This window comes from Python bivittatus, unplaced genomic scaffold (genome assembly GCF_059951505.1).
Source record: "Python bivittatus isolate LINGU-HERP-01145 unplaced genomic scaffold, Pbiv_v1 ctg000840_np1212, whole genome shotgun sequence".
NCBI classification, from domain to species: domain Eukaryota; kingdom Metazoa; phylum Chordata; class Lepidosauria; order Squamata; family Pythonidae; genus Python; species Python bivittatus.
This window is the reverse complement of record NW_028277113.1, coordinates 2,159,261-2,735,976: the sequence shown is the minus strand read 5'-3', so window position 1 is coordinate 2,735,976 and position 576,716 is coordinate 2,159,261. Positions and strand designations below refer to the sequence as shown.

At 38.2% G+C, this 576,716-nt stretch overlaps 1 protein-coding gene and 1 long non-coding RNA gene across 3 annotated transcripts; one reads left to right on the top strand and one right to left on the bottom strand.

Annotated features, from left to right (window-relative positions):
• Positions 1-171,119: 171,119 nt before the first annotated feature.
• Positions 171,120-176,268, bottom strand: LOC148213688 (uncharacterized). Its single transcript, XR_015794009.1, has 3 exons — positions 176,008-176,268; positions 174,919-175,010; positions 171,120-171,182 (listed from the first exon to the last, which is right to left on the bottom strand). It is a non-coding gene; the product is annotated as an uncharacterized LOC148213688 (long non-coding RNA).
• Positions 176,269-176,296: 28 nt separating this feature from the next.
• On the top strand, positions 176,297-478,544 carry CDH18 (cadherin 18). 2 transcript variants are annotated; one of them, XM_088130719.1, is made up of 12 exons: positions 176,297-176,482; positions 258,519-259,001; positions 335,682-335,976; positions 344,902-345,021; positions 404,540-404,707; positions 412,521-412,708; positions 419,549-419,802; positions 433,178-433,311; positions 449,956-450,077; positions 453,768-453,885; positions 473,816-474,067; positions 476,263-478,544. In XM_088130719.1, exons 2-12 carry the CDS (start codon positions 258,774-258,776, stop codon positions 476,751-476,753), a joined length of 2,370 nt encoding a protein of 789 aa, XP_087986845.1. In that variant the 5' UTR covers positions 176,297-176,482; positions 258,519-258,773; the 3' UTR covers positions 476,754-478,544. The 2 variants fall into 2 exon arrangements, with proteins under 2 accessions (XP_087986845.1, XP_087986844.1); XM_088130718.1 differs by lacking the exon at positions 176,297-176,482 and adding an exon at positions 177,314-177,393.
• Positions 478,545-576,716: the final 98,172 nt, after the last annotated feature.

The window sequence follows — 576,716 nt, the reverse complement described above, 5'->3', positions numbered from 1 at the left end:
TTTTCTCAGATCCTTTCTTATAAATCGCCTCTTCCCCTCAGCTGAGGACTCTATTTTTTTAATTATAGCTTCTTAATTGCTTGCCCCATCTGTCCATAGTGATGACAGAACAGAACAATCAAATAGTCTCATATTTTTTATTTCAGGTGACTTGCTTTTCTTTCCCATTTTTGTTGTGAAACTGGCATTGGGAGCACTGAACACTGTTTTGCCCCTGAGACACACAATATATTTCTGTGTTTAAAATTTTGATTTTATTAGTGGAGAAGATACCAAATACCAAACACTCCTCAATTTAAGAAGAAAACGTGACAAACCAGGAGCTTCAGTGACTGCCTGCATGTTCCAAATATTGATAGCCTCCTGAAGATATATATATGCAGTAATAATTTTACACAGTGTAATGGAAACAGCCTTTGAATCCTTGCTTCTACTTCATTCATTTCTTGTACTTATGTTAGGTAAACAAGGGGTATGTTTTGTACTGATTTTCTTTGGGACCATAATAAGCAGAGAAAGTTCTCAAATATTTCAGAGGCATGTACACTGCTTTGTTGATTTTGCTAAAATCAAATAATCCACTATTCATTAGCTAAAACTTAATGATGGGAGAGAAAGAATGGATTAATTGATTCCTGTGTTGACCATTAAATTACTTTGGCTGTACCATGCTAGACGAAAATGAAAACTGTTGAATTGGACCTCTTATTAGCTGATGAAAATCAATAAAATTCTGTTACTGGAATGGAGTAGAAAGTCATATATTCCAGTCCCTATCTTAAACTGCTTAAGGAGGGTGGAATTGGCAGCTGGTATACAAACAACAACAAATAACAACAGATAACAAAAGGTAATGCTAGGAGGAACAATTTAAGATTATCATAGTGCTATGACAAGAGAAAACCACAATCCTTTGCTCAGTTATAGATCATGACCTTTAAGGATCATAGGATTACTCAAGATTGTGTGTGTGTGTGTGTGTGTGTGTGTGTGTTTGCTTTCCACTTCAGTTTGGGAGTGGGAAGAAATTACATGTCCATAATCTTTGCTAGAAATCATAATTCTCAAGTATATGTCATGGACAGTTAGGAGGTGCTCAGCAAGACTAGATTTATCATACTTGGGCTGCAAAAATCTAGATTATCATTAGCAACAAACAGTTGGAATTTTTTTGTTGTTTTTGCATCTTTCTGTTATAGTCTAGTGGTCAGCCAGATTTTTGCAGCTTAGATATCATAGCCCTAGCCTTTGTTGCTTTTTCTGGAACTCATGAAATAAGGATTTATGGTAATATATTGTCAAGAATGCACAGCTACATATCTGCAAAGAGCCTATTTTTCCCTAAACCAAGGATAGCCAGTTCAGGATCTCTGAACCACATGCAGAGTGTGAGTTCCTCTTTTTTGCAGCTCTTAGAACCTTCCATCATTTCAGCTGCTAAAAGGGTCTTCCCTATTTTGAGGTGGGAAACACAAAAGCTGTATATAGTATAGGAAAAGAGAAGAAAACCTCAAAGAACACTTGGAAACTTCAGTTGGTAGAAAGTGCAGTGGCCCATGTACTTATTGGGCAGTCTTATTACTGTCATGTAACACCATTGTGGCAGGCCACGAAAAGGTTTCTGTGTGCAAGGCAAGGTGCTGGGTCTTAGGGACTTGGCTCAGAACCTGGATATGTTCAAGACTGCCTGTCCTGTGTCAATTCTGCCCACCCAATCTGAGAACACAAAGAATGCCAATGAAGGTCCTCCCATCAAGAGCTGCAATGTGGAGAAGAAGTAGGTATTCTCTTTGTGGACTTCTGTCCTTTCTAAGGCAAGAATAACACCCACTCTCGTGGTCTTTCAGAAGCTTGTAAAAACTTAATTGTTCCAGAAAGCCTTTGGGACTTGAGTCCTCTAGAGTTCCTGGTACCACAAATTTTATATTAATTATAGTTTTTAGGTCATTATACATTGTATTTCTGTTATTGTACATTGTGTTCACATTGCATTGGCTGTAATATTTGCTTTTGTACATCACTTTGAGCAGCCTGGCTTAAATAAATAAATGTGGAAAAAAATTACCTCCCTCCCAAATTCAGGAAATTCATCTTTAAATTCTGGGCCTTGACTGCCTCCAAAATTGAATGTAGACCCTGGGCATCAAAAGGTTACTAAGCGTGGGCTTAATGACTTATGTGAACCTAGCCAGTGTGGTTTATTCAAAAAACTTTGCTTAGACACAGTGGCTAACCAAACCATGGTGTGAGCTCAGCTATTATCTCACAGTTACTCTGTTATACAACAGTAGTAATGATGGTAGTTTTCGTCTCCTTTGATAAGGGAGAATAGAAAATGAAAAAGCCACAGGGATGAGCAAGAAACAGCCAGTCTTCTTTTACATTCAGCTATGTGGAGATACTGCTTCCAGACTTTGAATGATACACATCAAAGATGCTACTTCATGTTTTGCTTCTCAGCTTTGGAAATTGCTCTTCTTCAGTTGCTTCCCTCTGTTCCACTCACAAGGCTGCTGTGGTAAGATAATATTATGAAGTGCTAGGCCAATAGTGGAATATCTAGTGAGGGAATCCATGGATTCTTTTGGGTTCATTACCTTCTTCATGTAAGGTTTGCCCCGTTCGACAGAGAAACTCTCGTGACACGTGTGGTTCACAAAAGAGGTTTACTCATGCGTAGCGTAGCAGTCACAAGCAAAGCCAGGACTGGCTTGGTACAATTGCATCACTTGTTATATTCCCCCTTTCCCACGCTTTTTTCCGCCCCGCGATCGCGTTACCGCTGCGGATTATCGGCCCCCCAATAATCCCTCTTGATTGTCCATGATGGCAGGTTCGGTCAGGGTCCATTGTCCTTGATTGACAGTCCCCCTCCGGCTTGGGTTGGTCCCTCCCCGTTACGTGCAAGCCCGAGGGTTCTGTGCTGCGTTGCGATCTTGTTTCGCTGCCTGTGGCCCCATTCATTGTTGGCTCGCGCCGTTATCAGTGTATAGTTAAAAGCTTCCGCTGCAGTTTTCCTGTTTGGCTGGGCGCAGGTGGCCCGTTAATTAGTGGCGCTTTCAGTTCCTCTTTTCCTCGCTAGCTATCGCCGGTGGAGTTCGCGTGGTCTGGCTGCGAGCTTCCCCGAAGCCCCGTGCTGACCGAACCTGACATACCGCCCCCCTAAGGACAACTCCCCCCCGACTTTATTTCGGTTTCCCGGGGTATTTATTGTAAAAGTCCTGCACTAGGTCAGGCGCTCTTATGTGGGTTTTACTTACCCATTCGCTGTGGGACTTGGGAAAATGTTTCCATTGCACTAGGAGCTGGACCTGCCCCTTGTGCCTCCTGGCGTCCAGTATCTGGTTGATCTCAAAATGCTGCTCCCCCCCGACCATGATGGGTGGTGGCACCCCCTCTGCCTTGTGCCAGGCGTTCCCCGGCTGGTGCAGCTTTAGCAGGCTGCAATGGAACACTGGGTGGATCTTCCCGAGGCTTTTCGGGAGCGTCAGCCTGACGGTTACTGGGTTGATGACCTCTGCAATGGGGAACGGCCCCACAAACCTCGGGCTGAGTTTTTTCGATGTCTGGTGCATCTTTAGGTTTTTGGTTGACAAATACACCTGGTCCCCCACTTTCCACTGCCCCTCGGGGAGTCTCTTGCGGTCCACGTGTTTTTTGTAATCGGCTTTGGCTCTTTGCAATGCCGCGTGCGCCGCTCGCCAGGTGGCGTCGATTTGGGCGAACCAGGTGTCCAGGGAGTTGATTTGGGATTCCGGCTGAGGCAACTCCGGCATGGGGACGAAGTCTCTCCCGGTGGCTACTTTGAATGGAGAGAACCCGGTACTCTTGTGGACGGCGTTGTTGTATGCCACTTCCGCGAATGGCAGTAGCTCCGCCCAATCGTCCTGTTGGTGCCCCACGTAGCAGCGCAGGTACTGTTCGAGCCCCCCGTTCAGGCGTTCCGTGGCTCCGTCCATCTGCGGATGCGCCGCGGAGGAAAGGGCTTGCTTCGTCCCCACCCGCTTCAGGAACTCCCTCCAGAACCGCGCGATGAAGTTAGCACCCCGATCGCTGACGACCCGTTGGGGCGCGCCGTGGAGCCGGTAAATATGTTACACGAACAGCCTCGCCAACCCCTCTGCCGTGGGGACTCGCCGGCACGCTACAAAGTGCGCTTGTTTGGAGAATAAGTCCGTAACCACCCAAATAGCGGTCTTCCCCTTACTCTCCGGGAGCTCTACTATGAAATCCATGGCGATCTCTTGCCATGGGCCGTCGGGCTCCGCTACCGACTGGAGTAACCCTCTAGGCTTGCCTTTGGCCCCTTTCGCCGTCGCGCACACCGGGCAACCCCCCGAGTATGCCTCCACGTCCTTACGGAGCGTTGGCCACCAGAACTGCCGCCGAATTAAGTGGAGCATCTTCACGAAGCCGTAATGCCCCGCGTTCCGGCTTTCATGGGCTCTTTCCATGACCTCCCGTCGGCACCCCTCGGGCACGTACAACTTCCCTTCATGCCACCACAAACCCTCTTGGCTGGTTAGCACTTCTCGGTTTTGCTTGAGCCAAGCGTCCCGCTCCGCCGCCTCCGCGAACCGTTGCCTTACTTCAGGCGCCGCGTCCCGTCGCTCCCCCTTGGTCTGGCTCCGGGTCACCGCCTTTGCAGCCAGCCTGCTGGCAGGGATGATGGAGTCCACGATCTCCTCTCGTAGGCTGGCGTGCTGGGGCATGCGAGACAACCCATCTGCTAGGAAGTTGCGCTTCCCGGGGATGTGTTTTAGGGTGAACCTGAACCTCCCGAAGTATTGGGACCACCGCGCCTGTTTGGGGGATAGCTTACGCGGGGCCTTCAGGGCCTCGAGGTTCTTGTGGTCTGTCCACACCTCGAATGGTTCAGCTGCCCCCTCCAATAGATGCCTCCATGTGGCTAGTGCCCACTTGATGGTGTACGCCTCTTTCTCCCACACCATCCACCTCCTCTCCGTCTCTGTGAATTTGCGGGAGGCGTAGGCGCATGGGTGGATGGTCCCCTCCGGACTGGGCTGGAGCAGGACTGCCCCTGTTGCCACATCTGACGCATCTACTTAGATGATAAACTGCCGATCTGGGTCGGGATGGCGCAGGATCGGCTCCGCTGTGAACCGCCGTTTTAGCTCCTCAAATGCCCCCTGGCATTCTGCAGTCCACGCAAGTGTCATGCTGGGCTTGGGGGGTTTCCCAGTGCCCTTGGTTTTTAGCAGGTCTGTTAGGGGGAGAGCGATTTGGGCAAAGTTCGGGATAAACTGTCTATAGAAGTTCGCAAACCCTAAGAAGCTTTGAAGTTGCCTCCGGGTTCGCGGCGCTTCCCAGCCCAGAACATCCTTTACTTTCGCCGGGTCCATCTCAATTCCCCGACTGGATATTCGGTAGCCGAGGTAGTCCAGCTGCTCCCGATGAAACTCGCATTTTGATAGCTTCGCGTACAGCTGCGCCTTCAGCAGTCTCTGGAGCACCGTTCGCACCAGGCTCACGTGCTCCGCCAGGGTTTCGGTGTAGATGAGGATGTCGTCCAGGTAGACCAGGACGCCCCGGTAGAGTAGGTCATGCAGCACCTCGTTTATTAGCTGCATAAACACCCCCGGGGCCCCTTTTAATCCGAATGGCATCACGGAAAACTGGTAGCTTCCGAGCGGCGTGTTGAACGCCGTTTTCCACTCATCCTTAGCGCGGATCCTGACCCTAAAGTAAGCTTCGCGCAAGTCCAGTTTTGTGAACACCCTCCCCTTAGATAGGTGCGACATTAAGTCCTTCATCAGGGGGAGGGGGTATTTGTACTCGGTGCTGATTGCGTTCAGCCCCCGGTAGTCCACGCACATCCGGAGCGAGCCATCCTTCTTCTCCCGGAATAGTACCGGGGTCGCTAATGGTGACTTCGCGGGTTGGATGAATCCCCGCGCTAGGTTCTTGTCTATGAACTCCCGCAGAGCCCCCATCTCCCTCCTTGACAGGGAGTACATTTTCGGTTTAGGCAGCGTTGCTCCTGGCTCTAACTCGATGGCGCAATCACTGGGTCGGTGTGGAGGGAGCTGGTCGGACTCCTTCTCCCCGAACGCCGCCACCAGGTCTCGATATTGCCTCGGGATTCCGCCGCCCGTCGTGGGTTCCCCGGACTTTGTCTCTCGCTTTGCAGTTGTTCCGCCAGTCGCCGCTGCCTCTCCATGCCTCGGGATCGTTGCGAGTCTCCGGGGTCCCGGCGCTGCTGCTGCTGCTGTTGCCGCCCGGGTCTCAGGCTCCGTCTGCTCTCGCCCCGCCTCCCTGTGCCTCGAATCCTCCACTTGTCCATCTGTGGTTGCGGTCGTGCTCGTTGCCACGGCCCGGTCCCCTCTGCTCTCGCACTTCACCGGTCTGTCGACCCCGAATCACACTGCCTCCGCTGTCCAGTCGACCCGTGGGTTCCGTCGCCGCAGCCACGCCAAGCCGAGCACCACCGCGTAGTCGGCCACCGGGACCACCACAAATCTTAGTTCTTCCCGGTGGCTCCCGATCGTCATCTGGACCGGCTCGGTGTAATACTGAGCTGGCCCCCCCCCGCCAGCGTGCTGTCTAGCTGGCTGAATGCAATAGGCTCCCGGAGGCGCCTCAGCTGTAGTCCGAGTCCCGAGACCACAGCTGGGTGCATCAAGCAGTGGGTGCAGCCTGAATCCAGCAGCGCCCGCAGCTGTGCCTTCCCTCCGGATCTCACCCCCTGGATGTGTATCCTCACCCGGAACGGAGGGCAGTCCTCATCTCCGATTGGGTCCGCGCGCCTCGGTTCCCCTGCTCGCACTGGGATGCCGTTCAGTGCGAGCGCGCCTCGTTTCCCGCCGGCTCCGAGTCCTCCCCGGAGGACGCCGTCTCCGGGGTCGACCACCCCCGCCGTCCTCTCTCGGTCACCGCCGCCACTGCACCCTTCCACGGTCGGTCGCCGGCCCTTTTCCCGGTAGCACGCGGGAGCTTGACTTCGGGCCGTGGTGAGGCTCCTTCCCGCTCCGTCGGGCACTGCGCCACTCGGTGGCCTCTGCCTCCGCACCGGAAGCACAGGTTCGGGGTTCTGGTTGCCTCTCGCCCCCCGGTGGACTGCCGCCGACTGCTCCGCCTTTCCTCTGGGGGTCTCTCCCTCGGCTGGTCCCTTGTCTGTTCCCGTCGCCTCGCGCTTTGTTGAATCTGCCGCCATGCCGATTCCGCCGTCCCGGCCAGCCAGATCCAATCTTTCACTGTGGACGGGTCGTCCCGTCCCAGTGCCCGCTCCAGGATCTCTGGATTGAGCCCCCTCTTAAAATACTGCACCCTTAGGGACTCCGGCCAGTCCATGAGCTTCTCTACCAACCTCTGGAACTCCAGGGCGTACTCCGATACTGACTTATCCCGCTGTCTGAACTGCAGGATGTCGTCCTCAGCCCGCTTGGCGCTCAATGTGTCCTCGAATCTGTCCCGGAGCGCCTGCATGAAGTCCGGGAAACTCTGCAGTTCCGCCGCGTTGGCGTCGTATAGTCCGATCACCCAGCTAGCCGCTTGGCTGTCTAACAGCTCGGCCACGTAGGATACCCTATCCTCGTCCCTAGCGAATAGGTGACCACCCCTCTGCATGAACCCCCTAACGTGCGTCAAAAAATGTGGTAGCTGTTCAGGGTCCCCTGAGAACTTCCTGGTGATGCCTCGAAGTCTCAAGGCATCCGCCGCCCGTCGGTCCACCGACCGGGGCATCATGGGCGGTGCCGGCTGGGGTGCCGGACTGCCACCCCTGTTGCTCGCGCCATCGCTCACCGCTGATGGTCCCACTCTCTGTAGCAAGGTCTGGAGCATCGCCTCCATGGCGTCTAGGCGCCGCTCGACCCTCTCCTCTAGTCGGGCGAGCTTCTCGTCCCACTCGTGGTTCCGGGGCCCCGAACCTCGGGTCATCGTGACGCCTGAGCTGTCTGGCCCTTGGTTCACGCACATCGACCACCGCTCGTTTGGAGGGTACCTGGTCCTGGTCGCTGTCCCGTCGCTTCCGGGTGGCTCTGACCGTCCCTCCTCGAGCCTGGGTTCCTCGTGCGCCAGCTGACCCACGGATTCCTCGTCGCTGGTCATGCCTGTATTAGAAAGAGAAACGCTCCTTGGTGGTACCGGGTAGCGCTAACGGTGAGTCCTGGCTTTATGTAAGGTTTGCCCCATTCGACAGAGAAACTCTCATGACACGTGTGGTTCACAAAAGAGGTTTACTCATGCGTAGCGTAGCAGTCACAAGCAAAGCCAGGACTGGCTTGGTACAATTGCATCACTTGTTATATTCCCCCTTTCCCATGCTTTTTTCCGCCCCGCGATCGCGTTACCGCTGCGGATTATCGGCCCCCCAATAATCCCTCTTGATTGTCCATGATGGCAGGTTCGGTCAGGGTCCATTGTCGTTGATTGACAGTCCCCCTCCGGCTTGGGTTGGTCCCTCCCCGTTACGTGCAAGCCCGAGGGTTCTGTGCTGCGTTGCGATCTTGTTTCGCTGCCTGCGGCCCCGTTCATTGTTGGCTCGCGCCGTTATCAGTGTATAGTTAAAGCTTCCGCTGCAGTTTTCCTGTTTGGCTGGGCGCAGGTGGCCCATTAATTAGCGGCGCTTTCAGTTCCTCTTTTCCTCGCTAGCTATCGCCGGTGGAGTTCGCGTGGTCTGGCTGCGAGCTTCCCCGAAGCCCCATGCTGACCGAACCTGACACTTCATACATTTGTTGACCATCACACTTTGGTTGGCTTTGCTAAGAATAAGAATGTACCAGGGGAAGAGAAGCTGAAGTTGGGAAAATGACCTTGTTGCTCTTGATGTGCAAGCAGTGAAATCGGATGGAACCAGATATTATGTGGAATGTTTTGAAACAGACTTTGGATAGCAACTGTACTACATTGTATACTGACACAGTGTTCTTCTACTTTATTTTTAACCAAGAAAGAGAAAAACGAGAAGATGAACCATGAGACAGAGGAAAAAACTGCTTTTAATCTCACTACTTCCCAGCTTGTTTGCTAATGTAAATTCATCAAAAATCTGTTTTTTTTAAATTGCATGTATAATTGACCACCCTTCTTCAAATGATTTTAATAGCACCTTGTCAATAAAAGTTTGATTGATAGCACCTTGTCATATACAACATAACATTTCTCTCTCCCCCTCCCTTTCTCTTTGTCTCTCTCTCTCTCTCACACACACACACACACACATACAACATTGACAAAACATATTTTCTATAATAAAGGCATCAGATGTCTTTTTTTTTCATATTATGAATAGTTGAGTCCAAACACATATCAAATCTATGCAAACAGTTTGATATCATAAAAAGAAGCAAGTGCTAATAGGTTTTTGAACTCATCTTATTTTCATTATGCCTTTCCTGGTATAATTGTTTTCATTTTATTGCAAAGCTATTGGTGCATGAAAGGAAATGGAAGAAAAACGAGGAAGAGGAGGAGAAGTGGGGGAAGGGATTATCTGGGTTTTACTCTTCTCCCTCAGGACTTCCTCCACATTCCTATAGACAATATGTCTTCATCCATACATAAGTTTAAATCACTTGTAATTTTCAAAACACATATACTTGATTTTTATTTAGAGCAGGGGATTATTTCAGTCTTTCATCCTATTTTCTAGTTTGCAAACATCTTAGAAAATTCAGGACGTTAGAATGTATTAATACTGTATATGGAGGAAACATACAGAAATGAACATAGTAATACAGAAATAAAATCAAAACATGAGATCAAAGTACTTTTTTCCAAGTAGGATCATTAGTCCCTCTATTACAGTATTTATACTGACTGATGGGGATACTTTCCTTTCCTATCTGGAAATGCCAGAAATTATATCTGAGTCCTTTTGCATAGAAAACTTGTGTTTTACTGCTACATTACAAGTCCTGAGGCAAATAACTAGCACTGTATATTTTCAACACTGCAAAAAGTATTTATGCTAGTTGAAAATCTTCTCCTTCCCCTTCTCCTTCTCCTTCTCCTTCTCCTTCTCCTTCTCCTTCTCCTTCTCCTTCTCCTTCTCCTTCTCCTTCAAATACTATGCTTCTCCTTAGAACACTCTCCTGAAAATTTGTACTGAGTTATTCATGTGGCTTTTTCAAAGCAGGAAATTGAAGGACTTCTCTTCGGCATGTTTTGCTATTGGTCTTCCTCTCTGCTTGTTGTATGTCTCATATATTTTGTTGAATTGGAATACACTTCCTCCAATCTCTACAAGAGAAGACCCTTACAAAATAAAGCATGATGATACCACTCTCTTTTTTAAGCTATGGGTTGGGGATGGGGGTAACCTTATGGAAGAAAATACATTCCATATAATTTACCTAGGAAATTATACAGTCTTAAGATACAAGTAATTCTGCAGCAGAATTAAAGGTTTGGAGGATAACCATTTATATCCAGTTCATTTGATCGTGGTAATTCATGATCTTACTATGGTAGCTATATGGGGATCAGCAATGTCATTTTCAGAAAACCTACTGGAAAAGAGCATAATGAGGCATGCCATTTGGATACATTTAGGATTACATTACAAAGAAGAAATATTATAAAAGCAATATTATAATTGCTGTTTATATGTGATACAGAAATAGGATACTCCTAGGAAATAATTACCCCTAAATCATTCTTATAAATTCAGCCCAAATCAAATGAAGCCATAATATCTGATGGTCGCACTTCATGTGGCTCAGCAGCCATCTTTATCACCATTCCTCTCCCAAAGCTCAGACTATGGTTGGGTGTCAATCAGCCCCAATAATCTAAAAGCACAATGTTTAACAAACTGGCAGCACCCTGCTGTATCTGCGGATTATAAAATACAGGTGCCTGTCATCTATGCCCAATTTCTTTTCCTTTTCTGCTTGTAAAGGTGGCAGCTCTCTCCAGATCCTAATGCTGACTTTCTAATCTCTCCTGTATCCAGCACAGATCTTTGTCCCTATCTTTAAAACATCTCTATGACCTTAACCTGTCTTGTTGACTACATGTCTCATTCGAATTCTGTGCCTGCCCCTTGCTCCTTCAGTTCTCCTATTTTCAAGCATTTGAAATTATCTGTTCTGTCACAACATGCTTTGGTGACCTGTCTTTGTTACTGTACAGTTAGTTTTCCAAAGCACCCTCCAGGAATGCCTCAACTTTATTTCTAAAGTAAAGAAGGTTTTACAGTGGCATTATGGTAAGATTAAAAAATTAAAATTTATGTAAAGATGAAATTCCTTAGAAATTTCACAAGCTCAGTATTAAAACCCTTCAGTATGCTATTTATTAGTTAATGCCAATGGTTTATCTTCTAGGCTTTTGAACTACAGTTTAATATAATTCCTTTTAATGGTATTTTCCTTATTGGTAGGATTCACAAACACATTGTTTATTTCATTTGGCTTACCCATATTGTATGGCCACAGCCATTTTATTTGTAAAGTGTAGATTATGGCTTAGTGTGTTTGTGTGGTGTCCACTTGCTATAAAATGGCTCTATCAATCTTAAATTAAGCATTGACTGCACTTTTTTATCTACTATGTCTCTTATACTCTCTGGAATACTGAAGCGAAGCTTGCACATGAGTTTAGAATCTCTTGTGTCTATCCAATGTTTAATCAGTGTAGTGGATTCCAGTTCTAGGAAATTTTATAGGCATGTTTTGTAAATCCTGCTTCAGGTTGTGGTGTAATTCTGGAATAGCCTGTATCTTGCTTAAGTTTTATGTTTCTGATTCTGACTTGGAAAAGAAAGGTGGTGTAATTTCATCTGCTTTCCAACTAGTTTAATTTAAAGTGTTTTGTCCCGTATTCACCCACTTACTCAATAGGTTAACATAGTACAACTCTGGCCTGCCTTTCCCCATGTAAGTGCTATGATTTACTGATCCTGCTTTGCTTACTATCTTATATGGACTTTGCCATTTAGCTTGGAACTTGCGTTCTTTGCTAGGAAGGATTCACACACTCTTTTTTCACACTTGAAAACTTTTCCGCTTAGTGACCCTATCATATAACCACTTGTGTTTCTATTTAGCTTTTGCAAAATTCTCTTATGCCCACTGTTTGTGCTTATCTAGCTTTTACTATTGGGTCAAAATATACTCTACTATGTTCCAAAAGGTGCCTTCCACCTTTCCAATCTATTGTTCCTTTATAACATCTCGGATCTCTCTAGGTCATCTCCCATACAGCCACTCAAATGGAATAAATCTAGTGGATGTCTGTGGAACCTCCCTGTAAGCAAATTACAGATAAGGTAGCCATAAGTCCTAACGTCTAGGATCCTCACCTGCATATTTTTGGAACATTCTTTTCAGAGTTTGATTTACTTCTTCTGTAAAACCTTATGTCTGGGGATGATGTGAACCACTACCATCCCTACATCCTCATATAGATGCTTAAGTAATGATAATTGAAAATTTGCTCCTTGGATTGTTAAAATTTCATTGGGGATCCCTACCCTGCTAAATATTTTAATCATTTCTGTGGCAATGGCTTTTGCCATTGTTTTTTTAAAGGTACAACTTCAGAATAATGACTTGCATGGGTGCAAAGTACTAAAACGTATTGATGCCTCTTGGTTGTTTTAGGTAAAGTTTCTACAATATCCATAGCTACTCTAAAGAAGGGGACTGGCACTATGGGATTCCTTTCTACAGGAGCCTTATTGTCTGTTCCTTTCAGTCTATTATATTGATACTCTGGACAAGATCTACAAAACATTTTTACCTCTATTGTGATTCCTGGTCAATAAAATCTATCCTATAGTTGTCTTAGGATTCAGTCTCTACCCATATGTCCTGCCCAGGAGCTTTCATGTACTAACTTTAGCAGCTCCACCCTAAACTTCTGTGGAACTACAATTTGCTCCAATGTTTCTGTTTTGATGAGGTCATCTTTTATACTTGTATAAAATATCTTCCTTTTCCACAAAAATAGGCCTTTTCATCTTGTCTATTCTCATATCCGGTATATAGCTTGCCTACATTTTTTTTTTCAATGTAGAGTCTTTCCTCTGTATGAACCCTATATCTCCCATCTTTGACTGCAGTCTTTCCCTCTAGCCTTATCTGCTTGTCTCAACTCTTTACTTTTCCAAGGAGGCTTACTATCCCCAAACAGGTCAGGATGAAAAGGAAGAATTTAGTGTGATTCTTTCATCTCTTCCTCCTTTTTCTCTGCCTGCTTAGCTTGTGCCATCTTTTCCAGCAACCAGCCTTCCACAAATGGGCAAATCAGTGCCTATGATTAGGTCATGTGGTAACCATTTTAGCATGTCCACTGGTAAGTGGTATGTTTTTCCTAGAGAGCATATACAAGGTCACTAAGGGGACCTTCTTCATGGTTCCAAATGCACTTGTAAAACATTCCACTCCTATTCTTGGTACATTTCTCAACAGATAGGGACACACCAAGATTCTTTGACTCCCATGTTACTCTTACCATTAAACCTAACTATTTCCATTCTTGTTGTAACTGACTTCCTTGGACTGTTGCCATTATATAGCATTTCCTCTTTTCTGCCTATGTGCTCTTGATCTTGCGCAAAGTCATCTCCCTTCAATAAGAAAAAAATATTGACCTTGGCCCAGACCCAACTGCTTCCCTCCAGCCAGGCATTTCACCCTGCTGCAATTCTGTCATTGGCCTGACTATTAAATAATCTCACTATTTTAGTATGAAATATTTTTTAAAAAGATGTACTACATATTCCTTCTGTTTAGTACATCTGGATTTTTCCTATGCTTTTCATGTAAGACTTGTAAGAATAATTATGAAATACCTAGTTATTTGTGCTTTACTTGTTAACATCATCAAAAGTGATGATGCATTAAGGCTTTCATTTAGAGTTTCAAATAACAATTTTAAAATATGGTATCAGAATTTAAAAAAACAACAACTGTGGGCAGAAAGTGTGTTGATTTTGATAGCGACTTCACTGGTAGAAAAAAATGAATTGATAGCAAAAACTAGTAAAAGTGAAGATTATGGAAGAAGCCAAATAAAATTTCCTCTCCCACAATCTTCTTTTTGCAAATTAGGAGACTGGAAACAGTGTCACTGTCACATTGCTGAAGATTGAAATTAATGACACTTTTTATAGCACTTTCAAAATGTGTTATAATAACTGATTGGAAAGGAAGACTCTTCTGCTCGTTGATAATGGAATCAACTAGAGACAGAAAAAGTGTCACTGCAAAATTTGTTGTCTTTGATTGCACCAGAGTAAATTCTGAGTAAAGCTTTTTTTTTTCCCTAGTGAAACAAGAGAAAATGGGAATTAGAAGGCAATGCAGAGTTCTTCTTGCCACATAAATCTTTCCTTTGCTATAAAATAGGATATACTCCAAATATTTCAGTGGAAGAGACATCTGCAGGCACGCAGAACAATACACAGTATTCCAGAACAAGATCCACTGGGGGGTGGGTGGGGAAAAACAGTGTGGGAGGGTGAAGAGGAATTCAACTAAAATAATGATCCCTTCTGTATTAGCATAAACTATTGCTAGATCAAATATGTGAATAGAAAGATACTAGTTGATATTAATCCCTATATCGATTAATGCAAATCCTAATACTAAATGTATCCATTTTTTTCATATAAAAGAAGATTAAGTAAATAACTAAGTAAAATTAGTCTGAAATGTAAGTGTCATGATTCCCAACCAAAGAATTCTGCTTTTCAGGGAAAATTCATCATAAGAAAATATGTGGTGTTGTGGATTCCCTTCCTTAGGCTACACAATTTAAGAAGTATTGGAGCCAATCTTGTCTTAGTAATTTCCATCTCTACTTCTAGTAAAATGAAGTTGTCTAAATCAGGAAACAAAGCAACTCCATTTTATTCCTGTCTTCAAAATATAGTATGCATTAATCATAAAGATCTGTTAAGGGTTCAGTGTGGCGACCACTGTTCCTAATGATTTCATAAAGCCCAATGGCCAATACTGTACAGACATAATAATGGCAGAGATATACACCATCCTATATTGGCAAAGCTGCCATTTTTCAGGGCTAATTGGCTCTTTTTATTTATAAGTTTGCATTTACTTTACAAATAATAAGTGCATAAGTTTTACTGGATCATTCTCATCGAGGATTAATCACCACATACCATTTCTTCTAGACTGGTCTGTTAACCCGTTGACTAATGTAACTGGGAATTACAACCACAGACCTATAGATACATAAATGAAAGAAATATGTATAATGTTTGTATAAATTGATATAAAAGCTAAGAAAAACACATACCAAAAATATAGTTGAAGTATTTAGGAGAGTCAAATGCAGTACGGGTAGTCTTCACTTAACAACCCTAATTGGGACCGGAATTTCCATTGCTAAGCAAAACAGTCGTTCGGTGAAACATCACGTGATGGTGTTACTTAGCAATGGCAGTTCCGGTGGTCCCAGTTGTGGTCATTAGGTGCTTCTGCCTACCCCTACCATCCCCTGCCTGATCCCACTGACCTTCGCTGTCTTCTTCCTCCTGCTGCTGATGAGGCACACCCGGCCAAGGCAGCTATTGGCTCTTTGTGATATCATACAAATGAGATTCAACTGCAATATCACAGTCTTCTAAAATGTAGACGTATTTGTCAATGATATTGTTTCTTGTGGTTGCTAAAAAATTAGATTCTCACAAGTCTTGTCTTTATGTCACCGTTTGTATACAAATACATTGTGTATCATACATTGTGCATAATTAGAAAGCTGTCTTTGCTTTGGGTTTGGAGCAGTGTTTCCCAACCTGGGTGTACTCTAGATATGTCAGCTTCAGTTCCCAGAATTCCCCAACTAGCATGGGCATTTCTGAGAATTCTAGGTGTTGAAATCCACATATCTGAAAGTTGCAAAATTTGGGAAACACTGGCTTTGAGCACTGTGTCAATCTAGCCCTTACAGAATACAAACATTTTTATAAATAATCACAAACATCATCTGGGTCTGTTAGCTTTCTTATCTGAGAATGTTAAATTCAGACTTCTGCACCAACATACAGTATATCTTTGAAATTTACTTTTTAATCTTCCACTGGATCAGTGCTCTTGAAAAACCAACATATTCTATGTAGTATATGTGCTTCTGGGTATGTGCATGCTTGGAGCCTTTCTTAAGCTTATTAATTTTCCAACCATCTTTGATATCAAGCACAGACCACCTAGTTAGCTGCTGAAAGAAAATCACACAGACTGACTCCAAACAATGGCATGACAAAGTAGCAACAATGGTGCGTTGGAAAATCTGCAAGAAATACCATTCGCCTGCAAGCAAGAATTGGTGGGACTACAGAAAAGACAAGTAATAGAAAATGAAGAAGCTAAAGTGCTCTGGGACTTTAGAATTCAAACAGACAAGCATCTGCTCCAAAACATCCCAGATTTAACAATTGTTATAAGACAAAAAAGTCTGGATAGTGAACATTGCAATACTTGGAGACAGCAGAATAGAACAGAAAGAACAGGAGAAAACACAAAATACAAAGATCTGCAAATAGAAGTAGAATGACTGTGGCTAAAGAAAGCAAAGATATTACCAATAGTAATAGGTGCCTTGGGTACAATCCCAAAACCTCTTGAAGACCATTGGCATTGACAAAATCATCAGTCAATTGCAAAAGGCAACTTTATTTGGAACAGCTTTCATTCTGCAATGATAGCATTAACACCATCAAACAACAACATCTGCCTATCCCAGGTCCTTGGGAAGGACTCAATAGGTGGATAAAAGTGGCAAATCCAGACTAAACATCTGGCTGACTGTGCACCCAACAATAACAACATAGCAGGTTGTCTTTCTGAACTCAAGATTATGAGGTAAGTATTAGAGCAACTCAATATGAACCAGTTAAATCCTTTATCCAAACACTCAGTCCACCCATCATTTGGTTGTTGGAAGAAGTAGCTTTCAAATTTTGATTTCAGCTATCAACTGCTGAAACTGCTATACTAATCAATACATTTGCCTACTTAGCTGAGCATTATGTACATTGACTGGTAATAGCTGTCTAATGAAGTTGGAATTTCAAAATCTGCCAATTATATCAGATTGGAGTTGATAATCAGGATCCATCAGGTTGATATTATTGTTGCCAAGTTAACATTAGGTTTGTAATTGAAATTAAGTATTTCTTCCTATGCTGTATAGCTGAATATATGTTGTTACCACAACACGTGATCAACGAGCATCATCTCAAATAGCTTCAAAGAAGTTCTGACACATACATGACAGAGAGAGTTAATTTTGGCTACCAGTTATGATAGTTATATAATGGTTCCAATTTCACAGGTAGCATATTTCTGAATTTCAAATGATTACTGTCTTTATGTCCAGTGTATGGGATTTCCATGGTTATCAGGAAATCAGTGAGACACAGGATGGTGGACAAAATAAAAAGAAAAGCTTTTTCATACGTGATCAAGGTTTTACATGCAATAAATTCATCCCTATTTATTTATTGCTTGATAATTTCTGTTGTAACAAGGCATAATTGTTCCATGTGATCAATTATTCAATAATTATTTGACAGATAGGGAACCATATCTGACGTAATGTGGTCCATAATTGGTTTACAGCAGTGTTTGGTTTAAATCACCAAAAATATATAAATAACTTTCATTTCTTTCACAGTGGTGCACCTCTCCCCCTCATCTCCCCCCCCCCAACCCCATCAAAAGGCAAGCAGGTAAGAAAAGTATATGTTTACAGTTGGGAATCAGAGTCTTCAAGCAGCTAGTTTCAGAATTTGGATCTACACACAAAAGGATCAATTTCCAGTGGTACCTAAAGAGTCTTGCACGAAAGCTTTGAAAAATGAAAATAATTCTAAATATCCTAGATTTTCTCCAATTCTGTAAACTATTCTGGTCATTTGGTGTGCCAAGTCAATAAACAGAAATATTTTCACAAAGCAAACATAGAAGATTTGTCCCATAAAATTTTTTTTAAAAAATGCTTTCTTCTTTTCCATCCATAGAATGAAGAGACTCTACTTAGAGTTGAGTTGACATCCACTGTCTGTCTTCACACTATAAGCACTACATAAAGTTATAGTGACAAAGGTGTTGAGGCAATCCAGAAACATGCTGAAGTGTGCTTTGGCATGGCAGCCACTGAAAACAAAAATGACTTATTCTGTCTAGATAGGTGTTAAGTCATTGGAGGCTGTGTCAACTTTTTTTTTTTTTTTTAATACACACATGAACACATGCACCCTGTTCTTATTAGGTATGAATTCAACATATCCCATTTTGGCAGTCCTGGAACAGCAGAAGGTTAGATTGATTGATTGATTGATTGATTGATTGATTGATTGATTGATTGATTGATTTGGGAGGAGGGGATCATACTCCTTTGAGAATGTTGTCCATATCTCTATTTTGTTTCAGGATCTAGATAACATATTTTGTACCACTGAACCTTTGCCTGAGGATTCAAGGATCACAGAATAATGAAACATATAGATCATTTATGATAGAAAGAAAATTGCCTTACCTGTTTGTTTGTTTTTTCTTTTCCCAATCCATGGCCAGGAAGCAATAGGATTTTTTAGCCTTTCTTTATCAAGGCAATGAAAAGAAGAATATCTTCAGACAACATTCTAGAAAAACCAATTTAGTATTTTTACTATATACATTTGGATGCTTTTATAGTTTTCACAATTTCTTTATAGCTTTCTATGGCTGTTTTGATGCATTTGTAACATGAGAAAAAGATATTAATGAGTGCCTTAGGTTGATTGTTTCAAAACAACTTCAGAAGATGGTTCCCTCAATATGATACCATCCTTAAATATATATTTTTTAAATATTTGAATACAGGTTGCTTCATTTTTACCTGTTTCCAATGGTAATCCCAGTGCATTTTTCAGATTTAAAACAAAGAGGAAAGCTTGTCCTTTTAGAATAATGTATTAACTTGAGAATAATTTAGGGATGGAGGTGCAAATAGGTCCATGTGGCCGGTTCTATTCAGAGAAGATGAATAGATGTGCCATACAACAGACAGTAAACAGAGAGAGAGAGAAAGAGACCAATCAAGTTTGGCTATTGACTATATTTTAAAAAATCCTTTGCAAGAACTGAGCATGCAGTTTCCCAGCATGGCTAATACTAACCTCATTGTTTTAATACCAGTCTAGGTATGTATAAGTACTATATTTAAATATCACATACCTGATAAATCTCTTGAATTCCTTTTGTGGCATGCAAACATGATGTCAAGATAAAACACTTTGGAATAATCCTTTAATCATGCCTCAGTTGGTCTGAAACCAATATATAAGGAATGATCCATTGTGATCCATTATGATTCTTATGTCTATCCTCAGCCCACAACCTTCAGTGTTATTTTGTAACTCTGAACTTCACTACTCCGATAGGAAAGGGAAGCTAGACAGTCTTCTTCACTGAATACGAAAGTCTTGTTCAGGCATTTGATAAACTGGAGCACTCTGTCCTCTGGTAAGTCTCAACCCCATCAACATTACTAAAATGATGCTGCTTTCCTGTAGGCATCTGTAGGCATCTGCATGTTCAGTATGAATCTCTGCCAAAGAAAGATGTTTGCACAAACAACTTTGTATGTGTCAGCTTCCATGTGAGCTGGAATTTTTAAAATGCAGATGTTCCGTTCACACGGAAACTAGTTTGTGGATTCGTTTGGAAAGCTGATCACTGATCAAGCTGATGGAAGGCCCGAATGGGACTAATGTTGCAAGATGGCTGTCACTAGGTGGCTTTACAAGAGGTAGAATGAAGAACCTGTGGCTTCCCACATATTGCTGAACTACAAAGCATCATTCACCATTATTCATGCTGGCTGAAGCTGATTCAAGCTGACATTTTGTAATATAGAGGGCCATAGATCCCTCACCCTTTTATTAGATAAATGTCTGCAAGATCACCTTAAAAGAAATAAGAGATCCTTGAATATCAAAAATTATGAGTAAACTAGAAATAAATCAGTTACCCATTTAAGCAGAATAGACCAGTAAGATATGATAAAGTAGCAGTATGTTACTTTAATAGGGAAGCAAACTGGATGATTGTATTCATGCTCTGAACCTGGGTTGAAGGTAACATACAGTCGTTAAAGAAGAAAGTACACCCTCTTTGAGTTCTATGGTTTTATGTATCAGAACATAACAAAAATCATCTGATCCTTAGCAGTTCTCAAAAGTAGGGAAATACAACCTCAGATGAACAACACATGACATATTATATGTCATCGTTTACTTTACAAAAAGAAAGCCAAAATGGAGAAGCCATGTGTGAAAAACTAAGTACACCTTATGATTCAATCACTTGTAGAACCACCCTTAGCAGCAATAACTTGAAGTAATTGTTTTCTGTATGACTTTATTACTCTCACATCATTGTGGAGGAATTTTGGCCCACTCTTCTTTACAACATTGCTTCAGTTCATTGGGGTTTGCGGGCATTTGTTTATGCACAGCTCTCTTGAGGTCCCACCATAGCATTTCAATTGGGTTGAGGTCTGGACTTTGACTGGGCCATTGCAACACCTTGATTCTTTTCTTTTTCAGCCATTCTGTGGTAGATTTGCCCGTGTGCTTGGGATCACTGTCCCGTTGCATGAACCAATGTTGGTCAAGCTTTAGCTGTTGGACAGATGGCCTCACATTTGACTCTAGAATACTTTGGTATACAGAGGAGTTCATGGTCGATTCAGTGACTGCAAGGTGCCCAGGTCCTGTGGCTGCAAAACAAGCCCAAATCACCACCCCTCCACCACCATGCTTGACGGTTGGTATGAGATGTTTGTGCTGATATGTTGTGTTTGGTTTTTGCCAAACATGGCACTGTACATTATGGCCAAACATCTCCATTTTGGTCTCATCTGTCCAAAGGAAGTCCAGAAGTCTTGTTATTTGTTCAGATGCAACTTTGCAAACCTAATCCATGCTGCCATGTTCTTTTTAGAGAGAAGAGGCTTTCTCCTGGCAACCCTTCCAAACAAACCATACTTGTTCAGTCATGTTCTAATTGTACTGTCATGAACTTTAACATTTAACATGCTAACTGAGGCCTGTAGAGTCTGAGATGTAACTGTTGGATTTTTTGCAATTTCTCTGAGCATTGCACGGTCTGACCTTGGGGTGAATTTTCTGGGACGTCCACTTCTGGGAAGATTGGAGACTGTCCTGAATGTTTTCCACTTGGGAATAATCTTCCTCACTGTAGAATGATGGACTTTCAATTGTTTGGAAATGGCCTTAGAACCCTTCCCAGATTGATGGGCAGCAACAATTGCTTCTCTAAGATCATTGCTGATGTCTTTACTCTCTGGCATTGTGTTAACACACATCTCAATGCTCAAGACCAGCAAACTCCTAAAACTTCAGCTTTTATAGAGGTAGTCATACTTGCTGATGATCAATTGATCAAGGACATTTGATTAGCTGCACCTGGCACCTATTTAGCCTCTTCATACCTATGGAAGCAGTAAGGGTGTACTTAGTTTTTCACACATGGCTTCTCCATTTTGGCTTTCTTTTTGTAAAATAAATGATGACATGGTATAATATGTCATGTATTGTTGTTCATCTGAGGTTGTATTTCCGTAATTTTGAGAATTGCTAAGGACCAGATGATTTTTATTATGTCCTGATACGTAAAACCATAGAACTCAAAGACGGTGTACTTTCTTTTTCACATGACTGTATTTGTTTCTTTCCACGCACACAGTGGAAATTGATGGCAATTCTCAACTTGTATTCTGAATCAGAAATAATAAAGTCAAAGGGCTAAGGCATAAGAATCAGATAAGGGAGACTGCATTTTAAGCATTTCCGGGTTATTCCATGCTTGTACCCATCTCCCAAAGTAACTGAGCAGGACTTAAATAAAGTTATTATTTAAGAAAGCAACCCAGCAACTCAGCTTGCTTCTTTCCCTTGCTCTGAATCTGCTCCATCAGAAGCACGGCTTGCTAATTGCAGCATAGCTAAAGCTAAAGTCACATCAATTAAACAGTAAAGAGAAAATGATTCATCTGGACAAACAATACATTCCTGCTGGCAATTACATTGTTCTCTTGCTATTTAATTATATTAATTACTGAAGACCATTTTGCAATTGAAATTCCAATTCTCAGACCTCGTTTTGATTGTAGCTGCTGACAGCCTGACAGTTGAATGTGACAATTGTGAACAATGTTGATGCACTGCAGTTTGAGGAAGGCATTTTAGGAATACTGTAGAAACAGATGTGAAGTAGTCCAACAATATTGTGTGTGATGCTGAGTGGAATTATCAGCTTTATGACATGTCAGGAGAGAAGCATTTTCTATTTAAAAATTCTAATGACCAGGCACACCATAAAACATAGCAATTCCCTGTTCAACCATATTGCTTCTTCCGGATCAGATTCTGAGGTTCCATGTACAGACTCCAGGTCCTGGGAACAGATTGGTTGGCAAAGCAATCACTGGCTGGGAGCCAGTTTTTAAATATATGAAGATATTTGCTTCAAACATATAGTGCGTTGGTCTATTGTTATCACTGATCAAATCTCATTGCTTCTATATGACACAATTCTCGCAGACTCAATGGACTTAGTTCTACTAGAAATTTCAGTAAACTAGCAGAGGAATGTACTCCTGTCTCTAATCAATAAATGATCAGGTAGAATCTATTGATCAATGATCAGTAAAAAGACATGACAAAAAGCCTATGCCCACATTCATAGCAAAGTTACAACTGCTTCCTTGATTCATCTTTATTTTTTTATGTCAGGGATGCGCTAAATGTAACCTTACATATGTTACTGAATCTCATCTTCCATAAACCCTCACCTGTATGTCCAATGACCAAATTGTTAAGAATTGCAATAAAAAAAACACTGGGGAGCAACATATAACCCTCTCCTACTTTGTGTCCTTCAGATTACATAAGAAACAAGTACACAGATACGGCCGTGAAAATGGCAGGTGCAGAGCTGAGTCTGAGCTTGCCCTACTTTTTCATGGTTCAGTTATCTTTCTTGATTTATGAAATAAATATATGAATAAACAGGGTTTTTGTGTTTGTTTCATCACTTGACTACCTAATACAATGTTTACCAAAAGTACACAGAAAGAAAACACACTTAATACCATAGGTTTTGCAAAATATAAACAATATGTTTAATGCAACTTGAAATCCATTTGAAAAGCTGCTTGAAGTCTATTTGAAAAGATGCAGTTAAATGATGTTGGATGATATGGAACCTTTTAATCACCTGATGACATCCCACAAAAGATAGAAAAATCTATCTACATTACAAGCAAGTGCTCCTGGTGTTTCAAATGTGAAAACCTAAATTTTTAGACAAAATATGAAATGTGAACAGTTCACACAATGAACTTGCTAATCACCCCCAGCAGCCCCTCGTTAACAATTCAATAGAAGAAAAAACCCTGCCTAATCCCCAGGAAGATACACACAGATGCTGACACCAAAACAAGCAGCCACTCAGTAACCCAACCCCCCCACACACACCCCCAATCCTCCCCTTCCCCCCCCTCAGATCTCTATAAATACCCACAAAAGGGTCACATCACCCTGGGCACAGAGAGAACTGCTCCTGTCTGTGCTCCTGCACTCTGAAGATGCCGGCCACAGGTGCTGGTGAAACGTTAGGAAACAAAACTTCAAGACCACGGCCACACAGCCCGGAAGACCCACACCAGCCAAAATATGAAATAGTTACTACTAGTTGGAAACATTCACATTTTAAGTGCTTTGTAAAATCATCTACAGCAGGGTATCCAAACATGGCCATTGCTATTGTAGAAAATATGGCCATTGCTATTGTAGAAAGCAAGCAAGCAAGCATTTTATTGATTAGACATTTGACCATATCAATAAGCAATAAAATAATACATACTAAAACAGAAGTAGGGAATATAAATTCCCCAATCAGAAATTCATAAAATTTCATCACCATTGCAATCAACACCAATCTGTTCTAAAAATTATGTCCTCTTCTGGATAGTCTTTGATGTAAAAGAGTCAGTTTTCCTAGTAATATGCAGGTTCATTTCCCACAAAAAAAATATGACATTTTGTTCTGGATGTGCCAATATATGAAGATGTATACACATATAAGTACAGTTTTTCTGCAAATGGAACTCTATGAAACTGCCCATACCTTACATGGAATCAAGCTGTTCAAATTGTGCTCTAGAAAAAGTTTTTTTAAAGTGTTGAGGCATATGAATTTTTAAACACTCCTGTGTGAAAATTTGACTGATGTTGCACCGGCCATTTCAGAGACTTAGCACATTTAAGAGTTGCAATGTCATTTTGGGGCAGTGACATCCAGGACCCTTTGTTTAATTTTTTTCTTGACCTTCAGGCCTCTTTGAACTACAGATTGGAAAGAGAATCCATACTAAATCCATACTAAAATTGTGTTGGTAATTTGGGCAGCCCAGGTATGAAGAAACTTGTTAGAGGCCAGTTGTTAAAGAGGGTGGAGTGGATTTATCCATCCCCAAGATATTTGTTCCAATAAGGGAGAATTAATGAATCCCCATAGTTCCACACCATATGTTATCATAGGAACTATTTTGGTGTTTTAAACCTTCTTACTTGGAATTAGGGATTCAGAATAACTATGGTTAGTGAGCTAGCTGTGGCCTTTATGAGCTCCTCTTAAAATCCTGAAGCCAGGAGCCACGCTTTCTCAAGGGTTGTTCTCTTAAACTTATCTTCTGATTGCATTTCTATTCTTCTCAGTTCTTTTCATGTCTCTTTTTCCAGCCACTCCTTTCTATTATAGATTCATTAACTTGGTAACTCACTTTATTAACTTGTTAATTTTTTATTAGCAGTGGACAATCAGCTGTTTGTAAGGCTTCATTCTTGTCTGTAGTAATAATTAAGATAACTCTGTGAGTCTAGTGCCAAGTCAAGCCAAGCAGCCAACCTAAGCCATGTAGCATCAGGATATCAGTGAATTATAATGGAAACCTGGTCAGGAAACCTGGCAGCTTTATTACCCACTACTACTGATAGTGTGAAAATGACTTTTATACTCTCAGTAATTTAAACTTCTTGTTTCCTTCTCTCACTCTTCCTACAAATTAATAGAGTGGTGGTGCAGTTCTTGATGGCCTTAAGCCAAGAGGTTGTTGTTTGTTTGCATAACTGCCATCTCTGGCCTAAGAAATACTGGCTCCTGTCTTGGACAGCACATCTTGACTACATTGGATGACCACAATATTACAATCATTTGCTTTGCCTGTTGCTGACCACAGTCAATACACCAACCTGCCTCAACTGTAGAATGGTTTTTTCCCTCCTACTCTTTAATCTCTCTCTCTCTCTCTCTCTCTCTCACACACACACACACACACACTCACACACACATATCCTGTGTGTGATTTTGGAAAATGAGTCTAATCCCAGCAAGAGTCTTCATTATATAGGGCAAGATCATTGTGAGTCTGTGAATTACAAAGCCACAATCTTATGCAATCCAGTATAATCTTAACTCTCCATTAATAAAAGAATAACAACGAAAAATGACTGTACCAATCTGCAGTCAGTGTGTCCCAGAAAAGCTATATGAAATATATTATATAATATATTATATATTAAATACTTGAGGAAGTAAGGACACTATTTTCTATTCTTTTAAAATGATTTTATTCATTCAGGCGATATATCTGTGTATTAGTCATGAAGAACAACATATAATGCCAAAACGACACCATGTGGTATTCAGCTGACACCACATGTTTTAATTAAAATGTTTTTAAATTGAAATATATTTTGTCATTAATCCAACATTATATAATTATGCAAATTATACAAGAATAATGGTGAAATATTTATGATTTATGAATTACTGGTTACAACAAGGAGAAATCTCATGGAACTACTATTCATAGCACATGCTACCTATTGGGTAGGTATTGAGTAAAAGAAAAATAAAATGTGAAATAAAGCAACAATAAAGTTGAGTATGCTAAAAACAATGGATACATGAAACAGTTTTCTTAGTGTGATTTTCACTAATTATCTAAACTCGAAAGCTAATGTCTGCCCTTGTCTTGAAGTCATAACCAGTTAGCTTTGTCAGTTCTAACAGTTAAGCTGACAGTGCCACCAGATTTAGTCTAGAATTTTATCAAATTCAGACCAGGTCTACTAAAAAGAAGCTTCATTTAGGAGATTTACTGTGTTCAGCTTCTAGTAGGAATATAGCAACAGCCAAAGACCTTTAATCTTGACCAGGATCAACAATGTAAAGTTAAATTCTCCTTTAAACTCATTCATTATTTCAGTTGCATGATTCAGATGAGATATTTGTAAATGTATTTCTTCTCAGAATATGGATTTGAGATATATTTGGGATGTACAAAAATGTAATTCATACCTTAGTCAAGAAAATACAAATCTAATCACTTCATCTCAGAAATAATTCTAAGCACCCTTGTTGTCTTAAAAAATAAAAAGGTAAAAGAAAAGAAAATAACTGGAACTACAGACTTGTTTTATGGCTTGCCAGATTTTCCATTTTTAGCAGCCAATGCAAGCATTAGAAATTGGAGGTTTATCCAATATATGGTGAAATCTATGTACTACTAAAATTCATTTCTGTAACCTTCAACTGGGTGAAACAGTGCATTATAGGGCAACAATTTTTGAACCAAGGTACCTCAGATAGACTAATTTACAGAATGCATCTAAAATCCAGGACTCACTACTCCCCTGGGATTGAAATTTGGGGAATTTGTGACTGCTTCAGCACTACCGTGCTGCTGCACTGCCATGGTCAGCCCATGTCATGTGATTGTCATGAGCATATACCTGACCTCTTTCCCACCTCCCTCTGTCCCCTGTGCCCAATCAGCTGGCGGCAAGTGGTGATTGGCTGCTTTGGAACTGAGGTAGACATTTGAAATCTCTTAACAGCTGTGGGTGTTGAGGGAAGGATGAGGGAGTAACTTGGATGCTTGTTGGTAGGGCTGGATGAGGGGGGTGAGGGAGGGAGGGAGGAATATTTCTGATGCTCCCTGACAGCTTCCCACAAGCAAAGTCAATGGGGAAGCCAACAGCCAATTGCAAGTCACTCATACTCTCACTGTTTTTTTGCCCTTGGTCATTCTGTTTCTCTGTTTAGGTAAGGAAATATCTCTGAAACAATGACCCAATGGGTTGTCTAGTAATATATATGATTGGGGAGCAGCTTCCCAGTGTATAAACCTAAAATAAAATATATTCAGTAGTAATTATGGCTACTCATATCAGCGACTCCTCTATTTAACAAAAAGCTGAACATATTAACATGCTGTTGTAGCCTTTTGGATTATGGACCTGTTACTGAATAAGCAATACATCATTATGTTAGCTCCTGAACCATTGTTGTACTCGTGCTGCTTTTGTATATTCAGCTGTTCCATATTTCATGGTTACTAATAGTGTTGCCATATCTTTTCAGAAATTGGATTCAAGTCATAAATCCATGTCTATAATTGGATTCTTCTTGATAGTTATTATATTTCCTTAAACTCTTATTTCATTACTTGAGTATCTTGAATTAATATTTTGTCTTGGCATCTGAACTGCTCAGTCATATTTTGTCAGTATAGTAAACAAATAGATTTGTAAAGGATGTATCTTATGCTTTTCAAAAGTGACTTGATCCAATAATTCTGAATTAATGTGTGGCATCAACACTGTCATCTTTCAACAATGAATTCTTAGCAGCTGTAAACAAAATTAAGTAATAGTAGTAGAATATTTACTAGCACTGCTTATTTCTGTTTTGTTTCCCCAAATTTGTAATATAAGCTATGTGAAATAAGTATCTCTGTCTTTCACCTATGTTCTACTTTTTTCAGATAGAATTATTCACAATTATAGATTTCACCACCATTATTATTTCACATTATTGTAGCTACCAATTTTGTGATGAGCTGTCTTGGATTTGTTTTCTAGAGCAGACCTTTCTCATTTCAGGTGGTCCTTGGCTTACATCCATTGATTTGCTGAAAAAATGGACATATGACTGGTCCTCAAAGTTCTGGCTGTTGAAGCATTCTTGTGGTCACGTGATTGTAATCTGGGTGCTCTGGTCCCTAGCTCATGATTACAATGTTGCAGGGAGCCAAGGTCCTATGATTGCCATTTGTGACCTTCCCTGCTGGCTTCCCACAAACAAAGTCAATGGGGAAGCTGGCAGGGAAGGTTGCAAGTTGCTCCGGTAAGTTGCTCCCACTTTTTCTCCCACCCACAGCATCTACCCCACCCACGCACGGCCTGTGCCAACTCTCCCCCCAGCTTCCCCCAACTCATGTGTGGCTTGCACTAGCCCTCCCAGGGCCTCCCTCAGTCTCCCCCCACCTTCTGCAGCACCCAACCATCCCCCACAGCACCCCTGCACTCCTTATCTGGGACTCCTACCATTTCCTGCTTAATAACCCATGTGTCTTGGGGTTATGATGGCAACCAGGAGTCCCAGGACTGGCATCACTAAGCAATGCAGTCATGTGACTCTGCACTTTATGATTGTACTGCTTAGCGTGGGTAATTCCAAGTCTCAATTGCCGTTGTAACCCAAGGACTACCTCTATTCAACAAAAACAGCTTAATAGCTATGAGACTGCTGTCAGAAAGTGGATTTATAATGGAACATTGTTTGAAGCCTTTCAAAGAAAGAAGGGGACAGAATTGATGCAGAGTTATTTGCGTGGAATAAGACAATGATTCTTAGTAAGGCATCTGAAAACTTTTGGAGTTTCATTCTGGAAGAGCTCCATTTGTGGAGTCCTTGGGGTTCTCTGAGCTTGGTCCTGTTCTTGTAAATGTTTCATTACCTGGCTAGGTAACATCTTCAGTGCTAGAATGGGATGGGGTTTGCTCTCTATTTATATTCTGTGGCATACCTTGCCAGTGCTGGTGGGGGTGGGGGTTGTTTTGCTCCTCTGGTAGTTCCTTGATTAGCATATGTTTGCTGCTTGATTGTGTGCCTGGTGGTAACCTTTGCTTATCTGGGTGATGATTGCTGGTGAGGTGATCTTCTGGTCTTTTGTCTCTTTTGAATAGTATGTAGATGTTGTTTATCTCTATGTGTCTGTTGACTGCTGCCTTGTCTGAATACCAAGCTTCCAAGAATTCTCTTGCATTTTTGGATTTAGCTTGGTCTAAAATGCTGACAGTTTCCCATTTAAAACTGTGTCTCAGTCTGTCCATGTGTTGTGAGATTAAGGAGTTTTCATCATGTCTTCTGACTGCTAGTTTCCTCATCAGCAGAGGAAACAACAGTAAATTAGAAACCCAAGTTTATCAGAAGACAACCCACACCAATCAAGTACTCCATTACCAAAGTAACAACCCAACCTCCCACAAGAGGAGTTGTGTAAGAACATTATTCAAGTGAGCACAAATGCATTGCAGCAACCCAGAACAGCATAAAAAGGAAAAAGACCACCTATACAACATCTTTCAACAAAATGGATATCCACGCAACTTTATCAAAAAGTGTCTGACCACTCAGCTTACTACAACACAATCAACACATGCTATGAAAAGGATCACACTGCCATATATCAGAAACCTCTCCAAAACCACTAACAGACTATTATAATCACATGGCATCTCTGTAGCACACAAACCAACTAAAGCCCTCCAAAATATCTTAAGTAAACCAAAAGACCCAGTAGCACAAGAAGAAAAAAACAGGAGTCATATACAACATACAGTGTAAGGACTGTAACAAACACTATGTAGAACAGACAGGCAGAAGACTGGCAGAGCGCATCTATGAGCACCAGCTAGCAGTCAGAAGACTTAATCTCACAACACATGGACAGACTGAGACACAGTTTTAACTGGGAAACTGTCAGCATTTTAGACCAAGCTAAATCCAAAAATGCAAGGGAATTCTTGGAAGCTTGGTATTCAGACAAGGCAGCAATCAACAGACACATAGAGATTAACAGCATCTACATACTATTCAAAAGAGACAAAAGACCAGAAGATCACCTCACCAGCAATCATCATCCAAATAAGCAGAGGTTACCACCAGGCACACAATCAAGCAGTAAACATATGCTAATCAAGGAACTGCCAGAAGAGCAAAACAACCCCCACCCCACCCCACCAGCACCGGCGCAGAATGCCATAGTATATAAATAGAGAGCAAGCCCATCCCATTTTAGCACTGAAGATGTTACCTGGCCAGGTAATGAAACGTTTGTAAGAAAAGAACCAAGCTCAGAGAACCCCAAGGACTCCACAGTTCAACCCTGAGCTACACATATTCACCTCTATTGATATTAAACTTTGTTTCAGATTCAAATTAATACATGTAATTACTTCTTCCAGGAACATATTAACTTGAGGACATTACAAAAACATATGGTTTAATGAAGTGTTATTCTTGTTACATCTTCAGTAACAAGATGATTAATTCATTCCTTTCCTGTACAAATTCAGTGCAGTCATAAGTCTGAAATATAATTTTCTGATGTATAAACCCTACTCTATGTCTAATTATATTCTCAGTGTTGAGGTTAAGACATTTTCCCATTGTTTAAGCAAAATGGGGTTTCCAGTTCCTTATTCCATTCTGTTTTTAGAGTTTGTTTATCAGATTGATTTATCGATAATGAATACACACACACACACACACACACACACACAGTGGTACCTCTAGTTACGAACTTAATCCATTCCGTGACTCTGGTTGCAACTCGAGTTGGTCTCAAGTCGAGGTAAATTTTCCCATAAGGTTCAATGTAAATACGGTTAATCCGTTCCACCCTCCGAATTTGGTCGCACCACGAGGCAAATTTCCCCATAAGGTTCAATGTAAATACGGCTAATCTGCCCTCCGAATTTGGTCGCACCCCGAGGTAAATTTCTCCCATAAGGTTCAATGTAAATATGGCTAAACAGTTCTGAAACATATGCATTTTATTTTTAAACCTCAAAAACCTTCCAAACGCCACAAAAACCTTCCAAACGCCACAAAACACACCACAAGCCTCACCGAATGTCTCCTTGCTACCGCAATCTCGCCCACAGGAAGCCGCGACCGATGGCAGCAGGGAAAATGGCCACGGATCCGGTTCGTAAGTAGAGGCAAGTTAATAAGTAGAGGTAAATTTTTGGGGCTGGAGCTGGTCATATCTCGAAAATTTCGTAAGTAGGGGCGTTCGTAAGTAGAGGTACCACTGTATGTATGTGTGTGTGTATATATATTTTATATATATATATACAAAATCTGTGGGCGAGATCGCGGTAGCAAGGAGACATTCGGTGAGGCTTGTGGTGTGTTTTGTGGCATTTGGAAGGTTTTTGTGGCGTTTGGAAGGTTTTTGAGGTTTAAAAATAAAATGCATATGTTTCATAACTGTTTATATTATATATATATAATCTTAGTAAACATAGTTATATGATAGTTATATATTTAAAACTGATTGGGATATGATCTGATATATAAGAGGTGTCAGTTATACACATCTGAATTTGTTAAAATAATATTGAAGAAATCAAAAAATAATCAAGTGTTATATATTATTATATATAATAAATCAATTTGATTTGTGAGGTATTTGGTGTCACAGGATTTTATGATCCTGTTTAATAATGTAGATGTCTCTAAAACTGAAAATGTCTAGAATGTCTAGGTTTAGGGGACTTACAGAGAATCTGGACCCATTTTACAAAATCTTTTGGAAATCCAAATTTGGCTATGGTAATATTTTCCTCATTAAGCAATAGAATAGTGCCTTTTCTTCACATTTATTCACATCAGTCAAATCTGCTATAAGCTGAATATTATCTGATTCATGTCTAGTTTTGATAAAACCCACTTCATCATTCTTAAGCACTGAAGAGATTATTTGTTGAAGTCTGTTCCTTAAAATAGCAGTTATAATGTTAATATCTACATTATTTGATGAAATGAGTTGATAATACATAACATATGATCTTTACCAGGTTTGGGTATATTCAAAATCACTTTTTTTATCTTATCCATTGTCAAAGGAATGAGTAATAATTGTTGGGAAAAATACAACTGTAAAAGGTCAATTTTAGCTTTAAAAAACCCTCTATATCTTCATTAAGGAAGTTGTCAGGCTTGCTACATACATCCAAGTAAAATTAAGAATCTAGCCATTCCCATTTTATATTCAAAGTATTGCAGTATCTCAGAATTTTATAAATTCACTGTTATTCAGTAGAGGGACATTAAAATATCAGCTTCCAGATTTCTTAGTAAACATAATAGTTATATATTTAAAACTGATTGGGATATGATCTGATATATAAGAGATGTCAGTTATACACAGCTGAATTTGTTAAAATAATATTGAAGAAATCAAAAAAATAATCAAGTGTAAATAAATTCTGATGCACCACTGAATAAAAGTATGCTCTGTTTGGGATATAACCCCAGGGATCAATCCATTTTAATTCATCCATGTATGATCTAATTGTAGTTCTTATTTGATTATGTGCCATCAAGTTGTTTTCGGCTCCTAGTGATCATATAAATAGATCTTCTCCATAACAATCTTTCCCTAGTGTGTGTGTGTGTGTGTGTGTGTGTGTGTGTATTTAGTTTGACTGTCTTTTACAGGTGTTGTACACTATTCATATCTAATTCAGGATTCAATATCTCATTAAAATCTGTTGCTACAATAATATGGCCTCAACAGATATTGTTTAACTGACAAAAATACTCATGGAACATTGTGGGAGAATCTATCTTGGGATTATAAATATTGATCAAAAATATAGTTTTATCACAAACTTTACCAATGACAATTAAGAAACAACCATTTATGTCAATTATAACTTGTTGAACCTGAAAAGAGGAACTTCTGGGTGAAAAAAATGGTGGACTAACATGTCTATGTACAGCAGAGAAATGCTGAGGTGGAGACTGGTGACTGGACAGCAAGACTGGGCAAGCAGAGCTTCTCTGGACAAGAACAAGTCAAATCACTCACTTGTCCTCCAGAAGTCAGCTCCTCATGAGGAAACCTGTAGCAGCTTGAAGAACCCTGCAGGGGACTCATGAGTAGAGTGGTGGGAGCCACGGAAGAAATACCAAGCTCACAGTCTCATGAGGAGCCTGCTTAAGGACACTGGGTTCACCCACAACTCCATTTTCTAGCACACATTTGGATTATAACAATTTTAAAAGTACAGAGATCTTCCAAGCAGCACAGCAACTAAACTACCTAGTGAGTAATCCTTTGACCTAGATTAAAGTAAAAAGTAAAGAAACAATTACAAGGATTTAAAAATAATTAAAAGCACAAAGTTTGCCAAGAATTAAGAAAGTTTAAAACAGATTAAGGGGACAGTCAATTTTGAAATATTGTTTACCTTAAAGTACTTTTGAATTAATGAAATAAATAATACATATCTCTGTGGGAACGAGGGCTATTTAAACTTGCTAAAAAGGATGATTGGTTGGTTTCATTAAACAAAGCGATAAGGGAAAATTGTGAAAGATCATGTGAATATGGAACTACAGAGTGCCTAATGGGGTTAAAGAGTTAAGGATATAGAGAAAGGGGGAAAAGCCTCTTTTTTACTTTTCACTTCTCCCTTCTGGATTATAAATTAAAGAAGAGAAATGGCTACTACCAGAAAAGCAGCAAAAATCACTGAAGGGAGGAGAGGATTGTTAACCGAGCAAATGACAGAAAAGGAGATTACGCCAAAGATGTTGCAAAGGTTGTTTGAAGAACTGGGGAAGAATGTTACAGCATCAGTGAGGGCATCAGTAACTGAATCTGTTAAGAGACATCTGGCTACACTTGAAGGGAGAATGGAGGAAAGTTTTGCAAATATAGGAGAAAAGATGAATAAAAATTTGAAGAATCTATAATACAAATGAGTGGAGAGGTTAAACAAATTAAAGATGAAATGAAATTTTGAAAAATTTAAAAATTTTAAGAAATAAACTTGAGAAATGGAAAAAGATTTAGATAATGTGGAAGTACTGAAATAAAGAGCAATAGATTTTTGTTTGAGACTGAGAGCTGCTCCAGAGGAACCTGGTGAAGACATTAGAGAGAGGGTTGTTGAATCTTTAACAAAATTTTTGGAATGGGATGAAGAAGATATGGATGCTGAAGTGGACAAGGTGTACAGAATTAATACAAATTATACAAAATTAAGAAATGTACCAAGAGATTTACTTGTGCACTTTGTTAGGAAGAAGGCAAAAGACTAGGTTCTTCAACAACATTTTAATACTAAGCTGAGGATTAATCATTCAGAAGTAATTGTGCTCAGAGAAATACCTATCAGAATAATGCATAAGAGAAAAGGCAACATATTTTTGACTGACAAACTCAAACAGAAAAATATACCATTTTGTTGGGATAAATTGGAAGGAGTGATGTTAACTTTTAAGCAGCAGAGGTTCCAACTTAACTCAATCCAAAGGACAAGAGACTTCCTTGAAAAGTTTAAAGAGGAATTGGAGGTGAGGCAAGTGGATCAAAAAGAAGGAGCTATGCAGCAAATACAGCAAAAAACTGAGGAACAAACTACCACATTGGATGCTACAGGTATAGACTTTTCAAAGTTTACAACATGGATTTTAAATGCCTAACATGGAATATAAATGGGGCAAACACTCACAAAAAAAAAAAAGAAAAAAAAAGCTATTACATTATTTGAAAAAAATTCAAGCAAGATATAATTTGTCTACAGGAAATGCATATAAAAAAGAACAAAGATATTTGATTTATAAAAATTTGGGTCAAGAATTTATTTCGGCAGGGACAAATAAGAAAAAATGGAGTTGTTTTGTACATAAACCTACAGTTACAACCAAATTTGATATTGACTAATGACCATGGCAGATACATGTGGGTTGAAGTTAATCTGAATGAAACTAAGATCATGATATTGGGAATGTATGCCCCAAATGAAAATAAGGCTGTATTTTATAAAGAGCTTATGGAAAAATTAATAGACTTGTCATATGAAAATTAGTGTCTAATGGGAGACTAGCACAGAGTGGTCTGCCCATAAAAAGACAGAACCTCTGTGAAAGGAATTAAAACAACACAAGGTAAATTACTAAAAATATTTTTGAAATGATGGACACCTTTGAGCTTATGGATGTATGGCGACATAAAAATGGTGATTCTAAATAATATACTTATTTCTCTGAAAGACACAGTTCTTTTGCAAGAATAGATCTTTTGGATTTCTAAAAATCTTGTTACATGTGTTAACAAAATGAAGGTATTGACAAAGATTTTTTCAGTTCATAACCAAGTAACTTTAGCCTATAAGAGGAGAGTTAGAACTTATAGATGGAGGCTAAATGAGATTTTATGGATAAACTACCCTCTTTGATTAAAGAAAAGACAATATCTACATTGCTTTTTGGAAGAAAAACCACGTTGAGTTAGATGTTGCAGCTTGATGGTATAATTAATATTAGAGTTAAATAGCCATTGAGGGGATGCGGTGGTACAGCGGCTTAATGATGCTGAAAGTTGCCAGCCAGAAATGGTTGACACTTCAGCGGCTCGAGCCCAGCTCCGCACAGCAGAGTGAACTCCTGCTTCCTCCCCAGCTCCTGCCAACCCAGCAGCTCGAAAACCTACGTGAGTAGATAAATGGGTACTCTCACCCCGGTGGGAGGAAAAATGCTGGCGGTGCTTGCACAGGAGACGGGATCAGTTGCCGGTAACGCGGAAGCCGCACACACCCGAAAAAGGCGCGAAGCAACGGAAACCCTGCCTCCTGCGCTCGACAGCTGGGCTCTGCTCTAGGAAGAAGGCAATGGGAAACCACTTCCGAAACACCTTGCCTTGAAAACTGCAGAGACTCATCCAGGCAGTCGCCGCAGAATCGGTAATGATTGAGTGCGGATTAAAAAAAAAAAATACCCATTATAGCTAATGCATTTAGTTAAATAGGATTTAGTACATGTAGGTACAGTATATACCTTAATAACTACAGTATATTAGTCACAGTTTCAAGTGTTCCATTATAATCGATAACTATGAATAAATTCTTCTTAGTTAGACCTGTTAATACTTGCTTGAAAGAACAGATTAAATAGCCAAATGTGATGATTTGTAAGATATGTATGTAATTTAGAAAAAGAAAAGCACAGACACCTGAATATCTTTTCCAAGGCCTTCATTGTTACTCTACCAAACACTAGTCTGCAGCGTATTTCTTGACTGCTGGTTCCTTTACTGTTGATAGTCAATCCTAAAAGGCAGAAGCTATTCATCACTTCAATATCTTCACTGTCAGTTCTAAGACTGGTTGCTATACCTGTTGGTCATTAGCTCGGTCTTCTTGACATTTAATCTTAGTCCCATTTTTTTCATTGTGCTCCTTCACTAGAGCTTGCAGATGGTTTACATTTCAAATGTCATAGTATCATCAGCATAGCATAGGTTATTGATGTTTCTTCCTCCAATTTTAAAATCATACACTCGCCTTCTTTCAGTCCAGCTTCATTCAACACCTATTCCACATATAAATTGAATAAATAAGGGGAGATAATGTATCCTAGTCTTATTCCTTTCCCAACCTGGAGCCAGTCTGTTTCACCACATGCTTTCCATACTATGGCTTCTTAACATGTATTGGTTTTACATGAGGACAATGAGATATTCTGGGATTCCCATTTTTCTAAGCACATTCCATAGTTAGACATGATCAACACAATCAAAGACCTTTCTATTATCAATGAAGCACATATTACTTGTTTTTTATATTCTTTGGCTTTCTCAATTACCCAGAATGCATCAGCAATAACACCTCATGTTCTTCAGCCTTTTCTAAAGCCAGCTTGAACATCTGGCATCTCCCTTTCCACGTAGGGCTCTAATCTGTGTTGGGTGATCCTAAGCATTAATTTGCTAGCATTTGAAGTTAAGGATATTGTATGATTGTTGGCCACTGTTAGGGCCCCGCTGAACTCATATTCTGATAAGGAGGGGGAGGAAGTAGAACCAGGAGCTTTTAGGGATAATAGTCCATGAGGGGATTATTCCAGCAATGTGGAAGCAGTAACTCCACTCTGGCTGAGGCAGATCCAGCAAGCTCACAGGACTCCCTGCCTGTACACACTGACAATCTCTCAGACTCTGTGGTTCACCCACCCAGACCCAAGCAAAGGCATGCTTTAAAGATACAACAACAGAGGGCTGAGCTCCACAGGTCAGGCAGACTGGCCAAGAAGCAGGCTGGCAGGAGAGTAGATTCTAATGGGTAAAGTACCTCAACTGTGCATCTGAGTGGTAGCTCAGCATGGCTTAATTATTGGCCTCACTCCTGGAGAGAAAACACCGAGAACAACTTTTCAAGCCTTAGCTCTGTTGTGTTTACCTTGTCATACATGCTTTGAACTCTGGATTCCACCTTACTATGTTTCTCATCTTTTCCCTTGGATTTGTTGTTTGTTTATCAGATTCGTAGTCTGAACCCATGCCAAGCTTTGACTATGTTACAGCTGCTGTCTCTAGCTATAGATAACAAGGACTCTTTGCTTCTAAAAATTTTGTCTAAGTTTGCATATCTCTGGACTGTGGCCGGCATTCAGCTTGCTATCTTGTTGGCTGGCAGGCAGCAGTGCCAGCACAGAAAAGCCACTGTGTCATTCTCCAGATTTGCTGGCAGAGTTGGTTAGAACCTTTATTGATTCCCCTTGCATTGCTTGCCATATTTGTGTGGATATTCCATCAGTTCCTACAGCCTCCTGACTTGGTAATGACCAGATGCTGGCCTAACTTGGTCTTCTAGTGCTAGAGGTTCTTGTAATTTGGGGATATCTTTTAAAATACTTTACATGTTGACATCTCTACTGTAAAGAATTTCAGTACACTCCTTCCATCTTGGTTAATCTTCTTTGAATCAGTTATTATCTGTCCATTGACATCCTTTAGCATAACATGGCCTAACCTAATTAATTCTACATAATACCTTCTGTATTCTCTCTTAATCATTAACCAAGAAAAATACTCAAAATATCAATTCTGTTTTGGACTGAAGTATATCCTACTCCAAAGCCATAAATAAAGGATACCTGCCAGAAAATATAGGCATTACATAGTTTACGTTTTTTTTCATGTCTTTAGTGAAACTGCTCCTTTCCCAGTAAAACAATATATCTTGGGGGTGGGGTGGGGGAATCAGGACAATTAACAGCATCCCACAATGTAAAATATGTATTACTTGGAAGAATGGTATGTGAGATCTGAGTCCATTTTAAAACATAAACAGCATATTATGACATTAATATGAATATGACTATAACCGTTGCAACTCTTCTTTTTGTTTCAACCTGGTAGATAATGTTAGTTGTGGAAGAGAAGTGTATGCTAAATATATCACTACATTGCATTATTAATTACTAATGTCAGGTAAAGCAAGCCCTCTCATTTTTTAATGCTCCCAGTAGGATTTGATCAGATTTGGGTAGGAAAAGAGATATTTCAGAATATTCTTTTTACTATTTCATCTTATAATTAATATAGTATTTGAAGCAGGCAATGTCTGCCACATTTGGTCATGTATTTGAAAATAATTTGAAGACTGTGTAGTGGTAGCTGTCTGAACACCTTTAATTTTATTACAATAAATAACAATATTGGCTTGAATGTGCGATCTGAGAAGTTTCATTATTTTTATTGCTTTATTATACAGAAAAAAGAAACAAAAACAAGATGCCAAAAATGAGAGTATAAAAATGAAGAATATAAACATATTGATCTACATTTTTATAAAAAAAAGAGCCCTTAGTTCTTAAATAGGAAATTAAACCTTGACTTATGGGTTTTTATTGGTCAGTCTTCCAATTGAATCAATGAAAAAACAATAAGTAGAAAGTAAAGGCACACATTCAAAATCAGGATTTAAAATCAGACATATGAAAGTCTTTCCATTGATAACACACCCAATTCTTGCTAAAGATCCTCTGGGATGTCCAAGAACATTATAAGATTAGTTCAACTATATATATATATATATATATATATATATATATATATATATATATATTTGAACTAATCTTATTTTTAGATCTTAACAGATATAGTTAACATTCTTTAAAATATTAACTTATTGATTTGTTAAAATAGGATATTCTAATTCTATTCCAAATTTGTTACTTACTGCCAACGTCTATCTTAATTATACTCTTCAATTTTCTATAAAAATATACTGTAGATTTATAATCATTGAAAACTATTCCCAGTGCTAATAAAAGTTGAATAATTTCCAATGCTGACAATACATCCAGAACAAATCAGGCAGTCAAGAGATGTTTTAATTTTATATATTGCCATTCAACAGTTTTTGTTATACCAAATTTTTCTAGAAACACCTCAAATATTTCAAAAGACTGATCAACAATTAGCTGATCCACACAAATGTCCTCCCACTCAAAAGAGAGATAATTTACCCACACTTTTCAAACTAAGATTATACTGTAGTGTCAGTTTCTTATGGTAATAGAAAACAAATTTAAAATTCCTTCCTAGCATGATCCAAATATGTCTTGACATTTTAAGCTACAGGATGTTAAAGTGGTAACTTTCTAGTTGTGCTTATAATGGATTTTGAGACAAATTACATGAGTTCCACAAAGAAATAAATATCAAAATATAAGCCAAGTGATAATATTGGGAAAGTTAATCCTCCCCCCACCCCAAATATGGAGGTTGTAAGTTACATTTTGTTTAACAACTGGAGATTTGTCCAGCCCATCAGAAAACTTTCTCAGGGTCTTGTCAATCCATGTAAAATGTGTGGCAGGTATTCATGTGGGAATCCCTCTAAGTGTATATATCAATTGTAAGGTTATAAGAATGTTAACATTTATTCTCCTCCATAGTGTTGTAGGGATCCTTAACCATCCATTTATATCAACATTAATCTGAGTTAACAATCCAAAATGTTTTATCCCTACAAAAGAATAAAAGAAAATAACAGGTTATAGCTAAGATGTAGAATGTAATAATAATTTGTGTTTAAGTCCAGCCAAATGAATACCAGAAGTATCCTCCATTTATTTAACAAAAGAGGCCAAAGGCGCCAATGATAAAATAAATCAGAAGAATCCACAAGGCATCTGGATGGGTGAAGAAATTTGGCAACCCTGGCAAACTGATGAGAATGCCACTTGTTAATCCAATCATTAATAATAGAAGGAAATCCATACTTATCCAAAGGATGTTCTAAAAATTTGAAGTCATAGCAAAAGCTCATGTAACAAAATAACCATTGTTGAAACCAGTTTATCTGATTGAATAGATAAGTTATCAGTTAATTGTCTAATAATGTCCAAGCCGGACACCTTTTTACAAGTTCAAGTTATTATCAAAATACAATTTGCAGTCTTCCTGCCATAGTTGCTGTCAAAATTGTAGCATCATCAAATAGATCATTATAGACCTCCAAGAGCTTGGGAATGAGTACATCAATGAATGTCTTATAGTAGTCAATAAGAGAACAATCTGCACTGGGAGCTTTCCTGTTTTAATTGATTTAATAGCATCAGCTATTTCTTGAAGAGAAAATGGTAGAGATATATAGGTAGCCTGCTTATGGCTAATCTCTGAGGCATTCATTTTATTTAAAAAATGCTTAATTTCATTAATCATACCCTTTTAATCTGTGCTGTATAGTGGAACATGTGTATGTATGTATGTATGTATGTATGTATAATATACACATGCTAGTTTACCTAATTCAAATGGTTATGTGCTTTGCCCTGAGAAGCCTTGATAGTAGCTTATCTTACCCCTAGCAGATTTTGAGTCACCATTAATATATACCAGACAATCCATTGGGTCATCATTTCAAAGATATTTCCTTACCTAAACAGAGAAACAGAATGACTGCAGATGGGCAAAAAAGCAGTGGGAGCAGGAGTGACTTCCAACTTCCTTTTGGTTTCCCCATTGACTTTCCTTGTGGGAAGTTGGCAGGAAGCATTGGAAATCTTCCTTCCTTCCTTCCTTCCTTCCTTCCTTCCTTCCTTCCTTCCTTCCTTCCTTCCTTCCTTCCTTCCTTCCTTCCTTCCTTCCGCAGTGTGGCGACACTGAAGCAGCAACAACTTTTCCAAATTTTAATCCCATGGGAGTGATGGGTTCCAGATTTTGGACTCATTCTGTAAGTTAGCCCATTTGAGGTACTTTGGATGAAAAATTGTTGCCCTATGATCCACCAGTTCACCCTACTGAAGGTTACAATCAAACAGACATCAGAGTTTTAGTAGTATACAGATTTCATATATGGTATCCTTCTTCTGAATTAAAAAATCATCATCATCATCTTTCTATTGTGGGAGAACATGAATATTTTATAAGGAAACAGCTCCAAGTTTAAGTTACCCAATTTAGTAAAAACCCACTTCCTTTTAGAAGGGCATGTAAGGCCTTTAACATAATAAGAAATAATTTTCTTAGATGATTATAAATGTAAAGATGTTATAATAAATATTAAGATAACATAAAAAGGACATATAAAAATAAAATAATAAAAGTAATGGAAGAAAAACTAGTTAAACTAAATGGATTTCTGGAGGGAACATTCTGAAAATATAATACAGAGGATTTCCCCCTCCTGCAGGATGGGAGGTTCTTCCTTCACTAAAAAGACATATTGAAAAATAATAAATAGGTCCAAATTGAATGCCATTCTTTCTGTAAGCTGCTGATAACTTTATTCCAGATCAGTTATTTTCTTCACCTCAGAATCCAGTGATAAAGAAAAAAACATTGTTGGGTAAAGGAAAAAAAAATGTTCTGTCCCTTTCTGTTTTGCTATTAAATAAGCCCTGTTAGTTAGCTTCCATTTCTGAACTATTCAAAGAGGGCAGGTCAGGAAAATAATTATTTTCTTTACTTTCCATTCCAAAGATCCTCCTTGTCATAAATCTATAAAATGTTGACATGATATGCAGATCTGGGAAATCAAACCTCCACATGATTGGTTCCCTGTGCAGAACCAGGGAACCTATCCAAGTAAGCAAGTTTCCATTTCCAGTTTATATTCCAACTGAAATGGAAAAAGAAAAAGAAAAAAAACCCCTCACATAACAATGCTTCCATAAAAAAGACTGTCAAGCAGAATTATAAGGAATATATTGTTGCTTTGTGTGACGTGGGCGACTATATAAACGTGACATATTAATAAATAAATAAAATACTCAGAATCGTAAAAGGTTTCTACGTATCAGACTCTTTATATGGCTCTTTTCATCTTGGATATTTTTATTCCCTTTCAACACATCTTCAACATCTTAAACACATTGTTTATCTTCACTTTTTAGATGATTAAGCCTTTTTTTCATAAGAGTTGGTAACTATCAATTTAACACTTCCATGTTCTTATGTAAGGAATCCAACCTCAGAGTAATTGCACTTACTAAAATTCAGTAATTAAATGAAACAGCAGTTATATAGTACTGTATGTCACAGGAGATAGCTTTTAAGGCAACAAGCAATTCCAAGTTAGTTATTTTCTCCATCTCCGATATCTCTAATGGGCCAAGAGTTAAAATTGCTGTTTGCATGTCTTTAGATGAGTCAGGTGCTGCACCCCACAGTCTCTTGCAAGCTGTTCTCTCCCTCACTTCTTGTTGAGGAATGCAGAGTAGGAATTGTTCCTTTGATGTCTCACCTTAGGATCTGTATTTCATCAAAAGGAAGGAAGGAAGGAAGGAAGGAAGGAAGGAAGGAAGGAAGGAAGGAAGGAAGGAAGGAAGGAAGGAAGGAAGGAAGGAAGGGAGGGAGGGAGGGAGGGAGGGAGGGAGGGAGGGAGGGAGGGAGGGAGGGAGGGAGGGAGAGAGGAGTTAGGTTTTCTATTTACTAATTACATTGTAAAGCAGCCCAAAATTAGCAGGTAACCTCCCATAGTGACAGGGAAACTGAAGTCATAGCTCAGGAGGTCACCATTAGAAAATTGGAAATCTGTTCTGAGATAGCTGCATCATGATGTATTATAAAAAAGAAAAATCACTGTTCTTTCTGTCTTTGACCTAGAACATACATGTCTCAGAACTTCCTGAAAGCCATAAATGCTGTTTTTGATTTGGTACTTATGGATTGGCACAAATACCTCTGAAAGCATAGTTCATTCATTTCTAATGAAAAATTTGCCAGAGTAGAAAGGAATGGAATAAGTCAACTAAAAACATAAAACTTTTGAGCTGCTGAGAATAGCTGATTGCAAAGTGGCAATCCTCATCATACATTCTGCAGAGATCTTTCTATAAAAGGGAAAAGTAATCATTTAAAAGCCTTTAATTGACACTTGCTGTTAAGGCTGACCACTCTTGACCTGAGGCTGCAGTTTGCATTCAAATATTTGGAGACATACTTGGGGTTTTAAGTTAGAACAAGAAAATTATAATAGAAAATAAATGTTTAAAATGTTTTGGTTCAAGACAGGTTTTTGTAAACCTGCCAGGCATTACTGACCCATAATATTATTTGGGGCAATGTTAAGCAAAACTAGTATTTCTCTACTATAAAAACAGATTTTCTAAAATCTGTTCCCTTTCCTCAAAAGAAATGAAGTCATCAAGTGCTTCTGGGCCAAGCATCTGTAAGACATGAAGAGTAACTAAATAATTTAAACAGTAATTACAGGGTTACTTAAACCCCAGTGTCTTACATTTAAAGGTTTTTTCAGTTTGTCCAGTGTTAGAATTGATTTGATAAATTATATATATAAAAAAGAATACTAAAAAGAACAGTACCTAGATTTATTGAAATAACCCATGGAAGTTTATATCTCATCATGACTGAAGAGTACTTGGAACACAGAATTGCAGAAGACTGACAGCTTTATGATTATTTTTCCAGCATTGGTGGACAATGTTTGTCCCCAACTATTATAAAATATGGACTTAAGCTTTTCATAACCCCCAAGGACAAACTTCTTCCCCTTACTCCATATCCAGCCCGATTCAGAGTTTCAATGAAATCTTCCTCACGTCTGGGAATGCCTTTTCTTAAAAGGCATGAAGGAATTATTGGTTGTAAGAATGGCAGATTGTAACTGCTTTTGGAAGGGATAAACCTGACTGCAATTTTTATATACACGGTGTCTGATAAGCCCAATATCTGCTTATCATCTATGAAAGTACAGGCAGAGGAAAAAAATAAAACAGAAGAAGTAGGGTGAATACCATGCAGACAAGGAAAAATCTGTCACTTAAGCAGTGAGGGAAAGAAAAAGAAAATAAAAAGAGCAAATGGCAGAAATCAGGAGAAAGGAAGCAAGCAGCTTGAGAGAAAAAGAAAAGAGATGGGATCAGATCAGTGGAAAGCATGATTCTGGCACTGGATGATGCAACCATCACTTTCTTTCTGCTAATGCAATGGTGGTGGCCAGAATAAGGGCGGCATGGTAGTAGAAGCCACCACCTCTTTGTAATTCAGGAGGAGAAGAAGGGCTAGTGCCACTGCATCAGACAGGCCTGAGAATAAGTAGCACAGATGTGTCTGCAAAACTTTCAAATATGCTTAAAACATCCAAAATTCGGATTCGGTGGTACTTAATGGCACCGTCACCCAACATTGTGACACCCCCAGGGGGCTGCTTGGATGAAGTTCAAAACTTTGGGGTGCATGTAATCTATTGTAATGGATACTACTACTACTGGTAGCCCACTGTTGTGTTACATGAAAAGGGTTTGTATGCTGGGTGGTATTCCATAGGCCAACATTTTACTACTAGCCACTGTACTCTGTATATGCATCTAGGGGCATGTTTCTTGCTCATTTGGACACTGTAGCAAATCCCAGCATACCAGGATTTATTTTGCCAGATTCACAAGCAGTATTTTGCTTATGAAATGGAAATGTTTCCATTATATTTTTTTTCAACATGGTGTAAAATTAATGTTTAGTTCCATTAACCTCCACATTAAAAACATTTAGGAAATCAGTGTTTTGACTAATTGTCCTGTCTCCTTAATTATCCTCATTTCTTAGAATCCAGAGCATACTCGGCTCCTCTATAGATCAATATTATTCTCTCTCTATCATCTTCTTCTGCAATTATCGTTTTAATTCCCAAAGATTTTTAAAAAGAGTACTAGTCACAAATTGTCTGTGTTGATTAAAAAATGCAATAATTGTAGTAATATAAATATTTATCAGCACTTTTCATATATTGAGATAAATGCACTGAAGAGGAGGTTGGGGAAATCTGTCAGAGGTTGGGGAAATCTGTCAGAGGTTGGTTGGGTAGATTAGTTTAAAGAAAAAAAATCAAAAGACCAAATGCAAATTACTTTTGCGTTATTTATTACTGAGAATTGTCCTGTTAAATTCCAAAAATATCCCTGGAAAAGTATCTAAATATACTGGAATGTATGGAAAGTTGGAAAACATAGTGCAGGAAAGGTCATCAGCTACAGTAATGCCTTTTAAAATCCTTTGATAACAACAGAAACAAAGATCTATATTAAGAAGGACTAAATCTCAAGAAAAGGTAGTCATTGTAGAGAGTTAAAACTGGCCCAGGGGGCTTCCTTTTTACTTTCCCAGTGCATATGCAACCCATACAGCAAAACTCACACCAACTGTTATTTAAATTCAGAATAATTCTTGATGATTAAAAATGGCAGGGGGAAAACTCCAGTGTCAGGGAGAAATCTGCCATCGGCCTTTTGGGTGCCCACTGCTGTACCTCTGCCTAGTAAAAGTAACAATTTCCTCAAGTCAAGCTTGACTCCTGCTGACTGTATCTATGCAAGTTTTCTGACATTGTGTCAGATATGTACAAGCCTATTCTTCAAAGTGAAGGATCTATGATTTGTACTGAAGCTTATGGTTAGTTCTTTCCTTCGAACTTCCCAAGTCAGACTTTCCCCTTTATTCATCTCCAGTCCAAAAAATTGTCACCTCCTGAATTTCTTTGTCAGGATACAGTAAAAAGCACACAATAAGCCCAGGGACAAGGATTCCAGTATATATAAAAGAACCAGAGTGCAGAGTTGGCCCAACTATTAGGCAGAAGAAGACTCTTTTTTTCAAGTTACAGATGCCTGGATGGGGGAACAGCAACCTCCAATATTCCTCACTGAGTGTCACCTTTTGTTTCCAATGAAAATGTGAGATGAATGTGCCAGTTTGTTCTCACCAGCTAAGCTACGTTTTTTGACTTTGAGTGAAATGGTGGATGCTATTCTCTCACCAGTGTTGAACTATAAAATTCAGTCAAATTAATAGAATTGTAGCCCTTCCTGCTATTTTACTGTGTTCTCCTTTACAAGTCTGTCCTGATATTAATTTTCTTCTTTCAGGCACATTGCAAGGAATGTGACAGGAACTTTTTGATAGCACCTTAGGAGCTTTTGAACTTCTTGACAAGGAAAATTAGAACTTGCACCTTCTTTACTATTCTTCCTCTAAGGAATTTTTTTTTTTTTTAATTCAGGCAACCAGTATGCACTGAGTTCTTGTGTGCGTGTTCTTCCTTTAAATTAAGTGTATTTGTAGTTGTTTTTGTTTTCAGCCTGTCAACAGTTATTTAATATTGTTAGTTGTTTAGCTACCTTGGTAGTTGTTCCTTGATAGAAGGCAGGGAACAAATAAGCAAACAGAAAGCCTGGCCGCTGCAAGCTGAACTTTCCATCTCTGGCCATAGAGCTCCTTGTACAGCAATCCAAAATCAGGGTGACTAAGGTAGCAGCAGTACAAGAGATATCAAAGATCTCAACCCCAAGTTACCTGTATGCCATAGGAGTTGGTGTCAGGCCAATGAGAAAATATTCACATAACAAAACAACACTTGACAGCAAGATCTCCAATTTATGATAAAGAATATTCTCTTCTTAGAAGAACATCTTCATCTACATGGACTATCAGACAGAAATGGGTTTGAAACAATTAATTAATATTTTGGCTGTAGTAAATGTCTTCCCAATGTTGGCACAACAATCATTTCCAGTAGTTTTATGAAGTGTGATTGGGATCACATTTGTGAGCAAAATATTGATTCAGACTCCTTGGCATTTGATCCCTGGACTTTATTAGACTGTGAAAAATAATGCCAATTAATTTTAACTGTGACTATGATTCATTTTACAAACTCATTAATTAAGATTCTCCTATTACTAGAAGATCAGGATACAGACCTACTAGCATATGTATGTACTGAAGAGAAACTGCTGACATTTAACCTCATTAGAGCTTATTATCCCATAATCACATGAAATTGGCAAGAACAGTATAAAATATATTTGTGTCTGGGTCCATGTATGTGTGCGCGTGCCCATGAGTAATAATTTCAGCTGGTACAAGAATATGCATAATTACTACTGCAAAGATTTTGTTACCTTCTTTTGGACTTCAAATTAAATAACATTTTTATTATTTTGGAAAAGCATGGTATGGGTGAAATAAGAAGAATTTCTTATACTGAATACCGGAGACACAGTCTTATTTAAAATTATAATGTATACAAAGAAGATTGTGCTGAGGTGCATAGGACCTTAGGAAGTTTGGGGATCCCTGTAAATTCTAGTAATAAATTTCTACTTGAGAAGCAAGCATATTAATCAAGGAATAGCATCAAATGCTTATTCTAGAAAACTGCAGCTAATCAAGTTCATTGGAATCAAACTGTGCTATACATTTTTGACCTCCTAGATATGATCCTGCTGAGAACTTCAACAGCATCAAAGTTACTGCCCAAAATAGCCACTTTGTTTCCCCTTCCCCTTTCATTTCTAATGGCTAATCTTCTGCTTTCCTGCCATATGTCTCTGGGTCAATTTCCAACAAGGTTAGACTTTCTGAAAGGCATTTTGATTAAAGAGACTGATTTAAGACTGCTATTTGGATTGCTAATGTGCCAGCATGGGACTTGCAAAACTCTGCTGCTGTTCAGATGTTAAGGAACTTTTAAAGTGCTATGTTAGCACTTGGGGGACTCTGAAGCATCCGAACCTTGTGTCACCCGTCACTTTAGCTATTTACTAATGTGCAAAATGGACAAAAAGCACTCCTGCTTTATGCCCTCTGTGCAGGAATCTAGGCAAGGGCTATGCCAAGCATGGAATTATAATGCATCGAGCTCAGTTTTACTTCCTGGCTTATTAACATAATTGAGCAAGGGAATAGTTCCCTCAATTGTTTTATGGCAGCTGATTATACACCGATACTCCACTGGGTCACTCATATCTTATTTTAGCAAGGGATGAAATGAGTGAAGTTATGTAAATGCTGAAAAGTTTTCATGGACCATGGAGACACTGTAGAGAGCAAGGAGGGCATCCAGAGAATAAGGGGAGTACAACAAATTTCCAGTAAAATCATAAACAGAAACAAACTCTCTAAGGCCAGTTCACACATTATAGCATCTTACATTGCTCTGGAAGCACATGAGACTACCATGGAGCCTAATTTTGTTGACAGACAACTCAACAGGTGTCTTGTTTAGATAGCCCAAGTTCTGTCTGGTAAAATAAAATTGCAAAAAACCCTCTTGTCTTTTTTGCTACCAATTTGAAGTGGCTATTATTCAAAGATAACTACTGTTCTTGTGGAGATGACACTGTCTGGAACTTACACACAAGATTCACCCAAGTGATGCAAATGAAAGTGATAGATATAGGTGTTCTGAAATAGTTGTAAAATTATGCATCCCAGCAAAATATTTTGTTCCTTTTCACAGGGTAAAACAGGATTGCTATGGGAAGGAGGAAAAAATGTAATATAGGTAAATACTGTATGAAGGAAAAGGCACCTTTGGTATGAAATGTAAAGGTTTGGCACTTGCTAGTTCAGGTGGGTGGGATTCCTAAAATGAATGCCTGGTGAAGAGAAGATGAATATAGAGTCAATCGTCCTTCTTTCATAGTGGCAGAACATGAGTGCAATCCAATGGAACCAATTTACAGGCATCTTATAGAGCAGTGTTTCTCAACCTTGGCAACTTTAGGATGGGTGGACTTCAACTCCCAGAATTCCCCATGCTGGCTGGGGAATTCTGGGAGTTGACGTCCACCCATCCTAAAGTTGCCAAGGTTGAGAAACACTGCTGTACAGTATAATTATATTCTGAATTTTATTATTGCAACATAAGGTGATGGACATTTCTTTAGATTTATGCTTTATTGACTCAACAGTTTGAGGCCAAAGCATTTTGTGAAGTGTTTCTTCAACCCTTTCATCCAGCCTTAGTAAGCTGATTCTACCCAGGGAATTAGCACCTTGACACTATGGAAGAGCTCACTAGCTTCAGTGCCCTTGAGAGTGATGTGGAAGGAGGAATTAGCTCCAGGAATTCTAACTTTTGTGACAAAAGGGGAAGGGTAAAGCTAAAGATAATCCCCAAAGCATGAAAAAAGCCAAGCCACCTTGGAAAAGAAAGTCTAAAATCCAATTCAAAAGAAGGCAGTATTAAATCATTTAGGTAAATTGCTGTGATGAACCCCAATGTTTGAAAACATTCCTCTAGTTATTCAGGAAAACTGAACTTTTATCAATCAGCCTGGAGCAACAAGGAAACCTGCCCACTGGTAGTACCAGTATTAAAAGAGGAGTTTCTCTTCTTATAAGGCAACATGGAAATGAAATATGGAATATGAGAAGCAAAAACCAAGGAAAATTTGAATATGGCAAAGCAGAAATGAGGCACACGACATTTAATGTTTTAGGAATAAATGAATGTAGATAGAATAGGCAACTTTCAATCAAATTATTGTGTATTATACTATTCAAGTATGGAACCATATCAAGGAATGGAATGGCAATGATATTTGCATACATATTTGATTGAACACCAATAGCAATATCATGTTCATTAGAATCAATGAATATCTATGAACATAAATATTATACAAGTGTGCATACTTAGGTGGAAGACGTCGATGTATTCTATGAAAAATTGCAAGAGGTGCTAAGTGCAACATCTAGAAAGGGCATAGTACCTTCCATAGATTACATAGATATTCCATAGATGGATAACTGGAATGCAGAAGTTGGAGAAATGGGGGAACCTGAAATTAAAAGATTTTGATTGAATGAATGCAATAGTTCAGCAAATAGGTTGACAGAGTATCATAAAGAGAATTCTTTGTTAATTGCCAAGCCCTGCTTCCAGCAATGTAAATGTGGACTCTACAACTGGATATTGTTAAATAGATAACACTGGAATCAAATCAATTACTTAATAGGAAACAGAAGATGGAAATGCATAATGCAGTTAACCAGGACAGACTGAAATATAAACTATAAAACAGACCATAAATTGTTGGTTTTTAATAGAATGGCTGAAGTTAGAATATTAAAGGAAATGTAACTAAAATCATCTGATTTAAAAAAGCTTCAAATGTACTTTTCATATTTAGGAAGCTTCCTCTGCTTTACCTCCATCACTGCAAATCACATTTTTGTCTTAGCATAGAGCAGAAAAGAACATATATAAGACTCCCAAAACATAGGCTGAACCATTTGCTACTGCTTGATTTTTGAATAGAAAATTATATTCAATAAGTTTCTTGTCTTAGTTTGCACTTGTAGCCTTAACAACAATAGGAATATAGCTCAAAAATGAAGAGACATATTAATTATGAAGTCCTGGCAAACTATGTTGATGAACTGTGAAATGTAATAGTCAAACTTACAAGGTATAAATTGTAAGTTTGACAATTACATTTCACAGTTCATCTGCAGCTATAATTTGGTACACCCTGTTCTTTAACTAGCATAACAAATTTGCAAAAAACAAAAACAAAATCTCTTCTATTATTATAAGATGATGCTTAGACTTCTCGGCCATCTATATCTATAAAATATCTAAAGGGAATCTTCAAACAACTCTTTCAAGTTTAATTTTTGAGACCTGTGTGTAAAGGAAAGCTAGTGAGTGAGAGAGACAAAAAAGGAAATGGGATTGAAATGTCTCAGTATTGATTCCGGGTGAAAGTACTGGCAGTTAGTAATAATAACTGCAGTGTATTCTGCAGGAAAATCAAATACACAACCACAAGAAAGAGCTTGCCTTATCTACAAAGAGGCTTCCCACATGCTCACAGCTGGAACCCATTTGGGGTATATATTTGATAAAATGTTAACCATTTCAACAGCCTCAGACAGAAACTGTCAAATGCATTTCTGTGGAAAGGGAATAGTTTTGTCTTGGTTCTGCATACTGTACTTGTCTATATATATTTCACATTCTGTTAAGCTCTTAGGTTAGAAAGATATGGATGTTATATTACATCACAGACAAGGTTTTATGACTCCCCACCCCACCCTATCCTCTGGAGCAGGGTTCCTCAACCTTGGCAACTTTAAGATGGGTGGACTTCAACTCCCAGAATTCCCCAGCCAGCCTTGCTGGCTGGAAAATTCTGGAAGTTGAAGTCCGCCCACCTTAAAGTTGCCAAGGTTGAGGAACCCTGCTCTGGAGGATTTAGAAATTTCTCTACTTTTACACAGTGTATATATATCCTGTGTGGTGTTTTCAGTTATACTGACCACCATGTTATCCATATTATGTCATGTCCTTGTATACAGGGACACGATGTAATATAATACCTGTATCTCTCTAACCTGAGAGTTTATGAGAAAGTGAATTATATATACCATTCTGATAGATTCTATATAATCCTCTCGCCACACCATTGAACAGGGCCTGGAGAGCTCCTAAGATTAATGCACTGTATATGATCATCTAAAGTCCAATGGTCCATGTGCTCAATTCCTGGCAGAGAATATGAACCCCCTAGAATAAGATCAGACTATGTACACCTGACAAGTCCCAGTAAGGATGAAACTGGTAATATAGTGCTTTCTGGTAGTCATTGTAATTGTCTATATGTGTAATTCTCACTGAAACTCTTGACTGTATCCCAAATGCTCCAGTTTACTTAGGCCAGAGAATCTGGTTTTATCTAAGGATTTGTTCTTGGATGTCCCCAAACCTAACCTGATATTCTAAACCAGTGCCAGTGGGTGATAGACCTCAAATTTCGCAAAATTCTTCACAACATTTTGGTTTTCCTCCCTGCCTGCCACAAACATCTCTCTAAATCAACATGGGAGAAGCAAGCCTGGGGTGTTTTCCACCTAGACTAGGGACACTTAGAGTTTAGTTCTCAAAAGTCTTATTTTGAATCTCTGTGTATTTATTTAACTCAAACACATAGTACATGGCTAATTTATTCCAAACCCAAGAACAAATTAATGTCAACACAATCTCAAGTACAGTGTTTAAAAGGAGTAAAACGACTGACATCAACATATAATACAAGGACTAATTTTTTTTTTTTTTAAATATCCAAAGGACAATCAAAAAAGCTAAAGATCTACATACAGAGTTGTTTTGTCAGTGATGAGATAGCTCAAGATTCTTATATAAACTTCCAAAGGATTCTTCAGGAGCCATGCCATCAAATAACTTGAATAACCTGCTCAGTAAAAGGAAATGCAGTCACAACAGTACAAGTTAATCATCTAACACTTTGAAAAGAAGACCCAACAAGCATCAATAATAAAACCAAAAGCATCAATGTTAATTGGCATTTTGTTTTCTTCTTTTGATATTTTGAGTAAAGGGTGCCATTTGTTCAGGAATTGGGGAAGTTCCTTTAAAAAAAAAGATTAACCCTGGGTATCTGGATGGTTACAAACACAGGGAGGAGATCTAATCCTTAATTTCCAGGCACATTTTTATGTGGAATTTTTTCAGTCTCACCATCCTCAGAGCAGCAGTCCAGCAAGATAGCCTGTGAAACAGAATCCCTTGGTCAGCCTTTTCTCCCTCTGGAGTAGTCTGTGGTTACAGCTTCTGCAAGTCCCTCAGCATCCTCTTCAGAAGCTTAATATAAACGCATTTTTTTTTACAGTCATACTCAATTGAGTGATAAATGTTTACCAGACTACGTAAAGAAGAGTTGACACTGGTTTAGCTTTCCAAAACTTGAAAATTAAGTTTACAAGATGTCAAAATAATTTCACTTAATGTGTCGAACATCAAACAAATAAAGTAGATGCTATTATGTATGTATGATTGAATTAAGGTAGTTTCCCGAAAGACACAAGACTAGCAAGTAAATAAAATTATGAGACCCAGAACTTATTTTCTATAGTTCAGATTTTTTTTAAAAAATCACTAAAGGAGGGTCATATATCATAATTACAAGGAATGTAATACTTTTACTTTGCTGAAATATAACAATGAGCCATAGCAGCTATCAAGAGAACAAGTGTATGGGAGCCACACTGTTCTGTTCCCCCTCTGTGAAAGGAAGAAGCTGAAAGCTTTTGGTCACCAGTTCAGTTGTGACTAAACGCACAGAATTGTATCTTGTTCTGATTGTAGTTCATTAAAGTAAATCATGATCACAGTGTAATATGATAACTCCCTTTTATAATGAGAAATAAACAAGATAGGGGCAAGAAACATTTGGCTGCTATTTGGGGGGCTCTCCCAAAGGGCCCACTGGAGGGATCACTGGCTGGCCACAAGGGAGCATGCAGAAGGGAGCAAATGACAAAACAGGAGTGTTGAGACTTGTACTCATAACATTGGCATTTTGCGGGATAACCTCATATAAGATAGGATTCATACCCTCAATTCAAAGAGCAATGAGCTCAATAGTGAATGTGTTCTTCTTTACCCACAAAGAACAAGAGAGAAGAGCTCTTTTGAAGTCTTCATTTCACTGGCCACTCTGATTATTCCACCTTGCTTAGTAAAAATGTCTGTTAGTCATGAATTGAAGTACCCTCCAGCAATCATTGAATTGGCAGAAGTCTATACTGGCATGAAATTTGCTGTCACCATTATTGATCTCTACCTTGCTTCTATTTCCTTTGTTCTCAGGCAGTACCAGTCACCTGACTTCCCTTTTACTTACCTGGAGACTTCCTAAAGAAGGGGTCAGAATAATTAAGAAAATGCAACTTTAACATTCATTCATTCACTCACCATTCATATGCAGGGGATAAGATGAAGCCAACAAAACAGATATACTCCAGAACAAAATGATTGCTGGGTATGTTTGTACTGTGAGTAGGTGCAAATAGGATTAGATGTAAGCAAGGACCCTGTGTTATCATGTGGCTCATGGGTAATCCAATACAACTTCAGCAATGCAAACATTTGTAATCAATATGTCAGAGCCTGCAACAGGGATGGTAGATTGTCTAGAATGTTCATAACTTCTGCATTTCAGATAATTAATAAGTGAATGAGGCTATTCTGATGAATGAATTAAGACTGAGGCTTCAACAGACTCATTCTGATAGTTTGGGTTCATATATCATACTAAGCTATAATGTGTTTGTTGCAGATATTATGATCCATAAGTCATGGTTTATGGCAGAGATGACGATGATGATGATGATGATGATGATGATGATGATGATGATGATATCATCTCCCAGGGGCCTCAGAAAATTTAACCATGGTTTTGTGACCTCACTATGGTGATGGGAATCATTTTCCCTGTTTTAGCCAAGAGGGGCAAAACATTTTAATTTTATCTCTTTAAACTCTCCCCAGATGAGATGATTTAACCCGTTTTTGGAAGGTTAGAGTTTTAAGAGGTGATATGTGTGCTTTCTGCAAACATCCATGTAGCCCCATAAATTCTTCAGCCTATAAAACTGGGCTGGAAATGTTTGTGTTGCCCACCCCAGGGGTGAAATTTTCAAAGGTATTCCTATTAGTGCAGTATGTGAAACCTGACATTGTGCAAATGATTTGTAACCTATGAAGTGAGTACCTACTTCATTGGGTCCATGCAGGGAAGTTATTATGTGTCCTTTGTGAATCCACAATGTGGTCTGAATGGTTTGACTTTTTCTACTTAATGAACCAAACCATTATGGCTCTGGGTGTTCCATCAACTCAACCATTTGTAGTTGTCTCAATAGATCATGGTTAAGCAAACTATGGTTCAGTTTGTTTGTTTGGAAATTTATAGGGCTGCCCAACTCTACAACCACTCTGGGCAGCATGCAGTAAAATCAGTCATAAAATACAATTAGAAACTCCAAACCAAGAAAAACAACTCCAACCCAAAGCTTAGGGAGAGAGCAAGTTTTTTAAAGCCTTTTTTCAACCTGACCAGGTGTGATTCAGGTCTATGGCTTGTTTCATGAACCATGGCTTAAAAATCATGAGTTAGCATGATTTGTAAAACAATCCAGTAAATATATGGATGGGGTGAAACATATATCAGGCCCATTCTCCTCTCAACAGACATGTTTAGAGGTCCCTCATATAATGGGAGAGCTTTCTTCACACAACTCAATACTAGGATGGGGCTTTTTCACCTGGCTGCAGAATGTGTCCTTGAAGGTATGGCTGATAAGTTTGGTGGTGAACTTGACAATATCACAACTGCAACATGCATTTATTCGGTGTTTAAAAGGGCTAAAGAAACTCTATAAGATGGCATCTAAAAGAGAATTAGAGCTGTTTTCTCAATAGTCCAGTTCCCCTTTCATTTCCCTGTCTAAAATTAAATATGTACTCAAATTTAGTTGAATCAAAAGCCTCAAGTTCTTAAGACTTAACATGATGCTATATTGTAGCATCTTAATGAGTCAAATGTGCTATGTATATTAGTTTCTCAGATCCAGAGAATACTCAGACAAATATGCTTTAAAACTAAAAAAGAAGAGTGAAATATTAAAACTGCAATTTTAGGCTCAAATATATTCTGTCATCAATTTCCACATACTATAATCCCTTTACAACCTTTGGGAAAGGAAAAAGGCATTGCTTGCTCCTATAAAATTGTCTCTAATATAGTACTTTAAGCATATTTGTGGATTATTGCTTATATATCCTGCTGGTCAGGGTGGCAGGGCAATGAATTACCAACATCTATTGTCACCATCAGTCAGCCAGTTGCTGAATCAGTGATGTATATTTCTCCTTGAAACCTAGCCCAAATACTACTTATCTGTGCGTTAGCAGAATATACTGTATGACTACCATCCATGAGCTGCAATTATCCAGGCCACCACTAGATGGCAGCAAAGAAATACAGAAACCTCTCTTTGCTGCTCCTTACTGATTGCCTGGATTGCTGCAGCTTAGATATGGCAGATGTCATATACTTACATTGGAGTGACCCAATCAAGTACCTTCTTAAAGAGCACTGGAGCCACCCTGACCCAGATTCGCAATCAAAACTTTTTTTGCAGTTTTTGAAAGGCACTCAGCATGCTGGACAAGAGTTTGTGTAACTCTCAGATTTATATACAGTAGAATTTGGTCCCTCATTAGTTCTTGGATGCTTTATGTATCATTTTATCTCCCTTTATCTCCCATCTATGATTTAGTTCATAAGCTTCCAATTAGATATATAGAGGTAGAGAATAACCTTTTGATTTTGCACATGAACCTTAGTTAGAGATCAATTTGGTGGCATTCTGAGAGTGTGCGAAACTCTCCTATGGCATTGATTTTTGTTAACTTTTCTTGAAATTCCTTAGATGTTTGGCATAATCAAGAACTTCCATTTGCTATAGATAAATATACTTTGGCAAGTGTATAAGTCTTTTCTCAAATTAATAGTAGCAATGATCTTATAAAGGGGAAATAGGCCTATAAAAATATTAGAAGGAAACCTTACCAGAATAAGCCTATTGACACTGCTGGATCAACATGCTTTATACCCATTCCTGAATCAGCAGAAAAATCTATTCAGATGACATTGACAATCCCCAGTGTCAATTCCTAATCTACCTCTACCATGTTCTGAATGATCACTGAGTACTTCTGTTCTAATTGTGCATGTTTATAGCACATTCATACATAAGTAGAAAAGGCTCCATATTTATGTAACATCTCACCGCTTAGAGAAGTAAGGGAAGCATAAGAATCTTGTTAATGGATTCACACATCAACATTCTAACCTGTAGTGTAGCTTGGCTGTTCTGGGATTAGTACAATTTGTGGACTAATCGATTAAGCCTTGGAGTTATGTAAATACCTGATCATGATGGCTTGTTCAACAAACCAAGGTTAAAATTCTGGCATAGTATTTTTTCCTAGCTTTAATTAAGTGTATTGTCCTCAGAAGTCCTATTTGGGCATTCAGGTAGCAAGCACTCTCACCATGCTACTTCTCTAGTTAAGCCTCCATTAACGTTGCTCAAATCTTTCAGCACAGATATCAGTTTTCATTCATTTCATGGTCCTTGCTCAACACAGTATTTTTTCCCACAGACATTCATGCCAAATACATTGTTTGCAGGAGTCAGCATCATTTGAATGATGTTGATAAGGCAGGGCTTATTCGGAGATCTCCCAAGATAAAATGAGGAGGAGAAGGAAAAGGAGGAGGTTGTGTGGGACTGCATTTCCTGGCCTTCTTTCTTCTGTCTTATGTAGAAGACTAACATAGGAAGGGTCACAGCAAAATTTAGGAACCCAATGTTCAGGCTTCTAAATATCACAGGGATGCTGTTCACAAAAAGATCAGATTCTCCCTCAAATGTAAAAAAAAAAAAAAAAAGGACTTGTAGGCGTCCCAATATCATGAGCCTGATCTCACTTCATTCTTATCACATGGGGAGAATAAATAGGATTTAAATGCAGAATATAGGAGGTTTTTAAACCCTTCAATCTCTCATTATCAATATTCACCAACTTAATCCAGAGCTGTAGGATTTAACTTTCTTGCAAATATAAAGTGATAGAAATGTTCCTTAACAGTGCCACAGTTATATGGTCCCAAAGTAAGGACTATCTGAAAAAGGAACAGATCACATCATTCCTATCCCTTCCTCACCAACTTGATGCTTTGGTAGAGAGGCTGATTGGGTGGTCTGGAAATGTAAATGCCTTCTATATCATTCTGGCAACATGACTTGGCCTTAAGATTAGGTGCTAAAATCCAACATCAGACAAGAATTAGTCACAAGAGAATTTTGGAAACAACTTGTACAGAAACTGATTTAAAATCAGGACTGTCCTTAACAAGTCCCCAAGGGCTAGTTGTGCTTCTGTAAGGTGAGTTTCCAGCTTGTTTTTTTTTTTCTTTTTTCTTTTGCTTGATATATTTGCTATTCCATTAATCCACCAAATTCCCCAGTTTATTCACCTCTTGAATTCTTTTTATGCATGGAATTAAAGAACCAACTGTATTCTTCTGTGACAATGCATAAGCTCTGGTAATAAATTGATTTTGAAGTCAGCAGCTGCTCCAGACCAAATTTTTATCTTTCTTATACTTCGTCTGTAGCGCTATACTCTTCATTTCCATATTATTCAAATTCTGATGTGGGCCAAAGAGTCCCTGAAAGCAGATGCATTAAATAATGTCCTTGGCTCTTTAACAATAGGCTATAGAATTAATCTGTCAGAGAAATAGCTTATTACTGTCTTGTGCTACTACTAGTCTGTGGCTGGATATGCCCTGATGCAGGCTGGAAAACCACCTTAAATGTTACGGGCTGATGATAGATATAGAACAAACTTCTATGCTCCCAGGAACAACAAAAGTATCCTATATTTGCTACCTCTGCTTTTTGAAAGGCTTTTTTTGCATAAGCTAGTTTTGTAGCCTATCATGGTTCCATTCCAATTTTAAATAGATAACAAGCCTTACATTACTTATTTATTCAGCCTACACATGAGCAGGGAGCAAAACTAAATGTTAACCAGGACTTCATTGTAGAGAAATACCACTGATCCAACAAAGGAGCTTTGTATTCAGAAGTCTGCATAGATGCTCCATTTCTAGAAAAGGTGATACTGTACGTGTGCAAATGGAAGGCATAATGTGAGGGGTATCTGGATGCTCATAGGAAACAGTGCTGTCTTCTTCTAAGATGTGGCATAGGCATTGCCAGCCATCTTGCAAAGTGAATACAAATATGTGGTTGTGATGCCTGGCATTGCTGCCTGACAGCTGTTTAGATCTTTTTCTGGATAAGGAACAAGAAGTTAATAAAGGTTATGCTTTGAAAGGGAAGCTAGGGATTGCACTGTAACTCCTTGCTTACAGATATGAATATCGGCATAAAACTAATTTACAGAATAATCTCAATATGTGTCCATAGATACAAGCAGGAATTCTTCTGGTGCAGGGACATGGCTGCAATTTATTTATTATATTGACAATTGTGAGACTCCCAAAGATTACATGGGATGCAACTGTAAATCGTGCACATTGTGCAACAAACCAGATTATTTGCCTTATATCAGATATTTTATGTCTATGGTTATAAATGAATGACTTCACATAATTTTCACAGGGAAAGAGCCCTGTGTTCTAGAATAGTAATACTGTATCCTACCTTGTTCCAAGGTGGACCACTGTGTGTCCCTCTACACTGCTTGGCAGTGACTCTCCAAGATTTCAAACTGGAGTCTTTCCCAGCTCCACCTGGAAAGATCAAGGAATAAATCTTGATTTTCCATACAAAGCAGAGATTTTTCTTGGGAAGTACAGAGAGCATTATGTAGTGTCTGTGGAAAAGACTTTCTGAAGTAGGTATAAGGAGAAAGGAACATACTTGGCCAGTCGGAGTTAATTCACAGTGTTGATTAATCATTTTTAAATTAAATTAATATAATGAGAATTTTGAATTATAACATACAAGGCCTTTTGGAACTTTGTCCCCAGAAGTGAGATTTTATTACTGGTTGGACATTAAAAGAGGTCAGAAAAGATTAGAATAGACCTATTATTTCTGATTGTTCGGGTTATTTTTATTTTATTTTTTATTGATTGGTTTTTCTCCACTCCCCCCTGCTCATATTCTGCTTCTCAAATGCTTAATGAAGAGATCCAAACAAGACATTAGCAACTGAGGCTGAAACTGTTTGCCACTGAGGGAGCAATCTTTTCCTAAGCTCAAAGCAAAAAATACATTCAGATAATGAGATTTAACTGCCTACAAGTTTATTGAAACTGCCATTCACTGCAAATGGCAAATTATGCTGCAGTAATTTTTTTTGCCCAGGCTATATATCTACACTTACAGCAGTGTGTTATTTGGCTGTATGGATCAGATCAATAGCTTACCAGCACTCGGAAGGTTTTGAAACTTTTTGATTTGATGATTTCCGGTGAAGATTCATGGTGAACTAGACATCCTTGAAGGAGCAGGAATGGCATTGCGGTGGAGATTGACGACCAAACAGCAAATTCTGGCTGGCAAAATCTCTCTGGAAAAAGGCGAGATTGTGAGATTGCCCACATGTACTTCACATAACTGCTTCTCATGAGTAAACTGCAGAAACCAAAGTTTTTGGAGTCAACTTGTCAGTCGAACAGCTAGGAGTTGAGGGATTCCAACAAAGCTCACAGCAATTATGTAGCCTAAACGGACATAAGGTTCACTGATCCTCATCTCTTAAATCACTTTGGAAATTGCTTCTTATCTGTGTTTTAGCTATCAGGAACCTTCGCAATGGCATGTTTTAGAGTGCAGGTTGAGTTTCCTTCAATCCTTAGCAAAAGAAGTTTTAAATATAAGTTTAAGGACTTAGCTTTTTTCTTTTGGAATACACAGCAAAAAGGGGATTAGAACATTGTTTTTGGAAAGTTACAAATAGACTAAGGGTCCAGCTGGATTTGAAATAAGATTTTGAAATTAATTATAAGAATCCTTCCTGTGGGAAAATGCTGTTGTTTTGAATTCTTTAAAAAAAAAAAAAAGATAGGATGGGACTTTGAAGATTGGACACTAGAGGGAACCAGAAGGAACTAAAGATTGCAATTAAAAGCAGAAGAACACTTAAATTTGACTAATACAGAATGAAGCAAACTATTTTAACATTGGACATATTGAAGGACATTTTTGAACAATGGACCCAAAACTTAATTTGAAGAGTCTCTGCCTCTATATATAGACTGTGTGTAAAAGATGTTATGGAAGAGGAACAGGTTTTACCAGACAATATTGAGACTGATTTGAAAGTGGATTTAAAACTGACAGGTTACAAGAATGATATGGAAAAAGATGCCACACTAGATATACAGACGAAACTGGCAGATGTCTTAATAATTAAAAAGGATATACAAATAACAAATCAAAAGAGTGACCTGGATAATTTTCCTATATTGGATTTACAAAAGAGCCTTGTTAAAATTTTGCTTTTAATTAATCTTTTTAATTGTAATGCTTAATGAAAAAACTATAAAAAAGAAACTTTTTGATTTATCGCTTTTGTCATTTGCTTGATAATTCTTATATTCTAGAGTTCACATTGAGAACATGATTTGGAAAAAAGCATGTTGATGCTGTGTAAGCCAAACACCTCTCTCCTGTTCACTGAACCAGACTTATTCTTTTTCAGACCTGCACGAGCTTGAAAAAAGATCCTGCTACTTTAAGAGCCCATTAATTCTACAAAAATCAGTGGCATCTTTGTTCAAGCTCATGGGAAAAAAAACCAGACTGTTTTAAAGCAGAATAGAGAAGTGCTCTGCTTGTGTGAGGTTCAAAGCACGTTTGAATCGTTTTCAAAGCCTTCACAACCCTATTATACTCATCTTTATATCATGAACCCCATCATGGAACACTCAGAAATCATGTTTAGAATAGGCATATGGAATCCTTTTTCTAGAATCCTTTACACACCCTTATCTATGCTGCAGAATTAAGGAATTGGATGTAGTTATAGCTTATTTGTTTATTTGTATTTCTATTAGAGAATAATGCAATTTGCAACATCCATGGGTGTGTTGAAATCAGACTGATGACCTCAGCATTACTGTGCCATGACACACTGCCCAATTCTCCTTTTGTATAAGTTTTTTTTTTTGTCACATTTTGTCCTCCCCCCACCATCGCAATGCTACACAAATGTACAAAAAGAATACAGGTAGTCCTTGGGTTACAACAGCAATTGGGACAGGAATTTCTGTTGTTAACAAATGCGGTTGTAAAGCGCAATGTCACATGACTCCATTGCTTAGCGGTGGCAATCCTGGCAGTCTAGTTGCCATTGTAACCCCAAGATTACATGGGTCATTAAGTAGGAATAGGCGGGAGTCCCAGCCAAGGAGCACAGGGGGCTGCATGGGGGCTGTGGGCAGGCGGGGGGTTGGTTCAGGAAGACACATGCTATGGAATGTGGGTGGTGGGTGCTGTGGGTGGGTGCATACTACATTGTGTGGGTGGGCAGGGGATGCAAACGAGTATGAGTGGGGCTCCTTGGGAGAAAAAAATGGTGGGAGTGACTTACCGAAGTCACTTGCAACCTTTCCTGCCAGCTTCCCCATAGATTTTGCTTGTGGGAAGCCAACAGGGAATGTCGCAAATGGTGATCATGTGACCATGGGACACTGCAACTGTCATAAGTGCGAGCTGGTTGCCAAGTACACGAATTACTATCCATGACTGCAGGAGTGCTGTGATGGCCGGAACTTCAAGGACTAGTTGTAAGTACCATTCATTCAGCACCGTCATAACTTTGAATGGTTGCTGAACTAATGGTCCTAACCCAAGGACTATCTGTAGAGCTTGTGGTTTAATATTAAGGATTCAATAACATTTTGGAAATAAAAAACATTATTCTATGTCAGAAAAGCCCTGGCCTGGAGTAATAAATATGTTTGGAAGACAAAAATTCTGATCTGTATTAGTTTGTACATATTGTTGCAAAAACTCTTATAAGAAAACAAAGCAAAGCCATATGGTGTTAGCATGCTATCCTCTAGTCCTTGAGTTGGCAGGAAAGTATGCTGGCATAAATTGTGTTCCCATGACTGCTGGGACTTATTTTGCCACCATAATGAGGCTGGTGACTAGTCTTATCTTTACTGTTTTACTGCAGGGCGATTTTAGGAAAACAATTGGTAGATTCCCCTGGCTTCATTTACCCTCCCACCAAGTGTTACCTGCCAGAGGGGGAAAAACCCTACTGATTTCTTTCCTTAATATGTAGTGAGTGGAGTTGGATAGAAGGTTTAGCTAACTTTTAAGTTGCCTGAGTAACAGGTAGCAGGCATAGAGGTGCTCCACATGTGTGACCTGTCAGCCAGGCTATTTCTAAGCACAAATATAGCACTTGTTACAAAGAAAGAGAGCTCAACTCATGTTCAAAAATATCCTGGTTGACAGGCTGCAGCTACAGTGGGGAATAAGGTGAAGTGGGAGGGAGCACTCCTAATACATTGGTGAGCTCTCTCCCACTTCATTCCATGCCTGTGACCTGGGCTAGTTTTGGACAAAGGTAGAGTGTTCAAAAGATTGTTAGACCTCTGCTGAGAAATAGCTCATCTGAGAGGTCACAAGATGGAAGAGAGATTGCAAGGAGTATTGTGAGTGCTCCCTCCCACTTTCCTGTGTACCTCTCTCCTGGTCCTGTGATTTGTTAGTCAGGCTAAAAGGTGTCCAGCCTCTCCTGCAGCATGAGCTAAATTGCCCACAGAGAGCAGTGACCAAAGGGCAGGGGACTCTTGCATAAAAGCCTAAGGAGACCAATGAGAGCTGGCTGGACTTGAGCCTTAACTACCGCATCAACCACATTGTCCATGAAGTGTCCTGGATTGTGTCCATGACAAAAATTGTGTTGGGGAAAGAAAGGACTGGAAGTTGCTATTTTAAAACTGGAAGAACTAAAGATAACTTTAAATGGCCTCTACTCTGGGCTGGGGATTAGATGAAGGCACTATCAACATCATGAGGACATGTAATATAACAATGGTTACTGGGGGCGTGTTCATGCCATAATTAGGGAAATAAGAGGATAACACTTTATTAGGGGAAGATATTATTGTCATCCTTATATTTCAGATATGGGGCTGAGCTTCAGTGAAGGCGAATTGCCTAATTTCAGAATCACTCACAGTTGACACAGGGTTACTATGGATATTTTCTGGCTCTCAGTTAAACTTTGAACTATCATGCTACCATAACTGTTTCCATCTGCACACTGTCTTCAGTGTTTTTGTACAGAGAGATGATTTATCAGTTTGGGGGAAAAAATGAAGGATATATGTCAAAAGTGAGGACTTGATCACTGTACAGATTTCAGAGGGACGAATATTAAGCATGTGTTGAGTGCTGGAATTTTAAAAGCACTACACTTTTCCTGGATTGTGCCCAAACAAATAATAATTGTAGTAAAGGTGACTGCTAATTATTATGCCATTCAGCCTTAGCAAGATATGTGTATTTTCTTACTGTGCAAAACAAAACCAGAATAAAATAATGGTGACATTTTCTGTTGGAGTTCTTGAATTCAGAATGAAATATGTGAGAAATTGCTACCATGGAATGTTTTTGATATAATGCCCTATTGATATATTGCCATGCTGAGAACATTTGAAAAGAAAGCGATCCCTGCCCAAATGACATTAGGTTTTCTAATTTGTTTTTAATAAGGCAATCCTTTTTAGAGATTTATTTGCTTAAGATAATGATGCAGGATTCCTGAGGAATTAACATCAGTGTTATTAGCATTTTCCCATCTTTTTGGTACTGACTTATGCATTCTTCCGTTAAAAAGTTAGTCAGGATCTAATTTCTACTTTTTACTTTGGTTTGAATGATAAACATCAGAACAGATATTAAAAGGCCATGGAGATAATGATTATTTGGGGAAATTAGGATACCTACAGCTCTGAGGTAGGTTTGATTTAGAAGCTATGGTTAAATAATTTAGCAAAATTAAACAATTTAGCAACTGTTGTAAGCATTTTCTACCATCAGTTATTTATGTCATTTGTTAGGCAATGTTCTAGATGAGCAAAGTTTGATAACCCCATTTACAAATTGGAAAGTCAATCTCCTAGGTCAGTGGTTTGCTAATTTTGGGATATCTCCAATGGATTTAAAGGAACAATGAAATATTGGTAAGGGGGAACGAGTTTCCTTAGAAGGAAGGATTGCTCAGCAATGCTGTTGATTCTATCTGGCCACATACATGTGGCAAGGGGGGATGATTCAGCACACTATAGATGTTCTTGCCAGGGAAGAGTCCACAAGACTTCTCTTAGCCAACCAAATATTGAATCTAAAAACAATTGTTACAAGTTCTTAGAAGTGGAAATATAAAATCATACTTTGCTTTGCTTTTAGAATTCTTGGGGAAGGGTGCTTCCCATGAACATTCAAAGAAAAACAATCTTTTGAAAACCTTGTACAACCCTACTATATAATCATTCCTGCACACACAGAAAGCTACAATATGCATGAATCCTTTGCCTGTGCATTGGGAATGAAAAAGAAAAATGCCCTTGATTTCAAAGGAAGCAGGTGTACACAGTCTTCTAAATGGACTTTGCCACAGCATGCCAGGGTACTCACCATGGCCTGGGTGGTATGGTAACTGAGTAGCAAAATAAGTGGTTTGAAAATCCTACTCAGGAGTGTTTATTCCTGGAGAGAATAAATGAATAGGGGGCCAACAAGTTTCCATCCTGAGCTGATTGAAGAACTGAAGATTGAAGAGGAAATATTTATCAGATTTACAGATGATGTAAAACTGGATAGGATAGCTAATAATCCAGAAGACCTAAAATTCAAAAGTTGTAGAAGAATAATAAAATGAAATTTAACAGAGACAAACTCTGTTTACCAGTTTCAAAATAAATTCAGATCCAGATGATGAAAGAGCCTTGTTTGGTCCAAATTTGGCAGCTATAATTTCCTAGTGCTATCTTCAAAGGAGACTTTGAAGAAGCAGAATAGGAAGATGAGTTTGAACTTTGGTGTTGGAGAAGTCTCCTGAGATACCATGGACATTCTCCATTTTGGCTTTCTTTTTGTAAAATAAATGATGACATGGTATAATATGTCATGTGTTGTTGTTCATCTGAGGTTGTGTTTACCTACTTTTGAGAACTGCTAAGGACCAGAAGATTTTTATTATATCCTAATACATAAAACGATAGAACTTAAAGAGGGTGTACTTTCTTTTTCAAATGACTGTATTGGCTTTAATATGGAACATTTAACAAAATTGAAGTTTATAATTATTTTTTTCAAAGAGTGCTCACGAAGGAGACTTTAAGTTACATAACCATTATTCTATCCTAGTTCTGTGACCCACCCTACTATTTATCTTAGTAGTACATCATAATTATAGGAATAATCATTTATAATCATTAATGTAACTTATCAAACACATATTTAGAACAGTCTTTCCAAATCCTTACCTTCCAGATGTGTTTGGATTGCAAGCAACATCCAGAATTCCCAGCTAACACGTTCAGCATTCTCCCAACACAGTCCACCTTGGAAAATACTTTCACTGTTTAATATACTTCAGTAAAAGCTAAGAAAGTAAAATTTGCTTCCAATTTTTGAATTAAGTTAGGGTGGATAGTTATATGTGTCTTTGAGGAAGAATGTGGGGATATTGAGATATTTCCTTTTGTCCCATTTTACTTTCCTTCTTTGCTGTCGTAATTTTGGTATGTCACTGGTAGAAGCAGCCTCAGATTTTAAATTCCTATCTTTATAACATCACAAATTTCTACTTCTACCCCCATACATACATATGCTCAAAAAGGTAATGCTATTTCAATTGTCAGTATTAAAAGCTTTTGGCAAATGGCAATTTTTTCCTCCACGCTTTACCATTGAAAAGAGAGCTGGTTTTTGTTCCCCTAATGAAAAGTTGAATATACAATATACAATTTGGCATTTCAAGTCAATGGATGGTCAACCACTCAACTGCTTTCCCTTGACGTAGTTCCACTTAAGTCATTTAGGCCACTTGTGGGAGACTGCAGGTGTTTACTTTGTAACAACACCACCACCATTTCAATCGAATGCCTCATTTAGAAAGACCTGCTTGTCTACTGGTATAATCTCCTTCACAATGATGCATTTAGCAACCATATCAGGAGATAAACATCTGAATGTGTGCATTTAAAGGACTATGTACAATATTAACTTTACTGCATGGGTGGTGTAGAGAGTCAGCTGAAGTCAGGACCTGCTATTTAGAGGCATATATCGGATGCACTCATGGATAAAATGATTAGTTAAATCGTGTTTACATGTTTGGGTCATAGTTGCTCTATTCTGCATGTCAGCTAAAGTCATTTTATAGCACTAGTGTTGCTGCTGCAATTATCCAGCTATAGGGGTACCCAGACCAATAAAAATCCAGTATGAGTACTCTCTGTGTAGTAGGCTAGCACACTGTTCCAGAGAAGTATGTATGTGTGCAATATCTCCTAAAATATTTGTAAACATTTTTACCATTTATGTAACTATAACACAATTTTCTGAAGATTTAAAAAAAAATACATAAATTACCCTGCTGTTACACTTGGATATGTACATAACAATCCTTCTCCTTCTCTTTTGTAGCTGTCACTATTTACAGGCCCTTTTTATAAAAAGGTAACTTCCTTTCATTTAGGATAATTTTCAGTTAGGGAAAGACTTGGAAGCCACACGCACAGGTGTCCATAGTTAGTCTCAATGAAATAACAAAATATTGCATCATGACATCACAATGCAGGTTCTGCTCTTTGATATTGCAATACAGTTATGTAAGGGGAGGGTTTTCAATCATGATGAATCATCATGGTTCATCACTGCCCCCTCATCCAACCTTGTTTCCAGGTTTCAAGTGATAAATCATGCATCACAACATTGTGATTTAAAGTCCTCCCTATGGTCTCCCTATGGCCACATGGCTGCAAAGTCTGGAAGAGTGAAATGCCCAAATCATCTCCCAAAAGACTTTGTTGATAGATTATTTTAAGTTGCTACTGAGCTGTTCATTTTAATAACATCATGTTGGTGTTTCACAGGTTGAAATATCACTGAACAGTATAACTTCTTGGTGAAAGTCTGAGTAAAGTGTAAGTAAGCTTCTTCTATTTTATACAGCATTCCCTTTGAATTGCATTGGAACTGTTTACAACTTAAAAGCTTTACATTTAAACACAATAGCTAGCTGTCAAAGAACTGTAATAAAGACTTTTTTATGACCACTACAAGTGTAATTATGACTGAGGTTTGCTGGATCCTTTCATAGCTGCATCCTTTTCCCCAGATGTAGTCTGCCCCCCCCCACCCCCCAGTGTTTGGTTCAAGGAGAGGTGATAGCCTAACCAGTATTATGTATTGGAAAAATGACATCCCACTGTTAATTTAAACACGCACACGCACAGCTGAAAAGCATATATTCTTTCTTTTCTCTATTATTTAACTGAAAAAAAATGGCTTGAAGCTTAACTGCTAGCAAACACTCTTTTTATTCTCCCTATCCCAGATTCTGAACTGTCTAGCAAGTAAAGAAAAGCTCAGATCAAAAATTTTTTACAAACCACTATATGTCCACTAGTCTAAGATCTAGTCTAAGATCTAGAAAGACTGGAGAGGTTAGTCATTTGCAGAAGGAAAGCAGGAGACACAATAATCTTTGCTCAAGCCCGATCTGCTAGACTGCTAGCTTTATTCTATAACCTATATGTTCCTTAATACATATCTCATCCTGCTTCTTGCTTTTGTTTTGAAATTTATATTTTCTTTGTTGGTGGTGGTTGCTTTTTGACCATAGCAACATCTTGCTGAGACTATTTTTGCAACAATCTCCAAACTACCAACTACCAATAATCCTTACGTAGGTCAGTAAGAATGAAACGTGCCCCCATGGATATTTACTTTCCATGGAAAAAGTGAATATCTGTCATCAGGACAGTGATCAGAACCTGTGATAGCATCTGATCACAAAAATCTCTGGTTTGAGGACAGGCATATCAATCACTGATGTCCCCCTCTTCTCTTTTCCTACTAAGATTTTTATGCAAGCTATCCCTATTTTTGAAATATCTTTTTAAACATTTAAACTGGACATTATCATCCTTTGCAGGTTTGTTTGTTTATTTTTGTAGCTTTATTCAATTTATGTGGCTGCCCATCTCACCATGGTGGCCTTGGGCAGCTAACAGCAGTTAAAACACAAAGAACAGCACAGAAAATACATAACCAGCAGCCAGTGTAAAAACCAATCAAACAGAAATTAAAATAACCATCTCACAGGCTATAACTGACAATCTGACCCCTATGCCTGGCAGCACAACCATGTCTTCACACAAAAGGCCAACAGCATCAGGGCCAATCTAATCTCTGGAGGAATGATGTTCCAAAAGGCAGATGCCATGACAGAAAAGGATCGCTTCCTGGGTCCTGCCAGATGACACTATGTAATTGACAGGACCTATAACACGCCTCTTCTGGTAGATCTGATGGGATTGGTAGAAACAACTGGGGAGAGGCAATATAGAGAGCCACAGAGATGAACTTGGAGAAACTATGCAGAGATGGTTTCAACAGCATGTACGCAAACATGCTTTGAGGGAAGCAAAGAAAACATTCAGAAGAAACTCAGACTGGCTGTGCCCTAACTTCCTGGGTTATAAGAGAGAAGGAAGGGGAAATGCAGTCAAGCTTTCAAGATTTTGCGGCTAGAGTCTATATTGATATGTTAGAATTCAAATCAGACCTGTAGAGTTTGTTTCCTGGTATGGCCTATCTTAAAGGGCTGACATCAGTTGGCATAGTTCCTAAACTATATCAGGATTTGAAGCAGAGGATTTTGAATCAGCAACAGAGAAATTTAGAGATTTTTCTCCCACTCTGAGTTAAGCCAGAACACTGTCCTAATGACTAGAAATATGTAACCTCCTTTATCTTCTTGAAATTTATTCTACTTCTCTGGAATTCCATCATTACTCCACATTTTATGAAAATGTCTTTTTTTAAAAAATTTGGAGCCTGTAGATCAAATCTTTTATTCAGCTTTAATTTCTATTAAAATTTAATTTAATACCTCATGAGTAACACAGAGGGTCAAAGGTGCGCCCTAATATATGTGGAAAAACAACTTTCACACAATGAATTGAGCTTTATCTGGGAATAACCAACAGCGATTAACTATTGGTTTAAAAATGTTTATATGTATGACTTTTACAATATTTTATATTGGCATATAAGTATTAAAGATGTATATATTTCTTATTTTAGAGATAGATCTAGGGACTGTATTTTGTTTGGTTCTGAAATTGTTTAATGGAGTACCTCAGGGTAGCTGTTGAGTAGGCCATGGGCTAAACCTGGTTCCTGAAGTAAATGGATCCCACTTCTTGAAATTTTATTACAATTTACTATAGAGGTTATAAAACAGTTGGACCAGAAACTCTTGGAAAGGGTGGGGGGACCCTTCCTTAGCTGTAAGTCTGTACATTTCCTATGTTACTGTGTTTCCCTCTTATGTAAATCTGGAAAGCATAACCTGTTTCTTTGCACAGAGAGGCCAAAACCCTGAGATCTCCATCGTTGTAAAAGATTTCATAGGGTAATTATAGGAAGTATTTCTACATATCTTGCTTGACCATACCTGCTAGCTAAAGGAGAAAATAGAAAATAGTTCTAATTCAATGCATACTGTGTCTACATGTGATTGTCAGTAACCATGCTTACTATTTTTCTCTTTTTGTATCTAAGTCAGAATACACATGCTTGTTTCCTAGGAAACACTTATTTGTAGCTGATGCAAAACTTTATTGAATCTGGCCATCAACAAAGGTGTCGCTATTTTAGCATCAAGGCAATAGAATAGCAACCTAGCATTACGAAAATTGACTTCCCCTGCCCCCCAAAAATCCACAATTGAGTATAACTACCGAGAATACTTTAACATTTGTGCAGGACCGGACTCCAATGGTTCACAAGTGATAAATTAGGTTGGAGAAAATGATCTTAGGATTGTCAGTTTTTGAAGTGGCTTCTATATCTATCTCATAAATGAGGGCTTAAACTGCAGTAGTTAACAGATGGCAACATGTCATGAAGTTTCACTGGTTAATTTCACTAATCAAAAGCCCTGAAGAAGTTTAAACCATTTATCCAGGCCAGCTGCCAATATAGTCTGATATCAAAGCACATTTTCACACATTGATGGGCTTTGCTGCTTTTTATTTTTTTGAACTTTCAGTATTACTCCCCCCCAAACTCTGTCTCTGCCTCTGTCTCTGCCTCTGCCTCTGTCTCTCTCTCTCTCACACACACACACACACACACATGCACACACAGAAAAATTATGAGGACACTAATTCACTTCCACAGAGATTACTTGATCTCTCCTATCAGCCTGATTAGGCCACAAAGTACTGGGAATGCAATGGGAAGGCTAAAGCCCATTTGTTCCTTCAGCTGTTAGATGAGAAACAAGGTACTGATTGGCCTATTTGATCCAAAAGGTAAGAGTAAAGTAAAAATTTAGGGGGTGGAAAGAATTTCCCCCAGTCCTTTAAGCATGCTCATGAGATTTATACATTCGGCACAAAGGAGCTGACAGAAATCTCAATATGTATTCAGTGGAAAGCCAAAGGATTCTGAACTCGGTATATTAAATTTTATTTTAACACATGCGTTACATTTTTATCAAACTACGTAGAGTATCCCTCAATTCTTACCCATCTTATATTTTAAAGCAAAATCATCTACCAGTTCTAGGATTGCTATATATCCATATCTCCCATACACACCCTTATTTTGCCCTGGCTGTATTCTGTTCAACTGGCTTGAAAAGTTACCTTGAAATAGCCAGAATTTACTGTTGCTGCTTTTCCTGTGGATCAGCTGGTTGACTGATTAGTTCATGGTGTTGACTACATGTTTTCGATATTCTGAGATCAGCAAAAATGAAGACTTTGGTAGGAACTTCAAAACATTCCTACCAAAGAGTGGAAACAATGCCATGTGGAAGCACTGACATTGGGAGAGAGGTACAATTTCATACCTGAAATACTGATTTAAATTGCAAAGACTTCTGGGCTCGTTCCACAAATGCTGATTTCAGTGGCAGAGGGTTTGGAACTTGAAATGCAGCTTCAGGATTAATTAGTTCTGGTGGGAGGAACTGTGTATTATATTTTACAGTTCCAGTATAGTAATGGAACAATGAATACTTTCCCCCCCAAGGCACATAGGCACATTATATAAGCAACTCCCTCTCCTATGGACTTTTTTTTTATCAAAAAGTTGACATTTGATAATCATAAGATGTTTAAATTTAATATACCAAAGATGGTGATTTTGTGAACTAGCCAATACGATTATATACAATTATGTTCCTAAAATAAAACAGTGACTTTAGGTCTGTATGCTTTCAAATAAAACTAATCCGTTTTTTTAAAAAATATCCTTTTCTCCCTGAGAAACAGAAGAAAGCATTTTCCCCTGGTATTAATTTGATTGTAATAAAAAAAAAATCAGAGAAATAAGCTAAAATACCCATAGAATAATAATGAAATCAACAGCAAACAACAACAGTGATATGAGGTTCTAAAAAAGCACTCAACCTTTTTCTTTCTTTTAAATTAAGGATTTAAAAGGCTGGGAAGATGCAACCATTATAGCATAGGTCTGAGGCAAGGTATCTTAGGGATGACATCCCATAATACACAGAAACTATTGCAATGTTCCTCTCCATGGTAATTGCCCACATCTTCTCAGAAGAGTTATCTATTGGGAGCTATTCAATCATTTCACAATTTTGGTTGTAATCCAATATTCTTACGTCCCCCACCCCAGCCCTGTATGCATTCTCAGGAATTATCTTGGAGGGTAGAGGGTAGAACATCAGCAAAACCTGCTTAAAGTCAATATAGCTAGAAACATTTGTAGGTTGAGTTTGACTTCTGATTACTTCATAGTTTGTCTAATCCATTTTTGGCAACAATATGGAAAAGGTTTGCCATTGCCCTCTAAGTTTCTAAGTTTTTTTTTTAAAACTTTCTGGCATATTCTTCTGTGCTGTGCCAGCAAGTGGGATATCATTCCTGGGCTGCAAAAATTTGGACAAGTATTAGATAGCAGGAAATAGCTGGACATATATATCTCTTTGCCACTGTCTTGTGTTCATCTGTTTTTTTTTTGCAGCCCATGCAGGGTGCCCCTATTAAATACTTACCAATTAAATAAACACCCTGCATATCAAAGCTTTTCAAAAATTCTAATTCAGAAACCATGATAAAAATAAACTGATTTTTTTTTAAAAAAATCCTTTTCAGTTTTGTGCTTTAATTCTTATATGAGCAATAAGTACACTGTAGTTTTCCTCTGTAACATTAAAGACTGGTAGGTAGGTAGAATATGAATATATATATATATATATACCCACATTTAATGAGAGAAGACATAATCATGAAATGATAGGTGATAGGAATCTTAACCATAATATTCTTAGCAACTCTAACACATGATTAACCTATGAGGCATTAAACAGTGTGAGAAATTTAACTGTTCTTTGTTAAGCAATTAATTCTGTATGTGGGGAAAAAAAAATCCTAGCCCAAGCAATATTTTTAATCACAGCCAACCTGTTTCATGGTTTCTTGTTAGAAATCCATCCTATTTGGGATTTGAATGACCCAGGGGGCCAATATGCTTATGAACATCTTCCTTGGCTCTTCTGAAGTTCCTGCCCCCTGATTGTTATACACATATACAGCCACCCACACACACATGCCATGGTGTAAACCGGTATGTCAGCTCAGTAGCCTCTTTATTTCTGAGAATTCTTCTTAGGTGAATGAGTCCTATTACCTTCCTTAGAGAAGGAAAAAAAGAGAATAAGATGGATCAATGCACCCAATCCTTTATCTGGACATACGTTCACCTCTCCAGAAAAAATGGTCAAGATCAGTACATGTAGGAAGAATATCCTGAAAGGTGGAGGAAGCTAGATAAGGTGGCAGGTTACATTCTGGCAAATTTGAATGTTGTAAACAGCTACGGCCATTCTAGTAGCCATTTTGTGAATGGGCAAGTGCCCCATATACACATTTCACTAGATTGTCCACAAAAGGTTGGGACCCAGATTTGGGATACGCATATCTTGTGTCATACAGCTACTGTACAAGGAAAGGTTTGTGCAATAAATATCCCTTACTGGCTACTTCCACAGGTCATGCTAAGATATAATTGGCTTATTTGATTTTGGCTTAATATATTAAAGAAACTCAGCCATTATGGTTTGTAAAACATATTTTTTGAATCAGCTTGTTTATAGTCATAGACTGTTGTTTATTCAGAAAATGAAAATGCAACTTAGTGCAATATGGGACTAAGCCTTTCATTAGCAACTTCCAGTATGACTATACTGGATTCTCCTAAACCCATCCCCAAGACACAATAGCCTGATCATTATACAAAAGTTGAGAGGCTTAATTAATTCAGCACATTTATGCAGGAATTTTTATATTGCCCTTTATCATATGATTTCAGGATGTTGTATAATAAACTAACAGTATTAAATAGAACAACGTGGAGATTAGCAAATTTTCAAAGAGTTAGAGAACCCTCAAGAGCAAAAAAAGGACTTTTCATAATCCCATGTTCTTTGCTCTGGCACAGATAGGATTGTTTCTAAGGTTTCTTTTGACAAAATACATTTAAATGAACTATGGTTAAGCACCCAGATACTAGTGCTGTACACATGTTCTTTTTTAAAAAGTTATGAGTTCAGAACAAAAGAGTCCTACTTTAAAGAGTGCATTGATACATATTAAGTGTGTTACAAGTCTGTGTGCAAATCAGCCCCTTTCATATATGAATTTACATATCAGTTTGAAGAGTTGATTAGATCTGAATTTACAATTTAATTCAAATAGTTGATTTGATTTATTTTGATTTTTTAATTCAAAGATTCAATCTGATTTAATAAAAGTGTGTTTGCATCAAACATCTGATTGAATTTGATCCATCAATTCAGTGTATCTGTTCAAAGAGTCAATTTAAAAGAGTGATTTTATTTATTAACCTTCAAATTGAAGGTTCACTGAGCCCTAATATGTTGCGTTCCAACAAAATAAAACATATTTTGAGTGTTCTTCTATAGACACCAGTGGGAACTCAAAGTCCTTGCTCCCTCACCTTTCTTTCTGGGACCTCAAAGATAGTTCATGGTAAATTCTATCTAGCACCAATTTACAAAAAATATAGCCCAAATATTATTTTGACTCCCTAATTGCTTCAAAGCTGTGTAAATCCAGCTTATAATCATTTTAACTGTCAACCTGAATATCTTGAAAACATGCAAAGATCATCCTGAATCAATAAAGGTTTTCTCCTGCTGACCAACAGGAAAGTGCAAAGAACATAATTTGCTCTGAGCAGGGGGAAATAATTCCCAAATAACACAAGACAGCCTTTTAGTCCCTGTGGCAGGGAGATAGCCCAGGAAGCAGAAGGAGGCTTGAACCAAAGGTTCTTGTCAACAGAAAAGGAACTACCTCTAAGCTATGTAGAACTGTAGCTTTTCAAAACAACAACAGCAGCTTTGCTCCAGTATCAGATACACTGAACTCCCCCACCCCCTGGTCCCATCAATTCTAATGTCAAACCCAAATGATGCTTTGTGATCAGATCAATCCAGAGCTGATTCTGAACAGGCACGAATACATCTGGAGAGCAAATAGCGAAAGTCCTTTTTTGCACAATTATGCAGCTAGACTTACCTTGGCTCACCACCAAACAGTAGCACAGATTCGGTCACACTTTGGTCAGGATCCAGATTTAAATAACAGCCATTGTAATAATGTGGATCTGTTAATCTCTGTAAATTCAAGCACTTGTTATTTATTTTTGTAAGGGTGGACTCCAAGGAGTGCTAATGTTAGCTGGGAGCTCATTTAAACTCTGTTTAATTTAATAATCAGCATTCCCTTGAATTAATTGTGAAGTGTTGTAATTTAGTAGTAGAGGGGATACTTTCATTAAGAGTCCTGATTAGGAGAAGAACACCAATATAGTTTCAAAGGTTATACAAATCTGGAACCAGCTCAACATAAATTACATACATAAATGCACGTAGATAAGGTGGAAAATAGCATTAACAGCATGGATTATAGTACTTCTTAATAACCATGACTATTCTAATTCTCGTGGTATCCCTCGATCTAGCCCTTCCCCTGAAATCCTCTATCCTTTCATACATGCTAACCATTCGACTTCTCACATCCAGAATATGTTGTTCCTCCCTAATTGCTCTTTCCAAGGCCATTGATTACACCTTCAAATTCATCTCAATAGTCCGGAACCATCCATCCCTACTAGCCTTTTCCAAGATCTTTGGTCACACCCTTTATTATGGTGCATCTCTCGCATGATCTGATCACTTATGCCAGTCAACCACTTTTCTTCTCTCTACCTTTCACCTGGCAACCATATATGCACACACATGTGAGATTTGCCCCGTTCGACAGAGAAACTCTCGTGACACGTGTGGTTCACAAAGAAGGTTTACTCATGCGTAACGTAGTAGTCACAAGCAAAGCCAGGACTGGCTTGGTACAATTGCATCACTTGTTATATTCCCCCCTTCCCGCGCTTTTTCCCGCCTCGTGATCGCGTTGCAGCTGTGGGCTATTAGGCCCCCCAATGTCCCCCCTGATCGTTCATGATGGCAGGGTCGGTCAGAGTCCATTGTCCTTGATTGCCAGTCCCCCTCCGGCTGGGTTGGTCCCTCCCTGCTACGTGCAGACCCGCGGGTTCTGTGCTGCGTTGCGATCTTGTTTCGCTGCCCTGCGGCCCCGTTCCTTGCTTGCTCGCGCCGTTATCAGTTCATAGTTAAAAGCTTCCGCTGCGGTTTTCCTGTTTAGCTGGCCGCAGGTGGCTCGTTAATTAGCAGCGCTTTCGGTTCCTCTTTTCCCCGCTAGCTACCGCCGGTGGATTCCGCGTGGTCTGGTTGCGAGCTTCCCTGCAACCCCGTGCTTCCCTGAAGCCTCGTGCTGACCGAACCTGACATGCCGCCCCCCTGACGACAACTCCCCCCCCTCGGTCCTATTTCGGCTTCCCGGGGTATTTACTGTAAAAGTCCCGCACTAGGTCCGGCGCCCTTATGTGGGTTTTACTCACCCATTCGCTGTGGGACTTGGGGAAATGTTTCCATTGCACTAGGAGCTGGGTCTGCCCCTTGTGCCTCCGGGCGTCCAGTATCCGGTTGATTTCGAAATGCTGCTCCCCCCCGACCATGATGGGTGGTGGTACTCCCTCCGCCTTGTGCCAGGCGTTCCCCGGCTGGTGCAACTTTAGCAGGCTGCAATGGAACACCGGGTGGATCTTCCCGAGGCTTTTCGGGAGCGTCAGCCTGACGGTCACCGGATTGATGACCTCCGAAATGGGGAACGGCCCCACAAACCTCGGGCTGAGTTTTTTCGATGCCTGGTGCGTCTTTAGGTTTTTGGTTGACAGATACACCTGGTCCCCCACTTCCCACTTTTCCTCGGGGAGCCTCTTGTGGTCCGCGTGCTTCTTGTAGTCGGCTTTGGCTCTCTGCAATGCCGCGTGCGCCGCTCGCCGGGTCTCGTCGATTTGGGCGAACCAGGCGTCCAGGGAGTTGATCTGGGATTCCGGCTGAGGCAGCTCCGGCATGGGGACGAAATCTCTCCCGGTGGCTACTTTGAACGGAGAGAACCCGGTGCTCTTGTGGACGGCGTTGTTGTATGCCACCTCCGCGAATGGTAGTAGCTCCGCCCAATCGTCCTGTTGGTGCCCCATGTAGCAGCGCAGGTACTGTTCGAGCCCCCCGTTCAGGCGTTCCGTGGCTCCGTCCGTCTGCGGGTGCGCCGCGGAGGATAGGGCTTGTTTTGTCCCCACCCGCTTCAGGAACTCCCGCCAGAACCGCGCGATGAAGTTGCCGCCCCGATCGCTGACGATACGTCGAGGTGCGCCGTGGAGTCGGTAGACATGTTGCACGAACAGTCTCGCCAGCCCCTCGGCCGTGGGGACTCGCCGGCACGCTACAAAGTGCGCTTGTTTGGAGAATAAGTCCGTGACCACCCAAATGACGGTCTTCCCCTTACTCTCCGGGAGCTCCACTATGAAGTCCATGGCGACCTCTTGCCAAGGGCCGTCGGGTTCCGCTACCGGCTGGAGTAGGCCTCTAGGTTTGCCTTTGGCTCCTTTCGCTGTTGCGCACACCGGGCAAACCCCCGAGTACGCCTCCACGTCCTTCCGGAGCGTGGGCCACCAAAACTGCCGCCGGATTAAGTGGAGTGTCTTTACGAAGCCGTAATGCCCCGCGCTCCGGCTGTCGTGGGCTCTCTCCATGACCTCCCGTCGGCAACCCTCGGGCACGTACAGCTTTCCTTCGTGCCACCACAACCCCTCTTGGCCGGTTAGCGCCTCTCGGTTCTGCTTGAGCCAATCGTCCCGCTCCGCCGCCTCCGCGAACCCTTGCCTTACTTCAGACGCCGCGTCCCGTCGCTCCCCCTTGGTCTGGCTCCGGGTCACCGCCTTTGCAGCCAGCCTGCTGGCGGGGATGACGGAGTCCACGATCTCCTCCCGTAGGCTGGCGTGTTGGGGCATGCGAGACAGTCCATCCGCTAAGAAGTTGCGCTTCCCGGGGATGTGTTTCAGTGTGAACCTGAACCTCCCGAAGTATTGGGACCACCGTGCCTGTTTGGGGGATAGCTTACGCGGGGTCTTCAGGGCCTCGAGGTTCTTATGGTCCGTCCACACCTCGAACGGTTCAGTTGCCCCTCCAGTAGATGCCTCCACGTGGCCAGCGCCCACTTGACCGCGTACGCCTCTTTCTCCCACACCATCCACCTCCTCTCCGTCTCGGTGAATTTGCGGGAGGCGTAGGCGCACGGGTGGATGGCCCCTCCGGGCTGGGTTGGAGCAGGACTGCTCCCGTTGCCACGTCTGATGCATCCACTTGGATTATAAACCGCCGGTCTGGGTCGGGATGGCGCAGGATCGGCTCCGCGGTGAACCGCTGTTTTAGTTCCTCAAACGCCCCCTGGCATTCTGCAGTCCACGCGAGTGCCATGCTGGGCTTGGGGGTTTCCCAGTGCCCTTGGTTTTTAGCAGGTCGGTTAGGGGAAGGGCGATTTGGGCGAAGTTCGGGATGAACTGACGATAGAAGTTCGCAAACCCTAGGAAGCTTTGGAGTTGCCTCCGGGTTCGCGGCGCTTCCCAGCCCAGGACATCCCTTACTTTCGCCGGGTCCATCTCAATTCCCCGGCTGGATATTCGGTAGCCGAGGTAGTCTAGTTGCTCTCGATGGAACTCGCATTTCGAGAGCTTTGCGTACAGCTGTGCCTTCAGCAGTCTCTGGAGCACCGTGCGCACCAGGCTCACGTGCTCCGCCAGGGTCTCGGTGTAGATGAGGATGTCGTCCAGGTAGACCAGGACGCCCCGGTAGAGTAGGTCGTGCAGCACCTCATTAATTAGCTGCATAAATACCCCCGGGGCCCCTTTTAATCCGAACGGCATCACGGAAAACTGGTAGCTTCCGAGCGGGGTGTTGAACGCCGTCTTCCACTCATCTTTTGCGCGGATCCTAACTCTGAAGTAGGCTTCGCGCAAGTCCAGTTTTGTGAACACCCTCCCCTTCGACAGATGCGACATCAAGTCCTTCATCAGAGGGAGGGGGTATTTGTACTCCGTGCTGATTGCGTTCAGCCCCCGGTAGTCTACGCACATACGGAGCGAGCCGTCCTTCTTCTCCCGGAATAACACCGGGGCCGCTAATGGTGACTTCGCGGGTTGGATGAATCCCCGCGCTAGGTTCTTGTCTATGAACTCGCGCAGGGCCCCCATCTCCCTCCTCGACAGGGAGTACATTTTCGGCTTAGGCAGGGTCGCTCCTGGCTCTAGCTCGATGGCGCAATCACTGGGCCGGTGTGGTGGGATCTGGTCGGACTCCTTCTCCCCGAACGCTGCCGCCAGGTCTCGATACTGCCTCGGGATTCCGCCGCCCGTCGGGGGTTCCCCGGGTCCGGCCCCTCGCTTTGCGGTCGCCTCGCCAGTCGCCGCTGCCTCCCCTCGCCTCGGGATCGTGGCGGGTCTCCAGGGTCCCGGCGCTGCTGCTGCTGCTGTTGCCGCCCGGGTCTCGGGCCCCATCTGCTCTCGCCCCGTCTCCCGGTGTCCCGGACCCTCCGCTTGTCCGCCGGTGGTTGCGGCTGCCTCCGTCTCCACGGCTCGGTCCCCTCTGCTCTCGCCCCTCGCCGGTCTGTCGACCCCGAACCGCACTGCCTCCGCTGTCCAGTCGACTCGTGGGTTCCGCCGCCGCAGCCACGCCAAGCCGAGTACCACCGCGTAGTCGGCCACCGGGACCACCACGAACCTCAGTTCTTCCCGGTGACTCCCGATCGTCATCTGGACCGGCTCGGTGTAATACTGAGCTGGCCCCCCCCCTGCCAGCGTGCCATCTAACTGGCTGAATGAAATGGGCTCCCGGAGGCGCCTCAGCTGTAGCCCGAGCCCCGAGACCACCGCTGGGTGCATCAAGCAGTGGGTGCAGCCCGAGTCCAGTAGCGCCCGTAGCTGCGCCTCCCCTCCGGATCTCACCCCCCGGACGTGTATCCTCACCCGGAACGGTGGGCAGTCCTCGTCTCCTATTGGGTCTGCGCGCCTCGACTCCCCTGCTCGCACTGGGACGCCGTTCAGTGCGAGCGCGCCTCGTTTCCCGCCGGCTCCGAGTCCTCTCCGGAGGATGCTGTCTCCGGGGTCGACCACCCCCCGCGTCCTTTCTCGGTCACCGCCACCACTGCCCCCTTCCGCGGTCGGTCACCGGTCCTTTTCCCGTTCGCACGCGGGGTTTTGACTTCGGGCCGTGGTGGGGCGCCTTCCCGCTCCGTCGGGCACTGCGCCGCTCGGTAGCCTCTGCCTCCGCATCGGAAGCACAGATTCGGGGCTCTGGTCGCCTCTCGCCTCCCGGTGGACTGCCGTCGACCGCTCCGTCTCTCCTCTGGTGTCCTCTCCCTCGGCCGGTCCCTCGCCTGGTCCCGTCGTCTTGTGCTCTGTTGGATCTGCCGCCACGCCGATTCCGCCGTTCCGGCCAGCCAGATCCAATCCTTCACTGTGGACGGGTCGTCCCGCCCCAGTGCCCGTTCCAGGATCTCTGGGTTGAGTCCCCTCTTAAAATACTTCACCTTCAGGGACTCCGGCCAGTCCGCGAGCTTCTCGGCCAACCTCCGAAACTCCAGGGCATATTCCGATACCGATTTGCCCCGCTGTCTGAACTGTAGGATGTCGTCCTCCGCCCGCTTGGCGCTCAATGTGTCCTCGAATCTGTCCCGGAGCGCCTGCATGAAGTCCGGGAAACTCCGTAGTTCCGCCGCGTTGGCATCGTACAGCCCGATCACCCAGCTGGCTGCTTGGCCATCTAGCAGCTCGGCCACGTAGGATACCCTGTCCTCGTCTCTAGCGAATAGGTGACCACCCCTCTGCATGAACCCCCTGACGTGCGTCAGAAAGTGCGGCAGCTGTTCGGGGTCCCCTGAGAACTTCCCAGTGATACCTCGAAGTCTCAGGGCGTCTGCCGCCCGTTGGTCCTCCGACCGGGGCGCCGTGGGTGGTGCCGGCGGGGGTGTCGGACCGCCCCCCCTGTCGCTCGCCTCCTCGTTCACCGCCGGTGGCCCCACTCTCTGTAGTAGGGTCTGGAGCATCGCCTCCACGGCGTCTAGGCGTCGCTCGACTCTCTCCTCTAGTTGGGCGAATTTCTCGCTCCACTCACGGTTCCGGAACCCCGAACCCCGGGTCATCGTAACGCCTGAATCGTCTGGTCCTTGGTTCACGCCCATCGACCACCGCTCGGATGGAGTGCGCCCGGCCCTGGCCGCTGACCCGGCGCTCCCGGGCGGCTCCGACCGCCCTTCCGCGAGCCTGGATCCCTCGCGCTCCAGCTGACCCACGGATTCCTCGTCGCTGGTCATGCCTGTATTGAGAAAGAAAACGCTCCTCGGTGGTACCGGGTAGCGCTGACGGTGAGTCCTGGCTTTATGTGAGATTTGCCCCGTTCGACAGAGAAACTCTCGTGACACGTGTGGTTCACAAAGAAGGTTTACTCATGCGTAACGTAGTAGTCACAAGCAAAGCCAGGACTGGCTTGGTACAATTGCATCACTTGTTATATTCCCCCCTTCCCGCGCTTTTTCCCGCCTCGTGATCGCGTTGCAGCTGTGGGCTATTAGGCCCCCCAATGTCCCCCCTGATCGTTCATGATGGCAGGGTCGGTCAGAGTCCATTGTCCTTGATTGCCAGTCCCCCTCCGGCTGGGTTGGTCCCTCCCTGCTACGTGCAGACCCGCGGGTTCTGTGCTGCGTTGCGATCTTGTTTCGCTGCCCTGCGGCCCCGTTCCTTGCTTGCTCGCGCCGTTATCAGTTCATAGTTAAAAGCTTCCGCTGCGGTTTTCCTGTTTAGCTGGCCGCAGGTGGCTCGTTAATTAGCGGCGCTTTCGGTTCCTCTTTTCCCCGCTAGCTACCGCCGGTGGATTCCGCGTGGTCTGGTTGCGAGCTTCCCTGCAACCCCGTGCTTCCCTGAAGCCTCGTGCTGACCGAACCTGACAACACACAGGTAGGTTACTATTCCAGGTGGAGCACTGTGCTTGGCTTCGCAATTCCAACGGAGGGACTAAATTTCCATAATGCTTGTTAGATGTACCTATTGACAAAACCAAATTTTCTTATACCCATACAAACTTTTGGGAATGCCCATGTGAAAAAGTTTTGAAAACCAACAAATCACCAACAATGTTGAACCATCTAGGACAAATTCTAGAAATTATTTTACCAGATTTTTATTCACAGATTTCCACCCAACTTTTTAATCAAAAAAAAGTTTGATTGATCCCTATCAAAAAACAAAAAAACCAAAAAAACCATTTACTTCATATGCAAATGTTATATAATATAAAACCTTACTTTATTAACTTCCCACAAAATTTCATTTAACATAAATTTTGGAGGCCTAACTACATAAAATTTAACTTTTAATTAAAATTAAAACTAGTATTTTATATAAATCTTAATCAAAATTTATATCATTTAACAAAATGATTAAGGTAGCAAATTCCGGCTGTGCAATAGGCTTAAAACCTTGACACAGATGTTCAGATCATCTCCTTAATACTAGAAGGCCAAGATTCGAACTTGAACTTGAAAGTCCAAAACTTCCAATACTTCCATATATACTACCTTCTACCCCAAGTAGTTAGCTAAATAAGCTATTGGGCCCATACCCTGAAAATGCCACCACAGCCTTTACTAATAAATCTAACATTCTCATCACCCACATAGAATGAAGTCTCTCCACAATAGCCCTTGCACCAAACATTTCTGCACTAACATTAATCATCTACATACTATTCATCACCCTAATTTTCTTAATACTCCAGTCAACATCATCAACAATAAAGATATAAGAAAAATATGAACAATTAGAGTTTATGTAAAATAGTTTTAATTTTAATTAAAAGTTAAATTTTATGTAGTTAGCCCTCCAAAATGTATGTTAAATGATATATATTTTGATTAAAGTTTATACAAAATAGTAGTTTTAATTTTAATTAAAAGTTAAATTTTATGTAGTTAGCTAGGGATGAGGATACCATCATTGAAGCCATCATCAACTCTCATATCAATTCATGGGCTTAACAATAACAGTAATTGCAACAAAGTTTTCCACCATGTACAGGCTATGAATTATTCACTTCACACAGACTAACTTCCCATGCACAAAACAAAAAAAACAAAAAACAAAAACAAAAAAAACTCATCAGAAAACAAAAACCTTCACCAAACCTATTTTATGCCTAATTCTCAGATCAATCTTCATAGGTACAATGACCAAACTCTCTACCCTACAAAGAACAACACTTACTATACCAAAAATCATTAAACTAAGCACACTAATCATTACCCTAGCAGGCCTTCTATTATCAACAGATCTGCTATTTATATCAACCCACCAAGCCCCCCACAAATTCAAAATATTAAACCTTTTCAATCAACTTGCCTTCTTCAGCATGCTCCTCTGCACAATCCCAATAAAAACACTGACATTCAGCCAACAAATCTCTACAGAACTAACTGACCTATGAACTTTAGAAAACTATGGACCAAAAGGTTTATCAAACACCACCATCCCTTTAATTCACACAACACAACAAAAAACCTAATCAAAAACTACCTAACTACGTGGACTTAGGAAGTTTTCATGTTGTTGTTTGGCATTTACAGTGATTCGGCCACATTCCTTTTTTTAATGAATGAAAATCAAATAATATTTTGTGTGTGATGTGTGTGTGTGTGTGTGTGTGTGTGTGCAAGAGAGAATGAGCTATCAAATAGGCCAGTGAAATCATGACAACAGTTCCTGCTGTTATTAGATCTCAAATAACGAAAAATCACATGGTATACATCCATGTTACATTAGCCAGTATAATTTAGGAGAAAGTGGTAGATTACAACTGAGAACTGAGTTCAACTATTCATTCAGCCATAAAACTCAGAAAGCCACCTTGGGCTAATCATTATTTCACAGTCCAACCTAATTTACACAATTGTTTTGTAGAGATTATGGAGTGAAAGAAACCATATATGATTTCAACTCTTTGGGGAAAGGCTGAAATCTTAACAAACAAATATTTGTTAAACAAATAAATTATAAATGAACAAATAGGTGATCTTCTTCTGAATATATATGACAGACACCAGTAGAAAAATCACGTAAGAGGTGATACAGTTAACAGCAGAAAAGTTGTTATTTTCATCTGAACTGAGGAGAGGGGAGGTTTAATCCTTTTCCTGCTATCCCTCCCAGTAGTCTTGGTTCAGGGAAGTCCATTATCAAGCCAAGGAGATGCAGTGACCTTGACAGAATCACAGGGAAGTCTGATCACCTGGTGTGACAGGGAAACATTAGTTGGATTATCTAGAGATTCAGAAGCCATAGAGAGAGTAGTGAAGGCTACATATAGCCCAGTGTTTCTCAACCTCATGTGTGGACTTCAACTCCCAGAATCCCCCAGCCACCTTGGCTGGGGAATTCTGGGTGTTGAAGTCCATGCATCTCAAAGTGACTGAGGTTGAGAAACACTGCCTCAAGGTATCACAAGCCCCTTCCCCAATGGCTGAGGTTGAGAAACAATGATATACCCCATGAGTTGTACCTCCATACTCTATTAAGTTTACAGGTAAGAACCATTCATCTGCCTTTCATTGGCATTGAAAGTCTTTGGTTCAGCAAGTTCCCTGCTTTTGTTGTACCTTTATCTTCCTTCTGCTTCTGTCCCTCTCCATATTTGATTCATAAATTCAGGGAGCAAAGACTACTTTAAAAATATGGATAACTCCATATGGCAAAAATTGTATCATCTCCATGGGAATGCTAGAATATATTATATAAGAAAATATATTTGTTATACTATCTATAACATTATTGTAGCAGAAAAAGTAAAAGAGGCTACAGTGTTTCACTAGCACTTGTAGAAGTACAAGGAGAGCAAATACTATGCCCAGCACAAACAATGCCTGATCAATGAAATTGTAATGAGTTGTGCAACAGAATATAAATGCTTCAAGAAACAAATTAGTACAATAGCGTGTTCAGTGTTTGCATTGGCTTATCCAAGTGAAATCTTTGCATCAGATTTAATAATTTGTCCAAAGATGAACATGGGTTTTCTACAAGTTGAAGACTTTATACTAATAAAATGTCATATCTGAATGTAAATGGTGGATTTTGCTGTCATTATTTGCTTTAACAGAGATTGTTCTTCAGTTATATTGCTGTATATCTGTGTTTGTTACATAAATATGGCACTGAAACACTCTACATTTAGTTATAATTTATCTTTCAATTTGTTTTATGTCGCACCATCCTCTTAAAGGCATTTATGGCAGGTTAGCATTATGTTAATAAACATAATCTTTTCTTTGTTCTGGTCCCATTTGTGAAATCCTAACTGATTGTCATCCTAGTGTACAATCCATTTCTGCATGACCACAGCTGAAAAAAAAGTTTTTGGTAACCTTCAGACTTGCCCACCTTCTTGAATCTTTGAACGTCTAGGAAGGAAGAAAGGCTCTGTTAACTTTTTAGTAAGTTTGCTGTAAACTAGGACAACCCAGCCATGTCCTAATGAATTCCATATAAAACATACTTCAAAAATCCCTACGGTTAATACAAATCAGAATATTTATACTATATCTATGTGACTAGGCAATCTACTGCCCCATGTTGAATAGTGACATTTGACATGTCCAGGCTGAGGGTCAGTACCTGAATTTGGTCCCATGAAAATAAAGTGCTACAAAGGTCCTTTCTTCCTTCTTCTCAAAAGTCAGGCTATGACCTGTCTTTTCTGAAGTGAGTGGCTTCCAGTTAATTCTGTTTTATAAGAATAGTGATTCACTTGCAACTTTTAGTTTATAGAAGTCCCCTCTCCTGTTTAACATCTACATGAAACCGCTGGGTGAGGTAATCTGTCAGTTCAGGGTTTGGTATCATCAGTATGCTGATAACACCCAGCTTTACATCTCAACCCTGAGCTGCACAGGAGAAGCTATTGATGTATTGACCCAGACTCTGGAGGCTGTTCAGGTCTACATGGGGCAAAACAGACTTTGGCTCAATCCTGACAAGAGTGCGTGGCAGTGGCTGTGGCAGTTTGGCCCCCCCAGGGTCAAGGATGTGACCATCATTGGTCTTGGATGGGGCTGCACTTTCCCATTCAAGACTGGTGTGCAACTTGGGGTCCTTCTGGACTCACAGCTATTGCTCAAAGAGCAGGTGGCAGTTATGGCCAGGAGGGCCTTTGCAAAGCTTCACCTGATGTGCTAAGTTGCACCTTTTCTCAATCTGGAGGCTCTTCACCCAGTTACTTATGCTCTGGTCACCTCACGACTGGATTATTGCAATGTGCTATACATGGGTTTGCCCTTGAAGACCAGCTGGAAGCTACAGCTGGTTCAAAATGCAGTGGCGTGAGCAGCAATGGGCATCTTTCGGTACACCCTTGTGTCACTACTGCTACATGAGTTGCATTGGTTGCCAGTTGGCTTCTGAGTACAATTCAAGCTGCTGGCTTTTTTCCTTTTCATTTCAGTGTAACTTCGCTTGTCCAGTTTATGGTTATCACTTTGTAGAGTGGTAAATTATATGATACGTTAAGAAAATTTCTCATGAAAATGAATACCGTCAATATATGCTCGAGGAGAAATACAATTGAACAATTAAGTCCAATTTTCTTTGCAGTCATTTCTATATAACATCAAATTCAAGTGCAGATGCTTATCACAAGTGCCATATAGTAAATGTTACCAAAATGTGTTCCAAAATATAATAAGCTTCAAAATATATTTGGATTTGGCAGATGAACTAACCCTAAAAATAAGGTTTGCTCAGCCAACAAAGAGCCTGGCTTCAAGCCATTTGCAGCTTGTCCCATATGAGAATGTTATACAAAATTACCATGTTATCACTCTGAACTGTTTTTTTTCAGTAAATGCTTTTATCAACACATACTTTGTCATCCTCACCAACTAATCAGCGTGCTACTTCGATGTCTTAACATGGCTTGGTCTGCTGAATACAACAAGGAGAAAACATTGCCCTTTGTTAATATTTGTACATCAAGTACAAGGGCAGATTCTGGTAAAAAAGTTGACAGTCTTAGCATCACTGAAACTCTAAGTTGTGCTTACATCTCCATGCTGGGTGCCTTTTGCTTTAGCACAGTAGCTTAAAAATCCTGATTAATAGCCTAAAATTATATGCGAGTCCAGCCTGTTGTATCTTGTGGTTAAACAAACCATAGTTTATAGTGATGAGTGAACCCAATTATTTTATCTTTGCCATAGCTCACTAGATATTCACTTCACGGTTTGGGTATGATTTTAAGAGTTTCCCTGTGATCGAAGCTACCATTTCAGCTGTGGTAACATAAAACTTACCATGAAATCCCTAAAAGCCAGCAGTACATCTAAGTCTATTATGACACATAATTTTAACAAGCATAATTCTCTGAGTTTTGTAAGCTTTTAGATCTGGAGAAATCATGTTAGAACTGACAGAGCATTGTGGCTGAGATGACCAGCTTGTACATTCCTGAGACATAAAATAGAATCAATCTTCATGCCTGTCCACGTTGAGACCAGAAGACTAATCTTAATTGTTCTGTTTGCACAACATATATTTGGCAGGCTCATGTACCATATAACTCTATTTTCAAATTCTGGATAGTGACAATTGGAAATAGTAGTTCCTCCATGTTTTGTTACAGCTCAGACTGACTTGGGGCCAGGCACTGTTTTTTAGCACAACATCTCTCTTAGGGTTGTGGTTGTGAAGACGTCATTAGGGTAGACTTCACTGTATGTAAATTTCAGTTCTCAGAAAAAAAGTTAAGTATAATAAATATATGTATAATAAATATGCATATATACTCAAGTTAACAACTTAGAATGCTGAAGATGTGCAAACTCTTCAATTTTTAGTTATTCTTTTTTGTGCTGACTAAAACTTGGATTTTTAGTATAAATATTTTGGATGAATTTGAATCATTGTGGCAATGATTTTCACCTTTTAAAAATCCTTCATATATATTTATGTGGATCAGGACTCAGAATAAGGCTTTAAAACATTTTACGGTGCATTTGAATATGCATTAATGCTCAGCAATAGGACTAGAACAAGATAATCCTGCATTTTTATGTTTTATTTTTAGATTTCAATGTTCATTTGCATTCACATACAAATTGCAAGGAGTCTTTTAATGTACATTCATATGCAATTTGGCTTACAAAAACAAGGTTTAAAAAGAGATCAGACTAGGGATCACCAACCTTTTTGCCAGCAAAATAGCTACTGGGGTGGGCTTGCATATGTGCTGCATGGGGACAAAAGTCTTACAAAGCAACCATGTACCAGAATGCTACCTTTAATCTCCTCTAGATCATTCTTCTATTGGATGGTCTTCTATTCTACCTACACTCCTGCTTATATTTGTCCTTTTTCTGAGTAAAACATGGAGCTATAGTTACCCATCATTTATATTTTCTAAGATTATGAGTTCCACTTGGAGGCCAGAAGTATTATTAGAAATAAGGATAATGTTTCTAACAAGTTTCCCACAGACTTTCTAATTTTTAATTAAAACATTTTTTAAAAAGAAAGTACAAAGTCAGAAGGCCTGAGAAAGAAGGAGAAGAAGATTTTTTTATTGGTTAGTCAGAAGACCACACCAGACTCAAAACATAATGTCACATCAACACAGGGAACTAGGCAAGGGAGGTGTTCAATCTCTGAAAATCACATTCAAGGATGTTCCATATGTTATCATGAGCTGTGGACAAGAGTAAGTGACCAAATGTGAGCAAAATACAGTTCTATGTATTTGGATATCAATATTTGGATTTTGCTTCCACTGGCAAGAAGAACTATGGATTCAACAGAAGACTTCATGGAAAAGGTTTTTGAGGTGTAATATGTACAGATCACCCCACCTGTATCAGAATTCCAGATATAAAGACCAGCAGAATAAAGTGGTAGGAGTGTATCAACCGAACAGCAATTTGAGATGGGAGAGCTGAAAGTGAAACAGAATCAAAGAAATAAGTGATTTATTAATTTCATTATTCTCTATGGAGTTTATTACAAAGAACAAATTTGGAATCATCACCACCACCACCACCACCACCATCATCATCATCCTGTCAGTTTTTTCAGAATTATTTCATCATCTAGAAACTTCTCAAGAGACTTAAGCTTCTTACCCCTAGTGGGCCACTTATCAGCTTTGTAAGAGCATTATGGCTGTTAAGAAGGAACTATAAATTAAGGGAGATACAAGATAAACCTTATGTCACATGCATTATGTGGAGCGGATGGGGTTGACAGTTTATATTGGGGAACTGTAACATTTTCTGTCTTGGCACATTTCTAAAAGTCACTCATCAGAAAATGCTGCCAGTATCAACATTTCAAGATTCAATTGATACACGTGTGCTACCAGGATGTATCTTACCTAGACATGAGGAATACGTTGTTTAAAACCTAAGGTAGGATTTAAAAAAAAATTTTTTTGGTACTCTGCATTGTGAAATGTGTTTAGTGGGAAACAGTAGTTTCAACTTTTGCTCTTTACAGAATACACTGAATAAGTATTCAGTCAAATGTAACCTTCTTAGTAACCTGGATAGACATTGGTCTCATCCAACAAGGCGATTCTAAATGATACTCTGGAGATTAAAATTTATCTCAAACAAAACTGTTTGCAACGGTGACAACCCTGATTGAGACAGTGTAGTTTGCTCCAGTTGAAAACTTTTAAAAAGTGAAATAGGACAGGAAGTCTCCCTTGGACTGGATGAAAGGAACACAAGAATATCTGGCACATAGCAGACCCAGTCATTTTGTGATATGTACCAACTAGCATACAATAATGAGTTAGCAAACTGGTAGAGGGGATAACTGGGTTACATGCCTGCTTAGGTTGGAATTCCTTAGAAGTTTCAACCGACAATTTCCAATATTCTTTAAAATTTTGACTTAAAAAGCAAATAAGTAACTACACAAAAATTTGTTCTTGAAAATTGCTGAATGAGGAAAAGTTGGAGTGTATCTAGTTCAGATCTTATCTATAATAGACAACAAATACAATCCAATATACTCTTTCTTCAAAAGTAAGTCCCACTGTGTTCTGTTTATATACTTAATATGGTTGTTGCCTAAAAATCCGGCTTTTATACCAGGACAAAAAGCTCAAAAATGGAGACTAAGCCAAGTATTATAGTTACATTTAGTTCACACTATTCCTCAACTGTGTCACAGAAGCTAACTAATTGGACATTGCTGATGAAAAATATGGCCAGCGTCAGAAGGCAACACAACTAAAATAAACTTTCAAAAGTAGTAACTTCCTTTAAATTTGAGGGGGAAAAAAAGGTGCACCAGATAGAATCTGTGAAAAGCTCCCTCAAGCTTGGAGCCAGCCCTATCTGCAAAGCAGGTGGAATTTCTTACAAACCTCCCAAACGGGGTCTAAAAACAAATTAAATAAACATTGTGATGAAGTAGGGCAGAATAAAGGGGGGATTAGGTTCAAACTGAGATCAATGGGTACAGCTTGGTAGAATCTGGCATGGGTAGAATCATAGAGGAACCTGGTGATCAAGTGTTGAAATGAGACCAGATAGGTAGGACATGGCCACAGCAGGGCAAGTCAGGAATAAAATTCTTAAAGGGAACAAGGATAAGGAGTTAATAGAATTAAGTATATTGAGTTTAGTCTGAATTTTGTTTTCAAATTCAGATAAGGTATGCCTACCAGATATGATATGGGTTACCAAGGGGACTGTCTTCTTCCAATAGTTTCTGCCCATCCAATTTGGTCTAGTAGATGGGGGAAGCTGTGGATCCCATCAGCCAAGGAACGTCGGCTGGCCAGGACCCAAAGGCATGCCTTCTTAGCAGCAGCCTCTGCCCTCTGGAACATTCTTCCTTTGGGACTCAGGATGGCCCCGACCCTGCTCATCTTTCATAAGGCTTTAAAAACCTGGCTATGTGCCCGAGCCTGGGGTCCTGAAAGTATTAAGGGCCTCATAACCTGGTTGCACTGTTGATTTTTATGTCATTTTTATGATAACTGTTGGCTGCTTATATGTATCATTTGTAATGGTTTTAATGGTTTTAATGATTGAAATTGTTCGCTGCCCAGAGTCACTTGGATTGAGATGGGCGACTACAGAAACTGCATAAATGAATGAATGAATGAATGAATGAATGAATGAATGAATGAATGAATGAAATACTAACAACCTCAAAGCAATTGGGTAGTCCAAACATTGTAAACTATTTGGGATGTCACACTTCACTGGCTTAACACCCAGAAAACTGATCGGCAAGACAGATACACTTAGTTACAGGAGTGTGGTAGCGTGCCTTCATTTATGAGCCACATTTATAAGGTAATTGCTGGTAATGTTGTACTTTCAACGTCTGAATTACTTACACAGGAGAATTGCCAGTGAAAAATACGTCTAGCTGGGTATTGGACCGAAAAGTTAGCATAACGGTTTTAGTAACTTTAGGGAAGCAAATTTAGTGTATTAATGTCACATCTTTCTCAGCTGTCGTATCATGTTGTCAGTTCATTTCAAAACAAGCCTTGTAAGAAAAGCATGAATAGAAAGAATGACTGCAGTTGTAGTATGGAGAGAAATTTTTTATAACATGCTACTTGCCATTGGATTAATTTTACACCTGGTTGCATCAACATGTGATGTAAATTTTAAGAGATGGAAATGGAAGATGGAGAAATTATCTATTTATGATTGCCAACAAGATTACCGTCGATTCACTCTGAATATAGAGTTTTGGCTATAGCTACTAGGAATCTGGGTTGGGAGCTAAAGATAAAAAGAAGGAAAAGTACTTTGGAACAGTTTATTTGGCAGAAAAGAACATGCGGGATAAAAACGAGAAGTTGGGATAATGACAGGCCAGTGCTCCTCTCTAGTTAAAAATGTTTGCCAAAGCACTACAAAAAGGTTGCATACTTCACTCAAATTATTGTTTACATTCAATTATAAAGAGGGAGACAATTGTTAGAACAGAAGGAAGAATTCAGATTATAATTAATATATTGCAGCATGTAGTGACAGGATGGCAAAGTGTAGTGAAGATTGTTGTGGAATTCTCTATGTGCTAAAAGTAAACAATTTATGTATGTTTCATTACTTGACTATTTGAAAGGAAAACAGGCTTGATATTTTTAAGTTTGTTTTTTTTTAAACACAAATAACTCGAGTATACTAGGAATCACAGAGAAGGCATTTCAGCAGCCATAGGACTGCAGGCCCCCAGCTTTTGGGGCCAGAGGGTGAAGTATACACTGCTTGCAGGTTTGCTCAAAGCATTTATCTTATAGTGGCAAAATTCTCATCTGTGACCACTCTATTCCACTTGTGGTATTCCAATACAGTGTTGGGCAATAGCGGATGGCTCCACTGAAGAAGAATTAAGGATAGCCTTGAATCCATTCAAACTCTTCTATTTCTCCAATATACCTTAAACAAAACAAGATCCTAGTATAGTTACCTTTCCTACCACAGGTAACACTGGATGAAAGGAAAAAATTGTAAAGGATAAATGGGCAGGAAACAATAGAGCAAAAGTTACTCCTGACTGGTCTTGTAGGGTTTTTGTTCCATCATTTCCACCCAACCCATAGAAATGCTCTGTTGGGTTGCAACTATATGCCATTATGATAATACAAGAATGGATTATTGGGCTTGTTTGAAGCACATACAATACTAGGATTTTGTAACTCAAGGGAGATCTTACTAGTCATTCATAATAAGCACTACTTCCAGACTTAAGTCCTGTCTTATGTTACAATGTTCATATTATCAATGTTTTAGTCACAGTGACAAAAATCTTCAGATTTTTCTCTAAAAAAACAGAACAGCACGTTCATTCAATAAAAGGAATGTTAACATTCCATTCAGATGAAACCCCCACTCCCCTGTATGGATTTATCAGTTTCCAGAAAAAGATGGAAACTACATGTAATAATAAATCAAATATGTGGAGACATAAACTCCAATTTCAGTGATGCAAGTCGATGAACTTCCACTTCAAAACAAAGATTATTTTCTGATTTTACTGCTTCTTTTTAAGAAGTTAAAAATTACACCAATATTGGTAAAACATTATCTGTTAAACTGATCATATGGATGGCAAATTTCCATCTATCCAGAAACAAAGGAATAGAAAAGAAGCTTAGGGAAATCACGATATTGTATGTCCCTTACTACGTGGTTAGTATAAATGGAAATAATTGAAATTTTCATTCAGACAATTTACATAAATTCATAAGTCCTTTAAAAATGTGTAAAAGAAAACTGTGAAAACAGCAATGCCACAGTGGATTCAAGGATATTCATGTCATTTCCTTAAGCTTTGCTCAGAGGAGTTCTTTGTGCAAAGGATTAGTATTTAAAGGATTACTTGCAAAGTAATCTTATTGTGATATCAGAATGCCCAGATATTACAAATGTTCTGTAATATGGTACGCTATCAATAAAGTGCAATATCCATATATTTAAGTTTGAATATTAACAGCCTATAAACAAATCATACAAATCTGAGTACATATTCATGAGTCACACTCTGCAAACCCCTAAAGAAATACTATTCCAGGCAAAACTGGACAGATGATATGTGGCCAGATACATTTTTCCCTGGCTTTATACTATTCTAACAGTTTCCTTTTCCCTTTTTTCTGAAAGACAACAATGAAAGCAAAGAGTATAAGTTGAATACCACTGGCAGGATGGACTGTATTTCCTTTCTCTTGGGGAAAAGGGAAAGTGGTGAGACAGAATGCTATATCTCATTTAATTTGGAGTTCATGTTTTTAGGACCCAGGGAACTATGAACTTCACATACAAGAGGTAACAACTGATAATTTATCTTACAGCAGCCACATAGGTGACTCAAGAGCCCCCAATATTACCATCTCATTTCAATATTTGTTTGAAATAGGACAACCAGATGTGGGCTGCAAAAATCTAGATGGCCAATAGACGGTAGCAAAGATTCTTTGTTGCCCTCTAGTCATCAGAATTTTTGTAGCCTAGATGTGATACTTTGAAGATATTTTGAAGAAATCAGGCGTTTGGCAAAGTACCTTTGGCAAATGAAGTCCATCAAAGCTGCATCACCTTCCCAGAACTGGAACTGAAAGGAACATTGCCCTGATGTAGTACATTCGCTGCTTGAGGAGCAATACCAAGAGAGGATTTGGGAATCTTTTACAGACACCTAAATGCTTTTATGGAGAATTGCTCTGATCTGAGGTTTATACATCCATATACAAGGAATTAAAAAAAAATAAAATAAGAGAAGCAATATACATTGCTAATTTTATTAGAGCTTGGTGTTAAGAAATATTTCTGGCAAAGATTAGAGAATAGGGAATAATAGGTTTGGGAGTGAAGATTTCAGTAACTGGCAGAAGATGGTAGGGATCCTGCTACCTAGATATTGCAGAGAAAGGAGGGCAAGCCAACAGTTTTTTTTCTTTTTTCTTCTTAAGCAGTAGTCTCATTCTGGAAGTCACAGTACCCAGGTGTCATAGAGAGTGGATTGAGAGAAAATGGGGAAGGTAATCTATCCTAGTTTATGTATCAGATTACTCCATGTTGTAGCAGGCTAAATCTGGAGACTAGAGAGGTTCACTGGCCATGGTCTATAGAAGGCTCTTCTCATTGACCAGATTCCCTATCCAGTAGTCTGAATACACATTGTGGTCTTTTGGTAGCTGAGACAGTGTGTGCATCAGTCATTCTGCTGCTTAGCAGTCTCTCTTTCTGAACTAGCTGAGGTAATTTCAGATGTGGACTTGAATTCCCCAAGGATTATTTTATGGGATATCTCAATATCTACATTTGGGCTGCCGAGTTAAAAAATGGTTCAGAATTTCACATCTGCCATGATAACCAGGATTTGTCCCTGCTACTTTCTGGTTCCACATTTGATTATTTATTTAGATATTTATTTATTTATTTATTTGGAATTAATAAGGTAAGTGAGCAGCTCTCTGTGACTTTTTTGTCATGAATGTATCACTAATTGGTATCTGGTATAAAGTTCTGTGTGAGTGAAGGTTTAAATGGTTTATCTAGGCACCTCATGGATACAAATAGTTCCTTGAAGGTGCTCAGAGAGGGAGGTTATTTGTTTGTTTGTTTATTTATTCATTAAATTTCTATGCTGCCCATCTCCTCCAGAGGGTGACTCTGGGTGGCTCACAGTTAAAATCAAACCTCAAAACAGTTAAAAATACAACTATTCACATGAAATTAGTAAAAAAATCAAACTATATAAAAATACTATATACATAAAAAGACTAAAACATTCAAGATGACCGGGGGGGGGGGTAGAATCAATTACCCCATGAGCCATGGAGATGGTGTAGGCAGTAGCCAGTATTGTTCTTCTGGGGCAATTATTCTGAATTCTTTTCAGCTTGTAGATCTTGAGAACATGGACAAGATGTTTAGAGAGATGAAGAATACCATTTGTTTATTTGACTGTTGCCCTTTCTGGCTAATTAACTCCATAGATAAAAAAATGTGATGAGTGCTTCCTTTCAAATGGAACATGTCTCTCTCTCCCCACCCCCACCACCTAAAGAAAATAAGTATGACATGTATTGAAAGAAGAATTGAATACAGCTTCTCTTGATCTGGGAGAGCTGTGTAATTACAGATTATTTCAAGTCTTCTATTTCTGGCTTTGGCAGTTAACAATCAGGTGGCCCACAGCTCCAGATGCATACAGAGGAGATTTTTGGACCCATTTCAAATGGGCTTTCAATAAGGCTAGGGAACTGATATTATTTTGGTCATAGGACTCACTGATCTGCTTGGAAATTGAACAGGAGGACTGTGGCCATTCTAGTTTTCCTGGACTCCCCCCCCCCAATACAATCTTTCTAGAATTCTTCTGGAATTCTTCCTGGAATTGAACTTCAGGGCACTGTTTTTCAGTGGTTCTGATCCTTCCTCTGGAGACTTGTCTAAAAAGATCTGCCATGAACTACTATTTAACAGCTAGACTACTGCTATATGTTATCCCATAGGATTCGATCTTGCAGTTGAACTTCTCTTTAAAACTGCTTCTTTGGAGCTTTGGAGTAGAATGCCAGCAGTATCCTGATAACACCCAGAAATACTTCTTCTTAACCAATAACTTCAGGGAAATAAAACTCCTTGAATGTGTCTTAAATTCAGTAATAGACTGATTGATGATGAGCACAATGAAATTGAATTCAGATAAGATGGAGGTTCCGCTGGGGAGGAAAAACCAAACACGGGGGTTGGGGCTCAGCCAAGCTGGATGGGGGTTGCATTTCTCCTGGAAGATAGCGAATGTTGTCTCAGAAAGTTTCTCAGTCCTCAGTTGACTTGATATTCCAGTTGTAGCAAGGAGTGCAGTTGTGCTATTATGTTTGGTACACCAACTGTGACTATAAATAAGTTGATCAGATTTGGCAATGGCTATCTATATCTTGGTTACATTTGGTTTGATTTTTCCAATAGACTCTTTTAAAAAAATCTATCTATCTATCTATCTATCTATCTATCTATCTATCTATCTATCTATCTATCTATCTTTGCATAATATATAATATCAAAATGTATTCACCGTTCTGAAAAAAAAGAGAAAAAAATACACAGTTACCTCACAAACAAAACAATTTCCACAGCCATTTCTGCCCCTCCCCAATAATTAACCAGATTCCTCAAAATCTGCCTCTCTAACCTTTTTGTAATTCAAATATTGATGAAGTATGGGTATCAACAATCCATAGCAGCAAGTTAGATATAAATTTGTCACTCCAATATTACATAATGATTCCAGACATCCCTTCTGTATGAAAAATCTACAGCTCTTGATGTTCTGATAACTTTTAAATACTGGAGATGTCGCTAAACCAAATGCATGTGTTCTTTACTAACAATTATAAATTTAAAGCTATATTATCAATCCTAATCTAATAACTAGGGTTATATCTATCAATTAGAATAGTTCTTCTCCAACTATTATCATGAAAAATCTATTAATCAAAATGACAATACCTCTTGTAATTTTAGAACTGCCACTCTCCTCCTGACCACCCCTTATTAGTGAATAAGAGTGGTTGTTATCAAAATGAAATCCAGCTTTCAGGAATTATGAAGAGGCAAAGAAGCTCACCTCTCCCATTAAAAATGCAGTTTTATATTGGATTAAGGTGTGGATTTTTTTTTATTCTCATTGAAATAGTTTATTTTGTAAAATTATGAAGCTATATTGTTTTATTTGATATGCAGATTAAAATAAATTGATTAAAATAAGTGGTACATTTATTTCCTGCCAAACCAAACTTCAATGAGATTTTATTAGTTTTATGGGGTGGTGGGATGAACAAATTCATTTTATAATTTTAGGGGGTACAGTAATCTAAAATTTGAGAACCTCTGCCATAAGAGCAGTTTCTCCAGTACCTTAAGCAGTAATGCATCTAGAGTTTAAACTTGGACAATTGCCCATATGTGAAGCAAAGTTGTTTTGTTTACTTCTGTTTACTTAGTTTATTCAGATATTCTTTTAGGCTACCTTTAAGGGTAGAACCTTCTCAAAGTGGCTTATACAACATTATAAACATCAAGAGAACATAATGATATAAACATCTAATGTAGAAAGCACGAAAAAGCAGTAACAGAAACTATGAACTATGAATCATCAAAAAAAAAAAATGCAAGTGAAAGGTCAAAGAAAATAAAATTGGTACCAGAACTACATCGGATAGACTCCAGGTGGTGTTTTCTGTTACAATTTAGAAGTATTGGGATATAGGCAAATATGCATACCACATTCACTATTCTCTTCTATCGAACAGCAGAACTGTGTGTAACATGTAGGTATCCTGTGCTATTTAAGGTAGCCTGTTGCCTTCAAATATTGTGGAATAAGTTGTCATATCTCCCATATTCAACCAAGGCTTGAATACTACGTCAGTTGGTTGAGGGAGAAACAATCTTATTATGCACCTTCTTTACATCAAGAAGCAAATGTTGGGTCAGCTCTGATATAAATAGTGCATTTTTTGCCTGCAGATAGATTTAGCCTATTCTGAGCATTGCAGAGGACCAAAGTAATTATATTCTTTGCTTCAGATCTCCTCCTTGTGTTAAGATTTATTTAAAAATCATTGTTATTCGATGTTGTAGGTGTCATAGTGCTCCTTCAATAGAAGATAATTATTTTAAACACCTCAGCTGACGTACCAACTATGCACCTGAAGTGTATTGTGAAGTTAAATAACTTTTTGTTGAATTTTGAATCATGGAACTCATTGCATTTGATGGTATTAATTCCCACTCAAGAGTTCCATTTTCATACAGTGATAACACACCTATGCATACCCCTCTTATCATCCAAAATGTGGAAAGGAAGTCTGCTGATAAATGATAGTCATGAATATCTGTATATGTGCATGCAAGTTTGATTCCTAGATTTTGCGAATGACAATGTTACCTTTACCCTTGAGTTTAATCTAACAGAAACCTTGTTTTGGGTGACTGAACATCTCCTGTGTCTCCTCTGTAGTGCTACTTACAAGCGGGCATGAAAATAAAACATTGTTTAGTCATGAATGCTAATGCTGACTATTTAATATTGAACACATTTATGTAACCAGTGTTAAATTATTTGTTTTTCTGAGTTTACAGAGAATGTTAACAGCTAGGTTACTATATGCTAGCGATAGAACTTAATATGGATTACAGTGTGTTCAAGGGGATCTGAAAATCTCTTTTCAGTTGTTGTCCTCCAGATGTGCAGAGACTGGTACTATCCAAAGGCTACAAAGATTAATCAGTGTATAATATGCATTTATGCAAAACTAATTTGAAGAGCTGAATTAAAAAAGCAGAATGTAAAGCAACTAAAATAATTCCCCATTGTAAGAGATTAAGGATATAACTGTGACTTATCTGTTCTGAGACAAAACTCTTATATTTCCTTTTGCCGATATAGGTTCAAAAGAGAGGAATACTTGCATTGGCTCTGTGAAGTGTGATATTTGAAAACTGTGACTAAGGCATATGAGGTAGCCCTGTGTTAGATAAGTCTTGCCCTCAAACTTCCTTTTTCTTGGTTTGGGTTGTGGTACTAGGAGACATGACCATCAGTATAATATAAATATGACTTGGATCTGCCCTGTAAAAACATACTATCTGCCTGTATGGATAAGTATCTTAAACATGAATGCCACACAAGTCACATGCAAGGCAGATGGAATTATGGGAAAAGGTTTGTATTGATGAATGTCTTGGTAAGAATTAGTGTGCAGTACATGATTTAAATTAAAATAATGAATTAAAAACATAATGAATCTAACAAAAGATTCACAAAATGCTGGGGGATTGCTGGCCAAGGTGGTGATGCAAACAGGGAATATGCTGAGGGATATTGCCAACTAAAAAATATGTCTATCTGAGGGCCCCCACCTGAAACAATACTAAGAACGAAAAGGTTTAACAACCTGTTCTTCATTTGGACCTTTATATGGTAATGCTGTTCATTTTTAATTTTCTTCTTTATCCTTTGTTTTTCTTTCTGTTGGAAGGAGAGATAAGATAGCAATTGAATAAATAATTAAAAAGAAGCAAAACTCCTTCCTCTCATACAACTGTGGCTTAGTGTCCCATTCCATTTGAATATAGAAAATTATAGTCGGTAACTGAATCAGGAATCCAGAATCAGATTTGGAATTTTTTTGGGGGGGGGGCAGGATGGAGTATGAATACCTTAAATAAATAGATAAATAAATAAATAGATAAAATGGTAATTAAACCAAACATGACATTGTGGTTTATTAGGGCTAAGTTTGATGCTGTATCTGAATCTAACCAGTACTTTCTGGCCAGAATGCACTAAAACAGGTTCTAGAATTTAATGTCTGGTTTGAAATAGAGGCTAAGGGCAGAATTATAGACCAGTGCCATTTTTAACTTCCAACTTAATAACATTAGATAGCATAAAGTAGTCAACTTCTTTGTGATTGGATGAGTATTTATGTTTAAAGTCCATAACCTGCCAGGGATTTACCAATCAGATGGCAACTTGCCCTTTCTTAACTTGTATCTTTACGTGATTCTCTGAAAAAAGTCACAGTATCCACTCCACACAGTCTAATATTGCTATGAAATAGGCAAGGTGATCTATTTGTACTATTTCCCTGAGTTCATTCTGTTATAAACAGCAAAGTCTTTCAATTATTTTTTTCCTGTAGGAAATTAAAGAGATAATCATTTGGGAATTAATATTCTTCTGGAAGGAAAAAAAAAATGAATTAACAGCTGATTAAATAATTACATTAGAAGGTCTACGCACACTCCAAAGTGTAAAATTTCAAGATGATGAATTACTCTGTATGCAGTGTTTACTTGTACTTAAGCAGAATGCCACATTCTATTAGTTAATTGACCCTTTTACTTATTGATGCAGTTTCAGAGGTTTCACTTTTCTTACATTCAAGGGGCATCACATAGCTATGCATCCAAGATGTTGCAATTATGTGACATTTTGTTCATAATCATGACCTACCAACAAAATGTGCTAGGCACAGTGAAGTCCTTGAAAGTGAATGACGCAAACCAATTCTACGCATACTTGTTCAGAGGAAAGTTATAAAATCATCAAACTGGTGGGGCATTTAGGCCACCGCTCTGTGCAGGAATCCTAATTGAAGCATTGTGACTGAAGCTGGACAAAGATCTATGTTTACAATTCAGAGGGTTTGTTTTCATAAATCACAATTTTCTCTGAATTATTCTAAGGTTATTCCCCCTTCTTTCTCTCAGAGGTTGTTTGTGCAATACTGGTATCAAGTAAGTAAGTAAGTTCCTTTATATTGGTCAATGACCAGCAATGACACTGGTATAAAAGCAAGCTTTACTTCCAAAGTCAGTGTAAAAAAATTGGCCTGTTTTTAAATCACATTTTATGTGAATTTAATCAAAACTGAAATTTACTAGCATTTGTTTTGTTGCATCCTAGAGATTATGCTGATGTATATACTTTGCAAGGACGAATATGAATGTATCACTACACAGTAAAAGAAATATTTTTTTCCAATGTATTTTATTTAGCTACTTCAACATGCACAATCCCTTAGGTTCAGTGTTAATATCAAACCCACAACATCTGGCAAATGAATACATAAAGGCACAAAAGTAAAATGTAATTTTGAACCAGCTTATTGGTTATATTTTGATTTTATTTTTAATACCAAGGGGACAGCATGTGACATGCAGCATCTCTCCCCTAACTTTATTGGCGATGTGGTTGAGGTATAATAAAATATTTTGCACAGAAAATAATAATCTAAATCAGATGGGCAACATGTAGTGTGAAGATTGTGTATAGCCCTCAGCGTAATTCCATTCATCTTTTGATCATAGTGGGAACAGATGGAAAACTGACAAATAATATTATCCACGAAACAATCTATATGAAGCTAGACTGGGTTGATTCCTACACTCTGAATTGCCAGCATAGGTAACTGATCTCCAGAAAAGCTGGTCACCCTTCTGCAATAGAACATGGCTGAGCAGCTTATCACTGGAGCGGACAGGTAACACCTCAGAATGCATGTGGCTTTTGGATTTCCCTCTGGCTTTAATTGCTCAACATGGGTCGCACAATTTCCTGCCATGCTGAGATGGGAAACAAGTGGAAATTACAATGTAAGCCCTAAAATAAACATATTGTTATTGATAAACCAAGCTGAAAAAACAGCCCTTGTCTATGTGTGTGATGTGGGTGCATCTACTTTGTTTTTTCCACCCTTTTAAATGTGACAAGTGCAACTCTTGACCACCCAAAAATTGCCCACTGTGGTGCGAGGCTGTCATAACTTGTTGGATTTGTTGTAAGGTCACATGGCATTGCAGGCCCAAACCATAAGTTGCAAAAATAATGGGATACTTGAGATTCTACATCAGACAAGGAAGTATTGCATTGCTAGGGCAATCACAAGCCCCAATGATGAAACTTCACTTATTTACTGTATTTTATTTATTTATATTTCACCTTGTCATCGCCCATCTCACTGGAAGCGACTCTGGGCAATCATAGTCACTGTATCTCATCAGCAGACTCAGTAATGATCCTTGTTTACTGAGTACTTTTTAAATAGAAAGTTAAAGATTCATAAAGCATATGAACGTTATCCTTCAACTTTCTATAATAATCCAGGCAATTAACAACATTAAAATACAAAATAACATTCATTATAATTTCCATTTATTAAAAAAAAATAAAGATAAAAATATAGGAAATATTCTAATTAAGAAGTCACACAAAAAAATCCAAGTACCAAGAAACCATTTATAAACAGTAAGTGAGGGACAAAGTGAGCCTCCATGAAAGGCCACCTCATTATTCCCAAACAAATGGACCACAAGACTACACTGGGATATATGAGAAGCCTTGGTATTCTCCAGATTGAAACACTATAATCTATTAGACATAAGACTGCTTTTGAAGATAACTGACAAACGATGACACAGACAAAAGGTTCTTCACAACGGGCAAGCATTAGTTATTTTATTCACGTACCACATTGTGATTAGTGTTTATCCTTGTGCTTAATTAACTGCACTGCCACCAACTTTGTACCTGGGTTCAGTTCAAAATTCTAAGTTCTTCATGGCTTAAATATCAGAAGGACAGTTTATCTAATGTATGTGCTGATTTGGGGAAGTAAGAGCAGACAACCTACTCTGTATGCCCTGTTAGGTGTTGATGGCTATGGGGAGGAGGACCTTCTTGATCAGGGCTCCTCAACCTTGGTGACCTGAAGATGTGTCGACTTCAACTCCCAGAATTCCCCAGCCAGCCATGCTGGGGAGTTGAAGTCCACACATCTTCAAGTCACCAAGGTTGAGGAGCCCTGTTCTTGATGATAGCTTCCCAGTTCTGGAGCATTCCTCCCTATGAGACTTCTTTGGTGTCTTGATTATGTGCCATCAAGTCATTTTGGACTCCTAGAGACCAGAGTGTCTTGATGTTATTTCAGCATCAAGCATCACATTTTCTCAGGTTTTAAATTCTCTGCATATTGCTTTGGGTGCCTTGCTTAGTATTTTCCTTGTTTTCTTTTTGCAAATTTCCTTTCTATTGATTATTAATATACTGGACCTTTCTGTGAATTACAGTTTCAACATTGTCACTTCTGGATCGCTTGGCAGTACTGTGCTTTAGGAGCATTTTGCAGTGATTCCAGACCCTCCGTCAGGCTACGTGCAAAAGATAGTGGCTGTCGGTATCGAAATGTTACCATGAGCAAGATAAAGAAAAAAAGAAAGAATTACATTCCAAAAAAAACGAAAGATGTTATTGGCTGGCAGGAAATTGAATTGGGCTTTATCCTGTTTTGGGTGGAATTGTTCCCCTTCTATACTTTTATCCTTGGATATCACTGGATCCCAAGATGGTGAGGAACGTGTTCAGACTATGCTGTCCAGAGTGCCAACTGTGTCCGTGTCTAGCCAGTTGGATTTGCTAACAATTATTCATACCTTGACTACAGTTACATTTTAATGGATATAAAAATATGGCAGGCAGATAACAATTGCAAGATACCAAGATCACATTAAATCTGTGTGGAAAGACCTGTAGTGGTTGCCAATTTTTGTTTTTTTTCTGACCACAATTTAAGATGCTCATGTTAACCTTTAAAGCCTAAATCAGTGTTGTCCAAACTTGGCCACTTTAAGATGAGTGGACTTCAACTCCCAGAATTCCCCAGCCTGGCATGGCTGGCTGGGGAATTCTGGGAGTTGAAGTCCATTCATCTTAAAGTGGCCAAGTTTGGACAACACTGGCCTAAATGGTTTAGCTTCTGATTTTCTGATTCTCTCATTTGTTTAGAGATTAAAATATGCAGACAGGCTGTTCTGAATATACCCCTGCTTGCTATGGCCAAGTACACAAATGGAGCCTTCCCCTTCATTCTCTCAAGCAATGAAATGTACTCCCTGGGGAATTGTCTTTGACTCCCACTCTCTTTTGTTTTGAAAAGTAGCCAAGATGCATCTCTTTCATCAGCAATTGTTTAATTGATTTTAAAATTTTTAAATCTTTGCTTTGTATTTTACTTTGTCAGCTACCCTGAACTGAAATGATAAACAAGTAATAAATAACCAAAATAAATATAGATAATAATGAAGTTCCCACTGAATGGTTTTGAATGTTTTCAGGTAAAAACACTTTCCTTTCCAGAGCATAAAAATGAGGGAAGTGGCAATTTACATTTTATTGGGCCCAGAAATCTAGAAGGTATGACTAAAGCTTCAATCTTATTACCATGAGGGGAAAGAAAAACACAGGCCAAGGTAATCATAAAGCAAGCTTCAGGATCTTTATACCACTTTATAATTATGTCTGTGTACCTATTGTCCAGATCTTGTGAAAAGTGCAGGAGTTACCAAGTATTATAGCAGAACAAGCAATATCCTGAAGATAGAACAGCTGGTTTAGGCAACACTATGCAGAGGTAGACCAGTCTGTTCCCCTGGCTGTATCTCAATCTTCAGAAATTGTCTGATCTGCTCTGAAACACAGCAGAAGTAATTCAGTATAACTCTGTCTAGGATAAGAAGGATTTTTGGAAAAAAGATAGCTCTACACTGCCTTTATCTAGCATGGAAAAAACAAACTCCTAAACAACTTTAATATTTTGTTTATTATGAGATGAAATGTGCAGGAAATTGGATAAAATACATCAATGTTTACAGAAATCAGTACAAGTAATTTTGTTTTACAGGACTATGTTTGATTTTTAACCAAAACAAAAGATGAAATTTAAAGGGGAAAAATGCTATGTTGATATAAAGAAACTGATTTCACTGAAATCGGCTTTTGAGTTAGCATTGGAGAAAGAATATGATGAAATGTGTATTCAGAATTGCTTCTGTGATACAGAATGTCCCTGGTATATTTTAGACAGATAGCTTCGGGTGGATTGTGCAGAGAGAAGGGATGTTGGTAAGGAATAACAATACCATTCCTGAATGGGATGCAGCTGTTTGTCAGGAGCTGCGTAATTATAGAAAGTATAAGAGCAATTATATGGTGTTTTCCATAAAAGAAAGCTATTGTCAAGCCAATCAGCTTGTTAAGACACCTCACAAAATATCATTATGCAGCTGTTCAGGATGAGCAACGGGGAAACAATTAGGTGGGACAAACAGTAAACAGTAAACATACAATCAAGGCTTTTTTCCGATCCCTAGCCCCAAAAATGGCGTAAAAGACATAAATGGTTATGGAGAGATGGCAGTGTTAATTCTGTTTGATGGACCAATGAAATTCTGATTAAAAAAAAATACTCATTAAAAGTAATGAATAACGGACCTGATTTCAAGGATCACTTTGATCTGATAACTGAATCTAATACTTGCCCTCTAGCCTATCCCCACCATGGCATTTTTTGACAGCAATATTTTGTGAGTAAGGGCGATGCTGCAGCACCGCAATTTTCAACATGCTATAGACTTGGAACAAATTAGAACCCATAGAAGCAACAGCTTTTTCCAAAATGGAAATGTGGACTATGCAGATTATACATGTGTACTCCTATAGTTCTCTGTTTTCTGGCTTTTCATGCAGTAGCATTCCTATGGGCTAGGTCAGTGTTGTCCAAACTTGCTGGCTGGGGAATTCTGGGAGTTGAAGTCCACTCATCTTAAAGTGGCCAAGTTTGGACAACACTGGGCTAGGTAAACAAAACTCTAAGCCTCTAGAAATAACTCAGGAGCAGTGGGTTTGATTCTGCCTCACTGCTGATGTTAAGGTCTGGGTTTTCAGGCCCAAGTCTAAGTAGTACCTCATCCTGGCCTCCTTCCTTATCCAAAGTCCATTTATATGCTGCCCAGCATTTCCTGGAGTGGGCAGCTATAACACAGGTTAATAATAATAATAATAATAATTCCAAATTTAGCAACAACATGACAGATCTCTACCAAAACCACAAGGTAAATAGAACTCTTTTAATTGACTTTGATCTTTCCCTGACATAGCTCTGTTGGACAATCTGTGCTATAGTATTTCTGTTTCTATTTTAAAGTTCATTTTCAGAAAATAGCACTGGATATCATATCCTGATTGGTTCCAGGGCACATATGCCATGTGACACTCAAGGCTCTTTTAAGTCTTCTATGCTTTTTAACTATGATGTTGCCTAAGGTCATCAGAGGACAGGAATTGCAATCAAGACCTATCAGAATACCTGTGCAGAGAGGCCTATATTAATGTTCCAATAGGACCAAGAATTGATCCTGGACCAGAACAGATTCAAGCAAATTAAAGCTGAATCTGACAATGTAAAACTCATTGTTGATTGGTAGCTTCTGTATCTTATTTATGAATGGTATTTATAGGCTGCCAAAATCCATAAAGACCAACAATTGCAGTATACAATAAATTAAAACAAAATAGTCAGAACAAACTACCTCTGATGGATACCTGGACACAACTAGGGGCTAAAAGCACATTAAAACAGTACTGCTTTAATTTGCTTCTGAAACGCAAGGAGTTGGGGGCACCTGTACTTCTGGAAGAAAGGTGTTTCATAGAGTGGGGACTATCAGCAAGAGGTCTGTCACTTGATCCACTTGGTCCATGCAATGTATCTCACAAGGTGGGGAGTTCTTAGGAGGCCCCCTCTAGATGTCCATACCAGATGAGAAGATACTATTTGTTGCGTATATCTGCTAGATAGCTTGGATCCAGCATTGATACAAAGTAATTTGTATCCTGATATGGCTGGTTCCTGGACAGGGGCCTAGTGGATGTAGTAATCTCTTGATTGGATTATTGCAAAGTTTTGAATAAATGTTGCTGGATGTGGCAATAGGAATTCTAATTACTATAACCAAATACTGACCATATTATTAACACTGACATTTTAAAAACAGTGTCTTTTCACTTATAGGTCCAATTCAATGTATTGCTGCTCATTTTTCAAGACCTAAATAGTATGTGGCCCAAGCATAGGGGGACATGCTCCAGTACGAGAAGAAATATCAGAAATTCTCTATATTTCATATGGGTAATCCTAATCTGCAAAAATCTCCCAATTCATCCATCATAGGTGCTGATATTCTTGCTGGTGGTGGAATCTATCCAAGAGCCACAGATGCTGTAATATGCGGGCCCCAAATTTGGAGGGCAGTTGGGAGCCTGATGGTTTTGGGAAAGAGTATCATTGTTGGGCTTTTATGAGGCTGCTGGAAGTATTGTTTAAAGTAAAGAAAGCAGTGTAGACATTATTGATGTGGTCTTTATAATACAAACTTTATAGAATATCTAAGTGTCCCTGAAGGACACTGTGTTCAACTGAATCTGACCTTTCCAGTATCTTATGAGGACTATATAATTTAACCATGTTTTATTTCTTAGCATCACTTGAGGTGAAGCCTCAGTCTTTGCTTTTCTTACTTATTTTGCTTAAGTTTTTCTGATGTATATATTGTGCAACACCAGAAGAATGTAAAGTGGCAGTGCCTAACATTACAAAGCAGGTTCAAGTGGAGCATGAATTTAGGAAAAAATTAATAAATCCAAATGTGTGCAATCATACCACCAAAGAAAAATATATAAAAATGGTAGAGATAACTTTAAGAAAAAACAACAGTTGGGAGAAGCAGGAATATATTGAGGACATAGAATTGAATCAGTTTTGTTTTTTAAAAAACACACAGACCTGTCAGGAGATATACTGAGGCAGTTGCCTCCCAGTCAGTTTCCATTAAGTCACAAATAAAAATCTGTCATTTAAAACATCTTTTCCTGGTATATGTCAGGATTCACAGCTGCCACAGAAGGTAAACATACTTTATTTTTTGTATAATTTCCAGAAATATAAATAAGCAGGTGAGAATGTTTTCTAGACCCCCTATTTATGTGTACATGAAAAAGCATAGCAGGCGAATGTGGTGAGGGAAAATAGGATGAATTCTGACATTTTGTGTAAAGCAAAATAAATATATCTGGGTATGCATATATGAATGTTGGACTTCATATCTGGGGTACCCAACTTGCAATTTTGCTTTTCAGGGTAACACATTGTCCATAACATAACAACATAAAAAACAAGGTTGCAAAAATACACAGTATATCAGCTTGTAAAATATCTATCTATCTATCTATCTATCTATCTATCTATCTATCTATCTATCTATCTATCTATCTATCTCATGTGGATAAATATGAATAGTAGTTGACAGGATAACCGAATTAGTGCTTAATAGCTGAATTAACTTTTCACCTATGGAGGAATCCGTGACTTGACATTCAGTTTCAGTGAAATCTGAAAAGACTAGTCTGATTGTTCTAGTTATTTTCCCATTAAAAATAAATATAATAATAATCTAACTCATGTGTCTCTGACATGACTGAGAGTAGATATTAAGACTGAAGGATGGCATTGCTGTAAAAGCAATGCTCCAGATCAAAATTTATTATTTCCACAGCTTTGCCTATTGCTGCCTCTGTCTAAGCTACTTGATGCATTTTCAGAGCAAATTTGATTTCACTTGACTTTTATCAAATTATTTTCCTAAATTAATAATGAATATATATTTCCAAGCATTAAGTCACATTGCTAGAACAATATGGGAGCCCTTCTGTCCATTCTGCACTGTTCAGGAAATGGCTGTAAAGAAGCATTAGGTTGACCATAGAAGTGAGTTTCACATGTGCTCCTTTGCTTAACTGTAGGAAAAACTTGGTGTCTAAGACAGTGAAGGAACTTGTCCTAACCTGCTTTGCATTACATATTAACTCATACTATGGTTAGGTTTAGTGTGTCATCTGATCCAAGGAATGATTTTAGATCTTTTTAAAAAAGGATTGAAGGTTTGTTTTCTGGCTGTGTTTCTTCATGTTGTGCTTACCAGATTAATAAACCTGTGGTTTGATTGTCATTAGTCTATCTGGAAAATGAGATGCCTGGTAGAAGTGCTGGCAAAGTAGAACTGATTTATTTTGGTGATTTTTCTTTTACTCCCTGTGGGCATGCAGCAGCTTTTTTTTTTTTAAAGAAAAGGGGGGGGGACTTCATATTTTAATTACTTTTTTTTTTCCCTTGAGCTTCCTACTTTTCCTTTTTTTTTTTTTTTTGAACAAATCCAGAGGTGCACCAACAAATTAGAGAGCTGAGCATAGAATCATTTTACCTCAGGTGACTGGAAAAATGATGAAATAGTGTGGTGCTGGATGGTTTTTTAAGGAGCTGTATGCAAAATATGTATTTTGCCACTGAGCAGTGGTTCTTTCACATCCTATACCAGAAAGTATTATTTTGTATCTTTCCAGTGTGAGCAGGCTGAGAGTTAGGTGGGAATATGATTTGCAAATAAAGTTGTCATCAAGTTTTTGAACTTGGATTGGCAGGCATGAGAAAGTAAGATGTTTGCTGTTTACTTCCAAGTCCACAGTTAGATTAATTCAAGGAACCTGCATTGTAAAGGCTTTCCTTATTTTCTAGAAGTTGAATTTCCCTTCAATGGTAGGAGAAAATACTCTTCTGCTGGACTGGTAGTTATCTAACACCTGGATGTTGCAGGCAGTGCCTCTGCCTCATGCTTTCATATGAATATAATTTGCTAATTTAAAAATTTACTGGACTGAGACCAAAGTTCAGGTTATTTCCTATTGGTTGGACCTACACAAGCCTGGAAGAAAGAAGCTATGGAATATGTGATGCATTTGGTCAAGATTGGGCATAAAAAGATTACAGTGTCCACTGTCAGCATTATTTAATTTGCTACACCGGTGGTCATTTCCATTAGAAAAGTGTGAATGGTGCAAGTGGCCTCCAGAAGCTAGATATTCTCCAGAAGCTGTTAGGCAATTCTCATTTTTAGTGTGATAGAAGAAGGGGAAATTTGTCAAAGGCACATGTAAAGAGTATTTATATTAACTCTATTAATTTCACTTAAATCTATATGTAAATGAAATCTAATAAAATTTAGTTCCACTTTTTGGAGTGGAACGCTTGGAACATCCAGCATTCACTCAAAACTTGACAGTGGTCTTTGGACTGGCAAAAGTTGGGTACCCCATTCATGCATGCCAGATTATTCATCTGACACTTTAAGTCAACAGAATTCTGTGACTTACATAAAGAGGTACTCCTATGCCCTTTTAATGAATCTAAAACCAACATTAATACTTCAGCATTAGTAAGGTAATCATGATTGTCAACCATAGTTAGATACTTCTGTATCAAACCTGTGTCCATTCTAATTTTCCTTACAATGCCTTATGGATTTGGGGCTACTGATTATATAGAATCTCAGCATGTACAGTGCTGTGAATGTAAAGGTATGGTGAAGCAAGTGATCAAGACCATATAATAGCTTTTTATTCAAGCATGGGAACAGTCTCATAAACACTTGTTGGTTTAGTCATCTGTGAGAATTGCCTTCAGATGACTAGGCAAGAAAATATTATTAGCTTTTTTTTCCTTGCTTACTATGACATTAAAAAAAAACTCTTTGCAAGGTAACCACATATGTGGATGCCTTTGTTTATAATGAAATAAGGCAGGCAGCTTGCTTTTAAAAGAGAAAAGCAGTATTAAAACAAACTTAGCCTATGCAACTCTTCAGGACAGTAAATAATGCATTTACAGTGAAAAACTAGCAAGAGTACATCTGTGGTTACCATGTAAACTGCTACTGACCTGTGGCCATGGGAGCTTAAGTTTAAACCAGTTTAAGAAAACCAGGCTTGGAGTGAAACAGTTTGGCAACAGATTGCGAAGTATTTGGCCCTGATTGCAGGCTGCCATATCCTCCCATTAGGTAATTCATTGCTGCTTTGCCCTCCTTCCTTTCTGTTCCAGGAAAACACTAGCCAGTCCCTCTGCTTCCTACGGGTGGGTCTCAGTGCACATGCTATCTATATCTACAGCTATATCTATATCTAATCTATATCTATATCTATAGCTACTGTATATCTATAGCTATAGCTATCCCTCTACGAAGTAAACTTAGATTTATATATACAAAGTCAAAGCACTGAAGGACATATACATGCAAGTGCAACGACAACTCTTAACATAAACATTCCTTCCTTGCCAGCCATTTTTCACTATAATACCTTCTAGACGTTCCTTTTATTACCAGCAGTAAAATAGCACTATGACTAAGAGTTTTGCCTAGTATGGAAGAAGTTGCTGATTCAAAACCCAGCAGAAACTTTTTAAAATTACAGTTTTCTTTCATGCAGCTACTGAGCTAGCTTTTCCTAGCTGTCTGAAAGGTTTTTTTAAACAAGTGCCTGGTCCCATCATTTCACTGTTATAACTATTAGCTACTGTGCTGTTTTACTGCTGATGGACAAGGGAAGGTTTTCAAAGCTCTTACAGATAAGGACAACTACCGCTTAAGTTGAGAGGGTGTTCCTTCTTGCCTGTAGTAGCCAATGAAGTACTGAAGTTAGCCTGTAAGCTAGGAAAAGTCCAGTCAAAACAGATAAAAGCATTCAACATGACATTTTGTTGTTGTTGTTGTTCAGTCGTTGTGTCAGACTCTTCGTGACCCCATGAACCATATCGCGCCAGGCCTTCCTGTCCTTCACTGCCTCCCTGAGTTTGCTCAGTTTCATACTCATTGTTTCAGTGATGCTATCTAACCATCTCATCCTCTGCCGTCCTCTTCTCCTTTCGCCTTCAATCTTTCCCAGCATCAGGGTCTTTTCCAAAGAGATCTCTCTTCGCATTAGGTGACCAAAGTATCTGAGCTTGAGCTTCATTATCAATCCTTCCAATGAGCAATCAGGGTTGATTTCCTTTAAGATTGACTGGTTTGACCTCCTAGCAGTCCAGGGGACTCTCAACAGTCTTCTCCAGCACCACAGTTCAAAGGCATCAATTCTTCAGCGCTCAGTCTTCTTTATGGTCCAGCTCTCACAGCCATACATTACTACTGGAAAAACCATAGCTCTGACTATGCGGATCTTTGTCGGCAAGGTGATGTCTCTGCTTTTTAATATGCTATCTAGGTTTGCATAGCTTTCCTCCCAAGGAGCAAGCGTCTTTTAATTTCATGGCTGCAGTCTGTGTGTGCGGTGATCTTGGAGCCCAAATAAATGAAGTCTGTTACTGCTTCCATTTCTACCCCTTCTATTTGCCAGGAATTGATGGGTCCAGATGCCATGATCTTAGTTTTTTTAATGTTGAGTTTCAAGCCAGCTTTCGCACTCTCCTCTCTCACCCTCATCAAGAGGCTCTTTAGTCTAATGTCAACATGATAGATAGATAGATAGATAGATAGATAGATAGATAGATAGATAGATAGATAGATAGATAGGCATAGATAGGCAACTCATCAGAAGGGTCCTTCAAAATGTAGCTACGTCAACAGGCTTGGGATCTCAAAGAAATGTAGAATTGCTGAGATGGCTACATTGTCTGTAACACTGAAGATGCTCTCTTCTAGTCTTTTTTAAAATAATATTGATGGCTTTTTTTTACTGTGGAATGTTTTAATGTTTGTTTTATGGTTCGTTTTTTATTGTATGTCGCTCAGAGTCAAGTTCTGTGAGATTAGCAGCTATATGAATGTGAGGAATAAACAAACAAACAAACAAACAAACAAACAAACTACGCGGTGTGGATAAAAAGCCCTAAGTAAAACACAGCTTAAAAAAAAAAAAAGCCAGAGGGAACACAAGATCTTCAAGGCTTTCCTAGAGTAGTGGCTGGGTAAAGCTGTGAGGTTGTTGATCAAAAGGCTTTGTACTTGCCAGCCTAACATTCTCTAGACAAGGAACAGAAGAAGGATGTGTTGGTAGAGATGCTTTTTTATGTCTAACACAGCCTAGTATCAAACAAACCAAAATTTTCAAAATTTTCAGACTTCCCCCAGAGAATCAGTGTGGCTGCTGTTTTCATTATGCCACATTGACAGGCTATGACAAAAATGAGCCTTTTCATCTTGCCATTTCTTTTGTGTTTTTGTGCATGGGAGACTCTCCTCTCCTCTCCTCTCCTCTCCTCTCCTCTCCTCTCCTCTCCTCTCCTCTCCTCTCCTCCTCTCTCTTTCTTATTTTTTAGACATCAAATGCCCTTTTCAAATCCCTTCTATAAGGAAGAGAAATATCACCCACATCCAATTCCTTTGCTACTCGCAAGGATGGAAGAAAATGGAAAGTTCCTTTAACTAGTGCCAGACAATGTTATGGCATTCACAAGGAGTGGGGAGAAGTTGTGTGATGGTTTCAGGAGGTAATTATTATTATTTTTTGTTACTACAGATTTAATAAGGGAGCTGTCATTATTCTGCTTGACAGGCTCTGGCTGTCACTGGAAAATGCTGCCTTTGGCTGTCACTTGAAAAATGTAAACCCTCCTTTGGTATTTCTGACCTCAAACTGTGCTGTTATTTCTAGTATAACTTGAGGTATCTTGCAATATATTTTCAAAGGAGTAGGAAAGAAGAGGAGATTTTAGTCTCTTCAAAATGTTAATTTTGGTAGTTCAACTTTTTGGGAATAAGAAAATGGTCATTGGCTAATTAAGTGTTTCAAATGCTCACTTTCATCTCCTTTAAAACTGTAATAAGCTAAAGGCAATGGAGAGGGGCAGTCCTACACTTCAGTGATGAAAGTACAACCATGCTGTGCTTGCAGAAGAAATAGTTTCCAGTTTTGAAAATTCTCAAAATACAGTCTGCTGCCTGAACTTCTTCTGTCAATCACTGGGGACAACTCCAAGGTAACTGGACCAATGATAAAACTCAATGTGGCCTAGAAATTTTACAGGACCACACACCGGATCTATATCTTTAACTGTATCAACATTTCTTATTTCCTTTAGTGCTTTCATAGTGTTGTCTGTTTAAGCATCATACACAAGTTTTCATTATGTGCCTTGCAGATAACTGCAAAGGGTAAAGAAGAAAACACTGATACCTCTTTGTCTTGAGGGATGCAAGAAAGATAGATAGCTGTCTCCATCTCTGAAATACCTTAAGATTCCCATTCTCACCCGTCTGTTTTTCTAATCTGCACAGCTATGTATACCATCTGCTTCTTCTGATTTAAATTATAACATTTAGTTTATATAGCACTTCCCCAAAAAGTAGTTGAAGTACTTCATAATCTTATAACCTTGTAAAGTAGCAACCTTTCTCTTCCTCTTTCTTCCTGTAGATCACATCTATGATGCATTACAGATTAGTTTGACCCATCCAAACCAACAATAATTTCTTGCCCTTAAGAATCTGTAATTACTTGTTGCCATGGAGAAGACAAAGTAAGAAGGAAGAGAAAATCAAGCAAACCAGGGGATTAATTTGCCCAAGTGATGTTACGTATCATGCGGACAGTACTTAGGCAGTAAGGTAAAGATTCTGCAGGAGGTTGAAAAGGAGAGTGTTGCAAGAAAGGCGAGGGTTTATGCCATGGATTTTTTCTAAGTCCTGTTTAGGCACAGAGAGTGAGGTCAGGAAGAAAAGTCTGCTAATCACCAAACATAGCAAAAGATAAAGCTTGGGGGAGATGGTGTTGGGAAGGAAAGAAATGGTGGATTATGTCTGGCAGTACTCAATGTGTATCAGAGTTGTACAATGTATTTTTGTATCACTCTTCCATTTTATGATCATTTCTAATCTTATCTTAAATTCAAAGAAGTGTTGGAAGCAGGGAATGAAGGGATGTGCAAATCCCTTGAGAATTTTATAGCAGATGGAGAGGGAGAAATATAACACACAGAAAGGACAATAATGTAATTAGAGGATATCAGAATGAATGAGTCTGAGAACAGATTAGAGCCCAAATAGTCCATGATGATAGAATGTAGAGGCAGGCAGAGATAGTAAAGGAATGCAAAAGCTATTATCAGATAAAAGGGACAGTAAATGAAATCTCAGCACTGGAATCATCATCATCATCATCATCATCATCATCATCATCATCATCATCATCTCCTAAGATTTTGGAAAATTGTAAGAGGAGGAAGACCAACCAGAATGTAGCTTGGATTGATTACAAGAAGGCATTCAACTCCCTGCTACATGACTGGATATTCAAGTGCCTAGAAATAACAAGAGTCAGTAGAAACATCAGAAGCTTTGCGCAAAGATCAATGGCACAATGGAAGACACAGTTGATGGTCAATGGTGATAGACTGGGAGAGGTTAGCATCAAGAGAAGAATCTATCAAGGAGACTCACTATCACCACTAGTGTTTGTCATTGCATTTATTCCTCTGTCAACAATACTGAACAAGTCAGGCCATGGCTATCAAATATCAAAAACATTTGCCAGGCTAGTCTACCTCCTTTATGTGGACAATCTGAAGCTGTATGGAAAAACACCATCTGAAATAGAATTGCTGCTCAACATAGTCTGAATATACAGCCAAGATATTGCGACGGAGTTTGGACTAGACAAATGTGCCACGCTTACCATCAACAGGGGAAAAATAGTGAAAACTAAAGGAATCAAGATGCCCTATGGAAATAACATCAAGACTGTGTTGAAGAAGATCACTACAAATACCTGGGCATCCTTCAAGCTGACAACATCAAGCACACTGAAGTCAAGAAGAACGTTAGTAGTGAATATATCATGACAGTGAAGAAGATCTTAAAGTCTAAACTCACTGGAGGCAATACTATCAAGGCAATTAATGTCTGTGCAATTCCAGTCATTAGGTACACAGCTGGAATAGTGGAGTGTACTCAAGCAGAACTAGAAGCCCTGGATAGAAAGACCAGAAAAACAGTGACAATGAATCATGCCCTTCATCCATGCAGCAAAATTGACAGACTCTACTTACCAAGGAGCATACATGAGCATGTAATGTTGCAAGTGCACCAGACAGTTGAAGAAGAAAAAAGGGCATTGGAAGAATATCTGAAGGACAGTGAAGAAGGTGCAATGAAGCTAGTACACCATGAAGGCTTACTGAATACTGAAGAGACCAAGCTGGCCCACAAGAAAGACCAAATGAAGAATAGCAACCAAATGAAGACATGGCAAGGTGATGGCCAGTACACACACACACACAGAGAAATAAAAAACAACTAGCAGGCAAAGCAAATAACAACAAGACTTGGCAATGGCTAAGAGAAGGAAAGTTGAAGAAATAGACAGAGAGGCTAAATCTGGCTACACAAGACTAAACCTTAAGAACAAATGCATACAAACCCAGAGAAGACAGCAACAGACAGCAAATGCCACCTCTGCAAAGCTGAAGAAACAGTGGACCACCTAGTTAGCTGCTGCAAGAAGACTGCACAGACTGACTACAAACAATGGCATGACAAAATAGCAGCAATGGTGCATTGGAAAATCTGCAAGAAATATCACTTGCCTGCAAGCAAGAACTGGTGAGACCACAACAGAGACAAAGTAATTGAAAATGAAGAAGCTAAAGTGCTCTGGGACTTAACAATTGTTGATTGACTATCCAGACAAAAAATCTGGATAGTGGATATTGCCATACCTGGAGACAAGCAGAATAGAAGAGAAAGAACTGGAGAAAATCACAAAATACAAAGACCTGCAAATAGAAGTAGAACAACTGAGGCAAAAGAAAGCAAAGATAGTACCAATAGTAATAGGTGCCTTGGGTGCAATCTCAAAACATCTGGAGCACCTGAACACCATCAGCATTAACAAAAGCACCATCAGTCAATTGTAAAAGGCAGCTTTACTTGGAACAGCTTACTTCCTGTGATGATACCTTTAACACCATGAAACAATGACATCTGTCTATTCCAGGTCCTTTGGAAGGACTCAATAGGTGGATAAAAATGCCACGGCCAGCCTAAACATCCGGCTGACTGTGTGACCAACCATAATATATTAAATTTGTATGCTGCCCAACTCTTAACAACTCTGTGCAGCTGGAAAATAAGTAAGCGTAGGAAAGAGACTCAAACTAATCCCACCTTGATTCTTCATGGTTTAAGAGATGACAGAGGGAAACTCTGGCAGATTATACCCTACAACATTAGAGTACCAATAGTCCTTGTGATATATGATTCCTGACCTGGCCTACCTCAGAGTATTGAGATAGAAACAGCAGAAAATGGTTTCTTCTGTGCCTGCACCCATCTGCACAGAACGCTGTATGTCGGTATTGCTTTTCCACATTATATTAGTGGAGTGTCATTTTTGGAGCTTTAGAAGACTGAGGTCTTACCTGTATGGTTATTATGCCTCCTTATAGTGCTGTCTGAAGTCTAACTTCAAAGAAGCAACTGATTCTTTTGACAATGCATAAGTTTGATAGTGAGTAGGATAAGGATGATGAAGCGGAAATTCAATCCAGAGAAAAGTAAAGATACTGTTGGGCTAATTCTGGAATTAAAGTTCAGCCTGTTCTGATGGGATGACATTATATCTACAATTTAAGGTCCATAGTTTGGAAGTAAACATGACCACCTACTGCCTCTGGATTCCCAGGTGGAAGTAGCAAGAAATATTTGCATAATTACAACCCCTGTGCCATTCTTAAGCTAGCTGGATTTGGCAGGAGTTACAAATACCTTAATTACATTCCAGGTTGTCTACTGCAATGTGTTTTACTTGAGGATGTCCTTGAGAAGTAGGCAGAAGCCTCAATTGGTGCTGAATATCACTGCCAGAACAATATAATACCAGCAGTATATTATGCCTATGCAAAAGATTTGCACTGGTTATCAGTTGCTTTCTGGGCATAAGGTTTTGTTTTATTTTCATTTTCATTTTTAATGCCTATGGCTTGAGGCCTGGCTGTATGACAGACTACTTTCAATATGAGCCAGTCCAGACATTCATGTCAGCAGGAGAGGGCTCATGAACTTTGCTTTGCCAAGTGTTCCTGCCCTCCACACACACACTAAATTGAGATAAAACTCAGATGAGATAAAAATAAACAATGATTTATTGAAGATGCCTGGGCAAATAATAGAACTATTTAAAAAGGACTGTGTTAAAGGAAAAAAGTATGTAGAGCAAAAAGATGGAATCTTACCTCCTTTCAGCTATTAGAAACTCATTCTTCTGCTGAGAGAATGATAGGGGATGAAATCACGTATGGCCAGATGGCGCGCAGCTCTGGCCTAGGATCCAGGTTGGACTGAAGTTCCACCATTGAGAATGTTCTCAACGCTTTATAATAAGCAATTTCTTGATTATAATCAGGACTTCTATTTATTACATTTACTTATTTTTCTCCAGAGAGTGCCAGTTGCATAGTCATATCCTCTTTTCTTCTTCCGGGTGGCTGGCCTTGAAATCTGACTTCAGCACCTCTGCCCTGAATTTATGCTAGGAAATAGAAAGTAATTAGGATAGCCAGCTAATAAGGGAGATTCTGAAGTTATTCTAAAGACACCAGAGGCCTGAAAGAGGAAAATGGGTGCATGATACTTCATTCACATGATAAATATCATGACAATAGTAGCACAAACATCACATCACTTTCTGAGTTCTTTAGTTCACCACTCAGAAGAGCTCCTAAGGTACAGAAAGCCCTCATGGCCCAATACTTTCTGCCAGACCTTCTTGGTTTGTATTAGTTAATAAAGGAAAAGACTCCTTAGAGTTGACATGTCCACACAGTTTTCTTGGCAATGGTATAGAAGAGTTTGCCACTGCCTTGTTCCAGGATGTTTTTCAACTTCCCAGTCTGTCCTACAACTATGGCACTCCTGGAAATTCTCCTATCCAAGTGCTAGCCAGATTTGGCCTTAGTAAACTTCTCCATGCTTAGTAAACTTACTGAAGTAATTCCATGCAAGATCAACCAGGTGCTGCCACCTACTGAAGCCTATTAGTTAATACATGATTTGACCTCTCAGATTTGAATTGCTTCTCTCTTTCTTTTTACCATTAGCAGCCTTGAGTGCCCTCTGAGCTCAAAGTCAGGATATTGATAAATACTAAATGATAAGAACTGTCTTATCAGAAAGTCTCCATTTACCATTATAACGCCTAGATGATTCATACAAGTTATTGTATTGTATTGTATTGTATTGTATTGTATTGTATTGTATTGTATTGTATTGTATTGTATTTATGAATTTATAACCAAGTGTTCCAGCCCACAGAAATTTATAATACAACACTGAATTTGAGGTAGTACCAACTGTTGGTGTAGGTTAAAAAAAAAAAAAGATGGCTACACTAGAAAAATTAATATTCAATTTATTTTTACAATTCATTTATTGCTAATAAAATGCACCATCATGTTGTGTTGCTATCATTACCATTAACTTTGCAATTTTTCAATATTGATTTGCAGTTATAGGAACAATACAAGTCCCAGACAGTAGATGCAATCACACATTTTCCACGTTTAGGAAAAAATGAAGAGGCTTGGAAACCATAAACCTTTTTATCCTACCTTCAAAAGAAATTGCAGATATGAATAACATTCATCCTATATATGTATGGCACAAAATGCAGACTGATTAAAAGGGGCTGGAGAAAGTCATTAAAATTAACTGCTGTAATCCCTTTTTAAAATAATGAATGTTAAATGAAACTCTTTAAATCTGACAGTCTCCAGTGTTAAGAGATTGTATAATAAATTATGCATTCAAATCACTAAATACTGACAAGCAGCCCAGTTGTACAGAGGGAAATTAATATTTCCAGTTTGATTCACTCAGAGCAGTACCTTTTACACTTTCCATGTAATATCCCTCTTTCTTAATGTAACTTTCCCTCCTGTGATACTGCACTGCTTAATGGACTTGATAGTAAGGATCCACAGAAATGGGTTAAATACATTAAGTTCAAGAATATCTATGGAAACAAGAAGGCTCACCTCCAGTGGCAGAGAGTAAACAGTTATTTTTGGAGAGCAATAATTGACAAGTGTGAATCTCCCTTACACTGAAACAAAGACATGTCTTAGGAATATGTATTAATTCCTGGAAGCTAAGACAATTAAATATAACTTCTAGAGTGCATGTATTCAAAAGCTGCATCACAATGAAACTATGTAAATAATGAATTCAGTAACAACTTCCATTATATGTTCACCATGCTGATAGGATTCTATTGTGTATTCTACCAGGGACATGATGCAACCTATGACCCCAATCCATGATGCAGGTATTTCTTGTCTGTTTGTTTGTTAGATTTGTATCCCCCATTTCATTCAGGAACTCAAGTTGGTATACAGGACAATCCCTCCTCCCATTTTTCCTCACAACAAAAATAGGTAGGTTGGGCTAAGAGTGAATGATTGGCTTAAAGTCACTCAGTGACTTTTCAGAGTTGAGGATAAAACAGAACCCCTGTCTCTTCCCAGTGCCAGTCCAACATCTTAACCGCTTCGCTGCCAACTGCGAACTTAGGACCTCTTCCTTTTCCAAACTTATTGGAAGATCCCTGAGAAGTCTGAATCTCCAGAAGTAAAACAGATTCTGCAAGATTCTTAACTGGATCAAAACATCCTGGCACTTTTACAGAAGAGATTGGCCACATGCTGAGACATCTGTGATGTCACAAGATGACATCCACAGATGAGGGGTGGGAAGGGAAAGATACATAAGGGGGGAAAGATACAAAAACAAAAAACAAACAAAACAAACACAAAGGCATTTGTTTCCATGACAGCTCAGTTTTTAAACAAAGTATTTGGCCTTGACCATATAGAATAATATTGATCAGCTGTTTCATTAATTTGATAAAGAGCCAGTTCATAAGCAGAGAGTAAACATAAATCATCAACCAAAGTATATAAATCTGAAGTGGCACTATATTTCCATCAGAAAAGAACATTTTTTTTCTGCTGTGCCCCATGCCTGGCATATTCAGTTTTTCACATAATGATACATATATGTAATTCAAATCTTTAAACTCTTGTTAAGAAACATACAGATATTAACCAAAATGGGATGGTAACTGAGGCAAGCCTATTTCATATGTGCCCCTTCTACCACTTTTCACTTCCAGCATAATGAAGTTGACAGCCAACCTCTTTAAAACATTTAAAAACCTAAACTTGTTTGTTTTTTGCTTCATGAGAAAGTTTTCTTATCTAAAAAAGGCTGATCAAGTATATGGAAATGGAAATATAAATTTTGCCAGAGGTGTATTTGAATAACAAGATTTCAGCGTTGAACAACAGCAGCAAAAATGCTCAAATTAGTAAGCATCTGTCTCCTCTTAGAAGGTCATTTAAGGCTTTTTGCATTCATGAAACAGCTAAAGATGACATCAGTTAAGAAAAGCACATAACAAATTTAATATTTTTGTAAGTCAAGGAAAGAATAAACTTTTAAATGAAACAACCTTAAACCATGAATAATCACAGGTTGAAGAAAAAAAAATAAAAATAAACAGAGCTTGGGAAAAAAACCAAAAGAAAATGCAAAGCAAAGGCAAAAAGCTGGAAAAAAAACAAAAATCTTCTACAACTAGGATCAGATGAGATATGGTAAAAATATAGTACAGGAATTCTCCACTAAGGAAGGCCATCTCCTTCTTTAAAAAATGAAACAAACAGATAAGCACTGCTATTTCTTTGTTTCATATAACATTAAGAATTGGAATAATAATAATAATAAAAAAACTTTTTTACACCCAAATGCAGGGATAAACCAATCAACCAAAAACCTTTAAAAGGAAGCTTAATTCATTTTTATTTAGCTGCCACAAGAGCTTTAGTGAACTACTTCTGCTTCTGTGCCATTTGTAGTGAAAGATGGACAAAATTGTTATCTTTGCATTCCATTCCAAAGATCCTGCCTGCTGTGATAAATGAAGAATATTTTTTTCATGCTGTAGATCTCAAAAATCTCACAATAATGAGATTAAGTTTTTATACTGAATGGAAATAAAGACCCAAACAATATGCAGCTTTGATTGCAAACTTGTATTTTGGGTGCAGTTAAAAAACAAAATCTACATATAAATTTTTTCATAAAAACAGACCAATCTTGCTCAGCGATATAAGACATATATAGGAACTGTAAATTATTTATGTGAAATAGATCCTGACAAAGAGTTATTTCATCCTGAACATACTTATTTACCCTCAACAATGTTTCAACATTTTCAAATTGTAAGACAGCTAAGTCTTGTAAGATTTCAGTATTCCCATATGAAATTTCAGGCAACAATGCTAAACACATGAAATATCGGTATTTTCAGATGCAGTTGCACAAGAATTTGCCCATTTTCTTTATGTCTTCATCATCAGATAAGATTTATCAGTGGTGCCTGAGAGATTCAGGACCCCTGTTTTACAGTCATGTACTCTTACTACTACAAACTGAAAGTCCCTCACATGAATTTGAAGAAATTGCCAAAACTTTGTGAAGAACTGGGGTGTCAGATGAAGTGCACAACTGAAAAACAGGCCTCCCAATGACTATAAACATATTTACATGTAGGATGCTAATTACAGGAAGGATGGACTGATAGATAGCAATTGAAGCGTGGGTGGAGTGCCAAGAGCCTTTAGTTCTAACAAAATGACCTGAAATAACTTACTTATTTTAGTGATTTACAGTCAAAGACCCCTCCCTCAAAAAAAAAAAAAAAGACAGTAATATAGTACACAATAAAAATAAGTAACAGGGAGAGGTTGGTGATAGTAATCTAAATCCATCAGAAATATTTAGACACCCTCTGCCAGAGAAAGTGTCATGCTCAAAATTTCCTAATGACAGTAGTGATCAGGTAGAACTTCACCACATTTCTGGAGATCTTTATTGAACTTCAATTCCTGATTGACTAGCATAGCAGGTGAGAAGTAGAGATATAAGTTCTGTACATCAGGCACAATAAATAGGACAATAAGGTAAAATGTGCATTACTAATTCAACAATAGTCTCCGAATTACAATAAAATAAAAAGACTGGATGCTGATATCTTGTTGAGACCTCTTGATTCCAGGGCTGATTTTGGATACCTCCCTTTTGACTCTGACTCTATTGGAAGTCTTGCCTCTTGGTTAAATTCTGACTGAAACCTAGGTCTCATTTCCCTATCTTCTCCTATGATAAGCTATGAGTAGCTGGCTGGCCTGTGGCTTTCTGACTTTACTGCCAAATAGGCTGTTTCTCTGCCAGGCTGCCTAATTTGTAAAAACATGGGAAATGGTAGGGAACTTTGTGTCAATTTCTTGATTTTAGAAATTGTGACTTAGGTACTGTCAGCCTAGTGTGGTAGTCCAGACAGGAAGCATGACCCAATGGACTAATTCTACCTTATTGTAAGGTTACATTAATGAAAGCTTACAAGTCTGAAAGTACATTTCTCCCCCTTCACCTTTACAGCCCAAGAAACTAGGGAGGGTTACTTGTGAGACGTTTGCCACATCCACTTTCCTTTTGCAGGCTAAGCTGCCTCTTGTCTGACCATTCCCCTGGCTATAGCTCTTCTCCCTGTCTCCCAAGGTCATTCCCACATACCATTACAGGTATTGAGACCACACCTTTTTTGACACACACTGCAAGTGGTGATGCTGTTCAAGAGCCAGTGGTCCTCTGGAAGGTGCAACATTATTATTTTTGAAGCATATTTTCAGTTCATTATATCCACACTTCCAGCCTTAATCTTGGCCTGTTTGTGTGCCCCTTAAAAATCTTGAATTCCAAGATATTTTCATGGATTTTTCAACATTCATCATCTGATAACTCATCCAAGCAGTATTGAGAAAGGAAGATGTATTTTATAACATGAAAGCTGAACAAAATAGTTGTGCAGATCTTCATAGAGATTTATTTACTTATTTAACAAATTTATATGGCCATCCAACTCACACACAGTGACTCTGGGTGGCTTACAAAGTAGAAGAGATGCTCCACTTCTATAAACACTTGAGGAAAGCATTTCCGCAAAGCTGATTCATGAAGCAATGTAGTCTTGCTTTTAAGAATGAAGCAAAATGGCTGTGTCTTTTCACTGCCTGCTCATATTGCCTTTTCTGGCAGTTCTAAGAGCCTGTCAAGCATTGGAAACATTAGAAGACACTTCAGTGTATGGACTGTACATGCAAAGAAGTCTCTTCTAACTATTGGAGCTGTCAGTTCAGGCCTTGAGGTGACACAAAGCACCTCTTGAGACAAATTGTGCTGCCTCTTCACCACAGTGAGTAGAATCATGCCACCGCTCTAGCACGAAGTTCCCTGTCACAGTGAATCCTAGCTGCCTTGGATACAGTAGCTCTGAAAAATGCACATGGATCCTATTGGTTGAGACCCTGCTGGCATGCATTTTGGACACAACTACATCCTAAAAGAGAACTTGTTTCCAGTGAAATCTGCAGGGAGAGGTCAAATTAGCACAATGGCAGACAGAGTGGTACTTTGGAAGCTAGAATTCTTTGAAGATGAGAGTGATGTTGACGTATGTACAAAAGGAACGTGGATGGCACCATCTTGACAATTTTGTCATCTCTCCCCAGAAGCCACAACTTGTTTCCCCCACTAGAATTCCAGGCTTGTAGTGCACACCCTTTTGGTGTATTGTAGGATGTCCTTCCAGCTGATGGAATTACAATGTAGCCTAACAGACCTGAGTGCCTCACAAGAATCTGTTATGTGTATGTCCCAGACTGTAGCAGATGTGCAGGGATTCTATGGCTGGCAAAAAACATGGAAAGTGCTTCCTCTAGATACTGAATTAGAAAACTAGTGTTCTTAGAACAAAGTTAACACCTAATGTTTTTGAAATTTTAGCCTAATACTTCTGTAGAATATATTCATGAAGAGATGAACTTCTGAGTCATCAAATGGAAAAAAAAATGTTGATGTATCTGAATTGTAGCCTCAGGATCACAGGTCTTTTGAAATCTCCTGCCTTTTACTACTATTGTCTAAAGTTTTACTCTCCTGAGTAACTTGCTTAACACTATATTATTTATAATTTCTTTTTTTTCTCACTTGAGCTTCAGAACTTTTTATTTCTGAATAAAAAACAGAGCAGAGAATTCATAAAATGGCAACAAATAAAACTGAGCATTGCTTAGTAAACATTGTTGGGTTCACTTAATTATGTACAGAGAAATCCTTTTACTTCTTGTCCAGATCACGACACTTTTCATTTTGCTTATTCTGAAAAGTCAATATAACAACAAGCAATTATTTACAAAGGCCACATTGCCACAACTAATCTTTGGATTCTAAATTAATGAATAGGACAGCAGGACTGAAGAGGTAAGCCCTTCAAACTTCTGTATTTTAGTTGGCTTTTCTGCACAGAGCTATCTCTGCAGGAAAGAAAAAAAAAACCCTGCCATTTACTCTCCTTTCCACAAAAACATTCATGATTTCCTTTCTGGTTGTATAAATAGAGCTTTAGTGGTTCAAAAATAAAAGGCTAACCAAGATCTGCAGGACCCAAGAAAACTTTTTTTTAGTATTTGGGGCTGTCTTGGCCTCTTATTTATATATTCAAAAGATAAAGAGCAATGATTTCAAAGTAAGCAAAGCTATATGTAGTGGGAAGGAGGCCAGACCAGGTTCCCATGCCCATCTTGGGATGTCCATCTTCATGCCTCCTTTACCTGACTTCTGTCGGGCAGAGTGATAATCACAAACACTCCTGTTCGTGCAGAGCACAGCAAAAACTCCAGGAAAATATTAGCCATGAAAGCAAACACAATGCAATGTTCATTTCTTGTTTCCCAAAGAAATCCAGTCAGAAAATATATACTAACTGGTTTATTGATAAAAATGCAAAATTCCATAAAATGCAAATATCATACAAAATATAAAGAAAAACACATCTTCTCATTTAATGTAGCATCCAAGACTTATTAGCAACACAAACTTAACAAAATCTCTAGCTACAAACTCTTAGAGAAGAGGTACACTACTTGGTAATTTGTTACAACTACGTAGCCCATAAACCCTACATAGTGGCTAACACTAAAACAACAACTACTACAGAGAGACTGCACATTTTCCTCTCCTTGTATTATAGCTCTATGCCACCCCCACTGGGTAACTAGCATACACACGCCAATAGGTGGCAGTAAATAGCACAATACACAACACACAATAACAGGTGTTTTTCACATGATCTCTGTAGTCAAAATATTATTTGTAATTGTTGTAAAGATAACGGGATGAATCCTTTCCCATGAGAATGAAAATCCTGACAACTTCAGGGTAGCTATTCCTCCTGATGAAAAGGTATTTATGCTGACACCAGCAGTTCTTGAAAGAAAAGATGCTCCCTCACTTGGAATTTGGATGGGGCACCACAGGAAATCTCCCTTCCCCAGGAATAAGCTTCTAAATAGGTGGCTCCAGTTTCTATTTTTAACCAAGATTACCAGATGAAAGTAGCTTAACATATGTGGTGCTAATTCCAAACTCAACATTGGTGAGTAACATTGGAGTAATCAAGAAAAAAAAATGAGGCCATAAAAGTAATAAGTGAGCATGTAGGTGGGTTACATGAGGTCAAAATCTGAACACCAGAGTTAGCAATTATTAACATGAAACGAAGTCTAAACAAAGAAATAAATATCAAACTACCCAAAACCAAGTAAGCAGCACTGAAAGGAAATAAACAAACATAAAGTGATTAATCTGTAGGTTTCCTGCTAATTTTACCTTCCTGCTTCCGTTTCTTAGAGTGTTTTTTTTTTTTTTTTTTTGGATATTGGCCTGGAGTTCATAGGCCAGTTGCATGACATCTGTTTTCCTATAAATATTTTGTTTCTCCTAAAGTTCTCTAGCCAAGGCTGAGGACAAGAAACTCCTGTGTTTCTTTCCCTGAATCTCTCTCATTTGAGAGAGGAAAGAATATGTTCAGGGAATATTTAAAATCCACAGCAGGCCACTCAGTTAAGAGTTCCCAGTTAGCCTGAAGTATGGTGAAATACTTGCACTGTAGAACAGATTTTTATTTCAGGGCAGTTGTGATGTGATCTGAGGGTGGGGAATATCAACACCTGTCCTTTATTGTGGTCAGACCACTCTCTGATTACCTTCAGGTGCTTTCCCCCACCCCCACCCTGGCAGGGAGGCTGGACGTATTCTACCAGTTTGCCCCACCTACTTGATGGAGCCAAATTGTTCTTAGGAGATGCTTGGATAATATGTGTGTGTGTATTATAACAGTAAAATCTAACACAAACAAACTTAAAGAAAGAAAAGAGAATAGAAAGGAGTAAAAAGTGCAAGGAAAAAGAAAAAAGAGAGAAAAGTAAGAATATAACAAAGAAAGAGAAAAGAAATATATAAAGAAGTGACTTCCAACCTTCATCCCAAATATAAACAAATGTAGTAACTCTTTATCCCCTCTAAGGTTACAAACAGATATCTCTTTATCCCATATTCCATCTCTTATCTATAAACAAATCCATAAAACATCATATTTTTAGTCCTGGTATCAGCAAAAAGTCCATAAAAGGTTGCCAGAAGTAACAACATAACTTGTTTTAACCTTGATCAAGTAAACCAACTTTATATTCCTTCCTTTTACTTCTAACAGTCTTAATCTTTAGTTCATTTAAATATTGTCATAGGATTTGATTTCTCTTCATTTCTTCTTTGTCCGATTGCACAGAGTTCTTCAAGGCTTTAACAAGCCTCTTTTGTAAATTCAATAGGAAAAAAAAATATCCGGGTCATTCTCTTGGTTTTTCACTTGTATTTCCCTTTTACATTTTAAAACCTCAATCAGTTTCTTTCGTAGATCCAGTGAAACATCATTTTCTAAGGCATTTTCTTGGCCTGTCAGTTGTAAATCCACTTTTAATACCATCTATCTTGTGAAATAAAATTTGTTCTACATGGCATTTTTTCAATAACATATAGTCCCATTTGTGAAATCATGAAATTGCTTATCTTTGTTATGTCTTATAAAAACCAAAACAGAATTTATTTCCCAAGAGAAGCTGTTTGTTCTTTATAATTAATTCCAAACTCTTATTGTAAACATTTCAATATTCCAGTTTTATCTGGAACCTTAGTCTGTTTATAACTTTCTAAGATCAACATCTTATTTAGCTATTTGTTGTTTATTTCAGATTCTTTACATTCTTAAGCTTATGATTATAACTTTCTTTCATTCAGGATAGAAGGCAGACTCACCTGGCATTTGCAAACTTGTCATTCCAAAGGTCTCTAATAGCTTAGAAGTAGTTCATGAGCAATTTCCAAAAGTGATTAGAAAGTGAGGTTTGCAAACTTAGTATCCTTTAAAAGTCTGCCATGGTTGCGAGCAAGATGGCTAATCCCATCATCTCCTGGCACTCAAACCCATGGAAAATCACTGTCCTCTCCTTATCCAGAGAGGTTCCAAGGAACTGGCCTACTCCTTGGTCTTTACAGTGGCCGTCTTCAGCTTGCCATACCCCCCCCCCGCCCCCAGGAAATCTGATGTTTGGGTAGTTTTCTGAGGCTCTTCCAAATGATGGTTAATTCATCTTTGGGGAGGTGGATGGTTCCACCTGATGTGAAGGAGGCAATGATGCATCTCTTCCTCAAAAAGTCATCACTTGATCCACTGGTGCTGGATAATTTCTGACTGATCTGCAACTTCCTCTTTGAGAGAAGACTGTGAAATAGTTGGTCTGTGCTACAGAGGGGCCAGGAAGAAAAGGATTACAGGTAGTCCTTGGTTAGCAACCACTCATTCAGCAACTGTTTTAAGTTACGATGGCACTGAACAAGACGACCTACAGCCAGTCTTCAAAGTTGCAGCAATTGCAGCATCCCCATGGTCACATGATCACAATTCAGGCACTTGGCAACTGGCTCACAATTACAATAGTTGCAGTGTCCCGGGGTCACGTGATTACCATTTGTGACCTTCACTGCCGGCTTCTGACAAGCACAGTCAATGGGGAAGCTGGCAGGAGGTTGCAAATGGCAATCACAACGTTGCACCTAACAACCACATGGGATTCGCCTAACAACCACAACTGGGACTGCCAGAACCGTTGGCACAGTCATGTGACATTGCGCTTTATGACAATGTTGCTTAGCAATCAAGTTCCTGGTCCCAATTATCGTTAACTGAGGGCTACCTGTATCTGTATCCTTTCTAGATGGATTTCAGGCCTCGATTTAGTGCTAAGATAACACTGATCCCATTTGTGGATGATCTCTGGTGGGATCAGGATGGGGGTAGTAAAATTTTCCCAGTGTTTCTTGACTTATCAGTGGTATCCTTCTGGACCAATGTTGGGGGTTGGGAGTGAAAGGCACTGTGTTGTAGTGATTGTCCTTTATAATTGGTTCTACTCAGTGGTGTTAACAGGAGAGAGTTCAAGCTCGATGCCTTCCCATTTCCTATTTAACATCTATATTAGGCCACTGGGTGAGGTCATCTGATGGCACATGGTCAATACACCAGCTATATATCTTGACTCCTGGCCAACTAAGTAATGCTGTTAAGGCACTGTCTCAGTCCTTGGAGGCCATTATGGTTTGGATAGGGAGGAACAAGCTCAGGGTCAACCCTAGAAGTACCGAGTGGCTTTAGATTTAAGGATCTGCCATTTCTAGGGATTTTCCAGCTTTAATTTTGGATGGAGTTGCACTTCCCTGGACAGAACTGATGTGCAATTTGGGAATCCTCCTCGGCTTACCACTCTTGCTTGAAGAACAAGTGGCAGCTAAGGCTTTAGAAGGCTTTCACAGAGATTCATTGTGTGTGCTAATTTTATTCTTTCCTGGATTGCCAGATTCTTCTCACAGGCAGGTCCTATTTGGACTACTATTGCAATGCACTCTTCATGGAGTTGCCCTTGAAGACCACTTGGAAATTATAGCTAACCCAGATTATGGGTGCAGCTCAGTATGCCTATGTGACACTGCGAGCTGTGTTGGTTACCAGTTGATATCCAGGTGCAATTCAAGATGTTGGTTGTCATCTATAAAGCCCTTCTTGACTCTAGGCCAAGGGCCATATATGGGACAGACTCTCTCCAATTTTGCCCATCCTATAAAATCAAACATGGTTGGCATGCTCTGGTCCCATCAACAAAACTATCTTTTTTCCCCTCTTCTCTATTTCAATACTTTAAGTTACCTAAATAATAGAATGTCAATAGTTAGTTATATTATATAAACATCACTGTTTATAATACAATGCATCAAGATCTATAATAACGCAATCAAAAGGGAAAAAAAATGTGTAATTTTACGGGATCCCAGAGATGTGATTTTTCTGTTCCACTCTTGCCTTCTGGAACAACATTCCCTCTGAGGTCTGTTAGAATCCAACCCTACAGGCCTGTGGGAAAGTTTTGAAATCTAGTTTGGAAAAAGTAGTTCAAGAAAGCAAAACTGCACCAAAATTGCTTCCTTCTCTATTTTTTTCTGAATCACTTTGTTTCTTCAAATTCATTTTTTTCTAGAAGCTCCCCTTTTGTTGTAAATTTCTCCAGAAGAAGAATCAAGTGCCACATCCATTAGCCATAATATGTTCCATATTCTAGCATGATCTGCACAAAGGCCTTGCTGTATTCAATGAAGCAAAGGTAAACTTCCTCTTTGTATTATCTTGCTCTCTACATTATTCATCTTAAATTTTTGAAACTTGTCTGTTCAGAAGCCTACAATGAATACAAATAGCTTCCCACTGAAAATGTTTACCGTGTCATACAGAGGCCAACAAGGATTGCAACAGTTGAAGTGCTAAAAAATATGCTTGTTCTCAGTTTACTTTTTCTTGTGTCTTATGATAAAGTAAGATTTGGAATGCCCCAAAAGGCCACAGGAGCATGAGTAGGTTAGGTGGTTGTTGTTATCAATTGCCTCTCATTCATTCATTCATTCATTCATTCATTCATTCATTCATTCATTCATTCATTCTTCACATTTGTCACTGTCCATCTCACTGGAAGTGACTCTGGGTGATTTACAGTAAAAGAATACATATTAATTAAAATACACTATAACAATATTCCTACAAATAATAAATATCTTCCAAGAGATTGATGATGAACTAAAAATTATCAGGCTCAGGGAGCATCTTCAAAGCACCAGTCACCCCTAGGGTTGGTTATATCTTTTCTCACCCCAAGAGTCGGCAGAGCCAGGTCTTTAGTTGGAAAGCCAAGAGGGTGGGGGCCCACCTCACCTCTGGGGGGGGGGATATTCCATAGGGTGGGGGCAACAGCAGAGAAGGCTTTCCTCCTGGGACCCACCACTCGACATTCTCACCAATGGAGTCTGCAACATACCCTCTCTGCCTGATCAGGTGGGATGGGTTGATGTGATAGGGGTGAGATGGTCCCTTGGGTAACCTGGACCCATGCCATGTAGGGCTTTAAAGGTGATAACCAACACTTTGAATTGGAAGCAAACTGGCACACAATGCAGCTCCCGCAGCAAAGGTGTTACTTGGGGCACTCAAAATTGCCTGCACGGCCGCATTTTGAACCAGCTGTCACTTCCAGATCCTCTTCAAGGATAGTCCCATGTAGAGCACATTGCAATAGTCTAAACGAGAGACGACCAGGGCGTGAGTGACTGACTGGAGGGCCTCCTGATCCAGGAAGGGGTGTAACTGGTGTACATCATAAAGTTGAGCAAAGGCCTCCTGGCCCCAACTGCCACCTTACATTTAGCACATGTAAGCAGGTTCTGGATCAAATTACAGTTGTCTCTTCCACATTCGGGTGGTTGTTGGCCAGTAGTTCCCAGTAGTTAACTGATCATACTTTTGGAATACTAGTTTTGATCAAATGACAATTGAAAAACTTATAAGGCTACGGAATAAGGCAAGCAATAGATTTGTTACTGACATAAACTCTGCAGACCAGAGGAAGTCTTCCATTACTTGTCTTCTCCAAAAGACATTTGTTTGGCTGTGACTGACAGTCAACATTTTACCAGGGTGATTTAGAGTCCACCTAGATCAGATTTGGGGTGTATCAGATGTTTACCTCGAGCAGCTGATACTGGGTGTTATTAATGGGTGGTAAATCGTTAATTTCTGTCTCGTTGGGAAAACACTCGTAGAATTTTCTGTCTCAAGTAATAAGATAACTTGGCCAGCCTAGCTTACTATTATCATAGACCAGGAGAAGCAATGCAGATTCTGAGAATGCAGAGGATTCATTGCTTCAGCAGGAAGAATAATGAACAGCTCCAAAATATCTGGGGATGAAAGGCTCAAGCTAACCATCCAGGAGAAAAATGGGTCAGCTCAGTAATTCCTGTATATATGTTTTAAATGTATGAAAATAATGATTAGGATGAAATACAGTCCTGAATCCTAAAATAAAAAGGTCAGATTTTCTTTTGAATTTCTGATCTGAAGTGTGAAAAGTACTTACAAACAAATTTCCTTGAGCAGCTTCTGCACTTGTCAAAGACCAGTAATGGTCTGCAACATCCTCTTGGTTGTACACTTAATGCAGACCTGTTTGGCTCCAGATGTGAAATGGATTCCCATGTGCCAAAAAGCAAAAAGCTAAAAAAAAAATTGAGATACAAAAGGCCATTCTTGGATGGGCTATGGAGCTATGTGAATATATCTGTCTTAAGTTCCATATAAATGCTACATGGCAACTATTTATTTATTTAGTGGAAAAGTGGCAAGGTGCCTTCTACCAGAAACTGTGACTCCACTGTAGATTAGCCTGTAGCAATGTTTTTTTCATAGGGTTCAAAGCCTATGTTTGCCTACACACTCAATCCTTGCAGAGGAGGGATTGCTAAGGGGTGATGAGGGACCTGTGAGAAGAATGAGACAGATACATTTCTCCCCAATTATATTTCTGCAATGAAAAAAAAAATTGTCTTTTAGTCCAAACATATTCTGCTCTGATTGGTCTCACAATGTGTATCCTCAGTTGTCCACACTTGGACAAACCTTGTGGTGAATACGATGTAGACAGAAAGGATTTTGTTTTTCCAAATAAAAAGATTTTCTCTATCATTGACACTGAGGAATGGGGAAGGGGTGGGGGAACACAATGAGTATTAGCTAATCTTTTCTTGTTGCTCATCAGAAATCTCCACTTATAATTAGTTCAATGCCATCCAGGAACAGATGGGCAAATAATCCACATTATGAGAGGGAGGGGAGCATTTTCAGACATGTCAATTCAATGCTTTCTGTGCTTGATTCTTTGACAGAGTACAGGAAATGTAAGTAAAACTATGTGTAATTAAAATAAAATTAAATCTATTATTTAGAGAGAAAAGTGCTCTCTACTCTGTTTATGCTCCGGGGAAGCAAACATATGGATCTGTTTTATTGTTTGACACAAATCATGATAAGGGTTGCTTTTTGTTGTTTATTCAGTCTATACAGGAGAAAAATAAACAATAAGAAGATAACATTGTTCTTAAAGTTTCAAGTAGCTTCACACAGTCTTATTATCTCTTGCAGAATATAAAGATGGATTGTGTATTCACTGATGCCCAATCTGTTATTACAAGTTACTCTCTCTCTAGTGTGACAACATAACTCAAGAGATTACAGTTTAAAGAAAGACTGGTCTGTGGCTGTATTCACATGTGATGCCACTGATTGAATCTTCCATCTCCCCAGTTAATTGGCCCATCTATGTATACTGGCAGTATAAAGCTGCAGGTAACTCTTGGTGGTGATCCCTCTTTTTAATTTTTGTCCTTCCAGGCACCACAAGGAAAGCTGGAACATTGGCACTGTTAAATTCCAAACAGTGTGAGGAGAATGATAATAAATCTATACGGATACAATGGGGTTAAATCTGTGGGGATGACACTGCAGACTCAACCACTTCTGCCATGGGAGGGTGTACAAACCAATGGTCTGTAGGATGGCATCTTTGTTATGGAGGTAGAAAGAGCGAGTTAGCACCCGCTCATCCATTTGGACAACACAGATGATCAGGAGGAATCAGTTAAGTTCTGAAAAGATCCAAGACAATTCGAGGCTGAATCAAACAGGTTGATCCTTAAGGCTGCCCACTCATGAACAAGTAAAAATATGCCATGCAATCAGGGGCTTTGCACTAGAGTCATTGTGCACTCATGAAAACAACATTGTGACAGTTTCTAGAATATGCCCATTTTTACTTTATTTTTGCCCAAAACCTGTTCTGAGGCCACCTTCAGATGGATTTCCTATGGCATAAGAGCTTCTCCTGTGGCACTGTTCCATAGAATTGAAATTTATTTCTTTGTTTGCTGCCATCCTAGTGCTCATTCTATCTGAACATCTGCAACCCAGATCCAGACATACAGTACTTGAAAAATGAGAGGGGTGTTGATATATGTCTATGCATTTACCTTGCTGTTTTACCTTGAAACTTCTTTTGAAATTTTTAAGAAGTTTGCCTTATCAAAAATTCTCAAATTTCTGTTGAATTTATATTTACATGCACATTTAAAGAATCAGCCTGGGAATATAAAGAATCTATGCGCAAATTTTGAAAAAAGAATTTGGACTAATAAAAGAATTGATGTGAAATTATGTTAATGTTTCTGCGCAAGCTTTGTGGAATAGGATGCTTACTTCTGATTTACATTTTTATCATAGTCCTTCAAGAAAATGAGATGCAATTTCATCATCATGACAATTCTATGAGGCAGGTTAAGCCCAAGGTTACTCTATCAATTTCATGTCTGAAAATAAATTTAAACCTATCTGTCCATATTCAGTCAGTCAGTTTCTAACCTGTTTTTCTATCTATTACATACTCAATGTGGATAATAATAAATAATAAAATGAACAGTCACTACACTGCTTGCTTCATTTTTCAGGATCTTCTTGCTAGAATCCTTCTCCCATACTCCTTAGATTGCCTTTGTTTTTTTAGAAATCTCCCATAGGTGTGCCCAAAATTTCATGTTTTTCCAGTTCTCAATTTAACTTCCACCCTGAGAAGGCCATTAACTCAACAACGACAATGGCTGTCTTTGGAGGGATGGTGGTGTAGGGACTTCTTATGTCCTTAAAGATCTTGTTTATTGTATTGTTACTGGGGTGAGGTAGGGATGGGAATATTTATTGAAATGTCAGTGTATGAAGCTGCTACTAAAGTCACAGTAGTAGGGACAACAAAACATATGTTTTAAGTAACCATAAGTGTTGGTTTTCAATTAACAGAGCAGAGGATTTTCAAAATTGGATGCTAACACTGAGGATTCATAATCCTTGTTTAGACACCAGAATGAGCCTTAAATGTGTTTATATTGTGTTCCAACAGTTCCATTGAATTTCATATACTTATTCTTTTGAAAAGCAGCCTTTCATTGAGATGCATCAATAAGCACTTAGGACCACTTGTCACATTCGGTTTTCAGCTCATAGACAAGCTACTGCAAATCAATGCTACATTTTAAAATATTTACCTAGGAAGGTGCATCTATTTCTATCATTCTGAGGCTTGGCTCACATATTTGAATCTTCCTAAACTTTTTTTTTTTAGTTATCAATTTCCTGCAATGTCTCTCAGTATTTTGTTTTTCATGAATTATTGTTATGGTTGGTTGCACAGTCAACCAGATGTTTAGACTGGATTTGGCATCTTTATCCACCTATCGAGTCCTTCCTAAGGACTTGGCATAGGCAGAAGTTGTTCTTTGATGGTGCTAAAGGTATTGTCGCAGGATATAAGCTGTTCCAAGTAAAGCTGCCTTTTGCAATTGACTGATGGTGACTTTGTCAATGCTGATGGTGTTCAAGTGGTGCTCCAGATGTTTTGGTATTGCACCCAAGGCACCTATAACTATTGGTACTGTCTTTGCTTTCTTTTGCCATAGTCATTCTACTTCTATTTGCAGGTCTTTGTATTTTATGGTTTTCTCCAGTTCTTTCTCTTCTATTTTCCTGTCTCCAGATATTGCAGTGTTCACTATCCAGACTTTTTTGTCTTTCTTATCAACAACTGTTAAGTCTGGGGTGTTGTGTGGCAGGTGCTTGTCTATTTGAATTCTAAAGTCCCAGAGCACTTTAGCTTCTTCATTTTCTGTTACTTTGTCTGTTTTGTGGTCCCACCAGTTCTTGCTTGCAGGCAAATGGTATTTCTTGCACCTTGTGTGAGATGGGCAGCTATATAAATATGATAGATAGATAGATAGATAGATAGATAGATAGATAGATAGATAGATAGATAGATAAAATATTCCAATGGAACATTGTTGCTACTTTGTCATGCTGTTGTCAGTCTGTGCAATCTTCTTGCAAAAACTAACTTGGTGGTCCACTCTTTCTTCAGCTTCTTTGCAGAGGCGGCATTTGCTGTCTGCTGCTGTCTCCTCAATTCTGGCTTTGTATGCATTTGTTTTTAAGGCTTGGTCTTCTGCAGCCAGAATTAGCCCCTCTGTCTCTTTCTTCAACTTTCCTGCTCTTAGCCATTGCCAGGTCTTAATGTTATCTGCTTTGCCTGCTAGTTTTTTTGCGTACTGGCTGCATAATACTTTGCCTTGCAATGTCTCTTTTCTATTTTTCCTTTGGTCTTTCTTATAGGCCAGTTTAGTTTCTTTGGTATTCAGTAAGCCTTCATGGCACACTAGCTTCAGTGCATCTTCTTCACTGTCCTCCAGATATCCTTTCAATGCCCTTTTTATTTCTTTAATTGTCTGGCGTACTTGTAACATTCCATGCCCACCTATGCTGCTTGTTAAGTAGAGATGTCAATGTCGCTGTGTGGATGAAGGGCATGATTATTATCATTATTATTTGCAAAATGATATAGAAATATGATGAAAGAAATAAATATTGGAAAAATGAGAAACAGCCCAAATCTAAAGTAGGTTTACCCATTCCTATTTATATTCATCAAGCTGAATGCATCTATCAGCTATGCATAGCAGCTTTCCAGGAGCTAGGTGATACTTCTGGTTCTGGCATATGTTGGAAAGCTAAACAGTGCTGGACATGGTTAATACTTGCATAGGAGACTCAGGAAATACCAGGTTTACCAGACTTTATCTGCAAAAATCCAAATGACCGCTAGATGGCAACAAAGAGTTAGCATTTTCTATATCACATTGCTATAATCTAGTAGCTTTTTGTTGGTTGGTTTGTTGTTTTTCAGCTCACATCTGCTAGCCTTGGGAAATACCAGGTTATAGACTAGACTGGGGAGTTGGGGAAAAAAAGCTTGAAAGCTTATGGTAAAGTGCTTCCATACTGTTGCCGGGGGTGGGGGGAAGGATATGTCTATGAAATCACCAGGTATCAAAATTGACTTGGAGACATTACCTTTTATGTCTGCGCTTGGGGATTGTCAAGCATCTGGCACATTCTACCATATGGCTAATGACCTGTGTTCAGATTCCTGGGTCATAAAATTAACAAGTTTGGTTTAGGCCACACAGACATTTGAAAGGTTGGAAAAGTCAAGTTACAGCACATGCAAAATCTAGCAGTTGCTTTAAAAGTTTAATCTATTAAACCCATATCCTTTTCATTGTCTTTTTTCACTGTGACTGTGTTATGCCTATGACACTAATCACAGATCACCAAACTGTAGAACTAGGGTAGTGGAAGGGGTTCCCATTCAGCTCAAATCATTCTCCTCTTGTTCCAGGATTCCTGACATCTATAGCATGGGGTCAAGTGGAACCCTTGAATGGAAAGAAAGAATTATTTTTGACATTTTTCTACCCGTACAGTATGATTCCAAAACAGATGCTGTTTACTAAAGTTCATCTGGTAGCTAAACTTTTGTTTTTTCACTGATGCTTTTGTTTACCCACAGATACTAGCATGAAAAAGTTTTATGTCCCAAGAACTGCTGAGCAGCTTATTACTGCAGAATTATTTGAATTAAAGGAATAGCACTCTGTTATTTTTTTCTGGCTTTCAGAGGAAGATAAGCTGCCTTTATTCAGGAGAAGAATTTCTGCAATGTAGAAATTGCAGTCTGCTCCACATAAGATCTCTAGTGGATTTTTGTCCCTCCCTCTGTTTTTCTTTTCTTTCTCTTTTTTCTCCTTATTTAATTGGGTAGGGTTGGGTGTTACTTTTCCTCGACCTAAGGAGATATTGGAGTGAACACGGATTTTTTTCACCTATCTACCTACCTATCCATCCGTCCATCCAGAGTGGAACATAATAGGCCTTAAGTATCCCTCCAAGACAAGGCAGATATTTAGCAAATGGGGCAACTAAAACTCCCCCCCCTTTTTTGAAATACAAGAAGCATATTCTTCCACAAAAGAATGATCATAAGTATATATAAATGGAAATTCAAAATATGCTAGAGATGTAGTAATTTTGATTAATAAGGGCTCAAAATTTGCAGTGGAACAAGAATTAAGTGATTCAAAGGATATTTCGTTGCATTCATTAATTATTATGGTCCTTCAAGGGATTTTCCAGATATATTACATAACTTTGAATATCTTTTTTCTCTAGCTGTTGATCAGACAATTATGGCTTGAGTCTCTAATCAAGTTTTAGATCCTTCACTAGATTGGAAAGCTACCCCACCTAGATTTAATTCTCCTAAATGGAACATTGTACAAGCTTTTATACTGGAGTTTAATTTAATAGATGTATGATGACTTTACAATCTTTGCAACAAGAACATCAGAACTGTTCTCTATTTTTGTTATCTTATTCTTTTGTTGAATGTATTAGTAAATTTAACACAAGTACTACAGCCATAGAAGATCATGCCCAATAACTTTATCATTTACTAGAAAAAACTGTCCCATTTTTTTCTAGATGGTATTTTAATATGTTTTATTAAATAAATGCATCAAACATTCAAAGGATTTTTTCTTATAAGTAGACTTTTTACTGATGTATTGGGTGTTTGGGATGCCTTTAAGGTATTTATATGTGGTCTTGTTATTTATTGTTTATGCTTCATGGAAAAAGAAAAAAAAGTTAAAGAAAAAATATGGAAAAATGTTAACGAAGTTTTGACTATACAGGCAGTCCTCACTTAACAATGGTAATTGGGACCAGCAACTCCATCGCTAAGCAATGTGGTCATAAAGTGTGACATCATGTGACAGCGTCAACTTATGGTGGCAGTTGCAGCAGTCCCAGTTGCCATTGTTAGGTGAATCCTGCAGACACGTGATCGCCGTTTGCAACCTCCTGCTGGCTTCCCAATGACTTTGCTTTTTGGAAGCTGGCAGTGAAGGTCACAAATGGTGATCATGTAATTGTGGGACATTCCAATATCATAACTGCGAGTTGTTGGTTGCCAAATGCCTGAATCGCGATCATGTGACCACAGGGACACTGCGATGGCTGCAACTACAAGGAACTGTTGTAAGTCCCCCTTACAAAGCACCGTCATAACTTTGAACGGTTGCTGAATGAGTGGTCATTCAACGAGGACTATCTGTATATGTAAGATGACCTATACTAGAGTTAATATAAACTTGTTACAGAGTTTTAACAAGAACTTAATTCTCTTTATGCACTGTTGTAAGTCCCCCTTACAAAGCACCATCATAACTTTGAACGGTTGCTGAATGAGTGGTCATTCAACGAGGACTATCTGTATATGTAAGATGACCTATACTAGAGTTAATATAAACTTGTTACGGAGTTTTAACAAGAACTTAATTCTCTTTATGCACTTAAAACAAGTGCACTTGAATTGTATGAAACAAAGATACTGGGAGCGAGGTAAAAGACCTTGTAAATTACTAGCCTCTCAAATAAAACAGTTGCAGCAATTTAATTTAATAATATTATAACTAATAAATAATTTAATAATAATTTAAAAGTTTATTTGACTCAATAAATAAACATTTTATTTTACTCTTGACTTACAATATGGACAACAATCGAGGTACATAGATTATAAAAAGTATTACTTTTTACTATCCATCTTGCAAAATCTGGTACTGTAAAAGGTCACCAAGTAATATTGGACAATATTAGAATTCTAAGGATATACATTGAAAAAATGGAAATAAATGGTGGTATCAGTGGATGTGGAAAAGAACTTTTATATGGTGTGGTGGAAATTTTTGAAACAAATCTTCAATTTCCTCCTTTTTGCTTAATTGCATGGATGTGTCAGAAATTACTCCCTTTTCTAAGGTTATTATAACTGAATTATCTATTTATCTATGGAAATATCATATGAAACTTGTCAAAAATTACCATTCTCACCTCTTATTTTTAATTTAATACTGAAATTATCAGTCTGTTCTATCAGACAGATGGAAGGTATTGGGGTATAACAGTGGCTGGAGTTGATTACAGTTATTATGTAAAATGTTTATATTATGTCTTACAGATAATTATGTATGTGTATAATGAGATTTAATAATAGTGTGCAACAGGTCATTCAGTTAATTGGAATATATTTCATATTTATTAAAAGTTCTAAGGGTTTTATGGGAAATTGTAATAATTGGGGTTTCAGCTTGTTTGAATTCTTTTATGGATCTGGGAATAATTGTTCTCGGAAAGTTTCTTCAAATCATATATTTTTTAAAATGTCTCAGATAAAAGTCAAACTAAATAGGTGTTTAGAGTTCCTTGGGTTTATGGGGAAAGATAAATTTTGTAAAACTGAATTATTAGTTCAAGATTGTTACACTTAGAGGTATTTTTACTGCTAAAACCTTTAAGTTATTTAAGCAGACTTCTTCTATATTATATTGACTTCTATACCAGTCAAATATAATACTTTCTTTATCCTAATAAGCTTGAAGCCCAGTCCATTCCCTAAACTAATGGAACATGTATCAGGGAGCCAAATAAAGTAGCAATGTCTCTTGCTGGTTGCAGATGATAAGTAGGAGAGAATCAGTGCATTCTGAATTGGGTCCAGAGTATAAGAGCTGGAAATCAAGTTTCCACCCTCACAGTGAATTTGATACTGAGTGGGCAAGGCTTATTTGCATGCAGTAGAAAAACATATGAAATTGCCTGTGGTGCCAGAGTCTAAGGCCTACAGTACAACTGAAGTATAACAGGAATGATAAAATGTTAATGCATAGCATTATATGTCTGGACTCCACATAATTTCTGGGTAGCTCCACTTCCATGCCCTTTAAGGTTGGGACTGACTTCTTTCCCTAGCAGCCAGATTTTTAGATCTCCTTGTTAAACGACTTCTTTCCCCATAACTATGACATTTCATTGCTGATTTTGAAATGCAGGGGGAATTTTAGTGGGACCTTCCCTTACACAATGGGCAGATTGTCCACATAAACATAGAAGTTGCATGTGTTGGAACAGCTTTTCTCGAGCAAATAGCAGGGCACTGCTAGTTCCCAGCCTCATGGGTTCAACTTCTGAAGTCTGATGAGTGGGCAGGGGCAGGAGGTAAAGAAATCATAATATTTTTTTCTGGTATACTCTGCCTCAAATCCTTGAGTGTCCCATTAATACATAAGTGGATTTGGATTAATGCACACAGAGTCTCTAGGATGCCTTGTTAAATGAGTTGTCTGATATTTTATCAGACAGACCCTGTTAAGCTGGTTATTCACTCTTTCATTCCAGCACATATCCTGAGCTAACAACTAACAGTCAGCAACCTTCTCTTTCATAGGCAACAGCTTTTGTGATTGAAAGTCATTTGTTTGAGGGGATCATTAATGTTAGTCCTCAGGAGTGTCACAACAATAGTGTAGTATTATGTCCCAAGTCTGGGTTGTTTTGTAGAAGGGGAATTGCTTATTTTCCATCTCCTTCTGTCCATAGACCAATTGGAAATCATACATGAGATTGTCTATAATGAAATACTCAGGTCTTAATGAGATATATATTGAACAAGAAAAGTGAAAAATTAGCCAAGATTCCCACCATAATTGTCATGATGGAAAGCAGATTTCAGCATTGCTAGGGAGACATAGAAGCTGCCACTTGCTTTACTTGCTGGGAGAGTTGATGCATTGCCTGGGTCAGCTGGTCCTTCTGAATCTCCATGTAGTTCTGGTTCTGAAGCAAGGCACTAACAACCTGATATAAGGGTAATGGTTTGTAAGAGAAGCAGTAGCCATGATTTTAATCCAGGAATCTTGAGTGTATTTTTTCCTCCCATAGGTTTGGGAGTAAGGAATAGATAGTTGTCTCATGCAGGCAAATTAGAATTTGAGGAGGGATGATAGGTAGCCCAGTACCTCAAAGAGAACAGGCCTGTCTTATGTGCACTGTGATCCCTGTTGCAGGAGGCATTGGGGCTGCCCGCTTCTTGTGTAATGCCTGGTCACTAGTGAATAAAGTTGACCCTTTTGATTCATCTTGATGGCAATATTATGGAAACCTGGCTTTCTACTGAAGAATCAGTTGCTTTCATTTCCTTCTCTCAGGCTGGGTTCATTTGCCATTTTGCTACTTGTAGGAGAAGGGGTGGGGAACTGCATTGATCTCTGAGGTTGGCTTACAATGTATTCCTCATCATGGATGATTCATGAATTCATCTGAGATGACTGTCAGATTTCATCAGAGCCTCAGGTACTACTAGCAGTCTTATACCACCCTCTGGGTGTTCACCCCAGCTTCCTTGATGAATTTTCAGTCTGGCTTAGTATTTTAGATAACTTAGGATGTCCTCTGATACTTCTGCTTTTTCAGAACAGTTTTTAAACCTTTTCCATTTCACAACTTGGCAATTCTAGCTATTCCTTTAGCCAATTGCAAAGGAGGAATATTTGATTATATCAAGAGGTTTGGTTCCAATATTTCATTTTGTATGAGAATGATATGTCTGATCATTATCCTGTTTTTGCTCCCAAGTGGTAGGGGTTTCCTCAGTACATCCCCAAGATATCTGAAAAATGAGTTTGCCGAACTATATGTAGAGCCACAAGATGTTTTAAATACACTGGCACCATTAAAACCTCTATTATTTAACAAGGCCCTCCTCATCCATGGTTTACAGTTAATCTTTGTTTACAATGCTTGCTGACTGGACAGGCACCTGGACAGGCAGTGCCATAAGTCCCATAATCTTTCACGTGAAGAGGAGTTTAGAGCAGCCCTGGCTCCTAATTTAGCAGCAGTAAATTTAGCTAAACGGAATCATTATCAGCAAAAATATTTGACACAGGCTCAGGCTTCCTGCCAGCTTTTTAGGACTTTTCAATCACTCCTGTCACCAATAGATGACCAAGCCTCCACGTTGGAGGCAGCTTCTTCTGCAGAAGAAACACTGTATATGCAAGATTCAGGCTATTTTACATGTCTGTCCCTTAGACTGTTCTTCCTCCCCTCACAGGATACACGCATCTTTAAACTTAGCCATTAAGCTTACTTTTACCTCAGTTGCTCCTGAGGAAGTAGCATGGGCTATTAAATCTTCACCCTATATTAACTGCCCATTGGTTCCCTCTTCCTCCATCTGGTATTCATTTTTCCTTCTTTTTGTTTTGTTTTCTAGTTGTCCTTTTCCTTTTCTTTTCCTATAAAAATCCTGGAGACAGTTATCCTATTTCAATTGGAGATCCATCTTCCTTGTCTTGATCTTTGTGATCACTTTCAATTGGGATTTTGATCTAATCATTCCACTGAAGCAGCACTGTTTCAAATGTTGAGTGATGTTCTACCAGCCAAGACACAGCTGTTCTCTTGTGCTGGTGCTCTTAGATTCATTGAACTCATTTGACGCTCTTGACCATCAGATATTTTTGTCCCAGAGGTAGTTTCCAAATGTTATTGGTACAGCTTTCTTCTGGCTTCTGGATTGGTATTGGTAAAAGGACTTTCTGGTTTTTATGTTGCAAATGTTTAATTTTACTTTATTTAATTAGTTGTATACTGTATTGTTAGTAGGTTTATAGAGTCTAGTTTATCTATTTTTGTAATTGTAATTTCCACTTAGAAATATATATGGCATTGGTTGCTATTTGTTTGGTTTTAAAATATTGGAAGGGTGAGATATACCTTTGTGCATCAAATAAAATTAAATGAATAACCCTATATATTTTGTGGTCCTCTTGTAGAACACTAAGATTCCATAAACGTAAGAGCAGAACCCTTTATACTTTCCAGTAAGAGATTCCAGAGTGAACTGAGTCTGGCCTTAGGGCTGTAATAAACTTGATGATGATGGTGGTGATGATGATGATGAGTGAACTGAGATGAGATGACTTGCTCACAGGTCTGAGTTCAATTCCTTTGAATTGCAGACAACAGTTGGGATGAGGTCTTTGGCCTTGCTTTCTCAACATTCTTGTCTTGCTGATGCAGGGGAAAATCCCAGTAGGACGCTTGCCTGGTACCAAACATCTAGCAGAGTAGGAAGCACCCCAGACTTCCCAAGATATTTTTGCAATAATCAAAGTGTAATTTTTGACTATATGGGTGGATAAATTTGCTATTCAACTAAGAAATATATATATATAACAGTTGTTGTCAGGCTGATAGTTTCCTAGGTTTGGCATGCTAAAGGAATAGAATAATGAATCAACATGGCTTTACTGTTGTTTGTAAAGCAAGAATATGATTTCCAGGGGCAATCATAAGTTTGGAATATTCCTACTGAGCAGAAAATAGGGTTTCATGGGTTTTATTCAACATAAACAGTGGCAAACCTAGTAGCAGTATCTCTATCATTACCTCTACAAGAATAGAGTTTCTTGGCAAGAAATATTTTAAGTTCATTTGACTTTAGAAATAGTTTTTTTTTTAATTTGAAATGTGAATTTTATAAAACTTATAATAAAAGGACAGTGAATAGAAACAACTGTTATTGATGACATTGTCCCAAAGGGGTGTGCAGAAAAAAAAATCATTCCAGAGATTGTACAGTGTTATAATGGCCAGGTTCTATTGACAGAGAATACTCATATCAAGCTGGATCATTGATCCGTTTTCCCTACTATTGTGAACAACAAGCAACAGTTCTCTAGAATTTTAAGCAAATGATTTTACATCCCTATTTGAAAATGCTGGAGGTAAAATCACTAAAGAAAAAAAATGTTAATGCTTCTGTTAGTACAAATGATTGTAGAACATTTTTGGATATAGTTTCACTTTGCTAGCATAAAATCCTACTCCAGAAATTAGAAATAGCCTGGCCATAAGCAAAAGAGACCGCCCCCTTTGAACTCTGACTCAGAGTTTAACCTAGGAATTATAATGGGGATTTATAAAGTTACAATGTATAAATGAAACAGATATGTTTCTACTAGTAGTGCACACTTTACTACTGAGGAGAAAATATATACAGTTCTAGACACTGAATCTTCTGGAATCAAACACGTAAGTTCTAATGAACCAAGTTGATTCCTCTGGGGCTTGGCAAGTGCTAATCAATATGGGTGGTAGGTTTTTGAATGCCAGTTGAATTGTCTGGATAGAAAAACAAGCAACTTCATTTGCAGTAGTCAATATTGTTCTAATTAAGTTTTTGTTGCACATAATTAGTATCCTTTCATGAAGATGTATATCATTGCAATATCAAAAAAGTATGTAAGCAGTTAAATAGGATTCACATGATTCCATCTATGTCAGTAAACATACTGAAGTTCTTATGTGGAAACACACATACACACATGTACAAATACAAATTATTTCTTCTAACAGATCAAATAGCAATCATACACATTTGAACATACTGCTTAATCAGTATATATATCGTTTACTATAATTTACGAATTACAGTGAAATCAGTAGTGAGTTACAGTAGAAACTAAATATTTATACTAATATATTTTGTTAGTTGACAGTCCTAGCTCCTATAACCTGTTCCCCAACAAAGACATTCAAGAATATTTGACCCCAGGTATTTAACTAAAGATCTACTCCATCAGTTAACTGCAAGAGAATCAATATTATATTCAGTACTAACAAAACGAGGCTACTATTGCCTAATTAAAAGTTCACAGAAATATCCCTATGTAACAAAATACTTCAACTCATTTCTGTTTATCAGTCATTAATTAATTAGTCATTAGCTGATTACCTATCAACTATTTTTTTTTCATTTCTATTTTAGTCTAATTTTTTAAATGGCTATCAGCCCTTAAGTTAAGGTAAGGTTGAGGTTTATACTTTTGTCCCTGATTTATTTTTCTGGCTTTTGAAGTTAGCAGAAGCATTGCTTTTTTTTTTTTAGAAAAAACAAGAGTCTGCTACTGAATAGGAAAAAAGACCTTATTTGATTACCTAGATGAAGTTGCATATTTAATTGCTTGAATGTCTTGCACTCAATTTTTTTCTGGGGATGCTTCCAAAGGGAACATCTGTTTCTAAAGAAGGTGATTGTTACTTTGAAATGTTTAATTTGTCCTGAGAATTTGATTAGCTTCTACATTTCTTTGACTGAAAAGTTTTTTTTTACCATATGATTCAAAAAGGGAGAATGATGAGAGGAAAAGAATGTGATAAGAAGGATATGTTATTTTTGACAGATTTTTTTTAAGTCAGTTGTATCTAAGACTAGACAAATTGTGTACTAGATTGTACACAATTAGTATTTTAGATCAACCCAAGAATAACAGAGTATGTGGACAGAACTGAGAATATCGTTATGATTTTTGATCGATTAGCCTGTCAAACATTTGATCTTTGTTCATCCTGGATTATAAAACCAGCCAGAAATGGATTGGCTAACTGCACAGTGAACACTGTAAACCTTTCTTTATATGAGAGTGCTGCTCAACCTCCCATTAAAATGATAGTTCTTTCCTAAAAAAGTAATCTCCTGTTCCTACTGTTTTGAATAAATAAAGGCCAATATCAAACTCTGCTATTTTTGGGGGGGAGGGGGAGTTGAGTGCATGATGATGAGAAAAATCCAAGTAATTTTTGTATAAAACTGGTTTATCTTATTCATTTAAGTCTGGCCAGCAATCTGTTTTGGAGGGTTGAAGTAATGTTAGTTGCCCAAACAGATGAACTTCATCAGGAGTTAGATAGGGGAGTACATTCCTATTTGTACCGGGCCTCTCCATGGTTTTAAATTTCATTATATTTATTTATTATTAAATTTATATGCCACCCATCTCTGCCAATAATCTATTATATTCTTATGGATTTCTTGCTATTAAAATCAATTTTAAGGAAGATCAGTTTTTCAGTGACTCCTATCCTATCTTGTGGATACGTTTCAGAAGATAGCACTGGTCATGCTACTTTGCTGCTCTCAGGTGTAATGGCTCTCCTGGGTTTGATTTTTCTCCCTTAGCTTTCCAACATTTCTATGAAAATATTGGATTAGGGGGTGTTGATAATATTTGCCTCTATATATCCAGGATTTTTATCATATCCTGGAGAATCTGTGGTGCTCCTAAATCAGTGTTCAAGGAGCATGATGAAAATAAACACATTTAAATTAAATCCAGGCAAGACTAAAGTGTTATTTTCTAGAAATTTTTCTTGTCTGAGAATAGAATGTCAACCTGTCTTTAACTTAGAAATATGTCTGGCTCTATTCTTGTGATCAGCATCCAGACATCTTCTGTGGTCACCAAAGCTTTGCCAATCCTGGGCCAGCTGCTGTTAATGGTATGGCCAGATCTAGCTAGAATTTTGTATGTATTCAGTTATCTCTTAACTGGATTACTTTAATAAATTATTCCCACAAAACACTCAAAACCTCAGCTACTTGAATACCATTACTAGAAAGCTGGCTGAAGCAAAGTTCTGCATTCATTCCAGTGGCTCCAAATTCATTTCCACATGCAATTCAAAGTACTGATTATCAATTTCTTTAATATTCTAAATGGCTGAGGTTAAGGATAAATTGCAAAAATTGTTTTTCCCCAAAAACCTACACCAACATTTTGTAAAAGTTTTATACTTTTTCCAACAAACCCAAGTTATATATATATCCATGATTAGGGGAAACACCTAAAAATCCCACTGTTTCTATTTTCACTCAGAACCTAAGCAAAAGTTTTATGCCAGTTTCGTAATATTTTGTGTAAACAAGCCCAGTTTTTGCAGCGAAGAGATACAGAAAGCGGTAATCCTTTCTGCCCATCTAGCCATCATCTGGAGTACTGCAGTCCAGATACGGTAGACCTACCTCATGTGATCAGGTTTGCTGAGGCCATGGAGATAAAAGTGAACTGCAAGGGAGATCCCAGTTAGGAGGGGGGCTTGTGCCAGCAGGGTCCAAGGCAATGGTTCCCTACCCTCACTATATTTATACAGGTTGAAATGCTGGCTCTCATCATTCTACTAACCTAACCCGGAGTATCTATCCATACTTCATTTTGTGCTTATAAACATTCATTCATTCATTCATTCATTCATTCATTCATTCATTCATTCATTCATTCATTGATATGGAATTCCAGTTTACCTGGCTCTCGGCAGCTTACAACTCAACCTTAGCTCACCTAGGTATAGCTTTCTCCTCTTCTTTTCCGAGTGAAGCCCCCCCCCCCCCGCCCGTGCATTTGTATATACTGGACTGTTCTGTACAGCCACTATGCAACAATACAATTTCATGGTAATTTGTTGGTCTGTTGGTTTGTTGGGGAAAAAAATCACTTGGAATGCCCCCACTTGAAAAAAGTAGCACAGGATCCTACTTCAACCTGCCATGTCCTTTTTCCCACAGATTTTTTAATTAAGGTGGTTTATACTTTCTCACTGTGTCTGGAGGGATGACAACTTGCATTTGACCTTAAGGCTACAAAGTTAACAGGAATATAATTTTTTTAAAACACTGTTTTGCAAGGATGATGATGATGATGACCATGACAATAATTTATTTATAAAAGAGTTCAGGACATAAAAGGCTTTTCTTCAGGGGTGAAAAGATAAAGCTTTTTGTGTTTAGATTTCATTGTTTCTACCTTTTAAATCTAGGTATTTCCCCAAAGAAAATTTCTAAGACTGGCTGTGCTCTGAGGCTCTGAAGTGGAATAGGCCTTTTAAGACCTCTTAGGCCTATGTCCTGCTATCCTTTTCAATTACTGTCTGAGAGGAAATGTAAAGTTTGAAAGGATACATTGTTTCTGTGTCAGTCACAATAATTATCAAACTGGTAGTTACTGTTTACTAAGATTTCATCTCTCTCTCTCTCCATGCACATAAGCAAGACCTAGGCTACAGTAAGCTTAATGTTCTTGTAAGGTTCGTAGACCTAAATCTCAGAAAATCCAAAACCAGGAATTCAGGCAGAGGCTCTTAAAAAGAAAACAGCTCTTTAATTGGCTGAGTGAACAGCTAGGTGGGCAGCAACCCAAAACATGGGCAGCGAAAGTTCTGGGCAGCTCCACACCAACAAGATTTCTCAGCTTTGTTTTTATAGCTTTGCAAAGACAATAGATTGCAACTAATAAGGCAGTTTAAGGCAGTTTGAACCAGTGTCTCCCCTTTACCCTCAAGCCTTTTCCCCTGCGCTCTCCCCCCTCAAGGTCTTCTGTGTACATGTCCTTCAGGCAGTTCTTTCTAGCACAAGCAAAATACAGAGGTGAGATAGCGAAAGCCAGGCTAAGAAAATTGCCCCCTCCTCCTCCCCTTCATTCTTTTAGTTGCAGGATTCCAGCTTCTTCTTATTTTGCCCTTGAAAGTCCATAAGTATGCTTTTGTTTTTGTAATATTTTTATTAGAGTTTTACATAATTAAAAGCTAATAGGTAATTAGAAAAGGTATACCAAAAAAGAAAAAAAAAACCAAGAAAAAGAACAAGAAAGAGAAAAAGGAAAAGGAAAAAGAAAGACATATAAAAAGTGACTCCCCCTCCTTCTAGACAAATATAAGCATTTATAGTAACTTAATACTTTCTCTGATATTACAGAAAAAGAAATTATTCTTCCCATTTCTCATCACTAAACAATAACCAAATTATTAAAAAAAAAAATTGATCAGTCTTACACAGCAAAAGCATTAACAGTACCAGTAATAATAACCCATATATTAGTCACTTTATGTGAGATTGGCAGCTATATAAATATGATAAATAAATAAATAAATAAAATGTTTTGAACTTAAACAATTAAATCTAATTTACATTTTGACTTATAACTTTCTCTAATAAGTAAAACATTAAAAAAATTACCCCATAAGCATAAAAAATATCAATAATAATAACATATATCATTTAAACTAGATCCAATAAGACACTTTTACATATTAACCCCTAACTTTCTCTAACAAATAGGAAATAAAAGATCCATCCATCCATCCATCTTACAGTTCTGGTCAGAAAAAGTTTCCAATAATAACAACTCTAAATAAAAACTTATACAATTTAACCCTGGTCAAATAAGTCCACTTTGAACACCTTTTTCTTCTTTTTAAGGGGCTTGATCTTCAGCTGCTTCTTCAAATAAAGTCCCATATTGTAATTTCTTATCATTTTCTCTCTGTTTTCAGAAGCAACTTCAGAGATTTAACATTTTCCTTCTGTGGTTCCAAAGTAAAATAATTCTCCAACTCATTCTTCTGATTTGTAATATGGATATCCCCTTTGATTATTAAACATCAGCAAGCAAAGTTTGTATATCCATTACAACTTCTTTCTCCATGTCACTCTTATAAACAAATGCTTTTAAATCCATTTTTAGATCCACAACATCTTTTTCTGTATCTTCCATATCATTTTTATAATCTGGCATTTCTTTAAAGTCCATTTTAAACTCCTTATTCAAATCATCCTCACCTTCTCTTTTACCCAGTAGATCCTTCTCTTCTTCTATAATCTGTTAGATCCAAGTTTAAAAATAAGTCCTGAACACACTATTCCCAAACATATTTAAATTCTTCTATAGTGAGACAATGTACCTCCATTATGTTAGGATGTATGTTTTCCTTTAATTGCTGTTTCTCTCTTGTTAACTTTCAAAGTCCAATCTTATCTTTTATTTTCAGAGCCAGAACTTTCCCAGAATATGTTTTCTGACAATTAAGTCCAAAATCATCTGCTGTATTTTTATAAAATTTAAAACAGTCCATAGAAAAAAACTATTATTTCAAATCCATCTGGCCCCTTAATTGTCCCCAGTCAGCATTCTTAACTCCCTTTCACTGTTTCTAAAACTTAAGATTTTTTCTTTTTAATCTTTAAACTTAAATCTTCTTCCGCACAGGATAGGAGGAAATTCTCCCAATGTATAGCAACTTGCCTTTCAGAAGGTTTTTAATTTCCAAGTAAATCGCTAATAAGTAATTTTCGATGTTAATTAAAAGAGGAAGTGAAAGTAAATCTAGTGTCTCTTTGGAGGCTCTGAACAGTGGCTCGGGCTCAATGTTTCCCGTGACTCCCAGATCGCTCAACCTGCTGGAGATCGCTAAAATGCAATCTCTTCCCAGGGAGCCTCTGTAAGGACTACTTGTAGATGATCCAGTCATCTCCTTTGTCCAGAGATGTTCCAAAGAGCCAGACCTTTTGCCAGTTCCTCTAAGCCACCACAGTTGTTGGCTCCACAAAAACGGAGTCCTGAATCCACTGTTATTCCCCTGGAAGTGGAAGTCTATAAATACTATTGTGATGAGCAGTACATATCAGAAAATGAAGGCTACTTTTTCTAAAACTATATAAAATGTGAATATGCAGAGTATAGCTATTATTGGATCTGAGCTAATCAATCATGGTTCTATCAGTTTCTACACTTATTCCTCCATGCAAAGAACCTTGTAAACATTCTTTGGGCACTTGTACTTTTTTTTTTTCCTCTTCCATCCCCACCCCCAAAATAAATTTACACAGGAGGTAAAGAATTTTAGATAATTTTCAGCAGCCTAATTCCTGGTAAGATGTCAATGACACACAGTTTGTACACAGAATGCAAATGTATTCTTAAGTCATATGAATTAAATAAAATCTGAAATACTGTAAATCCATTTCTAAGTCTTTGTTTGCACTATGAATTGCCCTTGATAGCAGATTCTCTCTCTCTCTCTCTCACACACATGTTCAAATTGCCCCTCTACTTTTTATTTTCAAGAAATTTATGCATTAAATATCATTAAACTTTTATTCTACTAGATAACTTGAGAATAATTTTCAAACTGAACTACTAACAAAAGAAGGGGGGTAATCAGAAATTAATTGAGACAAAATAGTGCTTCTCAATAGTTTTAGGCTGGTGTACTGTCAGATTGAGCTTATTAATTAAGTATGAAAGTTAATCATTAAAAATCAGTATTTTCCCATTTATTAAGCCATAGGTTATTTTTCCACCCTCTCATACTTGGGCATATATTGAGATATTAAAATCTTTTTAAATATTGCACTGCTGCTGTGGGAATGCAATGTTTTTCTGCAAACTACTTCTTTAAAATGAAAGACTACATTTTAAAAACATGTTTTTCTTTTGTGTGCTTTTTATTCCATAATTTCATCTGAGTCATTCCATGAGCTTCAGCAATGTCTCCTAGTTACTCTGATTAATGTATATATCTGTAAGGTAGAAGTAGAATCAGCTTGCTAAAGTTGACTTTGCTATATTCTGTCTCTTGCCACCTTTGTACCAAAATTATCTTTATAATTCATGCTCAGTTTCCAGAGTTCCTTAACGTAAAATGTGCATCCTACATTTAAAGTTCACTGAAGACATTCAGAACTTCTCCAGTTTTTTGATTCCTTTGAATTCTTCCTTGAATTTTCAGAATTCTTGGCAAAGTGGCTTGTTTTTCTATATACTTTACACACTATACCAATCCTTTGACTACACTTCACATAAAATTTTGTAGCATTTAATTAGCAATTTCTAAACGTACCCCTCCTATGTGAGAGAGGGAAATGATTGAGATGTACAAAAATATACATAGTGTAGATAAAGTAGTCAAAGAGAAACTATTTTCCCTTTCCCAGAATATTAGATCCTGAGGTCACACAATGAAACTAGATTCTGAAAATATTTGTTTACAAAATGTATAATTCAACTTTGGACTTCATTACCAAGAGATGTACTACCTCTAAAGGCCATCTACTGCTTCCTTGTGCAGTTGGTTGGTCACTATGAAAATAGACTGCTAGACTAGAAGATCTAGCAGGGTACTGCTTATGTTCTTATGCAACTATTTCATGTCATACTGTATATCCCATCATTTTACTCACATGATGCATGAATAACTCAGGTACTACTTCACTTGAAATATGGGAATGTGGCAAAGAGAAACCTAATGTTTACTCTTTTTTTTTTCCAGGCTACAGTCATTCTATTTTTTATTTTTACAACATATAAAATAATGCCACTGTCACACACCTTTTCCATTTTTAAATTAAGTACTCTCTTTGTAGAAGAATGAGACACAAATGAGGCACACAGTGATAAGATATTTGGGGACAAAAAGACTACAAGAGATTTTTTTTAAAAAAAATCTGCATACCATCTCTATGCTATCATAGAGGTTTTTAATATATTAGGTTTTTAAAATATTGGCATTTTAAAAAAGGATATTGGAGAAGGGTAAAGTTGTTCATTCTAGTAACATACAACAGCAGTTGAGAGTTAAGGGAGAATGCACATTTTACAAATCATAACAAATAGAATGCTTCACAGAATCTTCTTTCAGGAAAAGGACTACATTTACAAAGTGTGCTTCAGTAAAACTCATCCTTCCAACCTCAAATGAAAACTGTGTGAAACTGAAAAGGACCAAGCTGTCAAAATAATATATAAATAAAATAAAGATGAGGTATGTCACTGACTGCTATTCTGGGCCTTCAAGCCAAGTTCATAATGTCATATAGTGAGCAAGTGAATCTAGATAGATTTCATATCAGGTTTGTTCATATTTTGTCTTTGTAGCAGGCTATGTATGTATAGAGGTTGTTCACTACAATGAATAGAGTCAATGTATTGTACAGACTGGAAAAAATACCAATCTAATTTGTGAAAGTAACTTATGATTTTTGACGTACTATTAGGTTCCTTAGTGTAAAATCAATTAGCCTGTACTAATGGTCTGTGCAGTGGGACAGACTGCAAAATTAGTACTGTGTATATAGTAGGATGGTATGTGGCATCTTGCTGAAGGCACCACACAGAAGAATATGGTAATCTAAGCAACAAGAATGAGAGCCAGTTTGGTGTAGTGGTTAAGGCACCAGGCTAGAAAATGGGAGATTGTGAGTTCTAGTCCTGCCTTAGGCACAAAGCCAGCTTGGTGACCTTAGGCCAAGCAACAAGAAATTAGTATTAAATAAAAGAAAACAAATAATTTGCCAACTGCTGCTCTATAGAAACGTACAAATGTGGAAGTAGTATTAAAGAGCCACTAAAATATATAATCAATAAATTAGCTAATATTCTGACAGGGTGATCTGGGGAAAATGTACACATATATACATATATGTATATGCTGGTCTATGACCATAATAAAGATTTGATTGATATACATATACATATATAGATATAGATATATATAGTCAGCCTTCCTAAATGAATGCCTTTCTGAAATCCCAATATTTCACCCCTTTGGCTTGTTGCCATCATAACTGTGGTTTGGACTTATAGCTCAGCCTACTTGGAAAAGGAATTATTCAAAAAGCTGTTGTGAGTTGAAAACATAATATCTTGCGTCCTAACTTTTTAACTGATAGAATACACAGCTTCTGCTGTTCCTTAGTCACAGAACTGTATTTTATCCAAAAAATCTTTGATAAAGAATCCTTACTTTGGTCACTTCTCTTTGTTGTATGGTAGCCTGCAGAATTAAATTTATTTTTCTCCTGTGTAGGTGTTCTGGAAATGTAACCTGTTTGAACAAACAATCAACATGACTTTTTGAGTGTGATCAAGGGCTCTTTCTGTGCGTTACCATACTGCCTTGGGTGGCAATAAGAAATGTTTATCAAGTTGAGTTTCTTAACAATACCCAATGATTCCCATACCTTTTAATTTATTCTGAATGAAATCTATTGGGAAAAGCTTAGCAGTTCAATATTTGCTTTTCTACTATGTCCCCACTTTGCTTATTGGTAGTACAGCAAAAATGCTTCAAAAGCACGTCAGTAACTTTTTGTTGTTCTCGTTGCTACAGATAGTGAAATGCACTAAAGAGGCGAGGACTGTTTAGAGACAATAGGATGGAGAGTGTGTTGAAGTTAAAAATAAATTATCTATGGTAGAAAAAGGAAATGAATGGGCTTCATCTACCCTATTCCACAGGAATGTTTCTTATTTCTGGATACTATATCCTGAAAATGGAAAATAACAGCCACTATTTTGCAGATTTTATTTTATTATTTTATATTTATAAATATTTATAAAATAAAATATTTTATATATACTCACAGACACACACACATATTTTATATGTTGCAGTTGGCTGACTATAAAATGCATAATAGCCATACAAGGCAAGGTTTAAAAGACATTCAGCATCATCACTGAAACTTGGTGGGATGACACAGTTGATTGCAACAAAACTCTGGAAAGCTGCAATCTACTCAAAAGAGAGTGTTGTTCCAGGGTACATAATGAATATGCCTACCCAGAAATTTGAATTGGATCATGTTGAGAGCATCTGGGAAAGGACAAAAGGAGAGAGAAACAGACATGATATTGTTGTGGAAGTTTAGCATAGATATTCTGGACAGACAGAAAATATGGATGAGGCATTTCTGTGTCAGACCAAATCTCAAACACATATACAATAATGACAATGGGAAACTTTGAAAACTTTGACATCTGCTTGAATTCAAACTCTGCCAAGAGTCAGAGGTCCAACTAATTCCTGTCCTGTCTTGCTGACAACTTCATTTGTCAGAAGGTGGAAGAAGCAACAAGGGAGTCTACCTTGGATCTAATCCCTAACATATAGAATGAATCAGCTGAAGAAGTGAAGGTAACTGAAACTTTGGATGGAAGTTACCATGTCATCCCTGAGTTCATGGGATGAAGGGGAGGAGGAATAAAGAAGAGCCAGACATGCATTTCATAATTCCAAGATTTCAAAAGAGTGGGTTTTGATCCTGAAGCCAAAAAATATCAAGGACATTTGAATATTGAATAAGCAAGACATTGAAGATGCAGTCACAAACAATTCCTACCAGAAAGAAAAAATGGGAGTCATTTACAGAGACGGCACTGTGAATTGCACCTGGAAGTCTACTGGGAGCCTGTGCAGCTCCCAGAGTAGAGGTGTTATGTGGACATAATAAGAAATGACCATTAATTGCCCATGCCACTGCAACTGAAGTAACCGTACGTAGGGCCTTCCAATCTAGGAATGGGCACAATCAGCACACAAGACAAAGCTGTATGAAGGCTCCCCTGGCCACAGCTGCTTGCTCTTACAGCAGGAACTATGAATCTAGGAGGACCCCTAAGGTAGTGCAATTCTGTCCAGATTCAATAATGAAATCTCTCCAGTTCCAGCGTCCTTAATGGTAATGACCTCTAACTCCACATCATGTTGCCACCACTCTGAGCCCAAACCAGGTCTACTGTGTGACTGTCGGTGGTTAACCCTGTAAGTTAGGTCCACAATAAGTTGATTCAGATCCATGGTTGCCTTGGTGGTCATGGGCTGCTTTCAAGTTTACCCTAGGGAAGGCAGGAGACACTGCAGGCAGGAAAGCTGCACAGCAGAGAGGCTTGTATAGTAGCTGCAATCCCAAATGATCCTTAAGGTCCAGCCTCAGAAGTAGGGTCTCAACCCAGTTATCTGTGGAATGGTGCCCCTGACAACTCTCAGTCTCCCCCCCTCAAAAATAGGATCCCCCTGTCCCAGCTGTGGGGTTGTGGCTGGTGCCAAACCTGAAACAATTCAGGGCGCATATCAGAGAGGGATACCTCCTGTCTATGTCTGGCCAGGTCTCAGTAATACATGCCAGGTTAGCCCTCTTATCCAGGATTAGATCCCGGATGAGGTGAGCTTTATTAGAGATCAACCTGGCATTCAAAAGTACCAATTGGAGCTGAGGGCCATTCAGGGCTTAACAACTGGGAAACAGGGATAAAGATAGGTAGCAGAATGCAGGGTTGATAAAAGACTTCAGCCCTGCATTCCCCATGAGCAGCTTGCCACAACTCCACCACATCTCCCATTGCATGTCACCATAGCCATCTTCCATTGCCTTTAATTCCTCCAATATCATCCTCATCCGAGCCCCCTGCTCACTCTCTACAGACAGGGTCCCAGTACACCATACACACACACACACACACACTCCCTTCCAGATTGTCAGATTGGCATCAGGACACTTCTGACAAACACTGAACACTCCTAGTGCAACCATACCACCCCATCCCCTCTCCCACAACTATCCATACCACTCTTCCGAATTCCCTGCTTTCACCATGTTGTGTCATTCCAGAGGACAGGAGGAGAACCAGTGGTCCGAAGCAGATTCCAGTTAGATATTAGGATGAATTTCCTGATAGTAAGAGCTGTCAATCAGGTTGTCTTATGAAATGGAGTATTCTCCTTCACTGGAGATTTTTAAAGAGAGGCTGAATAACTATCTGCTGAAATGCTTTAGAAGAGGGTTAGACTAGATAACCTCTCTGGCTTATTCTAACTCTATCATTACCTTTGCCTTTGAGTTATATGACTAATTGTGGCTTGGCTGCACCCTTCTTGGTTGCCTAACACATTTATCTTTTCTTCATTCCAAAAGCATCCATCCAGATAATCCTCTATTCATCCATTCACTCATGCAAATTTAGGGGAAGTGTAAAGCATGGTAGTCTGTGGTAGCCTGGTCTGCTACCATCATTATGGTAGCAGAATGTTTGTAAGACCTATAAATAGGTATCATCTTAATTTTGCCCTCATACCTTTGCTGACCTTACGAGTATGTACATAATTAAAGTCACCAAAAATCACTGAATGAGTTCAGCCTATCCAACTGAAGGATAGAAGGCAGGTCATTTAATTAAAATTGACCTGGACTGTCATGTGGGGAGGAGGGAATGAGACATCATAGATCTATTGTCCAAACACCAAATAGTTTTAGCAGCCTGATTAGGTGATAGAATGACCTGGATTTTTCTTTTCCTGTCCTTTCTGCCTTCAGTAATTCACAACAATTTGAAAGGCCTAAATTCAAAGCTAACTTTGGCCCTGGCTGGTCCTTACTGAACAATGGTTATAAAGAGGGACTGTATAACCTCTCCATTGCTAATGGTTGTTCTAGTTTATCCAGAGACTCAGTACAGATAGAAACTAATGCAAGTTTACAGCTCCATAGTCTGTATTTCATATACGTCCACTGATACCCTCAAATAACACAACTACATATTATCACAATATTAACAGTAGAAGTACAACATAGCATTTTATAATGCTTACTGTACAGGTTACAATATACTGCCATTACAGTAGATTGGTAAACTGCATCGTAACAGTTCAAACTTGTCAAGTATCAGTTTCAACCTTAGACCTTATTGATTTTGTAACTCTGTCTGTAAAAATCGCTTTTGCAAAAGAGACTTTTTTTCCCCACTGGAAATTATCCATCTGGAATAAATGCAACTCCTTACACTTCTAATCCAGATGTGAGTATAACAGCGCTAATCCTAAATGTAGTAATTCACAAACATGCTGTTTTAGCAAAGTATCATCTCTACAGAACTGAACATTTTTCTTTTGCTTTCTTTTCTAAGTGCATATGTTTTGATGCCGTTATTTCTGTTTATCTATACAAATATCACTTTCACTTTAAAATGCTTATTCAATAATGCATGTGCTTTAAATGGATGTATTCAGAACAGCGTTCTATAACCTGCTGCCATCTACCTGCATCAGAACTCAAATCCTAAAATCACAGACTGCATAGCCAAAGAGCAAAACATGTGGCACACACCAGATTTGGGCAAAGCTGGTCCAGATACCTAACTTTCACTGACTTGGAAGGATGCTGGGAAGAGTTAGGATGGGAAGACTGCCATTTCATATGCTGCAGTCTCCTTAACAGTTGAATAGTGGTACCTAACGCTGATGATATGTCTTTGTTTTGTCAGTTTTTGAGATGATTTGGATTACACATAAAAGAATTGTGCTATGACTTGCTAGAATGTCATCTGTCAGCTTTTCTTCCTTTCTCTCTTCGTTTTCTCCCTGGTTCTGTCTAGCCTGTTCCACATTGCAACTAAAGAAAAAAAACACTATGTTGATAACAGTATAAAAAAGGACAGCCAATTTAGTGGTGAAGAAATAGAACAACTAGTAATGTTGATTGGGCAACTATATAAATTGATCAAATAAATACATAAATAACTAAAGGGTTCAATAACAAAGAGTTGAGTAATTCACATAGCAATTCTTACTTGGATTTGGAGGTGTTACAGTTACACAAGAGTGTTCCTGTTTTGATCTGAGAATTACTGTAGGATGTGATAAGCTATGTTTTCTCTTCCTCTTATGATCTCTGTAGTCTTTCTGCCAACTAACAGATCTGAGTGTGTGGCATGAAAAACAGAATGGAAGGCTTATGAGGGAATTATTCTTATACCCCTGGAAAGGCGGGGGTGGTGGACATGTTTCGTTGGGAATATAGATGCTAAGATAGATGTAATGATCAGGTTTGTTCAAAAGCAAGCAACTTTTGCATAAGAACCTTTAACTGTTCTGTATCCAGGAAAGCCTTGATTCCCATATGTAACCACTGCAGCTCCCAAAGTCCAAATTCAAATGAAACTGCAAATGAAAGCAGTTTGTCTTTCTCTGAGAGCTGAGCTTTCTCAAATCCCAACCCCGATTCCTTTGTGTGATTAAACACACCAGCCTCCCTCCTCCCTTCCTTGCAGATATTTTTAAATGTCTATCCTAGAAAAGCTGTGCCAGCATCAGATTGTATCCTTGTGCTTTGACTAAATCTGAACAGCTTTGGCTCTTTAACATGGGTAAATCTCTCCCAATGCCTCTTTACCTGATGGATATTTTTCAACAGTGCCAGGTTTTCTGTCAGTCCCAGCTCCCCCTTCCCCACAGTGCCTCTCCAGCAGCGGCTGTGCATTCTGTTTGAGTCCAGCAGCTTTCTGGCTAGGAAAAAATGGTGGTGGGCTGCCAAGAGCATATGGGCTAGTGTTGCCACTTATACGTTAATTATACTTCTGATGGAATGCCAAGGATAGCTGGGTAAGCTATGTCTGGCACTTGTTTACAACTGACACTGAATCTGGATCAGCAAATTATACTTCTGCTGCAGCGCAGCAGAATAAGGTGCACATTCTAGACTTAGCTAGGTAAAGCTCTAATCCTGTCTAGATTTGTAATATCTGTTGTACATTTAAAAAGTATATTAAAAACAGACAGCATGGGGCTATACTTCCTAGAGCTTTGAGAGCAGCTGAACTGAAATAAAAACACATCAATTATACACATCCACTAAAGTCTGCACAATAGAAACACTCTCAGAGCATAGTTCTCTAAAACAAGAGTAAGGATCTCAGCAGAAGCCAAAGGGAAATGGCCTGCATCATATCAATACAGTAGTCCCCAGTTTAAGAATGAGTTCTGTTCCCAAGGTCTTTCCTTAACTTGAATTTCTAGGTAAGATGGAACAGTATTATTGTATAATACTGTATAAGTAGTATTGTGTAATGAACTTGAACCATTGTGTATTTGACTCGAACCATTGTGCATTTAACTCGAACCACTGTGCATTTAACTTGAACCATTGTGTATTTAACTTGAATTTAGCTATAATAGTTCTTAACTACGGGTTGTCTATAACCCAAGGACTACCTGTACTGACAAAATCTTGCATCTTTTGAGATGCACCTTTTAAATGTCTGACTTAATGTTTCCCTTCATAGTCGTCATATAAATAAAACTAGTCTGTACATGGCTCTGTACCAATATTTATCCATAGTTGCATAAGGACTGTCCTCTTTTCTACCCTTCATGGTAAATTCATGCTATGATTTTTATCATGCCCTTATGAGATTGCTAAAATGAACATATGGGTAAAGTTAAGCCTATGCCAAGGATTCTGTTTCAGCATCAACATCATTCTTTTTTAAACTGAGTCAGCTCTGGGAACTATTTTTTTGGGTGGGAGGTGAGGTGGAGTATATACTTAACATTTTTCCTATTAGTATTGGTTGGAAAATATGGGTCCCATGTCTGCCTCTGATTGCTTGAATATTGCTTGTATATTTATTTTGCTTTCACTGTCACTGATTTGATAAAATAAACTGGATTAATTATGTGCCATCAAGTCATTTTTGATTCCTAGTGACCACATAGATAGATTTTCTCTATGATGATCCATCCCTAATCTGGTCTTTCAGGTCTTCCAACAGTATAGTCATCCATCCACCTTGCTGCTGGTCATCCTCTTCTCATTCCTTCCACCTTTCCCAACATTAGAGCCTTTTCTAGAGAGCTGGCTCTTCGCATAATGTGTCTGAAGTAGGATAATTTGAACCTGGACATTTGTGCCTCGAGTAAGAACTCTGGGTTGATTTGTTTGATGATCCATTTGTTTGTTTCCTTGGATCCATGGTATTCTCAGGAGTCTTCTCCAACACAAAAGTTCAAGAAGCATCGATACTCTTCCTATCCTGCTTCTTCAAAGTCCAACTCTTGGTTCCCTGGAATACCGAAATATGGCATGACTTGTATGATTCTGATCTTTATGGGTACAGATGCATCATGGCATTTGAATATCTTTTCTAAGGCCTTCATGGCTGTTCTATCAAGTGCTAGTCTGTGGCATATTTCTTGATTGCTTCTTCCTTTACTATTGACCATTGATCCTAAAAGGCAGAAACTATCCACCAGTCTGATATCTTCATTGCCAATTGTAAGACTTTGTTCTACCTGTTGTCATTAGTTTGGACTTCCTTATATTTAATTTTAGTCCCATTTTTTTCACTTTGCTCCTTACATTTTATTTCTAGAGCTTGCAGATCCCTTGCTTTTTTGGCTATCAGGGTAGGGTCATTAGCATAGTACAGGTTATTGATGTTTCTTCCTCCAAAATAAACTTGTACTTTCTAAAACAAAAACAAAAACAAAACAAAACCAACAAGAGTGAGGATCTTCACTCCTTCACTTCATTTATGTTGGCTCACAACCTGAATTAATTTGGGTTGGGATGAAGGTAGCCAATAAATAGCCAAGTTCTCATCAGAATTGACCGGGAAAGCCCTGCCCTCTATGGACCAGTGTTTTCCAACCTTGGTGACTTTCAGCCTTTGGTACCCAGAATTTTCAGCAATAATCATGCTGGCTGAGGAATTCTGGGTACTGATGGTGATACATTAGGAAGTTGCCAAGCTTTGGAAACAGTGCTGACATACAGAATCCCCCAGACTTTTGTTGATTTGGCCCCACTGCATGAGTTTTGATTGTGCCCTGCTGCCTTTTTTTTTTTTTTTGCTTCTCTCTCCCCTTTTCAACTGAATTCTACCCCACTGTTAAAGGCTGCAACAGCAACCTACTCCTCCATAGCCCATGAGATAACCTTGCAGCCTTTTTCCTTCAGCCTTATGCAGCTGTTTATTTATTTATTTACTTCCTTATATCTAAGGAAGGGAGGATATTTTAAACTCCAGAGAAGCCAAAAGTTACGCATGAGCTGCTTTGGTCTCCCCAGCCCAGGTCCAAAACCTGAGCTGCTATATTACACTTAAATCTCATATTTCTAATGGTGCATTTAATGTAATATTTTGCCTGGCCCTAAGGAAAAGACATTAGAACCAGATGAGAAAATGGATTACAAATGTTGACCCTAGATCTATTCCATTTTTACATGGAGTTTGTATCTATATGTGTGTGTGCGCAGACTGATGTGCTACAAATCAGAGGTAGTATGATTTTTATTCATTCCCAAATGCTCTCCCGAAGAGCCATGTTTTCACAATGCTTTAAAAAAATCTAGTAAGTGGGGTAATGTGAATATTTAAGGATAGGCTGTTCCAAAGGCGGGGGGGGGGGCGGTCATCAAGAAGACTCGACAAGGACATGCAGGTAGCATTCCTTCAGAGGTAGGACACTCAGTAAGCCTCTTCTTTTTGATCTTATCAGATTGATAGATTCAGTCCAGAGCAGGTGATCTCAGGCATTCCAGACCTTGGCTCTCTAGGCTTGAAAGGTGACAACCAGCACCTTGAATTGCACCCAGAGGCTAACTGGTAGACAGTGCCACTCTGATAACAATTGTGTTATATGAGCAAACTTATCTGTGCCCATAACTAACAAAGCCACTGCATGCTGAACTAGCTGAAGTTTCAGAATCTGCACAGAAAACCTATCCAACTTCCTCAGGATTCACAGGTTCAAATCAATTTCAGCTGTCATCTTAGCAGCAAACATCCAACTCCAAATGCAAGTAAGCAATTTTTTCCTCCAGGCACTGCAAATTCAGTGCAATGGTTATGCAACTGATTTTCCAGCCCAGCTTTCCCTAACAGGGCTAGGTAACTTTAAACAATACTGTTTGGCTGCTATCTGCAGACCCAATAAGAGCAGAAAAGTAACTTGCTTTGTCCCTCTTACTGCCACAGTGTAGCCTTGAATTTGAATTTGGATACGTTCACTCCTCATTTTTCTGTGGCATCCTCCTTTGCCTGTCACAATTTTGGTGTTTTTTTTTCTACTCCTTCTACATTCCTAACTACATTCCACACCCTTTCCCCCAATAGGCAACTCATGGGGATAATTAATTCAACCCACTTCCTCTCCCACCAGCAGCCATTTCAACTACAAGTGCCTCTTTTTCTGTTGCCGTTCCTAACAAGGTAAATCCACATCCACAATTCTAACCATCCACACACCCCTTCATCAACTTACATTTCCTTCCAGGTCCTCTCTCCAGCACCATGGAAACTGTTCTCACCCAAGTCTGATAAGTGGCAGTCCCACCTGGCCTCTCACTCCTGCAGAAAACTCAATCCATTATCTTCCTCCTCTGACCTGACAAGTTGTTCACACTATCAACTCTTTCGCTAACTCCACCAATCCAGTTCACCACACTATATTCTGAAGCCCAAACCAATTCACATCACCCACCTCTTCTCTTCAATTACCAATTCCATTTTGCCAGATCTCTGCTTCAGAAACAAACTCCTCACTACTCCTCAGGCCTTGTTTCCAGGTCTGCAATTGGTTGCCTATAGGCTGTTTTTGTAATGGGTAATTTCCTGCAAATTACTGCCCTTCGAACAATTGCCCATCCTAGTACACTTGGCCAATGCAGCCACAACTGCCAGGATGACTTCCCTTGGGTAGCGGCACTGCCTCAGCTGTTAATGATGTTCCACCATGGCACAATGCTGCAGGTCTCAGATTTCAGCAACTGACTCATTCTCTAGCTAATTTCACTCCTTTGCAGTCACCACTAAACTGCAGCTACCAGCCATTCTTGAGTCTTCCAAGCTGAGTCTGCCACTAATTACTGTCTTTTCCTGGCTGCCAACCATCAAGGTAATCTCCACCTCTCTCAAACTCCTTCCTCAGCCTTGTTCTACTTCAGTGTTCGCTTCCTCCTTTCCCTTCACTCTTTTGTTTTGACCCTTACTTCATTCCATCAACATATCCCTAATTCTAATTCATCATAAGGGACCTCCAGCTGAAAAATACCTTCCCCATCATTTGTTCTCCTCCAAAATTACTTTCCCTATCACTCAAATTTTTATTTTATTTTTTTATTATTATTACATTTATTCCCACCCATCTCCCCCTAATGGGGGACTCTGGGCAGCTTACAACTCATTAAAACAATAAATAAGAATTCAATTACATAAAAACTATATAAAACAATTACTAAAAAAGAAAGAGTCCAGGAGGGCGATGTTTCGGAGCAGCAAATGCCAGGGCTCTAAGGGGCCAGCCAACCCCACACCTGATGTCTTCCCTCCCCACCCCAGGCCAGCCAGGTCTTCAAATCCCTCCAGAAGGCCAGGAGTGAGGGGGCTGATCTCACCTCCAGGGGCAAGGTATTCCAAAGAGCGGGGGCTACAGCAGAGAAGGCCCGCCTTCTGGACCCCTCTAGTCGGAGCTCTTCTGCCTTTTATATTCAAGCAATATTCAAATTCCCTTCCTTCCCCATGTCCTGTTATGTTGCCTCATTCTGATGGGATGTTCCTGGGGAGGGATGAGCAAAAAAATGCCAGGAGTGTACAACAAGAGTATATACTCCCAGTTGGGTCAACCAAGATGTGAAGGTCATCCCAGCTGCACAGCTAAGGCAAGGAGGCATCTATATCAGGCAGTAGCCATACAGGAAGATGCTGATGACTACTTCAGCAGCAATAATAAAGGCAACATTTCATACTACATGGGAGAAGGTAGTGGTAAACCACTGCTATATATTACTACCCCTTCATGGATCACTGCCTTGTCGTGGCGAAGGGGCTTGCGTAACTCAGTGAAGCCATGAGCTATACCGTGCAGGGCCACCCAAGATGGACAGGTCATGACAGAGAGTACTGACAAAATGTGGTCCACTGGAGAAGGAAATGGCAACCCACTCCAGTATCCTTGCCAAGAAAACCCCATGGACAATGTTAAAAGGCTAAAAGATATGACGCCGGAAGATGAGCCCCTCAGGTCGGAAGGTGTCCAATATGCTACTGGGGAAGAGCGGAGGGCAATTCCAAGTAGCTCCAGAAAGAGTGAAGCGGCTGGGCCAAAGCCGAAAGGACGTTCAGCTGTGGATGTATCTGGAAGCGAAAAGAAGGTCCGATGCTGTAAAGAACAATATTGTATAGGTACCTGGAATGTAAGATCTATGAACCAAGGCAAGCTGGATGTGGTCAAACATGAGATGACAAGATTGAACGTCGACATCTTGGGAATCAGCGAACTGAAATGGACGGGAATGGGTGAATTTAATTCAGGTGACCATTATATCTACTACTGTGGGCAAGAAACCCTTAGAAGAAATGGAGTCGCACTCATAGTCAATAAGAGAGTGGGAAAGGCAGTAATGCGGTACAACCTCAAAAACGACAGAATGATCTCAGTGCGTATCCAAGGCAAACCATTCAATATCACAGTCATCCAAGTCTATGCCCCAACCACTGATGCTGAAGAAGCTGAAGTTGACCGCTTCTATGAAGACCTAGAACACCTTCTAGAACTAGCACCAAAAAAAGATGTCCTTTTCATCATAGGGGATTGGAATGCTAAAGTAGGAAGTCAAGGAGTAATCGGAATAACAGGCAAGTTTGGCCTTCGACTACAAAATGAAGCAGGGCAAAGGCTAATAGAGTTCTGTCAAGAGAACAAGCTAGTCATAGCAAACACTCTTTTCCAACAACACAAGAGACGACTCTACACATGGACATCACCAGATGGTCAATACCGAAACCAGATTGATTATATACTTTGCAGCCAAAGATGGAGAAGCTCTATACAGACAGCAAAAACAAGACCAGGAGCTGACTGTGGCTCAGATCATGAGCTTCTTACTGCAAAGTTTAGGCTTAAATTGAAGAATGTAGGGAAAACCACTAGACCACTCAGGTATGACTTAGATCATATTCCTTGTGAGTACACAGTGAAGGTGATGAATAGATTTAGAGGATTAGATTTGGTAGACAGAGTGCCTGAAGAACTATGGACGGAGGTCCGTAACATTGTACAGGAGGCAGCAACTAAAACCATCCCAAAGAAAAAGAAATGCAAGAAAGCAAAATGGCTGTCTGATGAGGCTTTACAAATAGCTGTGGAAAGAAGGAATGCGAAAAGCAAGGGTGAAAGGGAAAGATATAAGCAACTGAATGCAGATTTCCAGAGAATAGCAAGGAGAGATAAGAAGGCCTTCTTAAATGAGCAATGCAAAGAAATTGAGGAAAACAATAGAATGGGGAAGACGAGAGATCTCTACAAGAAAATTGGAGATATGAAAGGAACGTTTAGTGCAAAGATGGGCATGATAAAGGACAAAAAAGGCAGGGACCTAACAGAAGCAGAAGAGATTAAGAAGAGGTGGCAAGAATACACAGAAGAACTATACAAGAAAGATCTTAATGTCCCTGATGTCCACGCTGGTGTGATCACTGACCTTGAGCCAGACATCCTAGAGAGTGAAGTCAAGTGGGCCTTAGGAAGCATTGCTAACAACAAAGCTAGTGGAGATGACAGTATTCCAGCTGAGTTATTTAAAATACTAAAAGATGATGGTGTTAAAGTGCTGCACTCAATATGCCAGCAAGTGTGGAAAACGTAACAGTGGCCACGGGATTGGAAAAGGTCAGTTTACGTTCCAATTCCAAAGAAGGGCAATGCCAAAGAATGCTCAAACTATCGCACAATTGCACTCATTTCACATGCTAGCAAGATTATGCTCAAAATCCTACAAGCTAGGCTTCAGCAATACATGAACCGAGAACTACCGGATGTACAAGCTGGGTTTCGAAGAGGCAGAGGAACTAGAGATCAAATCGCCAACATTCGCTGGATCATGGAGAAAGCACGAGAGTTCCAGAAAAATATCTACTTCTGCTTCATTGACTATGCAAAAGCCTTTGATTGTGTGGATCACAACAAACTCTGGCAAATTCTTAAAGAGATGGGAGTACCAGACCACCTTACCTGTCTCCTGAGAAATCTGTATGCGGGCCAAGAAGCAAGTTAGAACCAGTCATGGAACAACCGATTGGTTCAAAATAGGGAAAGGTGTACAACAAGGCTGTATACTGTCACCCTGCTTATTTAACCTATATGCAGAGTACATCATGAGAAATGCCAGGCTGGAAGAATCACAAGCCGGAATTAAGATTGCAGGGAGAATCATCAACAACCTCAGATATGCAGACGATACCACCCTAATGGCAGAAAGTGAAGAAGAATTAAAGAGCCTCTTGATGAGGGTGAAAGAGGAGAGTGCGAAACCTGGCTTGAAACTCAACATTAAAAAAACTAAGATCATGGCATCTGGACCCATCAATTCCTGGCAAATAGAAGGGGTAGAAATGGAAGCAGTAACAGACTTCATTTATTTGGGCTCCAAGATCACCGCAGACACAGACTGCAGCCATGAAATTAAAAGACGCTTGCTCCTTGGGAGGAAAGCTATGGCAAGCCTAGATAGCATATTAAAAAGCAGAGATGTCACCTTGCTGACAAAGATCCAAATAGTCAAAGCTATGGTTTTTCCAGTAGTAATGTATGGCTGTGAGAGCTGGACCATAAAGAAGGCTGAGCGCCGAAAAATTGATGCCTTTGAACTGTGGTGCTGGAGAAGACTCTTGAGAGTCCCCTGGACTGCTAGGAGGTCAAACCAGTGAATCTTAAAGGAAATCAACCCTGACTGCTCATTGGAAGGATCGATAATGAAGCTCAAGCTCAGATACTTTGGTCACCTAATGCGAAGAGAGATCTCTTTGGAGAAGACCCTGATGCTGGGAAAGATTGAAGGCAAAAGGAGAAGAGGACGGCAGAGGATGAGATGGTTAGATAGCATCACTGAAGCAATGAGCATGAAACTGAGCAAACTCAGGGAGGCAGTGAAGGACAGGAAGGCCTGGCGCAATATGGTTCATGGGGTCACGAAGAGTTGGACACGACTTAACGACTTAACAACAAAACAAAATATATTACTAAGAAAACTACATGGATAGATAATTATGATTGACAATATAATGCCAGATGATGGCCACCTCAGGTCAGATGGCACTCAACATACTACTCGGAAAGAGCTGAGGATCTTTTGGAGTTCTAAAAGTGTTTATGAAGCAGCTAGATTAAAGCCTTTGGGATATCTAGTTGCGGATGTTTCCATGCAGGAAAAGAAAATCCAAAGCTGTAGACAGAATTATGCCCAGAGTAATTTTGAATTAGGTGGCCTACAAATCTCAAAAATTAAATTAAATTACAGTGGGAACATGGGACATAAAAAGTATGAACATGGAAAACTCTCACCTACAGTGAAAAATGAAATGAATTGACCATACATTGACATTTTAGGTGTCAGCAAATTGAAACAGTCTTGAATTGAATATTTTCAGTCAGAATTTCCTCTGATTACCATTGAGAACACAATAAAAGCAAAGAAGGAATAGAATTGCTTTCATAGTCAAAAAGAATATAGCAAAGATGGTACTTGGATGCAATGCAGTCAATGACCAAATAATATCAATTAGACTTCACAGACAACCCTTTAATATGATAGCTATCCAAGTGTATGCTCTAAACCCTATTGCAGAAAAGGAGGAGGTTAATGAATGCTATGGTCAAATTCAGTCTGACATAGTCAGAACATGGAAGCAAGATGTGCTGCCTATGGATGGAATGGCTCTGAAAGTTGAAAATAGTAAGAAAGAAAACATAATTGCATGATATGACATTGGAAACAGAAATGAAGCAGAGTGATGACTTATTGGTCTCTGCCAATCCAATGATTTCTTCATAGCTAACATGGTCTTTAGACAACCAAAATGACATCTGTATACATGGACATCACTAGATGAAGTATATAGAAATCAAATTGACTACATTATTGCTAAAATGAGTTGAAGGAGCAAAAATATAGTATCAAAGGCATGGACAAGGGCTTACTGTGGAACAAATCATGAACTGCTCAAGTTAAGGTAAAATGGAAGAACAAAGGCAACCAGTTTCCACAATATGATAGTGAGCATATAGCCACCATTGTGAAGGAGAACATGAGGAATCGCTCTGAAGTCCTGAACCTCATTGATAAGGGATCAGAGGAACCAGGAAATGAAATCAAAGAAGCTATTAAGAATGAGTGTGAAAAAACCTTGCCAAAGACCAAGAAACAGAAGAAAGCAAACTGGATATCAGAGCAGAGGGTACAAGTTGCCACAAATAGAAGAGAAGCCAAAGCCAAAGATCTCAAGCAGGAACTTAACAAAGAATTTCAGATAGCTGATAAAAGAAGCAAGCAGCAGCATTATACAACACCTGTAAAAACACTGAAAATGGAAACAGAGATGGAAAAATAAGAAAAGCCTTTCAAAAGATTTCTTAACTCAGAAGGAAGTTCCTATCTTGAAATGGTATGTTAGAGGACACTGATGAACAGATAGTAACAGATTCAAGAAAGATCAAAGATGGAAGGACAATACTGAAATTCTGTATAGTAGTGTATATATTAATACCAAAGAACAGACTTAAACTATAGTATACAAGCGATTGTACAATATTATTAATTTTACATGCTAGCAAAATAATGCTCAGGATCATCCAGTGCAGATTAGAGCCCTACATGGAAAGGGAGATGCCAAATGCTCTAGCTGGTTTTAGAAAAGGCCAAGGAGCAAGAGACATTATTAATGATGCATCCTGAATAATTGAGAAAGCAAAAGAATACCAAAACAAGTCAATATGTGCTTCATTGACTGTAGAAAGGCCTTGATTGTGTTGACCATGTCAAGTTGTAAAATGTCCTTTAGAAAACAGGAATCTCAGAACTTCTCATTATCCTTATGCTAAATCTATATAGGATAGGAATCCACAGGACAGACAGAACATGGCAAAGCCGCCCGGTTCCAGGTTGGCAAAGGAGTGAGACAAGGCTGAATACTTCCTCCTTATTTATTCAACCTATATGCTGAGTATATATCGAGGGAGGCTGGATTAGAAGATGAGCATGGTTTAAAATTGGAGGAAGAAATATTTATTAAATCTGTATAGCCACTGTACATCCAGTGACATAAAACCTTGCTATACTGATGATACTACTCTTATAGCTGAAAATACAAATGATCTGCAAGGTCCAGTAATAAAGTCAAGAAGCACAATGAAAAAACTAACAGTAAGATTAAATATAAAGAAGACCAAGCTCATGACAATAAGCACAGCAACGAGCCTTAGAATTGACAGTGAAAATACTGAAGCAGGAGATAGCTTCTGCCTTTTAGCATTGATTGTCAACAGTAAAGGAAACAGCAGTCAAGAAATATGGCATGTATTAACACTTGGTAGAGTAGCAATCAAGGTCTTGGAAAAAATATTCAGATGCCATGACATGTCTATACTTACAAAGATCACAACTGAGTAGGCAACAGTTTTCCCTGTGACACTCTATAGAAGGAAAAGTTGGACTTTGTACTTTAGTTTATATTACTTATTATTGCTGTTAAAACTCTCAGTAAAATTATATATATTTATAATGAAAAGTTGGAATTTGAAGAAGCAGGAAAGAAACAATGGCACTTTTGAACTTTGGTGCTGGAGAATATTGTGGATAGTCAAGAAAACAAACAAATGGAATATAGGACAAATCAATCCAGAGGTCTCACCTAAGGCACAGATGAGGTATGTATTTTGGACACAGGTGAAGATCCAGTCCCCTTAAAAAGTCCATAATGCTGGGAAAGACAGAAGGAAAGAGAATTATCAACAGCAAAGTGCATGGACTCAATTATAGCAGCAATGGGTGCCTTACAGAAAAAACACACACGTGCGCACACACACACTGAGTTATAGATAAGTTGTGAGGTACTAAAAGGATGTACATACAAGATACTCTACAGATTAAGGACAGGTAACTGTTTTGTAGTCAAGCCAGCGATATAATGGTATGATCAGATATTTTTAGAGAATTTCCCCTCCATTTGGAGAGCCTAACTTTTTTTTTTTTTTAGTTTTTAGGCAAAAGCATTAAGGCCTAAAACTCACATGAATAATGTGCTATCAAAAATTGGATGGATATACTCAGCCTTGGCTCAGCAGATGTTTTATCGGAACATAAAATGCTCTTAAGGGAAACAGATCTGGACCAGCAGTAGCTACGTATCTCAGTAGTTCTTAATACATTGCTGATGAACCAGTTCCAAATATAAGTTAAAGTGCTGGTGCTTATTTATGTTTTAAAGACCTAAGTCAGTTTCTCTCTCTCTTTCTCTCCCCCGCCCCTCCCAATATTTGGAAACGATACAACTAAAACCTAACCAATTGGGAAGGCTCCTTTAAATGGACTGTGATCCATTTCCATTTGAAAATCTTTTTTCTCTTGACTGATTTCCTGCCCCCCCCCCCCTGCAACAGAAGATGGGGTCAAATTTGAAAGGATAAATTCAGAGATTAGGTTTTTTTTCCAAATAATTTTATTAAAGGTTACAAATAAAGAAAATAAAAACTAATTCAGACTACAAAAATATAATAATAAAAAAGGAAAAAAAGAAAAAGTGTAAAAAAGAAAAAGAGAGGAAAAAAGAGAGGAAAAAGTAACTTCCCCCTTCATCACAACAAGTATAATCAATTTTAATAACTTATCGCCATCTCTTAAAGTGCAACAAATACTCTCTTCACCCCATATCTCATCTCTTAACTAAAAAAACAAAACAAAAAAACCCTCATCAATCCATATCAGCAAAAGTCCAGTAAGGGTTACCAAATATAACTACTTATCTATTTTATCCTTGATCAAATAGCCAACCCTATATTCCTTCCCTATCCTTCTAACAATCTCGATTTTTAACCCTTTCAAATAAAGTCCCAGAGCTTGATTTCTTTTCATCTTTTTTTGTCCCTTTTCAAAGAAACCTTCAAAACTTTAACAGAGCTCTTTTTTATATCCAGTAACAAAAGTTATCCAAATAGCCTTTCTGATTTAATACTTATATATCTTCTTTAAGTATTGAAACATCAACTGGTTTCATTTGTATGTCCAGTACATAATTTTCCATGTCTTTCTCATTGCTTGTCACATTTAAATCCACATTCAAATTAATTTCAAACTTATCCGGTGTAGCTTGTTCTTCTTCTGGAGCTTCATTATAACACCATCTATCTATGACATCGGATAATTTCAAAGACCACTGCTCAAAAATGTCCACCAAAATTTCCACTGCTAAGGTATTTTGCTCCATTCTTTATTTTAATTGTAATCTTTATTGTCTTCTAGCTCCCTCTAGTGCCCAATCCTCAAAGTCTCATCCTATCATGGTTTTTTCCCCTTAAAGAAACCCAAGCAATCAGAGTTTCCCATGGGAAGGATTCTTCTAATTAATTTAAAATTATAATTCCAAGCCTATCTGGACCCTTAATACGTTGTTAACTTTCGAAAATCAACACTCCTTAGTTTTTTAAGGATATATTCAAATCCTTAACATCATTTTTAAAAATTCTTTCTCTAAAGAGAAGGTGAATGTCAGCCCTCCCAGGCAAACCAGACAGGAAACTCAATGAGCCATTTCTGCTTTATCGATAGGCTACATTAACAGAATCTTGCAAGTCTGAAAGTACAAATCTCCCACTGTCCCTATTTACCACCTGATCAGTTAGGGTGGGTCCTTTCTAAGTTTCTTTCTCTGTCCATTACTCAGTTGGGGGCCTCATTTCCTAGGCAGCATCTCTTCCCCCCCATCTTCCAAGATCATTCCCACATTCCATTACATTGACTCACCCAGTGAATGCAGTAAAACTTCCCGATCTACAGGGTCTCAAAATTTCTAAAGCAATTAAAAAAAAAAATCTAAAGTGATTAAGACATGAGGCTCAGTCGAGCTTTATGTCCTTAAAAAAAGGCTATGTTACAACTGGGCACAGATGGTTTCTCCCTCAACTCATAAGCTGACCGCAAAACCTCAATTCCTGTGGTCTACTCACAAGGAGTGACTGTCCAGAGTGCATGTGGGCTCTTCCAGGATCTCTCCTCCCTCCAGAGGGATTTCAGCAGCCAGGATCCTGCATCCAGCTGCTGATCTCCATTGTAAACGCCATCCCGCTGCAGCAGGAACATCTAGCTTGCCATGGCCCTCTCATCAGAATAAACAAAGATGACCTCAGAGATGAGTGTAGGACTACTCCACCCTGTTTTGCTACCCATATTTTGACCAAGTAGTCTCTTGATTGGATTACTGCAATGCACTCTATGTGGGGCTACTCTTGAAAATTTTCCATAAGTTGCAACTGGTTCAGTACGTTGCAGGGTGATTATTCAGTGGAACAGCTACACTGGATCTCATAACACCAATCTTGAAAATGCTACACTGGTCTCCTGAGAGCTACTATGCCCAATTTAAGGTAATAACATCAGTCTATAAAGCCGTACAGCCAGGTATTTAAAAGACTATCTCCCCTAATACTATTAATTCATGCATTAAAATCAGCTGGGGGGCTGCTTATGCTTTCAGTAGTGAGGGTGGTGGCCAAGTAGGGCCTTCTCAATGACAGCACTCTAATTATGGAACTCTTTCAGCATTAAAGACATGCCTACTTTTTTTTTTTTTAATCTGCACTCAGTTGTTACCGACTCTGCAGTGACTGCTTTGGACAAGTCCTTTGCAGTTTTCAAGGCAAGGTGTTTCAGAAGTGGTTTGTCAGAGCCTCCTTCCTAGAGCAGAGCCCAGCTGGCGAGCACAGGAGGCGGGGTTTCCGTTGCTTTGCGCCCTTTTTGGGCGCGCCTGGTTTTTCACGCTTACCAGCAACTGCTCCCAACTCCTTTTTGCAAGGCGCCGCCAGCATTTTTCCTCCCACCGGAGTGAGAGTACCCATTTATCTACTCACATGAGTTTTCGAACTGTTGGGTTGACAGGAACTGGGAAGGAAACAGGAGCTCACCCTGTTAATGCGAAGGCTGGACTCGAACCGCTGAAGCGTCGACCATTTCTGGCCGGCAACTTTCAGCAGGTCTGTCTGTTCTTTTGTTTTTTTGTTTTGTTTTTTTTAACTGGAGTGTTGGTTTAGTTTTTGCATTTATTGTTTATATGCATTATAGATTTTACTGTTTTTAAATGTTTTAAATGAACTTTATTTGAAAATATCCTCTTGTAAACAGTTCTTCCTGGGGAGGAAGAATAGTACAGAAAAATAAATGCACAAACAAATAACAATTATATATAAATCAGTGGTGGGCAGTGGCAGCTTCTGCTGGTTGATGCTTTGTCATGATATTGCTCAGAAAAAGTTTCTGCAAAAGAAAATGGCTGAGATATCATTCCAGTCCTGCTGCCAGTTAGGCCCACTAATGGTCATTTTTCCTTGTTTTGTCCTTCTAGCAAAATAACAGCAAAGGCTCCTACAAATGCAGCAACCCAAAAAAGAGACAGTATAGTTTTGGATTCGACCTTAAGGCAGGTGAGGACTGTAAAAAAGACTTACCTTGTTGAGCCATTGCTTTATGCCATCATTTCTCCAAGGAATCTTGCCTCATGCTGAATATGATGCCCTTTTCACACCTGGGCCAACAAATCCTTTTTTTAAAAAAAATATTTTTATCATTCAGAGGGTTTGTTTCTTTTTGGAACTCTTCGTTTTTAAGCTCCACAATCTTTTTTTGTGCTATTTTGATTGGTCCTGATTACCCACCTATGGCTTTTGAAATGCATATTATTGTTTTGGTTATGCTGCTTTCAATCACTTTTTTTTCTTCTAGATATAATCGCTTTAGTTACCTTGTCATTATAAAAGTCACTCTGAAAATTTCCAAGACCAGGAAGCAAAGATTCTGTCTTTCTTATACAGAAATCATAAATAGACTTACCCACTTAGGATTGCTTCTGGAAGAAAACATGCCCTGGCCTGTCACCTGAAATCTCAGGGGCCGTGGCTTGATGGAAGAGGCACAGAAGAACCTTTCTGAAGCTGATCCCCTGCCTTATTTCCAACTCGGGGATTGAATTCTTATGGGGGTTAATAGGTCCAAATATGCCAAAATGGAAGGTTACACCACAGAAGTGTATGGTGCTATTATTTATCTATTTATTTATATGTCAAATTTATGTCACCACCCAACTCCCCCACAAGGAGGGACTCTGGGCAGTTCACAACATATTATATGATGGGACAGGGGTTGGTTTGACCTACTGCAGAGGGAGGGACCCAGACTGTTCTCCTTTCTTTCAAATGGTTTTTCAGAGCAAAGGGGTCGATGAAAATATAGTATTTTCACAGGTTACAGTTCTTCAACATGGTCGTCATTTATCTTTAACACATCCCGCTCTTTCCAGCACAAATTTTATTTTAGAAGTAGCTGTTCTGCTTTTATCTCTGCAAGACTCCGGGCTACTTTAGCTACACCTGCTCACGGGGTCTCTCTGGAAATGGATCCAAAATATAAGTATGTTCCTCAAATTGTTCCTTCTTCCTGGGCATTCCTACAACACTCGATGCCCTCACTCGCAGAATAAATAAATGAACTATGCTTAAGCATCTCTCCCCCTCCCACCCCCCTCATTTTGCCGAACAAACCCCGCTTGGCTGGAGAAGCTGTTGATTTATTCTCTTTCAGAGGCCAAGGACTCTGCTCGGAAAGGCTGAAGCGAGGAGGCTGGGCGGGATCGCCCTTCCCGCGCCTGCACGCCCGCGGTCGAATGTGCGAGGGACTCCTAACCGGGATGAGGAAAGGGGAGGGCGAGGAGAAGGCGGCGACTCAGCGAGGATCGAAGAGACAGGCGGCGGCGGCGGCCAATCAGCGCCGCTTTCCCGAGCCGCAGAAAGCAAAAGCGAGCCAGCGGCTTAGGAGCCGGAGCTTTGGAGGTAACACAGAGCTGGAATTCTGTGCGCCTCTCGGTCGCGCTCTCCCTGGACTGGGAGCAGCTGCGCGTAGGGGATACAAGTCTCTCTTTCTTTCCTCACCCCCCCCACCCCTCCGTTTCTTTCTTTTCCCTTTGCTTCTCTGTAGCCCTTAAAGTTCCCTGTCACCAGTTAGGGCACGTCAGCTCAGGTAAGGCTTGCAATGAAACGACCCTTCCCCCTCATCCCCGAATCTATGCATTATTCCCACGGCGGGGCAAACGGGAGGCTGCCGCTTACACAGTCCTGCTAAGCCAGAGATAAGCTCTGAGGTCGGGGCATGGACGACTTGCAGTTTTTGCATAGCCGTGGTGTGTCTCCCTCCCCCTCCCCCTTCTTTCTGCCTTTTCTCATCGTAGCCGCTAAGAGCCTTATCCTGTTCGTGCGATGTTCTTCGGTTGCTGTGCTTTTGCTTATCCCGGAATGTTCTGAGGGAAAGCTACCGGTGAAAAGGAGGAGTAGAAGGGGAACAGCCGCGCCTGGGTGCTGGGTTGCGCGTGCATGCATTTTTGCTGCCCCCCCGCCCCGTGAATGCCAGCGGCAAACCTCGGTGCCGCTCCTGAACGTGGGGGGTCGCGCACGCCGTGAAGTGGGGATCTCAGTCAGGTCCGAGCAGGATAAGAGGGCGCAGATGTGGAGTTGCCGCTCGGCAGACGGCGGTTTGCCCGGTCAGAGTATCGAAACGCAGCCTCTTCGGGTCCCCATCGGTCTTCCTCGGGCGCTGCGCTTCTGCGAAATCTTTTTTTTTTCCCCTGCCCTTAAAAATGCAGCGAAGGCGGATGGCTGCCGGGAGCGCCTTCTTCTTAACGCTTTCAAACTTTCCCTGCCTTTTACTTCTCCCGGATAGAGAAGGACATTGCAAAGGAAATGAGATGCCGTTAGAAGCCTGCCCCATTTTTACTACAGGAAAAAGATGATACGTGCAAGACTGGGAGGGGGAACTGTGAGGGATCACGGAAATAATTTGAAGACTCCGGAGAGGAAGGGAGGCAAGCAAGGATGTCCGACAGTCTTTTTGCTCCTGATACCCATATCAGTTCGGTGTCTTGGCCTGCAAAAGGGGTCAGCTATGTTCTTTCTGAATTACTAGACTTAAAGAAGTAGTATACATACCTGGAAGGGTGGTTTTTATATTATTTTTAAATATTAATTTACTCCACATGTTCATTTCCTGATCTGTATGTGAAATCATAAACTGGTGTTGCTGTCAGGTGCTGATATAACCAATATTTCTTCCCCTGTGTTGCAAAGAAAGCTAAAGGATTACAGTTTTATGAAGTGAGAGTAAACTCTGATCAATCCAGCTAAATTTAAATATATTTAAGTCCCACTGAGTTCAGTGGGTGAGAATGAAGCATGTACTTATTTTTCTCTTTGTATGTATGTATTGGAAGGTAACAATGCTTAACTTTGCTGGATTGTATCTTAAGGTTAAAAAATGCCCAGTCATCACTTTTCTTTAATTTTAATAATGTGATTGTGTTTTAAATTCAGTTAGTAGTCCAAGCCATATACACAGGTGTGAACATGATTGAGTAGGCATTCTATTCATTTTTAGAAAGCTTGACTATATATTTAGAAACATATCTCTCTCATCTATTAACACTGTGTTGCAACTATCTGTTTAGACCTTCCTTCCTTCCTAATATTTAATTCCTAATATCATTTGGAACTCCCCCCCCCTTTACAATAGATATGAATATATGAAGTGATTTCTAGTAGTAATGTTGCAGGTATAGATTTCTTAAACACACTGCTGGTGGTATTCAGTGGTATTTCTCAATATTCTCCTTCTTGTTTGTCACCTATATATTGGATTGTCACAACTGTGCCAATAATAGTTCTGCTTTTTATGCCAGTGGTAGCATTAGAGGTGCTGGGAGGCTCACAGGTTTTTCTTGCAGCTGCAAGCCATTGCATACTTACCTGGAGGAAAGTCCCACTGAAGTCAGTTAGATTTGCTTAGAAGTGAAAAGCATATTTTGCATTCTGTGGTGAAGCATTTGTTATCATAAGATGCAATAAGAACATGATTATCTCTTCTATTTTAACTTGAAAAGTATGATTTACTATCCAAAACCAAAGAATATATTGTGAGTTATATTGACATAATGTGGATCAATCCTTTTCATAGGTGGAAATTCATTATTTATTTGTTTATTTTGAAAGTCCATTAAGATAATATGAAATATAGTGTGTTGTTATAGTTGTAACACACTGTATAATAATGTTTATAAACATGTATGCCCATGTGCATGAGAAAAATATTCTAAATGTTTAGATTTGTTATAAAATTTTCAATAGCCTTCCATAAAGAATTGACAAAGCTGGTAGACTTGAATATCAAGTTTTTTTTAGTAACTTGATAATTGTGGATATTTTAAGACTGCAAAATGATATATCATTACATTAATATTTGGTTTAACATCAGACATTGAATCATTTTGTGTTACTATTTTTTAAATTATTTCTACCCTGCATACCTTCAGGAGGACTAACAATGTAAATATTGTTAAAAATATCCTTTAAAAAACAAAAAGAACATACAGTGATACTATCAGCAGAGTGTTATCAAGCTACATACTCTTAAAACATTTCAGTTGTTTATTGTATATCCAAAGGTAGGCATTCAGCAAACCAGTATTCTAAAGTTGGGTGCCATGACTGAACAGGTCTCCTCTGTTGTGCATCATGGGAGAATACAAACCAGTAGATCAACTGGAGTGTCTGGTTGTTAAGGAGAAGGCTATCCTTGAGTGATCTTTCACTTAGGCAGAAATTAAGGTATCATTGTGGAAATGTCTCCTCCATGCTTGTTGAACAAATCAGTACTCTCAGCTCTGATCTGATCATCACTTTGCAAACATGACATTGAACTCACTATTGGTGATCAGCACTGTCAAAACTGTTGATGTAAAGCATAGCCTTGTTGAAGATGAATCAGAAAGATGATGTAATTTAAATGAATAACTGAATAAACTTTCATAAACGTTACATTACAATATATAAACCTTTAGGAAAAACAGAAAAGATTCCTAGTTTTATTTCATTAATAATAAAGTGCAAATTCTGCTTATGTTAATACATTGTAACAGGGGAACACATAAAGGTCCATTTATTTATTTAATCACATTTGTATAGCCACCCATCTCACATAGTGACTAGGTGACGTACATATTAATAATCAAAGTATATAAAAACTGTTAAAACAACCAATTTGGATTAAAATAAAAAGATAAAAGCAAATAAAAACAAAATGGCAGCAAAAACATAGAGTGCATTCTATTAACTGTCATACAGCCGTCTAGCATTTCCAAGTTAAGATTTGTATTTTGTTTACATTTGGTTACCAAGAATTCAAAGAAATCAAGTAAGCAAATAAGTCATCTGCACCATTATATGCATTAGAGTAGGAATCTTAAAGTGAGATGTAGTATTTCTGCCATTTCTAAGCTTTAACTCATTTTATAAAGGTATGTGAGAAAGAGGGGCTCATTTTAGAAGTGAAGAGGCTGGAGAAAGATCTCTCCAGTTTAAACCTCATAGGCCATGGCTCCAACTCTGATTAAGTCCTTGTGCATTGCTTCACAGATAAGTTAATTAGATATCACTGAGTTGAGCTTGACTGGTGGTTGTCAATTTGAACAAATGCCATCTATCTCAACCTGCTTCTATTGATAATCTGCAACTGTTCCAAGGATGTTCGTGTGGTTTTCTTAATCCATCTATTTTATCCATTGGCTTCCCCTTCTACTTTTCACAACCTTGCCAAGCATTGTCATTTATTTTAGTCAATTGTCTGCCTTAAACCACATGTCCAAAGTATGCAACTCTTTGCTTGCACCAAGGAAAGTTGGCTTGTTGATTATAGCCATGGTGGCTTCATTGAAGTGGCTAAGAGGTACATGGTAATGCTTCCCACTATAGTTACTGGGAAATACAAGTCACCCCAAGAATTTAATGGACAGAGGTGATCATTGGAGAGAGAGTAGAACTCACCTACCTCAGTGTGTATGTGCAAAGGTGAGATTCAGTCTGGGGTAGTTGTTAGATTAGGGCTGGATAGATGGTTTTGTAGTACTGGTTGCTGTTTCAGTGAGACAAACACATGCTTCATTGTAGGGTATCGCTACAATATTGGGAAAGTTACTCCATTGCTTAAAGAAGGCGGACCTTCTCTGTTGGAACACCTGCCTTTTGGAATAGCATCCCCCTGGAGATTTGCATGATCCCCCCCCCCCCCCACTGGCCTTTAAAAGAGCATTTTAAAACATTCTTTTCCCCCAGTCCTTGGATTAGGGCAGTGTTGTCCAAACTTGGCCACTTTAAGATGAGTGGACTTCAACTCCCAGAATTCCCCAGCCACCCATGAAGTCCACTCATCTTAAAGTGGCCAAGTTTGGACAACACTGGATTAGGGTGATTGAGGTCCCTTTTATCTGTTCTTATCTCCATGTGTGGGGGAGAGAGTTGGTTGTTGTTCCCTCTTGATTACAGTTTTTTTTTTTTTTTTTGTATAACTTAAACCATTCAGAGTTGTTGGAATTAGGTGCCTAGGAAATTTAAATATAAATAAAGTTGTCACAGCTGTTTCAGTTGAGCCAGAAGTAAACCAGCCAAGCTGTTTAACATTGCTGACATTGTGGAAACACAGAGTTCTGAAACTACATTCAGTTTGATCCATAATCCTCATGTGGAAATGCTTGTGGTCTGGCAATTTGGAAGAGTTTCTGAAAATGAGTGTGGAACAAAGTGAGATATGCTAATCATCTCTGTCAAGTAAGCCTGGCCAAAAATAGGGGAAACAATCAGTGACAGACTCCAGTTCTTTGGATTGATTGATTGCTGGATTACATGATTTGTATACCACACATTTCAAAGTGATTCTTGAAGGGATGTGGGATTGCAGCCTGTCTGGTCAGCAAGTGTGCAAGAGTTAAAATTTTACTAAAATAAATGCCTGTTTTCTTTTAATGCTGGACTATTTTAAGAAGCAGGTAACAGTGTTCTTTATTTTTTTTGGTCCAAGTGGAAAATGAGTGCTTGCTTGTATGTATGTGATTGAGCATATGTAGGTTAGCATGAGGAGGTCTAACATACACTGAAAATACTTTCCATAGATTGCTCAATGGTAAGAGAAATTTTGCATGACTGGAATGCAGCATTTTTACACATTGATATATAGCATTAGCAACTCGAATTGCTGACTCTTCCAAGTATAAAACCATAGCTTTCAGGGAGGAGAAAAATAAACTTCAAGCATCTGAGCAGCATCATAGCAAGACGCATATTGGCCACCTTTATCTGATAGAAACATTTACAGTCATGAGAGAAAATATTGTTCATGTTCAGCTGTATAGGTGTAGACTCAGAGGTATATGTATTATTATGTTCATTGGAGCTTACTCTATAGTAGGTTGTTTAGGTTACAGCCTAATACAAATTAGAACTGCAGTCCTCTTCGTGTTTATTCAGCTGTAAGCCTACAATATAGAGTGAAACTTGCTTCCAATTCAGCAACCATCGGACTATCCTGCAAATTTCTGAGGCAGTCCTTTTAGGTTTCAAGTGGTAAATGTTCCACTGCATAACAATATGCTGATTTTACATTCATAAAATATCTCCATAAACATACACACACAATCTCTCTCCCTCCCTCAACTGTGGAACAGAATATGATGTGTACAAGCCACAACACATTTTCCTGTGTTGATCTGTTATATCAGTGTGATAAAATGGCATGACTTTATGTAGATAGTTGGTAAGCCACAGCTTGCATTGTTTGTTTATTAGACTTTCTGTGGCTCCTTCAGATTCTTTCAATTTATGAAGCAAACATGCCAGGTCCAAATTCAGAATTTTGTAATAGCTACTGTGAGGCAAAGTGAAGCAACTACATTGTGCCAGTAGACAGATGTTATAGAATTATTACTTATTTATTTAGTCTCATTGACTGTTTACTATTGGGTGGTGGAAAGTGTTTGGGGGATTGTTATTTGGTTGGTCTTGGGTAGGTACATATGATTTTGGGGTGAGCCCACCCCGCTTGCTGTACTCAGGACTCAAAAGGTCTTATGTTACTTCCAGTTAAAACATTCCCTCCCTCCCCCCCCATTTATACCTATGCTCAAGGAGGCTTACAGCAATAATAGGATTTATTTATTTCCAGTGTACATTTGTTTAATAACTGTGGGAACTTCTTTCCCTTGATATTTTCCCCAGTTTTTGCAGGAGAAACATTGTAAATAGGAGGTGGTGTTGCAGTAAAACAATTTTCTGTGAAGTATGTTCATTTTGGAACTAGTACAATGACTCATTCTTTGTAAATTGCTGCACAATTAAGTTTTTATTAATATTTTGCTACAGTGTATATACATCTGGTCCTTTTTATGTTGTTAGACATGCAGGATACTGTGTTGGACTAGGAATGGGAAGATCCAGTTTTAGTCCACCCTGGACTACAGGTGACTTTGAGCCAGTTAGTCTCTTACAAAGTTGTTGTAGAAAGAAGTAATGCCACGTGTGCCACTTAGAGCTCCTGAATAAAGGGATGAATGAATGAATGAATGAACAAACAAATGCAGAGTCAGTTTTAACAAATGGAGGTTTTGTTCTTGTTTTTGGTAAGGGGAAAGTATGAGGAACAACATATGATAACATAATACCCATACTCCTCCCTCCCTCATTTTGCTTTAAGGGCTTCACCCTTAACTTTTTCATAAAGCCAGCCCTTTAAAAAAGGTTTAACTAAAGTTGGAAGTGTGGTGGCAGTGGTGAAAGATATGAGAATAAAAGAATAAATGATTGCAGGCCAGAAAGAGCTAAAGGGCAGAGAGGAAAAGTGACAGTGCTGGACAAGGCAACCCAAATCAGCTGAATCTCTCCAAATGGCCTGGCAAATCCAATTGGCCCAGGCACTAGCAAAATTAAGAGGCATGGAGGGAAACTTCATTAGAGTCCAGGAGTTCTAGAAAGTTCTGAACCAGAGGCCAGGTGCTAACAAACCTAAGAGGCCCAGGTTGAACAAGTAATGTGAACTCAGATGTTGGTCTCTTCAAAGCGTAGGACTGGCAAAGTTGAAGCCAAGCCAGAGGCAGACTAGAGTGGCAATCACTACCACCAGTCACCTGGAAGGCTCAAAGCATCTGTAGCCTTCCAGAGACAGAGCAGTGACAATTTTAACCTTCTGTCCAGTGCCTGCCAACCAGAAGCCACAGAAGTGACTGTGGAGCAAGGTGGATTGGGGAAGGTCAATGACTGAAATTTGAAAGGGCCAGGAAGGAGAAGCGTTAAAGAATAAGAGCACAAAGAGAGAAATCAAGAGTACAGAATTACAGATAAAGTAGAACAGAAGATAAATTAGAAAGAATACAAAACAATAGTATCTTAATTCTGTAAGTAAGCTCTTTGGTTTGTAAATAAATCTTGATAGTGAAAATCCCAAGGCAATTGTATGTATCCCTGCCTTGACTGGTGCCATGTCACAGCAAACCTACAACAGAGAGAATGTAAGAGATGGTACTTATTAGATATTCTTCTGTATTTCTTGGGATTTCCCCAGGTAGACTGCAACCCTTTTTATAATTAATGGCCTTGTTTCACAGCTAAGATAATTAGCACAGAACCTTTTGAATCTAGCCATAGAATGCTAACTAAATGAAGCCTCTTCAATGTAGAATCTTCATAAAGAAATGGTAATATATTTGAATGCCAGATATTTGGTGCAGATAATAGAGGAAAACAACTATGTACATAATCCCTTCTACAGGCAATCTGCCTAATAGAAGCAGTTCTGATCCCCAAAAAGTTTTTATATTCATAAGCAAAGCATTCACTTATTTTTCTCTACCATGTTGACTTTTGAATCTGATCAAAGCTGATAGGTATTGGTATAGTGAAAAGGATACATGATATTTGATAAATCTAGTCTACTCAACTTTGTTTTCTTGTGATGACTGCCCTTGCTGGATCAGAATGTGAAGAAATAAACAAACATCTCAATCAATGCTAGAAGGGGGAAAAGTCAAGGATGTACTTACATGAATGGTGATTTTTGTCCTGTTACCCAGACTTTCTGGAAGAACATATAATGGGAAAAAATAGATTGCTTTATTTGAGCTGGAACATTATCCATTAACAAAGCTAATGGGATTTATTAAGCAAGGAACTAAGGTGTGTCTGGTGTAATGGGACTGCTGAGATAAGGAGCTACATTTCCCAAGAGCTCCTGACATGACCTGTGATTGACCTTGAAAAGAGCTGCGGTTCTTGAAAGAGAAAAAAAGAAGAGAGCCAGAAAAAGAGAAATTTGGGCAGCTCTGAGAGATTTGGATACCACATTGTTCTGAGAGGTGGAATGAAAGATGACCATTAGCAGATTGAAACTAAGGGGGTGATTCTGGGAAATTGTTATACAAATGATGTTAGGGAGACTCATGGCATGATGTACTACTTTGTACACAGCTGCTACTGAGATGACATGTATGGCAACCTGATTTAAACATTTATTTATTTAGTTGTTGCTGTTGCTGTTACACAATTCCATTATGTGTCACCCCTCTCTCTGACCTTGCCGATTGACTCCTTGTTATTATATAAATAGCACTGTAATTGCAGAGGTAGGGTAGAGTAGAGTGCTTATGCTTCCTACCTTGAGTATTCTCCACTGTCCTGCTTAGCCCTTCTAGTGACTTTTACCCACACTAACTGGAAGTTAAGCTGAAACTTAATTTAAAACTATGTTTATTGACTGAATTTCTGGAATATACTGTATAAAGGAAAAAGAAAACGTCTGAATTTATTTCAGGTACTAGAAAAATATCAGTGCTGTATGAAACTTTGAAGGAGATGCTTTGCATGGCACAGGAATATGTATGAAATATATCTTTTCAAATCATTAAAACAGAGGTGCAGTTTGCAATGTTCATGCAGTTGCTTCAGAAGCTGCATCTCGTAGTCACAAAATGGGTGCTCATTCCCAGCCAGGAGTAGGTTTGAGCTATTTTGTCTTTTCTGTTTTAAGTCTTTGTTCCATGGAATTCCATACCATTAAGTGATTTTGCAGATAGAGCTGACATTTAGGAAATGCTGTCTGACTATATAATCTTGAAAATTGCCGCTAGTAAAATAAACATACATGCAAACATATCTATCTTGTTATTCTTTTTTTGGGGGTAAGCAATGTTATGCAGGGTGCAAAAAAGGAGTAAGAAATGATAAGCCAAAGAAATGAAAGGTATGAGATAAGAAAAAGAAAGGAAACATGTCTAAAATCTGTGCATACCAACATATATACATATACATATACATATACATATACATATACATATACATATACATATACACATACATACATACATACATACATACATATATATATATATATAACACTATACTTCTGTATACCTTTCTGCCCTTGGAAACCATCCTTGCCTCCTCCACATCCATGTACCACTTCATACATCACTTTTTGTTATTTAAATTCCTCACTGTTCTCTTATTCAGGTTCTCATTAACTCCATTCACCCACAGTTTTCTTGGACTTCTTCCTTTGGATCTATTTACTCTGTCTTCATATATTTGTTTTGTTAATTGATTTTAATTCTCTCTATATAATGAAACTGTATTTATTCCATATTGGTTACTCACTTTTGTATTCGGTCCATGTTCTTAAGTATCTTGTTCCACTACATTCAGTTTACTTTTCTGCTGCTCCTGACACACTCACATCTCACTTCCATATAACAAAGTAGGCAAAAGTACAATTTCTGCTTCTTTCAACAAACATTCATTCCAATCAAGAGACCACATCCTACCAGCTTTTGAATATCTTAAATATTTAGTAAATATTCTAAAAAGTTAAATTAATCTACTTGCTTAATTTTTTTCATTTATTTGTAACTTTTAATGTTAATTTCATTTTATCTGTCAAACACTAATGTTCAAATTATAATTCTTTTTAAAATTTTATTGAATAAGTTTTTCAACAGAATTAAAAACAGTACAAATTTTGAATTAAAGAAGAATAAAGAAAAGTAATAAAGTGAAAAAGAAATATAGAAAAAGAAATAGAAAAGAAAAAAGGTTATAAAGAAGTGGCTTCCAGTCTTTTTGACAGCAGTTATAAATGTATTTATATTGTACCTCTCTCTCTAAGGTTACATCATAATTTCCTTGTTTCCATAAGCTACCCTTTCTAATCATCAAACCCATAAATCACAAGTTCATTTTTCTCTTTTTTCAGCAAAAAGTCCATAAGGGGTTTCCAGTCACTGATAAATGTAGTTATTGATCTTTCTCTAATCAAACAAGTTAATTTTGCTGTCTCTGCTAGTTCTGTCATCTTCGCCAACCAATCATCCAATATTGGTATTTTGGAGTTTTTCCATTTTTGAGCATATAATAGTCTTGCAGCAGAAATCATACATAAAAATAATTATTCCATGGCTGTTTTCTAATTGACTGTCCGTTAATCTCAGCAAACAATGTTCTGGTTTCAGAATGTTGATCTTTAAAATTCTTTGTATCATTATATGTATTTGAACCCAAAAATTTCTGGCTTTTTTACAAGTCCACCAGGCATAATAAAATGACCCTTCATGTTGTCCACATTTCCAACATAAATTTGAAGTATCTTTATGCATTCTAAACAATTTTTCTGGACTCATATACCAGTGGTATATCATTTTATAAAAAAATCTCTTTTAAGTTATCATGTAAATTTCAACCCTTTTGACCGCATATTCTCAAATCCATATTCCTTATTGCATTGTTCAATCTAATCTTAACTGCAAATCATTCAGGTTGTCAGCCAGTAATACAACTTTGTCTGCATTTAAAAATACATATATGTGCACGTTCCCAACTAACTGATCATTAACCTCACTTATACACCTATCCAAAAATACATTAAACAACTAATCTCATATCCTTGTCTTACTCCTTGTTCAATGCTTAACCGTTTGCTAAGGATATCGTTTATTCACATGCAGGTTTTATTTTGACATAGATATAATCACATTCAGCACACTGAAGCCTATTCACTTTATCATGCACTTTCTTTAAATTGAGAAATGCACAATAAACCAACTTTCTCATGTTCATACATTTTTCACTGACATACTAATGAGCAACAATTTGATCTGTTTTTCTGTTGCCTGATATAAAGCTACATTGGACTTCCCAAACTCTGTGCATTGTCGCCTCTGATTGTCTTCTAGTCACAGTTCTGCCACACAGCTTTCCTGGCATATATAATAAATTAATTTCCTATGGTTTTTGCATTTGCTCTTGCTATCTAAACACTCAGAACAGTATTACAACTTAGCAGCTTGGTTCTGATGCATAGGCACGAGACTGACACCATTCTAGAGACAACCTTACCCAAAAAAAAAAACAAACCCAGAATCAAAAGCCAGTTGTTTATACAGGAGAGCACTGTGTGGCTTCCCATCTGGAAGAATGACTGCTTATATTTATAATGCTTAAGTTAAACCAGCATTTTTTTGTTAAATAAGCAGCTCTTTGAGCTGTTGACATGTAAGAATTCCCTCCAGTTTAATAAGTTTACAGTAGTTTTTCCCTTAGAACAGATCTCCCTGCATTTAAGTTTAGAAAGGTAGTGGACTTTTTTTGGGGGGGGGGACTATTTGCAAAACTGCTTTCACCATGGGCAGAGGTACCCCAAAAGCATCCATTTATCAGAAGGGAAACAGGTGAGGTGACACCCTGCCATTTCCTTTAGTATCCGACTCTTTCTTCCCGGTAGGTACATATAGTCCCAAAGCAAGCACTGGGAAACACTCAATTCAAGTTTGTTTTTTTTCAACGAATGCCTATGAACGTTCTCCTGGCTTCAAAACAGTTCTAGTAAATATAGATGGTATGTGAGCGCAATACTTTTCCGGGGGCATACCACCTTCCCATTTTTTAAAAAAATTAAAAGAATCTTAAAACTAAATATAATCAAGGAAGGAAACTGATAGAGGTGGTCTCTCCACTGCATCACTGGAGTGATCATGTTTCCCATCCTTTTGCCCTTAGATGTACCCTTGAGGAAAAACTGTTGATTCCAGAACTGTTTGAATGAAGCTGTGCTTGTTTTCCAAATGCACATATTTGGAAGACAATTGAGGTTACTGTTCCATTTTGCTGTAGTTACTGTACGCACTCATACACACAAATGACAAATTATATACAAACACATTACAGATCTTCTTGTAATCTAAATTTGAATATAGCTTAGGGACATTTGAATTGTTTGCCTAAAGACATTAAATAATAGACAGGCTTTCTGTATTTTATTATATACTAAAAAAAACCACGCTGGCATGAAATTAGAAGTAAGAGTGAACTACAGACTTTCTATCTTTTTTTTTTTATTTTTTTAAAGGTAGAATTTGACACTTTCATTCATGACTAGAATATCACGATCTACATAAAAAGCTATGAGTGTTGCTCCACAGGACTATTCGAATGTTAATTATTCTCATTAATTTGTAATGAGTGTTTATTCTATCCATCATGAAGCTTATTATATTTTAATGAGTGTGGCAACTGCCCTGCAGAGAAAAATTCTCCAACCTATCTCTATATGTACATAAGTGGGTAGCATTTAAAATTAGCAGAATTTATCCAGAGGGTGACTTGTATGAATAAGGGCTAATATCCTAGAAACTGTACCAGCATGGCTGTGTTTTAAAATGGACAATCCAAAGCAGTGTATTCTGATTATGAATTGTTTATACTTGACTGCTGTTTCCATTTAAAACTCACTTTAAATTTATTTACAGATGTTAGAAACAAAAATCTGGAGAGGACGTGAAGAGTTTGTTAATTTGAGATTGCACCATGGTGACTTTATGATAACTTTAACTTTAACTTTTTAACTTTTTTCTTTTTTTATTTATTTAAAACAAAAATATCATTTCAAAAGATATAATATTGATAAACGGGCAAAGAAAATTATTAAAGTTATATAATTCTCAGCATAACATTACTAATGGTTGACCATACCAAAGTACATTGAGTTATTTTTATGATATGAAAAAGTATACATCTTTGAGCTTAGTGCCAAAATCTCTGCTGTATTGTTATTTATTAATACTAAAAAGAAAAAAGAAAATAAAAGAGGAAAGGAAAAAACCCTACTAAAACAATATAGAAAATATTTGAAGTTGACTTTCTTCTTTGTACGGATACTTCAACTGATTTACAGCATTTATAAACATAAACTTTAGAAACCATACTGTATGTGTTTCTATTTGCCTTCTGCGTAATATATAGTACTTTTTTTCCATTGTTATGCAGAGTTGTCATAAGTCTTGTTTTCATCAAATTTGCTCCATGTGCATAAGAATGCCTTTTTTCAGAACAGATTTTATATTCTAAAAGTGGGAATTTAGTAGAAGCATTACCAGTACAGTCACAAGCAAAGATCACCCTTTTCTCTCCTAGAGCATTTCATATATATTGTGCTTCCAGGTTTCTCAGTCATCATGATGCAAGATGATGTCTCTTTATGGAGTGATGGCATTGATCTACCGTTAAACACACCTCAGATCTTTCTTTGTATCTGTCAGTAATCTAGTGCAGATGTTGTAACCAGACAATAATTTGTTAATAACAAGTGATTTCATAAGTACTCTCTTCTATAACGTATGATTCCTTTCTTCTTTTCTGGTTGCTAAAACTTTTTTTTTTTAGTCAGATCACACTTGACCAAATGATAAATGAGGAATCCCACCAAACTCTGATATACAAACTAAACCATAGTTTAGAGATTCTTAGTAATCATGGTTTGCATGGATTGGAAGTCATGATAAAGCATGTATCTGGTAAAGTCCTTACAATCACGAAGATAGAGTTGAGCCAATTGCACCAGCATGAATTGGGAAAATTGGGCTGCTGTTTGTATATCTTCTGTCAGGGAAACTTCCCTCTTCCTTTCCTTAGCCTTGAACTTTGGACCTCATGTAGTAATTATGCTTATTTTGTGAAACTTTAGAATAAAGAAGATGGTCTTAATTATGGCTACTGGGAAGAAACATTTTCTACATTGTTGATAAGTTATTTTAGCCCACCTAATAACTCAGTACATTTCACATGAGATGAAAATATTACAAATTAACTTGATTCCTTCTCTGTAGAAGATGAGATCTGTACGTAAATTTATTTTGTTGCTTAATGTGAGATTCAAATGCATGCAAATCTTTATAAATGAAAATGTATACAATAGAAGTACTTTTCTAGAAAAAACAGTGACCTCTAGAGTTCACAGAGTGAAATCAACCATAACATTTCAGTATAGCTGAATTACTGATTAGCAGAACTTAAAACTGCTAGTCCCAAAATTTACTTTAAACTGTTTAACTGTTTAACTGTGTTTCCCAATAATTTGCCAATATTATCTTCAGTTCAGTTACATGTAAGCAATTTATGATAGTGCCACTTAGTACATTCAACATTTTAACATAAATTGAAAACTTTAAATGGGTGTTCTGAACTAGAATGCAGTTACTGCATTGATATGGTTGGAATTTCTTTCCAGTTAAATACAGGAGCTTAAGGACCATAAAGAATGCTTATTCCGTGAAGTATAAGTAAGGTTGCCACTTCTTTTTCCTCCAGGCAGAGATTTTTTTTTTTCAGATAGCTGATTGATATTCAAAAATCATGTGCAGCTCCCTTTCCCCCAATTGTATCTGGGGATCATGGAGAAATTTGCACCTTTTGAACATCTGCCTGTCATTTAGTTTTTAAAGATAAAGAGCCACTTACTGAAAGACTGTGGCAGCTCTAGACACAACTGGGGATGCATTATCCCCAGTTCAATAACAATCTGTTTGTGACAGTAAATCAATTGTTGTGATAGTGTGATATCTCTCATTATAGCCTTGCTTGAAATACTCTGGAACAAATACTTTTCCCCTGCAGCTGGTGCTTTCTTTGACTTTCCTTGTTCCTGGTGAAATTGTGTGCTACAAATACATGCAACTGTACTGTACATAAACCTCCCCTTAGCCTGGCTTCTTTCCCAATGGCCCTTTCTGTGTTTTGCACAAGAATCTGGGAAGAATGCTATAAAAAGTCCAGCAGTTGGGAACCTTTTCAGATCTTCATGCTGAGCATGCAAACGTGTAATATGTGTGTGCTCATCCCCGAACTCACTTACCTTGCATATGTGTGCATACCGATCTGAAGTTACAGCCTAACTTCATCTCTGCAGTTTCTTCAAATCTTCACCCTATGCTGATTAATCAGATGGGTAGTACCAGCCAATCAAATAGCATGCAACAACTGGGACAGTTCTTCTCTTTGATTTGGCTGGGGGATGATGTGCCAAAAGTCGCCTAAGAATGAAAGCAATGCATACTCACTTTCACAAGATTTCCTCCAGATTGTCCTCAAACCAGCCGTTAATGGCTTGGGCTGTGCATGGCAAAAATTTCCTCGTGCAAAGACCAATGTAGAAGGTGCTTTATCAAACATAGCCCTGTTCTTTTTCTAAGAGTAAAAGGGTCCCATCACTTTGAAGTTTCATTTGGCTGTCGTAGGACCAAAGTGCCTACATAGCATGAACAGCTGTGCTTGGAACACCAAAGATGCTGATTGTGTAAGGAGTGTGATACGCTGGCATTCAGCTTGAGAGTTCTCAAACATAATATTAGCAAGCTGCCTCCCAAAGGCTATGTGAGGTTGATATCCTAATATTTATTAACCAGCTTGTGTATTTTCTTTCTTCTAATAATTCTGCCTACAAAAGGCACGAGAGGTTGGTTTCTTTTCCACAAGCAAAATGAAGAGATATTTTGAAGTCTCTCTCTTTGGTTTTAAGTGTCCTTTGGAAACAGCATGGAATGAGTTAGAGATTTCCTTTCAGATAACTGCCAATATATATCCATTATTTTATTTTATTTTATTTTATTTTATTTTATTTTATTTTATTTTATTTTATTTTATTTTATTTTATTCTGTTTTGCTTGGGTTGCTAAATCTCACTGAATTACAGCAGTTCTACTACTATTGATGGATCCCCTAATGTGTTTTATGTCCCTCTTATTAAAATTGTAACAGAAAACCTTCAGTAAATAGAAGCAGGACACAAGTTGCTGTGAGAGCATATTATTTCTCTTCACAACAGAATATTTAGGTAGAATTGTTGTGCTTTATATCCATTGTCTTGAGTGGCAGATTAAAAAACATCCCCTCTTCCTTTCACATTCTGAAATTCAACAAACCATATGAAGGTGTTGGCATGCAACCTATAGTGTTGTTGTGTAGCCCACAAAGTTTTATCGTCATGCCACAACATCGCAGCAGTTTACTTATTGCCTAAATTCAATGATACGGTTTTATGAAGTTTAACTGCTTTTCTTGGTTTATTATTTAATAGTAATCCCTTTGGGACATTCTGTGGGAAGGTATATTTTTTGTATTTATATTCATACAAATGTTGCCCTCTTCATAAGCATTTCCAGCTGAATGTGTTTCCAAATCCTTTTCAGCCTTTCTATTAAATATGATACATGTATATATAACATTTTATTTAAAAGAGTACTGAGTAATAGGGAAAAGGAATTATGGTCGTTGTTTTCTCCTTGCAACAGACCATAAATGATCAACTATTCTTCTACTAGCATTTGCACATCTTAAAATTTCTCCATCCATTTTCTTATCTTTGGTAAACCTTCTATCAAGGTACACAAATTCATCTACTTGTTTTATTTATTGCCATTTATGTATAACTTTCAATTGTTCATTCCATTTTTCCTGTCAGATACAACTCCCTCGGTCTTTGGTAGATTCATTTTCAGATCCCAGCTCCTCATACCCTCTGTTTAACACTGATGGCAAATCATTTGAGTTCTCTGCTGACAACATGGCATTTATGTCCTCAGCCCATATACCTCTATTCTATATAGAGTTATCAACAAATACATGAAAAACTAAGGCAACATCACACTTTCTTGTCTTACCCTCTCTTCTATTTTGAATCACTATATATCATATTCATTGAACTTATCAACCAACCTTCAATACCACATGCATACAATCAATAGTTTGAGCCTATTCACTATTTCATACACTTTCTTTAAATCAACAAACTTTTCACATTCATATACTACTCATAGACCTGCTGAAGGTCAAAAACCTAATCTGCATGTGTTCTGCCCTGCATAAAACTGAACAACATTTTACAAATTTTGTTAATTATTACCTTTTATACCTTTTAGGTAAGAATTCTGCCTAATGCCTTCTGGGGAACACTTAACAAATTAACCACTAAATAGGTTCTGCATTCCCTTGTGCTACCTTTCTCTAATGGCACTGTTGTTCCCTTATACAATTTTCAGGCACAAATACAACTTTCACAAACACATTAAATATTCTTTGTTTATTAGTATCCATTGAAGTGTTCACATACAATCTCCATCAATCCATTTATTTCTCCTTTCATACTACCCATAACAATCTAGGTGACATCAATTCATACTTTCTCACATAATCAAATAACAATTTGTAAGATGAATAAACAGTCAGGAATCAAAGGTAAATTGATTTCTTCTTTTTCAATTCTGTAAAAATGTAAACCATTTTCCCTAGAACTTAATTGTACCAAAGGATATGAGAAGCCTAGTTTACTAAGAAAACTTTTACTCATTTTTTTAAACTGGGGCCATCCCCATAATACAGATGGTCCTTGGGTTATGACCACTTGTTCAGCAACCATTCAAACTTATTACAGCGCTGAATGAGGGAACTTACGATGGGTCCTCGGAGTTCCAGCCATCGCAGCATCCCTGAAGTCACATGATGGTGATTTCTGACATTTCCTGCTGACTTCCCACAAGCAGAGTCAAAGGGGAAGCAAGTTGGAAGTTGCAGTCACATGAGGTCCTCACTTAACGACCTGCACAGTCCTCACTTAAGGTGGCAACCAGGACTACTGGCACTGTCTTTGCTAAATGATGCAGTCACGTGATGTCATGCTTTATAACCGCATTGCCTAGTGATGGTAATTACCTTCATAACTCAAGGACTACCTGTATATGCTTCTCATATGTAAAAGGATTAAAATTATATCCATGACTCCAATGTTTCAGGGTTTTTTTGTAACATTAAATGAACATATTGATAATGATCCTTCTATAAAAAGTTACAGTTCTAGTTTTCAGAATTTGAAAGAGAACAAGTATTTTCACGTTGAGCCCAAAGAGGAACTGTATTCTAAAATTCTTATCCCAGCCTGTAACAAATGCAGTGGTAAACCTGAAAGTGGGGAAAGTTAAATCTATTTCTCCCAACAAGTAATTATCATTGGTGCAATAAAAGTCTCATAGGCTGTCTCTGGCAAAGAAATTCATTCAATATGCTGTAAATTAATTTAAAATAACATGATGGAATACATGTAGGAAGGCCTCTCAAAAATGTAAATCATCCTTGGATTTAAAGTCATTTTAATCACTTTTATTTTATCCCAAATACTCCAAAGAATTCTAGACTAACTTCTAATCTTCTTTCATTTATGCCAAAACAGGGGATAAGTTCAAATTTATCAGTTGAGAAAGCTTCCAGGGAATTCTTATATCAAGATTATCAAAGGAGTCAGAACACAACCTAAACCCCAATACTTGTCAAAATTATTACTATGATCCAGTGGTATAAAGTGTAAAATTACTCCAGAACATCTAAATTGCATACCAAACTTACAAAACAAGTCATATACATAAGGCAAAATCTTATGCTCTAATCCCAGTAGTGTTTTCAGAATTTCTGGAAACAATGTCAGGCAAATGTCAGAGTCAGATTAAAAATAAAAGGAGAAAGAGATCATCTTTAGCATCTGCTGTGATGTAAATATGATTAAGGAGGAAGCACACATGTAACCATATTGTTGTGGATCTTGTCCACTTCTCCATAAAGCAATGGAAAGAAATGGGCTGCAGTGTCTTCTCATCTTAAAAATTTCCATGTACACAGTCATTGGATACTTTATTCACTAGCAGATTAACATATGCTTTTTTACATATACTAACATATATACAAAATAAACATAATACCTCAAAACCTGTTTAAGACCATTCTTAACCAATTGTGGTTCAGGCTGGTGCAAAGCACCTAAGGGAACTGAAGTTCATTGCTAGGTAGACTCACTGAAAATGAGTTAATTATTTGGAATACATTTTCTTGCTTCCAATATCAGTCCAAAGAGCACTTGGTTAAATAACTGCTGGGTTCTTTCTGATTCAAGCAAAACAGGAATATAAAATAAAAAGGTGATATTGACAGAAGCCTGATGGCCCTGTCTAAATCCAGCATATGCTAGATGCACTGTAGTTGGAAGAACAAGCTGTAATTTGTGGACCCAAGTAGCAGTTAAAATCTTAGCATTCGCATATCTGAAGGAGATAGGTCTGTAATTAAAACACATTAATAGGATCCTTGTTCAGCTTAGAAATAATTGTACACCTCTAATAAGATGAATACTTTTTGTACCAATCCACTACAAACCATCTGGGTCTGGAGCTATTCCTGATTTCATTGAGTTAACTGTAAAAACAAATTTTTGAAGCAATAAAGGTAAAATATCTCATTCTATCTATCTATCTATCTATCTATCTATCTATCTATCTATCTATCTATCTATCTATCATCTTTTGATGAATTGGAATTGAACTATGTTGAATAAAAATCTTAAATGTTAACTGGATTTTGTACCCTTTTCTATATGCAACCTAAAGAGATAATACAATTGTTATATACTTCTTTTCTTTAGAACCAGTGTAGTCTAGTGTGGTTAAGAGATTTTGGGCCAGTCACTCTCTCTTAGCCCAACCAACCACACAGGGTTGTGGGAAAAATTAAAGGAAGGCGTGCCATGTTTGCTGCCTTGAACTCCTGAATGAAAGGTAGGAAATAAATAAATAAGCAAATTTCTCTCTATTTTTCCAGTAATATTGTCTGGTGCAAAAAAGCATGCATGCTGCTAAGTGAATGATTTAAGCTGCATAAAGTTAATAATTCTTTAAATTTCACCTATAGGAATTTAACTTTCCTTTATTTACTTTAAGAAATTTTTGATTTTTTTAAAAAAATAAGTGAATGCATTGATAGTGTTTCATACTGAAGACAATAGTGTGCGTGTGTGTGTATGTATATGTATGTTTGTGTGTATGTATATGTGAATGTGTGTATATGTGTGTGTGTGCATGCACTGTTTCCTGTTCCACCTGCCTTTTAAAATCTCTCAGCACAAATACACTCAAAAACCACTTAAATATTTATTTAATATTTTCTTAATTTAAACTACAAGTTTCCCAGGAGCATAGTCTGAACTTGTAATAGGATCTATGTCACATGCTTTAGTATTAGATATCAAGTAATGAGATATTAGGAAATGATCTGCCACTCCAAAAACACTTGTATGGAAGAGAGGAAAGTATATTAGGAAGGCTTAATAGATCATTAAATATCTCCTAAATTAAGTTCTGAGACATCTTGCAAAATGTTACCACTTCAAGAACATAACTTGGATGATGTGATGTTACAGTCTAAACAGGAATTCAAAGTTTGGTTCTAGTTATCCAACAATCAGCTATTGTAAAGTCTAAGGATGTGTAAAAGTCACAGGTTTAGGAAAATTCTGCAGGGCTTTACTCCTCTGCTGGACTAGGCTGTTCTCGGAGTGGTTTGGTAGTTTTTGGAAGTAAATCCTCCAGACTGGAAGTGGAATAAGGGTGAAAAGTAATCCTGCCCCTCCAATTCAATCAACTCAGTTAAAAGAATAACTAGGGGCAGTTACAGTGTGTATGAATACTTTATTCAACAGTAAGGACAAATTTTCCAACCCTTCCTATATAGGTCTCAGAAATATTGCCCCCCCCCCCCAATTCATTTCTCACTTCATAGAATCTACAGATATCTTATACTCTACTAAATAACACTTAAGAAGAACTCTGTAAAAAGTCATTGATGCCTGTTGGTCTGGAAAAGGTTACAAAATCCCCGGGACTCCAGTGATTCTTAAGCAGAGACATCATCTTGAAATGGAGAACATTTAGGAGAATAATGCATCCTCCCAAGAGTGGCTGTCCTGGCAAAATCACGCCAACAGTGTAGCATGAATCATCCAGGAAATAACAAAAAAATCGCAATATCCAGGGATCTGGGGTCTCCTTTGTCATAGCTAAAGCCAATGTTCATGATTCCAGCATCAGAACAGCTCTGATTAAAAGGAGAGTATCAAGGTGGCAGGCTTTGCTCACTAAGAAGAACATTGATATTGTCTTAAAGTTTCTCCAAAAGCATTTGGATGTTCCTCCAGGTTTTTGGAGGAATGTCCTATTGACAGAGAAGTCAAAAGTTAAACTTTGGGGTCTGCCTGGCTATTGCTATTTCTGGCAGAGACCATACATTGCACTCCTCAATAAGAATCTCATATCTCATAACCATATAGAAATGTTATGAGCAGTTCATGATAGAAACTGATGGAGTGTATCTACAAAGGGTGTGTGTGTGTGATGTGGTAAATTGCAGGAGAGAGAAAGGTTCTCAGGAAGGAGGGGGTGTATTCCAGGAAGGGCAGAGAGACAAGTGACACACAGTCCAGAGCAGGAGTGTGGGAAGTGTAAGAAGTTTAGAATAGCAATAGGCAAGATTGATGTCGGGCCCAGCCCAAGAACAACAGGGAAGCAATCCAACCAAATTCATTTCTTTTATTGCGTTACACTGTATAGACAAACTTGCCAGACTAAATCTGTACTATTGCAACTAGTGGATATACCCTGGAAGATTCTAGGGAGTGACTATTCTAAACTTCTTACACTTCCCACGCTCCTGTTATGGACTGTGTTGTCTCTTGTCTCTCTGCCCCTCCTGGAATGCGCCCTTTCCTTCCTGAGAACCTCTCATTGTCATGCAATCCACCACATCATGTGCCCCCCTTCATAGATACATTCCATCACAGAAACCCTGCAAATGTTACTGAGTTGAAGCAGTTTGTCATAGAAGAATGAGTCAGAATTCCTACTCAGCCAGTGTAAGATGTGGACAATTACAGGAAGCATTTGGTTGCATTTATTGCAATTAAAGTTGGTGCAACTGATTATATATCTAAGGGGCAATTTGTTTTTCACACTAAAACACTGCATGCTGATGAATTTGTTTACGAAATAGATGAAGTGCACATCAAATGCGGGTATTTATTTTTCTGTTAACACTCTCTTTATGTATCGGTATGACCTACATAAAATTCTGATAATGTTCAAAGGTAAAGGCAGGCAAAACTCTCAAAAGGGGCAAATACATTTTTGTAGAACTGGATACATCTGGCCAATGACATATAAAATATCCATATCAGAATGTTCCAAGAATGTGATGTAGAGATTCTCTGCTACATAGTTTAGTAGTATAGTACAGTCCATGTGAAGCATCAGGCCACTGAAATGGTTTTCTATGGTTTCCATTTGATAGTTTTCATTCTTCACAAACCCTACTTAGTTTTCAATTATTGAATTGTAATATGATGTATAAACTTTACATGAATTCATACTGAGTTCTTGCCTAAGAAAAAGTTCCATATAAATCTATCAAATAAATAAACTGTGAGATTATTTATTTTGATAATATGAATATACTGACTACTGTTCTGTATGGAAAGCTTTTCTTTTATCCGTGGTTGCTTTTCAGTAGCACTCAGTAAATATTGTGGTGTTTATTGCTTATATAATCATGCAACAAAAGTGTATTATATTTTGAAGATGAACATATTCTATAAATAATACATGCAACATAGTGCCATGAAATAGAACAGATATATCCTTCTTACTTTAAGGGGTTTATATTAAGTGTCATGCTTGAGTTGAGTGTGCAAAGATGAAAATTATTTTCTCATCTCACATTTAGATTGAGATGGATGGATGAGAAAGGTGACTATGATACCCAACGTGTCTGAAATATTAGAATCACTTCGGATGAACTGGCTTTCTTTTAAGTAGGGAAAACTTCTGAGATTGTACCATGTTGCCTTAGAGTGGGATAAGATTTGGCCGGACCTATTTCTGCATGAAATATTTCTACATATTCATAAGTTGTTAACCCTTTGAGATGAAAAAGAATGCTGATACTCAGGCAAAAACTGGAAGTGGAACCAAAACTGGATCCATGGAAAAATTTTGTTAAGAGCCCAGTAGTTCTTCATGAGTGCTATTACTGTTGCTATTGTTACTACTAACATTAAGATAGATTAATAGTAAATAATTCCAGTTCATTGAATTTTTAAAAGTACTTCTTTTTAGAAGTGGTTACTTCTTCTATTAAACACTGCATTTTGCCAAATTGTGGTTTGGTAAATTTGCCCTCTACAATAAAGTTTGCATCTTGATAACTTAAGTTCTTCTAGCTCAGATCTCGACTCGTCCCAGCCACAGACTCTCTGATGCTTTTGTTTCATACTTCTTCTGCTTAATTCCAGGATTACTACCACTCTTCTATTTCCTTTTAAATAAGATGACTTATTTTGAGGCAAACCTATTTCTGGATAATTAGTAACCTGTCACTATTAAGCAACCAATAATTCAGTAAAGCCGAATTAATACAATAAACCCTTTCCTGTTCCATTTCCTGTGTTAGTATTTCATTTCTACATGAGATTGTTTTTTGTTTTGTTTTTTAAATTGGCTTAGTGGGTATTTTGCTAGGTCCACTCTTCTCTTTTGCTTAATAGGGATAAATGTTGTAAAAACATCTCATAGTTAATGGTATAACATAAACTATTTTAATGCTGACTATTTTGAGTTTATGCTGAAGAGAGAGAGTGAGTAATCAGAGAAATAAAACCCTGTCGTTTAGGCATTTCTGAATAACCCGAGAAAAGGAAAAGTAAGTTTTGGAATAAAATAATCTAAGTCTCCATTATTTAGATGCAAGGTACATTGCTTACAACAATAATATGCATCTTTGGCTTTGTTATTTCATTAAAAAGCATGGGTCAAAATCACACCATTATGCCTGCACGTAGTTCCTGTTATTGCCTGTTGTGGTGATGGTTACAGGGGCATTACCAATAATGGAAAGTACTTGCTTGTGCTTCTTTATCACTGCTGATGTGCTGAAGAATTTGGACAATAGAAGGATACTGAACTATTCTAACATTTGATTTTCAAAGGTACAATAAAAATGGCTCTTTGTTGCAGTTTGCTCATATTTTCCAAACCCACGAGAACATATCCTGAACTTCCAAGCCCTCCAACTGTTTTTATCTGATGCTGATTGTACTTCTGCATGAAGATATGCAAGAACTGTATGCGTGGCAATATAGATTCATGCAGATACATTAATTCTGTAAGAGCTTTTAATTAAATAGTGAAAAATCTCAGTGATTATGACCAGCCATAGTCCTGAGGGTGTTGATAACCACAGAAGTCTGTAACAAACTGAGATTGTATCAAAATGACAATATATGCTGTTATGGCTGAAATAAGTTTATTTTAAATCTCTACCCCTCTACCCCTGTGGAGGTGACAGAGTCCAGTTACAGCTTCCCCATTTGCCGAATCCTATCATTCCTAAGGAAACTCTTCCCTTCGCAGAACAAAGCTCCCCCCATCCTTTCCTTACTGAAAAGAAACGGTGTTGCTCACTACAGGTAGTCCTTGCTTAATGAGAGTTCATTTAATGATGGTTCAAAGTTACAATGGTCTCAGAAAAAATGCTTTATAACGTGTATTCGCCCTAACGACCATCGCAAACCATTGCGCCACCCCCTGTGGTCACGTGATCATGATTTGCGACCTTTTTATGATGATTGTAAAACAAATCACATGGTCGTTAAGAGAATCATGTGGTTGCTCAGCAAATCCAGCTTCCCCAATGGACCTTTTTGCCAGAATTTGCTTAACCACGTGATTCACTTAACAACCATGTGATTCACTTAACAACTGTGATGATTCGCTTTATGGCCATCATAAAAATGGTTTTAAAATTGGGTCCAATGACTACCCTGCTTAACGACCAATTTTCCAGTCCCTATTGTCATTAAGTGAGGACTACCTGTATAACAAAGGCAGAATGAAATTGACTAGAGGTAGCAGAGATCCATCCCTATGTAGTTGTCTAAGGAAAACTGAAAAAAGAAGAAAGGTCAAGAACTCAGCAGAACCCCAGGCATTCCATGAAAATTAGAGGCACTAATCCTATTAACATTCCACTGATTGTTTAAAAAGATACAATAGTTATTTCCAGCATTGCTGGTACTTCTAAAAAGAGAGGTTTTCTTAACAATAAAATGGCTGTCCCTATCTAGACAAAAGTTATCCAGTCTTCCTTATATGGTCCTAAGATCCTGACAGCAGATCAGAGGTCTAGAAGTTCCCACTATGCTTAATGAGAGTTCATTTAATGATGGTTCGAAGTTACAATTCCAAATTCTTGTAAAAGGTTTTGTCTTTCTGTTGCTCTATGTCCTCTTCCTCTGTAAGTTGGAATGTTGCCCTAATAAAGTGTGTGATCTTCCTCCTCATAATTGTGCTCTGTTTTCACCTTCTATGACAGTGCAGCGATGTCAAGATGCAAATCCTGCTCTTTAAATACATATGTTCCAACATCTGATGTAACTTTTGTTGGAAGAATTTCTCCCTATGGTTTGTTTCTTGTTCAGGTCAAACACCAGATGCTGCAATTCAGAGTTACACACACACACACACACACACACACACACACACACAGAGTAAGATCATTGAGTGCAGCCAGCCCCATGCAAGGGGTGCAACACCTTTTATAATCAGATGTAAACAACTTTAAATTATTCATGCCTAATTCTAGAATTCTCAAGTATCCTGATATGGCCTAATGGCTAATCAATAACAATAAACTAAAACTAAACTAGAATTCTGAGTTTAATTTTCCAAATAATGTATAGCCTGATTTCTCTAATTGGCATGCTTTGTCTCTGTTGCTAGAAGTGTAATGGTTTCTTCTTGTTCCTTATCTAAGTGACCCTCTTGCTTCTCTACAATGGTGAAACACTAACTTCCCTTCTAAAATGGTAATAATTCAGCTTTCTAATAACTACTTTCCAACACTATATAAGTCATGAGTTTTGTATCATGACCTCACAATGCAGATTTCTTCAGTTATTCTCCCTGTGTAACACCCACATTGGTGACCAAGTTAATTTGGCATACTGTATGCTGGTATATTTAATCACATTGTTGAAATTCAGGATCATTGTGTATATATGGCTTTGTGTGGTGTGCAATTGCTTTCCATAGTGATCTGATGAAGCAGCAGCCAAATTGTTGTTCTAGGGGCCTAGGAAAGCAGTGACAAGGTTGCTTTGTAATGAAAAAAATATAGTAATAATGAAAAAAATATGAAGAACATGCAGCGTATTAGACATATCCAGTTTTTCTTTCTTTCTTCCTATAACTATTTTTTTTGAAAATTAGAATATTTTTTCTTGCTTGGTAAAATGAAAATTCATGTATCTCATTGCTGCATATATATGCTTCCTATCAGAGTAATTATGCCAAGGACACAGAAGCAATTATTTGACAGCATTTGTGTGGAGCTCCTGGGCATATACATTTTATCTTTGGCCATGTTGACTATTGGATAATAGAGTTGCACTCATAAAAGCTTATCAGAGAAGCTTAAAATAGCTTTTGATGTGCAAGAACAACTCCTGAAATCACACCTGTGGTTTGGATTATACTTTAGATGCATAAAAGTAATTATGGAACTAATCTTTATTCCTATTATTAATATTATTATGGCTTTTTTTTTTTTGCATAGGATGTTTATAACATTGAACAGTCTTACACTCCTATACCTCTACATACTGTAGTTCTGGATCATTATAATCATTATCATCACCTGGCAATGTGCTCTGCAGTGAACTGTATTTATTTTTTATTTCGAATGTAAGCTAGAACTATTCTTGCTGTTATCAGTGGAACTTAGAAAATGTATTACTTCCACTTTAAATTTTGGTAAATTCAATAGACATTAATTGTATCGAATTTGTGTGCATAACATAAGACCATTCATTAGGTTCCAAGATTGGGAACTTGTGACCTTCTAAATATTACTGAATGACAACTCAGTATGGTCAGTAGGGAGAAAAATTAGAAGTTATACTTCAGAGACATCTGGAGAGCAATAATTTATCTCCTTTTGAATTAACAGAAATCGCTACTTTGACTTGCAGTGTGTCAGCCCTTCAAGGTAGACTAGACTAGGAAACAAAAGTTATGCAGGCCAATACTAATTTTATTATAAAGTTATAGTTACAGAATCTTAAGTCTTGAATGGACTTTCCCTCTCCCTCGCTTTATCTTCATGATATATGTTCTCAGGTTACACTTCTGCCTCAGGTTTCTTTTATTTGACTATTGCCTTGGTGGCGGCTCTTCCTCTTGTCCCACAGGGTTATTCCTTCTGCCCGCTACCCAGTGGCTCCTCAGAATCCACCAGGATCTGCAGGAGGGAGCAAAAGGGGAAGTGATGTCATGTGTGTCATGACATTATTGTGCAAATGACCCAAATTACAGTTTGCATGTAATTTGCATCATGACATGACTGATGCAAATTATGTAATTTGTAACATTTCTGCAGTGATGTAATGATATACATGATATTATTGTTTTTTGACCTCTCTGCCACGATCCCACAAAAAACACAAAGAACTGTTTTATATCACTTGCTATCTCTTTCTTTTTAACGGAAATTGCCACAGAGTGAACTATAGACTTTTGCATGCACTTTATTACTAAAGATCTTTTCTTCCTCCCCTCAGTGATTGTAAGGATGGATGCTCATTGCTTTGATCCGATAACCAGGTTTTCATTCCCCCCCCCCCCAAATTTATCTTGTTTTTTCATCCTTCTCCTTAGCTTGTTAAGAGTCATGCATGTCTTTTATTGTTCTCTAAGCCACACTACTTTTTTGGGCGGGGGAGGGGTGTTAAAGATACTGTCCAATAGTCTTGCAAGTGAAAGGTGAATTTCTTGGTCTCTGAAAAATAGATATCTTTGCACTAATCTCTGTGACTTGAGGTCTTCAGCAGATCCTACTTAACCCTTTTAGCAACAACAAATTGTCAGTAGATTCATATCAGCTGGTTCATTAATTAATAAAAGCACTGTATTAAATTGGCACATTGAATACTTCAAAGGTATTTGAAGAAGAAAACATGGAAATATTAATTTACATGAATTCTAAGTCTCCATAATTCAACTGTACAAAATTTATCTGTCTGTCCATCCATCCATCCATCCATCCATCCATCCAGCGTTTAGGACATGTAACCAAAGAGCTTTCGGTAAAACATAGTAAACATAATATGCCAAGAAAGACACATGCCTACCTCAACATATAAGCTATCAATATTTTGAGTACTTCAGCATATGGCTCAAAATCAAAATTAGAAGATTTACTCCCGTGTCTACCATGGCAACAGAAATGTTAGAGGTGATGGTTAGTTTGACAGGAAATAATTATATTTCCTGGATGTATATGCTCTTGGCTGAATATGTATTAATGAATTAATGAATATGCTGAAGATGATTGTATCTAAAATAATATCAGGTAATCTGTAAATGCTGACTGGTGTAATACTCTTATCAGTGATCAAAATATACTTAGGTTAGCTAGGGCTTTGGTTTCTGGAATACAGGATACCACTTTACTTTGTGATTTTGGTAAAATATTAAACTGGCTAGTATGTTATAGGGTTATGATTTCATAATCCTTTAAAAATACTAGTATCATCTGAGCATAATTCCTGAACGGACAAGGAATGCCTTAAAGCTCTTTTGATAATTAGGTCTGAATGTTGTTCAAGCTCTTACTCGTGGACTTTTAATGTTATTTGATTTGCTTCTGAAATAATATCAGATGCTACAATAAGAAAAGGGTAGACTAAGCCAACACTTTGTTATCAGATGCAGACACTGATTTTAAATCCAGACTATTTTTTTTCCCTAGATTAAATTTTAACTGAGTCCCAGTTTTGACTTTTCAGCGGAATAATTACTGGTGGTGGGAGCTTCAATGATCCTTCTCTTTACAAAGTGATTAAACAGTATTTTCTCATACATGCATATGACTCTTCTATTTTAACCATAAAGAACATATGCAGCATTTTAAAAGCATTTGTAAAGCATTTAAAGCAGAAGCTTTTCAAATGCCTTTCCATGTGGTAGCCTTAAGGTACGTGATAAAATGCAACAGTCTTCAAAGAACAAGCAAAAACACATGCAGTTTCACAGGAGATTTTTTTTTTTGTAAATCCTAAGAAATAGTGGAGCTGGAGGTGGTACAGTCCGTGAACAATCGGGCCTGTGAACTGAATGGCAGAAATGTTTAAAATCTAAGGAAACAATTGAAAACCATTACTGATTCAATTAATAATGAACACAGCACACTCCTTTGCTAACCATAGTAGCTGTTTTGCTTGTAAGAAGTTATAATACATGGATGTCACCTGCAAGTATGGATATTCCTTTCAGGTTTGCAAGAATGTCACTTTTGTTCCTGTAATAGCAGTTAATGATGAAAATTGCTTTCCAGTTTGTTTAGTAATTAATTGCTTGTTGTTGTTTTTTCTCTCCACATTTTATCTACATGAGCTTCATGGGTTTTGGCATGTGTGTGTTTGTGCAGTTGCTGTTTGAAAACTGGAATGCAACTGCAGAATCTTCTTGCATTGTATAAGGGTTCCAGATAACCTGGCTGATGGGGCATGGAAAAGGAAGAGTTTTAATCTATTGGTGCCGGTGGCAGTTGCACCAATTACTGGAGGGAGAGCCATAGCTGCCAGCTTAGAAGGTTTTCCTTTTAGGCCTTAATAGTTTAGTCTTTCCCTGTGCAATGGAGTCTGTTGTTCTGAGCAATAAATAAGGTTCCAAGTAGAAGCAGAAACAGTGGCTTGATGGTTTAACTGGAATCAGAAAACTCTCCTTTCCCCAGTGTGGGGCTATTACATTAAATATGTCTGTCCACAAGCAAGGACAGTTTCTTTTCAAGTGGAAAGAAGGAATTAATATAATCAAGTTCAGCATGTGCACCAACAGGAGCTACTTATTTTGCTACTTTAGTTAGATAAATAGCTCTGTTAGTATAGCAAATTATGGGATGTTATCTGGAAGTAATTATTAATTATCAACAAGTTACTCATTTCTGGCTAAGGATAATAAAACATGTATTATTATGAGCAATGAAAATTTATATTCTGAACCCAATATTTGCTTTGGGTTTTTTTCTTTTTTTGCATCATTGATGATTAAATGGTTGTGTTTTGGATCAGTTGTATTGACTGTGGGCACTATTCAGTGTGAAAAATGATAACACATAATTTGTTCTACTTGAAAATTGAAAGCAAATAAACTATTTCTACCAAAGTTTTAGAATTCTTTATGCTAGCAAATAATATTGGCTCCTCTACTGCTGAATCTTCTATGCAACCTTTAAAATAACAATTATTAATATGATTAGCTTACTGCTTAGATGATAGGCGAATATAACATATTGCTTCATAAAAATGTGTGAACAAATGTTGATATGAAAAGAGATTAACTCAGTTATGTGATTGTCTTCCTCTGGACTATAGCATTTCAGATTATCTATTTGGAAAGCCATACTAGGAAAAATATAAACTGAAAACATGATAGGAAGATGCTGGAAAGAACATATGTTAGGGCTGGAACTTATCTGCTAAATACATAGCCAACTCATAGTTGTACAAAGGGAGACAGACTGAAGTCTTATAGTTACCTGAAAATAAGTTTCAGCACTTTTAAGATTGACTAAGATTGCATTGTTAAAGAGCAGTACACTGGTTCAGGAATGTAATGTTCTGTATTATTATTTTATCTGCAAATGAACAAGTGTACAGTGGTACCTCGGGATACAAACTTAATCCGTTCTGTGACTCTGGGCGTATCCCGAGTCGGTCGTAACCCGACGCAAATTTCCCCATAGGGTTCAATGTAAATCTGGTTAATCCGTTCCGCCCTCTGAATTTGGTTGCACCCCAAAGCAAATTTTCCCATAAGGTTCAGTATAATTACCATTAATCCGCTCTGGCGTCCGCGGACCACACGTCAGGGGCGGGAAAATGGCCGCGGACCACATGTCAGGGCGGAAAAATGACCGTACCCCGAGGCGGAGTTCGCACATCGAGGTAAATTTTTGCGGCTGGACCCGAAAAGTTCGTTAGTAGAGGCGTTCGTATCCCGAGGTACCACTGTAGTTACACCAATAAATCTGTTTCACATGGGATGTTCAACAGTGATTTAATTTTCCTCTATATCGTCTGCTTTTTGATGTGACATATATAATGAAACCAAGTCTCAACATAATTTCAGATCTGTAGGGGGGTTTTTTTGGTTTTTTTTTTGTAAATGGAGAAATTGAGTACAATTAAGCCAATATCTCATGTGAGCCCACTAATGATAGGAAGCTCTGTACTAATCTCTGTGCAGTTAAATAAGCAACGTGATATAAAAATGCATTTGGTAATATAGATGCAGTGCATAAAGATATTTCAGTCTCATGCTTGGTTTTGTGGATTAGCACTGTAAAGAAGCAAGCACCATTGCATGGAAAAAATCAGATCAGTAAAAACAAAGGACTGTAATTTGTTTTAACAAATAACAGTGAAGAATTGTGTAAAGTGATTTTCAGGCATATGATTACTGATTAGTAAACTACAGTTGCAGAACTCAACCAGTTATTAAAAGGATTTCTGATCACATTTGACAGCATCAAGTACTATTGTTATAATTTGCTTGAATTGTTATAAATTTGTATTTTTATATTGTTGAATGGTTGTAGATGTATCTCTTACACAATTGGTTCAAGAGACCAATGCTGTGACTTGCATGAAGTGGGGGAGAGAAAGTGCTAGAGCCATGCATGCTACAAAAAATATTCAGAAGATTTTGCTTGGCTGCAGCACCTCTGCTATTCATGAAAACAGCCAGATTTTTTTTCAGACTTCTGGATGAGCAGGAAAAAAAAATGAAATTTCTGCTTTAATGAATCCCTAGATTAAAGTTAATATGAACTTTCAAGTAGCAGTATATATTTTTTTCAGGCTCACACAGAAGCCTGAACAAAAAGTAGGCTGTTTTAATAAAGAGCAGAGATGTGCAGCACTCATTCAAGATCCAAAGAATTCCTGATCAGTTTTAATACATGCAAAACTCTAGAAATCACTTTCTTAGACAAATAAGGTAGGACAGTGACTTCACTGGTGAATGATAAAAGAATGACCATTATAATGAATCCTACTCCAGGCTTGCCAGTAATCACTTTTGTGGTCTTCTGTGTGCAAGCTTTTCTAATGAGGGCTCTCATTATTACCATTTTAGAGAATTTAGGACTAGCATATCTGGACTGCGAAACTCCAGAAAGCCACCAGATGACAACAGATAGATACTGAAAAACTTAACACTTGCTGCTTGGGTAAGGAAAGCACTATTTCATGAACAAAACTCTTCTCACATAATTTGGATTCCATTCTCTTTTTGTTCATAGTCTGAAAAACATTCTAATCATTTGCAACCTAAATTGTGAGAGATTGTGAATAGGAACATAGCTATATCCTAGCTTTTGAGAAATGGTGCAAGATTTTGCAGCAGAGGCTAAGGTTCATTGTCTACTTTAGTCTGAATATTATTTCTGGAGATGAGTTTAAACTGAACTTGTATCAAGGTTTTATGATAGAGTAGACTAAGATTGATATAAGAAAAAGGATTTGGAAGTAAAAAGTGAACAAGATCTGAAGAGTATGTAATGGGGTAGTATAGGATTAAGGTATTAGATTAGGACTAAGAAGACCACTCTCAGTCATTTGGGACTTTGGACCAGGAAGAAAGTCAAAAACTAAATGTAAGAAATAAAAATAAACAACGGGGATCAGTTTGTTCAAGTTTATTTATATATCTGAAACCATCTGTTGTTCTGGAAGAGAACATTTTCTCCGATACTGTATTCGTAATTTAAAGAGTGGTAATTCTATGCATAGCATGAAACAGGAGGTAAATGGAAACAGATTCTGTGGATGGAATGAGAAGGAGTGATTCATTTGTCCCCTACAGATCTTCCACACTCTCAGAATCTAGTCTGTGAAGTACCCAAAGTAACTGAAACAGATTTTGAGCATGCATGTTGTACTAAGGCATGATTAAGTTTTGTGACATGGATGAAAGCTTATGCATCCAGATTTCCCCCAATGGGTAAATGCTACCCCAGTTCCCTATAAATGGGATATTTTTCTTGTCCTTGAGGAAGTTGGGAGTTGTATAATTTCACTTAGAATTATTAAACTGGAACTACTATATGTTATCATAAACATAGCTTTTGTTTTTTTTCATAGCAACAGGAGAAAGTGCTTTCTTAACTGCCTCTGTGACTTTGTCTGTGGATCAGTCTGTCTATGTGCCGAAGGGATAGGATGTTCCCTGTTACATCTGTGATCCCTTTGAACAAAACCTCATTTTTATGACAGTACTAGACAACCTGTGACCTGTTGGATCATTGTTTCAGAGATATTTCCTTACCTAAACAAAGAAACAGAATGACCAAGGGCAAAAAAGCAGCAGGAGTGTGAGTGACTTATGACTTGCTGCCAGCTTCCCCACTGACTTTACAAGTGGCAGGGAGCATTGGAAATCTTCCTTCCTTCCTTCCTTCCTTCCTTCCTTCCTTCCTTCCTTCCTTCCTTCCTTCCTTCCTTCCTTCCTTCCTTCCTTCCTTCCTACCTACCTACCTACCTACCTACCATTCCCTCCCTCCCTCTCTCCAATCTATCCATCTCCCTTCCTCCCTTCCTTCCATCCCCACCCTCCCTTCCTTCCCACATACAATGTAGGCTTGCACCATTTGCCTTTCCCTCACAACCCATAGGAGAGTGCCAATAAAGCTGCCTCCCCCCTCCTCCTCCTCCTCCTCTGCTCCATGGAATTGCCTGCCACTTTGCTGGGTGGAGGTGGAACAAAGGGAGCCATGGACTGTGAGGAAAACTGCACCACTAGTCCCCATTATGGCATGTCCCCATGGGCCCCCTCTCTTATAGAAGAGGGCTCACCCATCACCCACCAGCACCCCTCAGCCAACCCTACCTCACAAGCAGGCATCCAAGTCGCCCCCTCACCCTTCTCTCAATGCCCACCACTGTTAAGAGATTTAAAATTTCTGCATTTCCGAAGCAGCCAATCACTGCTTGTCCATCGGGCCTTGCCACCAGCCAAATGGGTGCAGGGGACAGAGGGAAGTGGGAAAGAGGTTGGGGATATGCCCATGATGATCACATGACCTAGGCTGACCACGGTGGCGCAGCAGCATAGCAATGCTGAGGCGGCCACAAATTTCCCAAATTTCAATCCAGCAGGAGTAATGGGCCCTGGATTTTGGACGCATTCTGCAAGTTAGCCCATTTGAGGTACCTTGGTTCAAAAATTGTTGCCCTATGATACACTGTTTCACCCAATTGAAGGTTGCAGACATAAGAATTTTAGTAGTATATAGATAGATTGCAAAAGTTGCATTTATTAACACCTAGTGCTGGAGTCTTCAGCATTGATCCAGGAGATATGCACAGGCATCTTCTTTTGTTTTGTGAGTCACCATGCCCACCATGGCAGCCATCTATGAATGGCCAGGCCCTCTCACTGTGATTGACACAGCCAAGTTTCAAATGGGCCCACAGGTCATACAGGTTGAGGATGTGTGCCCTAACATATAAATTTTTTAAAAATGTATTAATATAATTTAACAAATAATTAAAGGAGGCAGTTATGTCACCCAGGAATAGAGTGGTCTTCCCATAAGGCAGGGAGGACAACCTACGGCCCTCTAGATGTTGTTTAACTATAACTCTGAACATTCCTCACTGTTGGTCATGCTGGCTGCATCTGATGGGAGTTGACATTCAGCAATATTTGAAAGGCTACAAGTGCCAATCCCTGCCATGGAGGTTGGTCTGGTACCACTTATTGGTCATTTTTGTTCATTTTGTTCAATTCCATTTGTGTCTTTAACTCTGGGATTGCTTTAGTTTGGTTTTCTCTTTATTATGCATTAATTTGAACCAAACCTCCTATTATACTTCTATGCTGTCCGGAGAATTTTATAAATTGGCATTCAAATATTATTAATAATGGAACTTCATTAAACTCCCAGGATAGCTAGCAACCTTTTTAATATAATTTAAGGTAATTTAGCCTAATATACACTTGAACAATAATTCAGATAAACACTATATCTTCATACAAAATCATGAAGTCCATCTGTTGGATTTAAAGGTAGAAATAACTGTGCTAGCCTATTAGAATGCAATCTCATTCCAAATACCTAAAGATAAAAACAGAGCTGGCTTTTTTTTCCCCTTTTCTTTTGAGAGAGAGGGAGAGAGAGAGAGAGTTTGTTTTTCAAAATACCTATATCTTAAAACCATTAGTCGTACTTGTGACAAGCTCCCCTGAAATTTCCTAATAGTACTGAATGAAAATGTGATGGGTTATGGAGAGGTAAAATGCTGCCAGTTGTGGTGAGACTTTCACCTAGGGAGGAAGGGTTTCTTACAGATACCTCAACCTTTAAAATAAAATAATATTTAAGACTCCCAGTCTTCAAATATATATGAATATGAACTGTGGTTTTGTAAATTACCATATTATTTTTAGTATTTTATTATATAAAATTAACTTTTATTCAATAGACATTTATAGCACACTGATGTCACCTAACATCTTATTCCTTTTTTCAGGGAAATAAATACTGTATATTATAAACTTCAATAAACTCATTTCTGTTATAGAAATGACACACTGGCATTGGGTGCAAGAGTCATACATTGTCATATAAATTTATAAGCCAGCCCACTGATTATAATTTCCAGGCTTTTGAAGGCTCTAGTTTTGAAGTAGTAAAAGTAGGAAGAAAGAAAATTTTGAACCAGTTCACCATTTGAATACGTAGGAAGCAAAGAGTCTCAACAGTACTGATACTGGCGATAATAAAGCACTGCAGAAAGATAAGACTGTCTGGAAATTTAGGATTTGATAGAGAGTCCTTCAAGGAAGTGATGTAAATGAGGATATACAAAGCAGAAAAATAAGTTAAAAAGGAAGGTTTAAGAGGGGATGGGCATCCACTGTGTGTGTGTGTCAAGACAGCAGGTACAACCAAAGCCCCACCTCTTTTCAGTATGTGTCACACATGTAAAGAAACAGCCTAGGGCTTCTAGTGTGTGGCGCCATCTGCCAAATTGACTTTTGTGTTCACCCCGCTGTGACCATCCCAGAGAGGGGAACTGGGAGAAGATAAATGGTGGGGAGGAGGGAAACTATCAGACTTTTAAAAAGTGAGAACGATGAAGAAGTAGACTAGAGATCCATATTACGTCCAGAATCTATTAGTCGTCCATAAAAAGATCTGTGTTTTAGAGTAAATCAAAAAAACAAAGATAAGTAATGGACTATCTAAGGATAAGACCTTGGTAGAATCTTGGGACACAATGGTTCCCATCCTTCCTCTATGCTTAGTCATTTTGCTGAGAGTGAAATTTCATCCTATTATCTATCTCAGGTGACTTTCATCACATACCAAAGATTCTGATTTGGCAGAAGCTCAGCTTGGTCATAATACAGGCAGAATCTTGTATTACTGTGTCTTGTTTGAAATTTATAATGAGTACAGCCAAAATCCATGTATGATGTGTTGTGTACAGTGAAAGATATACCATTCTTCTTTGCACTGTCAGAATGGTAATATCTGAATTTTTCCTAAAGAGATACCTTTTGGAAGCATTAATATCCTTCTTCCTGTTGGCCGCCTCTCTTCTGCGGGCATTGTTGTTAGGTCTTGAAGTTTCAGAACAGCTGCCCATATGAATGTTTTTCATTCATCAATGCCCACACTTTTTAATGTGCCTTGTCCTAAGGAAACTTCTTTCACTATCAAGATACTTGCTGCATGAGCTCTTGGAACCCTGCTGACATTCTCTTCCTTTCCCCACAGTAGTTTAACAGATTGCAGCTTCAGATTAGCAGATGTCTTCCCTCACTAACTAAGGCAGTGTTATGGACCAAGCAATCTTTCCCCGTAGTCTTTTTTCTCCAGTTGTAAAGGTGTTGATAATACTGCCCCCTATATTTCTTGCCCCTAGGAAGAAAGAAAAACATGCACCACTATTTTCCTCTCAAAAATAAAATAGATTATGATAGTGGAATAATATAACCTAGTTATTAATAGATATCATTCTCTGTACTTGTGATGTGTTTTTTGCAATTAAGAGGGCAAGCAAAGATTTTTTTTTCATTTCTTTTCATTTCTTTTCATTTCATTTGCAGAATGAAGTGAATGAGGCAATGTATAATGATGGCTTCTCTTTCTGGGCAGTAGAGAGCATTTGTGTTAGAAATTGGAACCCTGTGAGAATTGGTGCTTTCAAAAATACACAATGGTAGGATAATATTAAGATCCCCAAAATATGCATTGTGTTGTGACAGCCCAAAATATACTGAGGCTGCATGATTTAGCTCTGCAAATTTAGCAAGCAGAACACAGCTTCTGTCCTTCAAGAGTTTCCCACCTTTCCATTAAATGGTAAGATAATAGAAAGCTGAGGTGTTTATTGTTCACCTCATTCAGTTTTTCATTTGAAATCTTGCTCAGCTTCACATTAGTACAGAAAACTTTATAAGTCTGCTAGTAGGACCCCTTACTGTGTTGAGACAGATGCTTAATTTCCATCTTTAAATCATCCACTGTGAATATCATGTGCAGTTATCATGGTGTTTAAGCTGTCGCAAAAGAAAAAGAAAAAACAACTATGCAGATTTTAAGTGATAGCAGTGAGAAAGTTATGAAAAACAAGGGGAACATTTGTTGCTCTCCTCCTCCCCTCCAAAAGCTATTCTTTGCACAACAGTTTTTAGTACAGTATAAGGTCTCTCCTTCTCTGATTCATATTTTGATGGCTTCAGACACTTAAAGTACCACTTTGCCAAAGCTGAATTCCAAGCAGATCTTGAATGTTATGTTCAAAAATAGCTTTAAAAAAAAAAAAAAGACCTTCCCCAATCTGTGGCTCTCAGGATGGGTTCCTCTTAATTCCCGTCTAACATGTTCAAGGCCCTGTTGACTGGAAAATTAGAGAAGCTGAAGTCCATTGCATCTGCAGCAACTGATACTAATAAGAGCAGTTCATGAAGAACTGTTTTGAGCTTTCTCTGTTGTCAATAGGATGATACTGACTTTAACAATTAGCGAGTTGAGGGCATGTTCTCAGTCACTTGATATTTGAAGTCAAATTCAGAAATTTATACACCCTCTCCTCGTTTAGTGACCACTATTCTCCAAATAGCATGCCCTGTTCTCACAAAGCTTCGGAAGGCCTCAGAAGCTTTCCGAAGGCCTTCTGAAGCATTGTGAGAATGGGGTGCACTATTTGGAAAACTGCAGGAGCAGCCTCAGGAAGAAGGCCTGGTGTGGCCAGCAGCTGCCTTGCATAAGGCCAGGCCGGTATGCCTTGTCAGCAGTGGGAGGAAGATGGCTAAGGTCAGCTGGGCGCAGCAGGGCCTGCAGAGTGCAGGTTGATGGGAGTAGCAGGGGCTTTGCACTGGAGTGGCTAGCTGTGGCGCAAGGCTTGAGGTGGCACTCCCCGGAGGCAGTGGTGGTGCTGGGCTGAAGTAAAGGCCTAGGGCAATGGCGGCTGGCTGAGACAGCTGAAGGCCCTGGGCCTCTACTTCAGCCCAGCACCATTGGCACCATTGCTGCTGCTGAGGAGTGCCACTGTGCAGGGCGTCCAAAAGGACAGAGATGGGGGGGAAATACAATGGGGGAAATTCAAGAGGAGGCAGAGGAGGCAGTCCCTTACTTTACTGAGGCTTGGGGCTGGGAGAGACCAAGCCGGGAATGGCTTGGATCGGGGTGGGTTCTCACCTAATGACTGGTGGGATTCGGTTAACGATGGCAACGGGGAGTGCTGGGATTGCCGTCGCTAAGTGATGCAGTCATGTGATGTTTCGCCTAATGACTGCCTTGCTTAGCAACAGAAATTCCAGTCCCAATTACCATTGTAACTCGAGGACTACCTGAAGGTTAATATCAAACACACATTTTAAGGACATTTTAAAAATGTTCTGCATTTAAGTCGAAAATAATTAAGAAAAGGAAATTCTTAACTTTCTGCAGACTAATGTTGTTCTTCACTGGCAGGAATGGTATGTTTTATGATTTAAGAAAAAAATGGTGAAAAATCCATATATGATCAAATGTATCTATATGAAATAAAAGATCATTTAGGTGCAATTTCAACTTGATTGTGCTGGTGTGCGTGACTACACACACACACACACACACAGAGAAATAACTTGCATTAACGTTTATGGACATACATTGTCAGATGGTCTTTTTAATCTGCTTGTAGAAGTTCTTTTTATTAAAGCATTAATGGAGGATTTATGTGGTTATGGATCTGGGACTTGAAGATAAAAGGACATTGTTTCAAGAGTAAAAATTGCACATAAATTTCACTCAAGTATTTGCTGATCATTGAGAATCACCTTTATATGTAACAGATTTTTTTTTCTTTGTCCTGTGTTGTATTCCACTGTTTAAATATGTGTTATGGCAAGAGGGCAGTGATTAATTTCCAAAGTTTATAAAAACTAAATTTTGTTCTTTGTATTCTAATTTCATTAAGGAACCAATATGATGCAAAAGATATTTGAGCATTCCTCTATACCATTGGCCTAGGGGACATAGGGAAAAAGTAGATGTAACTGCATTACATTTCTGTTACTCTTCTACACAAAGTAATCTACCAGTTTAAGGAGATATGATTTAGATGAGGAAAACATAGGGAAGAGAATTAAACACTGAATTTTCTGTGCCTATATTTTCTAATAAAAGTGGTATCCTTTCACTGACTGAGGTGCTTATAAACCCCCAGCTACTCTGTTGGAAATAATCACAATTAACGCTGATAATCTATTCAGCAAATAGAAACTATTTTGAAAGGTACAGGTGAAACTCGAAAAATTAGAATATTGTGCAAATGTTCATTTATGTCAGTACGGCAACCCAAAAGGTGAAACCAATATATGAGATAGACGCATTACATGCAAAGCGAGATATGTCAAGCCTTACTTTGGTATAATTGTGATGAGTATGGCGTACAGCTTATGAAAACCCCAAATTCACAATCTCAGAAAATTAGAATAGTGTGAAAAGGTTCAATATTCTAGGCTCAAAGTGTCCCACTCTAATCAGCTAATGAATCCATAACACCTGCAAAGGGTTCCTGAGCCTTTAAATGGTCTCTCAGGCTGGTTCAGTAGGAATCACAAGCATGGGAAAGACTGCTGACCTGACAGTTGTGCAGAAAACCATCATTGACACCCTCCATAAGGAGGGAAAGCCCCAAAAGGTAATTGCAAAAGAAGTTGGATGTTCCCAAAGTGCTGTATCAAAGCACATCAATAGAAGGTTATGTGGAAGGGAAAAGTGTGGTAGAAAAAGGTGCACAAGCAGCAGGGATGACCGCAGCCTGGAGAGGATTGTCAGGAAAAGGCCATTCAAAAGTGTTGGGGACTTTCACAAGGAGTGGACTGAGGCTGGAATTAGTGCATCAAGAGCCACCACACACAGACGGATCCTGGACATGGGCTTCAAATGTCGTATTCCTCTTGTCAAGCCGCTCCTGAACAACAAACAACATCAGAAGCGTCTTACCTGGGCTACAGAAAAAAAGAACTGGTCTGTTGCCAAGTGGTCCAAAGTCCTCTTTTCTGATGAGAGCAACTTTTGCATCTCATTTGGGAACCAAGGACCCAGAGTCTGGAGGAAGAATGGAGAGGCACACAATGCACTATGCTTGAAGTCCAGTGTGAAGTTTCCACAGTCTCTGTTGATTTGGGGAGCCATGTCATCTGCTGGTGTTGGTCCACTGTGCTTCATTAAGTCCAGGGTCAATGCAGCCATCTACCAGGAGATTTTGGAGCGCTTCATGCTTCCTTCCACAGACGAGCTTTATGGGGATGCTGACTTCATTTTCCAGCAGGACTTGGCACCTGCCCACACTGCCAAAAGTACCAAAACCTGGTTCAGTGACCATGGGATTACTGTGCTTGATTGGCCAGCAAACTCGCCTGACCTGAACCCCATAGAGAATCTATGGGGCATTGCCAAGAGAAAGATGAGGGACATGAGACCGAACAGTGCAGTGAAGCTGAAGGCTGCTATTGAAGCATCCTGGTCTTCCATAACACCTCAGCAGTGCCACAGGCTGATAGCATCCATGCCACGCCGCATTGTGGCAGTCATTGCTGCAAAAGGGGCCCAAACCAAGTACTGAGTACATATGCATGCTTATACTTTGCAGAGGTCCGATATTGTTCTATTTCCACTCCTTGTGTTAGTGATGTCATGTAGTATTCTAATTTTCTGAGATTGTGAATTTGGGGTTTTCATAAGCTGTACACCATAATCATCACAATTATACCAAAGTAAGGCTTGACATATCTCGCTTTGCATGTAATGCGTCTGTCTCATATCTTGGTTTCACCTTTTGAATTCACCTTACTGACATAAATGAACATTTGCACGATATTCTAATTTTTCGAGTTTCACCTGTATAAACAATATTAAGGAAAATGAAATTCAGTGTACCAACTAATGATGTCAAAGCAACAAAGGACATACTTTTGCACAGAAGAATCCTTTGAGATTTTAGTACATGTTTACAACATTCTAAATACCATTTGCAGACAATTTGCATACATCGAGTACTAGAACAGGCATTGAATCAGGCATTTAGAAATGGAGGGGAGCCCAAATATTTGGATTACATTCATCTTTTATTTTACCAAATTCTGCACTTTCCTTTGTATTTTTCTTCTGAAGCCCTTATCCTTAAACTTTTTGGTTGATATTTCCAAAAAGGTAAGACGTCTATGTTTTTATAAAGAATGAAGGCTGATTCTCTTTATTTTTGTAACATATTTCAAACTTTCATCAGAACAAGGTCAACCAGATTTTTCTCATGCCTTTCTCCATGCCTAAGTTTTTTTTCTAGATTATTTCAGTTTTTTCCACATTTATGAAAAAAGAATAATATGAGCCTGTTTTCTCTAAGTAGACAGTTATGCTTTACTTAAAAATTTAAAAAAATCTGGCATCAAAATAACGTATTGACAGATTTCTCTTGAAGTACTAATAACAGTATGATTTGTTATGATTAATTATACATACACATTGTTGGCTTCAATAATTTCAGGTTTGGAATATAAATACATTTTTAGCTATATGTGGATACTGTAAAAAGTGGCTTAATTTCAAATTTATCTAGTTTTATTATTACAAATATTAATATCAAATTGTATTGATTGTTAATAGATTGGAATCAGACATATTTAACAGTTGAATATAGATGAATGAGATTGGATTTAGTAACATATCCATTAACCTTTTAAGTGCAATTGGGAAAAAATATTTTAATGCCCATGGTATTTGATTGTAAATATCCTAAACAATTGGGATAATGAAGATTACTGTTGGAGATGTCAAGCAAAGTAGATCTTCCTCTTCTGTCATGTGCATTTATTAAATAATTCTGGAATTATATATCATGTCATACTCAACAATAGTCAGCTATAATTTATAATTTTAGCTGGAAGAATTTAACCCTTTTACTGCCAATTTTAGAAAATATTTACCAATCTCTACATGTTGCCTGTACTTTTTTTGGGCCAATGCCAAAGAATGCTCAAACTATCGCACAATTGCACTCATTTCACATGCTAGCAAGGTTATGTTCAAAATCCTACAAGCTAAGCTTCAGCAGTACGTGAACCGAGAACTACAGGATGTACAAGCTGGGTTTCGAAGATGCAGAGGAACTAGAGATCAAATCGCCAACATTCACTGGAACATGGAGAAAGCACGAGAGTTCCAGAAAAACATCTACTTCTGCTTCATTGACTATGCAAAAGCCTTCGATTGTGTGGATCACAACAAACTCTGGCAAATTCTTAAAGAGATGGGGGTACCAGACCAACTTACCTGTCTCCTGAGAAATCTGTATGTCGACCAAGAAGCAACAGTTAGAACCGGTCATGGAACAACCGATTGGTTCAAAACAGGGAAAGGAGTACGACAAGGCTGTATACTCTCACCCTGCTTATTTAACCTATATGCAGAGTACATCATGAGAAATGCCAGGCTGGAAGAATCACAAGCCAGAATTAAGATTGCAGGGAGAATCATCAACAACCTCAGATATGCAGACGATACCACCCTAATGGCAGAAAGTGAAGAAGAACTAAAGAGCCTGTTGATGAGGGTGAAAGAGGAGAGTGCAAAAGCTGGCTTGAAACTCAACATTAAAAAAACTAAGATCATGGCATCTGGACCCATCAATTCCTGGCAAATAGAAGGGGTAGAAATGGAAGCAGTAACAGACTTCATTTATTTGGGCTCCAAGATCACCGCAGACGGAGACTGCAACAATGAAATTAAAAGACGCTTGCTCCTTGGGAGGAAAGCTATGGCAAACCTAGGCAGCATATTAAAAAGCAGAGACATAACCAAAGCTATGGTTTTTCCAGTAGTAATGTATGGCTGTGAGAGCTGGACCATAAAGAAGGCTGAGCGCCAAAGAATTGATGCCTTTGAACTGTGGTGCTGGAGAAGACTCTTAAGAGTCCCCTGGACTGCTAGGAGGTCAAACCAGTCAATCTATAAGGAAATCAACCCTGATTGCTCATTGGAAGGATTGATAATGAAGCTCAAGCTCAGATACTTTGGTCACCTAATGCGAAGAGAGGACTCCTTGGAAAAGACCCTGATGCTGGGAAAGATGGAAGGCAAAAGGAGAAGAGGATGGCAGAGGATGAGATGGTTAGATAGCATCACTGAAGCAATGAACATGAAACTGAGCAAACTCAGGGAGGCAGTGAAGGACAGGAAGGCCTGGCGCGATATGGTTTATGGGGTCACGAAGAGTCGGACATGACTTAACGACTGAACAACAACAATAACAACATGTTGCCTGAGCAAACATATTTTCTTTGCCCATATTTTCTAAATTAACCCAAATGAGAAGAAAATCATCAGGAGATGCCTTATTCTGGAGGCTTATTTTTATTTATTTATTAAATTTATATGCTGGCTATCTCCCCCACAGGGTCTCTGGGCGGCTCACAATTAAAATAAAAGCCCCAAGCAGTTAAAAATACAAATATCCACATTAATTTAGTTAAAAAGTCGAACTTTTCACAGGCTTACTGTGGCTGATATATGTCAGATGGATTTTAAAAGTTGTTATAAATACTTGAGCTTTTCTTTCAATAGTATCCTCATGTGAAAATCGAACATGATTCTGGTTTCCCCCAACTGTTGTTACTGTTAGTAGTAGTAGCAGTATTTATTAGATTTATATCCTACCTTTCTTTCAGAGCTCAAGATAGAATATACAGCACTCCCTCCTATTTTCCCCACAATAGCAATCTTGTAAGATAAATAGGGCTGATATTGGTCTAATGTTACCCGGTGAGCTTCTGTGGTTGTGGTTGGACTAGCTGTGGATCAAAACTTGCCTAGCCAAGGTTCTCTGTTTGTCCAGCATACATGTTCAAGTGAGAAATAGAATTGTCTGGTGTAGCTTAATATTACTTCAGAAATGAGTAGCTCTACCCAACTGAGCATTTTATAAGCAAATTTCTGTTCTACCCCTCTTTTTCAATAGGGGCCATAATAATCCTGGAGCCAGTTATGTCTGGCATGATATTAGTTTGACACTGCATCTCTGATTCTAAGTCTCTAGCCAGGCAGATTATCTCCTTCATTTCCAAAATTTTGAAGATTATTCTGGTGGATCTGCATAGAGGATGGAAATAACCAGAATAGTTTGACTTTTTTTCCAATGATGTAACTTCTTGTTTCATTTCATTGCTTTTGACCATAACAGTAGAACTATTGGAATACTCTTCTTATACCATGTGTCCAGTTCTGAAGTGATTCTTCTAGGAAGATGATGGGAAAAGTGTAGGGGAAACATGAGATTGTTCTGTTGCTTTTATTTCACTTCTTAAGTTTGAATAATAGTAGGTGGGCGAAGTATTTACAGTGGAGCAAAAAAGTATTTAGTCAGCCACCAATTGTTCAAGTTCTCCCACTTAAAAAGATGAGAGAAGCCTGTAATTTTCATCATAGGTATACCTCAACTATGAGAGACAAAATGGGGGGGAAAAATCCATAAAATCACATTGTCTGATTTTTAAAGAATTTATTTGCAAATCATGGTGGAAAATAAGTATTTGGTCAATATCAAAAGTTCATCTCAATACTTTGTTATATATCCTTTGTTGGCAATGACAGAGGTCAAACGTTTTCTGTAAATCTTCACAAGGTTTTCACACACTGTTGCTGGTATTTTGGCCCATTCCTCCATGCAGATCTCCTCTAGAGCAGTGATGTTTTGGGGCTGTCACTGGACAACACGGACTTTCAACTCCCTCCAAAGGTTTTCCATGGGGTTGAGATCTGGAGACTGGCTAGGCCACTCCAGGACCTTGAAATGCTTCTTACGAAGCCACTCCTTCGTTGCCTGGGCAGTGTGTTTGGGATCATTGTCATGCTGAAAGACCCAGCCACGTTTCATCTTCATTGCCCTTGCTGATGGAAGGTGTTCACTCAAAATCTCACGATACATGGCCCCATTCATTCTTTCCTTTACACGGATCAGTCGTCCTGGTCCCTTTGCAGAAAAACAGCCCCAAAGCATGATGTTTCCACCCCCATGCTTCACAGTAGGTATGGTGTTCTTTGGATGCAACTCAGCATTCTCTCTCCTCCAAACACAACGAGTTGCATTTAGACCAAAACATTCTACTTTGGTTTCATCTGACCATATGACATTCTCCCAATCCTCTTCTGGATCATCCAAATGCTCTCTAGCAAACTTCAGACGGGCCCAGACATGTACTGGCTTAAGCAGGGGGATACGTCTGGCACTGCAGGATTTGAGTCCCTGGCGGCGTAGTGTGTTACTGATGGTAGGCTTTGTTACTTTGGTCCCAGCTCTCTGCAGGTCATTCACTAGGTCCCCCCATGTGGTTCTGGGATTTTTGCTCACCGTTCTTGTGATCATTTTGACCCCACAGGGTGAGATCTTGCTTGGAGCCCCAGATTGAGGGAGATTATTAGTGGTCTTGTATGTCTTCCATTTTCTAATTATTGCTCCCACAGTTGATTTCTTCACACCAAGCTGCTTGCCTATTGCAGATTCAGTCTTCCCAGCCTGGTGCAAGGTCTACAATTTTGTTTCTGGTGTCCTTCAACAGCTCTTTGGTCTTGGCCATAGTGGAGTTTGGAGGTTGTGGACAGGTGTCTTTTATACTGATAACAAGGTCAAAGAGGTGCCATTACTACAGGTAACGAGTGGAGGACAGAGGAGCCTCTTAAAGAAGTAGTTATAGGTCTGTGAGAGCCAGACATCTTGCTTGTTGTAGGTGACCAAATACTTATTTTCCATCACGATTTGCAAATAAATTCTTTAAAAATCAGACAATGTGATTTTCTGGATTTTTTTTCTCATTTGTCTCTCATAGTTGAAGTATACCTATGATGAAAATTACAGGCCTCTCTCATCTTTTTAAGTGGGAGAACTTGCACAATTGGTGGCTGACTAAATACTTTTTTGCCCCACTGTACGTGCAAGTTTCTAGTCCAATTTGCTCTTTCTTGACAGAATGAGGAAATTTGCAGTGCAAAAAAAAAACTCCTATCATGTTTTTATTGTTAGGCATAACCAACTTAACTAGGCAGAGGCGATACAGTTTTATTTTTATGGAGACAGCAATATGTGTCTTAAAATGCTTGGTTCTGGCTCCAGTTGCATGGGGTTGGGTTGGTTAATTGATAGAAATTATATATTCTCTGTTAAATAAATAATAGGGCTATGCAGTGCTGAGATTTGATTCCAGAGTGGATTTTCAGAGTGTATAGTGGTGGAAATGTACCACTTGTCTACAACTCTCTAAAAAAGCTTAACTTTTTCCCAAGAACATGTGTGACTGTGAAAATCTGGGAAAAGGTGTGGCTGCATTAAAGAATTACAGAAAGGTGTCATATTCATGTTCCCATATACTCTGGAACACTTTTTCTTAATTATTTCTGAAGCATTGTAGAGCCCTAATAGGTAATAAATACAAATGCACTGAAAAATATTAAGTCCTAATAGTACTGAATGACAGCAAATACTTACAGTGAAATTTATAAATATAATTATATGGGGGGGAAAAAGTACAAATGAACACCTTCTTTGTTCTTGTCCATTTACTATGAAAAAGAAAGGCAAATCCATTTTACACTAAGGACTATTACTACTGGAAATTCTATGTACATTAGCTGGAACTAAATCCCTATGGAGTCAGTTTGGTTCTGTGCAGAAAATGTGAACTTTTGAAAACAATTTACTAGAAGATCTCCCTTGATCCTACAATGAAGTTCTAATAAATCTGTCAGGATAATTTCAAAGTCATAAATTTAATCTATGTTTCATATACCCATAAGATTCATTAAGTTGACAACATCTAAAGGAACAGCAAGAAAAAGGATCCAGCCAAATCTCAAGGAAAGATCTTGGCAGCCAGTAATGCTAGGAGATGAATCCACAAAGACATTCATTACCTGGTGTGGTTTAAAGATCTTAGCAAGCCCAGATTGCTCCTTAATTACCAGGATCTTGCTATGGTGAGGATCTAGGATCTTTTAGCAGCTTACTTCTGAGCAGCCTTGCCAGGTCCATTTACTTCCTTACCTCTTGAGAGATGAGGCCATAATATCCAAGGATTTTGGGGGGTAGGGTGGGGGGAGGAAGGTCTATTGTTTTCATAAAGAACACTGGTAGATGTGCTTAAATTAATATTGCAAGATGTCAACTTTTGTTTACTGTTGAAGCTTTTTGAGTGGCATTGTGCTTAGAGGGGGAACACAGTAAATTATAAAAACTGGTCAAATGGATGCAATGGGAGAGGGGATTAATGACATTTGCTTCATTATTGGTATATGCTGATAGGTTTGAGTATGTAAATCACCAACATTCAAATCTGACTTTTATTTATTCACCAATTTATTTATTCTTTTAAATCTGCTTTCTGATTTATTTATCTTAATGTTTTCTCTCCTGTCTTTCTCTATTAAAGTACACTTGAGATACTTTACAATAAACAATACATTAGTATGGATCATAAAATGCAACATTATTAATAGAAGCCAGCATTAAAACAGAATGCGTTAATATATTTTGTGGTGTATAGCATATCCCAAAGGCTTATAATATATAGAAATCTCACATTTCATTTATCTGTCTCAAATTATTATATATGCACAAGCCCACAGACATGGGCATACTGACACATCACTTCATTAATATCATTAAAAGGTGTTGCTTAAAATATGGCAAAAGCAAAACAACACCCAAAATCTTTGGATGTTGCTTCTTGTCATAGTGGGGAAAAAATGAAAATAAAAACACAAATGAGTTTTAGAAAATGCACAAAAACATACTTGTTATTAGATCTGTGTTACAATCCATGTGCACATTGCTGAATGCAGGGTTTTCCTTGATCAAAGCCGGCAGCCCTACTTGTAGTGTTCCCTGCTCTTGTGCAGCTGTGAAGAGGATGATCATCTCTTGCCCAGAGGAAGCTTGGAGCTTTTTCTGGCTATCCTTGCTAGAAGCAATGGATTCTTCATCATGGTCAGGGCAGAGAAGGAAAACTCTTTGGTGCTGAGTATAGTAGTCCGGTAATTAAATCAAAATTAAATTAAATCACACAAGTAGTTTTGCATGTTTAGGGAGAAAAATGAATAAAAATCATTCATTCAAATATGGGCATGATGTCACCATGCCCACAGTTGTCATGTCTGTCTCTGAGCACTTTCTTTACTGTTGATTCTCAGGATGCATGTACAGTTCTCTGGGGGTTGGGGTAAGTTTTGTACTATACTTTGGACAGTTAAAAAAATGTTCATTTTTTTTTTTTTTAGTGTAAGAGAAGACGTAGGATAAAGAGCCCTGATGGCAGATTGATTATAGAACCCTGATGGCTGATTGATTATGAGACTTGGCAGTGGGACAGAAAATTATATTGGACATTCTGCCAAGGCATAACTTTCTGTTCTAAAAAATTCCAATAAAAAGTGAAGATAGAGTATAAAATGACAAGCAGCAACAAATAGCTATCTAGCTTGATAAAAGATTGAGGATCAATTTTTAAACATCATAAAATTTGAAAGAACAGGGCAGTTTGGTAGTACCAAGCTTCAAACTATCTTATCATGCCAATTGCCTAACTTGGATAACAGACTGGGTATCAATCACCTTATACCTTGGGTTACCTCTGCTAAGGGAGTAGAATTTCCAGATAGTTTACAGAAGTAGCTTTGGCTCAATATAAACAGAAATAAACAATTGATCATTCAATAAAAAGCAGTGTATTGAAAGTAAGGGACAAACATAGACAAACACAAAAAAACATAATAGTCCAGATTTATCACCCATATTAAATGTTTATTTTCATGAAAATAAACATGTAAAGAAATGTGGTCGGTGGAGAAATAATGAATTGTACAGATTGCACAATCTAAATATCAGTAAAGAAGAAGTCCTTTGAGACTCTTTTTGGACTAATCAGAACTATTTGACAAGATGGTTGACTAATAGTTGACAGATAAGCAGTATTGTTGTAAAGGAATTATAAAAATAAGGGAAAACACTTAGGGATTTGACTGAATTTGAAAACGGTATAATCCAAGACTCAGAGTACATCTTGAACCTTTTTATAACTTTTGTAAAACATGACTCAGAAACCGAACTAGTTAAAGATTGGATGCAAAATTAAGACAGAATCATCAATATACAACAATGGGAATATCAATAGAAGAAAATATTAAATTTACAGTGAATATTACACTTAGAGAAAACTGGTATGTTTTATTGATGGTATCTTGCTCCAATATTACTAAAATTGATTATTCATTTTCTAAAAACTCATGGAATGTAACAATCAGTTTGGATCATTCTTTCCTATTTGGTGGCACTTTTGTGAAACCCAGCAATTTTGGAAAATGATTTATACTAGAATGAAATACATTCTAAAAAGTTGAATTCCGTTTCCAACCTGCCATTGGAAAATATGTATAATTCATTCAGTAGAAAAATGACAAATTAAGTTGTGGGACTGTGCCTCAATGTTCAAAACAACCTTGTTTTTTTTTTTAAAAAAAAAATCTGGCACAGAATTTAATGTGGAAAGTATTTTTGGTCTATAATTGTAATAATTTGGCCTTGTACCACTTCCGAACATTGGGGTTCTCATAACGTAAAGTTTTTAACATTTGATGTTGATGATTTGTTACATAAGGATACATTTCTTATTGACTAGATAAACCTAACTTTTCATTTTAATACTAGAATCATATTGTACTGATTCCTGTTGTTAATACTCATACATTAATTTGCTTTTAATAATGACCTGTAGTTTTAAAATGACACAAGATATTTAGATATGTAGAACTAAATTAATGTCCTGAGAATTTGTACTTGTACTTAATTTATACTTATGCTTGAAAATCTATTTACTTTGTTTTTTTCTTACTTTTTTCTCTTTTCCTTCCTTTTTTCTGTCTTTTTTTCCCCTTTAAAATGGTCAATAAACATTTATAGAAGTGAGCTCATGACAGTGAATCAGGAGAGATACCCCCCTCCACTTGCCCAAGAAAGAAAGAAAGGAAGGGAGGGAGGGAGGGAGGGAGGGAGGAAGGAAAGGAAAGGAAAGGAAAGGAAAGGAAAGGAAAGGAAAGGAAAGGAAAGGAAAGGAAATTATACTGCAGCTATAATTTTACTTTTCATTAACTACCAGTTGCCAAACTTGAAATTATGTAACGTTCATGCAGTTCTTTATAAGACAGGATCCAGAAATTACATTTCACTTATTTAGTTGACACCCTGTATTTTATTTAAAATAAAAGTGATATAGTGGAGATAGAAAAAATACATTAAAACCTACAGAAAGAAAGGAGTGTGTTTTTAAAATAACAGGATTGAGAGTAAGCAAGGACAATATAACAAGCAAAAGGGAAATAAGCAAACACTGATTTATGCATTAAATAACATGCACCTCTATATTTCAGGTAATATTTGGGGTTTTTTTGGGGGGGGTTATATGACATTCTTTCAGGGATAATGTTAGGGGCTGGTTGTAATGGAATATAAATTGAAAGTAGTGCAGTAGAGAGGATATTACTATTACACTATTTCAAATTTTATATCTCTAACATAGTTTGAGAATTTTAAAAAGCCTACTTACATTAAGAAAAACATTTTAGATGTAAATACTACAGTTACTTTACCTTTCTTTTGTATTCTCCCCACTGCCTGTGGGGGGAGGGTGTTTATGTGTATTTGTGTGCGTGTGTAGGTATACATGCACATGGGTTTGCATACGTATTATCTACATACACACACACACACATATACATACATACATACATACATACATACATACATTGTTGGACCCAGTGAGGTTCCAGGGTTTGTTTTTCCTTGAGGATCTGGTGGGTGGTTCAGCTAAGGCCCTAGTTATTGCCTAGAATGGGTGGGTGGCTGAAGCCTTGGATCATACTGCATATATGTGTCCATTTCCTGTATGCCAATTCCATCGTTTACTGTGGTTTACTGAGGAGGTAAAGTGCCAGAAGAGACATCTGGAGTGTTGTTGGAGGAAGACTCAAAGTGAGTCTGACTGGAGACAGGAAAGAGCCTGTATTAGGGTAGTTGATCCGCAGCTGACGAGAATCCTGGAGGAAACAGATTATCTAGACCATTTCTGCCATATTTCAGGTTCGGAGTTCTTACTGAGACACCCTTGGTTGTGCTTGTCATGCTTTAGTCACCTCACAGCTTGACTATGAAACACACTGTATGTGGGACTGCACTTCAGCACCACCCAGAAGCTTCATCTGGTTCAGCATGCAGCAGTACAAGCAGTGATGGGCGTGCCTTGGTATGGCCATATAACACCTCTGCTTCATGAGTTGCACTGGTTGCCATTTTGCTTTTGGGTGTGATTCCAGGTGCTGGTTGTTAAAGCTCTCTGTGGCATGGGGCCTGATTACTTGACTGACCGCCTGTCTCCAATAGTATCTGCCTGACCAATTTGATCTTGCAGAGTTGGCACGCTCTGGGTTCATTTAATTAATTAGTGTCATCTATTGGGACCCCAGAAGTGTGCCTTCTCTTGGCAGCACCTGCCCTCTCGAATGAGTTTCTCCCTGAGATACGGCTCGGCTCCACTCTGCTGCTGTTCAGAAGAGCAGTGAACACCTGGCTCTTCACCCAGGCCTTTGGTGGGGGAAAATGAAACCCCTTGCTTTATTCCATCTGGTTTGTCCCACTTGCCATCTTTTATCTTTTATTGATTTCATTGTAATTTCTTTGATTGTTATGAGCCACCTAGAATCATTGGGAGTCAGTCAGCATGCAAGTTTAATTAATAAGAATAATAAACCACTACCTTGATGTGGTTGTGGGGCTTGTGTGCTCTGAGGAGGATAAGAGCTATGCCAGACGTTCAACCATACTGGACAGGTCTTGTCAGAGGAGCCAGACGAAGAGTGTCTCTTCCATAGACAATATGGCGAGATGTAATTTACAGAAACCTATACCAGATTGGTTGTTGCCCGGGTCAACAAGGACTCTGCTAGGTGTTCTAGTTCCTGGACATCTGGTGACAAGTGGACTACAGGACTCAGGACTGTTGGCTGAGCAACCAGGGCCAGCAGCTGCAGAACTACTGGAAGAAAAGTTGTTTATCTGTTGCAAATATATGAAGACTGAAAACAAATAATGATCTGCTGTTACAAATCAAGTCCAATGAGAAGAGGATATCTGAAAAGAATGCACCACTCCAGGAAAGAACAGCATCCGGAATCAGAAATACAAAACAGAAGCTAACAGATCAGTGTTGATTTTTAACATGAAATAAAGTATTCACAAAAGTAGAATTAGAAGAATTGCAAAGGTCTACCCAGGGCAAAGAAATTGAAGCCTTGCCAGAAGTAGCTCAGACAGTAGAGCCTTTTCCTCAGAAAGAGCAAAGCCCTCTACCAAAAAAAAAAAAAAAAGGAATTAAAACAAGGAATAATTGAGCATCTAGAACAGCACAAAAACAACAGAACAAAGTTGCCTGCACTGAAGGTTGTTACAAAGAAACAGCACAAGTATTAAATGATGCCAATACTGTAATATCAAATATAAGCATCTTCACTGCAAGAAACAAACCAAGTGATGTACAGCACGGCTGCAGTTATAACTGAATACCTTAAATGCAAAATCAACAAACAAGGAAAAAAGTCAAACAGTACACCACCAAAATGGAACATCAGGATGGAAAATAAGATCAGCATGCTAAGATCAGATGCAAGCAAGCTAGAATGGATGAAAGAAAAAAAGCTGAAGGAAAAAAAAAAGACCAAAGAATACCTGGTCAAGAAATATCACCTAGAAACAACGAAGATCAATGAAGCATTGGAAATAATAAAGCAAGAAATAACAGCCATAGACAAGAAGATCAGCAGATACAAAGCTCAAATTGCACACTACAGGCAGAATCTCCAATTTCAGTCGAAACAGAAATGTTTCTACCAGTCCATCAATGGAGAGACTGCAATGAACCAGTCAACACCTGACAAAGAAGAAACAGTGAAGTTCTGGGCTCAGCTATGGGACAACCCAAAGAAATACAACAAGAATGCAGCTTGGATAAAGGAGGTAGATAAGAATAAAAAAGAAGCTGAAATGAAAGAACTTGTAATAACAGCAGAAATGATGGAGAAAAGGTCAAGGAATATCAAGAATTGGTCAGTGCCAGCACCATTGCCAAGCAGTTTAACAAGCTACTACAAGGAGGTAAAATTGAAGTTTGGTTAACATCTGGCAAAACCTACCTGATAATGAAAGGTCCAGCAAACGGGGCAGCACCAGGCAACTATAGGCCAATTACCTGCTTGCCAACAACTTTCAAATTGCTAACTGGGGTGGTAGCTGATGCAGTCCAACAGCACCTAGTTGAAAACAAGCTATTTCCATCTGAGCAGAAAGGAAACCACCCAAACAGCAGAGGGGCAAAAGATGAGCTCCTAATTGACAAGATGCTTTTGGAAAACTGCAAGAGAAGGAAGACCAACTTGAATGTAGCTTGGATTGATTACAAGAAGCCATTCAACTCCCTGCCACATGATTGGATAATCAAGTGCCTAGAAATAACAGGAGTCAGTAGAAACATCAAGCTTTGTGCAAAGAACAGTGGCACAATGGAAGACACAGTTGCTGGTCAGTGGTGATAGACTGGGAGAGGTTAACATCAAAAGAGGAATTTTTCAAGGAGATTCAGTATCACCAGTAGACTACTGTTAGTCATTGCATTGATTCAGTACTGTCAACAATACTGAACAAGTCAGGCCATGGCTATCAAACATCAAAAACATCTGCCAGGTTGTCCCACCTCAGATGGACGATCTGAAGCTGTATGGAAAAACACCATCTGAAATAGAATTGCTGATCAATGCTGTCCAAATATACAGCCAAGATATTGAAGTTTGCACTGGACGGATGTGCCACCCTGACCATTAACAGGGGAAAAATAGTGAAAACTGAAGGAATCTAGATGCCCAGTGGAAATAATATCAAGAATCTTGATGAAGAAGATCAGTACCAATGCCTGGGCATCCTTCAGGCTGACAGCATAAAGCACACTGAAGTCAAGAAGAAGGTTAGTAGTGAATACATCAGAATAGTGAAGAAGATCTTAAAGTCCAAACTCAGTGCAGGAAATACCATCAAGATAGTTAACACCTGAGCAATTCCAGTCACTAGATATGCAGCTGGAATAGTGGACTGGACTCAAGGTGAACTAAAATCCCTGGATAGGAAGACCAGAAAAATAATGACAATGAATCATGCCCTTCATCCACAAAGTGACGTTGACAGACTCCACTTACCAAACAGCATAGGTGGGTTTGGAATGTTACAAGTACGCCAGAAAGTTGAAGAAAAAAATGGGCATTGGAAGAATATCTGAAGGACAGTGAAGAAGATGCACTGAAACTAGTACACCATGAAGGCTTACTGAATACCAAAGAGACCAAACTGGCTTATAAGAAAGACCAAATGAAAAACAGAAAAGGGACATGGCAAGGCAAAGTATTACATGGCCAGTACCCAAAAAATTAGCAGGCAAAGCAGATAACAACAAGACTTGGCAATGGCTAAGAGAGGAAAGTTGAAGAAAAAGACAGAAGGGCTAATTCTGGCTGTACAAAACCAAGCTTTAAGAACAAATGCATATAAAGTCAGAATTGAGAAGGCAGCAACAGACAGCAAATGCCTCCCCTGCAAAGAAGCTGAAGAAACAGTGGACCACCTAGTTAACTGCTGCAAGGAGATCACAGAGATTGACTACAAACAACAGCATGACAAAGTAGCAAAAGTGGTACATTAGAATATCTGCAAGAAATACCTTTTGCCTGCAAGCAAGAACTGGTGGGACCACAAAACAGACAAATAGAAAATGAAGAAGCTAAAGTGCTCTGGGACTTTAGAATTCAAACAGGCAAGCACCTGCCACACAACAACCCAGACTTAACCGTTGTTGATAAGAAAGACAAAAAAGCCTGGATAGTAGATATTGCAATGCCTGGAGACAGCAGAATAGAAGAGAAAGAACTGGAGAAAATTTCAAAATGTAAAGACCTGCAAATAGAAGCAGAATGACTATGGCAAAAGAAATTAAAGATAGTATCAATAGTTATAAGCAATTTAGGTGCAATCCCAAAACATCTGGAGCACCACTTGAACACCATTGGCATTGACAAATCACCATCAGTCAATTGCAAAAGGCAGCTTTACTTGGAACAGCTTATATCCTGTAACGATACCTTTAACACCATCAGAGCAACATCTGCCTATCCCAGGACCTTGGGAAGGACTCAGTAGGTTGATTAAAATGCCAAATCCAGTCTAAACAACTATTATTTTTTTAAAAAGTACTGGGCAGGGGGCTTTTAATATTTTTTAACTCCTGTCCCCAGCCCCACTGTTGGCACTGAAAGGAGAAGGAGCATATGATTTTGAGAGGGTTTGGAAATATTAATCACAAGGAAATTGCCATCTGGGGATTTATGACTGAAACAATAATTTTATTTTGATTCTATTCTTTAAATAGAAAACCTACTCATGAATTGCTGAAAATCCTATATGAATAAACATAAACCAGTGCTGGTGTGCTGTGTACATAAAATTGTTCTTTTTCTTGCAATTAAATACGTTAATGGGAGGCATATGGATATAAGTACTGTATAAGCAATGCAAGGTTATACTTGAATATAATAAAATAGTATTAACAATAGAGACAATACAAAACATAGAAAAGCAATGCACACTGTATTTTACAAGGTATTCAACATTTCAGTCAAAGCTTTCAGTATGAGTAATTTCTGTACAAAATCTTAAAAGGTATAATAGACATGTCTGCATGTGACTCCAAACCAGAATAATAAAGAATTCTGGTGTGGCATGATGTGCAAGTATCGCCAGTGTGGAACACAGTAAACTTCTGCCTTCATAAGCTTCGCATTTCAAAATAGTTTACATTACGGAATTAAGTTTCATAAATAATCCATTTCCCCAATTTAGTAAGGGAAAGCCATGCATTTCAGTGCTTTTCCTCCCTGCAGATTAGCTGTTCCCTTTTAATCATGAGAGGATAAGTGTTAGCACTGTGCACAGAATCCACTGTCTGCTACTGAGAGAAATATCATGTAATTAATGATTTTAAACTGACCACACTCATGGTTAGAAAAACCCAGGAATAAACCATCATCACAATGCAATATGTCTTTCTCAGGCTTTGAAAGAGATGGTAATTCAAAACTTTTCATTCTAATCTCAATGAATCAGATCTCACCATGCAACAGTGGTGAAACATCAGACTGCAAGGAGACTGTGACAAGAGAAAATGAGGGAAGATGTTATTGATGTTAGATGTCTGCACCAGAAACAGAGTGACATTTTGATTTGGACACCTATCTACTACTTAGTATTTTTTTCCTATCTAGACTTTCCCACTCAGACTCTATTGTTCTAGCTTTCTAACTTTCTAATCCTAAAATTCATTGTCGAGAGAACACATTTTTCACTTTACTTTGCATTTAGTATTCATCTTAATGTTTCTTTTTTTCAGGTCATTCTGGTGCTAATAGTTAGTCCATAAAGGATGATTTTATATTCCAAGACTTAGCATCTATATATTATGTGATATTTTATTGCTGTCCACATTTCTTCAAGTTTATATTTATGAATAAACCTTCATAAGTAGATGATTTATGGTCTGTTAAAAAGATGGTCCTTGGGTTTCTTGTTAACAACAGCAACAGTGTTTTCAAAATACATAATGCATTTCAAGTAGCTAAATCTGTTATATTGCTTTTCCTGCAAGAAATTCCATACTGTTGCACACTATAAACCTTTATTTAAAAACTTGATGATAGAGAAACAGAGAGATAGACAGATAATAGAGAGTTACTTCGCATTGTACCTGTGCTTGGAAAGGTAGTTTACCCATGTTTCAGTCATGGGTAACAAAAAATAAAACCAGGGAGGAGGTCAGAGGAAGGAAGTATAGACTGGAATATCTGGGAGAGGGCATCTGCTTGGAATCTTGAATAAGAACATGTAGTTTTCAGATTCCATTTGTACTGAAATTAGTACAGACACATTCTTTCACATTTCTTCTACCAGCTCTCATACAATCTGATTAATCTCTATCTCTATCTCCATCTCTATCATCTCTATCTCAAAGAATTTGAAAAATTCTCATGACTTGAATGTGCTGTTCTTGTCTTTACTTAGCAATGAGCTGAGTAAGAGGTATGTACATGAATGTCCTGTTTTTCCTCTGCCGCCACTGCTAAGAGGGAATCCTTCTATAATCTCCATTCAGATATTGTTGGAAAGTGTCTCCTCCTCCTCCTGGAAAAAAAATCAGATAAATTCTCCACTACGTTTTTCTGTCAGAGAGCCAGTTTGATGTAGTGGTTAAGGTATCAGGCTAGAAGCTGGGAGATTGTGAGTTCTAATATCTTAGATATGAAGCCAGCTGGGTGACCTTGGGCTAGTCACTCTCTCTTAGCCCTAAGAAACAAGCCATGGCAAACTAGTTCCAAAACAGGTTGCCAATAAAACTGCAGGGACTTGTCCAGATAGTTGTCATGAATGTATAAAAACAAACAAATTTGATGGAGAATTTTGATGAGTGGTTCATTCTCATGTCTAATTGAAATTAAATTTGTTTTTGATTCTTGAATAAAGCAAAATCTAGTGAAGGATTTTACAGACTTGTCATGAAGCAATATGTCCTTACTCTTAAAATTATTTTCCAGTTTCTTTGGTGTATTGCTCAAGTAAGAATTTCTTGTACTTTCCCAAATTTAATTATCAATATATGTTTAAGGAAGTTTGAGTCCCCCCATTTTTTAAACAAAAAATAAATACATTTTTGAGTATGTGTTTGGAGTTTTCCATTTTTTCCTTGAGATGAAATTTATTAATTGCCTTTTGTACACCATTATGCCTAAGTGTTGATAGTGATTTTTAAAAAAAAATACTTTATGGAATAGCCATTGTCCCCAACCCTGAGGACAATTAGCAGAGAGGCCAAACCAGTTCCATTCCCACATGCATTTTACTTTTAGATTATTTAAAACAGTAGGCATCTGTGAAGATGTTGGTTAACTGTTTACTGATCCTTTTATCTTGGTTTTTGGGATCTATTTTATATTCTGAACTGACCTTGTACTCTGCCCAAAGTCTGCTAGTATTGGAGCAGGCTGCTATTGCAATAAATAAATAAATAAGACAAACAGACTGGCTTCCTGGAAGCAAATTCAATTATGTAGATCATACATAATTGTTTATACTTCACAAAATGATACATTTTGATCGGTTCTCTAGGTGTTAATCTCCCAAAATTATTATTAATTACCTGATTTTATATTATTATTCAATACCCTCTCTCTTGCTTATGTAACTACTAATGTCACTAAATTTCTGCTTAAACCATTGCAATTTGCCATATTTAACAGAGCACCTGGGCCATAACAATCCAAATGACTGGTGGATAATAGCGAAGAGATTCAGAAAACTGTAACTCTAGTAGTTGTCTAGATTTGTGGAGTTCAGTTTTGGTATATTTAATTAAAGCCTTATTCTTGATACTTTGATTCTAGGTACCAACCTTCAAATTTACCTTGTTCTGCTACCAAGAGGGGAACACTGCTAAGACATTCTGGCTCCAGAGGGACAGATGGGTTAGATCTACTGTAGCTAATTCTCCATTATTTATTTGGAGTGAAGGAGAGAGAGTGACTGAGAAAATATAAAATAGCAAAGATATGCTAGGCTAAAAAAGCTTGGTAAAACTGCCTTCTGCCCTGGCTGACTTGAGCCAGCAAAACTTTGTATGATGCCTGAGAGATCAGGCAGCAATTGCTCCTTTCCTAAAGTTTCAACCAAGACCTTTTCTAAATGCATAGGAAAAGAGGCAATGATCAGGTTTTGAGAATAAAAGATACACAGTGCTACTCTATTTAGCACAACATCCCTAGCAATAGGCCTATTTCTGGTACCTTAGCTGCAGAAAATGTATTACACTGTTGAGAAGTAAACTTTGGGTAATGGGAGCGTTAGGATCTATTGCTAGTTCTGGGAATGACATGAATTGGTTCAATATTGAGTACAGGGTTAAATATGCATATATGTTTCTATTATATGAAGATTGATCTTTGTATGAACAGGGAGGCTAAGTGTTGAAGTCTGCTATAGTTTTAAGGTAGACTAGACTGAGAATTTGAAAAAAAAAATCAAGAATAAAATAATAGCAACGCAGATCTGTAATGCTGTGCAGAAAACACAATGGATGTAGTCACCCCAGATGGTGAGGATTTCCCTCCCCTCCCCTTCCCTCCCCTTCCTATTCCGACATTCACCTTGATGAGTGAGAACTGCTTAAATGAGCATAGAGTAAATTATTGTAATACACAGAAATACACATCCACACTATTTCAAACAGTCAGTACATAATTTAGCTATTGAAGGCAAGTAGACTCTACTTACATGTAACATTTTAGAAGTGTGCAGCTAATATATGTGCAACTATATGAAGCATGGTCTTCTAAGTGAAAATTGTAGTTTCCTATATCCCAAATACACTTAGTTACATCTAGCCTGTTCAGATGCTATTTTGGTCAACCCTGTTGAAGTGGTTCAGTCAGATAGACTCACAGACTTTTGCAACATTACTATAGAAGATAATATTGATCTATTTTTCATTTATGGTTGTGAGAAGATAAATGACGTTTCACAAAGAAAAGTATCATAAAAGTACAGAGTACTTAAAAAGATTGTTAAGTTAAAACCAACCAATTAGGCTATATTCCTTCAATGAACACCACACTCAGAAAGTATTACAGTTGGTCTCTCTATGAATAGGGATTTATTCTCCCTGGTTTACAAAACTAGAACACTGCAATAGTTTTTGACAATATATGCTTTTGGTAGAATTTTTGGACAGAAGATCTTAAGTCCTACCTAGGGGAATGAATTCCCTGGTGTGTTGCTCTTGTTTCTATACTTAGCTTGAAATCCAATAGAGCAGAAGAAGAGTGAGTACACAAAAATAAATGATGAATTAGGCTTTCAGTATGAAAGCAAGTCACATAACCATAAGGTATAAAGAAAAGAAAAACTCAATATAGATGTAAAGAAGTTCATTTCTGAAGAATATCATTCAGAGTGTGTGATGAATAGTTGTTACCTACTCTGGAATACAGCTGAAAGAAGGCTAAAATCATTTTCAGCACTTCCTCACAAAGCAGTTTAGGATGGAAAAGATACCCTTGTATTCTGTGTGCATCTGTTCTGGATGGATTCAAGAACAATAGTGTAGAAACTGAAATTTTGACCTGCACACAGTACTGCCTCAGGAGTGCCACCATAGAATTCCTCCTGAACTGTAATCTGTATTGTGACTGAATGCTAAGTATTTTAAATACATTAAAAAAAAATCAATTGGATTTTGCTGAATGTATGAAATGCTCCCCTTCAGCCTGCACATCGTTCAAGATAGGTTATCTCTTGGCTGAAAAAGTTGTTGTCCCTTGCTCTAGAACATTTAGGAATATATGGGGAAATCACTGGGAGTACATATAGCTTGGCATATGGCTTGGCTTTATGGAATTGGAAAGTGTGTGATTTACTCTCTCCCCCTGTATAAGACTACAATATTCAGCCACAGCTCTTGGATGGTATGAGTGGGCACAGCAGGCACAGTCCTTGGGTTATCTCTCTGCTGTATTTAATGATATTCATATCCACCAGTTAATTATTTTGCCCAAACACATTGCAGAACACCCCCCCAAAAAAGAGCTGAAGGAACTTCAAAAAGATGGCAAAAATCAGCACAAGAAAAGGCTTATGAGAAGGAGATACTTATTGAAAACTTACATTTCCATTGTTAAATGACTTTAAGTTCTCTAGACATTGAATTAGATAGCAGCTTCATTTGAACTCATTTATTCATGGCTGCCATTCTCCATGACTTGCCTTGGGATCTTCCCTTAATATCCAAACTATATTGTTAATTCCAGTTTAGCTCCTGAGAATAAACAAGTCAAATGGGCAAATTATAAGTGCATAAGTCAGAGACACTTTTTGATCTTTTCTTATATTTAGGTACTCACAATTAAGCTTATTAATTGCAATGTGTATAATTAATTTTATTGAAATCAGGCCATTAGTTATATTTGTCCATGTATACATTATTTCTATTTATCCATATATGCATTTTGATATACAGGAAGTCCTTACTTACTGACATAGTAATGGGAATAGACATTATAATCCAAAGTGTCTCACTTTAAAGAGTATTGCTTCATGTTGGTTGTTTATGAAACATTGAGTTTAATGCTAGGTATATTAATAGAAAAAGCTAGACATTTTTATATTAACACTACTAACTCTGAGTCCAGAAGAAGTAATAGATTTTATCTGGTAGCAAAGTCTCCCAAGTTCCCTGATATGGTCACAAATAAAACAGTAAATTCAGACCTCTTAATTTTTTTTTAAATACCTTTCCCTACTCATTCTAGAAGCATGATCATAAAATAATTCTAAAGTATTATTTGGATCCACTTTTTAAATATTTTGTTTTTCCTCTTCACAGATGACCAGTATTCAGTAATATAAAGTATGGAATTACTGGCACCTTTTCTTAAAACAAAATTTAAAACTATTTTTTGAGAGAAGGTTTCAGATTTCCACTATTGTACTAACTTTCTCAAACAGTGTTGTTTATGAAGAACACTTTGCAGACATAAAGTATATTCATTCCTAAATGTATGTGACATCTTCTGCTCTATGACATATTCCCATAATTAAATGAAGCAAGGAGAACAAATAAATAGAACCCAGGTGTGGTTTGGGCAAGATTGCTAACCAAGGGATTTACCAGTAGAAATATGAATATTAGTTTAAAATTTTTTATAGTTGTTACACAATAGCACAGGCCACCTGATTTTATGTGGTCCTTCTAAAAAATATCAGCAAATACATGCATGTGTAAGTGGATTTGTTATTTCTGTAATTTTAATATTGTAGAAGGACCAAATTCTATTAATTTCTCTAGCAGCGTGAAGGCGTATTTAATTTCTCTATGGTGTCTTATTTGTTTGTTTGTTTGTTTGTTTATATTTCAAATTTAGTCACCACCCGTCTCACTTAAACAGTGACTCTGGGCAGTTTACAATAAAAACAAGAATGAATACTAATTAAGATACAATAAAACAATAAAACATGTTACCTATTTTATTTATTTATTTAGTGTTTATATTAAACATGCTCATTTTGCAGCTGATGCTTGATCCCAAATTTCAATTCCAGGTTTGTACTGTTCTTTGTTTTCACTTTATGGGTTAAAAATCTGAAATACAACATGTTTCAAAATAATTGCTGAGAACCTTGAAATTCATAATAGTTATTTTTCTAACCACTTTTTTCTTCCTTTTTTGCCAAGTCTGGCAATAGGTAATGCAAAAAAAACAAAACAAAGCAAAACAAAACTAAAGACAACCGACAGTAGAATGTCCTTATCCACACGTTCCACTTTTTTTCCTTCATATCCAAAATGTTTGTTTATTAATGTTTAGATGCTACTAAATCCTATGATATTTCAGATCTGTCAGTGGATTTCCAGGCTTGGTGATTACCTCCTTTATATTTCAGTGAGAGATAAATAAGAACTGACACTCTCTTACTGCTTCCTGTTCCTCTCTTTAGAAACATAGGAAGCTGCAGAAGCTTAAGCTACTCATTTCACCCCTTAACAACCCTTCCGGCCCCCATGGAGCTCCATCCAGTTTTGGAGTGCAGCTTTTAACATGGTTCACAAAGCCTGCCGCAGCCTCTCTCCAACGTGTGGACTGCTGAGCTAATCTCCTATTGTTAACACTGAATGGTGGTAGCAGTCCATGGTGTCACACTCATTTTTTACTTGAAAAGGCCAAAGACTGCTCTGGGAGCTTCTAAATGCAAAAACATGTCCTTTACAACTCTAGATTTGATCCGTGTTAATTAGAGCTGCTGAGGGAGAACCAAGGAGACAAGGTTTTCTGCTTCTTCGTTATTTGTTTCTTCAGTGTTTTAAGGCTTGATCTAGCCAGAGATGGTGGCTTGAATCTGGAGAAACTGTTCTGTCCAGCTCCTGTTTTTTATTGTATATGTTTAATTCAAAAGTGAATTTGTATAATTGGTGATGGTTTTATATAACTTTTAATTCATATGATTTTCACTGTCAAACTTAATCTTTGACAGTGAGATGGGCAGTGGCTAAATTAGAAATAAATAAATAAATAAATAAATAATCTCACTACATTTATTTCCAGGCTCCACTTCTTTTTTAAATAGGACTGAACAGTATCACGATATTAATAATGATGAGCTTCTATTCAGCAAGCCTCTAGATTATTTTTTAAAAACCTTTGCACTTTAATATGTCTCGTCAGATCCATATTTCATTCCTACATAAACGAACACACTAAAACTACTATATTTGGGTTGCAACCCCCCCCCCCCAGCAAGCATTAGATGGAAATAAAAAAGTATTTTTGTTCCCATCTATAACAAAAATATTTTTTTTCTTCCACTTTTGCTGACCCCTTGCATTGCAATCAGTCTTAGATGCACATCTGAATGTGAATGTTGTTCGAAGCTTAATCTGGATCCTATTCTTAGGCCATTTTTAATTCAATAGATCTTTGTAGTAATCTAAATGAAATGTTACCAAGAAACGGGTTACTGTAGTGAGGCTATTTGTCTCCATGCAGGTTTGTAGCTGACAATAGTAGTTGAAGTTGGTGAAGTCTTTGGGTATGAATAGGAACTAGAAAATAAACCTTTATTCCCAAATTACAATGGTTGACACCTAGTTAGATCACCAATTTCTGTGATAGATAGCACATAGTGAAGACTGAATTCTCCTAGAGGACATTTGGAATATAATACTTCATCAGCATCATTTATTTTCTATCTCTCTCTCTTTTTCTCTCTCTTTCTCTTCACGGCCCCCCCCCAACTGGTTTACATTTACTGAAAAGAATCAGCCTGCCTGTATTAAACTTGAAATAGCACCATAGTTTCAGTGCAAAGTCAAAACAAGCTCTTCAGCTGTATATGATGAAATTAAGAACTGTGCTTCAAGTATAATTACAGAAGTGTGCATTGTCCTCTATCCTGTAATGTAATTTATGGGGAAGAACTTTGATGTTAGGACCTCATGAAAGAGACTGTAGGTCTTCAGAAGTATGCAAATAAACAATTTTTTTTTTTTTTTTAAAGAAAGAAGATAGAGCAGTTTTTCTTCCTGTTTGTAGAATTATAATAAACTTTACAGTGAAATTCAAGATGACCTAGTGGAATTAAATGCATGTGATTGTACAGTTATACATTTTCTATGCTGAAGTTGCACGCATTGACTTTCGAACCAGCTGGTGCTTTCTCTTCCTCTGAAAATAGCCTGTGCCATCGAACAATAAATAATTTATTAAATTTGTATGCTGCCCAACTCTCTCTTTTATTTTATATTTAGTAAGAATTTTCATATAACAAAAGAGAAAAGAAAGAAAAGAAAGAAAAACAAAAAAGTGCAAGAAGGGGAAAAAAACCCTAAAGTTAAGAGATACATAAAAGTCCATATCAGGTTTTTAGTCTTTAAAAAAACAAGAGTTATTTGTTTTCTGACCAAACAGGTAAGTTTCACCATTTCTGCTAATTCTGACATTTTCACATTCCATTCCTCCACTGTGGCAATATCATTATTCTTCCATCGTTGTGCTACAATTACCAAATATAGTATCGGTCTACCATAGGACTTTTCTCAGTCATTGTTCATAAGTCCCAATAAAGTATGCTGCCCAATTTTCAATGACTCTGGGTGACTCTCAACAATCAGAGAAATTAAATCAAATCAATAAAATATAAGGGGTAAAGATAAAAGATGGCAAGCACAATGAAGTGAGGAGTTTCATTTTCCCTTACCAAAGGCCTGGGTGAAGAGCCAGGTCTCCATGGTTCATCTAAAACAACACTACTGGCCAAGACAAAATAGAAACAGCATATTGTAAAACTATGTTGGCTGATAGTACATGTAGAAATTATTTGCTGAGATATCTAATTTGCCTTAATATGATAACTCAAGAAATCTAGTTGAGTTTTGTCAAGATAGTTTTATATTTTGTCAGTGCTCTGTAGCAGACGTTCCCAAATTTTCTCAGTTCACAGTGCCTCAGGCCAAAAGACTTGTGAAAACCCAGTTTTGCAAATGTATGACATTGGAAATGGACATTGCAAAATCCAACTTTGCAAATGGATGTCGCAAAACATTAAAATATCCCGTGACACTCCTGTTAGTTCACTGGGGTACTACAGTGTACAATTTGGGAACCACAGCTCTAGAGTATTCTGACAAATTTCAATAAACCCTTTTTCCTTTATTGTAATGTGCTGTGAGACTACCCTTAAGAGACAGGAGGAAGAGCTGCAGCCTAGATAATGGTCTGATAAAATGTGAGCCCAAACCAGAAATGTAATTTGAGAAAGCATTTCAGAATTGAAAATAAGGGAGGGGGGAGTCACTTTAGACTTGCAAGATTTTGTAACTCTAACCTTATGATAAAAGTATTATTAATGATTTTGATTTATTGGCCTGGACTACCTCAAAGGGTTGACATTTATTGCCACCATCATCATATTCTTTTCCACTGTGCTTCACAAATATTTTCTTTCCCAGATATTTTTATAATTTGGAATCACCATGCTTCCCGAAGCATTCCATATATGCTGCTAATGTGATGCTTATCTGTATTACAGCCAGATAGATTCATTTATATTCTGCTACAAGAATAATTTTATTCAATAAACAGTGTATCAAGGTATCAAGTGTTGAAAGAACACCATGCAAATACCATACTGCTTTTGATAAAAACCATGTCATCAAAAAGTATTATTCCATTTTCTCAGAAATAAATAGGGAAAAAAAAATAAGAACTGAAAATCAACGTATTACTGGAGTAGTAAATAATGCAGATTATTATTTTGGAAGTCAGCTTGATTGTAGTATGTTCTGTTGTATAGCTGTAAAAAATAATACAAAGACGTCCAAGTTTGAACATTCCAATTCAAGGAATGAATTTCAGTCATACTATTCCTGTATTTTTCGTAAGTTTGGGAAGTGTTTACTGTGTATCAGTTTATTGTAGGTTGTAAAAGTGTGAATAATATTTTAAATAGAATTTAAAAATGTTAGATATGCTTAACAATTCAAGATCCTAAGTAGGGCTTTGTAACAAAAGGGCACCTAGCTTCTACCATTAGCATACATGACAATGTTAGAAATAAGATACAGTTCTCAGATTTCAGGAATTCATATTTTTAGGTTCTAGGAGAGAGTCATGTTAAATTTTGCATGTTGTAAGTAGTAGTGTAATTGTAGGGAAGGAATACACTGTGTGATATGAGGCAGGCTTTTTCACTGTTTACTACCATTCTTTCCCTGGAGTTAATGACAGCTGAACAAACTGTTTTGCATTACTATATGGAAATACTATTTGTTAAGGTTCTGATAATTCAAACTCTGGGAATAGACTTCCACTGACCTTTGTAGTTCTTATTTCTCTGTAAATGTATATGGGACTGTGGTGTAATAATGAAATCATTAAAATATTTGGTGAATATTAAGAGATTTAGAAGTTCTATGTTTCATTTCAAAATGTAGATATTAGTTATTCATTGCTTCTACTTCTTAAATATCCCAATTATAAAACCATGAGGCAATAATAAAAGATGTCGTGAGCAACTTTTGAGAATTGTAGTACCATAAGGGAGAAACAAAGTGAAATGAGGTTGTCTATTCTGAGTAGAGTTACAAGGTGTTGTTTTCTCCTTTATATTATTGTTCCACTGATACGTTAAATTGTGCCTGGATGTAGGTAAGGGGTGCGAATACTTGAATAAGACCTGTGAGTTCTCAGCCATCCCTCCCAGAGTACAGTTCCTTTTGCTATTTACCCAAGATAACCAAAAGGGATCCCACCAAGCAAATTTGTGAGAGGACCATATTGGGAGATAGAAGTTTTATGAGGAGAAAAGGGAAAGTAGAGGCAAAAAAAACCCACCCCAAAAACAAAATTTGCTTTGTATAAGTACAATGAATTTCAGGTACAGAAGTTACTACAGACATTTACCAGAAACAGTCAGGCAAACACATCAAAGAAAAGGATAACATTCTGACAGTGCATTCTAGCTGTTTCCTATTTTTTTGTGATTCAGTATATCTAAATTAATGTTGCTTCTTGAAGATTTCCAACTTCTAATTAGAGGCTTTGGAACTATTCACCTTTGCTCTTTCTTTCCTAGAGGCTTCAGGATCTCAATTTAGAGTTCTGTCCCTTATCTCTGTATTCAGAAAAACTACCATGGATCTACCATAGATTCAAACAGTTTCTCTTCATTGACCTGGAATGCTGCCTTTTGGGTGTTGCCTTTCTCTCTTTTCCCCAGAGACTGGCTTACTATGGGCCTTATATCTTCCTGGAATCTCTTTCTCCTTGCTCCCAACTACATCTTCCAGCAGCCTCTCTTACTTCTCCCCCAGTCTCTCTTCCACATCTCAAAACAAGGTTTTTAAAACTGAAAGTGAAATTCCTTTTCATTTGGCTCAGGCAAAACTCTTTCCTTTCTCCCTCAATGTGAGGCTAGGATTCCAAAATGACTACATTTTTGTACTCTCTAGCTGAAAGGGAGGGGCTGTAGGTCATCCCCTGGGCAAGGCAGGTCTGGGGGAAAAATGCTCCTTACCAGTGTGCTCAGTGAGATTGGGCATTTTGGTTGTCTAGAGGATGAGTGTAGGGAGAGGTCCTCACAAATTGTTTTCATAGAAGTCACAAAACATCTCAGGAGAACAACTAAGCTGAGGGAACACCAAGAACCCAACCATTCAACCCCGAGCTACATTTATTCTCTACTATTGGAAGAAATATATATTAAGGAAGGATTTCAAAAATTCCCACCAAATCCAAGACCTTTTCCTCATCTAACAAAACTAACACTGCTGATTTGTTTGTTTATTTTTTTCTTTCTGAATGCACATCCACAGTGACAGTTACTAATCTAACATCTAGGTGACCTTTTATAAAAGCAGTTTGTGCAGACTAAATCTAAGGTCATATCATCTGTAATCTTTATGCCAAGGACACTGTTAATATTTTTGCATCAGTGTTTAACAAGGAGATTGGATGACAGCTTGCACGATTGGCAGGATTTTTACAAGCTGTCAAAATCACAGTTATATAAGCTTCACTGAAGGAGGTTGGGACATTGGACAGGCATCATTATAAACCTCTAATTGTATTGTGACAAATAGCTCAATATATATCTCTTATACCACTTATGCCATCCATCCTAGGGACTTTTCCTGTTTTCATAGAATTAATTTCTCTTGCTTTTTGGAGAGCTAAAGCTGCAACCAGATAGGATTCAATGAAATTTGTTCAGCAGAAAATGAATGTTTGCTGCTATAAGGGATTTATTTTAAGGCGAATACACAGTCTTTGCTCAGATGCTGCTACAATCTTTGATGCTTTTTCAGAATTGTTTTTGAAATATTAGGGGAATTTTGTGTGGGGCTTCCCTTTCCTACCTGGATTCATATGGCAGCTTTCTTCACAGGAGGTAGGGGAATTTGGAGGAAGCCTTACGAATGTCACTTCAGACATCACTCATGAACCCTTTCATGGTGACTGAAGACAGACATTACCTATTAAAGTTAACCAAACCCCATGCTTTTGTAAAAAGACAAGCACCATGAAATATATCAGCAGTGAACCAGACTTTCCAGAGGCATGTAATAACTGGCATTTATGCACAAAGTAAAACCCTCAGCACTTTCCCCAATATTTGATTCTTTTAAATAATTCACACATCACTTCTGAGTTTTTACTATAGTATTTATACTTTGTCAGATTTGGAGTCTGTGGTGGAAGGATAGAGAATAATGGTATTATAGTCATTGTGTTTCATCTGGAAGCGCAGTGTATTTTAATACACTGTTTTTGTGCCATACTCTTCCGCTTATAGTTATCTTTTCATGTAATTAATTCACTTATAGGTTCTTTTCTGAAACAGGGTTTTGAAATAAAAGTTTCTAAGATCACACAGTGGCTTCTTGCAATGCAGTATGTAGAGAATTCTTTCATTTTCTCATGAGGGCTGCTGGTCTGCCAAGCACTTCTGCTTTGGGTATGAATTTTCATGTGCTTGAATTGTCTCATCTTCTTAGTCAGCTATAAGAATCACCTGGAAGCCTAGGCTCAGAGAAACATCTTTGGAGGTCCAAGATTTCTGGAAACCAGTTGTTTTCCCAGGGCATCTGATTCAACAAGAAGGGGGATGTATATGGATTCCATTCTCTGATGAAGATTCCTCCACAGATGCTTTAGAAGCAGGCACGGGGTCCAATCTGGACTGTGTCCCAAACGGGGGAAATAGACATTTCCCTCCCCCGCCCCCCATACTAACCCTTACTCCATATTCTCTATTTGCATTAAGAGGAAAATTCCTACACATATATACACACAATGCTATGAGTGGTGGCCCAGCCTGTTTTGCCTTTCTTGTGCTCCTGTTTCTGTTGGGTGAGGTAAAACTAGATTAGATTCTACTCTTAACTCTGCACCCTCCTCACTTATTTGCTGTTCAGAGAAACTGCTTTGGCATTTCAGGAAAATTATGTACCTCTCCGTGTTTTCTGCTTTTTGGATATTTCAGCACTTACATGTTATGTCTTGGTAGGTAGAAATGAAAAATAAGTGAGGGGGAGGAAGGGGATAGTAAGCAATCATTTTCAAACATTCAAGAAAGTTTAATTTGCATGGCATCTGACAGCTGAGTTGAAGGTGAAAAACACTGGTTGGTTCCCTTTGACTTTAGCTGGCAGAGAAAAACAAACCACAAATGAATTGTAGTCTTCAATCGTTGGGCATATTGCCAACAGCTAAGCTATTAAAGCTGGCTTTCCCATCAACACTTATGCAACAGATTTTTGAGAAATCAGCTTTAAGAGGACAGCTAAAGTTAGATAAAGGGCTTTATTGCTTAAGCCTTAATTAATTAGTTCTTGAGTAATTTAAGGCTGTTTTGCCAATCATTCTCTGCTTTCTTATATACGTGCATGCACACACATATACTGCAGTAATTACAGATCTGTTTATATTTCAACTTGAGAATAAAATTCTAAAATTCATGCAAAATCCAAATATGTGGAGGGTATATGGGAAAATCCCAGCATTGTGATAAGGTGTTATTTATCATATGTAAAAGTAGGACTGAAAATTGCCTTCTTTTGTACTTTCTTCCCTGCTTCCGTGCTCCATCTAATTATTTTATTTTATTTTATTTTATTTTATTTTATTTTATTTTATTTTATTTTATTTTATTTTATTTCACAGTTTATTTATTTATTAAATGGTAAGTAGCATTCTGCAAAGCAAAATTCCACCCCTCAAGCATTATTTCAAGGAATGCTTTTGGGTTGATGGTTAATTCTGAAGGTATTGTCAGAAATAAAAATCATACGTGGCTACAGCCCACTGCTTTGTTTGGAAATGTGCATATGTTAGAAAGCATTCTTTGATATTAGAGGAGATGGTGGGGAGCAAGGTCACCTGGTTGCTTTCTGGTAAATGAGTACTTTGGAATGGGATTTGTCAGTCATAGAATCATAGAATCATAGGGTTGGAAGGGATCTTGGATGTCTTCTAGTCCAACCCCTTGCCCAAGGCAGGAGTCCTCATACTATCTCAGACAAATGGTTGTCCAATCTTTTCTTGAAAACCTCCAGTGATGGAGCACCCACATCTCTGGGAGGCAAGCTGTTCCACTGCTTAATAGTTAGGAAATTCCTCCTTATTTCCAGGTAGGATCTCCCTCTGACAAGCTTCCACCCATTTCTTCTTGTCCTACCCTCAGGTGCTATGGGGAATAAATTGACACCCTCTTCACTGTGGCACCCCTTTAAATATTGAAAGACTGCTATCTTGTCTCCCTCAGTCTTCTCTTCATTAAGCTAAACATGCCTAGTTCCTTTAGCCTAGTTCATAGGGTTTAGCCTCCAGGCTGCTTATCATCTTTGTTGCTCTTCTCTGCACTCTTTCTAGGGCCTCAGCATCTTTTTGTAGTAACAGAACCCGTAAAAGGTTCTCAGCATTCCAGATGTAGCCATAAACTGCAGAAAGCCAAGGCCCCCTGCTGCATGAAAGCTTGTCTCATCTGATGTTTCTTTCCACAGAGCAATAACATAAAAAAGAAGAAAATCAGAGAAACATGCTCAATGGTAGCAAGTTGAGGTGAGAATTGAAGACAGTGAACAAAAGGGAAAAGTGAAAGATAGTTCTCAAGCAAAATCCTGTGGCTATCTGAGATAAAGAAATGGACATCAGACATGTTTTGGAACTGTCTAATGAAAAATGGAGGCAGAGAAAGAAAGAAATTGAAGAGAGAACCTCATGCAGCTCATTTCTGAAATGGAGGAAGAAAGAAAAAGACTGTATTAGTAGGCAACCTTTTTCCTTTGACTGAAGCTACTTGGAAGAGAAAAGAGAGGGCAATTGCCAGTCTCCTCCAATCTTTGTTCTTCCTTCTCATATATATTTTTATGTATTTTGTATTTTTGCGGTTAGTTTATTGATCAGTTAAGTTTAACACAGGATGACTATTTTAAAGGCATACTTTTTTGTGTACTAGTTTTAAGACCATGCTTTCCTATTTAAATGTTTAAGGCTTTTTTTTTTTTTTAGTTTTCATCTTTACATTCACTGTTGTTGTTTTTTCAACTTCTATTACATCTTTAATGTTACCTAAAGAAGATTTTTTTTTTTTCCAGAGAAGAAATGAGGGAAAGATATATTGGATAAAGGAGTGGTTTTTTTCTCTCATGAACAAGCTTCCAAGAAATAGCTTTCAAAAAATGTTAAGCAATATTGTAAGTTATTTTATTTCACTGTAAGTTATGTTGGTTCATGCTGAGTTTGGGAAATAATGGAAAGAATATGGTGCATTAGCAACAGCAAATCTCAGGTACCTTCTTCTTACTGTGCTAGCTAGATATTAAGTTGATTTACTGTACTAGAACCGGGTCTTATCAAATTGAATTGCAGCAGAGGGAGCAAGACAAAAATCAGGAACATATGTCTTCCAGCTGTTTTGGACCAAACATGACTTAGATTATCATCTTTTTTTTTTTTTTTTGGCCTTATGGAGATAACAGTGATTTTCATTCTTTCTGTTCTAAAGGAAATTCTGCTTCGATTTGTCTGCCAATAATCCTTGTACATCTTTCTGATAAAACCCTGTATATAAGGATAGATTTCGAGAATTTATATAAAGGGCCAGAGTCAACTCATACAGAGTTTTGGTGTAGCATACTTGATCTCACATTGCTACATTCTTACATATTTTGCTTAATCCTCCCCATTTCCCATCAGAAGCTGCATTTGGATTACATTTGCATTAAATCCTTGTTTATAGTTATATTAAAAATCTTCAGAATCATGCACTTCCATGCTTCCTTCTCCAATATGGCTAACAAGATGATCAGGGAATTCATTTATGTTTTTAACTCTACACAGTTTGGTTAGTTGTCTGCATTTGGTTAAGGGTATTCAAGTAAGTCAAAATCTTTTCTGATTCTATCTTGCTTGGGTAAAATACAGTTTAAGCTGACTGTATTCCTTGACCCAGCTGAAACATAAAATCACTATCAACAAAAAAATTGTTAAATCACAAAAGCCGATAATGTATTTACTTGAAAGGAAGACTCCCCCCCCCCCCAAATAATTCATTTATAAAATGGGAGAGTCATTTTAGATTCAGTGAGCATTGCTAATGGAGGCAGAGAGAGAGAGATTCTGTGTACTCTGCAGGGTCAGTAGAGATTAATCTTAAATTGAGGATAATTTCCCTGTCATATAAATATAGATTTTGTGGTCTCCTTGCAGCAGTGCTGAAGAAAATAAGAGGTGGGAATTGGGTGATGTGTAAAACTCTAATGGTCTAAAACTAAGTTTGCTTGACAGGATGTGATGGCATATGATATTTGTATCTTTTCCACCTTTGGACCAGTTGTGGCTCTTGGCAACTGCAGGGGCTTGTCCCTGCAGTTTCCTTGGCAACATCTTTTGGATGTGGTTTGCCATTGCCTTCTCCTAGGGTTGAGAGAGAGGGACTGACCCTAGGTCACCCAGCTGCTTTTGTGCCTAAGGTGCGACTAGAACTCACCATCTCCTGGTTTCTAGCCTGGTGCCTTAACCATTACACCAAACTAGGTCTCGCATGATATTAAGTAATCCACCTTGCCCTGACACTTAAGTCTAAGCAAATGAGGTGGGAAGTTGGAGGAAAGGGGGAAAATCTTCTTATTGCAATTCTTCTTGATTCTGCTGCTCCTTCTCTGGGGAATTGACAAGGGAAGGATGCTAGAAGGTTTGTTTTTTATTTGTATTTTGATTCAAGCAGGCAAAAGAAATTCAGGATATGTAACATTTGCCTTTTCTTTTGAGGCAGCCTTTCTGGATGTTTTGAAGTTTCATTTGTGCATAATTTGGACATTTAGTTGTCTGCTAGCTTGTTTCCTCCTTTTAGATTCTATCCTCACGGAATGTTTTCTTATCATTATTGCCTAATCAGTGCTTTCTGTCCTAATCGTCCTTTCCTGATAACCTTCCCAACCCAGTGCTCTTGCCTTTGCTTTTCTACGGACCTGATTCTCCCTGTCTTCACAGCCACAGGGACGCTTATTCACTTAGGAATAGGTGCATCATCATCATAATTGTACACCCCCCAACACCACTTAATACATGAAGTCTGTGAAATATATTCTGCCAGTTTTTGTACCATTCACCTCTAAGTCACACTGTTAATAACTGAAACCAAATCTCGACTATGCTATTTCATATCTTGGATATATGGCATAGATATCCCACCCTGATAAAGCAGGGTTTGCAACTGCGAATGTGTGCAAAATTCCCCTTGAGTCATCACTCAAAGCAGCAAGGACAGGAATTGAGAGGATAGGGTTAGTTGTCTATATTAACATGAGGCAGGCCCCACATGCATACTACTGTATCTATTTTGAACAATCATAAATTCAGCCAAGTACACGGCCTGAGTTATGGTAATGTAGGAAATAAGGCAGTTGAGCTTGAATGTACAGTTCTCACAGCGGATCAGCTTATGTACTATTCAGCTGAGCCTGTGTGCCATCCTGGTAGTGAGACTTCATTAACTTTGCAGCACAATGCTTGGATCCTTGTGAATTCATTAGCACCTTTCAGCTTCACTAAGCAGGAATTGGTATATTCTAATACATTTCAGGTATACTAGAAAACTTTATCCTTCCATTCCCACCAACTAGCACCCAGGCCTTGTTTAATTATTTATTTTAATTGCAGCTTGCTGTAACTCCCTTCTGAGTCATGAAATTCATTTTGTGAAGATTCCCAGGTGATGGCAAAGTAGAAAGTAGCTCAGTAGAAATGCATGTTTTTCTCTCTTGTGTAAGGTCAGAAAGCCAGAGATACTATCAATTACTGATTATTGAATTAAATATAAGTAATTTCAGCTGGTATACTTTGTGATGGATAGATTGAGTACAATCATATAGAAGCTTAGTAATCAACAATGCATCTTTATAAGCTCCAGTGACTGCCATTGTAACCAACTGTCCTATAAACAAGGAACAGCAGAAATGAAACACATTTTTCCTTTGAATCCAAAGTACCACATGGTACTAATTTGTAATAAAGAACTTTTCACAGGAATGCCAGAATAACCACAAAATTGACTTCCATTCCAATTAATAGAACATTAATATTTGAACATTATTTTCTTCCTCAAAAATACGAGTAGTCTGTACTGTGCTCTTTTTCATCCCAATTAATATTTATTCCTTTGGACCTTGTTAGTTATTTACATGAAGAATTAATTCTGAGGAACCTAATGTGTTATGGAATGAAAAATGAGTATAAAAGGAGTTGAACTAACAAAGGTTAAAAAAAAAATCTAAGATCCTCCAGAGACAATTTACATAACAAGACTTAAGAATGGTAGAGCAGAAATGATTATGGATTATGATAAAGAGATAATAAAGCAAAAGATTTCTAATTTGTTTTTGGAAGAAGGAAAAATGATGGCATTTCAAGAATATATTTTATTATTGAAAGAGAAGAGTACATTTGAAGAAGTATTGCTAAAAATAACAGGAATTATTGGAAAAAAATCTTCATAGGAAAAAATTACAGGAAATCTGATAATGAATCTTGTGCTACTAATTCTGTTTTGTTTTGTTTTTAAGTAAAGAGAATGTAGCTCTGTTAAAGCATTTTTGGAAAAGACCTTTGCACTTTGAAAGATAGTCAGTAATATTTACCCTGCTATTTATAAAAAGGAAAGGAAAGGAAAAGAAAAGAAGACCTGTAGAATTTTTCAAGGGCACGCTTAAACACCATATAAACATCTTTTTGATACCTGATGGGGTCACAGTTAAAATTGGAGGGCTGCAGTGGAAAGGAAATCATCCAAAGGAGATGTGCATAGGGTTCTTGTTTTTTGAGGTCTTAGACTCTGGAGGTAAGTTCTTTTTCTTTGTTTTAAAACTATGTTTAAACCTATTTGCAGCCACATAGTTTCTGTAAGTTTCCTGCCAAAAACAGGAAGATACTATAACACTGATTTTCAGCCAAGGAAGTTGGATGGGTCTCTGGGGGCCACAAATAAAAGTTCAGAGTATGCATGAAGCCCTTGGGCAAGAGATTGTTTATCTGAGATTTAACACATGTCATTTGCTGTGATTAATAGGGTTGTGCACCACCTTGGATTCAAAGGAAAATATATATATATATATATATATATATATATATATATATAAAAGTTTCCTATAAGCTCCCACAAAGCATCAATCAGCAACTCTGTAAACCTAGCACATCTTTTCTGAGATTGCACTGCAGTGGGCAATGGCTTAATCTCAGGAAAAGATGCAGCTGTTTTAATGATGAATTGATGACCAGTATTATAAAGTATAATTTATCAGTTTTGCTCCTTTAGAGGAAAACACTACTGTACCTCAAAAACATAATCTGAATCCCCCGCTATTTCTCCACATCTGCTAGGTTCTGTTCCTTTTGTTCTCCATTGTATGAGTTCTCTTACTTGCCCATGCTCATTCCTTGCCTCTCATGCAGAGCATCCACTCTGTTTAAAATTGCAGAGAACAGCAAGCAGCTAGCCTTTGAGCCACTAGATAAATAAACTGTTTATTTCTTTGTGATATGATTGTTCGCCTATTTGTTCAGATGTGTTTAGTCATATGTTCCATGTACGTAGTGGCAATACTACTATCAAATTACATTATTTTGCAACCAAATCAATTTTAGAACACATTGGAATAAACAAGGGGAAAGTAATGTAACAATCACTCTTCCAAATACTATACAAAAAAAGTCTGGTCCTCACACCAAATGCTTCTTTACAGAGGCTATGCTCTATCAACTTCTATACTGAGGCTGATACGGCTGTATTTGTTAGGAGTAAACTATAATCATGGGGAATAGGGTTGTTTGGAGCAGGGAAACAGTGATGAAAAAGGGAGATACGGTTCTCTGGAATTTTTATAGGCCAAACCTTTTTGAAGCAGATTTTTTTTTAAATTGTCATGTAACTACTGTTACTCATGTTTATTTGCAGTATATAGTAATGATAGCAGTTTTTATTATTATTACTGAATATATATCCCTAATTTTCTCTAGTAAGCTTAAAGTCATGCACAGGAAGGTTTCTGTTCTGCTTATCCCCACAAAAGATAGAACTGAGAGGAGATAAATGGCCCAGTCACCAGGTAAGCATTCTGATGAAATGGGGACTTAAATCTGCATCTCCCTGCTTCACATCCAGTACCTCAGCCACTGACAGCATGTCATTCTGTTTCTGGAAGCCTTTCATACAATATGGTCTATTACAGAATATGCACTACAAAGTGCAGGATTATGTCAGTGGTTAATGACTTATACATACTTAATACATAAAAATACCAGATTTCATGTATATATAAAAATATTTTTTTTGTGTGTGATCTGGATTCCTCCTACTGTCAGAATACTTTCGTGGTTTGACAGAGAGGAATGCACAAGTGGATAATTGCAATACAGATGTCATAATAGTGTTATCATTTCAGAAATATTTGCCATTTCCTAATTAAAGCTTTAACAGAAATTATTATATAAAGCTTTAACATCCTACGCATGCAGCAATGTAAACTAAAAGATGCAACATGTAATAAGCACTATTGAAATCATGCAACTATGCATATCAGAGAGTCACGATTGGCTGCAACTCCCTGTTGAATGTACTCTTGGCAGCAAATTCAGATTGCATAAGGCAACTGGATCTTGAATTAGAGAATTGGTAATTGGAGTTTTCATCTTTTCGTAACACCCTCTAGATTATTGGGAGATGCAAGTTTCGTGCCTAATAGTGTTTAGATGGTTTGAATAGCTCATGTTTCCATTTGCTTCTAATTATTGATCCAATGTAGTTTGATTGCATAGGTAACTTTCCTGAAAGTACCAGATTGCTATTCTTCCTTCCATTAAGTGGCCCTAATAGCTTTTCCATGTGCAATATGTGACTGGGATCATAAATACAGAATATATTTTTAATATAATCTTATTGAAAGTTTTAAGAAACAAGAGTTAAAATTAATACAAACTAAAATACAGTAACAAGGAAAAAAGGAAAAAAGAAGAAATAAAAGAGAAAGTTAAAGTGCAAAAGAAAGAAAAAGAAAGGAAGGAAGGAAGGAAGGAAGGAAGGAGAGAGAAAGAAAGAAAGAAAGAAAGAAAGAAAGGAAGGAAGGAAGGAAGGAAGGAAGGAAGGAAGGAAGGAAGGAAGGAAGGAAGGAAGGAAGGAAGGAAAGAGAGAGAGAGAGAGAGAGAAAGAAAGAGAAAGAAAGAAAGAAAGAAAGAAAGAAAGAAAGAAAGAAAGAAAGAAAGAAAAAGTAAGTAAGTAAGTAAGTAAGTTAGAGGAAAAATAGAAAAGAAAGAAAAAAGATATAAAGACATGGCTTCCAATCTTTACAGCAGTTATAAGTGCAATTGTAGAATTACCTTTTTCTCTAAAGTTATATTATGACTCTCCTCTTGCTATAATCTAACCTATCTAATCATCAAAGCCATAGGTCATAAATTCATTTTCTTTTCTTTTATGCAAGAAGTCCATAAGAGGTTTCCAGTCAGCAATAAATGTAGATATTGTCTTTTCTCTAATCAAAGAAGTTAGTTTAACCATCTCAGCAATTTCTGTCATCTTCACCAACCATTCCTCAATTGTAGGCATTACCAAATCTTCCTAACTTTGTGTGTACAATAATTTTGCTGCGGTTATCATAAATAAAAACAAAGTTCTGTGACTTTTTTTCAACTGTTTATCCATCAGTCCCAAGAGGAAAAGTTCTGGTTTCAGTTGTATAGTAATCTTTAAAATCCTCTGAATCAGTCTATGCATTTGAACACAAAATCTTCTAGCTTTTTTGCATGTCCACCAAACATGATAAATTGTAGGACAGACTGGCAGAAAGTTAGTAGTGCGCATCCATGAACACCAACTAGCAGTCAGAAGACACAATGAAAACTCCTTAATCTCACAACACATGGGCACACTTAACCATAGTTTCAACTGGGAAACGGTCAGCATCTTAGACCAAGCTAAATCCAAAAATGTGAGGGAATTCCTGGAAGCTTGGTATTCAGACAAGGCACATAGAGATAAATAACATCTACATACTATTCAAAAGAAGCAGTTAAAAGGAAACAAAAGACCAGAATACCTCCTCACCAGCAATCATCACCAAGATAAGCAGAGATTGACACCAAGATTATCACCAGACATACAATCAAGCAATAAACAATACCCTAATCAAGGAACTAGGGGGAGGGGGAACCCCCCCACACACCCCAACACTGGAAAGGCATGCCACTGTACATAAACAGAGAGCAAACCCCTCTCTATTCTAGCACTGAAAACGTTACCTAGCCGGGTAACGAAACATTTCCAAGAAAACAACAAAGCTCAGAGAACCCCAAGGACTCCACATGACCCTTCTCATTGTTCACATTTCCAACATAGATTTGAAATGCCTTTATACGTTCTAGATAATTTTTCTGGTGTCATATACCAATGGTACATAATTTTATAAAAGTTCTCTTAGATTATAATATAATGTAAATTTCAATCCTTTGAACCGCATACTTTCCAATTGTTCCATCTGTATACTATAACCAAAATTTTAGCCCACTTTATCATACATTATTTCACTTCTTCTTCTTCTGTTTCAAATTTCAAGGAAAGTTTATACATTTTAGCAATCACATGTTCATCATTTGTATACAATTCAGTTTCAAAATCAGTCTTAGAATATTCATTATCATAAATTCTTTTGTTTACTTTGAATCTTTCTGATAACTGTAAATAGGACAACATAAATACAGAATATTTTGATCAGATCTTGTTTGGTTGTAAGATCCTTTTGTGGCATTTTTTCCAAGCTTATTGTGAAACATTTGTTCATATGCTGTTTGTTCCTGGTTTAAGCGAAGTGATTTTATATCAGTTCTGCAAAGCAAACAGAAAAGAAAGAAATTGAATTGTTGAATTATTCATCCAAGTGATAATTGAAATAACTTCGCTTCATAGCCTGTATTTTTCACATTGTAGCATATTTATTGGAACAATAGGAACATACAATAAAAGCTTTACTCTTTCCCTTTGACTGAGATAAAGTATACAGATTTCAAAAGCTGAAATGATCAAAGTCTACATGATATGTTCTGTTTTCTGGAAAACAAGATATGCAAAAGAAGAATATAGTTAATAATCTTCTTTAGACAAGTATATTTTTAGACATTTCAGGTAGCAATGAGCCATACACATGTAAAACACTGATCTACATCTAGCAGGATCAATTCTTTGGAAGGAGAAATGAGGAGAAGATAGAAGCATAGTGTATGGAGTGGTATAAACTACTTGCATTATTTATTCTTTTCTTTTGACAAAAGCTCTGGTGCCATCTTGCTGTTATTACTTCATTTGTATTGGAAAATATATGTATCTCCAGGGGTAGCTCCTGTGTTAATTAGTAGAAAAAGTTTGGGCTAGTGTTTGCTCTCTGCCCTGATGATCCCTGACAGAAGTGTATTTGGATGGAGTACAGACACTTATAACAGTGCTTTGTTCCAGTGGGAATCTTCATTTTTAAGTGTATGTACAAAAAGACAGAAGAACAATTCCTATACCATCATGGAGTTGTGTTGTTATCAGATCCTGCATCTTTCCTGTGACTTGAGCTACCATTGTTTTTCAAGAACTTGCCCAGATATGCCTTTAAGAGTTGCTTCTTAAAATTTACTCTACAGGTTACTGGATATATATTATTTCTTTTTTCCTCCCATGTTACCATAAGATAGTGGTATTCATGGGTATGAAGAGCTTTTGTGTGATTTGTAGTAGTTGTTTTGTTAAATTTTGGGGTGGCTGCATTGAAGAAAGATTAGGAGTGTCTTGATAAGTCTAAAATCAGTCTATTCCAGAGTTTCATGTCTTCAGTTTTTAGTTCATCATATCAGATATCCACATAATTCTGGTGACTTAAAAAAATACACCAACGTTTGCATTTAGTTCTATAATATATACATTTTGTATGCAGGGTTTTTTTTAAAAAAATATTCAAACTACTTGACTACTATAAAAAAAATTGAAAAAGTATGTGTATAAGAGCGGGAGGGTAAATTAATTCCAATCCACACAGTAATCTGGGAAGTGCAAATTAGATTCAGTTGGCTCAAAAAAAAAAAAAAATGCTGTGACATTCCTAGGAGAAATCAGCCATGTACTGTTTAACAGTTGTCTTTATACATTGCCCACTAATGTGGAAAGTTCTGTGTTTTCCAGAAGAAATGCATTTGGGAGGGTTTCTACAGTTTTCCCACTTCTCATAATTTGTCTTGAGGTAGGATGACAAAAGCTACTTATAGAGGCTTGAGTATAACAGCGAACTTCTCAAAATAAATAAATATTTTTTAAAAAATGAGATAAGGAAATAGTGCTTCAGGGCTTTGAATGACTTATAAGCCTTCATAAATAAAATATAAAATGTCTATATGGGGGCTTCACACTCACAATATATTGTACTTCTCTTGGTACTGTTCATCTTGACACACAACACTAATTTTAAATGCATAAATACACATACATTTATATGCCATACAGAGATTCATTCCTACAAAAGGTTTCTGTGGGACACTTCTTTGGCATAACCCCTTAATAAGGTAAGTGCGCATTATTCAAAGTAGAAAACTGAAACTTCTGTTCTTAGTAGTATGTAATGTCTTTTCTTTTCCACTAGGTCTAAAATGTGTGGCTTCAGCAGTCAGTTGTGAAGATCACCAATGTGAGCTGTTTCTTCACTTGGCTTTTCATGATGTGAATGCCCACAGACCGATGGGCGACTGAATCATGGACAAGCTAAAAAAAACTTTATGGACTGTTTTTTTAAATCAGTTATTCCCTTCATCCATGGAAGACTATTAACAGATTATAGTGGGAAAGAGAAAGTAGAAAACGGAGAAAGAAGCACCTTGAATTGGAAAGTGATCCTACAATGAAAATTACGAGCACATCTTGCATCTGTCCAGTCCTAGTTTGTCTCTGTTTTGTGCAGAGGTGTTATGGAACTGCACATCATGGCTCCATTAAGGTGACTAGAAACCAAACCAAACATATAGAGGGGGAAACAGAAGTCCACCATCGCCCGAAACGTGGATGGGTATGGAACCAGTTCTTTGTTTTAGAAGAGCACATGGGACCAGATCCACAGTATGTTGGAAAGGTAATATCTCTCTGGTGTTCTGCAGATACCTTCTGTGCCACAAAAAACTCCAAATCTCTTCAAGGCCAGATGTTATCCATATTTAGTTATGTTTATTGTAGCATTTTGTCTGATATACCACCCAACTATTTCTAGAAAGAGCATCTCAGTTAACTGGAATGTTTCCTAATAAGCAGAATACTAGGATAAATTCTAGCAATGCAACATTTAGGCAATTTACATTTGTTGCAGATACTGGAGAAATGTGAATTGCATTAATTTTGAATTTCAGTCTGGGCTTAAGCCTGTAGTAAGATAATGTTATAATACCCATTGAATAGAATTAATGATCAAAGAACCACTGGATTTTTCACACCAACTTTTATATATGACTCTATTATATGGTAGTTCTGGGAATGTTTTATTTTATTTGTTTATTAAACATATTTCTATGTTGCCACAATCTAAAGTGACGCTTGGTGGTTGTTAGAATATTAGCTTATCTACACAAGCATTTTGCATGCTACCAAATTTGTTTTATATTTATTTTGAATTGGGAATAATGTAAAATCTTCATAATTGAGAAGTCGTCAGAAGAGCTCTGTAATTTAGGTGAAAGATAAGAGATGATATCTTAGTACCAAACCATGAATCTGAATGACATAATTGACTGTAGATTATGGCCTCCTCTAATGTTATGTGTCAAATATATTTAAAAGAAATTGTAGATATATGTTTAAGTAGTAGGAACTCTCTCTCTTTCTCTTTGTGTGTGTTCCTATTACTTTTACAAGAATCTGTCATACTAGACATTTGAAAGAAAGAAGCTGGAATTTACATATGTGAAACAATTGACTGTATTGCAAATTAGTTTTTTTTTCTATTTTACAGGAAATATGTCATAAAACAAAGATCTATTAATCATTCCTTATAATTTCTGTTTGTTCAGTTTCACCGTTCTAGTCAGTCCCTTATCTCAGGGTTTTTCAAACTGTGTTTTAAGGAATTCTAGGCTTCTGCAAGAACTTGATGGGATTCTGTGAGAGACTAAGGGCAAAAAAAAAAAAAAAAGTTCACTCAAATGCAGCCAATCACTAAAGCTTTACCTTTTGATCAAGGGCTCTGGGATTGATTGATTGATTTATTAATTAACAGGTTCTGTGGCCTAAAAAACATTGGAAACTCCTGCCTTATCTTCTTGGTCTATTCCATGTCATTGCTAATATCTTACATATTTTACACCCATGCACATTAGTCACATCCACTTTCAAGCTCAGAATCTTTGTAACAAGAACAGAATCACTTTACATATTCTCATAAACACAGACAAAAAATTGTGTGTCTATAGTTGATTATAAGTATGCAAGCAAATATTTCATATTTCTGTCCAAATCTGTGTTAAGATTAAGGATTTCTTTATAAGCATGTGTTGAATGTCTTTCAAAACCATAGTTTTGAATGTCTTTCCTAAAGTATATTTCCCAGAAAAAAGTGTGTGCAGGAAACAGAAAACTATAGAATTATATGTTCTCTGTGTTTTAGTGGGACAGGAATAATAATTCCTTTTTAGGAAATCATATGTAATAATGAAAAGAAAATGCAATATTTTATGAAGGCTGATTGCATCCTGAAACTTGGGAATTATCCCACTATTAAAATATCTCATTGTTCCTAAGTGTTTCTAAGTATAGTTCCAGAGACTCTTCACTTTGCCAAATGTGAACAGTTTTAACAAATCGTATTGCTTAATTGTATAGAATAGGCATTATTTCAAGAAGTCCTCTGTTCTTATGTGTAAGCGATGTCACATATATACATATGGTCCTGAAAATTTTTAACTGTGGTGTGAGTTAATGCATAATTTTACACTGTACAGATTTTGCTATTTTGGAAATAATTATTTCTGATTAATAAATGGAGAGTAATTGGCTCAAAATCATCATCAGAACTCACAAATGACAACAAAACATTAGTTCACAATGATTCCTACTTCATATACTGATACCAAACACTTTCTCTAAAATATATTTCAAGATTGCCATTAGTTGTAATTTTCTTAGTACCCCACTAGCTGTATTTTATAAGTTATAGTTCTTATGGCTGCTAAAATAATTTATAATTATTCTAGTATCAGAATCTCAACCCACCTTTTGGGGGGCAATGAATACAGGAGACATGACATTGACCATATGATGTCACTTGAGGGGACAGAATTTTCAGCCTTTTTTTTTCTTTAAAGGTTGAGTCTCAAATAAATAAAATAAAATAAAATAAATGCCACAACCAAGCCCCCTTGGTTTTTCTGCCCCGGGATTGCCCCCGCCTCCTCTCCGCACAGGTCAACAAATTAAGTTTACAATCTTTTCCACTTATATTTTAAGCATTATTTATTTATTTATTTATTTATTTATTTATTTGGATAATGCACGTATCTGTGTTTTGTTCTTTTTTTGTTTTTCTGTTATTATTTTAAAAGCAATATAAATAAATAAATAAATAACTTACAGAAACCTGAAGAATAATCCCCCCAGTGAAAGTACTCCACTGTGAAGTATTCCTTTTCTCTTAGGAATATAGAAAGAATGTGAATAACTATCAAAATGGGTTTATCAGGTGTTTTCAGATTAATTCTATGAACAAGGTTGGTAATAATAAGGCAGGACTTAAAGAGCAAACAGAGTTTCAAAACACACAATCAAATAAAAAGAACAGATATAAACCAGTGCAAATATCTGCCTAGAATATATCCTTTCCTGAAATCTGGAGCAGATCTTCCTGAAAACTTCTCACCTTAGCTTTTAAGTCTAGCACTCCCAAAGGCCTGAGTATATCAAATTCCAGAGAGAGAGAGGGAGGGAAGGAGGGAGGGAGGAAAGCAAAATAAAACAAAGTCACATTGTGATCTTTCTTTGCCCTAAACTCAGCTGCTTTTTCCAAAATAGAAGAAAAACTTAACTTAAGCCTTACTGGGCCAAATAAGAGGTGCAACCATCAATCCCTGAGCTGTTGCTATCTCAAAACCACTGACTGTCCTTTAAAAGCATATTATCCCTCTACATTACATATATAATTACAGATTTCGGAAGTTTCTGAGGATAAATGTGTATATATGTGTTTGTGTACTTTCTAGATATATCTTACCTTCTGCTTGAGGAAAGGACTGAAGGGAGTGTGAATGGAGCTATCTTTTCAAACCTGACAGAATTATTTTCATGCAACATGGAAAAGGCTTTGCTGTGGACAAAACTTAACAAGGAAGGAACAAGAAGCTTGAGTGACATGCTTTCATTTCTTGATGTCACCTTTAGAGTGTCTCATGTTCAATTGTAATAGCTGTACTCTACTTCCCTTCAGTTGATAGCTGCCTAGACTGTTCCAACATCTATGCAACTGTAGAATTAACAGCTGAGATCAAGGCATAGAATGAAAAGGAAAGGAACCAGATAAGCTTGCGTCCTGATCTCTGTGCCTTCAGAAAGGGGCATGGCAGGACAGGCTAATAATATTTACAAACTTAATGGCAATGCAACCCATTTTTTTATAAAAAATCTCCTCCGTATATTTAAAATCCTCAGCAACACCTTGGGTAGCTAAATATAAATGTGATGATTAAAGAAGATTTCTCCTTCTGAGTTCATGTTTAATCAAGACTATGTTGTCCAGACTTTTTCCCAAACTACAGTGATGGGTCTTTGTTTTTAGGCAAGCTAAATGTTACAATGGGAGCTCTCCCACTTTATAAGCAAAGCCAATTGTAGCTGCAGCAGAGGTGTAGGCATTTGTCAGTTTCATCAGGGAAGAATAATGGAGGAGATATTTCAGTCCTTTCTTCCAGGATGTGTCTCCCCCCCTCCCCCAATCTAAATCATCCCCAGGCTCTTATTTATTTGGCAGATGGCAAAAGTATGAGCATTATATAGTCACTTGTAGTTAGGATTGCATGTGTGTCTGAGAGCGAGAGAGAGAGTTCTGGGCTGAGAAAATATTATCAGATATAATTGGACATCTTCATCTCCTACACTGTATCCGTAGTCAAAATCAGAAGCTTCCCTCATCTATAAATGCGTCTACTTTAAATCAAAACTATAGGAAGATCAGTTATGGATTGCATGCAATTTGACTTCTGATTATTCTGTATTTACACAGTGATTAGAATTAATCTCCAAAGAACTTTGACAATTTTGTTTATTTAGCCTTTTTCCCCCTTAAAATGAAACCTATAATTTTTGATCAATTATAGAGATGAATGCTTCACACAATCTTAGAGTCATTTTGTTTTTGTTTCTTTGTGATAGGTGTTTCCCATTTTATGTCAGGTTTCTATTAATTTTGTCTCCATTTTTCATCTTGGAGAAATCTGGGTGGTTGGTAAGAGTTGACCCCAACTTGATGGTATATAATCAAACAGTTGATTTTTAATTGTACACTGCTGAGAGTCAGTTTGAGTTGAGGCATCCTTATAAATTGGAAATACAAATAACCAACCAAATAATAAAGTTGCTAGAGCTTCATGGATTACCGTCAGGCTGGGAACCATGCAGGAATTTGTCAGAAGTTGCCTTGACTCAAACCTGAATGCTTTGTAACTTCTGAAAGTCTCTGAGAAGGAAGTTCTACAGTGTTTTCTTTATTTCTTTTTCTGCTCCAATGCACTTAAACAGGGACAAGCTGTACTGTATGGGACAAGGGGGAAAAGATCTAGGGGCAAAATAGGTAAGTAAAGACAAAGAGGAAGTTTAGCACTGACTAAGGAACAAAAGCAGTGCTAAGGGATTGCATGCAGTCACAGGTTGCTTCAAATTCTTTCTTCCAGGGCATTTATGTATTAATTTATTTTTAATAAAGGAAATGACATTGGGAACTCTTCTAATATGACCCTTAAAATGATGCAGTCATTTGCTGCCATATGGTATTAACTGTGATGTAATTAAGCATGGAAACTGCTCATGAGCAGATTAAATCAAGTAAACCTTGGAAGAAAGAAAGAAAAAAAACCTGCTAATTCCTTAAATTTTCATATTTATCACCATTTCTTAGTCTTTATGGCCTTGAGAGGATGTCAGCTCCACTATTATATGCCTGAATAGTTTCACTGAAGAGGTATTACTGCATCTTTTCATCTTAAATCTGGCAGTGAGAAGGATTTATTTCAACCCTAGAAAAATTTTTAGACCTCTCAGTGGGAATGTTATATGTGGCGTATACGTATCAAAGGCAAATGATGGACAAAAGGTGAAGAGAGAACAGAGTATTTAATATGTTCCACTGAGATAATTTTAAATTGAGAAAAATCTCTACCAGAATATGGTAGCAATTATCACTACTTTATACCCAGCTGTGTAATTAAACCAACTTAGCTGCTTATTTTTGGAACATGCAGTCTAATCTTACTGTACAAAGACCAATTTTCCATAAAGAAATAGGATTTTTCCATGAAGAAATGATACCTTCCAATAAAGGTGGCCTTTTAAAATGTTGCAATGTCTCTAATAATGTTGGCCTTGTTTTGCTTTTGATCTGATTCTAGACTTGTATGGATTATAATAGATAGCTGGGGGCACTGATTCTGTGTTGGTTCTCGAGCCCAGTCAGCTTTTGGCATTGTGCCCATGTAATTTCCCTTAACAGGTAAATGAAATGCTAGAAAATGTGTAGGTTGGCAGTTCCTTAGTGAAGTTGTTTCGTTTGGGTTTCAACAAAATCCATTCATATTGAGTGGATTTACCTATATGGCAACAAATTTAAGTATGGCATAAATATATCCTTTTCGTAATGCATGAAAGAATGAAATCCCTAAGGATTTGGAGCTGTGTTGGAATATTTCTGTTTGAAGAATCAAGGTTAGCAAAGGATAGCTAAACAACAAAGAGGATCATAGTCCAAGATAAGCCCTAATATGAGTTTACTTTGATGGCCCAGTTTTAGCCCCATGTTATGATGCCATTGGTTTAAAGAAGTAAATAATTTCATATTCATATGCATTTGTGTGTGCTGCATTTTAAGTCTACTTGTGTCTGACTATAAATAATAATATAAAGGGTCATTTTTATTTCTTTAACTGCCAGGGAACTTTTCAGGTACTAAATATTCATTTTTGTTTTTGTTTTTTTGTTTTGTTTTTGTTTTTAATTTCTATATCCTTTCTAATTTGATTTTGATTGGCAACATAATAGATCTGACAAACTTCTAGATGGAGATTTTTTTCCAGGGTTAGGTTATTTCTGAAAAGCAGATTCTTTACCAGGATTTCCTTAAACTTATATTACATTCATCATCCTTTAGTTAGAGGTTTGTTGTACTATATGTGTCATGCTGGCATTTAATGACTAGATCATTAACTGTATGTTTTAAAAACAAGTTGCCTTTGAAACATCTTCACTGTTTATTGGAAACATTTTTCCAACTGAGATTTCAGAACAGTAAATTGTGAAATGATTATCTAGATATCAATATTATGAGTGTATTATTATATGTTAGGGGCATCTGGAGAGTTAAGAACAAGACTGATCTTTGGGAGAGCATTCAAACTATTGGAAAGTTGGGGAATGTTGCAGTAGTGCCCATAAGCAATTTGGGGTAGATTTACATGTGTGTCTCACAATATATTGTCATATGTGGTTCCAAAATTTGAACCATGATAGCCTCTTTTTATATCAATTGTTTTCACTGATAGAAAGAATTCTAAAAATGAATCAAGGTATACAGTGTAATCAGTATAGTTTTCATTCACCTTAAAAATAACTTGAGAGAAAAGATGTAAGACTTATTTTAGAATATTCAGTCAATATTCCACTCATTCACGATTGAGCTGAGTATTGACTGAAATTTTGGCTATATACTTCTGAAGATGAGAAGCAGCAAGACAGAGGATGAACCTCAGTTGAAATGCAAAGAATTTATGTACTGCTGCATTCTAATCAAGGGATTTGGCTTTAATATAAAACAGCCTTCTAATTCAGTGTCCTCCAGATTGATTGGGATTGGAATCTGTAGGTCATATTGGCTAGGAATTATGGGAATTACAGTCACAACAAATCTGGAAAGTTTCAAGTTGGGAAAGGCTAGTGATATGCCATTTTCCTTTACTGTCATTGTAGCGAATTGGCTCTTTAGAGGATAAGAAGAGGTTTGGGAATAAGATAGAGCCTTTTAAACTGCATGCTGGGCCCGATTCAGAGCCAAGAAAATGTTTCTAAAAGGTGCTGCTTTCCTCATTGCTTGTGACTTCTTAGTCTACCATTTGTCTTCCAGCCATTATTGTTTTGATCTTACTTTGATCATCATATTTATTCAGGTAAATTCACCACCAAAGCAATGAAGCCAACAAATGTTTGCATAGTATACCGGCCATTGCTATAGTGTTCCAGCTGAGGCCAAAGTTTTTCTGTATTTCATCATCTCATAAGGGATTAATCTTGTTATAGGGCCACCAGAATGTTATCTTTCAGACTCATCTGTTGCTAGGCAAGTGTAGGACAAGCCCTGCCCACTTGTATTTCCATTTTATTTCTACTTTAATGGCATCTTTAAAATTGGTCTTGCAACAAACTTCTATACATTATTTGAGCACTTGCCTCTCAATCACATCTTGTGTAACTTGAAGCTTCTCTACTTCCCATTTTGATCTATCTCCATTTTTTCCCTACTTTTTTAGGACTTAAAAAATTAGCTTTGCTAAGTCCTTGTGGTCTGATATTTGCTATGTTGGATCACAACATGAAGATTCTTACTCTGAATATTCCCCCCTCCTTCAAATCCTATTGTTCTGCCTCATTATGGTGGCAGCCACACATTCCTAGGAAGGATGAATGAAGAATGCCAGAAGTGTATGTCAAGAGTATTCAGGCTGGGGACAGATCCTCTTGGAGAAAATTTATCTATGTGGTCATTAAGAGTCAACATTGACTTGATGTTGACATACAGTTGTTGTTGTTGTTGTTTAGTCGTTAAGTCGTGTCCGACTCTTCGTGACCCCATGAACCATATTGCGCCAGGCCTTCCTGTCCTTCACTGCCTCCCTGAGTTTGCTCAGTTTCATGCTCATTGCTTCAGTGATGCTATCTAACCATCTCATCCTCTGCCGTCCTCTTCTCCTTTTGCCTTCAATCTTTCCCAGCATCAGGGTCTTCTCCAAAGAGATCTCTCTTTGCATTAGGTGACCAAAATATCTGAGCTTGAGCTTTATTATCGATCCTTCCAATGAGCAATCAGGGTTGATTTCCTTTAAGATTCACTGGTTTGACCTCCTAGCAGTCCAGGGGACTCTCAAGAGTCTTCTCCAGCACCACAGTTCAAAGGCATCAATTCTTCGGCGCTCGGCCTTTTTTATGGTCCAGCTCTCACAGCCATACATTACTACTGGAAAAACCATAGCTTTGACTATACGGATCTTTGTCGGCAAGGTGACGTCTCTGCTTTTTAATATGCTATCTAGGCTTGCCATAGCTTTCCTCCCAAGGAGCAAGCGTCTTTTAATTTCATGGCTGCAGTCTCCGTCTGCGGTGATCTTGGAGCCCAAATAAATGAAGTCTGTTACTGCTTCCATTTCTACCCCTTCTATTTGCCAGGAATTGATGGGTCCAGATGCCATGATCTTAGTTTTTTTAATGTTGAGTTTCAAGCCAGCTTTTGCACTCTCCTCTTTCACCCTCATCAACAGGCTCTTTAGTTCTTCTTCACTTTCTGCCATTAGGGTGGTATCATCCGCATATCTGAGGTTGTTGATGATTCTCCCTGCAATCTTAATTCCGGCTTGTGATTCTTCCAGCCTGGCATTTCTCATGATGTACTCTGCATATAGGTTAAATAAGCAGGGTGACAGTATACAGCCTTGTCGTACACCTTTCCCTATTTTGAACCAATCGGTTGTTCCATGACCGGTTCTAACTGTTGCTTCTTGGCCCGCATACAGATTTCTCAGGAGACAGGTAAGGTGGTCTGGTACTCCCATCTCTTTAAGAATTTGCCACAGTTTGTTGTGATCCACACAATCGAAGGCTTTTGCATAGTCAATGAAGCAGAAGTAGATATTTTTCTGGAACTCTCGTGCTTTCTCCATGATCCAGCGAATGTTGGCGATTTGATCTCTAGTTCCTCTGCCTCTTCGAAACCCAGCTTGTACATCCGGTAGTTCTCGGTTCATGTATTGCTGAAGCCTAGCTTGTAGGATTTTGAGCATAATCTTGCTAGCATGTGAAATGAGTGCAATTGTGCGATAGTTTGAGCATTCTTTGGTGTTGCCCTTCTTTGGAATTGGAACATAAACTGACCTTTTCCAATCCCGTGGCCGCTGTTGCGTTTTCCAAACTTGCTGGCATATTGAGTGCAGCACTTTAACACCATCATCTTTTAGTATTTTAAATAACTCAGCTGGAATACTGTCATCTCCACTAGCTTTGTTGTTAGCAATGCTTCCTAAGGCCCACTTGACTTCACTCTCTAGGATGTCTGGCTCAAGGTCAGTGATCACACCAGCGTGGACATCAGGGACATTAAGATCTTTCTTGTATAGTTCTTCTGTGTATTCTTGCCACCTCTTCTTAATCTCTTCTGCTTCTGTTAGGTCCCTGCCTTTTTTGTCCTTTATCATGCCCATCTTTGCACTAAACGTTCCTTTCATATCTCCAATTTTCTTGTAGAGATCTCTAGTCTTCCCCATTCTATTGTTTTCCTCAATTTCTTTGCATTGTTCATTTAAGAAGGCCTTCTTATCTCTCCTTGCTATTCTCTGGAAATCTGCATTTAGTTGCTTATATCTTTCCCTTTCACCCTTGCTTTTCGCATTCCTTCTTTCCACAGCTATTTGTAAAGCCTCATCAGACAGCCATTTTGCTTTCTTGCATTTCTTTTTCTTTGGGATGGTTTTAGTTGCTGCCTCCTGTACAATGTTACGGACCTCCGTCCATAGTTCTTCAGGCACTCTGTCTACCAAATCTAATCCTCTAAATCTATTCATCACCTTCACTGTGTACTCACAAGGAATATGATCTAAGTCATACCTGAGTGGTCTAGTGGTTTTCCCTACATTCTTCAATGTAAGCCTAAATTTTGCAGTAAGAAGCTCATGATCTGAGCCACAGTCAGCTCCTGGTCTTGTTTTTGCTGTCTGTATAGAGCTTCTCCATCTTTGGCTGCAAAGTATATAATCAATCTGGTTTCGGTATTGACCATCTGGTGATGTCCATGTGTAGAGTCGTCTCTTGTGTTGTTGGAAAAGAGTGTTTGCTATGACTAGCTTGTTCTCTTGACAGAACTCTATTAGCCTTTGCCCTGCTTCATTTTGTAGTCGAAGGCCAAACTTGCCTGTTATTCCGATTACTCCTTGACTTCCTACTTTAGCATTCCAATCCCCTATGATGAAAAGGACATCTTTTTTTGGTGCTAGTTCTAGAAGGTGTTGTAGGTCTTCATAGAAGCGGTCAACTTCAGCTTCTTCAGCATCAGTGGTTGGGGCATAGATTTGGATGACTGTGATATTGAATGGTTTGCCTTGGATACGCACTGAGATCATTCTGTCATTTTTGAGATTGTACCCCATTACTGCCTTTCCCACTCTCTTATACAGTAATCAATATTAAATATGTGGTCAGGAGTTTGATTTTTAAGATTGATGAGGTAGAGGAGGAATACCAAATAAAATTAACAGCTTAGTGCAGGCAGTTGTGCTTTAGTGAGATATAAGAATATGTGTAAGGGAAATGCAATTATCCAAATCATCCTTTTCCTCTTAAGTTCCTGACCTACTTATATTAAGCCAGGATCTGAAATGGGTTTTTATTAACAGTCATTTGATGATGGATAGAACTGTTTTGTGTTATTCAGAACCCTGAAAAAGGAGGTCTCTAGTTGTGTAGAAGTTCTTGCTATTTGAACACAAGCAGAAGCCCACTTTAGATTTCCCCACTCAATGAAGGCAATTAGGAACTGAAGAGGATTGCACAAAGAATGTAAGGATCTTGAGGACAGACTCACTGTGCAAGGCCTTGTACCTCTCTTACAAAATTATTTGTTCAGCCATAATGCCTGAATAAGTTATGGCTTTAGATGTCATGGTGTTCTGAGAGCTAAAATCAACTCAAAGATCTCTTAGAGTACGATACTCTTACCGTGTCCCTCTTTGGTTGCAGACTGAAGCACCATTTTTTATTTACTGTTTATAAAACAACCACTAGAAAGAAATGGAAGGTCTAAGGTACGTTACTGAAATTTAACTACACAGTTGGTTAAAGAAAAAAAGAATACAGCTTGGTTAAAAAAATGTGTTGCTTTCAGGCTCATTAAAAGTATTATTATTGACAATTGCTACTATTAAAGAGAAGCATGGTTGTATCACTTTTTCACGCTTTTAGCTATTATGTTGGATTTACATACAGTAAACCAGTATTTTCTTATTTTGGGGGGGAACTAAGAAATAATTATTTACTGGACTAATGTAATAGCAAAGAGATGAAAAAGTGATATAACCTTGTTTGTTTCTCTTTCCCTTTTTAAATTGGCAAATATAGATGAGAGCACATATTAATAGGCTAATTTATCCAGCTCTAATGTGACCATTCTATTTTATTACTTTGGCAGTATTATTCCGAGCATTTATTGCATGACCCAGTCCTTGTAACAGTCACAGTTAGGACATTCTCTGCTAGTTTACAATGCAGCCAATCCACTTCAGAATGTTAATTGTTTAATAAATATAACCAAATGTCTTTGGTGCTTGACTAAACCTAATTGCATTATCATAGTTCAGTAATGTAGAAGGTTGCAATAATTGCTTAATAGACAAATTGGTTGGGGAAAAAGTCATTAGATATTCTAGGCAGGTGTATTACTTTAACGTAGTTACATGAGGCAAAGGACTCTAAGCAACTATCTGCTATACAATTTGTGTTGTCCTGCTTTAGCAGAAATGTCCCTGTTAGCATTATACATACATTTTAAGGAATGAATTATTGTACAGTTGATCAGTGACTCCAGAATTGAACCAGAAATCTCATATTTAACAAGAATTGTATACATTGTAGTAGAAACCTATTCTTAGAATTGTTGCCCGTCCATGTGCTCAGGCAACTTTGAAGTGGCCATGTCAAGATTTTGAGAGTTTGCAGAACTTTGAGCAGCCAGTTCAGAAAGGCCCTTGGTGAAGCAACCCTCCATGTTGTTTTGCAGAGCACTGTGGGCTCAGAACCATCTTTAGCCATGAAAGGGGAAAAGGATATGTAGTGTCAGTGCCTTTCACTGGCAAGCAGAGCATAGCTTTCAGCCTGTGCCTAGTTACTGTACTCCTATTATTCCACTTTCTTCATCACTGCCCTCTTCAGGGAATCTGAATTTCACTGCTAACTTAGATTTCCATTTCTCTCTTCATATTATAGGTAGTCCTCAACTTATAACCATTCATTCAGCAACCATTTGAAATTACAACACCACTGAAGAAAGTGACTTATGACTGTTCCTCAAAGTTACGAATGTGATCAAAATTTGGGTGTTTGGCAGCATGCCTGCACTTACAACTGCAGAGGCGCTTCAACTCCCCCCACTTGCCCATCTCCCCTCCATCTCTGCCCTTTTGACTGCCCTGCACCCTGCCTTGTGGGGTGGCAAGCAGCCCCAGAACTGCACAGCTCTAGGGTTGCTTGCCACGTCCCAGGAAGCCACAGCAGCCCATCCCAGCTGCAGTTGCCCTCACCACCGTGCACTTTGAGACCCCTGCCACCCTGCACTCCGCTGCCCCAGCTCAACTTGCCATCTTCTTTCCTTCTGCTGATGAGGTATGCCCAGCCTGGCCCTTTGTGCCCTTTGTGCGAAGCCAGCAAAAGCAGGCTGGCAAAAGCAAACCCCTTTGCAAGCAACTTCTCCAGCAAACAATTCCTACATGTGGCTCCCTGAACCAACCCGTAGCGCTTTCCCATTGGGCAAAACCACTTCCTGCCTTCCCTACTGGGCAGGAAGTAGCCAGTGGGAAGGGGCCAGGGGTTAGTTCAGGGAGCCATGTGTAGGAATCGTTTGCTGGAGAAACCACTTGCAAAGGGGCTTGCTTTTGCCAGCTTCAAGCAAAGGGACATTCTTATCCCTTTGCGTGAAGCTGGCAAAAGCAAGACTTTCCGAAGGCTCAGGGAGCCATGTGTAAGAAAAGTTGGCTGGAGAAGGTGGGTCCGAAAAGGAGACAGCAAAGGCAACAAGGTGCTTTTGCTTCGGCTGCAGGGACTGGGCACTAAAGGCGAAAAGTCGGTGCAGGGAAATGGGGGAGAAGGCAGCTGGGTGAACGAATACTTCCTGGGGTGGCTTGGGGCAGCTAGGCTGCGGTAGCTGCAGCTTCCTGGGGCAGCTTTGTGTGGCTTCACATGGCTGGGCTGGGGCAGCTGCAGCTTTGTGCTGTGGTGCAGCTCGGGCTTCTTGCAGCCCCAAAGCCATGTGGTTCTGGCTGCTTGCTGCTTCACAAGGCAGGATGTAGGTGGCAAAAAGGGAAGAGATGAGGGGGGGATAGGCAGGTGGGGGGAGTTGGAAGCAATCCCTTACATTACTGAGGCTCGGGGATGGGAGACCAAGTCCAGAAAGGTTTGGATTGGGGTTGGTCCTTGGCTAGCAACTGGTGAAATTCACTTAAAGAAAGCAAGGGGAATTGTTGGGATTCCAGTTGCTAAGCAATGCAGTCACATGATGTCTCACTTTACGACTGCATCGCTTAGTGATGGAAATTCCAGTCCCAATTGTGGTTGTAAGTCGAGGACTACCTGTATTACAATCATTTGTAATTGCCCCAACCTCAGTTACAACTGAGTTGTACAATTAAAGTTACTCAACCTGGTGGAACTCATGGAGGCAAATGTAGCATTCACAGTCTACCATCCGACACTGATCTAACTCAAGCCTACTAAGGTTTAGCAAAGTTCATGTATGTACTAAAAACATGCTCTGGGCTTTATCCAAATTGGTGTAAAATCTAGAAGATGCAGAATATATTCACAATGAGATATATGTAAGAATTTTTATTATAAGACCAATTTAGTAGCTAATCTGGTCTAAGGAAAGTAATTATTATGTAATTGAAAATAATTTTATATCATTGTATCCATGTTCTGTTCCATCTCTATGACTGAATGCTTACTTAGCATCTCTTAGCATGCTTACAACACTCCCAATATTTCCCTTGACCATTACAAGTGTCAGGTCTTCCATTTCCACTGCTCTCTGATTTGCTGACAGATTTGTTCAGTTAACATTGTAAGAACCATGCTAGACCAATCCAAAGGCATATCTGAATCAGCATTCTGTTCTGTAGTTATCAGTCAAATGCTAATACCAGCTCCTCAAGCAGAATATATAGGCAATTGCACCTGCGTGCTACTTATCCTCTGCAACTGGGATTAATCTGCATAATTTACTTTATATTTGTGGTAATACATAAGCATTATTATCAGTAACTGCTGATAGCTTTATCTCCATAAAAACTTCTAATCATATTTTAAAACCCTATAAGTTGGTGCTATGACTACACGTTGTGGTTTCAAAGTCTACCACGTGCTCTGTTTAGAAACATTTCTCTTTTATCTGTCCCAGATTTCCCACCATTCCATTTCATTGTATGCCCTTCTGTAGTAGTATTATGAGAGCAGACAATTATGAGAGAGGTGGAGATTTCCCTATTCACTTTCTCTATGCTATTTTTACTATTATATAGTTGCTCCATGACTTTCTTTTTCTTCTTAATCTAAGCAAGCAAACAAAAACAAATAGACATTCTTCCATAGGAGAATTACTCTAGTCCCTCGATGATTCGGTTGCTCTTTTCTGCTTCTGTGCCAGAAGAAGCAAAAGTAGTAGAAACAAAACAATGTAGTATATTCTAAGGCTGAATAAACCATAGATTTGCATTAAAATGTATTGTATTGTTGACCTTTTAAGTTCCTTTCTTAATGTTCTCCAAAATAGTACTTGCTTTTTCTATAACAGCTCTACACTGGACCATTGCCAAGATCTTTGATATCATTTGATGTAAGCTTTCCTCAACTCTTTCCTTATTGTCCATGCACTTCATATTAAATTATTATTGAACTGATTGAGCATGACAGCAAAGTGACCTGTTATCTAAATCATGCTAAGTCTAATAGAAAGCTGTTATCACATTCTGTCTTTAAAGGTCAACATTCTTCATTAGTAGGGAAATGAAAATATAGAGTCAGCTGGTAGTGAATTCATATCACATCAGAACTCAATCTATTCTAAATGTTTCAGATTTCCCAGTCTTCAGATACAAGCTCATGTGGAAAACCGATGATTTTTAAGAGACCTTCCTTGCAGCTTATATCTAACCATAACCTTAAGTAGAGTTTCAAATATAAGAATTGGATAGAGTGACCTTATGTTTTACTTAACACTCCTTCATTGGAAGTCATCCTCTAACTGAAGAACTCTGCCATCATAAGAAGTATGAGAAAGGATAGTAGAGGGATTGAAGTTGTTCATCATAAGTATTGGGACTGAAGACCAAACAGGCAGATTGGTTACAATTGTCCCCATCTTTATGAGATGTATCTCCATTTAAATTATAATACATTTTTTAACAGTTGCCTTTGTACATTTCAGTAAGTGCATGTACATTTTAGTGCAAATCTCTGTGATCTCTTTTTAGGGATGAATTTTCTCTTTGATGATGCATCAAGTGGTCATCTGAGTATGGGATGGTGTAAAAGAAAGTCATTGACTTTAATTTAGGCAGGGAGTGAAATAAAATTGATAAGAACATACTGAAGACATTTATGAGAGGCAAGAATTATGTCCTTAAGTTACATTATTGTTGAAGATGGACTGTAATATAAACATGTACAGTTAACTTTCTCGAGAATGATGGCAGATGGTTTCCAAGGCTAAAAAGTTTACAGAAATCCCAGGAGATGTAAACTAAGCAGGGACACTTGGAGGGAAGGGGTTAAAAATGACAAGGTGGTGGATGGAGTGTTGCAGTGCAAGCCCTGCCCCTTGCAATATCAACACCCATAAAAAAAACAGATGGGGTTTGTGTTGCACTGCTTCAGCCACTATCATGCCATTTTTGACCACTCCCAGTCCAAAAGATGAAGATGAAGCTAAGATAGGCAAACTCCAAAGTAATCACTAATGAGATTTGATAAAGGCAAATCAAGTTGAAGGAAGATGGAAAGGTTACACCCTTTACAAATGGTATTATAGAATGACAGATATTTGCAGAGGGAAAATCTGTTTAGCAACCTCACTAGAAAGTGAGATATGACAGGCAATAGAAAAGCTGTCAAATAAAAAAGCAACAAGCACAGATGAAATACCCATTGAACTATTTAAAGCTGCAGGAGAAGAGAGAGTTCAAGTGCTCACAGCTCTGTGTCAGCTAATTAGGTGTGTGGTCTAGAGATTTGAAGAGAGTGGTGTATATACTTTGAACAAAGGAGGGAGATGAAAGAAAAGAGCTGAATTACCAAAACATTACACTTATTCTTCAAAGTTTTGTTTAAAATCTTAGAAAGGCAGTCATTAAGGAAGAGAAGAATAACAAGTTAACAAGCAAATTTCAGAAAACACAGGTACATGAGATCAGGTAAACAGTTTATGATGATGAAATGAACGCATTAGATAGCTTTGTTTTCTTATATTCAAGCATAGATAAAGATGGACAGTGAGCTGGGAAAATAAATTAATTCTGTGGTACAAAGCACTGACAAACCAAGGCAAGGCTATGAAGGATAAGGACCTTGCAATAGCAACACTGATACTATTATTGTTGGTCGCACAGTCAGCCATATGTTTAGACCGAATATGGCATTTTTCTCCTCCTATCGAGTCCTTCCCAAGAACCTGGGATAGGCAGATGTTGTTGTTTGATGGCGTTAAAGGTATCGTCACAGGATATAAGTTGTTCCAAGTAAAGCTGCCTTTTGCAATTGACTGATGGTGATTTGTCAATACCAATGGTGTTCAAGTGGTGCTCCAGATGTTTTGGGATTGCACCTAAGGCACCTGTTACTATTGGCACTAGCTTTACTTTCTTTTGCCATAGTCGTTCTGCTTCTATTTGCAGGTCTTTGTATTTTGTGATTTTCTCCAGTTCTTTCTCTTCTCTTCTGCTCTCTCCAGATATTGCAGTGTCCACTATCCAGACTTCTTTGTTTTTCTTATCAACAATTGTTAAGTCTGGGGTGTTGTGTGGCAGGTGCTTGTCTGTTTCAGTTCTAAAGTCCCAGAGGACTCCAGCTTCTTCATTTTCTATTATTCTGTCTATTTTGTGGTGGTTCACTGTTTCTTCAGTTTCTTTGCAGAGGTGGCATTTGCTGTCTGTTGCTGTCTCCTCAATTCTGGCTTTGTATGCATTTGTTCTTAAGGCTTGCTCTTGTGCAGCCAAAATTACCCTCTCTGTTTCTTTCTTCCACTTTCCTACTCTTAGCCATTGCCAGGTCTTGTTGTTATCTGCTTTGTCTGCTAGTTTTTTGTGTACTGGCCATGTAATACTTTGCTTTGCCATGTCTCTTTTCTGTTCTTCATTTGGTCTTTCTTATAGGCCAGTTTAGTTTCTTTGGTATTCAGTAAGCCTTCATGGTATACTAGCTTCAATGTATCTTCTTCATTGTCCTTCAGATATTCTTCCAATGCCTCTTTTTCTTCTTCAACTGTCTGGTGTACTTGCAACATTCCACGCCCGCCTATGATCCTTAATTGTTGTTGTTATTATTTGCATACTGCCAACTCTCAGTGAATCAGGTAGTTCACAAGTAAACAACATTAAAAGGAATAAAACAATATAGTCATAAAAAAAAGAAGAACAAGGAATAAAAGAGAGCACACCAGAAAGGAACAAAAGGCCGCATCACCTAAAGGGGTCTTCGATCATCCTCAGAAAAGGCCTGGGCAAAGAGTGAGGTCTTTAAGGCCCTTTGAATCATAAGTGGGGTGGGTGCACCAACCCTGCCAGATTGAATTGGCTGGGCAGATACTAAAGACAGGTGGTTCCTGAAGTAATCAAGCCCTATGCCATGTAGGGCTTAATAGGTAACAATCAGCACCTAGAAGCAAACTGGCAACCAATGCAGCTCACAAAGCAGAGGTATTACATGGACATACCAAGGCATGCTCATCACTGCCTGCGCTGCTGTATTCTGGACCCATTGAAGCTTTCAGGTGGTCTTCAAAAACCGCCCATATAGAGAGTGTTGCAGTAGTCAAGCTGTGAGGTGACCAGGGTGTGCATGACTGTCTGAAGGGCGTCCGGATCTAAGACGATGAACAACTCGTGCACCAGATGAAGCTGTGCAAAGACCTTCCTGGCCATGGCTGCCAACTGCTCATCAAACAGGAGTTATAAGTCCAGGAAGATCCCCAGATTGTGCACCACTCTTGAATAGTTAAAGCAATAGTATTTTCAGTGGTAAACTATGTCTGTGAAAAGTAGACTTCAAGCAAAAAAAAGTGAGCTATGTGGATTAGTTGCTTTATAACTATGGATTTGGAGATGAAGAGTACCGTGGCTTGCAAAGAGAACCCATGAAACCCATCTATCAAATAAGGCTAAATGCTCCATTGAAGTGATGATCAGCAAGCAGAAAGCTACATACTTTGGACATGTGATGAGAATGAGTGTATGATGGACTAGGAAAAGTGATTATGCTTGGCAAGTTTGTGGAAAGTAGAAGAGAAGAAATGGTTATTGTGGGTGAAGGGCATCAAAGAAATACTGAAATGTCCTTGGAAGAGCTCTAACTTAATAACAAAGGTTCTACCTCCTCTTTTTTTCCTCTTTCCCAAAGGATTTGTATATATATTCAACACGGAAATAGTATACTAGGAAGAAGGTTAGAGGGACTTTTACTCTCTGAAAGCAGAATGCATGTCTGGATCAATTTTCAGTCAGTCCTGTCTTCACTTTTAAAAAGAGTTTAAAGTATTTTAAAACTCTTTTGGAAGCAGTAAAAGTGATGTTCAACAGCCTGCATGCTTTCATATCCATCACCTTCCAACTTAACAAGAGGCTTATTTCTGTGTAGTTATATATACAATTACATTGTGATCCTAAATGAACAGAGAGCAAAGTCATCAGAGGGAGACTCTATCTGGCTTCCCCAAAAAGTGAATTCCATAATTTTGTTGTGGCCACTGAGGAGGACTTTCCTCTTTTCCCAGTTGTCATACCTTAGGAAGCAGGTAGGCTGGTATCGGAGGAAACAGATTGTAAAGGTCATCATCCATAGTTTGAATAGTTCCTGGAAAGAAATGGATAACTACTGTGGCCCCTGCTGTAAAGAACTGTGGAGATGGCCTTGAGGCAAATATTCAAAAACTGTTACATAAACAAAAAAGGGCAGAAGCATCCTGAAGGTCTAGAAAACATGGTAGTATTAGGAAGAGACTCTGGCTGACTCCTCCCTGACTCAGAGGATTATAAGACGGAAGGGAGGAAAAATACAATCAGATTTGTAAGATTTTGTTACTATAGCCTATCTCAATACAAGTAGTCCCCAATTTAAGAATGAGTTCCGTTCCCAAGGTCTGTCCTTAAGTCGAATTGGTACTGTAAGGCAGAACAGTATTGTATAATACTGTATAAATAGTAATGTGTAATTAACTCGAACCATTGTATATTTAACTCGAATCATTGTGTAGTGAACCCACATTTTGCTACAATAGGCTCCGTTCTTAACTATGGGTCATCTGTAAACTGAGCATTCTTAACCCAGGGACTACCTGTAAAGGATAGTGCTGGTTTTCCTGTGAAATGGCTTTCGTGGGGCTGATTCCTACAGGGCATGTTAATATCCTGTAAGAACACCTAGTGGCATTCTTGCTACTGCATTTTAGACCAGTTGCAGTTTCTGAAGACTGATCAAAGGGAAACCTAAAGAGAGCACATCACAATAATTAATTTAATTTTTAAGCCAGATGTCATTGCAACCTTATCTCACTTCGACAGGAAAAGATGCAGTTGGTGTACCAGATTAGGCTAAGTGCCAGACTGGATCCAGAAACACACTAGACTGCAGTTCCCCCCCCCGGGGGGGGAGTACCTCATCCAGAATAGGTTGCATTTTTATTCCAAAGCTACAGCATATGGTTTTTAATGGCCTGTTATGGCTGCTGCTATGCTGGTGTGAGTCAGCAAATGGAGAGAGAAAAGGGGAGAAGAAGTTCAATTCTGGTCTTGAAGTGCAGTTGTGCTGTTAGAAGGGCTGATGAGCTGACCTAGCTGCTAGCCCGGGCTGTTGTATGGAGAGGTAGACGTTTCCCATTGGTTCAGCCTTTTATATAGGTGTTGGGCACTAGAGCCCTGGGGAGACATCCACCTCCTCAGTTGCTGGGAGACATGCTGCTGACCCAAAATTGGAGAGGGAGAAAGAGAAAAGGAGAAGAGAGAAAACAAGGATAGAAAATGACTGCGTGATATTGAGTGGCTGTAGAGAAAAGTTGGAGAATAAAGTTACATGAGTGTGTGGAGCAGTTGTCGGTTTCCAATCAGAGAGGGAGAAAAAAAGTCAATGGGTGGCTTCCCTGGAAAAAGAAAAGTAAAATCCCAGAGAGGTGACATCTTCACCCAAAGGCCAGGATGGGAAGAAGGAAGATGGCTGTCATCAGTGAAACCCTGGTCTCTGGGAAAGGACTTGGCAGAACAGCCTGACACAGATTCTTCTCCCAATGAAGGAGATGTACATGGGTCAGCTAAGCAGATCCAAGAAAAGGAGATGAGTGGCACTGAACCCACTAGCCATGAATCTAGCACATTCCTTTTAACCTTCTCTTGATAAGCCCAGAAGTGGGAGATGGAGACAGAGTGAATGGGGAGGAAGTTAGCAGGAGAGTTAGAAGGGGATGGTCTCTAGAAGAGAGATTTAGGAGGAAGCCTGACACTGGATAAAAGCCAGGATTGTGTTGTATATACGTATTGTAAATACTTATTGTAAATAGTGTCACTGTATATAGTAAAAAAAAAAAAAAAAAAAAGCATAACAGTCTCCACTGTCTTGGTTCTCTGAGTCAGTTGCCATCCTTATAAACTAAAAAAACACCTCCAGTTCTAAAAGAACCTGGCACACTGTGACCAGCGGCCATTTGCTTGTCTAGATTCTCTGTTTATTTCCCCTTATCTAGTTCATTTCTGCTGCCAGACAGTGATTCAGTGCGTCAACAGCATTCTTAAAAGTAGATGAAAGAAGGAACAAAACTGCATATTGTCTACAATGTATCACAAATCCCTTGATGATCTCTTCTGCTTAGTTTCATGGAGATAGTGAATAAAAGAGACAACAGATTCCCAGTACCACTTAGTGAAACAAATCTCTGGAGAAAAAACTGGAATGGTATATACTAAGTTTATTCTCACTAAGTAGTCCACAAGGTTACTAGAATCAGTGACAGTGAACCTCAGAAGTTCAGCAAAACTAAGAGAGATGCCATTCTGCTGTGCAATTTCTGCTGTACATTACCAATGTGGGTGACCAAGGTTGTTCTACACCACTGAAGTGGATCTAAATGGTCTCTCATCCAAGAACCCCTGAGAGGTTATTACATGCTAAAGAATTTCACCAAGAATGGAAAATGGAAGACTCATCAGAAATCATGCAACTCAGTGTGACTCAAAACACCCACTAAGGCTAAATGGCACAATTACTTCCTCTAATGGTGCTTATACTCTACCCATTCAACCAGCATGCATGTTGTTGATCTCATGCCATCAAAGGCCTTGTCCACTGCCTCAGCCTGCATATAAATTAAAACTGAGCCAGTATATATTGAAACTTAAAACAAATGGAACAAGCAGTCACCACAGGTACATCATTAGAATTGGCAGAAGCAGGAAGTTTATTATAATTAAAAGACCAATAGCAGAGGTGAAGAGATCTCTTTATAAGCTTAGGTTCTACTATAATCAAGAAGTTGAAGCGATTTTATACAGACAGAGTCAATTAAAACAGCAGGCAATAGTGTCGCCTTCCTCAGCTTTCCTTGATCCTTCTTGTAACAGCATGGATGACTCTGTGGATGCAGAGGTGTCAAGAAAGTGTAGTGCAGGTAACAAAATAAGTGAAAGTCATCAGTGTTATCTTCTGTCAACAATTGGTAACTGAGTGATCTAAGCTTCATGATTAGTATCCATCTTAGAAACAAATGTTAAGGTTTGGTTTTCTCAATTTTAGTGTATTGTAAGTATTAGAATCTATGGCTTGATGAGGTTTGGAGAAAGTAGGGCATGTTGAAAAGGGAGAGCATAGGAAATGCTGTTAGAATTTAATCATATGATGATTATTAAATAGAAGATGAGTTATGAATTGTGGAGATGGCCTCTGTGTGATTCCAAAGTGCAACTAGGAAAGTATTGTGAACTGTGAAACTGAGAAGAACACGTTGCACTTGCAGACTGTGGCATAATGGAAGAATTATTTAGTTAAACATATTTCATATTAGGGCCATGCAAAGCTTCCAAAAGGTGCTTAGTTTTGATAGTACTCTGAGAAAAGCACCCATTTGAAGCTACTAATTTGCTTTGGTGTATATTTTTCTGAAAGCCTTAGGCAGATCCAGTAGCCAGAGAAGGCAATCAGAGCTACATGAAGTATCTTGATGAGGTGAATTGCAGCATCACTGTTCCTTGACCAAGTGAATTGTAATACATCTATGGTGCAAAATGCCTCATCAACAAAAATTGTAGCTGCTTTGTAGAAGTGTATTTCATATATATTTTAGGTTAATAGACTCCTAAGTTCTTAGGAGATATATCTAAGCATTAAATATTACACATATACATTAGCATGCATGTGTGTGTGTGTGCTCACACACACACACACAAAATCTCTCTCTCTCTCTCTCTCTCTCTCTCTCTCTCTCTCTCTCTCTATATATATATATATATATATATATATATATTTGAGAGACATAAGTAGATGTATTTTCAAAGGATGGTAGAAACTGGTGCCATATTTGTCATCCAAGTCTTCCAGGAGTGAAATTTCTCTCTTTTTAAAAAAAAAAAAAAAAATGCATTGTACCTTCAATGCACTTGAAATACCTACAGTGAATAGTGTCATTATTAGGTACCAAATATTTATATTTGCATTTATTTATTAGGTTTGTATCTAGCCTTTCACTCAGGAGCACAAGATCACATTCACAGCACTTGTTCCTCCTATTTTTCCCTCACAACATCTCAACAACTCAGTTACATTGAGTTGTATATTATCACTGTTTATGTTAGCCTGTTTCACTATCATGGAAGGTAAATTAAGAATCTCCACAACCTAGTATGTTGGTTTTATTTTTAACTGACCACAGTCTCTGAATGTATATATTTTCTACCTTTATTTTTTATAAACATTTTGAAATTCCTGTGCCGCAGAATTGGGTTGCTCATTTAACTTGGAGCCAAGTATATGGATTTTAAAAATTATTTCATAACAATCAATTAGTCTCATTCCTAATAAACCTTTAGCTACTTTCCAAAGTTGGGTATTGCTTCAGCAAATAATATGCATTTTAGGTACTAGTTCAAGTACAAATAGAATTTTCCAAACTGTTTTCACAGGACCTAATACAAAAGATTGGGGGTTATCTTAGTAAGTGCAGGGAGATTTCCTAGAAAAAGATAATTGATTTCCTCATCATGCATAATGTATCCAAAAAGGAGTGTCAGTGTGATTCTTCTTCAATCATATGGGATGACATTAAAGCCCAATGGAACTGGAGAGTGTTTCATTTGATTAGAATCTATTTTCTATAATAAAATTTCCTGATTCCCCAAATTCTCTACAGAACTTAATGTGGAATGGATTTTATTAAGGCACAGGTTAAATGGAGGGCTAAATTCTGTTTCTTCCTCCTTTTCCTTTTTGGTGCTTTGAATCAGTTCACTCAGCTTCCTCCAAATTAGCTCTAAAGTTGCTTAGAAAGCACATTTGCTGTTGCTTGCAAATAAATACTTAAGTTGTCTCTTGGTACAATGACTGGGATGTTAAACATCTGGTGCACATGCAGTGACTCAGCTGCACAGAGAACTGGCATCTCTGTGGGATCTTTGCTGGAGATTTGGAGGCAACAGATAAATACAAAAGTGGAAATATACCAGATAACTACAAATTCTATGTTCGGAATAAAGAAACAAGCTGATTTTAAAAATACTTTGATAACTTATCATTTGTATATACTCAGGATGATTATCTAGGTAGTTTGTATGTTGAATACTGTATAAGCTTAACTGGATAGATGGAGAGAGACGATAAACATGTTTGATATATGTTCAGTTTCATGGCTTCTCTGCAAGGTATTTCCTTTTTCCAGTGTTTTATTTTTAAACAAAATCTTTATTTTTCTGTTCTGTGCTATGTGCAAAATTAGGCACCCTTTTCTTTCTCATTAAAATGGAAAAACAAAATGAAACAAGTTTACATGCATCCAAACATACATACAACATTTTCAATCTCCATAATTGTAAGGGTTCAGGCTGGTGAGGTGAAAACTAACAGTTCTCAGGTTAGAGGTGGCATTAAATAAACATACCACATCCCCTGGATTTCAAGGCCACCAAACACTATACCAAGTACCCATTACTTTGAGAAGGTAAACATTAGAAGCCTAAAGTTTAAACTCTTGAGACTATATAAAAGTCCTTGACATCTTTGCACCATAGTTGGCATTCAGCTGTGGTGTGTATGGCTTTAGTTGTCTCTACAATAAAACTTCCACTCTAGCTGAGTTGTGTCTCTGATTATAAAGAAATGTAGAGAAAGTATGAAAGAACTGTTAAGGAGGGACTTGCAGAAAAGATTATGCAATCCAGAGATTGAAGTAAGCATGAGAAAGAAACTCAAAATAACCCCACTTTGATTTTGTTTAGTATAAGGTGGGACAAAGAGAAACTTGGAGAGGCTTTCAAGATTGATGTCAACCCTTCAGGGTAGGCCAGGTCAAGAAATAGACACTGCGGGGATGCTAAGAATGCTACGTTATTGTTGTAGGGTATTATAACATACTCTTGAAACCCTGTCCATATTTGATGATGATACTCCTCCCATAGGTTGGGAAGTATTAACATAATAGGTACAGACCCTCTAGCAGTTACACTAACCATTGACCAAGGTTTGCCTTGCTCTGGTATGAGAATCAGATTTATGACCAAGATAGACCAATTAGCCCGGTTGATGAACCAGCTAACCCAGAAGGTAGGACAGAATCTACCACTACCAGTGATCCTCATATAAATCCCAGTCCAAAACCCTGCACCTGTTGATGGATCATTTGCAGAAGCCACAGCCTCTAATGCAGAGTACCCATCTTACCCACCTGACAAATACAACTGGAATCCAAGCAAATTTACTACCTCCCTCACTCAGTAAGAATTATACATCTCCCTGAGATTGTCCTACCATACAAACCCACATAGGATTGATAATGAGCATAATGGCTCAGGAAACTGTAAAACGGGCAACCCCTTTCCAATTCAGAGCAGCCTGGACAAGTATGCTAATTTTGTGGGATGCCTGAGGGCTAACTTCAAATATGTGGTCAAGCAAGTGATTACCTTTTAAGAAATCTATCACCTTTGACAAGATAAATATTTGATTCAGTTGTGTGCTGCTCAGCTTCTGCTTTAGGTCATAGTGTGGGCTGGAATGAAAACAGCTTCACTGACCAGTTCAAGAAGGCTGTCAGATAATTATGACATATCTGTCATAATTTCTATATGTATAGTTGACCTAGCTGGTGGCACAGAAATATGTACCATATTGGATTTTGCCCATCTAGCTCCAAATTTCTTACTGTTACTGGCAGCGTCTCCCCAATGAATCAGTATTTAAAAAAGGTGCTAGGCATTTGAATCTAAGAACTACTTGTCTCCTGCCGACAGTGATAAAGATTGCAAAATGAAGTCATTCCACACACCAATAATGTCCTGTGAGATACATAAGATTGAACCCACAGGACCTCCATATGTTCCTGTAACTTCAATGGAACTCAGTCAGAAAAGTAATGTTTGGTGGTCCAAAGTGTCAAAAGCAGCGGATAAATCAAATCCTAACCCAATAATAGTTTGCCCTGGCCACCAACAATAGTTAACGATGTAGGCCAATGCACCTGCTTAGAGTATCCTGCATGAAAATCTGATTGGAGTGGGCCTATAGGATTACAGGTAAAAAGGTGGAGCAAGAATTAAGAAAGAACTGTTTTTTGTTTTTGTCTTTTTCCCCAAGAACTTTAGATAAAAAAAGATGGAGAGTCGCTGGGCAGGAGATAGAACCAACAGGTGGATCAAGGGAAGACTTCTTTTGAATAAAGGGGATATATAAGTATGTTTCTAAGATTCAGGATAAAGACCAACAGAAGAAAATATTGTAGTTTGTCAGCTTTGTAGAAAATGGTAGGAATGTTGAGGTGGGATGAAGAAAGGAAAAAGGAAGAAAAGGACTGATAGAGCATGTGTCTTATTGTTCACTTTGACTACCATCTCTTCTAAAATCGGAGAAATGTCAGCATCAGGTAACTATAGTTACCAAATTCTCCCTCCTACCACTTGCATTATGTGACCCAGAATGGATCACATGCAGCCTGTCCTGTGTTTTCCAGTTCACACACACAGACACAACACAGGGAGAGAACAGAACCATACATGTTCACATGCCTGTGTATGCACACACACACAGAGAAATGCAATGGTTACTTCATTAATGTGGAAGAAAATACAGATTCCTACTCCAACTACTGCTGGTAAAAGGTTGGAAAGAATTCCAGAAGCCATATTCTCCATGCTTTCCCTTGTTTAATTGCATAATAGCTGTGGGATCCCTCATCCTGATTGAAACTTTGATTTCAGACTTAAATATTTTATCCTTGCTATGATCCCAACCTAAACCTCTCCTCCTCCCTATGTGCTTCTACCATTTGTACTACAAAGGAATATCCCTTTGGGGATCTCCTTATTTAGGACAATATATTCCCTTTTACTATTTGGAATGAAAGTGTGCAGATACTACTTGCATTCTACTAAGCTTGTTTCTATTAGCTTGGATTGCAGAGAAATTCTCTCCTATCCCTATCACTAGAGAATCTTTGCAACATTTATTCAGGCATGTAAGAACAGCAAGTTACTTCCTGCCTCAAGGCTCAAAATGCATCCAGCATCCCTCAACTTGACAGCAGACAAAACTATTTCCCTTCTTCTTACATAATTAGAAAACTATTTCACTGTCTTTTTTTCCTTGCCCTTATAATTATTTTAATACTCACATGGGTCTGAATATTTTTTCCTTCTCTTAATTTTTTTTATTGTTATGACTATTAAGATGTCATAATATATTGTTTATACTGTTGTCGGTCTGCTTTTCTGTCTATCTGTCCATCCCTGTCTGTCTCTCCATCTGTTTGTCTGTCGATCCTTCTCTCTGTCCACCTATCCATCCTTCTGTCCGCTCAGCCTTCTGTTTGTCTGCCTGTCTGTCCATCTTTCTGCCTGTCCACCTTTCTGTCCATTTCTTTCTGTCATGTCTATCTGTCCATCCAACAGTCTGTCTGCCCTTCAGTCTGTCTGTCCATTGGTCTCTTTGTCTATATGTGTGTCTGTCCATCTGTTTGTCCATCTGTCTGTTGACTGTCTCTTGGTCAACCCATCCGTCTGTCTATCCATCTCTGTCATTCTGTCCATCCATTTGTCTCTCTGTCCATCCATCAATCTATCTGTCTGGCTCTCTGTCATTCTGTCTATCAGTCCATCTGTCCGTCTGTCCATCAGACTGCCTGTCCATCTGTCTGTCTGCCCGTCTGCCCATCTGTCTGTTGACCGTCTGTCTCTCTCAGTCTGTCCATCCGTCTCTGTCCATCCATCTGTCTGTCCATCTGTCTATCTATGATAGACAAGCATACTAACAAACCAAATAAATGCTTGAATAAAAAGGGGGTCTGGGGGGCTTCTCATTGCCCATTTATTTATTTATCTCATTCAATTTACATAGCTGTCCATCTCACATATGTGACTCTGGGCAGCTCACAAGTTAAAACAAAGCTCATGTAACTAAAAATTAAAATAATTAGGACAAATGAATCAGGAACATAAAACACAGGAGAATGCAAACCAACAGCTCACAAACAATCTTGTCCATCTCGTCAATCTCTCCCTCATGAATTTAGACCAGGAAGTTAAGCAAGCTCTATTGGTTAATTTATTGCCATTTTTCTTAGTTGTAAATTGGGAACAACTCTTTTCAACGTTGGACATTTGTTAGGTGTATTGTTGGTTTAATTCTGTTGGGTTTTTGGTTTTAACTCTTTATACATGACCCAGAGTAATTTCTATGAGATGGATTATTTTTAAAATAAATAATAAATATACTAAACATATTTATTTTATTTTTAAAAATGGGTATAGATTTACATAGGTTCTGTTGGAAAATTACTGTGGGGAATTTCCAGTTTAGTTGCACTCTGAACATTTCCAGTCAGTCCCTATATACAGATCACAGCAAGAATACCCACTATTTTCTTCAACTAGCAAAAAGTATCAAAACTGTTAACTAACAGGCAAAATATGATAAAAGGTACACAAAAGCAGGGAAAGAGAAAGACATGAACAACAGGCAAGACTTTACATTTTCTATATATATATAACCTATATCTATTATACCTATATCTATATCTAGATTTCACACAACTTTCCAGAGCCACTAGAAACCATACTTTGGGTAATTAGCATGGGCATCCCAGAGGCAATGGCATTTGGTTATTCCAGCCTTAACCTTTTATATACATAATAGTAGCAGAATAAAGATGGTAAAAAGGATACCAGATGATCCCTGCCTATATTTTATACCATGAAGGAAACAATTTGGTGGACAAGATTTGATAGAAACATTCAGCATTTACTAGGAGCATTTGAAAAGTTACCACATGGAAGAAGGAATAAAGTTAATTGATCTTTCTTCAACCTTGCTAGACTATAACATCCATAACCCCCCCTGGCATTACTTAGATGTGAGATCATGGAAGTTACAGTATTAGACATTTGGAGTTATGAAAGGCAAGGCTAATTCATATAGTCTTAGAGTCTAAAGCAGGACAGAAAACCTTTGCACATCTAAAGTTCTGGAGTTCAGTTTCTGTCAGCTCAGTCTAGAATACCCAATGGCAAGGAATTTAAAATTGTAGTCCAAAATGCTTAAAGGGCAACAGATTGTTGGCCCTTTATCTAAATTAGAGGTAAGTCACCTGCAGCCCTAGCAAATGGCCCCTCTGTAACTCTTAGAACTCCTCTGATCATGATTGTGGACCAAATGGTAACAGTAAAACTATGTTCATAACTGCCTTAAATGCCAATGAATTGTGCATGATAAAAACAATGGTTGAGACATCTTGGTACCTACCTGAACCTCTTGAGAACTGGTCTGTGTCTCCATGCTGCTTTCCTTGAAAAAAACAGTATGTTTTTCTTGAAATGTAAATTATTGTCTGAATGTGCATACCAACTTTTATCTTGACATGACAACTTAAGAATGTATCCTCAGACCCAAAGGTCCATTCTTAGCATGATTTAGATGAAGTAGAGATCCTGAATTCAATAACACCTTTCCAATTCAAGTTCTCCAGAAACTTGTACTAAACAACTTATTCCTTCTCCTCTGGGTATATATTGCATTGCTTTATAATCCTCCTGCTGAAATCAGTTTGGAGGTAAGACTCATATCTGATCTAGAACAGTGTTCTGTCCCACATTTCCTTTTGCTATCTCATGTCTGGAAGAGTACTTCTTGAATCACATGCTGCAAAACAAACATAGAAATGGAATGTTTAATTAGACAGTACTTAAACCAGTAGTCTCATTTTATTTGATCAATAAATTTGACCGTACACCAATCTCTTTATTTGGGTTAGTCATTTGTAAATGACATTCTAAACAGCTGCAATGCTTCTTCCTGGAAATTTCATTTCTTCTTGGCACTGGATGCAGTGAAACAGCCCATCTGAAACACAACTCATTCCAACAGCTAGTAACGACCTTTGAATGTCTTATGCCATGTCCACAAAGCTGTTTATTTCAATACCCTAGATAATACCAGATGAATCCTTCATGTCTGTGTCAGTTTAACCAATGATGTTTGGAATAATGATGAATCTGTGTATTCTAGGCTACTTCATCTGTTCAGCAATCAATCAATCAATCAAGATTGTCCAGATGCTGAAAACATATGATACCACATGGTGGGGAAAGACCTAAAACAAAGCTTGGCATTAAAAAAAAAAAAATCCTTACAATGCATAGCCGGACATCTGATTTCAAGGCCACCAAACACTATACCAAGTACCCATTACTTTGAGAAGGTAAACATTAGAAGCTTAAAGTTTAAACTCTTGAGACTATATAAAAGTCCTTGACATCTTTGCACTATAGTTGACATTCAGCTGTGGTGTATATGGCTTTAGTTGTCTCTACTATAAAACTTCCACTCTAGCTGAGTTGTGTCTCTGATTATAAAGAAATGTAGAGAAAGTATGAAAGAACTATTAAGGAGGGACTTGCAAAAAATATTATGCAATCCAAAGATTGAAATAAGCATGAGAAAGAAACTCAGAATAGCCCCCACTTTGATTTTGTTTAGTATAAGATGGGACAGAGAGAAACTTGGAGAGGCTTTCAAGATTGATGTCAACCCTTCAGGGCAGGCCAGATCAAGAAATAGACACTGCAGGGATGCCAAGAATGCTACGTTATTGTTGTAGAGTATTATAACATACTCTTGAAACCCTGTCCAAATTTGATGATGATACTCCTCTCATAGGTTGGGAAGCATTAGAATAATAGGTACAGACCCTCATATATAAATGCATATACAAACTGCTCTTGAGTTTCACATCCTATCCCTCTAGTCTAAAACAAAATCAAAATGCAACTTAGTGTACAAGAATATATGCAGATATCCCAAATGGCACAGGAGTTGCCTAACAACTTACCTGTTTTACCTTGGATCTAGCTAATTTTAAACCCTTTAACCATTTATTTAGTTCTGCTGTCTTTTTTTTTTTTTGCCTTTTTGCCTTTTTGTTTGGTGAATGTTTATTTGGCTGGACAGTCTAACATTCTATTCTACAGGAAGAATTTTTTTTTCAGCTATTAAGAATTCATCAAGGCGTCCATCGCCTTCCTTTAAATTCTTCAGCTGGATTCTCTTCACTTGTTGGAATTTCACTAAGGGGGAATGCGATTATTATGTTCACTAATCCTTGAAATTCTGTTGACAACCCTACCTGAGTTGTTTTCATCTGACTCCAGCAGTGCATTTAGAGAGCCGCCTCCTCCTCCTCCTCCTCCTCTTCCTCCTCCTGTGTGCTGTTTGGTGGTCAAGCATGAATTATTATTTGGTGCCAGTCATCTGCACACTACAAGATAGATTTCACTGGCTTGTGAGTGGAATACCAGTAACAGGGACAAAGTTCAGATAAACCAAAGTACAAAACTTGGAGTGTATCCTTGCCTATCGTTCCTTGAACTGGAACAGTTTTGTAAGAAATATAAAGCTGATTTCTGTATCTATCTATAGATACAGATATAGGGTACTTATTAAGGCAAAAAAAAACAAACAGAAAGAATGACAGAATGAAAATTAGTCATGATAATATTTAGATCATACCTGTCCTCTTAAAAATCAAAGTGGCATATATAAGGTCCCCCTTCCCCCCCCCCCCAAATAACCCCATGTTGTGAAATAGTTTTCAGCTGAGAGTATGAGATTGGTACAAAATTGCCCACTGAATTTCATGACAGAATGGGGACTTAAAGTCCAGACCTTAACTATTTCAGTTCACTCTGACTTCATATTAGATATGCCTATATGCCACCTAACCATGCTGCCCCCTCACTGCCCCCAGCTGATCCTTGCCATCTTCTTCCTCCCACTGCTGATGAGGCACACAGTGAGAATGAAGTGAGAGAATTCTGGAAGGAATATTTTTTTAAACTTGTATGGGAATAATAGTGGTACATTGAAGAGTGGAATTGAAAAGAACGTTATAAATGTTACTGACCAAAATAATGAATTAAAAAGTGAGAAATATTGTGAGGATGTTAAAATATAGTAAAGTTGCAAATATAGGTGACATATCTGAAGAACTATTAAAATATGGCATGGTTTGGTTATGGAGGACTAGTTAACACAATATATTAAATATGTATCAAGACTGCGATTATATTTGTCTTATACAAAGAGAAAGGTAACACAAGTGAATGTGTATTTGTTGATTTAGAGAAAATGAGTAGGCTTGAATTATTGAACATTTTGCACTCAACATTTAGAGTTGAAGATTGGTTGCTGAATGCAGTAAAAGTGGTATATCATGTAGGTAAAGTATGTGTGAAGTAAAAACAATGCTTAAACTTTGAGCAGGAAGAAAGATAAGGACGTTTGAAGTCCTTTTGGTTGTTTAATACACCTATGGATAAATGTATAAAGAATATTTCATATTAGAAATGTTTTGGTTAGGGTTTGTGAATATTTTTATATTGTTGTAAGCAGATGGTGTTTTACTGTTGGTTGAAAAGTCAATTGTTTTGCAGTGTTAGATTGTATTGTCAACAAAGAGTATGGACCTTAAAATTAATCTATTAAAGGCTAAGGTGCCTGAAGAACCGCAGAGTGAATGTTTGCAAGTTATAAATAAATTATTTTTTTAAAAAAATAGAGCAAATAGATGAATGTATATACCATGGTAGAATGTTTACTGAAGGTGACAAAAATGGATGGAGAAATTTTAAAATGGGTCAATCCTGGTAGAAAAGTAGTAGATAATATGTGATCTGTTTCAAGGAATGAATGTGTATCCAAAAAAGTGCAGATGGCTGTGTATAACAGTTTACTTCTGCCCACTTTGCTATATGAAATTGAGAGTTCAATATGTCATAGAAAGATAAAATCAATTTCTATGCAGTAAAAATGGGTTACTTAAGTTTGTGTGATAAAACAAGAAGAGGTAAGCTCAAGAATGAATGAATGCTATGTGAATGTGGATTGAACACAAAAATGAGTGACCAGTTTGAAAGATATACAGTATGTTAATGTAGTCTGGCATGTAGAGAGAATAAATGAGAAACAAACTGAAGAACAAATATATGAAAGTTGGAAGGGGTTGAGAGGAAGGGGAAGACTGAGAAAGTCATCATTAGGTGGGATTGATGAAATCCTGAGAAAGAGAGATGAGAATTTTAAGAAACAAAAACAGTGTGATGGAAGTAAGGATGGTTGACAAGGATAGAACACTATTGAGAGTATAACAAATGGTATGGTATAAACTAAGTTTAATTTAATTTTCTTCTATTTTCCATTATATTTAACTTCCAGTTTCTTTTCCGTACTACTTCTTATTCTTTTCAATAGTTTGTGTAACGTTGCTTACCCCAAAAGGGAATAATGTGATGGGTAATACGTATATACGATGTGAAAAGATACTTGAGTATCCTTTAAAATTTGCATTTTGCAGTTCCCCAATAGATGAAAAAATATACAATATTAAGTATATTTTTATACTTAAAAATAAAAAGTATATATAAAGATTTGTACATTTGTGAAAATAATTATGGGAAGTTGCTTGAAAAAATGTTCCTTTTTGGCAAAGTTGGTATAAGGTTGTGTGAAATACACATAGAATGCATGTTTTCATGATTTTTTTTTTAATCTGAAATTGATGCAGAAATGAGGTAATAGGAGCAACAGAAAGTTAAATGAGAAGCTTGGTCTTCTTTAGTTGTGATTGAATAAAATGTCCAGAGCATTTTGAATGATACAAAGCAAAGGAAAAAACATTGATCAAATAGCAGTAGAAGGTGCTTTGATTTACCCAAAGTTTTATTGAGCAAATCAAAAAGAATGTTAAGGTTAACATTCTGTGGTAGGGTGGGATCCCTTCTACTTCATTTCAGCTGGATATAAAACTTCTCTTCAAAAGATGTAAAAAATGTCCTAGGATGCTACACAAAAAAGGAGACTTACTGATTTATTGAGAGGTAGCTGACTCAAGTAGTTGCTAATGAATAAATCCACTGATAGGATAACATTCTTGCTGGTATGTACAGTCAGTTTTGTCAGAAAGCTGTGCCTAAAATGGAAACATTGCTGACTCCATCTGGGACCATCCTTATCTAGCTTGGCTGATTTGGCTCTGGATTCTGCTGAATAGTTTTCCTGATGACCCAAGTTTCCCGACAGGATCCAGTTATATACTGGATAGTTTCCTTAATCCAGTCATAGCAGATGAGCTCTTTTGATTTTGTTGGCCCTTATTCAGACAGAGAGATCCACAGAAGGTATGCATTCTACGATCAGTATGTATAAGAGGAATGACCATAAAATATGCATTGTTTTGTTTTGCTGTATGTGTGTGTTTGAACATCTTATTAGCTAAGCTGATGGATAAATGCATAAAACCTCATAGTTGTAAAAATGAGATTCTGAGCCAAAAAAAAATAATAATAACCGATCCACCTGTTTCTATACTGATGACCCACACTATTGATACTAATGGGACTATTAAAGTGCATAAGACACCCCAGGTAAGGGATTGTTTGTAAATTGGAAGAATTTTAATTGTTTGGTTTACGAATAACAACTTCTCTATCTGCTTTTGGTAGAAAAAGCCTTTGTCTACTCTTTGTTTACTTTGACATAAAGGGTTTTCTTTGTTGAAGTACTTCCCAGGACTAGAGTTAATTGAATGCTTTCTAAAAACCTTTGGATGCTAAGCCAAATGTTGCAAATAACCAGCTGTGATGTCATTGATGACACCATTGACCTCATCAATGAATCCCCATTCAGAAATGCTTTTGATGCATTGGTTCTTCTTCTTCTTTTTATCATGACTTGCCCTGATAATAACAAATATCAATGTACAAGATGGGCCTGTAAATATGGGCTGATAATTTTTTTAAAAAGCAATCATAGGACATCTTGACTCACTTTGGCGATAACAAGTCACTCTTGATCCCATTATTCTATGGTCTGTTAAACTATATTGTCTTAAATGAATTGGTGAATTCATGGAAGTTTGGATCAGAGGTTTTGTCTCTCGTAATCACAACTTGCAATCGGTGGGTTATGTGCTCACTGTGCTAGTGTAGCTGAATTTTTATTTGAACTGAACTCTTTCAAGCAAGTTAAATTAGGTTAAGATTGTCAAAATAAATGAGATGAATTGGAAGGTATCTGTCAACATATGAACATTTGAAGTTGAATATTGAGGGGAAGGGGGAACCATCAATTCTATAAAGAATTACTAGTTTTGATTTATATTACAATGTTTGTTATATAATTGTATTATGTAATGATACTCATGAAATTCCTTTGGTCAGTGGGAGAATATCATAAAAATTTATTGCTCAAGCAAAGATATATCTATAACTGTTGCACTTGTGCCTTAAAAATGCAACATGTGCTTCTTAGAAAATGTAACAAAGAGTTGACTTATACACTTATACTGACTTATATACTTTTTTTTTTTTTTTTAATCCGCACTCAGTAGTTCCCGACTCTATGGTGACTGCTTGGACGAGTCCTTGCAGTTTTCAAGGCAAGGTGTTTTTTCAGAAATGGTTTGCAAGTGCCTCCTTCCTAGAGCAGAGCCCAGCTGGTGAGCGCAGGAGGCTTTTCCATTGCTTCGTGCCTTTTTCAGGTGTGCAACTGCTCCCGACTCCTTTTGCAAGGTGCCGCCAGCATTTTTCCTCCCACTGGAGTGAAAGTACCCATTTATCTACTCACATAAGTTTTTGATCTGTTGGGTTGACAGGAGCTGGGGAGGAAACAGGAGCTCACTCTACTGCATGAAAGCTGGGCTCGAACCGCTGAAGTGTCGACCATTTCTGGCCAGCAACTTTCAGCGTCATTAAGCCGCTGTGCCACCGCGTCCCCTTCTTATATACTGATATATACTTACAGTGGGGCAAAAAAGTATTTAGTCAGCCACCAATTGTGCAAGTTCTCCCACTTAAAAAGATGAGAGAGGCCTGTAATTTTCATCATAGGTATACCTCAACTATGAGAGACAAAATGGGGGGGGGGGAAATCCAGAAAGTCACATTGTCTGATTTTTAAAGAATTTATTTGCAAATCATGGTGGAAAATAAGTATTTGGTCAATATCAAAAGTTCATCTCAATACTTTGTTATATATCCTTTGTTGGCAATGACAGAGGTCAAACGTTTTCTGTAAGTCTTCACAAGGTTTTCACACACTGTTGCTGGTATTTTGGCCCATTCCTCCATGCAGATCTCCTCTAGAGCAGTGATGTTTTGGGGCTGTCGCTGGGCAACACGGACTTTCAACTCCCTCCAAAGGTTTTCCATGGGGTTGAGATCTGGAGACTGGCTAGGCCACTCCAGGACCTTGAAATGCTTCTTACGAAGCCACTCCTTCATTGCGCGGGCGGTGTGTTTGGGATCATTGTCATGCTGAAAGACCCAGCCACGTTTCATCTTCATGCCCTTGCTGATGGAAGGAGGTGTTCACTCAAAATCTCACGATACATGGCCCCATTCATTCTTTCCTTTACACGGATCAGTCATCCTGGTCCCTTTGCAGAAAAACAGCCCCAAAGCATGATGTTTCCACCCCCGTGCTTCACAGTAGGTATGGTGTTCTTTGGATGCAACTCAGCATTGTCTCTCCTCCAAACACAACAAGTTAAGTTTCGACCAAAACATTCTATCTTGGTTTCATCTGACCATATGACATTCTCCCAATCCTCTTCTGGATCATCCAAATGCTCTCTAGCAAACTTCAGACGGGCCCGGACATGTACTGGCTTAAGCAGGGGGACACATCTGGCACTACAGGATTTGAGTCCCTGGCGGCATAGTGTGTTACTGATGGTAGGCTTTGTTACTTTGGTCCCAGCTCTCTGCAGGTCATTCACTAGGTCCCCCCATGTGGTTCTGGGATTTTTGCTCACCGTTCTTGTGATCATTTTGACCCCACAAGGTGAGATCTTGCGTGGAGCCCCAGATCGAAGGAGATTATCAGTGGTCTTGTATGTCTTCCATTTTCTAATTATTGCTCCCACAGTTGATTTCTTCACACCAAGCTGCTTGCCTATTGCAGATTCAGTCTTCCCAGCCTGGTGCAGGTCTACAATTTTGTTTCTGGTGTCCTTCAATAGCTCTTTGGTCTTGGCCATAGTAGAGTTTGGAGTGTGACTGTTTGAGGTTGTGGACAGGTGTTTTTTATACTGATAACAAGGTCAAACAGGTGCCATTACTACAGGTAATGAGTGGAGGACAGAGGAGCCTCTTAAAGAAGTAGTTACAGGTCTGTGAGAACCAGACATCTTGCTTGTTTTTAGGTGACCAAATACTTATTTTCCACCAGATCTGCAAATCTTTAAAAATCAGACAATGTGATTTTCTGGATTTTTTTCCCCATTTTGTCTCTCATAGTTGAGGTATACCTATGATGAAAATTACAGGCCTCTCTCATCTTTTTAAGTGGGAGAACTTGCACAATTGGTGGCTGACTAAATACTTTTTTTCCCCACTGTATATACTGACTTATATACTCAATGTATAAAAAGCACATATTCATGCAGAGTTATATAGGCATTTCTCACCACTGCTTAGTTTTCCTCCAGATTGCCTGGCTTTTAAACAAGCCATGTGGCATACTGAATGGAGCATTGTTTTTCAGTCGAGCCTCCATTAAATTCTTCCTTATCAGTTACAAAATAATTATCAGTTGATTTCACTGAACATGATTATATACAAACATGTCCTCCCATGCTTCCTATAACAAATGCTGTGGAATTTAAAAGAGGAATCTTGCACAGCCTGCATAGCCTGCCTGAAACCACAAGTTGAGCAGGACAGATTAAAGATTAATCCAATTGGTCACTCATAGTATTGCTTCAGTTTCTAGAGAGCCACCTGATTAGCATTTGTTTTTATTAAAAACACCAATAATTGTACTGGTCATTTAGGAAGAAAAAGGTGTAAGAGACACAAAGCTCCTGACATTCTGAGACATAATACCTTCTCAAATGGTCTACTAATGCCTAGAAATGTCTATCAAAATTCTGTCTCTGCTCTCTACTGGCAAACATCCAATTACCTTAAAATAGTACATTTTTCATTGAAATAAAGTTCTTCAGCCTGACCACAGTGACCTAGTGTTAAAAAAAAAAAAAACTTCATATGAGCAAAAATCAAAGTAAAGTACAAACTACTGAATTCTTGAATGTGAATTCTTCTAGCAGAATGAGAATAACATATTAACTATGAAAAGATATAGATAAGCATGCTTGTGTGATAGAAGAAGAAAAAATACACTGCTGGGCCATGATCTTTTTTGGTTGGACAACAGAATGGAAGACAAATTTTAGAGTATTAGGGTAAATCTATTTAGAATCTGTTCCAGAGCTGTGCATTCCCACATTTGGACCAATTCTAGACATTTTGGTGCCCTAGGCATATGGTCGTGCCCCCTATGGTTTGGCTTATCTTCCAAATTTGTTAGAAATTTCAAAAAGGCACCCTCTTGTTTCTTTCTTTCTTATTTTTCCTTTGAGTTTTTCATATTTACACTTTACTACTATTCGCTTTTTTATTGTGTTTTCCGGAAGACTTTTCAATTTTGGGTCTCCCTAAAATTTGGCACCCCTAGGCTGGTGCCTACTCAGTCTTAGCCTAGAACTGGCCCTGCCCATTCAATGATCTGTTTTTATCAGCTGAACCAATTTCTAGCCACCATTACAAATGGTGATGATGGAAAAATGACAAAGCATGTGTTGCAACATAATGACACATCCCTCCCCCACCTTTTGAACTTGCATCCTGTCATAGAACACAAGGACATAAGTCATGGTTTTTGTGTCCTGACATCATGATGCATATTTTGTCATTTGGCTCCCTACCCTATGAACATCCTGCATTCCTAGTTCAGCTATATGTTTTTATATTTTTGCACAGTTACCAAAAAAAAAAAAAACAGTTTGTGGGTAATCTGTTTTCCCAGCTGTAGGAATATTTGCTTCCCCTGTTTCATGTCAGTCAGGTTTCAGCAAATAGAGTATTCTCTTTGCAGGTCCTTAAAAGTAAAAGTTGGCTTGAAGCGTCACAGATCCCACATCAAAATATCCACTTATTTTGGTGGCCGCATGTCCAGACAAATGGACACCATCCTGCCAACTAAAATTTAAATGCCCCTTTATTCTCTACAGATCATTATGCTGTTCCCAGCAGGCTGCCCACACAAAGAGAGTTGGGGATGAAATTAACCAAAGCTGTATTGATTTCCCTTCTCACTTTGGCACTGGACCAGCTGAATGTCAAAGACAAAGCTTCTCCTTGGTTTTGTTCTGCTGTTCTCCAGTGACTGTTTACTGGATGGTATGTGTGTGGTATGTGGAGAGGAGAGAGGGGTGTTAACAATTTATTTTCTTTCCTTTTTGTGTAGGATCTTACTCCCATTCTGTCTCTCCCTTCCTCACCCCCACTTGACAAGTAACTATCAGCATCTTGTCCATGATGCCTGTCTGCAAGCATTGTTTAGAATGCATCTTCTTTTCTCCTCCATGCCAACCACTTCGGCAACATGCAGTCAAGATTAGTTCTACAGGAAAAAGTGATTGGTGGCCAAATTACTACCATATTTATCATTTCTTTCTCACTGCTAGCAATAGGCTGTTAAATCCTGCAAAGGAATTGTGGCATTTTTTTTAGCTGCATCTTTATACCAGCTCTTCAGGTTTTGAATGAAACACCTGAGAAACACATACAATATGTTCTGGAAATATGGAGGGGAGGGAGCAGAGCAATTTATTTCTATTTTGTACAGGAGCAAAGGTCATTTATTTATTTATTTGCTTGCTTCCTTGCTTCCTTGCTTCCTTGCTTCCTTGCTTCCTTGCTTCCAAGACCAGAAAAGCTTTAGATTGGGCACTGTTGGAGTGACTTTGCAATCCCCCATTGTTCAGCTAGAAGAAGAGCGCTAATTGATTCATTGTGTTTCTTGTCTGTTTTCCCATCCTGATGTTTGCACTGGTGAAGATGTTTGCAGAGCTAGTGTTTGAGGGATTGGGGACAGGAATAACAATGCTATATTGAAGAGAATTTAATTGGATGCTTCAAGACATGCTTTGAATGGATGTACTCCATTGAAAACACAAGAGATAGCAATTATTCAAATATTTTCTGGCATTAATTGAACTTTATATCTCTTGTCAGGCAGCAATCAGAAGGAAAGGAGGAAAAATATGACAACTATATGTAATAGCCAGGAGCTAAGCTTGACTTAAGAGCATATTTACCTGTATTTTAGCAATTTGGATTATTCACATACATCAGTAATAGATGGGGCTTACTTCAGGCAGTAACACATTTTTTTCTCCAACTTCCTGCCAGAACATTTGTTGTTTAGCTTCATTTTGTTGTTGTTGTTCAGTCGTTAAGTCGTGTCCGACTCTTTGTGACCCCATGAACCATACTGCACCAGGCCTTCCTGTCCTTCACTGCCTCCCAGAGTTTGCTCAGTTTCACGCTCATTGCTTCAGTGATGCTATCTAACCATCTCATCCTCTGCCGTCCTCTTCTCCTTTTGCCTTCAATCTTTCCCATCATCAGGGTATTTTCCAAAGAGTCCTCTCTTCGCATTAGGTGACCAAAGTATCTGACCTTGACCTTCATTATCAATCCTTCCAATGAGCAATCAGGGTTGATTTCCTTTAAGATTGACTGGCTTGACCTCCTAGCAGTCCAGGGGACTCTTAAGAGTCTTCTCCAGCACCACAGTTCAAAGACATCAATTCTTCAGTGCTCAGCCTTCTTTATGGTCCAGCTCTCACAGCCATACATTACTACTGGAAAAACCATAGCTGTGACTATACGGATCTTTGTCGGCAAGGTGACGTCTCTGCTTTTTAATATGCTATCTAGGTTTGCCATAGCTTTCCTCCCAAGGAGCAAGCGTCTTTTAATTTCATGGCTGCAGTCTCCATCTGCGGTGATCTTGGAGCCCAAATAAATGAAGTCTGTTACTGCTTCCATTTCTACCCCTTCTATTTGCCAGGAATTGATGGGTCCAGATGCCATGATCTTAGTTTTTTTAATGTTGAGTTTCAAGCCAGCTTTCGCACTCTCCTCTTTCACCTTCATCAAGAGGCTCTTTAGTTCTTCTTCACTTTCTGCCATTAGGGTGGTATCATCTGCATATCTGAGGTTGTTGATGTTTCTCCCTGCAATCTTAATTCCAGCTTGTGATTCTTCCAGCCTGGCATTTCTCATGATGTACTCTGCATATAGGTTAAATAAGCAGGGTGACAGTATACAGCCTTGTCGTACACCTTTCCCTATTTTGAACCAATCGGTTGTTCCATGACCGGTTCTAACTGTTGCTTCTTGGCCCACATATAGATTTCTCAGGAGACAGGTAAGATGGTCTGGTACCCCCATCTCTTTAAGAATTTGCCACAGTTTGTTGTGATCCATACAATCGAAGGCTTTTGCATAGTCAATGAAGCAGAAATAGATGTTTTTCTGGAACTCTCATGCTTTCTCCATGATCCAGCGAATGTTGGCAATTTGATCTCTAGTTCCTCTGCGTCTTCGAAACCCAGCTTGTACATCCTGTAGTTCTCGGTTCACGTACTGCTGAAGCCTAGCTTGTAGGATTTTGAGCATAACCTTGCTAGCATGTGAAATGAGTGCAATTGTGCGATAGGTTGAGCATCCTTTGGCATTGCCCTTCTTTGGAATTGGAACATAAACTGACCTTTTCCAATCCCGTGGCCACTGTTGCGTTTTCCAAACTTGCTGGCATATTGAGTGCAGCACTTTAACAGCATCATCTTTTAGTATTTTAAATAACTCAGCTGGAATACTGTCATCTCCACTAGCTTTGTTGTTAGCAATGCTTCCTAAGGCCCACTTGACTTCACTCTCTAGGATGTCTGGCTCAAGGTTAGTGACCACACCAGCATGGACATCAGGGACATTAAGATCTTTCTTGTATAGTTCTTCTGTGTATTCTTGCCACCTCTTCTTAATCTCTTCTGCTTCTGTTAGGTCCCTGCCTTTTTTGTCCTTTATCATGCCCATCTTTGCACTAAACATTCCTTTCATATCTCCAACTTTCTTGAAGAGATCTTTAGCTTTCCCCATTCTATTGTTTTCCTCGATTTCTTTGCATTGTTCATTTAAGACGGCCTTCTTATCTCTCCTTGCTATTCTCTGGAAATCTGCATTTAGTTGCTTATATCTTTCCCTTTCACCCTTGCTTTTCGCATTCCTTCTTTCCACAGCTATTTGTAAAGCCTCATCAGACAGCCATTTTGCTTTCTTGCATTTCTTTTTCCTTGGGATGGTTTTAGTTGCTGCCTCCTGTACAACATTATGAACCTCCATCCATAGTTCTTCAGGCACTCTGTCTACCAAATCTAATCTCCTACATCTATTCATCACCTTAACTCTGTACTCACAAGGAATATGATCTAAGTCATACCTGAGCGGTCTAGTGGTTTTCTCTACGTTCTTCAATTTAAGCCTAAATTTTGCAGTAAGGAGCTCATGATCTGAGCCACAGTCAGCTCCTGGTCTTGTTTTTGCTGTCTGTATAGAGCTTCTCCATCTTTGGCTGCAAAGTATATAATCAATCTGGTTTCGGTATTGACCATCTGGTGATGTTCATGTGTAGAGTCGTCTCTTGTGTTGTTGGAAAAGAGTGTTTGCTATGACTAGCTTGTTCTCTTGACAGAACTGTATTAGTCTTTGCCCTGCTTCATTTTGTACTCCAAGGCCAAACTTGCCTGTTATTCCGATTACTCCTTGACTTCCTACTTTAGCATTCCAATCCCCTATGATGAAAAGGACGTCTTTTTTTTGTGCTAGTTCTAGAAGGTGTTGTAGGCCTTCAAAAAGCAGTCGACCTCAGCTTCTTCAGCATCAGTGATCGGGGCATAGACCTGGATTACTGTGATGTTGAATGGTTTGCCTTGGATTCGCACTGAGATCAATCTGTCATTTTTGAGGTTATACCCCATTACTGCCTTTCCCCCTCTCTTATTGACTATGAGTGCAACTCCATTTCTTCTAAGGGTTTCTTGCCCACAGTAGTAGATATAATGGTCACCTGACTTAAATTCACCCATTCCCGTCCATTTCAATTCGCTGCTTCCCAAGATGTCAATGTTCAATCTTGTCATCTCATGTTTGACCACATCCAGCTTGCCTTGATTCATAGATCTTACATTCCAGGTACCTATACAATATTGTTCTTTACAGCATCGGACCTTCTTTTCACTTCCAGATACATCCACAGCTGAACTTCCTTTCAGCTTTGGTCCAGCCACTTCACTCTTTCTGGAGCTACTTGGAATTGCCCTCTGCTCTTCTCCAGTAGCATATTGGACACCTTCCAACCTGAGGGGCTCATCTTCTGGCATCATATCTTTTAGCCTTTTGACATTGTCCATGGGGTTTTCTTGGCAAGGATACTGGAGTGGGTTGTCATTTCCTTCTCCAGTGGACCACATTTTTTCAGAACTCTCTGTCATGACCTGTCCGTCTTGGGTGGCCCTGCACGGTATAGCTCATGGCTTCACTGAGTTACAGAAGCCCCTTCACCACGACAAGGCAGTGATCCATGAAGGGGGTTTAGCTTCTTACCATGTGCTAAACCCAATACTTGTGTCAACAAACTACAGTTTCTATGTTCATATAGCATGCTATCTCCATACAGATAAACCAAATTATACCTTAATGTGATGGCCTGGTTTACACAACATATTCAGTCAGTGGTTGAACCACAATGATTTCCAGCAACTCACCTTTTCTTGTTAATTAACATCTAGCTGGCAGTTTGGTGAACTTGACCATTAGCATCTCATTCTCATTTCCTTGTACAGTTGATGTGGAGCTCCAACTTTGCTGATTTTTTTAATCTGATCAACTTTTTTGGTGCTTGTCTTCTTCCTGCTCAAGGTACTTACCTGTCTTTGGCTTCTTTGCCAGGCTAGTACCATTTTTCAGGTAACAGTGCCATGCTCTTTCTGCTGCAGTTTCTCTGCATTTCATATAGGACAGTGATGTGCATTGTTTGTTAATATAAGGGTAATGAACTGCAGGTTTTCTAGAATGAGAATAATTCATTTGTTGGTGTGACAGGAAAAAAAATGGTTTTAAAAAAATGGTAGGTAATACTGTAGAATCTGGGTTGATCTCAAATGTTCTTTGGAAATGTTTTTTTTCCCCCTTTTTCTTTTTAATGCTGAAATAACACATTAAAGAAGTAATTGCAAAAGACTTCAGTGGGACCTGTGGGTCACTAAGATAGACAGGATGTGGATAAACAGAGGAAAGTTAGAATTTAATGAGCTGCATATAACTTTGGATGGGGGGAAAAAAACTGCTTGTTTAAAAGGCAAGCTGTCTACTCACTCCTGTCTGATGCCTGAAAAGTCCATGAAGGCATAAATTAAAAGGATTATTCATCTGTGTGAGGTTTATGATTAATACAATCAGATTAATGCAGTGTACTGCCTGTTCAATAATTGAATTGTGCTTGTCTGGATTTAAGATGCTTTAAAGAATAATTATCAAGCTGACTATGTTCATAGCATTTCTACCTTGTTCATTCCCAACAAAAGAAAGAAAGAAGCTATACAACTCAGATAGCTAACAGCACAACGTGTTTGCTGCATATACAACTGCCGGTATTTCAGAAGTTTCATATATGAAAAAGGTGCAATGGATTCTATGCTATTTGCTCATTTTTATTGTTTAAATATGTAATGGCATTTTAATTACAAGATCTTAAATGTTTAGTAAAAGATGAAAGATTTATACGATCTGAAGAGAAACCTGAGTATAGATACAGTCTTCCTCATACTAACCTTTATCCTCCCCTACTCCCATCTAATTATCTTACCCCTCCTTTTAGATTCTCTTAGACTCATGTTTTTTGTATATACTGTACTTTCTGTTTTAATATCTTCTAGCTTTTCATATTTTTTTTAGACTCTGATGTATCTTAAGCACTTTTTAATTGACTGCACCCTACTGTCCTTATGCTGGTCTATGACCGTAATAAAGATTTGATTTTGTTTGATTTGACTTAAATGTATATAATTATAGAAATATAAGAGAATAGGTCTCTGATGCTACTTATTAGGAAATGGTAGTGAGGCTCAAATAGAATTCACCAAAAATAAAATATTACAGGGATCTGCAAGTGTTAAACATTTTCTACCAACTAACTGTTATATCCAAACATATTGCAAAATAGTACTATACATGCTTTCAGAACAACTATTCCAGCTATCTAACTATGTGTCTAATTTTGTGTAACTTCTGTCTTTAAGAATCTCAAGGTTTTTATTCAAGTGGATAGAGTTATTCCTCATTTTATCCTGACAATAACCCTATGATGTACATTGTGCTAAGCAATAGTTAACTGGCCTAAAGTTATGTAATAAACTTAAACTGGGCATCCCTCGTCCCAGTCTGACTGTAACTTCAAAAAAATATAATTTTACGTAGATACTGAAAACACTGTGTTTCAAATATTTTTCAAACATCAAAATGTGATGTTTAATATTTAGATTTATGGTAACTGGGCAGCAGTATTTATATAACTTTATTTTTAATTGATTGTTAAGGAGTTGTTGGGTTGATCTTTTGGAACAGATTTAAGGTTATGTTCATGATGTACACTGCCCAGAGCCATCTTGTAAAATAAATAAGTGTCTGGATATAATGAAAAATTGCAATTTTAGTCATTTCATCTCAGCTAATTAAAAGGGAACAGGTTTCACTTTTCATCCTGGATTACTATGTCCAACTGTAGTTTAAATAGACCATGATTTCTGGTATTTGTATAGAGCAAGAAACTGCAGTTTAAGAGATGGTTTGAGTTTCATCAGTTTGTATGTGAAAAAGGAGATAAGGGAAAAGAATTCTAATCTGTATATTTCATTTTCATATCATTTATATTTTTTTCAAACACAAAGTGCAATATATTTTTGTAAACATCTTTCTATAATATATTCTTTCCTGTAAACATTTTGAAAAGATAAGTACATTATAAAATTCAGATATATGTAAAAGCCAAAGTGACCACAATAGGGACTGGAAAATTGGTCATTGAGTGGGGCAGTCATTAAGTGAGTCACCATGTGACCAGACTCAATTTAACGACCATTTTTACAATGGTTGTTAAGTGAATCATGTGGTCGATAAGCGAATCACATGGTTGTTAAATGAATCCAGCTTCTCCAATGGACTCTTTTTGCTGGAATTCACTTAAGAACCACATTAATGACTGCAGTGATTTGCTTAACGACCACCGTAAAAAAGGCCGCAAATTGCAATCATGTGACTGTGGGGGGTGGTGCGACATTTTGCAACAGTTGCAAGTGCGAGTACAGGTTGTAAAGCACTTTTTCTGAGGCCGTCCTAACTTTGAAATGTTGTTAAATGAACAGTTATTAAGCGAGGACTACTTATACTTTGGGAAGGGTAAATTTGACTGTGCAACAACACAAATTTAAAAAAAATGGAGGAGCATGCAAGTTGATTTTAAATCCTGGCTTTTTCTCAGTTGCTATTTTCATTTTGGCATAGTAATCAGTCATTTATTCAGCAGCTAATATTTTTGTGGGGAGGGAGCAGAGAGCATGTTAGGGTCAGTCCAGAATGAATAATCTTTCCTAGAGATATGGTGCATATTCAGCAAATGTATGCAATGTGTTTCAATTAAGTAATAAATATTTGTAAAATGGAAAATAATTATTTTAAAAAAACACTGAATTTGGAAGGTACCATATTTTGCTTAGGACAGGTCATGGCACATAAATGACAAAATGTTTAAAAAATATTTAAAGATAGAAAAGGACAAAAAACTAAGAAAATTAGTCTTTACAAAATAAGGCATGGAAGGAGGTGCTTAGAAGTGGCAGGGCAATGGTTTATGCATGTCAAGGGGACTTGAGCACTGGTGAAAATTTTGTCAGAGAAATTTCAAATGGGTCAATTTTGAGAAGAAAAGGAGAAGAAAAAAACATATAGATGTTATATATATGTTCTATATAACATGCATCTAAAAGGGGGCACAGACTCATCAATTCCAAATAGAAATTAATTTCCCAGGTTTTTATTATGAATTTAAGAGTTAAACAAAAACAGTGGCCCATTGTTTCAATAGCTGTGAGAACACTGTTGTACCAAATACATCCCTGGCTAGTATATTGGAAGGAGGTCCTGATACAGTTACTCATTGCAGCAGTGATGGGGAGACTGTACAGAATCTCTAACTGTTGTTAGGAATTGCAGAGCTACAAATGTACATACCATGGTAATTCCTTCCTAGATATACAAGACAGTACCATGCAGCAGCAAATCAAGTTTCCCTGCAAAGTGAAGCCTGTACACTGGGGCTTGATGAAGGATCATCAAAAAAGAGAACTGAGTTCTACTTTTGCATATAGTGGACGCATCAGACAAGTTTGATGTATCTACTGGGATTCCTTTTTTAATAGAGAGAATTGGAGTAGAAACTCATGTACTGTACTAGAAACTCATGAACCAAGAAATTAGATTGGGCAGAGACAAAAGCTCAAGAGACAAACCTCTTGGCAATTCCAGATTTACTAATACAAGGTAATCCATAGCAAGCATGAATAACTTTTTTGGTCTGGATGTCTCACATCCTCTTTCTACTCTGTTGACAGGAAATTGACAGGAAGCTAATATTGTGAGATCAGGGGAGTGTTGCAGTTATTTTTTTCCCCATTTGGAAGGTTTTGGAGTGTAGGGAGTAAGCAACAAAACTAGTTTCCCTTAAGCCTTCTCTCCTCCAAAAAACTTAAAACACCCAATTTGTTCCTTATCTAGTATGCAAATGAAAATAAAAGAGACCATACCCACTGTAACTGTAAGGCCTCTGGTAGCCACAGATAGGCTGCTGGGGGGATTGCCTCAGAGAGAATTTAAGACAATAATCTTTTTTGTGTGTTTGCTTTTTTGGTAAATAAAAATGATGGTAATCGTTATTCACCTCTTTAAACTTGTGACAGGGAAATAAATGAAAGTTTTTCCTTGTTATTCTTTATATTTAGGCTGTTAGAAGGATTTATAGTAGCAACGATTGTGCGCATTTGAGCACACGAGATTTTACTAACTGATAGCATTTTCTTCTGAAATAAACACTTATATTTAGCATTCTCTAAACTATATGTTACTCAGCATCCTTTACAATCAGGTGTAGTTAATGATTTAAGCTGTCCAACTTATACTATAAATTGCCTAATAACATTTAAGATGCTTAATTTTATAGTATACCTCTACAAATTTACAGTGTTGAAGCGACATAATCCTTTGCTGTTGGAACATTCATTAACAGGTTCTCTGGGAGGTAAAAATCACCGAGACAGAGATGATAGATGACATCTCTGCCAGTGTCTAAGAAATTCTCACAAAGGAGAGGAAATGTCTGACTGTAATTAATTTCACATTAATTTTGAGTTCACATGCTCAAAAACTCTGCTCTAAGAGAAGGGTCAAGCAACAGTGTGCTGAACTGAGCATAGCATCTCTTTAGAGATTTCATGGAGTCCTCCAGCTGTATTCACCTGGGAAAGAAACACATCTGAGTTTTTATGAACTGAGAAAAAATGTTGGGAGAGAAGAGAACTGACATATATTTAATTGTTGTTAATTCCAAAACTTCTGTTTGCAAAATAAAGATACAGTGAGAATTCAGCATAGGAGCAAACGACACATAATAAGCAAATAAGATCAGATTTCTTGAAAGAAAAACAGATTATGGAGCCTAATTGAGTGTGAGGGACATAAATAATAGGAGCACATTTCCTTGCTGATCACTTTTTGTTTCCTTCATAATAACTCTCAACCCATCCCATTCCAAGAATAAATACTCAACTGTGCTGAAATAGGTGGAAGAAGAGCTTGTGAAAACAATTTTGAGCAGAATAATGTCTAGCAAAGAAAACTAAAAAGCTCTAACCTTCTAGCATTCAGTCATCTTTTATTTATTTTTTTAAAGAAAAAAGTTTGGCCAACATTACCCATGTTTGCATTTGGTATGGGACTTTTATCATAAACGGTTAACTATGAATTGGGTTGATATACAGCAACTTGGCATTAAGGATTATAGCTCACTATCCCAGCAACATATTATTCTGCACAATCTGAATGAAACATCCTCACCCCATTCCACTGAGAGTGTCTTATCTGAGAGTATCCAAAATATCCTGGAATTGGTATTGCCCAGATATCCCAGTATGAAATTATATATTAAATAATATATTATTTACATGTATATATTGTATGTAGATACAATAGTCATTTAATCTTAGTTGTTGTTTTGCAAGCTTTTCAGCCAATCCTTGGGGTGAGATGAATAAACTATCAGTTTTATGATCTAAAAGATAAGAATAGTTTCCTACTGGTTATTATTAACAATCACCAGCTATTTACCATTCTGTGTGTGTTGCTACTTCATAACAACCGTGGCTTATAGTTGACAGTCATTTAATTTAAAGACACCGGGTAAAAGAAATGGCACTGAGCCTGGCACCTTAGTTTGTGATCACATTTTGGACTCTCCTAAGCAGAATCATGTTTATTTCATCTTTGTTGATTATTCTGGTTAGGTAAAATGAAATCCTGATCATAGCAAATTTAGCAGGGAGTCCCTTGCATCACCTGTTACTGGCTGTTGCTATGATATTGAAATCATAAATTTTTCAATCCCATATTCTTCTGATTACTAAATTCTAGGAACAAGCTGATGATAGTGGAGAAAAAATGGCAGGCTAGATAAATTTTTGCTCCGATTCAGCAGTGTAATTTATATGAAGTTATATTCTCCATTTAATATGTGTAAGTATACAAATAACTCATTTAGAATTCATTGCCCTCCATTTGAGTAGTCACTCGTGATTATCTTCCTTCTATTTTTTTCCTCTCTTACCTAGTAGATAAAACTCACTGAGCTGTTCAGGAAAAGAGAAATTAATGCAAGTGTGTGTGCGTGTGTGTAAGTATATATATTGTGGATGTATGCGTTGATATGTATTGTGGATGTATATATATATATTGTTTGAGTTACTTGGAGCATGCTTTTCCATGCATTTTCCTCCCTATCATCAAAGGCATTAAAATAATGTTTATGTGAGCTTGTAGTCATTTTAGAAAGGCTAACCACTGTCCTGAATTGACTTGGAATATTTACCTAGCTACAAAGGGTTTCATATGCCATCCATCTTTTAGGCCATAGCTGTTAATGGTATGATATCACTTACAGGTAAGAGCATTATTTTCCTGTAAAGACTTCACTTTGGATGTTGCAAAAGGACATCCATAAATGTGTTAAAGGATTTTTTTTACTTTGATATCCTAACACATTTACCCAGCAATTCACAATTTCTGCTTCTGAAATGAATCAATTTATTCTATGTTCATCTTTTTATATGCATATGACCTTAGCATGCAGATAAGTACTTTGAGGTGGCATTTTGGTGAGCAAGCTCTAAGAGGAACTTTATAGCACAGGTTTAATGCACATATGATAAAGGCAATAGACATCAAGCAATGCCACCTGATGGGGCCCAGGAACCCTGCCTGCCCTCTGAAACAACATCCCCCCACCCCAGGAGTCCACCCTGACTTTATTCAAACAAGCCCGTAAAACTTGGCTCTTCCTTCAGTCCTGTGCTAGAGTGAGTGGCAGACTCCATGTGGGATGATTGGTTTATTGGTTCCTGTTGCATCCATCTTCTGGATGTTGCATCCATCTTCTGGATGTTCCTTTTTGGTTTATTTGTACTTCATTGTTTTATATTGTTTTGTATATAGTGTGTTGCCCAGAGTTGTGGATAAATACTGAACTCTTCCTCGCAGGATTTTTTTTTTTTTTTAAATGAGGGATTGATGACTACCTGCTGAAGATGATTTTTTGGATTCTTGCACTAATCATGTTATTGGGCTAGATGTCCTATAAGGTCTCTACCCACAGTATATATTTTATAATTCCTTCAGAGATAAGAGTATTAACAGTTAACTGTCATGCAGCAAGTCACATTTCACCCAGTAACCTAACAGGTCAACAAAAGACTGAGATTATGTGAAAGGAATGTGTAATAGACACTGCTGGGAAGGGATAAAAGAACAAGCTGTACAAGTCTCTGTTGGAAGACTCATTGTCCAGACCTTCCACCTGTGCTATGTAGCTTTCTTCTCCAACAACTCAGGTTTTGCTTAGCCAGGTCAACCATGGGGAGGTATGGAAGTTGCTAACAGAGAACAAACCTGTTTTGTTTTGTTTTGTTTTGTTTTGTTCTGTTTTGTATTAAAGTCTGACATCAGTAAAGCTTTATTTTTGCTGAATCTGGTATTGCTTACTATATAAGACTAGACTACCTGTCTGGAGACTGGCAGCTATCCCTCTACATCAGTTAGATGTAGCCTGTAACCTGATTGCATAAGAAAGCAAAGGCCATCTCCAAAACTCATTAGACTTTTAAGATCCCCCTCTTCCAGATTGTTTCAGGCCATATTAAACAGTTGATGGCCTCTGTCAGTATGAAGGTTCAGTTCCTTCCTCCTCCATGTCAGTTTGAACCTGTTGCTGCTGCTGTCCACCTTTCCTACATTTGAATGGACTCTCTGCCCTGACCTTCATGACCTTTAAATGAAGTGGTTGTTGATTCCCGGCATAATTAATGTCTCTGCTCTGAAAAGTATTGACTCTCAGCTTCTCGAACAGAAAAGCACACATTCATCCTTGCTTTGCATGCATAGTCCTCTTAAATACTTGCTTTCTCATAGCAATGTTGTATGGTCCCCGCATGGTTAAGCAGTACCATGTGGATGCCAGAGCCATATTAGATGTTATTTTGCTAACAGGCTAGCCCACTACCTGTAAGTATATCTTACTACCTACCCATATGCATAATGCACAGAGACCATGATAAAGAACAGGCTGCTGACATTCAACTATGTTTTATCTAGTGGTTTTCTGTGACTCATTCTTTGTCTCAAAGATAGGCATATTTGCTTGCACATTTATTCCTGCAATGACCTTGTAAACTGAAGTAAAATAAATTGTTCCATTAGAAATGCACAGTGTAAGAAGGTGGCTTCCTCCAAATATCAAAGGCATCTTTGGTTTAAAACATTTTGAAGAGTTTTACATAGGCCCCAAAAACTCATATGCGTGAACGCACAGATGACCGTTTGAAGAACAACATCTGTCTGTATTGATGTCAGCAAACACCTACGTTTTAGCTGCTTTTCTTCAAATAATTTGAAGGGTCAAATAATTTTAACTAGAGAAATGTAATTGGACATTAGTTTGGCCTTTGGGGAGTTAATCTGAGCACCCTCTTTCTAGTGAATTCCCCCATAGCAGTATTGCTACTTCATACATAGTGAGAAGCTAAATAGAACAAGTCACTAAGTTAAGAATATTTGCATGTAGAAAGGGGAAAAACAGGGCCACGGTAGATTACTGGAGGAGAAGTAACACCTTCTGTCTTACTTCTGCCAGGCCCAGTAGGCTAGTAATATTTGTGTGTCCTATAGGGAGAAATGCAGGATATATGTCCTACAATTAAATAAACATGTATACATTTGCAAAACATACTTGTTAATAGTAATATTGTCAGATAAATATCATTCATAGTAGCAGGAAATTTGAAAGGTCCAATCCAAATTGAGCTGGATGAATACAGTGTCATTTCATGGTATGAGTTACCATGTTGGTGACGTACATTGGCATTATAATTCATCTGCAGTAAAATGTCATATTATTTCAGGGAGTTTCTTCTCCACTAAATTTGGAATCTGAAGAATACTAAGAAGATTTTCACTGTGACATTATTTTATTTTATAATATGGGAACATAGTCCAACAGTAAGGCATATACCTGGCCTACAGAAAGTTCAGTTTGGCGTCTCCAGTAAAAAGGGAATCTTGGCAAAGATGATAATGAAAAACCTCTGCTGAGTTTCTGGATAGTAGCTGTCAGTCAAAGTAGACCCTGCTGAGCTAGATGGACAAAAGACAGCTAGATTCTTGTGGGTCTTTCTAGCTGTTGGTGATATAATGTATATTGATCTTCTGCTGTACAAACCAAGAGGTTTTGGCTGGCTTCAAAAAAGGATTAGATCAATTCATGGAAGTCATGGGGATCAATTGCTATCAGCCTTGATGGTGGAATGACTGCCTCTGAAGACCATCTGCTGGGGGACTAGTGGACTTCCATGGGCAGTTAGTTGGCCACTGTGAGAACAGGCTGCTGAACTAGATGGGTGAAGGGTCTGATCCAGCAGGGGACTGCTTATGTTCTTATGTTTATTAATAATATTAGAAACCATCTAATGATGATATTTTGTTGGTAATGCAAATGGAAATAATTTTCATTGCTTAGAGAAATATTGCAAAGGCTAGTGATGGCAGTGGTTCTGGTATGCATCCCACATTAAAGAAAGAAGTAGTGATGCAGCCTCTCTCCTCTCCACCTCATGCCTGAATGTGTTGTCCCTTCTATTCTTAACTGTTAAAAAGCAAAATAGATCAGCTGGACCTATGAGTCCTACTACCTGCTGAGGTATGCTATACTTTAGCTTATCCTATCTATATATTTGCAGTGTCATGCTGCAAGATATTAGCTAACTTTACCCCATATCTCCCCAATGTATGATGATCCAAAACTAGGCCCACACACAGTGGGGGAAAAAAACTTTGCACATCAAATGTCTGGGTTCAGTCCCCTGAATCACCTGTTAAAAAGGCTCCAGTGGGAACATTTCCAAGTATGAGAATAAACTAATAAGCTGAGAAATAAGCCATAAGTAATGGAATATGAATATTCAGTGAGCAAAAAGCAAGAACACATGACGCAGGGCCATGTTGAGGAACCTCTGCCAGGACTCACTTAATTTGCATCTAATTAGCACTTGGGCCTCTTTGTTTCCTGTGTTTGGATGTTGACTGTCTTTTATAACAAACACAATTGATCACTCACACTCATTTTCAAGCTTTTAAAACTGTAATTCAAAATCTCTTACACATGCAGTAGATATATTCCAGCTATTTTCTCAGGCTGTTCCAAAGTACTTGGAATGGATGGACTTTAAATTGGTATCTGTGAAGCAGAAATAGATACCAAAGCAAATTCTCTGTTCTCTAGACATCTCTTATCAAAACATTTGCTGGGTTCTGGAAGATCTGATTCATTAGAAGGATCAGTTCCATGGTGGGGGTTTTTTTTGGGGGGGGGGTTGCTTGCATTCTTAGTTCTTACCCCCCCCCCCATTCCCTGTGAGATATCTGCATCTGCATCTATTATATAAGAATAGCCTGTGGAATTTGGAAACCATAGTTTGGTAAGGTTCTTAAGGCTGAAAGAGGAAAAAAAAATTGCTTTGCTTCCTGTGTTTTTTCTGCACATCTAAGTTACCGGTTGTAGGCCTTCTGTGAATCCATTCACAATATAGAGGAATCAGTTCTATGATTATTTTACAGGGAATTATTTAGGTGCAGCTGTTTGATTCATTTGAAGTATATTTTGCCAGACATCTCCCATTTTTTCCCCAACATTGGGCAGAATTCTTACTAAGTTTGACCATGGCCTATGATATTCAGAAATATCTTGGATGAACTAACATAATAGTTGATGTGTGAGCACAGATTTCCACTGCAGGAACATTATGAACCTTGATCGGGTCATTAACCAACTGATCAGCATGCTATTTGCATTTTTATTATAATTACTGGCTAAATGGGTCCTCAAGGAGAAGCATTCGTAAAAATAATTTAGCATAATTTTCATGAAGTGATTCTGTTGCACAATCTGCAAATACCATTTGCAGTCTCCCTTCAAGTCATACAGCCACATGGACACCATGAGAGGAAAAATGCTGTATTGTATCCATTGGCAAAGAGAAGAAAAGCTGGGGGAAAGAGCAAAAAACATTATTGGGTGGGATACAGAAGTAAGAAAGTAAAAACTCAGCATGTACCATTTTCCATCCTGAGCTGGCCTTGTTTCTGTGGAAAGATCTAAGAACTTCCAATGAAAGGTAGGCACACTGTTCCAAATCAGATCTCTCTTAGTAGACTATCAGTGATGTATGTTAAGGAACACCACTGAAAGAGACAGCTAACCTAGAACCCCGGTATCCTGTGCATTTTAGCAGTATCCGGCTGGATTCTCAGGCTATTAATTTTATTTTGGGGCTCATGACTTTCAGCTGCTGTTTCAGAACATTAGCATTTTTATAAAATTATATGCTACCTTTACTGTACATAAATATTCGAGAAACCAGACTTACATGTACAGTGATTAGCCAGAGGGAGGTATATTCTTATAATTTCATATAGGAGTTTATCTAGGCTAATTCTTTCTTGTATCTGCATTTTTGGAATGCTGATGCAGTTTCTCACCAGCTAGATAGCCATAAATTGAAGTTGGCCTAAATCTCTCTTTCTGCATCCTTGTCCTTTAAAGCTAATCCCCTCTTTTGTTGAGTATAAAGCCACAGTGAATCATCTTAGGCTGCCATATGGCATGAGACAAAGTCTTGTCGTAACCCCAGGATTTATGCTTGTTAGGTGAGTGGGATTAGAACCTGCTTGGGAAATTGGGTGGGATTCAAGATTACACATTGGATGACTTTCTGTAGTCTGATTAATGGATTGACAACATCAGGCTGTCATTGAGGAATGCTGTGACTTCTGTTCAGGCAGAATTTTTTTAGGGTTTATTTGTTTTTGCTTGGAATGCTTATTAAATATGTGAAAAACCAAGTAGAATACCAAAAAGAAAATAAAGGACACTGGGAAAAAGGGGAAGAAAAGAAGATTGAAGTTATATTTAAATCAGATAATTTGTGAACTCCTGAGAAAATGTCCCATCTGTTAATACATAGCAGTCTGCCAAATAAATGATTAACAATTTCTGGGTTTTGCATGCAGAAAGTCCCAGGTTTATTCTTTGGAGGACTAGAAAATTGCCCTATCTGAAACCCTGAAAAATTGCTGCAAGGTAGTAATGAGCTAAATGGACCAAGGATCTGATTTGTCATAAGGCTATATCCTGTGACCTCTTTATCTCAACATAAGTTTATCCCCTTGAGGGTAAAATAATAGGGCCATGCAAAGCTTTGAACAGGTGTTTTGCTTTGACAATTTTTGTGGAGCAGCGTGATTCCTTTGCTTCTAACAACTTTGTTTTGTTATGCTTTGAACTGCTTCAGAACCCACTCAGCCTTCTTCGAATGCAGTAAGAAAAGGCAGTGAAAGCCCCTTCCTTCATGGAATCCTCCAGTCTGTTGTGGCATAGGCGCAGAGTGATACTTTCACCATGCCTCTTGCCTTATCTCAACCACAGGCAAGCAGTTGAGGTAAACCAGTGATGCCCAAAAGATCATGATACTTGATTCCCCAATCTCCACCCAATGAGCAACTCGGAGAGTCGGCGTTAAGAAGGGATATGTTTTCTGCTGGCCTACTCCCATTGGGAGGAAGTAAGCAGCATATAAGGATCAAGAGATCTTCTTTGGAGGCACTGTGGGAGATGTTTGAGAGGAACATTCTCCCCTTTTGCTGGCTGAAGTGCTTCTAAGCTGGGCTGCTTTAGCAGCTGCATGATGAAAATATCCCAGGCAGGGCAGCTGCAGTGAATGGGGTGGTCACTCCTGAAGTCACCCAGCCTGCAAGCATTTCAGCCAGCACTGAATGGCTGAGATGAGCCTTCTCCCATAACACGAGCCCTAAGTGATTTGAGGCCCCCTGAATCCCTTCCTAGTGGCAAATCAGCTGGGCTCTTCATGAATCAAGTCTTCTCCATCACTGAAATCACTCCAACAAAGGGAAACTATGTTATTTTGCCTACAAAGAAGGAGATTAATTGAGTCTCTGGTGGAATGCTTTTAGTTTAGTTATTCACAAATTGTGTAGTTCTGCTTGGGCATCATCTTATTTGCCTGGTAGGCTGCTTTCAGCTGGCAGGCTTGTATTAAAACTGCTTGCAATTTTGTTTCCTTCCCAAGGCCATATAATAATTGCCTGAGAGTTTCTCCCTTCTGATTATTTTATGTATTGGTTCTCATTCGTTTCCCACTCAGGTTCCAGTTCAGCTTTCCTCCTTTTAGCATTATGGGCTGGCCCTTTCCATAGGGACATCAACACACATATTAGTCACAATGCAGATTGTGGGATTTAATTGTTCTGATGCAATTTAGTCTTGCAAAACTAATCTGGATTTTGCCAGATTAACCTGTTTACATTAATATCTAAAGCCCTGTGGAATTGAATGGCAGCATTTCTGCCTGCACTTTGACTATGTCTCTTTGTTCCAGATGGGTTCTGATGAAATTAGAAATTATCTTCTGTACATAATAACAGAAGCATAACAATTGGTGGTGGCATGAAATGTTTTCTTTCCTTTGATAGTTATTAATTCATATATTCCAAGTGAAGTGGGTGCAGGAAGGAATGAAAATAAACCTCATCATCTGCAAATTTAAACATTTGGCTTTCAAATGATGCAGCGGAGTGCATATTAATTAATGCATCTGTTATTATTTTAGGTGCTTCATGGCCATAATGGAATCTTCAGGTGCAGGGGCAATATGCCACTGAATATGACTTACTAAGAGCCAGAAAGAAAAGACTAATGCCTTTATTCCTTGCATATTTGCATTCTAAGGGAACACAGGAGGCTATGCTATCATTTAAAGAAATGGAACAATAAAAAGGTTCAATGAATGACAGAGAGAGAGAGAGAGCATGTACATAGAGTGATGATAAGTTTATTATGTAGTTATAGATTCATTTAGATGTATCTATATGGTCTGTGTAATTCTCACAGGACATATAGTTCATTTTTATTTATCTTTTTGGTCCTGCATGGTTTAAAAACCGTCTGTTTCAATTCAAAATGCTTCTTATCTTCAAACTGTCTTATGAGATAGAATTTAGAAAAACAACACAAAAAGCTTCATGTATCTGTTAAACTTAAGATTCCTGGAACTCAAAAAGTTCTGCACACAGAACATGAAAGAGGTGGAAATCAGAAGTAACAGGTTGTTGAGTGAGGAAGGAAGGTGCTTGCAATAATGGAGAAGAGATGGAGCAAGCCACACCTTTCTCATGTTCAGTTTTTCTACTCTGCTGTTTGAGAGAGCTGTTTAGCTCTAACTTCACTGTCCAGTGCTCAGTAGGTACCTGCTTACTGGCTAAACATGCTTAAATGGGCATAGTTCATATTGGGACTTCTATCATCTTTACAGTTTTTAGTGTTGCAGTTTCTTCTCATGGTGGATGGGCTCAATTGCAAAGGCAATCAGTACAGCATTGGAAGACCTGAAGGACCTGGTTAGGAAAAGATTGTCATGGAGAAAATATATCAGTGTGGTCACTAAGAGTCAACACTGACTTAATAGCACATAATCAATCAGTTCATCAGTCAATCAATCTCTTCTCTTTATACTTTGCATACATTTTGAATAAGACATAAGTCTAATTTTATTCAGAACCAAAATTTAACCTGAGTTGTTCTGTCTGTTCAGCTGTGCACTGAACTTTTACACATTGGTTGACTGCTGTGGTGGATTTGGAGACATGTCTCATAAGGAAATTGCTGTGGGATACAAGCACACAATAGTCTAGGTTATAAAAGGTTCACCATGTTTTATTACATGGAACCATTTTATTTTAAGAAGTCCCTGATAATGGAGTGGGAAGGAAGGCAACTAATTGGATCCAAGAGGGGGGGATCCCAAGCATTCTCCAAAATAAAAACAACCTCCCTTTTATGTTTTATTTTCTTCTCTAGAAAAGTCAGGTAATAAAGAGGTAATTAAAGATTGAAGTGGCATCATAAATCATTACAAAACAAAACTATTATTTGATGCGTCAAAACTGGAAGCCACTACATCTGATAAATGGAAATACCCCAGCTGTTTTGCTTTTTGTTTATTTAAATTTTGAAAGCAGTATTTTTGGTTCTTTCAGATCACTAAGGATAACATCAGACTTCAGGTATATTTGTCCAAAAAACACAAGGTTTAGACAAACTTATTTGTGTATTTTTTATAATAACTTTATTTTTTTTAAAAAAAGTGAACAGTGAAAACTAACAAAACTAATATTGAGAAAAAGACTAAGAAGAAAAATAAAATAAAAAAAAGAAAATAGTAAATTCAAAAGTGCAGAAAAGAAAAAAGAAACAATAAAAGAAAAAAAATTGACTTCCTACCCTCCTTGCAACAGATATAAGTAACAATATACATCACTCTTATTCTATAGTTAAAACATAATTTTCATTATTTCTATTAACTCATATTTCTAATCATCAAATCCATACAGCATAATTTCATTTTTTCTGTTTCCTGCAAAAAGTCCAAAAAAGTTTCCAGTAAGCATTAAAATTACACAATGTTTCATCATGTATCAAAGCTGTCAGTTTCGCCCTCTCAGCTAACTCCATCAACTTCACCATTCATTCTTCCACTCTAGGTAATGTCTTATCTTTCCACCTCTGTGCATATATAAGCCTTGCTGCTATTATCATATATAAAAACAAAGTTCCATTATTTTTTTTTCCAACTGTTTATCCATCAAAGCCAAAAGGAAAGTCTCTGGCTTTGATTGAATATTAATCTTTAAAATCTTCTGTATACTGATACGTATCTCATTCCAGAATATTTTTGCATTTTTACAACTCCACCAGAGATGATAAAATGTCCCTTCTTGTTGGTCACATTTCCAGCATACATTTGAAGTCCCTTTACACATTTTAGATAATTTTTCTGGTGACAAGTACCAATGATACATCATTTGATTAAAATTCTCTTTAAGGTTATGACAGAATGTAAATTTCAGTCCTTTCCACCACATATATTCCCATTGTTCCATCTGCACATTGTAGCCAAAATTTTAGCCCATTTTATCATACAGTCCTTAATTTGTTCATCTTCTGTCTCTAGTTTCAATAGAGGTGTATACATCTTTGCCATAACATGTTCATCATTAGTACACAATTCTGCTTCAAATTCAGTCTTACCATATTCAAAGCCATGTCCTTTTATCTATTTTAAATCTTTCTTGTAGTTGTACATAGGAAAACCATTGACACATGTATCCTCTCTTGTCTTTAGTTTAAAGTCCCTTTGAGAAAATTCCAATACATCACCTTATGTTAACCATTTATTTTTCAGTTATCTTTTCTCTTCTATAAAAAGCTTCTTGTGGTGACAACCATAAAGAAACCTTTGGAGACAACATAGGTTTATATCTGTTCCATATTCTCAATATGGCACATCCAATAAAATGTTTTTTAAAATCTACATTAACTTTATTATACCATAAATAACCACCCAAACCTTAAGTCATGCCCCTCTAGTTCCAATAACCTCCTATTTCTCAAAGTTACCCATCTTTCATCCAAATCAAACAACAAACTGCAAAGTACACCTTCAAATTCAGGAGACCTAAACCTCCTCTTTCCTTAGCATCTTATAAAACTTTGTACTTAATTTGTGGTTTTTTACCTTGCTACACTAATTTAGATATGTCTTTATGGCTATGTTTAAATGGAACATCAGTTGTCATAACAGCTATTGTTTGAAACAAAACAAAACAAAAAGCATTCTAGATAAAACATTCATCTTAATTACTGAAATTCTTCCCAACAGTGACAGTTGTAATTTTTCCCATCTTAACATATCTTTTTAAATTGCATTCCAAGTCTTAACATAATTATTTTGAAACAACATACAATTACTATTTGTCAAATTCACCCCCAAATATTTATCCCTTTTTCCTACCTTAAAACTTGTTTTATTCATCAGTTCTTCTTGTTCTTGTATCCTCATATTTTTCATTAACATTTTAATCTTCATTTATTAATTTGAAAACAAGCCATAGCACAAAATTCTTTTAACTTTTTCATTAAAGCTTTGATCCCCTTCAAGGGGTCCTCCAGCATCAACACCAAATCATCCGCAAAGGCTCTGAATTCACATGTTTCTTTCTTGATTTTTATGCCCCTTATCATCTCATCTCTCCTTATATCTCTATTCAAAACTTCCAAAACTAAAATAAACAACAAGGGAGACAGGGAGCTACCTTGTCTTGTTCCCTTTTGTATCTCACATGATTTAGTTAATTCTCCATTTACAATAATTGGCACTTTCTGTGATGTATACATCAATTTTACTCCTTTTATAAAATTCTCTCCAAAAGTTCGTATCTTCCAAAACTTTAAACATAAAAGCCCATTTAAATTGTCAAAAGCTTTCTCTGCATCCAAAAAGCATTAATGCAGCTTGGTTTTCATTATGCTGTTCCAAATGTTCTATAATGCCCAGCACCATTCTAATATCTTTTAATTGTCTTTTAGGTAGAAATCCACACTGATCTTAATGAATAAATTCTTGTAATATAACTTGCAATCTGTGTGATAAAATAATTGTGAACAGCTTATAATCATTATTCAATAATGAAATTGGTCTATAATTTTTAGTTAAAGTAAAATCTTGTCCCTCTTTAGGTAATAATGCTATATTGGCCTCCTTCCAACACTCTGGCATTCCACCTTCTACCATTATAAAGTTCATCAAAGATTGGAGTAGTTGTAGAATTTAATCCTCAAAAATTTCATAGTGTGATCCTGGAAGCCCATCTGGTCCTGGTGCTTTACTTGGTTTAACCTTTTTTATAGCTTCAGATATTTCCATTATTGTTATAGGTCCATTCATAATCTGTCTTTGCTTATTTAAAAGCTTTGGCAAATTTTGTTTTGTTTTGTTTTTTAATTAGTCTTCTAGTTTTTTTCCAGAGAGAGATCCTGTCTTTTATATAAATTAGAGTAATTCCGATGAAAGATTTTTTGTATAATCTCATTGTCCATTATTACAGTATCATCATCTTGAAATTTTGTAATCATTTTCTTTTCTTTCTTCTTTCTTATCTTTCTTAATGTATACATCAACCATCTCCTTGGCTTATTTGCAAGTTCAGTTTTTTTGTTTGTTGGTTTGCTGGTTTGTTTGTTTAGCATAGTTCATCTTATCTCCTCTAAGATAACCTGCACTTTCTCTTGATTCCTCTTTTTGAACTCAGTGTTATGCTGTATGAAATACCCTCTAATAAAAGCTTTGCTTGCATCCCAAACCATTCTCAGGTCCATACATTTATTTAAATTATTCTCAAAATATTTTATTATTTAAAAAAAAAAAGATATTTCACTATCTCTTTCTTTTGCAGCAACATTTCATTTAGTTTCCATCTGAATGAATTAGATTTTCTTTTAAGAGTCCAACTCACTGGGTTATGATCAGAAAAAGTCTTTGGTAGAATCTCTACTTTAGAAGTATTAACAGCCAAAGCCTTTGAAATCCAAATCATGTCTACCCTTGAGAACAATCTCTGTCTTTCTGAAAAATAGGTATATTATTTAGAAGTGCCATTTTTCTGTCTCCATATATCCACTAAAGGTAAATTGTCCATCAAATCAAAAAACGTTTCAGCTAGTTTACCCTGATTCTTTTTAACTTCCTCCTCTGATATTCTATCCAATTGTGGGTATACCACTCCATTTCAATCTCCCATCAGGCACCAATTTTCGTAAGAAAAGTTTGTCATTTTTTCCATAAGACATTTTTTAAAAAATTATTTGATCTTCATTTGGAACACGAAGTCCCAAGATTAATTTTTTAATTGCCTGTAATTAACTTCTACTCCAACAAATCTACTATGATCATCAGTCAAAACTAATTCTGGTTTTAATTGTGGGTTAACATGTAACACAACTCCATTAACCTTTTTTGGACCTGCCGAAATAATTTCTTGTCCCAAATTCTTGCAAATCAAACATTTTATGTCTTTTTTTCTAATACAAGTTTCTTGTAAAGAAATTACATCTCGTTTAACTTTTTTCAAATGATTAAACACTTCTCTTTATTACAGCATTTGCTCCATAAATATTCCACATTAGCTATTTGTAATCCATAATTAAGCCAGTAATTTGGAACCTGTGGCACCCAACTCAGAATCCTCTTTTTCATCTTCCTCCAGGCCTTGTTTGGCTTTTGAGATTGTCTGCTAATCCTCCTCCATTTGCATCTCCTCCAGGTCTCCCTTAACATTTCCCAGAAATTCTTTGGCTTTATGAAGAGAATTCAATCAGAATCTCTTCTTTTGGAAAGTAAAAATCACTCCCTCCAGTTTATTCCAATGAAACAAAATCTTCTGTTTCATTTTTTTTTTTTTTTTTAATCTGCGCTCAGTCGTTACTGACTCTGCAGTGACTGCTTGGACGAGTCCTTGCAGTTTTCAAGGCAATTGTTTCAGAAGTGGTTTGCCAGAGCCTCCTTCCTAGGGCAGAGCCCAGCTGGCGAGCGCAGGAGGCGGGGTTTCCGTTGCTTCGCGCCCTTTTCGGGCACGCACGGTTTTTTGTGCTTACCGGCAACTGCTCCCAACTCCTTTTTGCAAGGCGCCGCCAGCATTTTTCCTCCCACCGGAGTGAGAGTACCCATTTATCTACTCACGTGAGTTTTCGAACTGTTGGGTTTACAGGAACTGGGGAGGAAACAGGAGTTCACCCTGCTAACGCGAAGGGTGGACTTGAACCGCTGAAGCGTCGACCATTTCTGGCCAGCAACTTTCAGCATCTTTAAGAAGAAGTAATCTTTTTCCTTCTGTAAAATTCTAACGGGAATTTCTTTTAATATAATTATATCCACAATCTTGTCAATCTTCAGTCTAGTATTAAAATGTCAGTGCAGAACTTGATCTCTGGTCCTTTCTTTTGCAAAATGTACTAATAGATCTCTTGGTACATGTCTTATTGCTGGATAGCATGAATTTACCTGGTACACCTTATCAATCTCATCTTCAGCTTTTTCCTCCTCCCAATTTAAAAATTCTGCCAACACTTGAACTACCCTACTTCTAATATCTTCTCCTGAAATTTCTGGAATAGCTCTAAAACTCAGGCAAAATCCCTTCTTCCTTAACTCCAGCAAAGTTGCATTATCTGGTCCTTTCTACAACTTAAGATCTCTGGTTTCTGCTTTATTCTTCATTTCCATTCTTTCAGTAACCTGCTTCATTTCTCCAGAAATTTGTTTCATCTTTCCAGCTATCTGTTTCATATAACTATCCAACTTATCTATTCTTTCTTCCATTTTTTTCCCAAAGTGGTAAATTCAGTCCCTAATTCATCAAGCAATGGTTTAAGTAAACTTAAAGCGACCATCTTCTCCTCTAAGATGGTCTACTGAGCCTCTTCTTTCTTTCATTTCTTTCACTGCCTTCCTCATAGCCATGTTCCTTTTATTTTATTTTTTTCTCATTCACACAGCTAAAACGGATAGCCATATATAATTAAATACAAGAGAATGTAAACTGACTTTCATGCCCTCTGGTGTCCCTTAAGCTGGAATTGCAGGCATGTGTCAAGCGAAGCACACAGGCATCAAGTTACAATCTTCTTCTGTTTTAAAAACCCAGCCAATTCACAAGCATAGTCCAGAAAAACAAGAAAGTTTCCCATGGAACAAACCTCGTTACTGTAAATGGAGTTTCATAGAAGAGTAACCTTCTACAAATAAATCTTCCCTTTTCATTGCAAGTCACTTTTAAGTCTCTTTCAAATTCCAATTTTCATCCAGCTTTTTTAGAATTAATCAGATTCAAATTAAAGCTCTATTTCTTTTTTTAAAAATATATATATATATATATAGTTCCAAAAACAAGGCTAAGCCCCCAGAGAATTACTTACCTGTTGTGAAGGAAGGTCTCTTTTAAGTTGAAAAATAGTTATAATCCACAGTGTTTAGAAATGAGGTTTGGTTGACTCTAGTGTCGATATAAGGTTGTACCACAGCTGCGAACAAAGATGGATCCCCCTCCTCCCAACCACTCAACTTGAAAGCCATTCACAGAGGCTTTTGTCTCTGTGATTAGCTTTCAAGGAGTAGCCAGAGGGAGGCCAAATGGGTTGACTTCTTGCTTCCTCCTTGATCTGGAGCAATTTAATAAATAGCATATTCTGATTTAGTTATACTACAACATAGGAAGTAAATATGAAACTTTAAGAATGAAGAAGGAAAAGGTAATGAAGAGAGGAAAAGCCTGTTTCTTTTGTTACAGAGTACCTGGCAAGACATAAATTACAGAAAGGCAGATTCCAATTAATGTCAAAAGTGTTCTAAGAGTACAAGCAGTTAGGCAGTGGAACCAAGTATCCAGAGTGTAGTCAGCCCCCTTTCATTGCATTGTATTCATGGAGGGGCTAGACATCTGGGGTCTTTTCATTTGGATTCCTACATTAATAAGAGAATGAAACTCAGTGGCTTCATTCCCTTTCCTATTCTGTGATTCCATGATTTTATGAAAAGGAAAAACTTCATCTAGTTAAATGAAATTTACTCCCACTATATACTTAGGTTTATAGCTTGACTATACTGCTTGGTTTCCTGAATTAAGTACAGGTAGTCCTCGCTTAATGACCACATTGGGACTAACAACTCCATCGCTAAGTGATGCGATCATTAAGCGAGACATCACATGACCACAAGTGAGGCTTATGACCTCACTTCTGCCATGGCCGTTAAGCAAATCACCCATAGTTGTCAAGTGAGATACCACATGACTGAAACTTGTGATTTATTGCCGGCTTCTTCATTGAATCTGCTTGTCAGAAGCCAACTGTGAAGTGCACAAATGGCAATCATGTGACCATGGGACGCTGCAATGGTTGTAAACACCTAGCGGTTGTAAAGTGCCCAAATCTTAATCATGTGACCGTGGGGATGCTGCAACAGCCGTAGTGTGAGGAACAGTCACTTTTCACCACTGTCATAACTTTGAATGGTTGCTAAACAGGGCAGTCATTAGGCAAGGACTACCTGTAGTTCCAAAACCATAGGATAGGATACAAAGAGGTACATTGGGCAGGTACTATGCTTTGGTGACATCGAGACGGATTCCTCCTCCTCCTCCTCCTCCTCTTCCTCTTCTTCCTCTTCTTCCTCTTCTTCCTCTTCTTCTTCTTCTTCTTCTATGTCCCCACACAGGCTACATTGTAAACTGCTTTTGAAATCTGTTCAGTGTAAACAAGAACAGGCATGTCAATAAAACAGATTGTATACTTCTTTGGATCGCATCCATAAGTAAGTACTTTTGTCATAGTGATGAATAAAAAGGTTGATAAATTATGTCAAACAGTAACTCCTCCTAGAATGGTTATATAAAATATTAGAAAGAATAATAGTATATGTAAAACATCCCCTCTGTTTTGAAAGGTTATGGGCCTCCTTTAGTATTATTAAGATTATTACTGTTATTATGAAGATAACATAGAGGAATGATGTAATGGAATTCTCTGAGCCTGGGGAAAGTAATGGATGCTTCCAAAATCTTGCAGAACAAGTACAGATGGACATTCCTTTTGCATTTTCAAAATGGGCAGCAACTTCCATCCAAGAGACCATTCAAAAGAGGATCAAAGGCATCAAGGAGAACCCATCTTAATGTGTTCACTAATAAATGAGGAGCAAAGTACTCATTTCCAGTTTCCACAATTCTGTAACTAACTCCTTTTTTTTTTTAACCTGTGGTAAACCTGACTAATGAGACTGTGAGAATATAACTTTCTTGGTTGTGAACTGCTGTTAAGGGGCTCGATAATTAGTATAGATGTATATAAGTTTCTGTATAATGTTGTCTTGATGACTCTTTAAGACTTTATTATTTTAAGACTTTATGCGTTAAAGTTGATGAATGAACTTGAAATAATAGATCAGATTCCCTAACCCTTTTTCCTTATACAGCCCACTGCATCATTATCAGAAGCTTTTGCAGTTAACTACATAAGCTGCTTAAAAACTCCTTCTTGAGCGTGCCAGATAAAAGCCACTAATCCATATCTGATTCCCCTGTTCTAACCATTAAACTGATACTGATCATACTATATACTGATCTCATGCAAAAGTGCAGCTATTTAAATTCAGAGAGTATTATACAGTATGGTGAACCAAAGGTCATTGTAAATAATTGATTACAATATACAAGAGGTACATGAGATTAAATTATTATTATTTGTCACACAGTCAGCCAGTTGTTTAGACTGGATTTGGCATTTTTATCCACCTATTGAGTCCTTCCAAAGCCAGATGTTGTTGTTTGATGGTATTAAAGGTATCGTCACAGGTTGTAAGCTGTTCCAAGTAAAGCTGTCTTTTGCAATTGACTGATGGTGACTTTGTCAATGCCGATGGTCTTCAAGTGGTACTCCAGATGTTTTGGGATTGCACCCAAGGCACCTGTTACTATTGGTACTATCTTTGCTTTGTTTTGCCACAGTCATTCTATTTCCATTTGCAGGTCTTTATATTTTGTGATTTTCTCCAGTTCTTTCTCTTCTCTTCTACTGTCTCCAGGGATTGCAATGTCAGCTATCCAGACTTTTTTGTCTTCCTTATCAACAATTGTTAAGTCTGGGGTGTTGTGTGGCAGGTTCTTGTCTGTCTGAATTCTGAAGTCCCAGAATACTTTAGCTTTTTTGTTTTCTATTACTTTGTGTGTTTTGTGGTCCCACCAGTTCTTGCTTGGAGGCAAATGGTATTTCTTACAGATATTCCAATGCAGCATTGTTGCTATTTTGTCATGCCTTGGTTTCTAGTGAGTCAGTGCGATCTTGCAACAGCTGACTAGGTAGTCCACTGTTTCTTTGCAGAGGTGGCATTTGCTGTCTGTTGCTGTCTTCTCGATTCTGGCTTTGTATGCATTTGTTCTTAAGGCTTGGTCTTGTGCAGCCAGGATTAGCCCCTCTGTCTCCTTCTTCCACTTTCCTGCTCTTAGCCATTGCCAGGTCTTCTTGTTATCTGCTTTGCCTGCTGTTGTTTGTTTGTTTGTTTGTTCTTGGTGTACCGGCCATGTAATACTTTGCCTTGCCATGTCTCTTTTCTGTTCTTTCTTTGGTCTTTCTTCTAGGCAAAGAAAGCAAAGACAGTACCAATAGTAATAGGTGCTTTTGGTGCAATCCCAAAACATCCGGAGTACCGCTTGAAAACCATCGGCATTGACAAAATCACCATCAGTCAATTGCAAAAGGCTAAACATCTAGCTGACTGTGCGATCAACAATAATAATACAGAATCAGTTCCTTTTCAGAGTTAAATTTTTGTGTTCAAACATTCAGAAACAAAAATCATAATTTGCTGGAGTAATGTTTTATCAGAGAAAAGAATAGGTGCCCTAGGCACTTTATTTCAGCTGAACTGTAAAAACTACATCTGAATTCTTATGTTACCCTCACCATTATTTTCAGCTGACCTTTAAATAAAACTGTTATAGGATTTCTATCACAGCTCCTTGGAAAATTTCAGCATGTAGCTCAGTCAGCTAAGGATGCAGTGACATGTGTAAGATTTGCCCCGTTCGACAGAGAAACTCTCGTGACACGTGTGGTTCACAAAGAAGGTTTACTCATGCGTAACGTAGTAGTCACAGGCAAAGCCAGGACTGGCTTGGTACAATTGCATCACTTGTTATATTCCCCCCTTCCCGCGCTTTTTCCCACCTCGTGATCGCGTTGCAGCTGTGGACTATTAGGCCCCCCAATGTCCCCCTTGATCGTTCATGATGGCAGGGTCGGTCAGAGTCCATTGTCCTTGATTGCCAGTCCCCCTCCGGCTGGGTTGGTCCCTCCCTGCTACGTGCAGACCCACGGGTTCTGTGCTGCGTTGCGATCTTGTTTCGCTGCCCTGCGGCCCCGTTCCTTGCATGCTCGCGCCGTTATCAGTTCATAGTTAAAAGCTTCCGCTGCGGTTTTCCTGTTTAGCTGGCCGCAGGTGGCTCGTTAATTAGCGGCGCTTTCGGTTCCTCTTTTCCCCGCTAGCTACCGCTGGTGGATTCCGCGTGGTCTGGCTGCGAGCTTCCCTGCAGCCCCGTGCTTCCCTGAAACCTCGTGCTGACCGAACCTGACATGCCGTCCCCCTGAAGACAACTCCCCCCCCCTCGGTTCTATTTCGACTTCCCGGGGTATTTACTGTAAAAGTCCCGCACTAGGTCCGGCGCCCTTATGTGGGTTTTACTCACCCATTCGCTGTGGGACTTGGGGAAATGTTTCCATTGCACTAGGAGCTGGGTCTCCCCTTGTGCCTCCGGGCGTCCAGTATCCGGTTGATTTCGAAATGCTGCTCCCCCCCGACCATGATGGGTGGCGGTACTCCCTCTGCCTTGTGCCAGGCGTTCCCCGGCTGGTGCAACTTTAGCAGGCTGCAATGGAACACCGGGTGGATCTTCCCGAGGCTTTTCGGGAGCGTCAGCCTGACGGTCACCGGATTGATGACCTCCGTAATGGGGAACGGCCCCACAAACCTCGGGCTGAGTTTTTTTGATGCCTGGTGCGTCTTTAGGTTTTTGGTTGACAGATACACCTGGTCCCCCACTTTCCATTTTTCCTCGGGGAGCCTCTTGCGGTCCGCGTGCTTCTTGTAGTCGGCTTTGGCTCTTTGCAATGCCGCGTGCGCCGCTCGCCGGGTCTCGTCGATTTGGGCGAACCAGGCGTCCAGGGAGTTGATCTGGGATTCCGGCTGAGGCAGCTCCGGCATGGGGACGAAATCTCTCCCGGTGGCTACTTTGAACGGAGAGAACCCGGTACTCTTGTGGACGGCGTTGTTGTATGCCACCTCCGCGAATGGTAGTAGCTCCGCCCAATCGTCCTGTTGGGGCCCCACGTAGCAGCGCAGGTACTGTTCGAGCCCCCCGTTCAGGCGTTCCGTGGCTCCGTCCGTCTGCGGGTGCGCCGCGGAGGATAGGGCTTGTTTCGTCCCCACCCGCTTCAGGAACTCCCGCCAGAACCGCGCGATGAAGTTGCCGCCCCGATCGCTGACAACACGTCGAGGTGCGCCGTGGAGTCGGTAGACATGTTGCACGAACAGTCTCGCCAGCCCCTCGGCCGTGGGGACTCGCCGGCACGCTACAAAATGCGCTTGTTTGGAGAATAAGTCCGTGACCACCCAAATGGCGGTCTTCCCCTTACTCTCCGGGAGCTCCACTATGAAGTCCATGGCGACCTCTTGCCAAGGGCCGTCGGATTCCGCTACCGACTGGAGTAGGCCTCTAGGTTTGCCTTTCGCTCCTTTCGCTGTTGCGCACACCGGGCAAACCCCCGAGTACGCCTCCACGTCCTTCCGGAGCGTGGGCCACCAAAACTGCCGCCGGATTAAGTGGAGTGTCTTTACGAAGCCGTAATGCCCCACGCTCCGGCTGTCGTGGGCTCTCTCCATGACCTCCCGTCGGCAACCCTCGGGCACGTACAGCTTTCCTTCGTGCCACCACAACCCCTCTTGGCCGGTTAGCGCCTCTCGGTTCTGCTTGAGCCAAGCGTCCCGCTCCGCCGCCTCCGCGAACCCTTGCCTTACTTCAGGCGCCGCGTCCCGTTGCTCCCCCTTGGTCTGGCTTCGGGTCACCGCCTTTGCAGCCAGCCTGCTGGCGGGGATGACGGAGTCCACGATCTCCTCCCGTAGGCTGGCGTGTTGGGGCATGCGAGACAGTCCATCCGCTAGGAAGTTGCGCTTCCCGGGGATGTGCTTCAGTGTGAACCTGAACCTCCCGAAGTATTGGGACCACCGTGCCTGTTTGGGGGATAGCTTATGCGGGGTCTTCAGGGCCTCGAGGTTCTTATGGTCCGTCCACACCTCGAACGGTTCAGTTGCCCCCTCCAGTAGATGCCTCCACGTGGCCAGCGCCCACTTGACCGCGTACGCCTCTTTCTCCCACACCATCCACCTCCTCTCCGTCTCGGTGAATTTGCGGGAGGCGTAGGCGCACGGGTGGATGGCCCCCTCCGGGCTGGGTTGGAGCAGGACTGCTCCCGTTGCCACGTCTGATGCATCCACTTCGATTATAAACCGCCGGTCTGGGTCGGGATGGCGCAGGATCGGCTCCGCGGTGAACCGCCGTTTTAGTTCCTCAAACGCCCCCTGGCATTCTGCAGTCCACGCGAGTGCCATGCTGGGCTTGGGGGGTTTCCCAGTGCCCTTGGTTTTTAGCAGGTCGGTTAGGGGAAGGGCGATTTGGGCGAAGTTCGGGATGAACTGACGATAGAAGTTCGCAAACCCTAGGAAGCTTTGGAGTTGCCTCCGGGTTCGCGGCGCTTCCCAGCCCAGGACATCCCTTACTTTCGCCGGGTCCATCTCAATTCCCCGGCTGGATATTCGGTAGCCGAGGTAGTCTAGTTGCTCTCGATGGAACTCGCATTTCGAGAGCTTTGCGTACAGCTGTGCCTTCAGCAGTCTCTGGAGCACCGTGCGCACCAGGCTCACGTGCTCCGCCAGGGTCTCGGTGTAGATGAGGATGTCGTCCAGGTAGACCAGGACGCCCCGGTAGAGTAGGTCATGCAGCACCTCATTTATTAGCTGCATAAATACCCTCGGGGCCCCTTTTAATCCGAACGGCATCACGGAAAAATGGTAGCTTCCGAGCGGGGTGTTGAACGCCGTCTTCCACTCATCTTTTGCGCGGATCCTGACTCTGAAGTAGGCTTCGCGCAAGTCCAGTTTTGTGAACACCCTCCCCTTCGACAGATGCGACATCAAGTCCTTCATCAGGGGGAGGGGGTATCTGTACTCCGTGCTAATTGCGTTCAGCCCCCGGTAGTCTACGCACATACGGAGTGAGCCATCCTTCTTCTCCCGGAATAACACCGGGGCCGCTAATGGTGACTTCGCGGGTTGGATGAATCCCCGCGCTAGGTTCTTGTCTATGAACTCGCGCAGGGCCCCCATCTCCCTCCTCGACAGGGAGTACATTTTCGGCTTAGGCAGGGTCGCTCCTGGCTCAAGCTCGATGGCGCAATCACTGGGCCGGTGTGGTGGGAGCTGGTCGGACTCCTTCTCCCCGAACGCTGCCGCCAGGTCTCGATACTGCCTCGGGATTCCGCCGCCCGTCGGGGGTTCCCCGGGTCCGGCCCCTCGCTTTGCGGTCGCCTCGCCAGTTGCCGCTGCCTCCCCTCGCCTCGGGATCATGGCGGGTCTCCAGGGTCCCAGCGCTGCTGCTGCTGCTGTTGCCGCCCGGGTCTCGGGCCCCATCTGCTCTCGCCCCGTCTCCCGGTGTCCCGGACCCTCCGCTTGCCCGCCGGTGGTTGCGGCTGCCTCCGTCTCCACGGCTCGGTCCCCTCTGCTCTCGCCCCTCGCCGGTCTGTCGACCCCGAACCGCACTGCCTCCGCCGTCCAGTCGACTCGTGGATTCCGCCGCCGCAGCCACGCCAAGCCGAGTACCACCGCGTAGTCGGCCACCGGGACCACCACAAACCTCAGTTCTTCCCGGTGACTCCCGATCGTCATCTGGACCGGCTCGGTGTAATACTGAGCTGGCCCCCCCCCTGCCAGCGTGCCATCTAGCTGGCTGAATGAAATGGGCTCCCGGAGGCGCCTCAGCTGTAGCCCGAGCCCCGAGACCACCGCTGGGTGCATCAAGCAGTGGGTGCAGCCCGAGTCCAGTAGCGCCCGTAGCTGCGCCTCCCCTCTGGATCTCACCCCCCGGACGTGTATCCTCACCCGGAACGGTGGGCAGTCCTCGTCTCCTATTGGGTCCGCGCGCCTCGACTCCCCTGCTCGCACTGGGACGCCGTTCAGTGCGAGCGCGCCTCGTTTCCCGCCGGCTCCGAGTCCTCTCCGGAGGATGCTGTCTCCGGGGTCGACCACCCCCGCGTCCTTTCTCGGTCACCGCCGCCACTGCCCCCTTCCGCGGTCGGTCACCGGTCCTTTTCCCGTTCGCACGCGGGGTTTTGACTTCGGGCCGTGGTGGGGCGCCTTCCCGCTCCGTCGGGCACTGCGCCGCTCGGTGGCCTCTGCCTCCGCATCGGAAACACAGATTTGGGGCTCTGGTCGCCTCTCGCCTCCCGGTGGACTGCCGTCGACCGCTCCGCCTCTCCTCGGGGGTCCTCTCCCTCGGCTGGTCCCTCGTCTGGTCCCGTCGTCTTGTGCTCTGTTGGATCTGCCGCCACGCCGATTCCGCCGTTCCGGCCAGCCAGATCCAATCCTTCACTGTGGACGGGTCGTCCCGCCCCAGTGCCCGTTCCAGGATCTCTGGGTTGAGTCCCCTCTTAAAATACTTCACCTTCAGGGACTCCGGCCAGTCCGCGAGCTTCTCGGCCAACCTCCGGAACTCCAGGGCATATTCCGATACCGATTTGCCCCGCTGTCTGAACTGTAGGATGTCGTCCTCCGCCCGCTTGGCGCTCAATGTGTCCTCGAATCTGTCCCGGAGCGCCTGCATGAAGTCCGGGAAACTCCGCAGTTCCGCCGCGTTGGCATCGTACAGCCCGATCACCCAGCTGGCTGCTTGGCCATCTAGCAGCTCGGCCACGTAGGATACCCTGTCCTCGTCTCTAGCGAATAGGTGACCACCCCTCCGCATGAACCCCCTGACGTGCGTCAGAAAGTGCGGCAGCTGTTCGGGGTCCCCTGAGAACTTCCCAGTGATACCTCAAAGTCTCAGGGCGTCTGCCGCCCGTTGGTCCTCCGACTGGGGCGCCGTGGGTGGTGCCGGCGGGGGTCCCGGACCGCCCCCCCTGTCGCTCGCCTCCTCGTTCACCGCCGGTGGTCCCACTCTCTGTAGTAGGGTCTGGAGCATCGCCTCCACGGCGTCTAGGCGTCGCTCGACTCTCTCCTCTAGTCGGGCGAATTTCTCGCTCCACTCACGGTTCCGGAACCCCGAACCCCGGGTCATCGTAGCGCCTGAACCGTCTGGTCCTTGGTTCACGCCCATCGACCACCGCTCGGATGGAGGGCGCCCGGCCCTGGCCGCTGCCCCGTCGCTCCCGGGTGGCTCCGACCGCCCTTCCGCGAGCCTGGATTCCTCACGCTCCAGCTGACCCACGGATTCCTCGTCGCTGGTCATGCCTGTATTGAGAAAGAAAACGCTCCTCGGTGGTACCGGGTAGCGCTGACGGTGAGTCCTGGCTTTATGTAAGATTTGCCCCGTTCGACAGAGAAACTCTCGTGACACGTGTGGTTCACAAAGAAGGTTTACTCATGCGTAACGTAGTAGTCACAAGCAAAGCCAGGACTGGCTTGGTACAATTGCATCACTTGTTATATTCCCCCCTTCCCGCGCTTTTTCCCGCCTCGTGATCGCGTTGCAGCTGTGGACTATTAGGCCCCCCAATGTCCCCCTTGATCGTTCATGATGGCAGGGTCGGTCAGAGTCAATTGTCCTTGATTGCCAGTCCCCCTCCGGCTGGGTTGGTCCCTCCCTGCTACGTGCAGACCCGCGGGTTCTGTGCTGCGTTGCGATCTTGTTTCGCTGCCCTGCGGCCCCGTTCCTTGCATGCTCGCGCCGTTATCAGTTCATAGTTAAAAGCTTCCGCTGCGGTTTTCCTGTTTAGCTGGCCGCAGGTGGCTTGTTAATTAGCGGCGCTTTCGGTTCCTCTTTTCCCCGCTAGCTACCGCCGGTGGATTCCGCGTGGTCTGGCTGCGAGCTTCCCTGCAGCCCCGTGCTTCCCTGAAACCTCGTGCTAACCGAACCTGACATGCATGCACATTTATCTAGGAGTAACTCTATCTGAACTCAGTGAGAACAGACATGTATAAGATTGTACTAACAATCTAGAGGAAGCTATGGTATTGGCCCCACCTTCCATGGCATTTTTATTTTTCACTTCTGTTGCAGTTTACCCTTGGAATGCAAACTTTACTATTCATGTTAAAATATATCTTGCCTGGCTTACCTCTGCTGTATAAAATAAATTCCTTTCCTTTGGATTATTTGGGTTTAATTTAGCATCCTTCTCACATATGATGTGTGAAGGGAGCCTACAGGGCCATACTGCCAGCTAGCTTCACCTTTGACATATGACTTTCCTAACCTTCCCATAATTCCAGCCTCATCTCCAAAAGTTAATCTACCTGCAGCATGGAATTAATAAATAAAAGAGGACTCTTATTTCAATTATTGGTTGACATAGCTAACATTTTACCCACAGGATTTGGCTGTTCCAACTTGGTGATCAATTATCAGTCCATCAGTATGTGAGGGATAGAGGATAAACTGCTGCAGTATTGATATTCTTCTGAGTCACTGTGGGTCTTGCACTAAAAACAGGCCAGGGTAGAATTCAAATTCTGGATATAGAAAATCAAACTGAATATAGTTGAATCCACACTGAAGTTAACTAGGGAACCAGCTGAATAGTATCTTGATCTACTTATGTACCTAATTATCTTCATGCTCTTACACATTGACATCTTTCCCTCAGCAGTCCTAAAATCTGATCTTGAAGTGCTGGAAGAGTTAAATTGATGGCTTCTGTTCTTCTGTGCTGTGATTTTGACAGAGATTTTTGTAATAAGTTGATAGCACCTTTTATTATTCCTTTCCTGGGCAACCAGGTGATTTCTGTGCCCATTATCTTTTGTCTAGTCAGTTTAATGCACCCATTACTTTTCCATGCTTGTTGTAAAATTCACCTGTAATTAATAGATTAATTTCCCTTTGGTTATTTTAGTTGGCATTCTGTAGCCAGCCAGTATAAGTTATAAAAGATAATTGGCTTGATTTTTTAAAAGTGTTTTTTATATTTCTCCCCTCTCTAAATGTAAACTGTTGTGTTTTAGTAAATTGGTTATATTTTATCTGTCTTATTGCCAGTTACCATAATAGAAAAATAAAGTAAACTGAAAAATAAACATTAAAATATTAGGGCAATTTCTGTGGCAGCCACTATCAAATGTTGCATTTCTGTTTCCTTCTCTATGAGATTTAAAATGTATTTTTCCTTTTTTTTCTTTTGTTGGTTCCCCGTTTCTATTGCATTTACACCCCATAGATGCCCCCATCACTGTTACTTGTTGTAGCTACAAATAATGACCTTTCCATTGGAATTCTACCATAATCAACAGATTAATACGTTACTCAGTGAATTTGGGTCAATACTTTAGAAACTTTAAGGCAAATAGTGTAAGTTCTGCATCGTACTAATAAACTTACTAAAGGAGGAGCTTGATAAAAGATAATTGGTGTAAGGTATTGCTGTGTGCCAAGTTCAGCTAAGGAAAAAAATCAATTTTATTTAAGAGAATGAGTTTGAAACTGCATGCTGTTACTTTACATTATAAAACATCTCACTTTTTTAGACTTCTCAGTATATGAAAACTGTTTACTTAAACAGATGCAGACAGAGAGTTGCAGTTCCCTGATTCTCCAAATTGTATATCTTGATTAAGATAAGAATCAGTGCCCTAGTTCATTGCTTCTTCAACTCAGTTCAAGCAGCTTGCTTAATAAAGTATTTAAATGGTCATATTAGAATATTTAAAATGCTTCAAAGGCACTTCTTTGAAACAGTGAGATAATTCCCTGTTTTTTCAAGGCTTTTCTCATTCTCATTCCTTTTTTGGGGGGAGGGGTAAGGAACTTAAAATATTTTATGGAAATGTGTTGCTTTGCTCCCTTGTTTTATTTTACCCTTTCTCCCCAAGTTGGAAATAATAATTAATCCTGCCAAGCAGCTGGTTTTCACTGTATTTTTGATGATGATTAATTAAGGGGTTATATTGGATGATTTGGCTTCATTTTATTTAAAAGAAGCAAACAAAGTATGATATTTTCCGTTAAATGATAATGTACATGGCATAAATATATATTTTTGTGCCATTCTGGACAAGGTTATAGCAGAATGAATATTTTATTACATCTATATCTGTGTTTTACAGCTGCACTCCAATTCTGACAAAGGTGACGGATCAGTCAAATACATTCTTACTGGTGAAGGGGCTGGGACTATCTTTATTATTGATGACACGACTGGAGACATCCATTCAACCAAAAGCCTAGATCGAGAAAAGAAGACACACTATGTGCTACATGCCCAAGCTATTGATAGGTGGACCAACAAGCCACTTGAGCCTGAATCTGAGTTCATTATCAAAGTACAAGACATCAATGACAATGCACCCAAATTTACGGACGGACCTTATATTGTTACTGTGCCAGAGATGTCTGATATGGGTAAGAAGAATAATCAGAAATAGCAATGATATGCTGTTGATTTGACATTTAGCAGGGGGCTTGGTTTGATTTCTTGAGATACTAGAGAGTGTACCCTAGTTTATTTTAGCTGTTTGTGTTACCAGTCAATTGGAAAGTAAGATGAGTAGCTCCTCTCCTTAGAACTTCAATGACTTCACTAGAATTGCCATTCCCCCCTCCCCCCACCCCCCGGTAGGGCTGTAGTATATTTTTACAGTTGCATAACAACATTTAAGCAAGTAAATTTTTTCTGACCTTATCAGCATGCTGGAAAATAGCATTACTCCTCCCTTTAGCTTTTAATATTTTCCTTAGTCTCTGACTTTTCACTGAAAAAGAATGTAGGTTGCAGAGTTAGGAAAATCCTCTCTGACTTTAGCAAGAAGTTTCTGATTTGGGAAGCTCATCAGGGCTGGGAGTCCTCACCAGTTATTAACAGTGCTGACTGAATCAACACCTAGAGTTTACAAGTTGCTTAATCCTGAACTAGACTGATAATTTATCTTGGTGCAGAGCAACTTCATGTATTCCATGTATGGTGCTGAAAGCTAGAGGTTGGAAAAGGAAATCAGAATAGACACTAGTTCACGTAAGTCCATTGTTCCTGCTTCAGGGTCTGCTGCCAGCTGGATGGTGAAGTGAGACATTGTTTGTGGGCCCTTCAAAGAGAATAAAGAGAAATCCACAACTATGCAGATTTCCCCAAAATAGCAACAAATACTTTTTTTCCAATTTATTTCCAAATAAAAACATTATCCAACCAAAAATACATGATTTTATATTAATAAACGCTCATTGTGACGATGACTTAGTAAATTGAATTCCTGGGTTAGGGAGTAAATGTGTTATTATGTGTCAGATAACGAATGCATATATATGTGTGTGTGTGTGTGTGTATACACACAGAGAGAGACAGAGATACACAGTTTACATACACACACCCACACACACACATCCATCCATCCAGATGCAAGGACATCCATAGGAGGTCAACAGCATGAAAAAGGCAGGTGTGAATGGAATGATCAAAGCCATGCCCCTTTTTAAGTGCATGTGATGCATGCAATTCATGTTGCGACTGCCATTTCCATGCTGTTGACCTGCCCCTACAGATGCCCTTGTCTTGACAGTTTATCATTGTTCTGAATAATGGCATTATAATCACCACTATATTGGGCAAGAAAACAGAGAAACAGGAATTGCATTCCAGCATGTGAAACATTGTGAAAGATGCAATTTATGTTTGGTAAGAAAATCAGTCTACTTCCTTATAAACGTTAAGGATGACAAAATTGAGTTGCGGATTATACATCCATCATATGAACTCAATTAATATTACCCAGCAATGGGATAAAAGAAGAGAGAGATTAATATGATACTGAAATATCTTCCCAGGATAGATTGTTTTTGTTGTATTATCCTCTGACCTGAGAACAAATATCTGCTTCTGGGTATGCCGAAATAGCTAACAGTAATCATCCAGAGAAATGGCATAAGTACTTGAATTATCTATAATCAGAGTAGGCTGTGGGAAACACAGGAAGGAAGCAAGTGTGCGGTAAAATAGTATGGATGCCAGCATCATATTTTTACCTTCTTCTTTCTAAAGATTAAGACAACACAAACATACAAGTGCACGCGCGCGCGCACACACACACACACACACACACACACATAGTTTACAAAAAGAGGATTCTGTCAGGTTCATAGGGGCTGAGTTGGCAGGCAGATAGAATTATAAGACCACAAGTAAGAAACAGCAGAACAAGAACCATTAAGCAGAAAAGAGCCCAACATGTGAATTGTTCTAAATAAAGTCAAAGGATAGCTAGCAGCAGTATCTCTATTGCACTTTACCGCCTAAAGTGTTGAGTGTGTATGAGCAGCACACACCTCTCTGGCTACCAACAGTAGTCATTATAGTTCAGTATTCTAATTTGATCAATAGCTACAATGGCATACGAAAGATTCTTGGCACTACATAATGGTGCTATCACAAAGTCAAAGAGTGAGTGGGCCCACTGTCAGCTTTAAGAATTATAGGCAGATCCAGAGGTTTAGGGCAAACAAAGAAGAAATGAAATACTACCAGAATTTGACATTGTTAAATTCAGGATGTCTTATTGACAGATAGACAGACAGACAGGTTCAGATATTAGGATTTGCTTATTTTCAGCCATTTGCTATTACTTAATTAGATTAGTAATTTTTGTACTTCTTTTTAGCCTATCTTTCCAAAAGAACTATTAATTAATAGTGTTGGGAGTCATTTGTTTTTATGCTTACAATTAATAATTAAATAATTAAATATCCTCCATTTCAATTATTGGACCTGTAGTCAGATCTCATTCAAGTCTGGCTTGAAACCTGATAACTTCCTGGGCATGTTTATTTCATTTTCTTAGCAGCAAAATAGAAGGAGGTTGCTGTTGCCTTCTTTCAGTTATGAATATGTGAATGTGTTTCCCAAAGTAATTTCTTTAAAAAAATTTCACTTCTGAATTTGTGGAACTAACAGAACTAGTGAATCAAAACGGTAGAGTAGAATTTGCAATGTTATTGTCAGTCTCTAGATTGTACCAATTGTCTTGAAATTAATGATAGATATAATTCTATTTGGTTTGCTTTCTGTAACATTCACATTTTATGAAGCAGAAATTTGTTCTTTCCCATTTTCATATTATTTTCAAAGTCAGCTTGACAATATGCAATTTTCATATTTATTTTCATGCATATGAAATGTGTATACAATTCCGTATACAGTTTTTCAAAATAAATGAATTTCAGTAAACATTCAATTTATGAGGGTTTTTTTTTATACACTGCTTCCCAAGCTTTTGCTGATCTATGCAAAAAGCAAAAGGAGCAAACGTATAAAAACATAAATATCACATATTTTAATCAAACTAGCCTTACAGTACATTCATATTATATGAGATAAAGTTGTCTGTTGTAATTATAAGATGAGGTATAATGTTATCTTAAACATTTAAGTCAGTTTACTCAATAATAGAAAAAGTAGGGGAAACGTAGCATTTTTGTTTATTAAATTTATATGCCACCAACTCCATGTACACTCCTGGTGGCATACAACAAAATTAAAACATTCATGGTAAAACATAAATACATATGTAATAAAGACATACACAGTAAGTCTAAAATAACAATATTAACACTAGAAAATTAAAACACCCACAGCATGCAGTCCACATTTCTAAATAATTCTCCAATTGAGAATCCCAGAAAGAAAATGCTTATTCAGTTATAGAGCAGTAAGGTTTTCAGACCACTGTGCAATAGATGGAGAATAAGGTATTCTTCCAGCCATATAGTATTCTTTTGTGTGTGTGTGTGTGTGTGTGTACTATTCCTTTCTACTAACTTCCTGTTCAATTCCAAAACATCGTTACATCATTCAAAAGCATTTATGTGTCTACAAAATTCAATGAATCTTTCAGATCAAAATTAATATGTTAAATAATTTGTCTCCAAAATCAAACCACTGTAGCATTAAGATCCTATTACATGGAAAAGTTGTATGTTTTGAGCACTGTTAGATGATCCCATCCATTTGTTTCTGAAAAAAATGAGCAGGCATACAACCTATATGAAGTAATATTTTTGTTGAATTAATCGTAATTTTAAGACTATAAAAATGTGACATGCATGCCAGAAATGGTATTCTGTTGACATTCAAGCACTGAGCTCTTCTGTTTCTTATTCTGTGCTTCTCTGTACTCTTGAATACCTAATTTAATATATTCTAACAATAATTAATAAACTTTATGAGCTCATTATTTTATTAAAAAGTGTGTTAAATCATATAGTGCTAAAGTGCATTTGGAAACGTTACATATTCTCCAATGTGTAAGGGGTATCAGAAATGCATGCTTTGTTTTAAGTATTTTTAGACATAAAATTGTGTGTACAAAATAGATTTTTATGTCACAGTTTATGTATCATTTGAGAAGCATAGCTTATATAACTGTTTATTAAAATGAGAACTGAATGAGTACTCTTCCATACATACAATGTAGAGATGAAGAGGAAATCTATAGCTGCCCATTTTTCTACTGACCCTTTTGTCTGGCTGAGTAGGGAAAACATATTAATGCCTACTTGAAACTATTAGTTTGAAAAAAACAGACAAAAGAACCAAAGGAGAAATGTATAGAAACAGGTAGAGTTTACCTTGTTTTCTTCTAAATCTCCTTATGTAAAGGCCACCTTATAATCTCTAGTCTCAAACCACATTAATGGTTACTAAAAGTTGGATAATCTAATAGTGACAGATCAAATCTGAAGGTCTTTTACTAGTCTAGTCACCTGATGTAGCAGGAGCTACATTTTTTGGTTCCTTTAATTATTTGGAATTTGAAATGCACAGCAGTCAAATCAAGTATCATAGTAAAGCCTCTTTTTAAATGATATATAATTAGATTACTCCCCCCTCCACGCACACATTAAATTTTGAATGTGTTGATCATGAAACAGCCCAAGCAAAACATATTTATATGGGTGAGTTTGCAAAATGTGGTAACTCTTAAACATAAATATTAAAATTTGATTGTAATCATAGTATTTTAAAAATATGTTTATAATCCAGATTTAGTGGAACAGACCTCTATAGAGAAGTTTTCCACTGCAAGAAATGAACTGGTGACTGAAATTTCTGGATGGTGCTCATCTTGTTAAAAATTTACAACACTGCAAACAATCTTATAATGTTTACTTTATAGGTGTTCCATATCTGTTTTCTAATGTTTATCTTAATATGACATCAGCATTTCTTTTATAGACCCTTTCCAAGCAAAGATTAATATCCATAAATAAAAATCACAATATATTCAGTATTAGCAAGAGTATGATGTACTATATTCAGGTTCAGGTAACTACCTAACTGATTTATTCATGATAGAAAGACTGAATTCTATAATAATGTACATAGTTTTTATATACATGTTGATTTCTTTTTAGGAACTGGTGAGCATAGGAAGTCGTCCTGATGTATTTTCTATAAAAATAAAATAATTTTCACTGTAAGGAAAATTTACATTTTCCTGCACTGTATATTGTTGACTAAACTCAAATTGATTCTTTGCTGGGGCTGTTCATGAAATTACAAGTTCCATAAAAGTAGAAAAATCACACCAGCACTTTTGACCATGCTCTCATTTCAACTAGCAAGCACATTAACGTTGCTTCCTATTACATTGTGATATATGTAATTTGCCCCATTTTGAAATGTACCCCGTAGAGGAATCTTGTTAGCATTGGGGCTATGGTATCTTTCTTCATCATAGCAACTACAATTGCAATTACCGTAACTTTCCATCAATAAGACGCCCCCATGTATAAGACGACCCCCACTTTTCCAACCCAAAATTAAGAAATCAATATTTTAAAGATAGTGCAGAACACATTTTTATTTAGTAATTAGGTAACATTTACCTGATACACTCGGTGGGAGGACGTCCAAACCGTCTCTCTGCAGCTCTGTTTCCATGCTCTTTTGCATAACTGATTACATTCAATCACAAGTGAAACTGCCGATAGCTTGTCTCTGCAAACAGACTTCCTCCAATTGGTTTGTTCAGCATTAGCTGACGTCAGTTACATAAGGCTCGCAATTGGAGGAAGTCTGTTTGCAGAGACAGTATGGGCAGTTTCACTCGTGATTGGAGGCTCGTGATTGGAGGAAACCTGTTTGCAGAGTCAAGCTATTTTATTCGTGATTGGAGGCTAGCAATAGGAGGAAGTCTGTTTGCAGAGACAAAGTATGGGCAGTTTTGCAACCGCGCGGTTCTCTCCTCGGCTTACTTCCTTGCATAAGACGCCCTTCAATTTTTAGCATAAGGATTTAAAAAAATATATTGTCTTATAGTCAGAAAAATACGGTACAATGTGTGCGTATATACATATTCAGTCAAATGAATACAACATAGGAAGGGAAGGAACATGTTGATAAAGTGGTGCTTTGTATGCTGTCCACCAATAAGCTGGAGGACGTACTGGTAGCTTAAGTGGGATTCATACATTTCAAAGTCAGCAGCAGTAAAGGCAATCATGGGGCAGCATGAAACTATTTCTGAGAATTTGGGGGTGATAAGGTTATATTACTTCTGAATACATCTGCAAAAAGAAGATTTGTCAGATGTTTGGCAGAGTGTAAGAGATAAGTGAAGGATAATGTAGGAAGGATCACAAGTTGTTCAGGTTTGCATTGGGACCTAAATTATACAAATTATGCTGCATTATCTTTTCTATCTTACCACATATACCTATAATGAGTTCAGGTTATAAGTGCCAGTCCTGTAGCCACCTAAATACAAGTATAGTATTAGCATCCCACATTAGCATTCATGACACTTAGCATACTCCTGATGCCAGCAGCAAGGGTTAATTGGAAACTTGGGTAGCAAATCAGGGATGGAGTGAAACGAAGTAAGGAGAATACACTTTTGCTAAGTGCTGTTGCATGTCCCAGTTGTCACCCTCATCATTCATTTCTCTGGACTGAAAAGTAACCTAGCCATTCTCCATCAGTAACCTAGCCATTGCATTCTACATCAGCAGTAGTTTCTGGGTTGTTTCCAAAGGCAGCCCCATGTATGGTATGTTTCAGTACTCCAACTGAGTACTGAATTACCATCACCAGGGCATTCAGGTCCAAAGAAGGTCATAAGTAGGGCAACAGCTGAAGCTGGGTGAAGGCCGCATGGTCACAATTTCTACCTGCTGCTTTAGTGGGAGCCAGGGATCTAGGAGAATCATTACCCCCAAGTCATGAGCCACTGGGTTCAGGGTGAATGAGAATCCCACTGAGAACAACTACTAGGATTGATGCTATTGGGTTGCCTAGCTGTTTATTTAATTATGTTGTTGTAAGTCTTAATACATTATATTGTTTCGATTGTTTGTAACAACCTAGCTGTTTATTGATAAACAACAGCTCCATCATAATAGGAACTCATCTGATTTAATCCTGACCCTTAAAGCCTCCAGACACTGGCTCAGGACTTTAACAAATTTATGATGCTTATGAAAAAATTTAGTTTATACCTGCTGGACAAAAGCACTACAGAAATAGCAGATCCATTGCCATATGGGATCCCCAAGGAAGCATATTATAAAGTGATTGCCAATGCTCAGTCATGTTTCTTCTCTTTTCTGAATTGGCCTATATTCCAAAATCCTTGGTTCTTCCTCATGTAAGAGACTCTGTTAGCTCCTCTTCTTGAACAAGAGGAAGGAGGAACAGGATGGGACACATCAAAATATTGTGGCCTGTAGCTGCTTCCAGCTATTTCCTGACCATCAGTAACTTCCTGAAGAGCAGATGTGGCAGAGAGCTTAGCCCCGAAGGAATTTTAAAGAATAATTGTGAGTCATTATTTCTCCCCAAATCCAGGCATCTTCTCAGCCATCAGTTACCAACCATACAATAGCATTTGTTAGTTATAAAAAGGAAAAGATAAGGAGTCTGTGTGCAACATCTTTCCAAATCATCCCAACTATTCATTACATAGTTTGCTTTAGGTGTCAAGGATTTCATTTCATTGAATGTATGTCCAGCATAACTTTCAGTCCTTCTATCCAGCCTTAAGCATTTAGCCTCTCTTAATTTCTTTTTTAGAAATTAAGTGTGGAATATATAATATGCAGTCTGAAGTTTCTAAAAGCACATAAAGGAACAAATTAGAAAGTTAATTGTACACTGAATAATTTAAGCCTCTGTGTGTAACAAGAGAATTATTTTTTTTTGTTGAAAAAAATAGCACAGGACTATCAGAATTAGATGTGTGAAATATTTCTGAGAAATTTCAGACACTTTCTCTTTCCAGTTACTTTCCTATTCCTACTACTGTGTGGCTCAAAATAGTGCATTGAAAGAGGGAGGAACTGTCCAGTGAGTCAGCAATCACAACATCAGGTGAACTGTTCTGTGCAGAATTACAAAGAACACAATATGATATTGCTTCAGCACTGATCTGGTCTCAAATTAAACAGGTCTATACCTTTTGGCAGCTCCATCCCTTCCTAGCTTTCTGTAAGGACCCGAATCACATAAGGAATCTTGTGCCTCACAATTAGAAGCCAAGGGCGATCTGCTTCATATTGCTTAATAGGCAGCATGCCTGTACTTTTGGAACTTCTGCCTACTTAACTTATAACAGTGCTTGAATATTTTTTATCCATAATAATCTGTTCATGCCCCTCCCCCCCATTGCTTCCTAGTTTGTCACCATTAGTTGAAATTATTTCCTTAATTTAGATTTGGAGCAAGCAAACAAATAAAGTAGTTTCTAATAGGTTACTGAGCATGGCTAAAGAAGCTTTTATAGTTTGGAATCGGTTGTGGCTTTTAAAATTGTAATATACAGTAGGTTTCCCCATCAACATTGGCCTTTTTGTCTTGCTGTAGAATTGCAGACACAAAACATGAAAGTCCAAGATGTAGAGTGAGCATGGGAACTTCAATGACAAGACCATGCCTAGATTACAGGCATGTAATCATTGTAATCAGCCAGTTTCCAAGCTTCTGCACTTACATATTCTTTAAAATAGTGGGAACAGCCAATCTGGAATAGAGGTTGTAGAGATCCGCATTCTAGTCTGCCCTCAGCCATGGAAACTCACTGGATGATTTTAGTTCTGTTCTCTCTCTTAGTCCAACCCAACTCACTTTTATTACTGTTGTGATAAAATGAAGAGAGATCCTGATATAATCCACCTTAAATTCTAGGAAAAAAGCTGGTTATAAATCTAACAAATAATGATAATGTCAGTGGTTTAATGAAAGACTATATTTAAATCATCTTTTTGAACTGAAAAGGCATGAGAATGTGCACTACTTAAAAAACTCTACATGGCAACTGAATCATGTTTCCTTGAACATAACAGGTACCTCAGTCCTTCAGGTGACAGCTACAGATGCAGATGATCCCACCTATGGAAATAGTGCCCGAGTAGTTTATAGTATTCTTCAGGGACAGCCATATTTCTCTGTTGATCCTAAAACAGGTAAGTTTTATGTTTTCCTTTCCATTATGCCCTTGTTGGTTACATGAACAATATTATCTTACTAATACTAAGGATGATGACAATGATTGCATCATCATTATCATCTCTATTTTTGACTTGTTGCCATCATTGCTGCACAAATTATTACATGTGCACATTATACAGATACTTTGGGCAACTTTAGAAATTCTTCCTTTTTATGTCCAAAGCTTTCCCTTGCTGCATATGGGGGAAAAATAGGTGAAATCTGACCAAAGTATTCACCTATGCGTCTTTATAACTCATTTAGAGGATGACAATATTTATTTGAAAGGCAGACTAGGTTTTCTATCAAATAATTTATTTTTGAAATTAGATGGTTGTCTTAGATTCACTAAAAAAAACATTAAATTCAGGGCCATCTTCCTTTCTTATACAAACAGGTAATAAAAGAGCATTTAAATGACATTGGTGATAAACTATTACCCCACAGCTATGGGGTATGGGTGTGACTAGATGCACAAACACACAGCATGCACTAATTATTTCCAATGGACGCTAAAATAAGAGGTGACTGTGTAACCTAGATGTTGTTCTGATCCAAACATATATTTCATCTTTTAGTTGGAAAATAGTCCCTTGACTGAAACTGTGTGGTTTTGGGGCACTGATTTCAAAATTTGTGCTATCACATTTAGGAGAACTTTTGTATATTTCAACCTTTGGAAGGGCTATATCTCAATAACAGAGTGCATGCTCTGGATACCAAGTCCCCGGATGAATTCCCAAAACTCCAGATAAGAAGAGTTCAGAGGACAGCAATAGGAAATTTGTTTGCATGAGTCTGGGCCAATAAGAATAAACAAACAAATATTCCCCAGCTGGGGTTGTATGGTGTGATTGTAAATGCCTTATAGCTTTTGATAAATGTACTTATCTACTACTATCAGTAAATAATCTTACATCTCCTCCCCAGTCCATTGATTTTCAGCTGGATACTGAACATCACAAGGTCATAGAAGACAATGTACAGTAAATTTCTACTGAATAAATATGCTCAATAGAAGAGCAAACCTGAATTATATTTTAATTTGATTTTTATTCTTCATAAATTCCAAAAAACTGATTACTTTTGTAGGTATGTGGTATGTGCTATGAACAGTGCAATAAAGAATAATATATTATTTATCCTCCAGCATATCAGCATTGTGTTTTCCAAATGTGTTCTTTAAGCCATGGAACTTTACCTATTAAATTTTGTATTAAAATGTTTTTTTTTTGTTTTTTTCTGGATAGGTTTAGGAATTTTCTTGTACATTTACTTTCAACAACAACAAAAGAACATGACCAAATATCACAGTTATACTTTAAAATTATTCATTTTTTGTCTGATGAAATATTGCAGTTACAGTTCTATGAAAGAAACTGAAAGCATTAATGCAGAGTTTCATTTTATTTAAATGGAGAGTACTCCTAACTAAAGATCAATAAAGCTTGCTTTCAACATCAGACATTTGCTGGCTTCTTTTTAATTATGGACATTTTATGCTGTTCAAAATGTGGCATTTCTCTTTTCATTCTGAAATATGAAAGTGTAATAATACAATGGTAGGATTACAGTTCAATTAGTCATTAGAATGTTGCTGTTAAAAAAATAAATGAATGCAACTTTTAGCTTTGATAAATGAGTAGTTTTGAAATTATATGTGGCAAATGTATGTAACAAGATTCTCATAATTCTGCAGAACTTATTTGTACAGTGGTTGATAGAGCATTTTATTAATTTGTTTTTGCATTGATTCTTTTAATGTATGTTCACACAGCAAACTACATGACCTTTGTATTATTTAATTTTGTATTTACTTAATTCCTTCAGGTGATACTCTTCTTCCCATTATTATCAAAGTGTGTATGTTGAAGACATACATATACAAAAGACAGGCATGGATTAAAAAAACTTGAAATTGTAAATCATGCACAACTTTATACAACCGTCTTTTGTTCAACATCTGAAATTACATAATTTAGCACTCGAAATCCATGCAGAAATTCAGATGGAAAGAATTTTGGACATATTCCTACTATCAAATGGCATGAATATCTCAGCCACTTTGTATATTAGAGGACTTCCTTCAGCTGGAAGAAAGTCAGCTTCATCTGTAGTCAAAAGAGCCACACCTGCATAGTTCCATATTGATTCAGATTAAGTTAGCACTCTATTTTTAATATGTGTGTGTGTGTGTGTTTCTAAATTTTAATCAGTGAATTAATTTAATAAAACTGTATAACTTGGTTTATATAAGAAAAATAATTGGAAATTAGGAGGCATTGCAAATCATACTGCCAATGGCTTCATTGTCTCTTACGATCTCCTTCACCTCTTGTCCACTAGCACTGGAGTTACTGTTGTGAGATGGGCAGCCATATAAATTGTTCAAATAAATAAATGTGGTAGGATAATATATCCATTGCCGTGTGCTGCCTACCCAGGGCCTCTTACCCAAACCCTAACTCTCCCCTTAGTGACTAAAGTTAACTTCCGGTTAAGATGACGGGGAGAATTAGAGCTGTGGAGCTGCTGGCCTTGTCACGTTATGCTTTTGTACGTGTCTCCTGTGTGTGTGTTTGTGGTGTGGAGGGGTGCTCCTGGACTGGCACTCACCCGAATGGAAGCTGGACTGCTCGGGTCTGTTTGGATTTCTTCGGCTGGAGGAGTGTGAATGACGGCAGCGCTTATTGTCTTGCATTGCATGCCACGCCTGCTGTGGTTGTTGCTGGGATTTGCTATGTCTGCAGCATCTGATGCATTTGTGACCTTGGTGGCTTTTTTGAATCTGGGAGCAGCGTTCTCGGACTGGCCTAGCTGGCTTGGCTAGAGGGATTTCTTCATGCTGGTTTGGAGGACTGCCTGAGCTGTTGCTTTGGAGAGTGGACTGAGGAGCTGGTCTAACTGTGTTTTGGAGTTTTGGGGTGTTGTAGCCTTCTACCATATTTCTGTCATCAACTTGTCATCAGGATGCGGGGGCTCTGGAGGTGTGGGTGAGGGCTAGGTGGGGCGGGGGGGTTGCAGTGGATTGGCAGGCTGCTGTGTATGCCCTTCCCCTGCGGAGCCCTTTCTGCTTCCCTCCTGTAGCCCCAAGAAGAAGAAGAAAATACCACTACTCCCATTTAATGCTGAAGTGCCTGGGAGTTGGATGGCGGGCTTCCCACTGGGAATTGGATGTTATTCCTCCTCTTTGCCTTTCTCTGGATGAGAGCCAGGAGTGGGCTTGGTGGGGGAATGGTTGGGAGCCTCTGCCAGCTGGTGGGAGCAGCAGGGTAGGGGTTCTTGGAAGTGAGTGTTGTGTGAGTGAGTGTGAGTGGGTGTGGGTGTGAATGTGTTGGTCCTCTCTCTGAGTGGGAGTCAGATGAGGAATTTGATGAAAGGTGAATGGGTAGGGTACCCACTGCCTGCTGGTGAGAGCAGCAAGGGAGGGATCCCTGTGTATGTTTGTGTGTGAGGCTGTGGGAATGGAGTGGGAGAGGTGGTTGCTGGGTTCCGATGATGCTGAATGCTGGTAAGCTAAAGAGCCTCAGGGTGTCCAGTGTCAGGTTCAGCCGGCACTGCACGCCTAGGAACTTGCCCAGCCGCGCTTTAGTCAATTTCACCGCTCGAGCGCTAGCGCAGAAAGAGGAAATGCGAAACCGCAAGCTAATGAATGGGCCACCTGGCACCACTTCACTAATCTGGAGCGGATGCGTTGTGTTAACACCAGAGGCGTTATAGACAAAGGAGAGAGCCGCGGAATTGAGGAAGAGATCAGCGCGCGAGGGGATGCTCCCGGCTGTGCGCGCGACAGAAGCCCCAAGGAAGGCAATGACCACGCCACAGGCAACAACAATCAAAGAAACAAGAGAACTGGGCTGAACGTGCCATTCCAGTAGAAGGGGGGGATTACAGGGGGCAATCTGCAATCTAATTTGTAATATGTAACCTAGCACCGGGGCCCGCGGGGGGATTGAGACAACTATAAAGGAGTAATGTAAATGTACCAAGCCAGTCCTGGCTTTGCTTGAAACCCTACATTACGCATGAGTAAACCTCTTTTGTGAACCACACGTGTCAGGGGAGTTTCTCTGTGGAACGGGGCAAACCTTACATCCAGCTTCCTTTCCAGGTATAGCTGATAAGGACAGCTCCCCAGTTTTGGGAATTGAGGGGCTTGAATATAGGGATTGGGCTGTTGTTGGGGGTGGGCCAAAATATTATGGTGGTGAAGAGATGTGGTGGAAGACAGGGAGCAGGCCATTTCCAGGGACTGTGGGACTGTTGATTGTTACCGGTCTCACATTCTAGCTCCTCAGTCTCAGCCCCGGTACCCTGTCAGCAGACCTTCAGAAGCTCTTCTGGTCTCTGGCTTCTGAATCCCAGGTCAGTCTGTAATAAGGCCTCCCTCATGAAAAGGCTGACCTGGCATGTGTCACTGAGACCTGTTTGGATCTGGAAGGGGAAGTAGCCCTCTCGGAGTTATGCACAGCAGGGTTTTGATGTGGCATCAGCCGAGAGTCCGGGGCAGGGGTGGGGGTGGGGATGATTGTCATCCGGGAATCTCTTACGGCTTTCTGGGGTGCTGTACAGGTCACTGGATGTGAGACCCTGTTCATCCAGAACCCAACATGGGTTAATGGTCATACACTGGACCTGGTGTTCCTGTCAGAGCAGTGGCTATGTGATCTGAAATTCGGGGAGCTTTTGGTGTCCCCCTTGTCATGGTCAGATCATGCCCTGATTACAATGGGATTCTCTAGCGCCACTATCAACTGCAGGGAGGCTGGACCCATTAGATTGGTCTGCCCCTGGAGACTAATGGACCCAGATGGGTTCCAGAGGGAGCTGGGGGTTGTCGCTGCTCATCTGCTGCAAGGTCCATCCAAAGCCTTGGTTACCACTTAGAATAAAGGGGCAGCTGAGGCTTTGGATCGAATCATTCCCATGCAAGCTCTCTCCTCTTGAGGATCCCGGCACTCTCTGGAACAGCTAAGGGAGAAGAAGCAAGGGAAGAGATGTCTAGACTGTCGCTGGTGTTCAACAAGGGATGAACTTGGTTAGAGCTGCTATTCATGCCTACTTAGTGGTGATAAGGGTGGCAAAGCATTATTACTCCTCCGCTCTTATTGCATCCATAGATAGCTGCCCTGCAGCCCTGCTTCAGGTGATGCAAGCCCTCCTGGGTAAGGACGGCTCAGAAAAGTTTCTGCAGGGATGTGTGGAGGAATTTTCCTAGCATCTATTGGATAAATCACTCATTCTCAGTTGGACATTGGCTTTGCTGCAGGTCCAGTGGAGATGCCTAGGGAGGAATCTTTCCCTGTTATCTGGGAACGGTTTGAACCTGTTGGACCTGAGGAAGTGGACAGGGTCCTTAGATCTGTGAGTTTAGCCACCTGTTTTTTAGATCCATGCCCCTCCTGGCTGGTTAAAGCAGCCCGGGGGGTGTCATGTGAGAAGGTTCTAGCAATGGTTAATGCTTCTTTGAGTGAGGGAGTTGTTCCCTTGCCTCTTAAGGAGGCTTTGGTTCACCTCATCTTCAAGGGGCCATCACTAGACCCCACTATATTGGACAACTTTTGCCAAGTATCTAACCTCCCCTTTTGGGGGAAGGTGATTGAGAAGGTGGTTGCACAATAGCTTCAGAGAACCTTGGATGAAGTGGATTATCTGGATCCCTTTCAGTCAGGATTTAGGCCTGGGTATGGGAAGGAAACAGCATCAGTCATGGTTTTGGACGATCTCTGGCAATGGCAGGATGGGGGTTGCCCTGCTTGACCTCTCTGTGGCTTTTGCCCTACTTGATCTCTCTGTGGCTTTTGATACCACCAACCATGGTATCCTTCTGGATCAGCTCAGAGGATTGGGGGTGGGTGGCACTATGTTGTGCTGGTTCACCTCCTTCCTCCAGGGCTGATTCCAGTTGGTGGTGGTTGGGGAGGAGAGATCCCACCCTTAGCCCCTGTTATGTGGGGTGCCGAATGGTTCGGTACTCTTTACCCTCTTATTTAACATCTACATGAGGCCACTGGGTCATTTGTCATCATGGGGTGAGATATCATCAGTATGCTGATGATACCCAATTATACATCTCTGCCCCTGGTGAATTAAGCAATGCTGTGAATGTCTTATCCTGATGCCTGGAGGCTGTGAGGTCTGGATGGAAAAACAGGCTTCAACTGAACCCTGGCAAGATGGAGTGGCTTTGGTTTTGGGGCCTTCTGGTACTAGGGCTATGTCGTCTTTGGTACTGGAAGGGGTCGCACTGCCCCAGACAGACCTGGTGTGCAATCTGAGGTTCCTCCTGGATTCACGACTCCTGCACAACGTTTATGTAGCTAAAATATGGGGAGTTTGTAAGCGGCTTTGTGGCTCTCTCTCTCTTTGTGTGTGCGTGTGTGTGTGTGTGTGTGTGTGTGTGTGTTTGTGTATCTATTATCTATCGATATATGAGAGCCAGTATCCTCCTTTAGATATGGAAACTGTCTGGGTAATTTTGGGCCTGTCATCCTTTCTCAGGCCAAGAGTGGGAACTTGAAAAACATCTGTCTACTAAACTGCACTGCACCAGTATTACAGATTATGATCTATAACATTCAGTGAAGAGACGTTTATCCTCCAATGGACTGATTTGAATTGATCTTTCACATTTTAAATATCATTTTTAAAAGTGATGGGTCTGAGGTTTTTTAAAGTATTTTTTTTTAATGGTCAGACCATGTATTAAGGCAGAAAGTGGCCAAGGGATCTCTTCCAGTAGGTTGTTTAAATATATATTTTAAAAAGCACAGCACACTGAGAGCAATGCTGAACTACAGCAGGAGCCTTTTTTCTTTCTGTCCAGTTCTTCTTAGAACGAGCCCATGATGTTTAATGTGCAATGAAGTGCAAATCACTTGCTAGATTTTGCTTGTGGTGAGTGTCCATTCTATCTTGAATTCTTTTGGCATGAAAACACCCAATCCATTCCTCGAGAAGTTTCAGGTAAATACCTTTATATCCCTATTAGCTACCCTTCAAGCAAGTGGCATTCAAAATAATGATTCATATGGAAATACAAGAATAGGCTTCACTGCAGATAAATTGTTCTTTGTATTATTTAATCCATGACTGTAATTCTGGGTACTTTTGGAGCAGCTGCTGAATAAAGGATCATGTTTTTAGGTGGTAGGAGTGGATCTTATTAAACAAATGAGTGAAATATGTATCCAGTTCTCATTCGGAAATAAGTATTCCTTACTAAACTTGGGAGAATGTTGTTCTATTAACACAAAGCAAAGAAGGAAAGGAGGAAAAAAAGAATATGATTTCTATGAAATCTAATATTCAATTACAACTTGAGCCCTTTGATGATAGCATCCACTGAGTAATCTAAAATGTATTATTATCCATGATTGATTTCTACTTTTAGTGCTAAGAAGAGGTCATATTAAAGAATCAAAGCTCATCTTCTTGGTCACCCTTTTTTATACTGCAGACATATGTTCCTAAGTGAGCATTTATTGATGATTCTGTCAATTATTATTTCACAGTTTCTCTATAAATATTAAGTCCTTCAGCTAAGAGGTTTTGTGGGAATTTTGTTCCCCCTGTCTGTATGTATATCTATATATTTGCAAATTATTGATGCTGTAGCTATGTTTTTATTCCAAGAAATAAAATTCTTGGAATATTCAAGAATAAAATTCATCTGGTTAAAAAACAAACAAACTCATAATAATATTTTCATCTTTTTTCTAAGTTCTCCAGGTTTTGCTCTTTCTTTGTTATCATCATTTTTCCCCCCTTTCCTCTTCTGTTTTTATCGCCTTTTGGTATTATCATCCCTTGTCTCTAGAATTCTGTCTGATTTACTTCTAACCAGAATTAAAAGTAAATTTGAAAGTTTTGGCTTCAGTGAATCATCCAAGAATGTAGAAGAGACTATATTTTTTTCAGTAAGAACCAGTAAATTTGGAAAAAGGAAGTGAGGCTATCTTTAACCTAGGTCCACATACAGCCTGCTGGAATCATTCTGATCTGCTGTGTGATAGTTATTGAAACCCAGATTTACTCTTCGGGGGAAAAAATCATTTAAATCTATTAAGAAGAGATTTGTCCTAAACAAAAGACAGAAACTACATGATGAATTTCCTCTTCCTTGAAAACTTGTTGATAACATTATGAATTACCAGAAAGTATTATTAATGAAGGCTGTAAGTTAGAAGACACTTTGCTGCAGCTTTTGAAATTTGTTAAGCATTTCTCTGGCAAATGTGTTGCAGGAAATATCTCCCAGGATTTCTCAAAGCAGCAGTTGCTGCTACCTTTGAAGAAAACTTTCAGATAACAAAATAATCATGGTCGTTTATTCTGCAGAATAGATATATTTACATACCAGCTTTGGTTCTCACTTAGGTACACGTGGAACAGAACTTCCTCCTAGTGAAAAAGAAAAAAGAAAAAAAAATTCCCAACTTTGTAAAATTTACAGAAGGATATAATTCACAAAACAATTAATACTCATTTGCTTTATAATATCTCACTTGTATCTCACTCGTTCTACCTTGCCCTTGTATATTATGCAATACTGAAACCAACAGATTATTCCATTCATCCATGCTTCCATGATAGTTCTTCTTCTTAAATGAATGCATGCAAGATGTAAGTGACAGCAGATAAATATGCCTTTTAACTCCAGAGTGCTTTTTATATCTGAGGCGCCAAGTTTTCTAAAGTCTTGATGGTCACAGACTAACATAGGATGGAAAGATATGGGTGTCTCTGTGTCTCCTATTAAGTAGAGTTTTTCAGGAAAAATAAAATCTTCCTGTCCTTCTTGCAAGCGACGGGAGGAAAACAGTTTAGTCCAGAGCAGGATATTGTATCAAAGCTGCAGACACTCACTGGATGGTAGGGCAGAGTTAGATAGGTTTGAATCTCTTTGCTACCCACCATCACGAAATTATTTGGATTTTTGCAGCCCAGATATGGTAGTCATACAAGTGCTGAACTATTTTTTTCCTGGTGTGGCAGAAAGTTGAGATGGATGCAGAGCATCCCCCCCCCTTTTTTTTTTTAATCTGCAACACGCCTCTTCTTCTATGTTCACATACTGGGATATTCAACATGAAGAAAATTCGCTGGGAACTGAAACAATAAATTTAGAGATCTCTTGGTTACTCAGAGGGTACCATAGGATTGCAGCCTATGTCTTCTGGAAAAAATTGTTCAGGGACCATAGGATTGCAACCTTGGATAATAATACATAATGTAATACGAATCTACTAATGTGGAACTTTCCACTGCTCAGAATGTGGAACCTTCACAAAAAAGAATAAGGCCAGTTCTTTCTTCCTGAATCTAGCTGATACCGTTATTTATTGGAAATGCCTTTCAACTATTTGTTCTCAGCGTTTCGTGGCAAAGTCTGGTTATATAGAACAGGCATTCTACTACAGTCTGTTTCTAAATCAGAGGAGCTGAAGTTCTAATGCATTTGAAACAATACATCAGTTATGTCAGTATCCTCATGACAAAGGATTTCTGACCACCATCAAAGTATGGTGTTCAAAAAACCTTGTTGCTGAAAATCGTGGGTGATTGTAGAAACTGCTGCATCAAAGGATGACTTCAGAAAAAAGTAATTCCTCTTCTGTCAGATTTTTTTTTTTTCAAATGTTATTTTCAAGATTTCAAAGATACGAAAACTTCATTGACTGGAACATAGGGAGAAGGTATTGCTTTAAAAAATTTCAAATAGTACTGATTATGAGTCATTTTGTTAGTAAGAATAGCCAGGATAACCTGGAGCAGGTAGGGTTTCATGAGAAACAAAAAGATTTATGGAGTTCTTGGTGCCCTCTGAGCTTGGTTGTTTGCTTGTTTGTCTCTTTTGAATGGTTTGTAAAAGTGGTTTATCTCTATGTGTCTATTGATGGTTGATTTGTCTGAATGTCAAGCTTCCAGGAATTCCCTAACATTTTTGGATTTAGCTTAGTCTAGGATGCTGACAGTTTCCCAGTTGAAACTATGGTTGAGCCTGTCCATGTGTTGTGAGATTAAGAAGTTTTCATCTTATCTTCTGACTGCTAGTTGGTATTCATGGATGCACTCTGCTAGTCTTCTGCCCATCTGTCCTACGTAGTGTATGTTACAGTCCTTATATTGCATGTTGTAGATGATTCCTGTTTTTTCTTCTTGGACTACTGGGTCTTTCAGTTTACTTAAAAAGATTTAGAGCAGAATACAAAGCTATAGGCTGAGGCTTTCCTGTGTTGTCTTAGTCAAATATCAGAAATCGCTTTCTGAAATGAGAGAACACTCCTTTCTTCTAGAACAGTGTTTCACAACCTGAGCACAACCTGAGCACTGTTACCAATAGTAACAGGCCCAGGACAGCTTTGTAGCACCCCACTTGAGATGTCTATCCAAGTAGATTTGATGCTATTTCTAACTACCCTTTGAGTACAATACCATTTATAATTACCTTTGAGTACGATCTTTGAGCCATCTGTGGATCCACTTAATGGTTAAACTGTCAAACCCATATTTGACCTTTTTGTTAATAGAGATGCTATGATGAACTTTGCTAGAAACCTTGCTGAACTCAAGATGTACTATATCAATGGCATTTCCCTGATCAACCAGGCTAGTAAATCTATCATAAAAGCAGATCAGGTTAGTCTGGCATGACTTGTTCATCATAAATCCATGTTGGATCCTGTCAGTTAATAAATTCAGAAAACAGAACAAGACAAGGAATGGAACAACAAGAGAATTTCTTGTTGATGTCTCTACTCCTAATGCTATGAGTAGTCAGTAGGATCTAAGAGGCAAAGAGTTCCACTGCAGCTTCATTACAAACATAGTATCTCCCTAAATCTTTACATGAAAAGGTATTGAAGGAGTGTCCAAACCAATTTGAGGCCAGAAACATGATCTGGAAGAAGCCTAACTAATTTTGTATTGGGCAGGAGGAGGAATAGCCCATAATGACTCATTTTCTATTCTGGACTATGTATCATGAAAAGCGGAACTCTGATCTCTCATCTAACATAGTAAAAAGATATACCTAACAGGATTCACACACACACACACACACACGTGTGTGTGTGTGTGTATGTGTGTGTGTTCTTTTAAAAGTTACATGGGCATTTACTTGTGGGGTGGGGAAGGGGAAGAGTGACAACATATGCAACAGAACATCATGATTTAAATGTGTCCCTGACGTACTAGCATCCGGTGATGGAATATAAGCATGAAAAAATTTAGCTTGTATTGTGATGTCACATTGCCCATTTCAATGTTTTTTCATCGTTGGGTGTCCAGCATACAACAAAATATTCAGGAGAGAGAGACCATTATAAGGAAGGAAACCCTTATAGAAATCAGTGCTTTTAAAAAGTATATGGTCTTTTAATTATAACCATTAAGGTAGCAATTGTAACAGTACGATGGAAGGAATGTGGAAAGTGTGCAGATGAAAGTCAAATAAATTAACTTAAGAAAGATAAATTAAGGATAAGAAAAGCAAAAATAAGAATTAGGATGATAAATTGAAAAATAAATAACTTGGTTCAAAGTAAGGCAGAAATAAAATTCAAAACAGTCTTGATCAATTAGATAAATGGGCTGAGAATAACAGAATGATGCTTAATAGAGACAACTGAAGGGCTCTTCATTTAGAAAACATAAGTCACATGCTAAAATACCTGACTTGCTAACACTATTTACGTAAAAGATCTTGAAATAATAATTGCTTGCAAACTGAATAAGTCAGAAGGGTGATGTGGCTGCAAAAAACACTAATTTAGTTTTAGGCTACAAAAGTATAGTTTTCAAATCACAGCAAGCAATGCTTCCACTTTATTCAGCATTGGTTAGATCCCACCTCAATTACTGTATGCAGTTCTAGACACTGTATTTTAAGGATTCAAGAACCTGGGAAAATTTCAAAGAAGGCCTATGAAGTTCGGCAGGGGATTAGAAAATCCTGTGAGCAATTCTTGAAGAAATTAGGTGTGTTTAGCTTTGAAAAAGGAAGACTGAGGAGAGATTTTGTAGTACTTTTCAAGTATCTGAAGGAATGTTGAACAGAAGATCCATGTATTTAACTTAAAGGAAGGAAGAATCCAGTTCAATGTATAAAAATGACACCTTCCTAATAGTCAGCAAAGATGGATAGTGACACCAGTTATTCAGAGGGATGGTGAGCTCTCCTTCATGGATGAGCTGAAATGATGGCAACCCATGTGCCTTGTTTGGTTTAATCTGGATTCCTTCACGATTGGATTCAGTGAGCTGAAGAGTCCTCTGTTTTTCTACATAAAAAAGGGTGATAGTGCCCAAGACACGGAGCCCCCAAGTTAGGTATTGGAGACAGACCTCCATGGAGGATTTTGAACCGGTGACAAAGCTAAGTAGACATTTTACTAAGTAAGCCAGATGTATAAAAACATCAAATATTCTGCCTTCAGAGAAAAATACAGAGTAGCCTTCCTTAACATTAATGTTTTATCAAAATGTAGGAAGACTTTGTGGAACTGTTATTCTCTCAAAAGTTCCTCTTCCATTTTGGCAATCTTTCTGGAGGAGTGGTTATAAGCCTGTTCTCCTTTAACTTGGCAATTGTCAGTTTTGGCCTGAGTGCAGTTGTTCCCTACTCTTGGTTAAGTGCTTTGCCCTGTGAGTCCCTTCCTTTTAAAGATGGGCTATTTTTAACGTTCATTTACTTAGATTGGGGGAAATTATTCTTCAGTTATATTATTGATCAGCTGTATAGTTCTTTTTTCACAGAGTGACATCTAATATTTATTCAAACATTGACAAAATTAATTCCTACTAATGTCACTTTAAGCAGAAATAAAACTTTACCCTTTTAATAAAGAATTATTTAACTCTATAATTGGTCAGAAACTGCAAGTAGATTTATTGCAAGTATTATGTTAATATTTCCAGAAAAGAGATAATGAACTCTCTTGAATGAAAAGGGGGATTTTCATCCTTAATAATTTCCTTACTAAGATAGAAGACCTTTTAAAGAAGACATATATAAACTGAAGACCTGAACCCATGGATATCAAACAAAACATGACCAAACACAAACATATTTCATATGCACAATAAGGTGGAATACCAGTCATCATTTTCTCCATAAGCTTATAGAGTTTAAACCATGTAACACAGCCAATTTGTACCTATTTGTCTGTAAACCTATGGATTTTTCATGTGATTTCATTATATAATAGTTCTGCTACAGCCTTATCTAAAGGATTCTTGATCCTAAATTTTCCTGAAGTTATTATTTAGATTACATGTCTAATTACTCTTGTCTGTACATCTTTCTGCCTCTTGCTTAACCTCTCCTTGGCTTATCTCTTTTTTTATTATTATTATTTTACAATCCAGAATGCATTGTTTGCCATATTTTCTCTTTCTAATCCTTTTTTGTATAAAATTTGTGGTATCTCCTAGTGACATAGACCCTGTGGTTCAATTCAGGCAACCTAGGGATACCTTTACATACCATGTTTAGCCAATAATGTGAACAAGTTCAGTGCCAAATATTTCTTGGTTTCTCCCACCAAGAAATATTTAAACCTGGAAGCATTAAAAATTTACCATATCATCCAAATTAGAAATCTAAGGTTAGTGCTATGGAACTAGCCAGAAGTTGTAAATGAAGAACAAGCCTTTGTTGGTGACCTTGTCTTCTAAGAAGTAACACAAGCCTGGAGCTTTGATTTGGACCACAGCATAATTTTAAAATGTCTAATAGTATACTCACCAGTGGGTACAAGTGAGGCCAAATGGATGAGAATAAACAGCATGCAGTGGTATGCAACCTGTTCATGGTAAGCTAAGATTCTGCAGAATTCACTCTTTTCCTGCAAAAGTAGACATAGACTGTTGATTTCTTTCCACGGTAAACAAACTAATGTGCTTTCTTTGCCTGTACTATTTATTCATCTATGTGGATTGTGACATAATTGAATCCCTTATTTGTCCAATGGCTCTTTCGTGCAGTCTTTTATCCTCCCTTTTATTCAATTTGGAAGAATTTCTCAAATAGAGCCATCATGCATAAAGCTAAATAAAAAGTGAAGAATTTACTCATTCTTTGTACAGACCAAGATTATGACAAGAACTGGTTACCTTCTGCTTTTTGTCCCAGGCTAATTTCTATCTGAGGGTAAAGAAATGCTACAATAATCAAGTGCATGTTATGTATAATCAGATACAATTCACAATAACATATTTCAATTCATCCCTGAAAGGCTTTGATCCTTTAAGCATATGCTCATGGTGCTTAAAGCACTTACCAAGCTTGTTCTCCTGTCCCAAAATCTTAACTCTGTCAGAAGAAGGAGAAAGCAGTTAAGATGACAGGGCAGGGTGTATTCTCCAGTTCCCAGCCAAGTGTATGTTCCTAATAGCAAAAGGATTAGGTTAGCGTTAGGCTGGCATTGAAAGTTTTCCATTGTCCATCAAGTTGTAAACATGATGGACAATGTACTTTCTGGCTTTTCTTGTTGCCTCAACCTCCTGTCCCCATTGAAAGAAAACCGCTGGTGCTTTGGGGACGGGTTTTGAGATAGAAAGCTTTATTTCATTTCTCATAATTTTTTTTATTCATAAGTCATGACCCAGATTATTATAGCATTATACATGCAGAAAACTCTAGTATTAAACTAAGGGTGTTAGTGGTCTATAACTGAATGCTTTATGCTTTCAGTATGTTTTCCTTATTAAGTGTTCTCCATAATGTTACTTTTAAAGTTTCTATCTCCCCCCTTTTAAAAAAAAACCTAATTTTTCTCTATCTTGGCAATATTGGAACTTTTTATTTTTTCTCAACAATTCATGAAATCTTCCCACGCTTAATTTTAATAGCTTGGCTATTTATTTTACTGCTTTGAACAGTTAGAAGAAAGTGTTGAGCAAGATATCCAAATGGGAAGTACAGAAAAGGAAACAGTCATTTGTGGATTCTTCATGGTATAAAAATGGCATTTAACTTGAGGTTAGTTTGTGCTATTAAGAATTCTCCATTGAATTGTACAATGTGTGCCGTATTTGCAGTTCTAAAGAGATTGTTCACTCACTCATAAACTTTTAATGCAATTCAGATTTGATTGAGCAGCTTTTGCAAAGTTGTGCTATCTGTACATTCAGCCTATGCTGGAAAAGAGGGCTATTTGGATAAATCCTGTTGTCATATTACAACTTTTTTTTTCCCTTAAAACCCTTCTGATACATTTTATTTATAAGTAAAAGTTGGTGTTTACTCCCCAAAAAGAACAAAACCATTAATCACATTTTTATCTACCTTTTTTCCCCCAAAGATCTGCATTATAATACAAACAATACATTAAAACCATTTAGATTGAAAAATATGATCACTTAGTAAATGTTGGAGCTGAGCAAATATTCTAGAGCCTTGGCACATCATTACATTTTTCAGTCTATCTGAAGATAGAGGAGACTTTTATCACTATCTGGAGAAAGCTACTATTCATCAGAATAATACTACTGGTGTAGAATTCTGGATCCCTACAAATACTTTGAAATACAAATCCTATAATCCCTGATTATTGGCCATGTGACTGTTATTAATGGGAATTGTTTTTATACTCTGAAGGCCCAACCATTGCTCTGGGCAGTGTTCTTAATCAATATTAATCAAGATAATCATTTTGTAGATGTTCAAGTATCCAGTATAAACTTGTAAGCAAAAATGAAAAACCCATGGGTGGTCACTGTTCAGATATTTTACATAATTATCTCATCTATAAATGACTAAATATTAATTTTCTTTTCAACCTCATTTTGAACTAGACATGCTTTGTACAACAATAATCTAGATTACTAGAAAAGTTTTTTTCCCTTTCATTCTGTTGCTCACCTTGATAATTATTCATCTGTACGTATTAGTTATTATAATTATTTTACTATCAAATTAACACATATCTTTTAATCTCTCTTTTTAGTGAAAGAATTTTGCAGAGCCTGAAATAATACAGTAGTCTTTTAAAATAAGGTTTTAATTTTATATTCTTGTTTTCAGCATTCGCTGTAAAAAATACATTTTAAAGAAAGGTATTAATAAACCATGATTATTATACAATGCATAATATAATGTACCTATGTAGTTTTAACTATTATTTGTAATAAAGAGAGTTGATATTTAAGATCAATTATTTTCATTTCCAAATGAGAAAAATCCCAGTCATGTTTTTAGGGAAATGTTCCCTAAAATAATAAATGAGAATTTGCTATAGATTTTTCACCATTCAGTTTTAAAGCTTAGACTGTTCAATAAAACAGTTAAATACCTACACAGTGGCAGTAAACATGCAAACACTTATGGCTGTTTCACTTTCCCTTCCAGTATCCTCCTTCAGATCCTTAGGAAGGAAAAGAGACTTTCTGTTCCCTTCTTAGTGTTCTTCTTTATGTAATAATTTGCCTACAAAATGTGAAACAATAATATGCAAAGAGTGGGGAGCTTTGATGCTTTCTACTCACTCCTAGCATCTCTGCTCAGAATCAATGAATAGGAGAGGCAAGGGAGAAGAATGCTGCATACCTATATGTTATAAATGTATTGTGTACATAATGAGTATGAATGATACTATTGAGTGTGTCTGTGTGAAAGTTACATAAATGAGTATGCACACATGAATGGGTACACAAGAATGAGTATCTACATGTACAGACCTATGTGTAGCCTCTGACCTAACAGTCAGTCTGGCTCTTGGGACCAAAAGATTGTCCATACATGCTCTATAACCTTATAAATAACTGATGATGTAATCAAACAATATCAGCAAGAGTGCAACCCATCATATGGATATACATTCCTCAAGCACAATAAAATAAACTGAAACCTGGTATGTCTCTGTGAGTGTGTGTGTGTGAAAGAGAGAGAGAGAGAGGGAGAGAGAGAGAGAGAGTTCTAAACTGAGATGGCCAATTTGCAGTACTATTAAACTATTTCCTCAGTGATCCAGTATGATAATTGATTGTTTTATTTAAATATGGCTTTATTCCTCTGTGTTGGTTACAATTATGAGGGAGAGCAAAGACGAGTTTGCCAATGACATTCAATTGGTAGAAGAGGCAAGAAAGATGGAAGTGGCCAGAGAATCTGTGGGATCTAATGGGTTCTGTGCTCTGCTGTGACTAAGTGCTGATTGCAGAGAATTGCTGAAGAAGTGTTGATGACACTTTGGGGCTGACTGAGCCCCTGTTGAGTAAGTAGAATTGGAAGAATATAAGGTAGCCACATTCCAGGGAGGAAGCCCACTGAATAAGCAAACAGGAGCAGTAGTGGAATTTGGTGGGAGAATTTAAAGAAACTAACAAACTCTACCTTTCAGTCAGCCTTTGCAGACTAGTCCGAAAAGGGAACAAGAAGAAATAAAGGCCTTTGGCTGATAGCGCCTTAAGAAACCAAATAAAGATGAATGGATAGGATTCTGCAGATCTGCAATTATTGTGGCAAACTTATTTTCCCATCTAAGAACAACCTGGCATATATTTGCAGCAAGTCCTTGAAAGAAGTGTCAAAAGGTTGCAGCAGGAAGAGGCCATTTTTCAGTTAATGAGGAAGTATGAAGTTTTATCAAATGAAGGAAAGGAAATGCTACACCAAAAACTGACATCAGAAACAACTCTCCATACAGAAGAGTATCAAACAAAGGAGCCGTCTCAGTGGATGAGAGTGAAAACCAGAAGAGACACAGGAGATACACTGAATTCTGGAATTCAGAAGCAGCTTTTGAGGTTCTTACAAGAGTCTCTGAGTCTTCAAAGAGACTGCTGAACAGGAGATGGGACACTGGATTTCTCAAAAGCAGAGGAGATGGAAGTATGCCTTGCAGGAATACAAAGAGAAAAGTTGTGACAGTTGGTAAATCACTACTACAAGAAATTGAAACAAGTGTGTGCTCTCTCTCAAGAGCAAATATTCAATATGACAATACAGCTCCCAAGATTTATCAGGTCCACTTACAATTATCCATTCTTGCTAATCCATCTGAGAAAAGTGTTGCTGCAAAGTACTCTACAACCACAGACTTTGAAAATCTAGGAAAAAAACCTGAGGGCTCAAGTAGAATTTTGGGCATTCTTTCTGTCCATGGAAGAAAATTGGAAAGGGAAGACATATTGCAAGTGAATGACTGGATAAGCCTATGGTATCAGTTGGAAAGATGTAGTCTGAATTACCTCAAGGATGGACTGCTGGCACAAGATGGGTTGTACCTCACAATGAGTGATGTGTTTATCTGTAACATGGTGAGCTTGAACTGGGTATTGGAGATGAAAACTCTGAAATAAATATGTCACATACAGTACTGTGCAAAAGTTTTAGGCAGGTGTGAAAAAATGCTGTACAGTAAGAATGCTTTCAAAAATATATATTGTAAATGTATATGTTTATCAATTTACAAAATGCAAAGTAAGCAAACAGAAGAAAAATCTAAAAGCAATATTTGATGTGACTACCCTTTGACTTCAAACCAGCATCAATTCTTACACTTGCACACTTTGTACACTTGCACAAAGTCAGAGATCTTGTAGGATTAGGTGTATGATGAACCAATTATACCAAGCAGGTGCTAATGATCATCAATATGTAGGTTGAAACACAGTCATTAACTGAAACAGAAACAGCTGTATAGGAGGCTTAAAACTGGGTGAGGAATGGCCAAACTCTGCTACTAAGGTGAGGTTGTGGAAGACAGTTTCATGTCACAGGTCATACACCATGGCAAGACTGAGCACAGCAACAAGACACAAGGCAGTTAGACTGCATCAGCAAGGTCTCTCCCGGGCAAAAATTTCAAAGCAGACTGGGGTTTCAAGATGTGCTGTTCAAGCTCTCTTGAAGAAGCACAAAGAAACAGGCAACGACGAGGACCGTAAACGTAGTGGTTGGCCAAGGAAACTTAATGCAGCAAATGGAAGACACATCATGCTTACTTCCCTTTGACATCAGAAAATGTCCAGCAGTGCCATCAGCACAGAACTGGCGGAAACCAGTGGGACCCAGGTACACCCATCTACTGTCTGGAGAAGTGTGACCAGAAGTGGTCTTCATGGAAGAATTGCAGCTAAAAAGCCATACCTCTGATATGGAGACAAGGCTAAGTGAGTCAACTATGCACAAAAACATAGGAACTGGAGTGCAGAAAAATGGCAGGTGCTCTGGACTGATGAGTCAAAATTTGAAATATTTGGCTGTAGCAGGAGGCAGTTTGTTTGCCGAAGGGCTGGAGAGCGGTACAATAATGGGTGTCTGCAGGCAACAGTGAAGCATGGTAGAGGTTCCTTGCAAGTTTGGGGCTGCATTTCTGCAAATGGAGTTGGAGATTTGGTCAGGATAAGTGGTGTCCTCAATGCTGAGAAATACAGGCAGATACTTATCCATCATGCCATGCCATCAGAGAAGCATGTGATTGGCCCCAAATTTATTCTGCAGCAGGACAACGACCCCAAACATACAACCAATGTCATTAAGAAATATCTTCAGTGTAAAGAAGAACAAGGAGTCCTGGAAGTGATGGTTAGGCCCCCACAGAGCCCTGATCTCAACATCATCAAGTCTGTCTGGGATTACATGAAGAGACGGAAGGATTTGAGGTAGCCTACATCCACAGGAGATCTGTGGTTAGATTTCCAAGATGTTTGGAACAACCTACCTGCCAGGTTCCTTCAAAAACTGTGTGCAAGCGTACCTAGAAGAATTGATGCTGTTTTGAAGGCAAAGGGTGGCCACGCCAAATCTTGATTTGTTCATTCACTTCGCATTTTGTAAATTGATATACATAAACAATTACAATATATATATTTGAAAGCATTCTTACTTTACAGCATTTTTTCACACCTGCCTAAAACTTTTGCACAGTACTGTAAATACTTTGCACTGTAGGAGGAAGTAAAAATGTTATTATAATAAAGCTTACTAAAACACTCCATGAAAAATCAGAACATTGAATCCTAAAATGTATGGCCTGTGTTATGTATACACTAAAACTCAAGAGTATGAAATGAACAAGAACCAACTCCTAATGCTAGAAAACAAGTATGGTTTAGTAGCTATTTTAAATGTTGAACCTCGTGAGATGGGCATTCTCTAATGTCATTGTTTGAAACAAGGGACCATTAGCAGAAAACATTATTCAACAAAGCAGGAGAAAGGGTTCCAGGATTTAAATACGGGAACTAACAGATAAAGAGAGTAGGATTCTTGAGTGTTATTAGAGAATCTCTTTGTATATATGACTTCCTATTCTCTGCAGAGGATCTACTTATCTAACCTTATTGTGCTTGATGGAAAATGTTTCATCACCTTATCTGGTATGAAGCCCTGACAAATCCAAGGGCAACCTGGTGGCATGACTCCCATAATTACAATAACAGCAGCTGAAGGATATAATTTGTTCAAAGGGAACAGACACAACAGAAAAAGAAGAAGATTTGAAGGTTATGTTAAAGGATGTGCACCTACTTAGAAACGTGAATGACCTTGGTATTATTGTAGAAAGCATCTGAATGGAACAACAAATAAAAGCAGCATTCGTGCTGGGTCTGCTCTTACCAGTCCAGTCAAGTGGATAATGTGCATAATACTTTCCAAGACCAAATTGCAGAACTTGCAAAGAGGTGTGAAGTAATAGTGATGGAAGCATTAGTTACTCCTATATTTAATTACCCCAGTATTCGTTGGGAGACAAAGCATGAGCCTTCCAGGAGTTTTATGCTTACATTCCTGAAAATCTTTCTTCTTCAGAGGGTGTAGAAATGCGCAAGAAGATCAACTATCCTTGTCTTGCTTCTAATTAATAGGAAAGATTAAGTCAAAGTAGTAGAAGTATGGGGAAAATTGGAGGACAATGACCATGTACTGCTGGAATTCATGATTTGAAGTGAAACTGCCAAGTGCAGTTAAAGTCATCTCTTAGATTTCAAGGGGAAAAAAGCTTCAATAAGCTTTGGGGAAATGGTAACTAAGGTTTTATGGCTGAAGAAGCTTATGGGAAAATAAGTTGGGTGGGAGTTTCTAAAAAAGGAGATGATACGACATATTTGCAAATAGTTCCAATGGGGGGGGGGAATTAAACATAGGACAGCAGAATAAGCCAATAGGCTACACACAATACTTAGTGAAGATCTGAAAACAAAAATGAATGGATGGATGATGGATGGATGGATGGATGGATGGAGGACATGTCATCAAGGAAGAGTATATGATAGCCCAGAATTGTAGAGATGTATCATGAAAGCTAAAAGTGTCAATGAGTTAAGGTTGGTGAGTGATACTAAAAGCAACAAAAAAGGTTTCATTAGATATGTACACAGTTAAAGGGGAAAAATAAGTACATGGACTGATAGTGAAGACAGTAAAATGTTAGCAGGTAATAAAGAAAAGGCAAATATGTTCAGCTCTTACTTTGGCGCTCTCTGCTCCAACAAGAGGTTATGTATTTCACTAGGCAGTTGTGAAGAGAAGAATAAAGGGGCATGATTAAAGTTTTAAATGTAGTAAAGAAGAATTAGATTACCTCCCCACATGTCAAGACACAAAAAATGAAGTTGGAAGATCTCTGATGAAAATCATGGCCTCATTATAGTTGTTAAATGTGCATGGCACAAAACCTGATCAGTTAGCAGGTCATTATACATTTATTAAAAATAGAGATATTAGCACAGAAGATTATGTTTGGTTCTTGTCTCGATCATTACAAGATGTTGTTTTCTTTAATATAGAGAACAGCTTTTAGTATGGATGGGTATCCTTCATTACCAGCCCATAAGAAAGAAGTTGAGGGATGTTGTTGGGAGAATGTAGAATTAAATAGTCTATGAAGGCAGATAATTCAGTAGCTAGAGTTTTGAATACTACTCAAACTCTGATACTCTGATACTGTGCCAGGCCATGACACTTGACATAAATGTTATAACCAGGGTATATCCAGGTAAAAGCTAATGCAATATGTAATATGCAAATACATTAATTCAAGGTTTGATCAAGATTTCAGATGTGCAAGGAAAGATCTGGCACACATATTCCATATCCAGCAAAGGATAAGATATATTAAAGTTTTAGGTATTTCATTTATTTGAATTTGTGCTTATTCAACTGCCAGTCTGATTAACAGAAATGGCAAAAATTAAGAGTGATTCGTTAACTTACATTAAAGGGAACTTGATCCAGCTGTAAGGGAAAAGGAATGACTTTAGGGAATTGATTACAGGTGGAATAGTTAGTTATAGTTGCCTGATTGTAGCAAATATTGCACCAGTCAGACCTTTGCTACAACCTGGGTAGTCAGGGGCTAATCACATTTTTGGATCCATGTAATTCTTGGGTATTATTCTCTATGAACCAGGTGTTGAAATTAATTGCTTCATTGGCCTCTAACAAGGCTTTAGGTGAATATATGATCCCTGCAGTAGTATACAAATGATATTCTAACTGGTGGGCACTTCTGCTAGCTCAACAATTTTCTTACATTAATGGAAAAGTAATATGTCCAGAAGACTGTAGATTGTGTTAAATGCTACTTATATACAAAAAGAAAAGTAACTAACAACCTGAGAATGTTCAACAAATCAACCTTCTGGATATTTATGCTGAACTGTATGCAAAAATATTGGATAAATTGGAAGACTGAATCAAGACTAGCAAATATGTTTTAGGAAGTATCAAATAAGCAGTCAGTCATTGCTAAGTATATGAGCAGTACTACAAAATGTTTGTTTGCAACATTTGTTGATCTGGCTGCTGCTTTTGACTCAATAAACAGTAGTACATTATAGATAAACTCAGCCAATGCTGACACAGATAAGTATCTACTGAATTTATTGTAGCAATTATTCTAATACTTCTGATAGAGATAGGGTAGGGTAGCTTACAGAAGTAATATCAAAAAAATGAGTAAAACAAGCCTGCGTATATGCACTTATATGGATTATTATTATTATTATTATTATTATTATTATTATTATTATTATTATTATTATTATTTTCCTTCAAGTCAGTTTTGACTCCTGGCAACTACCTGAACAAGTCCCTGCAGTTTTCTTGGCAATCTCTTTCAGAAGTGGTTTGCCCTTGCCTTCTTCCTAGGGTTGAGAGAGTGTGACTGGTCCAAAATCACCCAGCTGCCTTTGTGCCTAAGGCAGAACTAGAACACACAGTCTCCTGTTTACTAGTCTGATGCCTTTAACCACTACACCAAACTGATTCTCTTACTAAATGTGGTGGTACCATACAGTGTTTGTTTTGTCCTATGCTGATAAGATGTTTCTTCTCTCTGCAGTAAGAGCTGGGTTGAAAAAAATGTTGAAAAAGTTAGGACATGATCACATTGAGAAATTATGCTGATAGCAAAATTATAATTTGGGGAAACCTAAAATGTGTAAATGGTTAGGGAGAAGCCATCATAAAACAACATGAGCAATATAAATATCTAGGAACGGTGCTTAATGAAACATTGGCTTGGAAGGTTCACACAGAGTATATTAAAATAACAAAAACTAAGAAAGTTAGGGCAATTGTGAATTTTTACTATACACAAGGAGGCAGATTAGTAGATACAGTGTTAAAACTGTTCTGTAGGAAGCCCATTCCGTCAGTGCTGTTTGGAGCAGACATTTGGGGATGGAATGCCCACAAAGTAAGTTTTTTAGGAATCGTATAGAATCAATTTTGCAGAATATTACTGAGGAACTCCTGTCCATCTTCTGTGGGCTGTATTGCGTTACCTTTATTTAAAGTCCAGTTTTGCTCAGTTTTTGCAAACCTGCTTCTCTAAGAGTCCGAATTTCTGTTCAGACAATGGTTAGATTTGTTAATCCAGTAAAACAGCTGGAAATTTGCCTTAAGTAAATAGTTGGAGAAGCATTCACTCTCAGTACCAATCATTCCTTTGGGATCTAAAAGTTTCCCCCCCCCCCCCCAGATTCAGAGGACCAAAAATTGAGTTGATAGCTAATGCTCCAGAAGACTAAGTAAAAATACCAGAATGAAATTTAACTGAGAGAAATGTAAATTCTTCACTTGAGATAGAAAAATCAGTTGCACAGTTATAAGATGGGAAATATCTGGCTTGGTAACAGACTTGTGAAAAAGAATTTTATATGAGTAACAAGTGCAATGTGACTGCAAAAATGGCAACTGCTATTTTATACTGCATTAACAAAAGTGTAATTTCTAAATCACGGGAAGTAATAGTTCCTCTTTATGCTGCATTGGCCAGACCCAACCTTGACTGTTGTATCTGTATCTAGGCAACATATTTTAAAAAGATTCAGACAAAATGGAATCATTTCAGGGAAGATAAATGAAGGTGATCAATGGACTAGAAACAAAAATTTGTATAGAAATAGTGGAAGAATTGGGAATGTTTAGCCTTGAGATGAAAAGTGTGTATGTGGGGGTACAATAGCAGTCTTCCAATACCTGAAAAGATGTCATACAGTGGCAGTTTTTCATTGTTCCAGAGTGCAGAACCTAATATAGCTCCTAATATTCAAGCTCCGAGAAGACAATTTCTGATTGAATGTTAGAAGTACCTTCTTAATAATAAGAGCAGTTAATGGTAGAATCAGTTATCCAGAGAGGTGGTGAACTCCCCTTTCAGATATATTCAAGCAGAGACTAGAGAACAATCTATCTGAGGTTGCTTTGATCTGAGTTTCTTCAATGAGCAGGGGCTTTGGCTTGATGGCCTAAATTGTCTCCTCCAACTCTGATTCTCTGATTAGTGTTGAGGTATCAGGTGTAAGGTTTGCCCCGTTCGACAGAGAAACTCCCGTGACACGTGTGGTTCACAAAGAAGGTTTACTCATGCGTAACGTAGTAGTCACAAGCAAAGCCAGGACTGGCTTGGTACAATTGCATCACTTGTTATATTCCCCCCTTCCCGCGCTTTTTTCCCGCCCCGCGATCACGTTGCTGCTGCAGATTATCGGCCCCCCAATAATCCCCCTTGATTGTCCATGATGGCAGGTTCAGTCAGAGTCAATTGTCCTTGATTGCCAGTTCCCCTCCGGCTGGGTTGGTCCCTCCCCGTTACGTGCAAGCCCGAGGGTTCTGTGCTGCGTTGCGATCTTGTTTCGCTGCCTGCGGTCCCGTTCATTGTTGGCTCGCGCCGTTATCAGTTTATAGTTAAAAGCTTCCGCTGCGGTTTTCCTGTTTGGCTGGGCGCAGGTGGCCCGTTAACTAGCGGCGCTTTCAGTTCCTCTTTTCCCCGCTAGCTACCGCCGGTGGATTCCGCGTGGTCTGGCTGCGAGCTTCCCTGAAGCCCCGTGCTGGCCGAACCTGACATACCGCCCCCCTGAAGACAACTCCCCCCCGGCTCTATTTCGGTTTCCCGGGGTATTTATTGTACAAGTCCCGCACTAGGTCCGGCGCCCTTATGTGGGTTTTACTCACCCATTCGCTGTGGGACTTGGGAAAATGTTTCCATTGCACTAGGAGCTGGACCTGCCCCTTGTGCCTCCTGGCGTCCAGTATCTGGTTGATCTCGAAATGCTGCTCCCCCCTGACCATGATGGGTGGTGGCACTCCCTCTGTCTTGTGCCAGGCGTTCCCCGGCTGGTGAAGCTTTAGCAGGCTGCAATGGAACACCGGGTGGATCTTCCCGAGGCTTTTCGGGAGCGTCAGCCTGACGGTTACTGGATTGATGACCTCTGCAATGGGGAACGGCCCCACAAACCTCGGGCTGAGTTTTTTCGATGCCTGGTGCATCTTTAGGTTTTTGGTTGACAGATACACCTGGTCCTCCACTTTCCACTGCTCCTCGGGGAGCCTCTTGCGGTCCGCGTGTTTCTTGTAGTCGGCTTTGGCTCTTTGCAATGCCGCGTGCGCCGCTCGCCGGGTCGCGTCGATTTGGGCGAACCAGGCGTCCAGGGAGTTGATCTGGGATTCCGGCTGAGGCAACTCCGGCATGGGGACGAAGTCTCTCCCGGTGGCTACTTTGAACGGAGAGAACCCGGTACTCTTGTGGATGGCGTTGTTGTATGCCACTTCCGCGAATGGTAGTAGCTCCGCCCAATCGTCCTGTTGGTGCCCCACGTAGCAGCGCAGGTACTGTTCGAGCCCCCCGTTCAGGCGTTCCGTGGCTCCGTCCGTCTGCGGGTGCGCCGCGGAAGAAAGGGCTTGCTTCGTCCCCACCCGCTTCAGGAGCTCCCTCCAGAACCGCGCGATGAAGTTGCCGCCCCGATCGCTGACGACCCGTCGGGGCACGCCGTGGAGCCGGTAAACATGTTGCACGAATAGTCTCGCCAACCCCTCTGCCGTGGGGACTCGCCAGCACGCTACAAAGTGCGCTTGTTTGGAGAATAAGTCCGTAACCACCCAAATGGCGGTCTTCCCCTTACTCTCCGGGAGCTCTACTATGAAGTCCATGGCGATCTCTTGCCATGGGCCGTCGGGTTCCGCTACCGACTGGAGTAGCCCTCTAGGCTTGCCTTTGGCCCCTTTCGCCGTCGCGCACACCGGGCAACCCCCTGAGTACGCCTCCACGTCCTTACGGAGCGTGGGCCACCAGAACTGCCGCCGAATTAAGTGGAGCGTCTTCACGAAGCCGTAATGCCCCGCGCTCCGGCTGGCGTGGGCTCTTTCCATGACCTCCCGTCGGCAACCCTCGGGCACGTACAGCTTTCCTTCGTGCCACCACAACCCCTCTTGGCTGGTTAGTGCCTCTCGGTTCTGCTTGAGCCAAGCGTCCCGCTCCGCCGCCTCCGCGAACCCTTGTCTTACTTCAGGCGCCGTGTCCCGTCGCTCCCCCTTGGTCTGGCTCCGGGTCACCGCCTTTGCAGCCAGTCTGCTGGCAGGGATGATGGAGTCCACGATCTCCTCCCGTAGGCTGGCGTGCTGGGGCATGCGAGCCAGTCCATCGGCTAGGAAGTTGCGCTTCCCGGGGATGTGTTTTAGGGTGAACCTGAACCTCCCGAAGTATTGGGACCACCGCGCCTGTTTGGGGGATAGCTTACATGGGGTCTTCAGGGCCTCGAGGTTCTTATGGTCCGTCCACACCTCGAATGGTTCAGCTGCCCCCTCCAGTAGATGCCTCCACGTGGCCAGTGCCCACTTGACTGCGTACGCCTCTTTCTCCCACACCATCCACCTCCTCTCCGTCTCGGTGAATTTGCGGGAGGCGTAGGCGCATGGGTGGATGGCCCCCTCCGGGCTGGGCTGGAGTAGGACTGCCCCTGTTGCCACGTCTGATGCATCTACTTGGATTATAAACCGCCGATCTGGGTCGGGATGGCGCAGGATCGGCTCCGCTGTGAACCGCCGTTTTAGCTCCTCAAACGCCCCCTGGCATTCTGCAGTCCACGCAAGTGTCATGCTGGGCTTGGGGGGTTTTCCAGTGCCCTTGGTTTTTAGCAGGTCTGTTAGGGAAAGGGCGATTTGTGCGAAGTTCGGGATAAACTGTCTGTAGAAGTTCACAAACCCTAGGAAGCTTTGAAGTTGCCTCCGGGTTCGCGGCGCTTCCCAGCCCAGGACATCCTTTACCTTCGCCGGGTCCATCTCAATTCCCCGGCTGGATATTCGGTAGCCGAGGTAGTCTAGTTGCTCTCGATGGAACTCGCATTTCGATAGCTTCGCGTACAGCTGTGCCTTCAGCAGTCTCTGGAGCACCGTGCGCACCAGGCTCACGTGCTCCGCCAGGGTTTCGGTGTAGATGAGGATGTCGTCCAGGTAGACCAGGACGCCCCGGTAGAGTAGGTCGTGCAGCACCTCATTTATTAGCTGCATAAATACCCCCGGGGCCCCTTTTAATCCGAACGGCATCACGGAAAATTGGTAGCTTCCGAGCGGCGTGTTGAACGCCGTTTTCCACTCATCTTTAGCGCGGATCCTGACCCTGAAGTAAGCTTCGCGCAAGTCCAGTTTTGTGAACACCCTCCCCTTAGACAGGTGCGACATCAAGTCCTTCATCAAGGGGAGGGGGTATTTGTACTCGGTGCTGATTGTGTTCAGCCCCCGGTAGTCCACGCACATTCGGAGCGAGCCATCCTTCTTCTCCCGGAATAGTACCGGGGCCGCTAATGGTGACTTCGCGGGTTGGATGAATCCCCGCGCTAGGTTCTTGTCTATGAACTCCCGCAGAGCCCCCATCTCCCTCCTTGACAGGGAGTACATTTTCGGCTTAGGCAGAGTCGCCCCTGGCTCTAACTCGATGGCGCAATCACTGGGCCGGTGTGGAGGGAGCTGGTCGGACTCCTTCTCCCCGAACGCTGCCGCCAGGTCTCGATACTGCCTCGGGATTCCGCCGCCCGTCATGGGTTCCCCGGACCCTGCCTCTCGCTTTGCAGTTGTCTCGCCAGTCGCCGCTGCCTCCCCATGCCTCGGGATCGTTGCGAGTCTCCGGGGTCCCGGCACTGCTGCTGCTGCTGTTGCCGCCCGGGTCTCAGGCTCCGTCTGCTCTCGCCCCGTCTCCCGGGGTCTCGGATCCTCCACTTGCCCGTCTGTGGTTGCGGCCGCACCCGTCTCCACGGCTCGGTCCCCTCTGCTCTCGCACTTCGCCGGTCTGTCGACCCCGAACCGCACTGCCTCCGCCGTCCAGTCGACCCGTGGGTTCCGTCGACGCAACCATGCCAAGCCAAGTACCACCGCGTAGTCGGCCACCGGGACCACCACAAATCTTAGTTCTTCCCGGTGACTCCCGATCATCATCTGTACCGGCTCGGTGTAATACTGAGCTGGCCCCCCCCCTGCCAGCGTGCCGTCTAGCTGGCTGAATGCAATGGGCTCCCGGAGGCGCCTCAGCTGTAGTCCGAGCCCCGAGACCACAGCTGGGTGCATCAAGCAGTGGGTGCAGCCTGAATCCAGTAGCGCCCGCAGCTGTGCCTCCCCTCCGGATCTCACCCCCCGGATGTGTATTCTCACCCGGAACGGAGGGCAGTCCTCATCTCCGATTGGGTCTGCGCGCCTCGACTCCCCTGCTCGCACTGGGACGCCGTTCAGTGCGAGCGCGCCTCGTTTCCCGCCGGCTCCGAGTCTTCTCCGGAGGACGCCGTCTCCGGGGTCGACAACCCCCCGCGTCCTTTTTCGGTCACCGCCGCCACTGCCCCCTTCCGCGGTCGGTCGCCGGCCCTTTTCCCGGTCGCACGCGGGGGCTTGACTTCGGGCCGTGGTGGGGCTCCTTCCCGCTCCATCGGGCACTGCGCCGCTCGGTGGCCTTTGCCTCCGCACCGGAAGCACAGGTTCGGGGCTCTGGTCGCCTCTCGCCCCCCAGTGGACTGCCGCCGACTGCTCCGCCTTTCCTCGGGGGTTCTCTCCCTCGGCTGGTCCCTCGGCTGGTCCCGTCGCCTCGCGCTTTGTTGGATCTGCCGCCATGCCAATTCCGCCGTTCCGGCCAGCCAGATCCAATCTTTCACTGTGGACGGGTCGTCCCGTCCCAGTGCCCGCTCCAGGATCTCTGGATTGAGCCCCCTCTTAAAATACTTCACCCTCAGGGACTCCGGCCAGTCCGTGAGCTTCTCTGCCAACCTCCGGAACTCCAGGGCGTATTCCGATACCGACCTGCCCCGCTGTCTGAACTGCAGGATGTCGTCCTCTGCCCGCTTGGCGCTCAATGTGTCCTCGAATCTGTCCCGGAGCGCCTGCATGAAGTCCGGGAAACTCCGTAGTTCCGCCGCGTTGGCGACATATAGTCCGATCACCCAGCTAGCTGCTTGGCCATCTAGCAGCTCGGCCACGTAGGATACTCTATCCTCATCCCTAGCGAATAGGTGACCACCCTTCTGCGTGAACCCCCTAACGTGCGTCAAAAAATGCGGCAGCTGTTCAGGGTCCCCTGAGAACTTCCCAGTGATGCCTCGAAGTCTCAGGGCGTCTGCCGCCCGTCGGTCCACCGACCGGGGCATCGTGGGCGGTGCCGGCTGGGGTGCCGGACCGCCACCCCCGTTGCTCGCCCCATTGCTCACCGCCGATGGTCCCACTCTGGACCATCGCCTCCATGGCGTCTAGGCGCCGCTCGACTCTCTGCTCTAGTCGGGCGAACTTCTGGCCCCACTCGCGGTTCCGGGACCCTGAACCTCGGGTCATCGTGACGCCTGAACCATCTGGCCCTTGGTTCACGCACATTGACCACCGCTCGGCTGGAGGGCGCCCGGTCCTGGTCGCTGTCCCGTCGCTCCCGGGTGGCTCTGACCGTCCCTCCTCAAGCCTGGGCCCCTCGTGCTCCAGCTGACCCGCGGATTCCTCGTCGCTGGTCATGCCTGTATTGGAAAGGGAAACGCTCCTCGGTGGTACCGGGTAGCACTAACGGTGAGTCCTGGCTTTATGTAAGGTTTGCCCCGTTCAACAGAGAAACTCTCGTGACACGTGTGGTTCACAAAGAAGGTTTACTCATGCGTAACGTAGTAGTCACAAGCAAAGCCAGGACTGGCTTGGTACAATTGCATCACTTGTTATATTCCCCCCTTCCCGCGCTTTTTTCCCGCCCCGCGATCACGTTGCTGCTGCGGATTATCGGCCCCCCAATAATCCCCCTTGATTGTCCATGATGGCAGGTTCGGTCAGGGTCCATTGTCCTTGATTGCCAGTTCCCCTCCGGCTGGGTTGGTCCCTCCCCGTTACGTGCAAGCCCGAGGGTTCTGTGCTGCGTTGCGATCTTGTTTCGCTGCCTGCGGCCCCGTTCATTGTTGGCTCGCGCCGTTATCAGTTTATAGTTAAATGCTTCCGCTGCGGTTTTCCTGTTTGGCTGGGCGCAGGTGGCCCGTTAACTAGCGGCGCTTTCAGTTCCTCTTTTCCCCGCTAGCTACCGCCGGTGGATTCCGCGTGGTCTGGCTGCGAGCTTCCCTGAAGCCCCGTGCTGGCCGAACCTGACATCAGGAAGGAGACGTAATATTATTGAAATACAATGATTAAAGGATGACAGTGTATAAACAGAAAAGAATAGAGGCTTTTTTGTCAGTATTTGGTATTCATTCCACTTGAAGCCAAATTTATTTTGTTTAGACAAAACATCATTTTAAATTAATTATGGACAGAGTGAAGGCTTAAATTCAAGTATACAATAATCTGTTTTACTAAAATCCTATCCCTTTCTGTGCTTAAATTCTGTATAATTACTCTGCTGTGTTTTTGTTTTTTCCTAATATGCTGAATTTTATTCTCATTGCTATGCTTATTAGCTGACAGGCAGTACTTCCATTAAAGAGGGATTTTTTATTTGTTTTATGTGTTTTGTGTTTCAGATTTTTTTGGGGGGGGCATGTTCAAATAGTGATAGATGACTGAATAATGCACATGCAGCCAGTGGCTTTCAAAGATGCTACGATGCTAAGATGGATATTAATCCCGGTAGTTTATTTTATTTTTGATACAGCCTTCTAAGGTTGTTGTTGCAAATGTAAAATGATTAAATTTCATTATTAAATGTTTTTATTTTTCATTGTACATTTTACTGCTGTTACTTAGTTGATGAAAATTATGATTGATTATTGCCTTGAGAATGCCTTAAAATAAAAGTTATATCTCCTTCTAGAAAGCATGTTTTTTTAAAAAAAGTAATTAAAGGAAATTGCAACAAAAACAATTACTTATGCAAGAACAATTTAAAGGAAGCAATCACTGTTATCTCTTCCATTAAATAAGCTTTATAAAGCTAAAATGATTTCCTCTCTGATTCTGTTGGTAATACTGATTACATTTTAAGTATTTTCAGTATATCAATGGATTGGATACTTTTATATGTAATACAAGATATCTCTCACAATGAACATCCAGAAAACCACTCTTTCCTGAGCATTGTTTAACTAGTACAGGCAATGCCTTTATTTTCTGCTTTAGGAAACTAGGATCCTGGCAACAATCATTCAATCAATAATGTTTGATGTAAATCTCATATTTTATTTGTATCCTCTGGAAACAAATTAAAAAAAATACAGATTACCCTGTTATTTCAAATATGATTTAAAGAGGTTGCCAGCAGAATTTGTTAATGCAAAAATGGCATAATTAATTAATGTTAATTATTCATGTTATAAACTGTTATTATAATCATGTCCTGTCTCAGAATGCCTGCATTTCCCTTAGATTTCTGTTAAAGAAGGGTGATACACCATTCATTATTGTCAGCTTTCCCAGGTAAGCCAGACAGGAAACATGACTAGATGAGCTAATTCTACTGTATTATAAGGCTATATTAACCAAAGTCTGAAAGTACAAATCTCCCACCCTCCCTATTTACCACCTGAGTAGTTAGGGTGGTTCCTTCCTGGTTCTTTCTCTGGCCGTTACTCTGTTGCAGACTCCTTTCTCTTTTATTTGATAGTTCCCTAGGCAGCATCTTTTCCCTCTGTCTTCCAAGGTCACCCTCACATTCCATCACAATTATCAAAGCATTTTCCAGTACTGAACCCATATTAGAAATGGAAGTAACAGCATCTACCTGAAGATAGATAGAAGATGCTCGAAGGGAAGGCTTGGCCAATTATCTGAGTACTGAATTAATCCACATTGATTAATTGCATCTAGGTGTTTAAAAAAATGAACTGGGTAAGTTCAATAAATGTTTTTGTTTTTTTTTTAATGTGAGAAGGACTGAAGTAGTTAGTTGTATGGTCCAAATGTTCATAATATGCCCAGTCATGAATATTCTCTTTTGGAGCATGGTGTTTGAACAATGGTAACCTTTAATTCCAGACAATGCAATGAATTATCTAGATTGTTGAATCGTTGGACATATTCATAGATCAAGCTTTGTCAGCTAAGGCTTCTGGCCAAGAGTTCTGTTGTGCAAATTTGGCTGTTTAAGCCTGTAGCAGATATTTCTATGGGTATCTATAGCCCCATTTAACTCCAACTTAATAAATTGTAATACATTCTAAATGGGGCTGTCCTTAAAAGATACTTTATACTTTCAACCATATAGGATTTAATTACCAAATATTTCAGTGATAGGATCACAGCTGTATTATTTAGGATTATCTTATCTGGCTGCAAAAAGAGTTAGTTTTCTTATTTCTTTGCTGTCTTCTGTTGGTTATGGATTTTCTTTAGGCCAAATATCGTAAGTCTATATTGCTACACAAAACTTTGAAGCAACTTAGCTGTCTACTATTATTTACTCTTTAAATCTAATATAATAATACCTGATAGTAGTACCATATACTGTAATGCACAGTATAGATAACTTCTAGACCAGGATGAGGAATCCTATCCTCTCTGTTAATACTTCCTATACTGTACCTTACTGGTACAGTATACTGGCAGATTATACATTTTTTTGTAAATATTTTCAATAATCTAATTCCAAGGAAAAGCTTTCTTTTAATAAAACTTTCCTATAGTATGTTTAATAAAACTTTCCCACAGTTGACCTTAGGATTTTAATTTTTAAAATCTTAAAAAACAAGATTTTTTTTAAAAAATAAATCAGTGTTTATTTGCAGCGAGGACTGATCTATTTTATTTACTTACTGAATTTTTATTTATCTTTAAACCACTACATTCCCAACAGATTCCTAAAGTATAGATATATACTTCTCTAGCTATTGACTGGAGGCATCTTCTAACTAAAATGCACTGCACATGCTCCTTCCTTTCTTTCATTGGCAGCCCAACTACAATGCAGCTTAGTTTTTGCATTTTGGAATTTGAAAACTCAATTTTTCAACCCTATGTATAATGCAGATGCAAAGTTCATGTTTACATCCAAAATTCAGCCTCAAAGTTCATCTCTGATCTTCAGTTTGGCTGTCTGTCTCTCCCCAGTTCAACAATCCAAAAGGCTTCTTAGTCTCTGAATACCTGCTTAATTGACTCTTTTTCATGCCACCCTTCCTCCCGTTAACTACTTCTAGCTAGTAACCCAAAGAGTACAATTTGTACCTGTGGTTTTATTAGCTAATGCACTCTGCAAGTCTCTATAGCTTGAATGATTTTTTATTGAGAGAGAGAGAGAGAGATCGCAAACTAAAATTATGGGGTGTCACAACCTCTAAAAAGTGGAGTAAAAATGCTTTATTTTGAGCTCAGAATGAAACTACAGAAAAAGAGGTCCTTTGTTCTGCACTCAGAACACTCAAAACAGCCATTCAAAGCAGCCATTTCAACTTCAAAATACTTTCACAGATGTCAATTCTCAGCTGTGCTCCCTTTGTACCTCCACTGTTCAGTCCCTTGGCCATGGATATGCTAGAGGATAGTAACCTCAAGAAGGATGTTCTCTAAAAGTAGGTTTTTTGCCTAAGATAGAGCTGTAACATAGAGGGTGGTCCAGAAGTGATGACAAATATGAATGGGGTTTCACCCAACATCCTACTGGTGTTTCAAAGGGGCTTGAAGACCTCTCCCTGGCCTTTAGGAAGTATGAGTGAAGCCCCCTTGGATTGTGTGGGTCTGTTTCTTTTTTTCCGTTCCACTCCAATTTTTGTCACCTTGCTACCTTTTATTCCTTATTTTCCTTCTTATTGTATTTCTTAAATGTTTTTTTTAATCATGAGCCACCCAGAGTCGTTGGGAGTGGGGCAGCATACACATTTAATTAATAAGTAAATATCACAAATAAGTCTCTAATCTAGCGTTTCTCAACCTTGGCAACTTTAAGATGTGTGGACTATAACTCCCAGATTTCTCCAGCCAGCACGCTAGCTGGGGAATTCTGGGAGTTGAAGTCCACACATCTTGAAGTTGCTATGGTTGAGAAGCACTGCTCTAACCAGTAAGAGCTGCCTGTCCAAATGAGATGGAAAGAAAGAAAAAGCTCTGCTCGCTCTCTCTTCTGGATAACACTTTGCTCTTCTGACTTTGAGAACAATTTCATAAAGGGGGGGGGAAGCAAGGGAACTTTTCATCACCACCAAAACAAAAAGCAGTGAATAGTTTTCATTCAGTCCTGATTTCAAATATTAGGGGTGTCTAAGATAAAAATTCTTCGCTGAAGAGTAGCTTAAATTTTCTGAGTGTAGCTACTTGGATGAAATAAAAAGAAATTTTGAAGTGCTCCAATTTCCTAATGTAACATATGCCACATGGCCTATACAATCAAAGAAAATATATTTTAAAGTAGATTTTTAAACATTTGTTCACATGTGTTGAAGGTATACGTTCCCCCCTCCCCCGCCGTGTGGCAGGGGAGAGAAAGAGAGACTGAACTGGTAATGCAATCATAATTAAATCAATTTGAAAGAGGTATGTTGTGCTTATAAAGCAGTACCTAGTTTCACTTAAGCCTAAGCCTAAACGGATAAAGCAATTACTTTTTGGAAAACGCAATCTAATTTGTTATGGGTGCATGGTAGATTGTGGATGGAAATGATGGATCCTGAACTGATTCTGCAGCTCTGTGACATAAGTAGAAGTGATTCTCTCAATCACTCTACCTAGTTCTGCGACTTGGTCTCATTTTTTATTTCTTCACTGCAGTTTGAAAGGTTTATATCAAATACATCCTATGTATTTGACTGGCAAAGTACACCAAGCACTAGATAATTATCACGATGAATGCAGCATCCAGGGCGTATGCTTAGTTAACTGATAGAATTTTAATGTGAGGATGTGATGGATTTTTGACAAAAATGTTCTCTTCTGAGGGGGAGAAAAGCAGTAGGCAGAGAATGGGAATAAGTAAACTTGCTTTCAGTGTAGAAAAGCTCCATACCTTGACATAATTATTCTGAAATCGCATACAATTCATGTTAGTCATAGTAATGCTAAAGTATTTTACTTTTCTCTCAATCTGAAAACCAGTTTCTACAATCAAATATTTTTCATCTTCCATCCTCATGTTTTTTTGTTAACATTTTTGTTTTCTCCTTATTAATTGAGCACAATTACTTCTGAGTTATTTATCCTTAGTTTAGTATTGAAATGTTGGTGTAGAACCTGGTCTCTTGTCTTCTTCCTGACAAAGTGTACAAATATATCTCTTGATACTTTCCTCAGTTTTGCATACCTTGTGCTAATGATGTACACTTTATCCACTTCTTCATCCATAACTTCTTCATCCCACTCCAAGAATTTTGTTAGGGATTCCACCACTCTCTCTGTGTAATATCTTCACCAGGTTCCTTTGGAACTACTCTCAATCTTAAAGGAAATTATTTCTCTCTTAATTCCACTAATGCCACATTATCTAAATAATTTTCCATCCCTCAATTTATTATTTCTGTCTTATTTTCCAAAATTTCTATTTTTTTCTTTGATTTGTTTAACCTCTCCACTCATCTGTATTACAGATTTTTCCAGTTATTTATTCATCCTTTCTTCCATATTTGTAAATCTTTCCTCAGTTCTCTCTTCAAGGGTATCCAGGTTGGTTTTGATTGATGCAGGCAGTGATGCTGCAACATTCTTCCCTAAATCTTCAAACATCCTTTGAAAATACTCTGGCATAATCCCTTTTTCTATTTGTGGTCCCTCTGTAAATGATATTCTCCTCCCTTCTGTAACTTTTGCTGCCTTTCTAATAGTAGCCATTTTTCTTTTTTCTAGTTTGTAATCCAGAGAGGAGAAGTAAAAAGTAAAAGAGAGCCTTTTTTTTTCTGTGTCCAGAACTCTTTAGTCCCTTTCGGCACTCCATACTTCCATGTAGTCACATGATCTTTCACAACTTCCTATTCCCCTTTTTTCTCCGCTTATATCTTTGTTTAGTGAGGTCAGCCAATCTTCCTCCTTAGCAAGTTTAAATAATCCTCTTTCCCACAGAGATATGCATTATTTATTTATTTAATTCAAAAGTACTTTAAATAAGGCAATACTCCAAATTTAACTGTCCCCTTAGTCCATTTTTAACTTTCAATTTCCAATCTTCCGGCCAAGCTTTTTGCTTTTAATTCTTTTTAAGTCTTTATAGTTGTATCCCTACTTTTTACTGTCATCTTTCCCATGGGATGTATGTACACTCACCTGGGTGGCTTCAGGTGCTCTGCTCCTTTGAAGATCTCTATACTTCAAATTTTCTCCATCCAAAAGTGCTTTAGAAAAGTAATTGGGTGAACCCAATGTCCTTTAAACAGGCTTCACATGAGGCTGTGAGCAAGCTGTTTCCCTCCACAGCTCCCAGCACTCTTACTCGCGAGTTGCCTAAAAAGACCCTCTGGATCATGCAGGTTTCCTCATAAGGAGCTGTCTCCAGAGCTCAACTGGGCAGTCGCATGACTTTCTCCTTGTCTGGAGAAGCTCCGCTACATCCCCACTACACGGAGGCTTGCTAGTCCACCATGTTTCCACCGCAGAAATCCAAAATCCTCCTGAGTCTTTCTAGTCTCAGTCCAGTTCTCTCCCCACTATATTATTCTTCTCATTCATCAAATTTCCCTGGCTTGTTCAGGTGTATCCTAGATTAGTATGCACATAGTTGTAGTCAGTCTGCTTAAGCGTAAAGATTCTTGGAGAGGTATATAGAAAAAGATTCTCTAAAATCAATCAGTTTCAATAACTATTCGAAATGGGATTTATTCATACACACCCTAAAAGGTAGGATTTATAGGTGGGGAAAAACACACATAGCATATAGTAAAGGTAAAGTCTTTTTTCAAGACAAGGTAATTTCCTGGTGACTGATTTCAAGGATTTTTTTTTTTTTTTTTTTTTTGGCAACATTATTGAAATGGTTTCTCACTACCTTCTTCTGGGATGATTTAGATTCCCTGGTCTAGCCTATAGCACAGGTACTCCCTAGAGGTCTGACCCCAAGTAAAGTTTTCCATCTGCTGAGACACAGAACAAATGCTCAAGAACAAAAGAAAGAGATTTGCTGCAGTGGCCAGCCACACCAACTTTAACCTTCTGATTATTCAGAAGATAGCTGAACAAGTTACATCTGGAACAAGGATGGGTTTCAGATGAATCCACCACCTTCTCTCTTCCTCAGACTGTTTGCAAATATGAGTGAGACTCTCTCCCCTTTCCCTCTCTGATTCAGTCATGAAATTAGGTACTTTCTCCCAACAAATAGTTCCTTCCCCAGCTGTCAAGCCTGTCACATTACTTTCCTTCATTGTCCAAGAGGATAAAAACAGTGCTCTGGCAGTTGAGTCTGAAGCAGGCCAAGGAAAGACACGTTATCCAATTGAAACTTCTGTCCTCAAGCCAATAGCTCTTGAGTCATCTACCTCATCATAATTGTCAGGAGAGCTTATAACAGTTGGGAGGGACTGGGTAAAAAGCGCTCTGCCCAAGAATGAACTATCATGTTGATGTAATAGTGTGGTTATATATATATACACACACACACATACACATACACACAGACAGACAGACAGATGGATAGATATATTTGCTGTACCTTAGTCTGTGGCTCAACAGTTTCATTTATCACAGCTTCATTCCTCAGCCACTTGCAGATCCATTCCACCAAAGAGGTGTGATCCTTTAGATTCATAGTGAAAAATGGGCAGAACAGAAGATATGGACATAATTAAGAGAAATTAGTCAGATTATGCTCATCCTAATATTAATAGTGAAATTAGAAGCAGGGAGAAAAGGAATGGATAGATGGATGGATGGATGGATGGATGGATGGGTTGGGTTGGGTTGGGTTGGGTTGGGTTGGGTTGGGTTGGGTTGGGTTGAAATACATACCCAAAGTGATTATAGAAAGAGTCTTATCTGCTGCCTCAGGGTAAAGCTTACAGAACAATTCCCTGAAAGAAAGGCAATCTTTGAATGTAGGATCATATAACGAGAAAGTTCAAGTATTAGGTCTTATAGATAGCTAAGGGCAAGGCTGTTAAAAGTTTCAAAGACAACTATGTCACTTTAAAAACAATCCTCTAGCACAAAGTGTACTGTAGAAGGAAAATGACATGATAGCAATCTAAGCTACCCTGCCATGTCCTCCATTTAGAAGTGACAGATTAAATAGTAAAAGTTTGTAAAAGTAAATAGCTTTTTAAAGATTAATTGGACTCTTTTTTTCTGTGAGGCAGCACTAAAGTTATAGAGATAAGAGTACAAGCAGCCTTACATTTTTAGGAAGTGAACATATATATATACAACTCTGTTCTTGACTATTCCCAAATTTGATGAGTCCTAGAAACTGTTTGTAATGAGAAAACATATTAGTCTATTCCAGTAGTATTTGCATACAATGTATTGGTTATTTTGCATATTCTTGTTTACTATGTGATCCAGTTTTGCTAATTTGTGTTGGATTTATTTTCACTTCTAACAGCCACAGCAGAACCTGAAGTTATAAGATCTCTGCTAAGTAATAAAAGCTTACGAAGCACATTTAAAAGATTACAATAGCTTTGGTGAATATGGAACTTGAATGAAAAAGCCATTTGGGTTTTGAAAGTCCACAGGTAGAATTGTTCACAGTATCTATATTCTAATCTTTTATGAAACAGGTAGGAAAATTTAGCACCGGTAATTCTTATATGTTGACTCAAAATAAAAGTGGCTATATCCTGAAGATGCAGAAATAAGGTTGTTTGTATCTCATCCAGCAGAATCTCTTACGAAAATCTAAGTCAAGAACTTGTTACTCTGTCTCTCACCCAGTAAATAAAACGATAATGACACTACCAGCCCAAGTCATATGAGCATCTGTCTTTTTATTCTTTCACAAAGAATTGGTGCCTTTCAGAAGTCTTAGCGCATTCTTGATATGCCTTCTAGTAACTTGATTTGTTGTCACTGCAGGATGGATACATAATTAATATGAGTCAGGGACAAGTATAGAGAAGACTGCCGAAGTCAGAGTGCTGGCTGATCAGTTTTGTCATGCATGTGCATTATCGATTTAACTGATGATTCATTGCTGTGGCACATGATTTTCATACTAGCTGAATGATGTTTAATGATTTGATGTTTTTGCTAAATACTAGATTTTTGTTAAAATATATTACTAGGGTTTTTTTAACTTTATATAAATAAAAGCTGGAAGCTTCAGGAATTTATTACTTTATACTTAAGAATAATTAATAAGTATACAGTATAGAAGTAATGAAGCAAAAAGTGGTGTGGCATTGATATCTCCACTTGAAATATTCTGTACTGAATATCTGCTCTGTGAATGGCACAGGTACAGAAGTCATCTTATTATCTGCTGGACTAAGATGCTTGATGTTTATCCTCATTTTGGGCCTAAAGAAGGCTATGAGCTCCAAACACAGTCAATGTTCCTTGATTGGTTATAAGGAAAATAATAAAAGAAGGCATCAAATAATTTTTAATGAAAAATTATGAAAATTTTATGATTTTTTTTATTTTATGAAATAAATCCAGGAGAGTGTTTGTACTATGTATCCTAAATAATTAAAACTAGATCAAAGTTGACTTTGGTTTAGAATTTTCAACCATCTGCTCCAGCAGATAAAGGTTGTGGCATTTATGGACACCTTTATTTTACCAAAAAATTGGAAATAGAACCTCTTCAGTATAATACTATACCACTTGATTTTATTCATGAAATACAGATCATAAGTGTCTGAAAAATCTTTGTACATTGATTAGATACTGACATTTAAGTCCTAAGAACCCTAGGTCTGGTTTTATATTCCCTCTCCCCCATGTTCCTGTGGCTTTATATGAGCATCTGGCTTTCCGTAATGATGTCCTTCCCTGTTGGAGCCTTTGTTGATGTAGTCTCATTTATCCAGAATTTGCTGGGAGAAAGCTGGTTGTTGTTCTTTTGGCTATGCAAATGTTCGCTTACTATAGGACAATAATATGCCATCTGCACAGAAGGGATACACACCCAATGCATAAACATCTCTGCAAGAGAAGGATTGTGAGTAATGGTTTGGAGCTAGTTACCCTTCTAGTGCTTTACCATTTGACAGATTTGCACCTGCATGCTCTTGTTTGAATTATCTTTGCTTTTATTATTAACCACTCACACCTTTTAGGTGGAGGAATGTATTTAATGACTTGGAAAATGATTTCAGTGTTGCTCAACAGCTGTTTGTGAAAATGTATGTCAGGTGTATTTATCTTCATTCCGTTATCACTGCCATGAAAAGTGTAAAATACAGACATTGCAAAAATGAAAGTATCTGTCTGACTGCAATGTGCACTAAGCAAATGAAAAACTCCAAAATCATCAGCAACGTGCAGTGCCCCACCTTTAACTTATTCGCTTAAGACATTGACACCCACACGTTGCTGCTTAAGACAGTAGTACATTTCATCTGTATGCTTTCTGTTATTGCTCTTTTTTTAAAGAGAGAAATTATTTATTTTTCTTCATTAGCAATACTTATAAAGACTCCATAAGACATATACTGTGGGGTGGCAGCTTTTCTTGAAAAGCATCCAAATACATTGGAAGGATTTGGGGAACTTAAGTTTTACATTGCATGTTACTAATAATGGCTCTGATTCTCCTTTTACTCCCAGTAAGTGTAGGTATAATTGCAGCCTTGAAATAAAACCATGATTAATGTTAGTACTGTATTGATACTTTGTTATTATAAGTTCAAATATATGATGTTCCACTTTTGGTTCGTTACATATTCACCCGGCTGCATAAACAAACATACCATTCATCCCAGCCAGGTACATACAGATAACACCTATATATTCACTATTTATGCTTTTACACTGAGGTGAAATGGCTGTGGAGAGTAGTATCATTTCTTCGTGGATAGTCCTTCATTAACAGATCTGGTATAGTCTGTTTCTGTATTCCATGATGTAAAAACTAATGTCCAGAGTAACTCAGTAGTGCTTCCTGGAATTATCATGTGACTGCATGATATTGTGTAATCTCACGGTCATTCTAAATAGTGCTACAAGGGGAAAACAGCCCATCACAGGGTGCATTTCTACTGTGAAAAGGAAAAAAAAAAAATTAAGAGTCCCGGCTGCCTTGTATATGTTCAAAAGTGAAATAAATTTCTTCCTCCTCTAGGAATGGACTCCATTCCTGTTACAGCTTGTTCTGCCAATGATCCACTCCAAGCAACAACAACAAAAAAAACTCCTTGCAAAAAAAGGAAAATTATTTTCCATCATAAATAGGCATGCCCATTTTGTAGAAATAGACTTTCTGTTGTAGTTTCTGATATTGTGCTCAACTGAGCTGAGCATATCTTTGTCAACCTTTTCTGGTAGACATATGTGCAAGTTCATAAAGCTTGACAGGTTGGCAGGCAGCTGCATAGGAAGATTAACTATTGACGCAGATGCATTTAGTTCCTAAAATGAACAATATGTGTTGGAAGTTTAATTTTTCCTGGATATAAAAGTAGACGATTCCCCTTTCTGATGATATGTAATTTTGCAATACGATATAATTCACTTATCCAAAAGAAAGTAAGACACTACCATCATTATCTGGAGTTTTATTTTGTTTTGTTTCTCTTTCTCCCCACCCCTTCTCTGTTAAAAGTCATGTAGACTGCCTAAAATGTGTTTATGAGGCAGAAGGGCTCAGTAGCTCCAGTAACTCTTCTAGCCACACTGATGTGAGCATAAGTATTTTACTGCTAAAGCTGAAAGGGGAGGAGGAAGCTTACAATAATCCACAAGTGGTAGGTAAGGGCAAGTTGGGCGGAGCTGATATGAGAGAAGAAAACCTACTTAGAAACAATTCCACAGTAAACCACAAAGTAGACATTGGTAAACCACTTCTACAGCAGAATAGAATAGGAACAGAACAGAACAGAAAACTTGTCAAGACATTCTCCTCTAGCTATTGAGGAGAATACTGAGCTTTTATGAATAGATTCAGAATTGATGACCATACCAGACCAAAGTTACAAGGAACATTGGTCATTGATGGTACCAGCTTTGAAAGTTCTTTGAGTTACAAAGACATATACAACTGGAAAATGGAAAGTGAGAAGTGGGGATCAAGAAAAGCTTGAAATTATCAAAGGGGATGCGAGGAAAATGAGGAAAATATATCTTTGGGTGAATCTTTGGGTGAAAGAAGCAAGTTTTTAGAGGCCTCAGATGAATGGGATCGCCTTAATAAAATTGAAACATAAAGGAATGTGCAGCACCCTTGAAGCTGACATGAATTAGGCTGATTGTAAACCCCTTATCACAAGAGGATGTCTTTGTCCTGGCAGTTGGCACCTTGAACAATTTGTTTCTTCCCCTCTAACACTATTGCTTTCCTTATAGATAGCAGTTGTTCCGTCCTTGTAGATAGTGACGAAGAACAGGGACAGAAAGTAACTTGAGAAGTATTGCTCATTTAGGTATGCCTGCATCATCATATGAATATGTATACGTATGTGTTCTTTTCCCTTCCCTTTTCTTGTAGAACTATAAAAATGTCAGGGCATCCATTTTGCCTACAGGGGAGGGTCTCCCACTAACCTTTGGTGGGGTCCCCCTCCAGTACATACTGCCTATAAACACTGCAGTGAAGCCTTGATTATTTTGCCTTTGTGTCCTGCGTTTTGATTCCACAGAAACTGGTGTCAGAAGTTGGATCCACAGTCTTCAAGCTGCAACAGGGCGCCCTACAGGGTGAGTGTTGTGGTGAGCCTGATCCCATGTCCTTTTCCTGCTGCCACATAAGGGCACCATTTAGGCGTGTGTGTAAGGCAACTGTCTGTGTCTAAAAGTCTGTTTTGGCTAGGGAGGTTTGTCAGGAAATTTGGGCCATGCCAAATCCTTAGCTGCATCTGGCCTTCCTGTGAGTTTAATTGCTATGACCGGGAATGTCCGGAAAGCAAGGGGGAATTTGGTCTTGGCAGAGTAATTGTGTTCCTTTTGTGTCAAGCAGAGGCTGACCCCAAGAATCTGCTCAAACTCCCCCTTCTTGTTGTTTCCCTTTGAATGAAGTTGCCTTAAGCTGCTAATAGGCAAGGAGGGAAGTGTTAATGGTGTCCAGGCAGACTGTGAGAGGTGTTTGAGTGCATTTGTGAAAGAAAAGGAGTGAAAGTGCCAGGGATCGCATAAAAGCTGATCCTTCCCGGTTGAAAGCAGCCCGACATGTGGATCCAAGGACCAAAATAATCAACGCAGGAGAAGAGAGGCCAGCAAAAAGAGGAACCTCCAGATCCTGGATGCGGGCAGAGATCAAATCAGATAAGTGAAATCTGAAAGGGCAAGAGAATCTCTGGGAGGAAAGAAGAAAATGGGTAATTTGCAAACAAAGCATGCTTTGAAGGAAGCTCCGCAGGGAGCTCCTGTTAGGTTTATGCAACAGAAGTTTGGTTCAAAGGTAATTAAAAATATGGAATAATGGTACAAAGGTTTATAGGGATACTCAGTGGCCACTCGCGGGGAGTTGGGAGACTACACAGAGTTAATAAGTATATTTTGAATCTCCCGCCCAAAGAGAAAGAGAGACAGCTGAAGCAGTTTGTTATCTACAAGCAATAAACTAGAGGCAGAAAGCAAAGCCAGCAGCTGGAAACATAATTATCAAAAGCTGCAGTCAGAAACAAAAAGCAGGTAAACAGGAAAGAGTTAACTGTTGAAAGCAAAAAGAGGCTGTTAGCAAAACATAAACAACAGAAATGAAGGGGTCCCCAGCACGACTTTATCCCCAATTGTCAGCTAACAAAGTAACTAAAGAGAGAGAGTCAACTTTAACACAATGGAAAGACCCTCTCCTGGAAATTATGCTGACCACCCCTCCTCATAATCAACAAAGGGCTCAGCCTGCTGTGGGGGAAGGAGCTGCTGCCACCCCCCATTCTCCATCTGGACTGGCAGATTCCACTATCAGCAGCCCCGTGGCAAGTCATACAAGATCTCACAGGGAAATAAAGTGCACTAATTTAAGTATTTTGGAATAAATGAATTTAGGTGGATTAGATTGGGCCATCTTAAATAGTTGGTTATGTAGTATATCTTTCAGGTCATGAAACCATACAAAAATGGCAACAATACACAAAAAGGACAGTGCTAAATATGTGCTCAGCTATAACCCAATAAACAACAGGATCATATATATTAGAATTACTGGATGTTCAGGGAACATCAGTGTTATAGATGTCTACAGATATAAAAGTAAAATATATTGAGGACTTAGATGGTGGAAGATACTGAGGAATTCTATAGTAAGAGTTTATAATTATCACAGATAGAAAGGATGTAGTACTTCTAATGACGGTTGGGATGCCAGAGTTGGAAAAAGAGAACTTAGAATTACAGGAAGATTTGGATAAGGAAAACACAACAATGCAGGAATTAGTTTAACAGAGTTTTCTACTTACCTATGAAAATAATTCTTTCTTCATTGCTCACATGTGCTTCAAGGAACATAAACTCAGATGCAACATCTGGACATCACCAGATGGACACTAAATTAAATTGACTACATAAAAGGAAATAGAAAGTGAAGAAGTGCAATCTAGTCATCCAGGATATTTGCAAGTGCATATTGTGGAGTAGACCATGAATTAGTATAAAATGTACAGGTTATCGGGTGATTAAAGAAAGTAGGTGTGCCTGGAGGATATCTTCACAATAAAGAACAGAGCTGATACACCTTACTTGCGAAAGAAAACCAGAACAATAGGAAGAGGTAAGAAATATTGTGAAAACCTAAGCAGAAAAAAATGTGTTCCCAAACTTTCAAAGAAGAAAATATTCAAGTTGCTTTCAGAACAAGCTATCATGATAGCCAGGGAAAATGGAAGATGAAAGCCTTGGGCAATAAGAAGAATGTACAATGACTGGAAACAGACTTTCAACCACAAGCAAGAAAGGAAAGGAGAGTTATCTCAATAAAAATGTGAAGTAATGGAGGAAAATACAAGAAAAGCTTTAAAAGATTATTTTAAAACAAGTTATTTTAAGAAGAACAGAAATCATCAAAGAGCTAATCAGGACAAAAAGTTAAAGGATAATAGAAAGACTATTCCTTTCCAAATGGAATTATCAGATGAAATATTTGTAGAAACATGATATGTTCAAGAGCAGCCTTCACTAGACTTTGCTATAAAATGAGGATCAGGAGTCAATAAACCTTATGGCAGCTTCAAGAACAAATCTGGCATATCATTGGAATAGAGATACCTTGCCAACCGTATTAAATCGGGAGACCAACATTGGAGAATATGCAGCAATGGCAAAATTGACACTATATATCCATAATAGAAGTCTAACCAAATTTTAGCAGGAATGGCTCCCTTACGTATTACACATTACACAGCAAGGCAAATTTAGATGTTTGGAATATGGTTTCTAGAAAAAAAGTTGAGACTAATCAAAATAATAAATGAAAGGACTTAAATAGATATTAGCAATAATCTTCAATGTTCAATGTAAAGTTTAAACATCTAGGCTGGGGTCAGCAGTTTGGGAAATAAATTCAAGGGAAGGGAAAAGGAGAATGTATCACTAGAAAGTTTTCCCATAATGTTTTTATTTATGCTTAGTAATTATTTTTATTTTATTCTACTGTACTGTCACTATCTAAATTAGACTTTCTTTCCTTTCTATTTCACTATTTTAATAATACAAATATCAAAAAAAAAAATCTAAAAAAATAAAGCAGCTTTCAAATTAAAAAAGCATCAGACACATGCAGAATACCCATTATATTGTTTAAAGCTGAGAAGAACTAGTGGGTAAAATACTAATACGTCTGTGTCAACAAATGCCAAACCAGACTGTGTGGCCTATAGATTGGACAATATCAGTGTATATACTGTATTTACTGAAGAAAGGAGAGCAAAGAATGGGCAAATTATCAAACCTTTTTCACAGATTCCTCATACAAGTAACATTTTCCTTAAGATCTTACACAGAAGAACAGACCCATAATGAAAAGAGAAATGTCAAATGAACTGACAGGGTTTAGAAAAATCAAAGGAACACAAGATCAGATAATATAAAATGCATAATGGAGAGAAGAGAATTTAAGGAAGGGATATACTTTAGCTTTATTGAATAGAGCAAGGCCTTTCTTTGTGTTAATAATACCAAAATGTGGAACTTATTAAGGCTAATGGATTAGGAAGAAGAAACTTATGTACTTTCCGTATCTGATGTGAGCAAATGATGGATTAAAAATAAATAAAGACTATGCTTGGTATGGTTGAGAACAATAGAAAGGGGAAATAATGGAAGAGGTACACGTAGAAGCAGAAGGTTCATGCAGAAAGGGGAGTCAATGGATCAGGTGCGCTGTGAAGAACTTTGGGTGTTCAGTGAGGACATTGATAAGATGGAAGCCATTCAATAACACTGTCACTAGGGAGTCAGGAGTGGTTCCATGGCATCTAGCTAACTAAATAATTTCTTGGTATAAACCAGTTCTATGAGAGCCAATTTGGTATAGTAGTTAAGGCATCAGGCTAGAAACTGGGAGACTGTAAATTCTTGTCCCACCTTAGGCACAAAGCCAGCTGGGGGACCTTGGGCCAGTCACTCTCTCTCAGTCCTAGGAAGGAGGCAATGGCAAGCCACTTCTGAAAAACCTTACCAAGAAAACTAGGGACTAGTCCAGGCAGTTGTCAAGAGTCAAGACTGACTTGAAGGCACCAGATAAATAAATAAACACACAAACCAGTTCAGCACAAAGGGGACTCTTCTTTATTTGCTAAGGTGTTTTCCTTCCTCCTATGAACGGTGTTATTTCATGCTTTACAACAGAACTCAGAATATTCATACAAGAACAAATGTATCTATCATCAAATTTACAAATTCCATGTGAAATAAAATAATGTTATGCAAGACAGAAATCTAAGTGAAATGATGGCAGCTATGATGGCTGTGAAGAAAAGCTTAATTAAAATATGTTATAAAAACATAATGGTTTATATTTGTGCATGAATTGTAGAATCTTTACAGAATATGTGCTGTTCAGTTCTCTATGTGAACTGTTATCAGCACTTTGTTTTTCCAGCCCTGAAGCACACAGGGCTCTGACTGTAGAGACAAAACTGAACTGCATAATCTTCTATAAGGTTGAAAGAAAACTTGTTACTGGGAAGGAAGATGTAGTGGTTGTTGAAACATCATAATGGAATTTTTGCAAGGTTGCTTTCTCAAAGAAATACTGAAGCAGGGAGAAAGAAGTCAGGTGCCCCACCCCAGACAAACTATTAGACCCACTATAAACCACTATGCATTACGTCAAAAATACCATTTTCACATTCTCAACCCCTTTCCTATGAAGCACTCTGGAAAACAACAGGACTCCAAGGAAGGAGTGAGAATGTGGGAGAATTATATCTGTAGATCTGAAATAAGCAATCTGATATTTGTCTGCAGGACTCCTTTTACTGCACTTAATCAAATTTCAAATTATTCTATGCTACCTACCTTTTGAGGTTTTCAAAACCCTTTTTTCACTTTTACCCATTGTTCATAGCCTTTTCATAGCATAATCCTCTGTTCACATCCTTCTACAAAATGTGTATGACTCATCATTTAAATACCTGAAGATTTTGACGGTACTTATAATCACTTTTCAAATGATGAATGACCTCTTGTAGAAGCATAATAAAAGTGTGCTCTTCAGTCATTTTTTTGCAAATGTATCTGCAAAACAGATCATAAAAATAGAATTGCAAAAACCTAAGTGATATTATTTTAATGTAATGGATTGCTATTTAAAGACTTTCTTTTATGTTTTAGAACTGTTACAGATACATGGTACTTAAATTATGATTCTGTCTTTAGCAAAATCTTTCTGGAATTGAAACAGGATATCTCTGAAATCTGCTATGTTCTAGATCCAGAATTTTAGTTTGATCCCAGAATGTTGTTTCAGTTTTGGGAATTATGTTGCAGAAGTGGACTGGCTTCATATAATAACATAATAGCATGTTGATCTTCTGGTGCTGGAGACCAGTGTGCATGCATTCACATATATTACACAGGATTATCCTGTGCTTATACCCCAAAGAAGAAGAAAAGAAACTGAAAATTACAATTTTAACATTGGTGTAACAGAAAGCAACAGTACTTCAATTCTCCTGAAATCACTCCTAATATAAGAGTGCAGTGAAGGCTTTCCAAACTATTCATAGATACTCCTGCAATGCAATTGGGATCAGATGCTACAGGAAAAAGATGGGAGATCCAGTGGACATCCAGCTGGCTCCATCCTGACTGAATCCAGAAGCTGCTCAAAACAGAGCTTTTCCAGAGGGAATTTGGGCTTTGATTCCATCTTAGTTTGGTTTTGAGTTTGGTTTACTTAATTTAATTTTATTCTGTGTTAGTACAGGGACCTTTATTTGTGTATATTCGTTTATTGTATATTGTTGGTGTATCTTTCTTGTTAACCACCAAGAGAGTCTTTAGGGAACTAGCAGTCTATAAATGTAAATAACAATAACAGAAGGTGAAACCAAAGATCTGTCAATCTTCCTCACTAATATTGATTCCTAAAGCTAAAAGTATCATTTCTGGAAATGTTAAAGGTTGAAACACACCACACACACACACACACACAAACATTTTTCTTTGTCTTTCCCTCCAGGGAAACATAGCCATACATATTTACTTCATTAACAAACCAAAATGTATTTTACTGCTTTATCAACATAATTTAGAATATCCAGTTGCACTATTTGGCATGTTTATGAAAATTTCAGAGTAATTCTGTTCATGTTTATGCAAAGCAAGATAAACTCTGCTTAGCGGAGCTCATCTCTATGTAAATATTCATAGGAATTGCACAAAATTGTACAAAGACAATGATAGCCTATGTTGGAAGAGAGAGAACTGCAAATCACTGCATTCTTTGCTGCCTAAGCATAAAAGTAGGAAAATATAAGGGGAAAGCAATGAAGCTTTGCAGCAGTCTCTAATATTGTGTACTATATAATCATGTTCTAATTTTGTAGATTTCCTCATACCACATCATTCTGAATTAATAAAAGTTTGTCTTAATAAATGTTATCCATTTCTAAGAGGGAAAAAAAGGCATTGGCTTCTCCATCATTGGAGTAATTAAGCGGAAAACATTACTGGGGAAAACAAGTTTTTCCCCTCAATTTTTCAGGGGTTGCTTCCCCTTCAAGCCTTCACTTCTCAATTTCTGAGTGTTGTGGAACAAGGCTTTCAACTGAGTCTCCTGCATTTAAATCAATTGTACCATCTGATATGCCAAGCAGTTTTCTCATGCAAACATATTAATACAATGTACAGAAATGAGACAAGTTGGTGTAAAGTGTGGGCAAATGTAGGTGAGGTGAAATAGATCTTGAATGAAGAGTGGACTTTCATATGACCTTTCAGGTAAACCCATTGTAGCAATGCTTAGAAAGCTCAATGTCTTCTGAATACAGTCATCTGTTTGAACTAACTTAGCTGATAACTTTACAGGCAGTGTTAAGTATGTCCACAAAACAGAGAATGTGTTTTGTTCAAACTTGAAATAAACGGTTGCCTCCTGGGAGTTCTCTTGACGTTCTCTGAGTCAGCCACAGTTCATGCAATGCAACATCCAGAACAATTTGCTTGTTCTGGATTTGGATGAAGCAAAACTTGACAGAGTTTCACAGGTTCTGGACATAGGAAATACTGTATTCAAAATAAGGCTTTTTGCTTGCAAAAATCTAGACAACCCTAGACATCAGCAAAGAGATACAGAAAATTCTAATTCTGTTGCCATCTGCCCCTCACTGAAATTTTGGGAGTCCAAAATTTGTGTTTTTTATTTCTTACCCAAGAAACAATCTTTTCCACCTGTGCCTTAGGGACAGAATTCATCCCTCAACATTGGCCTTATCTGACAATGGGCAGGTCACTACCAATAGGCTGGAGGGTAAGATAAGAAGCTAACACTCAGTTTCCTCCTGCAGCAGGTGTAGGAAGTCAGCATGGGAAGATTTTTCTTAAGAATCTTGCTGAGTTACTCCGTCAAATCAGCATCCAGACTTAAATGATGCAGTGTCAATGCATCATCTGCCCACTTGGAATGCTGATTGGTAGGCAAAAGACATATCAGCCTGAGCAGATCTTGGATTGGTTGCCCAAATCTGGATGTGTCTCTTCATTTTCTTCTGGCTGTCTTGTGAAGCATAGATCAGAGGTTCTGCAGTGCTGGACACTGCACCAAATTGAGACTGATACACTTGAGCTTGCCAGGGAGAATCCCATGCCAGATCTAGGGCCCTGCTGCTAGGGGAGGAACATCCAGTGGATGTCTCAATCCCCTTGTTTTCTGCCCTTCACCTGGGCCACTTCTGTAACCAGTAGCACTTAACACTTGGTGAGATTATTAGTGCAGGCAACCATCCTTTCTGGGAAACATGAATGCTTGTTCAGAACCTAGGGCTTCTGCAGTTGCACAACTCCAGTCTGAAAGCCCAACATCGCCTGCAGTTCACCCAAGGATTCGTCTAAGAAAAAAACCAAGGGAAGAGCCTGGCTCAGAGTGGCTGTCTTTGCACTTAAAAAGTTTCTTCTGAAGTGTGGAAACTTCCTGAGAAATCAGTCTCCACTCCCAGGGTCTGAGGAAACACATGGCCAAGTAATTTTCCTTGTGTGTGACCATTTGCTGCTCAAGCAGTCACTTGAAGAACAGGTACTTGAAGGCCCACCTGCTGGAAATAATCAGGGGTCAGGGTAGGTAGAACTCAACCTGGCCGTGGTTTATTTAACTTGATTGCTAAGTTGTTAGGCTGTCTCCTTCAGCCTCCTTCCTACATTTTGGCCTTTCCTTTCCTTTCCCCGCTGGCAGAAGGCAGAAATCTCAGAGTTGCAGACTTTTTCACATAGCACATAACTTCCTCAATAAATTTCTCTTGTTCTTTCGCACATTAAGCAGCTATCTGTAGATGCCCTTACTGAAATACTCACGCACATATGCTGTGCTAAATATGAACCCAGTGAATGAACTGGAGGATTCCAAACAAGATTTTCTCAACACTTTCCCCCAATGTACTGTATTTCCTGAGAATACATGGCTATTTCAAGTAGAAAAATAATTGTTGCTTTGGACAATATGGCTCTTTTTTGAGGAATTTTGTTCTGTATTCTCTTGCCAGGATAATGAAGGGAAAATGAGAGAAGAGAGGCTTTGTGTATTCTTGGATTTAATAATCCTGCTCTGGATTTTGTTTTCTATTAATACTAGCTTAGAATGGTTTTCTTATCATTCCAATATTCTGAAAGGCTAACACTAATTCATATACCATAATCTATCCTGATCTGATCTTATACCATGCCATATCATATACCATGTACCATATTTGACTTGGAAGTAAAGTTTGATGGCACTAATTGCTTTCATTATGTTGATTGCAAGAGATTATATCTAGCTAAAGAAGTGTACCACTCATTTCAACTGGAGAATTACTTTGATTCTACAGCAATTAATGGTCACAGTCTGAACAGAAATAAATTGCTTAAGCCCTTCAATATGTACATTAATCTTGTTCAATGTTGTAATAACTTGTTTATAGTCATTATGATAGTATACACTTGTAAACCATTTCTACTATTGTTCAGATTTTTCTATGTTAACATATGAGATATACAAATTCAATTTGCGTATTATTCCTGCTTATAATATCCACATAGGAACAGAACAATATAGAAATCTGTCTTCAGTCAATGTTAAGACTTATTGACCAATCAGCCAATCTTTATCTTCAACTCAATTGTTACTTTAATTGTCCTGTCAACAAATAATTATATTATTTGATAGACATAGGGAATGTGGGAATGTTTGTCAGCGAATTCTCAAAGATATTTCATTTTGTTCCTCATATATCATACACAATATTTCAACATCTTCTCAGAATCAGTAATAAAAACTGTTTGCTACTCAACAGTAAGTTATCAAACTGTAATGAAGGTGTTTCTTAAAAAGAAAAAGGGGATATGTCACTTTCTGAATTGCTTTAATCAAAATTCATGCTGTTTTTAACTACATTTTGAAATTTTACACCAGAAGATAATTAAGCATTTAATGTGATATAAGTTTTCTAATGTTCTTATCTAAGCAAGATTTAGATATATTTAGGTAAATGGCTAGAAGCATAAGAGTATCTCCTGGAAGAGGTATAGGTTTGTTTCACACAAAAACCTGAGAACTGCCATGAAATTTTGCTTAAAGTGGGGTGTCAGACAAGATATAAAGAAGTATGTTTATTTATACATACATATATAAAGGCATTTATACATCATCATACTTTGATGCACTTGGCAGTTTGCAATACAGCACAAATAAAATTAAATTAAATTACTAGAAAGCAAATTATAATGCCAGCCTAGCCCCACTATCTCTACAGAAAGCTCATCAAAGCAGAATCATTTGTATTGCCTTGTGAAAGCCTGGACTGGTTGTTCTATAGGCTATCAAGTGTTTTCTAGAATCCTAAGATCGGCAAAGAGCAATGTTAGCTATTACCTATGGATCAGAATCACAGAGATTATGATGGCCCATCTCTTCTTATTTAATGGAGTCTATCAAGTGTGTCTAGAATGATGGTCTCCCAACATTCACAATCGGAAGGCCACGTACCACTTCTGCTTCTGGAGGGAATTTTTTTAAAGGCAGCAGATGCTCTTCTCTTGCAACTTCTCCAGTCAGTAATTTTATATGATCTCTTCTAAACCCATGTGCAGACAATGCTGCTACTCTTGTCAGGCCAACTTTTTACAGTATCTGACCATCTGTGAGAAGATCATCAATGGCTAGCTCTGCAGATTACTATCTTCAGAATGACCTGGTACTCAGTTTTACTGAAGTCAGCATCAGCAAGCTTTGAACCATTTTTAAAACTTGGGCCAATCTACAATAGCATCATGTCTGGCTTGCACACATGGCATTCTTCTCAATATGTTTTCCAAACTATTTCTACTTCTCTAATTGTCCCACCAAGAGCCAGTTTGGTGTGGTGGTTAAGGTGCCAGACTAGAAACCCGGAGAATGTGAGTTCTAGTCCCACCTGGGGCATGAAGCCAGCTGGATGACCTTCAGCGAATCACTCTCTCTCAGCCCTAGGAAGAAGGCAATGGCAAGCCACTTCCAAAATCTTGCCAAGAAAACTGCAGAGACTTGTCCAGGCAGTCACCAGAAGTCAATGCTGACATGAAGGCACCAAAAAAAAAAATCCTACCAGTACATTTTATGTTTTTTTTTTTTAATTATTGCAAACTTCTTGTGTAACTGAATTACATGTCCTCCTTTCTAGTGAGATTTAGCACCACTATAATTTTCACCAAAAAAAATGGGTTTGAAATAGTAATATCTGCTTTGCCTTATTTTTCCTCACTCTTCATCTTTAACCTCAAATAACATGGAAGAAATTCTCAAGCAGAAAATCCATAGTGATTTTCTGGGCTAACACAGTTGTGCATCTCTCAATAATTATGTTTCTTTTCTTGCTATTATTATTATTATTAATCCTATATTGCTGCGCACCTAAAAGTGTGTGTGTGTGTGTGTGTGTGTGTACGTATGTGTGTCTGTATACAAACACACACACCCACACGTTTATTAAAAAGAAAATAGATAATGAACTCATCCACTGGGATAATGAACTCACTGGATTTTACTAAAGGCTTAATTGCACAAAACAACTTAAATTCCTGCACAGCTTCATATTAGGAAATAACTAAGCTTGATGCTGTAAAAACTAAACAGGCTGGTAAGTTTAATGGTTCTGATTATTCAGGCATACACATGCCTAATGTTTCTTCCCAAGTTGTCCTTCCTATTAATTATGAAGTTTAACATCAGCTAGCCTTCAATTAGTCAGTGTCCTTCAAGAAAATAATTTAATGGTGTTGTCCTCTGCATATCTAATCAACATTAAGTCCAGTTAGTTCAAATGGACTTACCCTCTTTTAAGTGAATGCCAGTTGCATCCAAATAAATATGGAGAGAACTTTCCAGAGCATTTATACACCTGTCAATTGACAGTATTCTGATTCCTCAGGAGACAATATTTTAAAGTTTTTAGCCAGGCATTATAGCAACTAATGGCATGGACCTAGAATTCACCTTGTAAAATCTGTAAATTTAATGATATCGATCTATTTAGGAGGGTGAGGTTTAATTGAAATCCACACAAGTATAAATTAAAATGTTATACTTCAGTTCTTGGAACATCTAGTTAAATGCTTTAAGGTATGCTGATAAATGTACCTGTGCTCTCCTTGCTGCACTAATTTTTTGAGTTTTAATAATGTTGCATTGATAATATGCCCTACTTTCAAAAGTGTACCTCTAACAATAATACTTCAGTAGATGAGTGCGGATTCATATGTCATTGAGAGAGTTCCCTATTAAGTGAAAATAAGGGAGAATTTCTTGCAAGATCCAAATTTGTTTGGGCATGTTGGTCCACCATCAGAAAAGAATGAAAATTTTGGAGAATTCCCTATTTTAAAATTAATAAAAACTCAGCTCTTATCATAGAACTATACAAGTAATCAATGTCATAAAAACTTTACACATGGCTCAGATTTCAAATTCAAAAGTGAAAGAAAGGAATGTTGATTGTCTTTTTATTCAAACATAATTAGCAAAGATTTTATGCAATTATGCTGGATTTTATATTTGTTTTAATCGTGTTAGTTTGTTAATTAAACTAGTGAAACGCATTTCAATATGTAACATTCAGCAAAAGCAACGGTATAGTCCTTTTGGAAAGCAGTTTTGGAAAGCCAGACTGATTGTATAGAACAACCTGTGTCAGGTATCATGCCATCCTATAGCAGGATTGATGGGCATCTACTCATGACCCTTCCTGCTGATTACTATTGTGCTCTCCCTTGCCCTGCAGACTGGCTTTGTATTTATGCTGAGGCACACTGTCAAAAAGAGATTAAAGACAAGTTCATGTCTTCAAGAATGTGGTCCAGATGTTCTTCCCTACTGATAATGCAAAGACTTCTCTTCCAAGCAGCTGGTGGTAGATAAAGCAGCACACAATGTCAGAGCCCCTCAGCAATCTTCAAGCAGCCTTCATGCTGCAGCACCAATCCTGGAGAATAAGATTGATTGATATAAATGATAATAGCAGATTGTCTGTAAACATAAAGAGATCTTTCTTTAAAAGAATGCATGCATTTTCTTTGGAGGGGACCATGTTCTTTGTCTGGTTAGTGGGATGTAAAATATGAAAGGCTAAGAACCACTATATTAAGACATTTTTACAGTTTTTACTGATATTTATTCATTAGATTTATATCGTCTAGAAACTCATATCAATATAGGTACCACTCCCTTCTCCAGTGTTTTCCACACAACTATGAACCTGTGAGATAAACTGATCTGAGAGAGAGTGACTGTCCCAGAATTATCCAGTGGGCTTTGATAGCAAAAGATATAACTGAACCCATGCCTCTCCAACAGCAATCCATAAATCACATGCCACCCAAGCATCCATATTGAAGTGTTCCATATGTCTTGAATAAAGAATACATTTTTAGAGAGACTTGTATAAATGTGTAGATTTTACCCTTCGGGCTTAGTCCAGTGTTAGTCTTTGATGTCTCCTTTCAACATAAAACAAAAAAAAGAGGATTTGAAACTGATATTGACTTTTAATTTATAATGCATATAGATATATAAGCTATACTTGAACATAAAATCATCACCTGCACAAATTTATTATTGCTTATGCTTATCTGAGACACAAAGAAGATGGCTTGTACATCTGATACAATATTATACACAACAGTCCTAAGATTCTAACAAACACTTCCAAAGGGTATGTATATGTGTGCGTATAGTGTGCACACACACACACACACACACACACGGAGGCAGATTGGTTAGATGTTCAGCCAATATGTAGAATTCAGATAACCCCTCCCATATCTCCTGTCTTGTACCATACCAGTATCTTAACACTGTCATATTAGATAATTGCAATAGAAATGCAACAGAGGAAAAAATACTCCTTTAAGTGAATGCAATGAATTTTAAGAGGAAAGGGGAAATACAAACATCTCTGTTCAAAAAAGGATGGTTCATTCTGAGTTATGGCCAGACTCATTCAAGTCTGGATTTGACTTGAAATAATGTGCATTCTAGTTCTGCCAATTCCATTCTGATTTTTAAAGATCCTCTGTTTTGCAGAGGAGGAAAATTAAGCAATAATTCAGAGCTCAGTAGCCATAGTGTCTTGCATCCAGAACAAAATAAATAGCACTCCGTTTCCTTTGAAATCCATGCAATTTCAATTTGGCATGACTAACTTTTCATATTGATTTCAGTGAGACTGAAATGTAATTAGCTTGGTCTGGACTTTACAAAACTGTATTGGATCAGGTATATAATAGATATCTCAAATTGGTATATAATAAGGCTGTGCAGTCCTTTGGATTCTATTGTAAAAATGTGCCTTGAAGCATATGGGGGTGTGCATATAGCTATCTGAATTTGTTTAAGTACCTTCACTTTTTCCCAAAACTCCATGCAGCAGTTTTAATGAGTACTAAGACAGACTTTGTGTTCTTGCATGTTCTGAAGCACCTTTCTGGGGGGAAAAAACAAATCCAAAGCATTGCACATCCTTAGTCTACAATATATGCTCAACTCAGGTAACTGAATTAATGGAATTTGTGCCAAACATCCTTGGTTACTCACCAAATAGCTCATGAACTGTAATTTATGTTTTACTATCATACAGCAACTTGTGTATGGTAAGCAAGTATGTACAGTAACATACTTTCATCAACCTAGGTTCGCTTTTGCATATGTGTAAAGCTGGTTTTATGTTGGGTATGTGATTAAAGTACAATGTCTTAAGCCTCTGTTTCTATGTATGGCCTGAAGTTCTAACCAGCAGGTACAGTATGAGTGAAGGTGGCTAGAAAGAGAGCATTATACAGTGCCAAGAGTCCAGGTTTAATATTCAGCAATACAGAGTAATGGACCATCATGGACTGTGATGTCACAGGCTGTAGCCTACATGGGAGAGAGAAGGGACCTAAAGACTAATTTGCCCTTCATTTCATTCAAGATTTATTACTGAACACATGTGAGTCCTCAGTCCAGCTGCCATGACTAAAACAGCCTTCTATGTTTTATAACTTTGGTATCTTGTGTGGACTTCCTTATAAGCAGCCAATTATTGAATACCTGGCTGTTCTTCCAGACATTTGGGTCAGAGGAGGGATGATCTCTGCCACTAATGATGGTTAACAGTTTATCTCTGAGCGTCAGGGAGTTATGTTTGGGGAGTTTGTTTGTTTTTAAACTTGTAAGCCACTCAGTTACTGTCTGTCTGTCTGTCTGTCTGTCTGTCTGTCTGTCTGTCAGCTATTGTAATGATATTTGTAAGAGGAAAAGGTAGATTTTAAAACAGATTCAGCAATTCCATTTCTTCAAGGGGACATTACTGGAAATTAAAAAAATAGCTGTGGTGAACTGCTTTATTCTTTTTAAAGAGTCAATGTGGAGATTTGAAAAAAAAAATCAATAGAACTTCTTACCAGCTAAGGAGAAAAGAGCTCTAGTTTGAATCATATACACTCACAATGACTATAATGTTTTCAGACTATAATGTTTTCCATATAGAGCTGCCTTTGAAAACAATTTGATGACTTCAGCCACTTTAAAGTCTGTGATCTTATTATCCAAGTTTGCATCATTGGCATTGGCTATTCTTTTCCAAACTCAATTTATAAAATATTGCTAATCTTTAAAATTTGTTCTCTACAAAAATCTGGAATGAATCAAGTGCTGACTCTGGCTCTCTCTATTTGATAATAAAGCCTATATTTTGTAGGAAATGTTGGTGTCTCATCATGATTCTATGCATGTCTGCCTACACATGTTTACACTGGAATGCAGGCTTATTTCATAAGAGCAACAGTGCAAAGGCATTTCCACTGATGAAAGAGAATGAAAACATTTGACTTAAATAAAGTTGTTATTCTATTATGTAATATTATACTAAAATTAGCTGTTTTTAAGCTGGCCTAGTAAGACCATTTGTTTTTATATCATTTAATTGTTTGCATTAATAAAGTCATCATAAGAATACAGCCAGATTATGAATAGAAAGTAAAATATTTTAGAAGCCCCCAAGCCAGAATTTATGTTATTTATATGGCCACCCACTCACAGAGCAACTTTTTAAGCCATAGCCATATCATAAGGCATGGTATTACCTTTATTAAATAGTTCAATTAAAGTACTTATTGAGCTCTTATCATGTACAAGTCTTTGTGTGTGTGTGTGTGCGTGTGTGTGTGTTGGGTCAGAGTTTACAGCCAGAGTTTCTCAAGCAGAGATGTCAACAACAGATGGCCAGTTTCAGGGCAAGAAGTGCAGGGGAAATAATCCACAAAACCATGTGAACAGCAGGAGAAAGACATACAGGCATTAAACCACAGTGGGCATAAAAAGGATGTTGCATCTTCATATTGATAGAGGACAGTTCTTTTCTTACTTAGTTGTGCTTTGCCATGTATCTGAAAGCCTTAAACTGAGTTAAACCTAGAGCCAGGTGCCTGTGAATTTCTGTTAAGGCCTGGCCGGTGAGCCTGATAGCTTATATGGATTGGATTGTTCATTTATTAGCATCTTATCCATCCTTATCACATGAGTGCATTTAATTTCTATGTATCGTATCCCAATTAATTTGGGATATGAATTGGGTTTTTTTCTTGGTAATGGCTTACTAGCTAGTTTTTTTGTTTGTTTCTGGAAGCTAAGGATAATGTTTCTTTTCTGCCCCCCCCTTTTTTTTTTAACACCACAGGAGTCATAAGAACAGCTCTGCATAACATGGACAGGGAAGCCAGAGAACATTATTCGGTTGTCATTCAAGCCAAAGATATGGCTGGACAAGTTGGAGGGTTATCGGGATCAACCACAGTAAATATCACACTCACCGATGTCAACGACAATCCTCCCAGGTTCCTTCAGAGTATGTAAAGGTTTGATCTGATTTATTTCTTCCGAACAAAAACTGTCTGCCATTACAATTTCAGGGAGATTCTGTTAAAATGAAGGATGAGCTGTGAATAACAATCAAGATATTTGACAGTGGCAAACTGTGTTCACTAACTCCTAAGAAGTAGTATTTGCAGTGGAATCTTCACCCAGCAAAACCTTCTCCTCTTTTTTCTTTTCTGCTTTCACAGATGTGGGTATATAAGTACAGGTAGTCCTCAGTTAATGACAACTCGTTCAGCAACCATTCAAAGTTATGACGGTGCTGAACGAGTGGTGCTTACGACCGGTCCTTGAGGTTCTGGCCATCCCAGCACCTCCACGGTCACATGATCGCAATCCAGGCCTTGGCAACTGGCTCACACAATGGTTGCAGCATCCCATGGTCACATGATCATCATTTACAATCTTCCCTGCCAGCTTTCCACAAGCAAAGTCAACGGGGAAGCTGGCAGGGAAGGTTGCAAGTTGCTCCTTTAAGTAACTCCCCCTTCTGCCACTTTTTCTCCCAAGGAGTCTGGCTACTAAGGATGAGATCCCCAGCTACCTGCATGCCCTCCTGCACTCTACGGCACCACCCAGGTATACTCGCGCTGCAGCAGCCACCTGTGAACACTCCTGCACTTCACAGCGGCCACCCCCCTGCCCAGCCACACTCCATAGCACTCACCCATCTGCCAGCCTGCTTGCAAGCCTGCTTGTGAGCCTCCCAGGACTTGCGACTTCCTACGTGCTTCCCCATTAATTCTGTTTGTTGGAAGCTAGCAGGAAGCCATATGTCACAGGAGTTCCTCACTTAAAGACCTGCGCTCCTCACTTAATGACAGCAACAGCGACTGCTGGGATTGCCATCGCAAAGCGATACAGATACATAATGTTCTGCTTTACAACCACATCACTTAGCAATGGAAATTCCAGTCCCAATTATGGTAGTTAAGTGAGGACTACCTGTAATCAGGTGTATGGTGGAAAACATGGGACTGGGAATCTGGACCAACATGTCTGGATCAGAAGTTGATTAGAAGCAATTCATTCATTCATTCATTCATTCATTCATTCATTCATTCATTCATTCATTCATTCAATTTGTATGGTATAAGGAACAAATAGTATTTAGCAAAATACTTTCCCCTGTTTTCACTCACCCAGTCGCTTCATCTTCCATTCTGTGTTTTCTCCCATTCCACGTGGCAAATACTGTAACCAAGGTGATAATCCTGCAGTTCAGAAAAGGGTTAAGCACCTCTATATTTTGTCCACCATGTTATGCATGGCAAAATTTGCTTTGCACCAAAGAAAAGTTAGATTCCCAGTCCTATGTTTGCCATTAAATGCTTAGTTTAATATTGAATAGGCAGAAAATGGCATATTTAATGTACATCGGTTTTCTTTTAATCCTTGAGATGAAAAAGTTAAACATTTTTTCCTAATGTATTTGAAATAGGATTTAATTGTTAATGTAGAGAGACACAAAATGTATTACCTAGCACAGAGTTTCAATAAGTTGTTTCCATATTAAGATCAAGTTTGAATACCTAAAGACATTCATTTTAACCTATGCCTGTATATACTTACATCAAAAGAAAAACTGCTTGTCACCCCACAAAACTATACAAAAGAGCAATTTCCTTACAAGTTAAGAGTTAATTGCATATTGTAAACCTTCCTAGTTAGCTGCATTTCTTTATGAATTCTGAAATCTGCTTCTCTTCTTTTGGAGAGGACTTCCAAGGCATACTAGACTAGCTGGTCTCCATTTTACTGGATTTTATAAAGCTTGTGGTAAGTTCTGGCGTACTAGAGTGCTAATGTCATTGAAGAGTATCAGTTTGCAGAATGATTGTCATCAGACATCAGAAAACGACCATATTTGGGATATTTTTTATTAGGGGAATAGCTGTAGCTTAGTGGTAGAGCAAATGCTTTGTATGGGATCTCCAGACAGGGCTGGAAAAATTGCTCTAGACAACTGCTGACATTTAGTATCCACAGTACTAAGCTAGATTCAGTATAAGACAGCCTGTAATATTCCTGCTCCATTGTTCCTAACGAGAGCATGGGAAAAGGAGGATCACATAAAGCAACACAGATCTTAGACAGAATTGTAGAAAAAAGCCTGGCAATGAGACTGTTTTCTCTACATTTGCAAATATTTGTTTATTGGAATGTTGCACTATTTCTAGCAATGAAACTGACCAAACAATCCAAAACATGTTTATTCAAAAGGAAAGACCTCTTAGATCAAGGGGAATTTCTCCCTAACAAGGTTATTTAAGATTGGAAAAAAAAAGGTAATACTTAAGTTTTGTTTTGTTTTTTAATCTGGATTTTTAGTGTTCTCTCTGTTGCAAATGCAAACTGTGTGACCGAGCTAAGTTTAAGGGTGCCAGCATTTCTGCAGATAATTTTTCCATGATGATCTCCTCAAGGAAGGGTGAATGAATGACAATGCTTCATTTAAGTGTATTCCTACATTAATTTTCTTCCCTTCAATTAACAAATATACTGCATGCAGCATGTCTCCAATGTACTTGAGTCTAATTGTTCTTCATTTAAAAAAGAAAGCATACAAAAGAAAGGAAATGTTTCATATTTTTTATTGAAGAACAGAACTAGCTAAGAGTTGAAGTGCATAAATGACTAGTTTAAAAGCTTTTCCAGCATGTAGCATGAGATAGTTTTCTCAGCTGGAATCTAGATTTTTTTCTGTAGGTGAGATGGAGAAACTAAACAGAAGTGCATTAAATGCTTTAGTTGCTAAAGGTGCTTACTCAAATGGTAGAAGGACAAAATTTCTCAAGATTCCCACCACCCTTACGATAACATTTATTTTGAGCCTCCTGCCATTTGCACTTGAGGCACAGATATCAAGATTATTTGGGAGTAAAACAATCAATACTGTCTTTGCCATCATAAAATAATACCGTACATGAGACAGAAGTGTAAGAAAAAATTGGACTTAAAAAAAAAAATTCTGCTCTTCCTGGGAGTAGGTTTTCTTAATTGTATCCATTACTGCTGGTTGTAAAGGATTGTACACTCTGTGGACTGATGTACATGATGCAAATGATATTTTTCTTCTATTAGGTAGGTATCTACTGCGTCTTACATCACTACAGAGTATTTGAAAGCACAATTCATTGCTCCCTTGCCCATTGTTTAAAGTTTATTTAATGTTCATGTGCCCTCCAAAAGGGTACTACAGGAAACCATCAGTTTAACAGATTAATGGGAAGGAAGGTATGTCCAAGCCAGATGTCTGTTAAAAGGCAAATGAGATTTTTCAAGCTCAAAGACACACTCATACATGAGTAAAGCTGATGACGGTAAATACTACATCCATTTTGAAGAAAAACCATGAATGTTATCCATACTAATTCACACACTAAATTCATTGATTGGGATGAAGCCTATTATTGCCTGAAATTCAGACAAAACTCAGATCCAGCAATTGTTAGTCACTAAAGATGGGGACAGGAAAGGAATAGGTTTACTCCACCTTCTCAGGTGAACAAACCTTCAGCAGAACAAACACTGCCCAATACAAGTCAAGTTCACTAGCCTACATTGCTTTTTTATGAAATCCATAGGTTTTCAACATCCATCTTGTTTGCCAGCCATTACTTCTATTCCAGTTTCTCCTTTCTCCTCTCCAGAGTCCTCTCTGATTACTACTTCTGTTCCCAACTCATCAGTGAGGGCTCTGGCAAGAACCTTTCCTTTGAAAAACAAACTGTTTCTACTCTTCTTATCAGCAAAGGTAGCTGATACAAAGTGTTTGTTCTTCACAGAAGCCTGGATGCATGACCAGCCAACAGGAAATGTGGCTGAATGAAGACCTGTCACATGGGCACACATACCTATTTATATACAGTATAATGCAATTCCCAGAAATTACAGCATATGGATAGAATTTCTTGTCCATTTCAACATTGGGTTATGGTCTTATTTATTTAACATTTATATGACCACCCATTTCATAGCAATAGCATGATCTTTATGTATTTACTTATTAGATTTATATCCTGCCTTTATTTTTACAAGGCAGCACACATAATGTTCCCACCTCCTATTTTCCCCACAACAACAGTAACCCTGCAAGATGAGCTGGGTTGAGAGAGCGTGACTGACCCAAAGCCACCCAGCCAGCTTTTGTACCCAAGGGAAGGCTAGAACTCACGGTCTTCCAGTTTCTAGTCTAGCACCTTAACCACTACATCAACCTGTCTTCATTATATGAAATGGATAAGAACCTCAGTTGATTACTTGAACATCTGAGAGTTGCACAAATTGAAGAAATATGCTCACTTTTGCATGAAATGAACTGAAATTGTATTCACCTATTAGAGAAAATGAGGTGCCTGTCATGAAAAGGCCAGTTTTTAAATGAAACTGTCCATTATGTTCAAGGATTACAACATATGCACACAGAAACTCTGCAATTAAAATAAAATAACTGTGTTTTTTTCTCTTCCTCAAGAGTTTTTATGTTCATTTTCAATCACCTCCCATATCGGTCAGATCATTAAAAAAATAACATCATAAAGGAAGATGAGTCACAATGAACAATTTTCTTAGAATTTCTCTTCTCTTCCCTCTCTTTTTAATACAGGCAACAAATGTGTACTCCTGTTGCCTCTGTGCTTTGTTTGAGAAATAATGAGGGAGGGCTTCCCATCATTTCAAAGTTGCACTATTTCAGCCTGTTTCACTATTATGCTATTTCAAACTCTGGCAAGTAGTTTTCTTTATGGTTCACTCTTTGCTGTATCCAGCTCTTTAGGGAGGCAGCAGCAAAAAGTTGGTAGAGAAGGCTTACTAGGGACTAGAGGAGACAGAATATGCTGTGGTCACCCTAAAATGCCAAAAAGTCTTTATCTGATCTCAGCTGGTACTGGTGATCTGGTTTTGCCTCAGAGGCAATGGATAACAAAGTGTAAAAAATTTTTTACACACCTCACAGCTGTTGTTGGATACTGTCAGCTTCTTTGTTATTGATGCAGCTAAGAACTACTTAATCCTGTCCCAGGATGGCAACATGATGGCAAATGACAGAAAGAAAGATGCTGTTAGGGTACTTTTGTACCATGCTAGATACAAATTGAGCAAACTCCGGGAAGCAGTGAAGGACAGGAAGGCTTGGCGCAATCGGTTCATGGGGCACAAAGAGTCAGGCACAACTTAACAACTGAACAACAACAACAACAACAACAACAAAGATACAACTAAGGAAAGACCATGAGCAGCAGGAACTTTCAACTTGAGTCTTCCTCAGTCCTAGTCGAACAGTTAAACACTGCATTATACTCCTACAAAAAGATTTGATGTAGACTGAAAAATGTCTAGCAAGATGTGCTTCCAGAGGAAAGAAATGAATTTCCATTGTTGCAAAAACATTGTTGGGAATCCTTTTTCTTTCATTGATCTTTCTCTCTGTTGTCTATTGTTGAATAAATTGTTCAATCTTCTCTTGACAGAAAATAAGCATGGCTCTTAGAACTGGTGGGTGTGCCATTATTGAAGATGTTTGATCGCTCACAACATACAGGAAACTCGGCCTACTTTTGATCCAAACAAAGTCCAAACTCCTCTGTACTTTTTTTGGAATATATAAAAGAGAGATAGAGATAGAAAATTATTTAAAGCTTTTCTGTATTGGTTATCAGTTAAAAACTGATAATCATTAAGCACTGACAAGCTTACTGAATATCTGGAAAATAGAAGGACATACAGTATTAATTACCACATGAGACAAATTCAGTGCATAGTTGCTCACAACTAAATTGCAGAAAAAGAGTTACTTCCAAGTAACATGTGCCTGGGTTTGTAGTCTTCCAGAATGAAGAGCTAGCTCATGAAGGGCATTTACTGTTTTCTACAAAGAGAAATATTCTGACATATTCATTATAAATGTCTATTTAGTAATGATTGGCTACTGAGGAATTTTTGCTGCTAATTACAAACAGGTTCACTCCCTTTTCTCCTAATTCTTGATTTATCACACTGATTCTGATATTGATGTTGAATTTTAAAATAATGGTTTGATTTTACCTTTCCTTTTTTCCCCTCCCCCAACCCCTCCAGCCTGCATGTCTCAAGATAGCCAAGTGGTAATTTCAGCTGTATTGCAAAACCCACTGCAGTCATAATTGTAGCTTTCTTAGCCTCAGAGCAGCAAGTATGTTTTTGTTTCTTTTTATATTAAGGTCAGCTGGTGGGTGCACAAATGTTCTCTTAAGAAATAATCTGATTCAGTGCAGTGACGTTTTGAATGGTAAAGTTTCTTACAATTGCAAGACACATCAATGTAGGAGGGGGAGAACTCACTTTAGGGTTTTTAAATTGCTTAGTTTTTAACTCAGTGAAATTTACAGACCTTGTTTCCTTGGCCATTTGGGAGGCAAGAACGATGCAAGCTCAAAAGTGTTGTATTTTTTCTCTATGGCTTCAAAGATATAAATGCTGTTACAGCTTTAAAGTCAAACAATTCAGGGAAACAAAAGAAAAGTTCTCAGATCCTTTATATTCATTTAAAATTTTACTTACTATACTGAACTACTGTCTTGCATTACACAGCATGTCTTCTAAGAGCAGAACACAAAAGAGTCCCAAATAAAGCCAGTGCTTCTTCACATCCAACAAAGTTATGGAATTGGCCAAAAGAAAAATTGGTTATGGCCACTAGCTTTGATAGCTTTTAAAGATTACTTCAGAATTTCAACTTCTGCAATGATGAATAACAGCAGTAGGCTGTTCCTGTCATTTCCTGCTTGTGGGCTTCCCATTCAAAATAGAATATTAAACTAGGGCTACAGTATGTCCAGAAAGGCCTTAGCTGCATGGTCTCGGAGCTCTAGCAAGATTTGCATGCTCTTTCAATCTTTGGCCAGAATAACTTGGGATTCTAGAAGCACAACTGCAATTTCTGTCCTTGAAATGATGTACTTCTACAACTGAAATCTCCTGGGATTATTTTCTTTCAGGGTTAAATTCCTTTTGATCAATGTGCTTTGCCAGCCCATGACAAATTTTATTTCCACAGGATTTATTGGTAACCAATATACAAGGAGATCACAGAAGAGAATCCTGGGCATTGTGGGGACGAGGAACATTTTCTATTGTTTTGTACTTCTCCTAGGTAGCAACTGTTAGCAACCAGGCCTGTAGTTTGGGATAAATGAGAATAAGTGGTCGATCTAATTCTGCTAGTCCTCTGACTCTAGACCTTGTATAAACAAAGGGTTTGGTAATTTATAAGGTTAGTTAATTTATGATGGGAAGCTAGCCATTGTCTTAGCATACTTTCTGAACGAGGCCATCGTATTCAATCATATTGTGATTTCTTTGTTTTGGTATAGCATATTATATGGACACACCAGCTGTGTTTTGTTAATTTGGATTTAGCATGCTGCATGAGTCCAGGCAAAAAGACCTGAGGGTAATTCTCATTGTTTGGACATATATTTTGGGTAAGGCTTAGAGAAGTCTGTCCCCCCATTTGCAAACACGCTGCTTCACCCCTAGTTAAGAATGAAATCTAGAATACATGGTTGTCATAGCCATACATAATTATAAATTGTTTGCTCTGTTGGAGTTGTTTTATATTGTTGTTTTATTCTTCCCAGGAAGCAGTATCCTACAACCTTTGATAATCAGTCTAAAACAGAGACACTATAAACTGACGATACAATGTTTCATGTATTTCACTGAATTTGTCCCTTCTGTGCTGATTTTGAAATCTTTCTAAAACAGTATTACTAGAAAAGTTGCCTGATTATATTTTTCAGAACATTATCAGCTGTATGTTCCTGAGTCAGCACAAGTTGGTTCTGCAGTAGGCAAAATCAAGGCCAGTGATGCAGACACAGGGTCAAATGCAGACATGAAATATACTATCATAAATGGGGATGGCTCTGGAATATTTTCTATATCAACTGACAAAGAAACACGGGAAGGAATTATTTCCTTGAAGAAGGTAAGCAAAAAAGTTGCAAAAGATTTCTTTGTGAAAATTATTGAAAAGTCCAAGGCTGGAATCCTTGGCAAATTAGGACCTAACAAGATATTTGTTTAAATGCAGAATTGTTCCTGGTGTGTGTGTACATGTGTGTGTGTGTATATGCACATGTGTGAAGATACCATTTCAAAGGGAACATAATGGAGTGCAAAACCTGTTCAGTGCTGTAGCTTGCCTTGCTATGATTTATTCTCTAAACCATTTTTTTCCTTTGACTGACCTCCATTGGAGATACAGTGCCAGTTGGGGAAACATACTCCTTGCAAGGGGACTGGTGGGAAGTGAATCATGATCAGACCAAAAAAAAAAAAAAATCCTATCCTATTCAGCCTCATCATACTTTAAAATGTAGACTATTCTTTCTATATAACTCTTGCAGTTCATTGTTTAAACCAAGGGCTCTCAAACATTTTTGAGATAAGGACCATACTCATCTTTGAATGGCAAGCCAGGGGCCATATTCTTCAATGAAGATGGAGATGAGACAAAAATTAAATTTGCTTTAGTAAAAAATAAGGCACTGTTAAAAATAATGATATATAGCTAATATGTTTGGGAATATTTAATCTATTCCATCTCATTAAAAATTATGCATCACTGGCAACTTTTGGAAAGGTGGTTTCAACGAGATGGGTGGTGACAAATTTGATATATAAATAAAATAAATAAAAATAAAACTTTTGGAAGGGTTTGGGTGGTCATACCAGGCACTTTGGAGAAGTTGTATGCAATCCTGAAGATGCAGACCTGATATAAGTACATATTACTGCTATGTATACATTTTTATTGGACATTAAGCCCTATTGAAATTGATGCACTTCATCATTAAACATATATGATATATGGGAATCTCAGACCACCTTAGGAAAGTCAACTTATGGCTGTGGTTGCCACAGAAATGAAGAGATACATGAGCATTCCTTCAGTTACAAAAAAAATCATTCTAAAATGATATATTTATGTATGTATGTCTAGTCCACCCTCAACCATGAAAGCTCACTGGGTGATTTGGGGCCAATCACTCTCTCTCTTGGCCCAACTTACTTCCTAGGGTTGTTGTGCAAAAATAGAAAGAGAGAGAGAGAGAGATGTACTGTAAGTGACCTTGAGCTACTGAACAAAAGATGGGGTATAAATCTAACAAACAAAATAGAAATTTCTTGTAAAGTTTCTCATATTCCACATCTCCCACTTCCCCATACACTCATGAAGATTCTTGCTGGCATGATTAATCTTGCTAGAATTACAAAAGATATGGAGATTCACCCTGAAGAAAGAATTCACACAAATTGCTATGTTAGTGCCCACTGTATCTGAAGATGACAATCCATTGCTATATATAAAAACAAATACAGTCCTCTTCAAATATTCAGTTGACATATACAAGATTTTAAAGTAGGTATAGAATGGAGGTGTGCATCCTATCTGCTACTTCTGTCTCTAACTCTACTCCTGTGGTCAGTTTTGAAGGAAAATTGTGCTCATGTTGCTTGAACTCAAGTATCAGTCTCTAATAAAGAAGTCATTGGGAGTTGTGAGGCGTATAAATTTAGATGATGATGATGATGATGATGATGATGATGATGATGATGATGATGATGATGAAGGAGAAAGAGAAGGAGAAGGAGAAGGAGAAGAAGAAAAGAAAGCAAAGATAATACCAATAGTAATAGGTGCCTTAGGTGCAATTCCAAAACATCTGGAGCACCACTTCAACACCGTTGGCATTGACCAAATCACCATCAGTCAATTGCAAATGGCAGCTTTATTTGGAATAGCTTACATCCTGTGATGATACCTTTAGTATTATTAAACAATAACATCTGCCTATCCCAGGTCCTTGGGAAGGACTCAATAGGTGGACAAAAATGCCAAATCCAGTCTAAACATCTGATTGACTGTGTAACCAACCATAATAGTAATAATAATTTCTAGTTGTACCTTGTATTTTTCCACTGAGATTACCCTGATATTTTCATTCAAGGTTTAAAAGAATGAATTTTCCCTTCTTCCTTCCAGAATATACTATTGATTCTTTTCTTATTATCTATTTTGGGCCATCCTGAAAGCCGTTAATTCTTCTTCTAAAATTATGTCTATACTTTGAGCTCTATAACTGCTTTTAGGCATGGGCATTAGTTGTCTCTTATCAAATTTGGGGCCTCAATGCATTTTTGACTTTTAGTTCAGATCAAAGACTGATTCAGGAATCTTTTAGTCTCCAACATCATACATTGTGATCTAGCACTAGGTCAGGATCTCCAGTGTACTTTGATGCTTTTCCCAGGACTAAAATTACCAATTTTCTTTTCTTAAATTATTTTGTTGCCTTTTGTATTTTTAGTAAAATGATCCATTTATCTTGTTCATTCAAAAATAAGGATTAACGCCTTGAAAAGTGCTTGTTGAATAAAAATCCTGATCCTATACATGGTACAAGGTAGGCTTCTTCTCTCACTTTTGGTGTTTCACGCCAAATTTAATCCTAAATATGATGCCTACCAAGCTGGGTTTTATGACCAATTGCTGTGATAGTTTTATTATCATTTAGAGACTTTTTATCTCCTAAATTGCATGTGGTTCTGCAGTAACTTAAAAATAATTGATCCTCAGTTTAATTTCTGTGAGAACCTGCTGTGCTAGGACCTTTTTTGGATAGAACATCCAGTATCTATTTTATACAACAGTGTTCTTATGTTCTTGACCAGCTTGAGGCTTTTGGTGCATTTTAGATTCATAATCAAAATTATTTCCCCAATCTCCATTTTTCAGTCTCTCTCTGTCATAATTATTAGAAATAGTATGTTTGCCCATGTGTTAAAGAGTAGATATAGCTATCAAGCTGTTTCACTCTGCTGTAATGTACTTGCCTATGTGTATGTGTGTGTTTAATTTTTTTAATAAATAATAATAATAATAATAATAATAATAATAATAATAATGGTTCCACATTGTCCCAACCATCCAGTTCATTTGAATGTTTTCCTTTTGTTATATATACTGCTCAAACCAATAATGTTATCAATGCCACAGAAGCATATGTAGAGTATTATATCAGAATTAATAATTAAGACAGGTCTTTTAGAAGGATCCAAATTTATTGCTGTGTGCAGCTTATTTGGCTGTCACACTTGGGCAGCATTTGATGTGAGAGTAGGTGCTCTTGACTTTCGTTACATCATACAAGAAATGTCATTGTTCTAAAATCTCAGTGGCAGCACAAGCTGTCTCTATTTTCTATTTCGGTACATATGGATAAAGAATATCCACATCTTTATTTATCTTTGTCTTTATTGTCTTTATTATTTATCTTTATATTTATTTAAAAAAAATAAAGGACTAGGAATGCTGATGCATCCCATTCCTATCTATATGGCCAATGATCCTACATTAAAAAAATAGAAAAGGATCATTTTTTTTTTAAAGCCCTGACTTTATGTATGTGGCCAAATATGCACAGATTGTTTTTATACTATCACACAAAATATTAGGTAAGGTAAGTTACTGCAGTGTTCACAGAAAAAGCCATGTGGTTGTGTTGGGTTAATACCGCATTTGGAATGAACTGAAAATAAGCAATTCAGAAACATTTGAACTAGCATCATCTGTGTTCAGAATTTTTTTACTAAAGTCAAAGAAGATAAATAGCTTAGATAGATAGATAGATCAGAATTATAGAGAGAAAGATAAAGTTAAGGAGACTATCCAAAAATCCTAATTTTTAGAGCTATGGTCCTTTTGACATAGCATCACTACATATGTTGAAGTCTAAGTATTAAGTATTACTTAATACTAAACAATATTGCATATAACCTTGTACCTTTCCTAACCTAGCCTGCTAATAGAACTACTGTTTAGGCACTCCTCCTCCACCTCCACCTCCATCTTTTTTTTTTTCCTTCCCTTCCAGGGTTAATTTAATTTCTGGTTTTCAGCTAGGTTAACTTGCCTGGTTCTTGGTCTCAGCTTGATGGTGGTTTGAATCTTCAGTCTAATGAATTTATAACTTGGCTAGACCCTGCTGTTTCATGTTTTATCCATGAAGAATATTCTAAGTATACAGACCTGTATTATCTACTGGTATTTATTTTACAAGAAGACATTAAGTTAATATTCCACTGTGAGCGTTTATGGAAGTAATGATAAGTTAAAAATGAAAATGACAGTGAGAAAATCTTTCAGTGCATATAAGCCTTTCTGTTCCTCAAGAAATTGCATACGACATTAATTTAGTAAAATGAGTAATAAATAATAGTCACTGACATTATCCACATTGTCATGCTTGATCTGAAGAAACATTGATAATTTTGCTATTTAGGGTAAGAATCACCCTTCTGGTTTCTTTTTCCCACCTTATTGTCTGAACACACACACAAAAAAAAAAGATTATATACTAAACTGAATATTCAATGAGCATTACCATAACAACTCTTGTTTCATATGCAAAGCATATATCATGCAAAGCATATATCATGCATATCATATGCAAAGCATATATCAACTGTGTTGTACTTCCCCTCCTCCCTAATTAAATCTGTTATTTCCATATCCAAGATGAGTTCTGCATAGTACTGACCTTGTAGGGAACATTTGTACCTCAGCCTTCCATGGTCAAGTCAGTCAGCAGCTGATTGTGGGAGTCATTTGGCCAATCAGCTTTGCTGGCTGCTGAATTCCCCCTATTGAACCTCCAGCTGTGTAAAGCAGCCTGGCAAACCTAGCAAGCTTTTCCATGAAGCTCCAAATGGATCTGGGAGGCAGGGTGGCAGGCATAGCATGCCATACCACACCATAGCATGGCACAGCACAGCATGATCTTTTTGTTCTCTGTCTAAGACAGGGATGGAAAAAAATTCATGGAAGGAACAGTGGAGTCCTTGGGGTTCTCTCAGCTTCTTTTCCTGCAAACATTTCATTACCCGGCTAGGTAACATCTTCAGTGCTAGAATAGGATGGGGTTTGCTCTCTGTTTATATACTGTGGCCTGCCCTGCCAGTGCTGGTGGGGGGTGGGGGTTTTGTCCCTTATAGAAAATATTTATTTTATTATTTATTTATTATATTTTCTATAAATATTTTCTATATAATATTTATTATATTTGATATATAATATTTATAGGATAATATTTATAGAATAAATTCTACTGTCTCAATTGAAAAGAAAACAAAAGACCAGAAGATCTCCTCACCAGCAATCATCACCCAGATAAGCAGAGGTTACCACCAGGCACACAATCAGGTAGTGAACAATATCCTAATCAAGGAACTACCAGAGGAGGAAAACAAAACCCCCACACCCACCAACACCGGCGGGGCATGCCACAGTATATAAAGAGAGAGCAAACCCCATCTCATTCCAGCACTGAAGATGTTACCTAGCCAGGTAATGAAACATTTGCAAGAAAAGAACCAAGCTCAGAGAACCCCAAGGACTCCACAATTCAACCCTGAGCTACACATATTCGCCTCTATTGAAGGAACAGTCAAGGATCCATAAAAAAAAAAAAAAGCAATACATTACAAATCAGTGGCTGCCACCACAGTAGTTGCAGTAGTCAAGGGACAGATTGTTCCTGAATCACACTAAGACCCTGATCACCCATGATGAGAAAGCAGAAATAATCTGATTTGGGCTGGTTTGTTTGACCCAAATCAGATAATCATATGGTTATGAGGAATGTAAACAAGTCATGCATGATCAGGATTACTATTACCTACATGCTATTGTTATTATGCAAATAGATGTCAGGTCCTAATGCAATTATTCAGTTTCCAGCCATACCTGGGACTCTCGGCATCTTACAGTTTTAAATAATCCACTCCCTTATATCTCCTCCAAATAATTTTGAATCTATTGAACATTAGTTCAAGATACATGGTTTTAAACTATTACATAATATCGTTATGTAATGATTTTGTTGCCAATGAGAACAATATAGGCTGGGCATCAGGAAAAAGATAATCTCATGGGACAAGGCACACAAACCCACACAAACACACAAAAAGGTTACTAGGGCATGTTTGTGCCACAAATACTGTTTGTTTGTTGTTTTTTAATTGCATCTCTGGGTTGTCAACCAGGCAAAGGTCTCAAAGGCAACCATGTGCGTAAGAATGCTGTGGCCAATAACTAAGCCCAGTGCATGTTTATTCAGAAGGAATTTTTTTAGGATCACTCAAGCTTACTTCCAGGAAAAGCTACACAGAATGGCATGCTTTTCCTATGCATCTTCAAGGCACCTTTGAAGATTCTTGTTATATTTTTGTAACAGATTGCCAGATTAACCAACTAAATGCTCAATCCATAGAAACCTCAGAGCTCTGCTCCCCACGCCCATGTCCCAATACAGCACAATAAGCAGGAAGGAAAAAAAAATGAGCATCTTTTCTTAATGTATGAATGCAAACCACACATTTGCTGCTCAAGGTTAGCCGGTGATGGTTAACACTGCACTGTTGGAAATGGGATGGACTGGAAGTTTGTCACAGCAAAAGAACCCTTAGAGCAAATGCCTTAAATGGATTCAAATACAGTGAAGTATTTTGTTCAACAGTTTCACACAAAAGGAAACAGAGTTGTTAAACTAAAAGAAGTATTAACAAAGCTATTATAAATCTAGCCCTAAAGTGTTAGATATCATAAGGGAGCTGTTATCATTAGAACCATTTTGTAAACATCTCAGAAGCTATACAGGAAACATACCTGGCAGTGCACGCGAGGTAACGAAAGAATGCATTTTATACTGAGAGTTAAAATACCACTCACCATAGTAATGTGCCATTTCTTTTCTTCCCACAGCCACTCAACTATGAAAAAAAGAAATCCTATACTCTTAGTATAGAAGGAGCAAATACCCACCTCGATTTCCGCTTCTCACATTTAGGACCTTTTAAAGATGTGACTATGTTGAAGATCGTTGTGGGAGATGTGGATGAGGCGCCGTTATTCACTCTTCCATTCTATGTCATGGATGTTTACGAAAATGCAAAGATTGGGACTACTGTGGGCACAGTAACAGCACAAGATCCAGACAGTGCTAACAGTTTAGTAAGGTATGGTAGTATTAACAGCTCTTCATAGCAGTGGGAATGGGGCGATAGACGGGGGTGAGCAAAGTATTCCTTATGAATCCAACTCTGGAAATCTTGACTATGTCACTACTAATTCAAAAGTAGATCTGGGTTTTAAAAAATGGAACAGAAAGATAACCTTTAAAACCTTCCTGTAATCTAACAATGAAGTATTATGTAAATTTATGGATTGGTATCTAAGTAACAATTTGGACAGCAACAAAATTCAGGTTGTCAGGTGGCTGCCAAACCTGCCCTGTTCCTTTCGATTTTCCAGTTTGCTTCTCCAACTGATACTGTGGCTACTGCAGCATGTTCAATCCTAACTGGACTGGGGATAGGGAGTGGAGCATTTTTAAAGCCTTTTTTAACTTTTATAAATGTTGCGATTTTCCTGAGGATGTTAATATTTCACTTTTTTTTTCTTCAATGACTGATTTGCTATTTCTTGGCCCACATACAGTAAACTACAAATGCGGAGGATACATACTTTCAGTAATTATATTTCTAGTAAAGTCGAAGTCTACATTAAACTGGTGAGAAGATGCCCAGGCTTCAGTATCTTTGGTTAAAAGGATCTCTGGAGAAATTATTTCCACTGGGGACTCTCAGACAATTCTAGGCAGAATATGTTGGAGTGAACCATTTGGTGAGGTTCATTCATCTCACTAAGCTATTAGATGTTGTGTTTTGTTTTGAATTATGGTGTTTGCTGTTCAGCCATTGTAGTTACCATAGTCTATAGCAGTGTTTCTCAACCTTAGCCACTTTAAGATGTGTGGACTTCAACTCCCAGAATTGTAGTTACCATAGTCTATAGCAGTGTTTCTCAACCTTAGCCAATGCTGGCTGGGGAATTCTGGGAGTTGAAGTCCACACATCTTAAAGTGGCTGAAGTTGAGAAACACTGGTCTATAGTTTAGCATATTGTACAAAAACATTCACTCAATATAAAATAACTTTTTTTTATAAAATACTCTTTTACAAAGGAGGGACTATGCATGTTCATTGAGATGTTTGTATGTGCAATAAAAAAAATATCACATTTTCTATTTCTGCATCACACTTCTTTGTTCTTATTGCTGTTTTATTAGCAGTGAATTGAGGAGTATTCTGTCATACGTATTTCACAAAACATTGTCTGCAGTGTTGTTGAACTTGAGGAGCAAAACAGTTTGAAAGTTTTTCTAGATTTTGGAAATAAGCCTACAAATATTGCTTAATGACTGAAATATAATGCCTGAGGGGAAGAGGGTTTAAGATACTAATTCATTGTACAGCATATACCTAGAAACCCAATGCCCCATATCTGCTTTCCTCAACTGCAGTTATTCTATACAGGAGAGCATGAAATTTTGCAGTATTGATGCAGAACTAAAACTGTGGCTGCACTGACAAATTGCGCTAACATACAGTGTAAGGACTGTAACAGCCACGATGTAGGACAGATAGGCAGAATACTAGCAGAGCATATCCGTGAACTCCAACTAGCTGTCAGAAGACACAATGAAAACTCAATCTCACAACACATGGACAGACTCAGCCAGTTTCAACTGGGAAACTGTTAGCGTCTTAGACCAAGCCAAATCCAAAAACACTAAGGAATTCCTGGAAGCTTGGCACTGAGACAAATCAGACTTCAATAGACACATAGAGATAAACCATATTTACACACCATTTGAAAGAGACAGTAAAAAAGCTAAGAAGGAAACAAAAAGACCAGAACACATCCTCTCCAGCAGACAACACTCAGATAAGCAGGGATTAATACCAGGCAAATAATCAAGCAGAAAACAATACCCTAATCAAGGAACTACCAAGGAGAAAACCTGGCAGGGCAAGCTACTATATATAAACAAAACAAAGCCCACACTCACTCATACTGATGATGTTATTTAGTTGAGTAATGAAACATCTGCAAGCAAACCACCAAGCTCAGAGAGCACCAAGGACTCCACAAATTGTACTAAATCACAATGTCATTTGATTTTGGCTTAGCAGGTGCTGCCAATCCAGTCAGTTATATCTTAATTAACAGGCAATAGTTAAATAAGCCATGGCTTAGCTTAGTATATGAACCAGGTCTGTAACTTATCCCATCTGACTCAGCTTACTGTAAAGGGCAGGCTTTATTCTTCCCCACAGTCATGTTGCTGATTGAAATCCATTTAGTCTCCACTTTCCTTTCCAATGATTCTATTTCAGTGGAAGAGAATTAAATTTGTGCTTATTAACTAAGGGAAGTTAAGTTACATTGCATTATATATAAGAATATGAGCCCTTGTAAATGATTAATGTCATCATATCCAAAGATTCATTTTGTGCAGTTAAGGATCACAGCACTTAAGATGAGGCAGTATGGTACCACAAATCAAGAAATCATACCAGTATGGAGTTCTGCAATGAGACAAATGTTGGAAATGGAGTGTGTTAAATTTCCAAATTTGAATCTGCATCTTGCCTCTGCAGAAATGCTTATTCTCCTTCAGTGAAAGCTTAACGCTGCAATCCAAAACCCTCTTACTAGGGAATAAGCTCTGCTGAACTCAATAGAGCTTCCTTCCAAATAGATGTACAAATTGTATATTAAATCTAATATAATACAATTGGTATGTTAATTTTTAAATATTATGCTTCTGAAAGTAGAAGGTTTTGTTTTGTTTCAACTAAAATAAAGATTATGCTGCTTTTTCTAAATGGGTGAGTTCTGAGGATGAGCAATTTCAAGGTAGGATTAGAATAAACCCTTTAAGCAAAATGAACCAAAATCCTACTAGATTTATGCTGGAACGCCTAATCCTTTTTATCATAAAATAGTTATGAGTTCTTTCTTTAACACTATAGGAAAGATGTATTTCTAAATTTAATTGTGTTTTTATAGACATACAGATATTGATATTAATTAAAGCATATATTTTGTGCTTGGTATTATCAAGATAACTAAATAATTAGCATGAATCCATTATCGCTGTGCAGTGAGATGGGCAGTGACAAATTTGAAATATAAATAAGTAAATAGATTATAACAGCATTACATTTTTATGAGTTCAAGGGACAGTTTAATTTGTAAGTGTAAGAATGTTTGTTACCAGATACTACACATTGGTATTACTTGTCAAGTTATGATATGAATACTACTGATAGTTGTCATCCTCACATTATCCTAGGAATCCTAAAATCCATTTTGTAGAATATTTCTACTACTGCTTATAGTGATACTACCACAATACACTATTTTGAATTTGGATTCATTTATTCAACTCATACTGTTTGGCTGCTACATTCTGAATCAATCAATGATATAAATGTATTTTTTAAATACATTTTATATGCATTCCTATGTTGAGCATGTCTCAAAATGTACATAGAAGAAAATGTATTGAAATACAATGAATGAAATGACAGTAAATTTAAAACATGGCTTATAAAACTATCCAAAGCAGGAAGGAGGAAAATGTTCACAATCCACAGAGAAGAGCTGGGTGAAGGGATGGATGTTTAATAGGTGCATAAAAACATAATTAAATATTTCCCAAATCACAATAAGGAGAACATTTTACTGCTTACGTGATGGGACCTGGAGCATGCCAACCCTGTTAGATCTAATCAGGCAGGCAGAGGTAATAAGAAACAGGTAGTCCCAGAAATAACCAGACTGCACCCTGTGCCATAAAGGGCTTTATACATGATAATCATGATCTTGAATTACACTTGGAAGCTCACGGGCACCATACCTCCCTCTTCAAGCACTTCCTGTTACTATTTTTACCATTAACAGGAGTTCTTCTATTGTGTACTAAACACTTCTTGCATAGCAAGACATCCAAGGAGGATGTTGTCTAAACCCATTTCTTTATATGCAGTCTTTCCTTTAGCAATAAAATTGCATACCTTTGTTATATCTGGAACAAAGCTTTGAGAATGATTCTCTTCTGGTTGTCAGACTAAAAGTTATTTGAAGAAAATTCAAAGGCAGCATCTGTCATGGTATCTTTTTCAAAAATGTGATGTATTCCTCTCACATGTGTCTCACTGTGCAGAATGAATGGCATTTGACAAAACAGTATTTTTTTTCCAGATGTTCTGAGTGCCATTAACTGACAAATTGGGGCAGGTCAGGAACTTAGAGGTGATAGTTTATGTCTCTCCATCCTCAGCTATCTTCATTAACCAGATTTTTTTTTTTTAAGTACCTCATTGGAATCCATGGAAGAGTCTTGGGTCAAATTCCATTGCCAATAGACCACTTGAAAAGGGAAAGATAATAGGTGGGAAGAAAAGAATTCATCTCCTCCTTGAGTTTTGCAATTTCCCTTCCCCAAATTCATTCCTATAACGATTAAAGTTGGAAAAGCAAAGGTGCAGTTAATGAAAGTGTCTATATCCTCATCAACCCATTTTGGTTTTGGATCAGCAACCTGAAGTTATGAGAGAATGTTGAAAAGGTTTTCACTCCTTCAGAGTGGAAATACAGGCTATCTTACCAATGTAGATGTTGTTGCTTTTTAAATTTTTCTCATGTGAAGGAAGTTTACAAGGTATGGCTCCACACTTAGCTCAAAGGGACAACCAAATGGCTAAGAATGGGGAAGGACATTTAGTTTATACTTTAATACAAACCATCCCAATTCACAGGTTTCCCAATGAGAATTTGTTTGTTTTTGCACATCTCTCAATTTTGAATTTGAATTGCTCCTAAAGCAACATAAAAGTACGCTAAAACAAAATTGTACACACACATACACAAAAACAGAAAATTACTTGTAAAAAGATGTATATTAGGGGATATATACTGGTTGAGGGATACATGCTGGCTGGGGGATTCTGCGCGTTGAAGTCCACATATCTTAACGTTGCCAAGGTTGAGAAATACTGGGTTAGACCTAGAATCATAGGGTTGGAAGGGACCTTGGAGGTCTCCTAGCCCAACACCTAGCCAAGGACAGGAATCTTCATACCATCCCAGAGAAATGGTTGCCCACCCTTTGCTTGAAAACCTCCAGTGATGGAACATTCACAACTCTAGGAGGCAGACTGTTCCACAGCTTAAGAGCTCTTGCAGTCAGGAAATTCTTGAGTTTCTTGTCAATTTCTTATCAAAATCACAAATTAATAGAAGGAAAACAAAGTTCTACTTTTAAAAAAACTTCTAAAGTATTAACTTTGCGAAAAAAGCCTGTACAGTCAAGCCCTTTTTCTATAATAAGCATAGTGCTGATTATCTGCTGGTGCTACTGGACATGTCCATAGTGTTTGATACTATAGTATCTGAGACCTGTTTTGCCTGAGATCGTAGGAAATCTGTGGTGTAGTGGGAATCTTGCTTTTCTTCTTTTTTGGGGAATTGTTTTTTTTTTTTTTTTCCATACTGATTGGAGACTCCTCATCATGAGTCTTTCCCCTTTCAATCAGTATTTCCTAGGGGTCAGTTCTGGCCCCTGTGCTCTTATCATTCTTTCATCCTTTCCTTAGATTTACTATCTGGATTTTAGTATCGTATTTATGCAAATGACATTCAGATGTACCAGTCCAATACTGAGTTTGATGACAGTGTTTGGAAATCCACATTGGGCTCTCTAACTGACCTCTCTGCATGAGTGGCTACATACCAATGTAGCCTCAGCACAGACAAAACTGAGATCTTGGTCTTTCACCTTGAACATCCTTCTCCTTCTCCTTCTGACCCCCACTCCCAATCTGTCTCCAGGTGACAAGCTCCATATATCTGGCAAAGTCAAGAAGTGAGAACCACACAGATTTCAGAAAGGCCTATTTAATCAGGTGTAAGAACTGAATATTGAAAATTGTAAAAGTAAGTTCCAGGCAGTCTTATAACAAGCCAATTAAAGTACAGTCTTTTTGAAACATTTCCTTCCCATGGCCCACACCTCTGGGGTGGGCTGCTTTTTCTCACACCCATTGAACTCCTTCTCTACCTGCTTCTCACAACACCAGGCCAGATCTTCCCTATTTCAGTGTGGTGCCTTCTCTTTCTTCAATTTTTTCATGACTAAGGGTTTTCCAAGTCCCTTGCTTGCTCCTAGGCTAGCAACTCCCTAACACTCATTTAAAAAACCCCAATCTGAACACATTTAAGAAGTTTTTAAAACATATTTATGTCTAGTGAAAGTAGTTTGGATGATACTGAAAAAAACTCTTACCCTGGCAAAGAATATGTTAAGTTTTACATTTTGTGGTTTATGGTTTTTTATTGATTTTTTTTTTTTTAGAGTATGTGTATGTGTGCTTTGAGTATGATATGGGGTTACATATTTAGCTGTTTGACCTCTTTTGGTGATTATAAATTGGTTGTCATATTTTTTGTTATGTAAAGTTATGCATGTACTGGTTGTCTCTGACATTCTGTTGTGGGAAAAATGCCCTCTTCAGTAAGGAACCAAAGCATTTGGAGATAGATGGAATAAAGTAAATTTAATTGGCATGCAGTACTACAGTGAGTGCTGGGCTCCCAGCCAAAGGAATGCAAAAGAGCTCTAGTTAAAGTAAGGTTATAGGTTATATACCCTCTGTAAACGATACATAGGACTTATAAAACCAGTCTAAATTATAACACATCCTTTACTGCAGGAATGTAGGGTTTGATAACAACATGAGGTGACTTTACTATGGGCTGAGCTGACACCTCTACATTCTGCTCCATTGACACTGCAGAAAAGACAACACCTGGTCTTTATCATCTGTCACCTTCCCTTCCAGCTTCATCAGGCAGCTTCATCTTTCCTACTCTACCTACTATGCAGTTCAGCATCATGTATGTAAGAAGGATATTATTTGGCCCCCATTATACATTTATGCACTTACTGGTTGTCTTCAACATTATGATGTGTCCATTGTTATTAATTGGTTGCTTGAGAGACACTATGTTGAATATGAATTATCATCATTATACATATCATTTTCTTGAGATTTTTTAAAAATTGAGTTGTGTTATACCACAGCACATTTATTTGTTTGTGTATTAATTTCTGTACCACTGCAGGTGGTGGTAGGCAGCATAAAACATCCACTGTAAGAGTAATAAAACATTAATGGTAACAGGATTAAATAATTAATGATCAAAATAAAACAGCGTCCATACTAAAACAGCTAGAGCATATACAAAAGTAATGTACATGATGGCATCAGCCTATACCTAAGCAAACAAACAAAAAAGACATCTAAAAGAGTTCTATGTTAACCAACTTCCAAAAAGCAATCAGTGTCAGGGCATAACATGGAGAACATGATGGAAAGAATCACCAGATATCCTCCCTCATTCCTTGCACCTGCCTCACTAGACTGCCCCATCTACCTCTCTCAAACTACCAAATAACCACAAAATAGACCAAAACAACCCATGCCCAACTAGGTAACTAAAATTAACCAACCAGATGCCATCTGAATGCCAGAAGCCATCTTGCCACAGATCTGCCATCTTATGTCCATCTTGCCACAGATCTGCCACAGATGCCATCTGGAAAAAGAAAAGTATATCCAGGTTAGGACTGGGAAGTGCTTTTTTCTTTTCTTTTCTTTCTTTCTTTCTTTTTTTTTTTTTTTGGTCAAAAATCATTAAAGGACAAAACAAATGACTGGCAAAGCTGCACCAAAAGCAGAGGAAGATAAAGACAATTCCCTGATCACTGGTCTTTATGGAGAGGAACAGATGACTTTTGCAGAAGTATGAACCGATAGTTTGAGATGGCTTTTCAAATTATACAAAAGGTTTTAATGAAATGAGATTGAACGCTACACAATACCATCTGAGTCTATGTTTTCCTTTTGTGATGCCCTTTATTGTCACTGCTATGATAGCAAATACAGCACCATGTTGGCTACTCTGTTAGAAAATGCTCCCTCATTGTGTTGTTAACAGCTAGAGGCTAGTCAGTGCAGGAGACATTTCTGCATGAAGTACAAACCACATTCTTCTATTCCTTTTTGGGTACAATGCACCAGCTTTATTTCCAGGCCAGGTAGAATGTATATGCCAAATTCAAGAAGCTGCAAAAGTTTAAACAGCTCTCTGTGCTCTTTAAAGTGCTCCTTTTATGAGAAGTTAGTGAAGCATGCAGGACAGTCTTATTGCCGCCTCTGGCTTTCCACCTCAACTAATTGTTGTGCAGTATTATCTAGTATGAAGTGATGGACGTTATTTCTTGTTGCCTGCTTCTGCAACTAAAATAAGGGGGGGGGGATCTCTCCAGCTTACTTTTAGCTGAGGCTATGATGGCCTGGAGTTTATTTCATTCAGATTTGTATTGCACATATTCATTCTGTTATACTAGAATCAATATTATTTTGATATTCTACTTCAATACTCTGTTCGAACATTTGATCCACTCTTATGCTTTAGCATGAAGTTATCTGTATAATTTAGAAGCAGGATTGATTCTTAATTATTGCAGTCAGCAGGAAATATTACAATTTCAGCCTATTAGTACCAGTAAGGAAACTCCCCTGCTCCTAATACTGCATTGCTGATCACATTTGCGCAGTTACAACTAAGCAATTGAGGTGTACATATATCCAATATATCCAACACACACACAATTTAAGTAGTATCCTTGCTGGATGAAACCTTCTTTGTGCTATGTGCTTCAATCATTAATGGCATATTTTCTTATTAATAGTGAATTACCCTCTTGACAAAAATGTTTCTGGTTCACGCTCCCTCTACTTTGGGCAGTTTTCATAGGAATGAGTTATTTACAGTGAAAACTGGAAAATTAGAGAAGCCCTGAACTAAATAAATTGGTTCAGATGTGCATAGCTTGATTCAGATGCATAGCTTGTATATGGTTACTGGTCTCTAAATTCTCCATAAATACTTCTGTCTTTGAGCTGGTTGAGATATATTAAAGTTCCATCTGTAATACTGTATTTCTGATGCCTCATTCACACATGCCAATCGTTAGTTGATCTTGTACTCAAATGAAGTAAGTTGGTTTATAAATCTTTGTATAAATAAAAGAGGTTTTTTGTGAATGAGCCATAATATTATTACATTTCATAATTGGGCACCCTTCAGAATCTTACCACAGGAAGCAGGAAATTTAAAATATATCCATCAGAATTAAATAAAATTAAAGCAAACTAAAATGTTTTAATCCACACAGATTTACATTATCCAGTTGTTTTAAATCAGCGAAATGAACTCCAATAAGTGGCCTTGGGGACTTCTCTGAATGCCATCAAGGCAGAGGTTTAAATGATTTCTTCAGTAACATGTTTTTCATATATGTGTGCTGAATGTCCTTGGGGCCTTTTTCTTTAGAAGGACAATTTGCCATGTCCCTCCAGTTGAGTCTTGGGAAAGTCCTTTGCCTTTCTTACTGTGTAATAAATCTTTGGAATCTCCATCAAAGAGCCAACTTCTGGGTGCTATGCCACAGAGTTGGCTAATGATCTTATGTCCATCTTGCCACAGTCTGAGGTTTTGTGAACAGTCACACAGAAATTTGTATTTTTTTTTCCCCAGATGACACAAGAGGTATTATGATACTGAATCTTTTTGATTTATTGTCAAGAAAGTGGACTCCTTATATCTGATAAGAAGGAATAGGAAGTATGATTATTGATAGTATTCTAATGTGCTCAAGCCACTGAAGAAGCATAGCTAGTTTATGAGAAAAAAAACACCTATACATACAAAGGCATTTTGACTTTTCAATACTAGGGTTTTTAAAAATATTCATAAGTAGATTGGTTTGAACACGTTGCTGCTTTTTTATTATTTTTTGTTGTGTACATATTAGTGCTCTACGCATCATCCTAACTCCAAAGTTTTTCAGGTTCCTTATAGCAAAGTTATTAAATGGAAGCATTTATTCCAAGCACACTTCATGTGTGCTGTGCTATGTCTGACTTTGCAGAAATGCATGAGAAGAGCAAGTAACAGTTAAAACAAAAGATAAATCATAATGGGTGTTATTTGAATGTTCTTAGGACCATAGTCCCATAATGTAAACTCCTCTCTGCTGGATGCCTGTAATTGCTTCAGTTGTTAACGGTAACCTTCAGTGAAGTGTAATTTGAAAGATAATGCTTACCCATCTCTTCTGAATGCCCCCTCATTCTGTTTCTCCTATCTACTTCAAGGCCTTTGCTTTCATTAATAAAAGAACTCATTTATTCAGTTCTCATATTCAGTGGTTTAGTCACCCTGGATCACAATGCCAGTTTTTGAAGGGGGTGAGGGGATACAATAAATTTTTATAACTGTAAGAAGGCATTCTATATTATAGTCAGAGAAGAAGGTGGCAGCCAAAAATTAGTAACACACTGTCACACTTTGTCAGTGTGCATACACATAGATGCACATATCCGAATCACCCATTCATATTGTTCTCACAAACAACACATTTAATGCACATTAAAATGATACCTTTGGTCATGTTTTCATGTTATAACAGCCAACTTGTGATCTGATTCAGAGAAATATATATGTGAAAAAAGAATAAATTATAGTTTTGTCCCTTAATAAGAACTGTACTTTTAGCAACTGTTCTTGTCTTTTTAATGGTAGGAATTCCTATTCTGTCATCCAAGAGTATCATTTCAGATTTCATCTGAAGACTATTGCGGTAGTTGTTTATTTGTACTAGTATCAAAGGGAGTATACTTATATATACCAATTTCTGGAGAAAGTGTGCAGAATGGTGCTGTTCAGTTCACCTTCTACATATCAACTTCCTGCTAATACTGTGGAGTGCAGAACTAGGATATTGGATCTCACCCACTCCAGTTCTTCTTAGATTCAGATTAAAATTTCAGCCAGCATAGAATTTTAGGAATACTGGCTGTGTTTTCATTTCAAAGTAGCCATTATAAACGGTAGTAGTAGTTACTTCCAAGAGAATCATAATTGCAATCTTAGTCATATGGGAGAGGACTCTTCCTATTTTGCTAAAATGTGTTTTTTCATATGTATATTGTCAAACATATAAATCATCCATATTCAAACAGCGTGTCATATACAGATAGGCAAAGGATGTCATTGTTTAGTCAGTATTTAAGTTGTCCATGTGTTCTAAATTTTTCGGTCATGTTCTCATTTCCGTGTAATTTTGAGGTACAGTTCTTTACTTTGTTTATATTTATATACTCTTCTGTGTGTGTGTGTGTGTGTGTGTTTCTCTTTCTCTAGTATAATTCTGTATACAGTAGTAGCAGTCATGTTTATTTATTACTGTGCCTTAACCAAGGATACAGGACCAATTGTAGGGTGTTGGGGTTTTTATCCCTGTAACTTTAATCTTTTATTACTATTTTATTTACTTTGGATTTAATGTCATATTTCTGTAGCTGATACGCAGCTCTCTCTTTTGGTTCTAGAACATATTCTTCTACCCGCTGTCTACTATTATGACCTACCTGATTGTCATTTTATCTTGGCTTTTTTCTCATCTTTAATTGTTAAACCAATTAAACAGATCTAAACTGAGCTCTTGTCTGTCCTTTTGAAAATCTCACTATTCTTTCTCTTATTTTGCCTTGAAGTTCTGCTACAAATAATAGATTGTTCTTCTGCCCAGGTGAATAACCATGGGGATTATATTTGATTCATCAGTCTTTGTTGAGCCTTTTATTCATCTACAGTTCAATGCTGATCATTGAACCTTTGATGTATCTCTAAAATTGTCCCCTTTCCTTTTATTTTTTAAACTTTGACTAATGCTTCAATAATCTCTGATCACTATTCTAATAGACTACTCTCTGGCCTTCCAGTCTCTCATGTCTCACTCCTAATATCTGTTGTACCTTTTTCTTCACTATGTTTGACCTTTATTTCTTCAATTCTCTTAAGTTTATAATATCCAAACTAGATATGATACTTCAGTTGCATTTCCTGTCCACCTAAGTAGGGGAAGCTCTATATTTTTTTACATGGAAAGGGCAAGTAAGTCAAGGTCTCCTCCTCTGTTTTTCACCCCCTCTGTCCCATCACTTGTTCTATATGAGATATTTTTAAAAGTCTTCTCATCCAAATTTCTCATTATATGTTCAGATTCCAAGTTAGCGTTGTTTTCTAAGAGTTGTAGCTATACAATGAACGGTTTCATTTTTAATTATTTACCAATCTGTAAAGAGTACTGTATGAGTGCTTTTTAAGGCTGTTCATTCGACTCATGTACAAACACCCCCCACAAAATTATTAATGCACATGTGTGATAAAACATGCAAGACTGTAGTACTTTTGTGTTTCAAAATCATGTGCATCATAATTCTTTTTGTGTAATATCTTATTAGTATAGAAGTACAACTTTGTGACACATGGTTCTATCATGATCCTTTTTATGTAGTCTTGTATATTGAGCATGAATTCACTTGTGCATCTGTGGGAAAATATGCATAGATTTATATTTATCTGCCTGAAAACTGTTGTTCTGTACTATATTATCATGCACATGTGTAACCAAAGTGAGAGGAAGAGCTTGAGATGAAATAGAGCAAAGTAAGAAAGAAAGCTGTAGGAAACCATCCGTTCTTCATCTCCAGAATTATTTTTTATAAATTCCTCTACTTTGAGTGAATTTCAGGAACAGTATAACTCATAGTGGAATGAACTAGAGGGGCTATAGGAAGACCCATCCCTTCGGTTGTCCTAGTGTGGTTCACTTAACAAATAACTCTAAGTGCCTAGGGTGGCCTCATCAACAAAGCTAACAAAAGTATGCAGATTCACAGAACAGTATTTATGCTATATTTTGCAATTACATACATATACTGTAATTTAGCCCTTTCATTTAGTTGGACTAACATATGTTAATGATATTTGAACCAGTTCGATATGGGTAAATGGATGGTATCTTTTAGAAGATAGTAATGTTCAGTGGAGATGGTCAAAGAATGCTTAACTGAAAGGAAACAAAGCCCCACATCATAGGTATACATGCACATAATATACAACCAAATCAGCACTGAAGCATTATTCTAGAAGAAGCAATACTTGTGTTGTTGCTACCAAATAAAAGCAGGACCAATTCACAGCTTTAAAGTTTAACTGTAATATTTATTGTACATAAATTCAGCCACTCTGCATACTTGGAAATGTACAGTACATGAAGCAACGTTAGAACTGAAACTGATCTCCTTTGGCAGGTGGTTGATTCCAGAAGTGATGTGTTTAATGGTCCCATATATTGAATGAGGCCATTGGTCAAGCTAACCAGGAATTTTCCATCCCAACAGCCATAATCATTCAAGGCTGCAGAAGGCCCTCCAGTTGCAAAGGGGCTAGGATTATGCTTTGCTCCCTTCCCCCAATATAAATGTAAACAGTTAAGAAATTTGCTCACTGCTGAATGCTTAGCATTTATTTTTAAACTTAAGTTTTAATTTTATGTGTTCCTAGATATTCCATTGATCACAACACAGAAGATAGATACTTCACTATTGATGCAAATACTGGAACCATAAAGACTGCCAAGGTCTTTGACAGAGAAGAAGCCCCTTGGTACAATATCACAGTCACTGCTTCTGAAATTGGTAGGTAACAAGCCCACAGGGTTCATAGTCCATAGGACTTGTTTTGAGGAAAATGGATCTTTCGGAAAGGTATACATTGATATAACATGGCATTATCCTCTTTTAGCTGCTCATAATATCTATCAAGCTTGGCAGCTGAACAACACGTCAAAGCTACTTCAGTTGTCTAAAATGGGCAGTTCAGTTCATTGCTTCTCGCATAATGTTCAAATACATATGTTAAACAAATATTTTGTGGGCCTTGGTTCAGAAATATGTCAGAGTATGTATGAATGGTATGTTATAATAAACTAATTTTGTAATCTTTTGCTATGATTTTTATCTGTTTTTAACTGGAATGCAATTGTGTTTGGGTAAAAGGAGATTAGACTTTCAAGATAAATCCTGTGTGCTTAAGATTCCAGAGAGAGATAAGTCCTCAGGAAAAAAATGGATGGTGTACTTCAAAACTTCTGTAAGTGTATCTAGTAACTTTACTAAAACAGAGATATTCAAGAATTATGAATATCAAACAACTGCTCACATTTTATTTGGATTGTTAATTGAGCACAAATCGAATTGACCCAAATTGGAAATAAAAGGATCTGGTAATCACCATACTCTGTTTAAAAGTAAATTTTAGTGCTTTCTTTTTTTTAAAGGTACATTTCATTCATTTCTAACCTCACATTGCTCAAGCCAAAATATTTTATTAGGTTGAAGTTTATTACTATCAGAGACTCAGACAAATAAAATCTTATTAATTTAGCATGTATCTTATCCCAAGTTTAAGTCAATCTAAAACAGGTTAATTAATACCTTATATCAACAATAATAAAACAAAACGTAACATTTTTTGATCAACTTCCTTATCCCATCTTGAATTATTAGGTATTATTATACTGTATACGCTTCTCAAAGACCTTGTAGAAATGATATCATAATAGCACATGTTCCACAGACATAATTTCTCCAACTTTTGCATGAAAAAATATATTTAGAATTAGAAGTATGGTGTAGTGGTTAAGGTGCTGGCCTAGAAACCAGGAGACGTTCTAGGTCTCCTTTAGGCATGAAAGCCAGCTGAGTATACAAAACATTGAACTATGCCAATGAGAAAATACCTCTATAGTTTTATAGAACGTATTAAACAAATAGTGGGCTATTCTGTGTCAAGAACCTGTTGTTTTATAACAGCACTTTGAAACCACAGTTGAGTGGAAAATCCATATAGATAAAGATTATCTTCTATTTCTTTCTTCCAGGACCACATTTAGCTATCTGATAGAGCCATACACATAAGGGTTTCAGATAAAAATATTAATTTATGCATGAAGTTATAAATCCGTGCATAAGTCATACTGGATTCCAAGTGCAGAAAAGTGTTAGAAAAAAATTACTCTTAAGAATATGGTTTGGATAACCCTCAAAGGTAGTCACAGATACTGATCTACAGCACTTAGATAGTAGCTTTAGCTTTAAAGCCTTAAGAGTATCTGGTATATAATTTTTTCCTTTGGGGATTCAGTCTTGAATGGTGCTATAGTTTTCCTTTGGGCTCTATAGGGGGATACTGATAGAGATTGAACAGGAGGACACCTGAGCTGATCCCAACCCTTGTGTTCCAGCTTATAAGCAGTATGATAGACCTGGTTCTGACAACTACTGCCCAGTCAACATACTGAGCTTTATTAGTCTTTTTAGGTGAGATTATTTTATTGGAAACCTCTTAATTGACTAGAACAGAAGAATATCTTAATAGTCAAACAGACCAGACCCAGGTTAAGATGAGATCCCTAGCTTGTCTCCCATCTAGACACTAATCAGACCCAACCAGTTTTTCTTTTGTAAGAAGACTGCATTGGAGACATTGCAATGGACTCCTGTGATAAGATTATTGCTTAGTTCATGTATCACACTAAATAATAGCTTGGTTAGCAGTGGTTTATTAAATAAAGCACAATTGGCTAGGCTCACATAGTACGGTAAATGATACACCACATTTTGGCTTAGTGTAGTGTGGGAACTAGGTGTGTGAACGGGGTGAGATAAAATATAATCAGTATTCTCTTGCTCCCCAAATTAGCAGCAATCCAAATGTCCCCTTCTTACATTAAGCAATGCAAAACATACTATCAGTTTCCCTAATCTAAAAGCATCAGTCTGTAGGGTAAAATTGGCATAATAAAATGTTCAGATTAATGTTACCATATGCCACACTTTTTAAAACTATGTTTCATGTTTAGTTTGTTTTCAGCATCCTCAGTATTGGCCATTAGAAATAGTGCTGGTTTGTGTTTTTTTAAAAGAATGACTAAAAGCCATGAATACAAGTTTCCTGTATTTCCACCGGTATTGCAAAAGATTTTACTGCCCAAATTTTATCATTGTGAGGGTTATACTGGGTAACCATGCCATTTCTTTATGAAGGAGAATAGTAAGACTAAGGTAGTGAAAATTCTTTCAGCATTAAATGTTGTTGTTAAAATCACCAGAATCCTGATTTTTTATTTTATTTTATTTTATTTTTTTGCTATCATAGACTAACACAGCTCTCCTCCTACAATGCCTTTAATTTCCCATTAAAAAGGCGCATTTCTCAACCATTCTTAATGACAGTTTTTAAACACCCGGTTATTCATTAATTCTCATATATTCCCACTCAGATATAGCAGGAAGCTATATGTGAAATATATGTGAATGATGCCCCTGATAGAAATATGGATGATGTTTTCCTGAAGCCATAATGCCACAAGAATTAATTATCTAATTGTTTTCTCTAAGTTGAGGAAATGTGGTGTTTAATATGCAGCTAAGAGATGGAATATGATAGTTCTTGATGAAGCAATCAGCTCTCAATCTGTATTAGCATCTGGGTCTTGAGTGAGCACACCAACCTCAGAGATTAATAAACATGGTCCATAATATTATATAGGTACTGATTCTAAGTTACAGCATAATTCATGCATTCAGTTCCAGCACAAACTGTTCAGACATGCCAATTGTCAGACATATTGATTTCTCATTGGGCTAAACAGGAAGACATCTGTCTCCTTATTAGGGCTTCTAGGAATATGTCTTATTGCTCCCCTGGTTTAAGGAGGCTACATGTTCAAGTTAGTATTGATTAGAAAGCAGAGACTGATCATAGAAAATTCACTCAGAGTGACAAAACTGTTGCATATTGCAACAGTTCATCAGTTAAGTTTCCCTTTTTATACAGTGTTTGGGTGGTAGTTTGCCACTGGAGGGCCACAGGGATACCCATTTGCCCTTAGGGGAATTGTGGCTCCCACCTCCTCTTCCAGTTTTTATCCATGCATCACACAACTCCTTATAATAGTTACTTTTGATTACTTAGTGATTGGTCAGTTATGGGTTACACATGTAAGGAAAGAAATAATCATACTTATAATCCTGAAATTCCTACCCCATTATTCAAGGAGGATTACATCAAGGAAGATTAAAGTAATTTAATAAGTAATTTGCCCCAAGTGAAGGTGTAAGAAGAGCTGATAGTCAATCAGGACCTATACCTGCTGATATGAGAATTGACTGAAAGATATTGAAACTTGGGTTGGAGGAGAAGATGAAGTCTGAGAGGCAAAGCACATGACAGGACTCTTCTCTAGTTGTTGGCAGATGTTTGAACTGTGTTATTTCCTTGAAAAGCTAGGCTACTTTCTAGAAATCCCTCCTTCCACTCTGTTTGATTCTAGTCCACTAGCTCTGGGTTCTTCTTCAGCATAGAATCTCCCACCCAGGGAGCCATATAACTTCAGGCCATCAAGACTGTCTTGAGGTAATGCTACTTTGTCTCTGGCAGTGACATTTGTCAATTTGTGCTATTATTTGGTATTCTGTTATGATGTGTCCAAGTCCTAATAAATTTCATTTCACAGAACATATCAAAGCTTTTTGCATAGGCTGTTTAGTAGCTGTCTCAAATCTAAGGTAATTATCCAATATTCTCATAGACTTTTTTTAACAAGATTTATTGAGATGAAAGAGATGAGGTTACATCTCTTGATGGTGGACTCTGAGAAAATTTTGGGAGCAGACCCAAAAGCAAAAATGTTTTGCATATATCCCTCTGGCTAGAACTTGTAGATATAATTAACTGAACTAATGCTCGTACAAGATCTATTACCAGAAGAAAGGGGATCTGAAACCATATACAAGTAAATGGCTGTGAGATCAAGTGCTGTACCATTGAACTCTGTCCCCTTTTTATGCAGAAGTTCAAGAAAGGACCACTAAGTAAATGTTCAATTAACCCACAATAAAAACATTTTGCATCAACTCTAAGAATATTCATATGTGTATAATGTTAGAAGGAATTCAAAATGGCATGTTGAATTACTTATTTTTGCATATTTTCCATACCCTATGAAACTGTTTCAATCCCCAGATGACCATGACTAGACCATTCATTATGACAAATAATATTGAACCATATGTCCATGTAAAAGATTGCTTCTTCCAGAACAAGAAGGGAATAAATTTGTTCCTTATATCTTTCAGGGCAATATTAAAGCTAATGGTGGTAGTAGCAACTTCTCTGCTGTTTTATTTCTGTGCTAAAATAAATATTAGGTATATCCATTGTCCAGTGACAGGGTGGAAGCCGCTCTAGAAGAGTGAGATATTGGATTGTGATATGAAAAACCCAGGAGAAAAAACTAATGGCAGTTGAAGAAGAGAAAGGTGTTCTGGGGAAGCACTCAATTGTTTAAAATATGACATATGCAACTGTTAGTGTAAATACAACCATGGGAAACCAAGAGTTGTCAAAATGATGCAAGTTCCACTCTTTATGTACTTGCACACTGTATGGTGATGCAAGGATAAAAAGGGTGGAGTTTACATCTCAACATCATGGCACACATTTCTTCTTGCTTTCCCTCCCCCTGCCCCCACTTAGGCATCCAGTAAACTGGGGAAAATTATTAAATGTGCATTATATCAGAGGCTTCACCCCTTTTGAACATATCTTATAATGTTGCATGCATATACACAAGGAGTGGAGCTTCTGTCATGATGTCACAACATACATTTTGTCATTTTGACAAAACCTCCAGATTCTGTAGATCTCATTGGTACTAGATGACAGTGACAGTGCAAAAGAAAATCAAATAAATAAATAAATAAATTTAAATTTCCATCAAAATCAACCAGTAGAAAAGTGTGTACTTTCGGCTAGAATCTGCATCCCACTTTCTGTATGCCTAGGTAAATATACCCAATCTAAGTAGAATTGTAAGGAGTTTCCTTCTTGTATCTGATTGCGTAGACAATCTAAGCTATCCTGTTTCAATTTTTGAAAAGTATCAACATTCTCGTTGGCCTTTTCTAATGTTATCTCTTACATGCTATGCCGTATAAGGAATATATAGGCAGGCAATGTTTAAAGCAGAGGGTGGTGAGATTTATTTGCATTGAATTGCTGCATCAGATGGTTCCTCTGCCTTCTAGCTACCACAAAACATGCAACTTCACAAATAAACCCCAATGAAACATTAAAATCTTAGTTAATGCTAAGTCTTGTACATCTGTTTATGATTAGTACTAAATTATAACCGAAAGCTTGCTGCAGTGGAAACAGAAAAGAAAAAAAAATAGTATACAAAGAGACCGTGTAGCACATCTCCAGGTTTCAGAGGTTAAACTCTTAATATTGAGCTATAAAATTATGTTTTACCATAGAAACGTATTTAGTTTGAAGTATTAACTCAATCCCAAGAGTAGAAATCAGTTTGCCATCTTTCTCAAAGTGTCTGTTCATTATACTAATGCAATTCTTGTCACTACTGTTCTCTATACATTAAATTATGAAGTTTGACTGTATCACCTAGTAGTAGTAAACAGCAGTGGAAATATGATTAGAGGGTATGCAAAAAGCTACCCGTATTAATATATAACAATTCTTCCTATTTATGTTACCAGGCATCATCTTATGGTGATCAAAAGCTGTGAAGATCAGAATTCTGAGCTTAGGTACCTCAGAAATAACCCCATCAAAGAAAGATGATTCCCTCAGTAAACATAAATGATTAGCCTGCCTAGGACCTAAACAGAAGTACGTCTAAAAATCATGGTCAGAATTATCCAACTCTTTCTTTCTAATTTCATACATCAATCGGAACTCAAGTAAATTTTGCAACTCCAAAAATCAGTGCAAATGTATCTGTATATTAGGAGGAAATGTTCAGGAAAATGCATTATGTTAATGGAAATCAGTGGCAAAAGTCTTGCATTTGAAATGTGCATTTTGTAAGGAAAGGTGGCTACAGAATGAATGTATAAAGAAAAGTATGCATGGAAATGGATTTGTCAGCCCTTCAAGGTAGCCCAGACTAAGAAACCGATGCTATGTAGGTCAGTACTACTTTTATTGTAAAGCTATAGTAACAGATTCTTGCAAGTCTGAATGCACTTTCCTCTCCCTCTCTTTATCTTCATGTGAACTAGGGAGGGGCTCGTCTGAGGTGTTTATTCTTGTTACTTTCTTGGCCTGGGCTCAGGCCCCTTTTATCTGACTATTGCCTTGGTAGCGGCTCCTCTTCCTGCCCTTTTCCTCTGCCCTCTATAGAATGTCAACTTAAAAAAAAAAAAACAGCAAACTGATATGGAGACCAAAACAAATTAATTCAAGAATGGAAACATGAGGAGCTTGAAAGTGACACATATTTGGTATTAGGATAGCAGCAGCGCACGTGAGTTTCACATTCTTCAATTTGCAATACTCTTTGGATTCAGATGAATTTTGCCACCAGCCACCAGCCATTTTTTGGCCCAGGTTTAAGAAACAGCTAATTTCAAAAGAGCAAGAAAAAGTTGATATGATTTTTTTTTTTAATGTTGATAACAAAGCATCAGCCAAACTCTTTTTTCTATTAGTTGGTGTCAGTCCTACAAGAAACTAAAAACCAGTGCCATATAGGTCAGGATTACTTTTATTGTAACAGCTATAGAAACAGAATCTTGCAAGTCTGAATGGGCTTCGCCCTCCCTCACTTTATCTTTGTGTGAACAAGGGAAGGGCTTGTCTGAAATGTTTTCTTAAATTAGTTCCTTGGCCTGGGCTCAAACTCTGCTTATCTGACCATTGCCTTAGTGGCTCTTCCTCCTGTCCTTCAGGGCTGTTCCCTATTTCCTCTACAATTAGTTTGATATAATACAATAATTTTAAAAAATAATAATAATAATGTCTTTTTAAGCCTAGCTTGAAAATGCAAATCAATACAGCTGTTTGCTGAGTCATCCATAGGTCTTCTCCTATTTACAGATTTAATGTGATTGCAAATGGTTTCTGTCTTTAAAAGCAACAAGTGACACTGCCTGCATACTGCACAAGCCTTCAGCTTGTGTATTTCATCACCTTTTAACTTTAAAAAGATAAAAGGTGATGAAATACACAAGCTGAAGGCTGTGAGTGATATTCTTGCATGGCATTCAATCCACATTTGATTTTCAGTTTTTCATTGGTCATATCTTATGTTTATGCAAAAGCATAAATGAAATATTTTATATAAAAAACACAGTCTAGCAAAGCCAAGTACTAACTGCTGCCCTCGATATCAATTGCAAATCATTCTGAACCCTCTGAAGAAATGTATTCTATTTGGATGGAATCCTAAATAGTAGTTAACCAGTATGTGAGCAAGCCATGGATTCATGGGCTTCTAGCACAGGGTTTTTCAAACTTTGTTCTGCTAAACCCACGGGTTCTATAAGAACGTGAAGGGGCTCCATGAGAGTAAGGGGAAAAACTCATTGAGCCAATTTTCTATCACTAGAGCTTCGCTTCTTGATCAGAGGTGTGTGTGTGTGTGTACATATACATACACATACATACTTATACAGAGAGAGAGAGAGAGATACATATACACTTACAGGTTCTGCAGTCTGAAAGAATGTGAAAACTCCTGCTCTAGGAAGATATAAAAACATTCTACTTCCATTTTCAATTTGCTGTAGGTTCTCATGTGTGATCCCAGACAAATTGTTGTTAATCTTAGATATTGCTTGAGGTCAGCACACACAATCTGGTGCCTTCTCAATGTTTTGAACTGCACCTTCCATCTGTTCTGGCCAACTTGTCAGAGTTACAGTTCAGAAGGCCATGAGATTGCCTGCCCTTGTTTATGGAAGCAAATAACTTCAAATTGTGCTTTCTGATCCTGACTTGTTTCCCTCAACAGTAATTAATAGGGCTGTGCATAATTGATAATGATTTGGAAGAGTTACTTCTGTCCGAATATAAGCACAGCACCCCTTTGCTATTTAAAGCATGAATGTCTTTTTTTAAGCAAAAGGAGAAGCTGGAAAATAGACATGCATGTTGTAATTAATAGCATAGAGGTGATGGGTTGTACAAAGTCCACATCACTTCTTAGAAATCATTTTCAAAGCATGCACCACTACAGCAATTAAGACACTAGGCTAAAGTTCCTGGCAAATGGTATAGGATACCTACCGCCTCTTTTCAGGGAATGTTGAGCATACATGTAAACACAAGTCCTTAGAAACATAAAACTAAATCATAAATCAGCATTGCATCCAAGTCCTGACAATATTTGATGAACAGATTGAGGTCAAGAAACCATCTTTGTCTTATTTCAATATTTATTTCAGTTCATTTTTAATAAAGCCTATTTTAGTTTATTTAAGTGATGAAGTGTTTCATTTTAACGAAAATGCTACTAATAATGTTAATGAAGACTCTTAATCCTATGTCCCTTCCATCCAAATAAGTAATTATTTAATTTTAACTCAAAAAAAATAATAATTCACAGATGCAAAGACTAACTGCTCTTTTATGGAGACTGTATCCATCAGTGGCAGATAAAATGTCTACAATTGTCTAACAATATTCAAAACTGGAAACAAACAAAGAATATCTTCAGTTTCGTCATCTAATATAAATAAGACGCACACCAGGCAGTGTGGTTGAAACATCCCTTTGTATGTTCATGTCATGTTGACGGACATACAAAAAGGATAGGGTTTCAGTCATGAGGTTGCGATTACCAAGGAAAGAAAGGGAGATGTAGTAAGACACTAGCTCTTATAGTTATGTAATTGGTTTTTTAATGGCCAGGTAGAGTAGAGACAAGGGAAAAGAAAACCAAATAGAAGTTGATTTCATAGTATAAACAGTGGAGTGGACCCTCCCAAGCTAGCTCTACTATGATGGCAGAAGAGAGTGGCTGACATCACTCAGAGAAGCTTAAGGAGCTGTTTAGAGAGCTAACTCTGCTGGCTGATCTTCTAAAGGTAAGTATATATATAAACTTAGATAGGAGGCCACTAGAAATTTTTAGGGCTGTAGCTAGACTATGAAGTTAAAAATCATGGAAAAATGTTTATCACTTTTGTATTGTGGCCAAAAATCCTGATATGGATGTGTCCACAGAGATATCAGGAGTCAAGCTCAATTTGAAGGAGTTTTTATGTTGGAAGTTGTAGCATGTTTCCTTAACTGTTCCCCCACTTTTAGTTGCCTATACTGTGTATCAGCTAGGAAAAAATACTGGCAGTCATACTGGCATATTTCTCCCTTTGATGTAATTCAGGAAGAGAATGAGTCAAATAGAAGCTCATATCAGCAGACCCTATGAAATGGGCTATACCCTTCCACCTCTGCTTAATCATAATGCACACTAGCTGTACTCATTACCAGCTTTTGAAATTAGAATTTCAAATGGGTTGAGAAACCTGGTTCCAGGGCATGTCTATTCAGGATTAGATCCTGGGAAAAGATAAAGCTGCTTTAAGAAGCTGCAGATGGGTGCTATGTTCATATCCCTGCATACTTCAAAGCACCTTCCCAAAATCAAATCCAGAGTGCTGCATTGTCCGAGTGATTAATGTTATTGTATATATTTGGATAATACGATAAATAAAAGAAAGTACAGAAGGGCAGGAAATATGTGTGGAGAAGAAAAGAGAATTCTCCTGATCTCTAAAACATGGTTAAGCAATCCGAAATATTTCTCCTGATATGGCTTGGGATGATGGGAATTATAATCCAGTGCATCCCCAGAAGGTACCAGATCTCATGAGGAAGACTACTTTATACTATGGAGATTCTATCACAGTGTTTTCAAAGGTAAAGAAAGCACTGTCAAGGCAATTTTTTAAATTTTATTTTAGTTTATTTATTTTGCAGAGATGATAAATCAAAGTCACTGGTATCATTTTGTTACAAGATTCTCTATGTATATAGGGAGGGAATTGCTACCTTGTCCCTAAAATGAGTTACTTTTTATCAAAGAAATATGAATAAGGAGTCTGTCCTCAAGAATAAAAGTTTCCTCTATTTGCAATAATATACGTTCTAGCTATTTATTTCTACATGTCCTGATATTACAGTGTCACGCAAAAATAGCTTTAAATAGCTAGAAAATATATTTTGTAAAATGCACACAATTACTATATGACAGCTTTCAAGGGAAGAAATAAAGTTTGAAATTTCAGTATGGAAGAAAATTACACAAATGGTTCTCTAGCAATGGATGTATGCTTTAGAAGGCAATTTGAAATGGATTGTTTGTGTGACTATCCAGATCATTTATTTAGATGTTTGTTTTCTTTCCGAAGAAGTTGCTCGACAGGAGAGCAGAAAATGTACTGATGAGGTTCAGAGGAAAAGATTGGAGGATAATAGATTCTTTAAGAAGGAAAATGACAGATTACCATAGGCTTTATTAAGATCTGACTCCCTGAAATGCCAAAATGTAAGAAAAATAACCATAAGGAAAGTTGCTGTGTATACTCACAACCGTATACTAAAACTATATAATTTTATTAGGATGTTCGATGTTCTCAGTTGTGGCTGTGTAGGGAAGAGGATGAGAATGGCTGACTTTGTTTTGTTTTGTTTCAATTTTTCCAAAATTTCATACGAAAAATCCAATTTGCTAGAAGGCTAAGTGCTGGTGTGCTTCCACCTCTCCTCTAGCTCAGCTATTGCTCAGGTTGTCTGCCTTTCGCTTTATCATCATCATCATCAGGGCAAGTGAGCACACCTCAGAGGTTTGAAAGCTGGGAGAAAAATGCAAAAAAATCAGGCAAAAACATATCCCCCTATCTGTGTTTCCTACGGACCTTTGATTTTTTCCCCAAACAGTTGAAAAAATCAGAAAGAGGAAAAACAAGTCCCCCGTACTGTTAGAGTAATGAATGTGATATAGCAAAGTGCTTATATAGGGCTAGCCTTATTCCCCTGAAATATTTTCTTTTTGCTATTGACTTGTAATCAGAATAATCTTTCATCTAGAGTATCAGAACACTACAGTTCCAAGACCAGCAATAGAGTACAGCTCTCAAATGCAAGGTTGAAATGCATTTCTGCCCTGAGAAGCAGTACAAGAAACATCTGGAGCTGGCCACAATGATGGCAAATTGTGAAAAGTGTGTCACGATGTAAGCTCTGCCTACAGCTCTATGACACTGCAACACAGGTACAAAAGGAGGCAGAGTTTCTTTAAAAAGAAAAGTGAAGTTAGAGTAAAGGATGGTCTAAAAATGAATATTGGATGTATTTCAATTTTCCCCATAACTTCATTTTTTTTAAAAAATATATTTATTTGTTTCTTCCATGGCTTCAGACCATCCATAAATTTTATAAGTCTGGCACACTGGGATGTGTGGGGCATTACTGATAATAAAGATAGCACTAGAAGTGTGCTCTTCATTTTGTAAGCAGGCTATGTGCTTGCTTGTTTGCTTATTTATTTGTTAGTTTAAGAACTCCTTAAAAACTCCTAGTCTGACAGGGAGCCAGGCAAACAACACAACTTGGAACTATCTTCAAGAACTTTTCCAGCTCTACACAGATCACATTGCATATGTGATACAATATATATTACATACCTGTCCATAAAAGCCATAGCTGACAAAATAAAAACAGAGTGCTAGAAATAAGCAATCTCTGGATCATCTTTTTTTTGGAATGTCATCCAAATCTGTGAAATTTTGGACTACCCAAGCCAAGTTTAACCCCTCCTCCTGACATAATCACCCAGAAAATTCCCATTTTTATTGTTCACAGAAGACAGGGGAGTTTATCCTCACTTGATGGCCCATAATAAACAGGTGCACTGTGTTGGAAATCTTCAGAATTTCTAATTGGGGTTTTGGATGTCTCCGGGCAAGCATCCAGAAGATGTGTGATTGGAAACTATAGAATGATAGATTTAGAAAGTGCCATTCATCCGATTGACCAATCCCTTGCCAAGCACAGAATCCAGGTAAAAGCATCTCAGACTGATGGCTGCATAGACTGTGCTTGAACATATGCAAGGAAAGAGAGTCCACTACCTCCCTGGGAGTTGTGTCAAGGGAAGATAAACTGTATCCTCCTAAACTAAAATGGGACATCCAGAGAGCAAGCCCAAACCATACATGTTAAAGTTCCTTCAAATCTGTAATGTGTCCAACATAAAATGCTTGAACACCAACCTTTGAGTAGCCACTGGGTTGTACAATAAACATGAAAAACAGTTCTTGATGAATTGATCGAATGCGAGGCCACTGATTTGATAAAGCAGGATATCAGCAGGATATTACACCTTATGCCAAAGGTCTGGCAAGTTCTCAGTAATGCTCTTCAGTTGTTTAGATAACTGAGCTGTAAGTTTAGGCTCTCCTGAGATATTTTTCTGGGTCCTTTCCTATTCATTTTAGTCTTTTAGGTTACCCTGGCAACACAGAATAGTGTTTAGAGAGGCAGTAACAAAGGCTTTAATAAAACTCAAACTCCACTGCTGATTGGCCACAATTTAGGTATATCATGCCCCCACCCCTTAAATTCCTCTCTTGATCCAAGAATACACCAAAATGTAGGATGGGAGTCCAAGAGAGTGCTGAAATAGAGAAATCAAATCATGTCTGTTCTGAACCTAAAATGGTAGCCAAGGAGACATCATCAGAAAGTGTAGGAAGCTCTGTAATTATACCAGCTTCCAAACTGCCAACATACTTTCAGAAGAAGAAAGATGTTTTGTTGTCAGTCAGAAGTAGGTAAAAAAGCAGGGTGTCCCTTTTCCGTGACATTTATTAATGTTTAAAAGGGAAAAACTTAAAACCAGGGGGCAAACTGACCGATTCTGTTTGGCTTCTAGTCTTCTAGTATTACCCGTTGTAAGTAGTAAAGTAGTAAATTATCAGGCGATTTTAATGTCTGATACCAGATAATTAAAGCAAATGAGTTCAGCCTTTCGTTGTTCAAACTTTATTATAGGATTGCAACTCCAATGCATAATGTAACATTCATTTGCACGCATAATTGTTACAGCATGTTAATCCCCTAACCTACCTTGTATTTGGCAGAGAGTACTGGATGATTGCCTATGCAACAACTGTGCTAATGAAACTATTTTGTTCGTCCTGATGGCTAATTTATTGGAGATTTGTTTTTGTTTGGTGAATTATTTAAAGGGCAGCTTCTTTCCATACTGCTGCTGTTTCTCTCTTGCTTCATTCTGCATTTATAATTGATCACTGGGAGCCAAAGAGCATTCAAGCATTCCTCATTCATAAGGTGATGATACAACTTGATCCTGCTTAGCATTTTTTTTTTCCTCATTAGTTGGTTGCTCATAATTCTCAAAGGGAGCAAAGTAAGCAGGATCCAGCCAGTGAAAATCAGAGAATAGTAAAATCTAGAGTGTAGAATGCACATTGATTTCTGCATGCTGAAGGGTATCAGCACATGGTCTTCCTGCTATTTTAAATTTAAATTTAAACTTTATTTTAACATTTTTTTAAAACGTAAAGCTAGCATGCCACAGAATGAAGTGCTTAATACCCTGTGCCATATTTATTTCCAGGAATATCTCTAAAATCCACAGATGATGATGGCTGCAACCCTGTTTGGTTTTGAAATGTACCCAGGCTCCAAGGGGGGGGGGGGAATGGGAAGGGGGGGCATGTTAGGGAGTGATTGGCAACAAAGATTAGGTATCCCTTCTTTAGTGCTACTCTTTTGCTCATGTCTGTGCAATTATTTTAATTTGAAAAATGGGAAGGTAGCATGAGAAAAAGCAGAGCCTCAGCCTCTTGCCTCATGGTTCCCCCCCTTACCCCAGGAATTCCTCTACAGCCGTGTTTCTCAACCTCAACTACATGGAGGTGTGTGTACTTTAATTGCCAGAATTTCCCAGCCAGCATGGGGAATTCTGGGAAGTGTAGTCCACACATCTTAATGTTGTTGAGGTTGAGAAACACTGCTCTAGACTAAAGCTGTAAGAGCTCACTTTTACGAATCTGGAAAACCATTAGAGTCAGATTGTTCTGATATCTCTTTGCTCCTATTGAGCGGTCATCTGAATTGTTTCAGCCCAGAACTAGAAGCCTACAGCTGCCCGCCAAATTAAAGTTGTAGTAGTTGAGGCAACTACTCTGGAACCTATGTATTTATTCTTTGTATACAAAGAATGAAATGTGAATGTTTTTCAGTTAAGCCTTTCAGTGAAGAAAAAGGAGCCCACTTTCCTGTTATGGTCACTATAATCATAGAACCATATTTCCATTGAGGTTTATTTTACAATGTAGGGGTGTAAGAGTAGGGCCTCTTTGAAAACATCAATATTCTGATACACCAGTAATTCTGAACAGTGTCATTCTACACAATATTGTTGTTTTTAGCTGAAGCTAAATCAGTTCATAACAACTTATTTTAAATGTTTTGTGATCATTCCCTCCTTTATGACATGCTTTCAGTTCTGTTCAAATACAGTATATATATGGGCTACAGGAAAGAGAAAAACCACTGAAATTGTTCCCTGGTGCAATATTTTTGTGCTTTGTGTCTCAGAAAGAGAAAATAGGATTTGAAAGTTGAGTAAATCTACAAGTGTTCCAATCTCAAATTTAGGATAAATGGGGTAAATAAAGAAATAAATATAAAAGGTAGCTTTTCATGGACAAGGGAGATTGCATGTTGGCACTGTGCCCATTTTTAATCAATTTTAGATATTTCAAATTACTATATTGTATACCTCAGTACTATAAACAAAAAACACAATAAATAAAAAAGCAGGCACATTTACCTCTTTTTATACGTCTGCAGTTGCATAAAAGATCTGGTCTGAACCAATAATATATTTACAATTTCAATTCTGCTGAGCATACCCCCAAAGCACATTACCTACAGTACATGACTATCTCAATAGGCAGGTCAGCAAAGAACTGGTACTTAGTCGGTACTCAGAAAGGGAAAATAGGATTTGAAAATTGAGTGAGTCTACAAGTGTTCTGATCACAAAAATGGGATAAATGTGTGTGTGTGTGTGTGTATGTATGTGCGTGTGTGTGTGTGTGTGTGTGTGTGTATATATATATATATATATATATATAAAAGGTAGCTTTGTGTGGGCAAAGGAGATTGAATTCTTACATCTATTGATAGACATGTTTACTCATAAATACTTCCAATTCAGTTCAGTGGGATTTACTCCTAAGGAAACAGGTGTAAGATTGTAATACAAGGTGACTTACAAACATTAGGCATTTAAAACCTCATGAAATTCAATCACAACAGAACAGAGAACAATTCAAATACCAGCCAATGAGACTTTATCACTGTTTTATCTTGGGACATACTGGTGCTAATGTCAGAACCATACAAAACCATGTATCAATTCTGCCATTTATTTCAAAAATTAAACAAGTTATGTATCTGCTGAAGGATGAATCGGATCTCCATTTACTTATGCTCTGCCTATCTTTTTGCAGGGCAGGCAATTAAAACAACTACAGTAATGAAATGTATGGAATTTACTGCGACAATATTCAGTGGTGGCTAGTAAGGTAGCAATGAAACTTAATGGCTGTTGGTTATACAAAACCTTCAGTGTCAGTGGTAGTATGATAGGGAGCAACCAAAAGATTGGGGTGGGGGAATACTGTCATTTAGAGATAGGAGTAGAAGGAGCTTTTGTCTCTTCTAGAGTGGGGGAATAACCCTCTTATGTTCTTCCCTATTTATTTGTGATTCATTTGCCTACTTATTTCAACTTTATATTCTGTCTTTTTTAAAATAAAATCAATATCACTGTAGTTTAATGTATATTATGTGTTACTACTGAATTTAAAATAATGTTCCTGATACAGCAGCAACAGTAAAAAGCAGAATCATTTGAAAAAATCATTAACTTGTTAATATTTTAATTGACTTTTTCATTGCTTTAACAGATAAGAACTCCTCATTACTTATTATAAATTAAATGGTAACCTTAAGTGAAACTGGCTGATTATTGCTTACTTGACAACATAAGAGTATGTGATAGGCTCTGAAAAAGTCTCTTTTTCTCTATAGCAAGTCACATCCTACAGTTTACAAACCTATGTTTGCTAAGGTTTCAGAAATGGAACCTAAGTCAGTAATAAATATTATATTATATACTGACATAGGTTCCATTTTTGAAAACTTAGCAAACTGCACCTTCATAAGATTGCTGTTGCGCTGGATTTCTTCTGTAACATGCAGACTTCTAACAAGCTGTTGTTTTGAATTACTTTCCCAGCTTCTTTCAGAAGCAGGAGAGTGCTGGGGAAAGACAAGCTTTGACAGTCTGAGTGCATTCTGAAATTGCTAAATCACTTTATTGGCACATGCATGTATATTTAAAATGTGTGGGTTTTCTTTTTTTACAGAGAGCCCTGGACTCCTGAGCCATGTCCCTGTTGGAGTTAAAATTCTTGATGTTAATGACAATCCTCCAGAGCTTGCCAGGGACTATGATGTCATTGTCTGTGAGAACGCAAAGCCCAGCCAGGTCAGTTGCTAATTACACACTTAAGGTCAAGTTTGAAAAGAGATCAGTTAAAAAGAGACAGAGGTAGCAATATAAATTATTTCTTGAACTGCTAATCAGTTATTCGAAACCTGAGACAGAAGGATATCTTGATTCTCTGATGCATTTGCTTTTTTATATTCTGGCAAGTTAAGTATTTCATACTAAAATCTTAATAATGCTATAACACTGAACAAAGTAGTGGGCTAGAAGGTAATCTAAAGGAAGTTTGCTCTGTATTAACTCATTGTTTGATTTCCTAAGTTTCTAATTTTATGCCTGAGAACTGTTCTGCAAATAGCCCAAGAGTTTTCTACATTCTAATCTGAATCAGAGAGGAACTTTCACCTTTTCTTACTGACCACTGCACTAGCAGCCTATTCCTATTTACCAGACTTGGCAGCTGAGAAACCTTTCTGTCCACTTCTAGTTTCTAATTCCCACTCAACCCTACACTCAGATTGCCTTCAACAAGTGTTGTAAGTATCACTATTCCAGGAGATGTCATTTACACAGTCTTACTCTGCAAAATTAATCAAAAGCCATATATAATAAGAGTAGGCTATCAGTAGAATAACAATGCCAGCATAAAAGAATTTCCATGAAATCAGCAGCAAAATCAACCCAGAAATTTAACATCTTGCAGCATTAAAACTTCAGCGTCTAAAAGGTCTTCAAAGGGGTTAACTATACCGCTCCTCTGTATATTTAGCATGAAGTGGATTGGGACTGAGACATCACAGAAAGCCCCATTCCTCCTTCAGATGGATATGGCACTTGAGAGCAAGATCTGATACAATAAGGCATTTTTTGTGGTAATCAAAAGGGCATTAGATTGGGAAAGACTGTTTTACATGTACAGAAACACAGATCTTGCATATTGTTACTATAGTGTCACTTTGAGGTGCATGGGTGCAGCAAGGCATAATTCAGTCTTAAAACGTGATAGAGGACTACATAAAATCCATGGCATTGCACTGTAATGTGGTAGATGATTAACATAACTTTCTGATCAATTTTCTAGCATGTTATGGTTTTAAGTATTTCATGGATGATATCTCAGTAAACTTATCAGAAGCCCTTCTCATTCCTCAGTTTTTATAATTCCTTGAGTTGGAACTGAACTTGATTTATAACAGTTATAGAGCAGATGACATGGTTCAGGAATTATTCAGATTATAATGTGAACTAGAAGTGAAATTTATGTTCCTTTAATGGCCCCAACAATCTCCTCACTTACTTAACTGTCCTGATAGCTTAGAGGCCTGTCTTCCAAATTCTACTTTCTTCTTCATCCTTCACACTGCCTGGAACAATTTCAGAAGCACAAAAGACCCAATGATACTATTTTCCCTACCCCTAGCTCTATAAAAACCACAACATGCTGTATCCATAATCCTTCTGATCTAACATTCCAGATGTGGAGGAAAAAAAAGAGAGAGAGTCTTCTTGGTATTAAGATTTCCCTCTCCCTAGCTGCAAAGTAGCTGTGGCTATCATCAGCCAGATAAATAAGAAGGTGGCAGTGTTTAGAGTACTGCTGGATGATTGAAGTATAACACGATTTTCAAATGAAGCTAAGTTTCCACACACACCCAAAAATCTTCCAAAAAGATTGGAAGAAGTGAACCAGCTCTTCTGGAATCTATTACTCTTATTTTGTTCCTTTCATCTCTTCATTGCCAATCTCCACACTTCACCTGCAAATCTTTCTGTTGGGAGTTTTCCTTATCCTTTAATAAATCTAGTCCTAGACTTAAATAGTCAATCCTCACCCCCACCCTGGGTCTGTATTTGTTAATTTGTTGAAGAAGAATCTGCTGGTTGGTGACAAAGCAACTCATGGGTGGAGCTACAGATAAACATGACTGGACAGCCCCATTATTTTTCTCACATGCTGGCCCTCCCTCCCTCTCTCTCTCTTTCTCTCTCTCTCATACCCTCTTGTCTCTCAAGCAGCAAGCCACAAGGAAAGGACATAAATGGTTTAAAGTGCTATGTGGTCATAAAGTCACAGATTGCCCACTCTTGTCCCAGATCAATGCAGGATCTGAGATGCAGAGAAAAGTACAAAAGAGGGAACAAATGTGAGTCTCCTTGTGAGAGTCTGCAAGTTTTAACAACATTCATAGTAAATGACAGTGCATTTACTTAAATGCACAGATATTTACATTACAGCAATCTGTAGGTGCAGGAGCATAGGCAGAGGTTCCTGCACCACCACCCCACCAAACACAAGCACAAACAGACATACACATCCAGTGTTTTCTTTCCCACAGCTAGAACAATGTCTTACCCACCATTTGTCTTCACTTTGTATGGGATAAAATGAACTGCATGCAGTAGCTGTCGGGTTTTTGCTCATTCTTCACTTCAGTCCTGAGTTATAATTGGGTAAATAACATAATCCCCAGTGATACTGTTTTTCGGATTTAATCATTTTGCCTGACAATGCATATATAGGTGGGTGGAAATCTTGTCAACTGCTGTTGCACTGAATTAGCAATACCATCCAGAGATTGACACTGTTGGTGAAAAGACCTCATTTATCCCTCTTCTCTGGAATGTGAATCTTCAGCTGTTCAGAGTGTATTGCATTGGCTTCATTGTATAACCCCACTCTACTGGAAATTGCAAAACTACTCTGAGAACTTTCTATGATTCCATCAAGATTCTTTTGGCTTCTTTCCAAATTCTTTCATTTGACAAATCATATTGGTGTTTTTTGCATACCCCTAACAAGAGCTATTTTGATGCCATGGTAAAGGCATCAAGCTAGAAACTAAGAGACTCTGAGTTCTGGTCCTACCTTAGGTGCAAAGCCAGCTGGGTGACCTTGGGCCAGTCACTCTCTCTCAGCCCTAGGAAGAAGGAACTGGAAAGTTACTTCTGAAAAATGCTACCAAGAAAACTGTTGGGGGCAGTCACCGGGATTCAAAACTGACTTGAAGGCACAAATTATTCATACACTGTGTCTTAATTTCATGGAACACATTTTATTTAAAAAAATGGCAGGATGATGATTATGATGATTCTACATTTTAATAGAAGATAGAAATAGCACTGCAGCCTCAAACAAAGTCAGAGAACTATTAATAAGATGTATGCAACTTATGGGGAGCAGTTTCAAATCCTTAAGAGCTGTCAGTCAAGAGGCCATCAGGTTGCCTCATGAAGTGGTAGATTACCCTTCACTGGAGGTTTTCAAACAGAGACTGGATAACCTTCTGCCCAAAATGCTTTAACAGCCTTCACTGAGCAAGTAACTCCCTTCCAGCTCTGATTCTACAATCCCTTCCAAGTTTATGATTCTATTGACCTGCACCATGCCCATGTAAGCAAGTGGCTTAAATAAAGTCATATATGAAAATGTTTTTCTACTCAGTTATTAATGCAAATATGAAACTGAACTGTTGAGAAAGTGTTTGGATCAATAAATCTGAGTGCTGAGGTTGTGTTTAGTTCATTTCATGATATTGCTTAAATGCTGTCCCCTCCAAATAAATCTAATAGATTAATAAATGACACCAGACGAGTATAAAATGCTATAAATGTCACCAGCTCAGTTGAATACTATATCAACAAGCTGAGCTTACAAGAACTTATTGAGTTCTGCCAATATTAAAATCCAATTCAAAATTAATCACACCCGCTATCCAATTTTCTTTCCAGATTATTCAGACGATCAGTGCTACTGACAGGGATGACATTACAGATGGGCAAAGCTTCCATTTTGCTCTGGATGACAATTTTTCTTTGAATCCCAACTTTACATTAAAGGACAATGAAGGTAAATCAAAGACATAACTGGCTAGACAGGGCTCTGTGTTTGCAGTGTCTCATTGAACAGAATTATTTCCTTTCCCATAATCGCTTTTTTCAATGTGTGAAAACCGTAATCTATTAGGACAGTGGTGTTTTATAACAAAGGATGCCATAGCCATATTTTTTGATTGGCAGCCATGTATATCCAGTGATCATATGGGGAAAAAATAACCTTGCAGTATTTTCTACTCTAACTATATATTATGATGTTTCTCATTTATGCTGCATACAGTTTAAAAGATTTTAGAGTGATTTGCTGGAACTATGTAGCTTCACTTTAGCTTCTTACTTAAAGAAGTCTATCATCGCAGCAGATATTAGTGCTTTTATTCTCTTTCTGAAAGGTCAGAATTAGGAAGAAAAAGGAAATTATTGCCTCTTGTCACATTGTACCTGTAGTAAAAGAACATAAAATTGTAAAATATTACAGGAGTTCATTTTCAGCTGAAAAATCCATTCAGTAAAATAGACATAATAATTCCTTGCTTTAAACTAATCCAAGAAATCAAATGGCTATTTATTGATGGTTGCACTTTAATAGAATATTGTAATAGGAACTAGATGCTTCCCCACCAAGCTTTAGAAACATTGAAGGCAATGTAAGGATTGTATAGATGGCTTACGTCATATTTGGCACTTAAATTTGTATATTTTTATGTATTACATTCCTTATCCGTTCAGTTACTGAACTTTTCTGGTTGGATAAATGTATGTGAGATTTCCATGCTTCTAGGAAAACAACATGACCTTGTACTGCTCAATAGATCAAGTAGCACCTAACAACCTTGGCTGAACTTAGAAGCTAAGCAAGAACAGCCTTTGTAAAGACTTGAATGGGGAAACCATTTAAGATTGGGAAGTAAAGAAAAAATCCCAGAAGCAGGCAGGGTAATACTGCTAAGAAAATTGCATAGAAGCCATCACCAGCTGTAAGTTTTTAGTCCAGCTGGGAGGTAGTATACCTTGGCTCCTTCTGGAAAAGTTAAGCAAGGTTGGATCTTGTTAGTAGTTGGAAGGGAGACAACCAAGAAATGTCAGGACTTAGGCTAGACTGAGAAATCAAAACAATCAAAGAAACCAGCACCAACCTGGAGAAGTTAATGGCAACCCATTTCCAAATTGTTGCCAAGAAAACTCCATGGACATTAAGAACCAAGTGCAACAATAAGACTTTAACTTTTTGAAACAAGAATCTCACTTCATTCATGGTGAGTGGCTTATAACAGTTGATATTGGCAATTAAAGGCAGAGTGAACACAAGGGCTGTGCTTGTATTTTGCTGCAATATTGTGTGTGTGCTTGCTTCGTTTCTTTGAATCCATGTTTTTGCCATAGTTTTAGACTCTTTGGGGTGAGAGTCAGAGCCAGTTAGCCTTAAAAATGTCTCCGACCTGGTGAAAAGCTGACCTGTGAAACAGGAAATGTAAAGGGTTTCCCCTTCAGAGGAATGTACTGGAGGGAACAGTTGAGAAGCATACAGATAGAGAGAAGTGGAAATAATTCAGGGGATTAGGTTCTTTCACTTTATTAGGAGTCCACTGCTGTTGCTCTTGCTATTTAATGCTGGACCCTTTGTCCTTCTTCACAGAGTAATGCAATCTTGTTGCCCTTGAACAGGCATCCCCACAGGTTGAAATAGATTGGATTTCCACCTCCTAGAGTAGAGAGAAATGTCCAGTCTCAAAGGGGGCAATTGGATCTTGGATGCCTGCTTCCAGCCCCTGTGGAAACCTCAAAGCCCATGACGTTCTGGCATCAATTTCCAATACCAGTAGAGCAGACTGGGAGGCATTTCATAGTGCATTCCAGAAGATTGGGATATGTAGCTCCCAAATATTTTTTAACATGTAGAAAAATGGAACTCAGTTTTAGACCTGGTCCCAGCGGGAGGAGAAATGAGGAAAGTCTGAAACAAAACATGTTCCTCTTCCCTCCCTTTTACCCTGTTGACATGAACCCAACACTACCTCTAACTTCAGGCCATCTTCTCTCTGTTTATTTATTTATTTAGAAAAGGGGGGGAAAGGAAAGAAGGAAAAAAATACAGAGAAATGACAAAATACAAACTTTGCATGGAAGAGTTTGAAGAATAATGTAAGATTAAAAGAAAGTAGAAACTATACCACTACAAGAAACATGTGACTTTTGTCCTTATATATCAGCTTGGATTAAAACAAATACAAAGATGCTTTCCTGCCAGTTTAACATTTTTAGGACTTTCAAAACTATTATATTTAACTATTACGAAAATCAGATTTTAGTTTCACTGAGAGATCTGTATAATGAAAAATACAATAATTAAAGAGTTTGAAACCCTTATTTTAAGAGAACCCTAATGTCAGATGTGACAGCAAGCCAGATACCGAATTATAGTCCATAAACAATTTTCAGGTTAAGTTGAAACTAACATTCCATAGGTTAAGCTACCATTCCTCTAATGAAGGAATTAAATATGATTTCTACTACAAAGCAGAAAGTGTTCTGGTGGTAATTATCATATATAAAGCCAGCTCAGTGTATTTTGTAGGTATATACGATTTAGTAATCAATATCTCCCACCACCATCCTTAAAAAACTTGTAGAAAATGGAAAACCTGTTTCATCCTACAATAGATCATCCTCCAGAATAGTTGACCTTATGACATTGCCACCAGATACAGTAAAAAATTCCAACTTGATTTTTACAGTTCCAAGAATGTTGTGAATAAGTGTTGTCCATTCTTGCAATCATCACTGGGGTACTATCAGCAGAAGAATATCTTGTACCTATTTTCTATTAGTATTTTATTTACCATGAATTTAATGTTTGTCTTCCATTGATACTCCCATTGTTGCATATCAAATGCCATTTTAAGTTCTGCATCTATTTGGTCATGCAGTCTTCAACTTATTCAGTCTCTGAATTTTATTTCAGTAGCAACATATATATAAGCCCTAGTAGACGTTCTATATTTTATAAGTGGTTCACATTCAGTTAAGTCTCTGAAATTACCACTTTTTTTTTTTTTTAGTTTTAGATTACAAAGCTTTGAAATTGAATTTTAAATTCAGGTATACTTTTTTGGGAGGCAGTTCATTGCAAAACCAAGAATCAAAAGCTACCTTTGAAGTGGACCAGTTCAGTGTAGGATTTAGCCAGTCTTACGCATTTAAGTCCAGTTCTGTTAAGGATTCGGTCAAATCTTGAGCACTCCTATCCCAGTTTTTACAGTGCTACCAAAGGCTATTTAAAATTGACAAAATATCTGAAAACCTGCCATCATTTTCAGAAAAGTAAAAATATAAAAATGCTTGAAAAATAAATAATCATGAATGAAATGTTGGACAGACATGGATTCAAATTGCTATTAAGATTTTAATACACTGGGAGATCTTGGGCAAGACATTTTACTGTGAAATAAGCAAGCAAAAGCTGACTTTCTCACTGACAGTCACTAGTCCACTTTATTTTAATGATGCTACTTATAATTTTACCTCTCATTTTATTTTATGTGACTCTTCAAAATCACATTTAAAGTTAAAATTATTTTAGATGTACTTTTTATGATTTGGGCTATACGCTGCCTTGAATGTTGAACCCAGAGAAAGTCAATATACAAATAAAAATATTTAAATAAATAAATCATCTTAAAATACACCCTTGAGAATCAGGAAATTATGCCCAGTGGGTGAACTTAAGGGACAGGAGTGCTGAGGGGAAGAATAGATATTCATTATTTTCTTATTATTATTTAGTACCAGATTTTGTGTACTGCTCCATTTCCAGACACCCTGAGTGGCTTATAATATTGATTGACTGATTGATTATATTCCATCAAGATGGTGTCGACTCTTAGTGACCACATAGATAGATTTCCTCCATGATTATCTGTCCCTAAGCTGGTCTTTCAGGTCTTCTAATGGTGCTCCCATCACCACTGTAACTGTTGCTGGTCACCCTCTTCTCCTTCCTTCCACCTTTCCCAGCATTAGAACCTTCTGCAGAGAGCTGGGTCTTTGCATAATGCGACCAAAGTAGGATAATTTGAGCCTCGTCATTTGTGCCTCAAGTGAGAACTCTGGGTTGATTTGTTCAATGATCCATTTGTTTGTTTTCTTGGCTGCGATATATTAATACATACTGTGGCTTACAGAGAGCCATAAAAAGATGGCCGTTCAGAAAGGCATTTGGGGAAAAGTAAGATCCTACTGCCCCCAAATGGTGGAGTATCAGATTGACACTTTATAATTGCATTAACTAATTTTTGTTTTTATATTCTTCTTATATTGATATTGTAAGTCACAGTATGTATTAATATACTGCAGCCAAGGTAAAGCACAAGGAGATTTGCATGATTTTGTTACTGTTGCCAATCTTGGTAAAATATTTTTATAGTCTTCCTGTGGAGTTGGTTTCTTGATCTGGTTGATCTTGTCTGATGCTATAAATGCTTGAGACAAAAAGGGATAGTACAGAAATTGTTTTCACGTTACACATCTAACTCTTTGAATCTCTAACCCATGTCATGCAGAGAAACAATAAATATTGATTTGCTTGAAAGAATGCTGGGAAGGAGCTCATCCTCTGTGACAAAGAAAGAATGGCCATTTCTCATTTAAGCAATATTATAGAAATAGACTTCGATATACATAGATATTATCTTTATAGCAACTTAGACTAGTTGAAATAATGCCAACAGAGCTGAAAAAGTTACTTAAAGGAAAAGACACAAAACAGATTCTCCCATATATATTTATGGCTGACATTTAAGATAATATGATAAAAGAGCTCTTGAGTTACAAACAGTACATAAATGAATACTCTCCAAAGTAGTTCAACATTCACTTTCATTTCACTTTCAACATTCCTCTTATATCTGTTTTCTTTGGCATTCCCATTGCCTGCCTTTGATAGCTTTTTGGGTACAGGAACTCAAATTATTCTAAGATGAATTCACCCTTTGGCAATTTTAAAAAAAAAAAAAGATACAATAGCCCTGGGTGCACTGTGAATTATCTGGGATCATACCTAATGTTTCCAAATTTGTTAATGCTTTATTTCATTTCAGGCATACATGTCTGTGAGCCAATGTTCTAGTATATGAGAGTTCTGTAATTAAGAAACTGAACTTCAGATTAATTGGATGACCTCATTTCCAGTATGTTGAGATTCATGTTGAAAGACAGAATATATATGTAGTCTTTTTCTTGGCTACTATATCAACTGTTGAATCTCTGACAGCTAGGGAGTCAAGAATATACCCATGAGTTGATCATAGTTAACTTTGTGTGAGTTTAAGCTTACATGAACAAAGATTCAAGCAATTTCCTGTTTTTCATTCTACCTTTCACTTCTGTTTGTTCCATCTTTCCTTCCTTCATGGATCCACCATATTTCAAGTGAATATACCGTGTGTGTGTGTGTGTGTGTGTGTGTGTGTATGACAATTGCTATCTTGATTTCATCTTATATTCTCCATGTTCCTGTTTCAACAACTCTCAATAAGTAAACCATTTTTCTTTACCTACTGTTTCTTTCCTATAAAATGCTTCTTGTCCTGAGACCCATAAAGGCATTTTTGGGCACAATCTGGGTTTATATCTGTTCCATAGTCGCAATATGACACTTCTAATATAATGATTCTTAAAATCTACATTAATCTTAACTATCATACCATAGAAAACCATGCCATCCGAACCTCAGATCATGCCCTTCTAATTCTAAGATCCTCTTACTTCTCGGCAGAACCCACTCTTTTATCCAGACTAAGCAGCAGGCTGCAAAGTACAATTTAAAATCAAGCAGTCCCAATCCTCCTCATTCCTTTACATCTTGAAGTATGTTATATTTAACCATTGATTTTTTTCCCCTTGTCATACAAACTTAGATATATCTTTCTGCCATTGTTTAAATTGTACATCAGTTGTCAAAATAGGTATTGTTTGAAACAAAAACATCATTCTTGGCAAAACATTCATTTTTATCACAGAAATTCTTCCCAACAATTACACTTGTAATTTCTCCCATCTTAACATGTCCTTCTTGATTTCATTCCATGTCTCAACGTAATTATTCTGGTATAACATAAAATTCATATTAGTCATAGTGATACCCAAGTATTTCACTTTTTTCTCAATCTTAAAATGAATTTTTCTATCAATTCCTTTTGTTTTTCAATGTCCATATTCTTTGTTAAATCATTGTCTTTCGTTTGTTAATTTTAAAGCCAGCTAATGCCCCAGTGTCCTTTAGTTTTTCCATTGATATATTTATTCCTTCCAGAGGATCTTCCAAGATTATCACCCGGTCATCGCCAAACACCCATAATTTATAAATTTCTCTTTTAATCTTCAGCAATTCTCTCATCTCATCTTATATGTCCATTCAATACTTCCCAAGTTAAAATAAATAGCAATGGTGACAAGGAGCATCCTTGTCTAGTCCCTTTCTGTATCTCACAAGGTTTCGTTAATTCCCCATTCACAATTACCTATGCCTTTTGTGAAGTGTAAATCAATTTTACCCATTTGGGAAAAGTCTCACCAAAGTCCATATCCTCCAAAATGTTAAACAAGAAAGTCCAGTTCAAATTGTCAAAGGCCTTTTCTGCATCAAGAAAAATCAGTGCTGCTTGTTTTTCATTATGTTGTTCCAAGTATTCCAAAATATCCAATACATTTCTAATATTGTCCCTCAGCTCTTTTTTGGGTAAAAGCCCACACTGATCTTCATGGGTAAAGTCCTGTAAACCCATCTTCATTCTCTTAGCTAAAATCATTGTCAATAACCGATAATCATTATTCAGTAATGATATCAGGTAGTAATTTTTTGGTGAGATCAAATTTTGACCTTCTTTGGATATTAATGCTATACTGCCCTCTATCCAACTGTCTGGTATTTCCAAGTCTGTAAAATAGAGATAATCCTGTGTTGCAACAGTTGTAGTAGTTCATCTTCAAAATGTTTATAATAAGAGGCTAGTAAACCATCTGGTCCAGGTGCTTTCCCTATTTTGACCTTTATTATAGCTTCACAAACTTCTCTTATTGTTATAGGTCTATTCATTAATTGTTTCTGTTTTTCTGTGATCTTCAGTAAATTTTGTTTCTTTAAATATTCAACCTTTGCCAGGGAAATTTCTTCTCCTTTATATAATTTAGAGTAATATTGATTAAATATTTTTGCATCTTTAAATTATCAGTTATTATAGTATTTCCATCTTGTAGTTTTAATATCATTTTTGCCCCTCTTTTTCTTTCCTCAATTTATATGCCGTTTCCCTTGCTTATTTGCAAATTTAATTTTTTGTTTTTGTTTTGCATAATTCATTCTTACCTCCATTTCTCTTACTGTTAACAAAGACAACTGCTGTTGTAGAAGTTTAACTTGTAAAATAATTTTCTTTTTTGGGAATTTCTTTAATTTTTCTTTCATTATCTGATCTAAAATCACTTGTGTTTTCTCTTCTCTCTCTCTCTCTCTCTCTCTCAAGTTTGCTATTATGCTGCATGAAATGTCCCCACATAAAAGCTTTACTTGAGTCCCAAGCCATTCTTATATCTGTACCTTTATTAAAATTATTGTCAAAAAAAATTATTTTAACTTCTTTTTACAGTCTTCCATTACTGTTTCTTTCTGCAACAATGTTTTGTTTAACCTCCATTTGAAGGAAGTGTTTTTTCTTTTAAGTACTAATGTTACTGGATTATGGTCTGAAAAAGTCTTTGGCAATATCTCTCCACTTTGTGAACATTAGTAGCCAAATTCTTAGATATCCAAAACATATTGATTCTTGAAAAAGATCTGTGTCTTTCAGAAAAATAAGTATATTCTTTTCCATCACCATTTTTGTGTCTCCATGCATTTACCAGCTCTAAATTGTCCATCATGTCAAAAATAACTTTTGGTAGTTTCCCTTGTGTTGTTTTAATATCTTTCTCAAAGGTTCTGTCCTTCTGTGGACAAATTACTCCATTCCAGTCCCCTATTAAACACCAATTTTCATATGGTAAGTCCATTAATTTATCCATAAGTCCTTTGCAAAAAATGACTGTCTTCATCTGGAGCATAAATTCCTCTGGAGCATAAACCTCATCCCATTTTAGCACTGTAGATGTTACCTAGCCAGGTAATGAAACGTTTGCAAGAAAAGAATCAAGCTCAGAGAACCCCAAAGACTCCACAGAGCATAAATTCCCATTATCAAAATTTTGGCCCCATGCAAAGTAGCTTCCACCCCCACATATCTACCATAATCATCAGTCAATATCATTTCTGGTTGTAATTGGGGGTTTATATACAAAACAACTTTTCTCTTTTTAACTCCCACTGAAACAAATTCTTCACCCAAATTTTTGCAAATCAAATGTTTTTACAACTTTTTTTCTTGCAGACTACATCTTGTTTCAATTTTTTAAAATAGTGAAATAATTTTCTTCTTTTTTGAGGGGCATTTGCTCCATTTACATTCCATGTTAGGCATTTATAATCCATATTTATGCCAAAAACGTAGAAAAGTCAATACCTATAGCACCTAGCATGGTGGTCTCGACCTCAGTTTCTTGTTATAGTTGTTCAAAGTCTAGTGAATATGCCTTTCTTACACTGTAAAGCTAAAAGAATATTTCTTTACAACTGAACATTAAATTACTTGACTTTTGTTGTGCTGTGAGATTGTGGTATCTATAGTAACAGGTGCTTGAATATGTTCCCACAAGATTGCATTTTTACAAATATGTTGGCAGTATGTAATGATCAATACATTCCTAAAGAATGTTAGGAAGAGAATGTTGGTAGAATCAGAGTGTGAAAATTATACTGTATACTACTGATGTGCTAAATGTTTCAAATTTGAATAGCTGGAATGCCTTATTCCAAACTGTTTCAAGTTTGAAAAAAGATATTTTGTATTCCAACCAGGCTTTTTCAGATACTTTGAAAAGTTTTAAGCTCAAAATAGTGTACAAAATTACCAAAAAAAAAGTCAATTTCAAACTGAAATGGCTGTTTTAAACTTGCTACAAACATTTTAAATTGATACATAATCATTCCTTTTGAATAAAGCACAGGGAGTGATTACTAAAGCAGAGAGAGAGAGAGAGAGAGAGAGAGAGAGAAACATTTGGTGAAAAAATATAAGCAGAAGGAGAAGACAGAACAGAATAAGATGAATAAACAAGAGATTTTCTAGTATTCCAATAAGTGATTAAAGATAACCAAATTCACTATATCATTTAAAAAACTGAAAATCACTATTCAACTCTATGTGGGATACAAATATCAAGAGCAACAGACAATACAGTATGGATCATAAAATGAAATAACTATTAATCTTTTTTGAAGAAAAAGAAGAAATTATTAATATACAAAAAAAGGGAAAAATAAATAAAAATAAATAAAACATTATTAAGAAATTAGTTGCTTGCAAATTATACTCTTCCCTCCTATTTTACTCCAACTGTTAACTGCAATCAATTTAATAATATCATAATATTATATATAATTATAATATAATTATATTATAATAATATAATAAGTATGCATTAGGAATTGTTTCTGATTTCTTGTTACACAACAAGGCAAAGGTAGACATTTAGAGTATGGTTTCTAAGGGAAGAGAAAAACAAAAGGAGAAGCTTCCAGTGAGGAATGGCGAACTGACACCCTGCTAACAGCGGGAGACATTATAGGCAAAAGCAGCTGGATGCTGGATCCAGACTACCAAAATTCTCTCCAGAGAAAGGAGAGACTTATTTGAGATTCCCCATATATACTCCAAACAGCTGTTTTGTTTGTTTGTTTGTTTTTGGTTTGTTGGTTTGTTTGTGAGTATTCTGCAGAAACTGGTGTTTTTGCAGTCTCTTACAAACAGCTGGGAGTTGTGGGATTTTATCAAGCTCAGAGCTGTGAATGTAGCTTTCTATGCATTCAAGGTTCAACCAAACCTCACTTTTTAAATCAGTTTGGAGTTTACTTTTCTTTCCTTTTTTTTTAACCACTTGTTAAGATTGAAATCCTGTGGAACTGCAAGTTTGGTTGTATTTGCTGGGTGAGTTCTCCTCAGTCCTTTAAGAAAGAAAATTACAATTTTAAAGTTTTGCCATTTTTTTTTTTTTTTTATGGAATATACAGCAAGAGTGTGATTACAGTGCTGATTTTAGAAAGTTTTAAACGGATTAAGGGTTCAGGTGATTTGAATTAAAGAAAGACTTTGAAGTTAATGAAAAGAATCCTTTTCTCATGAGAAAAGTTTTTGTTTGTATCTAAACAAACAATAAGACAACCTTGAGGGTTGGACACTAGAGGGTACCAGAAGGAAATAAATGTATCAATGGCTACTTTAAAGGAAATTTTTGATGAGTGGGCTAAATATGTAATTATAAATTTATCTACTATTATCGAATTGGAATATGATATTCAATAAAAGTTCCACTGAATAAAATCAAAATTTATTTGAATTTCGATTTAAAAATGATAGCTTATAAGAAACAGATGGAAATAATAGATTTACAAATGAAACTAGACGATTTAATAATTACAAAAAATGTACAAATATCAAACCAGAAGAGTGATGCAGATAACTTCTCTACAATGGATTTACACAAAGGACTTGTTGGAATTGTCAAAGATTTTGTGAGAAGGGACAGTGAAAATATGAACAGTGATGTGGATAATTTTTTCTTCTTTACTAGAATTACAAAAGAGGTTTGATAAGGATGCTAATGACTCTGGGAAAAGAGATGAAGAGAGTATTGAAAAAGCAGAAGTTTGGACTTTGAGGGAATTAATGATTGTTGGGAGAAGGAAAAAGAATACAAATGGGTTGTTATTTTTGGTAACATTTAATGGATTTTTACTGATTAGGATTGTATGATGATGTTTTAAGGATTTTGTTTATGAAGATGGGATGTTATCTCTGGTGAGGTACCTTTTTATTAAGATAGGATGGTGATGTTTTAAAATTTTTATTTGAAAATGAGAGGGGGGATTTGTTTAAATAAATTGAGATACAAGTGTAAAAGGAAGGATTCAAAGTGGATTTATTAATGTAATTTGCATTGTATGTTGTTACGTCTGATAACCCTTAATGGACTTTTGCCTTAAATATTTGATTATAGAGAATGGAGTGAGATACGGGGTGAAGAGGCTTTTTTTTTTCCTTTTAAGAGATGGTGATAAGCTGTTAATGTTTATAGTTGCTGTGGAGAGAGGGGAGATTTCTTCTTTTCCCTCTCTCTCTCTCTCTCTCTCTTGCTTTTTTTTCTTTTTTCTGCATTTTTTCTTTTTCTTTCTTTATATATATATATTTACTCTGTGTAGAGTGTATTAGTTTTATTTGTATAACATAATCTTTAATAAAATTATTACAAGAATAAGGGAAAAGAAAAGTAACAAACTAGATTGATAGATTTCTTGTAGCAAGATTGACAACAAATAAATACTATTTGAGTAATTATCCAGGGTTCAGAAGAGAGTGCTAATTCAATATAAATCTAATATCAGTATCCTCCCACAGGAGGAAGATAGCGCCTTATTCAAGAAAACCTCAAAGTTTCCACACATCCAAAAAATATCATTACAACTTCCCATTCTTAAAGTGCCCCCCTCCCCAAGAACAACAGTAAGGTGGCACATCACACTGCCATATGTTGGTTATGTCATTCTTTCAATACTGCAAGATCAGTTCTTAGCATCCCATACTACATGTTCAAGTGGGATCAATGTAAAATATCCAGTAGGGGGCTATATTCAGTGATGTGCTAGCAAATGTATAGCAACCACTTGTTATCCATTTCAGCCACCGCACCACCGCAAGCCGCCAAACAGGCATTGTGGTTCAGCTTTGCTCTAAACCAGCTTGCAAAATCCCTGAAAATTTAACAATCTGTTTTCTTGAGCCAGTATGAGCCAGCTTCAGCACACTACTGGCTATATTGATCAAAAGTTGCTCAACTCTCAAAAGGTATTGTTTGCAGGCCAGAGGAACAGGTTTATCCACCATCTGAATTGTCTCTAAACTGAATTCCTTTGCTTTCTCCCTTTTAGATAAGAGTCATCTTAATACAGCAGTTGGGTATTAGCTTAATTCTGGGGAGATGCAACTTCAAGTCTAACCTTCGGTAGAAATTCACTCAGTGATTAGACCTATCCTGAAATATCTTGGCTTAATCTGGGTTATTCTTGTGGCAATCAAATTGAGGAGACAGTACTATTTTGCCTTGAACTCATGAAAAAGGGTGGGATGTAAATTAACCATAAATAAAATTTGATACAAGGTGTATTCCATTCTAATGGGTAGGAATGATGTGAGAGGAGCCATTAAAGCTACCAGAAGTCTATCTGGTGTTTCTGAGACACCTTCATGATAGCAGCACATGGTCACACTGATAACAACATCATTGATGATGATCCATATGGGGCAATAGTAATCATGGATATTTGGCCTATACTCTTTGAGTGGCAAGTATATTTGAAAATACTGTTGCAACTACTCTAAAAAGATTTCTTAATATGCAGTAAAAACCTTGCACTCAAAAATACTGATTTCTCTCATATTTAACTCTTTCTCCTGAGATAATTATTTTAATTTATATTATTAGAGACAGAAAAAGTATCCAGATGCAAATCAATACATTTTCTTTGCATGACAGATATCAGCCATTTACATTTCTGAAAGTCTGTTGGGACATTCTGGTATGTCAGCTATAGCGAGAAACATTTCTAGCTTCATGTGGATACATATTTTTTTTATTCCCCTAAAGCTGTCAGTGGGAATCCAGATAGTAGAGTTTTTTGTAATTATGACTGTTGTGTTTAATTCCACCTGTTTTTCAAGTTTGCTACAATTGAAGAAAAATAAAATTATAATCAATAGTTTTCAGGATTTTGACATGTACATACTGTTATTCTGCAAAAGTCTTTCCTTCATCCTCCTCCCACTAGAAATATTACCCAAAGCTTGTTTTAAGTGTTAGTATTTCATGTTTCCTGCACTTATTGCATTATTCTATTTGTGAACTTCATTTTAGGATTATGCTTCAAATTGCTTTTCACAAAAGCATCTTTCCATCTTTGTGGTTTTCATTCCATTCCTTCCCTCAGCTTGGACTTTCATCTTCTGAATATCATTTTTCCTTCTGTGCTTTTATCTCCTTTTTCATTTGTACCTGTACTTACATTTCAATTCTCTTTCAGCCCTCTTCTCTTTGCAGGTAATCTTCTGTGCTTAAGTTCTTTCATTTTTATGGTTCTCATGACTTTTTTGCGAATTTGAACCTTCCATTCAACAAATGGGCCTTTCTTCTATTTTTAAGTGTGCAGTTTGGTGAAAGCCACTTTAGTCAAACACACAAGATTGCACATGGTTTGTTATGAAGTTGATTAAATACTTCTGATCAGTTTTAAAGAGAAAGCTTTGGGATTTGCTTTAACTCAAGCAAATCCCTGTTGATAAAAGCACATGGGATCTATATTTTCTTTTCACAGAGTCACATGATAAAATGCATACTGAAAACTGTAACTCTTTATATTATGTTTTTAAAGTAATTTTACACATCAGATATTGGAATCAAATAGAATCCTAATAAGGTCAGAAGGGTCCTGCTGAATTAGACAAAAGACCAAGCTATCTAGCATCCATTTTTTCATAAGGGCCAACCAAATATTGGGAGATGTTCACAAACATGTCACAAAGGCAATCACTTACTCCTGTTGCTCCCCTGGATATAATCTTGAGAAGCATGCATCTTGGAAATATGATTAATCCATTATGGATATTAGCTACTGATAGCCACAAAGTTGTCTAATCTTTCAAAACCTCCATCGCATCCTACTTCAGCAAAGGACACAATTTAACCAGGGGCCATGTGGTTACATCCTGAAACTTCCATCATTCATTGACACTGGATGAACTTCAGGTTCTAGGATAGAGCAAGAGGGAGGAAAACGTTTCCTCTGTCCACTTTATTCTCACTATGGAGAATTTATGAAGCTGTGTCATGCCCATACAACTTTCCCTGTTCATCTTTTTTCTAAACAAAATATTGACAGGAAAGATAATCTTGGTGAAGGTTTTTGCTTTTTTGTGGGGGGGGGCTTGGTATGCCTTTTCTCCAGTTTCACAATATCTGTACAGTTCTGATTATTCTCTCTAAAATGGATTATTATCAAGCTTGAAGAGCTGCAGAAAGGGCAATCAAAATGATCAGGGGATTGGAACAAATTTTTTGTGGGAATAGACAATTGTATTGGGGATTTACTCTATTCTATTCTATTCTATTCTATTCCTTTTGCTTAGGGAACTAGTAAGAAGAGATAGAACAGAGGGCCTATATAATGAAGTGATGTGAAGAAAATAAAAAAGGCAAATTGGGTTTTCCGCACCCCTCACATGATGATGAATTTGTGAAAGTCCTCAAATGAACTTTCCCTTTTGCAAAGCTGCTGCACACTGGGTCATAGGAAAAATATATATGCTGTGTCGTGAATATATATATATATATATATATATATATATATATATATATATGAATGACTCTGTAATTGACAATGACATCAATTTCATTTAAATGCTTCTTCATTAATTTGTAATTAAAGTTCCTGGTTTCCTGTATGAAGATCTTTTTAAGCAATTGTATGCAGCAGCAAAATCATGTGTATCACATAATTAGAACTTATCAAAGCAACCCTATAAGTAGATATGCATTTATTTTAAAAAATGTGATGTACAGATTTACCCAGTAAATGCTGCAGGCAGTAAAATCTGACTTCTGAAAGAATGATATGACATCATATCATTTATTGCCATTTGGTGGTGCAGAACATATCTGTGCTGTTGCTTGGGAAACTGGATATATTCATGTAAGCACCAGGAATCAAGGTTGACTCAAAGTTGTCTGTGGAGTCCTTCGGGTTCTCTGAGCTTGGTTGTTTTCTTGCAAACATTTTGTTACCCAGCTAGGTAACATCTTCAGTGCTAGAATGGAATGGGGTTTGCTTACTGTTTATATACTGTGGCATGCCCTGCCAGTGTTGGTGGGGGTTTTGTTTTGCTCCTCTGGTAGTTCCTTGATTAGGGTATTGCTTACTGCTTGATTGTATGTTTGGTGGTATTCTTGGTGTTAATCTCTGCTTATCTGGCTGATGATTGCTGGTGAGGAGATGTTCTGGCCTTTTGTTTTCATTTCTATTGTCTCTTTTGAATAGTGTGCATATGTTGTTTATCTCTATGTGCCTGTTGATGACTGCCTTGTCTGAATGTCAAGCTTCCAAGAATTCCCTCTTATTTTTGGATTTAGCTTGGTCTAAGATGCTGATAGTTTCCCAGTTGAAACCATGGTTAAGTCTGTCCATGTGAGATTAAGGAGTTTTCATCATGACTTCTGACTGCTAGTTGGTGTTCATGGATGCACTCTGCAAGGCTTCTGCCTGTCTGTCCTACATAGTGGCTGTTAGAGTCCTTACACTGTACATTGTAGATGACTCCTGTTGGTCCTCCCCCCCCCCTTGGACTAATGGGTCTTTTGGTTTACTTAAGATGCTTTGGAGGGCTTTAGTTGGTTTGTGTGCTATGGAGATGCCATGTGGTTGTAATAGTCTGTTGGTAGTTTCTGAGACATTTCTGATGTATGACAGTGTTATCCTTTTCATAGCTTGTGTTGGTTGTGTTGTAGTAGGTTGAGTGTTCAGGCACTTTTTGATAAAGTTGTGTGGATATCCATTTTGTTGGAAGATGTCTTTACTCTGTGACAGTAGGTGGCAGCACCTATCTGACTTGCAAATCTGTCTTGCAAAGCTAAGCAGAGTTGGATCTGATTAGGACTTGGATGGGAAGTGTCCCATCCATGAAGAAGATAACAGCAAATCACTTCTGTAAGGTTACCATGAAAACTGTGTGGATGTAACCGTGAAGTCAACAGAAGTGAGCACAACTCAAAGGAGACCACTTAAATTACCAGCCAGATCTAAGTTCAAAAATGCTTAGGTGTAGTTCATATAAATAAATATTATAAATATACAGATATATTTTCAACTGAAATATGCTATTGCATTTCATATTTAAAATTTCATTATATCAAGTTGCTTTACTTGCCTTGTATCAATAAGCATCTTCACGATATACCACGAATTGCTATAAATTTATATTATTTGTAGTTATCTGATAATGTTTGTTCTAGTTGCCCTTATTTTGAAGTAAAACAAATTTCTGTCAATCAACAAAAAACATAATGTCATTAGGGAGTCTTTTTCATAGTGAAGTTTTACAAACTGAAAAATGAACCTATTTTACTTACACCTGAATTCAGTGGTATTAATAGAGTATGTTTTACAAGTTTTAAATTTCTGTATTTTTAAAATCTTGATTTTAATTAGATGCTGTATTTCTAGGCTTCTTTTTTGTTAGCTATTTTGAGTTAGTTTAGTATGAAAATTGGATTAAAGTATTTTAAATAATGTAACAAAGAAGCTAAAGCTGTTTATTTCCATCCAATGTTCCTGAATCTTTGCTCTCAATTCATTTCTAGTTTTATTCTTCTAAAAAAGAACAATTATAAACAATGTATTTCACAGTATTTTAGTTTTAGAAATCAGGTTGCATGCAACATCATACTGTGACTTTATACTTCTAGCAAATATGTTTCAAATACTGCCCTTTCATTGGAGAATTGTTTAATACTGCATCTGCTACATGAACTACTGGAGAATGATCCATCCAGTACATAAAAGGGTGTGTTTAATCAATTGTTGACTATATTCTAGCACCCACTAGAGAGTGACAAAGAGATAGCCATTTGAATGTCAAAGGACATTTTGAATGCCCATAAATACAAAAAGTTTCCTGAGAAAATGAAAGAGCTGGCTATGTTGATTCTCTTCCTCTCAAAAGAGGATTTTATCTAGCCCCAATTTTCAGTGAATAAAACAGCTGATTTCAAGGTACGTAAAGTGGCTGAGAAGTGATGCTTAATATAGGTACTTCCACCATTATGATTTGTGCTAAGAATCAACACTTAAGTAAAACTTTATTTATAAATATATATATTAAAAAGTATTATCTAGATATAGTGTATCATCTGCTTAGTCACAAAAGATTCTCCTTTATTTTTTTATTTACCACTTTAGTTATTTATTACTTTTTTATTATTTATTACTATCCATCTCAAGTATATCACTCTTTCAGGAGTAAATAAAATGATATCATGAAGAATGCTTTGAATTCTATTTATGATTCCATCCACCCTCAGTGTAACACAAATGCAGAGGAAATAGAACTGTCCAGCACTGCTACTACTGCCAGATTTTGGGGGGAAGGTGGGGGTGAAAGAAACCAGCCTTCATCCATTGCTTATCCTTGTGTGTACAGGCTGTTCATTAAGAGCCTGAGTGTTAATCACTCATGTACAAATGATTGCATTTAGAAATGAGAAAGGCACTTCCTCAACATGTCTGTCATATCTGAAGCCATTGGAGTGGGGACTGTTAAGTTGCCAAGATACAATTAGGTAGTAAGGAAAGGTTTTCAGAGAAAATATGCTTTTAAATCACTTGCTGAAAGAAACAAAATCCATTTGTTATCAGGAATCTACAGTAGAAATGGTTCCCCCCATCCCCAAATGTTACAAGCTTCCAGGTACCCTGAGTACTAACCCAGCTAACAACCTGGCCACTTGGATTTGAGAAGCACAATATTCTTAAATGCTGGATTCCAATCCAAATGGGGCAAGATACCAATAGCTAAACCTAGGAAGTTTGAACCTTACAAACGTTGATCTTTACAGGCTTACCTAATCCACATGCCTAAGTGAAGTTGCAAACATTTTCAGTCTTGCCAATATATAAAGCTATGCATTTTAAACATACATAAAGCTATGAATTTTTGAGAGAAACCTTTGACAAACATTCTGTGGCTAATTCTAGAGGTTAATGGTATGGAATCACAGGCAAACAAGCCATAAATAAACAAACAAACAACCAGAGTAAAAAGAGCCCTATTGTCCATCCTGAGTTAATATAAACAGTGGATAGAGGCATATTAACATTTTTTTAAATGTTATCTTTTGATTAACTCTTATTTGACACCTCAGTCTTAAATATGAGAGAGTGTACAATTGTGCTAATGCAATAATTATATTCACAGTCCATTTCTTGGCTGACACAATAAGTTTTATCCTAGGTCAAGACTGGGACTTCACATATTTTCAATCTGAAACTGTATGGCATAGATGGAAATAGGAGTAAGGAAAAAAGTTGCTTTTCTGATAAGGTGTTTCTGAATCTTTTTGAAATATTTATTCATTTTATGTTAATTTATGCCACTAAGCCCATGGAGAATGACCATTAAACCAAAATTACATAAAAGGGGAGATTAACAAAAGGTTTGTTGAAATATTTAGGCAAAATGGTGACAAGACATAGAAAACAATTAAGCCATGATATGAAATAAATGGCACATTATCTTGATGGATTGATCATGTGCCATCAAGTCAGTATTGACTCTTAGCAATCACATAGATTTTCTCCATGAAGCAAATTATATAGAAAATGCTTAAATGTAATAAATCAGTTGCAATTAATACATGGAATATATTAGCTAATCAAGGCATAATCAGAAGAATCCCTATTTGCCACTTCAGTGGAACAGTTCCAGATCCTTAGATGATTTTCAGGCCAAGTTCTTTAAAAAAGATCAAAGATTTCCTAAGACCACAAAGAAAAAAATGGGAAAATTAATAGGGAAGATAAGGAGAAAAAAAGTTCCTTTTATAAGGAGATCGAAGAAAGATGCAGAAAGGAAAAGGAGGTCCAGATTTTTTTTAAAACAAAAATCAGAATGCAATTCCCTGTCTTTCTATCTTGGAAGGGGAGTCAGGGCTTAAAGCCAGAGGAATCTATTCACAAATCCTGAAGCACCCTCACGTAACCTAATACTTCCTTTGCCTAAGTGAAATGCAAATGTGCATGCATGTTTCTGATTCATTTATTCTTATTAAATGAATCCAAAATGTTTGTTCCAATTAAAATTGACCTCATATTAATTCATCACTTGACCCAAACTCTCTTTGTTCTATGCTTCCCTCCTTGTGTCCTCTCAAAGAAAAGATGTTAAATGTCAATACAAATACATGAGGAAAGTTAAACCGATCATGCCAAGTTCACTGTATTCCGTTCAAAACAATTTAAAACTCTTGTTCTAGCTATTTCTATTTGTCTCTTTTATTATGCAGCATTTTCATTAGCTCTACATAGTTTTATAACCAGATTAGAACAGTACAAAGACTTTTGTTTATGTTTTGAATTATTTTTAATTTGGGGGACTTTTCTAGGTACTGTATTATCTTCAGCAATAACTAGCTTTCACCATCTCATCCAGCTGTAAAGGTGTACTATATAAATCTGATGTCAGTGATTTGGGTCTAGGACAGTGTTGTCCAAACTTGGCCACTTTAAGATGTGTGGACTTCAACTCCCAGAATTCCCCAGCCAGTCATGCTGGCTGGGGAATTCTGGGAGTTGAAGTCCACGCATCTTAAAGTGGCCAAGTTTGGACAACACTGGTCTAGGAGGTGCTTTAGGAAGTTTCCCTGCATTTTACTTTCAACATACACAGTTCTTCAGTCCTGTGTCTCTGAGCTAAGGAAACAGCTACTCATAAGTTCTTCAGAGAGAACTTCAGAATCTTTAAGTTCAGGTTTCAGTGAGCCTTGTTCCTTGTTCACAGCATCCCAGGATCCATAAAGTGACCCAACACACATCATGGGGCTCTCGTATCTAGGCAGATCCAGAGTTTACTAGAATGTGTCATTTGGATTACCAGGATATCCACAATGTGTTGACAATGAAAAAAAGAAAATGCATATTCTCAGCATGATTACATATCATCTTTATTAATACTACTCTGACCTCCTCCTTGCTGTAGATAATACGGCCAGTATCCTGACCCGAAGGAGGAGATTTAGTCGGACTACCCAGGATGTGTATTACCTTCCAATTGTGATCTCTGATGGAGGGGTCCCACCTCTCAGCAGTAGCACCACTCTTGTCATACGGGTATGCGCATGTGAAAGAGATGGCCGTGTGCGGACCTGCCATGCAGAAGCTTTCCTCTCCTCTGCTGGATTGAGTACAGGAGCCCTAATTGCCATCCTGCTATGTGTTGTCATTCTCCTGGGTAAGTCCTCAAGTTAGCATCCTTTCTGGAACCTTCAGATAATCCCAGCAGCAATGTGTGTTGTAGTACTGAACCAGGAACTGCAAGAGCGAGTGTGGTGTAGTGGTTAAGGTCCTGGACTAGAAGTGGGGAGAATCAGGGTGTAGTCCTACCTTAGGCATAGAAATCTTGGGCCAGTCACTCCCTCTTAGCCCTATTCAGCATCCAACTCTGCAACGTCAGCTGATAATCAAAATCCCTCCTTAATAGCTTCAGTGTAACACCTAAGTGAGTGCAGTGCAAAAACAAACAACCTGCAACCATGTGGTGCAAAGACTAAGAAAAATAACCACTGAACCAGGAACTGTTTCTGATAGGAGGTAGCTAGAAATACAAGGTTGTGGTTTAAAAATGAATAAATCCAGGCTTGAATTCAATTGATAGGGCAGGGGAACCTTTAAAACAAATGGCTGAGCTGCTGGCATCTGGTGGAATTAATTTTGCAGAGGTCAGTAAGTAATTAGCATTATCGATCTACCAGGTAAGATTTCAGGAAATCACCAACTCAGGTTACAAGCTAATTCTCTCAGGGAAAAAGAAAAGAGATGAAGAGAGTCTTTTTGAAATGGATCCCTCTGCCAGAAGAAGGAGAGGGAGAATAGGAAAGCCATTTGCTAATTATCTCTGTGGGATGAGCTGATAACAGTCAAAGGCTCATCAAGAGGGGCAAGGGACAGATGAAGCAAGATCATTCCATTAGATAAATGTCCTTGGAAATACTTTTTCTCTGAACACTTTACATACTTAGACTCATTTGAATAGTAGCTATTAGCTAATATTCTCAGTTAGCTGAATTTCAGCTGTTCACACTGTCTGTCTGTCCACCCATCCATCCATTCACCCAAATTCACTCCATTTGCGAATAGAGTCCTTTTTTAAAAAGAAAAAATGCAACACTCAATGGGATTTATATATAATGACTATATACCACTTTTCTTAATTGCATGCAATTAAGTCAATAACACTAAATGTCATCCTTCCTCAGCCTGCTACCCTGCAGAGCAGGCTGCAAGTCCCCAGAATTTTAGCCACCAAGTTGGCTCTTATTTCTGAGAGTTCTCATCCCAATGTCTTTAGAAAGATTGGGCAAGGCTGCTTTATTAAAATGAAGAAATTGTTCAGTGTATGTTTCTCAAATAGCTATAATATATTAACAACAACGTTTTTCTTCTCTGCAGATTTCTTAAGTTCTATTGCTGTACTGGAGATTTCTGATAAGAAACATCTCTATTTTTCCATATTCTCATGTGCTATTGAAATCCATCACTCCTTCTATGCCCAGTGTGGGTACCAGTGTGGCTGTTTGGGGTCAATAGCACCTATAAAGTCTAAGGGGCCTACCATGCTTGTTTTCCAGAGGAATTTGTGGAATTTGAGGGTCTTAATGTGACCCTTGATTAATAGTAATCTTTTCCTCCATATTTAAGGTTGTGAAGATGCAGCTTTTCCACAGCGTGAACTGTTAGCGAGTTATTAATGCAAAAGTCACCCCTTATTAGAGCGATTAGAGGCAAATACTGTAGATATGCATGTAGATATGCATATATCACGTAGATATAGATGCATATACTATCTGTTACAAGGAGGTCTTTCTGTAAAATACAAGCATCAATCTATCTATGAGTTCATTTTTCCTGCCAGCCACAAATTTTAATTTCTAGTAATGTAATAATCTCAGTTAATATGTTCATAAATCAAGGTGTTTGTAGGTTGGTTGAAGGGGGTTATTTAATCAATAGTGTGGGAAGTTGGGGTTTGGTTTTGTTTTGTTTTACATCCTGTGGGTCTTCGTGTGCTCAGAAAAAGGAAATCATTCTATTTTTTTCTGAGAAACAATATAGCATCCTATCTTTCTTGTATTTATTAGTAATAGTTAAATAGCCCTACTGTGGCACTAAAACTGAATATCTAATTCCAGAACCTACTTGAATATCTTGTGATAATATTAGTTGATGGGAAGATATTATTTTATCTTACACTTTATGATGATCTCAAAAAGGAAGCTATATTGATGTACTGGTAGGACACAGATTAATTGCAGCCTAATCAATGAATGAAATAATAGATAACTCTGCTAAAAAGCAGCTAATCTGTCAACTAGAATGAGTTACCAGTTGGCAGCCCTACTAATACCCTGTTCTGGATTTTCTCCTCAGCAATAGTGGTCCTGTTCATCACATTAAAACGCAGCAAAAAGGAGCCTCTGGTCATTTCAGAGGAGGATGTCCGGGAAAATGTTGTCACTTATGATGACGAGGGCGGAGGGGAGGAGGATACTGAAGCTTTTGATATTACCGCCCTGCGGAACCCATCTGCTGCTGAAGAACTGAAATTCCGGAGGGATGTTCGGCCTGAAGTGAAGCCCACAACCAAGCATCCCACTTCATCTCGTCTTGACACGATCGATGTTCATGAGTTCATTAAGCAAAGGCTGGCAGAAGCAGACCTTGATCCTAGTGTGCCCCCTTATGATTCTCTACAGACATATGCATATGAAGGTCAAAGGTCAGAAGTGGGATCTATCAGCTCTTTGGATTCAGCTACTACACATTCGGACCAGGATTACAATTATCTTGGTGACTGGGGACCAGAGTTCAAGAAGCTAGCTGAACTTTATGGAGAAATAGAATCTGAAAGAACAACTTAATTATCTTGATCATTCCCCAAATATGGAACATTTTAGTTCTCCGAGCAACTTGGAAGCATAATGACAACAATTATATATATAATATATATAAAATCTGAATATATTATATATATAATATCTGAATACAGTACTTGGAACAAACTGAGCAAGATGTACACAGTTACTGTAGAAATAAGTGCCCTCTTCTCATTTGAAATGGGGTTCTTCAATTGGAAGAAAGTCAGATTTTGAGGGAAAAAAGTACCCTTCCACCCCCAAGAAAAGTTTGTTCCTTTGTGTATATTTTTCATTGCTCAATAAAGTCCGTGGTGCAGTAATAGTAACAATACTTTAAGTAAACCAAGCAATGCCAACATTCTTGCAATTTCCCGAAATATATCAGTTGCAATGAGTCTATAGTGGTGCCTACTTACAAGAGGAACTAATTCTACTTGGATGGTTGCAGTATTACTTATTTAACTCAGTTTTTAGGCTTAGAGATATTGGGTAATTGAAGGAGGGGCAGAGTAATTTTCTTCTGTTTTATTCAATCCAAGTTATCTTATTTCTTTCATATGGGGATACTAGAATTCTCTAGTCGAGTGACGTTTTAATAACATTCAGCTGAAGTTGTCTTTAAAAAACTGACTTCTGTTGGTGAATGCAACATTTCACCAAGCCAACTTCAGTCTTTCTGTCCTGGAGAGTTAATGAAGTAGGCATTAAACTGCTGCTTATTTAAACTTATAATCTTCCCCCTCTTAAACATTTCAATTACTGACTGATAACATGCTTCCATTTTATAGTTATTTTGCCTTTTTTTTAAGCCCAATATTTTTTTTTTCATTTCATTTAAGTGAACAGTGCAATGAAGGTGCGTCGAATTAATAGGATTTCTTTCGTTTACCGAAAATGTACTACATGTTAAGCTATGCAATGGCTTATATTTTCTGATTTTCATTTGGACTGGCAAAAATGTAGATGAGAGATCTCTCATCAATTATGTGCTGATGTAAATCAAAAAAATTATTTGATATAATAATGGAGATTTCCATATATTTTCACATAGGGAACACAGAGTAAATTTTCTCAACCTGGTCTTTTCAGGTTGCTGTAGTCTTTAACTCCAATGATCCTAGCTAGGGTAGGGCTGATGGGAATTTTACTTAGAAACATCTGGAGAATGTAAGATGGGGAAGGCTGGTATACTTCATTGTCTAAACTTCCAAGGTGGAATCACCAAACTGAGGAACGTTAGACCCAAGGAATGACCTGAAAGCACATGCTGTAAATCTTATTGCTGAAGTTGGTCCACTCAATGTGATGCACCAAAGCAGCAGCACTGATATAAGATATTCACATTATTTAGTTGCAAAGTAGAGCTATAAAAGCAACTCCAAACAATATCTGGAATCCTGACGTTACAAAGATTTGCTGAAGTGACAAGTAACTCTATCACGTGGAATCATCTTAATCAGATGCTTGGAGACAGGAATCAATAACAAGGACTTCAAGGCTGAATGTGGCATATCATTTTCCTTGCTTATCTACTGCCTCCTCTATGGCAGAGTGCATTGCCCCACTGCTATTGTATACATGAGATCCAATTTATTTTTCCATATAGCATAGGAAGAGGCATCACCTTCACCTTAGTCAGCAACATATTGGTCAGCCCTAGCCTATATTACAGATACTTCTAGATCTAGTGCAATAGTACCAGAACAAAGAAATTATTTCTGTATACAAGAGACAAAACATTGCAGCTGTTTTGGATGACTATATAATTTGCAACATCTGTCTCTGGATTAAAATAGCTACATCAGGAGAGCTGGTATCAATTTCCTCATTGCTGTAGACCATCCTTCCTTAGGACAAATAAAAGGTTCTTCTGCCCATTCTGTTATATATAATAGTGTTTCCCAAACTTCCAATAAGTAAAACTCAGCTTTTTTTTTCCCCCTGAGTTGATATTGGGGTCATGCTTCTCATAGGTTAAAACTTCTCAAGGTGATTATTTTTACAGTAAATAACATTCAACTTGAAGGAGGCACAACCAGAGTAGTAGATAATTCAGAAACATACATAGAAACCTCCTGTTGTATTTATTTGTGTAAGTATTTGGCTTACATAAGCCTTGAATCATTCTATTGAATTATTACACTAGCCGAACAGTGTAACATTGTAGAGCAGTCAGACAACATAGGTAGCAGAGGAACTATTGCATCAAACCCAAGGCAGAGGAAAGTCCCCTTAGCATAACTTGTTTCCTATTTTTCTGGACAAGGAGGGAGTAAGTGTTTAAATCCTGTGGCTCCAAGACTTCCTTGAATCTACCTTGTAATGTTCCTTCTTTCCTCAATCCTACTTTTAGAAACCCACCAGCTGCTTAGGTTTTGCTAGAGTCAACAAGAAGGCCTCTGATGGCAGATTATCCTTGCTGATCTTGAAAAGGAGGTTTGCAAAAGTCTATGGTCTTCCACAAATTAGAGATTGGGCTTCATGAATTTCCTCATGGAAGACTAGTGTAGCTAGTACCCAGTTTGGAAGATACTAGCATTAGCACTTTAAAAGTTATTTTTTGATGAGGTAATCAACAAGTAAAATGAAACTTCTAATATAAGCACATTTCTACATACAGATTTTATTTCTGGACATACAGTAATATGATATAATAAATAAGCAGGATGGAGCTGTGTATGCCAGACTCATCGTGAATTTATATTTGCATTTGGGAGAAATTGGAGCCTGGACATTATCCATGGAGATAACAGGACTCCATCTTGTAATATGGGATTCTTTTGAGTCTGTTAGTCCCTGAGAAATGGATAGGGCCCTCTGTAGTGTAAGTTCCACCCTCTCGGTTGGTTCCTTGGTTCTCATGGCTGGTCAAGGGCTCTACTGAGGTGACAGGAGATTAGATTCAAATGGGTGTCAATGTTTCTTTGGGTAAGGGGGCATTTCCTTCTCCTCTGAAGGAAGCTATGGTATATCTCCTGCTCTAGAAGTCTTCATTGGATCCAACAGTCCTAAACAATTTGAGACATGCTTGTTGATGACCTTTGCAGAGACCAGGATTGGGGGAGTACAATCATCCTGGTCCCCCTTGATCTCTTGGTGGCTTTCAACACTACCATCCATGGCATCCTTCTGGATTACCTTCAAGGGACTGGAGTGGGGGACATTGTTTTATAATGGTTCTCCTCCTTACTGAAGGGGCAATTCCAGTTGATTGTGGTGGAAAAACAGAGATTTACCTGGAGATCTCTACTTTGTAGTGTGCCTCAGGGATCCCTTCCCATTTCTTTTCAGCATCTACATGAAACCACTGGGAGAGGCCATTCATCAGCCCTGGTTTAGGTATTATCAATATCCTGATGATACCCACCTATATATCTCAGCCCTGAGCCAAAGAAACAATACAATGGAAGTTTTGACTTGTACCTGGAGGAAGTCAGAGTCTGCATGGGGAGGAACAGACTAAGGTTGTACCCCTCCAAGATGGAGTGGCTCTGGGTTTATGGGCCTAATGATACAAAGGAAATACTACCTTTGTCTCTGAATAGGGTTATACTCACTTGCTCAGAGATGCTCCACAATTTTGGAGTTCTAGACTCCTGAGTCTTGCTTGTAGAATAGGTGACAGTTGTGATTAGGACAGCCTTTCCGCAATTATATTGTAGAGAGTAAGGAAAATGACCTGGGCAGAGATATGTAGGAGCCGTTGCCCAGGCAAAGAGGGGTAAAGCATTTTCTAAGCCCAGAATGGTGACATAATATTTGGAAGTGAATGAGGCCTCCTATAAGGAGGAGGAGGAGGTTCAGCACAATCAGACTTGCAAGATTCTGTTGTTATAGCCAATCTCAATAAAAGTAGCTTTAGCTTTTCTGTGGAATTGATTGCCTGGTCTGGTTCACCTAGTGGGGCTGACATCAATCTGGTAAGACAATTGCAACCACCCTTTGATTGGGAGGCCCTTCTCGTTATCACTCATGCCTTAGTCACCTTCCAGTTGGATTATTGTAATGCACTCTACATGGGACTGCTTTTAAAGAATATCTGGATACTACAGCTGGTACAGAATATGGCACCCTGGGCAGTGAAGCGTGTACGCTATATACTCAGGTGACCCTCCTGTTTTGGGAGTTCCAGTGGTTGCCAGTGGGCTTCCAAGTGAAATTCAAGGTGCTAGTTACTACCTTTCTCTGAGAGACCTTCTGCTCTGGTATTCGTCAGATCTCACAGAGTCAACTATCTCCAGGTCCCATTCCTGCAGCATTATCATCTGACAGGGCCTTGGAAGTGGACTTCTCCCAACAGCAACACCATTTCCCCATGAGGAAAACTTCAATCTACTTCGCCACCATCCCCAGCCCGTTCTTTAGGAAACTTGCAAAAACTTCTCTCTTCTGGATAACACGGGAGAAGGTTGCTTTATAATATCCAAGTGGAGTCTGCAGCTCCCATAGCTTATTTATATAGTTTTTGGTTTTGTACGTACTTGGAGTTGGGGGGCGGGGGCGTTAATCGTTTATGCTTATCTGCCTTGCGCCTTCAGGGATGGGCAGCATACAAGTATAGTAAATAAGTGAGAAAATAAATAAATGCATAAATAAGAAGGGAGGTACCATGCTTTAGCAATGTTCTCAGTTTCCCAAAAGGCTTCTACTTGTATTTTTCTGTATTCTATTTAATGCAGAGAAATAGAGGATGTTGACGGTGGAGCTTGTACATATTAAGTTGCTGTGGGTGAGGCATGAGGCCCATCTCTCTTATTTGTGTCAACATAATGGCCAGATAGAAATTAGGAACTATTCCAAACATAAATACCTAAAGAAAGGCATCTCATTATGAAAGCTGAGTATGGACACTCTCCTTACTAGTGAAGTATTTATACCTGTTGACCAGTCAAATGAGAAGTTCTGCTTGCATCCCTAAAAACATGGGTGGAAACCCACTTGCAGGCACTATTATTTAATGCAGCAAGTTCAGGGATTTGAGGGGGAAAATGAGGCTAATATAGTACGCAAAGTATCATAGGGAGAATGGCCAGCATACTGATCAATGGTACTTTTTTAAGTCAAAATTTAGGGAAAATGCACGAGCAACCCTAACCATTGCTAAATAATAACTACTTATTTGAAATAATGAACGAATAATATTAAATGATAACATCCAGCTTTTCTAGGCACTGAGATTTCTAACTTTTACACAATAGGCTCTGCAACCTCCCTTATAGGTATATTCAATGTAGTTTATGGATAAGTAAAGGGTCCAGATGAAACCAAATTAATTTGACTTAAGTTCCAACAAAATTGACTTAAGTCCTCTGCAACAAGAAGCAATTCTGGATCAAAGAATGATTGTTTTCTTGAGGTGACGATCAGCAAACAGAAACTCACATACTTTAGGCATCTGATATGAACAGATTATGGACTAGAAAAAATTACTATGTTGGCAAGGTTGAAGGAAGGGCTATGGATAAGAAGATAAAGGCTATGGATAAGCTAGAGGGATGAGATCAAAGAGAGTACAGGAATCTTCTGAAACAGTTACAAGTTACTACTAGAGATAAGTTAAAATAATATATTCAATCACTGGAGGTTGAGCCTGACTCAGTGATACCCAACTCATACTGTATGTCACATGTTCTGGACATGTTCAAAGCAGCCTTGAATACTAAGTCATACAAAATCAGGCATATATAGTACACACAAATAAGTCATGAATAAAGGTAGGAAATAGCTAAGAAGGAACTGGAAGCCAAATTCAAAAGTTAGAATTTACAAACTGGATGTATTAGCTCCAACAAACTTATATCTCATTAATTTCAGTAGGGTTTCATTGCTTTTTTTTCTTTTGATGTGGCCAATGAATTTTACAATATCCCATTTACAGTTAAGAATATGATGGGCACCAGTTAAGGCTATCAGGTAGACTATCATCATAATGGATCATAGGATAAAAGTTAAGATACTGTCTAAAATACAGAATGAAGTTCTGATTTGTCTGTCAAAATTGGTCACTTCTGTTGCATTACAGATTTCAGTTGCTGTGATGTTACTACCTTAAAAAGGTATATTTGTTGATAGATTTGAAGCCATCAATCATGTAATTTTGAATACATAAAAACCTTCCATGCAGACATGACAGAATGAATCCATAAGTGCAATCTCTAGTTCAAAATGTTGTGGTGATCTATGAGTGGATGAAGGAGCAGTTTCCACTATACATAATGGTTTTGGATTGTCCATATAAAATCATCATCATCATGTTGAGAAGCATGTCAAAATAATTGAAAAGTATTTTTGCTACAGTTGATTCATATTTGTATTGTTTGAAAATACATTTCATGAGGAAAAAACTCTCCCATTTTAAATATATGTTTGACATGCTGAAATTCAGTTTTAATTTGTCTTTACCAAGACCCTACATAACTTCTTGAAAGATGGTGGGTAACATTTAACAATCCCAAACTGAGTGGCCAGCATTAGAAAAAAGATTATACTGTATTTAAACTTTAAAAGAGATTTCTCTGGCTATATGCTTACATTGTTTCCTTAGTGATTTGATTGATTGCGTGCTGTCAAGTCATCGTTGACTCTTAGCAACCACATAGACAGATTTTCTCCATAATGATATGTCCCTAACCTCAGCTTTTCCAATAGTGCACCCATCGCCACTGTAACTAAGTCCTTGCTGCTGCTTGTCCTCCTCTTCCTTCCACTTTTCCCAGCATTAGAGCCTTCTCTAGGGAGCTGGGTCTTCACACAATGTGACCGAAGTAGGATAACGTGATCTTGGTCACTTGTGCCTTGAGTGAGAACTCTGGATTGATTTATTTCATGAGCCATTGGTTTGTTTTCTTGGCTGCAATATATTAATACATACTGTGGCTTATGGTATCAATATAAGAAGATTAAAAACAAAAATTAGTTAATGGCATGGGAACTGTACCCTGAAAACTAAGCTACCATGTTGAATTGCTGTATCACTCTGTGTCCTGTGGAGCTGGGTAACCCTGTAGTGTTCAGACGTCATCTTTCTCCCAATGTATAGCAGGGAACTCAGCCCAAGGAAGACACTGGATGTATTGAGGTGGTTTGGTTCATCCCCAGTGACAACTGATGCACATTTATTGCCTGTATCCACAAAAGGTTAAGACACAGGGAACATTATTAGCCTAGTCCTGCCATTGCAAGGAAGGTATCAGCTTATTATTTTAAGAAACTGTCCAGAGAAGAGCATAAGTAAGAGTAAACTCAGCCTCCAGATTTAATGTGGTAAAATCCCTGCTTACAAATATTTGAGAAATGCTTTCTTACCTGCACTGACTGCAAAGAGAAACCCAAAAGTTTAATGTCAGCATCTCACCAAATGCTAACCCAGATTCTTCTATGCAATCTCTTTGATAAATCCTTACCATAATGTTCTCCAAATATATCATGGTGCATTTGAATGCTTGCTATGCTTACTGTCTTTGATTCAAAAATCCTTTCAAGTGCTATGTTGTTTGCATGAAAAAATTTTGAACCTTCCAAGCAGTAGATCAGAGAAAAGCTTTGGAGAGAGGAACAAAACAAATTCCCATTCCTCCTACTAGCAACCCTCTCTCATCAGCGCCTCTAATGTCAGCAGTTTACTCTCATTTCTCTTTTCTGCAGCACAAACAATGCCTTGTTTTGCTAGTTTACATGTTAAAGAAATTGAAGACTGGGAAGGGGAGAGACGTTTTTATTTGGTATGTGATGGAATGCAGAGGTATTGTATTATGATAAGAACTTAAGCAAAGATTATAGAGAAAATACCATTCAATAAGGTTCATGTATGATCAATTATTTCCTGAGACATAAAAAGAAAGCCCTCCCACCTGATTCATAATAAGGGCATTTTTTCAGCATTAATCTTCCTTCTCCCTCAATTCTTCCCACTCTCAATCACACAAAGTCAAATATTAATAGGTGGGATTTCTTTTTCTGCTTAATGAGTTTGTAACTAAGGAGACTGAGAGTCAGTTTGATCTAGTGGTTAAGGGTGAACTAGGATCAGGGAAACCTGGGGTCTAGTCTGGCTTTAAGCACAAAAGCCAGCTGGGTGACTTTGGGCTAGTCACTCCTCTCATTTCTAGGAAGAAGGCAATGGCAAACCACTTCTGAAAATGTTGCCCACACAGTTGCATGGATCTGTCCATATGAAGTCTGATTGAAGACAACCCCCACCCACTGCTCCCCCAAGGCTTTAATTCTGAAGAATCTGGAAGCAGATATCCTACATTCTGGATTGATTAAATCTTCTCCTCCAAGAGGAGTTCTTTTCCTAGCAACTAAGTTCAAAACTTTCTCTGCCCACTAAACTAGTAGTCAGGTCTTTCGTCCTGAGTTAAAGCACATTTAATTCAATGGTCTATCCAATTAGGGGAGCAAGTACAATTGCTGGAATATGTCAATCCCAAATCCCAGCACCCTGCTCACCCCAAAATCTGTTTTAGAAAGCAGTGTAGGGAGGAGGAAAGGTAGGTGAAGTCCCATTGTCTGAGTAAAAACCACTCATTCTAGGACGTTCATTGGGACTTCCAATTACAAAATATGAAAACTTTATAAATGAGCAACATGTGAGGCAAAAATTAGTATGTGACATAATAATACTAAATTCAAGCATGATTTTTTTTTTCTTAATAAGAAATCTAAATACATTATTTTGTCAAAAAGTGGGAAAGGAAGTAAATATACCAAGCACTGAATTTGCCTCATAATGAGCAATTCCATATAGAGCTTATTCTAAAAGTAAACACCAGCAGACTTCACTCTTCACATCCATACACTCTTATTACTATTTGTGAGAGAACAGCCAGAATGGTCCAGTTTATTTATTTTATTTATTTATTAGATTTATCTCTGCCCACCTCCCCCTAATGGGAGACTCTGGGCAGCTCACAAGATCCATTAAAACAATAAATATATATAACATGACATAAAACATGAAAACTATGCAAAGCATTCCTTTTCCATCAACAGGATGGATTCTTCTCTTCAGGACCATTGGGATAAGACTGCTTCCTTTCATTTCTGTTGGCATTCTATGAGTTCAATCCATTATTTCCATAGTGTGAAGGGCAAAATGGCTGGAGATTTCCATTATGCTTTCTCCTTTGAAATGCACAGATCTTCATGTGATTAGATGCTTATGGAGAGGGTCCAATTCACATCATATATATATATGATGCGAATATATATATATTGGTAGTGGAAGTGCAGTACCCCCCTTAGCTGAATAGTACAATTCAGATAATTGTTCAAAAACAAAACAAAACAGGAGCATACGAAGATATAGTACAAAAAATCTAATAAGAATGGGGTGGAACTGGTTTTATATTTATAAATCCACTACAGAAAAAGAACTGATTGTGAAAATGTGTTCTAAAACTTTGCTTCTTATTTCCAACAGACATTCAGTGTTAGAAAGTTGCCTCATTCTTACTTTTTTTCCCAAAGTGCGCAAAAATAGCTTCAGGGGGAAGATGGGGGCATTGACTTAATCCAGTGAGGCACTCTTGTTCTCCAGACTACTCCATCTGAAAAAATGGCATATTTCTTCTTCTGATTCACATGTGATGCATGGATATGTATGAGAGAATGTGAAAGTGAGAGAAGAGATAGCGGACAGAGAAAGATAATGAGCTATGCAACACCACACACACGGTTCACATTCTGGTTCCCTGTATTTCTGACTCTATGGATTCCAACACGTCTTTTTCGGGGGGGGGGGGTCAACAGCAATTCATAGAAAGCAAACAATGATATTTAAGAACCGGCTTTTCTTTATTTGTTGGAGCATCACAGTACTGTTGGAAATGGAAGAGCTGCAAGTTGAAGGGGGAAGCAATACTTTTCAACTATTTTCTTTTTCCTTGAAGCTCTCTCTCATCAAGCTATTAAACTATGGTCCAACCTTCCAGAATGTTCAGAGACCCCAATGAATGACTTCTGGCCTTTTTAATCCCCCCCACTCCCTGAAGGATTTCGTGCAAAGAACTCCATTCATAGATACCTGAAATCCAGTTATATGCTTATATTTATGAACCTAAAGGTGGGGAAGGAAGGAAGGAAGGAAGGAAGGAAGGAAGGAAGGAAGGAAGGAAGGAAGGAAGGAAGGAAGGAAGGAAGGAAGGAAGGAAGGAAGGAAGGAAGGAAGGAAGGAAGGAAGGACATAATGGTCATGCAGAAATGAAAGAAACTTCCCAAATTAGCAATGCATTCTTATGGATATTTACTGAAAAGTAAATCTCACTAATTTAATGAGACTTACTCCCTAGATAATCTAAATTACCCAGAGCACATATTCGCATAAACATAGCAACTTTCTCAATTTACTCTGTAGGTAAAAAAATGGACTAAGAAAAATAATCCTAAACAACTAGATGCTTCAGTCTTTGCAAGTTGCACACTTATTGGCTGAAAACATCTACCAAATGAATGTACAATAATCTATTCTAAGCATTGTTTCAGCAGCTGAAACCTAGATAGTTTTTACTAAGAAGGGTCAATTATTTCAGTATAATCCTCTCTAGGTGATCATATATCTAATTTACTATCTTCATTCTCAGATTTCTTGGATTGAGCTGGAAGGTGTGAGCAGTATATAACTGCACAGATCTCAAAATAATGAGCCATAAACACAATTACAACCTGTGCGCAGCCCTTTCCCATCAACCTTGAGGGATCAGAGGGGGCAGAAGATGCAACCCTGCCTTCCCATTTGAATGATTAATGCTGGACCAGAGGTGATATATGTATATGAGTTGTACACATTTGCATGGCAAGCATCAATATTGTGATGGTATCAGTTGTGCAGATGTGTAGGCTTATAGTGTAAAAAAAGTAAAAGGCAGTGGGCAAAGAGAGAGATCAGTCACGCAAGACCCCAAAGTCACCAGTGGAGGAACCTGTCATTCATTCTACATGGAGGCATCTATCAAGGATTAAATCATATGTTAAGTCTTTTTTGCCAGAATCAAATCTCAAGGATTTGGTGGATTTTAAAGCAGAATTTAATCAACCATCATGCCTTTTCATAAAATTGGAAGACTGGTCAGGCATAGTCAAGAAATTGCAATGATATTGCAATTACTGCCTCCTCATTAGAAGTGATAAGAGAGGAATTTACCTTCAGCTAGGCTAAATTAACATTCAACAGTTGGCCATATTGTTCATCTTTTTCTTCCTATGCCTCTTGTTTTTTTTTACATATACCTTTACACACAAGGACAGTCTATTGATGGGGAAAACAGAACCTGACTGTGTCATTGGCAAACTAGGAATGGATTTATTGTTGGAGATTAGCAATTGCACTGGGAAATGTGGGGAAGAAGATTAAGAGATTAAAGCTGCAATTCTTCACACAAATTCCAAATATTTCACTTCATCTAACTTCCTAAGGCTATAATGAATAAAATAGCTGCAGTTTTAAAATCATAGTTTGTTTCTTTTTTTAAAGAATTTTTTCACAGGTGATTTCTTCAAAGACAAAGAAGATGGTGTTTGCTACTCTACTGTCCATCTTGTCTTCCTAATTAGTAAAATGTCATCCCACAGGCATTCATTACAATCCACAAGGATGGAAAGCTTATGATTGCAATGGCACAGCATTAACAGCAACATTGCTGCAGGACCACCTGTCACTGGTGGTTTCTGTCTGCCCCACTAGATCTAGCAGAGTGGGCATTCTCTGGGCCTCTTTAATGTCACCTGGTGGGGCCTAGGAAGCATGGCTTTTCTGTTACGGCATCTGCCTTGTGGAACAATCTCCCTCTGGAGATTTGGACAACCCCAACACTGTTGGCCTTCTAGAAGACCGTGAAGTCCTAACTTTTTCCCCAGAGGCTGCAGCCTGCATGCAAATGGAGGGGTATGTGTAGAATATGTGGATAAGGTGCTTGTTAGGGTGCCTTGTCATGGTTCTTTTATTTGATTTTTGTATTATGGGTGGCCAAATACACTTCCTGACTAAATAAATAAGACATCAACTCCAGCTTTTCCTACTTGGGTCCCCACATCAGATGCAAGTATATAAATCATGGCCATTCATGATATCATGACATTACAATAAAAATTTCATCACTTTTCCCCTTACCTTCCTGTGCTAACACCTATGTCCATGCCATGGTTACTAGATTACTCAATGTGGCATGGTCAGATGATCATTTCCTAAGTAGGGAGCAAAGCTGGAGAGGGAAGCACTTATGCTTAGAAGGAAGAAGAGATTCTGAAGATGATGAGATGTTCTTTCCTGCTTCTACTTCAACGTTTGAGCAGAATTCTTGTGCTCTTTAAAATGAATAGATATCTATGAAAGCTGGAAGCCATCGAGGATCAGGTGGTAACTGTGATCAGGTGAACTTTTGCACAAATACATCTTGTGCATGAGGCATACCTATTCATGAATCAGGAGACACTACTCATAGTCACTCACACCTTAGTCACCTCCCAACTGGACTATTGCAATGTGCTTTACATGAGGCTGCTGCCCTTGAAGAGTATTTGGAAGTTTCAGCTGGACCAGAATGCATCAGCACATGATGTTTTGGGTTATATAAGCTGTACTGGCTCCCATAGGCTTCTGGGTGCAAGTCAAGGTGCTTGCTGGCACTTTTAAAGATATACATGAAATGGGACCATGTTACTTGTGGGAATGCCTCTTCCCAGTGGTTTCTGCCCACCCCACCAGATCTGGCAGAGTGGACATGCTCCAGGTACCATCAGTATAAATTGGCTATATCAGTTGAATGAATGAATGAATGAATGAATGAATGAATGAATGAATGAATGAATGAATGAATAGGACAATGTCATCTAGCAGGTACCCAGAAACATGCCTTACCTGTAATGGCACCTGCTGTGTGGAATAGCCTCCCCACTGAAATATGCACAGCCCCTACTGTATTGGCCTTTCACAAGTAGGCCAATAGAGCCTCTTGGCAATATTATGCCTGAGGAAGAGCCTCTGCCTCTTCCTCAGGCACTGGGACAGGACATTAATTTGGGAGCTCTGGCATGAGTGTATGTGTCCAATGGTTTGTCTTTTTATTAAACCTTGATGCAGTTTTAGTTGGTTTTTGTTTTAATGTAATTCTCTGTTTTTGTTTGTTTGACACTCAGAGTTTCTTGGATAGATGGGTGGCCATATAAATTGGATTAACAAATAAATAAAAGAAATAATAATAATAAAAAAGTTTTGACCCAGTAATATGAACACAACAATTAAATGAGAATCCTGACCAAACTAGAAATAGCCAACATTTTATTATACAGAATTTGGGTCTATTGATTTCAGGGAGAAAGATTTAAGAACTGAGATAATCCCATATTGCTGAAGTGGCACATTTGAATGTGGTTATTGATTCCCAGAGATCAATGCTAATAATTAGTCATCTACTTGTGTGAAATAAGACTTTCCTTCAGATTTGGTACATTTGTAGTCTGCAAAATAAATTGGTTCTCCAGCAGCTCCTCCTTTTCCTCCTCCCTAGCTACAGACATCTGTGATGGGGCTCGTAAGCAGATCACTAAGAGCAAAACATGAAATTCTATTTTTTTTTTTTTCAGGCAGAAAGCCCTCATAAGTAAAAGTAAGATCAGCAAAGCTGGACATTTTTAATTTTGTAATTTGGATTTTGGTAGCATTCTTTTTATCCTCTCTCAAGGGATATGCCAGCACTCACTTATTGCAATATATATATACATACATACATACACACACATGCACACACACACACACACACACACACACTTTTTCTTGTTTGCTTGTTTATTTACAGTCTTGATTTTCAAGCTCAGCTCAGTTTTTCTATGAGATCTTGCATGAGTTGTGCACTTGGGAACCCTTTGATGAACCTGGAAATCCTTTCATTTAGTGTTCAATAGGCATGTTTGCTTCTGACTTCAGGACTTTTGCTATATTTCTATCCCTTTGTATATTTCAAGGAAGAAACCATATTTTAATGAACCCATTTCTCTTCCTTGAGATTTGTATTTTAAAGCTAAGCAGTTTATTTTTCATCTTTCTGAAAGATTACAAATATTATTAAGGTAGCTACTCTTCACAGTGGCTGAGTGCCTTATTCGAGTTACAACTGACTTCCCTCCATTTTTCCTATTGGAAAACAAACTTGGACATACAGTATGTGTGTACATTCTCTCTGTGGTGGTGCTTAAGCTGATGTCTGCATTTCACTGATTTCTAATACTGACATACCAAATTCTAATTTGTAAAGCAAAACATAGGTTATCCATGGTGGTTCATTCCTATCTTTACAGGCCAAGGGCTGTGGGAAGGTGCTGGACTTGTTTTGAGGGAATTGGGGTTGAAATCTTTTCTCTACCATTGATTCACTGGTTTGGGAGTTCATAGGACAGAAGTAGGAAACATGATTCATAAAGTGCATTGCAAAACAAACTCTGCCTCTTACATTCTTGTGTTGACACAGTTTCATCATTTTGACATCATTGTAGCTAAGAATGATGCCTACACTCACCAGGTAATTTCTTAAGCCAACCACTGTCTCTCAGCTGAAGTTGATCACAGAGGTATTGCTATGACGTTAAAATCTGTGTAAAATGATAAATATACAACAAATTAGAGTCTATTTCTTAGCACAGAGATCAGCAACTGCTTGCCCCAAAGCCTAATCTGGCCCTCAGCGAAGGTTGCAAATGAAGTCCACCATGGAGTCCACTGGAACAAATTAGAGCATTCTACTCCTACCAAACTTTGTTCAAACTTTGTCATAACATCAAATGAAATCCAGATGGGGTTTATCTTTCCAGATCTGAAATGGGGGGGGGGGGGAGGAAGGTGTGTGAAAAGATGGTATTCTACTGAAAATTGTGAACACTATCATTTACATTTTTAAAGCTCATGTCATTTTGTATGTCAAAGAACAAAAGCTGGCTGATTTGGATTTTTTTTTTAAAAAAGGCAATTGCATTAAGAGTTTCATAAATTACGGAAAGATGAGTCCAACGTTTCTATATGTTGTCAAGCAAAACAGTTATGAAATTGTCGATTGCTGAAACAAACCAACAAACAAAAACATAGGGAGAAAAATTACACTGAAATGGACAGGGTTTGTTATTCATACTTTCCTAGTGAGAGATGTGGGTTGCTCTCTGTCTCCTTCCCCTATGGAGAGTATTGTGGCATTAATAATGTAGCTTGCAAGCAGGCTACATTAGGAGAGTCATTTCCTTTCAAAACTATCATTTTTGATTTCCCGAAGAAAGGCTTCTTGGCATTAGCCCTTTCCTGTTGGCTGACTGGAGGCTCTCTGCCCACTCTTCTTCCATGGTTCAGCAATAAGGATTCCAACTGCCCAGGGAAAAGCTTGCATTAAGCAGTATATTTTATCTGTGCCCCAATCTCCTAAATCAGCATCCTCTAAATATGTCATACCACAATTCTCTTCCTTCCTAGCCACATCCAGATGACGGAAATTAATGTCCACCTGGGGGAAAACTGCCTTAGAATTACAGATTTTCTTCTCTGGGATAAGGCAAAAATACTCTGTATAAGCACCGCACGAAAGCAGCCAGTCTGGGGGGGGGGGGGGGGGGAATGAATCAGCCCTACAAAAGGCCTACAACAGCTTGAGTCAGCTTTAGGCAAGATGATGTAAAGTCTGAATAATTATTTGTGACCAAAAATGTTCCTGCACTTTTTAAATGTTTTCATCTGTCCCTGTATGAATGGAAATGACAGGGAGCAGCAAGTGCCACTGTTTGAAAAGCTGGCATTTCACAAGCTATTAATTGTAGAACATATGATGTGGAAGAATTATTACACTTGGCTGTTCTATTCTTTAACTTCTCAGACTCAAAATGAAGCTTATTTCAGCATAACTGGGCGGGCGGGGGGGAAACCCTGCTATGGAAGCGGGATAACTCTCGCAAATCACATCAACTGATGTTCTGGGCTGGTAGCACACTGCATGTTGATTTTATAGCAGGAGATTATAAAAGTGAATATTTTTGCTGTATTAAATGAAAATAAAGTTCATTTGAGGGATGGCAAGAAATCAGAATGGCTTGATTTGCGTGATTTGCAAATTATGATTTCTGAATAAATTATGTACAGCATTATATTTGCACAGAGCAAACCATAGTTTAGATATAGTAAATCATTTCTGTTTTACTTGCAAGTAAAATTCTGATGGCAGCATCAGAATGAAACATTCCAAAAGGATACCCAGAAGGGGCCCAACTGAATAACTCATATCAAGTCTGTAACATTTTGATTTCAAAACATTGTGCATACCCCAACTTGCATTAGGGTTTTTGAAATATATAATTTGACACTATGCACAACAGTAAGCTGGGGGCATGTTGGAAAGAAGAATTCTTCAAGCAATAGCCCACATTAAAGTAGCATGTCAATCAGTCCATGGTGTGAAAGCTTTTGTCCAAAATGGCATGTGAAATAAAATCTCAGAAAATCTCAGCCCCCCGAAAATTGCATGTCTACTTCAGCAAATAAATATCTCATCATTGTGCAACATGGTCAATCTAGTAAAATGAACTTTCTTCAATTATTAAAAAAACAAAAATCAGTGTAATTTTATTTCAGCTAATATTATTGTAATGTGTGAAGTTAGTTATTACACAAATGTATTTTAAGTCAAGAGGGAAAAAAGTACAGGAAAAATGTTAATAAATTATTCCCTTTTGTATTTTCAGGGATGAATAAGCAGGGTAAATAATGAGATGTGTGTCACTGACCTTGTGATACAAATTCTGTCTCTTTTGTCTTTATGTTGCAAGTCTCCAAGGGACAGAGTTTGTGTTCTGATGTCGCAATGCACATTTCATCATTTTGGTGAAACCTCCCATTATTGAGGGTACCCTCAATCTTAATTAATCTTGATTAAGATAACTTGCCATGGTTTGCAAACATAACTTTCATTCAAGACTGAAAGGCCAGAATGAACACAGTGGATCTAAAGCAATCTTGAATGAGTGTAGTATTGCTTCTTGCTGGAGAAGCCTGACCATTTGAGGTATTAAAACTTATTTATGCTGCAAGTTCCTATAATCTGTAAGGAGATGATCACTTGATGGTGGCCACATGGGAGAGTTTGAGTTGGTATACTGGGTGCATAGCTGAGCAAGTACTCAAGGGGAAAAAAAACTGTTTGAATGAACAGCCCTTGGGACATTAGGTAACCAACTATATGATGCCACTGTGTGATGGAGGACTTGAATGAGGAGGTTCAAGGTCATGGAGAGAAGCATCTCCTTCACCCACAGCCTGAGCATGTGAAAGCAAAGAAGATGAGACTGGCACCACCCTAAGGAATTCATAGTGTTTTGTTGCAGACTTTGGGAGTTAGAGTTAGTCTGGTGAGATTCTGTTTAGCAGGTGTAAGCTAATAAAGTAACTAAGCATTTCCGGAACCATCTCGTGGAGTTTCTTGGGCTGAACCTGACACATTACAAGCATTCCCTTTCAGATCTTATATCACCATATCATGCCATTTACCACAAAAATGGCAACTAAATTATGGAAGTCTTTGTAGTCAGGTATGCAGCTGCTAGTTGGTGACCATTTCAGTTCATTCCAGGAAGTACTGTAGTTTAAGTGTCCTCATTTATAAGCAGCTGCTTCCTTCATAATCATATGTGCAAAGGAACATCAAGTGTGAGCTGTGAAACATTATACAAATAGCAACCTTTTGCACAGATGGACTACTACACCACATGGGTACTACATATTTTGAGTTTTTTCTTTCTCTCACTCTCTCTCTTCAACCCCTTGCTATCTCAGGAGCAAGAGAAGCAAAACTAGATTTCAGCAAGATGATTTCAACTGGATGTTGAGATGTTAACTGGATGTCATAGACATCTACAGGGAGGTAGAAGGGGTAGAATGCATGCAATGATGGATCACTATGATAGGGCTGTTGTATCTATAGCACTTTCAATCAGTAGTTACCTAAGTCAATGAACAACTGAATGATTTGATGCCATTTAAAAGTGAATTTAAACATTCTCAGCTGGAGCACCTTATCTTTTGACATTGGGAGTTTGGAAATGCTGGTTTCAGAATACATTGGTCAAGCATTTATTGTTGGTCTTCCTATGGGCAATAATATAATATGATTGTTATGAATTAAAACAAGTCATTTTCTAATCAAATTTAAGCTTCTGGCACTATTCAGTGAAATACTGAGGTTAGAGAAAAGTGTCAGGTTCAGCAAAGCTTTTGCTTGATGATGCCTCAAGCAAAAACAACCCCACCATTTGAAGCTGTCATGATGCTTCACTTCACAACTCTTCTGAGACAACCTCTCAGAAAGGTATCTGAGCATGTGTGCAGAAGAGAAATGAAGTACTTAAATGAATCTAATAGCATTGCCTCTGAGCACAGACAAAACACATCCACCTCAGGGAGGCCTAGAAAAGAGGTTTGATATTGCCTTCCAACACTTCCTTGGGGTTTCTCAGGTTCTCAGATTGTCTTGTCCTGAAAGTTAATTTTAAAGTGAATTTTAAAAAGTTTTGATTAGTTCTGACAACATGAGTAATAGATGTCAGCAATTCCTAATTACCACTTTGGGAAAAAGTATGTGCTTTTTATATTTATTATATTGTGTTTTTATTGCCTTCTTCTTGAGACGAGCAATCTCGGTACCCTATCTCTACTGAGTTGGTACTATTACTATTTACTAATGTATTGGAGAAGACTATGTACACACATATACAACTACTCTTTGAGTAGCACTCCAGGGGCCCCATTTAAAATAAAAATGAGTGGAGACCTGGGGAAATTATTTTGTTTAATTCTTAAAGAATCTCTCCTCAAAGACCAAGGAAAACATATTTTGGAAACTTGTTCTACAACTTTTAAATAGCATTCAGGGGATGCATCCAGAGGCTGCATATGGGCCACGCATCAATTATCCACTGCTATTTTGGCGGGAATGCTTTCGTTAGGAGCTTTTCCAATTTTATGAGAGTTACTGGGTCAGAGGAAAATAACCTGATATCAAATCTGTCTGTTACCTTACATAGAGGTAAGAAAACTGAAATTTTCTCAGTGGCATAATACCATGAGGCCATGCTACACAATTTCCCTGGTTTTCTTTTGATAATTTTAAAATCAAAGTAAATGCCTTCCTATCCCAAGGATGTAATGAAACTATTTTATTAACTGATACAGAAGTCGGGCTCACAAAAGCAGTGGAAAGATATTGGCTTTTGGCAGCTGCCACAATGAGGTTGTTGCCAAAATGATCCATAGCACACTTTCATTCAAAACACCTATGAAACTTTCATGTTGTTGGAAACAAATTGGTATTATCTACAGCCATATATTATTGTTCTTTTGGTGTCTTCTGATAAGAATTACTATTCAACTGAATTATTAAAACGTGGGAAATATAGCATACATATAAATGGTTCAACGAATCGTGCTTGGAAAGGACTATAAAAAGTAAGGCATTATCTTTCCCAGCCACTATTCGTCTTTTCTGACAACCTCAGCGTTAAGGCTGAACCTAAAATAAAATGTAAAGATCCCTTTTGCCATGCAAACCAGTTGTACAATTTGAGAAGATTTGCCACCTCCTTTAACAGAATATACAGTCAAATTGTTTGGCCACTGTCTTAGCAGAATATACAGTCAACCTTTAAATGTGTAGACCTAATGTCAGTAATACATTTTTCACTAGCTGAATGATTTTTTGCCTCCTGCTGTGAATCTGGGGAGTATATTCACTCTTACCTCAAATTGTTCTTTGATTTGCTGATTGCCCTAACATTCCCAATAAACTTCCCTATTCTAGTCTTCTAGTCTTCATTTGGCTAATAGTGATCTTGAGATTCTGGGAACTGTAATCCTAACACCTCTGGACAGTGCCAGTTTGGGGAGATTTTGTGAGTTTGTAAAAGGGGGAGGTCTTAAAAGTCTTTTAAGTCTTTAAAAGAGGAAATAGAGGAAATTAGTGAAATCAGTTCAACCCACTTATCTCAACACAGGTTTTTTTATTCTTTTAGATCAGTGTTTTTCAAACTTGGCAACTTTAAGATGAGTGGACTTCAACTCCCAGAATTCTCCAGCCAACATGCCAGCTGGGGAATTGTGGGAGTTGAAGTCCACACATCTTTAAAGCTGCCAAGTTTGAAAAACACTGCTTTAGAGGAACAGTGCAATGAACCATCTATATAACTATTTCTCTTTCCCATGTCTAAGAATAGTTGGTGAATACACTGAAAAATAACAAAGGGTTGGCTTTCTCAGTGACTAAATATAGCCTTCTTCTTAGAAAATACAACAGTAGAAACAATATATAGTGAGATGAAAAGTACAATAAAAGGTCTTTTGGCAAAGCAACAGTGTTGTTCATATTGCAGCACATAGTACTAATATTTGTGTGTTTGTTTTGACCAGTTTGGTAGGAGTGATTAAATGGAAAAGGCTTTCTTTGGTGGTATTTGTTTTTCCTGCTAAATGGGTTTTATCTACTGTTAAATGCACTTCTCCCTATGCAACAGACTGTAGACAGAAAGGTGGGCCAATGATGCTTTACATACCTGTAGGTCTTGAGTTCTGCTTGGATAAAGTGACAACAGATATGTGGAAACAAGATACAGTATATAATTTTAATGGTGAGAGGTTGGAGGAATCTCTTAATGAAATCCAGATGAGGTCCTTTCTTCTAGTTTTAGCTGAATATTGTCCAAATATTTTTTTCAGTTAAATATTTTTACTGTTGAAATAATGAACTACAGAAAGAAGAAGAGCAATAATAACATAGGGACAAAAAAAGGAACAGCTACTTATTTGAGTAAAAAACATTGTGGGAATTTTTTCTAATGACTTATTCTTCCCTTCCCTTCTGTTTGTATCCCCATCTGTTATTCACATTCAGATATTTATATTTTACTCTGAACATCAAGAATTGTTGTTAGCTTCTATTCGAGTACTTCCCTCTGTTATTTTTAATTGGCCTCATAACTTTTTCCTAGAAACCATACTCCAAATATTGAAGTTTGCCTTGCTGTGTAATGTGTCCTTTATAATGGAGCCATTCCTGCTTAAATTTGGTTAAACCTCTGTTATTGATAGATCCTGTCAATTTTGCTATTGCTGCATATTCTCCAGTTTGGGTCTCCCAATCTAACATTGCTGGTAATGTTCCTTTTTTCCAATGTTGTGCCAAGTTTGTTCTTGCAGCTGTCGACATGTATATTGGTAAATTGTAATGTTTTTCATTTATATTTTCTAGAACTTTCCCTAATAGGAATATCTGTGGCTTCAGTTCAAACTTTATTTTTAGGATTTTCTGAATATTTCGATGTTTTTCTTTCCAAGATGTTTGAGATTTTTTAACATAATCATCACATGTGGTAAAATGTTCCTTCTTTGTTTTGGCATTTCCAACATTTGCTCTTATATGATTTGTCTATCCTGGTAATTATTGGAGGACTGATATACTATAGGTAAAATGTTTTATACCATTTTTCCCTCAAATTATAGCTTGGGGTGATTTTATTGAGTTTTTCCATAACTATTTCCATTGTTCTACTGTGATTAGTTCTTTGAAGTTTTACATTCACTTTATCTTGCAATTTTTCATTTGTTCTGTCTCCATGTCGTACTTCAGTAACAGTTTATGTATATGTTATAGTAGATGATTTTGGGTTGGTGTAAGTGTTTCAAATTGGTTCATCTTTCTGAAGAACCCTTCTTCTTTCTTGAATTCACCTTTTATTCTCCCAGCAATTTGAAAATGCATCAACCATGATAAACCCCTACCTTCACTGAGCATTATATTACTGTTTTGATCTGTAGGAAAACTTCCACAAGGCACCATTCCACAAAGCTGTGGAAGCATCAGAACGATAGTGATATGATGATACACCTGCCAACCTGGGTATTTAAAATGGGGCATTAAACAATATTGAAAAAAGGGCCCAGTCACATGAAATTTATGGAACTCAACCTCTTCCCCTTGTGTACGCACACACACTCTCTCTCTCTCTTGTGAAACAGAGAGAGAGAGATACATATGGATATCTTTTCCTACATTGCACAAAAATCAGCAAACGTGATTTTAGTGGAAAATAAGGATGAAAGCTCAGATAAGCAACTGAGAATGAACTGCATATGAGGGTCCCATATAGTTTAACACCTTAGGATTAAATAGTTCAAAAAGAAATACTACAATGGACAAAATAAATATAAAGAATACCTAAAGGACAAATGGGGAAACACAGGAAATTTGAAGAACTGTATTTAAAAGGGAGCCAGTTTGCTGTAGCGATGGAGACACCAGGCTAGAAACTGGGAGACTGGGAGTTCTAGGCCCGCCTTAGGCCCGAAGCCAGGTGGGTGACTTTGGGCCAGTCCCTCTCTCTCAGCCCTGGGAAGCAGGCCAGGGCAAAGCACTTCTGAAATCTTGCCAAGAAAACTGCAGGGATTTTCCAGGCAGTCTCCAGAGTCAACACTGACATGAAGGCACACACAAAATTAAGACTAAAAACCTGCAACAATAATAATTTAAATTTGGATAGGAGAAGCAGAAGGCTTCTAGGCTTGCTAGAAAATAGCTTCTCTTAAATGCCTCTAATAATATTTATGTTCTGAGCTATATAGGATTTGTAGCTTTCAATATTCTTGGCCCAATTCATTGCATTTATTATGAAGAGATACTGTATATCCCATCTTTCTATACAATAATCATTTACAATCATGACATCAAATTTTATCCTGTCCCTGCCCACTTCTTTGCCCTAGCCCAGCTACTTTTTGAACACATCCCTGAAAAGTCAAATATAGTTTGACAAGTTATCTACTTCTGTACTAGATTTCTCTGTTCAGCCCTCCCAGGGAGATGTTATTATGCAATGAATACGGAAGACATAAACAAATGTCTCTATGACCAGTTGTAAAAAGATTGTCCCCAGAGGACTAGCTACCCACAATTGAAGGCAAGCTAATGTTTGTCCCCTCCCCTCCCCTCAAAACAAAACAAAACAAAAAAGGAGGGTGGTCACAGGGGTTGAAAAATGGGACTTTTTTAAATGTATGAGTTGTGCTTTTAACTTTTGGAAGGCAAGCATGTTATAATAGTACTGGGCTTTTCGCAAGGAGGTTTTTCTCCTCTTTTAGCTCTTCCTAGAATGACCCCATGAGGCTACAAGCTCATTTGAGTTTTAACCAGGGGGTAGAAAAAGAGAAATATTCACCATGCAAACATTTCTGATAAAATCCTCTCCTCACCAACATCACTCCAATTATATCTATGCATTTATTTGTCAACTTGTGATGACTCTGGTCAGTGTACAAACAACTTGCAAACAACAACAAAAAAATGCAGCAAAGGAACAAAACAAATTAGCAACCAAGGATCTAATCAAAGTGCTACTAGGCTTGCTAGAGATGGGCTCACTCAACATTCTGGACTGATGCTGCCCATTCCCTGCCTCCGGTTATCCCCAACACAGTGTGGAAGTTGGTAGGGAGAAAAATCTTTGCCCATACAACTCTAAGTGTATTGGCTTTGAGCAAGAGCCCTGCACTGGATAAGCTAACCCAAGTAAATCACATATATGAACAATTTTCCTCCTGTATCATCTGAACTACCTGAATAAACTCAAATGGATGTACCATGACAGAGTAATGGAGGCTTGTATTCATGAAACACACAGAATGACTCAAAAAGCCAAGATATCTTTCCCAATAATTATTTTAAAATAATACCCTTTCGACAGTAGACAGTTCCATTCCAAATTGTTGCACTCAGAAGATCTTCAGCTTAAGCATAATTAAACTGGGAACAGATTAATTTACTTTGAATAAAGCATTAGATAGAATCAACAAGTTACCTGGGCATTTCAGTAGATAAACCAAATCTCAGTGATTCATCTCACCAATTCAGCTATGCTTTTGAAGACAATGTTGATGATGAAGATGACAATGATGATTTTTAATTTTTCATATCAAATATATACATCTATACTTAGGGTTAGATCATCATGTTCTGCAATGAAAAGCAAAAAGTTAGACAAGCATTCCTCCTTTTGCAATGCTTTGTATGCCACTGTTAAATTTTTAAAGTCTTTGATGAATAAATTGGCTATCATGTTAGAAATACAATTAGTATATAGCAATTAAATTGTGTGAATGAAGAAAAAATGGATAATTTTCCCTTATCAGTATCCTTTTTAGAGACCTTGAATATAACATCTATGCTGTACTCTACTATCTTTGGATAAATATGATAATAACTGAGTCAGCTCCGTGAGACCGACAGCAGTCTAATATCTGGTAAATAAAGTGAGATCTGCTAAAGAAAGATCTCCTAGTAGAATGATCTTGCTTTTTCAGACACAGGGCCATGTTTTCAATTTGCTTTGTTGATGGTCTTGACATTGGCATTTGTCAACATCAACTCATATCAAATTTTACAATAAACCTGCTCACTTCTTTGCCCTAGCCTTGCCCTACTTTTTGAAGCATGTTTCATAACAAACCACTTAAAAGTCAAATACAGCTTGAAAAAAAAAAGTTATTCACTTCTGAAGTTTTTTTTTCTTTTTCAGCCCTTCCTTTAATTTGATTAAACAAAATTCAGTACACTTCCTAAGATTATATCCCATGTATTTTATCATTTTCACTTTCTGTCACTTTTAAAATTACCTTCAGCAACAAGTTTTTGAGAAGTTCTAGAACTGCACAAAAGCATTTATTTATCTAATTAATTAATTAATTAATTTTAATTTGTTTATTTAATTTGTATGGCTCCCTATCTCACCAAGTGACTCTGGGCAGTGAACAAAATGTTAAAAATAAAAACAATTAAAATAATACAAAAATTAAAATACATAGCAGCCAAGAATAAATCACTCATCATAATGACTAAATTAACCATGAGAGGGGTCCCTGCACACACTTGGGGCCCCAGGCCCAGAACCAGGTCTTTAAGGACTTACAAAAAGCCAGCAGGGTTGGGGCCATCCTGATCTCCAGAGGGAGAATGTTCCATAAGGTGGATGCTACAGCAGAAAAGGCACGTCTTCTAGGCCCCACCAACCAGCATTCCTTAGCCAATGGGACCCAAAGCAGGCCTGCCTGACCTGGTTGGATGGGTAGAAACAACTAAGGAGAGACAGTCCCTCAAGTAACCTGGTCCCAAGCCATGAAGGACTTCAAAGGTGAGAATTAGCACCTTGAATTGCACCCAGAATCACACTGGCAACCAATGCAGCTCACAGAGTAGAGGTGTTACATGCACCGAACAACCAGCGTCATTTACTGCCCTTGCTTTTTGGGTGCCTGCAGCCTTGGTGTCTACCAACCATGGAAAAGCAGACTTCAGACTAGTATAGAGATGGGTACTGAGCAATTGTGACAATTTTGTATGTGAACTGGCCACTTAAATTCAACATCTCTTGGACTCCATGCAGAATATGTTTTAGCTATCTCCCAGATTTTATGCGAAACGCAGCCATCTATTCTCAAATACAAGGCTTGAGAATTTTTTTCCCTATTTTCCTTTTGGTAAAACATAGTGGATGAATGAATCAATAGAACTAAATCATAGGTTAGACCTGAAGATCTGGAGCAATGCTTGTATCTCTCATAAGTAAGCAAATGTAGTTTGTTCTCCTGTTTACTTGACAGTTTAGAGCCTAGCAACTGGAAGAAGTTCTTAATTTAGTTAGAAAACTCTATGGCCCTGATTGCAAAATTAGAAAATATTAACAGTTACTCTGCATGTCTGTTTCAGCTTTATTTTAAAAAATGCCTTCCATTCCACCTAGTTTATCACAACGCTTCCCTTTCATTGAGGGTAAGAGAGTAAAGTGGGGAAAAACGGGCAGATGATTCTTTGGTTCTTTCTGCTTCACTTAATGAAGATGTCTGTTCTTTTATGTTATCAGCCTGCATGGCAAAAACTTGAACTAAAAATCTATTTTTCCCCTGAACAAGGTTCATAAATAAAAAAATATCACCGCAGAATACAAATTCAGTAATGGCACTACAGGAAACCGCAAGCTTTCTATGTAATACTGTCAAGAATCACTGATGCGTAATAACTACATGCTGACACACGAGTAGTTATTCTAATTTTGAGATATATTCTTGCCCTCTTAAATGTACCAATTGCTGACAGACATCCATTCACAAGCTAGTCTGTTTCCAATCATTTTGCAAAGAAAAAAAAATAGCTTTCTTGATTACAAAACTGATAATGATCCAATAATCTCCTGAAGGCAATGACTTTACATATGCCTAGAATTCCTCATCAATTTCAAATTCATTCAAGTCACAAATTAGAATACATGAAAGGTATGCCCCTCACAAGGTTCCCCTTGTGAGGGAAATAATCGGTGAACGTGGAGCTCTAGATTCTGGAAAACAGTCCCCATAGTTTCAAGAGCTACTCATTTTATTTTGACTAATGTTAGTTGGGTAATTATCCTGAGTACCTGTAAGCCATATTATCTACCAAAAAGGTCAGTCAATATAGTGTACAAATTAGACCATGTCATAATATATGAAATTTCATTTGAACCTTAATATAACTGCTAGATGCAATTTTAATAACTACCAGGTATAGAAAGTTTAAGCAAGACAACTAATCAATTAAGAGGATATGTCACCTGCAAAAGTAATGTTTTTACCTGGCAAATGAAGAATGTTAGCATGAATGAATGAATGAATGATTCTAATAGAGAAATAATTTCATAATATGGGTGCCACATTGTTCCTTCTCTAGCTTCTTTTTAGTGGATGGAAGGTAGGGTCTACATCCTGCATCTAAACAAAAGAAAATTTGCATTGGAGGGAATGTTCAGTATGAATTATTCCTTTTGAAACTGAAAACAGAATTGAAAAATGCCTTTCCTCCTCTTTCTGTACTGACACACCACTAGCCAATCACCGAGTATCAAGAGTAATCATTACTGGGACCAAACAGCAAATTTCATATACATTATATATTTATCTGTTTATCACATTGCTAAGATTCTATTTGTAAGGCCCATAACAAGCAAACAATAAAATAAACAGGCTTGCATCTAGTAGGCAGAAACAACAATACAAAAGGATAACAAAGAGAATCACACCATGGTAAATCAGACCAGTACGTTCTATAAGATCAGCTCAATATTGTCCAAATTGACTAGCAATTCTTTCAAAGAAATGTTCTTTTCAGCCCTGCTGGAGATGCCTCGGGATGAAAAACACATTGGGCCTTTTTATATGAACTGAGTTGCAATGGCTCCCAGCCAGACTAGAGAAAGGCCTATTTCCCTCTGATCCCTCCCCCAGTTCCCATTTTCTTTATGCCTCAAAGCAGATATCAAATGTACAGAGACTTTCCAGCCCAGATTTATTTCATGAAAATTCAAATATGCATGGGTCTCATCCACGATGGATCCTACCGCTCCCTCCCCCTCCCCCCTCCAATTTCACAGTGTTGAGAAACTGATGCTATGGTGTCTGTGGGGGGAAGAAAATGGGACAATAGTTCAAAAATAATACTCCTTGAAGATTTCTGTTTCACCTTTTCCACTTTTCCTTTCCAAAGCATTGTATGTGTAAAAGGTAGTCACACAATTGTCAATATAATGGACTATTATCCACTTCAGCTTCAGCAGTGTCTCTTAAATGTGTGGGTGATTTCACCACTGACCAAAACTGAATTACCTCTAAATGGAACTAAAACAGCATTGGACAAAACTATCCAGTTTGTTATTTCTGCTGCTGGGGTGGGGGTGGGGGGGCGGGATCCTGTCTACCAGGCAAAGATCTACGGTATTAATTGTTCTACTGCATATATCGTTTGATACATTTGACATTAATTCCTTGGTAAGGAACGTAAAACACGCATGTGGGACAGATATTTAAACTCCCTGTCTGTTGAAAATTTCTTTGTTTTTCAGACTCGTTTATCTATTTAAAACAGAGGCAGTGTTTTATCTCATTATTCCACAAGACTTACAAGCATGTGTTTTGATGCCCTTGCTGGCCTCTTGCTGCTTTCAAAGATGCTGGAAGCTTTCAAATCCTGTAGTTAGTTTGATTAGAGGACAACCCTTTGTCTGCTATAGATTTCTGGATTTAGAATTTATCTGTGGATCAGGCAATAATGTGCTGGCAATTAGCTAACTTTTGAAAGAATGAAGGTAGTGAATACTAAAAACAACAAGCCTTGTCCTCTTTCCAAACCAGGTTTTATTGTGATCATATACATTTCAATTTTGACAGGAGTACTAGACAGAGAGAGGTGATACCAAGAGCTTGGAAGAAAAATATGTATCTAGTCTTTACTAGAAATGTAGTAAGTTATAAGGTTGGACTAATTCATCAGGGTTTGGTAGAGGATTTCCACAAGGTGAAGGATTTAGTAAAGGATTCCCCACAAGGATGACAAGTAACATGGTTTTTCCAAACCCATACCACAGGTATGTTCTTTTAAAAATATATATTAAATTTAAAAAATTAAAAATTAAATATTAATTTTTAAAATTTTATTAAAAGTTTAAAAAAGAAGATAAAACTAAAAAACTAATACAAAGTAAAGGAAGAAAAGAAAGGAAAAAGGAAAAAGAAAGGAAAGGACAAAGGTGCAAAAAGAAAAGATAGAAAGAAGTAGAAAGAAGAAGCTTCCAACTTCCTTTGCAGCAAATACAATTACAAAATTATCTCTTTCTCTGTGATTACAAAAATAGAAGCTCTCTTTTTTCTATTATCTAATATTTTCTAATCATCAAAACCACAAATCAAAAGTGTATTTTTTTTTTCTGTTTCATGCAAAAGGTCTATAAGCGGTTTCCAGTCAGTAATAAATTTAAATGTTGTCATTTCTCTTATCAAAGATGTCCAAAGTTATGTACCTATCATTGTTGTCTAATATACAGCTCAATTTTGGATCTTCTCCCATAAACCTCCAAACTGTATGTTTTGTACCTTCTTCTCCTTCACTTCCCTGTCCAGGCTTAATGAGAGATACTGCTCGATATAACAATAGGATGGCAATAATAAAACAGACAGATGCTTCCTTATCTCATTTTTTAAAACGTTCCTTAGAACTTTTGCATCCCCAGGACAAGGGCTCTGAAAGATGCAGCTTTCTTTATGTAGGAAATGGCAATTCCACCATCCTCTACTACCCCAATATCCCAAGAAGGACAATCAAAGGGGAGGAAGAAGACTTCAAACAGCCATTTCTGTTATTTTTGTTGCAGTCATCTCCAAAAGCTAAAGCAGGCAAGTGGGAAGGGGATGGTAGCAATGGCAAATTGTTTCTCATTGTCTTGGAGTGCAAAGGTGGAGGGATGGTGCTCAATCCAAAATAAGGCTGATGAGCTGGGCAAATTTATATCCTGTATCCACCACCGCTCCAGTTTCTCTAATTAAGTGAGAACTAGTATAATGGTGAATTTGTTCCTAGCCCAGCCTTATAGTTTGTTTTGAAATGTCCACTGAATGTCACCTAAGATGGCAAAAGAAGCATTGGAAGCTCTGTCTTGGGGTTTTTTGGAAGAAATAATAAGACTAGCAGTCTTTATTAGAACATAGCTAAAATGCACTTATTAGCTGAACTGCGACTAACATTTACCAGTCTCTCACTAGCACTGGATGTGCTATTATCTACTGTCAGCCTCCATTTGCCATGGGCAAATTTCATTTTTTTTTTTTAAAGAAAGGTGCATCCAGACTTTGTCATACTCAGCTCCATTGAAATTAATGGTACTTAGGCTAATCACATCTAACCTAACCTATGATTTCAATTTGAAATTAATTCTATACCAAGCATGTTGCCAAGTGGCAATCCCTCTCCAGTTCTGCTCAATCACGAAAAAGCTAAGCAGGATGATTAGTTCTTGCATAGAAGACCATCAGTAAATCTCAGAGCTCCAGATTTGGCTGTGCGGTTGAAAAAACATTGTGGAAGAGACAACGGCAAATTACTTCCATACTATTGCCATGAAAACAACATGGATATTTCTCTGCAGTCATCAGGAGTTCAGCTCAGTTTGAGGATATTAAGCAAGACTGAAGAAAAATCCAATTCCATAGCTAGAATTGTCACTACAGTAGAGAGAACTCTGATTTTTCTTCTCTATGGTCTGGAAAAATATCAGATACGATTTTAGGAAGGAAGGAAGAAAACTGATAAGACACAGGATATATTTTTTCCATAGGGAGGGAGCAGTTGGCATATTTGAGGCCTCTTCATTCTTTCAGAATCTAGCATATAAAACAGAGTAAGATCTTATAAAAATCAGATATCTACGATATTATGGCTCTTCTGATATTTTTTCATATTTCAAAGATGCCAAAACCTCTAAGAAACTTAAAACAGGTGAGTCTCATGGCCTAGAGAGATATTTGCATGCTCACATCTGAGACATTCTTTCAGAATAGAAAAGCAGAAATATAGCATTCAATAAAAGGGGTAGGAAAGATCAAATACTTAAAACCAAGGGGCAGAGAAGGAAATTAATTTTACTGCAAGAAAATCTCTTATTCCTGGCACATTTTACAATATGTATTTGACAAAAATTGTAACTACTCCAACTATAGCAAAATACTTCTGTTCTAGGGATATAAAAGAAGTCAACCACAGATTAAAACAAAAACAAAACTCCAAAAACCTTGAGATGCTATTGAAGGGTTATGTGTAAACTGAATAACTATTGAATGAAGGATTATATGATTATTAAAAAAAAGGTATATGCATAAAATGTTGAGAAAAGGGGCCTTGTGTAAAATGATAGCCAGAAGGTTGAGAAGGGGGCTTTGTGTAAACTGATACCTGCTGAGGAGAGGTCAGGGGGAAAGGAATACCAGGAATGTTTAGTAGGTGACTGACCAGAAAAGGAGAACCAAACCATATAAGGGCATAAGAAAAAACCTCATCTTCATTATAATGTTAATTAGTTCTGCCCTTTTAAGAATCCTATAAAAGGCTGTGTTTTTGTCTCCAAGGGTGTGCCACCCTGCTCTCTCTTGGTGCATGGTGTGAGCACCCAGACTTTTGCTTGGCCAAATAAAACGCTGTTTAGAGAAGTCCCTGCTTGAAATCTTTTGTTTTGGGCTGATTGATTGATTTCAAGTTTTCTGGGTAGCTGTGAACCTTACACTATAATCTGTCAAAGGTGACAGTCCTGTGCTATGGATGGCAACAATGAGCAAAGTCCCCTGTAGCATGCTGTTTTCAGTCAGGAGAAGCACATCTGAAACTCAGTGAATTTTTTAGAAAATTGAATAAAAATATTTGTGTCTTTGTTGCAAGTTCCCCCTCCCCCCTCAATGTAGAGTAGAGGCAGTTATTCAAGTTGCAAAGTTGAACTCAGCTCATTGTCACTACATTGATATGTCCATGTCATTTCTTTGGCAGTGACAAGGATGTCGTTTGCCATTGCCTTCTTTCAGAATATATTTTTTTAAACTTACTAGTCTAATCTATAGCCATAAGATTGGTGTATTCACATCAGATCTGAAGAGTACACAGCCACTAGTGTCTTGATCAAAAAAAGAAGTATAGTTACATGAAAGTACAATTCCATGGTCTTATACTTCTTGCCAACTGTTGGTGCAATCCTGTCTGAAATGATGATTCTTCTGTGGGTGTGAGAATTTTTTGCACAGGAATGGGCATGCTGTGGCCTCTAAGTCCCCTTTCTTTGGCTGCAGAGGCTCCTCTGAACTTTTAGCAACCTATGCTACTGTAATACATAGCCTCCCCTCATTTCTTGTCTTACCAAATGCATAGGGCATCCATGAACACACAGTTAATAATACGAGCCTGAAATTAGCTCGCATAGAGAAACAGAATTGCAATTTTCTTCTGCTCCTTTCAATAAATAGCTTGATTGGATGAAAATCCAGCAAAATTGCAACAGAAAAGAAGGTTGCAACTAGGTGCATAACCAGGTAATCTCTAATAAACACTCACAGGGATATAAACTGAACCAGCATAGACTAGTAGGAGAACCTTGGGAAGCTAATTAAACTAGACATACAAAAGCTGTTGAAACAGTCATTTGCTCCCCACCCCAGTTGAAATTTTCTGCATTAAACACTGACGACACAGGACTTTTGTACTGAAGGCAACTAAACAGCTTATGGTCTTAGTGTCATCCCCATCACTGCTATTCCAACAATATCATAACAATGATGCAAAGGAAAGAAGACAAGAAACAAGGACCCATTGTTTCTGACCTACATAAGAAAGCATTTTTAGACCCTGAAAAATGTAATAAAAGAAATTCCTAACAATTATCTGTGAGCTTGGCATCTGACCAGTCTTTTTCAGAAGATGCTACTGAGCAGGTATAGAACACGAGAATCCTATTTTCCCATGCTCTGACCCACTAACTAAAAAAACGCAGTCTGTTGACAATAATTTTCTACCCGCAGTGAGGTCAGCATTGTTTGTTGTCCCCAACAAAAGCAAGATTCATTGAGTAGGCTACCATAGTTGTTGATGGACAGCTTGGCTTATCAGGTTTTGCAGGCCTGCTTTAATATTTCTACTTAGATTTGTAGATTTTGTCCTTTTTGAAACAAGAAAAATAGGTATGTTTTAATCCCTGACTCATAGTGGCTTTAGATTCTTACCTGCTGAACGGTTTGATGCTCTTTTTTCTTAATATTGATTAATTTATTGATTATGTGCCATCAAGTCAGAGTTGACTCTTAGTGGTCACATAGATAGATTTCCTCCATGATTATCTGTCCCTAACCTGGTCTCTCAGGTCACCTAGTGGTACTTGCATCGCCACTGGAACTGAGTCCATCCATCTTGCTGTTGGTCATCCTCTTCTTCTCTTTCCTTCTACCTTTCCCAGCATCGGAGTCTTTTCCAGAGAGCTGGGTCTTTGCATAATCTGTCCAAAGTAGGACAATGTAAGCCTGGTCATTTATGCCTTGTGTCATTTGTGCCCTGGTCATTTGTCCTTCCCTTCCCTTCCCTTCCCTTCCCTTCCCTTCCCTTCCCTTCCCTTCCCTTCCCTTCCCTTCCCTTCCCTTCCCTTCCCTTCCCTTCCCTTCCCTTCCCTAAAATCATCAGCACTATAATCACTTTCGCAATGGGACCAATGCAATCTGGTTTCTATATATGTTTCCAAGTAGCTGTTTTTGCATTTATTTCTTTGCAGACATGAGAAGCGACTCTTTGATAGTAGCTCTGGGCAGAGTGAGAAACATATGTGAATTGCTCTCAGGTTCAGCAGTATAGCATTTCAGCTGCAAAAAAGCTGAGCTTGTCACATTTTTTTCCCTCTGAAAACAAATAAATAAATAAAGCACAATGAAGAAAATATGCAAAGCTTTGCATCCCTCAAGGAAGAAATCAGCCTAACAGCATTTCCCCCCTCATCTTTAATCAGGTTGCTTTCTTAACTGTAGGCACTTAGCCATTTTCTTCCAATCCAATAATTCTGTGTCTCAAAAGTGGCATCTAAAATAATTTCATCAGAGAGTGGAAGTCCCATTATAAATGTGTCCATAGAAATTTCTTTGGCGTTATTTTGTAGTAGATGGTGGTTATTAACTATTAAAAAGAATGTGATAACATATATAATCAGATTGAAGGGTGGGGGGGTTGCAACTAGGGAAACGGGCATGTTTTTGTTGTTATTATTTAAGGCTATATGTGCTGTGGGGTGTGTGGCAGTGCTGTTGATGTTCTGAGGAACTGTTCAGTCTATTTTTTGTTTGAAGCTGGGATAAGGAAAATAGATTTGTTAAACCTAGTGAAGCTTAGCACACCACTGAATTTCTACATTTTGCTGCTGAACTTCACTTGCATATTCTGGCAGGCTTTGAAGACTGCAAATAGGGTTGGACCCCTGCAGGTTGCTTCCTCTAAATACATTCAGAGTACTTCTTCCTAGCAGTTCTGTAATTTTCCAGCGGATGTTGCTTAAGGCAACATCCTAGTGAGTTTTGAAGGACTTATTGGTATCATATGGAATGAAATTAGATGAACATGCTTGGGATGCAGTCAGTGAAACAGGTGAGAAGAACAGGAACATACAAAATCCCTATGATGACTTTCACCTTTTCTACCACTTGCTGAGAACCTCTTGAATGGGTCATTCTCATGGAATAACCCTTTGATCGCCTTCTCCCTTATCTATCAGCCTGGCTATTAAGATCTGATGGGGATGCTCTTTTGAAAGAGCCATGTTTGGTAGGAATTTGCACTGAGGCAATCTAGGATGGGAAGTTCTCTGTAGCATCTCAGTAAGAATGGTGTTTCCTCATGGTTAAATGATTTCTACTGACAAGGAGAGGCCTCCACAGGGTGGGAAGCTTTCAGCAAAGTGACAAAAACACTGTCATACACTTGCAACACAACCTCTGCCCATTTGCATGTTTGTGTGATATCAAGATGAATGTACAAATTGTCAGGTTCAGCCTGCACCGCACGCCTAGGAACTTGCCCAGCCGCGCTTTAGTCAATTTCACCGCTCGAGCGCTAGCGCAGAAAGAGGAAATGCGAAACCGCAAGCTAATGAATGGGCCACCTGGCGCCACTTCACTAATCTGGAGCGGATGCGTTGTGTTAACGCCAGAGGCGTTATAGACAAAGGAGAGAGGAGAAAGGAATTGAGGAAGAGATCAGCGCGCGAGGGGATGCTCCCGGCTGTGCGCGCGACAGAAGCCCCAACGAAGGCAACGACCACGCCACAGGCAACAACAATCAAAGAAACAGAGAACTGGGCTGAACCTGCCATTCCAGTAGAAGGGGGGGATTACAGGGGGCAATCTGCAATCTAATTTGTAATATGTAACCTAGCAATGGGGCCCGCGGGGGGATTGAGACAACTATAAAGGAGTAATGTAAATGTACCAAGCCAGTCCTGGCTTTGCTTGTGACTGCTACGTTACGCATGAGTAAACCTCTTTTGTGAACCACAAAAGGGAGTTTCTCTGTCGAAAGGGGCAAACTTACACAAATGAGGCAGAACTTGTGATGTGATGGGTGCCATTGCTTTCATCATTTGCCCCCTTTGATACACACACATACACACACTGTGGATACACTGGTAACAAGCCTTGTAAATTTTATATATGAGCCACAAGCTTTTAACTGGATTATTGATGTTATTCTCACTGGTTTGAAGTTATGATTTTATGTTTTTAAACAGTGTTAATGTTATGTCTATTACTCCTATTTGGGATGAGGATAATGGTGACCAGGTATCATATCTGTAAATAAACAAATAAAATAGGTAATATTGGGAAAAACCGGCAGCTACAGAGGTTGTTATTATCATTATCATTATTTTCACAATGCCCCTTCAGAATGGCTTAATGTTGTTTGTCCTGGTAAATTATGGAGAATAAACATGTAGCTGGCATTAGTCATTGGAAATCCAGAGGAGCTCTGATGAATGTCGAGCCACCATCTCTTCAAAATAATCTAAATTCTCCCCACTTCGTATTTCCCCCAAGGGTCTTTAAAAAAGGGAAAACAAAAAGCAGAAGACACATGTTCACTCTATCTTGATGCTGATTGTTCACATGCATATATTTTAAGTTTCATCCGGGAGAATAGGAAATTCATGGAATTAATAAACAGAAGGAATCATGGTGTGCAATGATAGACATGCTTTTGATAAGCTAGGTTTCCCAATCTGAGTTGAGTGCCGCCTATTAGAAATATTTTCTGTGTGCTCAATCCACATCTTTCCCCTACATTCAACAACTTGTATGTATGGAAAGAATAAATGTTTGGGGAATTATACATAGGTTCATTTTACTCTTTACTCTTAAAAGTAACAGTGCAACTCTGCTGGTTGCAGTATATTTCCTGTAAGCCAGGAAGAGTTAAAACTTTAGATTAAATAGCTGAATTGCTGGGTGTAAAAGAAAAGAACTGGTTTGCTCTTCTAGGAGAGCTGCTGGCTCCAGTTTATAGTTGAGCCAGCCCTAGGTAAGTCAGGTAACGGGGATGGTGGAGAGAAGGGAGGGAAAAGAAGGCAGTTTTGTGAATAGGTAGAGAATTAGCTCAGAAGCATTTAAAGCCCCCAGTTTTGGGGTGTGGCAGTGTAGAAAAGGGACACCAGTTGAATACCAGCAGAACAGAAACCCCCCCCCCTTTTTTTTTTTTTTTTTGCTGGCTGAAAGACTACTTGTAAGCAAGAGGTAAAGCAGAAAAAAACCACAAACCTTGTGCTAAGAATACAGGAACATTGTTAGCAGTTTGCCTTGCTGGGAGAGATAGCCTGGACATTTCAATGGTGAGGAGGTTATCTTGCAGATTTTGTTGGGAGTGAATTGTGATTTGGAAGGCCAAGAGGAGGAGAAGCTGAGAGAATAGGATTGGAGGTAAAGCAGAGGAGGAGACAGGCAAGAAGAGAGGCAGAAGAGAAATATTACAGATGACTCTGTGCAAAAACAGTTACAATGTATGGGAGTGGGGAGAAATGGATTGCTTAAATATGTAGCATATTTTCCAAGTGCTATACTATCCTACTTTGGACACATTATGCAAAGACCCAGCTCTCTGGAAAAGGGTGTGATGTTGGGAAAAGTGGAAGGAAAGGGAAGAAGAGGACAACCACAGCAAGGTGGATGGACTCAGTTACAGTTGCAATGAGGGCACTGTTGGGAGACCTGAAAGGCCAGGTTAGGGATGGATCGTCCTAGAGAAAATCTATCTACGTGGTCACTAGGAGTCAAAAACTACTTGATTCCACATACCTTTAAGGAGACTATTCAGGCTGTTGCATAAGAGAACAAAAATTACTCAGAACAATCTTCCCTGCAGATCCCCAGGAGGTTCCCCTGTTGAGATCAGTAGCTTTGTGTTGTTTAATGTTATCCCCTTACTATTGTTTAATGTTACCACTGTATTTGTGTTACACTGTTCATGCAATAAGCTGTTTCCTAAGGATATAAATATCAAGGGTAAAAAGTTCAGAGTTTGAGATGAGATCTCTCTCCTTTCTTTTGGGATGGTGCAGGAAGAAGGGAAATGGACTCCTAGAGCTATCCTGTTGGTGGAAGGATTGGCAGCAGGCTCGGTGAAAATAAATTCTGGAAGACCCTGATTGGGAGAGTCTTTTGGGGAATTAGCTCTTGAACTCCAGACCAGCTTCTGTGTTACTGTAGGGCAGTGTTGTCCAAACTTGGCCACTTTAAGATGAGTGGACTTCAATTCCCAGAATTCCCCAGCCAGCATGCAGACCAGCCAACTCCCAACTTCCCAACTCCCAACTCTGGGAGTTGAAGTCCACTCATCTTAAAGTGGCCAAGTTTGGACAACACTGCCGTAGGGGGTTCATATGCATTTCAGAGCTATGCAATGGAAATCTCATGTAAAGTCCCGGTTCATGCCTGCTTATATATAATTTGAGTTCTCCTCAACATCCCAATCAGCCATGTTTATGTCCCTTCCCTAGTCGCCACCTCTTCACTTGTCTATGGGTTTCTTCACCCCTTGCTTGCCACCCCTTCTTTCTAGTCCAAGCCTTCATGCCACACCATCTCCTTTGCAGAATTCTGTGAGATCACAAGAATTTACTTAATATCTAGTAAAGCTTCACAGAACATGTTTAGACACAGAAGCGCTGCTGAGGTGATAGCAAATGTCTGGATGTGGTTCAGAGACATCAGTCTAGGACTGTTTCTAAAAAAATTCCATTTTTTTTATTACTTTTCTGTTTTGAAGGCAAAGGGATTTTTTAAAGAAAAGACAGCAGAGAGCACTCAACAATTCAGCAAGATGAAGCCCCACTGTCATAGAATCACTCTGAGTTCCTTCTTTCTTACTTTGCACTGATCAGGCAAGGCGTTTATATAACTAAATTTTCTATCCAACCACTGACCCCAGAGATACCTAGGTAAATACTTGCCTTTCCAAATCTTGTGTTTCTTTGGCTTCTGAGATTCTGCTGCTAGTCCCTGATGTTTCACTCTTTATCAGCAGCCTGTCATTCTGTATTTCACAAACACAGTTTCTCAGAAGCCAGATAATCTGTGTCATGAGCACCCTTATTATGTCTTTTCTCAGTTTTAATCTGCTTGTAGAAGTTCAATGTAGCTAAATGATAGCCTCAGCTTTCATAATTATTTCTACTATATGCCATCAAGCTCCCTTTCATCTAAAGATTCTGGCTCCTAAAATCATAATCATTGACCTGAATGATCCCTGATAATGGCTGCTACTTCCTTTAGCATTTCATTTGTATTTAAACTGCATACTGGAAAATCAAAATATTACTATATCATTTACATTGACGGAGATGCCAAGGTAGATGTCAAATCCAGGATCAGAAGAGCATTAGTGATATTTCAGCAGTTCTGTCCAATCTGGTCCATTCAATTATTAATGTTGAGGCAAAGCTCCAATTTTACAACAGTATTATTTTGCAGCATATGGCACTGAAACATGGACGATGATGCGGTGAGTGGCACAAAGACTAAATGTGTGTCACCAGTGCTGTCTACAAAACAGCCTTGGTGTTACATATCACGATCATATTACCAGTGCTGAAATCCTGCAAAGAAGTGACTCGCGTTGGATACAGGACATTGTGGCTGAATGGAGGATGCTTTTCATAGGGCACATTTTATGTCTTCCAGATCAGCATCGTGCCAAGACTGCAATCCACTGGACACCACCTAGAGGAAAATGGAAGAGAGGCAGACTCCGTAAAGCTTGACAGCGAACATTCCACAAAGATTTCTAAGTTGCTGATGTTCTGTTGGAACAAACAGAAACTATTGTGGCTGATCAAAGCATTGGAAAAAAAAATTGCTACCCGATGTGCTCAATAGAATAAGAGGATCTACTACTACAGTTTTACCTACAGTACTGTAGGTAAAACTCAGACTGAAAGTGATTTGGAGAGCCTATGAAGTTAAAACTTTTCCAGAATGGCTAATCAATGATTAACGATCAAAGACTAAGTCAGAAATTTGTGAAAAGAGTGAGAGTGTGACCTGATGTTGTCAAGGAGGCTACATGGTAGATTTGTTAGGCTTTGAAGAAAAAAGAATGGTATTGTACTGATAACTGGAAAGAGTGTTAAGGGAGTGAATTATGCCTTCCTGTCCTCATATTCTGTATACTCTGAAATACAAGGGGGTGGTGATGGTTAATGATTCTTAACAGCAAGATAAACACATGGAAAATTAAGATGATCCCATGCTAGTGGAAGGAGAGTAGACACCTCCCCTTCTTGCCATTTCAGTATAGATTTTTAGCAGGAACATTCAAGTCTGTTTTGCTGTAGCATTTCCAGCCTTTATTTCCAGACAAAATGGTATCTTTTTTAGGGATACATAATACCAAGGCAAGAGAACTTCTTCATTGCCAGAAAAATGACACCTCATTGTGATGGTTGATGCCATTGCAACAGGATTGCTAATGGGAAGAACATTGATAGCTTAGCAGTGACATTTATCTTGCAATGAATACTTGCAAGCTCTTAAAACACCTGATTCCTATATCTCTTTGAGATATGTTGATGAAGATTCTTAGTTATCCAGGTGGAATTATCTGGAGGTTGAGTCATGGCAACTAGATTTCTTTTCTTTTGGTTTGATGCTTCACTGCTTGTCCAAGCAGCTTGTTCAGTCTAGAAAGTTGGTTAGGAGGGACCCCAAAAATGTCTTCCAGGTGGCTCTTTTGAGAAGACCGCATCTGGAAAACAGGCAATGTAGAATATAGAAGATGTTAAGAAGTGTATTAAAATGCACCCTAACTTACTCCACAGAATTGCTGAGAGACACCATACTTTCTTGGGACCCTGTATTTCCTGCACAGCCTTCTCTGAAGTGTCCATCTGGCAATTGTGGGACATGAGCAGCTGTGTTTATTCCTGAGAACCAGATTTACTGGAATCTTCATACAATACAATGCAATACAAATACTTTAATGACCAAGTATACAATATACACAAGGAATTTGTCTTCGGTGACGAACAGCAAGATCAACGGTGCGTTTGGATAGCAACAAAAAATTAATAAACAGTAACAATAACACTGCCCAATAAAATAACTTTTCCAGAGAAGAAGCCACTGCTCAGTACATATCAAATCATACAGTGTTTAACAGAGCAATGGCACAAGGGAAAAAACTATTCCGATGTCTAGATGTTTTAACATATGGAGCCCTATAGCGCCGTCCCGAAGGAAGAAGTTGGAACAGGTTATATCCAGGATGAGAAGAGTCTGCAGATATCCTCTCTGCCCTCCTTTTGACCCTTACAGTATACAGTATATCTATAGAAGGCAGACGGGTTGCAATTATCCTTTCTGCAGACTTAACTGTTGAAGTCTGAATCTGTCCTGTTTGGTTGCAGAATCAAACCAGACAGTTATAGAGGAGCAGATAACAGACTCAATGATTCCCCTGTAAAACTGTACCAAGAGCTCCTGGGATAATTTAAACTTCCTAAGTTGCCGCAGAAAAAACATCCTTTTTAATGATGGCTGTGATGTTAAACGTCCATTTCAGGTCTTGGGAAAGTATAGAACTTGAAGGACTCTACCACTACCACTACCACTGATACTGGGCTGTTGAGTATGGTAAGGGGAGGAGTATTAGAAGGATTCTTCCTAAAGTCCACAATCATTTCCACAGTTTTAAGTGTGTTCAATTCCAAGTTATTACAACCACACCACAAGACCAGCTGTTGAACCTCCCGTCTATATGCTGACTCTTTTCCATTTCGAATTAGACCAATGACAGTTGTATCATCCGCATATTTCAAGATTTTAACAGAAGAGTCTTTTGAAATGCAGTCATTGGTATAAAGGGAGAAAAGCAACGGGGAAAGCACACATCCCTGAGGGGCACCAGTACTGATTAACCGGGTACCGGATGTAATTTTGCCTAACCTCACGTGTTGTTTCCTACCTGTTAGAAAACTGATTATCCATCTACAGGTATGGTCAGGCACAGTAAGCTGGATCAGTTTGTTATAAAGAATTTCTGGCACAATAGTATTAAATGCTGAGCTGAAGTGCACAAAAAGAACTCGTGCGTAAGACCCCGGAAATTCAAGATGTTGCAGAATACAGTGCAAGGCCATATTAACAGCATCATCCACTGACCTGTTTCCACGATAAGCAAACTGCAGTGGGTCTAACAGGGGATCCGTGATGGCTTTCAAGTGAGCCAACACTAACCTCTCAAAGGTCTTCATGACCACAGATGTCAGTGCAACTGGTCTGTAGTCATTCAGCTCACCAATGGGGGATTTCTTAGGAACTGGGATGATTGCAGAGGTCTTAAAACAAGAAGGGACATAACCCGTCTCCAGCGATTTATTAAAAATATGCGTGAAAACGGGGGCCAGTTGTTCTGCACAAACTTTCAGACACGAGGTGGTCACACCATCTGGACCTGGAGCTTTTCCGATCTTTTGCTTTTGAAACAGACCTCGCACTTCTTTCTCTAGGACCACCAGAGGTAAGGGATCCAGGGGACTGGGGACAGGTGTAGAGAAATTTAATGCTGGTGATGTATCTGAGATACAATTGGCAGCAGCAGATAACGGTTGCTCATTCTCAAACCTGCAATAAAACGTGTTGAGATCGTCTGCCAGTTGATGACTCTCTTCAATCAGGAGTGGTGGGTTGTTGTAGCCGATGATGTTCTTCAGGCTTTTCCACACAGTCGCAGGATCATTTGCTGAAAACTGACTTTTCAGCTTTACTGAGTAGTTTCTCTTTGCCGCCTTAATCTCCCTCGTGAGTACATTTCTAGTCCGATTATACATAATCCTGTCCCCATTCCTATGGGCCTCCTCCTTGTCACGACGCAGCTTGTCATTGCTGTCTGTTTCAATCTTGGCTCTCTTGTTGGTGAACTTCCTTTGTTTGTCCTGCCTGGTCCTGATTCTATCTGACCTCATGGCACTCTTTTACTGAGGGCTTCTCTCAAGGTGAGGTAGAGCCCTGATTTCAATGCCTGGTGGATTGTTTTGGGTGGCTGCAGTTGCCTGTTCCTTATACCAGCTGCAAATTTCATTAAGGGAGCAGAAATGGAAGCAGGCAAGTGATAGAGAACTGAACTGCTCCTTGTGTTTTGTTAGCATCCCATGCAGGACTGTGGTTGTATCAGGATTGTCCTCCAATTACTGTGTCCTTACAATGTGTGTGTGTGTGTGCCTGTATGTGAGGAGGGGTGCTATGGTTTCTGTGTTTTCCTTCATTCTAGACTTTGCCTAGAATTTGCTGACCCATCTCTCCTGGACTCTTTTTCTCAGGGGCAAGGTTTTTGGTTGTTTGCATGTTGCTGTTCTTGGGAAGAATACTAACAAAACAAAATGTGGAAAGATGCTAGGTGAGCTGATAAGATGGACAATGAAGCTACAGAACTGACCTAACAGACAGCAAATATGCACTCGCCATTTCAGTTGTGCTCATGCCAGCTTGATTGTACCCTGGCTTAAGACAATCCTGTCTCAACCAAGAAACTTTGGCAACAGCTATCTTCATTGGACAATTCTCCTGTTGCTGAGCTCTCATACCTTTCTGTTCCAGGAAACCACAAGCCAATTGCTTTCCTTCCCATGGATGGATCTTCCTGGACGTATATACTGTATATGTTTGGGTGTGCATCTGTATGCACCCATATGTACACTTATGCACAACGTTAAATTTAATTTATATACCTATATACAAGACTAAAGTACGCTCAAGTTTAAAATTGTGGTGCCTCTATTTTATATTGTTCAAATTCTCCCTATAGTTAATCTTTTGCCTAGTTTAATGTTGCTTATGGGACAGTTTCCCATTTGAAGACATTTTTATTACCTTTGAGTTTTGTGTCCTGATCTTTCTCTGTTTAACTACAAAACAAAGCATATACCCTGTTTCTGAGTTATAGCCAGTTTGAGGCTCTGGGCTTCATTTTTCTCTCTTCCTCTACAAACCATTATTTCTGGAGTTAATGTTTGCTGGAAAATGGCTTAAATTGCCCCAGTGTGGCTGATCTACCTTTTTGGTTTATTTTCACTTTTTTGGCATTCTGCAGAGTGAGTTAGTATCTGTAATTAAAAGCTCTTAGGCCATTTCCATAACATTAATTTTATGGGCTAATATAAACCCATTGAATGTAACATTGACTGGCATCCTAAGAACAACTTTAAATCTGTCCTGGGGGGTTTAGACTCATGGTTTTGAGAGGTCCTCATTTCAAAATATTTGCCAGGCGGCCTGGAGGTTGCTATTTGAGAGATGCAAACCCAAAGCTTGGAACTAATTGTGCATTCCACATTTATTCATATTTTTAATTATACTTTCATTGTAACTACTTTTGTGATGTCTGAAGCATTCCATCCCTCCAGATGTTTCCTATGAGACCCTTTTTCTTCTGCTGCTACATTTGTTTATTTACATTAACTTATTTTTCATCAATGGAACTGAAATCAACACACATAGATTTCCCAGGTAGTCAAGGCCAGAGTAGGCTCCACGGTACCCACAGACAGCAATGTGCACACAGACCCCTCATTTCATGCCTGTCTAGGTCCTGTCCCTACCTGATTCTATATTATTTTTAATTTAAAAACATAAATGCAAAGCTGATCTGTTGCAAAGCAAAGCATCAGATTCCAGTGTACTCTATGTATATCAATCCCATATAAATTCTTAGAAAGTGATAAAAAATGATGGAATGGTGCATACTCGGGCTTTGTTATGGAAGTGTAGCATACCCATCTGCTCAGGAAAAGAAAGTACAAAGGTAAAGGTATTCTAGGGAGCTAGAGAAAAGTGGTAGGAAGCAATCTGATAAGTGTGCCTCTTGGTAAGTGGATATTTTGTAATTGATACATAATATGTTCTCAACTTTTCAAATGAGGCCTATGATCCCAAACAATTATGTATTCCTAACCTAGGCATTGATCAAACCTAGACTTAGCCCAGTAATACTTCATGACATATAGCAACCTTTCAGATAATCAGAACACAACTCCAATTATTTCCAGCTAACATGAAATGACTATGTAGGATTTGTAGTACAAAATATCTGGAGGTCATGAGACTGGTGAAAACTGATCTAGAAAGTTCTGGATCTCATTATTCAGAGAGGCTGACCTGGCTCTGGATCTTTTGACTTTTGAGAAAAGTAGTAAATCTTCCTACAGCACCTCTACTTTCCAGTGTAGTACTAATAAAAATCTTAAAATTGAATCCAAGGTCTGATCCTTGTTCAAAGGCTCAAGTAGAAATCTACCCAAGAAAAGATAGCAAATTCTGCCTCAGAAGAACACATTGCCCTGGTAATTAGTTTCAGAAGAAATGACAAAGCCCTGCAAACAAGATTTGCAACTCACTGGAACTTCCTTGCCAGAGTTCTGGGTAAATTTAGGAGATGCAAGGAAAAAAAAAAAGCCTTCATAAAAGGATCAGCTTGTCATCTGTCACATTCCCCATAGCATAATAGTACCTGAGGCAACCAGCCCGTTGGCTGGTTGAGTGGCTACCCCACATGGATCAGTTCCGGGCTGGGTATTGTTGACAGAGTAAGGCATCTCCTAGATGTCAGACACTGGCGAAAAGAGGGATTGCTGCCTAGACACTGAGACTTATCTTTGAAGAATGACTCAAAAGAATATACATAACTTCTGCTCATGAATAATCAGGATTTTTCATGGCTTTCATTAAATTACTGTAAAATCCTCCCTAGATACACCAAAATGCCTCCATCCTGCTTTGTTGAACTAATGGGTTGTGCATAGTGAATAAATCATTTTACTGAAAGGCTACAATGTAGCAATAAATCAATAGACAATGCATTTGGAATCTGGCTTAAATTTCCATGCTTTCTTAGTTTAAATCTGACAATGTGAACTTCAGTGAGACTGATGATTTGTGATGAGTTACTGTGGGATTTTCCAGGGAAATATCCTATGTGCTGAAGGCAGCTTGCATCTTCCTGTGCTTGCACAGTTGGATCCCAAAGTGCATAAAATAGAGATTAACATATAGGCAAAAATATATATTTAAAGGGGCGCAAAACCAGACCCTTAATAGCTGAAGGGCATGGACTGCTAATGGAATGGGAAGCTGAAAGAAGCAACACATTTTGAAGAGGACCAGAGCAAAAGGTAACTTTTGCACTTTTATGTTAATTGGCATCAGAGGAAGGCAACCCCTATTTTCTCTGGTCTTATTGGGATTTGTGTGTGTGTGTGTGTGTGTGTGTGTGTATGTATGCATCTCTATCTCTCTCTATCTCTCTACCTCTCTATCTCTCTCTCTATCTCTCTATCTTACAAATACAAATACAAATAGCATGTGGATCAATCCTGATCCCAGATATTTTGCATGATAAGAAAAGAAACAGGAAACACTGCATGACCAAAATTCATTAGCACAGTTTAGGTAGGTTCCTGGGAGCTAGGAAAGCAGACTGAAGCAGCTGAAACCAGAAGATAGAGATACTGACATGTAAGCTAAGCATAACAGCCCAATCTTATTCTGAATAGATCATTTCCTGGTTCACACTGAAACCAGGGTCCAGTGTTCAGTGTTTCAAGAATAACGAGTGGCTTACAACCACACTGTAAGCAAGCAGGTTCATGATTGGCAGAGATAAAGAATAGACATCCACCCACCCCTCCACAGTGGCTACTATGAGGTGCAGAGGAAGTTTTTGCTACGTCCCTCTTGACCTGTTCATGGTCTCCTTGTTCTAGACTAGGTGAAGTCTTCCACTTATGATATACGGTAGCACTTTGAAGTTCTTCCTCACATTGTAGACGAAGAATATTATTTTCTGAATTTCTCCAGAGGAAGGAAAAGTTCTGTAATAGTTCTTTAAGGGCAGGAAGAAAGTAACATCACTGTTGAGAAAGTTCAGTAGAAGGAGGTTCCTCATGATGTTTTCCCTCGGTTCAAGCAAAGTGCTGGAAGGCAGGGAAGCTGCAAATCACTGGAAAATTGCTTATACCATTATATAAGCCTTTAAGTAGCAATTAGTGGCTGGAAAAAATGGTGTGGGGTGAGAGAGAAAGTGAGGTGGGCTACCAGAATCCATTTTTTATATTTCTTTAAATCTTTTTTGTTTGCTTTGCTTTTTTAAAAAACTTTTAAAAATCCTTTACAGCTATCATTTATGTACACATATGTATCTTTTCTTTTGTTTAGTTTTAGCATTTTTTTTGATTGCATGTTTTGCTTAACTAATAAAAAAAGAGATGTTAAAAAATACCAAAAACTTCAACAGATTTTAGAAATAAGTGAGAAATATTATTTACAAATAATATTTCAGAAATAACTTCATTGAACTTATTTAGAAAAGGCCTGAGTAAATTTTATGATTATGTTCTTGGAGATGCAGTCATATTAATGCTCTATGTAAATATAAACTTCTGTAGTGTCCAACAATTTTTCCGTTTGGGAAAGAAATCATTGTATGCATTAACTCGATTATGAGATTCAATATGTTCAGATGTTTATATTCTTTTGCAAGTCATCACTATCACATGGGAGTTGACATCTGGATGAAGAAAGTAGATTTTCTATACCTTATTGATACCTAAGACTTATTGTTCATCATTGGAAAGACAAACATATGGCTCTGTGATGGAAGGCTTGAGCGGGGAGGATTCTCGCATGGAGTTTCAAAGTTACAGGGACGGGGGAGAGACATTCCAAGCATCTCCTCACCCTCCAGCTGGACTGTGTGAAAGTAAAGGGGAAGAGACTGGCCCCTCCCTAAGGGCTTAGTGGTTATAGTTGCTCTTGTTGGGGAATTGGGGTTAGTCTGCCAAGCTTCTGCCTCCTAGGTGTTAGCTAATAAAGAAGCTGAACTGCTTTCCAGACTGTCTCGTGTGATTCTTGGGCTGAACCTGAGAGGCTCCAACTCTTCAGTGGTCTGCAGAATTGATCAATATAGATTAGCTATAGATGATTGTCATGAATTAGGGCTTCTATTCACTGAAATGTTTACTGTAAAACGTATGCATGTATATATGTATTTATGTGATAAATGCCCTGTAGGTTTTTGTTCCTTTTTTTAGCTTTTTTTTTTAATGCTGTGTTTTCTTTTCTGTTTTTCTTCTTTGTATTAGTAAATTTTTAAAAAGTGAAAAAGGAGAAATGCTTATACCATGACCACCCTGTCACTAGATAAAAATACGATTACAATACTCCATGATAATTTACATAATTAAGAAACAAACAAATGTATAAAGCAAATTCTTTTTCATCAGACAGAATAGAGAACTGATACTTAAAATGCCAGGCATTTTATCTTTATTTATTTTGGCATTAGTTTTGCTGTGGGTTCTCATTTGTCCTTCTTTTAATTAACACAGCATTTTGTCCCTTTGAAACAGAAGAGTGTGACATATGAATAATAAATATCAATATTTTTGTCCTAACAGAAATTCATTGGAATCTTTCAATGGTTCTGTTAAATAGGGGACAGGAATATAATCAATACAACAGCCAAAAGGGGGGGAAAAAACTTTTATCAAGTAATCTCTGTTTTATACCTCCCCTGCTGTGCTTCCACATGGAGTTCACAATCTCAGCATGTGAGCTAAGACTGTGAAAGAAATAATGGGTAACTTCATAGGATTTTCCCCCCCAAATTACAGTGAGCAAATGACATTGCTACTTATCTAGTTAAAATATCTTAATTAACAGATGTAGGGAAAATTGCTACATTTTATTTATTCATAAGAACCTGTTTTAATGCAAAGCCAGCGTTATGCTATATGAAATTGCAGTAATAATAATTTCAAACTGCTTATTAAGCTCCCCAAATGAAGGATGCAGGTCTATTTTTATTAAGTCTCGACTTATTTCTTTAAAAAGAAAAAAAAATCCCTTTGAATAAGAATAAATGCATTCCAATAACACCTGACTTATTTCTCAGCCATGCACAATGTGATAACATTGTGCTTCCAGAGCAATTTTCATTTGAGATTTTTAAAAAGGTCTGAAAAGGCAGCCTTTTTTTTGTTTGTTTGTTTTTGCATTTCTGAGAGAAAAGCCTGTAACACTCTTACATTCTTAAATGTGAAAAAGCAATTATTGAGCAATTAAACCCATCATTGCTGCTTTTAAACATATTTAAAATTGCTTCCTCTCCTCCTCTCCTCTCCTCTCCTCTCCTCTCCTCTCCTCTCCTCTCCTCTCCTCTCCTCTCCTCTCCTCTCCTCTCCTCTCCTCTCCTCTCCTCTCCTCTCCTCCCCTCCCCTCCCCTCCCCTTCCCTTCCCTTCCCCTTCAAGTCAGTATTGACTTCTGGCAACTGCTTGGACTAGTCTCTGCAGTTTTCTTGGCAAATTTTGTCGGAAGTGGTTTGCCATTGCCTCCTTCCTAGGGCTGAGAGATTGTGACCTGCCCAAGGTCACCCAACTGGCTTTGTGCCTCAGTCAGGACTAGAACTCACAGTCTCCGGGTTTCTAGCCCAATGCCTTTAGTCATCACACCAAACTGGCTTTTTGATTTATATTGTATTAGTGGGCAATTAACCATCCCATGGTTCTGTTCAGCATCTCTTAACAGGACTAAGCAGCCATGATAAGACCCAAGATTGGGCACAGATGCACAGCATACTGTAGCTTCTATATTTCTTTCCAGCTACTTTACCAGCAGCAGCCATGTGAAAGGATCTCTGTTTTCTTCCATGTAATGAAATAACATGTGCTATATGTGTCTCTGTTTGCTTCTGCTTTCCCCATAAGCTGCATATATATTCTACTTCGGGTCACATGACCAGGAGGAAGGAGGGAGGGAGGGCTTAGAATGGAGCAATCAGCACCTTTCTGAGCCAGCTCCAAGCTGCCTCTTACATTGTGATTTATTTTATTTATTGTATTTATATAGCCACCCATCTCATATAAAAGTGATAAAAGAGATGTACTGAGATTTTTTTCCCCAATTTTTGTTTCTCCTCTGTGATCCTTGGTCGGATCTGTCCCATTTTTGAACTTAATCCTTCTTTTGTCAGGCTTTACTACCACATCACATTGGTTTCCATTCTGTTTTGGTTTCGGAGACAGACAGGTATAGTACTCAGCCCCTTTCTGTAATTTATTCCCAACATTTCATTGGGTTGGAAACAATAAAAGCTATTAATTCAGTCATGGCCATTCACAGTTTGTGGTGTATGGACAAACAGCAGTACTGCAGAAATCACACCAAAACAGGGAACAACTACCAAAAAAATTTAAAAATTAAATAAAAAAATAAAAAGCTACTAGCATTAAGTGCTGCAGTAGGAAAAGGATTGGACTTAAATGTGATAGGGCTGTCCTCAGATCTCAGTAGCTGTCAATCTCTATTTATACAAAAGAAAAAGAGCAAGTTCATATCAAAAGCAAGATCAATTTCCTGATGTCAGTAGATCCAGTTAATCAGGTTCAAGGCAGTGACACAGAAAAATCCAGAAAGTGATCAAGGGTTGTAGGATTTTCATGTCTCCCTAACTGTGGTGCAAACGTGCCCTGGTAACAGAATCTTTTTTTTTAATAGTAATTTTATTAAAGATTATAATTGCAACAGTAAAAACTAATTCCACCTGAAAAAAAGATAGAAGAGTAGAAAATGCAGAAAAGAAAGAAAGGAAAAAGAGAAAGAGAGAAAGAGAAAAGAAAGAAATGCAAGAATATAGTAAAGAAATATACAAAGAAGTGACTTCCCACCTTCATCACAAATATAAACAATTTTAGTAACTTATCACCTTCTCTTGAAATTCAACAAATGATCTCTTCTTCCCATATCCCATCTCTTATCAATAAACAAATCCATAAAGCATCATTTCAGTCCTGATGTCGTGATTACTTCTAACGATCTTAATCTCTAGTTCCTTCAAATAATGTCCTAGAACTCGATTTCTTTTCATTTTTAATTTGCCCCTTCTCACAAGATTCTTCAAAAATTTAACAAGCCTCTCTTGTAAATCCAGTACAGGAAAGTTATCCAGGTCACTGTCTTGGTTCATTGTTTGTACATCCCTTTTAATTATGAAGGCATCAGCTGGTTTGCTTTGTATGTCTAATGTAGCATCTTTTTCCATCTCATTCTTGTAGCCTGTCATCAGTAAATCCACTTTCAGTTCAGTCTCGATCTTGTCAGGTAGAACTTGTTCCTCTTCCGTAACATCTTTTAGACACAGTCTATCCATAGAGGCAGATGTCTCTGTTGACACTATTAAAATTAACTTCTGGGTCCATTGTTCAAAAATATCTTTCAATATGTACAATGTTAGAATATTTGGCTTCATTCTGTAATTGTAAGTCAAGTTTAAGTGTTCTCCTTTAATTGTAATCTTTAGATCCCTCTAGTTCCTGCTAGTGTCCAATTGTTAAGTCTTATTTTTTTTAAAAAAAAAAGAATTCAAACAAAAGCATTTTCCCACAGGAAGGATTCTTTATAAATAATTCCAAAATCTTATTTCAAATTTATCTGGACCCTTAGTCTTTCTGTAACTTTCTAAAATCAAAGCTTTAATCATCTTTTTGCTGTTTATTCCCCCCCGCCCAAAAAAAGTTCTTAAACTTGTAGTTAAAACTTCTTTTCCTAAGGATTGAAGGAAACTCAACTGATAAAAATAGCCAAAAAGCAGATAACAAGCAATTTCCAAAAAGGAAGTATGCAAACTTAGAGTCCTTTCAAAGGTGTTCTAAACCTGCCAGAGACCACTATCTTGCAGCCTCCTCATGAGGAGCAGCTGTCTGGAGCACTTATGAGTATCTTAAGTCCTCTTCTTGTCCAGAGAGGAATTATCGAAGAGCTGGTCTACTCGTTGGCTTTTCGTTCTGCTGTAGTCCTCGGCCCCACTTTTAGGAACCATCTTCAGTCTGCCATTTCTTCCTCCAAAAGTCCTCTGGTAAAAGAATCTTTATGATATCTTCTATAGCAATTTTTTCTAATGGCTCAAGGACTGGTGGATTGTACTTTGACATGACTTTGGTGATGCCCAAAGTGAAAACCAGACATGATTACAACTGGCTCAGCATTACCTGATAAGTGCTGGCAAGGCAGGAAGACTTAAATACCATAATAATCTCATCTGAGCCCATGTACTGTATTATTATTTGCCTAAGACATTGCGGGAGTCTTCATCCTGCATGATCTCTATTTCCAGCATTTGCTATAGTTAGACTCCTGCATCCTCAAGAGTTGGCATTCCCTAAGACCTGGGAGAGAAGGGGAGGTAGCATCTGGAAACTCTTCCTAATTAACTCCCTCATCTCCAGAAGCACCATTTGGCCCAGCTTCAGCTTGATCCTGCTGTATCCTCTTCATCTGAGGATTCATTGAAAATGGATATGATGCAATCAGATGGCCCTCAATTGCCTCAGAATTTAGAAGAACAGATCTCAATAATTTTATCATGACCTGCATTTGTACAGTATATTGTAGTTTGCAGTATCCTTATTCCATTTCAACTAATATAGTTGCCTTAAGAATGCAGCCATCAAGTGAATTAGTAGATAGAATGAAATCTATAAGGAGCTAAGTCTAAGGTAAATGCTTATTTTTAGAAAAATCTGATTGTAATTGCAATTTCCATTAAAAATGTTGCAACCCTCAAAATTGCTTAATTATGGTTTTAATTGTAATTATTATACATAAGTCAATTACCAATGTATTTCCAGTTTTACATTATTATAAGACAATGAAAGAGAAACTTACTGGGATTTAACTTCTTTTTTGTTGCCTGGTAAGATATTTGAGCTTGAGGAGATTTACACAGCCTTTTGATATTCAGCTGAGGAGTGGAAATGCACATTCTCAACTATTTCTGTCCCTTTTTGTAGTTTTTTTATGTTTGTGAGCTCAGAACATCCCATTTCACTAAGGTAAAATGTTAAAAATTGGAGAAAGATTACCAGAGGCTTTTTGATGTTGTTGTTTTAGCAGTCTGAGGGTATTCATTCCACACCTGAGTCCAAAATTCATCAAAAGCCATTTCTATCTGCTTTAATTTCAAATTGCAATGGCTGTGTGTGTCTACTACTTGTTCCTGTTCTGAGAGACTAAGATGGTCAAATAGAACTGAATAATATTGTCTCCAAGGTCACTTCTGTGATTCTGTACAATAACTTTGCAGATCAAGTATTGTATGTCACAATTTTTTCTTGTTGCTCAAGAAGAAAATAAACATCTTATTCTTCACTTCATATGCTCATGACAACACTGTTTCTCTCAATAGCCATTGGCCTCTTGTTCTAATTTCATCACAAAGTTTGGTAAACAGGTTTGACTTAAGTAATACTTTTAATGCATAGTTCATATTTTCATGACTTTGTCTAGTGCAATTGTCAATTCATGGTTGCTTGATTTTGCAACCAATGTCTCATGACATAGAAAGGAATGTATTGCTATAATATTACTATTTATATTTTATAATTAACAACACATATTTTTTATTGGCCCACACATTGAAGGAGTACCACCTGTACAAAGTCCTACACAGAATTTCTAGGGCATCCCAAAATAATACAAATAGATGGTCAAAGTTGTATAGATATCTTGGGCTGTTACTGGTCCCTCAAATTCTTTAAAACATCAAAATTGTTCTATGATTTACGATCATCAGTGTAGAAATGAATGCCAGCAATTGAGCATTCCTTCCAATATCACTTGACTCATCTATTTGAATTGTGTACATTTTGCTTATTTTTAAAACTGATTTTTAACTCATATTTTCTTCAATATCAGCAATTAATGTCTGCTAATGGTACTGTTCAAGAGAAGAGCTACTTGTACCTTCTTGGTCTGCTTCACTTCAAAATACTGTCTTTCTTGTAGCACTGCAAGGAAAAAGAATCAATGTCTCTATGCTTGTATGATATTTCATAGTTTTAATTATCAATTCTGCTACTAAATAGCTGGCTTCCTGAACTTTAACTAATATTCTCTTTTTAAAAAAATCAAGCTCTGTTGTGTTATTTTTTTCTTTCTTTTTCCATGTTATTGTCATATATTTTTGAAAGAATATCAGATATAGTGAATATGGTATAAGTGGATAAGCAACAAATCCAAAATACTATAAAATTTATATATTCATCATTAAAGACTAAGGATACATTAAGATATTTTATATCTATGTTCTAAGAAAAATCCACATGTCCCTGCTGAACTTCAAGCGAAAGTGCTTGGTTAATACAGTTCAAGTTGCTAAAAAAAGACTGTAGATAGCAAGCAATACATTAAAAGCCCTGTTTTCTAGGATTTAAAAATCCCTCAAAGTAGGACTGAGGTTTATCAACAATATGGCTGTGTGTTTTCAAGCTTGCTGCACACAGTGTCTTCGCTGGCCAGTTTATCAGCACAAATGGCACATTCTGGAGCAGGATTAAATTCCACAGCAAACCAAGGGAAGTCTTCCACACAGAAATGGCTTACCTTCATTTTTGTAGTTGACTTATTCTTGCTTATGTTGGACAACATGTTTCTTTTCCATTCATATTTCCGCCTTCATCTGTTGCTGCAACCACACCACTGTCATCTTCATGTTTTCTAAGTTGACAAATCTGTCAACTATGATTTTTAGGGCAGGTCACTGTATGTTCTTCCAGGTGTGATCAGTGGAAGGACTGTTGATACTCCTCACTGACCAATCAAACCATATACCTTTATTTGTTACCTTAGAAAGAACTATTCCTGTTCTGGGCTATTTGGCAGAAAACCATCTGTTGAATGGAAAGCTGAAGTTTGGTGACTTTACTGGGGTTTGTTTAGTAAGGAGAGCAAAGTTTGCATGAATATTCAGGGCTAGTGTGAGAATTCAATCCTAAGACTTATCTGAAAATATTTGGAGCTTTTCTGGGGGAGGAATAGATGCCAATAATAGTTATATTTTAAGAAAATGATTCTGTTGCTAGTAAAAAAAAATCAGGCACTTTCCCATTCTTTCAGTTAAAAAATGCACACGGAAAGTAATTAAGCTAAAGGGAAGCTGACTTTATGAAAATGTTGTTTATACACTCTGCCCTAACTTCAGTGGAGTGATTGACACTTCTGTTTGTCTGAAGAGAATTACAATGTTCCAGGGAACAAAATGTATTTACCTCTGGTGAATAAAATGTGAGGGTTGGAGCTAAGAACTTTCAGGAACTGAAGAATTCAAATGAGTATCTTTTCCCCTCCTCCCCTTTATCTACACATGGATTTGTAGTGCTGTTTGATGAGCCCAGAGAACAGCAGGAAGAAAGCTCCTTATACCTTAAGAGATAAGAAAGAGTCAGAATTGTGTAAACATACAGACATCACTTGAAATAATGTATTAACAGGGAGAGAGTTGCTTTGAGACTACACAGTTATGATTAAGATTGTGCATAGCATGTGCAGGAATGAAGGTATGCCTGAAAGATGAGTATTCATGATACCTTGCATCTGGAGAAACTCCATCTAGTTTAACTGAAACAATTCCTTTTGCGCACATGCCTTATATCATTATATTATATTATATTTATTATACTAACTATATTAAATATTATAACCCCCAGTGAGGCATCATCATCATCATCATCATCAGTCACACATTCAGCCAGATGTTTAGACTGGAGGTGACATCTTTATCCACCTATCGAGTCCTTCCCAAGGACCTGGGATAGGCAGATGTTGTTGTTTGATGGTGTTAAAGGTATTGTCACAGGATGTAAGCTGCCATTTGCAATTGATGGTGATTTTGTCGATGCTGATGGTGTTTAAGCGGTGCTCCAGATATTTTGGGATTGCACCTAAGATGCCTGTAACTATTGGTACTATCTTTGCTTTCTTTTGCCATAGTCATTCTATATCTATTGGCAGGTCTTAGTATTTTGTGATTTTCTCCAGTTCTTTCTCTTCTATTTTGCTGTCTCCAGGCATTGCAATGTCCACTATCCAGACTTTTTTGTCTTTCTTATCAACAACTGTTAAGTCTGGGGTGTTGTGTGGCAGGTTCTTGTCTGTTTGAATTCTGAAGTCCCAGAGCACTTTAGCTTCTTCATTTTAAATTACTTTGTCTGTTTTGTGGTCTCACCAGTTCTTGCTTGCAGGCAAATTGTATTTCTTGCAGATATTCCAATGCACCATTGCTGCTACTTTGTCATGTCATTGTTTGTAGTCACTCTGTGCAATCTAATTGCAGGAGCTAACTAGGTGGTCCGCTGTTTCTTCAGCTTCTTTGCAGAGGTGGCATTTGCTGCCTATTGCTGTCTTCTCAATTCTGGCTTTATATCCATTTGTTTTTAAGGCTTGGGCTTGGAATTAGCCCCTCTGTCTCTTTCTTCAACTTTCCTGTTCTTAGCCATTGCCAGGTCTTAATGTTATCTGCTTTACCTGCTAGGTTTTTGTGTGTGTGTGTGTGTACTGGCCATGTAATACTTTGCCTTGCCATGTCTCTTTTCTATACTTCATTTGGTTTTTCTTACAGGCCAAAATAATAAAGAGTTTGGACTCTTTGGTATTCAGTAAGCCTTCATGGTGCACTAGCTTCAGTGCATCTTCTTCACTGTCCTTCAGATATTCTTCCAATGCCCATTTTTTTCTTCAACTTTCTGGCGTACTTGTAACATTCCAAACCCACCTATGCTGTTTGGTAAGTAGAGTCTGTCAATGTCGCTGTGTGGATGAAGGGCATGATTCATTGTCATTATTTTTCTGATCTTCCTATCCAGGGATTTTAGTTCAGCTTGAGTCCACTATTCCAGCTGTATATCTAATGGCTGGAATTGCCCATGTCTTAATTGCCTTGATGGTATTTCCGCCACTGAGTTTGGACTTTAAGGTCTTCTTCACTCTCATGATGTATTCACTACTAATCTTCTTCTTGACTTCAGTGTGCTTGATGTTGTCAGCCTGAAGGATGCCCAGGTATTAGTAGTGATCTTCTTTTTCCAGACTCTTGATGTTATTTCCATTGAGCATCTTGATTCCTTCAGTTTTCACGATTTTCCCCTTGTTAATGGTAAGGGTGGCACATTTGTCCAATGCAAACTCCGTTGCAATATCTTGGCTGTATATTTAGACAGTGTTGAACAGCGATTCCATTTCAGATGGTGTTTTTCCATACAGCTTCAGATCGTTCATGTAAAGAAGGTGGGATAACCTGAGAGATGTTTTTGATGTTTAATAACTATGGCCTGAGTTGTTCAGTATTGTTGACAGAGGAATCAATGCAATGACAAACAGCAGTGGTGATAGTGAGTCTCCTTGAAAGATTTCTCTCTTGATGTTAACCTTTCCCAGCCTATCACCATTGACCAACATCTGTGTCTTCCATTGTGCTTTTGATCTCTGTACAATGCTTCTGATGTTTCTACTGACTCCTGTTATTTCTAGGCACTTTGTTATCCAGTCATGTGGCAGGGAGTTGAATGCCTTCTTGTAATCCATCCAAACTACATTCAAGTTGGTCTTCCTTCTTTTATGGTTTTCCAAAATCATCAACTAGGAGCTGATATTTTATCCTTCTGCTGTTTGGGTGGTGGTGGTGGTAGTGGTATTATTATTATTATTATTATTCCACCCAGCATCTCCTTCAAGAGCTGGAAGCAGCTTATATGGGGAACTCCCTTCATTTTATCCCCAGAGTAACAACTCTGCAACACAGTTGGACTGAGAGAGTGTTTGACTAGCCCAAAGCAACTCACTGAGTTTCCATGACTGAAAATAGACATGAACTAGGGTCTCCCTGGTCCTAGTCCAATAGCACAATCACTACACCACAGTGCTTTTGAAGGGAGATGGATGAGCTTGAAGCTTTACAACCAGTTAGACATACCAATGCAAGTTTGGGTTCGTTCATTAAAATGGTTTCTACTTAAATAATTGGACATTGTTAAGAAGTTAAATGCTATGAACCATAAGCACATGTTATTAATAAATGACAATTTCTGACTTACTTTCAGAACTTTCTACCATGTTCTCTTTTGTTTGAAAACTTTATTGTATTTAAATAGAACACACAATATGTAAAATCAAAAATGAGCAACACATTCAACCATAACTAAGGGAATAGTCAGGTGCTTTGTGTGTGTTTGTGTGTGTGTGTGTGTGGCGTATCAGAGCAATCAGAGTGCAGGAGAAGAAGGTCTCAGACTTGGATCATGGGCACAAAAATCTCATACATAGATACATATACAGCCACCACACTATTTCCTTTCTGAGTATGCAAGATTATGCAAAATGCAGAAAAAACCTAGTTGTTTGAAAAGGACCAGTCTACCTAATTATTATGAGTTTGAGCTCTCAGTACTTGACTTTCTCAGGTTGCAATAACTATTTGAATATTCAGTATGTTTCCTCAGCAGTGTGTGAATTGGGGAGAACAGAAACAGGACATCTGCACATTCAAATAAAACACCATGTAATAATGAATAGGCCTTTGTGTTTCATCTCTGTCTCTCTCCATCCATGTCACAGTCATTAGCAGCAATCATTAGCAGCCCAGTGCTGTTTTAGCTTCCAATAGCATTCATACATTCATTCCTTTGTACAGTTGCTAGTCTCTCATGGGCAAAAAAAAAAAAACATAAGACACTCCGGAAATAAAACCTACCTGGATAATGACCAATAAGCTAGCCCTTACTGAAATCCAATTCTAGGCAGCAAATTAGTAGCTATGTTAGAAGCAAGAGGAATATTTCATCAAAAACCTTTGTGGGGAGAGACAAATTCTCAAATAGTTGGAAAGGAATTTCTCAGGAAACTGCTTTTTGGAAAAATGGTGAGTAAGCTCAGAAAGGGATAAATAAACCCCACAGGTTTCCTGCATGTAGAAATATTTCCTTAACGCTGTGCTCACAATTCACTGATGGTAATGTTCTAACCCAACTTGGAACTCTCTTAGAAGTAGAAATGCAAATCTGGGATTTTGAGAATCTACATTGGTGTAAGGCACCAGTGTGGGTTAACTGATGGTAGGCAATCAGAGAACAAACTCTTGAGTAGAGGCCCTGAATATAAATAATATCCTTTCATGAACCATGTGCCCTAAAGTCTGATTCAGCCATTGATAGCACTTTTCTGGTGTTATATTTTATTTTATTTATTTATCAAATTTGTCACTGCCCATCTTGTTGAACAACTCTGGGCAGTTTACAAAACAATTAAAATCAATTAATATTAAAAAATTACAATAATAAATAGAAAATAAAAAGATCCAAAATAACTGGCAATCACTCAGGGAGCATCATCGAGGTGCTGGCCGCCCCTGTTAATGTAACCTTACCATAAAGTAGAATTAGTCCATCTGGTTGTGCTTCCTGTCTGGACTACATTAGGCTGACAAGCCTCAAAGTAGCTCTCTCCCCCCTCATCTCTACAGTCCAAGAAACCAGGGAGGGTCCCCTCTGAGATGCATGCATGGATGTATATATGTGTGCATGTGTGCATGCATGTATGTGTGTGTGTGTGTATACACACACACACACATAGAGGGGTGTCCCTGTCTGTAAGCTGTATAAAATACAGCAAGTCAAGATCCTTGCAAAATGGTTGGTGGGAGATGGAAATAAATATGTAAACTTACTGAAATGTGTCAACTGTCTTTGAATAAAACAAACATAAATGGTTATCAGACCAAACATGGAATTGAAAAATCAGCCATGTAATACAAATGAATAATACCCTTTTAATTACATATAATACAATAAGCAGATCAAGAGGAAGTACAATGTAAGGTGGGCTAAGGATGTTTTTACCATGCACAGAACGTGAGTGCTAATGTTCCAAACTCATCTGAAGTTCTGTAGCTACACAATTTCATTTCACGCTAGTCTGAAACTAGCATTGCCGTGAACTGCAAGTTCATCATCTTAAAATATGCAAGTGGATTTATAGTACATTTTACCAAACAATGGTATGCCTCATAAGGCTTCCGATACACTGCCTTCTTCAACTCCACGTGCATGCAAAATAAGAAAGAAAGAAAGAAAAAAAGCCTAGAAATAAAAAAAAAAAAACCCAGAAGCATTGCTATTTAAAGTGCCAGCCCTTGGCAAGTGGGTACACAATCCATGAAGATCTTTTGTCAATCAGAAGACTTTCCTATTCTCTCTTAGAAATGTAAATCTAGTCAAAAAGTATGACTAGGGTAACCCCTACTATTATATAAAGCAGAGCAGTTGCTTCAAATGGCAACTGAGCCAGTTTGGCACAGGAATTAAGGTACTGGCATGAAGGTTCACGTTCACCCTCAACCATGCAAACTCACACTCGGTGACTTTGGGCCAGTTACTCTCTCTAAGTTAAACCTACTTCACAGAGTGGCTGTTCTGGAGAAAAATAGGAGGAGGGAATATTATGTATCCTGCCTTGAAGTTCTGCAGGAAGAGTGGGATATAAATATAACAAATCAATCAATCAGTTCAGGAATCCAGAAGCATTGTGTTGGAAATAACTATGTATGACTTTATTGCTGCCCCCGATGTACTACACGGCTTAGTCCAAGCCCTAAAGATTTTCACACATGGTGGAAACAGCTGTCCCATTATCAATGTTCATGAAAAAATCAACCATCAGCAACAAAAGGGGACATCAGCCTCTTCAGTCAGGATGTTCTGGGATCCTTAGCAGTTTTAAATGATTTCTAAGTGATTACATCCTGTCTTGATTATTGCAAGGTGCTGTTCATTAAGCTTGATTGGAAGAAAGTGGCTGGAAGTTGTAATTGATGCAAAATGAATTAGGCTGCTAAACCATTCAAGGCATAGGGAGCATGTGATGCCCCTACTAAAAGATGTTCAGTTCTACTTGTTCATGGACACAATTTATGGTGCTGATATTGATTGCTCCTATTATGAACTGTCTCTCCATTTCCTTCTGAAAATGCTTTCACTATCAGAGACCCATACCTGTGACATGGGGGAGAGGGCTATAGGATGCATTCTTGTGAGCATAGCATTTGGCCTCCAGCTGTCTTGTCAGTTAGAACATTTGTAAAGATGCCTATTTTTCACCAGATATTTTTAAAAAATATAAATTTTGGTTTTAATTGTAACTTTCTTTTCTCGTATGTGTATATGCGTATTTTTGTTAGACGTCTTGAGTGATCATCTGAGTAGGAAGGCAGGGATATAATAGATAAAATATAAGAATAATACAACCACAGTGGAATGACATAAATGAGAAATGTTCTCAAAAACAGCATCTTCATTCTGCATTTTTTCTGTCCTGCAGTGTGTAGAATCTATTATTCAGTGGTAGGAAGTAGTGAGGAGCCTGCCATAGGATGCTTCTTCATCCACATCTTTGTATTTTCTATAATAAATCATCCTTCCTTGTGAGAAACAGAGCAAAAACAAAGTAGAATACAAGTTAACATATAGTAAGACTGGAACCAAAGAACTTGTGATTCTGTTCATAAGATGTGAGCATGGGTGGCTATTTCTCCCAAAGCTTTCTACTGTCAAGGTTATTTTTAGCCCTGGTGGTGGATTGGGGAAAACAACAACAACAACAACAACAACAACAACAACTCCTCCTCCTCCTCCTCCTCCCTCTTCTCCTCCTCCTCCTCCCTCTTCTCCTTCTCCTCCTCCTCCCCCCTCTCCTCCTCCTCCTCCTCCTCCTCCTCCTCCTCCTCCTCCCCCTTCTTCTTCTTCTTCTTCTTCTTCTTCTTCTTCTTCTTCTTCTTCTTCTTCTTCTTCTTCTTCTTCTTCTTCTTCTTCTTCTTCTTCTTCTTCTTCTTCTTCTTCAAAAATCTTCTTTTAGTGACATCAATCAGAGCCCCAGTGGCAGAAGAACTTTTTAAATATGATACCAACTTTTTTGGGTGGCTGTTGGCAAATTTCTCATCATATGAATTTTTTAAACACCTGGATTTACAAACCATTTTCTAGGTGGATAGATAGATAGATAGATAGATAGATAGATAGATAGATAGATAGATAGACAGACAGACAGACAGACAGACAGACAGACAGACAGACAGACAGACAGACAGACAGATTATATATATGAAAAGTGGTCATGAGAAAAGAAGCTATCATCAAATAAGGCATGGATGAATTTTTCGCTTCTTTCTAGCTTGCATGAGATATTTTTTTGGGGGGGGGACAGAAAACAATGCTGTTATAATTTGGCAGTCTGCTGCAAATTTTTGGCAGCGCCAACTTGAGAGGGCATGGGGATTCAGATATTAGAATTTGTTTTAGACATTTTTGATAAGCATCGTAGCTTCCACCTTCTACAGTTTACCAAAGGCAAACTGGCACAAAGTTGGATAATCCCATCCAGGATGAAATGGCTGTGAAAATGCTAAGAAAAGCTAAAGGTGGATCTCAGTGATAAATCATATATATTAACTTCAAGAGAATTGAGAAAAATTTTGAGAATATTAATTTATTGTTGATAAGGTTAACAAATATTCTGGGTTGAAGGCTGTTTCCACATATAAAATATAAATATTGCTTTTCTGCTAAACATTACCAAACCTCATATTCTTGCAAAGTATAATAAATTGGCTTTGGATATGGCAACAGCTGCCAAACCCTTTATAGGTCCCATTGGAAATCATGCATAACTCCTTCCATAGAAAAATGACAAATTAAGTTGTGGGAGTGTGTGTTAATATCAAAAATAGCCTCATATCTGATAAACAACTCAAACTGGAAACTACAGTGGTACCTCTACTTACGAACTTAATTCGTTCCGTGACTCTGATCGCAAGTTGAGTTGGTCGCAAGTCGGAGTAAATTTTCCCATAAGGTTCAATGTAATTACCGTTAATCCGTTCCGGTGTCCGCGGACCACGCGTCAGGGGCGGAAAAACGGCCGCTGACCATGCGTCAGGGCGGAAAAATGGCTGCGGACCACGTGGAATGGGTGGAAAATGGCCGCAGACCACGTGGAATGGGCGGAAAAATGACCGCGGACCATGTGGAACGGGCGTAAAAATGGCCGCGGACCATGTGGAACGGGTAGAAAATGGCCGCGGATCCGGTTCGTAAGTCGAGGCGAGTTCGTAAGTAGAGGTAAATTTTTGGGGCCGGAGCTGGTCATATCTCGAAAAATTCGTAAGTAGGGGCGTTCGTAAGTAAAGGTACCACTGTATTTCTGGATTATAATACTACAATATACTGCATATGGGCTCCTACCACATACAAAGTTTGGGTTTCTTTTAATGTAAGATTTTAATATCTAAATCTTTTATTTGATATGTCAATAAAAATAGTATTTTTAGATTAAACATATTATTGTAATTGGTCATTTTGATTAATAACTCATATTATATTGGTTATTTATTGTTAATGTTGCATATTTACTTAATTTTAATAATGATCTTACGTTTTAAATTAATGCAATATATTTTAAAATATAGAACTAAGCTAATGTTTGATTTTTTAAAAATCTAATCTTATAATGTTTGTAAATCACTTTCTCATTTACTTTTTTCTTTTCTAACTTTTTTTTTTTGGGTAGTCTTCTGTTTGGGAATAAGGATCCCACCACTTTTAACACTGTTACAGCCTTGGCTTAATGTCTCATTTTTTCCCCTTTTTATTTTATTATAAACCTTGATACATTATGTTATTTCAATATAATGATAGCTATATAGTATAATAAAATTATTGATGTTCTGTTATTTAGATACCTTAGAGTATTGGAAGTAAAGAAGAAAAAAGTATATATTCTATCATATTAATTACAGTTTAGGATATCAGTGTTACCAGCTTTATATTATTTGGGTTTTTTTTTTCTATAAAAATATAACATTGGAAAGGAAGAGATGAAAGCAGAACACTGTGACATACATCAATGTATTTGATGTCTTAAGCTAAGTTACTTGATATTAAAATCTCCATTGTATTGTTATTTGGTATGCATGTGTGTGTATTAATAAAAGGAAAAAAATAGATGGACAAAGCAGGTTTAATAAAATTAAAATACTAAAAAGCAAATAAGAAAAAAAGAAGACAAAGAAAAAAAAGAGTTTTTTTTTTAAAGCTACTAATTTAGTATTATGTTTCCACTTTTTATACATCTACTAGTGTACAATATTTGTGGACATTTAGGCCCCCTTAGAAGCCAAACTGTAGGTGATTGTATTTGCCATGCTGCTATAATATGCTGTATGTATGGGAACCATTCTTGTTTAAACAATGCTTCATTGTTTGCCAAAGAATGGTGGGAAAACTGCATTGTTCTATGACTGAATGATTACCAATAAAGCTTGGCTATGCCAAAGAAGATACTTAGGAAATTGTCTTACACCAAGATCCACCTACTCCGCTATTGCTGATCCTGACCGGCAGCTGCACCCAAAGATTTCAGTTGTGAGTTTTTCACACTTTCCCAGAGTTGTCAGACAATGAACCTACCACACCTGTCCACTACAAGTGAGCTAGGGACCCTCCACTTTAAAAACTCCTGCATTGCTGATAGAATAGCAGTAGCAAAGAAATGACTCTTGCCAAACAAGACTGGATGATAGAGACACTGGCAAATGAGGTCCCTAATTTATAGTCCAGGAACTGCATGGGTTTTATAGTGTGGAAGGTAGGTTAAAGACCACTGGCCAACTGTATCAAAACAGGATCCCTTTGTTTTTAGTCTCTCCCACCACGTGATGGGCACAGTTAAGAAAATGGTACGTGGTAAGCAGTAATTTTAGTTTATTTTTAATTGTTCTTACCTATTTGAAAGCATGAAGTGTAGTTGTCTCATTGCACTATTTTGTTTCATTTTTAACTTTTATTACCTGCCCAAATGTTAGTGGTTGACTAGAAACTGGATATTTGCTATATGAGAAGTCTTTCAAGTATATAACCTTTGGCAGTAATCTCTGCCTTGGTTCTACTTTTCCAACATGTGTGTTTTGTACATCTACTTTAGAGTTTTCTTCTTCAAATCATGACATTTAAATCTACAACAGCTGCTTCAATGAATTCTTTAAAACCCACTGTGAAGAGTCCGAGCAACAGTTTTCTAAATTTTGATTCAAAATAGAATCAAAGATAGGTTGATGCTTACCTGTCACACTTCACATCTTTAAAGGACAAATGAATTCTATTGTTGGAAGCAGTGCATGAGAAGTACCCAGTGTCTGCTTTGATCTGGCAGATGGGATGTCACCAAGTTGTTGATACCTTGGCAAGAATAAAATCAGGCAATGGAATTAAAAATAAACTTATGTTTGTTTATAGAAATAGCAAAGTGGCATGAGGACAATTGTTGCAAAAGAAAATTGTCTTTCTTTTCATATAAAAATGGGGTTGTGTGTGACAGGATTCTTTTTAAACTGGAGGTGTATTTTGCTTGGAAGGGTGGCAAGTGACACAGAAAACCAAGACAGTGGAGCTTTTATGTTTTTTACTATTTACAATGAAGCTATATACAACAAGCATTTATAACAGGTATATACAACACAATCCCTGTGTTCACCCAGTGTCAGGTTTCCTCCTAAGTCTCCCTCCTAGAGATTATCACCTTGTAGCTCTCCTGCTTTCTCCCCCTTTCACTACCTCCTTCCCCCATTTCTGGGCTTATCAAGACACAGTGAAAAGAAAGAAATGGGCTGGAATTACCGGAATGTGCTCAGCACAGCTTGACTTTCTCCTGGATCTGCTCAGCCAAACACCTACTGCTTTTCCACTGGGAGAACAACCTCCTTTCAGGGTCTTCTGCCCAGTCCTTCCCCAGAGACCAGGGCTTCACCAACAACAGCCGATCCCCTCATTCCCATCATGGGTCTTGCATGAAGATACCATCTGCAGAGAGTTGGATCCCTCCTTCCCATCTTGGATGGAGAGGTCATCTCTCTGGTTCTTCGCTTCCCTTCCACACCAGACTTCAGCAATGTTTACAATGCTCTTTATGAAAACAAGATACTGTACAAATAAATTTTAGAAAACGTTTTCATTAACAGAGTAACTCATATTTTAAAAACCTGGGAATTTTAAAAAAAATGTTAGTACATGCATGATCTCTAAAGAGAAGATCCTGAAACTGGCATGCCATTTTTGAGAAGGCTTTTTCCTTCATCACCCACCTTATCTCCCATGGCAGAAAGACAGATTATTTTGGGACTAGTTTAGAAGGACAAATTTTATTAAACTGAGATGTACAAGGCATTGTGCTTTCCTCATATGTGCATAGAAACTGAAACTGAAGATTTCTGCACTGATGTTCAGTAGACACTATTTGGAAGTTCACTAGGATCTTGCAAATAATTAAGGCTAACTTGCAATTGGTGTAACATGATGTAATTATTTTATGAGCATCCATTATTTGGCAACATTGATCCCTATCAAATTTGTCAGTACATGTTTAAACTTTAATTACAGGATAATCTTTTAGCAGACCTTTGTGCTTCCTCAAGACCTATTATTCCAAGTAAGCTTATGTTATTCAGTGTAAAGAATAGCTTTGGGAGGGGGAAAAAAGTTGCTCTTCAAAAATTCCCTTTCTAGGAGAGATGAAGTGATGACAGCGTTCCCTGTGTTGTTCATCATTGTCAGAGTAGGATGTTCCTGAAAGTGCTTAAATGCTTTTTTTATATGGCATGTTGGTTTTGAAAAGTGCATGGTCTCTAGGGACAAAGAAGGACAATGAATATGAGAGCATTAGCAATATTCCCTGTGTTACTCTCCACATACAACTGTCTGCTTTGAAAATCCTTTCTAATGGTTGAAGTTTTTCCTGCAATGTTTAATCCTGGAGAGAACAACTCTAGGGTCTCCAGCTGCAAGCAGTTGTCCTCTAATTTTAAGATAAAGAGAAACACAGAGGAATGGACCTGGCTTGAACATGCTTACTCCCCTACTGGCTATAGAACTTCCATGCTTTAATTAACATTCTACAGAGGACTACATATTTAGGTACACTTGTATTGTGATTTTGTAATTTCTTATGATTTTGTGATTTCTGAATTTGCATGTTCCTTGATAAGGCAAAAATTGGCTATTCAAGGGATCCTGTGTAGATCTCTATAAAGGATATACTTCACATTTCAAAGCAACAGCAAAGTGGTTGATCATTGTCCCACTCCCTGAATAGATTTAGAGTCTACAGGATGAGATTCCTATATTGTGAGTAACTCTTACAAGGAAGTAGCCCAGTATAGCAGTGCTCTTTTCTTCTGATTGGAAATTAGCATATATTGTCACTTCAGTTCCAAGCATGTGGCTGATCTTGCCCAGGCTTGGCAGCTAAGCAAAATCAGGCCTGGTTAGTACTTGGATGAGAGATCAACAGGAAATATCAGGGCTGTACATGAAGAGACATTATGGAAGAAAATAATAACAAACCATTTCTAACAGTAACATGTCTATGAAGTCACCAAGAATTCAGCTTGACTCAAAGGAGACTTGACTTCTATTACTTCAGCACAATGTTGCTTCTATGTAAACCATCCAAGAAACCCATGGCAGGGGCTAATTTTAACACTTGTAAAAATTCAGTTAAAATGGAGAGGGGTGGAATGTCTGTAAAGAGGGAGTTCCTAAGTGAAGCTACCTCAGCTAAAAAAGATTTCTGCTGCCCTGGATTTCGTTTTTGGTGGAGAAGGAATCTGGAACATCTATGAGGAAATCATCACACAGCACAGGATTGCTTTTTGATTCTCAAGCAATCTTTGTGCACCTCCAATCTGCATATTCACAAAGAATATTCTGAGTCGACAAGGATTTCATGTTACTACTGATCCTGATAGTAACAACTACTGTATATGGCTTGACCCCTGGATATCACCAGAACCACATCCTCCAGCTGGAATAGACCCAATCAACTTGCTTTTCCTTGGAGAAGCTGTTGGCAGTACTCCATTTTCATGAAGTGAGAGGGGTTGAGGCATTGTTTTTCTATTTCAGCACCTGCTCTATGGAACGGCCTCATAATGGAGATCAATATAGCTCCTCTGGATATTACCAGAGGTTACTGAAGACAAAACCCTTCTGAAGAGGTTTTTAGACTGAGCATTTGCCATCTGAGCTTTTTGTGTGGTTGGTTTTGATTTTCTTTGGAGAATTTATTTACTGAGATATTATTCATATAACTGGATATTTTATGGTATGAATAGCACTCCTAGCAGATTATGATGGCTCACACGCTGAATGAATGAATGCAGTATGAATGAACATAGGCTGCTTGGAGCTTTTCTATCATAATTTAAAAATTATATAGCATACCATAGTGTTGCAAATTGCAGGTATCTTATGGTGTGTCTCATTATTAAATCTGATCAAAATTCTGCAAATAATAAAAAAAAATGCATGGTTTACTCCTCTGGTCCTATTGTGATAAGCGGCTGCCAGGCACAACCAGCACATTTTGATAATTTTATACATCTGATCATACTAGCTTCCAGACTACCTACCTGGATCCTGTCTTATTAATAATGACTGGGTGGTATTAGGTGGCTAACACAGCAGGGTCCCCAAGACACAGCTCATTCAGCTTATTAACTTCTAGGAACTCTTTGTCATATTGGCCTGGAAATTTCTAGTGACATTTTGTACCTGCAATACTCCTTAACAATGACTTTTGATTGCTGAAATTGGATTATTGTAGTGGTAAGTATAGAGAGAGAGAGGAAAGAAAGGGAAGGGGAAAGAAAAAGTAATGCCTGTGATGGATCACAGGTTTGAGGCCAATAAGGAAGCAACCTCCTGAAAAGACCTACATTAGCTTTGTTTTCTTGGTCTCATTAGCAGCAAGAGCCTAGCATCTGTGCACAGTTTTCAGAAGTACTCTGGCTCTGTGATTGCTAATATATCTACCTTTTGGCAAGCTGACCTGTGCAATATTCACACCTGCTTGGGAGAAAATTCTACTATATTCAGTAGATTTTTTTCTGAATTACTGATGAATAATATGCACATGCTCGCACATACAGACACACAACAGCCAGTGTCTGTATTGCTTAAGATGCTGGTCTAGGGATAGGGAGACCAAGATTTTAGTCCTCTTTTAGGCATGGAAGCTGGTTGAGTGACTCTGGGCCAGTCACTCTCTCTCAGTTGTAGTGGGAAGTTGAAGTAAAAACGAACAAACATCCATATACAACCCACATTGGATCAGCTATTACAGTCTATATAACCTCCACTGAAGATACCTTCATTTTGCAGTGGATTGATTGATTTGGAATAATAATAATAATAATAATAATAATAATAATAATAATAGTAGTAGTAGTAGTAGTAGTAGTAAAAAAAAAAACCACGCTAAAGACTGTCATAACTTTTGATTATAGCTTTGTCTGTCTTGACCCTGCTGCCAATCTGGTCCTTACTTCAATCATCCTTCTCCTCTTGTTCTTAGGTTCTGAATTCTGAACGCTCTGAAAGCAAACAGTATGACCTTGGCCCCATAACGAGACTGAAGTCCAAAGAATTAAAAAGTAGACACAGCATATTGCAGAAAAACCATGGAGTGCATTCCTCATAGAATAACAGCCTACAGAGGTCCTGTAGGAATCACATACTGTATATATTAATGCTTCAGACAGGAGAAGCTGGACAGTAAACTAAAGAAGAACATGTGTGGGAACCTGTGTTCCACTTCAGATGCTAGTAGATAAAAAATGACTAGGAAAAAATGCGGTCTTCACCCCAAGAAGCAGAAGCTGCCATTTTACCTTCCAACATATTTAATTTCTCCCAGTAAGGCCTAATGATCTGAAATTGCTTGAGAATATTGGAAAGAAATGGATTAAACAGTATGTCTGTTCTGCTACATAAAGATAAGTTGTGATTTCAGAGCACTTGCAACAGAGGTTACTGCAAGATGCCACCATTTTAAAGTACTTGTACATCATTTCCTTGACATGTTATTGAAAATACTCCTTATCTTTCAATTACTTAAGAAATATTATGACACGTAAACAATTGTAATGTTTCACCACTGCTTTGTCAACTGTCACATAAGATTTCACTATATCATGTTTCATCCTCCCTCTGTCTCTTTTCCTGTCTGATGGAAAATTTTGCTGATAGTTTTTTACAGAACCATTTTATAGGGAAGATAAAGAGAATCCTAAAACATTTCCTGAGTGTTGGTAATTCACAAATAAATAGCATAATTTGGTAATTATTCAATTTCATTTTCCATTCCTCTCAGTCTTTCCTCATGAGCCTGCTTCTTTTATGTACTTTACAAGTATTACAGTGCCAAATGGAATTGTTTATCGCTCTTACAAGTCACTTGAGAACTCCAGTCAGAGTTAAATAAGATGAAATAATGAAAAAGAGGTCATCCAGACAACTTTGAAATTATTTTTTATAAAATATTCTCATTGTTTTGTACTATCATGTTTCCTCCCCAAATTTATACTGTTTGAGCAGAGTTCAATTCAGTGGTTATTGAAGAGTTTGTTTTTCACTTTGAAGGTGTGATGCAGAAGATCGTGTTCTTGGCCTGATTTTATTTCAAAATCCAATTATGAAACTAATTATACAACTAAGTAAGCAGTAGCAGCTGAACATTGCAAACAGTTTTATATGAAAACCCATAGGAAGAGCTGGCCTCCTTTTTCCCAGCAAATTGCAACAGGCGAGTGTTATTTGAAATGGAGTATCCAATCTACCAAGCCATTTGTTTTGGGCTTCTTAGTTACATTTCAGTGAAACTCTCCTCTCTTGCACACTCAGAACACAATCCCAATTATAGTCTAACTGAAGGGAAAGGTAAATAATTTAGAAATGCCCTATGAACACCAGATAATGTGTGCATGTTAGAAGCATATACAATTAATTTTATATATAATTTAATTATCAGTGCTGTTTTTAGCTTCTATCTCAATCTATAGAACAACATGAGGGCAGAGCAATAGTTAGGCAATTATTTTTCCCTTAGTGATTAGCATCCCATCATTTCTCAAAAAAGCTCAAAACATTCTGTATGGCCAGGCTTGCCCTACTTCTGGCTATAAGGATGGAGGGATTTTTCAGTTTAGCTCTGTTCAATTCTGTTCTGTTCACATTTCAATTTTTCCAGCCTTAAGTTCTGTTGTGTCCTATTTCCAGCCATACACATGCAATTCTTCTGCTTTTCTCCAGTTTGCATTTTTGTATACTCCTTTTAAAAACATGTAACTTGCAAACATTTTCCCAAATATAAAATATTTTTGTGGATCGTTTTCCTTAAGAGATGCGCTTTAGTGCACACTTTCCTTAATGTACCAGATGTGCACGCTTTCCCCTGCTTTCTTTTTTATGTTGCAAACCGGAATATAAATTTTGAAAAAACATGGCCATTGGCATGTAATTGTGTTCACAAGCCCGGGAAGTGCAAATTGGGAAGTCTGTATTAAAAGATCAACCAAATAAATGTTTTGTCTGTCTCTCCCTACATCAGATGCACAAAACATACATTAAGGCTAACAAAGGGCTTGCTAAAGCCTTTGTAGTTTGCTCTCTTATTGGATTTTCTCAGCCAGTATGTTTCTTAGGTGAAAAGCCCCATATCATAACTTCACAACTGACTTTGCCAGACACAAGCTGTGCAAGGCATTTGCTATTGCAGCAATATCCATAATTAGCTGCCAAGAGTCTGTGCTTCTCCAACAGACTTGTGCTGATCCACTCTGAGTTGGGGAGATATCCAAGTCAGATCACAGGCCAGAAATTATGTGCTGAGTCTTGAGCTTCCAGGAGAGATATGGCAAACTGAAGATGGCTCTGCGAAAGTGAAGCTGACGACCATGGCAAAAAACCAAGGAACCGGTGAGGACAGGAGATTGCCCACATGTACTCCAGATGGTTGCTCCTTGTGAGGAGGCCGCAGGACAACAGTTTTTCATCGGTTTGACCGTTGGGAGACTATGGGATTAGCCATCTGGCTCACAACCATGGTGAAGACTTTTAAAAGACACTACACTTGCAAACCTCACTTTCTAATCACTTTTAGAAATTGCTCATCAACTACTTCTAAGCTATAGACACCTTTGGAATGACAAATTTGAAAATGTCGGGTGACTCTGCCCTTAATTATAAGATTAAGAATTTAAAGAATCTGAAATAAACAGCAAGAAGCTAAATAAGATTTTGATCTTAGAAAGTTATAAATGGAATAAGGGTCCAGATAAAATTGGAATATTGGAACTTTTTACAATAAGGTTTTGGAATTAATTATAAAGAACAAACAGCTTCTCATGAGAAATAGGTCCTGTTTTAGTTTTTACAAGACACAACATAGATAAATAATTTCATGGTTTCAAAAACTGGACACTAGAGGCGACTAAAGATTTTAGGTGGAGGAAAGATATACAGGCCTGCAAGATGATTATGACAATAAAAATACCGAAGGAGACTTTTGAAGAATGAAGCCAGAAATTAGTAGCCACAATATCAACAATGTCAGTAATGATGTCTGCTTCTATGGATAGACTATACCCAAAAGATGTTATTGAAGAATTGTCAGATGTAGAACACTTTTTACCTGACAAGATAGAGGTGGTATTGAAAGTGGATTTACAGCTGACAGGGTGAAAGAACAATTTAGAAAAGGCTGTTTCACTGGAACTACAAAGAAACTGCCTTAGGTTTTAAAATTAAAAAAAAAAAAGGAAATACAAATGACAAACCAAGTGAGTGACCTGGATATATATATACTGTATACGTGTGTGTGTGTGTGTGTGTGTGTGTGTGTGTATGTGTGTGTATGTATGTATGTATGTGTATATATATATATATATATATATATATATATATATATTTCCTATTGGAATTATAAAAGAGGCTTGTTAAAGCCTTGAAGAACTCTGCGGGATGGGACAAAGAAGAAATGAAGAGAAATCAAATCCTATGACAATATTTGAATAAATAAAGATTAAGATTGTTAGAAGTAAAAGGAAAGAATATAAAGTTGGTTGATTTGATCAAGGTTAAAATAAGATATGTTGTTACCTCTGGCTATCCTTTTTGGACTTTCTATTGATACCAGGACTGAAAAGATGATGTTTTATGGATTTGTTTATAGATAAGAAATGGTATATGGGATGAAGAGGTAAATGTTGGTAACTTTAGAAATGATGAAGAGTTACTAAATTTGTTTATACTTGTTGTTATGAAGGTTAGAAGTCACTTCTTTATAGATTTCTTTTTTTTTTCTTTATTATATTCCCACTTTTTCTCTTTCTTTTTTCGTTTTCCTTGTACTTTTTACTCATTCTATTTTTTCTTTAAGTTTGTATTAGATTTTACTATTATAATCAAAATTCTTAATAAAAATTATATACCAAGAAAGAAAGAAAGAAAGAAAGAAAGAAAGAAAGAAAGAAAGAAAGAAAGAAAGAAAGAAAGAAAGAAAGAAAGAAAGAAAGAAATTATGTATTGAGTCTCCTGTGATTGGCTGTGTGTTGATCTTATTCTAAGGTAGCATTGCAAGGTGAAGATACATGTGGAATTGGATGCAAACCTACTCCTGCATTTACCACTTCCAAGTTGCCATATTGATGGATTACTCAACCACACTACCTTCATTGTAATCTTCACAGGGAGACTATGAGGTCACTGAAAACTAACCTTTATTCAACAGAATGTTTACCTCTGCATCTTGGGAGTGAGACTAAGGTCTTACAGTAGACTAGTTTTGTCTCCTATCACCTAAGATGCAACAACAGTCTCTCTTGCCTGCGTCAGCACGTTCATTTATAGATGTTCACATCTGTTCATGACATTGGCATGGTATTTCATGATCTGGTTGGCTACTCTGGTTCTGTGGTCACTCCTGAAGTTTATTGGTCACTGTTTCTCTGGTTACCAGATGAACCCTTTGCCTTTTCTACAAAAACAAACGAACAGCCTTAGAAAGTCAGCTTATTTATTTATTTATTTATTTATTTCCTTTTTGTGGCAGAACTATATAATCTGTAGTGTTCCGTTAAACAAATACAGCTAGTATCAGTGAGCATTTTTGCATTACTGCATGGCCCAAAGGTAATGAATCAGTTCAATGAGAGGAAAGGGTGCAATATTTTGTCAAGATTACCTAAAGGGAGAGGCAAGTGACAGAACATACATTGTGACTCAAACGCTGTCCCTTACATATTTGCATACAACACTGTGACCCAAATATGAAACAGTGCTGCCTACATTATGACACAACAATACATCTTTCATCATGGCTAGGAATCAACACCTATGCAGCCGAGAGAGCAAGGCATAACTATTGACAGATGGCCAACCAGAGCACTCAATTACCTTGAATGAGGTCATTCATAAACCTTACCAGCAGGTCCAACTAGCTTACTGCCATTTGTTTTGTAACTTAGTACTCGGTTTTATATTTTAGTTTCATTTTATTCAGGTTCACAATAATATATTTTATCAAGCGGTTTCTTGCAGTAAATTCCTTCCCTCCCTCCCTCTGTCCCTCTCTCCATCCCCTTGTTCCTATTGCCTCGCTGGGCGAACTTCCAATTCTGCACACAGCAGCGACTTCTCTATTTTTCAGTCTATGCTGAGATGATTATGAATTGAACAGGGAGACATGTGAAATCTCACCATCCAGTTTCTATCAAATGCTTAATGAGGGCTGGCAAATTGGAAAGGTTATAGGCTTGCTCCCTTGATTGGAAGAAAAATAATAGACATCTCTCCCACACAAAAACAGAAATAGAGGTAGTCAGTGAGGTTAATATGTCTGAGAGGTTTCTGCAAAGCACATGCTTAATGCTTGTTTCTGAATTTAACCCTACAGTTTTTCTTCAGTTTCAACCCCCCCGAAAAAAATTTACGCTAGTGAATAAAATTCACTTCGTTCCCCTTCAAAGATTTTCCTCTTTTGTGTTGTGTATTTTTTCCCCAGTAAAAGGGATTGTATTCTTCATGCCAAGGAGCACTGTGGTTTCAAATTATTTCCATGCAGACCTCCTCAGCTATCACAATTTCATTCCCTTGCTAGCCTAGTTGAAGAAAGTTGTGAGAGTGAAGCAATAAAAATAGCTATATTAATGCCTGCATGAATCTTCTACTGCTATGTCTGGCTATCAAAGTAGCAAACAGAACTGCTGCTTTGGACTGCTGATCCTGTGAGCGCATAGACCGGAGGCAAAATGATGGATTGCTTCTGACTTGTTACATGCTACCCACTAATTCAACAGTTTGCTAACCTACAGAGGAAGGACAGTAGACCACTTTAAGGCTTGTTCATTCCACAGCATTCTAGAGCACTCTTATGACATCACTTCCTACAGTCTCTCATGTACTGTGAATGAGCATCTGTTGGAGAGAAGCATTTGCATTTATGATTGGCCATGCGTTGGCTTCTATGCACATTGTCAAGATCCTACCACACAGGAAACGTAGCTTTTCTCCTACAGATATTCAGAGGAAAATGCCAAGGCCATTATAGCAGCATTGGCAGGGATTATCTGGAGTGCTCACATCATGCCTGAACGGTGCTTAGAAATGGGAGAGCAGGAATCTCAGTTAAAACTGCATTTTTGTTGTTTACTGGCCCAACATTTCTGTCTTTAACAGCAATCTGACAGGTAGAAGCTCAGCAGGTAATATTTGTCTAACAACTGTCATCTGTTGGATCACTATATTGCTATCAGCCATTTTTTTTTTTTTTTTTTTTGCTTCTACATCAGGCTTTTGCTAAAACAGATTGGTTCAAATTGTGATTCACAAATTTGCATGTAGTTTACATATAGTCTGGTAGCTAATACACCTGCTACTCACCTAGGGCTGCAGAATCTGAGCAGTTATCAAACTCTGGTTAGGATTCAGTTCATTTCTGATGAGCTGCATTTGTTTGTATTTGTAATATCTTCCCAACAGTTTCAAAAGCTGAATTCAGGAATCAAGAACCAACAGAGAGAACCTAGAGCAAAATCAGTAAGCAAAAAAATGATCCAGGTCCCACTTCAATATAGGCAGCTAAGATTCAGAGGGCTGAGCAATAAGGTCTGAGTTTTATGGAGATCAAATCACAGAATTAGGCACAAGAAGTACAACCAGTCTGAGATGCAAAAATCAGGATGACCACTAGAGCTAGAGTTTTTGGGTATGTATGTGTGTGTGGTTTTTTTTTGTTGTTGTGAAGTGGAAGAAATCAAATATACGTAGTGAAAAATACTGCAAGACTGGCTATATTTATAACTGGGAAATGATACAAGATCTGAAATCATTCTTCCCTCTTCAGAATAAATTCCATTTGGAGTTGAGTTCAGTATGTACTCCCTAGAAGCTGCCATGTTATTTTCTTGGCCAAAACACAACAGGGGATTGTGATTGCCTTAGTCTAGAGTTTTGTGTTTGTTTCCTTGTTTTGTCCTAGGCTTTAGCCTTTGATCGACCAAGGTGAGCAAGGGGTTTTGGCCTATCTGGGCTCAATTTTCTCTTCAGGACCAGAGAGAAGTTCTGCCACCTCCAATAATGTGGTTGAATACTAAAGGTCAGAACGAGGTCTGAATTTGAAAAATAAGGAAGGAACCTGCATCACAAAGATATGAGGAGGAGCACTGTGTAAGCTGTTCTTGGGAAATTTTTAAAAAAGATCATTTGGAGGCAAGACAGGAATAGAGAAGGAGAATGTTGCAAAATGTTCCAAGCAGAAGAATAACCTTTTTATTTGCTTCTTTGTTTTATAAATAATAATTCTTATATTAGAATATGGGATTGCCCCCTTTCTTCTCTTAATAAATCTCCTGCAACTTTACTGGCTGTATAACAGGCAGAAATTCAACTAGCAAGATTACTCTTTCCCCATCATTTGTTCCACTGATTCCTAGCAAGGCTTCCTTTGCAAATGTGTCCCTTAATTCACATCAAAAGCAGTGGGAAATTGCCTGCAAAACAGGATGGAGTAACTAAGGATGACAAACACCAGTGGGCAGATTAACCCCACCCCCGAGCATTAATCAGATTTTATTGAAACAACAACACATTTAATTTCACTCAACTCTGGCTTGCTGTGCCTCTCCCTTTTTTGACAAAAGAGCACAAAAAGAGGAGGCCGAAGTAGGGGTGGGGAGCCCTGGGGGTTGGAAGCAGAAGTCAGCTGGTTGCCTTTTCATGGCAGAGGTCTCATTATTATTTTAGACAGCCACCCATTCAACAAAAGAGAAATTCATACCCATGTATGCTCTACCTCTGAAGTGCAGCAGTTCACCTCTGGGGAATTTTTGAAAGGACTTTTGCTTGGCTGAGATGGAACCCTACTGTTACACGTATGTGTGAGAGGCAGGAGGTGTGTGCTGTTCTTCATAGGATCACCAAAGGGAACTTTTCCTTGTGCCCTTTGGACAAAGCCACTTTGGATTTTCTTTTCATTGGACCCAGTTTTAAAAGAACTTTAGTGATGTATATGGACCCTGGCAGCCTGCTATTGAAGGTGCGTCCAAGGCCTTGCTCCCTCTTTATCACCAGTCAATAAAAGTGCTCAGTATTCTAATGAACAGGAAAACAGAGATTTAGAAAGTTGCAGGCATTTGTGGGACAATGCAAACCTTGTCTGGGAGGGTCTACTGATACCATTCTTTGGTGTCTCCCTCACATTCTTGTTCCCTGCTTTGTTTTCCTTAGAGAAATGAGGACAGCTTTCTCCAGCCTAGTACCTTTCAGATATTTGGGAACCATAGCTCACCAATCCCTCATCATCTGGAAGGTCATCAAATTGGGGAACACTGGTTAAGGGCCTCACCACATGCTATTCCCAATATTTAAAAAATATGCAGACTCAATTTACATACTCTTCAATATGTATCGTCTCTCAGTTCTTAAAAATAATCTTGTAAGGAAGTGTACTCAAAAATACAGAATATGCAAATATGAAATAGATGTTTGAAGGATACAAGATAATATTCCCCGCTAGCTAAGTCCCTTGTTAAATCCCACTCGAGTCAATTGCTTCTGAATTGACGGATATAGAATTGTACTGTTAGCAACCATCTGAATAACAAAACATGCTTTAGAAGCCATCCCTCAAAAGATTGGAAGTATTGACCTTACTATTCTGCTAAAAAAATGATAGAAAATATTGCTGTCTGATAAGCAGGGCCAGAAGCCCAAACTCTGCTCAGCACCAAGGCTGCTGATCAACTCCTGGGTGTCTTCTACAGCTATGGAGACAGTCACTTGGCTTGTGGGATAGTGGAAATGGCAACACTGAGCAGAGTTTAAGGTCAACATGCACCAACTTGCTGTATTAGTGATGCAATCCTTCACCTAATCTCATGTGTTTTAGGAGCAGGGCTGGCATAATTCTGCTGGCAGTACTAACAGACTCCACTCAACGGTGCTACCAAGTCCTTGCTGCAGCAGCCAGATTTCTACCAGAGGTAGGCAGCAGGAGCAGCCAACCCTATGGGGAGTCTATGGGTTCTGGCTTCAGTCCTAATGTGCCATCTGCTCGAACTGGAATTACATTGGTCCAGACTGTTTGAGGGACTCAAACAGAGAATTGTAAACATCCAAACTGAAATATGTTCTCATTTACGGTGACAGTTTCCAATAGGGCAGTCATGTTCATCTCTTACAGCAAGCACACTGAAAAGCCTTGTGCTGAAGTACAGACTAACACCCTTTACCCTTAATGTAAGTGTATAAAAATGTGTCTCCTATTTATGATATGTCAATGTTTCCCTGTTTCCTGAAAAATGGTTTTCTGTATTTGGGGACCCATACTTTTTTTGCTGGAGATTTCTTCCCTATTTCTAAATACTTCTTTTGCATGATGAACCCAAGCTTTCTTATTTGGTTGTCCATTTTGGTTTGGCTGCCAAGCAATTATGTAATCAATTTATACAGACTTTTATTTTCTTTTTTGAATGTAGCTCCATTTTTTATAATGACTTAGGACTCTGTACAATAACCAGTGTGTGTTTATCAAACTATGGTATAGGTGAATAGTAATATGCAGGACAGATATTTGAGATACAAATAAATAAATAAATCTTCATTTGGAATGTTTCCTTTGCACATTGTATTTTGGTCTGTGAACTTCCACCCTTCTTTAATTTCTCTTTTTTGCATTAGCCATTCAACCTCCTTTGAATTTTCAGAACAGGAATTTTACCTTAATCATATCTTGGGAATTGCCCTTTTCTCTCATGTAAAAGACTAATTCCTGACTTGAACAGATGATCCTAAATGTTCTTTGAGAAAAGGTAAAGCATCAGAAACCTTGCTAGGGTAATTTTGATTGCCCTGAAAGCATAAACTGCAAAAGTTTGCAAAAGTTATTTTTCCCCTAGCCATAACTATAAGGCAACAGCTGTAATACAGCAGCTGCCCTTCTGAAAATCTAACCTCTTCAGCAGGAGATTGAGCCCTTAGAACATCTGCTCTGTGATGAAAATTGGCCAATTACTGTTTCCTCTTGGCAACTTTACTTGTGCTTTGTGCTAATGCGTACTGATATGGAGGGAAAAGATAATATGAGAGAACCATAGATTCATCTTGCAAAACTTTTGAGATACAAGATGTTGCACAATAATTATTAAATGCATGACAATATTTTCTGGGTGAGCAACCCCTTCCCCCAATTTCTCTGTTCATTATCGATTCTAAGAGTCTAACAGCATAGACAGGAGTTCAGTTCATGAAATATGGACATTTGAAATTAAGTTGTCACTGATAAAAAGGTTGGCCTGCTGGCTGTAGAGCATTTGCTAGAGAGTTTTGGTTAGTACTTCAAACGTTTCTTCTGACAGAAGTTCTGTGCCTTAGCTGGCTCCATGACAGACTTTAATTCAACAGGTAGCACTGATCTCCCTCCTCTTCCCCCATTTCTTGGTATGAATAGAAAATCAGGATCTATCAAATTTCTGCCAAAGGTACAGCTAACAGAGGGAGAAATAAGAGCATCATGGACCAGCCAAGAGGGAGATAGCCAGGCATATAGTTAAGACCCTTGTGCTTCAATTCCTAGGTTTGCCTATTGGCCCCTGATCTGGCAATTATATATAATTCAACAGAGCCTACAAGGTTGGAATTATTCAATCTGGTGTTGCAATAGCCAGGGGTGTGTTTGAATAACTAAATTTAGTACACCTACTAAGCTTGTTACCAGAGTTATCTAACTGGCTCTTGTGATTCTTACCTTACTTGCATCAAGTTTGGGCTATTCCTGAACTGAGCTGAGGACTTGTTGACCTAAATGGCTCTTACCAATTCTGTAATTTTAAGATGCTCCATGTGAAGCTGCCATTGAAAACTGTAAGCCAAAGTTGGTCTAAAATACTATCACTAGATTATTAATCAGGATCGATTATAGAAAGGATGTCTCCTAACAAGAATTCCACTGGCTACTTTTATGGAACAGCTTCATCAGAGCTAGAACTGCATCCTAAAACTCGCTCGGATGCGCCATTCCCCCTTCACTTGCACACATGCACTGCACCCTCCTCCCTCCTTTGCTCACTCGCTCATATGCACCTCACCCCCTTCACACTCCACTGTGGCTCTGGGGCTTTGCAGGAGGAAGGAGGAAGCCTTACTAATGGCAGGTAGCTTCCAATGTGAACTGCAGAGTGTGTGCTGGAAGCACCCCTGGAGAGTCCTTGAGTGAGCGAAGGAGGGAAGGAGGGCCATGCATGCATGCAAGTGAGTGAAGGAAGGCATTGGTGCAAGTGAATGAGCAAAGGAGGGAAGGAGGGTGAATTGCGTGTGAGTGAAGAAAGTCTGGGGTGGGTGGGGGAGACTTACGTGAGCAACTTGTGACCTCCCCTGCCAGCTTCCCCATTGACTTTGCTTTTGGGAAGCTGGTAGGGAAGGCTGGAAATGGCAATCACATAATTGTGGGGTGCTTGGCAACTGGTTGTAAGTGTGAATGGGTTGCCAAGTGTCCAGATTGCAATCATATGACTGTGGGGGTGCTGCAACAGCCGTAACTTTGGGGACCACTCATAAGTCCATTTTTTCAGCACTGTCATAACTTTGAGCAGTTGCTGAAGAAATGGTTGTAACTTGAAAACTACCTGTACAGTTATAAATTATTAAGGTACTTGTAATTTGTCTCACATGTAACCTGCATTTACGTAACCACCATGTCTTCTCCTCCCTTCCTCCTTGCTTCATCCCAGTTTTAATCCCACATCATTCTGTGCATCTGATGTGAGTTGTAGCTCACAAAAGCTCATATCTTTTAATAAAATGTGTAAGTCTGAAATTTTTGGATACCATAGAGTAATACACTGCCTGTCTCTTCTGCTTGACTGTACCAGATATAACTGTGAGAGACATTTGACAGCATAACAAGAGAGAACCTACTGGGGAGGAATGCTTCAAGTTTCAGATCATTCTGCCTAGGAAGACTAGACCAGCTTAATCTCTGCAATTCTACTGATCGATCTATCTATCTATCTATCTATCTATCTATCTATCTATCTATCTATCTATCTATCTATCATCTCAGATTTTGCCCTTTAAGTTGATTGGCTGATGAAGTTACTGTAGTTTTAATTTGGTGGTAGCTGTTTTCTTCCCTTTAGTGATGTGCTTCTCATATGAAGAGTTTTCATGTCTCGGTGGTAACTTGATTATTTTACCTGATTTTTTTTCTTTGTTTCGTATATCAATTTATATACCCATCTTGCAAACTGTGCCTTGGGATGGTGAACACAGGATTTAAAAATCCAACACAACAACAATAAAATAATAACAATAATTACATTATAACTGTGTCCTGGTACCCAAGTGCAACAAACAGGAGAAATATTCTCAGCCTTTTTGCAATAATAAAGAGAGCTGAAAAATGCAGAAGAAAAGGGGCACCTATTCTGTGCGAGAAAAGAAACCCTTCAGAAATTGGGGAATAGGTTTCAGTGAAGTGAAAATTTGGCTAGCAGCTTTATTTGTAGGTGCCAATCTGTTCTAATTTGTTTGACTTAATGTAGGAATTGCGGATTTTATTTCATGTAAGCAATGATTGTTAGCTCAGAATACTGATGCAAAGATGTACAATGATAAAGAGCCATAACCCCACAATTACTGGAAAATGGGGGAATTAAGTAACTTTTTTTCCCCCCAAAGAATACAAATAATTAGATACAATAATTGCTGGCTAGTTTGATTCCCATGAAATTTAAACGTGTATTTTTTTTTATTTATTTTTTTGCTGCTGCTGCTGCTGCTGCTTTAACTCTATTTATTGGCTTCTAAACATGAAGCCTTTTTCTGTCAAAGCCAAATATTGATCAAGATCAATTTCCCTTCCCTACCTTTCCCAATAACTGTTGAAATGCATGCTAGGAACTGGATTTGCAGGGACAAGCTTAATTTCCGCTTATTTTAAAAAAAGGCTAGATTTATCTTGAAACCTGTTGTGCTTTTAATATCCATTCTGATGATTCATTTAATCAGCTTTTACATAGAGGATATGAATAAGGACTGATTGAGGCAACTGGCAACCGAAGCAAAGGAAGCTTTGGCTGGAGAAGCTGAAGCTAATTTGAATTTCACAGCTGGTAGGACTCTCCTAAACCAAAGAAGTAATTGGTAATTTTTTGTTTGTTTGGAGGTTTTTTTCAGGCTTGTGATACTTAACATGTGTTATCTAAATTACTTGCATATAAGCTTGTTTATACATGTTCAGAGTCACCAACCTGTTTTGACCAGATGTTAACAAATGAAAAAATCCATGCCAAAAGCTAACTTTTAAAAAATGAATAGTTTCATCAATTGTCCTGGCATACAGTACATTCTGGCCTCTAACTTCTGTCCAGAAAATGAACAATTTGGTGAGAAATGATCCTCCCTCCCAAGAAGAAAATCATAGAAAAAAAGAAGACCAAGATGGACTTGGTTGTTAGCCAGAGAAAAGGATGGGAACTTGCTTCTCTTCACCCTATTAACCCTCTCCTCCTTCCACAAAATGGGGAGTACCATATAACTAAAACCTAGTACCTGACTTTGCTTTTTCTCCTCCCCTCTTTCTATGCCATTTCTTTTTAAGTTACGTTTTTTTAGATTTAAGCTTTTTGGCGCCAAAGAGCAGGATAAAAGTTCCTTTACCTGAGTTATTTGTTAGAGTTATATTGTGCCTTTTCTCCATAGCTTATACCTTATATAAGGAGCTCCCTTCATTTTATCATGGCAATCACAATGCCATGAGCTCAACTGGGTTGAGGAACAGAGTGACAGAACCAAAGTCACCCAATGAATTTCCATGACTGAGAGTGGACATGAAGCTGGTTCTTGGCAGATCTAAGCTAACACTTCAACTGTTCTCTCATTTAGATAATAAATCATTGATATATTAGAGCTTTCTAGGTATAACGTCCCAGATCAGGACCAGCTAAGCATTTTATGTTCTCTTGGCAGAACTGTTGTCTCCCTCCCATTTTGGCAGGGATTCCATTGGTTCAGTTTTTATGGATTTTATGCCCTGATGTGCTGCTATCAGACACCAGGAAATGGAAATAGTTGGATGGGATAAGGAAAAAAAAGTGGTGTCTTTTCCTCATATGAAGGTATAAGGAAATTGGAAAGTATTTCTGGGTGGAAAATGGTAGGTGTTTACATAGGTGCAACAGCAGGGGCACCCAGACTTCTTTTCCAGGTTTTAATCCAGTCCAGAGAAAGATTTTGGAGTTTGTAAAGCTCATCTCTTCTTTGGATGAGCCAGATTTTATGAACCCCCAAAAACCATTTCTGAGCCTGAGTCCAGATTATGATCTGTCTACTGCTGACCACACAGATCATATGACTGCAAATTGGGTGTGCCTATAGCATCCTATGTCTTAAATACTGCTAAAAAGGAAAGTCTATCTTTTTACTAAACACTTTTGGCTCTCTTGCTATCTGGATGACTTCGATATCCAGATTGAAAATATCACAGGGAGTTAGAGTAAATACCAGAAACTTGATATGTGGTACTATTTATTGATGATAAATCCTGATGCCTGTGGGGAAATGTTGGAGAACTATGACATTATTTACTGATATATGTCACAACTAATTGTCTGCCTTCAGCAAGCACTTTGATATCCTTATTTCCATCCATTACAAATAAAGGACATTTAGTATTCCCTGAGTGTCAATTTTTAAAAGCTGCTTTATTCTTTTGTTTTGCATGATTCCAAGGAGGTAAAACTTGAACCAGAAGCATAAGAAAAGAGATATTGACTAAATATTAGGAATAATAATAATAATAATAACAACAACTTGTATGTCATCTGACTCTCAACAACTCTAGGTGGCTCACATCAATCAACAAAATTATAATAAAATCAATAAAAATAAAAACTTCCAGATAGTACAAACATTTTTAAGAAAGAGTTCCTCAGAGGGTTTTTTTTCATTATGTTATTAAAGCACAGACTTTAATTAGCAATGGCTATCTATGGAGATATCCTGCACTGATGGGAGGAGGAGTTGACCAGATAGCTTCATAGGGCTTTCTATGTATGGTTTTATCCACATAGCCAGGTTGCCCTATCACTTACTAGGCCAGCGACTAGTTTTGAAAGACAGGTGTTATAGGATGAGTTAATAGTCTGATACTAAAGAGTTGAAAAGTTGTACTCACTGGAAAAGAAATCTGGAATGTAAAAATAATGATTGTGCAAGAGCATCCAATCAGAAGATGTTCCAAGCCAAAGTGGGAAGAGAAATATAATTTTTGAAGATATCATTCTTGTACTTCCTATTATTATTGTATAGTCATGACAAAGAGCATCTTGAAACCTAACATGACGACTACTAGATGAATAACCACTAAAAATCAAAGCATGATGTTGAAAATGCCCAGCAATTCACATGAGGTAATCCAGTATTGCCTATGAAAGAGCTGAAGGGAAGAGAAGTTTTAAGTATCATCTTCCATTCCATCAAAGATTATCTCAGAGAGTGCTCCAGCGGGATTTCCCATGTCTATTGCCTCTTGACTAATAACAAGGAGTGTTTCATTGTATATACGGATTGAATGAGTAAGTGAGCAAATGTGAGAAACTTATATTGCTAAAATAAAACATTTAAAATCTACCAGGTGTCTTCTGGTATTGTTGGGTAGTATCACTGACTTTGCTCTGGTGTCTTTTCTCTAATTAGAGCTGTCAATTTAGCCATCTCAGCAAATTACATCATCTTCACAATCTACTCTTCCATTGTGGATAATGTCAAATCTTTCCACCATTGTGCATATAAAAGTCTCGCTGCTGTTATCATATATAAAAAAAACATTCCATAGATTTTTTCCAACTCTTTGTCAATCAATCCCAAAAGAAACATCTCTGGCTTCAGTTGTATATTAATCTTTAAAATCGTCTGAATTCATGTATGTATTTGGATCCTTTTTTTTTTTTTTACTTTTTACATGTCCATCAAGTATGATAAAAAGTCCCCTCTTGTTGTTCATATTTCCAACATAGATTCTTGAGGATGCATATGAAAGGGTTAGCATGTCTATTCATACATACATATGACAAAGGAATAAATATAAATGTCAAAGCCCAAAGAAATATATTATTTCAATTCTCACCATTTTTTTCTTCCCCCATTTCTTCTCACTCTACCCACTTCTCACATCCATTCCTCCACTGGAAGAAACATCTGACTTAAAACATATTCATTCCAAGTACCATAACTGTGTTGTCAAGTATGCAGAAATAGGCATGGCAGCAAGTGCCTTCCTTTTAAATACTAAGCTGACATAGTAGGGGTTTTTTTCCCCTAGAAAATTATATCCCCTCCCATTTTTTTCAATGAATCCCTTGAAAAGACAATCATACTGAAGGTAATGCCAAAGTTAGTTGTGTGTGGAATAACATGCCTTCTTTGTTCACTCAAAATAATTGGCAATTGGAAGAAAGAAATTCCCCTTTTCCATTTTTTGAGAATACCATATGAAAAGTGAAAAGAATATAAAAGCTTCACTTTAGTGCAATTTCATGCAGCAAATTTTATTTTGTAACTCCAGTCATCTTTCTAGGCAGAGTCTGATACCACCATCATTACTCCTGTTCTGACTTTTACTGCAGCTGTTGTTTGCAAGAAAGTGGGCTCTTATCTTTGCACTTCTCATTCAGCCACATGAACTGTCCTCCAGAATCTTGTGGAAATATATATGTAGATAGAGATACAGATATATTTCAATATGTACAGAAATATATAGATTGTATTACAATTCACAATCTCCCACTCAGTATAGCCTCTCCCAAGTTGGTGGCCTCTAATTTACAAGGCAGCTTCCATCTAACTCATGACTGGATCAGGATAGTCACAGAAAACTGACCAGTTCCATGCAGGTTGGAAATATAGCCACAAATGGATTATTATTCAGTTTCATAAAACTTGCACTTAAAAGTGAACAACAATGCTTTGTATTGTTTTAACATTAATAGGTGGATATGAATCTGTTTATAGCAGGGGTTCACAGAAGTTTTGGCAAGGCTGGTATAATGATACATATCCATGAGTAACTCTGCCTTTTGCTTTAGAAGCTGGAAGCTAGGAGATCGTTCTCAAGCAAAAGAGATGGAAATGCCTTGTTGCAGAGGTGCTTTTACCCCTATGCCCAGATCAGATGACCACTTGATGTATCATATCCAGATAAAAATTGCCTCTTTTGCTTTATCATCATCTTTCATACCTCTGACAAGTGAACTATGTTAGAGGGTAGAAAAAGGGACAGGATATTTTCTGTAACATAGACATTGTTCTTCTCAGGCTACAGTAAATTTATTATTGCAATGCTTTTCAAGTCATCCTTTGTGCTGATTTCTGTTAAATACTGTGGTTTTAGCTTAACCAACTCTGTATTTTATATACAGAGGGTTCTATATGGAGCTTTTTGGACTTTCTTAACTCCCTCCCTCCCTCATTCACACTGATATTTCTTATCACCACTTCTGTATGTTAGCCACTCTCACTTTTAGGCTTACTTTAGGCTAGAGAGGAAGAGGGAAAACTAACTGCTTGTTGAGCCTTTTGGATTTCTGTCACCTTGATCAAGATTTCCTCTCTGATTTGTGGCCTGACCTTTTCAAATGCTTCAGCCTTTTCTCCCAGCCTGTCTGCTGTGCAGATCTCCCTTTCCAGTCCGACTTGCTCCTGCTGGATCATCAGTTGCAGATTCCTTTTTCCTCCAGGGATCCTGTCTCCAACTCTACTTGAATTCACACCACCAATAATGTCCTTCATTATCTAACAAATCTGCCCTTTATATGTTTTCCTTAAAAGGCAGATATGCCAGGAAGCTTCTCAGTGTCTACATGAGACTGTGCATGGAACTAGCAAATAAACAAAACAACAACAACCACCTTGAGACCAATTACAACATCATTGACCATCAGGGCATCACATTCTGTCACAGTCTGACAGGCAAAAACTTTAAGTCTTAAAGTTCCAATTTAGATCTGAACCCAGAAAGAGTTATATACTGCATTGCAAGTAAGCCAAACAAGGTTTATTCGCTCCAAAAAAGAAAGGGGGAGAATACAGATAGGACAGGTCAAGGATTTTGCACATCCCTAAATAGTTGGCTATGGGATCCTCCGTGCCTGTTTCATTCCCTGAGACAGGATGGCTATAGCTGAGCATTGTCCAAAAGACAGTTAGCCAGTTCACTTGATTTTAAGTGTTAAGGGAGAAGAGCATTTTCAAGTAGCAACTATTGTTCCTGGCAAAGCTCCATCTTAACTTGGAGAGCTAAGGAAAACATCCTTAACAAGCTCAGAGATAAGACCTTGTTAACTTCTGACAGATGTTCAAAGGGAAAATTACAGAAATCACTTAAAGCACATTCCAAATAAATGAAATCATCTGGTTTACCAAAATACTATCAATTACTATAAATCAAAACAAGCTGTGCACCAATTAGCCTGTTATATTTTAATCAACCAGCCTTTGGTTCTAGTCATGCTGCAAGTCTTTCCCTCCTCGTACTTACGAAGGTCTTCTGGTGGTCAGTCTTTTCCTACAATGAGGAAGCAGTCTTAAGTATGAAGAAAAGAAAGAGCATCTCAAAAAATCAGGCCCAACAAAGTGTTTTTTTGAACAGCTAGATTTGTATCAGTATTATCCTGAGGTGTGTAATGGCCAGATGGCTAGATACAAAGGATTTGATTTAATTGTTCTGTTAAAGAAGACATTGTGGTAGGGAGAGCTGTCTTAGCATTGTTAAACTGAAAAAAAATCACTTTAGTTAATGGTCACATTCACACATTATACTAAACCATATTGTGGTTGTTTGGTTTTTGCTGAGTTTAATGGTGAAATTTGTCTTTTATAGTTCAGTGTTATATGTGCATGGGGCCTGCTTGAGGTTATTTGATAAACCATGCTTAAAAGCATGTCTCAATTTACATGAACTAGGCCAATGGAAAGTATTTCCAGAACCAGTGAACTCCAGTCACACTTATTTGTGGAATTAGGACCAAAGGCATGGTTACATTTTCTATGCTGTTTGGATTTAATGGGATTCCCTACATCCTGAAGACTGCATAGTTAATGGGAAATACATATAGGAGATCAAATTGCCTCTGAGAAGATATCCTACTCAATTAAAACTTTTTACACTGTTATTCCTCCACCTTTTTTTTTTTTTTTGGTACAGCACTGTGGTTTTTTGTTCTATGCTTCATTTCATATGTGTTTTAGGGTATAGGAGATCTCTTAGAATCTGGATTTAGTAATCCAAAATCTGTTTTAATTAGAAGGAAAAGGCAAAGCATTTTGACCCTACCAGGTTTGAAAGAGCCAGGTTTCTGTCTTCAGTGGAATTTACTCCAAAGTATACTCAGATGGGATTGTGATGCAGCCTGCAAATTCATTTGAAATGCTATCAAAAATGATTATTGTGTTATCTGAAACTTAATATTCATGGATATGCTAGTGGTACCAATACTTTGTTTGATCCCTGAATTTCCACAATGGATGAGCAGGGTTCACAATTTTAAAAATAATATACCACATAGCAACAACCATGAATAAAAATTATAAAATAGAGACATAAGCTACCTAAAACAGGAAAAGTTTTGTCTAATTGGCATAAATTTAAAAACAAAACTGGAGAGATACAGAAAAATACTTAAAACAAAACACACCCCAAAATCTGTGATAAGTGCATTGGGTAGCACAATACTTAATGATTAGAATGAACTGTTTAGTGAAACTGAAATGGAGCAAGCAATTCTCATTTTCTGGCCATGATAAAATATTCCACTGCTTTCCCTGGGGGCTGTTGAGCCAATTCATCCAGCTGCAGATTGAAATGCATACCCTATGGACCTTGGACCTATAAGGCCAAAATCATTTTCAAGGTTTTTTTCCTTTCGTAATACATTTTGTCCCCCCTTTGAACAGTTTGTGTTATTTATATCTTGCAAAGAGTGAATAGAGAATAATAGCTGAATTTTATTAAGGAAATAAATCACACCCGAAAAGTGATGGCTGCGTGGAATAATCAGTTGGCTTTATAGGAATAGTATAGCTTTGTATTGTTCACTCCTACCAAGATAGATTAGTTAACATGCATCACCACATCTGAACCACCTTAAATTCAGGTGAGGCTAGAAAAATGTTGGATACTTTTATTTGGACAAGGTTGCATTCACTTCAAGGAACAAAACAAGATAATGTTATTAAGGTTTTTTTTTTCCCTGAATACACTTAGTCTTTGAATCCATTAAGTTCTCTCAAATTTTAATTTGAAGAAAATATAATGCCTCTATAATCATAAGCCCATGGGATAAAAAATAAATATATAATTCCCATTCTCTGTTTCTCAGACCTTGTGCTCACATAATTCTGTGGCAGGATTAGCTCCCATATTTGAAAAAGTGGATCCTTTTTGCAGCACTGGACATATCAACTGTAAACTTTTTTTTTTCCCTGTAAGGTCTAATGGCCAAGTGCAATGTCCCAGGCATATAGGCAGCTGGGGGGAAAAAAGCCTAATTCCATGGGAGCACTTGCAAACTGGTTTGTAAACTTCTGGGAGATAAAGTATACAAGAACAGAAGTAAATAGGAATCAATGGCAGCTTGATTAATCTCTCAGCTCCATGTGTGCCTGAAACAGTTCCTATCCACCCTCCAACAGATTAAGGCAGCAGTGGGATCTGCACCCATGACATGAAGAGATCTTGAGACTTACTCATATTTAGCCACCAGAGAAATTATAGACTATAGGATGGTAAAAAAAAAAAAAAAAGCCATATTATATTGTTATGATGACATATACTGGTAGAAAAAGAGGTTGCTCAAGAAGGAGTCAGGGTATGGTGGTCTTGGTTGACAGATCTAGGGGAGAAGTGGCTGCAATCGGATGTAAAAAGTCCAAGGAAAATGGGGAACAGTTCCTGTAAGTCAATCCTGATCCAATGAGGTTTTGATTCCCAGAGTATCACTTACCAGAAGATTATTTAGCAGCTTACAAGGAAGAAGAGTTTCAATATTAGGGCAATTTGGGGGGGAAGGAGACCCCAAAAAAGGAATGTCCCCTAGAGAAAAACCCAAAGAACAGAAAGAGACTTTGGAAAAGGTAGGAAGAGATATTTAAGTAGGAGGCAAACTAAAGATGTGTGGTTGCCTTACCTATTTGTGTACAGGGAAGTTCCTCAAGCATTCACTGGGTCCACTGGAGCTTTTGTATAAAAGACAACCTAGAGCAATCTTAGATATAGTTTAGGAAATTTGGACAAAGGGAGTTGAAAATCCTAAGAATATGGTGGAATGTATTTTGGCCCAATGGGAAAATTAGAGAAATACAAGCAACTGGCTCAGGAAAATTTAGAGGAGGCTCAACAGAAACAAAAGCAATTGTATAATTGAAGTACCACAGAGAAGCATTTCCAGGTGAAGTAGTTTTATTATTACCTAGTATTATTATCTTAGTGCAGAATGCAAATTACAAGCCAAAGGGCAGGGACCATACAAAATAGTTGCCAAAGCAGGATCAGTTAATTATAGAACTGATGCAAGGAAAGGTAAGCCAAAATTGAACTATGACAATCTGCTAAGAAATTAGGTGAACAGAGATCAGAATAAATTTGCTTGCAGTAGTTGAAGCATAAATGAATTCATAATGCCCATATATCAAGGTTCAAACATGGTAACACAAGAGGCAGCTACTGTACAAATAAACCCAGAATTAAAAAATCCAGAAACAAAATTTAGAAGACTTGATAGCAGAATTTAAGATGACATTCACTAGCCACCAGGAGCTGAGCACTAGATTGACACTGGAGATGCTAAACTTGTATGACAATATTCTTATAGAATTCTAGAAAAGTTCAAGGGAGCAGTAAGAAAAGTACAAGCAATGAACCATGGTAAACATACTTCCAATAAAGTTAGAATAACATCCAATATTAAAACATCCACAGTAAGAATAAAAGACATCCATGTTACCTTAAGAAACTTAAGTAATGCATGGGCCATTTGGCTGAACATCTTTGCATTTAACAAGGTCCTTCTGGCCTTTCCACAAAAAACACCATGAACAGTTTCACATCATCTGCAAACTGTAAGAGTTACCACATTCAGCGCCAAATGAAACTCTCGCAAAACACAGGTTCAGCCAAAGAAATTTACTCGGGTGTAATGCCGGTAGATACAAACAAAGCCAGGGTTAGCTTGGCGTGGTTACATACAGAGGTTTTATAGGGTTCCCTCCTTGACCCAACGTTACCCCTTTATTCCCCCCTTCTCCCCGTTGCCTGGGTTACTGGTTGGCCCGGAGTATTCTTCCCCCCACCCAAAATGGCAGATTCAGCCGTGTTCCTTTGTCTCCCTGATTGCTGTCCTTTGTCTGTGGGGTTGTTGAGTTCGTTGGGCTTTTCTTCTGCAGGCTAAGCTGGGAACCTTAACTGCTTGCTGAGCTTCCGAGCTGCGGTTTGGGTTGCCTGGGGCGCTTGAAGGAAGCCGGCTTTGTTACAAAGTATCCGCTTCTGCCCTGAGCTAACTGCCACCACCTGCCAGCAATTAACTTGTGGTTCACCTGACTTCCTCTTTTCTGCTGCCTGTGGCTGGGGGGGGGGGGGTGAAATTGACTAGGGGTGGTGAAACTGAGCAGCGGCGTTTGCTGTGCCAGCTGAATCTGACACAAACTTGGTTGGTCCCTAACCAAAACTCAAGATGTTTATGAAAAAGTTTAAAAGCACAAATCCCAACACAGAACTTGATGGACTCCATTTCTTCCTTTTGCTGAAAAAAAGTCTATCAATTCCTACTCCTTGCTTTCTACTAATTAACAAATCACAAAGTGACAGGTCCTCTTATCCCATGACTACTAATGTTATTCAAGAGTCTTTGATGAAGAATTTTGTCAAAGGCTTTTTGAAAATCTAAGTTTACCATGTCAACAGAGTCATTGCAATCCACGTGCCAGTTGACACTCAGCTAATATGAAAAGGTTAGTAAGGTAAAATTTAGCTTTGCAGAATCCATACTGATATTTTTTCAGCAAGGCTTGTTCCTCCATGCACCTAGATATTTTTTCTTTGATTACTCTTTCTACCAGTTTGCCTGCATCAGAAGCTGATTGGGTTATATTTCCCCAGATCTCTCCTGAGTTCCTTTAAAAAAACTGGTGTCACACTGGTTACCTTCCAGTCCTCTGACATTGGGCCTGATTGGAGTGACAAGCTACATATTTTCCTAGGAGGTCAGCAAGTTCACATCTGAATTATTTAAACATTTTCAGGTAGATGCCCTTGGGACTCAGTGATTTCTTACGGTGTCATATCACCAGATGTCCTAAATCTTGTTTATCTTGTTATCTCAATTTGATTCCCCCCCGAGAAAGTCGATATAGGTTCATCTGTCTGTCCTATAACTCCTGTAGTAATGACAGATCAAATAAATCATTCAGTTCCTTTATGATCATGGTATCTTCCTTGAGTATCTCTTTCACTTTATCCCTTAATAGCCCAGTTGCTTCCCTGGCTGGGTTTATGCTTTGAATGTATGTTTAAGTTGTTATAGTATAGTTCCTCTTTATATTTTCTTGCCAAAAGTTCCTTAGATTCTCTCTTTTTCCCTTCCTTCCTTGGTATCTGTCCACCTTGTTCTCATTCCAACTCACATAACTCATTATGGAACCATCAGTCAGTCTGAACTTCTAGGAATCCATTTCCAGTATTCTGCATTTTCTGTGGAGTTGTCAACTAACCCTACACTCTAGGATCACCCCTTTGAGTTTTCTATATTTATTGTGGGTTCATCAGTTGACTCTACTTTTAGGCATCCCTTTCCTGGGTAACTTGAATTTACTGTCATTTTGTCAGTCAACTCATTACTCTGGGAGTACCCCTGAAGGTTTTCCATATTTAGTAGTTTTAGCCCATCAGTCAGCTGTTCCCTCAAAGAATATATCTGCCAAGACTTCTTGCATGTATTGAATCTCTTTCACAATCACACACTTCATTCTATCAGGCATGGCCATGCCCCCAACATTGAAGTTTATGTAAGCTGTATGCAAGAAACTTAAGAATAAGGTCAGGTTTCATTTTTTTGTTGTTTATTTGCTTGGTTAGTTAAGAGATTACAAAATTGAACATCTAAGATTTGATAAGTGATTACAAAGGTCAATATCTTAATCTCAAGGCTGAAGGGAAGGAGGGAAGAAAAAGGGGGAAGCAAGGCAGAGGGAAAGTTCTTCAAGATTGAAGCTGAAGGGTAACATTAAGTTCTCACCATTCATTCAAAATCACCTAGTACTTTTTATTGTTTCAGGCAAAGTTGGGTGGAGAAGGGATTACAACAAAGGTTAGGAATCAATGGCTAGTTGATCCCAAGAGGTAAAGTGTAGATTCTTCTTATGCCTCCTTATTTTAGGACCTGTTTCCTTTAAAAAAAAAAAAAAGATGAGGTGGGACATCATCTTTCTTTTCCTAGTGATCATGTTGGATAATGAGTTTAAGGAACTCTGTGATGAATTCAGTCACAGTCTATATAAATGCACAAGTACATGGAAATGCAACAACATGCTAGAGTGACCTAAAACAATGATGTGCTAAAGAGAAGATCAAAGTATCATTGATGGATAAAAGTATCAAGAGTCAGGGCATGAACTTGCATGATCAAGATCTGCCCAACAACAGATAGACCCCTCTCCAAAATGTTGTCTAAATTGTAATGATATTCCATTATCAGATTCATAAAAACCAGCTGGTTAGAGAACAACACTTTTAGGTTTTAAAATAGGAGACAAAGATAAGCTCTGTATGTAAAATGCAGAAGCTATGTACCACTTCATTGCCAGTTCTAAGTCTGGTTGCTGTTTTGGCTGTCATTAATTTGGCCTTCTTTATATGTATGTAATCTTAGTCCCATTTTTTCAGTGTTCTCCTTGACCTTCATTTTAGTGTTTGCAGATCAGTTGCATTATCAGCTTTCAGAATAGTGTCATCAACATAGCCCAGTTTACTGATGTTTCTTCCTTTAATTTTAAAACCTTGCTCATCTACAGTACTTCCAATCTGGCTTCCCTCAACATAACAAAATAAAACCCTTACTGACTTCCTAGACCATGGAAACAAATGTCTCCTAGGTGCCTCTTGGAAAAAAATTAGTGCTCAACAATTTTATTTTTGAGTAACGGTTTTGCAAATGCCTTCTCATTGGAGATGCAATAAGAGAAGAGCTATAGCAAACTGGTTATTTATGTAATTGTTCAGTCAATATATATGGCCATTATGCCTGCTGCAGAAGGTCCCTGACATTCTCAGTTCACATGAGAAGGTTTCCTGTAAAGCTACAAAAAAACTGAACTAATGGGACTGTTAACCTACGTAGGAATAAGACATCTTTGAGGAAGATTAATTGGTATGGTCACATGGGGTGAAGTTAATGCAAAAAAAGTTTTAACTTCCTAATTAATCTATAACTGAATTAGTAATAATTGAAGTTTTAGGCAAAATAAGAATTATTTTCAGAGTAACTTGTCAAAGCAGCATTTATTGCTTGAAGAGCTCAGTTGATTCCATTAATTTTATATCATTAGTATATGAAAAGAAATAAACATAAACATAGCAACACCCATTTTAATTTATCATCAGCCACTGCGATCATCCAGAATTTTTATAATCTTCAATGTATTTAGAGTTCTTAATAAAAGGAAGGCCAAGAAGAAATATCAGGAAGGAAGAAGAATAAATATGGAATATGCCAAAGACCAGAAGGTAACCCAGTTTCCATATCATTGTGTAATTAACAAACCAAGTCAAATTTTCATGGCATGGAATTTCAAATATTCTTATAAGGTGAAGAGCCAGAATTGTTGGTAGAACATTGTTATAACTTGCCATAAGTGAAGTTATGATAGATGAAAAAGGAACATGGTCTTGAGAATTAGCAAAATGCTAGGGGCATAGGGTATGGGAAACACACACACAGCACATTTATGCTACTGCATGTAGATCAGTGCTTCCACTTCCTTTTTTAATGATACAAAAGTTATGCTACTGAATATTGTATCAACAAAAGTTTTCCATGTGAAACTATAAAGCAGCACAAGCTCTATCTGAAATGACAATAGATATAACTATTAATATGAAGCTTCCACAGAGAATAACGCTAACAATTTTCCTGGAGACTTCATTTACTCGGAAGGTCCTGATAATGGCATTCTGCATTGCCCTTGTGGTGTGAACGCATCTCAATTTATATGGTGCTCTGGCCTATACAATTCAAGAAAGTAGGAAAATTATATTGTGACAGATGAAATCACAGAACTGTAAGAGATTAGTGGATGGCAAGAATTTGGGGTGGGGTTGGGGGAGAGGGCAGGACCTAGTTGGTAAAGAAGGTCTTATTACACATTAATTTACTTTAGAGGAGAATCACAGATGGTATCATGGCCAATAGACACTATATTTAGTGGGATGCGGGAGTATCCCAGGCTACACTTTTATATATTATAGCACCATATGTAATCAACACATATGCATATCAATATGCCTTTGTACACAGACCTTGTTCTCATACGGGGATTTCAGCATGGAGATGTTTGGTTTCATAAAATAATCTGAAAGAAGATGGGGTCAGGCAGAAAGTAGGCTCAAGTCATTACCTATATCAGCAAAGCTAACATATACAAATAAGAAAGCAAATCTACAGCATTAGGAGGGATAATTTATGAAGCTAACGGAGGTGACGTGTGGATGCTTTCTTCAGACTGTCATAGAGACATGAAGGAGTTCAGCCTTTCATCAGACAGAAATTCAGGTCTGGCTTGGGCATTTGCTAGTCCCAACAACAACTTAGGCGCCTGTAGTGCTATTGGGGAAGCTTGTTGTAATGGGGAGGAGCAATAGTAAAAACAGAATATACTATTTTCACTTTCAGCAGGCAATACTTTCTGTTCTGTTATCAGAACAAAAGTACCTGCATTTTTAAAAAAAAAATCTCTCAAAGTGTGAGGATACTGTATGTTCTAAGAGGATGAATATTGTTAGGATTCAACTCTAATTCAATTAAGCAAAGACCTATTTGATATGTATGGAAGACTGATGCTTAATTCCAACTTCTGATGTCATGTACTGTGACAGTTATATTAGTTCCTATATCACATTCAGAATTCTCTGCATTTGTAACAGTTTATAAATTTACAGAATTCTGAGTTTGCCGTTAATAAGAGATACAATGAATTGCATTTAATGCACAAGATTATTGTTTGGAGAATTTTAGAATTTGCTGATCTGGTTTCTCAATTAATTGGTCCCTGTGGTAACAGTTTTGAACTTATTAGTCCGGTATATTGTTAATAGGATGTATTTTGTGAGTAATAGTTTAATTCAGCCATTGTAATGGATGTTTTATTCTCAGCTGTGATGTATTCTAATGTTTGTATTATTTTAATTGTTTTTATTTTCTGAAATTTTGTTCACCACCCAGAGTCACTTGGTGAGATGGGCAGCCATATTGAATGAATGAATGAATGAATGAATGAATGAATGAATGAATGAATGAAAGAATGGTGTGCCCCATTTTCCTCTGTACTTTCCAGTATGAAATGGCTTCTCTTCTGTATTCTTGTGCATAGCATGGCTATTTGAAAGGTAGATAGGTAGAAAGGTAGATAGGTAGATAGAGTCCATCTATATTTTGGACAGAAAATGGAGAAGTCTAGTATGGTATTGTCTTTAAGATTGAAACAAACTAAGGAATATAATATGGTACCATCAATCCAGGACACCAGTAGGAAAGTATATAGAGATTCCAGATCTCTTAATCAACTTTTAATTTTATTCTAAAATGTACACTTTAGTTAATACTGTTTTATGTATCCATGTATATGTTTTCTGTTAATTATTGTCATAACATGAACAGTTAAAAGGTATTTGTGGACTAGGTAGAAGAGCTCACAAACCAAGGCAAATCCCCTTGTACAGAATAGATTGTAGACTACTGTAAAAGTATGCTTCCAACTAGAACTACAGATTGAGACTATACTCAAGCATTGTAGCATTTCCAAAATGACCTTATAAAGAAAAGAATGTGTCATGAAATGCTTTTATAATAATTTGATTAATTTTCTTAACAGCTAAAAATGAGAAGAAAGAAGAAAATGCAAAACCTGGCAATAAATTCAAAGAAAACTGTATGTGTGAGAAGAAAAAGAAAAAGAAAATGTTGTCTACAAAAATAGTAATTATATGTAAGTGACTTCTGAGATGTTACACAAATTGAATCTTGATCACACAGAGACATATTGTCTGATTTTTCGTCTCCATCAATAAAGAGACAGTTCAAGTTGAGAGCTGACAGATTTCAATGTGTTTTGAAAGGCAATTGTCTCTCCCTGAACACAGTTTGCTATATCAGATGGTCTGTCTGTACTTTAGAAATGTAATTTTAATAATTATGTGAATATTTTAAAATAAAGCCATTATGGAAATGGGAAAAGGAATTCTTGCAAGCTGCAGCTAATCTTTAGAGAATTTAGGAATCAAAGCTTTTGCAAATGACCATTCTGACTGATTGAACTGAAAATAAAATACCTTATATACTCATGTATAAGCCAAGAATTTTTGGCTCCAAAATGCACCCTAAAAATCAGCTTCAGCTTATCCGCAGACCACAGCTGATTAAAAAAGAAAAGAAAAGGGTTTAAAAGGATAACATAAAAGTTTGCAGTTTCCTGCCTTTCCTGCACACATTTCTGGTAGGTAGGTAATCTCCATGTCTGGAAATCACCAATGGTTAGCATATGATGCAGCTTTCAAGCTAAAAGTTATTAGTAGAGTGGAGGAGACAAACAATTCTGTTGCTGCCAGAAAAATTTGAGGAGAATGAACAGATTCTGTTTTTCCATTTTTAAAAATATATTAAATATATAACCAGTATTTTGGTTTCGCAGGTTGGCTTATCCGTGGATGGGCTTATGTGTGAGTATATATGGTATCAAATGAAAGACTCATGGCTCCTAGGAACAGTTAATCATCTGATCCCAAACTTGGTGAAGTCTTGATTTTAATTATCTTTTGAATGCAATCCAGTGCTTTATAGCTAGAAAACTATGGCCATAAATTGTGTGTTTAAGTTTCGGATGAATCCTGAGTTGTGGGGCTTTGGAAATATGCTGAGGTACTTTGAAGTGAAGTTATATTTACTCTAAGGTAAGTAGAATTTACTCTGGATCTTTCTGAAGCTTCATGAGCACTTCAGTGCTTCAGCGGGCTACCAAGAAGCAGAAAGTAGGCCTGAAAAATAAAAGAAATGCAGCTTAATTTTTGCTTTTCCACACATGCAAAATACCAGCGTAGAAAGAGGGGTGGGGCTGAGTGATTGGCACATCTTCTAATCACGGAGAATCATTTAGTAGGAATTCTCCAATCAGGCAGTTTTAGAGGAATATTGTGGAGTTTTATATAATAGTTGGTTCTGTGTTTTCTTAGTTCTGTCTGAGAAATGCTAGGTTGTGAAATAATACGAGAAGAAACTGTCCCAAAGAAATTGGCAGAGAAATGTTCCCCAAGTAAAATGTTAGTGTTCAGCAAGGCATAAATAGAACTAAGAAAGCTTTGGCTATTGGGGGGGGGGGACCCCTCTCTCTTTTAAATAATAGGACTGAATAATGTGATTTACTTCCTTCTATATAATTTCTTTTCCCTTATGTCCTGGTGTTTTATGTTTGGTTGTGCAGCAGAATCAGGCCTCGCTGCTGAACATTTTTTCTGTGGTTGAAGATGTCTAAAACCAGGCAGGACAATTAAAAGAGATGGACTCTTCCAAGTGCCACTGGCATCCCAAATTATAGAAGAGTTAGCTGGTGGCTGAGTGAACATGTATAGTCTTTTCCTGGCTAACTGCAATAAATGTTTGAAAGCTGAAGCATGCCAAGAACAACCATTTTAAACAATCAGTGCATATTACGTCTCTGAAACCAATTAATTGTATGTCACAATTGCCCCACTTCAAATGGCCGTGCATCCCCATTGCAGAAGATATTTGGCCATTCCATGAATTTTGGATGATGTATTATATGATTGGGGCATACATTTGGGGGAAAAGAAAATAATCAAAACCTTTACCTTATAGCGTGGCTCACGGGACTATGTTCTGCTGCTTCTAATTTTGTGCTCAGCTTTTCTCCATTTCTATTATTCATGAAAGGAAGAGTGTTTTTGAGCATATGAGGAATGAGTTTCCTCGTATACATTTGATTTAATATGATAGACAAGGAAATTTCAGCATAATAAAAAATTCATGCATGCAGGTTGAAGGTACTATTGGTGAGTAAGGAATATCTCTCTGTGGAGGCTAACTCTGATTTAAAGTTTACCAAGTTATGCATTTCAGTGCAGCCTAAAGAAAGTGTTGCTTTCCTAATAGCCTGTTCTTGTTCATATAAATAGTAAGTAAAGGGGCAATGCAGGAATCCTTCTTGATTGGTAAACATTAGGGAAATCACCCTTCACAGGGTTTTTTATTCAAATGCTCATAAACACTTGTGACATATATACACATGCTTTATCTTGCTGCATTCTCTTTTTCTCCCTCCTTGTTCAGGATGACTTAAAATGTTTAATCAATCCGGCGTAGAGAAAGTTTATAATGAACTCAACAGGGGACTTTTTTTTTTTTTTTTTTTGGTAATTTACTTGGAAAAACACTATTTCTTGAGACCATTGCTGCTGAATTCTCTGGCAAAATAATGCTTCCAGAGCTAATGCAGCTGTATCTTTAAAATTGGGGTGCTGAGAGTTTTCAGGATGGTGTCCTGACTCCCACTAATCTAATACCTGCCTAAACAGATTCAGATGGAAAACAATACAAATTCTCTAAAACAAGCAAGATAAAATAGTTGGCAATGTCTACAGGCTTTTGGGATTGCAAGTTCTCTTCAGCTACTGTGTTGACGAATAACAGTGTGGACATGCATGATGATTGTTGCATCCTCAGTTCTGTCACTAATTATTTATTTTGCTCCATTCAGTTTGGAAGTTCATCCCTATAAAACAAATGTTAATGAGCAGGTCTCATTCATCGTTTTTTAATGGTTAGTATATTCATGTTATCGGTTGATTTGATCTGATGCCTTTTTATACTGCCAGACTCTAAAAATGATTCCTGGTAATTTACATTGGAAAATAGGAAAGATTATCAAAATAGAAAAGCAACATAAAATGATGAGAAGAGAAGACAGAATACACATAAGTGCAACAATGACTTCCTCATTGTTGTCTGGAACGATTCAATCTCTAGTAGCTTGTAGAAGGCCAGCAAAGAGGGCTGTAGTTTAACTTCAAAAGATAGACTATTCCTTAATAATGGGGAGCACAACTGACAGCACAATCTAACCTAACCCTTACAATTCATTAAACCATCCTTGAAAGGTGGATATCCAGCCTCTTCTTAAAAATCTCCAGAGATGGAGAGCCCACAACTTCTGTAAGTGAATTATCCCATGTTTGTACAGATCTTACCATCAGGATTGTTTTTTCTTAAACAAAGTCTAGGTAGTTGTGACTTAGATGCATATTGTATGTTATAAATAGCTATAGATTAATATTGAGCACAATGTACCAATCAAGACCTTAACAAGGCCCTTGGGGAATGAAGAAGGCAAATGCTCTGCACTCAGATGTGCTGCTCTGACCTTCACCATTCTTTCGGTAACTGCTATCTTCACCTTGTGGTCTCCAAACTCCGCATATTCCTCTGCATTAACTTTCCATGTTGGTTCTCAAGGATTCACGTGAATGAGTGGAT

Bases quoted from the DNA above. Each gene is read 5' to 3' on its own strand.
- CDH18 (XM_088130719.1), top strand. From the start codon at position 258,774: ATGAAAATTACGAGCACATCTTGCATCTGTCCAGTCCTAGTTTGTCTC. The intron at 404,708-412,520 runs GTATGTAAAGGT...TATATTTTTCAG, and splicing joins TCCTCCCAGGTTCCTTCAGA to AACATTATCAGCTGTATGTT. The intron at 412,709-419,548 runs GTAAGCAAAAAA...TTCTTCCCACAG, and splicing joins GAATTATTTCCTTGAAGAAG to CCACTCAACTATGAAAAAAA.